At 37.4% G+C, this 461,990-nt stretch overlaps 2 protein-coding genes across 4 annotated transcripts; both read right to left on the bottom strand.

Moving 5' to 3' along the window:
- Positions 1-46,174: 46,174 nt before the first annotated feature.
- On the bottom strand, positions 46,175-48,021 carry LOC150089830 (zinc finger BED domain-containing protein 5-like). Its single transcript, XM_090390109.1, has 2 exons — positions 47,394-48,021; positions 46,175-46,317 (listed from the first exon to the last, which is right to left on the bottom strand). Exons 1-2 carry the CDS (start codon positions 48,019-48,021, stop codon positions 46,175-46,177), a joined length of 771 nt encoding a protein of 256 aa, XP_090246235.1.
- Positions 48,022-117,069: 69,048 nt separating this feature from the next.
- On the bottom strand, positions 117,070-398,854 carry LOC150089829 (uncharacterized). 3 transcript variants are annotated; one of them, XM_090389667.1, is made up of 14 exons: positions 398,728-398,854; positions 339,872-340,175; positions 326,697-326,998; positions 305,916-306,143; positions 280,569-280,736; positions 261,447-261,566; positions 224,148-224,231; positions 215,953-216,033; positions 207,842-207,991; positions 182,690-182,786; positions 170,755-170,876; positions 149,367-149,559; positions 130,963-131,200; positions 117,071-117,384 (listed from the first exon to the last, which is right to left on the bottom strand). In XM_090389667.1, the coding sequence occupies exons 2-14, from the start codon at positions 340,167-340,169 to the stop codon at positions 117,180-117,182; spliced, it is 2,286 nt and encodes a 761-aa protein (XP_090245793.1). In that variant the 5' UTR covers positions 340,170-340,175; positions 398,728-398,854; the 3' UTR covers positions 117,071-117,179. The 3 variants fall into 3 exon arrangements, with proteins under 3 accessions (XP_090245794.1, XP_090245793.1, XP_090245795.1); XM_090389668.1 differs by lacking the exon at positions 261,447-261,566 and having other exon boundaries at positions 117,070-117,384; XM_090389669.1 differs by lacking the exon at positions 130,963-131,200 and having other exon boundaries at positions 117,267-117,384.
- Between the last annotated feature and the right edge of the window lie 63,136 nt (positions 398,855-461,990).

Genomic DNA, 461,990 nt, shown 5'->3' with positions numbered 1-461,990 from the left:
AATTTTTGCCCATCTCTGTTCCCACTTCTATCAAAACCGGATGGTTCTGTTGCCACATCAGCCAAAGATAACGCTGACCTGCTGGCATCCTATTTTTCTTCCAACTCATGTATTGATGATCTTGTTAAATCACCTCAAACCATTCCCAGTACACTCCATTCAATGCCTCTTGTGGTCTTTGTTCAAAAGGATGTCAGAAGGATTTTGTTGAATCTGATGCTAAGAAAGCTCCAGGTCCTGATGGTATTTCTCCACTTGTTCTCAAAACCTAAGCTCCTGAACTTACATCTATTCTTTGCTGCTCGTTTTCACTTTCTTATTCCAAAGGTGTTTTTCCTTCTGCTTGGAAATTTGTTCATATCCAGCCAGTTCCTAAAAAGGGTGACAAATCCCTCCCATTCAATTATCATCCCATTGCAATTACTTCTACTTTTTCTAAAGTAATGGAAAAATCAATTAACCACCAACTCTTAAACTATCTAGAAACATTCTGTCTGATCAATGATTGCCAGTATGGATTCCGTCAGTGTCAACCCACTGGTGATATTCTGTCTTATGTTACTTATTTATGGACAAATTCAATGGAAAATTTGGGTGAAACACAAGCAGTTGCTCTTGATATCTCCAGGGCTTTCATTCGTGTTCGGCATAAATTGCTTCTAAATAAGCTTCCATCCTATGGTTTGCCAGCTGTTTTTTGTAATTGAGTGTCCAGTTTTATCTATGACTGCTCCCTGGTTAATAGTAGATGGCTCTCTGTCTTCTAACTTCTCCACTAATGCTGGTGTTCCCCAAGATTCAGTTCTTTCTCCCACTCTTTTCCTGTTGTATATTAATGGCCTTCTTCCATTGACCAGAAATCCTATCCATAGTTTTGCTGATGATATCACATTGCATTCCACCTTACAGTTTGAGAAACTTTGCCCTGCTCAAACAGCTTCAACTTTTCGAATATCCACTACCATTTCCTTAAATGCTGATCTCCAGTGGGGCAAAGATAACTTAATTTTGATGATTCTCTGATTTCTAGGCAAGATCTTGGGGATTACCCTGAATTTTAATCTCTCCTGGCATAAAGCACATTTTGCTTCCTCGGCATCTAAAAAACTTGGTTATCTCTTTTTCTCTTGGCATTACTACTCTTCCAAATTGTTGTTGACTCTGTAGAAATTGCAAACCAGCCTACCATGTAATATTGTTCCCACATCTGGGCTGGTGCCCCTAAAACCTCTCTCAGGCTTCTAGATTCCATTCAGAAGAGGGCAGTTAGGTTAATTAATGTCTCATCTGTAACAAAAAAAAAAAAAAAAAAAACCAAAAATTATGATATTAGGATCACCCGTAAATATTTACATCTACCCATATATTTATATTGTGTCTGAAACTGACTAACTCAACCATGGAGTGAAAAAGGCCCATTAAAATTCCTCGCATCATTGATGGATTCGAACCGGCCTTTTCAATCCAGTGTTGGGAGGACAGTGACGATACCACTGTGCTACCATGCAACAGTCTCATCTCTAACAGAGTCTCTCCACTCTCTGTATCATAGACCTTGGTATAGATACTTCCACGGGCACTGTTCTGAATTGGCTTCTATAATTTCAGCTGTCTCTTTCAAAGCAGTCTGAACACATGCTGAAACTAGTCAACATCCTATTACTGTCCAAGTTCAAACTCACAGAACCAACTTTTCTTCTTCCTCATTTATTCATTCAGTTTCCGTTTTCTGGAACAACCTTCCTTCTTATGTATTTCCTGAAAAATTGCAATCAGCAGAAGTTCAAGTCTAATGTCAACGAGTATCTTCTTTCAACTTTTCAACCTTCAATCCATGCACGGTACTAAGTACTATAGGTTCTAAAAAAAAAAAAAAATGTACCTGTACATAACAATGGTCCTTGAGAATCAAAAAAAAAATTAGTATGGAAAACATATTTATTTAACATGATATACTGGTAAGATAGTAAACGAATTATAAGGAATTGTGGGAGATTCAGTTTCTTTCTTTGGCAATTCTTTACTGTTTATTTAATTTGATTTTACTTTATTGTTTATTATTAGTTATATTTTGTAGTTTACAATAATATACCTATGCAAATCTAAGCAGATGCCATTATAGAATTTTTAGTACGAACCCCCCTGGAAAACTTTTACGAACCCCTGGGGGTTCGTGAACCACCGGTTGGGAACAGCTGGTCTAAACCAATCAATATAACTGATATAGTAGAGTATATTTAGTTAATATGCTTATTCTAATACAGTTCTTGAAATTCAGTTGACATAATCAGTATTAATTGCTATTATTAATACAGTACTGTTAACTGTTGAAAGTTAAATTAATAATATTTTTTTACTCCATTTATTGGAGTAAAATTTCTGCACACAAAGTGCAGAAATTTGCAGGTATTTCCAACCGAATTATGTTTTTAATCCTAGCTATTCTTGTAAAAGTTAAGCATCGAAGAAGAATTAATATAATTTAGTTGATATGTCAACAGTTTTCTGTACTTCATGTATAGAATAAACACAGATTTACTTTTTTATTTCAGTAGCTAATTTTTCTATGAAGTTTCAATAAACTGCCAAAGGATGCAGTATTAAAAAGCAACTTAAAAACATTGGTTGATATTAAGAATACAGATATAATTTCTGCAATTATTGTATTGCCTTTGTAACACAGTGGTTAATGAAATCCATTTGGAAAAGTCTCAGGTTGGAGCCCCACTAATAACTGTTCATATAGCGCTGAGTAAGTCTTAAGCAGAGGTAACAGGTGTTTTTTTTTTTTTTTCCAAAGCAGCTCCAATTTTTCACCCTACAGGACACAAAAAAAACTCATATTAGGCTACTCAAGAATTACCTCATCTATCCGTGTGTGTGTGTGTGTGTGTGTGTGTGTGTGTGTGTGTGTGTGTGTGTGTGTGTGTGTGTGTGTGTGTGTGTGTGTGTGTGTGTGTGTGTGTGTGTGTTATGTCCATAAATTGCATGTGTTCACTGGTCAACACTGATGAAAAACCTGAGTTTCCAGGAGGCTTTTAGAATTATAATTGCGAAAATTCTTTCATGCCTGCACATTAGTTGGGAGTTCAATTTTCCTGGTACCAAGGTCAACCACTACCATTTCTGAAAAGAAACTCTTGGTGTTGGGAAATTCCATGAATCACTTATACCTCACATCCTTTATTGAATTCAATGAATCCAATTTCACACTTTGTCTAACATGCATTCTTAAGTACAGCAGACATTTTAACTTTCATCACTGGTAAGAAAAGCTTTATTTAGTGGTCAGCAGTTCTGGTGTTGGCATTACAGTTGTATTAACATCATCATCTATCTTATCAATTCTTGAAATTCTCCAACAAAATGTATATGTTCCTTCAAAGTCCCATCCCTTCCATATCCCATTCAACCTTGCTATCCTTGCCTGAGACTGACTAACCCAGCCCCAGAGTGAAAAAAGTCCATAAAAGTTTCTTCACATCATTGATGGGATTCATACCTGGGTCTTTTCCACCCAGTGTAGAGAGAACAGCGATTGTAACCACTGTGCTAGCCAAAAAGACCCTACAAAACAGATAAGTTGACTTCAGAATATCAGAAGAACAGGCCTATCAAGCCAACAGTGATATTACTATCAGTGCTCTGAAGTAAACCTAATAAACAGCCTGAGTTGTTAGCTTGGTTATGATTGCTATACATGTCAAAGTTATACATAACATTCATATACAGATAAGACAAACTAAAAATGTTAACATTAAATGTTGGGGAACCCAACATATTGAACCTTTTCCTGGGCACAGCAGTGAATGTCCACCAAAATGATTTCAAATTTGAAAAAAAAAAAAGTCTAATTAAAGTGATGTCAGTGTGAATATTAGTTTTCTTTCATTATTAGTTTGACTTTCAATATGTATTGATTGAAATCTACATTACAAACTAAAGATCAAAATTCGATCAATACATTTTGATCTGTAGTGATGTCAGTGTGAATATTAATTTTATTTCGTTATTGGTTTGACTTTCAATCAGTATTATTAATTATATTATTATTTTTGAAGAAGTTTGGCCATAAAAAATTTTAATAAAATTTTTTTAGGCTCTGTTAAGCCTTTTCTTGCATATAATTATTAAGCATTCTAAAATAAGAATTTAAGATTAGTGGCATTTTTGTTACTAAATTGAGTGTGCTGGCCCGACAGCATCTCGCAATGCTAATGTTTTCCTTTTGTCGGATGTTGTTTATGTTTTATCGAGTAAAGCTCCTGGGGTTGATGGCATATACCCTATAATCTTAAGGGAGGTGGCAAGTGAGTGCATTGAACCATTGAGGCTAATTATAAGAGCATCACTGGACTTGGAGTGGTTCCATTGGATTGGAAAAGTGCCACTGTATCTCCAATACATAAGGGTGGTTATAAGAGTGAAGTGGGAAATTATGGGCTGGTTAATCTAACTTCAGTAGCAGATTTTCCCTGCTACTGAAGTTAGATTAACTTCATGGAGACAATGATCAAGGATGGAATTCAGGATCATTTAGATAGAAATGGAATTCTGAAGGATACTCAGCATGGTTTTGTAAAGGGAAAATCATGTTTAACTAATCTGGTTAACTAGTTTGGCAGGGTCACTCAAGAGCTGGATTTAGGGAATAATCAACATTGTTTATTTGGATTTCAGCAAAGCATGTGACTCAGTCCCACACGAATGGTTACTTTATAAGCTGAAACAGATTGGAATCACAGGGAAAATTCTTAGATGGATAGCTGGATGACTTCAGGGCAGAAGGCAGAGGGTTGTGATAAATGGTTATTCCTCAGATTGGGTTGACGTAAGAAGTGAGGTTCCCTAAGGATCAGTATTAGGACCACTGTTGTTTTTGATTTTCATAAATGACATTGATGAAGGGATAGAGGGCAGGAAGCAGAGCTTCTTCAGAGTGACCTAGACAGACTTCAGGGATGGTCAGAAAAATGGCAGCTATGCTTTAATCCAGCAAAGTGTAAGGTATTATGCATGGGGAACAGTAACCCCAAAATAACTTATACACTTGAACTAAAGATAATAGTGGAGGAAAGGGTCTTGGGTATTATGATACGGTGAGACATGAAGTTCTCTGAGCATTATAGACTGGTTGCAAGGAAGGCCCATGGTGTCCCTTCGATGATTTATCAAACAGTTGCTAGTAGAGATAAGGACATCATATATTCGGATTATTTTAGGCTGTTATTAGACCACACTTGGAATACTATGTTCAAGTATGGAGACCACACTGAATGAAAGACATTGTGCTTCTTGAAAGGGTCCAAAGATAGGTTAACTCACCTGGTGAGGTCGGTAGAAGGGTATCCGTATGAGGAAAGACTTCGAATATGTGGGTGAGTTGCAGGGCCTAGAAACTAGGCACCTTAGAGGAGACTTGATTGAAGTGTTTAAGGCTCTGAGAGGCAGAAATAAAATGAATGAGGCTGAAATTTTCACAGTTATAAATGATTCTAGAACAAGGAGCCACAGCGGCAACCCCCAAGGCAGAATGCACTGGTCCCAAAGGAACTAGTAGTTGTTGGTGACTCTATTGTCAGGGAAACGGGAAACATGCTTTGTAAAAAGGATAGGTGGAACAGGACCAGGGTATGTCTGCCAGGGGCAAAGGTTGATGATGTTGTAGAGCGGATATCATCTTTTAAGGGCACAAAAGGTGATATAGTTGTACACTTTGGCACTAATGATATTAAGAGTAGGAGACCGGCGGAATTACTTAACAAGTACACGTCACTGTTGAAAAAAAGCCGTGAATTAGGGTTGAATTTGAGTGTCTGCAATTCTACCCAGACACGATAGGAGGGAGTATATGATGAGAGCCCTGTCGATCAATTCGGCCCTGGAAAGATTGTGCAAGGCCCAAGGGGTAGAATTTTTTTCAGCCTGGTCTGTACTTGTTAACAGGAGAGACTGCTTCTACAGGGATGGGATACACTTAAATAGAAAGGGTGCAAGAATGTTTGCTGATGCTATCGAGGCAGTGTTAGGTGGGTCGGAAAACTGCTAGATTGGGGGGATACAAGGACTAACAGATTAACAGTAGCTACTGGCAGAGGTGAAAGTGATTCTTGCACTGCTTCTATTGGAATGAGCAGCAGCTTGGAAAATAAGATGCAGGATATTTCAGAGACTGCTGAGAGTCATTGGGGTACAAGTAAAACACATGGGTTGTGTTAGGGTAGCTAAGAAAAAGAACAGGTGCATGTATACTTATGTGTACACCAATGCTAGAAGTTTGGTAAATAAATTTGATGAATTTGAGGTATTGCTCAAAGCATCAAAGGCGGATATTGTTGGGATATTAGAGACGTGGTGTCACACAGATATAAGTAATGCAGAACTGGAATTTGGGGAGTACAACATCTACAGAAAGGATAGACAGGATAGGAAGGGAGGAGGGGTTATGCTATTAGTTAAGAAACACATAAAATCCAAGGAAGTGAAGCCAGTCGACATCGCGGGACAGTGCAGTGTCGAGTCAGTTTGGTGTGACATAAGCACTGGGAGATCAAAATTGAGAGTAGGAGTGTGCTATAGGCCTAATGACTCTGATGAGTATAATAAGAAACTGTACAGGGAAATAGAGTGGGCCAGTAAATCAGAGAGTCTTATAATGGGGGATTTTAATTTCCCAGATATTGACTGGAATTTGGGGGCTGGTCACTCACACACTAGCAAGGCTTTTGTGGATTTATTGGATGATTGTTTTCTAAATCAGCATGTTTGGGAAGCAACTGGAGGGAGCAATACTCTTGATTTGATTATCAGTAGTGATTCTTCATGCATTAATAATCTACAGATACAGGAACCACTAGGTGGCAGTGATCACAGTGTGCTGAAGTGGGATTTACTCAAGGAGGTAATTACCATCAGGGGTAAAGGGAAGGGTTATTGCTTTCGTAAAGGCGACTACGATGGACTGAGACAGTATTTAAATTCTATACAGTGGGACCAACTGATGATGTTACCAACAGCAAACTCAAAATGGGAAGCATTCAAAGAGAACTTATCTTGGAAGCTACTAGGCTTTACATACCAACTAAGAAATATTGTTCAAGGTTCAGGCCTAAATAGATGTCAGATGAACTAATGAGAGATATGGCAGAGAAGAAAAATGCATGGGATACATATAAATTAACATGTAACACAGAAGCCTATGATAGATATAAGTTGATATGTAACCAAGTTACAAAGGAGGTTAAGCAGGCGAAGGCAGATTACGAGAAATCTTTGGCAAGGGATGCAAAGAAAAACAGCAAGGAGTTCTTTACTTATGTAAACTCTAGAAGGAAGGGGATGAATCAGATTGGTCCACTTGATATTGATGGGTCAACTGTTGATGATCCTGCTCAGGTAGCTAACAAACTAAATCAATATTTTGCCTCTACATTCACACATGAGGAGTTATTCAGGAAGGGGAATACCGTAGATGAAGTAAACACTGGCAGTGAGCTAGATGATCTTGTAATAATTGAGAGTAAAGTGGAGGAGAAATTGTTGAAGATAAATACAAGAAAGGCACCTGGGGTGGATGGGATCTATCCAGTTATATTAAAGGAGGCAGCAAAGGAAGTAAGCAATCCATTAGCCATAATTATGAGAGCTTCCTTGGACTCAGGGGAGGTATCGACAGACTGGAGATGTGCAAATGTAACCCAAATTCATAAAGGAGGATCAAAGGCTGACACAAGTAATTATAGACCTGTGAGTTTAACTTCTGTTCCAGGAATATATTTGGATCTTAGAAAGGCTTTTGATACTGTTGCACATGGAAGACTGCTGTACAAATTGGAGCAGTGTGGCATTGGTGGCAAATTGTTGCTATGGATAAAGGGATGGTTGAGTGGCAGAATACAGAGAACGGTAATTAATGGACACTGCTCATCGTGGACTAATGTTATTAGTGGAGTCCCTCAGGGTTCAGTGTTGGGTCCATTGAAGTGCATGTTCAGTGTTGGTTTTTTTTTTAATGTCCAACAAGCTTAATGTCCAAGTTTGCAGACGATACAAAGGTTGGCAGGGTTGTTAAGGATGCTACTGATGCTATGCTGCTGCAACAGGATCTGGAAAGGTTGAGCTGATGGGCTGAGAGGTGGCAAATGAAGTTTAATATTGACAAATGTAAAGTACTACATATGGGAAACAGCAACCCCAGAGCAACATATCAACTCTGTGGTACTACACTGACAGTGGTAGAGAATGAAAAGGACCTGGGGGTAATTGTGCAGGCAGATATGAAGTTCTCTGAGCAGTGCAGACGGGCTGCAAGAGTAGCTCATGGTGTCTTATCAATGATATACAGGAATTTTTCTAGCAGGGATAGAGAGGTGATTATTCCCTTGTATAAGGCAGTGGTCAAGCCGCACCTTGAGTAATGTATACAGGTTTGGAGGCCTCATTTCAAGAAGGATGTAGAGCTGCTGGAACGCGTACAGAGAAGGGCAACAAGGTTAGTGAATGGAACGAAGGGTTGCTCTTACGAAGAAAGGCTTAAGTTTTGCAAATTACAGTGTCTGGAGACTAGGCACCGGCGAGGTGATCTGATAGAGGTGTATAAAGCCTTGAATGGTTTGAGCATGCTCAATGCTGATGGGATACTGCCTCTTGCTCAGAATAATCACCTGAGAGGGCATAAATTCAAATTGAGGAAAGACAGATGTAGGATAGATGTGCAGAAATTTGCCTTTAGCCAGTGGGAGTTGGTTGGTGGAATAGACTCCCATCGCTTGTTGTGGAAGTTGACAGCCTAAATAAATTTAAGGCTCAGCTGGACAGGTGTTTCGAACGAACAGAGGGGTGAAGTGAAAGGTTTTTTTTTTATTTTGGCTGATGCTGCATAAGCTTGCTTTCTTGCATCATATGCCTCTTCTAATGCTAAAATGCTAATATCAAGTTATGGGGGGGGGGGGGATGTTTTGACTGAATTGCAGAAAGTTTTATTTTAGCCAGTGAGTTATAAATTACTAGAATAAGTTATCTACGTGGGTGGTAGAGGCTGGGAATTACCTACGGGAGGAGGGAAACATATATGTTGTCTATTTCTCTTATTAATTATTATTATTTTTTAAATTTTCTTCTTGTTATTATTTTTAAAATTTTCTTCTTATCATTATTATTTTATTTTTATTATTATTTTATTTTATTATTTTTAATTTTTTAATTTTTTTTTTATTGGCTTGTGCAGCATAAGCCTTAGGCTTCCTTGCACCATGTGGCCATTGCTAATACTAATAGCCATTATCCAACTACTGAAGTATATGAGGTTTTGCCCAAGTTTCACTCGCTGACAGTGAAGATATCGCCCACATGCAGCTTTTAATAAACAAGTTATTAAAACCTGTCTAAAGCATGTTGGGGGGACATATTAAAAAATTAATTAAAACACGTTTTCAATAAAAAATTGTATTTTTCACAGTTGTGTTCATAATAGATTGAAAGTAAAGTTGGCTTCAAAGAGTGAATAATTTTGAATTATTTCGTATTTTTATTACAAGCATAATAATCATGTTAAAAGCCCACCAATGGCCTGCTACACATTATATTTTTATCACACCCAGCAGAGAGTTAAAAGTAAAACATATTTATGGCATGCAAAACCTGTACAGAACATTTAAAATTTAAAGTTAGAAAACTTATTGAGCCAATAAAATGGTGCAAGGTAAATTTAATAAATTATACATTTTTGCAGCATTTACCATATATGTTTCAGCATTTAAATATACTTCATTTTTGTTTTATTGAAAATTCATGCTTAATCAGATAGTCACTATATAACTTGACCACATGTTTTATAGTCATGTATTGTACCTCATTCTTCATTAAGAAGCACTGTCTTTTTTTTAATTTACTTATTTCTGCTCTTTCTTTTTATTGTGCTTAACTTTATATTATTGATATTTTATTACACTGCACTGTAAACTGTTTACAAGGTATTCCTTGAGCAGCATGATACACAGATAAACTGTGTTGTTTAAAGATAACAAAGAAGTCAAATCCTACTGTTGGTATTATTATGTTTATTTCTGAATTGGAAATAAATATAATAATACCAGCCTAGGTTTTGAGTGCTTTATTATCTTCAAACAAAGCTGTTTACAGTTTAAGAAAGCAGTATAAGCATACAGAGTACTTTTTTATGGTTCAAAAAATAAGTTGCAAAACCAAAACATATATGAAGATATGACATTGCTCTTATTGTTACTATATGTTTACATTGGAGGCCTTAATTATGTAACTAAGCCAGCATTTCTTGCATTGTATAGCATTGTACCTGTTGCATTGTACAGTATTGTACTGCAAATTGGTTTCACTGTAAAGAATGTTTCAATATGGAAGCACTTTTTCTATAAGAAATTTTTTTGACAATTGTCAAAAAAAATCTCATGTTTTGCATGTTCTTTGCATTTCTTTCTACGTGTTTTTGTTGGATTTTTTTTTTTAATATGTATTTTTTAATATCTTTTAATTGCAATGTTTGATTTTGTAAGTAGGTTATTAATCATTTTGGCTGTTTTACACATTGTATATATTTACAGGTATCTTCCCCCAATAAAAAGGTTTCCTGGAAATGCAGAAATTTCAGTCAAGTGCTGAAATTTGTGTAATTGAACAAGATGGAGCTAAAAATAGTTTTCTAACATAAATAACAAAAATTATTTTTGTTATTTATGTTAGAAAAATTGCATTTCATATGACATGCATCATATGACATACATTAATTACTTCTAATTATTAATATTCATGATGAAAAATTCTGGTATGCCAGTCCGGAAAGTTTCAATTGGAAGAAAGATTTATATTAAAATTTCATCAGATTTTGATTTCCAGAAGTAGTTAATACTTATGTTTACATATCCAGACATTTATATAAAAAGAGGTCATAATAATTTAGGTTAAAAAAACAAGAAAACTTCACTGATAAATAAACAACTGCAGTTGCCACAGTGTCCAGTTGCTGTCACAAATACAGTGTAGACAAAAACATAATCAGAAGCAGCTAGTTAGGAGTTCAATTCAACTTTGAATAAATTGAAATCGAGAACTGCTATCATAAAGAAATGTATCTTAAAGTGCATGTCAACAACACAGCTAACTTTTGGTACTATTGCTTTCTGGACATCAAAATATATTCTAAATTTTTATCTTAAAAATTGGAAAACTACTGATGAGTATTTCAGCAATGTATTATACTTCAGTTTTTTTCTTTACACATTCAAACTATGTCTTGTCCTTAAGAAACACCAAAATCATCAAGGTTGATATTAATTATTATTATTATTATTATTATTAGCCATATGGTACAAGGAAGCCTGAGGCTTATGCTGCACCAGCCAAAAAAAAAAAAAAAAAAAATCCCGAGTTACCCCCCTGTGTGTGTGTGAGAGAGAGAGAGAGAGAGAAGTAGAAAGGCATCACCAAGAAAGAGAAGAATGATGATATCCAGCTAAGGACCCTGGGTACTTAGATCCTTTACAATACAATAAAATTATGGGACCTTTATTAAAGGAGGCAGCAAAGGAACTAAGCAAACCCTTAGCCATAATTATGAGAGCTTCCTTGGACTCAGAGGAGGTACCCATAGACTGGAGATGTGCAAATGTGACCCCAATTCACAAAGGCAGATCAAAAGCTGACACAAGTAATTATAGACCTGTGAGTTTAACTTCGGTTCCAGGAAAATTAATGGAGGCACTGGTTAAAGAAGCACTGCAGGATCATCTAGACAAGACTTCAGTTATAGCTCGGACACAGCACAGTTATGTTAAGGGGAAGTCTTGCCTGACCAATTTGATTGGATACTATGATGCAGTCACAAAGGAACTGGATGCAGGGAACAACTTTGATATTATATACTTGGATCTTAGAAAGGCTTTTGATACTGTTGCACATGGAAGACTGCTGCACAAATTGGAGCAGTGTGGCATTGGAGGCAAATTGCTGCTATGGATAAAGGGGTGGTTGAGGGGGGAGAAGACAGAAAGTGGTAATCAATGGACACTGCTCATCGTGGACTAATGTTATTAGTGGAGTCTCTCAGGGTTCAGTGTTGGGTGCATTATTGTTTTCTATATTTATAAATAATATTGATGATGGTATATCAAGCTTAATGTCCAAGTTTGCAGATGATACAAAGGTTGGCAGGGTTGTTAAGGACACTACTGATGCTATGCTGCTGCAACAGGATCTGGAAAGGTTGAGCAGATGGGCTGAGAGGTGGCAAATGAAGTTTAACATTAACAAATGTAAAGTACTACATATGGGAAACAGCAACCCCAGAGCAACATATCAACTCTGTGGTACTACACTGACAGTGGTAGAGAATGAAAAGGACCTGGGGGTAATTGTGCAGGCAGATATGAAGTTCTCTGAGCAGTGCAAGACAGGCTGCAAGAGTAGCTCATGGTGTCTTGTCAATGATATACAGGAATTTTTCTAGCAGGGATAAGGAGTTGATTATTCCCTTGTATAAAGGAAATGGTCAGGCCACATTTCAAGAAGGATGTAGAGCTGCTGGAACGAGTACAGAGAAGGGCAACAAGATTAGTGAATGGAACGATGGGTTGCTCTTACAAAGAAAGGCTTAAGTTTTGCAAATTACAGTGTCTGGAGACTAGGCACCGGTGAGGTGATCTGATAGAGGTGTATAAAGCCTTGAATGGTTTGAGCATGCTCGATGCTGATGGGATTCTTCCTCTTGCTCAGAATAATCACCTGAGAGGGCATAAATTCAAATTGAGGAAAGACAGATGTAGGATAGATGTGTGGAAATTTGCCTTTAGCCAGTGGGTAGTTGGTTGGTGGAACAGACTTTCATCCCTTGTTGTGGAAGTTGATAGCCTAAATAAATTTAAGGCTCAGCTGGACAGGTATTTCGAACGAATGGAGGGGTGAAGTGGAGAAGTTTTTTTTTTTTTTTTTTGGCTGATGCTGCATAAGCTTGCTTTCTTGCATCATATGCCTCTACCAATTACTGGAGCTTTGATTACTGAAACTGAAAAAAACTGTCTCCAGTAAGGATTCTGTAATGTTGCTGAATAATAAATTATTTTATTATGGTGTAAAAAGTGTAAATAAAAATTAGTATCATTCTTTATGGATAATGCTCAAAAGGAAAACAGCTCATTCAGAATCTTTATTAAAACCAAAATCATTGTTATTGTTTTTACTACCAGAAATATCAAATAAAATATTATAAGACAGACCAGATGTATGGTAATCATACCAGTGTTGTGATGTTGTGAAAGCTAATTACTGTGTATAACACACACACACACACATTTTAAAACATTTGTTTTTAGATGTTTTAAAAATTCACTGAAAATTGTGTATATTTTGGAAAGTGTTACTTCAAAAGTAATAACTCTTAACTGAAACACTTGTGCAAGGTGAGTCAGAACCATTCATCTATATTACTTGTCATCTGTATTTGATTAATTTTGACATCCTGTATTTTAAAAAGGTTCAGTTTTCATATATTCTATAGATTTATACATACAGAGATAAAATATATTTTTTATTTCTCTGTGTATTCTAATAATGAATATATCCTCTCTGTCACCTGTCAGCAGATGCAAGAACAATGATTAGGTTGAAAGCTGTTTATTATGCAAACAACCTATCTATCAAAGTCTTTTTAACTAGGAAGGGTAAATTGATAAAGTTTATCACCAGGTGTTCTATTCTCTAATATTGTTAACTTAAAGAGGAAATGCTGTTCCCAACTATATTTTCTAATGGTCTACAGACAAACAGTAATCGTTAACTTGCAATATTTAATGTATAGAGCTAGTCCAAATTAAAATTTCAGACTTCTTTTAATTGTAATCTTACGAGTGTTTATGTAGCTCTTGAGACATCTCTTAGGCAAAATAATGATTTGATTTTGATTGATTTTTTTTTTTTTTCATTTTCTTCGATGTATGATTAAAATTTAAGGTTTTGCATACTTGCCAACTTTTATGATTTTTTGATAAATTTTAAAATTTACAAATAAAAGTCTGTCTTTTGTGATTTATGAGATTTTATTTTCTTCTTTTTTATGAATTTCAGTCAAGTTTACATTACCTTTTACAAAATGCATTCTCTTATATTTTCCATTTATCGTTCCACATTATTTTTTTTCAATAGCAGAGAGTTTTTCAGGAAATATAAAATACCTTGAAAATGGTAATTAATGTGAATGAAAAAGTGGGTTAAGCAATCTAAGGCAAATTGCAAGAAGTCTGTGGCAAATAAAAGTAACACATATTTCCTTATTTGTGTAAACACTAGAAGGAAAAAACAATGAATTACATTGGTCCACTATATAAGAATGGTATAACCATTGATGATTGCTAACAAAATGAATAGATATTTTAATCTACATTTACACATTAAGAATTTTTTATAGATGGGATGGCAGAAATCTATTAAATATAAGCCACAATGGGTGGATGGAATCTATCCAGTTATACTAAGAGAGAGACAGCAAAGTTGGTAAGCAAACTTTTAGCCATAATTATGAGAGCATTCTTGAATTCAGGAGAGGTTCCTATGGACTGAAGGTTTGTTAATATATTCCCAATTCACAAAGGGAGATCACAGGACAAAGTAATTACAGACCTATAAACTTGACTTCTGTTACAAGGAATATAATGGAGTCTGATTAAAGAAGTAATGCAGGGCCACCTAGACCGGAATGGTATACATGAAGAATTATACATGAGACCTGTTAGCTTAACATCTGTTCCAGGGAAAATAATGGAATCATTGATTTAAGAAGTAATGCAGGACCATCTGGACAGAATGCAATTACAGTATTCTGCAGGCAGAGCATGGATTTGTTGTCTTGCCTAACCAATCTGATAGGTTACTATAATGCAGTGACCAAGGAACTGGATAAAAAAAATAATTTTGATATCATATACTTGGATTTCAGGAAGGCTTTTGATACTGCTGTACAAACCAGCACAATGTGGCATTAAGGGAAAGTTACTGCTATGGATAAAGGGATGGTTAAGTGGAAAAAGAGAGAGAGTGGTTATCAGTGGGCACTACTCTTTGTGGACTAATGTTATTAGTGGAGTCTGCCAGAGTTCAGTGCTGACCCATTGTTGTTTTTCAATGTTTATTAAAGATATTGATGAAGATATATCAGGCTTAATGTCTAAGCTTGCAGTTGATACAATGAGATCTATGAAAACTGGGGCAATGGACTGAGAAATTTGTTTTGATGTACCATGAATCACAAAACATTGAATTTTTTTTTTAACATTTAACAGACACCAGTTGAGAAAAAGTGTGTATCTTTCTTCTGGCAACTCTCATTCCCATATGGCATCTGTGAGATGCCAGTGACAGGTGTCTAATCTTGCTGTACAGCTTTTGGTTTCACTGGCAAAATGGGAACAGCTAGGCACCTCCATGGGCAGAAGCAGCAGTGCGTAGCACATGCTTCTTGATTAGACCGGGGTTCAAGCCCGTGACCACCAAATATGGAGGATGCGGAAAGGTCAGGGAATGACCACTGCATATCCCCGGAGCAATATGGCCTTAAGTTGCTAATGCTCCTAAAAAAAAAACCAAAGAACAAATAACAATGTGAACAGGTGATAAAAATAGAAATGATGAGTTACCTTGAAAATTCTAAAAAAATATTATAAAAACTTTCATTTTTACTTTTATTATTGGTTTTTCTTGTTTATTTTCATTTTATATTTTTCTGTTTGGAGTTTCATAATTAATCGAACACCATTTTCAACTTAATATAAAAGATAAATATAAATTTTTTTATCATTAAAATAAAGGAGTGCCTCACAGATACCATATGAATGGCCCTGAATGCATTTTTTTATTATTTTTTATATAAATAAATAAACATTTGAGACTTTATTTAATAAACAATTTTATGCAATAGCTAATTTCATATGAGTCTATCCTGGCCAGTTGGGTAGTTAATTATGCATAGTAAATGCTCACTGAATATGTTTATGTTGTGTATCCATTGTCACATGGGGTGCCTCCATAGCCAGGTGGGAAGGAGCAGCAGTGCGTAGCACACGCTTCTTGATTAGACCGGGGTTCGAGCCCATCACCACCAAATACGGAGCATGTGGAAAGGTCAGGGAATGACCACTGCACCGGAGCAATATGGCCTTAGTTGCTAATGCTCCTAAAAAACCAAATAACAACAAGAACATTGTCACACGGTATTTATATTAGGGAAAGTTAAAGTTAAGTTTTTTTTTTTTTTTTATATATTTATTTATACTTTTCAAACTATTTAAAAGCAGCTTAATTTCATAGGCCTCGTTATTGGCTAGCTGGATGATTAATCATGTTCAGCAAGTCTTTATTTTATATTCTCTCCTGTTTCCATTGTCACATGAATTTTCTGTTAGGGAATGTTTCTCACTTACCATAGAATACACTACATGGATTTTTTTTAGTTCTTAATGAATTAATAAAGTGTGTGGACTAGTAATACCGTCCTGAATAAGGTAAATGTAGGAAGTGATCACAGAATGGTAAGATGTACACTTGATATAGATGTAGGAAAGGAAAGGAAAAAACTGACCCGAGTAAATAATACAAAGGTCTTTGAAATAACAGAGGAGGAGAAAAAGCAGTATGTACTGGAACTTAAGAACAAGTTTGAGCTTCTGCAGACTGCTCAGGACCAAGATATCAACGAGGAATATTACAACTTTCTGAAAGTGATAAAGCCCAAGAAGCCTATAGGGAAACAGAAATCCAAGAAGAAAAAATTAGTCAAGAAACACTTGTCATGATGAACCAAAGACGACAAATGAAGAGCAAGAAAAACACTGCCAGGGAGAAAATTGAATATACTGAGTTATGCAAAGCCATTAGAAAGAGACTCAGAGAGGACATAAGAAGATTTAACACAAGAAAAGTAGAACAAGCATTAAGGGAAAACAAAGGATTTAAATCAGCAGCCATGAGCAGTAATACAGAAAGACAAATGATACTGAAACTGAAGAATAGCGATGGTGTACTTATAAACAGCAGAGAAGGCATAATTCAAATAGCAGAAGACTACTATAGAGAATTATACAAGGAGCAAGGGAATGATACCAGAAGTGGGGAAGATGGATTGCAAGGTAGCAACACATACGACATACCCAATATTCTTCCTGATGAGGTAGAACATGCATTGAAGAAAATGAAGAATCGGAAAGCCCCGGGGGAAGATGAAGTTACTGTAGAGTTGTTAAAATTGGGAGGAAGAGACATAACACAAAAACTGGCAAGGCTCTTCACAAAGTGCATTAGAAAAGGTGTGATGCCTAAGCAGTGGAATAATGCAATCATAGTTTTGCTGCATAAGAAAGGAGATAAATCAGAAATTGGAAATTATAGACCAATTAGCTTGTTATCCCATATCTACAAGTTGTTCACAAGGGTCATTACTAACAGATTAGAAAGAATACTTGATGAGAATCAACCGAAAGAGCAAGCTGGCTTTAGGACAGGATTCTCAACTATGGATCACCTTCACGTAATATCACAGCTAATGGAGAAAGCAAATGAATATAAAGCACCATTATGCCTGGCATTTGTGGATTATGAAAAGGCATTTGACTCCATACAGCATAAGGCAATGTTTCGGGCACTGGAAAGACAAGGCATAGATACTCCATATATTATGATTTTGAAGAAAATATATGAGAGTGCTACATCCTTTATTAGACTAGACAAAGACAGTAGCAAATTTAAAATCGAGAAAGGAGTTCGACAAGGAGACACAATATCTCCGAAGCTGTTTACTGCTGCCCTTGAGGAAGCTTTCAGAAGATTAGACTGGTCGCAGAAAGGAGTCAATGTGAACGGAGAGTACCTAAACCATTTACGATTTGCAGATGACATTGTGGTCATAAGCCACGATCCCAAAGAATTAGAGGAAAATCTTAATCAGTTATGCACAGTTAGTAAGGATTTTGGACTAAAGATGAATATGGCTAAAACAAAAGTAATGATGAACAAGTATGCCACGGAAAGGGAAATAATGATTGAAGGAGCAGTAATTGAAAAGGTGGAGTCATATACTTATCTGGGACAAGTTATCATGATAAATGGCTGGAAGTCAAGAGAAGAATAAATTTTGGATGGATAGCATTCAGGAAATATAGTCACATACTGAAGAGCAATATCCCAGTTTGTCTGAAACGTAAAATAATGAATCAATGTATACTCCCCACCATGACTTATGGAAGTGAAACTTGGGCACTCACCAAAAGAATGGAAGAGAAGCTAAAACTACACAGCGAAGAATGGAACGAATTATATTGGGAATTAGAATGTTAGATAAGAAGAGAAACACATGGATTAGGCAGCAAACTCAAGTAAAGGACATTCTTATCAAAACTAAAGAACTAAAATGGTCTTGGGCAGGACACATAGCTCGAAGACATGATGACAGATGGACTAAGAAAATAACAGAATGGTACCCAAGAGGAGCTAGAAGAAAACCTGGAAGACAAAGGCGGAGATGGATAGATGAAATTCATGAGTTTTTGAGTAGTAAATGGATGGCCAGTGCTCAAAACAGAAGGAACTGGAAAGTTGCTGGAGAGGCCTTCATCCTGCAGTGGATTGAAAATGGCTGATGATGATGATGATGATGTGGACTAGTAATTTGTCATTTTTTTAGTTTAAGTTATGCCAATTTGATAAATCAAAATAAATTTTACTTGTTTGATTTTTCATGATTTCTTCCACAATTCAGGCATACTGATATGTTATTTTATGTAAAGAATATTTAGTACTAGTATTTAATTTTTAAAACGGCCTCCGTAGCCGAGTGGGCAGGAGCGGGAGTGCAGTAGCACATGCCCCTTGAGTAGACCGGGGTTCAAGCCCCTGACTGCTGAATACAGTCGAGCTGCCAACCCGCACTGGACCAGTGTGGCAGATTATGGTTCATTTCCCACAACATGAATTGTTGAGGAGGCTTCTATCCTGCAGTGGGTTGATAATGGCTGCACTTTACTTTTTTTTTTTTTGTTTAATTTTTTGATCTCATAATTTTTTAATGGTTATACTTAAGAATGAAATTTGCTATAAACAGGTGGTAACTTTGGTAAACCAAATAAAGGACTGTGTTACTGTAAATAAACTGTAATTAAAACATGCTCCTGCTTAAAAGAAAAGATTACGCTAAACCTTTTGCACAGTCCTTTGATTACATCATATTTTAAATTTTACTTTAAACTAAAGCTGAGTTATTACATTACACATGTGTGTATACACACACACACACACACATATATATACCTCATCCAGCATTGTATTAGCTGCACTCCCCATCCAGTATTGTGTTGTAATGCTGAAGTTTTTCAAAATCAGACTGATATTCACTCTTGCAAATCCCTGGCTATAAGCAATGACTTGTCTATTTTAGAAGTTAAATCAGCACTGGCACAGATTGACATCCACTTGCTAGTTCCTTGTACAGACTGCAAATGTTTAATTCATAAGTACACCACAGCTAATCAGCGCAGGGTTCATTGAGAGGAAGCCTTTGGCTAATGGGCATTGCCATCTGTCATTAGTTGGAATATGTTTCCGAAAGTTCATTTTTGGCATTTCTCTCTCTCTCTCTCGTATGGTGAGTGAGCATGACCATTATGTAGCAAGCTACAATCACACCTTTTGAATCAGTCTAGGTATTTTTCTCATTCCCTTCTGTTCAATTTACATCACTGAGCATTGTTTTATCCCATTTTTCACTGGCATAGATATCTACCTACCATGTGATCTCAAAAATTAACCATTACTTCTCAGAGATGAGGTGTAAATGTCCCTATATATATTGGAAGATGGTATATATATCAATAAAGTATGCTTATTGATATGCCTATTCTACTGCATAGTTCATTGAAACTGAAATTATATGAAATAAGCTCTGCTAATATTAGATGAAATGAACAGATAATAATAATAATCATCATTATCATGTATTATCAAAGATATGCAAATCACAAATTTCTCACAGTTCTTACTGCATTAGCTAGAAGCTATTGCAGTGACTTCTAGCTATATACTAAAGCTATTGCAATATCTCTGTCAGAGAGGCTGACTTATTTTTCCATCTTTCCTAAGTTGCCCTTACATTGAATTGAATAAAAAAAAAATCACAGATAACAAAAAATTAAGGTCTAATTGTTATTTTATTTTATTTTTTTTAGGAGCATTAGCAACTAAGGCCATATTGCTCCGGGATATGCAGTGGTCATTCCTTGACCTTTCCGCATCCTCCGTATTTGGTGGTGATAGGCTCGAACCCCAGTCTAATCAAGAAGTGATTGCTACGCACTGCTGCTCCTTCCCACCTGGCTACAGAAGTGCCCAGTCTGATTGTGGGAATTAACATCCGCAAAAGTTGCCCTTACATTGAATTGAATAAAAAAAAAAATCCCAGATAATAAAAAATTAAGGTCTGATTGTGGGAATTAGCATCTGCAATTTAGTACATCTGCTCTATTTCTACCAAAACCTTTGCAGTTGTTGGAAGAAGTGGCAAAATTAGATAACTTTGACAGATTGCATTATTTTTATACTGCTGAGAACTGATATACTTTCAAGTCAATACATGATTTTTATCTGAAATTCATTACACCATAATACCTTTCATATATTTAATTTCTTAGGAGAAGGACATGCGAGGGAATTAACCAATTCTAATAAGAAGTTAAACAGCACTGCACTCCATGTAAATTTTAAAGGCAAACAAAGATAGAGTTTATTGAAACTAGAAAAGAAAACTTTACAGAAAACATTCCAATAATCCAAGTATTTAGAGACCAGTTTTGACAATGTTTCGATATTCTTGTAGTTATCGTTTTCAAGGCTAGAGGAAGAAAAAAAAATAAGGCAATCATAAGAACTGGTGATATATATTAGTGACATATATGTATACTGGTGATATATTAGTATAACTTCTGTTTCAGGGAAAATAATGGAGTCACTGGTTAAAGAAGCACTGCAGGATCATCTAGACAAGACTTCAGTTATCGTTCAGACACAACATGGGTTTGTTAAGGGGGACGTAGTGTCTGACCACTTTCATTGGATACTATGATGTGGTCACAAGGGAACTAGATGCAAAAAATAATTTTGATATAATATACTTCGATTTTAGGAAAGCTTTTTGATACTGTTGCACATGGAAGACTGTACAATTTGCAGCAGTGTGGCATTAAGGGCACGTTGCTACAATGAATAAAAGGATGGTTGAGTGGGAGAAGACAGAGAGTGGTATTCAATGGACACTGCTCTTCGTGAACTAAACCCCAGGAGCTCACATCTGGTGAGTATGGACTTGGCACACCCAGGGTCCCGAGCTGGATATCATCATTCTTCTCTTTTTTTTCTTTTTTTTGGTGATTCCGTCCTATGTCTCTCTCTCCCTCAGGGTACTAAAAATTTTTTTGGCTGGTGCAGCATAAGCCTCAGGCTTCCTTGCACCATATGGCTAATAATAACAATAATAATCTTATTAGTGTAGTTCCCCATGTTGGAACCATTGTTGTTTTCTGTATTTATCAGTGATATTGATGAAGGTATATCAGGCTTAATGTCTGAGGTTACAGACAATACGAAGTTTGGTAGGGTTGTTAATGACAGTAAAGCCGGTATGCTATTGCAACAGGATCTAGAAAAGTTGAGCAGATGGCCTGAGAGGTGGCAACTGAAGTTGGTATGTTACTATGGGGTTATTACTACTCCATATGAGTAGCAATAACCCCATAGTAACATACCAACTGTTTGGTACTACACTCAGGTAGTGGATTATGAAAAAGACCTGGGGGGGTAATTGTGCAGTCAGATATGCAAGTTTTCTGAGCAGTGGAGACAGGCTGCCAGAGTAGGTCATGGGGTTTTGTCAATGATATAGGAATTTTGATAGCAGATAAGGAAGTGATTATCCCCTTGTATAAGGCAATGGTCAGGACACACCTTAGTACTGCATACAGGTCTGGAGGCCTCATTTTAGGAAAGATGGAGAGCTACTAGAATGAGTACAGAGAAGGGCAATGAGATTAGTGAGTGGAACAAAGGGTTGCTGTTACGAAGATAGGAGTAACTGCTGCAAATTGCCACATCTGGAGACTAGGCACCTGCGAGGTGATCTGATTGAGGTATATAAGGCCTTGAATGGTTTGAGCTAGCTCAGTGCTGATGGGATTCTTCTTCTTTCTCAGATTCCGCACTTCAGGGGGGCATAAATTCAAATTGAAGAAAGAAGGTTGTAGAATAGATGTGTGGAAATTTGCCTTTAGCTGGCAGGTAGTTGATTCCTGAACAAACTTCCATCTGTAGTTGTGGAAGTTGACAGCTTAAATAAATTCAAGGCTGAAGTAGACAAACGTTTGGAGTTAATGGATGAGAGAAACTAGGTTTTTTTTTGTTTTTTTTTTGGCTGATGCTTTATAAGCTTGATTCTTTCATCACATGCCGATTCTACTGCTATAACACTGAAAGATTAAAGAAATTGTGAGAATTATGGGTAAAAAGAAGTTGAGAAGGTACACTGCTATTTATGAAATTGTCATTGTGAAGTTTGTAAAAATAAATTGAATAAGGTCTAGTTACAACAAACACTTTATGACAGCTTGTTTTATGAATTAAAGAAATGAAATGAATTTAGTTCTCTTACCACTCCTCCCCTCTTTTTTCCTTTCATTTTCTCCTGCTACATCAATGTACAGGTATGGATTGTTTGCGCACGTGTTGGATTTTCCTTTGCAATATAAATTTGGTTCACTGTCATTGATCTTATCAAGCTGAAGAAGAGGCCCATTGCTTCAAAAGGGTCCTTTTATTTTATATACAGTGCACATATATTTTAGTGCTTCGCTTTTATTTGGTTGTTTTATTTTATATTTTAATTGTTAACTGAAAGGACGGAATTAGTGGGATACTTGGTTCCTGGGAAATGTGATGTTGTCACCCCTCTCACTAGTGGACATATCAAGAGTGTATAGGCCATTTCCGGAATAACATCTCAGGACAGTGCTATGAACGGAGAAAGGTGGTGGATGAATGTGGCCGTTGACATCTGTCTTGCATTGTTTCAGCCAACCAGGGAGTGACAGTGGCATAAATCACTGCCGACTTCAATAAGGGAGATGCTAGAAACATCTCCACCAAGACCATCAGGCAATTATCTGCAATAGGTTATGAGAGCCGCCAACCCACTAGAGTCCCATTGCTAACACCACGACGCAGATTCTATGCCTCAACTGGGCGAAAAAACATCGGCACTGGACCTTGGATGATTGGAGATGAGGTTCCTGGTCTGATGAGTTCCGTTTCCAGTTATTTCGAGTGGACAGGAGGGTGCATATCTGGCAGAAACCACAAGAAGCTATCCGACCATCATGTCAATAAGGTACTGTTCAGGCAAGTGGACGGTTGGTAATGGTTTGGGGCATGTTCAACTGCCACTCTTTGGGACCTCTGATATGTCTAGACAGATCTCTGAATGGTCCAGATTATGTGTCCATCCTTGAAAACCATCTGCATCCCTACGTGATCATTGTGTACCCAAAAGGGCAATAACTCTTCCAGCAGGACAATGCACCTCTCTACAGAGCCATTGTGAACATGGTTCGAAAATCATTCCACAGATTTTACCACCATGGAATGGCCTCCCTGTTCATTGGACACAAACCCTATGGAGCATCTTTGGGATGCTGTGGAAAGGTCAGTTTGAGCTTTGGATCCTCTACCCAGGAATACAATGGAATTATGGACAGTAGTGCAGCAAATATAGATGAAAATACCTGTGGAATGGATTCAATGGCTTGCTGTGTGACTGCCCTTTTCCAGGTGAAAGGTGGGGCCTTGCCAATACTAGATAGGTAACCCATGATTTCTGTACACTCAGTGTCTATAATTCTGTTTTACTTTTTTATGCAGTCAGTGATTTTAAATTCTTGTATATATTTATATAGTTTTTCAATTTATTTTGTGTCGCATATTATAATAAACCATTTGAAATCAGAAGCAGCAAAATTTCCTTATCATGAAATGAATTAGGAAAGAACACTATATGTACGTGGACGAATGTTATTAGTGGTGTCCCTCAGGGTTCGGTGTTTGCCCCATTGTTGTTTTGTATACTTATCAGTGATATCAATGAAGTGACATCAAGCTTAATGTTAAAGTTTGCAGATGATACAAAGGTTGGCAGGGTTGTTAATAACAGTAATGACAGTATGCTGCTGCAACAGGATCTGGAAAAGTTGGGTAGTTGGGCTGAGAAGTGGCAACTGAAGTTTAACATTGACAAATGCAAAGTACTGCATATGGGTAGCAGTAACCTCAGAGAAATGGACCAACTAGGTGGTGTTACACTCAGGGTGGGGAAGAATGAAAGAGACCTGGGGATAATTATGCAGTCAGATATGAAGTTTTCTGAGCAGTGCAGACAGGCTGCCTGATTTGATATGATTTTCGTGTTCTCCTGTTCTTTCATGTCAATGATATACAGGAATTTTGCAAGCAGGGATAAGGAAGTGATTATCCCCTTGCATAAGGCAATGATCAGGCCAAACCTTGAGTATTGCGTACAAGTCTGGAAGTAGTTTCTGGAGTAGTCAAATTGTAGTTTCTGGAGACTAGGCACCTGCGAGGTGATCTGATTGAGGTATATAAAGCCTTGAATGGATTGAGCAGGCTCAATGCTGATGAGATTCTTCCTCTTGCTCAGATTACAAATGTGAGGGGGCATAGATTCAAACTGAGGAAAGACAGTTGTAGAATAGATGTGTGGAAATTTGCCTTTAGCCAGTGGGTAGTTGATTGCTGGAACAAACTTCCATCTGTTGTGGAAGTTAATAGCTTAAATAAGTTCAAGGCAGAACTAGACAAACATTTGGAATGAATGGATCAGTGAAATGGAAATAGTTTTTTTTTTTTTGGCTGATGCTGTATAAGGGAACAGGTATCCTGTGTGTTATCAGACACTCAGCCTAAAACACTGATGGATCCAATATCTCTCTATTATAGAAGATTTAGGAGAAGTCCGGTTGGCCTGCCTCCCTAAAATCCACTCATGCACACCTTCTCGATGGTAAGCCCTGTTACGTCACTTAGGTGGCAACGAATGTGTAGAGTGGTTCTCTTCAAGACGCCTGGTCAGCGTGAAGAGGAAAAGACCAAACCCTCCAGCAATGAGAGCACAACAATACAAATGGCCCTCAGTCCCCAGCAGCTTTCACTCTCCCTCTTACGGCAGCGAGAGGATCAGAGTGGAAGCAGTGGGTGCTAAGAATCTGTGGGTACGACCAGGCTACCATGCACGAAAATTGAACTTGGCCTGTTATAACGTACGATCACTCATCGGTGAAGACAGGATATTAGAGCTGGAAAAGGAATTAGAAAATGTGAATTGGAATATCATCGGTTTGGCTGAAACAAGAAGAAGAAATGAATCACTTATAAGTTTATCAAGTGGAAATCTGCTGTACACCAATGGAAACAGTGAAAGGAGTGAAGGTGGAGTTGGGTTTCTGGTCCATAAAGATTTTAAAAACAACATTTTAGAATTCAAAGTACATCAGCAAGGGTGTCAAGACTAATACTCAAGATTTCTAAGAGGTACAAGCTAAAGATTATAATGATTTATGCACCAACATCGGGCCATGATGATGAAGAGGTTGAAGAAATGTACACCGAAATTGAGAGTCTTCTAGATGAGCAGAAAACCCACTACACTATTATTATGGGGGACTTCAATGCTAAGGTTGGAAAAAGGCAAAACAGCACAGAAAGAGGAACTATAGGAAATTTTGGAATTGGTGAAAGAAATAAAAGAGGTGAAAGACTTGTGGAATTTGCAGAATCTCAAGGACTGTCAGTAATGAACACTTTTTTCAAGAAAAGGGTGAACAGAAAGTGGAAGAGTCCAAATGGATTAACAACTAATGAAATCGATTTCATCCTCACTAACAGAAGATATATTGTGAATGATGTTACCGTCCTGAATAAGGTAAATGTTGGAAGTGATCACAGAATGGTAAGATGTACACTTGATATAGATGTAGGAAAGGAAAGGAAAAAACTGACTCGAGTAAATAATACAAAGGTCTTTGAAATAACAGAGGAGGAGAAAAAGCAGTATGTACTGGAACTTAAGAACAAGTTTGAGCTTCTGCAGACTGCTCAGGACCAAGATATCGACGAGGAATATTACAACTTTCTGAAAGTGATAAAGCCCAAGAAACCTATAGGGAAACAGAAATCCAAAGAAGAAAAAATTAGTCAAGAAACATTTGTCATGATGAACCAAAGACGACAAATGAAGAGCAAGAAAAACACTGACAGGAAGAAAATTGAGTATACTGAGTTATGCAAAGCCATTAGAAAGAGACTCAGAGAGGACATAAGAAGATTTAACACAAGAAAAGTAGAACAAGCATTAAGGGAAAACAAAAGATTTAAATCAGCAGCCATGAGCAGTAATACAGAAAGACAAATGATACTGAAACTGAAGAATAGCGATGGTGTACTTATAAACAGCAGAGAAGGCATAATTCAAATAGCAGAAGACTACTATAGAGAATTATACAAGGAGCGAGGGAATGATACCAGCAGTCGGGAAGATGGATTGCAAAGTAGCAACACATACAAGTACCCGATATTCTTCCTGATGAGGTAGAACATGCATTGAAGAAAATGAAGAATCGGAAAGCCCCGGGGGAAGATGAAGTTACTGTAGAGTTGTTAAAATTGGGAGGAAGAGACATAACACAAAAACTGGCAAGGCTCTTCACAAAGTGCATTAGAAAAGGTGTGATGCCTAAGCAGTGGAATAATGCAATCATAGTTGTGCTGCATAAGAAAGGAGATAAATCAGAAATTGGAAATTATAGACCAATTAGCTTGTTATCCCATATCTACAAGTTGTTCACAAGGGTCATTACTAACAGATTAGAAAGAATACTTGATGAGAATCAACCGAAAGAGCAAGCTGGCTTTAGGACAGGATTCTCAACCATGGAGCACCTTCACGTAATATCACAGCTAATGGAGAAAGCAAATGAATATAAAACACCATTATGCCTGGCATTTGTGGATTATGAAAAGGCATTTGACTCCATACAGCATAAGGCAATGTTTCGGGCACTGGAAAGACAAGGCATAGATACTCCATATATTATGATTTTGAAGAAAATATATGAGAGTGCTACATCCTTTATTAGACTAGACAAAGACAGTAGCAAATTTAAAATCGAGAAAGGAGTTCGACAAGGAGACACAATATCTCCCAAGCTGTTTACTGCTGCCCTTGAGGAAGCTTTCAGAAGATTAGACTGGTCGCAGAAAGGAGTCAATGTGAACGGAGAGTACCTAAACCATTTACGATTTGCAGATGACATTGTGGTCATAAGCCACAATCCCAAAGAATTAGAGGAAAATCTTAATCAGTTATGCACAGTTAGTAAGGATTTTGGACTAAAGATGAATATGGCTAAAACAAAAGTAATGATGAACAAGTATGTCACAGAAAGGGAAATAATGATTGAAGGAGCAGTAATTGAAAAGGTGGAGTCATATACTTATCTGGGACAAGTTATCATGATAAATGGCTGGAAGTCAAGAGAAGAATAAATTTTGGATGGATAGCATTCAGGAAATATAGTCACATACTGAAGAGCAATATCCCAGTTTGTCTGAAACGTAAAATAATGAACCAATGTATACTCCCCACCATGACTTATGGAAGTGAAACTTGGGCACTCACCAAAAGAATGGAAGAGAAGCTAAGAACTACACAGCGAAGAATGGAACGAATTATATTGGGAATCAGACTGTTAGATAAGAAGAGAAACACATGGATTAGGCAGCAAACTCAAGTAAAGGACATTCTTATCAAAACTAAAGAACTAAAATGGTCTTGGGCAGGACACATAGCTCGAAGACATGATGACAGATGGACTAAGAAAATAACAGAATGGTACCCAAGAGGAGCTAGAAGAAAACCTGGAAGACAAAGGCGGAGGTGGATAGATGAAATTCATGAGTTTTTGAGTAGTAAATGGATGGCCAGTGCTCAAAACAGAAGGAACTGGAAAGTTGCTGGAGAGGCTTTCATCCTGCAGTGGATTGAAAATGGCTGATGATGATGATGATGATGATGATGTATAAGCTTGCTTTCTTGCATCATGTGCCTCTACTACTGCTAATGCTAATATACATATGCACTCAAGCCTAAAACTTTGGAAACATGTTTCATTTTTCAGTTAATCTTCAGAATATGATACACCTTCCAGGCAAACATTGGGGAGCTGTGTTGTGATGCAGTGGCACATGTCTTAGCTCTTTCCACACATATTTTGAAAAGCTGCTAATTACCGGACTTTGATCCAGCAGCAAGGGGACTGAAAATAAACTACGGTTTCAAACCAGCAGCAATAAGAGGATGTTTAAACCCCTCCCCCTTACTGCTGTTATAAAATCAGGAACTTGTTTTCCAATTTTAAAAGTGCCAACTGAAATGGAAATTGTATACTGAAGAGGTAAAAGCTTCCGAGCACTGCGAGGATTGTGCTCACAATGATCCACGAAGTAGCATAAACTGTGCTGCCACTTTATTAAGTACACCCCTGCTGTGCACATAAATGGTTTGTCCCACAACGTTGCAAGTCACATGACCACAGTTGTGGATATAAATGCAGCAGAACAACCTTTCTAGTATCAGTTAAATGTACAAACCGTAGCAAGAATGGGAAAAAGAAGTGACCTAATGGATTTATTAAATACACCAGCTGCCGTTGCAGATGAACTCAACAGTTATTTTGCATCGATATTTACAAGTGAAAAACCTTTTGTGGCAATGGGAAATTGTGGGAGCGAAGTTGAAAAATATGTAATTAATGATATTGAAATTTCGCAAGATTATTTAATTAGATAATATGAATCAGAGCTGTAATACTCAATACATTCTACGTTGACATTAATATTTGTAAAATAATAAGAGGAGTTTACCTCAATATAGTATGTAGAACACTTCCATATGATACTCTACAGAAATTAAAACGAAAAAATCGAAAACTTACATTAGGGGAAAAAATAAATAATTAAAAATTAAAAGTAAACTAACGAAAATATTCAAAACGATTTTCCTTCCTGAAGCATTGTGAGCTTCAGGAAGGAGCATCACACAGAATCGGAAACTTAAAGTAGAACTGATTTGATATGATTTTTGTGTTCTCCTGTTCTTTCATAAACAAGTGGAAACGTTCTTCAAAATTAAAAAGATTTTAAAATATTTAAATTTTGAATACCGAAAACAGATATTCCTAACCAGAAAGGCTAAAAGAAAACTTTCTTGAAAATTAAGATTTTAAAATATGAAAAATTTAAAGATCTAAAATTAGGATTCGTAAACAGGAATACTCACCAGGCAGGAGGATAAAATATATGCTGAGAAAATCGAATTTTCTCATTATATATTTCGTTTTCAATTTTTGAAATTGGAATAACAGAGGAAAGGTAGTAGAGAAAAATTGGAATGGTGGTGAGGCGGTGTACACAAAAAGCTTAACAACCACGATAAAAAAGATAGGGGCAAAGCGTCTCCAAAACTACCCACTGTGGTTTTAAGAACATAAAAGGAAACTTATTTCTAGTATATTAATTTCGTATCCCTTTTACAGAGCGTCACGGTTTAGAACAAAAAATAACAAAACAAGTGATTTTCTTAACGTTAGAAAATAAGCATCGTAGACAAAACAGAGCGAGCGAAGGAATGGCTTTTAATTATAAGCAATCTGTTATAAGAACTTGTTATCACAAGTTTCTGATGTTAGTCGCAATCTGTGCACTTTGGAGGGTAATTAAGATAGAACGCATCGGTTTACTTTCAGCACTCGTTGCTAATTTATATAATTGGATGCTGGATGTCTCTTAATTAAAATACATTTTTATACATTCTCATCTGAATTTTTTTTTTTTTTTTTTTTTTCAGATTATTTGCGTGAGGTTTGTGATGAAAGTAAAAGCTTTCACCATAATATAATGGAACAACAGTTTCAAGGAAAGTTCCAATCACGACGGATGGCTTATTGTTGTTTTTCTTTATTGAAATTGTAGCCATTTTTCATTTTTTGCGCTATTTTTACATGTGTTTTGTTACTAAGATAAAGTTATTATTTGAAATCACATAATAAATCTATGCGTGCTCACGTGTAATGTATAACAAAAAAGAAAAAGAAAAAAAGTTGTAGTATATTAATTCTATACGCAGTTTCTAGTTTATTTTTGTTACCTAAATCTGTGAACTAGAAAGTGAAATAGAAGGTATCGATGCTACCATTTTGATGAACAGCGTAGCAGTTTTATTGGAAAGTAGCTTATTTTATAAATGCTGCCAAATAAAAGAAAGAGTTAAAATTTCTTAATTTGTGTAAGGTAAACTGGGACATAAAAAACATGACCAATCCTTTTCGTCTCTTTTCTTTGAGGACAAAATACAGTACATGAATATATACACTGGTGTTCAAAGAAAGTGCATCACCTAGGAATTTCACATTTCTAACCCTTTTTCGCGGTGGTATGTTACTTTAATGACTAGCGTCACAAATAGAAATATAAACAAAAGATATTTATTAGTAGTTAAGGCAAGGCTAAGTAATATTTGACAGGTGCTCTCAAAATATTCCAAAATGAGCATTTGCCACCTTTTACAACAGTTTTGGTAAACACGACAATTATAGCTGAAATGTTAACAGAAGCCCTCAATTTGCCTCAGTTTATCGTTTTAAATGGAAAGTAAAATGAAAAGTTCACCAGGTGCAAACTAATATTTAGTTGAACCACCTCTGGCCCTGATGACAGCAGCACACCGTCGAGGCATTGACAAGATCAATTTCTGAAGATAATCAATTGGTAGTTCGTGGTTCCAAATACGAATCAACTGGTAGTTCGTGGTTCCAAATACGAATTATGGCTTCCTGAAGTTCACGAAGGGTCTTTGGTTCCTTCTGGCAACTGCAGATTCCACACGATGCCAACAATTTTCTATAGGATTCAGGTCTGGGCTGTTTCCTGGCCAGCTAACAGTTGTAATGAACCGTTCTTCCAACCATTTTTTCACCTGTAACAAATGTAAACACATTACTGTCGAACCTCTAATGTAGAAATGAAGCTAAAGTAACTACAGAAGTGCCTACTTACACTTTTTGCCCAATGATATATATATTTTTTTCCATTCCATTTATTTTTTGTACACACACAATTATTACATATATATATATATATATATATATATAGATGTACAATATTTACAAAACGATATATATACAATTTTATATACATTAACTTTCTTGTTACACATATATAAGACGTTATATTATACCTCCTGGTGCACTTCGTACGTATATCCCAGAGTCAAGGGTCGCTCCTAGGCAAAAACCCATCTCCACCTAGTTCATCTGTTTTGGCGTAGAACCTCAACAAATCTAGCCTAAAAACATGTGCGAGGTATTTTACCACCGCCAATATATTTGTTGCCCGGTGCCCTTCTCTAGGCCCAGGTTTACGTTATGTATTTGTGCGCAATGCACAAGTCCCGTACCCACCGGATGTAGTGCAATACCAGTGGGTGTAAACAAATGAATTACTAGTGGAGAACTTCCACAAATTATCCTCAATTACACCCACATTATTATATTAAACAGATATATAAATACTTTTTTTTTAAATATGCTCAGAGTCTCTGAATTACTGAGAACCAAGAAAACGATATATAACATACATCTTTACAATAACAATTGGCATAAATCTTGTCAATAACAATTGGCCAAAATCAATGCAACATTAATTAACATAAATCAACACAATAGCAATCCATATAAGTCAACACAATAACAATTAACTTAAATCTTCTGTTTACACTTAAACCTTTTGTCTTTTGGTCATTTGTGAAGTCAATTCCCAGAAGAAGCTGAAGTTCTTAGCTGAGTTCTCAATATAAAAACTGATCTTGAGAAGGTTTGCAGAGCAGTAAAGTTGAAGACCAAGATATTAACAATGTAAATATCTTGGTCTTCAACTAAAATATTTACATTGTTCTCCAATAAGTTTGGAACCACAGACATTACATACGTTCTAAGTTGAGAGTACAATGGACAGTTCAGAAGTACATGAATCCGCGTTTCATATTCCCCACATGTGCAGTACGGATCAGGCTCCAGGCCACGCTCAGATAACTTAGCCCGGAGGGACCCATGCCCTGTTAGCAGATGAGAAGTTGTCATACAAGATCTAAACCACGAAATAACTCCAGGTGTTGTTGAGAATTCCACTTGCGCAATATACTTTCTTGTTACAAGCCCAAATTCGCTCTCATCCCATCTTTTTTGCCAGACAACAGTAAATTCCTTCCAAAGCCTTTTATTCTCCCTTTTAAAGTCGCTGGCTGGGTCAGTCGTAATTCCAAGCACTGTCTTAGACTGTCCTTTTTTTAGGTAGTAAATCAAACCCCGAAAAGCAATATATACTGGTAAATCTACAGGAATCGTACCACCAAGTATTTGGAGTGCGCTGTTTGAAACAGTCCTTGGAATATTTTTGATCGTCAAAAGAACTGATCTTTGTGCGGAAATAAATTTCTGTTTCACTTTTACCTTTGATACTTTTTGGTACCAAACACTTGCTGTGTATGATATAATAGGCAAAAATATGGTTTTATAGTAAAGGTTCAAGGTTTTCTTTGAACCTTGTTCTCTTTTCCCACTCTTTCCTTGAGACTCTGGTAACTGAGGCTGTGAAAAAACGGATTTTGTCCCTGAGTTTTGACACATGAGGCAGAAAACTGAGTTTATCATCTAAAGTGATTCCCAAATACTTAGTTTGGGATACATAGGGGATTTGGTCTATTATTTAGTCGGATTCTGGGCAGTCTATTCTGGATAAAATGGTTCTTAAAGGTCATAAAACTGGTTTTACTGGGGGATATTTTCAGTTTGTTGACTGTAGCCCATGACATCAAGTCATCCAAGATAGGCTGTATTTTCTCTTCAGTTATTCTCCTTGTTTTTCCATCAATGACAAGGAGCAGAGTCGTCCTAAAAGATGCAGTTACTTGGCAAGTTGAAATGGCCTCTAATGGTTGGCAGTAATTTGCCTTCCAATATAGCCAGGTATTCATTGGCATTTACGGAACCTTTTATAAACTGCAGGTGATCTACTCCGCGATACGAAATGCACCCCCATATCATTTGGCTATTAGAGAATTTCACTGTAGACATCATACAGTCTGGATGGAAATATTTTTCACAACGTCTATGGCGAAACGAGTCTCCCATCAGAGCCATGCAGGTTGAATTTCTTCTCATTCAAGAAAATAACTGACTTCCCCTGCTCAGGGATCCATTTGACATGCTCCTTACACCAAATTAATCAGGCTTTCATTTTTTGTGTGTCGTGTGGTCATTGTGCTCAGGGTGGCCATCTTTTTGTTGATTGCCCAAATAAAAATAAAGATCCATGCTGTGTGAACTGCAAGCGCAGAGGTAGAGCTTATGATCACTTATTAAGGAGTAGTAGTTGTCCTGTGTATAAAAAGGCTCTAGAGTTTGCCAGTACGCGTACCTATGATGGATAACTGTAGTACTTTTAATGTGAATGGTAGTTTTCAACATAAAGATGAAGGTAGTGTGCTTAAGTTGGTTCAACTCAACGCCCAAAGATGTCGTGCGGTTACTGATGAAATTAGAATGGTGGCCGTGCAAGAAAGTGTTGACATTTTGTGTATACAGGGGCCGCATGTTGGTTCCTTTGCACATGGACATAAAATTGTTGGTTTTCCTGCTGATGCCAGAGTTATAAGTGTAGTTGATGTGAAACCTAAAACAGCAATTGTGGTCTTTAATAAGTTATTGCAGTTAACTGTCCTCTCTGGGCTGTGTAGTCAGAACTCAACATGCGTGAAAATTAGTACTCCTAGGCTGTCTTTTAATTTAATATCTCTTTATTATCCTCCAAGTCACGAAATTGTTAATTGTATCCATTATATGGAAACAGTTTTCAATGAAATTGGTTGTAATAATTTAATTATTGCATTGGATTCCAATGCAAAGTCTAACTTATGGTTTAGCGGCATGACTGATCAGAGAGGTCGCTTAATGGCGGACTTTATTTTAATGAATAATTTGTGTGTAGTCAATATATCAGGTCAGCCTTATACTTTTAATAATGTTCATGGAAGGTCGAACGTTGCTTTGACTTCAGTTACTCAGGGGTTATCCAGACGAATCTGTCATTGGCTTGTGAAAACAGACTATACGAATAGTGATCATAGATCTTTGGTTTTTCATATTAATTTGGCTGATTTAAATACTACTTTAGATTTTGATAATTTTGAATTAACTAGATTTACTTATAAGAAGATTAACTGGTCTAGTTTTGCACAGTCAGTGGCTTTAGATTTCTCAGGAGACAATATGATTAATTTGAATTTTTTAAATGCTTGTGAGTATGTTGCTTTCGTCCAGTCTTCATTACTTATAGCCCTCAGTTGTGCCACAAGAAGACAACGAGTTAAGAGGCGAGTTGTTAATTGGTGGAATGCTGAATTATCCAGGTTAAGGCAAGAAGTCTTTTTATGTAGGAAGACATATCAGAGGTATAGGCGGTGGGGCTGAATGAGGCTCAATTTTATCACGCATGTTATAGGAATAAAAAGAAAATTTATTATAGGGCTATTTATGAGAGTAAATTAAAGGCTTCGAGAAATCTAGTTACTAGTGTGGGCAATACAGATCCTTGGGGATTAATTTATGAACTAAGTATGAATAAAGTAAGACCTGGAGAAATAATGAATACCGTAATCGTCAGTGGTGTGGAAACACCTGATTGGATTACAACAGTACAGGCAATAACATCGGAGTTGTTTCCTCATGAGGAAGAAGGGGGGGGGGAGACAACAGAGCAAGAAGGTATCAAGGGCTCTAATGTACATACCTTGGGTCTGTTGATATTAGCTTATTTACTTTAGAGGAATTCAGAGCCGTTTCTAAGAAAGTTAACATTTCAAAAGCTCCGGGGATCGATTTAGTAGAGAATATCGCTGTTCTTAAAGTGACTGAGCTTTATCCTAACATCTTGTTAAACTTATATAATAAATGCTTACTTCAAGGTACCTTTCCTGGGATCTGGAAAGTTGGTTTGATCAAGCTGTTAGTTAAGCCAGGTAAAAAACAAAATGACCCAAGAGGGTATAGACCAATTTCGTTATTGGCCAATCTTTGCAAAGTTTTTAAAAGATTGTTATATTAAAGACTGAACCGAGTCATGGATAAATATGGTTTGACCCTGCCTTATCAGTATGGTTTCAAGAGAGGGCATTCTGCGGAGGTGCCATTAATGATCTCATGAATTTCACCAACCAGGTAGAGGATAAGTATGTGTTAGCCGTCTTTATAGATTTTACTGGAGCTTTTGACGTGGTGTGGCATGAGAGTATTCTGTCTGCATTAAGGGGTATGCAATGTCCAGACTTATTTTATAGGACGATACAGAGTTATTTGTATGGTAGGAAAATTATACTGAAAGCGAAGCATCTACAGTTTAATAGGAATCTTTCGAGAGGGTGTCCTCAGGGGTCTGTATTGGGCCCACTTTTTTGGAACTTAGTACTTAATTTATGGCTAGAACAATCAGTTGAAAATCTGCATAAGATTGCTTATGCAGATGATTTGGTTTTATGTGTTACTGGTAAATCCAGATCTGTGCTTTAAATAAGAGTGGCTCAGGCATTAGAAAGTCTAGTGTCATGGGCTGATCTCCATAAACTATTGATATCTACAATTAAAACTGTTAGGATGTTTCTTAAGGGGAAACTAAATTATGCGCGACCACCAAAAGCTTTAATTAAGGGGAGGTAGATTCCCCTAGTATCTGAGGTGAAATATCTAGGTATAAGAATTGATGATAGATTATCGTTTTTCCCACGTTTAAATTACTTACACGAAAAAGTTAAATTTAGTGCAGCAATAATTCGATTGGGGTTTGAAAAGGAAAGTTTTAAATTTATACTACAAGGCAGTCTTCTTACCCATAGTTGCGTACGGAGCATCAGCATGGTACTTCAGAGTTACTAACGTTAAATTTAAACAGAAATTGTTACCGATTCAGCGCTCAATGCTTTATGTTATTTCTAGTTTGTGCAGAACAGTCTCAACGAAAGCTATGCAGGTTTTGGTCGGGCATTTGCCTCTAGACTTGTACATTGTGTATCGGGCCCTTTGTTATTACTTAAAAAAGGCATAGTTGTTTCTTTCGTGAATATTACATCTGATGTCACTATAGAGATAGCTAAAGCTAAGAAAAATGTTCTAACACAGTTGATTGGTATGTGGCAACAGAGATGGGATCTTAGTGTAACTGGGGAGGTGACTAGATTGTTCATTCCAACAGTTACATTTACTTATGATAGTAACAACAAATGGTTTTTTCCTTCTATGGTAACATCGTTTATTTTAACTGGCCACGGCTCATCGAATTTTAAACTACACTACTTTGGTCTAGTCAGCTCTCCTTTATGCACTTGCAGTCAACCTGAGACTTGGAGTCATTTATTATATGATTGTAGTTTTTATGTTGAACTTAGAGAAAGGCTAAAAGTCAAGATTGATAATTTAGTTAGAGGCTGTGAAAGTGATCTTATTGCTAATCAGGATAAATTTCAAGCACTGCAAGAGTTCTGTGTAACTGTTTTTCAACGGAGAAGACATTGGAATAATCTAATGATTACTAATTAAGATTTGGTTATATACATTTTATCTGTGTTTTTTTTTATTTTTTTAATTTGTTTATATTATGTGTGTGTGTATATGTATATAATTTTATTTTATTTATTATTATTATTATTTATTATTATTTTTTTTTTTTTTTTGCTGGCTGTCAGGTGTGGGCAGCCTGGGAGCGGGATTGCTGACACCCACCGGTATAGCACTACTTCCGGTGGGTGCGGGATTTTTGTGCATGAGGCACTTAAAATAGAAGAACAGGCCCAGTATCAAGTGAATATGGGCAGTTATTAGGGTCTCTTCGCCACCGGGGAGCTGCTGTGCAGGTGCCAGCTGCTCCCTGGTGGCGAGGAGACCTTCCATTCAGGTCTATTTTGCAGAGGTTCTGCACAAAGTCAGCTTATCAGGTGGAGATAGATGGAAGTCTAGGTGCCACCTTAGACATAATAATAATAATAAAAGTAATTTGACATGTTCCTTACACCAAATTAATCAGGCTTTCATTTTTTGTGGGAGGAGGCTTTTTGTGGCTTTTTCTTAGGACAACGGGCTAGAAGTCCATTTTTGAAGAGGCGTCTTCTGACTGTTACTGCACTTGCTACCACTCCTGTACGTTCTTCCCATTCTCTTTTAAGCTCAGACGAAGAAGCTTTACGGTTTTTAAGGCATAAGCGCTTCAAAACGCGGTCCTATTTTGGCGTGGAGACTCGTTTGCAAGCGGTTCCTTTTTTCCTATCAGCAGAACCAGTATTCTTGAGTTTGGAAAGAAATCTACTGATTTCTTACACTGTCGACTGATTATAAGACACTCATAATAAGCAATATGACGGGAAGAACATCTTTCCTCACGTAAAGCAAGAATAGCGCTCTTTCTTCGTGGCGTCAACTGCACGTAACTCACCATCCTAACACAAGCAAGAAATGACTGCAACTCTTGCAGAGCGTGATTATATAGCTGAAAGTAACAGCTGATGCAATATTACGTTATCACCTACGCGTGTCAATCTTATCTGATGCAATCTGTAAGAAATATTGCCATAACTTACGTTATTCGGACGACAATTACAATTTTAAGGGGTGATGCACTTTCTTTGAACACCTGTGTACAACTAATTATCCTACTATGAGGAAATATCCAATTCCTACTAATCTAGTTTTTAAATCAATTTATTTCTTATTTTTTAAGTTCGAATGTTGTTTGGCCACGAATATAATATAGAAATATTAAAATCCATGCATTTGATAGATATTTTCGTGTAAATTGGAATACTATTTTATAACTATAAAGTCTAACAATATTCAATATTATATCAATTAAAACATTTTCATTTCCTTAAAATAATATCGTTTTCCTATGAATGATATCATATGAATAAATTTGGTGCTTTTGAATGAATTACGTAGAACTACGCAAAGAAATTAAATGCCAGCCAGAGGAGATACCGTGGAACTGTATTTTGCATCCTGGACATGTCTACTTTCGAAAATTGTAACCAGCTAATTGATACTTTTATTCAAAATTCCAGATTTAGATTTATTATTATTTAGATATATTCTAAATTCCAAATTGAAACGCAAATTATCTCTAGCCAATAATTGTGCGGGTTTATTCGAGATTGTTGCTACAGTTAGTAGCCAGACAACTAATTCCTCTAGAGCAGCGGTTCCCAATCGGTGGTTCGCGAAACCCTGGAAAGTGTTCCAGGGGACCCACTAAAAATTCAGTAATGGAGTCTGCTTAGATTTATATAGGCATATTTTTGTAAACTACAAAATAATTTAATATTAATTTATGCGGTTTAGTTCAAAACTAATATTTAGTTGAGGTTTGGATCCCGCTCCCTTACATAGCGAATGCGCGACAGGATGCTAATGTGTGTGTGTGTGGGGGGGGGGGGGTTGTGAACATCCCGATGTGTATCACACTGTTCGGCTGTGGTAAAAGATTATAAAAATTAACTAATAATAAACAAATAAAGTAAAATGAAATTAAATATAAAGTAAAGAATTGTCAACAAAAGAAACCACATCACCCTCAATTTCTTATTAGTTATCGTGTTAAATAAATATGTTTTCCATACTAAATTTTTTTTTAATTCTCAGAGACCATTGTTATGTACAGGAACTTAATAATAATAATTTTATATTATTACTCAATATCGCTTATAAAAATGTAGTACTGGAAATATTTTATAATAAAAATTCAAAACTATCATACGATTTCAGAGAATATAGGGTTAGTGGTTCGCGAGTAAAAAAGGTTGCGAACTGCTGCTGAGTCTAGAGATTCTCAGATTAATATCGCAGAGAGTGGGAAAATATCGTTGTCTCGCACATGTGTGTAATAGATTTCTACTTTATGACTATTACTACTACAATATTTTAATGCAAATCATGATTAAGAGAGAGAGAGAGAGAGAGTTCACTCGCATCGGAAATTAAGTCAGTTGATAATCTTAACGGTAGGCCAGTGGCAGACTTTTGGGTGGTGACGTCTCAATTTAGAAAATGGTTTTGTTTGTTTGGTTTTTCTAAGTGCTATAAAACAGAATAGGCTTACTGAAAGATAATATTAGTGAAGGACTATTTTTAGATAAGCTGTTCTGACTTTAGTCTTATAAACCGAATAGTTCAGCAACATGAAATGTTCGGTACAATTAAGGATATATCTCTTCTTTTTGTTCATGCTCATATCTGAGAACAGATCGCAAAGAGGTAATATATCTTATTATGAATATTTCATATCTTATTTTCCACACATAAATCGACTCAGAATATAATTCGACTTCTATTTTCTGCCTTGAACATTCGTTTTTAATTATATATCCGTCGTATAATTCTACTCCCATTGCAATAATTTGGGGAGAGGGTAAGAACATTGCAGTATAATGTTCTCTTCTCTTTTGCAGCCATCTTTCGGCTCGTAGTAGTGCATTACAGTGAAATCTGCATTTAAGAACCACTATACTGTATACCGTACTTTTTAATTAATATATTTCTGCTCTTTTAATCTTTTACATTGTGATGTTTTATTGCATTGCACAATACACGAAATAAAGCATATACAGGGCTATTAGTCCATTTTACGCCCGCATATACAATAATCCATCATGTAGATTGTAGATCAGGAAAGAAAAATCTAAACGCATTGGTGAGGGCGTGGCATCGCTCTTGTTTACGTACCATGTGTGCATGGGAGGGCATTGGTCATGTAACCGAGCCATTTCTTGTAGCCTATGCAATACTCTAGTGTAAATTTTTTTCTCTGTAAAAAATGCCTCAATATGGTGCGCTTCCATAAGAAATTGAAAATTTCGAAGTTTTCAGTGAAGTCGCCAAATGAATTCCATGAACTGTGTCACTCGCGAGTTTCACATTACAGGTGATCCCCGCTTAACGCTGATAATTCGTTCCGGAAAAACAGAGCGCTAAGTGAATCCGCGCTAAGCGAGCGCCACATTCCCATAAGGTAACAACATATGTATTTGTAAGTTGCGGTCGGTGCCATAGGATATTTCCTAATCAATAATAAACGGTAGTGAAAAGATGCACAGATGTCGGTCAAAATATTTAATATTCAAATATGTGTACATAAAATATTCTGTATTACATACGTATATAATTGTAGTAACTACTTACGTATCAAAATTAAACTTAAAATTCCAATTAAAATCATGAATTTAATTGATCTAAACTGATTTTAATTGATTTAATTTAATTGATGAATTTAATCATGAAAAATGTGTCGATTTTGGGTTGGCCCTCTTCTAAATAAACTAAAAGGGGTATTAATTTTAAATCCCCCGCAGCGTTACCACCCAACAATAAAGTCACCCGATCCTTCGCTGCTTTGAAACCTGGCATGTTTTTTTTTTTTCTTCTTTCAATATGAAACTTCTTTTAGACATTCGTATTCACAAAAGTCCTGTTTCATTTATGTTAAAAACTTGTTGAGAAGTATAACACACAATACCCGTCTTCAATAATTTTAACAAGTTCTTTTTTGAAAGTTTCCGTTCCTTGATCTGCACTTGCGGCTTCTCCCTAGATTTTAAATCTATTCTTCCAACCCTTACCAGTTTTAAATGGTTCCACATTTTTTTTTTTTTTTTAGGTGAGTTTTCTTCGGATCATCATATTGACTAATCTCTCTCTCTCTCTTTTATAATATTGACTTAACTGAATTCTGCATTGGATATTATCTTCAATAAAATTAGTTATAAAGTCTTTCCATTTCAATCCTAATAGCCGCCTAGCCCTAGTTGCTTGCAGTGGAACAACTGTCTTTCCCGCTGCTAAAATTAATTCTTTATTTTTTTATAATTGTTCTTACAGTAAACTTGCAGGTCCTAAATTATGGCACACATCCGCTTGTCGTTGACCGGAATCAATTCGCTTAAAAACGTCTAACTTAATTTTCAAATTCGGTCTTTCACTTACATTTATAGTCTTCGTACTGCGCCCAGACGTCGTTGCTTTTTCATTCTTATCGGCCATTATATTAACTCTTCGAAAATGTAACTGCGTTGGTTGCATTAATTATGATACAATGTTAGAGTAAACTGTCCATTACGCACGATGTCTAATACTGTACTGAGTGATGATTAGTCTTTGGATAAATGCGTATAACGCAAATATTACAAGCAATATACTTGATAATTTTTTAAAATGTTGATCTTGGAACTACGTAACAAGTGAATGTACTGCATTAAATTAGCGTGCGAGAAAATTTCACTGAGCGTGGGAAAATTTCTCAAGTCGGCGTAGGAAACGTTTTAATGCTGTTTTGCTATTCATTTTCAAGCTATCGACTCCATCAAATGAAATGATTTCGTTAAATATGCCAAAAATGCAATTTTTGGATAAAAAAAAAAATATAGTGATCTGTGATAGCGTTATAGTCAGATACGGGTTATAATATAAGAACAGCGTTATAGTGAATCAGCGTAAAGCGAACCGCGTTATAACGGGGCATGCTGTATATCCAATGACCTGCCTCCTCGTGGCAAAGTGTGGGCAACGGTGGGTCCGAACGGCTAAATGGTCAGAGAAACAACAGAACAAAACGCCACACAACAGACCACTCCCAACACACTTTTTAAATCTCTGGCCTCCACAGAGTTCTGTGTCACTCACAAAGAATACAACGCGGAAGTGGGGGAAACCCCTGGTGCCGTCAGACAAGTAACACAATTTACACTTTAATTATATCCAATGTGAAACTCGCGAGTGAACTGTGTCATAATCACTGTCCTTCCCACACCAGATAGGAAAGGTCTGGGTTCGAATCCCGTCAATGATGCAAGGAATTTTTATGGGACTTTATCACAACGTAGCTTAATTAATCGATCTCAGACGAGCGTTGCATGGTTTTTCCCCCCAACAGCTCGAATGTTTCATTATGCAAACAGGAAAATCGAGCACAGATACATCCAGTTTTCGAGACACACCTATATACTGTCGCCTCATATCCTTAGTTACTTCGATGTCATCTTTTATAACTGAAAAGCAAATTGTTGGGTATCAAAAGATGAGAAATGACAGTGGTCGGCATCAATTTCTTCCCTGAAATAATTTCGACAGATTCTCGTAGGAAATATCTTCAAAAACTCAGATATGTGCTTAAAAAGTTCTCATAACCCTCAGTTTTCAAATATCGTAGGTTAATGACCGAAAACCAAGACTGTAGTTAATTTAATTATCTTTTCCATCTATTTCATCTTTTTATTTTATTTTATTTTTTTCTAGAACATTAGGGAGATTTCTAGAGCATTTGGGAGTTTTCTACAACATTCAACAACGTTTCGGAACGTCCTAGAATGTTGTACGCGCTAAAGAAAAGTCGAAATGTTTCTGGAAGGTCTCTATAAATATTTTGGGCCTTCTAGAAGTTTCTGGACAGGTATATACGAGTGGGTTCGCATCAAGCAAACATTTTCGTATTTCAAAAATTTCAGAGAGCGAGTGGTGAACAAAGTGCACAAGTGTTTTAGTGAATTAGTGTTTGTAAAAAAAAATGTGTTCTGTGCATAAGTGTAAATCGTGAACTGTGTCAAATGTGAAATAAAAATCTATAATTTCTTAATTGTGTTCTTATGTGCGCGTACCTCAACAGTACATGAAATATGTCGCATTCTTGCCGAAATAAGCGTGATAGTTTTTTTGCTACATTTGCGTAGAATTGGTATGAAATCGCAGCGGAAGCCACTGTCACAACTTGTGAGAAGAGCCTATGAACTCTATTTTGGATATTAGTTCGGCGATCAAGATAAAAGTATGAACTCCACAGATTTCCTGTAGCTCATGTTCAAAGATATTAACAGGCTGGCTTAAAGGTAGTCGTAAATTGATGCCTTTTTTTATTCCGGTGATATGGCGGGAACGTCGAGAACACGTTTGTTACTTTTGCATGACCAATATTTTTGGTTTTTCTGGGAAATCTAAGCATAAAGTAGAGTAGAACATCCCAACAAAGCTCTAAGGCTAGTTCTTCACGATGATACAATGCCAGCCAAAAGTCACCAGAAACTTATGGACTTGACTCTGATTCAGGATCGAAAAAAGGAGTCTCCAGAAGATGCAGAACCCAGAATGAGTATTAATCCAGACTTTTCAACTCTTGTTACTGTAAATTCGCATTTAATCAATCAGGCTGAAATGAACGATTTGGTCAGAGATTTGGACCTCTCCAAAACCAAGGCTCAATTAATAGGATCACGGCTTCAGCAGTGGAATCTTCTTGAAAAACGTGTCTTTTCATAGGACAATCTAACATAAATACCTAATACTCTATTCATGGTGCTTTGGTTTATTGTAACAATGTCCAGGAATTAATGAAAGAGTTAAATGTGGAGTACGTTCCCGAACAGCGGAGGCTTTTCATTGATTCATTCAAGATCAGTATGAAAGCAGTTTTACTTCATAACAGAAATAAGTATCCATCTATACAATTGGCCCATGTAATTTAGATGAAAGAAACATATGAGAACCTACAGGTTCTTCTGCAAAAAATATGCTGTCAAGTGTACAAATGGAATAATGGAACAAATGAAAAGTGGTAGCTTTGTTGACTGGGTTGCAAGGTGGATACATCAAACACTGCTGCTGTTTTTTATGAGTGTGGAACAGCCGATTGACGGATTGACACTACAGGGTATAAAAAAAAAAAAAAAAGAAGCCAGACCGTTCAGAAACTACACCAGGCCAGAAAAGTGTAGCACATCCTCCTTTGGTGGAAAAGGCAGTCAAAAATTTATTTACTTCCACTGAGCATCAAGGTGGTTTGATAAAAATATTTGTGAAAGCGATGGACAAAAAAGAAGAAGGATCTGAGGCCAAGATAAAAGAGGAGATTCTTTTGGGTCCTCAAATCAAACCGCTGTTCCAAGATGAGGAATTCACTTAAATGCTACAGAAATAAAATGCTACAGAAATTGAATGCTACAGAAATAAAAGCCTGAAAGACATTCGGAAACGTCTTCCGGAACTTTTTAGGCAATGAGAAATCACAAAGTTATAGTGAAATTGTAGTTGAACTAATTTTAGCACACAGAGTTGGAATGCAACATGTCAATTAAAGCTTCATTTCTTACATTCCCATTTAGATTTTTTTCCAGAAAACTTGGGAACCGTCTTCAATGAACACGGTGAAAGTTTTCACCAAGATAGTTTTCAAATGGAAAGGAGAAACCTTTGAAAATGAAGTCTAGATATGTTGGCAGACTATTGTTGGAATGTCGTACGGGAGACACCAATGGGCACCAATAAAAGGCAGCAAAAAACGACAAAATAAGTATTTTGTTATCAGATAAAGATATTTATAAATAGAATAAGGTTAACAGACACATTGTTCAATATTTAGTACTGCATGTAACATTTTCTTTAAATATTTTTTACTAGTAACTTAGTTTTTAATTCAATCCCTTCTTTAAAATTAGTAGATGTTACAGCAACATGGTTTCCATATCTGAATTCAGCAAAGTCAAATTTACAAGAATCATCCTAAACTTTAACAGGTAGAGAATTTTTTTTTTGTTGTCGATCAGTGTCAGTCAGTATCCATTCAAAAATGAAGGATAAAAAATTTCAAAGAAAATATCCCCCCCACCTCCTTTATACGGACACTTCCGTGTGCAACGGCGCAATAATACGCACCACCAGAGTGTTGTAGCTTTGAAGTAATCTACCATGTCTTCATTCAAAAAAGTAAATACATGTAGTGGGAATCGAGAAACAGATATAACAGGGGGTTATAAAATAAGTTTCCCTATTCAGGAGACCCTAGTGTCAAACCGGTTAGAATTAGAGCCGCGAAAATCGGTGGGTATATTCTTCAAAAAAAGCGATTTGTAGAAGAAAAAACAATAGTTCAAATGTCCGCCAATAGGGGAAAAATGGCGCTGCGCATATGAAAAGTTGTCATTTATTTCAAGACACGCTGCTTACGCAAATGACATCCTGTTAGATAAAAGCAGAAAGGCCAACGCTGCCGTCAATAACCATTATGGCTCTTACAAAAAAGGAACGTGCTCTTTTAGACTGTTCTACCAGAATAATAGTAACGTTGCACTACGTGAATATCGGAAACTTAAAGGTTTGCATAAAACCTTCAGTGGGGCAGTGGGGCTTCGAAAACCAATAAAAGAAATTTGAAACGACTGGGCGGATGACCATATATCGGAACGGAGGTAGTGGATGAAATGGCGGTTGCAATGGTCAAAATGCGAAACACTACCAGTCAGTAGTGCCAGAGGTGTGTCAAGAGACTTGAACCTTCCTTGTCTATTGTACGCAAAGTGCTTCGAATAATTTTACGCTGGTTCCCGTACAAGATTTACGTAGTGCAAGAACTAAAGTCTTGTGATCAACAACAAAGAATAGACTGTGTTCTACGATTTCTGGCTCGTATGGAACTTAACGATACATGGCTCGAATGATCTTGTGATCTGATGAGTCACATTTCACCCTTCATGGGGCTGTAAATGCACAAAACTGCCGAATATTCTCGTGCATCTGCTGTGCATGAAAGACCTCTTGAAAGTCCATACGTTACAGTATGGCAGTGTTTCTCAAATCTTTTTACTCTCGTGGCACATTTTCCAAAGAAGAAAAATTTCGCGGCACACCTACGTAGTCATAGAAGAAGAAATTTCTAAATTAAATAAATAGAACGAAAAATAATATTAACAATTTTTTTATTTATACTTATATTATATCTGTGTTATGCAAACAATTCTTACAACAAAAATAAAATATAAAAATAATTAAATAAATAATTACAAAAAGAAAATATGTACGCCTTCAACAAAGCTTTAAATTATTCAAATATTTGATAGAGATTAAATGGATTTTTATTTAAAAAATTATAGTCAATGTGAAATATGTGATTGGCAATGTTTTGTTAGTTCTGCTATATCAGGTCTTATTTCAGACAGAGCAACTCGCAGGTCATCTTCGACATTTTCCAATCTTGATCGTTTTTTATTTTTCATGTTAGTGAGAGTTGAAAATCCTAACTCACATAAATACGACGTAGAAAATTGGAGTAAAATATTTATTGCTCTTTTAGATAACTTTGGATATTCATCTCTGACTGAAATCCAAAAAATATCCAAATGAAATTCCGAATGTTTGATTTTTAATGTTCGATCGGATGAAAGGGAAATCAGTTCTTCCTCTTCTTCAAGACAAAGATTCCAGTTTGATATATCATTAATAAAAGGATTTCGAATCCAGTCATATTTTTTCGATTTAATAGATGGAAAATATGTTTTCATTGCCTTTTGAAGCAAATGACGTAGCCCAGTGGTCAGGAGCGAGAGTGCACAGCACGCGTTCCTTGTGTGGACCGGAGTTCAAGCCCGTGACTACTAAATACGATAAATATTTATATTGACGATTTATTGTAAACTCTACTGACGTGGTTGTCGTGCCGGAGTATAAACAGAAAATTTTTAATTTTTTTTTTTAAATCCAAATGGTTTTTCACCACTGGTGCAAGAAAATTTCTCATCTGTTCAGGAATCTTAGGAAACATAGCTAAATTATTTTCATCAAGTTTATTCATCCACAAGCATAATTTTTTATCAAAAGCAATTAACTTATCTGTTGATGTTAAGATATTTTTGTTTCGCACTTGTAAACTAGTATTTAAAATATTAAGATGTGCAAATATATGTTCTATGTAAGCCAGTTTTGCACACCACAATTCATTCTTAAAACAATCATAAAATTTTTGTATTTTCATACGATTCTTTTGTTTTCCTGCTGTACTTATTTCATTTTTAAAAAATGTACAAAGTTCTGCTCGCAATTCAAATACACGGGCTAAAACTTTTCCTCTAGAAAGCCAACGAATATCATTATGTAGTAATAAACAATTGTAGTTAGATTCCATGCTGTCGCATAATTCTTTGAAAATTCGTGGTTTTAAAGGTCTGCTTTTAATATAGTTAACAATTTTTATTACGTCATCTAGTACAATGCTTAATTCTGTCGGGAGAGTTTTGTCTACTAAAGCTTCTCGATGAATAATGCAATGTATAGAAATAAGATTTGAATGTTTTTGTTTTGCAAACGCCAAAAAACCTTTTTCAGGTCTGATCATCGATGCAGCACCATCTGTACAAATGCCTGTACAAAAATTCCATGATAACTTTGTCTTTTCGAAAAAGTTATCTACACAATTAAATATTTCCCTTCCTGTCGTTCTTCCTGGCAATTCTTGACAAAATAAAAATTGGTTCATAATTAAATCTCCGTTAATGAATCGAACAAATCCTATTAATTGTGCTTTCCCGCTGATATCTGTTGACTCATCTATTTGCGGAGCAAAAATTTGACCATCAAGTTTTTGTTGAACATTTTCTACTATATTTTCCGACATATCGATTATTCTTCGACTTATAGTATCGTTGGAAAGAGGAATTTTATTTATTTCAGCTTCTGCATCTTTGCCGAACATACATTTCACCATTATACGACAAGCAGGACCGATCAACGTTTCTCCAATCGAATGAGGTTTCCCTTTTTGTGCAGTAAGTTGCGCTACTTCATAGGAGGCAATTTGTGCTTTGTCATACACTTTTATTGTGTTTTCCAATTTTTGTATTTGTTTGGCACTATTTGTCATTAATCGTTCAAAATGCTTTTTGTCTTTAGACATCAAATTTTGATGAACTTTTTCCATATGGCGTTTTAGCTTGCTAGGAACCATTGCACTGTTTGCTTTTTTATGTCCACATAGAACACATGAAAAAACCAAAATTTAAATAATCTTCATTATATTTTCTTGTACTATCGATCTTTTTGGCTGAGATTCATCGGCGCTGGTATTGTTCATATTGGTCTTTATTCAAATAGTGTTGGCGCCTGAATGCAGACGCCCCTGTATTCGGATATGTCATTTTCAATTCGTCATAAAAAGATCCTTCGTGTACTTTATTCTTATTAATGGTATTGTACGTACCATTAATAGTAATACTTATTAATGGTATTGTACGTATATTCGGACAATGATGTTAAGATAAAAACGACGCTAGTTTTTTTTTTTTTAAGATTTCGCGGCGCACTTGGAAAATTTTGCGGCACTCTAATGTGACGCGGCACACCCTTTGAGAAACACTGGCCTATTTTAAAAATACGCTGCCATTCCAGGAATGAAGAAAACACTGTATTTCCCTGTAATGGCGAATTTAATGGCATCAGTTTTATGTTGAATAAATTTTATGGAAGTATTATGTGTTCAAGAGAAAATTGAAAAAAATATTAATTTATGAGAATAAATCTCACGAATGACAGAAGAGACCAAAATGATGTAAATCTGTACGACACCAATTAAGATAACATTATCTAATTCAATTTTAATAAAAAAAATTGCGCGCATATAAAGGAGAGCGTTTAATCGATGGAGAAAAGGTGGATTGTGCAAGATATTAGAAAAAATTGCTCTACTTGGACACTGTTATTAAACTATAAGTCTTTCATAATGAATGGGAGAAAAATAAAACTCTTGCAACAATCTTTCGATAAGACATTTTCAATCATGAAAGGAAATCTAAATCAATTTCCGTTTATCGAATTGCATACAATATTAATAAGGACAAATTATAAAAGTTTTTTGTGCCTGTACAATACATTAAAAACACCTTTTAGCAATTTTTCTGAACTTCACCACTCCTATAAGAGAAAAATGTGTTTTGGTAATCTCTGGACAGTTCATTTAGAATTCTTATTATTTGTTATGCCGTAGCAGTTAGAGGAATTCTATATCAATGAGTTTATTCAATATTTTATTGGATATCATTCAGCGATATCACGAAAAACAATGGACATAGCACAAGTATATCGATAATTTCCTCTTAACTGCAGCGCATCCTATTTGAAACTATAATCACATTATTATGTGCCGCAATCGCTGACGACCTTAACACATTTAATGAAACAGTGCCTCATAATGAAGAAAGATTAATTTTTTCCACAAAACATTCGATTGTAAAATACAGGAAGAAATTGAATATTTAGGGCTCTACATTTATAATCTCAGCAGTGTAAATACCTTCTTCATGCAAGTTTTGGTTATTTTCCTATACCACTAATTTTTTTAAGAATATTTATAAGCATTGAACCACACACTTTTTCGTGCAATTTTTCGATAAAAGTTTTGTTGTATTTATCATAAACAAACATCTAGTCTTCTTTTTGTTTCTCCAAATAGGGCACGCTCTCAAACTTGTGCTGAATTTGGAGATTTCAAATTATTGCCTTGCATTACTTGAGTAAAACGTCACAATTCAGTTTTTTGTACAACCAATGTTTTATTGCAATAAGTTTTGTTCCATAAAAAAAGCAATGAGTAAAAATTATAAAACACATAATTCTTTTCGTAGAAAATTACTTGTTATCTTCAACATTAGACGCTGTGGTAAAGAGTTAAAAATCTAAGCAACCGGAATATAAATTTTTAATGAGCTAATTTTCCATTGTGCAAATCGCTGTTCATTTTTGATACCGAATATTGTTTCACATTCTAGATGATTGCGATGAGACAACTGCACAGAAATGCATAGTGAAGGGAACAAGAAATGAGTGTAAACGGAAAGAAAACGATGGATACGAATGTACCTGTGAAGATCCGTACTTCGTTGCGGAAGACAAGCAGTCTTGCTCAGGTAGGCCAATAAATGAGAAATTAAATATCATCTGTGAATTTCGATGAATTAAAAATTTTGAATCATTTCATTCAGAGTTCAACCTGAAACAAAGCATATACAATTCTATTCTAAAAACACCCTCAAACTCAACATACTCACGGTCGTATTACAGAATCATGAACAGAATGAATTATGCCTTCAATTTTAGTAAACGAAATATTTTTTTTAAATTTGTATCTGATCTAAAATAAAGATTTAATTAATTCGGGAAAAATATGTATTAGAAGACATGGAAGGAAAAATTTCTTTTAGAAAAATTAACACGTAAAATAGAATTACTTGTTTCAATGGGAAACTTTATGGAGAAAAAATTTTGCAAAGTGACTTCTTTTTTTTTTTGAATAATTCGAAAATTGTTTTAAAGCTTGAGTCGAGAAAGTCGTCAGCTGATGGACATTTTCCTATGTCTCTTGTAAAGCAACGCGTCGGTCTCTCTTATTCTGCAGTACTAACGAAATTCTCGTTGGAATATATAAAAAATCAATGGGATTTGGAGCATCTCGTTGAGGAATTAAAGCAGATTGTATAATCCATTTCAATATCCAAAATTAATAAAACAAAAGGAAGGATAAAAATGCTTTTTGATAATCTCTAGCAGATAATTTAGAATTCTTATTATATATTGTGCTAAAGCACTCAGAGGAATTGTATATCAGTGAGTTTATTCAATATTTTATCGGATATCATGAAACTGTATAGCGAAAAACAATGGACATAGCACAAGGATATCTATAATAATCTCCTTTATTGTCTCCTATAATCTCCTATAATAATTGTAGAAAAACATAATCTTTCCTCATAATGAGGAAAGATTATGTTTTTCTACAATTTTCGATTGTAAAATACGGGAAGAAATTTAATATTGAGGACTCTAAATTTATTATTTCTGCAGTGTAAATATCTCTTTCATGCAAGTTTTGGTTATTTTCCAAATCACTAATTTTTTCTATAACATTAATTTTTATAAGCCTTGCATCGCACCTTTTTTCGTTAAATTTAATATTGTTGTTTTCATAAACAAAAATCTAGTCTCATTTTTGGTTCTCCGAATAGGACACACTCAGCCTTGTGTTCAATTTGGAGATTTGTAACAATTGCCTTGCATTACTTGATTAAAAAGTCATATTTCAGTTTCTTGTACAATCAGTTTTATTGCATATCAGTCTGTTCTATAAAAAATGTAATCAGCTGAAGAAGGACATAATTTATAATTTTTTTTTCTTGCGAAATTACTTGTCCTATTCAATATCAGACAGTGTGGTAAAGAATTAAAAATCTAGTCAACCGGAATTTAAATTTTCAATTAACTAATTTTCCATTATGGCAATTATTGTTCATTTTTGATACCAAATATTGTTTCACATTCTAGATGATTGCGATGAGACAACTGCAGGGAATTGCATAGTGAAAGGAACAAACAATAAATGTAAACGGACAAAAAATAATGGATACGAATGTGTGTGTGAAGATCCGTACCTTGTCGCCCTAGACAAGAAGTCTTGCTCAGGTAGGCCAATAAATGAGAAATTAAATATCATCTGTGAATTTCGATGAATTAAAAATTTTGAATCATTTCATTCAGAGTTCAACCTGAAACAAAGATTATACAATTCTATTTTAAAAACACCCTCAAACTCAACATACTCACGGCCATATTACAGAATCACGAACAGAATGAATTTTGCCTTCAATTGTAGTAAACGAAATATTTATTTACTATTTGTATCACATCTAAAATAAAGAATTAAAAATTTCAGGGAAAAATATGTAATAAAAGATATGGAAGGAAATTTTTCTTTCAGAAATATTTACCACGCAAAATAGAATTACTTGTTTCAGTGGGAAGCTTGAAGGAGAAAACAAATTTTGCAAAGTGTTTTTTTTTTTTTTTTTTGAATATATGGAAAATTGTTTTAAAGCATGAATCAAGAATGTCTTCAACTGGCGGACATTTTCCTATTTGTCTTTTGCAAAGCGACGCGTCAGTCTCTCCGATTCTACAGTACTTACAAAATCAAATCGGAATATATAAAAAAAGTTATTTTTATTATTATTATTAATTTATTTCTCTGTTGAAGAGACACCCCTGGGACAGCCATTGGCTAGAAGGGTGAGAGTTACATTCTAAGGTGTGAAGCGGACCCATGAGCAAAAGGTTACAAAGTTCATGAGACATTCACCCCGAAAGGCTGAATACAGAATTTTGGAATACATGAGAAAGTATGATTTTATAATAGAATATTTAAATTTTTGGAATCTTTGAACATCATAGAATATTTAAAATTTTGACATCATCTTGGGTTGGCATCTAGAATACCGAGAATATATAGTTTTTTGAGCCGAGTGGTTGTGCATTCGTTAGAGGAGAGGATAGGAGTTGGTAAAGACTTGCAATCTGTAGGCTTTTTCGTTACAGAGCTTTTCCGGTTCAATTCTTAGTTGAATGAAGAGTTCTATTGTGTTTGCTGGAAAAAAGCGACTTAGGCTGTCCATGTTTTTTAAGTTGCTTTGAAGAGGATGTCTTGTTTCAGCAATTCTGGTGGCTTCTCGACGAGAGTGAAACAAGCCTTCAATATTGGGACCGTCTAATCTTCCTGTTAGCAGTTGGGCTAATGTGAAAATGTTTCTTGTGTTGATTGTCTGTTTCCAGGGATGAATGCTGAGATTGGAAAGTAGGATGGCTCTAGAGACAGTAAATGGGTGTTTCGAGAATCAGTTCAGCAATTTCAAGAGCCAGTATTCAATACTTAGGAAAGCTTTCAGATTGCTCGGTGGATCAGAGGACCAAATCAGTGAAGCATACAGTGGGATGGGAAGTATACATTTCAAGATGTACTTTTTAACAAGACCTTGGTTTCTAATGCCAATTAACTCCTGTTTGGTAGTCCAGAGCGCTGCATATGTTTTAGCTTTGATGTAATCAAAGTGCTCGGAGAATGTTAGTCCCTCATCCCACTTTAGGCCAAGGTCTACGTGCGATTTAACCTTTGGAACTTCGTATCCGCTTACCAGCATAGAGATATTGTTCCTGCTCTTTTTCTTTGTAATTGTCATCTGGGCGGCTTTGTTTGGGTTTAAACGTAGTCCAATACAATCGAGGTAATGCTCCAGTTCATTTTTTGTGTAATTGGCTTGTTGATTTGTTTGCTTAACTTGTTGTGAATATTTAGATTTGACGAAGAATTTCAGGTCATCAGCATATGTTACAAGGTTGTCTTTATGGGATGCAAAAAATGGTTCCAGAGCTGCAGCAAATAACAGTGAGGAGAGAACGCCTCCCTGTGGTACTCCCTGCGGAATGGAGTAATGGGCAATAAAATCGTCATTACGGATTATGAGGCATCTTTCCTTCAGAGTGTTACATAAAATCTTCAGGAGATTGCCTTGTATTTTGAAGTAGAAAGATAAAATTTGTTCCATAGCCGTTATCGAGATATTGTCAAAAGCTGCGGATATGGCTAGGAAGATTATATCGAGCTGTTCCTTATTGTTGAGAGCTTTCTGCATCCGGAAAAGGGTCTCAAGGAGATTTGTGACGGTTGATCTTCCAGAGAAGACGGAGTGTAGGTGCAGAGGACGATGCCCGAAGCAGTGTTGGGTGAGGGCTGAGAGAAGGGTCTTCTCAAAAATTTTCAAGAAGGCCCAACTTATGGCTATGGGTCTATAGCCTTTGGCGTTTTTTGGTTTCTTTATTTTGGGAATGGGCCTCACTATGTAGCTGTTCCATATACAGGGGAGAGTACCTTTTTTGAATGATTTAATTGAAAGTGTGATGCAACACCTCAATAATGTAAGGGCCTGCTGATTTTTGCCATGAAAGAGGGAAGTTATCAGGACCAACAGTTGCTTTATTAGGAATTTCATTTATGGCTTTCATGAGGTTTTCTTTGGTAATTGTGATGGTTGTTAGAGGTGTCTTTCTTAGTAAGTTTGAAACGGATTCTTTGTTTTCTACGATTCGGTGAAAGAGATCAGTTATTCTCTTCCTGTTTTCTTCTGTTGCTAATTGGTTGATTGCGAGAGTGTCCAAATGCCTTCTTGGACCATTCGGTAAATACGTCGGCAGTCATGAGACCCTTTTTTCTGTTATCCCGAACGCACCTTTTTCCTTGTTTGAGCTTTGATAGTACATCTGCGTAATGTGCTTGTCTTTTCAGCTTATTTTCTCTTTTCTGTTATTGCGTAACCACATTTCAACAAGGCAAATAGTCAAAGTCAGCGATCATCGTGCAGGTTTGTTGGGCGGGAAGCTTGTTGGAAATGCTTCGGACGTTCTGGAAAAAACACCGCAGGCTGCCAGTCCCCTCTCTCAGAGAATGGAGAGGATTTGGTTGCTACTGTGACGTTTCAGAAGGGCTATTTGATCTTATCATCCATCTATCCCTGTATGGTTTGACCAGTGACCCTGCTGGCTAGTCCTGAAAATTCAGTAGCAACGAGGATTCTCCCATTGGGCACGTGACAACAAATGAGGCGTAAGCAGAATGCCTCATCTTTAATTGTTTAACTTCCACTGTTAATCCAAACTCAGTTTTACACATGACTTTAATGTTACTGGGCTGCGTTGCAGGGCCTAATCTGGAGATAAAGATCTTCTCTCGTGTAGGAAGAGCTGTAATATTATATTTGGCCAGCCTGTTCAAATCTCGGTTGGATGTGCTATGAACGTCAGTACCGCGACCCTTGCGATTAGAAAAGCAAGGTGCTGTACACTGCCCGACACTATTACCAGTAGTGTGGGTCCCATTCTAGGTGTTGCCACTTGTTTCTGGCAAAGGCGAATGCGTAATACTATCGGAACTGGGATCGTGCAGTCTGTAGGATACTTCTGTTGTCCTGTTTTTTTCTCTTAAGTTTTCGCTGATGATTTGCTCAACAGTGATTGAAATGAAAGCAGGCTGAGGAGGATATGATGATGGGACATAAGGAATCTCCGGACATGAGAGGGACGGAGCCTCTGAGGCAGCCGAACTCTGACAGTTGTCCGCTTCATCTTCCTGTATATTCCGAGTGGCACTTGCCAAACCGTTGAACTGATAATTGGCTTTGTTATGAGTGGCGGGAGTTTTTTTTTTTTTTTAACTTTTTTTTGTTAGTTGTTGGCGCATCGGCTTCTGTGGCCATAATACACCTCCCAAGGTTTTGGCATTTACTCTGATCCAAGTCCGAAGCGGGATTCGAAACCGCGACCTTTGGGTTTCCAGGCAGGCAGGCACGTTATCCACCCGGCTACCCGGTCGGCCGTGTAGTTGACCTCACGATGCAGAGAGCGATCGACTGCTTTGCTAATCTTTACACCTGGTTGATCACTGGATGACTGAGGGGAAGAAGGGGCCCCTGTAGCCCTTATTCTTCATGCGGGTGTGATTTTCCGGGCTATCCATCTTCTCCACCAGTCGCTTTACACTGTGTAGGATTTTGAGATTTTGCTCTTTAAGCAGGCTGTTTTCTTCTTGCAGGACGAATATGAGTTTATAGATGGGAAGTAATTGGTCAAAGAAGTTTGGAGAGATCTCAGCACTAAACTGCTGTAAGATAGGTTCCATGGCGAGCATCTTTGTAACCTTATTTTTAGCAACTGTAACTAGAGGTGATGTCTCAGCTTGCTGCCTTGCGGGAGACGTCAGTATTCCATGCCCGAAATTTTCTGGGCAAGCATCACAACCTAGAATTGCTTGAATTGAGTCTTCGAGTGTGATGGAGTTGTTTTGGTCCGCAATCTTGCGGAAAGAGGGATGTTTCCGTTATTTCAGACAAAATTTTCTCTCTAGTTTGAATGCCTTCAACCGCGTTTATATAAATGACTCTTTCGAGCTGTCTTGTTGTTTTGCACACGAAAGGCAAATAAAATTTTGTTTCTTTGCTTTGCTAAGTTTTTGATATTCAAGGAGGTGCAACAGCCTCCAAAAAACTGATCACAAATAATACATTTAATTGTAAGAATCTCAGCTTTTAGACATACGCTACAATTTTTTTTTTCAATGGGCGCGCTGTCAGCCATTGTCACTATGAGAAGAGAAGGAAACATAATGCTCACCCTTAGCTCTGTTGGGGTGGATTGTAAATAGCAACAGACGCCGATTATTGTGTTATTTACAGAAGCTCTTTCTGTTGCCCTGGGCTATTCTTGGCCTTGTACGAGAATTAGCTTAACAGTGGTGGTTCAAGAGCTGTATGCAACGAGCCAAAGGCAAGCAATATGCGATATTTAAAAATGTTAAAAGGTGCTTTACCTGAAAGAGCGAAATGAAAATGGACATCACCATTGGAAAGGGCTCCCTTCTGGCAATCCAAGAGTGTAAGGTATTGTTGGGTTACTCATACTTAAACATAAAAACTGTAGGACTTAATACGAGCAAATTCATGCACCACCACCACACGTGACCGTAACGTCTTTTTCTATCAAGTTGATGAAGAATTTACAGAATCTCGAGGAATGTCAGTAATGAACACTTTTTCAAGAAAAGGGTGAACAGAAAGCGGACGTGGAAGAGCCCAAATGGGTTAAGAACTAATGAAATCGAGTCATACTCACTAACAGAAGATGTATCGTGAACGATGTTACTGTCCTGAACAAGGTGAACGTTGGAAGTGATCACAGAATGGTAAGATGCACACGATTTAGACGTAAGAAATGAAAGGGAAAAAACTGGCTCGAGTAAATAACATGAAGGCCTTTGAAATAACAGAAGAGGAGAAAGGCAGTATGTACTGGAACTTAAGAACAAGTTTGAACTTCTGCAGAACTTTCAGGACCAAGATATCGACGAGGAATACAACTTTCTGAAAGTGATAAAGCCCAAGAATCTTATACGTAAAAATAAATCCAAAGGAGAAAAAATTAGTCAGGACACATTTGTCATGATGAATCGAACATGGCAAATGAAGAGCATGATAAACGGTGACAAGAATAAAATTGAGTATACTGAGTTATGCAAAGCAATTAGAAAGAGACTCAGAGAGGATATAAGAAGATTTAACACAAGAAAAGTAGAACTAGCATTAAGAGAAAACAAAGGACTTAAATCAGCAGCAATGAGCAATAATACAGAAAGACAAATGATACTGAAATTGAAGAATATCGATAGTGCTTATAAATAGCAGAGAAGGCATAATACAAATGGCAGAAAAATATTATAAATTATTATACTGTATATTTGAATTTCAGGAAATATTTTAATACTGTTGCACATGGAAAACTACTGTGCAAAATCAAGCAGTATGGCATTAAGAGAAAGTTTCTGCTATGGAAAAAAGGATGGCTCAGTGGGAGAAGACAGAGAGTGCTAATCAATGGACACCCCTCCTGGGTGGAGTCACCCAGGTACAGGTATGGAGGCCTCGTTTTAGGAAGGATGTAGAGTTGTTAGGACGAGTACAGAGAAGGGCAAGTCTGGTGAGGGGAATAAAGGTGTGCTCTTATCAAGGTTTAAGTTTGTTAAATTGCAACGTCTGGAGACTAGGCACCCGGGAAGTGATCTGGTTGAGGTGTATAATGCCGTGAATGGTTTGAGCAGGCTAAATGCTGACGAGATTCTTCCTCTTGCTCTGGTTACGAACCTGAGGGGGCATAAACTTAAATTGAGGAAAATACAGTTGTAGAATAGATGTGCGGAAATTTGCCTTTGGCCAACGTGTAGTTGATTACTGGAACAAACTTCCATCTGTCGTTGTGGAAGTTGATATCTTAAATAAATTCAAGAAGAAGTGGACAAACATTTGGAACGAATGGAAAAGTGAAAAGGAATTTCTTTTTGGCTGATGCTGTATAAGCTTGCTTTCTTGCATCATATCATTCTGCTGATGGTAATACTAATGCTAATGTGATAATCCTTTCATATTTTCTCAAAACTTTATTTATTTCATATTTTCATAACTCTCCTCTTTGAATTTTTGTAAATAATATTTTTTCTGTTTATTATTTGGTGACACGAGTAATCACAGACCTGTTAGCTTAACTTCTGTTCCGGTGAAAATAATAGAGTCACTGTTAAAGAAGCATTGCAGGATCATCTAGATAAGACTAAAGCATTTGATAAAGTCCCGCACGAACAATTTCTGGAAAAACTTAAGCTATATGGTATCCGTGACCCTTTACTCTCATGGCTACGCAGCTATATTACGCATCGTTCCTTGAGCGTTATCATCAATCAAGTGAACCCAGACCGTTTTATACCATTAAGTGGAGTATCTCAAGGCTCTCCTCTAAGTCCTCTACTTTTCATTGTTTTCATAAATGATCTTCCTTTTTTCATCTGCACCTCCAATATTCAAGTTGCTCTGTATGCAGATGATCTTAAGATCTACTCAGCAGTGAAGGAGACAACGGATGCTCAACAGGTTCAATGCGTCCTCAATAAATTCTCTCTGTGGCTATCTCTGAATGGATTGTCTGTTAACCCCTAGAAGTGCAAAGTAATCTCTTTCTCATCCTGCAGGTCTCCACAATTAATAAATACGGAGTACACTATTAACTCTGTGATCATCGAAAGGTGTGATCGTTAACGACTTGGGTTCTCTTCTCCAGCAGTGCTAAATTTGATGCTCATGTCCTTAAAATCACCAGCAAAACATTCAAAACACTGGGATTCATCAAACGGAACACATACAAGTTCAAAAACTACAGATATGCTGTCATCCTTTATAAAACTATAAACTGAATAAACTGAATAAACTTCATAAAGTCAGTCCACTGAACAGAATCAGAAAATCAGCAAATGACTCTCTCATTGACTTCTTTGATAACTTCCAATCCCTGATGAACTCCATCCACAAGTTTGCCTCTTCTCTTAAAATGCAAAATGACTAGCTCTCATCTAATTATTGTAGTGTATTATTATTAATTAATAAATTATTTTTCTATTCTCTAACTAATTAATTTATTATTTATTTTACAATAAATACAATCCTCTTTTGTACATATGCTTTTATTGTTTGAATCTATATCAATGTTTATCGTCCTGTTGGATTTCATATTATTGTTATTATGTTTATTGATCTGATCTCAGATACACTGTTAATGGTTATCTGTTGTGTATCTTGTTGTTAATAAAATAAAAAAAATAAATAAAAAGGACCCCCATACCATGACACTGTGTCCACTAAACTTCGTTGTTGGGAGGGTACAGTCAGAAAAGAACTGTTCCCCTGGCATTTGCCACACCCAGCAACGGCCATCAGACTGGTAGGGGAGACCTCGACTCGTCCGTCCATAGGACTGTTTCCCAATGCTCTACTGTCCAGGATATAAGCGCATCTTATATTCCCGCGTTTTTCTCAATTCAACATACATTGTACTTCCCAAAAAAGTAGCATTATTGTATTTCCTTAGGGAAACAATGTCACCACTTGACACTTTTTGATATTCTTTTCCTGATCAACTGGCAAAACAGAAATTTTTTCATAAGCGAATAGAACTTGCTAACCTGAGGAACTAAAATATATTAAGATTTTTAAAAATGAAATGTAAGTAGTGGGGCTTATTGTGTTCTCTTTCTCTCTCTCTAAAGATGTTTTTAATATAAAATTTTCTGGAAAAAAAAGCTAAGTTCCAGTAACAATTTTTATTATTTTTCAGAGCGGGGTCAGTGCACTCCAGCAGAAAGCAGAAATTGTTCAGTCATGCAGGGCAACATTTGCATAAAGACAGGAAATGGATACCTTCAATATGAATGTAAATGCGTAGATCCGTTTATTCCAACCGCTGACGGAAAAGGGTGCAAAGGTATGTGTTTAGAATGACGTAAACTCTCAGAAAACTAGAATGAGAGACGCTTTTAACCTAAGTGAAAAATATTATTTTTAATTTTAGTATCAAATTTTTAATTTAAATTGGCGTTCAATTGCGCTACACGTGTAAAGAAAGCTTTCTATTTAAATAATGCCTCAATACCAAAGCACGTTTTTCTATACAAATTTTTACTTTTCCATAACTTGAACGAATTCCATGAACTTTTTCGTCTGATGAAGAAGACGAACAAATTGGTAGTTCTCAAAAGGTAAAAAAAACACTGCATAGTTGTGTATAATATTTAAGTAATAAAATAAATAATAAATAGATTGTTTTAATTCACATCTGTCTAACCCTAAGCAAGGGCCTTTAATACAAGTTTAGGATTTGAGAGAGCTTATAAGTCGATCTTTAAAAGAAAGTTTGTAACTTGTCAGATTCGCTGTTACTGGCTTTGTTACTTATGGGGCCCCACAACTGCAGAGTTAAAGAATGCATGCAACAGAAGTTGAGAAAAACGATGTGGGTACAGAACTTACTACCAGAGGGATAATCGCGGCACCAAAATGCAAGCACTTTTCCATACAGTTGGATGAATGTACAATAATAAAAAATGGCTGCTCTTTGCATTTGGGAAACGTTACCGCTACTAGCAGACATGTTTGGCGATGAAAGACTGTGCCTGGCTAGCCAAATTGTCTTGGAAGAACGGTAGCAGCTTTTTTCACATTCTGTGAATGAGTTAGTCGGTCTGAGGCGTCACAGCAAAGTTTTTTTTCCCGGAAACTAAAGTTTTTCGTCCAGAAAAACTGGCAAATCGACTAGAGAACACATGCAATGTACGAACACATTTCACAGATGAGTTAGCTGTCGAAAGCCTCGTTATGAAAGTTTTTTGGAGAATGGTAGTAGCTCATCACAAGAATTGATAGAAGGTGACGTCACCATTAAATTCTGATCAAATTTTCCTGAATTTGACTGCATGGCAATCAGTGCTTTATAGAGAAACAGTCTAATCGCAGCTGTTATTTCCCTGTTGATGATACTGGCTTCACATCTACTTCCATTACGCCTCTTCTCGTGGAAACCTGTAAAGATGTATTTGATTGCTGGGTATATTGGAGCAGAAGAGACGAATATCAACATGTTTCCTGTGGCAGTAGTCCCGTTATGACTACTTGCCACCTGCTATCCTTTTAAATGCTTTTGTATATTGTTAAAGTTTTAACTTTTAAATTTCCTTGCAATATCTTAAAGTTAAATTTAAGTAAGGTAAAAATCAGAAAATTTCTGAGAAAAATAATTAATAGGTTAATTTACATAGAGCTTTTTTTTTTCTTTTTTTTTTTATGCTGGCTTCCTGGTTTGGGCAACCTGGGAGCGGGATTGCTGGCGCCCACCGGTATTGCACTGTCTCCAGTGGGTGTGGGATTTTGTGCGTTTCTGCAGTACAGGTGATAATGGACCTGAACCAGCACATTAGGTGATACACGAGCGCCAACACCTTTTTGGGCCCAGTCTGTAGAGGTTCTGCACCAACACAGATGAACAAGGTGTAGGTGGGCCATTGCCTATCAGTCACCAGCGCTACTACACACACGCTCACACACGCACACGCGCGCGCGCGCGCACACACACACACACTACACCCAGGAAAGCCTTGATTGTAGCCTCCAGAGCAGAAGACCAAGACTGAGATCCGTAGAGAGGGATGGGGATGACACATATTAAAATATATTGCTCAGCAAGGTCGGGGTTCCTGATACTTACCAACTCCTATCTGGAGGTCCATAGTGGCGCATAAGTTTTCTTCTTTACATGTCCGAAATGCGGTGTGATGTGAAGTTCAGATTTTCGTCCCATTTCAGACCAAGATCAATGTCTTTCTGGACTTTTTTGACCACGCTGCCATTCACGCGTCTTGATATGTGACTCTTTATTATCTTGTTGGCGAAAACCATTTGTGCCGTCTTGTGTTCATTTAGTCGGAGCCCATGTATGCAATTTAGGTATTCTTGCAACTCCACTATTTTGGAGTTTGTTTCATTGTTGCATTGCAAGGCTGTCCTCTGATCGTTTGAGGTGATGAAAAATTTCAAGTCGACTGCATAAACGACAAATTGTTTTTGATTGTGGGCTGGAAAGGATGCAATGCTGCTGCAAACAGCGTAGCAGAGAGGACACCACCTTACGGGACTCCTCTGTTGACTTCGAAATTCGCTTTGGAAATTGTGTTAATGGCAGTGATGTATTTCTTCCTCAAAGTGTTCGTTATTATTGCTAAGACGTGCCCAGTTATATGAAAATATTTCTTTAAGATGATAGTAATAGCCGAGATGGAAATACTGTCGAAAGCGGATGCAACGTCTCAGAAGACAATATCTAATTGCTGTCTGAAGTTAAGGGCATATTGGATTCGAAATAGAGTCTCCATGAGATTTGTGGTAGTAGATCTTTATGTGATCACTGAATGAAGGTACTCAGGTCTATGCCCGAAGCAGTGATGATTGATGGTATTTAAAATAGATTTCTCAAATATTTTTTGAAGCGAATATCCATCCAATCGCAATAGGATATTCGCTTCAAAATTCGCTGTAGTGTTTGGCTGATTTTGGTTTGCTATATTTGGGAACAGGTTTAACGAAGTACTTATTCCATATTCCCCTAAAGTGGTTTTCACTTAAGATTTTGTGGAAAATGTGAAGGAGCAGGTCTATGATGTATACGCTGCTGATCTTAATCATGAAGAGTGGCAATTTATAAGGCCCAATTGTGGCTTTATTCCGGAGGCTGTTAACTGCGGCGTTAACGTCATCTCTAGTGATATTGATTTCAGACAGTTCCGCATAGACTTTTCTCTTCAGGTAACAACGCTCTTCGGTCTTTTTTAATTTGCTAATTGTTTCATGGATTTTTCTCTGTGTTTGCCTCACTATCAACTTGATCTTCTGCCAGAGGAGTTCCAAAGGTGGTTTGGATCCATTTTGAAAAGATGTGTTGAGCATTATATCCGCACGTCTTTTCTTCTTTGTCCTCTTTCCTCCTTCCTTTTTTTAATTGTGATCGTATCATGTCATAATGTGCTTGACGTTTCAATCGAACGTTCAGGTTTTTTTTTTTTTTTCCATTTTCTGAAGAGTTTTTGCTTGAATTGAAAGGATGTTTTACTTTTGGAGTAAATCAGGGATCTGCCCGATCGGAAATTTTAATGCGTTTTGATGCACCCTCAAGGGCAATAAAGTGAAGTGCGTCCGAGAGTGCGTCTGCGGAGAGTTGGAACAGATTTCGTCAGCTGAAATTCATGAGGAGTTTCAAAATTACGTCTATTTTTATATAATTGGTTGAGAACACAAGGTCAGTGTTGTTTTCGCACTTCCAGTTCTCTTTTTTGTCGACACGTTATTTTGTTCCACTTTCTAGATGTTTGCGAAGACTCAAATTAAAAAAAAAATTAAAAAGTGGAGGGATCAAATAATGAGTGTAAACTGAAATCGAATGGGGAATACGAATGCTCGTGTACACCTCCGTATTTTACCGATGAAAACAGACAATCTTGCACAGATAGGTCAATAAAAGACAATTTTCATGATGCTATATGTCTGTGGATATCCTAAAATCTTCGATGCATTGCATTTTCAATTGAACTTGATTTTGGAAAGGATTAATTGAAAAAACACACACTCTAGTTGAAAATAAATAAAGGATAATTGAAAGATTCACGAAAATAAAGGACAGATGAAAGATTAAAGGAAAATTTTGTTTCATTATACATGATAAAAAATAAAATGAGGATCATATCTAAGCAAAATAATTATTTATTTCGGCAATCTAGTTGTCTCCTAATTTAGAAGATATAGCAGGAAATATTTCTTTAAAAAATATATACTAAATAAAATAGAACAACATATTCAATGGTGGTGTCATCGAGAAAAGAAATGTTGCAACGTCTCTCCTCAAATTCTAATTTTTGGGATTTGGGGAAGTACAGCCAATCTTCTGGATGCGTCGCTATTATGCATAATGTTTCTTATCCTTCACGAGATTTTACTTAGCATTTTAGGCTTACTGGTTGGTGTTATTTTGCATGCATCATTTGGATCACTGTCGCCGTAAGTGTATTTTTTTTCGAAACATTTAAATCCTTTATGTGTATTAATGACATTACAGTTTGATTTTTTAAAATTACTTTCATATATGCAAATTCCATTTTAATTTTGCCTGTACTGCTACTGATTTGTGTCTTTTGTTGAAATATAATAAAGTGTTGCGGGTGAGTTTGTCAGTAATAAGGGGTGGTAATTAGCGCTTACTGAAATTAGTGAAAATCGACGTAAATCGAGGATTAATAATTTGTTTTGGAACAAAAACAATATTCTAGTGACATTATGCTTCCATAAGTTTCTGAAATTGCTTGCAGTTTTAATCTTAAAAATGCGAACACAGTATTTTCTAATTTTATTGCTGTTATTTTCATAAACGAAAAATAAATTTTATTTTTCCTTTTTCAGATTATTCATGCACCGAGAAGGGGAGGTACAGGTGTAAGGTAGATCAAGGCAATGAATGTATACGATACGGACCAGCTGACAACGATTATGATTGTAAATGTCACGGTCATTTTATCGCACTTCCACTTGAAAAGCGATGTTTAGGTATGTGTTTACTAAAATGATGAACGATTCATTAAATCGTTTATTAAAACTCTGATAAACATTAAAAGATTTCTTTATGCCTGAGTACTGCACTAGCATCATTTCTACTACCTAGGAAGTATGAGTGCATCGTTTAATTATATCTCATATCGTAAATCAACCTTGCCGATGTATTGCACTGCTTTAAATAAGTAACGCTTCATCAGTGGAGTAGACTAATGTTACTTATTCTCGGCGAATATCACCACCCGACCACCAGACAAGACAGTAGTAGTAGTTCAGACACAGCATGCTTTTGTTGAGGGAAAGTCTTGTCTGACAAATTGGATTGGATACTACGATGTGGTTACAAAGGAACTGGATGCAAAAAATAGTTTTGATATCATTTACTTGGATTTCAGGAAAGCTTTTGATACTGTTGCACATCATGGAAGACTGCTGTACAAATTGGAGCGGTGTGGCATTAAGGGCAAGTTGTTACATGGATAAAGGGATGGTTGAGTGGGAGACGACAGAGAGTGGTAATCAATGGACACTGCTCTTCGTGGACTAATGTTATTAGTGGAGTCTCCCAGGGTTCGGTGGTGGGCTCATTGTTGTTTTTTATATTTATCAGTGATACTAATGAAGGTATATCAGGCATAATGTCGAAGTTTTCAGATGATACAAAGGTTGGCAGGGCTGTTAATGACAGTATAGGCAATGTGCTACTGCAACAGGATCTAGAATATTTGGGCAGATGGGCTGAGAAGTGGCAACTGAAGTTTAACATTGACAAATGCAAAGTACTGCATATGGTACTGCAAATGCAAAGTACTGCAAAGTACTCAAAATGATTAATGTATACCACCTCCTTTAACTAGTTAAAAATTAATCTACTGGTACTAGTTTTGCAATTAACTCTATCCGAGAAGAAATAGCATACATATGTACTAACCACACGTATGGCGCACTACGGCCACAGATGCCGATTTGCCTAATTAATCCCCAAACAGACAAATACTAAAAAAGGTTGGGTTATGTTAGTTCACATAGTCATCCCCAGATGTGATTAAAAATCGGAGGCGACTGACAGAATGCAACGAAGCCCGGAGTGAACTCCACCTCCCCGATAAATCATCATGAAATGTGACAAACTAATATGACTACCGAATGACCAACAGACCCGGCCAGTAAACCCCACTTCCCGGACAAAGAGTGATGAAAACGCGACAAACACTGGACCTGACTACCACTTGCAAGAACTACACTCAAGACAGCACGGATGGGACCTGAGTATCATGTATGACAACTGCCTGATCAGATCTCTGCGGAGGCTGGTAACCGTCCAGGTTACCACCGAACTTGACAGTGCATGTCTTCTACAAAGCGCCCTATTGGGGGTCTTAATCGAGCTCCCTGTCTCGATTTACTTTATACCCTTCTCCCCTCCCTGCCGCCCCTCCTTTCCTCTGGTGGGCCCACTGACCACCGGGGTTGTCTTCTCATTGGCCCCATTCTTCTGTCTTTTACCCCAGTCTTCAGTCTCCCTCTCTCACTCTACCTATACACCAGAGTACGCCCCACACGTCAAAATTGAATCATGAAAAATTGAACCTCGAAAAACGACTTTTGACTACCAAATTCTAGCGTTTTCCTCCTTTTTTATTTTTATTATTATTTATTATTTTTTTTTAAGGTCCTATCCACTGAAATCTCAGGAAATTAGGTGGCAGGACCTGACAGAGTAAATAATATCTAAACTACTGGATACCTGCCTCCATGGGGATGAGTGTGGCAATATTGGGCCTCAGCAGGGGCCCAGCGGCGAAATGGCCAGAGGAACAACGATACACAACACTATACTTACAATATCCACACATTTTTAAATCTCTGGCCATCTCAGTGAACTGGTACACTTACAATGAAAGCAACGCGAAGATGGGGGAAACTCCTGGTACCGTTTGACACTAAACTCGCTCTACACTCTACACCAAACTTGGGCCAACTCATCACGAAGATTACAAATCTGCCAAAAAATCAAGAGTATCATCTTTTAGACTCTGCGGACGAATATGAGGCATTTTTTCACTTCGCCTAGCTCTTTACCAGGAGAAGAGCACAAATTGCACTAAACTGACATTAAGCATAACGTTGAAGACCGACATCAGAACTATCTAGAAAGTTAGACTGCCCACAAGAATGAATCAGATCCAAACTGACCACGACAACAGGTCACAGTAAAAACAAAATCCACGAATGGCTTTATAACTGGTCTGATCTCTGCTGGGATCGGACTGAACCACCGAACAAATTGCAGCTATGCTGCCAAACGCCATCCTATTCAACTCGCAAATTTGGCGAGTTGAATAGGATGCCCTAACCCTACTCACTTTAAACTCCCTTCCCCCTAGCAGGGATTAGGAGACGGTTCTTCTGTTTCTGGTGGCATAATAGCCTGACACAAACAAAACAACACAAATTAATATTGCACACATACACTGACACTTTTCAGGCCCATTATGCAGAGTTTCTGAACCATAACAGAGTACAAAGATGGAGATGTGCTAAGGCCTAGGAGCCACCCCGATATAAGAACACACACACACACACACACACACACACACACACACACACACACACACACACACACACACACACACACACACACACACTTCCCTGCCGTCCAAAGAACCATTACAGATATTATCACCAGAGCTTCTAACCAAGCCATTAAGAGGAAAAACCCTTGCTCAGGAGCGGTCCCATGGTGGTCTCCAGAGCTGGCCCAGTTGCATAGAGAAGTGCACTCTGCAAGGAAAACATTTCAGAGGGCCAGGGCATCCTGGCCAGCTGCCGAAGTTGAAGCCCACAGAAACGTATACAGAATGTTAAGGAACCAATATACAGCCCTTATCCAGTCTAGGAAAAGAACGTCATGGGAGAATCTGGTCACCACAGCAGGAAACACTTACCCTTGGGGTGTTGTATATCGGATCACTACAAATAAATTCCCCAGAGGAGAAGTCGTTAACTCTACTATGACCCCACAAGGAACTATGACAACCACCTGGAACCAATTTATAACCAATATATTGGACGCCCTCTTTGCTAATGAGAACCAACCGCTGACCTCATCCCAATTTAAAATAATCCAACAGAATAAGGAGTATATATACTGCACAAGTAGAACAGTCCTTTACTGCTGACGAAGTGCAGCAGGCCATTGCCACAATGAAGGAGAGAAAATGTCCTGGTCAGGATCTCCTGGAACCTGAAATTTTCAAAAAATCTGTACAAACAAATTCGCCCATTTTCCTGGTATTTAATAAATGTCTTAGCATAGTATCCTTTCCCACAGATTGGAAGCTGGCAAATGTGAAACTTATTATCAAAATCCCCAAAAAACCTCCGGAACAACCCAGCTCATATATCGCCCAATCGCCTTACTTACAACCTTAAGTAAGCTCTTGGAGCGACTCTTGTTAGTGAGAATCAAACAACACTATGAAAATGTGAACCTTCACTCTGACAACCAATTTGGATTCCACCCTGGACAGTGCACCGAAGATGTCCTACATAGAATCACCACAGCAGCCACAGCTACCAATGAAAATCTCAGTCAACTTTTCTGGAGCCTTTGACATGCTCTGGTGGCCGAGTATCTTCCGACGCCTCTGCCAAGTTCAAATACCGGGAAATTTGTACAACTACATTAAAGAATACCTTACCAACAGGGAAATCTGCATAACCACCACCTACAGTAGCATCACACGTCCTATTCACAGAGGATGTCCACAGGGCTCTCTGTCTTGGGGCCCCTTCCTGTGGAACGTCGTCCTGGATGAACTCCTCAAGATGAACTTAGGCAACGTCACGGCTTATGCTTTCGCCGACGATCTTATCCTCACGCTAACTGCAAACTCCAGAGCATCCCTCGAGGCCAAGGCAAACTATACCCTAAGGATACTCCAGGATTGGGCCACTCTCCATAAGTTGCAGCTTTCTCCTGCTAAAACCAAATCGATTCTACTCAAGGGAACCCTACAGACCACCCGACCACCACAGATCAAGCTAGCAGGACGAACAATCCCTCTGGTCACGGAACTGAAATACTTAGGAATCATATTAGACAGTAAACTGTCCTTTTATCCACACCTAGCATAACTACATACAAAAATCAGCAACTACACGGCCATGGTCCCACGTGTGAGTAGGAGCGACTGGGGGCTAATTTCTGTGTTCCTGCCCATAATTACTTACGGTACTGGAGCATGGTTTATCAGAGTCACCACTGTTAGAAACATATGGAAACTTGGAACCATCCAGCGCTGCATGTTACTCATGATGACAAGGGCCTGCCGCACAGTCAGCACTCCTGCTCTTCAAGTTTTGGCTGGGGGTCCTGCCTTTGGACCTGGAGGTGATCCGCCATGGAATACACTATCGCCTATCAAGAGGAATTCCGGCCACCATCCTTAACCACACGATCAATCTCACAAACGAGATTCGTATGGAAAAGCGAACCCTCTTCTCTATACTCAAACTTGGCAGCAGAGATGGACAGACACAAGCAAGGTACCAATCACGAAGAAATTTATTCCCCATATCGCTACAATTTTCCCCAAAGCTCCCTCTTGGTTCTCTCCTGGTCTCCATGCTACATATCTTATTACCGGGCATGGATCTATCAAACAGAAGCTGAACCTGATGGGTATTGAGCAGAATCCCTACTGCTCCTGTGGCCAGGAAGGACTGGGATCATATGGTATATACGTGTCCTCACTACGAAGACTTAAGATGCCGTTTAATTTCCAAAATACGTGATCTCCCACGAGACAGAGAATATCTGTACATCACTGAGCAGGAATATTACCTAGCTTTTGCCAAGTTTGCACAGGACCTGTTTGCTGTAAGAACATCACACCTTGCACATCCAACTGCCTTCTGACTTTCATCTTATCCTTCATCTCTAAAGGATTCTCTCTTACCTCTGTAAGTGGACAAGAACAGGACTGGATCGGTACTCCTCAACTGAAAACAACCTTCATGGACAACCTACATGAGGGTTAACAGACATGACTCTCAGCTAATCCTCATGTAGGGTAGGATTTGCTTACCCTTCTGTAGGGTAGGATTTGCTAACCCAGCATTTTTTATTTATTATTATAATATTAATTTCTTTTAAAATTTTACTTTTATTTATTTGTTTTTTATCTTATTTATTATTATTATTTTTTATTTTTATTATTATTTTTTTTACTTGGCCTCTGCCTAGGAAGCTCTGGCGACCCTTACGGAGACCAGCCAGAGATTTATGGGCAGCCTGGCTACCTCCTAGTGGTGTGTGCGGGCAACGTGGAGTCCCACCAGGGGCCCCGCGGCCAAATGTCAGAACACACAACAGAACCTAACGCAATATGTCATATACAACACACAACACTTTTCTGGCATTTACAGTAGTTCTGTATTTCTTCACAGCGCACATGCGGCGCAGATGTGGGAAACCACAGGTGGCGCCTGACCCTAACACTATGCGCACTTCCCTGCCGTCCCCCTTTCTTCGCCTGGTGAGCAATGGGCCTGCCTCACTGACCTACTGGGGTAGATTTCCCTATCGTCCCCATATTTCTGCCTTTCTCCCCAGGCTTCAGTCTTCCTGCCCTACTGTACCTATATTGCTAGTGAATGTCCCACACAATGTTGGAATTTTAAAATGTCCAAATGTTAATCTGCATACTTAGACCTCTTTTGGCTAAACCAGATTCAAACGTTAACCGCCCCCCCCCCCCCATTTTTTTCTATGTCCTGGCCACTAAAATCTCACGAAATTAGGTGGCAGGACCTCCAGAGTGAAAATTTCAAACTACTGTTTGCCTGGTCTGTCTCTATGTGGCTGAGTGCGGGCAACGTTGGGCCTCAGCAGGGGTCTGGCAGCTAAAGCACCAGAAGAAGAACAGTACACAACACTACACATATACAATACCCACACACTTTAAATCTCTGGTCTTCCTGGTGAACTGGTACACCTACAATGAAAACAACGGGGAAATGGGGGAAAACCCCTGGTGCCGTTTGACACTAAATATACTCTACACCAAATTTGGAACCGATTCTAGCGAAAGACGGTGTCCATGATGTTTAGTAAAAAAGAGAGATCAATCCACTAAAGGATGGAAGCCTCCTCAACGATTCATTTTGAGGAAAATAAATGGACCATAATCTGCCACGCTGGTCCAGTGCGGATTGACAGACCGACCGTATTTAGCAATCAGGGGCTTGAACCCCTGTCTATTCAAGGAGCGTGTGCTACTGCACCCCCGCATATGACCACTCTGTCAAGGAGTCCTCCCCAATTTTCTTTCGGTTAGAGAACACTGATTACTGGAATAAACTTCCATCTGATGTTGTGGAAATTGGTAGTCCGATATTTAAGGAAGGATTAGATAAATTATTAGAAGGCATGGACAGATTTTTTTTTTTTTTTTTTTTGCTGATGCTGTATAAGATTGCTTTTTGATTCATTTGCCAGTAATAATACTGATACTGATAGAATCACGGCATCGGGTGGCTTTCAATTAGTCACTCCAAAATCCGAATAAATCATTCAACATAAAAATATTTAACCTCTCCTACACAAATTTCTCCTAAATGATAATAAGTAATAATTATCTTGATTTTTATTTTTTCAGCACGAAAATGCGCCGCTGTGGAAAAAGCAAAATGTCTGGTAGAAGAGGGAAACAGCTGTAACGTGACAGGAGAGAAGGAGCATAGATGTGAATGCCGACATGGTTTTGTTCCAATCTCTGATGGAACTGCTTGCGAAAGTAGGTGTTTAAAAGAGCGATGTAAAATTCATTTAAAATACTTCTTTACAAATCTTGAAACGAAATGTGGTTTTATAATGATTTTAATAATGATTTTAATATTTATACGTTTACGTTATTGCTATGTAATCAGTGTGTTATTATACAATTCAGTCTTAGGTGTCTTCATTCATTCCCATCTTTGAAAATTTTTAAAATGCATTCGTGTCAGTTTTACATATTTATGATCAATAGAGAAAAGGTATTCTGAATTGAGGGCCAATGTATTTACCCCTCAGTAAGACACCATGGACTACTCTGACTACCCTGCATTGTTTCTTACTTTTGATTTGGTAGTTGTTGGCGCATCGGCTTCTGTGGCCATATTGCACCTCCCAAGGTTTTTGCAGTACTTTGATCCAAGCCCGAGGCGGGAATCGAACCCGCGACCTTTGGGTTGCCGGGCAGGTACTTTACCCACTCGGCTAGCCCGGTCGGCATTGTTGTTTCTTACTGCCGGTGAACTCATTTTAAAGAACAGAGAAGAAATAGAACTCTCATTGAGGAGGAGTAAGGGTCATGGCTTGTTTGAAGAATTAAGCGAATGAACAAATTTGGATATGGAATTACTAGAATTTTTGTGTGAAATTGTATTTCAGTACAATATTTCAGTAAACATCGAGCATCAGTTTTCGTTTTGATAAAGCAAGAATTTTCCTGTAGATGCAAGGACTATTTCTGCAAATTTTGTTGCACGGATCCGCTTGCAAAAACATGACTTTTACAATGTGTTCCATTTGCGTTAATTATGATGGTGAATAAAAGAAAACGTGTCTGTTTATATTTTTTGTAATTTAAAGAAAATCAACTACTTTCTACTTACTTTTGTCTCTGTGTTTCTCAATTCAACGTTCTTCCCAAAAAGTGGCGTTATTGAAGTCCCAAACGGAAACAATATCACCACTTGACACTTTTCGATATTTTATTCTTTTTCTGACCAATGGAAAAAAACAGAAATCTTTTTCGTAAATGAATAGGACTTGCTAACCTAAGAAATTAAAATACAGTATATATAAAGATTTTTAATAATGAAATGTAAGTAGTGTGCAGTTATTGGGCACCTCTCTCTCTCTAAAAAATATAATATTTTTGAAAGAAAAAGCTAAGCTTCCTCCAATAACAATTCTTATTATTTTCCAGAGGGACAGTGCACTCCAGAAGAAAACGGGAACTGTTCAGTCATTCACGGAAACGTTTGCATAAAAACAGGAAATGGATACCTTGAATATGTATGTAAATGCGAAGATTCGTTTATTCCAACCACTGATGGAAAAGCATGCAAAAGTATGTATTTAGAATGAGGTAAAAAACTCTCAGGAAATTAGAATGAGAAATGCTTTTAACCTAAGTGAAAAATTTTTATTTTAATTTCAATTTTTGAATTTAAATTGTCTAATTGCGCTACACATTTGAAGAAAGCTTTCTATTTATAGAAAGCTATCTATATAGCTTTATAGAAAAAAGCTTTATATCTCAATATCAAAGCACGTTTTTCTATAAGAAACTAAGAAAGTCGAAATATTACTTTTCTCGAAAGCAGACGAATTGCATGCACATTTTCGTCTGATGAAGAAGACGAACAAATTGATGGTTCTCAAGAGGTAAAAAAACGCTACAGATTTGTGAAAAAATATACAAGTAATAAAATAGATTGTGAATATATTGGCATTAATTCACATCTGTCTAACTCTAAGCAAGCGCCTTGAATACAAGTTTAGGATTTGAGAGTCGGCGTATAAGTTGATCTTTAAAAGAAAGTTTGTCACCTGTCAGGTTCTCTCTATCACTGGCTTTGTTACTTATGGGGCACCACAACTACCAGTTTAAGCAGTGGATGGAACACAAGTTAGGAAAATGATATGGGTGATGGACTCACTACCAGAGGGACAATCGCGGCACAATAATGCAAGTACTTTGCCACATAGTTGGATAAATGTACAATAATAAAAAATGGCTCCTTCTTGCACATGGTAAATGTAACCGCTGGTAACAGTCATGTTTGGCAATGGAAGACTGTGCCAGTCTTTCCAAATTGCTGTAGGTGAATGGTAGCAGGTTTTTTTTTTTACATTCCGTGGATGAGTTAGTCGGTCTCGGTCGTGGACAGCAAGGTTTTCTCCCGAAAACTAGGGTTTTTCGTCTAGAAAAACAGGCAAATTGACCATAGAACACATGCAATGTAAGAACATATTACACAGATTAGTTGGTTCTCGGTTTTTTTTTTAGGAGAATGGTAGTAGATCATCACAAGAATTGACAATAGAGGGGGAGGAAAAGATTGAGACGAAATGGGATGAGGTCTTGTTGTGTCAAATCCACGGAGGATAATTTCCTTCCGCCCGCACTTCGCATACATCCGTAACAAAACATACGTGGCGCTTTGGGCAACCAGGCAGGAACTCATCGGTATTAGAGACCCCGGTCTGATGAAGCAATAGATCAACAGATGTGTTACTCCTATTCCCCTATACGCGGCACAAATCTGGTATTCAGCTCCCGAAAGCAGTATCAAAGCCTTTTTAGGACTCGAATACTGGCCCTTGAGATGGCTGAAAAGAATTTCAGCTAAGCCTTTTATCATCTCAAGAGCTATACTATACTTCAATTTAGAGGTCACACCCTAGAGACAGATAATCACGTCAAGAAATATAATGACGCTCGCTCAGCTTTTGACGGGACGGCTGGATGCACCGAAAGCCCGAGAGTGGATAATAATAATAATAAAAAAGTTGGCTTTTCAAATGAATCAAGTTTTTTGCTATGCCGTGTGGACAGCAGATGGAGGGTGCAGCGAAAAACTGTGGCAAGGAATCACTCCGATGTCTTGATCCAACAGAAGCAGACAGGTGGCATTAATAGTGTTTTAGCATGAGGGACGTTTTCCTGGGAATCTCTTGGAACCAGGGTGGCATATTTTTTAAATTGGTAAGCGGGACAACTTGAAACGAAGTGTGTAGTATAGCATTTTTTCCTTCAAAAACTAAAATAAAATATAAAATTCCAATTAAAATGCATTTTTTATCAATCAATGAATCATAGTATTTATTTGTTATATGATTGTTGTTAATATGTATATATATATATATAAACTATACTATTATTATTAACAGTTATTTTAAAAATAGTGAGGAAGATTAATTTTACTTTATATTTTTTTCTTTAGATTTCGCTATTTTTAAAATTTCTTCTCCTTCCGAAGAACTTTGAAATGTTTTTAAAATTATAAAATTGAAATCAAAAGTACTCACTTTAAATTATAAACAAAAAATGTATAAAATTGTATAAAAAATAACCATATCTTAATAAAATCAGAGGTTATTCGCTGTACTTTACGATATCTTAAATGATTATTACTGTTTTTTTATTTGATTTTCAAAATTACTTCACTTTAACAATTCAAAAAAAAGGAAAATTCATTTGAGAATTATTACTAAAGTAATGTATGGCAGAGATAAATTAATACGTCATACATGTAATTTAAAACAACAAAGAGAAAAAAGATTTCTCGATTCTCATTCTTCTCTTATTAGAATTAATTTTAACACATCCGTTAGATTCCAATAAGAATTAATTAAAAATACTTAAAATCAATAAATTAACAGTTTTTTTCTCCTCTAATCGGACAAATGATGGTATTATAGGGAAGCGGGACTTGAAGTTCTAAATCGGGACAATTCCGGCCATATCGGGACGGTTGGCCACTCTGCTTGGAATCCTCATACAGCTAAACCCTGAATACTAAAAATTTCTTATCAATTGTGGCTGTCTGCGCAGTAGCACAATGGTTACAATCACCGTCCTCCCCACACCGGGTGGAAAAGGCTCGGGTTAGGATTTCGTCAATGACTTGAGGAACTTTTATGGGTGTTTTTCACTCCACTTTCTCCTGTAAACTTGGAAATTTGTAAATTTTCCCCTGTAAACTTGGGTGTTTTCCTCCAGCAAAACAGGCAAATCGACCAGAGCACACACGTCATTTACTGACATAATACACATTGGGAAAATGATTTTTTTTTCCTTGCCTTGTGGTTGCTGTACTGGCGGTTAGAGGAGGACATATCTACTCTTAGGTATGTGGTCGTAATGTTTTGACTGTACAGTGTATAAATTACATATATACCGTATATGTGTGTATACATTATCAATCGTTTCAGTCATTACAGAAACAAGATTAGGCATTTTCGGGAATCTGCCTTCCCGTAATTGGGAATCTGTGTTTGTAATATGCTTTAAATAAATAAATGTGACCTCGCTGGTCATTTTCAAGAAGTCTTTCTAAACTCGTTTTTGGTTTATAACTTGTGAAGAATATTCATCTGTTTTTCAGAACGTAAATGCTTCCCGTATGAGAGTGAACTGTGTCTGGAAGACCAAGGAAACGCGTGCATTGCGACAGGAGAGAAGGACCACGAATGTATGTGTTTCGGCCATTTTGTTCGAACTAATAATGGAACATCGTGCGGAGATATGTGCTTAAAGCATTTATGAAAAAATTATTTAAAATTCATTTCAAAACTTTGAAACGAAATATGAACACTCTCGGTAGTAATTAATGTTATCAGCAACAAGAAATTAAGTTTAATGAGGGACTTACATTAGGAATGGTATGTAAGGATATTAACTTCAGGTCAAGCGGAGCACATGCTACACTTCGTGACTATTTTATAGGCAGTCAAGGGGATTCCGACAATCTGAAATTGGAGGTCCGATTTCTTGAAGGAAATTAAACTTTAAAGAAAAAAATTTAAATTAAGATTGAAACAAATGCTGTTTAATTGTTCAAACAACGGGAAGCATATCCCAGACAAATTGATACCGGTTCCTAACGTAAGTCCCTCATTAAACTTAATTCTTTTTGCCTTTTTTTTGTTTCTGTTACTCGATTGAATATAACGAGTGTAGCAGCAAGAACGTTTAATGAAAACTCAAAATTTGGACATCTGGAAAAGAGATAATTCTTAAACTGAAATGCCAAGGGAAATAACTGAGATTAGTTTCCTTCGTGAGCAGCATGATAAAATCGGCACACCACTGAAACTTCTATTTCTTTAAGTCAATTTTAGGAATATTTTGAGTTAGTCCTTCCTGTTTTGTAAAATATATTTCTGCCTGTATATTTTCTCCTGAAAAAGGCCTCTGAGGTTGGGAAAATTCATATTTTAGTATTAAATCAGCTCACACCAACCATAAGAATAAGTATTTACTGTAACTAAAATATTTATTTGCATATTAAAATAAAATAAATATTTACAAAAACTGCTATTATATTAAATATACATGTAAAAACATTAAAACTGTGATAAAATCCTTGAGATAAAATACACTAAAATAAATCGGATTAAAAACGATAAAAATCTCTGGAGCTTTCGGAAGCTTGCGCTCCCTTCCTCAGCAGTAACAAAACTTCCTGCAGCACGTCCATATATATAACAGGCTCACGGTACCTATACACGTGGTGCAGTCGGCGCATGGTCTGAACTGGAAGCGGAAATAGCTCGGGAACGTGTTAAGCAAAACCGTTCATCCGTACTTAGGATAATAGTTTCAAACAGAGGATGCATACGCATACCTCTGTCCCTATTCATAATATTGTGGTCGGATGAACAGATTCGTAGGCTCTCGAGCCATTTACGGTTCCAGAACCCATGCACTCGATCCATGATAACCGCATCCTCTGGGGAAATTTGATGCTGCTTCTCCCAAAAATGTTCGGCCACAGCAGACTTATTGTAATCAGCGGTTTTTATAGCATTTGCATGCTCCCCCAGACGATCCTTGAGCCGTCGTTTTGTCTCGCCCACATAACACTCCCCACAATCCGGGCATTTTATCCTGTATACTACTCCACTACTCAGGTCCTTTGCTATTGGGTCTTTTACCTGACACAACACTGTGTGCAACCTCCGCCCGGGAAGCTGCACACAGCGTGTTTTATAGCCCCGCAAAATTCTAGCGAGATGCTCAGTAACGCCCGGATAGTAAGGAATGTATGCGGTAGCGACAGGAACAAACGGTTCCTGACGGTTAGACTCTATTCCTCTACTAAATCTGTCTATGATCCTCTGGGGGTATCCGCATTTTCTAAGGTCTGCTGTGACCCGTCTAATTTCACATTCTTTGTCCTCAGAGGTGGTGCAGTGTGACCCTGCTCTATCTAGTAGAGCTTTCACTACACTATTCTTATGCTGCCCAGCTTGTGCTGAACTATAATGGGTGTACTGGCACATAGGTTTTTTAAACACAGAAGTTTTTAGCCTAGGGCCTACCCTAGAGACCAGTACATCCAAGAAAGGAAGGGTACCTCCTGTTTCCACCTCTGAGGTAAATTGTATAAATTGGGAGAAGCTATTAAGCCAATGGTACCCTTCCTTTCTTGGATGTACTGGTCTCTAGGGTAGGCCCTAGGCTAAAAACTTCTGTGTTTAAAAAACCTATGTGCAGAGGCCAGTACACCCATTATAGTTCAGCACAAGCTGGGCAGCATAAGAATAGTGTAGTGAAAGCTCTACTAGATAGAGCAGGGTCACACTGCACCACCTCTGAGGACAAAGAATGTGAAATTAGACGGGTCACAGCAGACCTTAGAAAATGCGGATACCCCCAGAGGATCATAGACAGATTTAGTAGAGGAATAGAGTCTAACCGTCAGGAACCGTTTGTTCCTGTCGCTACCGCATACATTCCTTACTATCCGGGCGTTACTGAGCATCTCGCTAGAATTTTGCGGGGCTATAAAACACGCTGTGTGCAGCTTCCCGGGCGGAGGTTGCACACAGTGTTGTGTCAGGTAAAAGACCCAATAGCAAAGGACCTGAGTAGTGGAGTAGTATACAGGATAAAATGCCCGGATTGTGGGGAGTGTTATGTGGGTGAGACAAAACGACGGCTCAAGGATCGTCTGGGGGAGCATGCAAATGCTATAAAAACCGCTGATTACAATAAGTCTGCTGTGGCCGAACATTTTTGGGAGAAGCAGCATCAAATTTCCCCAGAGGATGCGGTTATCATGGATCGAGCGCATGGGTTCTGGAACCGTAAATGGCTCGAGAGCCTACGAATCTGTTCATCCGACCACAATATTATGAATAGGGACAGAGGTATGCGTATGCATCCTCTGTTTGAAACTATTATCCTAAGTAAGGATGAACGGTTTTGCTTAACACGTTCCCGAGCTATTTCCGCTTCCAGTTCAGACCATGCGCCGACTGCACCACGTGTATAGGTACCGTGAGCCTGTTATATATATGGACGTGCTGCAGGAAGTTTTGTTACTGCTGAGGAAGGGAGCGCAAGCTTCCGAAAGCTCCAGAGATTTTTATCGTTTTTAATCCGATTTATTTTAGTGTATTTTATCTCAAGGATTTTATCACAGTTTTAATGTTTTTACATGTATATTTAATATAATAGCAGTTTTTGTAAATATTTATTTTATTTTAATATGTAAATAAATATTTTAGTTACAGTAAATACTTATTCTTATGGTTGGTGTGAGCTGATTTAATACTAAAAAAAAAAAAAAAAAAAAAAAATCTGTATATTTTCTGATGGTGTGTGCCTCATTGCGGTAACGTTTTTGGAGTGTTTCGGTTTTAGATACCTTTAAGCTTTAAAAATGAATGTTTTTTTTTTTTTTTGAGTAAATATATTTATGTGAAAGATTTTTCCTTTCCGCAAACTCGAGTTTGTGGAAAGGAGAATGGGTCTGAACGGGAGTGACTTTATTGTGAGCCACACTCGATGCAGTATGTTCAATATTTCTACTTCTCATATTCATCCAGCTATGAAGGTGGACCTGGTTAGCTTTGGCATCCAGTTGTTATTGGGAGAGGCATCAAATGCCAGCACTCTCTGCCTCAGCTGTCACTTCGATCTTGGAGGGTAGTTCTGATGAAGCGACTTTCGCGATATTTATTTATTTATTATTATTTTATTTATTTATTTTTTTTGTCGCGGATTCGATCTCGATTCCATGGTGCTGGTGGTCTGGCGTCGTAATCACTGGGTTAATCGCACCCCTTATTATTGTCCTTATAATAATTACAAACGCTTCATTAGCCTGCTCAAATCTCCAACCTTTACCCCATTAAACACTTTTGCGGTGAACTGTACGTCGGCTTTGGTTCAGTCCAAAACTGCCTGCAGTCAGTTGCTGAATTGATTGACTCGTTATTAAATATTATTTCGATTAGTTTTTCTTTGAAAAGCGAAGGCTTGCGGTTACTTTTGGCATATACCGTATGGCTGATGCATTTCACTCGTAATTATCGGAGGTATGAAAGGTATAAAATTTTGGTTGCTTAATGACTTTATATTTATTCTTTGAAAGATAAAGCATAATTTAGAACACTTCTACATTTTGAATGGGGTAATACTTTTTCTGTTTGTTTTGTCTTCTTTACCACTAAAGAGAATATCTTTCCAGCAGCAGAAACGAGCACAATGGAAAAGACTGGAAAACCTATGACAGCCAGTATAACTGAAAGTACCATCATAACTACTGCAAATCCTGAGGGAAAGATTACATTACAGAAAAAAATCATTGGTGAGAAAATCGCTTTGTATTCTTCTGTGTGTGTGTGTGTGTGTGTGTGTGTGTGTGCGCGTGATTTTTCACTTTGATAGAAAACTTAACTTTGTCCTCCTTGTAGGGAAAAAAATATTATTTATAACTCATAAAGTATGGTAACTTTTGATTCTAGTTAGTTCTAGAAGAGTTGCCACACTTTCTTTTTCCACACGCCTCCTAAGCTTGATTCATTGCACACATCCTACTTAGGAGGGATGTGGGGAAAAAGTCTAAAGAAGCTATGTTAATTTTTTTAAAGATATATATAAAAAATGTTGCTTAATGTAAAATAAACAAAATTTAGCAGTACGTTTGAGAAGAGATCCGCAAAAAAATTAAGAAAAATAGCGAAAAATAAAGTTCATTTTGGGCCCACCCGAAAACTAATTCATCTGCCCATGTGTATTATATCCGTAAATTGCTTGTGTTCTCTGATCGATTTGCCTGTTTTGCTGGACGAAAAACTCCAGTTTCTGGAGGGGGGGGGGGTAGGATCTTGCTGTCCGTTCCTGAGACCGAGTAACTCAGCTATGGAGTGAAAAAAAAAAAAAAAAAGCCTGTACACAATGCAATAAACAATAATATTTTAATGAATATTAGCGACTCCTGTTAGTAAAATATAGTAGACGTTTGTCTCGCATCAGGACAAACTTAAATGCGTATCGCAGCCTACGGCAAATAAGAAGCGCACGATCATAGGAACATAACTCTTGACCTCTAGAAACGGCTCTTTAACTACTAGATATTCGCGATTCTTTGCATTTGAAGTTTATTTTGGACACACTGTATTATTTTCTACACCGCTTTATAAGATTATTCGGTTTTGGGATCATTTGTTTGCGTAAAAAAATTTTAACAACCGTTGTACGGACAAAATCGATTTTGGTTACAACAGAAAGAAATGAAGCGAAACTGGCTCTCAAACTACACTGAGTTAGGTCTCTCGGCCATTGCAGGTTGTTACCATAAGACTGTTACCTACATTGCGCTGTACAGAACAAATTAGCAAGCTCAAACCTTATTGGGACCTTCAGCAACTTAACTTAACTAACTTAAACAATAAATTGATAAACGTTTCCTAGAAATCAAAGCAACATGTACTCACTCTCCGTTAATTCTACTTACAATCCTTGAAATCACTTCATAATTACAGGCCCCACACTCAATCTTTTTAAACAGCTACTGAAAGGAAGACAAATCCTTGTGATACATAATAGTAATGCCCCAAGTTCACTGTAAATAGAGGCGTTCTGTCAGTATCCCCTTTTTGCAGCAGCCCTTGACCCCTTCATATTGCTGCATAAGAACATTATTTTCTATGCGGACAACTTCAAGAGTTCGTCGTTTTGCAAGAGAGCTAAGACGCGCCCCCATCTCACATGATGTTTCTTGCCAGATTTCGGACCTTGTAACTTACCTCCAAGGTATTAGTTTAGGTTTAAATTCTAGCAGGTCCGCCAAGATCACTTTTTCAAGAAAAATAACATCGGAGTCCTATTAGATGGCCGACTTATCAACAGTGTCACATCACACCGATTTAGGAGTCATCTGTGATGAACAACTCACCTTTTCACGGCACTTTTCAAAAAAACAAGTAAAAGGCCCTCGCAGTCCTCTGGAATCACGAACTTACCGGTGTTTACCACCCAAACCACATGACACAATGTATTTGAGATGTGTCTCCTGATTGCATTCTACGCGTCTGTTTGGAAGTACTTATTTCCATTAATTTGCACACTACTCTATGATAAGTTTAGACACCTACAATGTATGTACACTCCCAATACGATAAATCAGGTGAACCGGCTCTGCATAGATATCGAGAAACTGTGTACCATTAGGACCTGATATGTATGACATGTAGGGCGGCTCTTGAACGCCAGTTCAATTTTACCATGGTGCATGTGATGATACAGAACTCTCTAAAATGGCTAGAAGTAGAACTGTATGTGTATGTGTGTTGTTTCTGACAATTTTATTACCAGGAAGGCGATTATCTGGAAACCTGCACAGTCCCGGTCTACGCCACGAGGAGGCGGGCCACTATCAAGTACCGACCTGCACTGGGGAGGAAAATCCCACACCCACTAGAGGTAGTGCGAAACGAGTGGTGCCAGCAAACTCCCGTGTCTTCGGTGTCCCAAACCGAAGGCATCAGCAATGTTTCCGCCCACCAACGAAAGTTAATGGAAGAGAGAGAAAAAAAATTGCCAATCGGACCAATAGAACTGTCAGTTTTCAACTTACTAGCTGCAAAAGCCAGTAGCCCTGAAGAACTTAGTGACATCTTAGGTCGCGCAGCAGCTTGAAAATGTCAATTTACTTTCTATATTTATCGCGTACATTGTATATAATTCATTGCATGCATTCCACTCTGCCATTTACATTTTATTGTCGTATTATTTTTTGTTTTAGCTATCCCACTAGCATATGCTGTCGTACCGTAGAGAAGTAATTGAGTAAATTAATGTTATTGAGGTTATCACAAATAACTTTTGCAAGGCCGGAAACACACCACGAAAAGCCAAAAGTATCAGACTGCGACTACACTGTACTTTGCAGTTGACACGATGCAGTCGTTTCCAAAATTACTCGTATCTCTGAGGTAACACCACCCATAAGTTCTTCCATCAGAGGAAAATATATATAAAGTTTGTCGCTCTAAAAATTTCTTTTCCATTTATCTGGATTCAATACCTCTGAACACGATAAAATTAGACCCTTCTCTGTGCTTTAGCTTTCGTGATGAAAGATTTGTGATTGGTAACCGGTGTGCCAATGGAACCCCTACGGAAGCAACGCTCTACATCTAATATACGCATTGACAACTGCTCCTGTACATTTCCAGACATGTTGGGTCATTCTTTAGAAAATTGTCAAAAGATGACATGCGATATTTTATAACATGCTTCCAATCGAAAACTTCTTTTTGAAGGGTGAACGAAGTCATGAAGGTAACAAGAGTCTTGATGAATGTCCAATAGAGTATTAATCCATTACGACTTGTTAAGCATGTTTTGAATATTATCAAGCAAATACACGACCAGAAAGCCAGAATGGATAATTTTTGCAGCATTTTGGAGGATGGGTTCCAGATGTAAAAATGGCACAAGATCAGAAAAAATCGTTCCGTGTCTGGGCTAGTATGCAGCTCACCTTAAAAATATTGGTAACTTCAGTAAATTTTAGTAAATGTCTTTCTGCACACCCAAGGTCAACCTAGTTAGCAATGACGGTAATAAATGCATCCTAAAGAAGTGTTTCTGGGAACTTCCGGTGTATAAATTACTATTCGTATGCTGTAAATGTCTTGCACTTTGTCCCTGAATCGTAGGAAATCTTCGATTCAAGTATGACCACTAATTAATTGCTTTAGAAAGACAGTATTTGGAGATTCTTGCTGCAGGAAGGTGGTGGTATTTAGCGAACTTAGTATACAATTAATATATACAGTATTACTTAATACATAATGTCATGATATTATGAAATACTCTTATATAACTTCACTAACTACTTTCGTTTATTTAAATAATTAAATGTTTAAATAACCGAAGTCCCGAAGCTATTAGAAAATAGAAACATGAAATATGCCGTGCCATTGAAATCTATGTGAAAAATTATCTATATAATATTGGTGTAGAACACCGATAGAACTACGTTTTAATTGTATCAGTGAAAAATTATGAAAAAGCAGGATAAGCGGGAAGATATTTAACATACCATTAATTTCTACAAATTTCAATTATTTTAAAAAACAGTTCAATACTTGTAAAAACTGCTTCTGATAATGAATAATCTTATAGAAGAGCTAAATACCACTGTTTAATAAAAATGAAATATGAAAAAGAGATAAAACTATGAAACCAATGATAACTATCTGAAATAAAATGTGTTTTCATTGTAGAACTACCTAGTTTACTACTCGCCATTTTCGAATTATTGGCATAATTCCGGATCCTCTTTTCTTGAGGTTGGTCTGCGGATATTCTGTCTAAGATTGTAAATTTATAAATCCATCCCTGTATCTTTTCATAAAAAAATGAGAAACATATTTCGAATAAGTGCCATTAAAAATGTGACGAGATTTACTTTTATAGCTATTTCATTAATTATCCCTTCATTCTGTTATTTCATCAATATAATTTGCTCAGCTCGTGAGCATTTTCAGTCATCTAGTCGGCGCACCCTACCACTAACTTAGAGGCCAAGTGAAACCCCCCCTCCCAGTCCACTCCTCCCGTCAACTGATGTTGGTTGATAAATGCAGACATTTAATTTCTAACACATTGAGTAACAGTAAAATATCTCAAATGTAATTAATGTAGTATGTGTTTCAGTTTTCTTCTTTTCAATATATCTCTTTGTTGGCTTTTTTTGCAGATTGGATGTTCGACAACATGCCTATATTACTGCTAATAAGCGCTCTATCAACAATCAGCATCATTTGTTGTTGCCTACTTATGCTCACTAAGTAAGTAATTGAAATTCGTAATTGAAATAATAAATTCACCGAGTGATATTTATAACTGATATGAATTATTTTTCATTATTTTGTTACGTACACACGTTGGAGCCTTAAAAACTAATGGCCCGTGTTTGCAGATGAACAGAATCCTATTTATGAATAGAAAACTAACTATATAGGTCATTAATTTGGTTTCATCTTCAAATTACTAAAAGAAAAAATGTTTTTAACTTTAATTTTAATACAAATTTTATTTAGCGAAATATCAAAATATGAACCACAAATTTTGTTAGAACTGGAACTAATGAAGCAATCTGTTCTGATTATATTTTTAAAATTACATTTGAGTAAAATGAAATTTGGTAAAATGGCATGAAATTTGTGGGCTATTCCATAGTCCCTGCAGACTTTTTGATTGCAGTCAGGATAATCTAATTATCCACTTCGATGATTATGATAGACAATTCATTTCATTGTCAAAAAATCGGCGTGAAGATTACAAAAAACGCAGATTTAAAAAATGCAGAAAACGTATAAATACGCAGAATCAAACAAACGGCTTTATATACTCATATAAGCTGCATTATCTCCCAAACATTCAGTGGAAATGATTAGCTCGATGTCAGTTGTAGGTATTAAGAATGCTCTAATATTATTAACTGTATTAACTCTAATAAAAACTAATCAATAAAGAGCGGGAGTGTTAAAATCATCGGACTTTATCTCCGATGAATAGTCTATAGTTAAGGGTTAATTTTGAAATCCATAAATAGTTTATAAAATATTATATGTTTAATATTCATTATGAAATAGAGGAATACAAACAAATGGTAGAAATGGAGGAAAAAGAAAGAAAACAAAATGCAGAGGAATACGCTGGATAACCTTCAGATGCTTTGCATCATCCTTTTCAGAAAAATATAACCCAACAAGTAAGACCAGCAATTATACAACTTTCATGAGGCAAGCCTTGCTGAAGTCAAAATTGACACTGAAAAGCTTCAAAAGCCTTCCCAGAAATTTTTGTAAATGCATCCGAGATCTTTGTTAATGTTCTAGAAGATTATTATGTGAAAATTATACATTTTTTATTTATAAGTTATTGTTAATCAAGAATAGAAGCTGTCGGATTCACATCTTAAAGTCCTTACATGAGTTGTTCTGTAGCTATATACTGTATAATAATTATGGAAAATAGCATTTATTTTACTGTAAAGAAAGCCATATAGGATTATTACTAGGCGATAGAAATATCATTTACCTCTGAAAACAGAAAAATGAATAATCCGTATTTTTGGTTCATCCACGAGATTTAAAATTAAACATTTATTTATTTTTAATAATTTTTCAGGAGAAGAAGAAACAAGGAAGTAGTTTCCGATGGTGCCACGAGAAAAAAAGGAAACGGTAAGAATTGACATAATTAATTAAGAAGGATGATCTCTATCTTTATTGTAATCACTGAATAGAATGGATTACATAGACGACTGATGCAATACCCATGACAGAAAAAATGCTAGAGGTTTAACATAAGAAAGTTAATTCCAGAGGATGGTTATTTATTTATTTTTTTGAACCCACTCAGCTTAGGACGAGAATTGTTCCCTGATGACATTTCTTCTTTACGTTTTGTCCCCAATAAACTCAATCTGTCCTCTTGAAGTGCTCATCAATCTGAACATTTTGGAACATTTCCATGAGCAGGAACCTGTCAACTTTCCTGAGCCTTCATGCCACAGACTGAAGAGATGGGAGGGTTCTTAAGGATGGTGGGGTTATACTATTATGCCAGAAACTAGGCATATTTATTTCGCCTGCTACCATTTTTATCGTTACGAGTAAGCGAAAGGCGAACATTAGTTCTGAGACTTTTCTAAAATTTAGTAGTTTCGTTATTTATGGTATGTTTGAGGAGTGGAAGTTTATGCTTCTGCAGGATCTAACGAAGCAGCCAGTACTCATCAGAATGGATAGTTTTCAGCGTGGTTTTCGTCGCCGACGCCCAGATTTCAGTCCCATAGGTATATCTACTGGAGTGTGTTCTTATATTTAGTGACATGAAGAAGATGTTGCTTAGCAAGCTATCTGGTTCTGAAAAATCTTGTTTCGGATATCTGCAACATGGCGTGTGAAGCTGAGTTTAGAGCGAAAAATGACTCCGAGGTCTCTGTGCTTTGTGACTAGTGGGATGAGCATCCCATGTATTTCCGAGTTCAGCTGTGTTTGGATGTATTTTGGAGAGAATATCATTAGTGCAGATTTCGTTGGATTTATTTTTAGGGAGAGCTGTGAGAGGTATGATATTAGATTCTGTAGGCTGTTAGCAATAGGCTCGGATGCGGTATCTGGTCTGTTGGCCTCGTATATCCCATAGAGGAACTTCAGATCATTAGCATAGTTAATCAAATCTGTTTGCTGGCAGCACAGGAATATATGGATTGCAGCAGTAAAGAGGAGCCCAGATAGAACTCCGCCGTATGAAGAATTTCTTGTCCGTATCGGAATCGTAGTCGTTGAGAAAGACCTCAAAAATATTACGGTTATCTGTCTGGTATGCTTCCTCACACACCTGATAAGGAGGGAATGGACATCAATACAGTCAAATGCGGACTAGATATTCAAGTAAACAACTGCTAACTCATCCCTATTTGAAGAGCCTCTAGAATGACGATGGTGGCTGCCAGCAGATTAGTAATTGTGGACCTCCGTTTCAATCCGTATATGGAGAATCACATGGCAGAATCTGATTAGTTAAGATGGGAAAAGGCACTTCTCCATTACTTTGAGGATACATTGGGCTTTCATTATGGATGTAAACTGTATTGATGAAGATGGAGCCTTGTATTTTAGGAATGGGTCTCACTATATACTGGTTCCAGTCTGTTGGGAAGCTTTGAGTGAGATAATTGAGATAAGAAAGCGAGATAAGGTAACTGTCGAATAAGTTACACTAAATTAAATTCAGCAATATTCAGTGCATTGATCATATAATAAAACTTAACATGTTGAAAGCACTGGCCGATTTGCAAATAAAGTAAAATTTTAAACCATGAAAGCCATTAAAATGTTCGAGACTCGCAACTTTCACTTTTTTGCAAAAGCGAAAATTGCAAGTTCCGTACAGATGGTAAACGCAAGAGGTGAAAAGCATCTTTATAACAAATACATGTTTTATATCTCGGGCCCTTGGTTTATTTTTCTAGTTTAAATTATTTTATGCTTTATATAACCCTAAAGTAACTTTTCACTTTACAGCTTGTTGTGATATGAAACAATATACGATTCACTTAGATATTTTCTAAATTAAACTTGTTCTTATTCTGAAGTCTGAAAAGGAAAACAGTTGTAGGCACTTTCTATGAAATTCCTGCTTTTTTAATGTGGCGTTTTCTTTTACAGTGCAGGACGTCATATTGATTAAACAGGATGGAAATTTAGAATTGAATTATTTTGTGAATGCCAGTGCTCCATGAAAATTACAAAGGTAATGTTCCTCCCTGATAGTGTAATGATTTCGACACTTGTCATTCGTCTGTATAGGTACAGATTCGAATCTTGTTGGATACTGGAGCAATAAACACTTCTTCAATCAGAGCAGTAGTGTGCCGATCTCAGATGCAGGGATATGGGGCACCCCTAATACGTTATGTAAATAGTAACGATAACAGTTGTAAATATTTTATACATGTGTCATTACAACAGTTGTTGTTGTAATGGTCCTATGAATAAATATCACAAGAAATTTTTTTAGTTATTTATAAGATTTTTCTAACATTATAGCCGTACATAACAAAATATGTTTTCCTTATTTCAGTTGCTTACATTTGGAACATCAATTAAAAACAGGTGAGATCTTCGTTTATAATTAATGGCTAATTAAATATTCTGTTTCAGAAAATTTAAGATGACGCGAGGCGCATATAAGAATCCTATACACCGATGAGCTAAAACATTAACAACCTACGTAATATGATGTTGGTCCTTCGCGTGCAGTCAAAACAGCTCGTACCCGACGAGGCATGGACGCTACAAGATTTCTAAATGTGTCTTGTGGTATCTGGTACCAACACGTAACCAGCAGATCCTTTAATTCCTGTAAGGTCCGTGGTTGAGACGCCGCAGATCGAAGTTGTTGTTCCAATACACATGCTCGATGGAATTGATGTCTGGGGAATTTGGAGGCCAGGGCAATACCTGAAAGTCTTCTTCATGTTCCACGAACCAGTCTCGAACAATCCAGGCGTGTGGCATGGCGTATTATCCTGATGAAAGACGGCACCGCCAGAGGGAAGACCATTGCCATGAAAGGGTATACCTGGTCAGCAATGATGTTTAGGTAAAATGTAAAGTATGTTGATGTCAAGCAGCACCAGGAGTTTCCCTCATCTCCGAGTTGCTTTCATTGTGGGTGTGCCAGTTTGTTGGGAAAGCCAGAGATTTAAAAGTGTATGGATCTTGAATTTGTGTAGTGTCGTGTACATCTGGTCATTTAGCTGTACTGAGGCCCAACGTTGCCCCACTTTCGCCCAGTGGAGGCAGACCAGGAACCCAGTAGACTTAGATTTACTCTGGCAGGTCCTGCCGCTTACTTTCCTGAGATTTCGGCGGCAAGGACCTTAAAAAAAAATTAAAAAGAAAAAAAAAATAAATAGTAAATACAAAAAAAGAAAAAAATAATAAAAAGAAAAAAATAATAAATAATAGTAAATACAAAAAAAAAAAAAAAAGAATTTGAATTAGCATGTGCATGCATGCGTCATCGATTGTTGGGGTATCGCTTAGAATGAACAGTCAGAAACTGGGCGAAACTATACTTTGAGCGAAATTTCATTTGGTGTGTGGTGCGTCGCTTTAGCATTAGCATTAGCATTAGTAGAGGCATATGATGCAAGAAAGCAAGCTTATTCAGCATCAGCCAGAAAAAAAAAAAAAAAAACCCTCTCCCATTTCACCCCTCCGTTCGTTCGAAATACCTGTCCAGTTGAGCTTTAAATTTGTTTAGGCTATCAACTTCAACAACAAGTGATGGAAGTCGGTTCCACCAACCAACCACCCGCTGGCCAAAGGCAAATTTCCGCACATCTATCCGACATCCGTCCTTCCTCAATTTGAATTTATGCCCTCTGAGGTGATTATTCTGAGAAAGATGAAGAATCCCATTGGCATTGAGCATGCTCAAACCATTCAAAGCCTTATACACCTCTATCAGATCACCTCGCCGGTGCCTAGTCTCCAGACTCTGTAATTTGCAAAACTTAAGCCTTTCTTCGTAAGAGCAACCCTTTGTTCCATTTACTAATCTTGTTGCCCTTCTCTGTACCCGTTCCAGCAGCTCTACATCCTTCTTGAAATGAGGCCTCCAGACCTGTATACAGTACTCAAGATGTGGCCTAACCATTGCCTTATACAAGGGAATAATCACCTCCTTATCCCTGCTAGAAAAATTCCTGTATATCATTGACAAGACACCATGAACTACTCTTGCAGCTCGTCTGCACTGCTCAGAGAACTTCATATCTGCCTGCACAATTACCCCCAGGTCCTTTTCATTCTCCACCACTGTCAGTGTAGTACCGCAGAGTTGATACATTGCTCTGGGGTTACTGTTACCCATATGTAGTACTTTACATTTGTCAATGTTAAACTTCATTTGCCACCTCTCAGCCCATCTGTTCAACCTTTCCAGATCCTGTTGCAGCAGCATAGCGTCAAAAGTGTCCTTAACGACCCTGCCAACCTTTGTATCATCTGCAAACTTAGACATTAAACTTGATATCCCATCATCAATATCATTCATAAACACCGAAAACAACAATGGACCCAACACTGAACCTTGAGGAACTCCACTAATAACATTAGTCCACGTTGAGCAGTGTCCATTGATTACCACTCTCTGTCTTCTGCCACTCAACCATCCCCTTATCCATAGCAGCAATTTGCCTCCAATGCCACACTGCTCCAATTTGTGCAGCAGTCTTCCATGTGCAACAGTATCAAAAGCCTTTCTAAGATCCAAATATATAATATCAAAGTTATTCCCTGCATCCAGTTCTTTTGTGACTACATCATAGTATCCAATCAAATTGGTCAGGCAAGACCTGCCCTTAACAAAACCATGCTGCGTCTGAGCTATAACTGAATTCTTGTCTAGATGATCCTGCAGTGCTTCTTTAACCAGTGCCTCCATTAATTTACCTGGAACAGAAGTTAAACTAACAGGTCTATAATTACTTGTGTCAGCCTTTGATCCTCCTTTGTGAATTGGGGTTACATTTGCACATCTCCAGTCTATGGGTACCTCCCCTGAGTCCAAAGAAGCTCTCATAATTATGGCTAGGGGTTTGCATACTTCCTTTGCTGCCTCCTTTAATATAACTGGATAGATCCCATCCACCCCAGGTGCCTTTTTTATGTTTATCCTCAACAATCTCTCCTCCACTTTCCTCTCAGTTATTACAAAATCATCCAGCTCACTGCCAATGTTTACTTTACCTACATCATTCTCCTTCCTGAATAACTCCTCATGCGTGAATGTAGATGCAAAATACTCGTTTAGATTGTTAGCCACCTGAGCAGGATCCTCAACTGTTGAACCATCAATATCCAGTGGACCAATCTAATTCATCCCTTTCCTTCTCGAGTTCAAGTATGTAAAGAACTCCTTTCTGTTTTTCTTTGCATCCTTTGCCAAGGATTTTTCGTAGTCTGCCTTTGCCTGCCTAATCTCCTTTGTGACTTGGTTACAGACCAACTTATATCTATCATAGGCTTCCATGTCACCCATTAATTTGTATGTATCCCATGCATTTTTCTTCTCTGCCACATGTCTCATTAGTCCATCTGACAACCATTTAGGCCTAAACCTTGAACAATATTTCTTAGTTGGTATGTAAAGCCTGGTAGCCACCAAGATTAGTTCCTTGAATGCTTCCCATTTTGAGTTTGCTGTTGGTAACATCATCAGTTGGTCCCACTGTATAGAATTTAAATACTGTCTCAGACCATCATAGTCGCCTTTACGAAAACAAAAACCCTTCCCTTTACCTCTGATGGTAGTTACCGCCTTGAGTAAATCCCACTTCAACACACTGTGATCACTGCCACCTAGTGGTTCATTTATCTGCAGGTTCTTAATGCATGAAGAATCACTACTGATAATCAGATCAAGAGTATTTCTCCCTCTAGTTGCCTCCCGAACATGCTGATGTAGAAAACAATCATCCAATAAATCCACAAAAGCCTTGCTAGTGTGCGAGTGACCAACCCACAAATTCCAGTCAATATCTGGGAAATTAAAATCCCCCATTATAAGACTCTCTGATTTACTGGCCCACTCTATTTCCCTGTACAATATATTATTATACTCATCAGAGTCATTAGGCCTATAGCACACTCCTACTCTCAATTTTGATTTCCCTATGCTTATGTCACACCAAACTGACTCGACACTGCCCTGTCCATCGATGTCAACTGGCTTCACTTCCTTTGACTTTATGTGTTTCTTAATTAATAGCATAACCCCTCCTCCCCTCCTGTCCTGTCTATCCTTTCTATATACATTGTATTCCCCAAATTCCAGTTCCGCATTACTTATATCTGTGTGACACCACGTCTCTGATATCCCAACAATATCTGCCTTTGATGTTTTGGCAATACCTCAAATTCATCAAATTTATTTACCAAACTCCTAGCATTGGTGTACACGCAGGTATACATGCACCTGTTTCTATTCTTAGCTACCCTAACACAACCCATGTGTTTACTTGTAACGCAATGACTACCAGCAGTCTCTGAAATATCCTGCATCTTGTTTTTCAGACTTCTGCTCATTTGAATAGAAGCAGTGCAAGAATCACTTCCACCTCTGCCAGTGGCTACTGTTAATCTATTAGTCCTTGTATCCCCCCCAACTAGCAGTTTTCCGACCCACCTAACACTGCCTCGACAGCATCAGCAAAAATTCTTGCACCCTTTCTATTTAAGTGTATCCCATCCCTGTAGAAGCAATCTCTCCTGTTAACAAGTACAGTCCAGGCTGAAAAAAATTCTACCCCTTGAGCCTTGCACAATCCCTCCAGGGCCGAATTGATCGACAAGGCTCTCATCATATACTCCCTCCTATCGTGTCTGGGCAGAATTGCAGACACTTTCAAGTTCAACCCTAATTCACGGCTTTTTTTCAACAGTGATCTGTACTTGCTAAGTAATTCCGCCGGTCTCCTACTCTTAATATCATTAGTGCCAACGTGTACAACTATATCACCTTTTGTGCCCTTAAAAGATGATATCCGCTCTACAACGTCATCAACCTTTGCCCCTGGCAGACATACCCTGGTCCTATTCCACCTATCCTTTTTACAAAGCATGTTCCCCGTTTCCCTGACAATAGAGTCACCAACAACTACTAGTTCCTGTGGGACCAGCGCATTCTGCCTAGGGGGCTGCCCCTGTGTTCCCTGATGACCAAGTGCAAGCTCTGGCGTTGATGTGGGCAGCTGAGAGCTTGATGGGCCCCTCAATTTATTTCCTTCAAGGGCATCCACCCTGTCCTTCAAGGTCTCATAAAGGCCCATAACAACGCTGAGTTGTCGCCTGATTTCCTTGCATTCCTTACATCGTGCACACACAAAGACATCCCCCTTGGCAGTATCATGTCCCGTACCCGACTGCTCCGCAAACATCAAGCAAACAGTGCATTTTAATAGACTGTGATTCAGAGGGCAACTGCCCCCCTCAGTTCTCCCCTGAACCACAGCACTCCCATTAGCTTCAGCCTTTTGCTTTGCTGCTCTGGTCAGAGTCATGATTCCAATTTAATTCAATTAAATTTAAAACAAAAATTAAATCCTTAAGTTATATCCCAAAACAGTTATGTTATATATATATATATATATATATATATATATATTTTTTTTTTTTTTTTTCCGGTATCTAGTGTTCCCTTTATACAACTTCCGTATCACGTGTACCACTATAGTTATGTATTAATTATTTGTTACGATTAAGTCGTTATATATATTTATAGAGTTAAAAATACAATTTAATTGACAATAAAGTTTATCAAGATTAATAGATTTACTGATTAATTGACAATATTATATTATGCACTATACGACACTAAGCTTATGCTATCGTGTAAAAATGGCGGGAATTCACGAACGGCATTTCTACGGACTCGTAAGTATTGATTAGCTTCGAAATCTCGCTATCTCAATTTAGAATAAACTAAGGATCCTGACTAGGTCTATAATCTACTTATAGAAGATAATTTGATATAACAATTGGTTAATAAATCGACTAAATTTGGTTAAAAGACCTCTCGTTCAATTTGTGACACGTGGATTTGATACCGTTACCGATACTAAGTAATATCTACGAAATCTCTGTCTAAGTTAAACTTTAAACTAAGTATCGTAACTAGGAATATAAAGCTACTCTAGAAAATAAGTTAATATGACAATTTAAACTAATAAAGCAGAAAATAAATCAGGAAAAACTTCTCTGTTTGAAGAGCTTTAAGGAGCAATGACTGCACAGGCTAACCTCGCACCCAGACTCCTATGTTATGTTGTTATTTGATTTTTAGGAGCATTAGCAACTAAGGCCATATTGCTCCGGGAATATGCGGTGGTCATTCCCTGACCTTTCCGCATCCTCCGTATTTGGTGGTGACGGGCTCGAACCCCGGTCTAATCAAGAAACGTGTGCTACGCACTGCTGCTCCTTCCCACCTGGCTACGGAGGCGCCTTAACGACGCTTTAGTACAGATAGAGTAGGGGGGAGGTGGAATACTGGGGGATAAAGGTAGAAGTATGGGGCGATAGAGAAGGTGCCCTCAGATGATCAGTGGGGCATGCCCATGTCCCACCAGGTAAAGAGAGGGTCGGCAGGAGAGTGAGGAGACAGAGTGTCTCCTCCCTCCCCTGCCAGGGAAGGGAATTAAAAGGAATCATACCAGAGTGCTCGATTCATCGCCAACAAAGCGTGTCGGCACCAGGCTGCGAGGTCTAGACCTTCGTGTTCCAATCCGGTCACTGGTTCAGTCCAGGATTGTGGTTTTTCATGCAGTTGAGTTTCGCGTCCATTTCTCTAGATTCAGATGTAGATGTTGTTCTTTGTTAGAACTGCGTAGTCACATATTGTGATGGTGGGGATTCCATGGCTCGGCGGGCTTAATTCCGGTCTCTGTCCTTAGTCTTGTCATAACATAGTGTTGCTTTGTTACTCCTCTGCAGTTTTCTTTCGTGTTATCCAGTTTCCGTCTCTGAGTCTTCAGAGACGGAAACATCATTTGCTTTGATGATGATATTTAGGTAGGTGGTACTAGACGTCAGAATGCCCGGCACATGGATGACTGGACCCAGGATATTCCAGCAGAACATCGCCCAACACATGACACCGCCGCCACCGGCTTGTTTTCGTCCCACGGTGCATCCAAGCGCCATCCCCAGGTAAACGAAGCACACATACCCGGTGGTCCACATGGTGCAACAGGAAACGTGATTCATTGAACTAGACAACCTTCTTCCAATCTCTCAAGGTCCAGTTTCGATGCTCGAGTGCCCATTGCAGGCGTAGTCGCCAGTAGAGCGTAGTTAATATGGGCACTCGGAGCAGCCTGCGGCTACGCAGCCCCGTTATCAGCAGGGTTCGATTTCTGTGTGTTGTGACACATTACTACCGTCACCAGCATTCCAATTACCGGCGAGTTGCGCCACAGTCGCCCTTCTGTTGCCACGTGCCATCCGGAAGCCTTCGCTCACCTCAAGCATCGATGAGTCGTGGGTTGTCCACTCCTCGGACCACTTTTGGTACTTACTAATGACGGCTGACCGTGAGCATCCCACCAGCCGTGCTCTTTCGGATATGCTCTGATCCAGTCTTCTGATCATTACACTTTGGCCTTTGTCAAACTCGCTTAAGTCCGCTGCCTTTCCCATCTGAAGAACAAGAATAACACTGATTAACGGAGCTCAGTATCAGGTGTTTTTCATACCGTGTCCCGACCTGCGCACGCGCCATAGTTCACCTGCAGTTGCTTCGATTTGCATAACGACTTGCTGGTCATAATGTTTTGGCTCATCGGTGTATAACAGTGCCGGCTTGCAGTGGTTTCCATGAACAAACCCGCATCGTTTATACAGGTGATTCAGGAGGAACAGTAAGCATTTCGGGAGGTTATAGTAGCGATTATTCTGAGTAAAAAAGTTCATCAAAACATGCGTCCAATTCTCAATGATTACGGAGATACAGGTGTTTTAAACTGGCGCGCACAGCTCACTGAATCATATGTGACCAAGAAGCAGTTATAACTTGACGCTGTTTGGTGTTAGAAGGGTTATTAAGAATGCCGCACATCTTCACACATGCTCAATATGCCGATATGACGTTTGTCTACGGTTTTGGTGGTGGAAGTGCTACTGCTGCTTGTAGAGAATACCGTAGACGTTTTCCTAATCGCAGAATACCAGATTCAAGAGTGTGTACGCCAAATTGCGTGAGACTGGTACAATTCACAGCGCTCATATTTCTTTGGAACGTGCAAATGAACAAAATGTGGATGAAATAGAACACATTCTTCAGTCGGTAGAACATAGTCCTACTATTAGCACACGAAGAATACATACAGTGGGTGCAACACCTTCAACCAGAGGCGCCTCCGTAGCCAGGTGGGAAGGAGCAGCAGTGCGTAGCACACGCTTCTTGATTAGACCGGGGTTCGAGCCCGTCACCACCAAATACGGAGGATGCGGAAAGGTTAAGGAATGACCACCGCATATCCTGGAGCAATATGGCCTTAGTTGCTAATGCTCCTAAAAACCAAACAACAACCTTCAACCAGGAGACAACGCCCAGCGATTGGAATTTTGTCAGCGGGTAAATGCTAATCGCCGATTAATTTCGTTAATATTGTTGAGGTGGTCAGACGAAAATCCACATGCCACTGTAGAAACAAATTTTCAACTACGGTATCATCAACGGTCAGTTGATTGGGCCTGTTGTGTTAAAAAAATCGTCTTACAGGGCCCATTTACCTAGAATTTCCGTTGCAAAGTGCGGTTGGCGGTGGGATTTTCAAACATTTATTGTGAAATGTAAAAAAATTGTCAATTATTTGTGTTTTTTATCATTCAAAAAGTCAATAAATGCAAACTTTCGTTCTTTAATACCTTTAATAATCCCTGTTGATTTATAATATAATAGAATATAGGAATTATCGAGCATTTAATAGCTCTCAATTATCAAATTTATTAATACCTCTCATTATGTCTTTGTGTGCCCCAGTTTCAAACAGCAAAAATCTCTGTATCCATTGAGAATTGGACACAAGTTTAAATGAAGTTTTTTACTGATAATAATCGATACTATAACCTCTCAAATATTTACTGTTCCTCTTGAATCGCCCTGTATATAAAATTTTCTTTTACTAACGCTTTTGAAGGATAACGCACTGCGTACATGTATATTAACTAATTCGTTTTCTTTGTAATAGCCGTATTGCAACTACTTTTTTTTTTTTTTTGAGCAGCCCAAGTAAAAGAAAATTTTATAATATAATTTACCAATACCGCAAGATAAGTTCATAGCTTAAAGAGAACTGTGACATTCATTGTAATCTGATTTTTATGTAACTGGGTTATAGCAAATGCAATGTCCAAAATGTTCATTTATCCAGATATTGCATTAAGAATGTACTGATTTTTATACATAACGGAAAACTTTAGAAGCTTAAAATTTTACAGTAATAGTTATTATGATTCCTCCCTTCCACTGTTTTTTTTTTTTCTATTGGCTGCTAATCATACAGAAATTGATTAGATTATATTTATTACATTGTGTTTATAAAATGAAGCAGAAATTATACTCAGACATTTTGAGGTACAAACAGATGCTCAAGTTACGTTTTCCGGCTTTTTCCAGGTTTGTCTTCAAAAGTTCTCGAATATTTGAAAACAGAGGCCAGAGGGTAATGACGCATTGTAAATGCCAAAAAGTTTGAAATTATTCGCATATTCTTCCTTATTTGTAGCCATTCGCTATTTTTGAGGATGTTTCAAGTTTATCTTTCATCTAGCAACCAGAATGCATGCACAAATCAATTGAAATACTCCATGCAGCCTACGTAATTTCAAAGGTAGAAACTTCTGTCTACAAGATGACCAGCTTATAATTTACAATGTCCAAACTGAGTCAAGCATGGTGATATTAACACCAGATTTATGAACTAGCGTCACCCATTATTTAAGCGTATAAATGCAGAATCCATTCTACTGCACAAAAAATGTGAGAAGGCAGATTTAAAAAACCGCCGACCAATAAGCCTATTGCCAGTTGTCTTCAAGGTTTTCACAAAGGTACTTTCAAGAAGAATAGGCACAATACTTGATGCGGCACAACCAAAGATCAAGCAAGTTTTAGAAGCGGCTTTAGTACAATGGATCACATCCAAACAGTGCAGCAAGTTACAGAGCGGCACAATGAATACAGCCTTCATCGACTATGAAAGAGCATTTGACTGTCACAAAACAAGCAATAATCGACGCCCTAATCAACCAAGGTGCAAACAGAGCTTACATAAATATTCTCCAATCAATATATGAAAAGGTAATTTCATCAATACGGAACAACAACGATAAAGTTGAGATTAGCATAGAAAAAGGCGTCCAACAAGGAGACACAATCTCTCCAAAACTATTTTCTGTTTAGAAGACATTTTTTGCAAGTTAAACTGGAATTTAGCTCGCACAAAATTGAACACAATTGAGCTAAGCTGTTCAAATAGCAGCGGTCTTAGTTAAGCGCAGTGGAAAACTGGCAGTCTGTGAGAGCTGAAAAAAGTTATTTTGTGGTGTTGAAATTTATAATACCCCCACCTTGCCTCAGAATGCAGTTTTCAAGTTATTCCCTAAAAATTACATATTGCACACAGTGGACCTTTTACTTCCATCCTGATCCATATTTAGAAACTGCTCTAATGGATTTGTTTGCTTTTTTTTAAGTTTTTAGGAAGTCTTTGAATGTGTTTCAGTATTAATCAGTGTCAAAATTATGATCCCTATATATTAATTTGCAGTTTGTTGTTTTCAGTGAAAGTGCCAATTTGCTTTACAAGTATTATGGGCAACGTACCTTTCATTGTTCGATGAAATACAGTATTCGAAAAAAGGATATCAAATGAACTTGAAATTATTAAAATTCGCTTCGCGTGACATTCATTTATGCAGTGAAAAATATATTTGTAATTGTTTTATGGGATATTTATGTATCAAATAAAAAATTATGCTCTTACTGGAGCGCAGTGTTTCTCCATTGTTGCTTGCCTTTCAGCGAATTGAAGAAGTCCTGAAAATATGTAAAGGTGTTACACCACTATCTGATGCACTGCCGTGAAGGAATTTTCTTTACAAGGAGAACAAAAGTATTTATCTTACTACACTTCCAACACTGAACACGCTATAGATGTGGTACACTTGTTCACATAAGCACAGCATTAAGTCACATAGTTATTCCAGAACGCAGTATGGTAGGACAAATAAAGATTATTTATTAAAATAAACAAATAAATCTTCTTTATTTGTCAAGTGTTACATTTGATATTGCCAGGGGATTTACATATAATACAATATAAAGGAATACAAACATAATAAAAGAATATAACAACACCACCACTAAATACGTGGCACACCTGTTCACATAAGCACAAATTCAAATTCTAATTATTATATTAGGGACACCCGCAATTTCTTACATCTACCCATATATTTATTTGTTTGTAAATTGCGTGTGTTCTCTGGTTGATTTGCCTGTTTGCTAGACGAAAAAAACCCCAATTTCTAGGGGGGCGAACCATGCTATCTACGCCTGAGACCGACTAACTCAGCCACGGAGTGAAAAAAAGTTCCTCCCGTCATCGACGGGATTCGAACCGGGGCCTTTTCCACCCGGTGTAGGGAGGACGGTGACGATACCACTGTGCTACCGCGCAGACTCACATAAGCACAAAAATTAATTCAAATTATTATATTAGGGCCGCTCGGAATTTCTTACCTCTACCCTCACATAAGCACAGAATTAAGTCACATAGTCGCCGACAGTGCCTGCCTGGCAACCCAAAGGTCGCGGGTTCGAATCCCGCCTCGGACTTGGATCAGAGTAAATGCAAAAACTTTGGGAGGTGCATTATGGCCACAGAAGCCGATGCGCCAACAACAATTAATATGCTATTAATTGAGAGGGAAGTGCGATTGGATAAGGTTTTGTCGTCTGTTAAGAAATTACGTAAGGTTTGTAATGTTGACGGCAAATATACCTCCCAAACCTTTGAAAAAAAAATTCTATCACAATAACCAATGATGACATCCTAGCATCTTTTAATGTAGTCTCATTGTACACTAATGTACATTTGTCGTCAACATTACAAACCTTATGTAATTGCTTAACAGACGACAAAACCTTTTCCAATCGCACTTCCCTCTCAATTAATAGCATACTAGAGCTCACTAACTTTCTATTAGATGTCAGATATTTCCTATTTCTTAATCAGAGTTACCAGCAAATCTATGGCCTACCTATGGGATTAGGGATCTCAGCCCCCTATCTAAAATTTACCTAGCCTCCTAGAAAATCATATATTACAACCATACCCCCCAGATATTAAATTATTTATACGATACGCTGACGATATTCTCTTAATAGCGCACAAATCCACAATAAATGATCTTTTCATTAAATTTAATTCCTTGCATAATAGATTAAAATATACCCTGGAATTAGAAGAAAATGGGCAAATTAATTTTCTAAACCTCACTATATACAGAAGCGATACAAAACTAGGAACAAGAATTTTCAGAAAAAATACTCACACGGGCAAATACTTACACTTTGAATCGCATCACCCCCTTAACACAAAAAAAGCAGTCCTTTATAATCAAATTTACAATGCTATAAAATACAGTTCCACACATTACGACCTTAATAATGAACTACAGTATCTTACAAGTAAATTCATATCTAGGAAATATCCTATTCAATTAATCAAACAAACTATTATCACAGTCCAAAATAATATTAACAACCCACCCAAACAGATTTCCAATAATAATTCACGTATTATCCTCCCTTACCATAGTAATTTTGCCAACCAATTCCGCCGTTTATTCAAAGGTACCGATATCACCCTTACATTCTCATCTTATAATAAACTAGGTTCAATATTCAACTCGTATAAAGATACGCAAAATTACCACATTAGTGACATGAATAATATCATCTACTTAATAAAATGTCAAGATAACTGTAACGCTTGCTACATTGGTAGCACCACCACCACAAAATACGGTTCTACCAAAACATCAAATACACGTGCGTACTACCATTACAATAGCTTTAGGACGGGACAGTCCAATACCGAATTAGCAACACAGTTCAATCCCACAACCACACCCCCTTAGTAGATTCAGCCATTCCTATTATCAAATTAAAATCCAGTTTTAAAATTTTCCAATATGAAGCCCTAGTTATAGAATGGTTTCGTCGCCATTCCACTCTCCAAGTATTAAATTCCAAACTACCCTATAACATAGCACCGGTCTGGAATCTCATGCACCTGAGATTCCCACGTGTATCCAGGAGAATCACGAGAACTTAGTCTTCTTAAATACACGCGTTCACTCTCATTCTACCATTGCCAACTGAAGACGTGTAAAACGAAAGCCACTTGTTATGGCTATTGGCCTCCTGTTTCCAACTATATAACTTCAATTGTTTCAAATTTCAACATTGACAACCAAGGACGAAGATGTGCACTTCTACTTCCTTGCGCACATTTTAATTCTGTTTTTAAATCCTAACTTATTCACGCTAACTTAAATTTAAAATTATCATCCATTTTATTCCAACATCAATGCAGATTATAAAAAGGTGAGTACCATATATATATATATATATATATATATATATATATATATATATATATAAATAATAACAAATAAAAAATAATATATATATATATATATAATATAATAATATATATATATATATATATATATATATAAATAATAACAAATAAAACATAATAATAAATAAAAATAATAATTAAAAAAATAATAATATTATTAAATAAAATAAAATAAAATAACCTCTCAACACTACACCTCATCCCTCACCTCGACCACAGTCTCTGATGGGTTCTGATGATCAAGACTTCACCATAATAAACCCAAAAACTAAGTACGTAAAATTGGGATTAAAGATCTATGTCTGAACACTGCTTTTGAGAATTCTTGAAAAGATCATAATAATTTTGATCAGCCAAAATAATCCTTCCTGGCCTGGTATCAGATCCTCCATTATTCTTCAAATTTGAATCCTTAAGTTCTCGTAAATAGCACAGTCATAAAGAATATGGTGCCAATTTTCTGAACACCACAAAACATAAATCAGTGTCCGACACACCCAGGGCAAACAACTTGGCATTAAGTGAATCGTGTCCCGCCATAAAAAATAAGGATTCCAAGCTTGGTGTAAACCATTTTGTAATCTGTCCGCTGTTTAAAAATGTGACTTCAGGTATAAAACGCCAGGTAACCCGTCCAGCCTCAACATTATCCCATCTATGCTGCCACAATTTAAATATTTCATTCAGGCATCGGTTCTTTTCTTGTTTAATATCAGTTGTTTAATATCAGTATTGACATTTAACTCTGTATCCAAGATCCTAATGAGCATTTGTCTCTTTATATAATAACAAAGACCTCAGTACACCAAGAACAAATCCAACGGAACACACCCGGCAAGCACCTGTAACGCAACGGTTGAAACCGTTCTACAAACTCTCATGATAGTAAGCAACATTGTTCGCTGTATAGAGTTCAACTTGGCTTGAAACCGTATAATTGTAGCACGCCGAAACCAGGCTCCTGGTGCGCATGTGGTTATAGGAAGGAAAACCGCCCGATAATACACCTTTAAAGTTTTCAATGATAGGCCCCAGTCGGATTTTGATATTCTAATGACAGATCCAGAAAACTTCCTAACTTTTTCACTAAGATAATTCAGGACCATAATAAACTTTGATCAATAAATACTCCCAAATATTTTGTCTCAGCTACTAACGGTATTTGAAGTCCTTGTAGCTTTATTTGTGGGGGACGATTTAAATCCAATTTAGTTTTAAAAATCATCATTTTGTTTTCCGAGCACTTATAGTAAGTTTGTTAGTTTGAGACCAGGAATATAACTCATTCCATATGATGTTAGTTTTCTGTTCTAGCATCGCCCTGGACCTTCCAGCAATCACTATAGTAAGATCGTCTGCAAAGCAAACATTTTACAATCCGAATAGGACCGCTCCAGCCAGTCTTGCAACACCAAATTCCAGATGAGAGGCCCCAGCACCGAGCCCTGGGGGCACCCACGTGTCACCTGTGTTTTAACATAAAAGTACTTAGATTTAACTATAACACACCTGTCAGAGAAATAACTTTTGAAGAGATTATAGATCTCAAATGAACATTCTGCACGCCGCAACTGAGCCAGGACAGCCTCCCACCAGACTGAATCAAATGCCCCTTCAAAATCTATATATATAGCTAATTCATATTTAGCTTCAGGGGGTTCTCAACGGGGGCTAAGAAATCAACCGAAGCATCTTCACAAGATTTTCCAGGCGTGAAGCCATACTACTCTAGAGGATATCAAGTTTTTAGATATCAACAGTTCAGAGACTCGTAATGCCATAATCCATTCAAGTATTTTTCCCAAGTTAGCCAAGAGAGTCACAGGACGGTATGATCTAGGGTCCAATACTGGCTTCCCTGGTTTCTTGATAAGCTGTAGTAAACCCACTTTCCAATCACTTGGAAAGACACCATCAACTAAACATTTATTATACATCAGAAGTAGAACATTTGGAAACAGCTCGTGAAACCCCGCAATGAAAGAATTTTCCAATAAATCCAGTCCATGGCAATTATTAATCTTAACTTTCTTAATAACTGCCAATAATTCTTCAAGTAAAAATGGATCTGTAGTCGTATTTGTTCCATATTCACAATTTCCAGATCTAATATCCAATTATAATTGAGTGTTATGTGTAGAATCATCCTTCGACAGTAACTGATTTAATATAACTTCAATGGAATCTTTCCAACCAACGGTCTCAAGATCATCTTCCGTAACTGTTCAAAACATCTCTCCAGTTCGCAGTTTACCTCTAGTTATTTTATAGAGTAACCCCCATGGGTTACCATTCCCAGATTCCTGAACAAATAAACGCCATGTGCCACGCTTCCTATCTGCAATTTCCTTCCTGTATGTATTCTTTCACTGAATGTAGACTTAATGCAGCCGATTCACCTCACTAAGAGACCAATTCCGATGACGTTGATATTGACGCCTAGCTCTGTCTACAGATTTACGTAAAACAGTTAGTTCCCTTGACCAGCATGAACAAGATCTTGAATTGATAACTTTCTTTTTAGCAGATTTATAAGCTGCCCGTAAAACAGATGATTGTACAAAACTAACTAACTCTACTGCAGAGTTGCCAACCAACTGATTTTGCTTATACATAGGAAAATCGCGACGAATAGAATCATCAAATGAAGACCAATCTATTGTCCTAAGTGAGAACCTAATAGGTTCGGGAAGTCGAGGTTCTCTAACTGAAGGCTGTGGAAAAATATTAATAAAAAACAAAATAGGTCGATGGTCACTCGACGTCCAGTCCTCTATTGTTCGCCAGTCTCGTAGTTCCCTTCTCAGTCCTGAGGTTATTATGGTTACATCAATATTCGACTCTCCCATTGGACCATAGAAAGTATACAATTGATTAGGTGTATTAATGACATGTAGATCGTAACTCCCAATTAATTCTTCAAGTCGTAAACCACGCATATCCGTTATTCAGCTATGACATAACTGGGATTTTGTATTGGCATCAACAGTAATAATAATATTGTTGGAACTTAAACAACTTAATACATACGCCAAATAATTAAATGAATCATTAAAGTACATTGATGGAGCACAATAAAGTGATATTAAATAAAATATCAAAAATTTAATATAACCATAACGCAAGTTGCAAAACCATTACACAGGCCATGAACAACAACCACATCCATATCCTGATTAATAACGACTATTCCCGCCTTACGATCATCTTGAACAGGCTATATTACTCTAAAGCACAAAGAATATCCTACTGTCCTAGCTGACTGGTCTGAGGGCACTCTCATCCAGTACGGCTCTTGCAGTGTTACTATATCAATTTGACTTTCCTCAGTGGATCGACATATTTCATCTGCCACTAGCCTTGAACGTTGTGCATTAATTTGCATAATACTTATACTAGTTATTATTATTATTATTATTATTATTATTAATATTAGCTACATGGTACAAGGAAGCCTGAGGCTTATGCTGCACCAGCCAAAAAAAAAAAAAAATTCCCGAGTCACCCTGAGAGAGAGAGTCGAAGGGAATCAACAAGAAGAGAAGAATGATGATGATGATGATAGTTCTAACAGAACTTAACCGAGATAATGTTCCTTCAACACTTCTCGAATAACTTGAACCAGTGCTACTTCCTAAATCAAGTAATGATATGTTATTCATATGCTGTTCTTGCTTTAACTAACTCCATGGCTCTTACATAGTCAGGACACCTAACACCACGGACTGAATGATGAAAATCCCGTCTCCACTTACAGTTAACGCAACACGCTTCCTGGTCTTTATTCGGACACCGCGCAAATACATGTCCACTCCCAGCACAATGTCCACATTGTGCTGGGAGTTATGAGAACAATACTTAGTTGTATGGCCATAACCAAGACATAAGAAACATTTTGACATAACTGTAAACGGAGGGCGTCTGTGCGAATTAAATGGCAAATATATTCTTTCTAATGTAGCAATATATTTATATATCTTAGGAGAAAAGCTGATCAGCCATTGGACCATAGTTGAATTCCTTGACCTCGTCATAAATCTAAATGTTGTTTCTCTTTTAACCTCCTCAAATGTTAACCCGTATGCCTCAAGATTTTTACAATAAAGATCTTCACAACAATCTCGTCCTTAGGAATATCAAATTATAATAGCAGGATTATTTCTTTTAGGGGCCCTGTAATTATTCCCATTGCAGACAAGTCGCCTGAATGATGAAATATTTATTAAATCTGACTTTGAATCCGTCTCAAGTAAAACACCCTCATTCTGAACCATCCTCAATGATTTTACTTTAACTGCCTTAAATTTAGTTTTTAAAGTATTTGTCACTCGTTCTTGAATTCCAAACTGGTTTTCAACTCACTGTTACAAGTTACAAGTTAAAATTCCCAATTATAATACACTATGATTTATTTGTTTATTATAATCACAGTTGATTAAATGTTTACACTGAACACATCAATACGATGTAAATATACCATGTTTGAAGATACATTGAGCTAAGCATCTTGGTTTCGAGTTGTACAGGTGTCAAATAGCCTTCTGCAGTACTTCCCACGAAGCCTCTTGCACATGATCCAGAACCTCTGTGCTGGCTGTGGGTGAACCTGAAGATAGCATTTATTTAACTGTGTCCCATAGCTCAATGGAGAGAAATCTGTGAACTTGGTTGGCCAAAACAGCATGTCCACACCGTGAAGGAACTCAGGAAACCCTTGTGATACGTTTGGTCATTGTGTCGTTGAGCAGTCAGATTTCTGTTGACAAACACCAATAACAACCATCAAAACCGATCACTCCCCATACCATAACACCACCAGGGCATGCAGTATGGCATTCAACAATGGCTCTAGGTTCACTGCATTTACCAGTCATCAAACACACATCATGATCTTCGGTCCATAAGCAGCAGAGCTCATTGCTCAGGACCGTTTGGCACCATTCTGTATTGCAGCATCATTCCAGACACCGTTGACAATAAGTTGAAGTCGGGGGTATTCAATGCAGTGGCTGGTATACACAACAGCCTCCACCTTCTGCCGGTAGGCATGCATGAGGTATTCGATGGGCGACAGCCAGATGATATCACAGCTCATTGAATGGTAACCAGCATGGCTGTAGGTGATGTAAATCTGTCAATGGATAGGATGATCTTCCCATCCTAGTCCCGTTGTGCTGCACAACAGGACTGTAGGATGGATATATATGATGAGCAGTTATACCTTCATGCAGCCACTTTGCCAACATCTGTGCACTGTGGTATTTTCATGGATCATACATTTCACTACACAACAGTGACCATCTAGCCTCTTGGAGGTCTCTGTGCACTGTCAGTTGCTGATATAAGCGTTGAATGCAATTTCTCATTTTCTACAATATTCTTGCATTTCCAAATTGTTTCCTGTGTCACATGCACTGCTTTGAACTCCATTCTCTCTACATTCCTTTCTATATCAGCTAAAGCATCCACCAAACTGGTCCATTTTTATCATTTATATATCTTGCTGCAACCCATCACTGGCTGATTTGCATGCAATTCCTTCTGGATGCTGAAATTTCAATCACAGAGTATATACACTGAGTGGACAGAAATCATGGGATACTTACCTAGTAAGTTCCAGCTATATTCTTTTGTAAGTCATAGCTTGCCATAAGAGGATCTCAATGTATGCTGAGTGGACAGAAATCATGGGATACCTACCTAGTAATGGGTAGGCCCACCTTTCACCTGGATAAGGGCAGTGACACAGCAAGGTATTGAGTCCACTAGTTCATGAAAGCATTCCACAGGTATTTCCATCTATGCTTGCTGCACCACTGTCCATAATTCTGTCACATTCCTGGGTGGAGCCAAAGCTCGAATGGACCTTTCCACAGCATCCCAAAGATGCTCCACAGGGTTCATGTCCAGTGAACTGGGAGGCCATTCCATGATGGTAAAATCTGCAAATGCTCTTCAAACAATGTTCGTCACCACAGCTGTGGAGATGCACACAGTCCTGCTGGAAAAGTCCATTGCCTGTGGGTGCACGATGACCATGAAGGGATGCAGATGGACATGTAACCTCGACAGTTCAGAGATGCATCTAGATGTACCAGAGGTCCCATGTGCCAGCTGAGCACACCCCAGACCATTACCGACCCCACACGCCAGCTGAACAGTTCCTTGTTGACATGATGGGTGCATAGCTTTGTGCAGTTTCTGCAGGATATGCACCCCCGTCCACCCAAAATAACTGGAAACAGGACTCATCGGACCAGAAGACCTGTCTCCAATCATCCAAGTTCCAGTGTTCTTTCTCCCAGCTGAAAAGTAGTCGTGTTGTAGTGTTAGCAATGGGACTATGGTGGTCAGCGGCTCCCATAACCTATTGCATCTCCCTTGTTGAAGTCGGCAGTGATTTGTGCCACTGTCTCTCTCCGTTGGTTGAAACAATGCGAGACAGATGTCGATGGCCACGTTCACCCACAGTGCTGTTCACAATGAGATGTTATTCCGGAATTGGCATATTCCTGATACGCTCTTGATTCTGTTGAACAGGGTTAGTGCAATTTTCTGTACCGTCTCCGCGATAGTGGCCCATGCGTCGGCACCATCATTCCTCTTTCAGTCATGAAAGAGGAATGATCATGACGTTTATACATACTGACATCAAATTACTCTCTGTTTAAATGCACTGTAGCTATATACCTGGCAAATGGTGAGTTCGTCCACTAGCAAGAGAGGTGACAGCATTGCATTGCCCAGGAACTCCACGAATACCTGGTTCCTGGGCAATGCAATTTATAAAAAGTTATTTTGTGTACTTTCAGCATATACCAATGGGCTAGTCTATAATCTCTAGACCTGAACCTACAGAATACGTCTGGGATGTTTTGTACAGGCAAAGGATGGTCTGTGGGTGATCAAGGGGTAGAGTATGTGTGGGAGGGGGGATAGCCTGTTTGTATAAGTTCCTTCAGAATACAATTATCAAACTTAAGAAATTTTAGAGGAACAGTTTTTAAATGAATATTTTATTAATTGAAAATAAGGTGAGGGGCTCAATGAGCTTCCTGGAAATCCAGAGAATTCGAAATAAGGAGCTTCTTTGAAGTATGCAGTAGGAAATGCAATATGTCAAAACTGAAATATAGGAGGATTAAACCTTTCTGCAACTGCAGTGAAAAAGTCTGTTTAGCATCTTTTTTTGACAAACTTGAAGCCTTGTACACAGATCAGCTAAAATAAAGTAAATGTTTCACATTAGACTTGGAAGTAGTTCACATATACCTATTTATCCAATCAACCACTTACAGGATGAGTGAAATACCCCTCTCCATCAGATTAGAGGTATCTGATTTGGCAAATGAGAGATGAATTAGTCAAATCTATAATTTGGAACTCTTTATGCTAAGGGTCAGTTGCTTTATCTTTTTCACACTGCCACTAACTTTATAAGTCCATCAAGAAGAAATGGCAAACACCAACCACACTTGTTATGCTACATGAAGGGCATTCCATTCCCTGTTAAAATCAACAGAAGTAAATGTCAGAGAGAAAGTTAGGGAACGAAAAGCAAAACGTAGGGGGAATCCATCTGGGGAAAAAGGGGAGGCAGAGTGCACATATAGCCCACACCAACCTCAGGTGACCTTTCTGACGTACATCTGCACATTTAAATCCTGAGAAATGAGTGTGTAGATGAGATACAGATACAAGGAGAGACAGAGAGAGTCTGGGAGAATGGTTAAGAAAAATGAAGCAAGGAAAAAACAAGTTTCGTGTAAAGAGAGTTGTTACCAACGGAGATTTGATATTATAGACATCCAGAATACCAAGTTCTCCCAACCAATCAATATCACGACCTATTGACAATATATTTTTAGCAACACTTACTTCAGTTTTCAGCAAGAACTAGGATGAATCCTAGAGTAAACTGATGTGTTCTCCATCCCTCCAAAAAACTATTTGATGAATGATTTTTATATGATGGGACATTTCTGGAAGTAAAAATTAGATAGTTGCTTTAAGAAAATACAAGTACTATGGCTGAGAGCAAAAGAAATTTTTTTTATTTTGTAACACTTGTCTGTATGGTACAAAACTTAGCATCACTCACATATTCTGTATAAAGAGCAGAAACACACACACTTCTCTAATTTCATTAGGGGAAAAAAAACAAAGGGAGGAGGCGCATGTAAACTACATATGTACACATTTCATGAGTTAAGACATAAGTACAGTCTATTTGACAGTATATCCACAGCAATTATGTCATTTCAAACAGCAAGTGTGCACACACACAAACTGCAAGGAACCAATTTGCTGCTAATTTCTCTATAATATGAAAATGGAGGAGAGAAGGGGATGAAGCCAAATTATCAACACTTTGTTTTACATATTATTTCAATGTATAAGTTTTGTCTACCAAAGCAAGTTAAGAATAAATCCTGAACTGAAATATATACATTTCATCAAATGCTTTATTTTTAAAAGCATGTCTAAATAAATATTCATAACTAAATCAAAGTTTTAAAATAATTCCATTTCAGTAAATTAACCAACAAGTATCAGAATAGCCAAAAAAGTAAGTAGCTTAACAAGGTTACAAGAGAACCCATTTGTGAAAACATAGATATCAATGTAAATTCCAATTATACTCATATAGGCAGCAATTCTAAAGAACTAAAAAGTTAAACATTATATTCACAGTTATTTTGATTAAAAAAAAAAGGTTGTCACAGGTAAATTTCAAACGGCATCCTTTGGGAGCATATAACATGGCTGCAACTACACACACACTCTCTCAATGGTTTAATTTTTGCAATCAATAATACCGCAGTAATAAAATCCCCATAAAGGTTTATGCTACGAAGGGCTGAGTATTTTGAAAACTCCTTTTTATAGCACTAATGGATACTAGACAGAGACTACTGAAAGTTACATATGAATATGTATAAATGGTACTTTTTTTTTTATCTGATCAATAACATTATACACAGTATAAATATAAAAAAAAAATGTTGCTATATGCATAAACTAAACATTAAGGTGCATATAAAATATAGTAGAACTTAATAAATCTGGCATCCTCAGGAACTAACACATACCAGATTTTTGAAAATTTTGATGTTCTGAATGGTATAATAATACATACAGTAGGTCCTCAATTTAATGGACTTTGGATTTAATGGACAAAAAATTTGTCCTAAAGGAAAAATTTAAAACCTATTTATATCTGATAGTATAAAAATTTAAAACCTATTTAATTCTGATAGTATCACACATCAGACAACACAGACAGATGTGTTGTCTGATGTGTGATGCTGTCAGACAGATAAATGTGTTGAAAATTCCTTCTAATGAAATAAAGGCTGTTTTACTGCTAGATAATGCACCTGCTCATCCTAATGCTGAGAGGTTAGTTAGCAGAGATGGGAGAATGAAATGTGTTTTTCTGCCTCCTAACACTACTTTACTGATACAGTCGATGAATCAGGGTGTAATCTTTGCCTGTAAGAGGTTGTATAAGAAGTTTTTGGAAGAGGTGATGGTTGTTTTGGAAGAAACAGAAGAAGATACAAGAGGCACCAGGACACTGCAAAATTTACATGCATACAACATCAGATCTGATATCTTCAACTTACAGCAGCTGTGCGGAAAGATATGAAGATTACTACCTTGGCCAATACTTGGAAGGAGTTGTATGAGGTAGAACCTGAAATGGACTTTGAGGGAGCTGAGGTGTCTAATTTGCAGGACACTCTTTTGAGGGTGAGTAACAAAAATGCAACTGAGAATGATGTGGAACAGTGGCTTGAAAATGAAGGTCATCTGGGCTACCAAATTTTTTCTGAGGGAGAGATTGCGGAAAATGTTCTTCATGGAGAACAAGAGGATTATGATGATGACAAAGACTAAGAATCAGTTGCACCTCATCGAATTGTCTATTATAAGACAGCATATGGATGACATCATACATTATATTGAATCATCATCAGATCCTGATGTGCTTCCTTATTATGAACATTTTAGAGAATTTCGATCTACAGTAATAAGGAAGTAGCACCAAGGTGTAAGGCAACTGACGCCTGATGATTTCTTTACCACTTCATCAACTGGACCTGTTTCACCAGAACCCTCTACCAGCAAGGAATTAACATCCCTCCCTCCATGAGTTGTTTCTGACTCTGAAAATTATGATTCTTTCAATTAGGTTAATATTAATATTGAATATTACGTATTTTTTAACGTTTTTTTTTTGTGTTTTTTATTCAATGGAGTTTAAGAAACTCCATTGTATAAAAAATTTTAAAGTATTTTCCCCCTCTAAAATGGATTTAAATGAAAAAAAACTAATGTTCACACTGAAAATAACTTTGTGTGAGCTTTAAGAAAAATAATAAAAGTGGTGGAAACAATCCATTAGTTGCATTGTATAGTTTTTGACATGTTTATTTAAAATAAAGTTTGGTTTCTGTCAAATTTATTTTTATATTTTTAACAGATGTTTTAGTGGCGTGTATAAATTACTCAATGTACATTATAATACATCCTACACATTGTATGTTTGTTATTAATATATGTTTTTAAAATACATTCGATTTAACAGACTTTTGACAATAGCAGACACCCCTTCCCCCATTTAGTCCATTAAATCAAGGGCTTACTGTAGTCTAATATTCAGGTTTAATTTGTTATTATTATTAGAGAATACAGTTTAATTAGAAAGCAATGCTTGGAAATTGTTAATGGAACATAATTTATAAAACTAGCACTTGTGATGTTTGTTTGATTTTTTTAAGTCTGGCTAGCCTATTTCCCCTTGTATGGTTGCTTATCCTCACAGGAATATTCAAAAAGTTCCAGATTTTTGAGGTTCTACCCTTTAACTTTAACAATTTTACAATCTGATCAACCAATGTCAATTGGTACACAACTCACCATTATATGCATCTTTTAATTTGGGTTAAGGTTAATATTAATATTTCTACAAGCTGCTGTTGTTGTTGTCATGGGAGTTTGATGGCACATAAGCTGCCATGGCTTCTATAAGATGTATTGGTATATTAATATTAACCTAACACAAACAATTCAAAATTCTCTTTTAAACCACTGAATATCATCCAATAGTATATAAACAGCCATTACCCATTTGTTCTTTATATACTAGATCAGTTTCCCAAACTTCATATAACTGGAGAACAGATTTTTTTTCTTCAGTACTTTTTTTTTTTTTCAGCCCAAAAATATATAAATGCACATAAGAACAATGAAGAAAAAAAAATTAACAAAATTTCCCTCTTTATTTAATCTTATAATAAGTCACTTATTATGTGCACTTTATCTTTTAAACAGGGAACTAATGAAGGATATTTAATATCACATGGCAACTTTATGTTAGGAGCAAAGGAAGACAATTTTATCCTCAAATCAGTTCAACATTCAATATACAAATTTTAATTTCTATATTGTTTTGGAAAAACCCAAAGAAACTAGTTTCACACTCATATGTCATGAGCTATGTTCATGAATGATGCATGTTAACAACACAATCAACAGCTAGTAAGCAAATTTTTTTTCTTTGTTATAGTCCAAGAACCATTTGACACCTCATATATATATATATTTATTTGCCAATATTTTTTTCTTATACTCAGCTCCACTGATAATGAGAAGGCACAGAAAACTACAATCAGCAGTGCTTGGAAGTTTCATTAGTACATTGTCTTATTTTAGTTATAAATTAGAAATAAAAATATTATTAGCTCATTCCCATTTTCATAACCTAACCAAATGTAACAATTTCATTAAGATAAGCTGGTTAATGAAAGTAAGAAATGAGGGCAACAAAAGAGTGAAAACCAACAATGTTTTATTACTAAAAATCTTTGCCATAGATCTTTTACTGCTGAAAAACTTGGTTACACAAGTGGTGCTTGTATAACAAAGCTGATATTAGCTTTTGTTGCTTTCACTAATTATGACTAACAGCTGGGCACCTTCCATTTTAAATTCATAACATGAATGCCACTAATCTAAATCTCATGCGATTGATTATTTGATATATAAATTAAATATACTTTAATATCAAACAAAGAAGGTCCAGCATCCCAAATGAAGGAACTTGTCCTCAATGCTTTCTACATACTGCTGCAACCACCAGTATTGCTGATTGAATTTTCCCTCGTTTCTGTTTTAACTTCACCCAGCTGAACTTTTCTTTAATGAATGTGTTACATCTGGTTAGTTTAGGAAAATGGAAATAACTTTTTTTCTAATTTGCAATTAAAAGAAGACAGCATGTTAATGAAACTATCATGTGCTATTAACTGCAATTTGCTATGCTTGCATCACGCCACTAATGACTAATGCACTGTGTGTCATTGTATGCAAGTTTAATTCATAAAAAACTTCCTTGTGCAGGTTACACTAAATAAACTATTCCAGATTTCATTCCCAGCCATAGTGTTTAATTTTTCTGACGACTGATTATGCACAAAAAAGTATCAAAGCTTTGGCTTATTTATTTATTTTTATTTTATTATGTTTTTGGAGCCTTTGAAGATTAATTTTTTTATATTACCACATTTATAGTTTCTTATCTTTAATAGCTGCATTCTTTGTTTTTTTGCATGAAAATTTACAGATTTTCATAATTTATTGTGAAAATCTGTAAATTTTGAATAGGCCAATCCTTATCATTTTAGTTTTAATTACATTTAATATAAAATATTCTTACCTACCATAGACCTAAATTTATTCTACAAGGAGCACAATAACAGCATCCTATCATTTAATGTTTTAACATTTATGAGCTTATAACAGTCATGCATTAGAACTTCTCACTGATTTTTTTTTTTATATAGTATCACTTGAACATTACTACAAGTCATAGAAAAAATGTGTTAAACAGCATGCTCCAGTAATTCAATATGTAACCTGAGCTTATAACCTCCAGTCATAATACTTAAAACTTCTACACCTTTACAGCTGAGTTAGTAATTTCCACAAAAGTAGTTCAGAAACATAGAGCAGAAACAAAAATCTTTTTTTTTCTCTAGGAAAAAACCAGAACATGAGAATGACTAATCAACTTTGTCCAACCAGTGAAGCATCTATTCACATAATACCTGAGTAGACTCATTCATCCCTTTGTAATAACCTCCAGTCATAAAATACTTAAAACTTCTACACCTTAGGCATAAACTTTAAATGAGGCATTAATGCCAAAAATCTCAACATTGTTTGGTCACTCAATTATTGCGTGGAAATCAGTTTTGAATAACAGACTAGATCTGTTATTCAATATGATATTTCTCAGTAAAAATTGGTATGTTGGTAGATTCCAACATACCAATTGAAGTCCAATATTTTGTTGAAAAACAATGAAGATATGTTTTTCCATTAAGTTTTTGTGTGGGAAATAGTTTTATAACCTACTAGGAGCCCCCAAGCACCCACTTATGATTATATAAATTTGCATTTAATGTTAGTCTATTAAAATATATAACTGAAATAAAAATGAAAAAGTGTAATAAATTAAACAGTTTCTATGTTCCTTTATTCATAAATCTGTACATCCTATTTAAACACAATGCCAGAACAAAGAACAATATACTATGCTCCTGCCCAACGTTGTGCAAGTGAGAGAGAGCAATTCACACTATTTTCATTTTTAAAAAAAAAAAGTTCACTTTATGCGTGACTATCTTGTTGGTATTGAAAACAATACCAACAGTTAATGCTTCAAGTGGAGAAAACAAATATTAACAAATAATGCTGTTCTATATATATAAAAAAACAGGGATAAGAACACTCTTCATCATTTAAGTATTAAAAAAAAAGTTTATTGGGCAGTGTAAAAATTTACAAATATGTTATAACGCATTCTGAGAATGAGCTCACGTTCGCTAATATAATTCTCTAAGCCCATAGTTTTATAAAATGCTTTGCCTACGCTTACTACCAAATAAGGTATTTTTAATTTGTTTTCGTGGAACATTACAGAAGATGAAGGATTTAAAAAAAAAAAAATCCTACAATGATAAATATGCAAAAGCATACTACAGAAGCTTGAAAGTTATGACTCATATGAGTATCAAACTTGTATTTCAAGAACTACCTCAATATATTCATTTAAAATTTTTATTTCAAAGACCTGAACTGTTGCTTTCCTGGCAGTTAGCAGTTCAGAACCTTTTCTTTCCAGCTTAACATATGTTGCAGCTAGAAATACTAATTATGTTATTATCAATATTTTTTATATAATTCACATACACAAAGGGAAAGAAAAATAAGGTTACAGGCATATTCTGTATTAAGAAGACAGTATTTCCTTTCCATAAATGATGCCACTAAAATACATATACATACCGAACTCCCTTCATGTATGAATATTTAGATCTATTTTAAGAAATCTGCCATCCCAGAATACAGTTTATTTAAAGGATTCCATTCTATAACAAGTAAGAAAAATATATGTATAAAATCAATAACACTGAGTTCAGAGTGCTCATTTGAAACTGAAAAAAATCTAAAAATTTGGAAGAATGTAATAGTTTATACTCTGGGGCAGTCACATGGCAGGAGTGAGTATAAACAACTTCATTGTTATGACAGCCATACACACAGCATCATGCAGATACAAGGTAAAACTGCAAACATGTGCAGCTACAGAGCCAGGATGGCTCCATCACTTAAATATCTTCCAAAAAGATTAATATTGTATATAAAACAGCTAGTTACTATATTTCACCTAAAACTTAAGACTCTTTCAAATAGAATAACTGTGGAAATTAATCAAATAATTGGCATTATTATCCTTTTAACTTTTGCAAATTATTAAGACACCCAAACAAATGCAACACTTTTATTCTTACTTGAATTTACTTGCCTTCATTAAAGCTTGACTGCTTTAAAATAATGCACTGTTATTATTATAAAATCCATATGATAAACTGAGAAAATTTAGTGACTAATATAAGAACCTAAAGAAATCAAAGGTTTTCATCTGTTTTTGTATAATTTGTATACAAAATAATATAATTACAATGCCAAAAATTTCATGCAATAAGAGTATAATATGCATTTACATCATCTTGAATGGTGCTACTTCTTATAATTATTCATAATTTATTCCCCCACAAAACAATCACTTCAATCCACTATAAAAGCATATATAATTTTATGAGAAATAACAAAGAAGCTTATTTCATGCTATGCTAAATATTTTCTGCTATTTTTAAATGACTTAACATAAGAGGAACACTTAATTTGAAAGCATAACTGTTTTGCTTATTTGAAATGCGAATAACATTAATTAAACCTCATGAATTGTTGTTATCACATGAATTTTGACTACCAACTATTACTTTAAGTTAAAACTTCCACACTTAATAACTGGCAAATGGATTCCATACTGAATCCTGTCATTAGGCCTAATAATGAAAGATTTGAAGGCTAGCTATATTTCATGGTTAGACCTGATGATATGAACTAATGTGGAATCCAAAAGCACTACTAATTAAGCAATTCTATTGTGCGGAAATTCAACTTACTTTATTTCTCTTGATAAAACAATTCATGTGGTTTAATTATTGGTAAGCACATTTCAAAATAATTTATTATGAACAACCACATAATGTTCATCCTTCAATATATCAACAATATCTACTAAAAATCTTTCTGAATGTCTATAATTTAAGATTCCACATAAAATATAAAATTCCTAACAGATAATAAGCTTATCAACCGAAAAATTTTCTTACTTAAAAAAAATTTTAAAAAAGTTACTACAATTAAAACGTAAGTAAAAATCTACAGAAATCATTTTAATATTAACTGCATTTACAGATTTCTTTATTATGATGTGTGTGTCTCCATACAATAATATTCACTTTTTGGTACAACATCTTAACCATAAAATTCAATTAATTCAATTTACAGGCAACAAACAGCTTCAATTTGTGAAATGACTTTCAACATGAAACTGGAAATATTCAGGTGGAAAGGTAGTGTCAAACAGCTTCTCACATATGGGACATGGTTCCTGTCTATGTACTTCCCTAAGGTGTGAAACTAAAAAGGCTGTGTTGTCTGAAACAATAGGAATGTCTTCATCACAAATGGGACAAGGTAAACTGAAGACACTAGGAGCTAGTTCTCTGAAAATAAGAAGGTATTTTTATTTAAAAAAAAATACAAAAATAATAAATGCAACTTTGTAGGGAAAAAAAAAAAATCACATGAATGGAAATATATAAAAACAGATAAACAAGGAATTCACAGCTGAAGTCAAAACTTCAGTTGTGAATTTTAATGTAAAGAAATTACATTATTTCTTTGTGCAATCACAAAAAAATAATAACACTATGCCCCCAGTTTAAGTTTCAGTAAACTAACTAATTTTCATTTCTTAATAAAGATTAAGAAATGAAAATTAGTTAGTTTACTGAAACTTAAAAGGAGGACATATTCTGCACGTAACATCCAATATACTCATATCTAATGAAAATGTTCCAGATAGAATTTTGCATAAATTATTATCAACATTAGTGGTGTCCAACCTATGGCCCACAAATAATTTTTATATGGTCCATGTGGAAAGTGAACTAAAACAGCATTTTAGGAAGTCGTGCCACAGCAAGTGTCGAGCTCGACTGTATCAAACATGTACACATAGTCCAGTGCAATCACGTGTATGCTAAATAGAGTTATGTATGTATTCATCTTTTCATATTGTGAAATTCTACTATTTTGATATAACTGTTATTATATTGAATTAAAAAAATTATGCTTAAAAATGTTCCGAAAAAGGAAAGTCGATTTGGAGTGTCGTGTTTTTAATAAAAGGTGGACTGAAGATTATTTCTTCATTGAGTACGACGAAAAAGCAGTCTGTTTGGTATGTAAGGAGAGTGTGTCAGTTTTTAAAGAAGAATAGAATTTAAAACGATACTATGATTCCAAGCATAAATCTTACGATCAATGTAAAGGAATGTTGCTAAAAGAAGTGTTCAAAGTTACAAAACAAATTAAGAAATCAATAAAACACACTGAAAACATATTAGTCAAGAAATTTATGTTGTAAGTGCCAGTTATTAAGTTGCACATTTGATCGCTTTTGAAAGTAAACCATTCAGTGATGGTCAATTCGTTAAATGTTGTTTGTTAAAAGTTGTGGAAGAAATTTGTCTGGAGAAACGAACAATGATACAAGACAGTTTGTCTGAACAAACAATTATTCGAAGAGTAGAAGATATTGGAAAGAACTGATCTTTAAGCCAAAACATGATTCAAAAATAAGTATAGGACATCGAAAATAAACTACTTGAATTCGACAAGGCTCTCCCATCCGAAGATTTTCCACTAATAAAAGAAAATGTCAAGAAAATGGCTACTTTTTTCAGATTAATGTGTTTGTGAGCAAATTTTTTTTGCACTTGAAATCAAAAATTTTAAAAGAAACAAAATAACAGATGATCATCTTCATTCCATATTGAGAATTGGCATTACAAATTTTTAACCAAATTTTGAACAATCATCTAAAAATATTCAGCCTCAATCATCTAGTTAAATGTTAAGTTTTGTTCAGTAAATGTTATTGTGTATTGTATTTAATAAAATTTTCCAATATTTTCTACTTTAGGTGTATCATTATATTTATTTATTCACCTTAATATTAAAAAGCAGTGAACTGATCCTTTTCAGGTTGTAAATTTTCTGAAGTGAGCATTTAAAAGCAAAAGTAAGCATTTAAAAGCAAAAGTAAGGTATTTTTATTAAAAAGCAAAAGTAAATCATATTTTTATAATTTTAATAAAATGTAAAAAATAAATCACTGACATAGATTTGTTGTACATAAATGTTGCAAATTTGCATTTTTTATATGTAGCCTGAAAATAAAACACAGTAACATGAAAATAGAAACTTCCTTTTACATGTAACAAGATATGGAAAATGTAACACTAATTTTTCTCAAATCACTCAGTGTAGCCTGCAAAACAAATCTAACTTTGAATATGGTCCCAGTACAGTAAAAGGTTGGACACCACTGGTCTGGCTTAGTGCCGTGACTGGTTTGTAAAGGTAGGGTAACTGCATGTACCTAGGAACCTTACAGTAAAGATCGCATTTACATTATAAAATAATGAATTAGTAAAATTAATATCAGTTAACTAGAATACAGTCATAGAAATAACATCCAAATTGATTTAAATAAAACATGAGGAGCAGCAAGTGCGTAGCACACACTTCTTGATTAGACTGGGGTTTGAACCTGTGCCCACCAAATACGGAGGATGCGGAAAGGTCAGGGAATGACCACCGCATATCCCAGGAGCAATATGGCCTTAGTTGCTAATGCTCCTTAAAAAAAAAAAAAAAAACACCAAACAATTATATATGAAACATAAGTATAAATACACAACATGTGTATGAAATGTAGAACGATGAACCAATTAAAAAAAAATTTAAAATTAAATTCTTAACAGAATACTGAGGGGAATATCTGGTAAGTAACCAATTTCATCAAGGCTGATAAACAAATGGGTGAAATTTTGTCATGTAAAAATTAACCATGGGGGTTGAAAGATATTAAAAATGAAAAAATCTTAAATCAGATTGAAATAGGTTGTTGTTGTTGTTATTTGGTTTTTTAGGAGCATTAGCAACTAAGGCCATATTGCTCCGGTGCGGTGGTCATTCCCTGACCTTTCCGCATGTTCCGTATTTGGTGGTGACGGGCTCGAACCCCGGTCTAATCAAGAAGGGTGTGCTACGCACTGCTGCTCCTTCCCACCTGGCTACGGAGGCGCCTTTGAAATAGGAAAACAGATGAGAGAGAGAGAGAGAGAGAGAGAGAGAGAGAGAGAGAGAGAGAGAGAGAGAGAGAGAGAGAGAGAGAGGGAGGGAGGGAGGGAGGGAGGGAGGGAGAGAGGGAGGGAGGGCATACAGAATAGAAATTTCTAACTGAATTTAAAATCTGTAGAGGGAAATCAAAGAAACACAGAAGGTGGGTAATAATGGGGTAGGAATGGCTACTAAGTTTAGAGCTACAGGTTAGGAGATAATAAAAAAAGACAACTTTCAGGTGGCTTTATATAAGTTGTCTTTTTATTGATTGATTGATTGATGCAGACAATCAGATGGTTGCTGCTCTTAAGATTTTTAAGTTTAGTACTGGTCAAGACTTAAAAAGAGCTGAAATATTCATTACTGATTATTGCTATATAATTGGTGAATCATTATTATTAGCATTTCATGTCAAAAATATTATACTTATTATGCTCTTAGGAACCAATGTAAGTAGAGAACAAGGTGTGATCCATTTAACACAGAGGAATAGCTATTATTCTCTAATACTATATCTTTATTGCAATCAGCAGTAATGCTAGGCAGTAGATGGTATTTGAAGGGAGATGACACTTATCACCTAATGCAATACAACCATTTTACTTCAAGAAGACGGAGCCTCCGTAGCCAGGTGGGAAGGAGCAGCAGTGCGTAGCACACGCTTCTTGATTAGACTGGGGTTCGAGCCCATTACCACCAAATACGGAGGATGCGGAAAGTTCAGGGAATGACCACCGCATATCCCAGAGCAATATGGCCTTAGTTGCTAATGCTCCTAAAAAAAAACCAAACCAACTTCACGAAGACTTGAAGTAGTGAAAACCATGCAATAGCTGCCACAATGACCTTTGGAAACCTGAACTGCTTACAGTAACTGTAAGCAGAAGGAAAACAGGAGATTTTTCAAAATCCAGTCTTTTCAGTGACAACGCACATTGTATATCCCTGATTAGGAGTTTTGCAAGAATGACACTCCTGCATATTATTCCCCTCTTCAGAAATATTGAGTCAAAGTTTTGTAACAATGGTCCTGTAATCAAGATTTTGCTGTAGAGAGTATTTCCAAAGTTTTGACAAAAAAGAAATCTGAAGTGATTTTTTTTTTATACACGGCTGAATATTCTCTCATACTCAAGTATTGCTATGAGGAATTTTTAAAATGTTGAGTTTTTTCAAGAGAGCTCGCTGATTTGTATTTTTTCAAAACTTCTTCGCAACTGGATTTACACACGAGTTAATGCAAGCTATTCACTGTATGACTGCATGCATTTAAACTTTCCCTTATAGAGCAATAATAATATAGCATTGCCTAACAGGCCCAAAAGAAAAATATTTATTGCTCGCAAATCATTGTTTTAGAAGTACAGTAAAATCTCATTAATACAAACTCATTTTATACAAAGTACTCGTTTATATTAGTATTATTATAATCCATATAATCCATATGCAAGGAAGCCTTGAGGCTTATGCTGCACTGACCAAAAAAAAAAGCAGAGAGAGAGAGAGAGAAGTAGAAAGGAATCACCAAGAAAGAGAAGAATGATGATATCCAGCTCGGGACGCTGGGTGTGCCAAGCCCATACCAGATGTGAGCCCCTGGGGAAAATATTCGTCTGTTGTTGTGGTGGACTCTAGGGTTTCCCGCATTAGCTGCTATTGTACTTCTTGTGTTGAAGCTTATGCCAAAACCGGCCATCCTTAGTAAAGAGGCCGCCAAAAAAACCTTAGTCCACACTGTCCAACCAAGTACAGTTAGTTTGTTGTGTACAGAAACGGTGCTTTTTAACATAATGTTACGTTCCCATTAATAAAAACTTCTCAATGATCATCACCTGTGTGGGTAATATCAGAAAAAAATACAACAGGTACTGATAGAGTTTGTGGTCACAAACAGTAAACCAACTAACTCAAGTGTATGTATATGTGATATTCTTGTTAACACTGATTAAATGTGAGATAAAGTTTAAGAAAGTTAATCAAGCACATATTTTTCTATGTCGGCTTAAAAGTACGACACTAATAATACCAATTTTAAGGAAATAAAATAAAATCTGCAATGTATAAAACAAAGAGAGTGACAAATGTCAGTCTGGGATAGCAATACATATACAAAGTGGAAGAAGAAATTTCAGGAGTGAAAAACTCCACAATAAAAGTGAGATTTTATTTTATTTTATTTATTTTGGTAGTTGTTGGCGCATCAGCTTCTGTGGCCATAATGCACCTCCCAAGGTTTTTTTTGCAGTACTTTGATCCAAGCCCGAGGCGGGATTCGAACCCGCGACCTCTGGGTTGCCAAGCAGGCACTTTACCCACCCGGCTAAAAGTGAGATGATATGCCTCCTAGCTTAAAGTTGTCACAAGTGAGTGAAATGATATTTACAGAAGAATAATAAATTAACCCTTCAACTCAACAAGATCCAAGTTGAATAGCTGTAGCAGCTACACTACAACAACTAATAAGCACACACATTCCTGACAAACAACGCTTTAGAAGCCATGAAAAGTATAACTAAAAATATGTGGATTCAAATATACGTACCCATAAAGAGTACACCTAGTCCATTCAAATTTCAAATAGTAAAGGCTGCCCTGTGACTACCAGCATTTTCAAATGAGGATGTAAGTCAAATTGGTTTTAAATATCATTTGATTCTACAGCACTTTCCAAAACTAGATTTGGTAATGGAACATCTCGTATCTCATGCAGAGTCGTCGCCTGTGGCATTCATACAGTCAATACGGGATCCTTGGTCAAGTGATAAATGTTTGCCTAGAGAAGTTTCACATAACTATTGCTATGCGTGCTCTGCACATCATTTTTTTAGTTGCATGGAACCAGCTGGTTGAGATGCTGAGGCTTTTGCAATTACTAATAACCTCACACAAACTGCTCATTTACCTGCCAGAATACCCAACAATCCTAACCACACAGCCAACACTCTTGATCTTTTTCTCAGAAACAACTCTTCCAAGTACACAGTTGAGGTGAGTGGTCCTCTGGGCACCTTGGATCTAAACTTAGTGATGGTCTCTTTTCTAACTGGAGTCTTTCTCTCAGAGCCAAGCCATTCTCAGCTTGTGTTGTTTAGCATTATAAGAATGCAAAATGGGATGACTTGGGAGATTTCTATTCTTTTCCTTGGTTAGATTACTGTTTTAAATGTACAAAGACTGTTCAAGATTTTTTTTTTTTTTTTTTTGTGAACCCCAAACACGACAGGTATTAGAACCTATAGTACTTAGTACCGTGCTTGGGTTGGAGGCTGAGAAGACGAAAGAAGATATTTGTTGACATTGGACTTGAACTTTTGTAGATTGTAATTTTCAGAAAATACGTATGAAGGAAGGTTGTTCCAGAAAACGGCAGTTGAATGAATAAATGAGGAAGATGAAAAGTTGGTTCTGAGGGTTTGAAGTTTGACAGTAAATGGATGTTGGCTGGTGGCGGCACGTGTTCGGACTGTTTTGAAAGAAAGAGCGGGAATTATAGAAGCCAATTCAGAAGAACAGTGCCCATGGAAGTATCTGTAGAAGAGGCATGCAGCAGAAACAGTACGTCTATGAGAAAGCGAGTGGAGAGACTCTGTTAGAGATGAATCATTAATTAACCTAACTGCCCTCTTCTGAATGGAATCAAGAAGCCTGAGAGAGGTTTTGGGGGCACCACCCCAGATGTGGGAACAATATTCCATGGCAGGGCGGATTTGTGATTTATACAGAGTGAGCAGCTGTTTGGAAGAAAAGTAACGCCGAGAGCGAAAGAGAAAACCAAGTTTTTTAGATGAAGAGGAAGCAATATTTGTAATGTGCTTGTGCCAAGAGAGATTAAAAGTCAGGGTAATCCCCAAAAGAGATATATCATTTTGCCTAGAAATCGGAGTGTCACTAAAGATAAGCATAGGAGCAGAAGAATTCTTTTTGCGAGATATAAGACAAGACTGAGTTTTAGAAGGGTTGAAATCAACTAAGTTGTCTTTGCCCCACTGAAGAATTACCTGAAGATCGGCATTTAAGGAATTGGTAGCAGATTTTCGAGAACTTGAAGCTGACTGAGCAGGACAAGGTTTCTCAAATGGAATGCAATGTGCTATCATCGGCAAAACTATGGATAGGATTTCCAGTCAATGGAAGAAGGTCATTAATATACAAGAGGAAAAGAGTGGGGAAAAGAACTGAACCTTGGGGGACACTGGCATTAGTGGAGAAGCTAGAAGACAGAGAGCCATCTACCATCACCCTCAGTGAGCAATCAGAGAGAAAACTGGATAACCAATTACTAAAAACAGTTGGCAAACCATAAGATGGAAGCTTGTTTAGAAGACCTTTATGCCAAACACGATCAAAAGCCTTTGAGATGTCAAGAGCAACTACTTGTGTTTCACCGAACCTTTCCATTGAATTAGTCCATAAATGGGTAACGTAAGCCAGAATATCACCAGTGGATCGACACTGACGGAATCCATACTGGCGATCGTTGATCAGACGGAAGGTTTCTAGGTAGTTTAAGAGTTGGCGGTTAATTGATTTCTCCATTATTTTAGAAAGAGTAGAAGTAATTGCAATGGAACGATAATTGGATGGGAGGGATTTGTCACCCTTTTTAGGAACTGGCTGGATATGAGCAAATTTCCAAGCAGAAGGAAAAACACCTTTGGAATAAGAAAGTGAAAAAAAGGCAGCAAAGAATAGGAGTAAGTTCAGGAGCACGGGTTTTGAGAACAAGTGGAGAAATACCATCAGGACCTGGAGCTTTCTTAGCATCAAGATTCATCAAAATCCTTCTGATATCCTTTTGATGGAAGACCACAGGAGGCATTGAATGGAGCGTGTTGGGAATGGTGGGAGGCGTTTTACCAAAATCATTAATACATGAGTTGGAAGAAAAATGGGATGCTAGCAGGTCAGCTTTATCCTTGGCTGAAGTGACAACAGAACCATCTGGTTTGCACAGAGGTGGGAGCAGAGATGGGCAAAAGTTGCGGCCAATAGCTTTGGCGAGAGAACAGAATGCTCGGCTACCATTAGGGCAAGAAGCAAGTTTTCTACTCTTGAGAAAACTTGAGATTAAACTTGAGAAAGCATGAGATTAAGGTTCCATTGGAGAAGAGACAATCACCAAGTTGTGATCTGAAGTGCCTAAAGGACATCTCACTTCGACCATGTACTTAGAAGGGATGTTTGTGAGAAAAAGATCAAGCGTATTGGCTGTATGATTAGGATTGTCCGGTATTCTTGTAGGTAAATGAACAATCTGTGCTAGGTCATTAGTAATTGCAAAAGCGTCAGCATCTCAACCTGTTGGGTCAGTGTGACTAGAAAACGGAAGCCAGCTGGAGTTGTGAACATTAAAATCGGCAAGGAAAATTACCTCACTGTTAGGAAAGTTGGACTGGAGAAAGTCAAGTTGCAAAGAGAGGAAGTCAAAGAGCTCCAAGTGATTAGTGGAGTTGGGAGAGCAGTAGAGACAACAGATGAATTTGACACAATGAGGTAGAGAGATTTTAAGCTAGAGAAGATCAAAGAGAGGAGATTCCAAATTGCCAAGTCTCTGACAGGGAATATCAGAACGGACATATGCACAAGTACCACCTTTGAGGCGAAAGGAATATACAGCGAATAATTTGGGCATCTGAGGTGAGCAGTAGTTGAATCAATGGATAACTGAGACTCTGTCAGAAAAAGTACATGGGGTTTGACAGACTGCAAGTGGAAATGGACATCGTTGAGATTAGAATTGAGACTACGTATATTTGTGAAATGAATTAGGAAGTGCATGGGAGGTTTAGATCTTTTCGCAGATGAGCTTGCTCTATTAGTTTGACAATTCATGGTGTATTCAATAGTAAGAAAAAGTGGGTGGGACTTGCTGTATGAAGTAATGGAATTTTTGGATATGGCGTACATGTGGTAAGAATATACCCAGATCCTTGACATAACGTGGCCTCGAGAATACTCCCTGCATACACACTACTTGGACTCCCTCCAGTCACTATCTGGCAGAGCAGAGGTAGCAAGATTATACACTAGCTGATCCGGAAGCCTCCTAGAGAGTTACCAATAGGTTCGGTCCGATGTACTAACTAGCGGCCTGCCTGCGAACACCGTTTTAGAGCTGTACCCTCGAAATGTAAGGAATATTGGATCTCGCCACGACATTCATCATAACCTCAAAAGTCATCAATCATACTGCATGATGGAAGAGATTGGGAAGGGTTGACCGGAACTTAGCTCTAGAGACTAAACATGGGTTCCACCACTTCAAGCCTCCAATAAGCAAAGTGGTGGTATTTCACCGGTTGATGAGAGTCATCTACCACCTAGGTATATTGTTGCATATCACTATTGGCTTGTATCCAAATCTCCAGGTCCATTTTCTGCCTACACCAAAATTCTCAACGATTGTAGGGCAGTTAGTAATCAGCCCAAATAGATTTTGATCAGGCTAAGTGTAGAAAACTGTCTTCTTGAATAAAACTTTAGTCAAGCACTCCGGTCTCTTGCGAAAGCTACTAGCCTTAAGTTTTTGACCATCTGCACGTCCACCTATGTTAAAACCTGATGGTTCTACTGCCACCTAAGCTAAAGATAAAGCTGACTTTTTTTTCTAACTCTTGTATTGACGATCTTCCATATCCACTCAATGCCTCCTGTGGTCTTTCATCAAAAGATGTCAGAAGAATTTTTAAAAATCTTGATACCAAGAAAACTCCAAGTCTTGAAGGTGTTTCCCCACTTGCTCTCAAAACCTGTGCTCTTAAGCTTACTCCTGTTGTGGGCTGCCATTTTACACTTTCTTTTTACACTGGTGTTTCCTTCTGCTTGGAAATTTGCTCATATCCAACCAGTTCCAAAAACGGGTAACAAACCCCTCATATCAAATTACTGTCCCTTACCACTACTCTTCCTAAAGTAACAAAGAAATCCATCAACTACCAGTTTGTAAACTATCTTGAAACTTTCCATCTGATTAATGATTGCCAATATGGATTCCATCAGTGTTGATTCACTGGTGATATATTGGCTTATGTTACCCATCTATGGACAAATTCAAAGGAAATGTTTGGTAAAATTCAAGCAGTTCCTCTTGACACTTCTAATGCTTTTGATTGTGTTTGGCATAAAGGTCTTCTAAACAAGCTTTCATCTTATGGATTGCCAACTGTTTTTTTTTTTTTTTTGATTGGGTATCCAGTTTTCTCTCTGCGCACCCACTGCAGGTGATGGTAGATGGTTGTCTGTCTTCTAACTTCTTCACCAGTGCTAGTTTTATCCAAGTTCAGTTCTTCCTCTCTCTCTTTTTGTCTTGTATATGACCTTCTTCCATTGACTGGAACTCCTATCCATAGTTTTGCTGATGAGAGCACATTGCATTCCACTTTCCAGTTTTAGAAGTCTTGCCCTCCAAAAATAGCATCGGCTTCTTGAATATCCAATACTTTAAATGCTGATCTCCAGCAATTTTTCAATGAGGCAATGATAACTTAGTTAATTTCCATCCTAAAACTCATTCCTGTATTAAATCTCACAAAAGGATTCTATTCCTGTTTTGCTTATCTTCAATGCCACTCAGATTTCTAGACAAGATCACATATCTCTACTGAGGATTACTCTGACTTCTTATCTCTCTCTTAGCATAAGCACATCACAAATATTGTTTCCTCTGCATCTAAAAAAACTGGGTTTTCTGTTTAGCTCTCAGCATTAATTTTCTTCTAAACAATTACTCGCTATGTGCAAATCTCAAATCTGCCCTACCATGGAATACTATTCCCATATCTGCGGCAGTGCTTCCCAAAATCTCTCTTTAAAACATCTAGACTCCATTCAAAAGAGGGCAGTTAGGTTAATTAATGACCCTCACTGTCTCAAAGACATTTTGTGCCTGCTGCATGCCTTTTCCATTGGCACTGTTCTTCTGGATTGGCTTCTATAATTTCCCCTCTCTCTTCCAAACCAGTCCATACATATGCCACATCATCCATTTATTGCCAATTTAAAACTCAAAGAACCAACTTTCCTTCTTCTTTTATCCCCTTCAACTTCTGTTTCTGGAACAACATCCCTTCACATGTATTTCCTGAAAATTACAACATACGGAAATTCAAGTCTAATGTCAACAAGTATCTTCTTTAATCTTCTCATCATTCAACTCATGTACCAACATACAGAACTGAGTAATAGAGATTTTAACAAGTTTCGTTTTTGGGGTTTTGTAAAAAAAAAAAAATTACAAGGCAGGAAACTTATACAGCATTAGTCAAAAAGGAGGGGGGGGGGAATTCCAACAATCAATACAGTCTGGTTTAGACCAAACTTTACGCATCTATGCTCCAACCATACTTTTTCAACTAAAATTTCTCCTAACGTATATATGCATCATCCAAAAAAGAGTAAGGAGCATTCAATTTATCCAATCTATTTAAAGCCTTGTACACTTTAATTTGTGGAATTAGTTTTTCTTGGTATTAGTGCTCCTTTATGTTCTTAACTTTTTTTGTTGCTTTTCTCTGCACCCATTCCAGATCTGCTGCAGTACTCAAGATGTGATTTATCATTGCTTTATAATCATGATATTACTAGCTTGTCTCAGCTTGCAAAATTGCCATATATCACTGAAAGAACAGCATGAGACATCCTAGCAGTCCTGTCCACACTGTTCAGAGAACTTCACTTCAGACTGTCCAATTACCTCTAAATCTTTTCCCTTCTCCAGTACTCTGAGTTTGGTAACATCCACTTAGTATTTATTCTGGGATTACTGCTATCCATATGCAGTGCCTTGCATTTATCATTGTTAAACTTCAACTGCCAGTTCTCACACCATCTGGCCAATTTCACTGGGTCTTGTCACAGTAGTATAACTAATTCCCGGTATTTAAATTCTATCTCAAATTTTGTATCATCTGAAAACTTAGACATTAATTTTGATATATGTTCAACAATATTGTTAACAAATACTGAAACAATATGGGGCCCAACACTGAATCCAGAGTGAACCCACTATTAATCATTTCATCTTTGCAACTCAACCATTCTTTCATCCAGGGATGTATGCATGCAACTAATGTAGAAGTAATATATGTAATTGGCTAGGAGAAAAGTAAGCTCTTAGACAGGTAAAGAGAGAAGTGGGCTCACGTTTGACCAAATAAGTAGCTATGTCACTGCATCATGAGCTGAAAATAAATAGAATCAATATATAATAGAACAAATTAAAAATAGAATGCAGTGAATGAGATATTACTGAGAGTTAGTATCATTCAGTATATACAGATCAACTTTATAGTTATCTGTTTCTGATTGTTATCTACCAGTCATAGCACCTCCAAATATCTTAGGCCTAATGGCTACTGGGGATAAAAGCAAATTATATTATATTAGCTATTGTACTACACTTCGCAAACATAGCATCATTTTATTGGTAGAATAATACACAGTTCAACAGTTAGTAGACTATAATAAGTACATGTTAATCAGAGTCAATACCATATTGATATTAGTAGTGGTAAATCATGCAAAAAAGTAAGTTTATAAAGCATCAGCAAAAAAAAAAAAAACCCACCTTCCCTCATGGCTATGCAAATCAATTACCAACAATGTAGCCACAGATTTTACTGTTTAACAAATTAAAGTAATTGAATCTTATTTCACAAACAGATTCATTCCCTTAAAAATGAAGTATTTCCATATTTAAACTAACCTAACTTTCTTTTAACAACAAACACAAATATGAGACAGCACAAAACAATTGTGCACTAAACTCCACCTTAATCATTAAAGCTACTTAAAAAAAAAGAAAAAAAACTTTAATATAAAAATCAAATATGTAAATGATACCTGTAAAAGTTCATCTAATGTTATAAACACATACTTATAACAGTGCATGGTTACAATACACTTAGGCCAGAGGTTCCCAAACTTTCTCGGTTCACGGCGCCCTTAGGCCAAAACAAATACCTAACAGTTCAGTTTAATAAGTAGTTAGGGCCAAACGACTTAATAGCCGAGTGGTCATGTACAACAGTGTAGTAAAACGTGCTCGTTGAGTGGACCGGGGTTCAAGCTCGTGACTGTTAAATACAATTAATATTTGTATTGATAATTTATCGTAAACGCTACTGACCTGGTGGCCGTGCTGAAGTATAAAAATTTTTATACTTTGGCATGGTAATGTTGAAACTGTGAACTACCTCAAGTGAGTAGTTCGTACGGTGTCCAACAGGTGTAGAGTATCGCTGTGTTTCCCTCAAAAATTTAAAATATGCAGCAGCACCTTGGGGTGCTACGGTGCGCAATTTGGGAACTGCTGACGTAGGCTAAACTTGAGCAGTCACAAAAAGTTCACTTTTAACCGTATATCATTATATTCAGCAGATCCATAAAAATATATCTGCACTAAAAATGCAAATATATTTTTATGGATCTGCTGAATATAATATATTCAATTTAGTAATTCACAAAATTAACTAAAAATTGAAAGAAAACTAAGCTTATCAGAAAACCAGAAGATATATGGTTACAACTTTTGAAAACTTGTTGCTAAACTGGGAAGAATTGGAAGGTATGCAATTTTTGTTGCAACAGTAACTTTGCTAAACACAGAGACAAGTTTTAAAAAGGTCAAAAATTCATTACTCTTTACTAAATTCCTTACCCCATACTTGAAATATTTACTAAATTGAAATTCAATTTAGTAAATATTTCAAGTATGGGAAAATAATACAATGTTAATAGCGGTTTCAGTTCAGACCAGAAAAAAAATATTCAATAAATGTGGGATTTCACTAAATGCAAAAAACATTAAATTGGGATTTTACCATAATTTTAAAGGGATTTATATTATCTGCTGACAAAAACAAATACACAATTGTAAAGATAAAATTTACCGTGGAGTCTGATGTGATACATTCTCAGCAGAGAGTGAAGATGCTGCTGCAGGTCGGGAAAATGGGGATAATGTAGATAACTTTATACTACTGGTAACTGGAATTGAAGTTGGTGGCAAAACTACTTCTTTTGGAACCTGGGTTACTTGGACAAAATCTGGCACTACGTCAATTCTGCCTGGCTGTTGTACAGCAGGAGTTAAGGGTGGAGGAAGAACACTTCCCACCAAATCTGCAACTAAAATTAATAATATGAACTGGCGAGGTTGGTTGTGAGACTGCTTAGCAACATACAATAAAAATAAAATAATCCAACATTCTCCTTTCCCTCAAAATGCTGACATGGGATAGAGATTTCATCTCACAGCAATAAAAATTCTTACCATGCTAAACAACTTAACAGAGCTTTGTTTAAGTAACTTCCTTATTTCCATAACTGTTTTTTTTTACACAGTTCAGAGAAAAAGACAATAAAATTTAAAAATGAAAGTAAAGCGAGACATCACCTACTAAGTGCACATAACTCATAAGGGTTGTTGGACCAAATGTAAAATATGAAAAAAATAATAAAAAAATATATACACAAGGTGTCCAAAAAATAAAAGAATGTACACACACTTTATCAGCCCATAACTCAGTAACCTTTTTTTTCCCTTTTTCAGTTGCAAGTTGGTGGTAATAATGGAGAAGACAGACTTACATTTGAACAGCAGAAATCTGTTGAAGTGGTACTGGAAGTCAGAAAATATGAATGAAGTCCAGAGACAGTTCAGGAGTGAATACCATACTGAACCACCAATGCATCTCACAATTCTGCATATTCATGATAGTTTGAAGCAGATGGCACTGTGCAAAATGTACATAGGCAATGATCAGGAAGACCTTGCACATTCACAAGCCCCACGAGATCACAAGAGGTACTGGAACTTTTCCAACAAACATCAAGGAAATCTGTCCAACAAGCTGCTTGTGAAATGGCAATCCCAGATCCAGTGTGCATAACATTTTAAAGTGTGCAAAATGGAAAATGCACATTCCAAGATTAGTGCAGGCCCTGAACAAAGATGATCCTGATCACAGGGTTGAAATTTCCAAGTGGTTTTTAAGAAAATCTGCAGAGGACTCTCTGTTTGCCAATAAGATTACTTGGAGTGATGAGGCAACATTCAAGTTGAATGGCACAATTAATTGCCACAACTGTTCGTACTGGGAAACCGAGAATCCACACATTGCTAAGAAACAACATCTGAATTTACCAGGCATTACAGTGTGGTGTGGATTATCATCCTTGGGTTTGATTGTACAATTCTTTTTTTTTTATGCAATTGTTACTGGTACTGTTTACCTCAACTTGCTTCAGCAATCAATCGTCCCACATATTCATGAGCTATTTGAGGATGATGATGAATTTTATTTTCAACACAATGGGGCGCCTTCAAATTTTCATCGTGATGTTAGGGCTTATCTGGATGAAACTTTCCCAAACAGATGGATTGGACAAAGAGGCAGGGTTGATTTCCCTCTGCGTTCTCCAAATCTAATGCCATTGGATTTTTATTTATGGGGATACCCCAAAGACAAACTTTATGCCACAAAACCAGCAACAATTGCTGAATTTTAAGGCAAATTTAAGCAGAATATGCAGCAATATCAAGAGATATCTTAAGTGATGTATGCAATTCGGTTTCTCAATGATGTCAACAATGCCTGGATGAGAATGGAAGACAATTTGAACACTTGCGTTAATGCATATTTTTTGTCACATTTTTTATTCATTATAAAATTATAAAATTGAATTTATGAAAATAAACATAGAAGTTATTAACAATCAAAGTGTGTATAAATTTTTTTTTGGGGAGTAATGAAGCTCACTGGGACCCCTCATGGGGCAAGGCAATTATTAAGTTGAGCTGACATTTTAAACTTAAATTGCATCTTAGTTTCACTGATTAACAACATAGAATATGACTTGGCATTAAATTCTGATTTTATTGAACCCAGTTCGTTGTTTAAATACTCGGGGAGAAACAATATTTTATTGCATTATATATTAATCCCATATCCCATTTATATACCGTTCTGCTTCTGAGGATTTAAACAATGAACAAAAGAATGAAGGAAGCTGGAAGACCAGGCATTAAGGTAGTCAAGCTGGCACATGAAAATGAATTTTGAAAACAGCTCCATCAACACATTTGAAAAAGATGCTGGTAAATAAGTTCCATCACGTAGAAGTATGATGATACAGTGTGCACACCATATAGGAAGGTGGTAAAATATTACCAACAATGCATCTGTGACAGTGGTCTTTAACAAAGAACATTCAGTGATGTAACACTAAAGAAGTGACATTGAAAAAAACAATTTGTTTAATGCTAAATTAATAATTGTTTCCCAGTGAAAAGTTTTTGTGTATGTGCACGCATGCACAAATATAGATACAGAGAACTTGCTCAGCTCATCAGCTGCCTGCTTGATGATGTTTATACTGATCCAATGCTTTTCTGTAGTAGGGCAATATGATTCATTCCTCTTCTTTTAGTGTTTGCATTACTTAAACATAATTATGGTTTCAGCTGAAAAAAGAATGCACAACATGTTACAGAATGCTATAACTGATGAACAAATGAGAAATTGTCACTGACAATTCACCTGAGTTACAGTCTCTTTCCTTATACATGTCTTAAAAAGCAGAACATTCTCTAAATGATGGTGATCCATTTCTGGGTGTTAGATACAGCGACTGTGATAGCTTCCATAAGATTGAAGCTTGAAGATCTTCATGCCAAACACAATCAAAAGCCTTTGAAATGTCAAGAGCAACTACTTGAGTTTCACCAAGCTTTTCCACTGAATTTTTCCATAGATGTAACATAACATAAGCCAGAATATCACCAGTGGGTTGAAACTGATAGAATCTCTACTGGTGATCATTGATCAGATGGAAGGTTTCTTTAGGTTTAAGAGTTGGCAGTTAATTTCTCCATTATTTTAGAAAGAGTAGAAGTTAAGTAAAATGAGACAATAATTAGATGGGTGGGATTTGTCACCCTTTTTAGGAACTGGCTGGATATGAGCAAATTTCTAAGAAGAAGGGAAAATACTGGTAAAATAAGAAGGTGAAAAAAGGTGACACAGAACAGGAGTAAGCTCAGGAGCATAGGTTTTGAGAACAAGTGGAGAAATAGCATCAGTAGAGAAATAGCTGGAGTTTTCTTAGCATCAAGATTGTTCAAAATCCTTCTGACATCCTTTTGATGGAAAACCACTGGAGGCATTGAATGGAGTGTACTGAGAGGTGGTTTACCAAGATCATCAATACATCAGTTGGAAGAAATGTAGGATGCAAGCAAGTCAGCTTTATCTTTGGCTGAAGTGGCAACAGAACCATCTGGTTTTTACAGGAATAGAGATAGGCAAAAGTTGCAGCCAATAACTTTGGATTGTTATTGTTATTTTTGGTTTTTAGGAGCATTAGCAACTAAGGCCATATTGCTCTGGGGATATGCGGTGGTCATTCCCCGACCTTTCCGCATCCTCAGTATTTGGTGGTCACGGGCTTGAACCCCGGTCTAATCAAGAAGCGTGTGCTACGCGCTGCTGCTCCTGCCCACCTGGCTACGGAGGCACCTTCAATGGCTTTGGAAGCGACCAGAATGCTCGACCACTATTTGGACAAGAAGCAAATTTTCTACTCTTAGCCTTTTTAAAATCTAGTTTGGACTGATTAATAACTGCTTTACAATTGTTGCAAACTTTGGTGTAGGCAGAAAATAAAGCTGGTGATGTGGTTACAAGCCAACTGTGATATGTAACATTCTTATCTTGAACAGTCTTAGCACATTTATTGGAAAACCAAGGTATAGATAAAGGACGAGGTGGAGTGTAAAATTAAGGATTTCATCCCTAAAAGAATAATTTCTCTGACATGGTCTGAGCAAACGTTGACATCAAAAGATTTGAAACAGTAATCTAAGCAAGGAAAAAAAGAAATCTTGCAGATCATCTCATTTTGCATTCTTGTAATACCAAACAACATGAGGTTGAGAATAGCCACGAGAGAAAGGATCCATTGGAGAAGAGACCATTCCCAAGTTGTGATCTGAGGTGCCTAGATGACCACTCACCTTGACAGTGTACTTAAAAGGGTTGTTTGTGAGAAAAAAATCAAGTGTGTTGGCTGCATGGTTAGCATTTTCTGGTAAGTAAATGCACAATCTGTGTGAGTCATTAATAATTGCAAAAGCCTCAGCATCTCGATCAGCTGGGTTCATGTGACTAGAAAATGGAAACCAGCTGGAGTCATGAACATTAAAATCACAAAGAAAAATTACCTCACTGTTAGGAAAGTTGAAATGGAGAAAGTTATGTTTTAAAGGGAGGAAGTTGAAGAGTTCCTCTCTTTGAAAGGAACTCTGACTTCCAAGTGATTAGTGGAGTCAGAAAAATGACTGAGGCAACAGGTAAATTTGACAGAATGTGGTAGAGAGATTTTAAACCAAATAATATTGAGAAAGATTCCAAATTACTAAGTCTTTGACAGGGAATATCAGAGCGAACAGACATATGCATACCACCTTTGAAGCAAAAGGAATCATACAGCTAATAATTTGGCTCTGTCAGGAAAGGTACATGGGGTTTGGTAACTGTAAGTGGAAATGGACATCATTCAGATTGGAACTGACCACATATTTTTGAAATGAATGAGGAATTGTTTGGGAGGTTTAGATCTATTTGAGTAATTTTTGGGATGGGGGAAATGCTGTATGAAGTAATGAAATTTTTGGATATGGCAACAATGTATCCAGCACCTTGACAATACCTGCCCCCCTGCATACACACTATTTGGACTCCCTTCACTCATTATCTGGAAAAGTAGAGGCAGTAAGATTACACATTAGCTGATCTGGAAGGTTCCTAGAGAGTTAAATGTCAAATGTGTTGGTGTTGTGGATCTCGGGGGTTTGCCATATTCGCCACTTAAGTGCATCTGTGATGAGGCTTTTGTTGCTATGTCCAGTCATACGTGTTTGGTTTAGGATGTGTAAGAGTTGCAATGTGTTCTGTTGGCATGTTGTATGACCGGCATCTGGCATCTTAGTAGGCATGGGACATCCAACACCTGGTCAGGTGCTCCCTGCCTCCTGTCCTTTACCACAAGGCACACTATAGCCATAGCAGCTAATGCGCCAATAAACAACCACACACACACACACACACACACACACACACACACACACACACACACACACACACACACACACACACACACACACACACACACACACACACACACACACACCTACCTTTACCACATGGAGGCGTGCCAGGTTGTACACATCTCATACTGGGTCTGCCAGAGACTGGCTCTGGGAGGGCAGAAGTCTGAAGGAAAAGAGAGAGAATAGTGGGAGAAGTATGGGTGTAGGGGTGGGGAAGGGGAAAAGGTAAGAGTAAAGATGGGGGAGTAAGTAGGAGGCTTCCCCAGAAAAGGAAGTTAGTATGGGAAGAATGATAGGACAGTGCAATTTCACCATGAGTGGCTCCTCAGGGTCAGCATAAATCCCACCCTGGCAGCAAGCTGCCAAGGTCAGCAATGGGCATCTTGTCCTGATACATGGGTAAAGTGGTGTTGATACAATCCTGCCTCAAGATGAGGCTGCCAATGATCCCACCCTGCATAGAAGGATCAGCTAGTCATATCAGTTGTGTAGTCAAGTCTGGGATGTTTTCTTAGTCAAGGTTGTTCTTTCCATCTTTAGTTTCCTGTCCGGAGAAGATTGTCTGGTTTGGGATAGATTGTTAGTTTTGGTAAGTCAAGTCCGGTGCTGTCATGTTATTTTATTTTCTTCAGCGTATCCTAGGTGTTTGTTGAGATATTGTGGTTTGCCTCTTAAATGCTTGAGCTGTGAAGTTGCAGAATGCCTTATAGTTTTCCCTCTTCTGTACTATTTGTTCCATTCCTGGCTGTAGAGATCCTGCTTGTAGGTCCAGTTGATATCTGTAATCTGTATGTGCCGGGCAGTGAAATAGCACGTTTCCATGACTCTGACTGTTGGCAGTATTTGCAGTTTGGGGGTCTCTGCTATTCCCAATTTGTGAACCTTCTCATTTAGGCTTCTATGCCCAGTCAGCAGAAAGGTGGCCTGGAGACTGGGTGAAAACCATGCAGAATATGATTTGGGATATTCTTGTACTGTGGGGAAAAAGACTCTTGTAGTCTGTCCTAATGGGGTGATCTCCCACTGTTCTGTAAGCCTGTGCCTAATTCGCTGAAGTTTCTGTTTTAAAGGTGCTGTGGTATCCAAATTAATACCCGATATTGCAGTTGGAACAGGTTCAGTCCATAGTGTACATAGTATTTGGGGAGAGGGGCACCACCGGTGGTTTCCACAACTGTGCCACAAGTACTCTTGTGAAGTATACATTACTCTGTAAAAGCCACACAAAAGTATTGTGTGCTGTATACGAGAAGTATTATGTTGGGTTATGTTTTAGTGGTCTGGCTTTTGGCAGCAGGATCCCTAATGGGACCCCACATTTTCCGTACACACCACTAGGAGGTAACCCATTATTCTCTGGCAGGTCCTGCCATCTAATTGCCTGAGCATTCAGTGACAGGATATATATATATATATAAAAATATACAGACAGAGATTGGGGAATATGAAAGTAAAGTCCAGCGGCCTATCTAATGGCTAACCGACCTGCAAAGAGCATTTTAGAGCTGTACCCTCATGGAATTGCTAGACTTCAGCAATTTCATGTTTGGCCAAAAAAAAAAAAAAAAAATTCTGCATTAAGTAGCAAAGCAATTAAAAGCACATTATTATGGTGATGCAACCAGCCTTTGAAGTTGCATTTTTTGGGTCTTTTTGTTTGAACAGCATCATGAAGTGTCTCAGAACTTCACTGCAGAATTCCTTATTAATTGGTTGTCTCTCTGGGGTATATTTATGGTGCACAACAGCTTCACAGTCAAAAAATGCTAGCAATATCTTGTTCATTTTGTTTCACTGCTACACTTTTCTGGGTCAAGAGGAAGTGTCTTCCACTGTAATGACTGCTGGATCATCATGTGAATTCACCTTTCATCTATAGCTATGATACATTCCAAACTCCCCCAGCAACCTAACCATAATTTGCAATTTTTTCTATCCAGATAAGTATGTGTGACAGAGTGAAAATGTGAGGCTGCACCACCCTATTGAAAACCAGTGTATCTGGAAACATATTTCTTAATGCAGCAGCTACATCATGCATTAACAATTAAGATAAGTCTACCTAGTGGCAGTATCACTGAATCAGTAAGGTCTGATTATCCCATGAGAGGAGAGCCCCTTCCACATATATACATTATTGACAATTAACATCTTTCAGTAGAGTGAAGTAAGCATTGTTACTGTCCCAGTAAACAGTTTTGAAAATTCAAATGATCATTCAATTTAAGTATAGCTTTGTCTGACCGTACGATTATTCTGAAAATCACAAGCTTAACAAGCTTCTGAAAGACCTACTCACAAACCCAAACTTGTCAATCAGGATTGCCTTCCTGAATTGCATGCAATAGCTAGGGTATGAAAGGTATGAACTTTGTCCTTTAAGATTCTCATAATACTCTGTCTAAAATGCAGTTCTTATGAATATTACTTGACTTTTTTTTTTGGGGACCAGTCATATATACTGCTAATGGATTGGAGATTTTCAGCCCTTGATGTTTTTTCCTCCCAAAGCTTTTCTTATTAATGTCTTGAACAGTTCCATATTCACAACGTTAATAAGGATAGGAGGCAGGTTACTGTTAGATGCAGTGGCATCTTTGTTCCATAGCAATGTTCCCACACACACTAAACCGCTAACATTTTCATAATTCCAATACCATTTCAGAATGTATTTCCTTTCTTAAAATGCTAGTTATTCTTCATACTCAATGAGTCACCAGTTATTTTGAAACGTAGTGAAAACTTATTAAAAACTAAACTGTTTATTTCAGCTCTAAAATTAAAACTTTCAATCACTTTGGTAATTCTGTCTACAAAACATGAGCATTTCAAGTGTTTAGACAATTCTGACTCACCCTGTATATTTAAATTACATACTGTAATTTACTTTTTTCATTCATTTCACTAAACTTATAATGAGCCCTTACAGTAAAGGTTGCCTACTCCTGTACTGCAGTATTAAGAGAGTACATTGCATGCCACTTATTATAATCACAGATAATGTTATCATTTGGATAATATTTCATGAAGTCCTGATCAGATGTACACAAATACAAAAATAAAAACAGTCTAATATAATCAGTGATTTGCTTTATGTTATCAGTTTTTTGCTTTATGGCAGTTTTTTACACATGTGCAGTGCAAGTGATTACGTAATGTCCTGATGTTGCTTTCTTTTTTTTTTTTTTTTTAATGAAAACTCCAAGCATGAGAAGTATAAGAACCTATAGTACTTAGTACAGTGCATAGGTTGAAGGTCGAGAAAATGAAAGATACTTGTTGACATTGGACTTGAATTTCTGTAGATTGTAATTTTCAGGAAACATGTATGAAGGGAGGTTGTTCCAGAAAATGGAAGTTGAAGGAATAAATGAGGAAGAAGGAAAGTTGGTTCTGTGAGTTTGAAGTTGGAGAGTACAAGGATGCTGCACATGTTCAGACTGTTTTGGAAGTTAGAGAGTGGGAATTACACTGGTCGGCATCAAATTCCTCCCTGAAATAATTGACAGATTCTCATAAGAAATATGTTCAAAAACTCAGATATGTACTAAAAAGGTTTTCAAATATTGTAGGTTAATGACCGAAAACCAAGATCTGCTGTTAAAGCTTCATTTCCTACATACCCATTTAGACATTTTTCCTGAAAACTTGGTCTCCGATGAACATTGTGAAAGGTTTCACCAAGATATTTCTCAAATGGAAAAAAAGATACCAGGGAAAATGGAGTCCAAATATGGTGCAGACTACAGTTGGAATCTCATATGAGAGACACCAATGGACAATTATAAAACTCAAAACATGACAAAATAAGTGTTTCGTTATCAGAAAAACATTTTTGTAAATAGAATAAGGTTAACAGACCCATTGTTCAATATTTAGTACTGTACGTAACATTTTCTTAAAATATATGAAATCTTTTTTACTAGAAACTTTTTGACTTTAATCCCTTCTTCCTTAAAATTGGTGGGTGTTATAGCAATATGGTTGCCATATTTGAATTTGGCAAAAGTCAAATCTATAAGAATCACCTTGAATTATAACAGGGAGCAAACAAAAAAAATTTTTTTTTTGCCACCAGTGTTACAGACCCAAAATCAGAACAGTATCCATGGAAGTATCTATAAAAAATGCACACAGCAGAAACAGAAAGTCTATGAGACGGAGAGTGGAAAGACTGTTAGATATGAGTCATTAATTGACCTAACTGCCCTCTTTTGAATAGACGTGGGAACAATATTCTATACCCGTGTGGGGTTACGATTTGTACAGAGTGAGCTGCTGTTTAGAAGAAAAGTAATGCTGAGAAAAAAAAGAGAAGACCCAGCTTTTTAGACGCAGAGGAAGCAATATTTGTGATGTGCTTATGCCAAGAGAGATTAACAATCAGAGTAATCTCCAATAGAGATATGTGATCTTGCCTGGAAACCAGTGTTATCAAAGATAAGCAGAGGAGCAGAAGAACCCTTTTTGCAAGATATAAGACAGGACTGAGTTTGAGAAGGATTGAAATTAACTAAGTTATCTTTGCCCTACTGGAGAATTACTGGAGATCAGCATTTAAGGAATTGGTGGTAGATATTAGAGAAGTTGACGTGGTTTGTGCAGGCTTCGCAAACTGGAAGGTGGAATGCAATGTGCTATCATCAGCAAAAACTATGGATAGGATTTCCAGCCAATAGAAGAAAGGAAGAAGTTAAAGACAGACATCTACCATTACCTGTAATGAGTGGTGAGAAAGAAAACTGGATACCCAATTACAAAAAAACAGTTGCCAAATCATAAGATGAAAGTTTATTCAGAAGACTTATGCCAAACATGATCAAAAGCCTTTGAAGTTTCAAGCGCAACAGCTTGAATTTTGCCAAAATTTTCTACTGAATTTGTCAATAGATGTGTGTGCATGTGTGTTATGGGGGTTTAAATGAGTATAAGCTGCTGTGGCTATAGTGTGCCTGTCAACAGAGGGGTAACATAAGCCAGAATACCACTGGTGGATTAACATTGACAGAATCCATACTGGCTATCACCGATCAGATGGAAGGTTTCTAGGTAATTTAAGAGTTGGCAGTTAATAGATGTCTCCATTACTTTAGAAAGAGTAGAAGTAAGTGGAATGGGGTGATAAATGGACGGGAGGGATTTGTCACCCTTTTTTTAGGAACTGACTAGATATGAGCAAATTTCCAAGCAGAAGGGAAAACACCTTTGGAATAAGAAAGCGAAAAGAGGAGATGGAACAGGAGTAAGCTCAGGGGGCATAGGTTTTGAAAACCAGTGTAGAAATACCACCAGAACCTGGTGCTTCCTTGGCATCAAGATTGTTCAGCATTCTTCTGACATCCTTTTGGATGTCAGAAGAATGCTGAACAATCTTGTGGTACACTCCATTCAAGGCCTGCTGTGGAAAATCACAGCAGGCATTGAATGGAGTGTACTGGGAATGACAGGAGGTGGTTTGCCAAGATCATCAATATATAAGTTAGAAGAAAAGTAGAATACTAGCAGGTCAGCTTTATCTTTAGCTGAAATGGGAGTACATCCATCTCATTTTGACAGAAGTGGGAATGAGATGGGCAAAAAACCAGAACGTGTGACTACCATTTGGACAGGAATTAAGTTTTCTACTCTTAGCCTGTTCAAAATCTAGTTTTGACTGATTAATACAGGGGGGGGTGGACATGTGTTTTTGTAAAGGGCGGCTCCTTGAACGCCAATTCATCTCCACCTCGTATCTCTGTGAAGAATAGTATCACTACAAATGGGCCAGATATGTGTGTGACAGAGGCTTGTGTGTATTATGTGTGTGTGTGTTCTGTTCTGGCCACTTGGCTACCTAGAAGCATCAGTCACCTGGACAGATAATTTTGGGTACTCGTCCACACCACGGGAAAGCAGGCCAGTCCTAATAGTGCTTGTGATGTCTCAATTGAAGACACTGACCCACCTGATGTTGCCAAAAGGTGGGCCAGATTCCTCTGGGGAGCCCACTCCAGAGGGGAAAAGGGGGGGATGGGGATTCCTGCGCCATATTGAGGGAAGAGAAAGAGAGAGAGATTCTCCCCCCCTCCTCTTTTTTAATATGCTACATATTAAAAAAAAAAAAAACAAGGGGGGGGAGTTTAAAAAGTTTGTACCCTTACTTAGAAATAATAGCCGGTGAATAATATATATAGTAAATAATACCAGGTGAAAATTCACAGGAATTTTGATCCTTTTCTATGTATTCACCATGTATAGTAACACATTTCTCCATCTATGGATCAGTTGTTTAATGCCTTGATCATAGAAGTCCACATTTTTTGCCTGAAACCACCATTCCACTTTGATGATGACTTCCTGAGATGAATCAAAGTGGCATCCACGCAACGGTTCCTTCATTTCTCGAAAAAAGAAGTCCGACGGTGCTAGGTCAGGAGAATAGGGTGGGTGCTGCAGTAGTTCGAAGCTGCACCGGGCAACAAAGTTGGTGGTAGCCGGTTCATTGTCTGACAGAAGATGGACACTTTCGGTTAACATTCCTCGCATTTTCACATTCAAAGCATCGTGTAACTTTTTCAAAAGATTTCTACAGTATTCTCCAGTAAGTGCAGAACCACAAGGTAATCTGTCAGGATAACCCCTTTTCTGTCCCAAAACACGGACAATATCACCTTCTGCGCAGATGGACTGGTCTTTGCTTTTTTGAGAGGTGGGGAGGAGGTATGCTTCCACTGCTTTGACATGTCTTTAGTCTCCGGATCATACTGGTACACTCAGCATTCATTTGCCACCAACCAATCAAAAAATTCCTCAACATCCGCATCACACAAATCCAACAGTTGGTGAGAACATTGCTTCTGCAAAGGCATCAGCAATCTTGGAACACATCGTGTGGAGACCTTAGACATGTGCAGATGGTCGTGTAAAATGCTGTAGGCAGACCCATAACTAATTCCCACTGCATTTGCGATGAAATGAATTGTCACACTGTCACTCAGAACCAGCTGCTCAACCTTTGCAACCATCTCACTGTCTGTGGACGTTGATCACCTTCCTTCTCTTGGCTCGTCAAAGACACTTGTACGACTGCATTTGAACTCCAGTTTCCACTTTTTTTACACAAGATGGACAATTCTGCCCATACACATCTTTCATTTCTTCATCAATTTTCTGAGCTTTCTTGCCCTGCAAATGCAGGAACTTGATCGCTGCTTGATACTCCACTTTGTCAACCATAGTGTGTCCTTCCTCAGATTCCAGACTCTACCTCTGGTGTATGATCTCCTGCGGGAATGAAATTTCACATGTTACTTATGGAATATGCAAGCAACTTATATTAAAAACGGTATCTTCCTACTGATGTTTTATCTAGATCAAAGTACGAACTTTTTGATACTCCCTCGTAACTGTTTTACAATTGTTCCGAGCTTTGGTGTAGGCAGAAAATGAAGCTGGAGTTTTGGATACAAGCCAATTGTGATATGCAAATTTCTTATCTTGAACAGCCTTAGCACAATTATTGAAAAAAAAACAAGGTTTACATAAAAGGTACTGTACATGCTTTGTACAGTTCAAATGGTTATTAGTGTCACTCCTCTGTGAAAGGAAGTACTGTATCTGAACTCCTACCAATCCGAACAGTAGGGCATTAACCCTTTTCTATTTCTTGATTTTAATTTTTTTTTTTTTTATTTACTTTTAATAGTTTGTACAGATTTCCAGTAACATTATGACAGTTTAATTTTTATTGACGACTTTTTCAAAGAAACAGTGGACAGCCAAATTAAAGCATTTTATATCGCTTGATTTTCTTGTTTTATTTTCCACGAACACATTTCTGCTCTGCATCAATAAACAATGCTGGACATCTGCATCCTTGTTCAGTCAGTTATTATTATCACACTGCATCCCCCCCCCCCTTTCCATAGTATTATATTTTTAATACAGCTATGCATATAATTTTATCAACTTGAAATGCAGCTTTCTTCACCTTTATAAATAACCCAATTAATTGATAATAAAATATTTTTATGAAATATAACTAACCCATATGATGGGGAAATATTCCTGTTTTGCAATTACACAACTAAATTTGTTAGTCAGGATGTGTGTATGTGATGAAACTATATTCTCCAGTAGCACAAGAAAGCAGAGTAGAACACTGCATATTTGACAATGCAGTGTGTTGTCAAGTGTATTTCTAAAATCTGAGATTACACACTTTATGGCAAAAGGCACTCTAACCTTATAAATAAGTTGCAATAAAAGTACATGCAGCTAAATATTTGAAGTCTGCAACATAAGGCAATCCACTAGTAAGTCTCTACCCTACTGATAGTTCTGAGCAAGGCACTCATAAGAAATTCTAATATTTACTTCTTGCACCTTATACATCAATTACAGCTCACCAGTAAGGTGTAAAATATGATGAAACAACTTTCTGCTTGTGTGCTCAAAAATAGAGGCATTTTTCAAGAACATGGTGGCTGACCAGTGGGCAGTCCTGCTTCCATGTAAGAACACCAAATGACCAACAGGAAGGTTATCCTAGTATAATCATATTAACCCTTTAGGTACTGAGTTATTTTCAAAGCACCCATGGCATCAGTTATTTTAGCAAAACCTGACTTGTGCTGAAGACATAAGAAAAAGGCTACAAAAAATAGATTTCCACATATGTATGATACATAAGTGGAACATATTAAATGAGAAATATCTTACTGCTGGTTTGGACAAGAATACAGAATAGTAATTACTAAAAAAAATATATATGTTACTGTCAAAAGTTTCTGGTACAACCTAAACATGAATTAATGCAAAAAATCCCATGTCACATTAAGAACAGATATTGTGATTCTCTTCTTTTGATCTCTATCTCTTTTAGTATGTTTACATGGTTCTCATTGATTTTTTTTTTTTTTTTTTTTTTTTTACCAGTGTGCTCTTGGCAATGAGCATGTACATTCCATTCTGTCCACTGAGTGAAATGCTATCATAATATCTGTGCAAAGGATTGTAAAGCACACTTTGGTAATTTTTCCTTCAAAATTAAAAGGTAATATTCCATTTCTTTTAGGATGAATAGTACAACAATAATTAGTTTTCTTTTAATGCAGTCCTTCAGAAAGTGGCAAATTTGTAAACCATTTTGTATACAGATTATGACCTTTACCTAGGTATGATTGAAATAAGTGAATAACAGTGCCCCTACTTACACCTAAATTTGCATATACTGGTACCTCATTTGCAGATCCAGTGTAAACAACTAAGCTAAGGATATATCCAGTCTTTACATCACATAAATTGTTTTACACAAAATTATGTCCCTTTGTGTGATTTTACTGATTTATGTCAAGTTTCCTTTGAACAGAAGTAGGCTGTCATCGTTACAAATTTAAAAAAAATAAAGAATCTCAATAAACTTTTTTCTTAAAACATTCAAGTACAATCTCAGTTTTCTGTTCTTCACTGCAATTAAAATGTAGCATTCTTTGTGTAAAGAAGGATCCATCTCTTGCCATAATCCTGGAGAAAGCTGAGGATTTCAAAAGCCAGTTATTTGACAAGTATGCTTTTAGAATTTATTATGTACCATAATCATCAGTATAGCAATAAAACAATAAATATGAAATGACTTTTTCTGCACTATCCTAATGAGTGTGAAATTTCAGTTATGCTACTGGCACAACCGTTTGTCTCTTTATCTACTGATTTTGTGACATTTGCATAGATTTTCATAAAAAATACCTTTTTTTTGGGTGGGTGGGTGGGTGGGTGGGTGGGTGGGTGTATTTTATTTGTCAAACTTATTTTAGGATTGAATTCATTCCTACACCATTTCACTTGATATATTTTCAGCCTTTGTTTCTTTGTAATTTGCTTGATTTCTCCAGCAGAATCGGAATTTACCTCAATATGTTGAAGTTCCTCATCGCTGCTAATCTCCATTTTATCAAACAATATACTTTTGGAATCTCTGATATCAGATTCATGATATTCATATACTTCTGATGTTGGCGCCTCCGTAGCCAGGTAGGAAGGAGCAGCAGTGCGTAGCACACGCTTCTTGATTAGACTGAGCCCATCACTACCAAATATGGAGGATGCGGAAAGGTCAGGGAATGACCACCGCATATCCCGGAGCAATATGGTCTTAGTTGCTAATGCTCCTAAAAAACAAATAACAACAACAACTTTTGATGTTGTCATGATAGAACATTTTAATTGGAATATAACTGCAATGTGACTGATCTGCCAACTTCAACTGTTTATATAAGTAATGTTTCCAAGTGTTGTTTTGTTCATGATTTATAAACAAAAACTTCTATTTCTGACATCTAATATTTTCATTTCTCCACTTGTTCTCAAAACCTGTGCTCCTGAACTTACTCCTGTTCTTTGCCACCTTTTTTCACTTTCTTATTCCAAAGGTGTTTTTCCTTCTGCTTGGAAATTTGCTCATATCCAACCAGTTCCTAAAAAACATTCCTAAAAAGAGTGACAAATCCCTCCCATCTGATTATCGTCCCATTGCAATTATTTTTAGCATTAGTATTGGCACATGATGCAAGAAAGCAAGCTTATTATATAGCATCAGCCAAAAAAAAAAAAAAAAACACACACACCCCCCCTCTCATTTCACCCATCCACTCGCTCCAAATGTTTGTCTAGTTCTGCTTTGAATGTTTAAGCTATCAACTTCTACAACGACAGATGGAAGTTTGTTCCAGCAATCAACCACCTGCTGGCTAAAGGCAAATTTCCACACATCTATCCTACAACTGTCTTTCCTAAATTTGAATTTATGCTCTCTCAGGCAATTATTCTGAGCAAGAGGAAGAATCACATCAGCATTGAGCATGCTCAAACCATTCAAGACTTTATACACCTCAATCAATATCACCTCGCAGGTGCCAAGTCTCCAGACACTGTAATTTGCAAAACTTAAGCCTTTCTTCATAAGAGCAACCCTTTGTTCCATTCACTAATCTTGTTGCCCTTCTCTGTACTCATTCCAGCAGCTCTACATCCTTCTTAAAATGAGGCCTCCAGATCTGTATACAGTACTCAAGGTGTGGCCTGACCATTGCCTTATACAAGGGGATAATCACCTTCTTATCCCTGCTAGAAAAATTCCTGTATATCATTGACAAGACACCATGAGCTACTCTTGCAGACTGTCTGCCCTGCTCAGAAAACTTCATATCTGCCTGCACAATTACCCCCAGTTCCTTTTCACTCTCTACTACTGCAGTGTAGTACTACACAGTTGATAAGTTACTCTGGAGTTACTTCTTCCAATATGCAGTACTTTACATTTGTAAATGTTAAACTTCAGTTGCCACCTTTCAGCCCATCTGCTCAACTTTTTTAGATCCTTTTTCAGCAGCGTACTGTCAGTGTCATTAACAACCCTGCCGACCTTTGTATTACCTGCAAACTTGGATATTAAGCTTGATATACCATCATCAATATCATTAATGAATACAGAAAACAACAATGGACCCAATACTGAACCCTGAGGGACTCCACTAATAACATTAGTCCACAAAGAACAGTGTCCATTGATTACCCCTCTCTGTCTTCTTCCTCTCAACCATCCCTTTATCCATAGCAGCAATGCCTCCAATGCCACACTGCTCAAATTTGTGCAGCAGTCTTCCATGTGCAACAGTATCAAAAGCCTTTCTAAGATCCAAATATATAATATCAAAAGTATTCTTTGAATTCAGTTCCTTTGTGACTACATCATAGTATCCAATCAAACTGGTCCGACAAGACTTCCTATTAACAAACCCATGCTGTGTGTGAGCTATAACTGAAGTCTTATCTACATGATCCTGCAATGCTTCTTTAACCAGTGCCTCCCTTAATTTCCTTGGAACAGAAGTTAAACTAACAGGTCTGTAATTACCTGTGTCTCCCTTTCCTCCTTTGTGGATTGGGGTCACATTTGCACATCTCCAGTCCATGGGTACCTCCCGAGTCCAAGGAAGCTTTCATAATTATGGTTTAGGGTTTTCTTACTTCCTTTGCTGACTCCTTTAATATAACTGGATAGATTCCATCTACCCCAGGTGACTTTCTTATGTTTATCTTCAACAATTTCTCCTCCACTTTCCTCTCGGTTATTACAAGATTATCTAGCTTACAGCCAAAGTGTAATACACTTCTGGCATTCCCCTCCCTGAATAACTCCTAATGTGTGAATGTAGATGCAAAATATTCATTTAGTTTGTTAGCTACCTGAGCAGGATCATCAACAGTTGAACCATCGATATCAAGTGGACCAATCTGATTCATCCCCTTCCTTCTAGAGTTTACGTAAGGAAAGAACTCTTTGCTATTTTTCTTTGCATCCTTTGCCAAAGGTTTCTCGTAATCTGACTTTGCCTGCCTAACCTCCTTTGTGACTTGGTTACAGACCAGCTTATATCTATCATAGGTTTCTGTGTCACCTGTTAATTTATATGTATCCCTTGCATTTTCGTTTCTGCCACATATCCAATTAGTTCATCTGACATTCATTTAGGCCTAAATCTTGAACAATATTTCTTAGTTGGTATGAAAAGCCTAGTAGCTTCCAAGGTTATTTCTTTGAATGCTTCCCATTTTGAATTTGCTGTTGGTAAGATCATCAATTGGTCCCACCGTATAGAAATTAAAAATTTGATGGTCTATCTGAAAGTCAAGAGACGACAGTGCCTGTCTGTAAAGTTTTATTAGCTCTATTATTAGATTTTTCGGGATGACGGTATACAACCCATTGCCAAAGTTTAATGCTTACAAATAATCAAGTGCAGATTATTAGTGATTAACATAGCACCTGAATATAATCAAGTACAGTACCTAAAGGGTTAACTTTGGTAGTTAATGATTAAAATATTGAATAAAGTGAATTAAAGTAAAAAATAAAAAAAGAATAAATGTTCTATTTTAACTCTGAGATAAACTTATAGAATCAGACGAGTTTAGAAGTAGGGTAATTTAGAGTTACCACAGAATGCAGCTGCAGTTAGCAAAACTGATGTGAAACTTACCAACTTGACAACCATATTGGCACAACTACTAAACAGTATGATAATTAAAGATCTGAATCTAGTTGATCAAGAAGTAGAAATATTACTTATCCCTTGTTCATCTAGCATTTCTTCAATTTTTTTCTTACTTGTTAATGGCACAGAATAAATAGGATTCACTCACCTGAGGCAGTAAGTAGATCAGCAGAAGCAGCAGGGGTGCAAGGAATTGGAGCACAAATTGTATGTGGTTGTCCGACAACAGCAGACATTGATATACTGTTTGCATTCCTACTAGAGGGGAGCCTAAATTGGGTTGGTGGTACTGCAATTACAGGTGATTCAGTATGTATCTTTGACCCTTCATCAATTCTAGTCTGAAAAAAAAAAAAAAAAAAAAAACCCTCTTTAACCCTATAAAATTAGATTAAAATTTTTGTAAACTGTGTCCCATGAATTATGATAGGAAGATTAACTATCACTTAAATAAGTTATACAAACATAACTTGCTGCACTTGTTTGTGAATTTGTAATTTAACCATACATAACTTTTTTAAACTTAGTTTTTGTGAAACGTAAGTTTAAAAAAAAAAAAAAAAAAAAGAATAATATGATCTGGTAATTGAATAATATGCTCTATTACTTTTTTAAATCATGCACTAGCAAAATTCCGGTGATGGAGAACTGCTGCTTTCAGTTATTTTTGCTGGCACAATATCAATACAGTATTGAACTCATCAGTTAGCTCAATGAATATGTTAAATTTATGTGTTACAATGAACACTATAGGACAATGCTGTATATAGATAAATTCAGCAAAGCAATGAGGACATGAGAGAGAGAGAGATTAGCAATTTTTCAAGCTTGGATTTGGTCTGCTTATCACAAGCAGAACAAAAAAAAAAAAAAAAAACACTTTTTATAACTGACAATATCACAGATACAAAAGTGAGTGTTAAAAGAGCAAAAAGATGAGAATAAATGAAACTGATTATGACAATTTCAATATTAAGCTTGAAATACGGACTTTGAAGCAGAGCAGAGATGAGAGGGAGGCTGAGCAGCATAAGCAACCTCAGCTCAAATCGCTCTGTTCTCATTTCTTTGTTTAATTTTTTTTTTTTTTTTTAATTTCATAATCAAATGATTTCCATAATGGATTTCAATTATTGAAATAAGTGATTATGCCCATCACTAATGGTGATAGGTTTGAAGGTACAATTAATTTAAAACAAGCCTTGTTTCATAAGCATTTGTGTCCATCAGCATTTTAGCTTGTCATATTCTTCCAGGTACTTTAACTTGTCACATTCTTCCTGCTTGGGCTCCCAAGTAGGAGCCTCATTTATCATACCTGGCAAAATGTGAAAAGCTTAAGGAGCCCAATGATATGGTAAGATTATAATATATATGCAATATGACATCTACATCTAGTTATGGTAGTTTATTCTTCATGTCCTCGGTTTACAACCTGTCTCACAAGAGTCCAGTTGTCAACATGCAAAAAAAAAAAAAATCTTCCATTAGTGAAATGGCAGCAGAATCAATGTCTGTGTGTGGGAAAGTTCACACGATGATAAAATGTGACTGAGAGGTGTTGCACATAAGCCATTTTTCATTAAGCCTTCAACTTTTCCAAAAACGGTTCATTATTGTAATGGTGAAAGCAACAATGAGCAAACCTGTGGAGTTTGCTAGCTGTGACTTTACGTGAAACCCAGCTGGTAAGCTTGTAGACATTTTTGTAATACACAAATGCAAATGAATGGTTTAGTTCAGTGGTTTTCAACCTTTTTTTAATAACGGCACTCCTAAGTAATTTATTTTATTTTGCAGCACGCCTACTCTCACTCACTCACTCACTCACTCACTCACTCACTCACACTCTCTCTCTCTCTCTCTCTCTCTCTCTCTCTCTCTCTCTCTCTCTGTGTTATATGATAGTTATTACAATAATATAATTATAAAAATTACATTTCATAATACAAATTATATATATATATACAGTATATAATAATTTTATTCTTTATATAGAGGTACTAAGTAAACATCAATTATAGATCACCACAAAATTAAAAAGATACTGTACACCTTTTTATAATGAAATAAACATATAAATTAAAAAAATAATAAGTTTAAGTAACTTAAACCCAAATTACGTGGCACCCCTCGAATGCTGTTGCAGCACCCTAAGGTGCTGCGGCAAACCACTGGTTTAGTTCCTCATTCCTTGCACCAAATATTTCTACAATCACCTGGCACGTGTGCTTCTTTTCTATGAAAACACAAAACATAAATGGTTTTAAAATCCTACAGTACTTAATACCATGCATGGGCTAAAGGGTGAGAAGATACTTGTTGACATAAGACTTAAAATTCTGTACACTGTAATTTTCGAGAAATTACATGTAAAGGAAGGCTGTTCCAGAGAAAAGAAGTAAAAGGGATAAATTAGGAGGAAGAAAAGTTAGTTCATTGAGTTTGGTATTGAACAATAAATGGAAGCTGACTGGTTGTAGCAAATGTTGCTCAAGAGAGCTTGAAGGACAGGGTGGATGCCCTCGAAGAAACTAAATTGAGGGGCCCATCAAGCTCTCAGCTGCCCACATCAACGCCAGAGCTTGCACTTGGGCATCGCGTGACACAGAGACAACACCTAAGGCAGAATGCGCTGGTCCCGAAGGAACTAGTAGTTGTTGGTGACTCTATTGTCAGGGAAACGGGGAACATGCTTTGTAAAAAAGATAGGTGGAACAAGACCAGGGTATGTCTGCCAGGGGCAAAGGTTGATGACGTTGTAGAGCGAATATCATCTTTTAAGGGCACAAAAGGTGATATAGTTGTACACGTCGGCACTAATAATATTAAGAGTAGGAGACCGGCAGAATTACTTAACAAGTACAGGTCACTGTTGAACAAAAGCCGAGAATTAGGGTTGAATTTGAAATTGTCTGCAATTCTGCCCAGACACGATAGGAGGGAGTATATGATGAGAGCCTTGTCGATCAATTCGGCCCTGGTTAAGATTGTGCAAGGCTCAAGGGATAGAATCTTTTTCAGCCTGGTCTGTACTTGTTAACAGGAGAGACTGCTTCTACAGGGATGGGATACACTTAAATAGAAAGGGTGCAAGAATGTTTGCTGATGCTATCGAGGCAGTGTTAGGTGGGTCGAAAACTGCTAGATTGGGGGGGATACAAGGACTAATAGATTAACAGTAGCCACTGGCAGAGGTGAAAGTGATTCTTGCACTGCTTCTATTGGAATGAGCAGAAGCCTGAAAAACAAGATGCATGGTATTTCAGAGACTGCTGGGAGCCACTGCGGTACAAGTAAACACATGGGTTGTGTTAGGGTAGCTAAGAAAAAGAACAGGTGCATGTATACTTGTGTGTACACCAATGCTAGGAGTTTAGTAAATAAATTTGATAAATTTGAGGTATTGCTCAAAACATCGAAGGCAGATATTGTTGGGATATCAGAGACGTGGTGTCACACAGATATAAGGGATGCAGAACTGCAATTTGGGGAGTACGACGTCTACAGAAAGGATAGACAGGATAGGAAGGGGGGAGGGGTTATGCTATTAGTTAAGAAACACATAAAAACCAAGGAAGTGAAGCCAGTCGACATCGCTGGACAGTGCAGTGTTGAGTCAGTTTGGTGTGACATAAACATTGGGAGATCAAAATTGAGAGTAGGAGTGTGCTATAGGCCTAATGACTCTGATGAGTATAATAAGGAACTGTACAGGGAAATAGAGTGGGCCAGTAAATCAGAGAGTCTTATAATGGGAGATTTTAATTTCCCAGATATTGACTGGAATTTGGGGGCTGGTTACTCACACACTAGCAGGGCTTTTGTGGATTTATTGGATGATTGTTTTCTACATCAGCATGTTCGGGAGGCAACTAGAGGGAGTAATACTCTTGATTTGATTATCAGCAGTGATTCTTCATGCATTAAGAATCTGCAGATAAATGAACCACTAGGTGGCAGTGACACAGTGTGCTGAAGTGGGATTTACTCAAAGAGGTAACTACCATTAGGGGTAAAGGGAAGGGTTATTGCTTCCGTAAAGGCGACTACGATGGACTGAGACAGTATTTAAATTCTATACAGTGGGACCAACTGATGATGTTACCAACAGCAAATTCAAAATGGGAAGCATTCAAAGAACTTATCTTAGAAGCTACTAGGCTTTACATACCAACTAAGAAATATTGTTCAAGGTTTAGGCCAAAATGGATGTCAGATGAACTAATGAGGCATATGGCAGAGAAGAAAAATGCATGGGATACATACAAATTAACACATGACACAGACACCTATGATAGATACAAGTTGATATGCAACCAAGTTACAAAGGAGGTTAGGCAGGCGAAGGCAGATTACGAGAAATCCTTGGCAAGGGATGCAAAGAAAAACAGCAAAGAGTTCTTTACTTATGTAAACTCTAGAAGGAAGGGGATGAATCAGATTGGTCCACTTGATATTGATGGGTCAACTGTTGATGATCCTGCTCAGGTAGCTAACAAACTAAATGAATATTTTGCATCGACATTCACACATGAGGAGTTATTCAGTGAGGGGAATGCCAGAGGTGTATTCAACTCTAGCAGTAAGCTACAGAATCTTGAAATAACTGGGAGTAAAGTGGAGGAGAAACTGTTGAAGATAAACACAAGAAAGGCACCCGGGGTGGATGGGATATATCTAGTTATATTAAAGGAGGCAGCAAAGGAAGTAAGCAAACCCTTAGCCATAATTATGAGAGCTTCCTTGGACTCAGGGGAGGTACCCATAGACTGGAAATGTGCAAATGTGACCCCAATTCACAAAGGAGGATCAAAGGCTGACACAAGTAATTATAGAACTGTGAGCTTAACTTGTTCCAGGAAAATTAATGGAGGCACTGGTTAAAGAAGCACTGCAGGATCATTTAGACAAGACTTCAGTTATAGCTCAGACACAGCATGGTTTTGTTAAGGGGAAGTCTTGCCTGACCAACTTGATTGGATACTATGATGCAGTCACAAAAGAACTGGATGAAGGGAATAACTTTGATATTATATACTTGGATCTTAGAAAGGCTTTTGATACTGTTGCACATGGAAGACTGCTACACAAATAGGAGCAGTGTGACATTGGAGGCAAATTGCTGCTATGGATAAAGGGGTGGTTGAGGGGGAGAAGACAGAGAGTGGTAATCAATGGACACTGCTCATCGTGGACTGATGTTATTAGTGGAGTCCCTCAGGGCTCAGTGTTGGGTCCATTATTGTTTTCTGTATTTATAAATGATATTGATGATGGTATATCGGGCTTAATGTCCAAGTTTGCAGACGATACAAAGGTTGGCAGGGTTGTCAAGGACACTACTGACACTATGCTGCTGCAACAGGATCTGGAAAGGTTGAGCAGATGGGCTGAGAGGTGGCAAATGAAGTTTAACATTGACAAATGTAAAGTACTACACATGGGAAACAGCAACCCCAGAGCAACGTATCAACTCTGTGGTACTACACTGACAGTGGTAGAGAATGAAAGGGACTTGGGGGTGGTTGTGCAGGCAGATATGAAGTTCTCTGAGCAGTGCAGACGGGCTGCAAGAGTAGCTCATGGAGTATTGTCAATGATATACAGGAATTTTTCCAGCAGGGATAAGGAGGTGATTATTCCATTGTATAAGGCGATGGTCAGGCCACACCTAGAGTACTGTATACAGGTCTGGAGGCCTCATTTCAAGAAGGATGTAGAGCTGCTGGAACGAGTACAGAGAAGGGCAACAAGATTAGTGAATGGAACAAAGGGGTGCTCTTACGAAGAAAGGCTTAAGTTTTGCAAATTACAGTGTCTGGAGACTAGGCACCAGCGAGGTGATCTGATACAGGTGTATAAAGCCTTGAATGGTTTGAGCATGCTCAATGCTGATGGGATTCTTCCTCTAGCTCAGAAAAATCACCTGAGAGGGCATAAATTCAAATTGAGGAAAGACAGATGTAGGATAGATGTGCGGAAATTTGCCTTTAGCCAGCGGGTGGTTGGTTGGTGGAACAGACTTCCATCCCTTGTGGTGGAGGTTGATAGCCTAAATAAGTTTAAGGCTCAGCTGGACAGGTATTTTGAACGAACAGAGGGGTGAAGTGGAAGTGGGTTTTTTTTTTTTTTTTTTTGGCTGATGCTGCATAAGCTTGCTTTCTTGCATCAAATGCCTCTACTAATGCTAATGCTAATGTTCAAATTGGTTTCAAAGAGTGGGAAAATTGCAGATGCCAATTCATAAAAACATTACCCATGATAGTATATAGAGAGAGATTAGAAGTCAGAGAAATCTATAATATAGTTATGTGATCTTATCTAGAAATCTGAATGTCACTGAAGATGAGTATAGGAGCAGTAGACTCTTTATTATGAATAAAATAGGATATGGTTTTAGAATGATTGAAGTTCACTCAATTTTCTTTGACCCACTGGAGAATTACCTGGAGACTGGCACTTAGGGAATTGGTGGTGGTAGTACAGCTTTTGGAGAAGGGCAAGGTTTCTCAATCTAGAAAATCGAATGTAATCCACAGTTTTGGAACACTATCCATAGTTTAGCTAATGATAGTGTACAATACCATAAGATACCATAAGGGTTCAGGGAAACAGTTAGGGGAGAAAGGGACAATATAAATACCCCTGTCTTGTTGTATACACAAACTCGTGCTTGTGTATACAACAAGACAGGGTTTGAATTCGCTCATTTCATCTCATCAATAAAATGAGCGAATTCAAACACTACGGACAGGATTTCCAGTCAGTGGAAAAGGCCACTGATATACAAGCAAAAAGAGTGCAGGAAAGTGGGGGAGCACCAACATTGGTGAAGTTAGAAGACAGAACTACCTATCATCACCTGCAGTTAGCATCAGAGAGAAAACTGGATACCCAAATGAAAAAGCAGTCAGCAGTAAGGTGGGACCTTGTTTAGAAGACCTTTATGACAAGCTTGTTCAAAAGCTTTAGAAATGTCAAGAGCAACTGCTTGAGTTTCACCAAAATTTTTTGCTGAATTTTTTCAAAGATGGGTAACATAAGCCAATATATCACCAGTTGATTGACACTGGTAGAATTCATATTGATGATCACTATTGGATTTTTCCATTACTTTGGAAAGAATAGAGATGAGTGCAATGGGTTAATTACTGGAAGGAAGGGATTTGTCAACCTTTTTTAGGAACTGGTTGAATAAAAGTATATTTCCAAACAGAAGGAAAAATACCAGTTAAATAAGGAAGTGTAAAAAGACAACACAGAAGAGGGTAATAGGTTTTGAGGACAAGTGAAGAAATGCCATAAGTATCCGGAGATTCCTTGATACAGTTTTTCAGCATTCTGAACAAACTTGATGATGTGAAGACAAATGTAACTAGAAGCTTGTCAGAGAATCAAGATTCTGTGATAAAACTCCTGATTCAGGTCCCAGAACATAATAATCAAGTGCATACTGCACTGGCTCAACAGAAGACAGAATAATCAAGCATACCACTCTGGTTCCACAGGAGTCTTATTGAGAGATTCCATTGTCAGGGGAAACAGGTAACACTTTTTGTAACATAAACAGATGGACTAGAACTAGGGTGTGTCTGTCAGGAGAAACAATTAATGATGTCACCAACAGATTTTCGAATATTGAGGGGAGTTAAGAAGAGCATTATTATTCACGTGGGGACTAATGATATTAAACACACATGAAATGACTATTTGGAAAAATATAGAACCATGTTGAAAAAATGTGTTTGGTTATTGTACCTGCAATTCTGCCCAGGCACGACAGGAGGGATCACATATTAAAAGCCTTGCAGATTAATTCAAGGCTTGTTTGACACTGCAGGCATATTGACAGAAATTTTTTTATCAGCATGGCCCACACTTGTTGATAGAAGGATCTATTTCGTAGAGATGCGATACACTTGAACAAAAGTGGTGTAAGAGATTTTGCCAGTATCACTGAAGATACCATAAGGGTTCAGGGAAACAGTTAGGGGAGAAAGGGACAATATAAATACCCCTGTCTTGTTGTATACACAAACTCATGTATACAACAATATAAATACCCCTGTCTTGTTGTATACACAAACTCGTGCTTGTGTATACAACAAGACAGGGTTTGAATTCGCTCATTTCATCTCATCAATAAAATGAGCGAATTCAAACTCCTGGTTAGGGCAACTAATGCTGATATATAACAGGGATCATGGAAACATGGCGCCACCCCAAAATAGGGGAAGATGAGTTTCATTCTGTATTTACAATGTATTTAGGAAGGATAAGAAAAAAAGAAAGGGTGACTGGGGTTGTGCTTCTTAAAAAATGGAGCCCAAATGTGACAAATGCTTTTGCAGATCCAGAAGTAATGCATAATAGTACAGAATCTATGTGGTGTGAGTTAGTTGGAACTTACAGTATATAGAAAGGAAATAATTTATATACCACAAGACTAAGATTATGATGAGAACCTCTACAGGTAAATAGAATGGATGAGCAGGTATGAATAACTTATCATAGGCTATTTCAATTTTTCACTAACTGAATGGAGCAAGCAGTAGGGAAACCCACCATGTAGAACAAAATTTTTAAATCAAATAGATGACTGCTATTTGTATCAGCATGTTAGACAAGGTTATTCTAGACCTGATCATCACCCCATAACCAGACGACATCATAGGGCTGCCAGTACACGAAATATCAGAACATAAGAAAGGAGTGATCACAGAGTTTTAAGTTTGATGATGGAGAGAGGTAGCAGCTAAAGGCAAAAGAATGGATTTTAATTTCAGGAGTGAAGATTATAACAGTTTATTAAAGTTCTACATGGCCTCTATCAATGGGAAATAGCATACAAAGCAGATATACATTAGAATTATGGAATAACTTTTAAGAAATAGTCACAAAACTATGAATACATACATACCATTAAGAAAATATAGCACAATGAAGATGCTGAGATGGATCAGGTGATGAGCTGGTCAGGCTAACAGAGCAAAATAGTACAGCCACAAGTTAATATTACCACAGAAAGGGTTAGGTTGGCAAAGACAGATAATAAGAAATTACTAACTGAGAGAAAAAACAATGGGAAAAGGAGATTTTTTTCATGTATGTGAATACTATGAAGAGAAGAACAAATCACATTAGACACTTTTGAGATGGGCATGAGAAAGTAATAACTAACACAGTTAATGCTGCAGATGAATTGGACAGGTACTTAGAATCAAACATCTACAGAAGAAATGCCTTTTGCGGTGAGGAGAAATGGTGCAAATGAAGGCTGAGAAGCATGAAATTAGCGACATTGAAATTTCATACTATTTATTAGAAAATCTTTTGAGCCTAAAGGCAGATTAAGGCTCCTGGAGTTGATGGCATACATCCAGTTAGTATTAGTAATGGCCACATGGTGCAAGGAAGCCTATGGCTTATGCTACACCAGACAAAAAAAAAATAATAATAATAATAAAAATAAAATAATAAGAAAAGGAAATAGACAACCTATGCCTTTCCCTCCTCCCGTAGGTAATTATCCAGCTGACCTTTGAATTTTCCGAAACTGTCAGCCTCTACCACCCATGTAGATAACTTATTCCAGTAATTTATAACTCACTGGCTAAAATAAAACTTCCTGCAATCCATCTAAACATCTTCCCCCATAACTTGAAATTATTGCCCCTAGTTCTATAACCCCAGGGGCTCACATCTGGTGAGTACGGGCTTGGCACACCCAGGGTCCTGAGTTGGATATCACCAATCTTCTCTTTCTTGGTGATTCCCTTCTACTTCTGTCTGTCTGTCTGCCTGTCTCTCTCTCTCTCTCTCTCTCTCTCTCTCTCTCACAGGGTAACTCAAATTTTTTTTTGGTTGGCGCAGCATAAGCCTCAGGCTTCCTTGCACCATATGGCTAATAATAATAATCATTTATAACCATGAAAATTTCTCCTCATTAATTTTACTTATGCCTCTCAGAGCTGTAAAACACCTCAATCAAGTCTCCTATAAGGTGCCTAGTCTCCTAGCTCTGCAACCCACATATTCGAAGTCTTTCCTCATATGGACACCCTTTTGCTGATCTCACCAGGCAAAACCTGTCTTTGGACCATTTCAAGAAGCACAATGTCATTCTTTAGGTGTGGTCTCCATACTTGAACACAGTATTCCAAGCGTGGTCTAACAATAGCTTTATATAATGGGATTTTGACATCCTTATCTCTACTAGCGATTGTTTGATAAAGCATTGATAGGACATCATGAGCCTTCCTTGTAACCTGTCTACAATGATCAGAGAATTTCATGTCTGACTGTATCGTAACACCCAAGCCCCTTTACTGGCTTCAGTTCAACTCCACCAAGTGTATAAATTATTTTGGGGTTACTGTTTCCCAGATATAATTCCTTACATTTTGCTGGATTAAAACATAGCTGCCATTTTTCTGACCACCCCTAAAGTCTATCTAGGTCACTCTGAAGAAGCTCTGCTTGGTAGTGATTATTAACTACTCTACCATCTTTACATCATCTGCAAATTTAGACATCATTCCCTCTATCCCTTCAGCATTATGAAAATCAAAAACAACAATGGTCCCAATACTGATCCTTCAGGAACTCCATTTCTTACATCAACACAATCTGAGGAATAACTATTTATCACAAACCTCTGCCTCCTGCCCTGAAGCCATCCAGCTATCCACTAAGGATTATCCCTGTGATTCCAACCTTTCAGCTTATAAAGTAACTGCTCACGTGGGACTGAGTCAAATGCTTTGCTGAAATCCAAATAAACAATGTCGAAATTATTCCGTAACTTCAGCTCTTGAGTAACTCGGTCAAAATAGTTAACCAGATTAGTTAAACATGATTTTCCCTTTACAAAACCATGCTGAGTATCCTTCAGAATTCCATTTCTATATAAATGATCCCAAATTCTACCTTTGATCATTATCTCCATGATTTTCCCTACTACTGAAGTTAGACTGACTGGCTGGTAATTTCCCACTTCACTTTTAGAATCACCCTTATGTACTGGAGATGCATTGGCACTTTTTCAATTCAACGGAATCACTCCTGAGTCCAGTGATGCTCTCATAATTAGCCTCAATGGTTCAATGCACTCACTTGCCTCCTCTCTTAAGAATATAGGGTATATGCTATCAATCCCGGGGAGCCTTACTGGCTTGTAGGTTCGAAAGTTTTTTCATTAAATAAACATTTGAAATTTCAACATCATTAATTACACTTTTTCAACTACACTCCCATAATTTCTCATTGACACAAGGGCTTTTCTTCTGTAAATGCAAAGTAACTTTTGAGTTCGTCTGCAACTTCAGCTGGAGTATCTAATACTATCCCACATCCATTACAAAAGGGTCCAATTTGGTTTGTCCTTCTCTTCTTTGCATTTATATATGTGAAGTATTACTTATCCCCACTCTTTGCTCCCTTTGCGAAGGATTTCTCATAAATTTGCCTTTGCCAGCCTAACCTTTTCTGTGGCACTATTAAAGATCAAGTAATTTCTGTTCTAGTTTTTCTGTTCAAGTAATCTGGCAATGTCCTTATTCATCCAACTTGAAATCTTCCTCATGGAGTATATTTTTAATGGTATATAAGCATTCAACACGTCTGTGATTTAATGTTTTAAAAGTATACCATAATCCAATTGTATTCGCTCTCTGTGCAATATCTACCCAGTTAATAGAGGCTATGTAGCACCTTAATGCACCATAATTTCCTTTCCTGAAATTATAACCCATTCCTTTGTCTTTAACTACTGCTACTGCTCTCTTCATCGTCCACCATAGAACTCTGTGATCACTTCTTGCTACTGGTTCCTGTACTGTCAGCCCTATTATGCTATCTGGTTCATAGGTGATGACGAGGTCTGGAATATTTTTTTCCCTAGTACTTTCCCTGACATGTTTATACAAATAACAATTTGGTTGATTTAAAAATCGTTTCCCATGTGGAGTTTCTTTCCCATTTGCTCCAATCAATTAGAGGCAAATTAAAATTACCCATAATAAGACATTGATGCTTACTTGCCCTTTCCACTTGCATGTAGAGGCTCTCACCATAATCTTCGCAATCACTTGGCCTGTAGTTTACTCAAACTCTCATTATATCTTGCTTCCAACTATCTCAACCATACATATTCTATACTAGCATGCGAAACAACTGAATCCAGGAAAGCTTTTGTCGCGCTCAGGCTGCTTTTGATAAGAAGCGTGACCCCACCCTCCCTTCTATCTTCCCTAAATACATTATACATACTGTACTGAAACTCATCATTCCCTATCTCCGGGTGGCACGACGTTTCTGTAAGCTGGTTAGGACATTACTTGTCCTAACCAGCAGTTTGAATTCATTCATCTTATTGAAGACATTTCTGGCATCACTGTATAAACAATTAAGACTTAGTGTTCTTGTATAGTTAACTACCCTGACATCTCCCTTAAAATTATTTAGGCTCGCTTCCCTGGCATTAGCTACCTACTCATCTGAAACGTTTCTGCTCTCAGAACATTTTGCTGATATGTTCTGTTGCAGTAAAACAAAAACTTCTGAGGTATATGTAAGCGTTACTTTGACCAATATTATCAGATAAACATGTATATGTATTACCCTTTCCCCCCAAAACTAGCAGGTTCCTTGAACCTTTTAAGGTATCCTCAATAATACTGGCAAAAATTCTTGCACCACCTTTGATTAAATGTACCCTGTCTCTACAAAATAAAATTCCTTCTACCTTACAAGTGCGGACCAAGCTCATAAAAATTTCACCCAAAAGCCTCGCAGAGTCCTTCAAGTGTTGAGTTAATCTAGAAGGCTTTCAGCATATAATCCCTCCTATTGTGCCTGGGCAGAATTGCAGACACATAGACATTGTGACCTAACTTGCGGCATTTCTTCAGCATGGTCCTATATTTGTCTAATAAATCATCAGATCGTGTATGCTTAATACCATCAGTCCCTACATGAATATTCTCTTTACCCCCTCCCCTTAAAATCTGACAGTCTATTGGTAACATCATTAATAGTTACACCCTGCAGATATACCCTCATTCTAGTCCAATTTAAGGGAGTTAATTTGAGGGAAGCAACAAGAGAGTGCAATGAACCATTAAGGCTGATTATGAGAGCATCTCTGGACTCGAAAAATTTCTTGGAATGGAGAAGTGCCAATGTATTAGCAATATAGGCAGTTCTAAGAGTGAAGTGAGTAATTAATGGCCAGTCAGTCTGACTTAAATGGTAAGGAAAATCATGGAATCAGTGATCAAGAGTGTTGTGTAGAATCGCTTGAATAGAAATAGAATTCTGAAGGAAATAAAGTATGGCTTTGTCAAGGGAAAATCATGTTTAATTAACCTGCTTAGCTATTTTAAAAGAGTCACTCATAAGCTGGATGCAAGAAATAATTTTGGCATTGTTTACTTTTTTTTTTTTTTTTTTTTATGAAAACCCCAAACACGAAAGGTATCAAAACCTATAGTACTTAGTACCGTGCATGGGTTGAAGGAGAAGTATGGGGAGAGGGGGATGGCGGAAACTTTGCTCTAAAGACTAAACATGGGTTTCACCACTTCAAGCCTCCAATAAGCAAAGTGGTGGTATTTCACCGGTTGATGAAAGTCATCTACCACCTGAATTTCAGCAAAGCATTTGACTCAGTCCTGCATGAGAAGCTGATGTAAGCTGGAATATGTTCTTAGATGGATTGCAGTATGGCTGCAGGGCAAAGGCTAAGGGTTGTGATTAATGGTTATTCTTCAGATTTGGAGGATAATGTAAAAAGCAGGGTTTCCCAAGGATAGTTACTAGGACTAATCCGGTTTTTGATTTTCCTAAATGACGTTGAAGGGATACAGGGCGTGATGCCAAGATAGGGGAAGTAATTAATAATCAGTGCCAAGCAGCACTTATTCAGAACAACTTAGATTTCAGTGATGGTCAGAAAAGTGGCACCTCATTTTTAATGCAGCAGAATGCAAAGCCTTACACTTGATGAATAGCAATCTCAAAATAACTTGTACACTTGGCAGGTTTGAATTAAAACCAGTAAAGAACAAAAGGGATTTGGGAGTTATACAGTGGGACATGAAGTTTTCTGAGCACTGTAGAAAGGAAGCATGGAAGGTCCATAGGGTCCTATTGATGATTTATTGTACATCTTGTAGATAGAGATATCCCACTGAAAATGGATAGGATGTCATAGGGCAGTGGTTCCCAATCTCTTGTCACTCAAGTCACGCTTTAAGTTAAAAGGCGAATATTAATGGTACTCCGAAACAATGATTGCCATTGAACTCAACGGAACTTTTCCTAATCTCGCGGCATACTTCAAAAAAGTCGCGGCACGTCGGTTGGGAACCACAGTGATAGGGTATAAGTCAATTGGAGCAATGCACTTGGAATAGTGTCCAAGTGTGGAGAGCACAACTAAATAGATATTGGATTTCTTAAAAGGGTCCAAAAATAGAAAACATACCTGGTGAGATAAGTTAAAGGATATTCACATAGGGGATACCTGATTGAGATGATTTACTTTCTCCCTTTCAGACAGAAAGTAAAATGAATGCAGGTGAAATTTTCACTATTATAAGTGATTCCAGAAATAGGGAGCAATAAATTCAAATCAAGAGGAAAGAGGTTTACACTGGATTGCAAAAAGTTTTATTTTAGCCAGTGAGTCGATGATTACTAGAATAAGTTGCCAATGGCTTGAGGAGATTTAAAGATAATTGGATGAGTATCTATGTGAGGAGGGAGTCAAATAGGTGGTTTGTTTTTTCTTATAATCATTTTTAATTTCATTTTATTATATTTATTTTTAAAATTTTATTTTAATCTTATTTTATAATTTAATTGAATTTTATTATTTTTTTTTTGGTCGGTGCAACAAAAGCTTCAGGCTTTCCTGAACCATAATTCTAATACCAATTCTCCTGACATCCTTCTGTTCGAAAACCAAAAGAACCATGAGATGATATACCAAGATCATTGAATTAACAGTTAGAAGAAAAGTAGTAGGCTACTAAGTACGATTATCTTTAGCTGAGAATGCTAAAGAACCACAAGGTTACAATGGAAGTGGGAGTATAGATGGATAGGAGTTGCAGCCAATAAGCTTTCAGAAGAGACCAGAATGCTCAACTACTAGCTTGACCATAAGTGAGTTTTCTAAACATTTGTTCAAAATCAAGTTTGGATTTATTAAGAACTGTTTTACAATTGTTGTTGCTAGTGTTAGTGTAGGCTGAAAATGAGGCTGCAGATTTGGATACAAGCCATTTGCAATATTAGTATTGTGACAAGTGACACAAGGGAAGCAAGCTTATACTGCACTGGCAGGGAGAAAAAAAAAATATCGCTGATTAATGTCATCTGTACATTCCCTTTAACAATTTGTCTAATCCTCTTAAATTTATCTGAACTTCCACAACACCAGGTGGAAGTATGTTCCAATAATTAATTACTCAATGGCTGAAAGCAAATTTTCACACATATTTTCACACATCTATCCTGAAACCATCCTTTTTTCAATTTAAATTTACCTCCCTTGTGTTCTCCATGAAAGAGTAAAGATTCCATCAGCATTCAGTTTATTCAATCTATTTTTTTTTTTTTTTGTTAGTTGTTGGCGCATCGGCTTCTGTGGCCATAATGCCACATAATCCCAAAGTTTTTGCGTTTTGTACTCTGATCCAATCCCAAGGTGGGATTCAAACCCGCGACCTTCGGGTTGCCAGGCAGGTACTTTACCCACCCGGCTAGCCTGGTCAGCTTCAATCTATTTAAAGCCTTACACTTCATTCAGGCCTTCATGGGTATCACAGTTGTAAGAATTGCCATCCTCCCCCACTTGGGTGGAAAAGACCCAAGTTTGAATCCCACTGATGATGTAAGGCATTTTTATGGGCCTTTTCCATGTGCCTGAACTAGTCATTCTTAGAAGATGGCAGCATAGTTTTTTCCCCTCCTGAAAACTCTGGGTTTTCATCCAGCAAACAGGCAAATCAACCACAGAATTTACAGACATAACAAATATGGTGCAATATGGGCTAAGTCGCTGATGTGCCTAAAACCCTACAATAACAACTTCAATCAGTTCTTGCAGGTGCTTGGCTCCCATTTGCTGCTATTTACAGAACTGAAGTCTTTCTTGATAACAGTGCCCTTTTTGTGTCTCTGACTAATCTTGTTGCTCTTCTCTGCACCTGTTCAAGCAGAATTCACATCTTCCCAAAATGTCTCCAGAACTGCATGTGGTATTCAAGGTGCAGCCTAACATTACCTATAGAAAGTGATAATCACCTTGAGATTTGAGATAGACCACTCTGCTTGCAAAATTGATGTATTGACAGAACCTCATCAGCTGTGCTAGCAGCCTGATGAGATTACCCTGCCAACTTTCACATCATTTGCAAACTTGCAAATGAAGCCTGATCGATATCATTAATAAATATATAAAACACAATGGTTCTCAGCACTGAACCCTGGAAGAGTTCACTAATAACATTTGTCCAAGAAGACAGTGACTACTGACAACTGTCTCCTCCCGCTCAACTATTCCTTTATCCATAGTGGTAACTTGCTCTTAATGCCACACTGCTCCAATTTGTAAAATGTGGAATAGTATCAAAAACCTTTCTGAAATTAAGTATATGATATCAAAATTATTATTTTTTGCATCCAGTGTCTTTGTCGCTATATCATAGTATCCAATCAATTAGTTGGACAAGATTGCATCTTAACAAATCCTTACTGAAACTACAGTATAACTGCATTCTTGTATAGGTGATCCTGCATTACTTTAACCAGCAGCTCCATTATTTTCCCTGAAAGAGAAGTCAAATTAAGATGTCTGTAATTACTCATGTCACCCTTTGAATCCTCCTTTGTGAACTAGGGATACATGCTCACATCCCCAGTGCATAGGTTTCTCCCCCTGATTCCAAGGATGCTCCCATAATTATGGCTAATTATTTGCTTATCTCCTTTGCTACTTCCCTTAATATAATTGGATATATCACATCCACCATAATTGCTTTTTTTTTTTTACATTTATTTTCATAAAGTAAAAAAAAAATTTCAACAATTTCTCTTTCACTTTCCTCTCGGTTATCACAAAATCATTTAGCTCTCTGCCACAAGATGTTCATTTAGGGTTAAGCCTCATAGACACCTCTTAGTTGGTATAAGAAGCCTAGTAGCTTCTACATTTACTTCCCACTTAAAATATGCTACTGGTAATATCATTGGTTGATCCCACTATGTAGAATTTTTAACTGTCTGAGATCACTGCACTCACCTTTAAGAAATCAAAATACTTTCTATTTAACCTTGACAGCAGTTACATCTTTAGGTAAATCCCATATCAATACACTCTTAGTGGGCTGTTAATCTGCAGATTCTTAATTCATGAAGAGTCGCTGCTGATAACAAGATCAAGATTGTTGCATTCTCTCATTGCCTCTCTAACATGTTGGTGTTAGAGAGGCAATGAGATGTTTGGAAAGCTCCAAGAACTATTCTGAGAGAACACTATGCAGGATACGACTGAACCACTGAAAAGCATTCTTTTATGCAGTCACAAACAGGGGCACCGTAATCAAGAAGAGATGTGATATTAATGCTTGATATGAATGAAGCAAGATACAAAATATTGCAGAGATCACTTTCAGTATATTTACTGTTTTCAAGCAGAGGACTCGAATGTGTGTTATACGTTTCAAAAAGTTTGCTGTCAAGGATTAAACCCAAAAAGCATACGCTATTGGTGAGAAATATGAAACAGTTTTGCAACTGTTAACTGTAATTAAGTTAAACTTTAATAAATACTGTTGATAGATACTTTAATAGATACTGTTGCACATGGAAGACTGCTACACAAATTGGAGCAGCGTGACATTGGAGGCAAATTGCTGCTATGGATAAAGGGGTGGTTGAGGGGGAGAAGACAGAGAGTGGTAATCAATGGACACTGCTCATCGTGGACTAATGTTATTAGTGGAGTCCTTCAGGGCTCAGTGTTGGGTCCATTATTGTTTTCTGTATTTATAAATGATATTGATCATGGTATATCAAGCTTAATGTCCAAGTTTGCAGACGATACAAAGGTTGGCAGGGTTGTCAAGTACACTACTGACACTATGCTGCTGCAACAGGATCTGGAAAGGTTGAGCAGATGGGCTGAGAGGTGGCAAATGAAGTTTAACATTGACAAATGTAAAGTACTACACATGGGAAACAGCAACCCCAGAGCAACGTATCAACTCTGTGGTACTACACTGACTGTGGGAGACAATGAAAGGGACTTGGGGGTGGTTGTGCAGGCAGATTTGCAGTCCGTCTGCAGTGCTCAGAGAACTTCATGAGTAGCTCATGGAGTATTGTCAATGATATACAGGAATTTTTCCAGCAGGGATAAGGAGGTGATTATTCCCTTGTAAAGGGTTTTCCAATAGTAACGCTCGATGTTTGGCAACAGCGCATGACGAAGTCGACAGTCACACAGGTGGTATCTTTGGTAGCCGTATTCAGTTAGTCTCTGCATTTTATTATGGAGCGTTACACGACTGAGCAACGAGTCGAAATTGTAAAAAATTATTATCAAAACCAATGTTCTATTCGTCAAACGTTTCGTGCACTCCGTGCAGTTTATGGTGTCGACGAACGTCCTTCAGAATCCACAATTCGCCGTTTAATAAACAAATTCGAAGCAACTGGGTCTGTGGCAAATCTGAAAGTGCCTGTACGTCAGCGAAACGCAAGATCCGTTGAAAATATTGCTGCAGTCCGGGAAAGTGTGCGTGAGAATCCGCAACAGTCCATTCCGCGTCGGGCTCAAGAACTTGGCCTGTCTTCGACGACAACTTGGCGAATCCTCCATAAGGATTTAGGGCTTCACCCTTATAAAGTGCAATTAACCCAACAACTAAAGCCCAACGATCATGCGCAGCGGCGTGCATTCGCTGATTGGGCGCTAGAGAAGTTGGAGGTCGATCCTGATTTTGGGCGAAAAATAATGTTTAGTGACGAGGCTCATTTCTGGTTAAGTGGCTTTGTTAACAAGCAAAATTGCCGAATTTGGAGCGACGAAAACCCACGGGAGATTCATGAGGTCCCACTACATTCCGAAAAAGTTACGGTATGGTGTACACTTTGGTCCGGCGGAATAATCGGTCCGTATTTTTTCGAAAACGAAGAAGAAGTGGCACTTACGGTCAACGGTGAGCGATACAGGGCTATGATAAGAGATTTTTTTTGGTCTGCAGTGGATGGAATCGATCTAACAAACATTTGGTTTCAGCAAGACGGTGCTACGTGCCATACGGCACGTGATACAGTAACACTATTGCATGAGAAATTTGAAGGTTCCGTTATATCGCGAAATGGTGACGTTAATTGGCCGCCCAGATCCTGCGACCTAACGCCACTGGATTTTTTTCTCTGGGGCTTTCTAAAATCCAAAGTCTATGCTAACAAACCACGGACGGTTGCCGCCTTAAAGGCCAACATTAGGCGCGTTATTGCTGAAATTGAGCCACTTTTATGCGATAACGTCATCACCAATTGGGTATCCAGGATTAACCAAACCAGACAAAGCCGCGGCGGGCATTTATCTGATATAATTTTTAAAACATAATGTTAACACATATACTTCATAATAAAAATAAAAATAGATCACTATCACTCTCACAATTTGTTTTATTGCGTTACAAAAATCGAGCGTTACTATTGGAAAGCCCTGTATAAGGCAATGGTCAGGCCACACCTAGAGTACTGTATACAGGTCTGGAGGCCTCATTTCAAGAAGGATGTAGAGCTGCTGGAACGAGTACAGAGAAGGGCAACAAGATTAGTGAATGGAACAAAGGGGTGCTCTTACGAAGAAAGGCTTAAGTTTTTCAAATTACAGTGTCTGGAGACTAGGCACCAGCGAGGTGATCTGATAGAGGTGTATAAAGCCTTGAATGGTTTGAGCATGCTCAATGCTGATGGGATTCTTCCTCTAGCTCAGAATAATCACCTGAGAGGGCATAAATTCAAATTGAGGAAAGACAGATGTAGGATAGACGTGCGGAAATTTGCCTTTAGCCAGCGGGTGGTTGGTTGGTGGAACAGACTTCCATCCCTTGTAGTGGAGGTTGATAGCCTAAATAAGTTTAAGGCTCAGCTGGACAGGTATTTTGAACGAACAGAGGGCTGAAGTGGGTTTTTTTTTTTTTTTTTGGCTGATGCTGCATAAGCTTGCTTTCTTGCATCAAATGCCTCTACTAATGCTAATGCTAATTTAAGATGTAGTCTGCATTTATTGTAAAAGTGAACAGCAATAGATTTCTGTTCAGAAAGGTGATAAGCATTTTGGGATGTCAATGTTCTATTTTATTTACTGCAATTTTTTAGTTAGCATTAGCAAAGGTATATGATGAAAGAATGCAAGCTTATATAGCATCAGTCAAAAAAAAAAAAAACCTTTCTCATTTCACCCATCCACTCACTCCAAATGTTTGTCTAGTTCTGCCTTGATGTGGCACTAAGCACAGGTCCCTGCAGGGTGCCGCTTTCCTGAACAAAAGATTGGGAAAGATAATTTTAATATCAAATTTTGAAAGATCCGGACAGCAGAAAACTTTGAATTTGGAGTGATAAATGAGCCCACAACCTAAGATATATAGATCTTTAATGATATCATAGTGGCACAAGGTGTCAACTAATTTTTTAATATCCAAACTAATCAACATGACAAGATGTTCCTTTTTTATAAATGCATTTTGCACATTGAATAATTAGGTCTTAGGCACTTAAAACTATATTTACATTATTGTAAAAGAGTGGTTCGTTATAAAATTAACCTAGGAGGTGAGCAAACCATAGCTTGTAAGCTATGTGCAGCTTTCTGACACTTGAAATGCAACCCTGGGAGAAATATGGGTGGAAACAGTTAATGCCTTAAAACACTTTATATTAACAAGAAATGGGGAGAGAAAGAGAGAGAAACTTAGCATATAGATTTGTTTTTATATTTATATTAAAAAATATAAAATATTAACAAGAAATGAAAAAGAAAACATCAGAAATATCGACATTCCTTCACTGCAATTAAAGGGACTGGATGATATTTTTCTAATGGATTCCTTCCCCACCAACTTACAAGTAGATTAAAAGCACTCATTACCTTTATATCTAATTATAATTAGTTCTAGGAAGGAAGGGCAAGAACTCCCCATAATTTTTACTTCCTTTTGCTGTTGATCTGCTTGCTATTCAAAAGTTCTATAAAATATTTTCATCCAGAATTCTGAAATGACTGGATCCAGACAATATATTTTTATTGCCTGTATAAATATTATTTAATAGAATATATAATAGATATATAAGTAAAGTTATTGAACTTTTGAAGTTCATCTTGCACAGCTCTCTTAGTTTATTAATAGATAATAACTAATTGGCCACTCCTAATATAATCATAAATATATTATGATAAGAAAAAGTGTTAAAATTTATATACATATGGCAATTAAACTTACATGCTTTTTGATTCCTTTGCTGGTAATATTAGACATGCCATCAGATAGATGTTCACCTGTATCTGAGTCACTGCAGGGCCTTATTGGTCTTGCTATTCCATTAGTATCATTATTTAATCTACCTAAAACAAACAGCATAAATAAGAAAATTAGATATTACACTTTGCTGTCCTAGTAACACATTTTACTATAATATTCATTAATTAGTATCTTTCACAATTACAGCAAGCTTTAATAAAATCATTTCGTAAAGACTATTGTTTATTATTCAAGCCAATAAAACTATATCAAGGCAAATTAAAGCTTGAGGCATCAGAATATCACGTTTGTCAATCAGAGTGGCAAATGATACAAGAAAGGATGCTTAAACAGTATCATCAAAAAATAAATAAACAAACTTCTCACATCACCTCTCCATCCCTTCTAAGAGTTTATCTAATTCTTCCTTAAAATTTATTCAAGCTACCTACTTCCACAAAAATAGCTGAAAGCCTATTCCAACAATTAAACATCAACTAGATGAAGGCAAACTTTCACACATCTATTATGCAACTACTATCTTTCCTCAATTTTAATTTATGCCCTCTCATGTGCAGAAAGGTCACAGTCTGAGCAAGAGGAAGAATTCTGTCATCACCCATGACCACCAAATACGGAAAGGTCAGGGAATGACCACCGCATATCCCCGGAGCAATATGGTATTAGTTTCTAATGCTCCTAAAAACCAAATAACAACAACAACCATCATCATCACTGAGTTTGCTCAATCCACCCAAAGGGTTAAACATCTCAATCAGATCACCATGCAGTTGCATAGTTTCCAGATGTTGTAATTTTCAGTACCGAAATCTTTCTTAGTAAAAATGCCCTTATGTTCTCCTCACCAACCTTGTTGCCCTTCTCTGCACCTGTTCAAGTAGATCTACATCCTTTTTAAATTAAGGTTTCAGACCTGTATGCAATACTCAAGATGTGGCATAATCATTGTCTTATACAATGGAATAATTACCTCCCCATCCCTGTTAGCAAAATTCCTATATATCATTTATAAAATCCAATGAGCTCTCCTGGCAGCCTGTCTGCACTGCTCAGTCTACTTCAGAATTTTTTCCTGACTTCAACTGCCATTTCTCAACCCAACTGCCTAATCCTTCCAGATCATGTTGCAGTAGCATACACTGATTACTGTCATTAACCACCATGTTGACTGTTGTATCATCTGAAAATTTAGACATTAAGTCTTTTATTCCTTCATCAGTATCATTCATAAATATAGAAAGCTGCAATGGGCATAGCATTCAACCCTGTTGACTCCATTAATGATATTACTCCAGGAAGAGCAGTGTCAATAATAACCACTCTCCGTCTTCTCGCGCTCAACCATCCCTTTATCCACAGCAGTAACTTTCCCTTAATGCCACACTGCTCCAATTTGCATTTTATGTGCAACAGGATAAAAAGCTTTCCCAAAATCCAAGTACAGTGGATTCCAGTTATTTGGGCCACCGGTTAATTGGGGCAGCCATTTATTTGGGATAAATCTTAAACAGAACCCAATCGAGAAAATAGCGAGGGTTTACTTCGCTTAATTGGGACAACATGCCGTTTAATTGGGGCAGGAGACTGCAGCACTGGAGATTACCCTACGATTGTCTATGACCATACCTCATGGTTCGGTCAGATTTCTGGAGGTCACAACCATAAAACAATAACAACAATTAGCAGTCACCGGTTTACTGGGCTTTTCTGTTAGTGCAATCTATCATAAACGGATAGTAAACTCGATCTTATTGAATTTGTGATAATACCGACAGCTGGAATTCTGTGAGTTATTATGGTGAAATGTGTTTACACTTGCATGAAATCTTCAATCATATAAAAAAATTAATTTTCAGAATCTTCTCTTCATTCCTATTTTTAAAGCTTCATAACTTGTTACTCTGTTCTCACCTGCACGTATCGTGTTACTTGCAATTTGTGTGTGTGTGTGCCAAGTTCTTTGTTATTGATTGCTTATCTTTTTACTGTTTTAAATTTTAAGCCCCACCCACAAATGTCAGTGAACAGAAATGTCAACTGGTTAGTATGTACATATTAATTATTCCTATTATCACGCATATTCTTCCGATTTTCAAGTATCATTTATCATATTTCCCCATGTATAAGACGCACCTTTTTTCGAAAAATTTGGAGTATAAAAACTGGGTGCGTCTTATACAGTGGTTGTAGATTTTTTTTACTTGCATTTCCCACTTTTTCATGCTTGTTGTCTTTGTGCTCATTGTTTCGCACTTGTTACTGGTATATTAGGTTACGTTTTGCCACGTTCTTTCTAGAAATGGCTCAGAAAAGATTTTTGTACAGTGCTGAATTCAAGTTAAAGGTTGACCCAGTTTGCAAAAGTGAATGGAAATCGTGCTGCTAAACATAAGTGTGGTCCTCCAACTGAGAAAACAATCCGAGACTGGCTACAGGAAGAAGAAACCCTACTGAAAACGCCACGGCAGAAGGCCATGAGAGGCAAGTCAGCAAAATAGCCTGATTTAGAGAGGGAATTGAAGAGCAAAGGGCAATTGGAATTCCTGTGTCCACAAAGATAGTTCAGCATGAGGCAAGAAGAATTTCTGATGAAAAAGAAGTTACTGATTTCAAAGGAGGACACAATTGGTGCTTCAGGTTCATGAAATGGAATGGACTAAGCATGTGTACACGCACCAGACATGCCTGAAAGCTATGAGCAGAAGGTCCTTAAATTTCATCGTTTTGTCATTCAATGTTGGAAGACACATCAGTTTGAGTTGGGACAGACTGCAAATATGGACGAAGTCCCCCTTCAATTTGATGTCCCAAGTAACAGAACTGTTGATAAGAAGGGGGTGAAAACTATAACTGTGAAGACAAGTGGACATGAAAAGAGCCATTATGCAGTTGTTCTAGCTTGTTGTGTTGTGTCGACGGAACCAAGCTGCCTCCTATGCTGATTTTCAAATGCAAAACAATGCCAAAAGAAGACATTCCTCGAGGAGTGAGTGTCTGTTCATGACAAGGGTTGGATGGATCTGGTTTGAGAAAGTTTGGAGCAGAAGACCAGGTGGATTCTTATGCAAACCTGCCCTATTGGTGCTTGATCAGTTCAGGGCACACATAACAAAAAACACAAAGAAGATTGCTGCAGAGCAAAAAACAAAACTTGCCGTCATACCTGGAGGCTTGATATCAGAGCTCCAACCACTTGATGTCAGCATTAACAAACCCTTCAAAGCTGCCATGAGAGACGAATGGAACCAATGGATGAAGTCTTCTGGGGACAATTTGACACCAGCAGGAAGAGTGAAGAAACCAACTATAGGAGAAGTTTGTACCTGGGTGAAAAGATCCTGGGATAATATCAAGATTGAGATCGTTGTCAAGTCATTCAAGAAGTGTGGCATTTTAAATGCCATAGATGGAACTGAGGACGAGGCAATATATGAAGATAGTAATTCGTCATCAGACACAGATGAGGACAAGTTAATGGATGGGAGTTTTGACAGTGATGAGGAGTTGTATGAATTTTATGATGAATAAAACTTGAATTCAATAACTTCATGTAATACATTTTTTTTCAAATTTCGGGCCCCAAAATTAAGGTACGTCTTATACATGGGGAAATACGGTAATTTTTTTAATTGGTAAGGTAATAAAGGGTAAATTTGCGCTTAAAGATCTTTACTTTTATAGCCTGTGGATAATATGCCTCCTATTTTCACTAATTAGAACTGCCATTTAATAGAATTAAAATTGAATTCACAAACGTGATCATGACTCGTGCTTACTACACATAATATAGTGAACGGTATTTTACTGTGGTGAGTCCATCGTAACGTGATTTGACTGTATGGTGAACCAATTGTAAAGTGGGGGTCCACTGTATTTTTAACTATTTACATAAAACTTCACATAACTGGGGCAGCTGCTTAATCGGGCCAAAATGCACTAGTCCTGATGTGTTCCAAATAACTGGAATCAACTATATATAATATCAGAATTATTTTCTTGCATCCAGTTCCCTGTTGCTCCATTCAAAGTATCCAATCCGACTGGTCAGAAAAGATTGCCCCTTAACAAATCCACGATGTGACTGCAGTATAACTGCACTCACTAGATGATCCTGCATTACTTCTTTAAACAGTGGCTCCATTGTTTTTCCTGTGACAAAAGATACAAGGCCTGTAACCTTTTCATGAAAGAGAATTAAGCCGCCATAGCCAAGTGGTCAGGTGCGCAGATGCATTAAGTACACGTGCCTTGAGTGATTGGGATTCAAGCACATGACTGCTAAATACATGTGCTGTTTCTTGTGTTCTATCTTGTGAACTCCTCTGACCATTTGGTCATCCCGGAGTATAAACAGAAAATTTATTTATTTATTAATTACAATTATTTGCATTTATTTACATTATATTCTATATATGCTTGTACTGTTTTAAAAAGTGCCAGTGTTTTTCTTGAAAGATCCCTCCCCACACATACGCTGCAAGGTGATTTCTTGTCAAACACACCAATTGGTTCTTATTCAATTCTTGCTATTTGGTAAATCTAGTAGTGATCAAAAAGGCATTAAATGTTTCACTGGCTTTTGGTTTTTATAGTATATATTCATCGTAAAGTAATCTCTTAATTTTAAATTTTAACCTGATTCAGATTAGTCAATGATATTGATTCCTCAACCACAAAAAAATTGTTAACCCTGATTGTTATGAAACTAACTTGCAGCTGAACTCTTTCATGCATTGCTGTTTATATGTCCAAAATATTTATTACAAAGTTCTTTGATACAAAGAACATTCCATTTTATGGAAAGTTAGAATTGAGGGAGTATATATATAAAAATTAAGAATAGGGTGCATTAAAAAAAAAAAAAAAAAACTAAGAAGTTTGATATGTCTGTGAAAAAAGTCAAGCAGACTGGGTACAATGAATGTATCCACCTAGCTTCATCCAACCAATACGGTACATAAATTAAATAAATGAAATATCTACAAGTTGAATAATATTACATAAATTTTATTTGCAATAATTTATGTAATGGTCAATTTGTAGTTTTTCTTTTCAGTGAACTTTTTATGCATTACACCAGTGTGACTGGTATTGCATAGAAGTGAAATGGACAAAATTCTCTTTTTAACTTCATCTATAATACTTTGTTTAAGTAGAATCATGATCTTATTATATTTATGTGATAGTTTTATTTCTTAAAGTTAAATACTAAATGTGTCCAGGGTAAAAATTAGAGCAAAAAAAAAATTGGTGATCAAAATTTTGGATAAAATTGGTGATTAAAATTTCAGATTTTGGTATTTGGATAATTATAATTCTACTGTATCTGTCTGTACACCAATGATATTCTAATACATATGAACAAAATTATCTCATTTATGCTGATCCCAAAATTCTTGTCCTGCATCCTTAGTGAAGGATAAAAAATCTTGAAAACTTGACTGTAGAGAGAATGCTTGCTTGAGCAAGTTACACTGTTTAACTACAGTATTCCCCACTGTTGTTACAACATATTCATTATTTCTAGGTGTCATACTGGCTATGGTATTAGGAATGAACCCCCTCTCCTTGACTAATTTCAGCAATGCTGTGAGTATTTTTTTTTAATGTTTTATATGTTCTTCTTGCTATGTCTTTTATTCTTTTTTTTATTCTAAGGCAAATTGAATTACCTGTTTTAATCTGCTGAACTATTTGCTATCGTTTTTAATGATGCACAGTGTAACTTCTATATAACATGTGTTCGGGAGCAACTTTAACATCTTGCATTACAGCCAAAAATAAAATTTACCTAATAATAAGTTTTACTACTGACACCAATGGAATAAATAAGTTATTAAACGGCACATGCAAGTTACTACCAGTTTTCAAAAACTGATACTGATACTGTATTTAACATAAAAATATTAATACTTTCATGAGTATGTATGGAGATCTATATTTTTGAAGATTGTTTCAAATAATGCATCCTTTAATGCAGTGGTTTTCAACCTTTTTATAATAACGGCACCCCTACTCAATTTTCTGCCTGTTAGATCCGATTCTCTCTCTCTCTCTCTGTATATATATATATATATATATATAATATTAAAAAAAAATATGTTATATGATATTTATTACAATAATAAATTATAAAAATTACATTTCATAATACAAATTATATATATATATATATATATAGTATATAATTTTATTCTTTATATAGAGGTACTAAGCAAACATCAATTATAGATTACCAAAAAATTAAGAAGATACTGTACACCTTTTTATAGTGAAATAAGCATATAAATTAAAAATATAATAATAAGTTTAAGTAACTAAAACCCAAAATTACGTGACACCCCTGGAATGTTGTTGCGGCACCCCGGTTGAAAACGACTGCTTTAATGTATTGCCATTTCTTATCTGTGTTTTGAGCTATCTATTATAAATTATAATACAGTACTGTAAACAAAGATAAAATTGGTGATTTTATAGAATAGCTCAGCTACATATTAAAGCCTTGTGTATTACATATCAATAAGAATGATGTCATAAGATCAGAGTCCTACAGGTTTTATTTTGTGTTAGCTTCAACGAAGTACAGTAACTAATTTCATTACACTTACCACTTTCTTTCGTTTATTGTACAGTACTGTTAAAAATGTTGCAATGTAAATCTAAAGTCAAAAGAAGTGTTGGGTCAGTTTTGAGTTTCAAGATTTTTTTTTTTTTTTTTTTTTGTAAATTGAACATCCTTTTGAACTAGCAAGCAAAAAATAAGTGGAACCAGAAAGTAGCAAACTTTGCAGACATAATGTTTGTATTTAAGGTAGGTAATAATGTGACTTGTTTCAAGGTTCAGAATAAAATGAATACATTCCAATAGAAATTAAAACTTTGGAGTGACTATGTTTCTATAAAAAAATCTTGATGTTTTCCTAATCTCAGTGATTTCTTATTGATGAATAAGGTTTTTCTAAGCAAAGAGTTAAAAATATCAATAAATATAACATGTTTTGTTTCCATTTTTGCACCTCAAACAAGCATTATCGGATTCAAAATCCTTTTATTATATGTGGAAATATATCTGAATTACTTTTAAGATTTTATTTTATTTTTCACATTAATAACAAAATTCCACCAAGTAAGATTTTTGAATTTCTGGATTCAGCTTTTACCAGAGCACCCAGAACTTTCTAATAGAGCATTAAAACATTTTATTTCTTTTGCAGCAACCTAAGGCTGCCGTAGCCTAGTGGTCAGGCGCGCAGTACACGTGCCTTGAGTGACCGGGGTTCAAGCCCGTGACTGCTGAATACGGTGCTGTTTCTTGTATTCTGTCTATCTTGTGAACTCCTCTGACCGTTTGGTCGTCCCGGAGTATAAACAGAAAATTTATTTATTTATTTATCACTTTGAAAAATCATATTTATGCATGACAACAAAAAATAAATACAGAAATAGAATAAAAATAGAAGATTATCTCCACTTACGGGTAACATAAATTATCCAAATACTAAACTTAAAATTATTTATTGCTAAGTAATAAAATTTATTATTTAGCAATAGATGTTTAAGTTCTTAATCATTTATTGCTAAGTAAAATGTATAAATTACTTTCCAATAACTGTTGAGTTCTTTCTTTATTTTTAATTATGTTGTCATCAAAACTTTAATTTTATAATAAACATGATATTTTTATAACTGCAATAATCAAAAGAAATAAAATTAAACATTATAAAAAAAATTTATTCTCTTTTTATATTTTTTCATGCTAGAATATTTTTGTAATATTAAACTATATGTAAATATATTATAAATAAAATACACCGAGCAAAAACATTGGTTTATTACTACTTGCATTTTACCATTACTGTAACACCAGAAAAGGGTTCATTAAGGTAAAAACATCAAGGTTCTGCAATTCCAATAAGTTTGAGAATCCCTGTCTTAAGAGACCAGCCCATGGCCTACCCAATAAAGGACGCAATCATATACCCTTCAACTTATTAAATGCACAAATCAACTGAACATAGGATCTCAACACTTCTGCTGCTGATGTCCACTGTATTATATCTGGCTGAACTAAAAGATACCATTAATCAAAAAAAGGACAAGTTTTCAATAACAATACAATCTGGTATAAATTTTCAATGACAATACAATCTGGTATAAATTCTCAATTACAATGCATACTATATTGGATACATGTTGAATCTAACATAATGTGCACTTAGCACAGTCTCTTTATATGTTTTTATGGCCACATTTGCTGCTGTTGTTTTCATCTGTTCAGTTGCAGCTAACTTTCGGAGATTTTATGGGTGAGCTGCCTCCATGCTCTCTGGTCTTCAACAGCTTCTTTCAAGTCCTTTATGCTCATGCCAGTGTTGCTCCTGGTGGTGTCGAGCCAGCGTGTTCTTTGCTGACCTTTCCTAGCATTAGCAATTTTTCCAATGAATTGGATTGCATTACGTGACAAATACATCAATCGTAGCTTCGTGATCTTGGCTTCCGGTGATGTTTCTGGCTTGATGCAATCCAAAACCTCTCTGTTCGTAACTTTCGCTGTCCATGGTATGCAAAGCAGCTTTCTCCAGCACCAGAGTTCAAAAATGTAAATTTTACTTCCGTCTGTTTTTTTCATTGTCCAGCTTTCACACCCATAAGTTATGGGAAACACTATAGCATTAACCATTCTGATCTTCATTGTAAGACTAACGTCTTTGTCTTTCCAGATCTTTTCCATGATCATCATTGCATTGCATCCAAGTGAAATTCTTCTTTTAATTTCAGGGTCAGATTTTCCGCCCCAGTCAATCTTAGATCCAAGAAAGATTCAACCTGTTCATTGGTAATTTTAACTTCTCCTGTCCCAGGTGTTTTCATAATTTTTGACAACACCTGGTCATAGATCTAGCCAGGTGTTAAGCTGCAATCCCACTTTTTTGCTCTCATCTTTAACCATTAAAATTAATAATATTAGATCTACCTCGTTTTCTGCAAGAAGAGTTGTATCATCTGCATATTTTAAACTGATGTTTCTGCCACCAATTTTCACTCCAATTTCTGACTCGTCCAAATACAATTTTCTCATAACTGATTCAGTATACAAATTAAATAGAAATGGGGATAAGATACAGCCCTTCACACACCCTTTTCTGATTTCAAACCAGACTATCTCCAAATGTTGTTCTGACAGTTGCATCTTGATTGGTGTACAATGATCTTGTCAGCTAAACCAAGTGTACCAGTAATCCCAATTCTATCAAAGAATTCTACAATTTTTTGTGTTCAACACAATCAAATGCTTTGGTATAGTCGATGAAGCAAATGTATAGCTCTTTCTGAAATTCATGGGCTTTTTCCATGATCCAACAGATGCTTGCAATGTGATTACAAGTGCCTCTTCCTTTGTGGAAACCAGCTTGAACATCAGGCAGTTCTGTTTCCATGATTCTATACAAGCGTGCTTGAATGATTTTCAATAGAATTTTGCTTACGCGTGATACCAAGGCTATTGTATGGTAGTTCGAGCAATTTCGAGTGTCTCTCTTCTTCGGGATGGGAATTAACACTGATCACTTCCAGTGTCTTTTGGCCACAGATTGCTTTTCCAAATCTCCTGGCACAAAGCTATGATAACTGCAATTGGCAAAAGTATTAACAATTCTGATGGTATTCCATAAATTCTAGGGGCTTTTCTCCTTGGTATTTGTTGCAGCACCCACACTACCTCAACCTCTAAAATATCTGGTTCAACTTCATCCTGTCCTTCCGCTTCAATCTGTTGATGTTTGTTTTTATTTGCATGCAGTTCTTCCGTGTATTCCTGCCATCTTTATCTAATTCCTTGTTGATCATTCAGTTCATTTCCATCTTTGTCTTTTATTGAACCTTTACAAGTAGTGAAGGGTGTCCGGATCTTCTTTATTTGTTATTTGTGCGAAGAGATCTCTCTCTCTCTCTCTCTCTCTCTCTCTCTCTCTCTCTCGTGTGGCTTTTTTTTGTTATCTTCCATTTCTTGACAATGTTTGTTCCAGTATATTTCCTTGTCTTTTCTGGCTGCCCTTTGGAATTCTGCATTAAGCCTTCAATTCATTAAGTCTTCTTAAGTCTCATTACTATCTCCGGCAGTTTTAGCCTTTCTTCTTTTTTCAGCAATTTTGATGGTTTCTTCTAACAGCCACTTACACTTGGTCGTCGACTTACGACCTATGCGACTTATGACCACAAAAAAAAAAAAATAAATAAATAAATAATAAATAAATGAATAAATTAATAATCAATCAGGAAGTCACTACTGAGGACACCCATAACCCAGGTGAGGAGGCACATCAATGACGGGAGGCCTGAGGACAGCACCAGGCACATACACTCAGTCACTCTCTCTCACATACACCCAGTTGCTTTCAAGCATCTGTTGCATGTGGTGTATTAATTAAAATTCTACTGAAATGCCCATAAAATGTTTAGTAAAAGGAAAACGCCTTCATCTACATATACGTCAGCTAAGAAGTCAAGGAAAACTATTGATTTAGAGTGTAAAATGAAAATTATCCAGCAGTATGAAGGCGGAAAGAAAGTGAATACGATAGCACGTGACTTGAAGTTATCACATTCCATGCACGGTATCGACGATACTTAAGGACAAAGAAAGAATTCGGGAAGCTCTGAAAGGTTCTGCACCTATTAAGTCTACAATTTTAACCAAACAACGACAGGAACCCATCCATGAAATGGAGAAATTGTTGTTTATGTGGATGGAAGATTTAATACAAAAAAATACACCCATGAGCCTTCACACAGTGCAAGCAAAGGCTAGACGTTTGTTTCAGAGTTTAAAATCACGTGCTGGAGATGATTACGCAGAAGATTTTCAGGCTAGTACTGGGTGGTTAAAGCATTTTAAAAAAAGATTTGCTTTGCATAATGTCTCTATAAATAAACATCTCCTACCTCAACCCAAGAATATGACCCTGACGATGCACAACCCAGCACAAGAAAAGATTAAAAATTGATTTTGTAAATTTCATTTATATTAATTTTTACATTAATTCTAGATTGTATTTTTGTGTTTACAGTACATTATGTACAGTATTATTTTTCACATTATGTACAATATAATTATAGATTGTAGTTTTGTTTTTTATAAACAGTATGAATAATAACCCAATTAAAATGTAGAGAACGTTTGAATTTAACCTCATAGAGAGGGATAGCCTAGGCGTAGAAACGAAGGTATGTACAGTATTGTAAAAGGTAAGAACATTACTGTATTTAAAATGAAAAATAAAAGATGATAAAAATAAATTATAAAGATGATAAAAAAGATTAGAAAGGTTAAAAAAAATACTGTTAATAAATATATGGCTGACATACAACCAGATCGACTTACGACCTGTCAGAACAGAAGTCGGTCGCAAGTCGACAACCAACTGTACTCGATTTTGCACATTTTTTGTATGGGTTATATTGCTGTGCTGTTTCAATGATGATGTGTCTTATTTCCTCCCAAAGTACGTCTGGTTGTCTTTCCATGTGGTTAATCTGGGTTTTTTTTTTTTTTTTTTATCTTGACCATGTACAACTATTTAAACTACAGTGAGTATCACAATGGTGTTAGTGCATCACAGGACTAACTAGCATACTAAAACCATTACTAATGAGAAAATGGACCAAGTGATTTCCAATATCCCATATGGCTTTTGCTGTATGGGGCTATTGAAAATACAATAAACACTTACAACAAACAATGTAAGCATTTATTTTAGCAATTTCTCTCTACAAATTGCTATTTATGGACACAAACAGCAATGCAAATACCAAAAGTTGTTTTCAAGGTGTATGGCAAGGTAAAAAAAATAATAATAAAAAATAAACAATTCTCCTATATTAAATAAATGCATAATACCTTGATCTGAAACTTTTTTTCTCTCCGATTCTTCTTCTTCAGATAACTGTCTAACTGATTCATCTCCAGTTTCACTCCCTTCATTGTTAGGGTTTCCCTAAAAGATTAAAATAAAATTAAAATTCACATAGAAAATCAGAAAGATAATCCGAGCAACAATATAAATACATAAAGTACTTCGTGATTAGCAGTGGCAATAAGAAACACTTTAATTGGATAAATAGAGAACTGCCTGTTTTTGGACCTTTAAGTAGCTGCATATTTTAGGTGTGACTCCAAACTTGGACACAGTATTCTAAATGTCCTACAATTGCCTTATACAGTGATTGCTCCATCTCTAGAAACAACTATTCAATAAACCAGCATTTGCCAAACTTTTTGTTTCAGTCATAGAACATTTTTTATCTTACAATATATTTACAGAACACACATTCTTTTGTAGCTATTTAGTTTTTGAAATAAAAAATACATAATTAATGCTCAAATATTTTATTTTTGAAAACAAAATCAAAATAAACAAAATATCATTAAGGCACAATTTCTATTAGGAAAACACATATACAGTATTATAAAAATCCATTCAAAATTAACAACTGTGTTCTGCATAAAAAAAAAAAGTTATATGCATACAAGCATGCTGAGTGAATATGTCATAACCAGTACATGGTCTGTCAATAATTGAAAAAATCTTAAATTATATTCATACAAAAAGTATCGTATGCTTCAATTATGCAAAATTTAAATTGTAAAAAAAAAAAATTAAAAAGATTATTAATTACAATTTTTCTGCAGAACAAAGTTTGGGAAATGCTGCAATAACACATCACTATGGCACCATGGGATCTCCTTACTGCTTGTCTGAACTGCATATAATTTCATGTCTGCCTGTATATCAAACAAAAATCCCTTTTTCTTCTACTGCTTTTAATTCAACTTCTTAAAACATGAATTATTTTGGTGTTACTATTTCCCAAGTGCAAAACTAGATTTCAAACAAGCTAAGAATAGAAAACTTGTTTCTTGTCCAAATAGTAGCCGGGCATTCTGGTCTCTTGCCAAAGCTAATGGCTGCAATTTTTACCCATCTCTGTTCCCACCACTGACAAAACCAGATGGTTCTGTTGCCACATCAGCCAAAGATAAAGCTGACCTACTAGCATCCTATTTTCCTTCCAACCCATGTATTGATGATCTTGGTAAATCACCTCAAACCTTTCCCAGTACACTCCATTCAAGGCCTCCTGTGGTTTTCCCTCAACAGGATGTCAGAAGGATTTTGATGAATCTGATGCTAAGAAAGCGCCAGGTCCCGATGGTATTTCTCCACTTATTCTCAAAACCTGTGCCTGCCCCTGAACTTACTCCTGTTTTTTGTTGTCTTGTTTCACTTTCTTCCAAAGATATTTTCCTTCTGCTTGGAAATCTGCTCAAATCCAGCCAGTTCCTAAAGAGTGATAAATCCCTTCCATCCAATTATCGTCCCATTGCAATTACTTCTACTTTTTCCAAAGTAATAGAGAACTCAATTAACTGCCAACTAAAACTATCTGGAAATCTTTCATCTGATCAACGATTGCCAGTATGGATTCCATCGGTATCGATCCACTGGTGATATTCTGGCTTATGTTACCCATCTATGTACAAATTCAATGGAAATGTTTGGTGAAACTCAAGTTGCTCTTGACATTTCAAAAGCTTTCGATCATGTTTGGAATAAAGGTCTTCTAAATAAGCTTCCATCCTATGGTTTGCCAGCTGTTCTTTGTAATTGGGTATCCAGTTTTCTCACTGCAGGTGATGGTAGACGGCTCTCTGTCTTCTAAGTTTTCCACTAATGCTGATGTTCTCCAAGGTTCATTTCTTTCTCCCACTCTTTTACTCTTGTATATTAATGACCTTCTTCCATTTGACTGAAAATCCTATCTTTTGCTGATGATAGCACATTGCTTTCCACCATCCAGTTTGAGAAACCTTGCCCTGCTCATACAGCTTCAACTTTTTGAGTCATCACCATCAGCCATTTTCAATCCACTGCAGGATGAAGGCCTCTCCGGCAACTTTCCAGCTCCTTCTGTTTCGTACCATGGCCATCCATTTACTTCCCACAAACTCATGAATTTCATCTATCCTTCTCTGCCGTTGTCTTCCAGGTTTTCTTCTAGCTCCTTTTGGGTACCATTCTGTTATTTTCTTAGTCCATCTGTCATCATGTCTTCAAGCTATGTGGCCTGCCCAAGACAATTTTAGTTCTTTAGTTTTGATAAGAATGTCCTTTCCTCGAGTTTGCTGCCTAATCCATGTATTTCTCTTCTTATCTAACAGTCTGATTCCCAATATAATTCGTTCCATTCTTCGCTTTTCTTCTGGTGAGTGCCCAAGTTTCACTTCCATAAGTCGTGGTGGGGAGTATATATTGATTCATTATTTTACGTTTCAGACAAACTGGGATATTGCTCTTCAGTATGTGACTATATTTCCTGAATGCTATCCATCCAAAATTTATTTTTCTCTTGACTTCCAGCCATTTATCATTATTACAGCGCATAACTTGTCCAGGATAAATATATGATTCCACCTTTTCAATTACTGCTCCTTCAATCATTATTTCCCTTTCTGTGGCATACTTGTTCATCATTACTTTTGTTTTAGCCATATTCATCTTTAGTCCAAAATCCTTACTAACTGTGCATAACTGATTAAGATTTTCCTCTAATTCTTTGGGATCGTGGCTTATGACCACAATGTCATCTGCAAATCGTAAATGGTTTAGGTACTCTCCATTCACATTGACTCCTTTCTGCGACCAGTCTAATCTTCTGAAAGCTTCTTCAAGGGCAGCAGTAAACAGCTTCGGAGATATTGTGTCTCCTTGTCGAACTCCTTTCTCGATTTTAAATTTCCTACTGTCTTTGTCTAATCTAATAAAGGAGGTAGCGTTCTTATATATTTTCTTCAAAATCATAATATATGGGGTATCTATGTCTTGTCTTTCCAGTGCCTGAAACATTGCCTTATGCTGTATGGAGTCAAATGCCTTTTCATAATCCACAAATGCCAGGCATAATGGTGTTTTATATTCATTTGCTTTTCTCCATTAGCTGTGATATTACGTGAAGGTGATCCATAGTTGAGAATCCTGTCCTAAAGCCGGCTTGCTCTTTCGGTTGATACTCATCAAGTATTCTTTCTAATCTGTTAGTAATGACCCTTGTGAACAACTTGTAGATGTGGGATAACAAGCTAATTGGTCTATAATTTCCAATTTATCTCCTTTCTTATGCAGCAAAACTATGATTGCATTATTCCACTGCTTAGGCGTCACACCTTTTCTAATGCATTTTGTGAAGAGCCTTGCCAGTTTTTGTGTTACGTCTCTTCCTCCCAATTTTAACAATTCTACAGTAACATCATCTTCCCCTGGGGCTTTCTGATTCATCATTTTCTTCAATGCATGTTCTACCTCATCGGGAAGAATATAGGGTATGTCGTATGTGTTGCTAATTTGCAATCCATCTTCCCCATTGATGGTATCATTCCCTCACTCCTTGTATAATTCTCTATAGTAGTCTTCTGCTATTTGAATTATGCCTTCTCTGCTATTTATAAGTACACCCTCACTATTATTCAGTTTCAGTATCATTTGTCTTTCTGTATTAATGCTCATGGCTGCTGATTTAAGTCCTTTGTTTTCCCTTAATGCTTGTTCTACTTTTCTTGTGTTAAATCTTATGTCCTCTCTGAGTCTCTTTCTAATAGCTTTGCATAACTCAGATACTCAGTTTTCTCCTTGTCAATGTTTATCTTGCTCTTCATTTGTCGTCTTCGGTTCATCATGAGAAGTGTTTCTTGACTAATTTTTTTCTTCTTTGAATTTCTTTTCCCCTATAGGTTTCTTGGGCTTTATCACTTTCAGAAAGTTGTAATATTCCTCAACGATATCTTGGTCCTGAGCAGTCTGCAGAAGCTCAAACTTGTTCTTAAGTTCCAGTACATACTGCTTTTTCTCCTCTTCTGTTATCTCAAAGACCGTTGTATTATTTACTCGAGTCAGTTTTTTCCTTTCCTTTATCTATATCAAGCGTACATCTTACAATTCTGTGATCACTTCCAACATTTACCTTATTCAGGACGGTAACATCATTCATTTTATATCTTCTGTTAGTGAGGATGAAGTCGATTTTATTAGTTGTTAATTCATTTGGACTCTTCCATGAGTATCCACTTTTTATATTTTTTGAGTATCCACTGCCAATTTTTAAATGCCGATTTCAATGTAATTCAACAGTGGGGCAACGAAAACTTAATTCCAATCTTTCCAAAACTCAGTCCTATCTTATATCTCGCAAAAAGGATTTCTTTGCTCCTATGCTTATCTTCGATTATGCTCTGATTTCTAGGCAAGATCTTGGGGATTACACCAGCTTCTAATGTCTGTTGTCATAAAACATATTACAAATATTGCTTCTTCTGCATCCAAAAAACTGGGTTTTCTCTTTTGCTCTCGACGTTACTTTTCTTCCAAAGAAATTGCAAATCTGCCCTACTGTGAAATATTGTTCCCACATCTGGGGAGGTTCCCCCAAAACCACTCTCAGGCTTCTAGATTCCATTCAGAAGAGGGCAGTTAGGTTAATTAATGACTCCTCTCTAACAGAGTCTTTTCACTTGCTGTCTCATAGACGTACTGTTTCTGCTGAATGCCTTTTCTATAGATACTTCCATGGGCACTGTTCTTCTGAATTGGCTTCTATAATTCTCACTCTCTCATTCAAAGCATCCGAACACGTGCAGCAACCAGTGAACATCCTTTTACTGTCCAAGTTGAATCCCACAGAATCAACATTTCCTCTTCCTCATTTATTCATTCAATTTCTGCTTTTTGGAACAAACTTCCTTCATATGTATTTACTGAAAATTACAATCTACAGAAGTCCAAGTCTAATGTCAACAAGTATCTTCTTCATCTTTTCAACCTATGCATGGTACTAAGTACTATAGATTCTAAAAAAAAAGTACCCATACATAACAATGATCCTTAAGAATGAAAAAAAAAAAAATTAGTATGGAAAACATTTATTTAAAAAAGGTTGTTTAGGCATGGGTAATGCACTTCTATAATTTCTACTACCCAGGTAGTATGTATACATCTTTCGATTATATCTCATATTGTGAATACCTTCACAACGAGTTGCTGAGGTATTGCACTTCCTCGAATAAGTAACACTTCGGCTATGGAGAAGACTAATGTTACTTATCCTCGGCGGATACCACCACCCAGACAGCATCATTTGAAGAATGGTATGGGATAAGATACTCTGTTATCCACATACTGTCCCTATTAGACTTTAGAAAGCAAAAAAGGTGTAGGAAAGTAATAGTAGGAGAGGAAAAGAGCAGTCACTCCTCACACTTACTGAACTCGTTCATGAATCCCCTGAATAGGCAACGCTTCCCCATTTTGGGAAGATTGTGGTTACCTATTTGTGGTAATGAGGGCTTCATCAAGACCCCCCAGATGGCACCGCTTCAAATCTGATTGGTTCCTCTTCGGTGGGTGGGCACCCTGGTGTTGCAATAGTGACAACCCAGTTACGAAGTATAACTCCACAATATGAGAGATGCTTGATGATGTGTATGGTTTAATCTAAAACTATCATCATCATGAGCTTGGTCCGGCTTAGGTCTTTTAAGACTTGTTCCGTTGTAGCTCTTGGAGGTGGTCTTGATCTCACCATCATTGTCTTGATCGACCAACATCTCTCTTGCCTGTAGGTTTGTAGTTAAAGGCTGCTTTTGGGATCCGGTCGGGGTTCATTCTTTCTATGTGGCTGATCCATTTTTCCTGATACCGTTTAATGTCATTTACTGTTATCTACTTTTAATTTCTTGTGGATATCTAAATTTTTTTGATGGTCTAGTCTTATAAAGCCTAATAATGGTCTTAAAAATCTCATTTGTGCTGCTTCTAGTTTGTGTGCATCTTTCTTATTTATGACCCAAGTCTCACGGCTATAGAAGAGGGCTGGTTTTGAAGTGATGTTGTGCAGTCATAATTTTGTTTCAGTTGTCATTTGTTTTCCGAAGTGGCATTTAATCGTTCCATTCATTTTATTATATTTTTGTAATTTAGTGTGGATATCTTTCCCTTCATTTGATATTAAATTTCCCAAATAGGTGAAGTCAGATATTTGTTCTATTACTTTATCATCAATAACAATTTTGACTCTTTGTATGTTTTTTCCACATAATCCCATTGATTTTGTTTTTGAGGTGGAGATTTTCATCTCGTACTTTTTACCTATTTTATTCAGTTTATTTTCTGCTATCTGTAGCTCATCTTCGGATTTTGTAATTATAACCTGATCATCAGCATATAATATAGTTTCGATTTTATTCTTGTTGTTCAACTGTATTCGGTTGTTAACTGTTTGTTTCCATTCTTTAAGAATTTTATTGATGTAGATATTAAATAAATTTGGTGATAGTCCACATCCTTGTTTGACTCTTTTATTGGTGTTAAATGGGTCTGATAGTTGGCCATTAGAATATTTTATACAGACTTTTGAGTTTTTATATAGGCTTTGCATCACTTTTGAGAGTTGGGTTGGGATATTTTCTTCACATAGAATCTGGCAAAGATTTTCCCCGGTTCACATTGTCATATACTTTTTCATAATCAATAAACAGCAGAAATGCTGTTAGATTGAATTCTCTTCTTTTCTCCAAAATTCATTGTAGTGAGAAAATGGCATCTATTGTGCTTCTCCCTTTTCTGAACCCACATTGTTCTATTAAGAATTGTTCACTATATTTATTAAGTTTATTCTTTAGTATATTAGAGTACAGCTTTGCAGCAGTTGACAGCAGTCTTATCCCTCTGTGGTTGTTAGGGTTATTTCTGGAGCCTTTTTTGTGTAAATTGATTACTATTCCTGTTTCCCAATCTTTGGGTATCTGTTGCTTATGCCATATGGTGTAAAATAACTTTAGTAGTGTGTTTTTTAGTAAGGTGCTCCCATATTTAAATAGTTCTACATTCAAATTGTCTATGCCTGGGCTTTTTCGGTTTTTTGATTTTTGTAATATTAACTCTAGTTCTTCCGTTGTTATATTCTCTTCATCTTTGGTTACCACAGATTCATCTTCCAATTCCCTAGTGCCAGGGTTATACCATAGTTTGGAATAGTGTGCTTCCATTCTGCTTGGGAGATGGAGTTGGTTTTTATTTGATCATTTGTGTCTAGCTGTAATTTCTTAAAAATTTTAAAACCTCTTCTATGTGGGCCCGTGATATGTTCTAAAGATTTAATAAATTTATCCCAGTAATCTCGCCAGATTCTTCTGGTTAGTTTTCTGACTTCTGCTCTAAGCTTTTTATATTTTATGTGTGGATGTAGGTCTTTAGTTTGTAGGAAGTTTATAGGTCTTTTTTTTTCTCACTGATTGTTTGTTTCAATTCTTCATTCCAAGTTCTTAGCCAGTTTTTATTTTTTATAGGTTTATATCCAAGACTTTCTTCAGCAGCTCCCAGAATTGATTTTTTCATGTTTGACCAGATTTCCTCAACATTATCACTTTCATCTGATTTTAGTTTATCTTTCAATCGACTTTCATACAGGAATTTAGTACTTTCATCTTCCAACAAATGTATTTTTAATTTCTTAGTAGTTTTTGTCAGTATTTTCTTTTTATTAAGATAATTTCTTTTTATTTTGAAAGTGCTTTCTACTAGGTAGTGATCACTGTCAATTTCACTGCCTCTGAATACTCTAGGGTCTCTAATTTTGTCATTTAAATTTTCATTAATGATAATATATATAATATATTTCATTAATGATAGATAATCTATTATAGACTTTGTGTTTCTTGCTTCCCATGTGAATTTATGGATATTCTTGTGTCTGAAAAAAGTATTTGTAATTTTAAGTTTATTAAAAATGTAGAAGTCTATCAGGCATCTTCCATTATTGTTTACCATGGGTTTGCCTTCTGATCCTATACATTTGTCTACTGATTGGGCACCAACCCTTACATTAAAATCTCCTGCTAGCATGAGATACTCATTTTTGTTAGTATGATCTGTTGTAATTCGTCATAAAATTCTGCAGTTTCATCAATGTTGCCTTCTATTGGTGCACAGATGTCAATGATTGTTATTGTAAAAGATAGAATTTTTAGTCTTAATTTTAATATTCTGGGTGATATCCAAGAGTAGTCTAATATTTTGTTTTCCAATTCTTTCTTTATTATAACAGCAACTCCCGACGATGCCCACATTTCACTTGGTACGCCGGAGTATATCATTATGAAGTTACCTATTTCTTTGGATCCTTTGTTCTTTTTTGTTTCGGTAATGACTGCTATGTCAATATTTCTATTTTCTAGTTCCATGGTCAATTCATCTAATTTGTGATTTATTTACCTAACGTTCTAAGTTGCTACTTTAAGTTCCTTAATCGTAGTCCTATATCCATTGCCTAGCTCGTTATCCTTGAGATCCTTCCAGTTTTTTCCCTTGAGCTTATTTCGAGTTTATTTAAAAATTTTGTCTTCAAGGGTGAGTTACTTTCCCATTTGCTCCATTCGATCAATAAGGTGCAAACTGAAATAGTAATAGCATTCACCATACAGTACAAGGAAGCCACAGGCTTTTGCTGCACTGGAGAAGAAGAAAAGGGAAAAAAACCACCAAGTATTTAGAAGAGTATTTAGAATGTCCCCCGGATAGGTTACCAGCCTTTCGCGGGGTAAGTCTAGTGGTGGGGCTGCCACCTTATAGCCTCTAGACAGGCTTCAGGTACTGCATTTCCTCTGTATGTTGATGGGACAGTTATACTGCTGTGACTTGGTTGCCACAGCCTTGTCTGTGGAAATGGGCCAGTTCGCCCCGAGAAGGTGAAGTTAACATTTGGGTAGGAGAGGTTATGGAATGCACGTCACCACCCCTTGAACACATCCTAATCTAAAACTATTTCTTGCCTAAATGTGTAAGAGTATGAAAAAGGTTGTTTATGCATAGGTAATGCATTAGCATTAGCAGAGGCATTTGATGCAAGAAAGCAAGCTTATGCAGCATCAGCCAAAAAAAAAAAAAAAAAAAAAAAACCCACTTCCACTTCACCCCTCTGTTCGTTCAAAATACCCGTCCAGCTGAGCCTTAAACTTATTTAGGCTATCAACCTCCACCACAAAGGATGGAAGTCTGTTCCACCAACCAACCACCCGCTGGCCAAAGGCAAATTTCCGCACGTCTATCCTACATCTGTCTTTCCTCAATTTGAATTTATGCACTCTCAGGTGATTTTTCTGAGCTAGAGGAAGAATCCCATCAGCATTGAGCATGCTTAAACCATTCAAGGCTTTATACACCTCTATCAGATCACCTCGCTGGTGCCTAGTCTCCAGACACTGTAATTTGCAAAACTTAAGCCTTTCTTCGTAAGAGCACCCCTTTGTTCCATTCACTAATCTTGTTGCCCTTCTCTGTACTCGCTCCAGCAGCTCTACATCCTTCTTGAAATGAGGCCTCCAGACCTGTATACAGTACTCTAGGTGTGGCCTGACCATTGCCTTATACAATGGAATAATCACCTCCTTATCCCTGCTGGAAAAATTCCTGTATATCATTGACAATACTCCATGAGCTACTCTTGCAGCCCGTCTGCACTGCTCAGAGAACTTCATATCTGCCTGCACAACCACCCCCAAGTCCCTTTCATTCTCTACCACTGTCAGTGTAGTACCACAGAGTTGATACGTTTCTCTAGGGTTGCTGTTTCCCATGTGTAGTACTTTACATTTGTCAATGTTAAACTTCATTTGCCACCTCTCAGCCCATCTGCACAACCTTTCCAGATCCTGTTGCAGCAGCATAGTGTCAGTAGTGTCCTTGACAACCCTGCCAACCTTTGTATCATCTGCAAACTTGGACATTAAGCTTGATATACCATCATCAATATCATTGCCGACCGGGCTAGCCGGGTAGGTAAAGTGCCTGCCCAGCAACCCAAAGGTCGCGGGTTCGATTCCCGCCTCGGGCTGGATATCACGATGGTGCCGAACCAACCGGTTGGTTGGATATCCCGGCCACGATACATGAAGGAAGCAAGAAAAAACTGGTTCCTTCATGTATTGATCACATCATACGAAATAAATAAATAAATAAAATCAATATCATTTATAAATACAGAAAACAATAATGGACCCAACACTGAGCCCTGAGGGACTCCACTAATAACATTAGTCCACGATGAGCAGTGCCCATTTATTACCACTCTCTGTCTTCTCCCCCTCAACCACCCCTTTATCCATAGCAGCAATTTGCCTCCAATGTCACACTGCTCCAATTTGTGTAGCAGTCTTCCATGTGCAACAGTATCAAAAGCCTTTCTAAGATCCAAGTATATAATATCAAAGTTATTCCCTGCATCCAGTTCTTTTGTGACTGCATCATAGTATCCAATCAAGTTGGTCAGGCAAGACTTCCCCTTAACAAAACCATGCTGTGTCTGAGCTATAACTGAAGTCTTGTCTAAATGATCCTGCAGTGCTTCTTTAACCAGTGCCTCCATTAATTTTCCTGGAACAGAAGTTAAGCTCACAGGTCTATAATTACTTGTGTCAGCCTTTGATCCTCCTTTGTGAATTGGGGTCACATTTGCACATTTCCAGTCTATGGGTACCTCCCCTGAGTCCAAGGAAGCTCTCATAATTATGGCTAAGGGTTTGCTTACTTCCTTTGCTGCCTCCTTTAATATAACTGGATAGATCCCATCCACCCCGGGTGCCTTTCTTGTGTTTATCTTCAACAGTTTCTCCTCCACTTTACTCTCAGTAATTTCAAGATTCTGTAGCTTACTGCTAGAGTTGAATACACCTCTGGCATTCCCCTTGCTGAATAACTCCTCAAGTGTGAATGTCGATGCAAAATATTCATTTAGTTTGTTAGCTACCTGAGCACGATCATCAACAGTTGACCCATCAATATCAAGTGGACCAATCTGATTCATCCCCTTCCTTCTAGAGTTTACATAAGTAAAGAACTCTTTGCTGTTTTTCTTTGCATCCCTTGCCAAGGATTTCTTGTAATCTGCCTTCGCCTGCCTAACCTCCTTTGTAACTTGGTTGCATATCAACTTGTATCTATCAAAGGCTTCAGTGTCATGTGTTAATTTGTACGTATCCCATGCATTTTTCTTCTCTGCCATATGCCTCATTAGTTCATCTGACATCCATTTTGGCCTAAACCTTGAACAATATTTCTTAGTTGGTATGTAAAGCCTAGTAGCTTCCAAGATAAGTTCTTTGAATGCTTCCCATTTTGAATTTGCTGTTGGTAACATCATCAGTTGGTCCCACTGTATAGAATTTAAATACTGTCTCAGTCCATCGTAGTCGCCTTTACGGAAGCAATAACCCTTCCCTTTACCCCTAATGGTAGTTACCTCTTTCAGTAAATCCCACTTCAGCACACTGTGATCACTGCCACCTAGTGGTTCATTTATCTGCAGATTCTTAATGCATGAAGAATCACTGCTGATAATCAAATCAAGAGTATTACTCCCTCTAGTTGCCTCCCGAACATGCTGATGTAGAAAACAATCATCCAATAAATCCACAAAAGCTCTGCTAGTGTGTGAGTAACCAGCCCCCAAATTCCAGTCAATATCTGGGAAATTAAAATCTCCCATTATAAGACTCTCTGATTTACTGGCCCACTCTATTTCCCTGTACAGTTCCTTATTATACTCATCAGAGTCATTAGGCCTATAGCACACTCCTACTATCAATTTTGATCTCCCAATGCTTATGTCACACCAAACTGACTCAACACTGCACTGTCCAGCGATGTCGACTGGCTTCACTTCCTTGGTTTTTATGTGTTTCTTAACTAATAGCATAACCCCTCCCCCCCTTCCTATCCTGTCTATCCTTTCTGTAGACGTTGTACTCCCCAAATTGCAGTTCTGCATCCCTTATATCTGTGTGACACCACGTCTCTGATATCCCAACAATATCTGCCTTTGATGTTTTGAGCAATACCTCAAATTCATCAAATTTATTTACTAAACTCCTAGCATTGGTGTACACGCAAGTATACCTGCACCTGTTTCTATTCTTAGCTACCCTAACACAACCCATGTGTTTATTTGTACTGCAATGGCTCCCAGCAGTCTCTGAAATACCATGCATCTTGTTTTTCAGGCTTCTGCTCATTCCAATAGAAGCAGTGCAAGAATCTCTTTCACCTCTGCCAGTGGCTACTGTCAATCTATTGGTCTTTGTCTCCCCCCAAGCAGTTTTCCGACCCACCTAACACTGCCTCGATAGCATCAGCAAATATTCTGGCACCCTTTCTATTTAAGTGTATCCCATCCCTGTAGAAGCAATCTCTCCTGTTAACAAGTACAGTCCAGGCTGAAAAAAATTCTACCCCTTGAGCCTTGCACAATCTTTCCAGGGCCAAATTGATCGACAAGGCTCTCATCATATACTCCCTCCTATCGTGTCTGGGCAGAATTGCAGACACTTTCAAATTCAACCCTAATTCTCGGCTTTTGTTCAACAGTGACCTGTACTTGTTAAGTAATTCTGCCGGTCTCCTACTCTTAATATTATTAGTGCCAACGTGTACAACTATATCACCTTTTGTGCCCTTAAAAGATGATATTCGCTCTACAACGTCATCAACCTTTGCCCCTGGCAGACATACCCTGGTCCTGTTCCACCTATCTTTTTTACAAAGCATGTTTCCCGTTTCCCTGACAATAGAGTCACCAACAACTACTAGTTCCTTTGGGACCAGCGCATTCTGCCTTGGGGGTTGTCTCTGTGTAACGCGATGCCCAAGTGCAAGCTCTGGCATTGATGTGGGCAGCTGAGAGCTTGATGGGCCCCTCAATTTAGTTTCTTCGAGGGCATCCACCCTGTCCTTCAAGCTCTCATATAGGCCCATAAGAACGCCGAGTTGTTGCCTGATATCGATACACTCCTTGCATCGCGCACACACAAAGACATCCCCCTTGGCAGTATCATGTCCTGTACCCGATTGCTCTGCAAACATCAAGCAAACAGTGCATTTTATAAGGCTGTGAATCAGAGGACAACTGCCCCTCTCAGTTCTGCTCTGAGCCACAGCACTTCCATTAGCTTGAGCCTTTTGCTTTGCTGCTCTGGTCTGAGTAATGATTCTATTCATTTATTAATTAATTATAATTAATTATGTTATGTTATTAATTATGTTAAATATAATTAATTATATTACGTTTGTAATCTAAGTCTTTATATGTATTTATTTAAACGTACAATATAACTGCTAACGAAGTTCAACTAACGCTCGTATCACAAAGTAGTATCGTATCACAAAGGCGGGAAAATTACGAACAGTAGTGGAGTTGAAACACGTGGAAATCCTTACCAATACTTTTATGCAATTACAAGGCCGAGTAAAGAATAAATACACCAAATTAATCAGAAAATCACAAAATAATGTTATACTACTAAAGTTAAATCAAAAGTTTTAGAAAAACAATAATTTCAAATCAATAAATAAGAAAAATCCACTTAGCGGCTTTGAATACGACCGTCTCTAGTAGCCTAGTAGAAATAAAATCCAATTAGCCTCGTTGGTCGTCGAACTCTAACCAAAAGGTATGCACTTCCACCATTTCTACTACCTAGGTATTATGCATGCATCGGTTAATTATATGTCGCATTACCCATGCATAAACAACCTTTTACATACTTTTAGAAATTTAGTCAACAAATATATTTAGATTAAACCATGCACACCATCAAGCATCTCTCATATTGTGGAGTTCATCATCATCAGCCAATTTCAATCCACTGCAGGATGAAGGCCTCTCCAACAACTTTCCAGTTCCTTCTGTTTTGAGCACTGGCCATCCATTTACTATCCACAAACTCATGAATTTCATCTATCCATCTCCGCCTTTGTCTTCCAGGTTTTCTTCTAGCTCCTCTTGGATACCATTCTGTTATTTTCTTAATCCATCTGTCATCATGTCTTCGAGCTATGTGTCCTGCCCAAGACCATTTTAGTTCTTTAATTTTGATAAGAATGTCCTTTACTTGAGTTTGCTGCCTAATCCATGTGTTTCTCTTCTTATCTAACAGTCTGATTCCCAATATAATTCATTCCATTCTTCGCTGTGTAGTTCTCAGCTTCTCTTCCATTCTTTTGGTGAGTGCCCAAGTTTCACTTCCATAAGTCATGGTGGGAGTATACATTGGTTCGTTATTTTACGTTTCAGACAAACTGGGATATTGCTCTTCAGTATGTGACTATATTTCCTGAATGCTATCCATCCAAAATTTATTCTTCTCTTGACTTCCAGCCATTTATCATTATTACAGCTAATAACTTGTCCCAGATAAGTATATGACTCCACCTTTTCAGTTACTGCTCCTTCAATCATTATTTCCCTTTCTGTGGCATACTTGTTCATCATTACTTTTGTTTTAGCCATATTCATCTTTAGTCCAAAATCCTTACTAACTGTGCATAACTGATTAAGATTTTCCTCTAATTCTTTGGGATCGTGGCTTATGACCACAATGTCATCTGCAAATCGTAAATGGTTTAGGTACTCTCCATTCACATTGACTCCTTTCTGCGACCAGTCTAATCTTCTGAAAGCTTCCTCAAGGGCAGCAGCAAACAGCTTCGGAGATATTGTGTCTCCTTGTCGAACTCATTTCTCAATTTTAAATTTCCTACTGTCTTTGTCTAGTCTAATAAAGGAGGTAGCACTCTCATATATTTTCTTCAAAATCGTAATACACGGGGTATCTATGCCTTGTCTTTGCAGTGCCTGAAACATTGCCTTATGCTGTATGGAGTCAAATGCCTTTTCATAATCCACAAATGCCAGGCATAATGGTGTTTTATATTCATTTGCTTTCTCCATTAGCTGTGATATTACGTGAAGGTGATCCATAGTTGAGAATCCTGTCCTAAAGCCAGCTTGCTCTTTCGGTTGATTCTCATCAAGTATTCTTTCTAATCTGTTAGTAATGACCCTTGCGAACAACGTGTAGATGTGGGATAACAAGCTAATTGTGGAGTTATACTTCATAATTGGGTTGTTGCTATTGCAACAACAGGGTACCTGCCTGCCCACCCACCAACGAGTAAGCCAACAAGCTTCGAAATGGTTCCATCTGGGTGGTGGTATCCACCGAGAATGTGACATTTCTCCACTGGTGAAGCGTTACTTATTCAAAGCAGTACAATACCTCGGCAATTCATTGTGAAGGTATTCACAATATGAGATGTAATCAAACAATGCATGCATACTACCTGGGTAGTAGAAATGATGGAAGTGCAGTAATCATGCATAAACAACCCTTTTCATACTCTTAGACATTTAGTCAAGAAATAATTTTAGATATTCATTAACATGGTATACTGTAAGATAGTAAAGTAATTATAAGGAATTGTGGGAGATGTGGTTTCTTTCCTTGGTTATTCTTTAATTTTATTTTACTTTATTGTTTATTATTAGTTATATTTTGTAGTTTACAATAATATACCTATGTAAATCTAAGCAGATGCCATTACAGAATTTTAGTGCGAACCCCCAGGAGTTCGCGAACCACCCATTGGGAACCCTTGATTTAGGCTAATAGCTTTCATTATTAACTGTTATGATTTGACGCATTCTTCACTAACCTTAATGGTTTGATGTCTTCTAGTAAAATAACTAGGAATATGTAATGTAACCCAGGGCCTTACTTGCCCTCGGGCTACAAATTTTTTCTAGTAAGCAATTATTGTAATTTCCACATTGCTGATTGTGCAGTTTTCAGATTTAATAGTACAGTTTCTGCTTGCTCTGAAAGGCTTCAGCTGTAAAGATTGATGTAAATTACCCATTGAATTAATCAGCTGGGTTTGTCAATGCAAGGGGCCAATCTCATTTGCTGTTTTTTCCCTTTGTATTAATATACTTACTAAACTTCTTTTCCCCTTTCTTTCTCTTTCAGCTAGTGATTTCTCATAGTCAGCCTAGGCTAGCCTAACTATTTCTGTGGTACTATTACAGATCAACTTATAATTATTATATTCTTCAATACTTTTCATCACTTATTTTCTGCTCTTGAACTAAATGATTCCTTATTCATCCACTTTGACATTCTCTTCATGCAATATATATTATTTTGAGGATTTTATTACAGCAACTTTAAAATTATTCCATAATTTAAGAATAGCACCTTAGATGACCAGTCTCCTTTCCTGAAATAAAAACCCCACGCCCTTAAGTCTAACAACTCAGACCTTAATCTTCATAAATCGCTATACCAATTGATCACTGTTAGCAAATCGATCCAGTACTGCAACCCTGTAAAACTATCAGGATCATGGGCAATGATCAGATCCGAAAATTCTTTCCTTAAAAATGATGACAAATAATAATCACTTAGTTTATTTAAAAATTTTGTCTTCCAGGATGAGTTAATTTCCCATTTGCTCCATTCGATCGATAAGGTGCAAACTGAAATAGTAATAGTATTCACCATACAGTACAAGGAAGTCACAGGCTTTTGCTGCACTGGAGAAGAAGAAAAGGGAAAAAAAAAAAAAAAAACCCAAGTAGATAAGAAAATACAAATTATATGCTTCCCTCCTCAAACAGGTAACTATCTTGTTGACCTTTGAATTTATTCAAACCTGTGAAACAGCCTCAACCACCTGTGAGGGCAACTTGTTCCAACAATCAACGACTTGCTGGCTAAAAGAAAACTTCCTACAATCTAATTATAACCTAAACCTAAACCCCTGTATTTTGAATTTATGGTCCCTAGTTCTGGAATTCTTTATAACACTGAAAATTCCATCTTCATTCATTTTATTAATACCTCTCAGAGCCTTATAAACCTCAATAAGGTCACCTCTGAGGTGCCTGGTTGCCAAGCTCTGTAGCCTGCATAATCAGTCTTACCTCATACGGTTATTGTCCTGCCAATCTCACAATTCGAGTTGCCTGTCTTTGGACCCTTTCAAGATGCTCAGTCTTTTTTCAGATGAAGTCTCCATAAGTGAACACAATATTTCAAATGTAGTCTTACAATTGACTTATACAGTGGGATTATGACCTTCCTATCTCTACAGGATAACATTTAATAAATCATCAATAGGACACCACAGGCTTTCCTGGCTGCTGTTTACTGTTCAGAAAACTTCATATCTACCTGTTTTGTAACTCCCACATGCCTTTGCCCCTCCACTGTTTTCAATTCTGTCTGTCTATCTATCAATCACATGCCTACTGCAAGCCACCATCTGACTCTCGGTGGAACCTCCCATACAGGGAGGTTCCACAGTGGAGACTGTGGCACAACATCCTTCCTACCCCAGTCAAGTTACAAATCTTTGGATTACGCACCCCAAATTATTGCCTCTTCTGCGCCACTCCAGGTACCCTGGAACACATGTACCTGCCATGCCAGGTGAATGACAAACTGATCAAGTACACACTGGATGCTGCAAGGCTCGCCTGCAACCACACCGACACTTGGGAGGACTACTGGTATCTGCCTCACTCTGAACTGACAACACACACCACTTGCAAACTTCTTATTCATTGTTGTTGTTTTTTGTTATTTGGTTTTTAGGTGCATTAGCAACTAAGGCCATATTGCTCCGGGGATATGCGGTGGTCATTCCATGACCTTTCCGCATCCTCCGTATTTGGTGGTCACGGGCTCGAACCCCGCTCTAATCAAGAAGCATGTGCTACGCACTGCTGCTCCTGACCACCTGGCTACGGAGGCGCTTTTCTTCTTATTCATTGCCGCAAAGGCCGTCATCTATAACTTTTACTTGAAGCACATAAGATGCAGTGATGATTTCCTCCTGTCAACACATCAGTGCAACATCTCAAGTGGAGCCTGCAGAGGAAGTCGCAGAACTGACTTCTACTCAAATACCACCATAAAAGACTAGAAACTCTTGATCATCTTAACAGTGAATGGAACAGTGGCAGTCATCTCTTCATCATCACCTTTGGTGATGGTGAAGATTTAACATGTGACGTTTAATATGAGACTGATCCGATGCAAAGAAACTGTCTTCTTACTTCTTGAAGTTAAAATGTTTTTTTTTTTATTTTTATTTTTTTCTAAAATTTTCCTTTTTTTTTTTTTTGTCTTTGTACATAGAATGTAAATAGATAATGCTGAAAATGTATCTACTGTTCATGTTTAAATAAAAAAAAAAATCTATCGTTTGTTCAAGTGCGGGTTTTTTTTCCTACCGAAAGTTTTCTTTCTTTATATATATATTTTTTCATTTGTACATAAAATGTAAATAGATTTTGTTGAAAAATGGATTCACTGTTCACATGTTTAAATAAATAAATAAATAAAAATCTATCATTTGTTTGTTCGTTCTGAGTTCTTATCACATCGGACACGTGCTTTTGAGCTCCTGCCATTTTCCCCCCTTTTGCTGTTTGTCTGCAAGAACCCTAGTCAAGACTTATATTGTTCAATTCCTCTTCAGAAGAGCTTTCGACTAGTAATAGTTTTGTTTGTGTAGATTTAGCAGAGTTTTAGCTAGGTTAGATTTTAAGTTTTCAACTTTAGCCATGGAAGGCTGGCTATTCCAGTAACGGCTTATTCCACCCTCCTCAGCAATTGCATCACTTGCAACTTCTTTTTCATTGCCACCAAGGCTGTCATTTACAACTTTTACTCGAAGAACACAAGAAGCAGGGACGACATGCCCCATATTGACAGAACAGCACAGCATCACAAGTGGAGCCCACAGAGGAAGTTGCAGAGCAGACTTCTGCTCAAATACCACCATAAAAGATCAGAAACTCTTGATTTTCTTAAAAGTGAATGTCACATGTTTAAGGTGATGGATCCTTCATCACTGAAGAATCCATCACCTTAAACATGTGACATTTAATACGAGACCGATTCAATGCCAAGAAACTTTGTTCTTAATTCTTGAATTTAAGTATGTCTTTTTATGTTCTTTCAAAATTTTTTTTTATTTTTTGTTTTATTATTTTTTTTTACTACTTTTGTACACAGAATGTAAATAGATTTTGCTGAAAATGTATCTGCTGTTCATGTTTAAATAAATAAATAAATATATATCTATCTGAATTGAAGGCAATTAAATTTCAGGAATACTCTGTTTCCTGTTGTGAGGCCCACAGAAGGGTTAGAATAATAACTCACATTAGAAATTAATTACAATAACTAACAGCTGAAGTGCAATGAATAATAATAATAATAATATCATTAAAAATTGAATATGCCAAATAAATGATATTAAAGAATAGCGTTATATGCTACCCAACATACTCATATTAACAATAATGTCACTGTAAATTAGTCTTTGTAATTAATCTCTATCAGCAACTATAATTCTTCTTCTTCTTATTACAGTAAACTCTTTAAAATCTGTCAACCTCGGTATTAAGATGGCAGATTTTAAAATTTTACAGTTTTGAGAGGTACACCTAGTGGTTGAGCAGTTTTAGAGGTGCACATTTCAATAAATATCACACACAAACAACCAAACTTCCTTACATATGTAAAGATTTACAGTGACTACCTTGTCCATTCATCTCTTTTTGCAGATAGCAGGATTTAAACTGAATGGATAATGCAATGGTCTTAATTCTCACAGCACAATGAACTTGCCTTTGTAATAAGTTGTACCACGTGGTAGCACATACCGAACAACTTCTTCACACCTGCTTTGTTTACATGTTGGCACTAGCAGTCTCATCTTTTAAACAAATGACCAATTAACCTTTTGAAGAGGCCATCTGTTTGAAAGTAGTGTGTAGTGCAATGGTAGGACAAGCTTGTCATGGCAACTCATTGCATTATCTATGTAGTTCATATCCTACACTCCCCAAACACAGATTAAAGGACAAGGTAGTCCTACAAGCTTCTTATAAAGAAATGTCACTTTATTTGCACAGATATTTAGAAACAAATGTGATTGTTAGAAGTGCCAGACTGCCTTCTTAATATTTCTGGATCGCAGAGTACTGGTTTTTATAGTTTACTGTATTATTATTCACTGCAATTCAGCTGTTATTTATTATAATTAACCTATACTTCAGCCATTATTTACTCTAATTCAGCTATTACTTATTGTAGTCAACTACTAACTTCAGGCCTCCGTAGCTGAGTGGTCATGAGTGGGAGTGCAGTAGCACACGCTCTTTGAGTAGACCGGGGTTCAAGCCCCTGACTGCTGAATACGGTCGATCTGCCAACCCGCACTGGACCAGCGTAGCAGATTATGGTCTATTTCCCTCAGCATGAATTGTTGAGGAGGCTTCCATCCTGCAGTGGGGTGATAATGGCTGCACTTTACCTTTTTTACTAACTTCAGCTATATGGACACTAACACAGCTGTTATTTATTTTAATTAACTTCTACCTTGAGCTATTATTCTAGTCCCTCTGTGGGACTGACAACAGGAAACAGTGTACTCCTGAAACATCACCAAATTTATATAATTGCTGGTAGTGAGGTGTTTTCAATTTAACTGTGACATTTTAATAAAAATAATTTAATCTATTATGTGATATATTTGTATAGCATTTTTAACCTTTTGAAGAGGCCATCTGTTTGAAAGTGTGTGTGTGTGTGTGTGTGTGTGTGTGTGTGTGTGTGTGTGTGTGTGTGTGTGTGTGTGTGTGTGGGATATGGTATGGTTGTTTATTAGCACATTAGCTGCTACAGCTATAGCACATCTCTGTTTGAAAGTAGCGTGTAGTGCAATAGTGGCACAAACTTGTCATGGCAACTCATTGCAGAGCCAAGTTTGTTCTACTCTGAGAATTAATACCATTGCATTATCTCTTTGTCAAAAATAATTTCATTATTTCTTTCTCAAATGATGAATAATCATGTATTGCTCCTTTTCCAATTAATAAGAAACTCACTGTCTCTATTTCTGGATGACAAGTATCTATCAGCTCAGTTATGTCACTGTTAGTTGTCCTAACCACAAGTTAGTTTTATTGACAACACTTCTGACATTGCTGTATACACAGTTCAAAGTGTTCTTGCACTGTTAACTACCCTGATAAAACCCTAAAGTCATTCAGATTTGCTGCTCTAACGCTACATTCCTGTTTATTTAAGATGTCATGCTGAGAATCAGACCAAAATCAAGACTCTGGCTTTTGTGACCTTATATAAGAAAACATCTATGTGTGCAAGTGTTACTTTTAATTCATATCATCAGATAAGTGCATATGTTACCCTTTCCCCCTTTTAAGCTGGTAGTTACCCTGAACTCTTCAGGCCTATTCAATAACGTTAGCAAAGACCTTGCCTCAACTCTGTGCAAGCATATTCCATCTGTTGTTGTTGTTGTTGTGGTGTTTTCTGGTGCAAGGGCAATTAAGGCCATATTGCACCTCCAAAATCAATTGAATTTATATATAAGAACTGCTTGTACAGCAGTTAGAAATGGTCATACATTTGAATTTGTTTTAAATAGAAAAAAATTGAGACAGATTTGCTTCTTTACCTATGATGCTTTTGAGAGACAGCGGTTGTTGCAGATCTGAAACTAAACGCCATTAGTCGGGCATTGTTAAACAAGCTATATTCAAGAAGTATATGTTTTACTGTAAGTGGCTGCGAGCAGTGCGCACACTGAGGAGGATCACTCCCTGTAAGCAGATATAGATGTGTGAGGTGAGTGTGACCTATTCGGATTCTGGCTAAGATTACTACTTCTTTTCTATTTTTACGAAGGCTAGAAGTCCATAATTGTGGTTCGAGTTTTATTTGAAATAGCTTGTTATTTGTTTGCATTTTCCACAGAAGTGTCCATTGTTCCATGCATGTTCTTCGTATATTGTGTCTATAATCACAATATGGGACTAGATCATTTGTTGAGGCTATGTTGGAAGGATGCTTTGCAGCATCATCTGCACATTCATTTCCCGGAATAACACTGTCATATTCCACCTCTACAAAACAGGTTCCTTCTACTGATAAACATTTCTACCAAAAGTTGTGAAGAGTCACTCAAATCTTGAGCTAATATTTGGACAAGTGGATTTCTAGGCCATACACATGACCCAGAGAAAATTGAAATATTATGTACATAAATGTTTTTAACTATCAATTTTTTCCTAGGGGCATACAACTGAGATTATTATCAAAAATAAAAGAAAATTCAAAATTTTGTAAAAAAAAATCCATGATTACTTATTTTTGTTTGTATTAATATCCTCTACAATTGTATATATTGTTTAATCTGGTTTCATCACCTTCTGGATCTGAATTCCAGAGAAATAGAGTGGGCCAGTAAATCAGAGTGTCTTATAATAGGGAATTTTAACTTCACTGATATTGACAGGAATTTGTGGGTTGGGGACACACACACACACACGCGCGCGCGCACACACACACACGCTTTTGTGGATTTAGGATTTATTGGATGATTGTTTTCTACAGCAGCATGTTTGAGAGGCAACTAGAGGGAGTAATACTCTTGATCTGATTATCAGTAGTGATTCTTCATGCATTAAGAATCTGCAGATATAGGAACCACTAGGTGACAGTGGTCACAGTGTACTGAAGTGGGATTTACTCAAAGAGATAAGTACCATCAGGGGTAAAGGGAAGGGTTTTTGCTTTTGTAAAGGTGACTACGGTGGTCTGAGACAGTATTTAAATTCTATACAGTGGGACCAACTGATGACGTTACCAGCAGAAAATTCAAAATGGGAACCATTCAAAGAAATAATCTTGGAAGCTACTAGGCTTTTCATACCAACTAAGAAATATTGTTCAAGATTTAGGCCTAAATGGATGTCAGATGAAATAATTAGACATGTTGTAAAGAAGTAAAATGCATGGGATACATATAAGTTAACAGGTGACACAGAAGACTATGATAGATATAAGCTGGTCTGTAACCAAGTCACAAAGGAGGTTAGGCAGGCAAAGTCAGATTACGAGAAATCTTTGGCAAAGGATGCAAAGAAAAACAGCAAAGAGTTCTTTACTTATGTAAACTCTAAAAGGAAGGGGATGAATCAGATTGGTCCATTTGATATCGATGGTTCAATTGTTGATGATCCTGCTCAGGGAGCTAATGAACTAAATGAACATTTTGCATCTACATTCAACATGAGGAGTTATTCAGGGAGGGGAATGCCAGAGGTTAATTAAACTGTCAGTTAGCTAGATGAATTTGTAATAACTGAGAGGAAAGTGGAGGAGAAATTGTTGAAGATAAATATACGGCACCTGGGGTGGATGGAATCTATTCAGTTATATTAAAGGAGGCAGCAAAGGAAGTATGCAAACCCTTAGCCATAATTATGAGAGCTTCCTTGGACTCAGGGGAGGTACCCATGGACCAGATATGTGCAAATGTGACCCCCAATCCACAAATGAGGATCAAAGGGAGGCAGGTAATTACAGATCTGTTGGTTTAACTTCTATTGCAAGGAAATTAGTGGAGGCACTGGTTAAAGAAGCATTGCAGGATCATCTAGACAAGACTTCAGTTGCTCGGACACAGCATGGGTTTGTTAAGGGGAAGTCTTGTCTGACCAATTTGATTGGATACTATGATGTAGTCACAAAGGAACTGGATGCAAAGAATAATTTTGATATCATATAATTGGATCTTAGAAAGGCTTTTGATACCTTTCTAAGTTTCAACATTAAGATTGAGGCTAAATCTTAATGTGCAACATTAAGATTTAGCTTTTTAAAAGGGCCATACCCTCCTATGCTAATTTTTGAAACTATCGTAAATATAAAAATGGCTACTATTACTTGTAAACAGTTTAATAAATGGAAACAGGTCTCTGTAGAGTTAAGAAAATCTGTACATATGCAGGTGTATATTGTGTGTATACTCCTTTGATCACTTTACATGAAAAAGCATATGCATGCATACTCAACAAAAGGGTTAAACCTTAAGGCTTTCAAGTGTACAGTTTTTCCTATTGTGCCTGAGTCGAATTGTAGCTACAAATACATTAACAATGGCAATCAGAAGCAAGAGCCATCAGAAAATTGAGTGGAATATTCTAAAACATACAATGCATAGCTCTGCCTTCACTCCATCTTATTACCATAATTAAAAACCATCATTCAGGGCAACAAAAAGAGCAGTCAAAGCAGTGAGCAGTTTGCAATTGATTATAGACAGAGTACAATTTCTTTAGTGATTTATTTAACAAAGGCACAAACAATTTTAATAAATGATGGGATGAATGTCTCAACTGTTTTGGTAAATATGTAGAAAAATGGTTTTGTAACCTTGCTTTGCAATCAATCTTTGTAGATTTAAGAGCCTAGCCTACCTTCCACTTCTTTACACGTGGAAACTGAATGGAGAATAGTTCAATTTGTTTAAAGATGGAAAAATGAAATAAATAAATCCCTGCCAGATTCCTCTGAGGTACTGTAAAACTCTAAAGCAGTCCCCGCTCCTACATACACACTGTAAAATTTTGTCAATCATATTATAAACATAAGTTCCAAACAGGTAGTGCTTATAATCTGAGTGGCAGCCATTTTGTTTTAAATTGGCAGATAACTTTGTCAGAATGCCTCAAGTGAAGACACTAGTTTAAAAATGGCAGAAGTCAAAATAAAACCACCTATTTGAGTGCGCTAAAACCTCTCACACTTATGTTGTTTGAATTGTATTGGAAACGCATCAGTTATTAAGGATGCCCATACATAGTGATTTCATAAACCTACCATGTAAAGTAGGCTAAAAATGCTTTATCTTTAAAATATTTTATCCTTGAAAAGAGATCCTGATTTCCTTTGTTCTAGCCAGTTGTTTAATTCATAAGAAATTAGCAAAGTTTTCCCCCCCAACACACACCATCTGTACATGTCTTCTGAAATTTTACATTTCTTTGCCACTTTACTGAGACATTGACAATTAGCATAATTAAAGAAATTGAAATAAAATGACCACACAAATGGCATATTTCTATTTTGTAACATAGACTACTACAATATAGACATTAAGAAGTACTATATAACTGAATTAAATTTTAAATGAGGAATTTACTATTAAAATTGGCCCTTGCCCACCCCAAAAGAGATAAACACATAGCAGAAAAAAAAAAAAAAAAAAGAGTACTGCACACCCACTTTTCTCTTTTCAAGCTTGTTCAACTTTTTTTGCAACTTCAAACCCTGTAGATACTGGTTTTTGAATTCCTCTGCAGCAGCCTGGAGACGTACTTTCAGATCTTCAACTTGTCGGCACAAATTGGTTTCAACCAATTTCCATTTTTCTACCTAGCAAAAAAAGAAAAAATATATATAGCTATGCATATAGCTGCATTGGTGTTATTTGTTTCAATATTTTATATTTACATTTTATTTAAATGTAAATATAAAAACAAATAATATGTTATTTGTTTTTATATTTACATTTCAATATTTAAATTAAGTATATTAACACAGTTTATTAAGCATAAATTTATTATTCAAGTATACAAAAAAAATAAGTAAAATATGAGTAAAATAAGTAAAAAATAATTTCATAATAAAGTTTTTGTAGAATATTCCAAATTTTTATCAAGTTCTAATCAGACACCCTATGCCAGGGGTCGGCAATGTTTTTTGAGTAAAGAGCCATTTTTGATCTAATTAAAAAAAAAAGAGAGAGAGAATCAGAAGAGCTGCACCTCAGCTCAAGCTGGGGGGGGGGGAGGCGAGTTTTTTATTATTATTATTATTATTATTATTAGCCACATGATACAAGGAAGCCTGAGGCTTATGCTGCACCAGCCAAAAAAAAAAAAAAAAATTCCTGAGTTACCCCCTGTGTGTGCGTGCGTGCGTGCGTGCGAGAGAGAGAGAGAGAGAGAAGTAGAAAGGCATCACGAAGAAAGAGAAGAATGATAATAGAATGGAAAGGTGTTTATTAAAAATATATATATATATATATATATTTATTTTTTGAAATATTATTTATTAATACTGAAAAAACGTAACACATACAATTAGGTACAAATTAATGACTTTTGCTGATGAACTTCTTGAGCAAGTCTCTCGACATCATTTGAGTATGTTGCAATCATTAAACATGCTCACATTGTTCAGACGACAGTTTCTTTATTTATTTTTAATATAGCCCATATTCAAAAATACTGCCCGCAGAAATACGTAAAACCAAAAACTGAGAAAAGTTGAAACGCAAATATTTTTAAATTTATATATGGGTCCGGTAAGCTACTCCATGCATCGAACACAATTTGGTCTGCATTTTAAACTCATCTATTTCCGTCCATTTGTGTAGAATTGCAAGGGCAGCCTTTTGCCTTTCCAAATCCTCAATTTCAGTTTTAAGGCATTTTACTCTTGCACTCTACATGTCCTTCATTTTTAGGTCCTCTAACTCCGTTTCAAACTTTGCTTCATGTGAGCTGTAAAGTTAAAGAGCAGCAGGTTGCCGACCCCTGTCCTATGCCGACTTTTTTTATTCTTCTTTGTGTGTCGTTGCTGAATGAAGTTTCCAAAGCAGCCATGAATCGACATGTTTTGCTGGATTGAAGCAGGTCAGCAATGGGCCTACAATTTTAAGAAACAGTAGTGAAGAAACTGTTTTTGTCAACAACGAAGCACTGGTTGGGTTGGCAATCAGATTCATTTGTGAAAATCCTCATTCATATTCACTCGATGAAATTGGTATTGTACTCAGAGCATTCATCAAATGCTTCAATTCTTCCGAAAGCTTCTTTTCAATTAGGTATCCCCGAAATCCATGAATTGTATTTCTTTCATTTACCTGTAACCTAATTGACAATTTTCTAACTTAATTTTCACCAAATGCCAACAATTCATGTTTAGAAGGATTAATACCTTTGTTGTCCTCATTTTCCTTCTCACAGTCATTGGTATTGTCACTAGTTCTTAAATTTGAATTTTTTTTCTTTTCTTTTTTTTTGAAACTGTCATTCGGATATTCAGCTACTGTGACCACATAAACAGAGATAGGGAGGGAACATTTATGGAAAAATGTGGATAATGCACTTCCGCGACACAACAGACAATTATTTGTCAGGGTAAAAGTAAATCACTTTTCTAATTCTCGGAGGGGGCGCTTACAGTTAATTCACAGAGGTGTCCAAACCTATGGCCCACCCAGAAAGTGAACTAAAACAGCATTTTAAATTTTGTTAATTATCAAAAAAATTTTTGAATATTTTCAATTTTAATTTTACATGCAACAAGATATGGAAAACGTAACACACTAAAGAAATCTAACTTTGAATTTTTTTGAATATGGCCACTGTACCGGAAAAGATTGGACACCACTGCAGTAGAAGGTGGGCCAGAGCCCATTGGGAATACACCTTGATCTGCTCACTCTTGACTAGCAAGACTCTCTGTATGTGGGACAGGTGGTCGGATAGGTTTTATCAGGTACCACTAAGTTGTAGAATTCTTTAGCTCTCTTAATTTGTGCAGCAGCACTAATTGCCTAAAGGCCAGAAATGCGAACAGTGCATACCGAGTTAATTCTCTCCTAATCCGTTCACTATATGAAAATTTTCTTCGCTCAACGGAAACTATTTTAAATGTAACTTCCAAGGGGAATTCAAAATAATTCGCTATAAAAGGACTTAGTTAAACAGAGGTCTGACTGAGTAATTTAGAATTATAAAAATGGTTATACAGTTTTATACAGTAAATATCATAACAACAGACAGTAAAAAATACAAATTTAGTTAAATAATTTTAAGCTTATTTGAATAGTAGGGAAACATGTGAAAAATAATTTACGGAATATTACAAATTTCAAAGTGCACTGCATCCAAATGTCACACATCACTAGTAAAGGTGCCGGTACGCCGTACCGTTGTGTACCGTCCCAAAAAAAGCACCGGTATACCTATCCCAAAATGTCTGCTTATTAAAGAAGACATTTTGGGATAGGTATACTGATTTATTGTAAACAAATAAACATTTTGATTCCAACATTTCACGAGTGATAGGCAGGCTGTGTGAAGGGTTTTTTTTTTTTTTTGTGTTATTTTTTTATTTATTTATTTTTTAATGAGGTTGTGTGGTTGGTGAGTTGTATGCTTGGGCTTGCCCTTGGCAGGACACCAATAAAAATGTTTTTAAATATCAATATATTCTTATTTTTACTTGATTTTCCCAGCATTAAAGCGAAATTATTTTCAAATAAAATCACAAAAATATCGATAAAAACATTAAAAAAATTACTATTTATCATCAATGTTCTGCCAAGGGCAAGTCCAAGTATACAACTGACAAACCACTTCTCCATATCTCCCTATCCTCAGTCTTCTGCTTCATCACCCCATACCCACCATTCCTTCTCAATTCATCTATCAGTTTTCCTCAATCTTCCTCTGGCCTCTTCACAACATTTCCCTTCATTATATCCTTCATCAATCCTTCACCTTGCAATACATGTTATTATAGTATCAAAAAAAAAAAAAAAAAAAAAAAGTTTTGATGCAGTAACGTCCTCTAATCCAGCAGTTCCCAACCAGTGATTCACGAACCCCTGGGGGTTCGCACTAAAAATTGTGTAATGGCATGTGCTTAGATTTACAGTCTGTGCGGGTGGGTAGCACAGTGGTATTGTCACTGTCCTCCCAACACCGATTGGAAAAGGCCAGGGTTCGAATCCCGTCGATGATGCGAGGAACTTTAATGGGCTTTTTTCACTCTGTGGCTGAGATAGTCGGTTTTCTGCAGAAACTGGGATTTTTTTCGTCCAGTAAAACAGGCAAATCGACCAAAGAACACACGCAATTTACAGACAAAATACATATATGGGTATATATTAGAAATAATGGATGGCAATAATATAATAATTTGATTTGATTTGCTTAGATTTACATAGGTATATTATTGTAAAATATAACTAATAATAAACAATGCAAATTAAATAAAATAAAAAGTAAAGAAATGCCAAAGAAAGAAACCACATCTCCCACATAATTAGTTTACTATCTTACAGGATATCATGTTAAATAAATGTTTTCCATACTAAATTTTTTTTTCCCTTTTCAATGACCATTGTTATGTATAGGTACTTTTTTTTTAGAACCAAGATTATTTCACCCACGGTGCATGGGTGAAAGATGAAAGAAGAGACTTGAACTTCTGTACATTGTAATTTTCAGGAAATACGTAAGGAGGTTGTTCCAGAAAACAGAAGTTGAATGACTAAATGAGGAAGAGAAGAAAAGTTGGTTCTGTGCGTTTCAACATGGACAGTAAAAGGATGTTGACTGATTTTGGCACGTGTTCGGACTGCTTTGAAAGAGAGAGCAGGAATTATAGAAGAAAATTCAGAAGAACAGTGCGGGTGCAAGTATCTACAGAAAAGGCATGCAGCAGAAACAAAGTCCGTGAGACAGAGTGGAGAGACTCTGTTAGAGGTAAAAGTGCAGCCATTATCAACCCACTGCAGGATGGAAGCCTCCTCAACAATTCATGCTGAGGGAAATGGACCATAATCTACCACGCTGGTCCAGTGTGGTGGCACCACCTCAGGTGTGGGAACAGTATTCTATGGTAGGCCGGATTTGCGATTTCTACAGAGTCAACAAGTTTGGAAGAAAAGTAATGCCGAGAGCGAAAGAGAAAACCTATTTCATTCTTCTCTTTCTTGGTGACTCTCACTCTCTCTCTCTCTCAGGGTAACATGGGAATTTTTTTTTTTTTGGCTGGTGCAGCATAAGCCTCAGGCTTCCTTACACCATGTAGCTATTAATAATAATAATAATCCCCAAGTTCTTGTCTAGAAATCGGAGCATCACCGAAGATGAGCAGAGGAATTCTTTTTGCGAGATAAGACAGGACTGAGTTATAGAAGGAATGAAATTAAGTTATCTTTGCCCCACTGGAGAATTACCAGGTGATCAGCATTTAAGGATTTGGCAGTGGATACTTGAAAAGTTGAAGCTGTTTGAGCAGGACAAAGTTTCTCAAACTGGAAGATGGAATGCAATGTGCTATCATCAGCAAAACTATGGATAGGATTTCCAGTCAATGGAAGAAGGTCATTAACCTTCTTTCATTGACCTTTACTGTAACTGAAAAAAGGTAACGAAAATGATCTCATAGAATAGTCAAAATTTCAAATGTGAATTTAAACATAATTCAAATGTGAATTATGTGAATTGAAACACAATTCACAGTTCATTCACTATGCCATCATAGAGATTTCATGTGACCACACAGTGAATAAACAAAATTGTAAACCAGGATTTCATGTGACACTTGTTTGAAATTCAATCATTTATTTTGTGCGATTACCCATTATACTTCTGGTTATTTTATGAATATAATTTTAGTGGCCACCAAAAGAAAAAGTTAACCATTAAAATAAATGAAGATGAAGAAAAGGGCTATGCATTTTCTAATACGATGCATTTAATGATATGATTTTTATGACAAATGCAACTTAAAATCATAGTAATTCATACATGGCAAATGGGTATGCACATGCAGTTCATTAGTAAGAATAAAACATTTGCCAGAACAGATAAAAATATGTCCCCCCCCCCACAATATATGAACTGGAAGAGATCACTGTTCCATTTTAAGTGCTTATCTAATCTGACGTGTACATTATTTGTTTATAATGTAATTTTGTAATTTATGTCTTTTGACTCAAAACAACAATTTTTCAAATATTTAACACTAGTAACTACTATTTTCCCAAAGTCTAACTATATCAGTGTTAAAAATCTAACTTTTTGGTAGGAAGCATTTGTTTTTGTAGCAATGGCCACCAAATGGCCTTTTAAAATATAGAGGGCTTTTCCACATGTTAAAAAATTACTTGTACTGCAATTATTAACAATACCAACAGCTCTTTATAAAAGTAGAAAAGAAAATTAAACCTTGCAGCAAAATGGTTATTTATTTATTATTGTTTTTTTTTTACATTCAACCCTTTACGACAATCAAAGAGACAAGGTTCATATTCTGTCATCCACTGACCAGATGGACAGTGGATACCATTCTTCAAATAGGCCTCTGGGGTTGGGTATATTCATACTATGATTTTTTTAGTGTTTCTCACCAACCATTGAAGTAAAAAACGAAAGATGAAAAACCAAATTCCTAAAATTTTAATATTTACAATACATCAAATCTCCCCAGATGAAGCTGTCATCACTGATCGGGCGCATAGATTTTGGGACTGCAAGTGGCTCAAGAGCTTACGAATTAGTTCTATTGAGAATAATATAAATAGAGATATTTATAGAGACACACACACTCATCCCCTCTTTGAGGCGGTAATCCTTGGAGGGGATGAACGTTTTTGCCTGAAACACTCCCGAGCCACTTCTGGTTCCGACGGGAACAGTATACGTTTACGTGAGACGCACCACGAACCTGCTGGTATTTAATGATGCACCGCAGAATAGAAGTACACTGTTGAGAAAGAAGGCAGAAGCCTTTGAAAGCTTCAGTTAGTATTTTAGCGCTTTTAACCTAGTATATTTTATTGTATTTTAAATTTGGTATTTGTATTATCACCTTGTATATTTACTGTATATCACAGTTGTCTTATTTTAAAATTGCTATCATCAGTAATATGGTATTTTGTTTTGTTTGTAAATAAATTTATTGTAAATATTAAAATTTTAAGAATTTGGTTTTTCATCTTTCGTTTTTTACTTCAACGGTTGGTGAGAAACACTAAAAAATCAGAGTGGATACCATTTATCAAATAAACTACCTTTTTGCAGTAGACCAAAAAGGACTACCAGCCACTTTTATAGTATGTTCACCAGTTGAAAAGCCTAGACTACATAATTATGGCATAGTGGATGATATTATTATGGTAGCATTCTCCAATACGCCAATGATAATGCAAGCCCTTTAACACATATTCATGGTTGCTACAATATGCTGCATGGTATTTTAAAGATGGTGCTCTGATATGTTGCAACTTTTAAACAGAATAGTAATCTTCGGATTTGACATATACAGTGGATTCCGGTTATTTGGGCCACCGGTTAATCGGGGCAGCCGTTTATTTGGGGAAAATCTTAAAAAACAGAAACCAATCGAGAAAATAGCCAGGGTTTACTTCGCTTAATTGGGACAAAATGCCGTTTAATCGGGGCAGGAGACCGCAGCACTGAAGATTACCCTACGATTGTCTCCGACCGTACCATGTAGTTCGGTCAGATTTCTGGAGGTCACAACCATAAAACAATTAGCAGTCACCTGTTTATTCGGCTTTTGCGTTAGTGAAATCTGTCATAAACTGATAGTAAACTCGATCTTATCGAATTTGCGATAATACCGACAGCTGGAATTCTGTGGGTTATTATGGTAAAATGTGTTTACACTTCCATGAAATCTTCAATCATATAAAAAATATAATTTTCATAATCTTCTCTTCATTCCTATTTTTAAAGCTTCGTAATTTGTTACTCCATTCTCACTTGCGCATATCACGTTATTTGCAATTTGTGTGTGCTGTGTTCTTTGTTATTGATTGCTTATCTTTATACTGTTTTAAATTTTAACCCCCACCCAAAAATGACAGTGAACAGAAATGTCAACTAGTTTAGTTAGTATGTACATATTACAGTACGTATTAATTCTTCCGATTATCACGTATATTCTTCCGAATTTCATGTATCATTTAATTTTTTAATTGGTAAGGTAATAAAGGGTAAATTTGTACTTAATATATCTTTACTTTTATAGCCTGTGGATAATATTCCTCCTATTTCCTATTTTTGCTAATTAGAATCGCTGTTTAATTGAATTCAAATTCAATTCACAAACGTGATCACAATGACCGGCGCTTACTGCACATCATATAGTGAACAGTACTTTACAATGGTGACTCCATCGTAACGTGATTTGAATGTACAGTGAACCAATTGTAAAGGGGGGGAAGGCATCGTATTTTTAACTATTTATGTGAAACTTCGGATAACTGGGGCAGCCGCTTAATCGGGCCAAAATGTCCACTAGTCCCGATGTGTCCCAAATAACCAGAATTGACTGTATTTAAATTCACAAAAGAATTTTTTTTTTCTCCCAAAGAAAATTTGGATGTATTGTGAGCTACAGGGAAGGAGGGAGAGTGAGTGAGGGAGGCTATAATGGGGAAAAAAAAAAAAAAAAAAAAAAAAAAGGAGCATAAAATTTATGACTTCGCTTCAAATAACTGTATATTGTATTTAAATACATTTCTTTTGTTTTCTCAAATTTAAAAATTTAATTTTTCTTACCTCTTTTGAATCTAGCAAGATTTTACCACTGGATTTTAACAGTTCCTCAAGAGAACCAGTTTCAGCCGCTTTTTCTTGTCGCTAAAGTGTATATATATATATATATATATATATATATTAGTGAAAATACACATTATCAAACAATTCACACACACAATTAATTAGATGTTTAACACTTGAAGCAGCAACTATACTTCTAACTCATATCATTATTTATTAATAAGATAATCTTTTATATATATATACATATAAATTTCCTGAAACTACGGTATTTAAATAAACAAACTAGTATGTCAATGGAGTACACATAAACTAAACTACACATAAATACAATGCTGCCTTCAGCCCAAAAATGTAATTCCACAAATAAATTCAAAATTGTCACCACACAATTTATTTGGGTACTGTATAGGTTTGGAAATTAAAAAAAAATAATAATAAAATTTTTACTTTAACTATCCCAATAAACTATAATTTTACTGCACGGAAACATGTCATATTCAATTATATACAATAAAAAAGAACAAACAAAATTAAAATAATGTGAAAATATGTTTCAAGGTTAATATAGTTTTGTGCTGTTATTCAGCCTGTACTTCAAACAGTCTGCTACTGCCACTGTTTGAAGTACAGGCTGAATAAATAAACTTGTACTCCAAATTTCATGCAAAGCAGTATTCTATCATTCACACTTCCTACATCATGTTATTTGCACGTGGAAGATTACCCCTTTTACTCCTATATTATAATCAGTTATATATTTATAGTGTGTGTGTGTGTGTGTGTGGATAAATGTAAAATTGAACTTGATCTTTTGCCACCTTAAAGCCAGGTGCAGGCTATAACAGGAGTTGAAGAATAATTGCTATAACAAGCATATATTCTCCTGCCTAAAAATTTGGAATCAGTGTATGACAAGTTTTCATTAATTTTTTTTTTAAATTAGCTATGAAAATGTAAGGTTTAATATAAAAAACAACACACTACAAAGTATTTAAGATTTTTTATTAAGTGCTGAAAACTTCACAACATAATACTAAAATGATTAATATTAACAACTATACTGATTTTTCATCAAATATCCTCCATAAGATTTTATCTCTGCCTTACACAGACATGGCATTCTGGCAATTCATTTTATAATAGTGTCTTAACTAACATTATTCCAAGCAATCTGCAGAGTTTTCCATAAATTTTGTTAAGACTTCACGGACCTGACAGTCTAGATGATCCCATAAAAGCTCTATTGCATTTAAGTTAAGTGATTGGGGTGGCCACACCATAATTTGCAATATCCCCTCCTGTTTAGTTGCTAGAAAGTCCCTGCATAGCTTGGAGCTGTGCTTCGGGTCACTGTCTTATAATATAAAATTTCTTCCACAAAGTGAAGTCTAGCACATAAATTTTTTTTCAGTTGATCGTCTCACAAACTCTATGCTTAGATCAAAAAATTTCAATTCATCCATCCACAGTATGTTTTTCCACTCTTCAAATGTCTAATGTTGATGGCTCTTAGCCCAAGCCAACCATTTCTTTCAATTTTCCAGTTTTGATAAGGGGTTTTCAGACCTCTACATAACCATGACACCCTGCTTGTTCAAGAATGAAGCTTTATAGTGGATGTAGACATGGGAGTTTCTCTGTTCCTATTGAACTCAACTCAGATTTCAGGTACGGAAAGTCATTGGCTGCATTTAGAAATCAATGTTATGGTCTTATCTTGTGTTTTTCGATTTTTTTATATATAATATAAAAAAATATTTTAATAAAAATTGGTAAACACGTCAGTCCTATTTTAATAAAAATAGAACCAACTTGTTTCTATTTTTTTATTTTCTTTAACCAATTTTGAAAATTAAGAAAAATGAAATGCAATTCCAAACTTTTAGGCAGAAGTGTATGCTGTTGTTAAAGAGTTTCTAAGGCAAGGGCTACTTAGGCCACAGTGAATCTATCAACATAGTAGAAAAGAAAAATGCTAAGAGATTTGAGTCATCACTTACTATATAAGAGAGTGAAAAAGCTTTGCTAACAGTGGCGTGTGGCAGTGCGTATACTGTGAAGGATTATATGCTGCAGAAACAAAAAGCTGAGTAAGAAGAATACAAGCTATTTTAGGTTCTGGCTAGGATTACTTCCTCTGGCTGTTTGTATGGAAGCTGGAGGTCCCATAATTGTTGTTAATTTGAAAGAGCTTATTGTGTGTTTGAGTTTGCCATGGAAATGTCCATTGTTCCTTACATATTCTTCATATGGTGGATATTAGTCAAGAAATGGTTCCAAATAATGTGATAAATCTGTGATGGATGTGGGTTTGTAAGGGATGGGATGTTTGGCAGCGTGATTTGCATATTCATTTTCTGGTACTCCTGTGTGGCACTGGATCCAGCAAAATATAACTATTTGCTGGTGTTCGCAGATATGCATCAGCTTAGTTCTTATATGCCTCAGTAAGGGATGGGTAGGAGGAGGTATTCTGCAAGGCTAACAGTGCAATCTGCAAGTCAATATACAGGGTGTTTCAAAAGTGATGGTCAATAATTTAAAAGTGAACTGTACAGACTACAATATGCTAAAAAAAGCCTAGTAAACATGGGTCCTTAAGTGAATCGTTTTTGAGATATTGCACATTTCTAGTTGGGATCCACCACTGACAAGGCGAACTGTACAGAGTTGGGATCCACCACTGACAAGGCGAACTGTACAGAGTTGGGATCCACCACTGACATTTTTGTTTAGGTTAGGTTATGCTCATTCTCTCCCTTTCCCCTCTCTCAATAGTACTTGTACTTGTCAAAGGATAGTCAACATGTAAAGAAGTTACAGCAATGAAGAATATGCTGACATGCACTTCATGTATGGTAAAGCCAATGGCAGTGCACTCGAGGCTGCACATTTGTACCAAGAAGCATTTCCCTGCCGAAGGCAGACTAACAGGCGCACATTCATCAGGGTACATCAACACCTTAGAGAACATGGATGCTTCGCACATGGAGTATGAGCAGGTAGGCCCAGAAGCATAACATCTGACATTGAGAAAAGGGTGTTAGAAAGAATAGGGAAAAAAAACAGGAATTTCGACAAAGAGGGTTGCTCTGCAAGAGCGTGTACTGAGTTGAGTCATAGCAATGTGTGGCGAATTTTACATCGCCAATTACTGTACCCCTACCATATCCAGCATGTACAAGGTCTCAGCAATACAGACTACCCTCCCAGAGTGAACTTCTGCCAGTGGATGCAACAACAGTGTGTCCTGAACCCCCAATTTTTAAACAACATTTTGTTCACTGACGAAGCTGGGCTTACTTGTGATGGTATTTTTAATTTTCATAACCGTCACGTTTGGTCCGATGAAAATCCTAATGCAATTCACGAGTCATGACATCAGCAACATTTCTCACTGAATGTCTGGGCAGGACTACTAGGAGACCGTCTAATTGGACCACACTTTCTGCCAAACAGACTAATAGGAGAGCTGTACCTTCAGTTCCTGCAGAATGTTCTTCCGGACCTCCTTGATAATGTTCCACTTCAGCAACACCAGAACATGCAGTTTATGCATGATGGTGCACCGGCATATTTTGCTCGAGTTGTGACTCGGTATCTAACTAGAAGGTATGGTCAATAGTGAATAGATAGAGGTGGCCCTGTAATGTGGCCTCCCAGATCACCAGACTTAAATCCTGTGGATTTCTGTATCTGGGGTGATGTAAAAAGCTTGGTGTACACTTCTGACATTAACACAGTTGAGGAATTGCAGCATCGAATTGAAGGAGCCTTTCAGCAAATCAGAAATGATCCAGGAATGCCTGAGAGGATTTGCAACTCAATGCAAAGAAGACTACAAAGCTGCGTACGGATGCAAGGACAGCATTTTGAACACCTTTTCTAACATCCTGTAACATGTAACATCTGTAAAATCCTGTGGTGTTGAAACCAAAAATTAAAAATGTATTATCTTATGTTTAATAAAACCACCCTTAGCAAAGGATTCACAGCTTTTTGCTAAACTAGTGCTTCCATAGTCAGTGGCGGATCTTAACAGAAAATGTGCATTATCTCGAAAATGGATCATTTGTGGCCCGACGTTCACTGGGACTTTTTTGCTTATTTTAGTTTGTACTTTTCATCTTTAAATTATTGACCATCATTTTTGAAAAATCCTGTATATTACATTCTGTTGGATGGATAGAAGGAGAATATTTTCTCAAAATTTCCATAACTGCTACATTCAAGAGAGCATGTAAGGGAGGACAGCAACTGCACCCACTCTATTGTCAGACCTTGAACCACTGGTATGAATTTCTTTGCAAAATGCAGACAATTTTGTGTATGGACAATATGGGGTTGATTTATGTTTACATTTGCCACAGTTGGAAAATAACTGTTGAAATAAGGTGAATATAGTAGATAGGCTTTGAATTGAAGATAGTCAGTACAGCATGTACAGGCACACAGACAGGATGGAGGGGGCAGTTATGCTCTTGGTCAAGAAGCACACAGAATCTAAGGCATCAAGTTGATGTGGGTGGCCACAATGCTGAATCAGGTTGGTATGACAAAAGCGTTGGGAAAACTAAAATAGAGAGAGTAGTAAGGGTGTATTATATATAGATCAAATGACTGATGAACATAACAAACAACTATACAGACAAAGTATGTCAGTAAATCAATGTATTATAATGGGAGATCTTAACTTTCCAGATTTTAACTCTTGATTGGAACTTGTGGGCTGGTAGAAGTAGCAAAATTGACTAGATTTATTGGATGACTGTTTTTTATGCCAGTATGCTAGAGAGGCAACAATAAAAAGCAATACTCAATCTGCTATCAGTTGACTCTTCATGCATTAGAAATTTGAAGATAAAGGAACCACTTGGTGGCAGTAATCTATTGATGTGGAATCTAATTAAAGATATAACCACTGAAGTGAAGAAGAAGGATTCTGCTTTCATAAAAGTGAGTACAATGACCTCAGTTTTTTTAAATTCTACTGAAGAGAGCAACTGCAAATTCTAAATAGGAAACATTCAGGGCAGCGATGACAGAAACTACTAGGCTTTTTATACCAACTAAGAGATACTGTTCAAGGCTTAGATCTAAATGGATGTCAGATAGTTGATGAGACTAGTGGCAGAGAAAATTACACAAGATGTGTATAAATTATCAAATGATACAAAAACCTACAGCAAGTTTAAATTAGCCTGCAATCAAGTCATGAAGGGGAGTTAGGCAAGCCAAGGCAGATTGTGAAAAGTCTGTGGAAAAGAATGCAAAGAAAAGTAGAAGACTTCTTTATTCATGTTAGTACTAGAAGGAAAGGGATGAGCCACATTTGCCCATCATATATGAATGCTGTTAACTATCCTCTTCAGATTGCTGACAAACTGAATAGATATTTTGTATCTATATTCATGTTTTAGGATTTTTTTAGAGATGGAGAATGCCAGAAGCATGAAATTCTAACAAGGAGCTAAATGATTCTATGATAACTGGGAGAAAGTGAAAGAAAAATTATTAGCAGATACAATCTATCCAATTATATTAAGAGAGACAACAAAAAAGGTACGCAAACGGTTAGCGATAATTATGAGAGCATTCACAGATCAGGGAGTTCCCTATTCACAAAGGAGCATCCAAAGGTAAAGTCAGTAATTATAAACCTGTAAGTTCACTTCTGTTTTAGTGAAAATAATGGAGTTGCTGGTTAAAGAAGTAATGCAGGATATGAAGACAGGAATGCAGCTATACAATAATCACAGCATGTATTTAAGGGAAATCATATCTGAACAGTATCAGAGGGTAACATAAGATGATAAAAAAGGAACTGGATGCACAAAAATATTTTGACATCACATACTTTCATTTTAGAAAAGCATGTGATGCTGTTCCACATGAAAGATTGCTATACAAACTGGGTCAATATGGCATTAGGGACATATTACTGATATGGATAAATGGATGATTGAGTTGGAGAAGACAGAGTGGTTTTCAACGAACACTGCTCTTCTTAGACTAACGTTATTAGTGGAGCCCCCAGGGTTCGGTGCTAGGTACACTGTTATTTTTAATATTTATTAATGATACTCATAAAAGCTTATCAGGCATAATTCCCAAGTTTGCAGGTGACAAAATGGTTGGTATGTTACAGCAGCAAGATCTAGAAAAATTAGGCAGATGCATTGAGAAGTGGCAAATGAAGTTTCACAGTGATAAATGCGAGGTACTGCATACAGGTAGCAGTAATCCTAGAATATCATACCAACTGTGTAATAACACACTCAACGTGGTGTACAGCAAAAAAGACCTGGAGTTGCATAGTCAGACACGAAGTTCTCTGAGCAGTGCATATCGACTGCTATGATAGTTTATGGAGTTTTGTCAATGATATATATGAATTTTGCCAACAGGGACAAGGAGGTGATTATCCTATTGTATAAGGCAATGGTTAAGGGCCCCCATCTTGAGTACTGCTTAAAATCAGGGGAACAAAGGGGTTCACTTATCAAGAAGATTCACTTCTGCAAATTTCAGAGTCTGGAATCTCAGAACCTTGCAAAGAAATCTGATTGAGCATTCAAAGCTTCGAACAGATTGCATAAGTTAAATGTTAATGATATCCTTATCTTGCTTAGAAAACACATATAAGTGGGCATAAACTTAAACTGAGGAAGGGTGGTGTAGGATAGATATGCAGAAATTTGCCTTTGGTCAGAAGGTAGGTAGTTGATTGTTTCTACAAACTTCCATCTGATATTGTGAAAATGGATAGTTTAAATAAATTCAAGGAAGAACTAGACAAATTATTACGGGGGGGGGATCTTCACATGGACAAGTGAAGATTTTTTTTTTTTTTGACTGATGCTTTATAAGCTTGCTTTCTTGCATCACATGCTGCTACTACTACTAATAATAATATTAAGCATGTGATTGATATTACTCAGGCTAAACATGAGTAGAGCCATCTGATATCAAATTTAAAGTCAACATCAACATGTAAAATATAAAAATCTGAAAGAAAAGTAGACAAACTGTAAAAGACATGTGAATATTGGAAACCTGCCAAAACTGGAATGTTAGCACGTCTGGTTTTTTTCTTGTTTTTTTTAAACCAATCCAGATGTTTAGATCTACTAATTTTTTTTTTTTTTTTGTAAGCCATGAGAAGCAGATTAATATGCTGCAAAAAATAACAAGAATTTTCAAAAACTGTACATTATTGAATGCCATAATGAAAATGGCATTCAAGATATAATAGAGATCATCTTACAAACTGAAGTACATGGGGTCCCCAGTATCCGAGTGTTCATATACGAGTTACAAGGATTTGAAAATTAAAGAATTAAAGGATGCCCTTGAGAAAATTGACCAAGCACTTGAATATATTTTTAAGAACGACCTTCTTCATGATCGTGCATCAAAAGTTAAGCATGAAGTTAAAGACATAACTAAATGCTACAACACAATTTTATCTGAAAAAAATAGGGCAAAAAGAAAAAAAACAACAAACGGTGGATTCATTCTTTATTAGTAAAACTGAAAAATAGTGTATAACTTCAATAAACTTTATGTTGTTCAACATATAATAAAAAATGTCTAATAAAATAATTGTCTCATTTTTCAGTTCTTTCACTCCATTTTTTACTATGTAAAAGTACATAATACACATTACGAAAACCTGGCCCTCAATTTAAATGGAATTTTCTGGTACCAAGTATCCTCAGGTAAAGAGGAACCCGCCCCCCCTCGTAACACTGACTCATATCTGATTGGAACATTAATCAAAACTGGACGTAACTCTGGAATAACAGCATTCAAGCTTTCTTTGCACAAATGTCTGAACATTATTGATTACTGTATTATATAAACATATACATGGCAGAAAAAGTAAAAAAAGAAAAAGGTGAAAAAAAAAAAAACACTGCTCCATTTTATAAAACTTAACATTTTTTAAAAGTAATTATATATGATTTACTCTCTGTTGAGAAGATTCATTCCCAGCAGTTAAAAAAAAAAAAAAAAAAAAAATTATGTACTCCAGAAAGAAAAGCAGTTTGGTTGTTCAAAACACAGATGCAAAAAAAAATTAGTATCTATCAGTTCAACTAAAGGAAAAACAGTAAAATGCACCTTTCATGACGAGGGAAAAAAAATAATAATAATAAAAATAAATAAATAAATTATACTCTTCATACCTGTGCTTTCAATTCCTCACTTTCTTTTATCTGCTGCCTTAACTTGAAATTCTCTGACTCCATATTCTCTATAACTGTAGTAATCTGCAATTTAAATTTTAGCCATCTGAGTTACTAGCAAATAACATAAGAATATTTATTGTGTGTGTGTGTGTGTGTGTGTGTGTGTGTGTAAGTTTACTGCTAAGCTTAATGTATATTATTACGCTATTTTTGTTCTAATGGAGCTCAATCAATATAAAAGTCCAGCCAATCATGCACTAACATAGATCAGCTGTGATCCTAATTAGACATAAAAATTATAGTTTATCAGTTGACTAAAAATTATAGTTTACTTATTCAGTAATTTGAATTAATTTTTGGTTTAGCAGTAATTTACACACACGCACGCACATGCACACAATATATAACTGAAACAAATGTTGAATCAACAATTCAGGAAATGGAGCAAAGGAATATAAATGAAGAAAAGAATGTTCATTATGTAAATAAAATTTAAAGTAATTTTAAACTTAACAAACATTGATGTTATTGAATAAATGATTTAACATTACATCAGAATGAAATGTTAGAGAATAGAGAATATTGTTAAATTATAGATATGTGTAAAAAAAAAAAAAAAAACAGGTTAGTTAATATTGAAAGAAAAAGTATGTGTGCCCTGAACAATAAGGGAATATCCCAAATGATGATGCCCCAAACACGCAGATATATGGAGGTCCATGGCAGATGACCCAAGAGACACCCTCTCCTCACGACTAACACGTCGATGGTGAATGCTGTGGTGTCAACAACATGCTGGTTGGACATTGGAGGACTGGAAAAGAATGTGCTGGTCGACGATTCCAAATACTTGGGGCAACATGAAAACAGATACCTTCTTGTGTGGCGCAAGCAACACAAGTCCATGGACTCTTCGTGCATGGTGCTCACTATCTAGGCAGGTGGAAGTCATTGCTTAATATGGGTATGTTTTGCTGGCAAGAACTAGGATCCCCTATGGACTGTTTCACTGGTGAGATCCACCGACAGATCTTAGGCGGCCATGTGCATCCTACCAGGTTGCATTTTTTCTTGGACAAAAACAGAATCTTCCAAGATGATAATGCACTGTATCATCGGACCCCAATGGGTACATGTGGTTTGAGGAATACAGGAAAGATATCACCCATACTGATTGGCCTCCAGGTTTGCCTGACCTCGATCCAATTGAAAACCCTGGGGTAGATGGAATCTTTCCAGTTATATTAAGGGAGCAGAAGGGAAGCCATAATTATGAGGCATTTTTGGATTCATCGATGGTTCCTATGGACCTGCTAGCTTAACTTCAGTTCCAAGGAAAATAATGCAGTCACTGGTTAAAGAAGCAATGCAGGACCATCTAGACAAGAATGCAATTATAATCCAGTCACAACGTGGATTTGTTAAGAAGTGATCGTTTCTGACCAATCTGATTGGATACAATGATGCTGTAACAATGGAACTGTATGCAAAAATAATTTTGATATCATAACTTGGATTTCAGCAAAGCTTTTGATACTGTTGCACATAAAAGACTTCTTTGTAGAAGAATACAAGAACTTTACCTCAATATGATATATAGAACATTTCCTAATGACACTCTCCAGCAAATAAATGAAAATAAAATTAATGCAAATTAATACAATAATAAAATTATTGATTTAATTTAATAACAAGTATTAATTATTTATTAATAGTAATTAATTATTGATTTAATTATTTAATTGCTGATTACTAAAATTAACTAATTTTACTGTATTTATTTGAGTTAATTTTATTTTCGTTTATTTGCTGGAGAGTGTCATTAGGAAGTGTTCTATGTATCACATTGAGGTAAATTTCTCTTATTCTTCTACAAATATTGAAATACAATGTAGAATGTATTGAGCATCGTAGCTCTGTCTTTTACTAACAAAAGACTGCTGTACAAATTATAGCAGTGTGGAACTGAGGGCAATTACTGCTCTGGATAAAAGGACGTTTGGGAGAAAGTGGGTGGTGGTCATCAATGGGCACTGCTCTTTGTGGACTAATATTAGTGGAGTGCCACAGAGTTCAGACCTGGGCCTATTCTTGTTTTCTATATTTATTACTTATACTGATGAAGGTATATCAGGCTTAACATCTAAATTTGCAGATGAGAGAGAGAGAGAGAAGGGCATTGCAGTTAATGACAGTAATCGTGGTAAATTACTGCAAAAAGATCTAAAAAAAATTAAGCAGATGGGCTAAGAAATGGCAGATGTAGTTTTACATTGACAAATGCAAAGTATATTGCATATGGGTAGCAGTAAATCTCAGATTAACATATAAACTATGTGGTACTACACTCGTGTAAGTTGTTGTTATTTGGTTTTTAGGAGCATTAGCAACTAAGGACATATTGCTCTCGGGATATATGGTAGTCATTCCCTGACCTTTCCGCATCCTCCGTATTTGGTGGTCACGGGCTCGAACCCCAGTCTAATCAAGAAGCTTGTGCTACGCACTGCTGCTCCTGCCCACCTGGCTACGGAGGCGCCGCTCGTGGAAGTGGAAAATGACCTAGGGATAACTGAGCAGTCAGATATGAAGTTCTCTGAGCAGTGCAGGCAGGCTGTCAGGACAGCTCATGGGTTTTGTCAATGATATACAGGAACTCTGCTAGCAAGGATATACCACTGTATAAGGCAATTATACCACTGTACAAGGTAATGGGCGGGCAGCACCTTGAGCACTGCATACAGGTCTGAAGGCCTCATTTTAGGAAGGATGTAGATCTGCAGAAGTGGGTGCTGAGAAGGGCAACCAAGATTGGTGAAGGAAACAAAATGGTGGCTTACCAGGAAAGGTTTCATTTGTGCAAATTGTAGCATCTGGAGACTAGGAACTTGCTGGGAGATTTGAATGAGCTCTTTGAGGTTTTGAATGGATTAAGTGACTTCAATGCCAGTGGAATCCTTCCTCTTGTTCAAACTACACACGAGGGTACATAAATTCAAATTGAGGAAGGATGACTGCAGGATAGATGTGCTGAAATTTGTCTTCAGCCAGTGGGTAGTTTGCATAAATTGAAGGAAGAGCTAGATAAACTGTTGGTGGGAACAGACAGGTGGTGCGGGAACTATTTATGTTTTTTTTTGATGATGCTGTATAAGCTCGCTTTCTTGAATCATTTGCAACAACTAATACTAAAGCATTTGAGTCGCTATCGAATCTAGTTGTAATTCACTGAGTTCTAGTGGATCGATGCCATTTTCTCAGCAACCCAATTTCATCTATTGACACACCAAGATTTAATTTTAGACTGGTGATTGGCATAACTGAAACTCATAATCAAAATAATCAACTGTGGTATTTTCATAATTGATTATATTCAAAATAGTTACGATAAATATAATTATTTGCAAACGTAATCGATTATTTTTGATGTGAGAGAGAGCATGCACACAAACTGAATTATTGCCCAAGCGGGGACGGCACTTTATCTTTAGTTTTGATAACATCAGATAGAATCTCTCCACTGTTGTTTCTTCTCTGTTTTTCTTCTTTAATTTTCAAATATGTCAATCAGGGGAAGTGGGCTACAGAAAGCTCCTGTGAAAGATAAGAGAGGCTATTAAAGTTGAAGAGATGGAAGTTGTTTGATGATCACAATCTGCAACACTCACCTTCAATTTCTTCCCTAAATTGAAGAAACCATTATGGGGATACAGATTTCAGATTGATGAGGAGGTAATCAATGAAGTAGTTCTATTTTTTTGCTCGAAGTGAGGAATTTTATTCAAGGAGCTGAAAGAGCTTATCCAGAGATGGGGAAAAATGCATAGCTCTAGATAGCAGGTACATAGAGAAAGGATGAAATTGACAGCCAAGTTTAAAATCACCAACTCAAATACTTGTAGGTGAGAGTAGATACTTATTGACTACCTCTCATAATTAGCAATATTAAACAGAGAGAAATTCTTCAGTTATAACAAAAAATTAGGCAAGTACAATAAGTATTTTAAAACTGCAGCAATAATGTAAATTTTCTCACCTCTGTTTTTGTGAATATGAATCTCTTGTTTAACATTACCATTGGCTCTGCCAAATTAGCATGTGCCATTATTTTTATTTTTCAAAGTCACAAAAAGAAGTTTATATGACTGGAGGAGCAGAAGTTTGAAATGTAAGAAAAAAATGAAAAAACTGCCTTACCTTTTGGGTTTCACATTTGCAGATTAGCAGCAAACAGTTGTAATTGGTGGTATGTTTATTACAGAGTGAATGATGTAAATGAAAAATCAATATACAGTTGAACTTCCCTATAACGAATTCGATAAATCCAGTGAAAAAATTCGTTATAGAGAAATTTCGTTATACAGAGAATCTTTTTTATTAGAAATTTTTATCTAATTAGAAAATTAAAATGAATCTACATTTATTTTTAATGTATTTTATTTCAAAAACATATTTATTTAAATCACGTTTACAATTTTCTCCGGTAAGCATCACAAATTAAAAAAAAAAAAAATCTGTAATTTTTGTTTGCACAGTACAATTAAAAAAATTGTCTGATTCTCAAAAAAAAAACCTCACATTTGTTCAGAGCATTAAAAACATTATCAGGAACATTTTCACAAATCTGTAGACCCATACGAACCGTTTTAAAAGCGTTAATCATTTCTTTGCGAGTTGGCTTTTCACAGGTTGTTCTGATGCGTCTTCAGCATCATCTTTAATTTCTTCGTGATCACGATCGTGTCTAACACTGTTCAGCAGTATTTCATCTTCATTTGGATGTTTTGCTGTGATCTACATAAACATAACTATCCAGTGTTATTTCATTTTCGATGTTTCCGAACAATTCTAATAATATCCCATAGTTTTTCAGTTGTGAAAGGGGCAGTTCATCTTGTTTGTCCAGTCATTGTTCGACATCTGTATTCAATGCAAATCTTGCTTTTGAAAAACAATTTTCAATAGGACAAATATTCAGTGATGTATTCAGTGACATCGTTTGTCCAAACTTTTGCCAGTTCAGAGAAATCTCTAAGTTTAATTGTAACCTCCAGGTTTCTATTTTCTGATAATGCATTGACAATCTTCATTATTATTCTCTTTCGATAATGAAATTTAAAATTTTTAATAATGCCGTGGTCCATTGGCGGAGTTTTGATGTTACGTTTGGTGATAAAAACAACAACCTCGCAACTTTTAAGTTTGGTAGGATGTGTCGGACAGTTGTCAGTTACCAACACGATTTTCCTTTTTAATTTTTTTGTTATAGGCTTGTCTAGTTTTAATATCCAGTCTTCAAAGATATCACTTGTCATCCATGCTTTTTTATTAAAGGTGTAGTAAACTTCCAAAGATTTTGTGCCTCTAAAACATCTTGGATTTTTTGATATTCCGATGACTAAAAGTCAATTTTTCATTTCCTGTCATATTTGCTCCAACTAGCACAGTTATTCTTCCTTTGCTTTGTTTTCCACCAAAACATTTATCATCCTTAAAAGCAAGTGTTCTATTCGGTAAACATTTAAAAGAATAAACCCATTTCGTCATCATTAAAAACATCCTTACACTCATATTCTTCCAAAATTGAAGAAGATTGCAATAGTTGGAGGAATAATACCTTAAAGAAGTTTAAGGTATTATTTCTCCAACTGTTGCAATCTTCTTCGCTTACATTAACACTTTCTCCACAAATAACCTCTTCCACAATTCTGTGGCACTTCTTAAATTTATCTAGCCACCCAGTGCTCGCATTAAATTCTGTATGTCCAAGGGACTGTGCAAATTTCAGAGCTTTTTGCTTAATTATTAGGCACAATATTGATATATTCTTTTCACGTATCATTTGCACACATTTTAGAACAGCATTATCAACATCTTCGTATATATACACACTTAATTCGTTTCTTGTCTACTCCTTCAATTGCATTTAAAATTGATTCTTGATTTTTTAAAATCATAGATAAATTGCTTGCAGGTATGCCATATTTTTCCGCAACATCTTTTTTCTTAAAACCCTGGTCAACATCATAACAATTTTTGCTTTATCATTAATACTTAAACACTTTCTTTTCGACATTGTTTCCGCAATTGTAAAAATTACTCGACTGCAGCTCTTGCCGATACATACACAGCAAACTTTGCTGCACTGGCCATATAGTGAATTGTTAGTACTGCCTACTCAATGACGTTCACTTGCCAATTCAACAGTATCACGTGACCTTTCCTATCAATCACTTTGAAGAAATATACGACTTTGTGAATTTCTTTTATTCTGCTTTCATTCATATATACACGAAAGAAAATTTATGGTTAATGTATGCTGCATGTTACTTTTCAGAAAAAAAAATACAAGAGCATATAGCCTATGTGATTGATGACGAACGAAATTAAAAAAAAAAAAATTTCATGAAACCATCTATTGGGAGTCCAGTTAGATGAGAACAGACATATCATACAATGATTGACAGGAAGGTCACGTGGTACAGTTGAGGCGAGAAGCTAATGTCTCAGTAGGCGTTACTAAAAACCGACTATGGTAGCATTCTATGTATTGCCACCGCAGCATGCTCAAGTTTGCCGCAGCGAATTTCGTTTTCCCCTGAGCCAACATCAATTTACAAATCTACCCTATTTATTGTAAAGTTTACGACCACTTTTAAGAAAACCCATTTGGTTTAATAACTAACAAAAATGAAATAAAGACCCTCCTATGGGCGTCAATTGCCACAAGTGTTCACTAAAAGAATGATTATTTAATTCCAGATGCTAATGCGCAATTTCAGAAGGAAGGAAGGAGGCAGTATATTTGAGTGGCTGTTTAGCAGTAAATGCTTGAAAATCTTAAAATGCTTTTACTAATTTTTTTAAAAGTTCGTTATAGAGAGACTGAAACTTCACTATATGGGGTTAATTTTACATGTAATTTCATTTCAAGGTGCAAAGTTTTGCAAAAAAATTCGTAATATAGAGAAATTTGTTAAATAGAAGTTTGTAATAGAGAGGTTCCACTGTATTTGATAAAATTCTGTTGAAGTCAATTTCCAGGGGGAAACATCTAAGACACATTTTATCCCATTTATTAGAAGCACACAGAATTTTTATATTTATGTTTATGTTTTTCTTGTATATTAATGTATTCATTTATGTACAAAAACTGCCCTGAAATCTTTCATTAGATGCTGAAACAAGCGTCAAGTAATGGGCGTAGTAGTAAACGTAGTTTAATAGATGGCAGAATGAAAATTCTTCCATCTATTACAATCTTTCATTAACTTGAAAAGCAATGAAGGAGATCACAACTGTTAGCCACTGTTGTCCAATCTGGACTTAAAAACAGTCAAAATTCTCTGGCATTCAGATGAGATCAGAATGCTGATGAAACTGAATCACGTGATACACAACAGATGTAGAGGACATTACTTCATCAAAAAAAATTATAATAATAACCATGAGTTTTTTGGGTTTTTTCAAATTCTGTTTTTTTTTAATTCTGATTAAATGTTTGATAATTTTACAATAATGTTGGGCAATAAGAATAAATTAATATTTGAAAGTATTCGTTACAAAGTTTTCACTTTTATAGTGCAATTTTTCAGAAATACACAAAAAAAAAAAAAAAAAAAAAAAATACTCCATGTGGTCCATCAATGATCACAAGCTGTTCAAGCAAACTCTGGTGAAATATGTTGATCAGGATGGAGAAGAAATAAAGACGCAGACTTAACACTATCACATTCTTATGCAATGATACCTCATCAGCTTGATTTATTTCATCCTACTGTTTTGATTGCAACAAAAATCATTATTAGTCGATAAAGATTATAGAAATAAACATTTTTGTTCAATTTCTTGTTTTCTTCATTACTGAGTGCTGTTTAACCCTTAATTTGATAAAATGAGAATTTGCTACAATGAGCATTTTTCCTGATTTTCAGAATTATTGTTACAGCAGACTTACACTTGAGTTAAATTTAAAAAAATTTAAATCACAAACTAGGCCACATTTTATAATTAGAACAGAACTACTAGAGAAGACCTTAGATACTGAACTAGCAACATTATATGGTTAGTAGGTAACATGCTAAATACCAGTCCTAACCTTGAGGCGCACACCAACAAATGGTAAAACAAGCTGACACTGATGGAATAGCATTATAGGAATAGTGCAGGATTGCAATCCTTCAAAGAGAAATAATCAATAATTAGCACTGCAGGATTAAAAGTTGGGATTTTTCAGAAGTGCAAAACTGTGAGATGTTTGAAAAGTTCATGGAGTGAGTACAGAGGGTTTATTTGAGGATCCTGGTAACACGTTACTTTTCAGCATACAATTGTGGCTATTAAATAATGAGATTGTTGTGATAAAATGAATATAATGAAATATTTCATACCTTACAAGTTATCTCCCTCAAAATAATTGCCCTGGGCTTGCACACAATGTTCCATACATTTCTTCCGAGCACAAACATTTCTGAAGTCACCTTCTTGTAAGGCCTTTTAACATTTTGGTAATTTTCTTTTAATGTCTGTAAGGGACTGAAAATGAGTTCCCTTAAGTACACTTTTCTGTTTACGAAAGAGAAAAAAGTCACACAGAGCTAGGTCTAACAAGTAGGATGAATGTCCACACACAGGAATTTGTTTGGGGCCAGAAACTGGCGAACAGAGGCATTGCATGCTGGGGCATTGTCTTTTTTTTTTCTTGGTAGTTGTTGGTGCATCGGCTTCTGTGGCCATAATGCACCTCCCAAGGTTTTTGCAGTACTTTTTATCCAAGCCTGAGGCGGGATTCGAACCCGCGACCTTTGGGTTGCTAGGCAGTCACTTTATCCACCCGGCTAGCCCGGTCGGCAACGCATTGTCTTTATGGAGCATCTCAACCATCCTTATATAATTCAAGCAGCCCTGTCAGAACTTTAATAGTACATTTGATCGACAGTCTGATTTGGTGGGATGTATTAAGTCATAATAATTTCTTTAATATCAAAGAAAACAAGAAGCATGGTTTTCATTTTTTATTTTGACATTCTTGCTTTTTTTGGTCTGGGGCATTGTTTTGTCTTCATTGTATTGACTGTCTTTTAGTTTCTAGGTAATACTGGAACAGTCAACTTTCATTGCAAGTAATTATACTCAGAAAGTCTGGATCTTCTACAATTTTTTTCAAAACATCTTCACAAGTTTGGAGTCTTCTCATTCTTTATTCAAAATTTTTGGCACTATCTCCTCACACACTTCTTTCGTGACTAAATTTTCATCAGTTTTTACAAATATTGGACGACTCAGTTGTTCACAGTCTTCCACAATCTCTCTCTTCCTTCTAAAAATCTTTTATGCCATTCAAACATGCAAGCTCTTGACATAGTAGCTTCCCCATAAAATTGATATAACTCATAACTTTCAGTTGGCATTTTCTTTAGTTTTGTTAACGATCCGAGGCTGTTTCACTGTCTGATTCTTGTCTATCATTTTTCCGACAAACTGTAAAAGCACAAAGGTAATGAAAGCCTGTCTCCTGCAAAGTGAAGGAGCATGTTGGAATGCAATTTAGCAGATAACTAAAAAAATGGCTAGAGGTCAACTGCTATGCCTTTGTTTCACAGGTGGTGCTTAGTGTTTAGTCGCTGCACATACAGTCTTGTTATTTAATTTCCACACCTTGAAATGTAATGATTCCCTCTGGAGTCATACACTTTTGTCACCACTGCTGTAATGCGTTGATCCCAACTGCAAAGAAAGTTTTCTACTGGGCTTCCAGGAATGCATCCACTGCAGCAATGATGTCACTCTTTGTGGGAAAATGGATGTCAGCCAGGTATTTTTTTTTTTTCAAATTAGGAAATAGGTAAAACTCTCATAGTGCTATATCTGGTTAATATGGAAGATGGTCCAAGATTTCAAAGTCACATTCATGAAGTGAAGTCATGGCAATAAAAACTTGTGAGAGGTATGTTATCCTGATAGAACAAGCCTCCTTTTCTGAGTTTTCCACAGCATTTGTCTTTGATGTTTTCATGAAAATGCCTCACAAGGTATGCATAACATACCCCTGTGACTGTCAGCCTTTCTGAAGGTAACAACACTAGCAACACTCCATCAACATCCCATACAACCAATGCCATCATCTTTAAACCAGAAGGACTTTACTTTCTTTGGAGGGGAAGAAGAGCTACGTTTCCATTGTCTAGATTGCTCTTTTGGCTCTGGCTGAAAATGATGGACTTACATCTCATCTATGGTCACAAACCTTGCAAGTAAATTGGCTATATCTGCTTGAAACCATGCAAATGTTCACTTGACTTGACAACTCTTGCACATTTATAATCTGCTGTCAATAAGTTTGGGACCCCTTTGTGTTGACATATTTTTCACAGTGTCACAGTGAGAAGCTCTACTATTATATGGTACACGTGTTCAGATCAGATGCCCGAGATGCTGGCAACGTACTGAACTGTCACTCGTTAATCACTTATCACCAGATCATGCAACACATACTACACAAAACTGCAGAAGAGCATTTAAAGCAATTGCAGAAAACCAACAAAAAACAAACAAACTAGAAATTAAAAAAGCTGTAAGTATGAAAAAATAGCTGAGATGTTTCAAAAAGTAACAGAGTCAAAAATTTATTACGAATAAATTTTTTATATTTCTAATATCCACTTAAACTTTTTTTGGCTATGGTAAAGAAAGCTTGCACGAGAACGACGAGAAACGTCGGATGACTTATGTGGAAAATTAGTTTCCCGACACCGGACTCTAGCACTGCTCGCTCGGTAAACAGACGGTAGGTGTTTTCAGTCTGGAGCAGAAATCGAGAAGGATATATTGATTGACAGGTAGGTGTGGCATACGATGAAATGATTGGTGGTAGGTGCGATAGACGACAACCTACTGCGTAGTCACTGGTTGGCATTATGATGTGTATTTACCAGTAAAGAATGGTGCATAATATTTTTGTAATGAACTGTGAACAGGTAATAGTAGCAATGAATCTTTTAAGGTGCTGACTGACGTTATGATACGTGTGTGTCTGCACGAGTGTCTTTAAAAATAAAAATAGAGTAATAAAAAATTAATATTTTGTTAATAAACAATTTATGTGCTAGTCTACCCATGATTCTAAAGAAAAAAGTTTAGGTTACCCCCTCCATTTTGGGAGGGGTTCAAGTTCCCATGGGATTCAAGTGGAGGTAACCTGACTTTTCAACATTAGGGCATATTATTGAAAAAGAAAATAAAAATACAGTCATAAAAAAATTTACTTTTTTTATGAATCTATTTCTAAATATGACTAAAGAAAAAAGGTTAGGTTAGTTACCCCCTCCACTTAGGGAGGGGTTCAAGCTCCCATGGAATTCAAGTCGAGGTAACCTGACCTTTTTTCGCCATTACGAAATACTGTAATGGTGAAAAAAGGTTAGGGCATGTGCAATTAGGACAAGTTACCATTAGTGCTGCTAAAGTGATACTAAACCGATGTTATCGTGTGTTGCGCTTGCGCACCAATCAGCACATCGTTTGCCACGCCTACCTGTCAATCAATATATCATTCTTGACTTTTCTCCAGACCGATAACACCTACCATCTGTTTACCGAGTGAGCAGTGCTAGAGTGCCGTATCGGGAAACTAATTTTCTGCATAGGTTATCCGATGTTTGTCGTCGTTCTCATGCAGGCTTTCTTTACCTTCGCCCTTTTTTTTTTTCATAAATATTTTGGAACTATTAATGATGAACAAAGTAAGCAATTTCACTGTGATTTTTCAATAATGAAATCGAATTATCAAGGTGGTAGAACTGGGTAATGTTATGTAACTGAGTGGTCATGAGAAAGGGTGTAGTAGTACATGCTCTTTGAGTGGACTATGGTTCAAGCCTGTGTGACTGCTAAATATATTAATGATTGTATTCATGATTAATTTTGACCTCCTCTGACCTGGTGGTCATGCTGGAGTATAAACAAGAATATTAAAGTACTATAGGTTACTTAACAAGAAAAGCATCAAATACTGATTAGAACAAATCACTGATAAAAACGTTTTGAATGTATTCAAAAATACATTATTTTATCAAGAGTCATAGTGCACCTTCTAATTTCATGAAACTGTCTAACTATAAAAACTAGAATGAAAACGAGAATTCATTTCAAATGTGTTATGGTGAATTATGAGTACATGGAAAGAACTAACACAATTCCAGAAGGGAATAATAGTTTAATATCTTGTGGTGAAAAAGGTTTGTGCATGATGTTGTTCAAGAAATAAATATGCCCAAGTTGACAACTGGCAACATTTTGCAAAAATGAAATGTCCAGCATTAATACTGAACCCAAGAAAGGGTTCAGTGTTAACTCCTGAGAAGTTGATTGACAGGACCTGATGTGCCTTGAGCCAGCTGGCTACATGATTGGTCATCAAATGATTCAAACCTTAGAGAATTTGAATTTTGGGATATGAATGGCAGGACACAAACAAACATATAACTGTTTCCATAACACATAGTGGGGAATTTTAACTGAACTGCAGTCTGTAGACTTCTGATAACAGGTGCCTCCGTAGCCAGGTGGGAAGGAGCAGCAGTGCTTAGCACATGCTTCTTGATTAGACCGGGGTTCGAGCCTGTCACCACCAAATACGGAGGATGCTGAAAGGTCAGGGAATGACTGCCGCATATCCCGGAGCAACATGGCCTTAGTTGCTAATGCTCCTAAAAACCAAATAACAAACAAACTTCTGATAACAAAAACAAATGCATATCACTGATCAACACGGTGCAAGAAACACTGAGCCTGAACTGTGGTTTTATGGAAATCATTCTGGTGAAGTGAAAACCATGCCTATCCCACCCCCCCCCCTTTCAGTCAGATGGATGTGTTTGGGTATGAAGGATGCTAGAGAATGCTTACCATCTGAATATGTTGTCCCAAGTTTGCAGTTTGTATGAGGAAGTGTCAATGGTTAGGAATATTTTTCATGGTACAGACTAGGTCTATACATGGAACCATAAGTGCTGTGTCCTATGATGATGTTCGGGACAATTCTGTTCCCTGCACCGTGGCAATTTTATCCAAGAAGCCCTTACACTTTGCAACGTGACACCGCTTCCACCACACAAAGCAAGGACTGTGAACACAGTCCGAAGAAAACATCAGAATGATGCAGATTAATAGAACTCATTAATGTTCTGAGTGGAGCACAATACATCTTTCTACCAGGAGTTAGCAGAAAGTCTTTCACAACAAACTGAAGCAGTCAGAAATTAACAGGGGGCAAACATTATCAATTTTTTTGAATAAACCATGCTCTGTTCATAACTACAAGTTCCTCGTGAATTTTGGTAGAATAGTGTACATTAAATGCACTCTTGTCAAAAAGTAAAGTTAACAACAATAAAATTTGATATACTAAGAATAATATGTACTTATGGAACATAAGAGCAATAAGACTCAGTTATATATTATTTAAAAAAGGATTGAGTCATATTCACAAATAATATCATAACTACACTGCTGTGAATTACAGCTCTGAATTACAAGCTCCAAAAAAGCATAAGTGTTTTGCTATTTTATTTACTTAATTGTCATATTATATTGTACTTTATAAGTACAATATAATATGACAATACGAATGTAACTAGAACTTTATAGTTCTAGTTACATTCGTTATTTTTAGTTTAGATAGAGTTTTTTGTAGGTTACTACTTAATATAGGTAAAACTGTTGTTTTGATCGAATCTTGCAGCCATTGTTTTCGTATAGAGTGAGTGGTAGGGAATTCAAATTTTTAATTGTGGCAAATACGTAGTTCTAATGTAAAACTAGATAGCATAATATGTATCACTTCCTTTTTGGAATCTATTAGATAGTGTAGTATTCATATTTAATTAATTAAATTTATTAATCTTATTAATTTTCTCTGTTAATTTCAATATCTTGCCCCAGACTGCAGCAGCAAAGCAACGGGCAAAAAGTAGTAGGCGTGCTGTGACTCAGGGGAGAACCAAGGGAAGAATTCTCCAATACATCACAGCCTAAAAAAATGTGCAACTTGTGAAATGTTTGTGGAACTCTCTGGAACAGGACATGATCTAGCCAAGGAGGATGTCTTTGTGTGCTAGGTGCAGAGACTGTTAAGAGATTAGGTGCCAACACAGCATGATGGGCACTTATGAGAGTTAGGAGTGGGGTAGATGCCCTTGAAGGTATTAAAATGGGGGACCCATCAAGCTCTCAGCTGCCCAACTCAATGCCAGAGCTCACTTTTGTGCATCAGGCAACACAGCGGCACTCTCCAAGGCAGAATGTGCTGGTTCCACAAGAATTAGTTATTGTCGGTGACTCAATTGTCAGGGAGACTGGGAATATATTGTGTAAAAAGGATAGGTGGAATAGGACAAGGGTATGTTTGCCAGGGACAAAAGTTGATGTTGTAGAACAGATATCTTTTAAGGGCATAAAGGAAGATATTGTTGTACACAATGGCATTAATGACATTAAGAGTATGAGATCTGCAGATTTACTTAAGTTTTTTTTTTTTTTTTGTTATGTAAACCCCAAACACGAGAGGTGTTAGAACCTATAGTACTTAGTACCGTGCGTGGGTTGGAGGTTGAGAAGACGAAAGAAGATATTTGTTGACATTGGACTTGAACTTCTATAGACTGTAATTTTCAGGAAATACGTATGAAGGAAGGTTGTTCCAGAAAACAGCAGTTGAATGAATAAACAAGGAAGATGAAAAGTTGGTTCTGTGAGTTTGAAGTTGGACAGTAAATGGATGTTGGCTGGTGACGGCACGTGTTCGGACTGTTTTGAAAGAGAGAGCAGGTCAAAGTAGAGGTCAATGTTGAAAAAAAAAAAAAGTTGTGAGTTAGGGTTAAATTTGAAAGTGTCGGCAATTCTTCCCAGACACGATAGGAGGGAGTATGGGAGCCTTGTCAATCAATTCGGCCCTGAAGGGATTGCACAAGGCTCGTGAGGTAGAATTTTTCTGAGCGTGGTCTGTGCTTGTTAACAGGAGAGACTGCTTCTACAGGGATGGGATACACTTAAATAGAAGGGGTGCGAAAGGGTTGGCTGATGCTATCAAGGCAGCATTAAGCGGGTCAGAAAACTGCTAGCTTCGGGGGATCCACAGACTAAAAGGTTAAAAGTAACCACAGGCAGAGGTGACAGAGAATCTTGCACTGCTTCTATTAGAATGAGCAGATGCACAGAGAGCAGGGTGCTGGTGGTTTCAGGAACTGGTGGGAGTCATCACAAAACAAATAAATACATGGGCTGTGTTAGGGAAACTAAGAATAAGAATAGGTGAATGTATACTTGCATGTACACCAATGCTTAGAAGTATAGAAAATAAATTTGATGAATTTGAAGTGCTGGTCAAGACATCAAAGGCAGATATTATTGGGATATCAGAGACGTAGTGTCACACAGACATTAGGAATGCAGAATTGGAATTTGGGAGTACAATGTGTATAGAAAGGATAGGAAGGGAGGGGATATGTTGTTAATTAAGAAAAATAAAATTTAATGAAGGGAATCCGGGTGACATAGATTGACAGTGCAATGTTGAGCCAGTTTGGTGTGACATAAGCACAGGAAAAACAAAAATAAGAGTAGGAGTGTGTTATAGGTCTAATGACCTTAATGAGTACAACGAACAATTGTATAGAGAAATAGAATGGGCCAGTAAATCAGACTGTGCTATAATGAGAGATTTTAATGTCCCAGATATTGACTGGAACTTGTGGTTTGGTCACTCGCACACTAGCAAGATTTTTGTGGATTTATTGGTTATTGTTTTCTGCAGTTGAATGTTCAAGAGGCAACCAGAGAGTGTAATACTTTTGATTTGGTTATCAGCAGTGATTATTCGTGTATTAAGAATTTGCAGATAAAGGAACCACTAAGTGGCACTGATCACAATGTACTGTTGTGGGATTTACTTAAAAGATAATATTACCATCAGGAGTAAAGGAGAGGGTTTTTGCTTCCATAAGTGTGACTATAGTAGTCTCAGATAGTTTTTAAATTCTGTACAGTGGGATCAACTAATGATGCTACCAACAGCAAATTCTAAGAGGGAAGCATTCAAGGAACTAATTGGGGAAGATACTAGGCTTTTAATACCAATTAAGAAATACTGTTCAAGGTTTAGGCCTAAATGGATGTCTGATGAAGTAATGAGACTTGTGGCAGAGAAGAAAAATGCATGGGATGTATAGAAATTATCAGGTGACACAGAAGCCTATGGTAGATATAAGCTAGTCTGTGATCAAGTCACAAAGGAGATTAGGCAAGCAAAGGTAGATTATGAGAAATCTTTGGCAAAGGATGCTAAGCAAAACAGCAAGGACTTCTTCACTTATATAAACTCTAGAAGGAAGGGGATGAATCAGATTGGTCCACCTGATATCAATGGTTCGACTATTGATGATCCAGCTCAGACAGCTGACAATCTGAATGAGTATTTTGCATCTACATTCACACATGAGGTGTTATTAAGGGAGGAAAATGCCAGAAGTCCAAACTTCTGGTAACAGGGTGCTTAATGATTTTGTAATAACTGAGAGCAAAGTGGAGCAGAAATTATTGAAGTTAAACATAAGAAAGGCACCTGGGGAGGATGAGATCTATACAGTTATATTATAAGAGACAGGAAAGGTAGTAAGCAAGCCCTTAGCCATAATTATGAGAGCATTCTTGGACTCAAGGGAAGTCCCCACAGACTGGAGATGGGCAAATGTTTCCACAATTCACAAAGGGGGATCCTAAGGATGACACGAGTAATTACAGACCAGTTAGTTTAACTTCTGTTCCAGGGACAATAATCAAATCACTGGTTAAATATGCATTGCAGGATCATATTGACAAGACTGCAAGTAATAATTCAGACACAGCATGGGTTTGTTAAGGCAAAGTCTTGTCTGACAAATTTGATTGGATACTATGATATGGCTACAAAGGAACTGGATGAAAAAAATAATTTTGATATCATATACTTGGATTTCAGGAAAGCTTTTGATACTGTTTGCACATGGAAGACTACTTAGATAGTATGAATGAGAGTTGTGATACTCAATATGTTCTATGTTGATATTAATATTTGTAAAATAATAAGAGGAGTTTACCTCAATATAGTATGTAGAACACTTCTGTATGATACTCCCCAGAAATTAAAACGAAAAAAATCGACAACTTACATTAGAGTAAAATATAAATAATTAAATACAGTCAGTCCTCGTATAACACGTGTTTACACTACATGAATTCGATCATACACGATTTATAAATAGGGGAATGATATGTTATATAACATGAACCAAATTCGCTTATGCACGATTCACCTTGTGTTTACAAGAAATGGCAGTCGAACGCAGAATCACCCCAACCGAATGCAACAGGAATGAAGAGAAGATTCTGAAAATGTATTTATGTTTTTTATATCAGTGAAGGGAAACACATTTCACCATAATCACGTAAAAACCAACACAATTCCAGCTATTGGTATAATCGCAAATGCAATTAGATCAAGTTTATTACCAGTTTATAACAGATTCCACTAGCAGAAACGCAACTGGAAATTGTTTTTATTGTTTTATGGGTAGTAAACCCTAGAAATGTGCTTTAGTAAAATGTGAGGTGTTAATAGTGTATCTCTGCCTTTACGGTGTTGTTTATTCAGTTGCTACACGTGCGCAGCTTTGTTTATGTGTATCAAGCATGCCTCCTCATTTTGTAATTGTGCTTTATTCCCTAAAAATGAGTAAAATACTTAAAAGGTGTGAAAAGGAAGTGTCCTGGCGAAGACACTGCAGATTCAGAGAGAAAAAGAAAAGCAATATCGATAAACAGACGAGGACTGGGTCAAAAATTCTTACCCGGGAAAATACATAGTGGGCCTCATACTACGAACAAAGGGGTGAAGTGGAAGTGGGTTTTTTTTTTTTTTTTGGCTGATGCTGCATAAGCTTGCTTTCTTGCATCAAATGCCTCTACTAATGCTATGGTTTATGGCCAAAATCACACCGGCCTCCGGCCCACCGGAGTTTCCCCGGTAAGGCTTGGCCAGCCCGCCTCTGTCGATAGAGAAAAAATATGAAATTGTGACACGCTTTGAGCGAAATGAAAGATCATTGTGATATTGCATGTGCTACAGACCTAAATGAGGCAACACCAAGAATTGCAAAGAATGCAGAGAAAAATAAAAACAACTTTGATAGCAGGAACAACTCAAAGTGTAATTAAAATCCATTAGATTAAGACACAAAGAATTGGAAGAGAGGGAACGGCTGTCATCTGTTTGGATAGAATATCAAACTAAAAACAAGTTTGCTTACGATAGAAGCAAAAGCATTAGCAATATTTTATTACATAATAGTCATAATAAAATACTTACGTATTTTATTACGACTATTTATTGTGTTTGGTAATGTTTTGGTTACAAATGTGTGTTCAATCTTGGGTGGTCGGCACCTAACCCTATTTTTCCCATAGGGCCCGTTGTTTATATTACACGATTTTGCATTGCACGAGGGTTTCTAGGAACACAACTAGTGATTACGACTGTAATCAATTTAACACAATTCAAATCAATTTAAAACAATTAAAAATCAATTTAACGCAATTAAAAAGAATCTAACGAAAATATTCAAAATGATTTTCTTTAATGAAGCTGACAACGCTTTTCGACCGTATGTCGTGATCACAGGAATGAAAATTACCGAATAGGCTTGAACCTGAAACTTAAATAGTGATTATTTGTCTTCGCTCATGCATATAAAGGTCCACGCATCGGAGATCAAATATGGCCGCCGAACATTAACAAAATTCTCGTGTAATTTTATTTCTACGGTTTCTGCAATTAATAGTTGCGTATAATTATGTTGAACATTAAGTATTTTGGCTTCGTTAAATAAAAAAGTATGTTTTTCGTTAATGGCATGAAAGGCTAATTCGGACGCTGCTGAACGAGAAGCACGAACTGAGGCTTCATGTTGGTTTACACAAATATTAAGAGAAAATCGCGTCGAACCTTGGTAAGAAGAGTTGCAATCACCACAAGAAATGTTGTATACCAGATCATTAATTTGTGTTTTGAACGCGGAAAGAACCGAGCGATTGTTCAGTATAGTGTGTAACTTCCGTATTGGCCTGGCCACAATTTTAAATTCGGTATCTTTAAAGAATCTATTAAGCTGTTTGTGCCACTGTTCAACATATGGGACAGAAATAAAGTATTTTTTGATATTACTATTGTTGGTTGGTGTAGTATTTTGTATCCTATCCTTAGCCTGTACCTTAATTCGGTTTATTGTGGCAATGGAATAACCCCTGTTTAAGAACATGCTAATTAATATCTCTATTTCTGAGTCTAAAGCAGATTCCGTCGTTGAATATTTATAGGCATTTAGAAATTGATTAAATATAATCGATCTTTTGTAGGTGAACGGGTGATAGCTATTATAATGTAGAAGCATACTGGTGTTTGTAGGTTTTCGATAGATGCTAAATTGGATTTTATTCGAGTCCCGGATAAGTGTGAAATTTAGAAAGTTTAATGACTTTGTATCCGTATCCTCCCTTTCCAATGTAAATTTGAGTCTAGAATGAATATTATTAAACGAATGTAAAATGTCTTGGATAGTACTACTATCAGTAATAACTAGAACATCGTCTAAATACCTCCCATAGTATGTGATACAGTGTCGAAAAGGTGTCAAATGTATATGCTCAAATGCTGAGAGATAGATCTCTGACATTAAGTCGCTCAGGCTCAAAATCATTGGTAATCCAAAAATTTGTTTGTACACCTTGTCTCGAGAGGTGATGTTGTTGGCCTCAACTAACAGTTTAATTAAGTGAAAAATTTCCTTAATAGGTAGCTTCGTATAATTTTTTTTTTTTATGAAAACCTCAAACACGAAAGGTATCAAAACCTATAGTACTTAGTACCGTGCATGGGTTAAAGGAGAAGTATGGGGGTGGGGGGGTGCTGGAAACTTTGGTCTAGAGAATAAACATGGGTTTCACCACTTCAAGCCTCCAATAAGCAAAGTGGTGGTATTTCACCGGTTGATGAAAGTCATCTACCACCTATGCTTGTATGCTTGTAATTAATCGGTGTCAAGTTTTTATTTAACATATCCCAAATAATATCTAATGTGTATTCAACATTTACGTTCTTATATAACGAGGCAGCATCTAGTGAGAATAAATTGTCATTGTCGCCAAGTCTACAGTCTTTAAGATTATTAAATAATGTATCATAGTCCTTAATCCCAAATTGTATTACCTGTCTAAAGGGTTTTATAATGTTATATACATGTGTGGCTAAGCATGAAAATGCTGAGTTCCTGTAGGAAACAATAGGTTGAATAGGAAATCCAGTCTTGTGTAATTTTACCTGACCGAAAAGTGCAGGAATGTTGAATGCCTTCAATTCCTTTAACTGGGCCATAGTAATGTAGTCGTTTTTTCGATACGTGGTTAACGTTTTATTGTATTGATTGACCAAATCGGTAAACAGTGCTGAGTCTACTTCAAGATAAGTGGAGGTATCTGAACAGTGGCACAAACAGCTTAATAGATTCTTTAAAGATACCAAATTTAAAATTGTGGCCAGGCCAATACAGAAGTTACACACTATACTGAACAATCGCTTGGTTCTTTCTGCGTTCGCAACACAAATTAATGATCTGGTATACAATATTTCTTGGGTGATTGCGACTCTTCTTACCAAGGTTCGACGCGATTTTCTCTTAATATTTGTGTAAACCAACATGAAGCCTCAGTTCGTGCTTCTTGTTCAGCAGCGTCCAAATTAGCCTTTCATGCCATTAACGAAAAACATACTTTTTTATTTAACGAGGCCAAAATACTTAATGTTCAACGTAATTAATATTCTATTAATTGCAGAAACTGCAGAAATTGCAGAAAATTGCAGTTATACGCGACTATTAATTGCAGAAACCTTAGAAATAAAATTACACGAAAATTCTGTTAATGTTTGGCGGTCATATTTGATCTCCGATGCGCGGACTTTTACGCGCATGCGCGAAGACAAATAATCACTATTTAAGTTTCAGGTTCAAGCCTATTCGGTAATTTTCATTCCTGTGATCAGGACATAGGGTCGGAAAGCATTTGTCAGCTTCAGGAAAGAAAATGGTTTTGAATATTTTCGTTAGATTCTTTTTAATTGTGTTAAATTGATTTTTAATTGTTTATATTTTACTCTAATGTAAGTTGTCGATTTTTTTGTTTTAATTTCTGGGGAGTATCATATGGAAGTATTCTACGTACTATAGTGAGGTAAACTCCTCTTATTATTTTACAAATGTAAGACTACTATACAAATTGGAGCAGTGTGCTATTAAGGGTAAGTTGCTACAATGGATAAAAGGGTGGTTGAGTGGGAGAAGAGAGAGTGATAAAAGGCAGAATACGCTGGTCCCACAGGAACTAGTGGTTGTTGCTGATTCTATTGTCAGGGAAACGAGGAACATGCTATGTAAAAAGGATAGGTGGGAACTGGACCAGGGTATGTTTGCAGGGGCAAAGGTTGATGACATTGTCGAGCGGATATCATCTTTTAAGGGCACAAAAGGTAATATTGTTGTACATGTTGGCACTGATGATATTAAGAGTAGGAGACCGGCAGAATTACTTAACAAGTACAGGTCACTGTTGAAAAAAAAGCCGTAAATTAGGGTTGAATTTGAAAGTGTCTGTAATACTGCCCAGACACGATAGGAGTGAGTATATGATGAGAGCCTTGAAGATCAATTCGGCCCTGGAAAGATTGTGCAAGGCTCAAGAGGTAGAATTTTTTTCAGCCTGGACTGTACTTGTTAACAAGAGAGATTGCTTCTACAGGGATGGAATACACTGAAATAGAAAGGATGCAAAAATATTTGCTGATGCTATCGAGGCAGTGTTAGGTGGGTCGGAAAACTGCTAGCTTGGAGGGGAAAAGGACTAATAGATTAACGGTAGCCACTGGCAGAGGTGAAAGTGATTCTAGCACTGCTTCTACTGGAATGAGCAGCAGCCTGGAAAACAAGATGCAGGGTATTTCAGAGAATGCTGGGAGTCATTGCGGTACAACTAAATACATGGGTTATGTTAGGGTAGCTAAGAATAGGAACAGGTGCATGTATACTTGCGTGTATACCAATGCTAGGAGTTTGGTAAATAAATATGATGAATTTGAGGTTTTGCTCAAAACATCAAAGGCAGATATTGTTGGGAAATCAGAGACATGGTGCAACTCAAATATAAGGAATGCAGAACTGGAATTTGGGGTGTACATTGTGTACAGAAAGAATAGATAGGATAGGAAGGGAGGAGGGGTTATGCTATTAGTTAAGAAACACAACATCCAAGGAAGTGAAGCCAGTCGACATCGCTGGACAGTGCAGTGTCGAGTCAGTTTGGTGTGACATAAGCATTGGGAGATCAAAATTGAGAGTAGGAGTGTGTTATAGGCCTAATGACTCTGATAGTATAATAAGAAACTGTACAGGGAAATAGAGTGGGCCAGTAAATCAGAGTCTTATAATGGGAGATTTTAATTTTCCAGATATTGACTGGAATTTGTGGGTTGGTCACTCACACACTAGCAAGGCTTTTGTGGATTTATTGGATGATTGTTTTCTACATCAGCATGTTCAGGAGGCAACTAGAGGGAGTAATACTCTTGATCTGATTATCAGTAGTGATTTTTCATGCATTAAGAATCTGCAGATAAAGGAACCACTAGGTGGCAGTGATCACAGTGTGCTGAAGTAGGATTTACTCAAAGAGGTAACTACCATCAGGGGTAAAGGGAAGGGTTTACCAACAGCAAATTCAAAATGTGAAGCATTCAAAGAATTTATCTTGGAAGCTACTAGGCTTTACATACCAACTAAGAAATATTGTTCAAGGTTTAGGCCTAAATGGATGCCAGATGAACTAATGAGACATATTTCACAGAAGAAAAATGCATGGGATACATATAAATTAATGGGTGACATGGAAGCCTATGATAGATATAAGCTGGTCTGTAACCAAGTCACAAAGGAGATTAGGCAGGCAAAGACAGACTATGAGAAATCCTTGGCAAAGGATGCAAAGAAAAACAGAAAAAGAGTTCTTTACCTATGTAAACTCTAGAAGGAAAGGGATGAATCAGATTGGTCCACTGGATATTGATGATTCAACTGCTGATGATTCTGCTCAGGTGGCTAACAAACTAAATGAGTATTTTCCATCTACATTCACAAATGAGGAGTTATTCAGGAAGGGGTATGCCAGAAGTGAAGTAAACTCTGACAGTGAGCTAGATGATCTTGTAATAACTGAGAGGAAAGTGGAGGAGAAATTGTTGAGGATAAACATAAAAAAGGCACCTGGGGTGGATGGAATCTATATTAAAGGAGGCAGCAAAGGAAGTAAGCAAACTCTTAGCCATAATTATGGAAGCTTCTTTGGACTCAGGAGTGGTACCATTAGACTGGAGATGTGCAAATGTGACCCCAATTCACAAAGGAAGATCAAAGGCTGACACAAGTAATTATAGACCTGTGAGTTTAACTTCTGTTCCAGGAAAATTAATGGAGGCACTGGTTAAAGGAGCACTGCAGGATCATCTAGACAAGATTTCAGTTATAGGTTGTACACAGCATGGTTTTGTTAGCCTGACCAATTTGATTGGATACTATGATGCAGTCACAAAAGAACTGGATGCAGGGAATAACTTTCATATTATATATTTGGATCTTAGAAAGGCTTTTGATACTGCTGAACATGGAATACTGCTGCACAAATTGGAGCAGTGTGGCATTGGAGGCAAATTTCTGCTATGGATAAAGGGATGGTTGAGGGGGAGAAGCCAGAGAGTGGTAATCAATGGACATTGCTCATCGTGGACTAATGTTATTAGTGGAGTCTCTCAGGGTTCAGTGTTGAGTCCATTGTTGTTTTCTGTATTTATAAATGATATTGATGATGATATATCAAGCTTAATGTCCAAGTTTGCAGACGATACAAAGGTTGGCAGGGTTGTTAAGGACACTACTGACAGTATGCTGCTGCAACAGGATCTAGAAAAGTTGAGCAGATGGGCTGAGAGATAGCAACTGAAATTTTAACACTGACAAATGTAAAGTACTACATATGGGAAACAGTAACCCCAGAGCAACGTATCAACTCTGTGGTACTACACTGACAGTGGTGGAGAATGAAAAGGATTTGACCTAGGGGTAATTGTGCAGGGTGACATGAGGTTTTCTGAGCAGTGCAGACAGGCTGCAAGAGTAGCTCATGGTGTCTTGTCAATGATATACAGGAATTTTTCTAGCAGCAATAAACAAGTGATTATCCCCTTGTATAAGGCAATGGTCAGGCCACACCTAGAGTACTGTATACAGGTCTGGAGGCCTCATTTCAAGAAGGATGTAGAGTGGCTGGAATGAGTACAGAGAAGGGCAACAAGATTAGTGAATGGAACAAAGGGTTGCTCGTACGAAGAAAGGCTTAAGTTTTGCAAATTACAGTGTTTGGAGACTAGGCACCAGTGAGGTGATCTGATAGAGGTGTATAAAGCCTTGAATGGTTTGAGCAAGCCCAATGCCGATGGGATTCTTTCTCTTGCTCAGAATAATCACCTGAGAGGGCATAAATTCAAACTGAGGAAAGACAAATGTAGGATAGATATGCGAAAATTTGCCTTTAGCCAGCAGGTAGTTGGTTGGTGGAACAGACTTCCATCCCTTGTTGTGGAAGTTGATAGCCTAAATAAATTTAAGGCTCAGCTGGACAGGTATTCTGAATGAACGGAGGGATGAAATGGGAGTGTTTTTTTTTTTTTTTTTTGGCTGATGCTGCATAAGCTTGCTTTCTTGCATCATATGCCTCTACTAATGCTAATCAATGAATGTCAATGAATGCTGCTCTTCGTAGATTAATGTTATTAGGTGGAATCTCCCATGGTTTGGTGTTGAGCCCAATGTTGTTTTGTATATTTATCAATGATATAAATGAAGGTATATCAGGCTTAATGTTGAAGTTTGCAGACGATACAAAGGTTGGCAGGGTTGTAAATGACAGTAATGGCAGTGTGCTGCTGCAACAGGATCTAGAAAATTTGGGCAGATAGGTTGAGAAGCGGCAACTGAAGTTTAACATTGACAAATGCAAAGTACTGCACACGGGTATATGCAACCCCAGAGGAACTTACCAACTGTGTGGTACTACACTTAAGTTGGTAGAAAATGAAAAAGACCTAGGAGTAATTGTGCAGTCAGATATGAAGTGTTCGGAGCACTGCAGATAGGCTACCAGAGCAGATCATGGGGAATTGTCAATGATATACAGGAATTTTGATATACAGGAGTATAAGAAGGTAATTATCCCTTTGTATAAGGCAATGGTCAGGCCAAGCCTTGATTACTGCAAACAGGTCTGGAGGCCTCATTTTAGGAAGGATATAGAGTTGCTTGAGCGTGTACAGAGGAGGGCAACAAGATTGGTGAGTGGAATGAAGGGGTCCTCTTACGAAGAAAGGCAGAGGCTGGAGACTAGGCACCTGCAAGGTGATCTGATTGAGGTGTATAAGGCCTTGAATGGGTTGAGTATGCTGAATTCTGATGGGATTCTTTCACTTTCTCAGATTACGAACCTGAGGGGGGCATAAATTCAAACTGAAGAAAGACAGCTGTAGAATAGATGTGCAGAAATTTGCCTTTAGCCAGCGGGTGGTTAATTGCTGGAACAAACTTCCATCTGTCATTGTGGAAGTTTACAGCTTAAATAAATTCAAGGAGGAACTTGACAAACTTTTAGAGGGTATGGATGTGTGAAATTGTGTTTTTTTTTTTTTAGCTGATGCTACATATGCTTGCTTTCTTGCATCGCATGTCTCTTTACTATTACTATCATGCAAAAGTGACAAACAACCTTTATCATAAGCCTTATCAACAGGCTTATGATAAGCCCTATGGTAATAAATATGGTTCCAATTTTTTATGTATTATCATATTCATTTTTCGTTTAGATAAAGTCATGAAACTTAGTGAGTTGATGTTACATGGTCTGAGGATCGTAAAGGAGCATGTTTATAATTTCATATTTCATCATATTTTACACATTAGGTTATAATTTCAAAAAATATGAAATATTATATTTAATAGCATATTTTATACTTGTCGGCATAAAATTTTCATATTTCGTCTTACGATAATCGACAAATTATTTATCAAACGATTTAAAATATATTTCTAAAAAAAAAGCCGTGGGAATTTACATTTAATCATTTCACATTCCAGCACGGGAAAGCACGAGCAGCTAAATCCCAAAGTTATTTTGGGATTTAGCTGCTCTGGAGGCCTAATTTCAAGAAGGATGCAGAGCGGCTGGAACGAGTACAGAGAAGGGCAACAAGATTAGTGAATGAAACAAAGGGTTGCTCGTACGAAGAAAGGCTTAAGTTTTGCAAATTACGATGTCTGGAGACTGAAGTCATTCACAATGACACTGTAGCATAATTTTAACTATAATTTAAAACTTTACAGTAGTTTTGAATTATACAGAGTTCAACGAATTATTCGTTCAACTTATTTTATACAGTAGAAATTTCAGCTGTTGGCGAAATGAAGCCAAAATCGAGCAAAATTGAGCTTTTAAGAAAATGGATTTCTTCTGTGGTTAAAGAAGAGTCTAAAGACTATAGGGAAAATAATATATTGCAAAGCGTGGAATAAAAAGGTATGTAAATTAATTAATTACCTGGTAATAGATATATCATAATTTTTATTTTTGGATGCTTCGATATATGGACATTCCAAATTTAATGCTCATGAATATTTAGTTTTTTCATATAAATCGGAAAATAATAATTTTTATAAATAATCTTAAATAAATATATAAATACTTTTTTAAGGTTCTGTGCACAAAAGTATCCCAGTTACAACAGCATAACATTACTGCTTTGCATAAAGCAAACGTAAAGAGAAGGAGAATTTCAGGGGTGCATACTACACAGCAGCTGCTTACTGCAGAAACCCAAAAAACACCAGATCTATTCTTTGCCGATTTATGCCAAGCAATGGTTCCCGCAAACATTCCTTGGAACAAAGTGAACAATCCGGTCTTCAAAAGCTTCTTGGAAAAATACTGCTACTGAAAAATTCCTGACGAACGTTACGCAAAAATTACCTTGAGGACTGCCATAAATTGGTGTGCTCTCATTGATTTTATTAAATTATTATTTAATATGACCAAAGACTGAACGCTATGTACGTTATATTTTAATTAGTTTATTTATTTATTTACTTACTTGCAGTGTTTAAACAATATTCGCGAAGATATTGGAAGCAGCTGTGTGTGGGGTTCAGTTGATTAAACCATGGATTGTGAATATGTTGCTAATTTTGTTCTCAGAAAGCTTGATTCAGATGGACTATCTAAATCATATCTCCTTGCATCAAAGGTTCTGGACAAAAATAATCATGCAACTGTTGCCAGATTTCTTAATGATTCTCTCGGTAAGTACCGTATCTCTGTGATTAACTGATCTCTGCTACGCTGGAATGGGAGTTTACGCAGTTAAAATTAAACTAAAAAATATTTTTGTATCTTTATTTAAAAAATATAAAAAATATTTTTTGTATCTTTATTATTTAAAATTCTAAACGTATAATTTATAAAACAATAAATTAAATTAATATACAATTACTTATTTGGTTCAGGTATTTTGTGGCCAGATGGTGTAAAAGCTGATCGTTTTCTTCTTTTATTAACAGATTCAGCAGCCTACAAGCTCAAAGCTGGGAGAGCACTGGAGGTATTTTTTCCGAGCATGATACATCTTATTTGTTTAGCCCATGGTCTTCCACCGTGTAGCAAAATAAGTGCATTTGGAATTTAAAGATGTTCACAAGCTGATATCACTGACTAAAGAGGTCTTCCTTAAGGCACCCTCAAGAGTACAGCTCTTAAAAGAAATGCATCCTGATCTGCCACTTCCACCCGAGCCAGTAATCACAAGGTGGGGGACCTGGCTTGAAGCTGTCGTATTACCGCCAACATTTTACAGCAATCAAGGAGGTTAGTTACTGTTTTAAATAAAACTTAAACACATGGTATTTAAAGCCATGAATAATTTTATTTTTATTTACAGGTAACTGACAACTTGGTACCCGAGGAAGTTAAATCCATATCTGAAGCACAGGAAATTTTTGCTAAGGAGAAGGTATCCCACAATGTCGCTTATATTGACAGTAATTTCTCTTCCCTATCTTCCTCAATTACTAAACTGGAGGCAAAAGATATGCCTCTAATTAAGGCTATAGAGATAGTTCGAAAACTAGAGGACAAGATGAAACAAGTTCTGGTCGAAATCGGAGAGAAAATTGTTAATAAACTAGATGCAGTTTTCACTAGAAACCCGGCTTATTCCATCATATGAAAAATTTGACAAGTTTTAAAGGGTAGGGCCATTGAGGGACTTCTTCTAGCTCCCGATGTCATTAAGGCATTTAATTTTTCCCCAATCACTCACATCTTGTGACGTTGAGAGGTCCTTCTCTGTTTACAAGCGAATATTAGCATATGGTAGAAGGAGATTAACTCCAAAACATTTGGAGTGGATACAGGTATTGCAATGCTATGGAAAGTACTTAGCAACTTAAGTGTTAGTAGCCTATACATTTTGGTTTTTGTATGTTTAAAAAATTTATTTTAATGTTTATAAATTTCACTTAAATTTCACTCCTCTACAAAATGGGAGGAGGTATCTAAGTAGTCTATGTTGCTGAAGCATTGAAGACATACATAAAGTAGATTTAAATCTGCAGCTCTGGTTGCTGACCACTCTTTTTCACAGAAGACTCAGCGAGTAGAGTCTTCTGTGAAAAAGCAACATCATCCATGAAAAATGAATTTGGTACTTTTGAAAAGATCCTATCTCTATACCTCTGAGCAGTCACAGTATGGTCATTCATTGTGGTGCCATCCCAAATTATCAAACCACTGTCATGATAATGGTCCTTTTCACTAATGTTAGAGGAGTAAGAGTGCATTTAAACATTCACAGGGGAGGGGAACACATTGAGAACCAGTTTCAACACAAACTGGTTCTCAATTTTGAAATTGGTTCTCAACGTTGACAACCAGTTTTATACAAATCTCAACTCATCTGTAAAGAGAAGAAACTGTCTGAATCAATTCTCCTTTAGGAGAGAAGTGAGAGGAATACAAACTGTGATTTATCACACAGTCCCCTTTCCTGAAGGTTTATGAGTTTACCTTGAATTTGTCATTCCTGTGGCTGCTGGGGCTAGATATCAGCCTTCCCAAGGTATAATGCCTGGTTGACCTTTAACATGCTTTTGCAATACCTCTCCTGTCTTCTGATTCTACACAAAGAGAAAACCTAATCATGTGTATTCTGTACCATACCAGATTAGAAATGTGTGACAGAGGACAGTAGAAAATGCATTGCACACTTTTCTGGCACACCTAATTTGATGTTTCAGAGCTTAATATTTTACTTTGACATATTTGGACATTTTCCATTAAATTTAATCCAATTATGTTAAAAATGGACAGTGTACAAAGTATATTTTATATCATATTTTAATTTCTTTTTTAAAAGAATGTGGGCTTAGTCATCAATTTCAAGGCCAATTTTTGATTATACAACATCTATATTAGCACATCCCAAGGTGAAAAACCTGTAATGCATTCTTGCAAATTAACAACAATAACAAAAAAATATATTTGTTTACTTGAATTTGTAAGAGAATACTCACTATGATCTCACTGAGGATTCAAGTTTCCTTAACCCTGAGCAAGCCTAGCACACAGTCAATGAGATCACAGACAACATTTCGGCAAAATTCATACTCTTCATCTACTGTTCTCTGTCCATGCAACTGAAGCTCCTAACATCTGTTTCTGAAAATTTATTTGATTTCTTCACTGAAAATTCTAGAAATCAATAGTCTTCATTGTTGTCCAAAGAGGAGAAATGCTGGAATAAAGTTATGCAAATTACGTCCACACACGCTGAATGGCATCTGTCATATACAATTACTGACAGTGAGCTTAGTAGCATTGAAACACCATCTAAGATCAAACTGTTTCATGTAAGCTTCATGCAGTGGCACTCATGTTACTGACCAGTTGGCATCCAATTTCAGGGTTTGTTGAAATTATATGGGTTTTTAAATTTGCATTTTTCTAATTTACAGGTCTAAAGGGAGTTTTATTTTCAAAAACATGTTTTTAATATAAAAAAAAGACTTTTCAGCTATGTTCAGAAAAGATTTAAAATAATGGTGCATCAAATACTGAATAATTCTGAATTATTTCTTGCTGATTTTTAAAAATGTGTGCATATGAGGGTCACTTTGAAAAAATATTTAAAATAATGGTGCAACAAATACTGAACAATTCTTGAAGCACCCAGATCTAGGTTAAGTATCCTTGTACCACTATATTTATACTGGAAACAAAGTGGGACTACTGGAAGCAATCATTATAAAAAAAAAATTAAATTACATAGTTCAAGCTCTCTGAAGTCAGGAATTGGATAACTACAATATTTCAAAACTAAAAGGTTTATTATTGGAGGAGGGAGCTCCCAAAACAGATGTAATTAAAATACTATAAAATCAGTTAAAATATACTAAATAAAAGCATTAAACATATACAGTAAAAGTCCGAAAATCTGGATGTCAAATATCTGACCAACTGAGAATCCAGACTTTTCGAAAACTCACAAACTTTTTAAATTTAGCGGACTTTTGTGTGTGTGTGTGTGCATGCTTGAGTGCCACAAATGCCCAGCAACAACAAGCGAGCTTGCGGTTGCCATTTTCAAATGAGCAATCAAACCATGGCAACACTATAATTTTTGTCCTACTCTTTCCATTTACCATATATAGCATATGTATTTACAAGCCCATAATACTGGCTCCTAAAATAGATAAACTTCATGGTGCAAAGAGAAAGAAGAACACATTGAAACTGAGTGACAAACTTTAAATAATTAAGAAACTAGAAAGTGGTGTGGGCAATGCTGTTCTAATGGAAACATACAACATTGGAAAGTCTACAATTTACGATATAAAAAAGGCAAAGAATAAAATTCTAGAATTCAGAGCCTTGTCTGAGCCTTACAATAAAATGCTGAGAGAAAAAGTTTACATCAGCCAAAATTAGAGAATCTCGATAAAGTGTTGTACAAATGGTTTTCTTAAAATGATCAGAAGGTATGGCAATTTCTGGGCCGATGCTTATTGCCAAAGCAAGGTCTTTTAAGGAGCAAATGAACATTGAATCAGAGTGCACATTTAATGATGGATGGCTTAAGGATTTCAAGGCTCGGTCATGGTATTAGACAGTTGCTGATACAGAAGTAGCAACAGAATATAGTGCAACATTTGAAAAAATTTTATCTGACTATGACCTTACAGCTGATCAAATTTATAATGCTGATGAAACAGCAGTTTACTGGAAGTGTTTGCCCACAAAAACTTTAACTGGAAACCAAGAACGAAATGCAACAGGGTTTAAGCTTAATAAGGAAAGAGTAACCGTTCTTATGTGTGCTAATGCTTCAGGTCAGCATAAAATTAAGCTTTTGGTGATTGGCAAATTTCAGCACCCACGAGCCTTTAAAGGAATTGTGCACTTACTTTAACCTATAAAGCCCAAAAGAATGCTTGGATGGACAAAGATATATTTCACAATTGGTTTGTTTCATGATTTTGTTCCATCAGTTCATCGGAACTTGAGAAAATTGGGGAAGCCTGCAAATACAAAGTGCCTGCTACTTCTCTACAACTGTAGGGCCCACCCGCATGAATCAAAATTATGTCTGATTGCAGGAATATTTTTGTATGTTACTTGCCACCAAATGTAACACCATTAATTCAACCCATGGATCAAAGAGTCATTAGGAACTTTAAATGTTACTATAAAAATGATTTTATGACGAAAATGATGCATAAGAATGTCGACCCTTCAGAATTTCAATGTAGTTTTATAATCAAAGATGCAACATTTTCACTCGCGACTGCATGGAATGCAGTCAAGCTTGTAACTCTTTTAAGAGCATGGCGAAAGTTACGGCTGAAAGTGATGACTGCACATCTACAATCTGATTAAAATAAAGATTTTGAAGATTTTCACATAAAACTGAAAGCATCTGAAGTGAAAGAACTGATGGAAACTGTTAAATTATGTACGGAAGACAACCCTTTACACAAACTTAATGCTGATACATAGAAGAGTGGATACGCAGTGAAGATGATGTTGAAGTTATTGCAGCAACTTTCACTGATCAAGAATTTATTCAAAGCATTATAACTCCTGATAAGATAAAAGAGAAATATTCAGAAGAATCTGGTGAAGAAAACAACAGAATTGAAGAAGAAAATATATCTTGGGCTACTGCAGAAAAGTCCATTGAAACGGTTATTAAATTTATGGAATAGAACCACAGCTTAAGTTTTCAAGACGCCATGCATGCGCACATGATGCATAATAATTTTTTATCACAAAGAAATTACAAAGTTGTAAACAAGATGATATATGAAAGTATTTAAAGAAAGCAATAGAAGCATTAAGCAGTGCAGCAGACAGAGTAGAAGCTGCAAGTGTTCCATCCATAAGCAGTGCTATTGTTATTTTTATTTTTTTATTTCTTTTAGGAGCATTAGCAACTAAGGCCATATTGCTCCAGGGATATGTGGTGGTCATTCCCCTGACCTTTCTGCATCCTCCATATTTGGTGGTCACGGGTTCAAACCCCGGTCTAATCAAGAAGTGTGTGCTACGCACTGCTGCTCCTGCCCACCTGGCTACAGAGGCGCCGCAAGCAGTGCATGGAGGATTGTTTGTTTTTCAAACTTTGTATTTTATATGAAAATGTTTCGTTAATAAACTAAAAACAAATAATTAATTTAGATAAATATGTATCTTCTGCTTTCGTTTATATACTGTATTTTTCTTTTACACTGTTCATTTTTAAAAACTATTTCAAGCATTACATGCTATTTTTTTTTTTTTTTTTTTTTGTGGTGAAAATTTGTTTGAATCTGTCAGGTGTTGACTTCATTTTTTTTTAAAACTGCTCATTTTGATAAATGAAGCATACTTTATTTGCTAATGAATAAACTGTCAAAATTTACCTGGTCATCTCTTCTTTATTCCATCTTAAATTTGAATTTTAAAAGTACTGCCTGAGAATCCGAAAAATCCAGTCGACCCAGTCCCCAAGCAGTCCGGATATTCGGACTTTTACTGTACATGATAAAATTTAAAAACAATTAAATACACAGAAGCTTTTGATTGCTGTATGCAACCTTTATCAACTAAACTGTATAATTGGCAATGGTCTTATATACTGCAGGGATGACAATTTATGCACAAACAGTTTCCATGGTGACTGAGTTTGTGTAGCCATACATATAATCAACTATGTAGTTCCAGGCAAATTAGCAACTTGTATAAGCTGAAATTAAGTCTATATGCACGAGCACAAGTAACAATGGTCATTTAGCTGTAATGTATCTGGCTGCCTGTTGAAGTCCAATGATGCAACGAAAACTGCAATCACTGCTAAATAACCAGTCATTTGAATTCTTTACATTATATATGTATATAATGTAAAGAATTCAAATATTTTTGAAATTCAAATATTCTTGAAATTCAATTTTTGAAATTCAATTCAAATATTATATATATATATATATATATATATATATATATATATTAAAGCACTGCTTTAACTGCACACTGATCTTATTAGAGAAGTAGAGAAGAAGTAAGTAAGGAGGAGAGCAAAACAGTTTCATAATATATTATATGAACTGAACGGCAGCTTTAATAAAAGAAACCAAACAGTACATATGTACTAATAAATAACTGACAATCAGCCATTGTTTAAGCACTAATATCTGACTGCCAATAACCTGCCCAAATCTTAAAGCACAAACTTGATATACCCTCAACGAAAAAAAAAAAATAATAATAATAAAACTTTTTTTCTTACTAGTTGTATTGCAAGCCATTGTCTAATGAAATTGGTAGGAAACTTGACATGCTTTTTTGAAATAAAAATAAACCTTTAATAATACAAAATGAATGAAAAATTACATGCTGCTTCTTTAAAATTTATTAGAAAATAAATTTTAGAGAGGAGCAGGAATACAAATTTCCATTTTATTATTAAGATGTTCAAATATGAACATTAGCTTTCAGATCACTATGTTCAAAAGCAATTCCCTATCTGTCACAAAACCTATAAAAAAATATATGAATAACAACATGCATGCATACTGATTAAAGTAACCTGTAAATGAAGTCAGAATCAAAAATACAAAATTTTCATATACAGTGGAACTTCTCTATATTACGAATCGCACCTTGAAATGAAATTACATGTAAAATTAACCCCATATAGCAAAGTGTTAGTCTCTCTATAACGAATTTTTAAAAAAATTAGTAAAAGCATTTTTGAAGATTTTCAAGCATTTACTGCTAAACAGCCGCTCAAATATACAACCTCCGAAATTGTGCATTAGCATCTGGAATTAATCATCCTTTTAGTGAACACTTGTGGCCATTGATGCCCGTAGGAGGGTCTTTGTTTCATTTTTGTTACAGTTATAAAACCAAATGGGTTTTCTTAAAAGTGGTCATAAACTTTACAATAAATAGGGTAGATTTGTAAATTGATGTTGGCTCAGGAGAAACGAAATTCGCTGGGGTAAGCCTTTGGCGTGCTGCGACAGCAATATATAGAATGCTACCATAGTCGGTTTTTAGTAATGCCTACTGGGCGACATTCACTTCTCACCACAACCGTACCATGTGACCTTCCTGTAAATCATTATGTGATATGTCCATTCTCATCTAACTGGACTCCCAATAGATGATTTTCATGAATTTTTTTTTTTTCTTTTTTTTAAATTTCATTCTTTTAGAACAATTTGTCATCAATCACATAGGCTATATGCTCTTGTATTTTTTTTTTTTTCTGAAAAGTAACATACATTAACCATAAATTTTCTTTTGTGTATACATGAAAGAAAGCAGAATAAAAGAAATTCACAAAGTCGTATATATTTCTTCAAAGTCATTGATAGAAAAGATCACGTGATACTGTTGAATTAGCAAGTGAATGTCATTGAGTAGGCGGTACTAACAATTCACTATATGGCCAGCGCAGCGAAGTGTGTGATGTGTGTATCGGCAAGAGCTGCAGTCGAGTAATTTTTACAGTTGCGGAAACAATGTTGAAGAGAAAGTGTTTAAGTATTAATGATAAAGTAAAGATTCTTCATGATATTGGCTGTTTTAAGAAAAAAGATATTGCGGAGAAATATGGCATACTTGCAAGCAACTTATCTATGATTTTAAAAAATCGAGAATCAATTTTAAATGCAATCGAAGGAGGAGCAGACAAGAAACGAATTAAGTGTATATATATAAGAAGATATTGATAAAGCTGTTCTAAAATGGGTGCAAATTATACGTGAAAAGAATATACCAATATCGGGTCCAATAATTAAGCAACAAGGTCTGAAATTTGCACAGTCCCTTGGACATACAGAATTTAATGCGAGCATTGGGTGGCTAGATAAATTTAAGAAGTGCCACAGAATTGTGGAAAAGGTTATTTGTGGAGAAAGTGTTAATGTAAGCGAAGAAGATTGCAACAGTTGGAGGAACAATACCTTAAAGAAGATTTTGGAAGAATATGAACCTAAGGATGTTTTTAATGCTGACGAAACGGGTTTATTCTTTAAACGTTTACCGAATAGAACACTTGCTTCTAAGGATGACAAATGTTTTGGAGGAAAACAAAGCAAAGAAAGAATCACTGTGCTAGCTGGAGCAAATATGACAGGAAGTGAAAAATTAAGACTTTTAGTCATCGGAAAATCAAAAACCCAAGATGTTTTAGAGGAACAAAATCTTTGGAAGTTGACTACACCTTTAATAAAAAAGCATGGATGACAAGTGATATCTTTGAAGACTGGATATTAAAACTAGACAAGCGTATAGCAAAAGAAAAAAGGAAAATTGTGTTGAGAAAACAAATATACGTATAATTATAACCCAGTTTAATGTAAAATATACTAATAGTAATAGGCAGTAGCTTTTGTGTTGGTTACTGACAACTGTCTGGCACATCCTGCCAGTATTTCTGCCAAACTTAATAAAAGTGTGAAGTAGTTGTTTTTACCACCAAACGTGACGTCAGAACTCCAGCCAATGGCCCAAGGCATTATTAAAAATTTTAAATTTCATTATTGAAAGAGAATAATAATGAAGATTGTCAATGCATTATCAGAAAATAGAAACTTGGAGGTTACAATTAAACTTAGAGATTGTATCTCTGAACTGGAAAAAGTTTGGACAAATTATGTCACTGAATACACCATTCAAAATTGTTTTTCGAAAGCGGGTTTTGCATTGGATACAAAAGTCGAACAACTGGACGAACAAGATGAACTGCCCCTTTCACAACTGAAAAACTTTTAGACATTAGAATCGTCCGGAAACATCAAAAATGATATAACACTGGATGGTTATGTTTATGTAGATCAAGGTCTGACTACAACAAAACATCCAAATGAAGGTGAAATACTGCTGAATAGTGTTAGATGCAACCATGATCACGAAGAAAGCGTCTTCAGCGTCATGATAACACCAAAGACGCATCAGAACAGAACATAGAAAAGCCAACTCGCGAAGAAATGATTAACGCTTTTAAAACGGTTCGTATGGGTCTACAGTTTTGTGAAAATGTTCCTGATAATGTTTTTAATGCTCTGAACAAATGAGGTTTTCTTTGAGAATCAGACATTTTTTAATTGTACTGTGCAAATGTACAGATTTTTTTAATTTGTGATACTTACTGGCAAAAATTGCATAAACGTAATTTAAATACGTGTTTTTGAAATAAAATACATTAAAAATAAACGTATTTTCATTTTCTAATTAAATAACAATTTCTAATAAAAAAGATATTCTCTGTATAACGAAATTTCTCTATAACGAATTTTTTCGCTGGATTTATTGAATTCGTTATAGGGAAGTTTGACTGTATTTAAAAGAAAAAAGGTTATAAAACAAAAAAAAACACTACTCTACATTTCATTACAGCATTTCAAAACATGCTTCTTCATATAGTATAAATCAAAGCAATTAAATAAAATACCCCATTAAATTTCCTATCTTTATCCACTCTAATTCTCTACCCACTCTTCTTCCCCTCTGACAACTTATTACCTGGTTACGAAAATCCTTATGTGCTCTGAGCTCTTCCAACATTAAGGCTTTTGTGTCTTCTTGAGCATGCAACATAGACTTGGCATCATCCAACTGTGCTTGTAAGAACTGCTTTTCATGCTGCATAATTTACGAAAAAGTAAATGAGTCTTTGCTTCACTGGGCATTTTTCAAAGTAATGAAGCTAAATAAATAAAAGCTTTATAAAACAAACACTATGATGAGGATAAAATACTGAAAGTATCCTCACTTGTTTGAAATCCTAAAGAGATGATGCACTAACAGTATATATTTCCATATTTCCTCATTGCTTATCTCATTTCTGTGGAAATATTCATGAGTAAGGATGAAAGGGCAGTTAACCTCACCTAAATTTATCTTCTCCAACAAAATATCTTGAAGAAGATACAGCTATTCAAAGTGTGCAAAAAGTCCAATATAAGCAAAAGAATATCTGTATTACAGTGCACCTTGTAGGGAAATTATAACCCAAAATAAGTTGGATATTTAACCAAGTCATCATCACAAGAAATGTAACATGTGAAAATGTCTTACTACACAATAGACAAACAAAAAACACACATCATTCGAAAAACAGACTAATGGTGTAGTAACCATGAGAAATTAATAACAGCTTTATTAAAATAAAATATATATACATATAAAATCACTGTGCTGAGGATAAAATACTGAAAGTGTCTTCCCTCACTCGAAATCTAAAAGAGCTGATGCACTAACAGTATATAGTTCCATATTTCCTCACTGCTTATCTCATTTCTGTGGAAACAGTTAGTAGGAACGAAACAGTTAACTTCTAAATTTATCTTCTTCACAACAAAATATCTTGAAGATAAAGCTATTGAAAAGTATGTAAAATATCCAAATAAAGAAAAAGAGTAGTATCTGTATTGCACTTGCACCTTATACTGGAAATTATCACCAAAAATAAGTTATTAGATATTTATAATCAAAGTCATCCTCATAAGAAATGTAATATAGCAAAGTGTTTCCTTACACAATGGACAACAAACAAACAGGCTGCATATTTCCAGAGCTCTTCATTGCAGGTTAGTTTTCAGAATAATTGAGGATTTTTTATTTTAACATACTAAACTGTAATTAATATTAATACATAAGTCTGAATTCCTATAGTCACGTAGGTTAGTTTATTTTTGCATTTAGATAAGTATTTGGAAAGCTACAGCTTAATATTCAGAGAGCCTTTGTTATTTATATTTTTGCAGGAATTTTGCAACTTTCATTCGGTAGCTTAAATTTAACTTCTTTATAGTGATTTAAGTTTGGTCAACAGTTAAATTTCTGTAATATTTTGTTAATATAAATTTTGTGATACATTATAAATTTAAATTTCATACCCTTTCTAAAGTTCATATTTTACTTAAATTATGGTTGCTACAAGATCCACTTACAATACAAAGTCCAGGGACATTGCAACTCAAATGGAAATGCCCGCAGGCATTTCTGGTGTGAGTTGCGACTACATTGATCGTATAGCATGTGGAATGTATTCTAAGGCTGGTCTAGCAGACAGACCTAGCTCATCCTTTTCGTTGCAAGCAATGTAAGGAGTGTACCGATCTCAAATTACAACTTGGTGTGTTACAAGACAACTTTGAGTCACTGAAGAAACGAATGCTTGCCCTAGAAATAAATGTAACTGGGAGCTCGTCAGGGACTCAAGTATCTCCTGACCTGCCAAGTGATGCACCCCCAATTCAGGTCCAGGAAAATAACAATTAAGTGCAGACTGCTCTGGTCGATTTCACTGGGAGACTATTGTCAGGGGAAACAGGTAACATTTTTTGTAATAAAGATAGCTGGTCCAGAATCAGAGTGAGTTTGCCAGGAGCAACAAGTGATGATGTTATCAGCAGATTATAAGATTTTAAGGGAGGTAGAGATAGAGAGAGAGAGAATTATTATTCATGTGGGGACTAATGATATTAAAAGTACATGACCTGACCATCTTGGTGAAAAAATTCCACAACTTAGATCAGAATGCGTACATGTCTACAATTCTGCCCAGACACAATAGAAGGGATTATATGCTGAATGCCTTGAAGGTTAACTCGGGACTTGAGAGAATCTGCAAGGCTATAGGGGGGATATTTTTTATCAGAATAAACTGCATTTGTAGGCAGAAGGAATCTATTTCTGGCACTAATGATATGAAGAGTAGAAGACCAGTAGAATTACTTAAACAAGTACAGGTCAACGTTGAAAAAAAGTTGAGTTAGGGTTGAATTTGAAAGTGACTGCAATTCTGCCCAGACATGAAAGGAGGGAGTATATGATGAGAGCCTTGTTGATCAATTCAGCCCTAGAAAGATTGTCCAAGGCTCAATGGGTAGAATTTTTCTCAGCCTGGTCTGTGCTTGTTAACAGGAGAGACTGCTTCTACAGGGATGGGATACAATTAGAAAGAGTGCAAGAATATTTGCTGATGCTATTGAGGCAGTGTCAGGCGAGTCGGAAAATTGCTAGCATGGGGGGGGGGATTCACGGACTAATAGATTAACATTAGCCACTGGCAGAGGTGAAAGTGATTCTTGTACTGCTTCTATTGGAATGAGCAGCAGCCTGGAAAACAAGGCACAGAGGATTTCAGACACTGCTGGGAGTCATTGCGGAACAAGTAAATACATGGGCTGTGTTAGGATAGCTAAGAATAGGAACAGGTGCATGTATACTTGCGAGTACACCAATGCTAGGAGTTTAGTAAATAAATTTGATGAATTTGAAGTGTTGATCAAGATATCAAAGGCAGATATTGTTGAGATATCAGAGACATGGTGTCACACAGATATAAGCAATGCAGAACTGAAATTTGGAGAGTACAATGCATACAGGAAGCACAGACAGGATAGGAAGGGAGGAAGGTTTATGCTTTTAGTAAAGAAACATAAAATCCAAGGAAGTACAGCCAGTCGACATTGGCTGGACAGTGGAGCGTCGAGTCAGTTTGGTGACATAAGCACTGGGAAAGCAAAATTGAGATTAGGAATATGTTATAGGCCTAATAACTCTGATGAGTATAATAAACAACTGTACAGAGAAATAGAGTGGGCCAGTAAATCAGAGTGTCTTATAATTTCCTAGATATTGACTGGAATTTCTGGGTTGGTCACTCACACACTACCAAGGCTTTTGTGGATTTATCGTATGATTGTTTTCTACAGCAGCATGTTTGGGAGGCAACTAGAGGGAGTAATACTCCTGATCAGATTATCAGTAGTGATTCTTCAGGCATTAAAAATCTGCAGATAAAGGAACAACTAGGTGGCACAGATTACAGTGTGCTGAAGTAGGATTTACTCAAAGAGGTAACTGCCATCAGGGGTAAAGGGAAGGGTTTTTGATTTAATAAAAGTGACTACGGTGGTCTCAGACTATTTAAATTCTATACAGTGGGACCAACTGATGATGTTACAAACAGCAAATTCAAAATGGGAAGCATTCAAAGAAATAATCTTGGAAGCCACTAGGCTTTTCATACCAACTAAGAAATATTGTTCAAGATTTAGGCCTTAATGGATGTCAGATGAAATAATTAGACATTTGGCAGAGAAGAAAAATGCATGGGATACATATAAATTAACAAGTGACACAGAAGTCTATGATAGATATAAGCTGGTCTGTAACCAAGTCACAAAGGAGGTTAGGCAGGCCAAGGTAGATTATGAGAAATCTTTGGCAAAGGATGCAAAGAAAAACAGCAACGATTTCTTTACTTATGTAAACTCTAAAAGGAAGGGGATGAATCTGATTGGTCCACTTGACATCGATGGTTCGACTGTTGATGATCCTGCTCAGGTAGCTAATGAACTAAATGAATATTTTGCATCTACATTCACACATGAGGAGTTATTCAGGGAGGGGAATGCCAGAGGTTAATTAAACTGTCAGTGAGCTAGATCAATTTGTAATAACCGAGAGGAAAGTGGAGGAGAAATTGTTGAAGATAAACATAAGGCACCTGGGGTGGATGGAATCTATTCAGTTATATTAAAGGAGGCAACAAAGGAAGTAAGCAAACCCTTAGCCATAATTATGAGAGCTTCTTGGACTCAGTGGAGATACCCATAGACTGGAGATGTGCAAATGTGACCAAATTCATAAAGGAGGGTCAAAGGGTGACAAGTAATTACAGACCTATTAGTTTAACTTCTGTTCCAGGGATATTTATGGAGGCACTGGTTAAAGAAGCACTTCAAAATCATCTAGACAAGACTTCAGTTATAGCTCGGACACAGCATGGGTTTGTTAAGGGGAACTCTTGTCTGATCAATTTGATTGGATACTATGATATGGACACAAAGGAACTGGATGTAAAGAATAATTTTGATATCATATATTTGGATATTAGAAAGGCTTTTGATACTGTTGCACATAGAAGGCTGCTCCACAAATTGGAGCAGTGTGCCATTGGGGGCAAATTACTGCTATGGATAAAGGAATGGTTGAGTGGGAGAAGACAGAGTGGTAATCAATGAATTGCAATGGACTCTTCATGGACTAATGTTATTATTGGAGTCCCCCAGGGTTCAGTGGTGGGTGCACTGTTGCTTTCTGTATTTATTAATGATATTGACGATGGTATATCAGGCTTAATGTCCAAGTTTGCAGACAATACAAAGGTCGGCAGGGTTGTTAATGACACCGATGACAGTACGCTGCTGCAACAGGATCTGGAAAAGTTAAGCAAATGGACTGAGAGATAGCAAATGAAATTTTAACATTGACAAATGTAAAGTACTGCATATGGGAAGGAGTAAACACAGAATAATGTATCAACTATGTGGGACTACACTGACATAGAGAATGAAAAGGACCTGGGGAATTGTGTAGGCAGATATGAAGTTTTCTGGGCAGTGCAAAGAGTCTGCGAGAGTAGCTCATGGTGTCTTGTCAATAATATACAGGAATTTTTCTAGCAGGGATATGGAAGTGATTATCCCTTTGTATAAGGCAATGGTCAGGCCACACCTTGAGTACTGTAAACAGGTCCGGAGGCCTCATTTCAAGGAGGATATAAGGTTGCTGGAATGAGTATAGAGAAGGACAAGATTAGTGAATGGAACAAAGGGTTGCTCTTACGAAGAAAGGCTTAAGTTTTGCAAATTAGTGTCTGGAGACTAGGCTCCTGTGAGGTGATCTGATTGAGGTGTATAAAGCCTTGAATGGTTTGAGCATGCTCAATGCTGATGGGATTCTTCCTCTTTCTCAGAATAATCACCTGAGAGGACATAAATACAAACTGAGGAAAGACAGTTATAGGATAGATGTGCAAAGTTTGTCTCTAGCCAGTGGGGTTGATTGCTGGAACAAACTTCCATCTGTCGCAGAAGCTGATAGCTTAAACAGATTCAAGGCAGAACTAAACAAACATATGGAGTGAGTGGATGGGCGAAATGAGGCCTTTTTTTTTTTTTTTTTTTCCGCTATATAAGCTTGCTTTCTTGTATCATGTGCCGTTACTAATTTTTTTTTTTTTTTTTTTTTTATGAGAACCCCAAACACGAGAGGTATTAGAACCTATAGTACTTAGTACCGTGCTTGGGTTGGAGGTTGAGAAGACGAAAGAAGATATTTGTTGATATTCGACTTGAACTTCTGTAGATTGTAGTTTTCAGGAAATACGTATGAAGGAAGGTTGTTCCAGAAAACGGCAGTTGAATGAATAAATGAGGAAGATGAAAAGTTGGTTCTGTGGGTTTGAAGTTGGACAGTAAATGGATGTTGGCTGGTGGCGGCACGTGTTCGGACTGTTTTGAAAGAGAGAGCGGGAATTATAGAAGCCAATTCAGAAGAACAGTGCCCATGGAAGTATCTGTAGAAGAGGCATGCAGCAGAAACAGTGCGTCTAGGAGAAAGCGAGTGGAGGGACTCTGTTAGAGATGAATCATTAATTAACCTAACTGCCCTCTTCTGAATGGAATCAAGAAGCCTGAGAGAGGTTTTGGGGGCACCACCCCAGATGTAGGAACAATATTCCATGGCAGGGCGGATTTGCGATTTATACAGAGTGAGCAGCTGTTTGGAAGAAAAGTAACGGCGAGAGCGAAAGAGAAAACCAAGTTTTTTAGATGCAGAGGAAGCAATATTTGTAATGTGCTTGTGCCAAGAGAGATTAGAAGTTAGGGTAATCCCCAAAAGAGATATATCATTTTGCCTAGAAATCGGAGTGTCACTAAAGATAAGCATAGGAGCAGAAGAATCCTTTTTGCGAGATATAAGACAAGATTGAGTTTTAGAAGGGTTGAAATCAACTAAGTTGTCTTTGCCCCACTGGAGAATTACCTGAAGATCGGCATTTAAGGAATTGGCAGCAGATTTTCGAGAACTTGAAGCTGATTGAGCTGGACAAGGTTTCTCAAAATGGAAAGTTGAATGCAATGTGCTATCATCGGCAAAACTATGGATAGGATTTCCAGTCAATGGAAGAAGGTCATTGATATATAAGAGGAAAAGAGTGGGGAAAAGAACTGAACCTTGGGGGACACCGGCATTAGTGGAGAAGTTAGAAGACAGAGAGCCATCTACCATCACCCTCAGTGAGCGATCAGAGAGAAAACTGGATAACCAATTACTAAATACAGTTGGCAAACCATAAGATGGAAGCTTGTTTAGAAGACCTTTATGCCAAACACGATCAAAAGCCTTTGAGATGTCAAGAGCAACTACTTGTGTTTCACCGAACCTGTCCATTGAATTAGTCCATAAATGGGTAACATAACCGAGAATATCACCAGTGGATCGACACTGACGGAATCCATACTGGCGATCGTTGGTCAGATGGAAGGTTTCTAGGTAGTTTAAAAGTTGGCGGTTAATTGATTTCTCCATTACTTTAGAAAGAGTAGAAGTAATTGCAATGGGACGGTAATTGGATGGGAGGGATTTGTCACCCTTTTTAGGAACTGGATGGATATGAACAAATTTCCAAGCAGAAGGAAAAACACCTTTGGAATAAGAAAGTGAAAAAAGGCAGCAAAGAATAGGAGTAAGTTCAGGAGCACAGGTTTTGAGAACAAGTGGAGAATACCATCAGAACCTGGAGCTTTCGTAGCATCAAGATTCATCAAAATCCTTCTGATATCCTTTTGACGGAAGACCACAGGAGGCATTGAATGGAGCGTGTTAGGAATGGTGGGAGGTGTTTTACCAAGGTCATTAATACATGAGCTGGAAGAAAAATGGGATGCTAGCAGTTCAGCTTTATCCTTGGCTGAAGTGACAACAGAACCATCTGGTTTGGACAGAGGTGGGAACAGAGATGGGCAAAAGTTGCGGCCAATAGCTTTGGCAAGAGACCAGAATGTTCGGCTACCATTAGGGCAAGAATCAAGTTTTCTACTCTTAGCCTGTTCAAACTCTAGTTTGGACTGATTGATAACTGCTTTACAATTGTTGCGAGCTTTGGTGTAGGCAGAAAATGAAACTGAAGAATTAGAAACAAGCCAATTACGATATGCAACGTTCTTCTCTTGGACAGCCTTAGCACATTTATTGGAAAACCAAGGTTTAGATAAAGGACGAGATTTTAAAGTGGAGTGTGGGATAAAGGATTCCATTCCTGCAAGAATAATTTCACTGACACGATTTGGGCAAACGTTGACATCAGAAGTTTTGAAACAGTAATCAGACCAAGGAAAAGAAGAAAAGAAGTCTCGCAGGTCATCCCATTTTGCATTCTTGTAATGCCAAACAATACGAGGTTGGGAATAGCCATGAGATAAAGGTTCCATTGGAGAAGAGACAATCACCAAGTTGTGATCTGAAGTGCCTAAAGGACCTCTCACTTCAACCTTGTACTTAGAAGGGTTTTTTGTGAGAAAAAGATCAAGCGTATTGGCTGTATGATTAGGATTGTCTGGTATTCTTGTAGGTAAATGAACAATCTGTGCTAGGTCATTAGTAATTGCAAAAGCGTCAGCATCTCAACCTGTTGGGTCAGTGTGACTAGAAAACGGAAGCCAGCTGGAGTTGTGAACGTTAAGATCACCAAGGAAAATTACCTCACTGTTAGGAAAGTTGGACTGGAGAAAGTCAAGTTGCAAAGAGAGGAAGTCAAAGAGCTCCAAGTGATTAGTGGAGTTGGAAGAACGGTAGAGAGAACAGATGAATTTTACACAATGAGGTAGAGAGATTTTAAGCCAGAGAAGATCAAAGAGAGGAGATTCCAAATTGCCAAGTCTCTGACATGGAATATCAGAACGGACATATGCACAAGTACCACCTTTGAGGCGAAAGGAATCATAAAGCAAATAATTTGGACATCTGAGATGAGCAGTAGTTGAATCAACTGATATCTGAGATTCAGTCAGAAAAAGTACATGGGGTTTGGAAGACTGCAAGTGGAAATGGACATCGTTGAGATTGGAATTGAGACCACGTATATTTGTGAAATGAATTAGGAAGTCCTTGGGAGGTTTAGATCTTTTCGCAGATAAGCTTGCTCTATTATTTTGACAATTCATGGTGTATTCAATAGTAAGAAAAAGTGGGTGGGACATGCTGTATGAAGTAATGAAATTTTTGGATATGGCGTACATGTGGTAAGAATATACCCAGATCCTTGACATAACGTGGCCTCGACAATGCTCCCCGCATACACACTACTCGGACTCCCTCCAGTCACTATCTGGCAGAGTAGAGGTAGCAAGATTATACACTAGCTGATCCGGAAGCCTCCTAGAGAGTTACCAATAGGTTTGGTCCGGTGTACTATCTAGCGGCCGGCCTGCGAACACCGTTTTAGAGCTGTACCCTCGAAATGTAAGGAATATTGGATCTCGCCACGACATTCATCATAACCTCAAAAATCATCAATCATACTGCATGATGGAAGAGATAGGGAAGGGTTGGCCGGAACGTAGCTCTAGAGACTAAACATGGGTTCCACCACTTCAAGCCTCCAATAAGTGGTGGTATTTCACCGGTTGATGAGAGTCATCTACCACCTAGTACTGCCTGGTAACATAGAGGGGCGGCATTCCTCCATGTGGTGTTGGCGCCACACCTCGACCCCTGCTTACGTTGGTTCACACCTGGGTGGTCACCCACCATGTACTTGTGCATGAAGGTTATACCCAGGATTACTAACAGTCCCACCATCGTGAAGGTGCAAGCAGAGGATTTGGCTGTCATAGACCGTCCGGACTTCACCGAAATTGGGTCCACTTGACTTGAGTGTCACCCGAATATCAGTTCCATCAGCGTTTTAGACTCCCAGGTAGCAAGAACAGCTTGTCTGGCATATCTGAGAGAATGTCTGTGACAACCTCAAGGACCTAGAGCTAATGCTAATTTTGTAGAAATGGTATTCATTTGAACAAAGGCAATGCAAGGAGTTTTTCCAGTTGTTGTTGTTATTTGGTTTTTAGGAGCATTAGCAACTAAGGCCATATTGCTCTGGGATATGCTGTGGTCATTCCCTGACCTTTCCGCATCCTCCGTATTTGGTCCAGGAAGTTGAAGAGTGGCATAAAGGATTTGAAGAACAAGTCGCTGCTTATCATCCCAACATTTGGAAATTTATCGATTGCATTAAAAAAGAACAAAAGAACATGACGGGCTCGAACCACGGTCTAATCAAGAAGCGTGTGCTACGCACTGCTGCTCCTTCCCACCTGGCTACGAAGGCACCTGTTTTGCCAGTATCACTGAGAATAAATACCCTAAGGCAGTGATCGGCAACCTTTTTTGAGTAAAGAGCCATTTTTGATGTAATTAAAAAAAAAAGAATCCGAAGAGCCCCACCTCGAGTTGCCATGATATTGCACTACTTCGAATAAGTAACGCTTCACCTAAGGAGAAGACTAATGTTACTTATTCTCAGATAGGTACCAACCACCCAGATGGCACCCGTTTCAGGGCTATTTGGCCCTTCTTATTCAGAAATTAGGTCTGAACCTGCTTTGTTACCTTTTCCTGTAATTTCTTATTTAGTATATTTAAATGTGACGTCGCATCTGCTATAAAATAGAATTTTTGTAACCAATCAGTGCCTTCTAGATTTTCATATTCAGCATTCATATCTTTCTGTTTTAAAAATAATTTCACTTCATCAAGACAAGCAGCAAATAGTATCAACACTGCACATTTTGACTATCTTTGTGATCAAATCCATCACTGCTGTTATCTCTTTCGGAAACATTTGCGAGCAAAGAGCCACTTGAATTATACAGTGAAAAGAAAACACATTATGCGAAATGTTTTTTTCTAAATAAATTAATGAAACCTTTGTTCTCACCTTTCATGCTTAGGGCTCTATCAGTCGTGATACAAATTATTTTGTTCATATTAATTCCCATATTTTTGTCAGTAATTACAGTTTCTATATCCTCTCCACACGTTTGTCCTATAAGTGGGAGTAAATCAAACAATTCTTCTTGGGGGTCCTTGAGAGTTTACATATTTACAAAAGAGGACAACTTGCGCCATACCACCAACATCACGTGATTACCACCAACATCACGTGTCTACAGAAAATCCTGACGCTGACTTTAGGCCGATAATCTGCTGACTGGTTACATCTTTGGCCATTAGTAAAGTCTGTTCCTCACAGTTTTTGCAGATATTGGCATTTCTTTCATTTTCGCAATTATTTCTGTTTTGTTTTGAAAATTGCTGAAAAGATTTTCTGACATTTTAATAAACATTATTTTATGTATTCGCTGTCCATAAACAGTTACCCCCATGTTACAATTTCACTTGCAGCTACAAAACTTGCAGCATTTTTATTGCTTGATGATTTAATCCACTTTGAAATTGAATTCTTTGTTAAGACATTTTCTGTTGCAACTCGTTTACAGCCTTTTTTTCTTGGCTGGATATGTTTTGGTGAATGTATTATGTTTAGTCAAAAAATGTCTTTCTATGGTCATTTTTTTATTGTTTGAAGGTTTTTCACTACATATTAAACATAACAGAGGTCCTATAGAATTTGTCACAAATGCATATGACTCAGCTCATTCATTCTTAATTTCTGGTTTTCTTGCTCAATCTTTCTCTTTTGAGTTGACATTTTAAAAATGATAGCAATTTTAATGCCATCTTATTTCACTTGTTTAATAATACCACGTCACTGATTTAAAAAGTCAAGTGATTTATAACATGAATTCACGTACCTATCACAAACACTACGTAAACACGAATATTATTTTGTTCCTGTATTAATTGAGTCTAGGAAAATTTACCGCCAGCAATTTACCGCTGCGTCAGTTTATCGCATTTTACCGTCTAGAAGCAATGAGATGTGTTTGGTCAAATCATAAAAAGTTATTTTTTATTTAAATTTCTGCCTTAAGCTATGATTAGCATATTTTTGGAATTCTATGAACTATGAGGGAATAGTACAGAAATAAAAAGAAACACATGAATGGAAATATGTAACTTAATAGGTAGATTATGTATTTTAATAGCTACATGTATCACAAAAATAGTAAAAAATCCATTATTTGAACAATATAACAATTGATTAATTTTAAAATAAACTAATTATAACAACATTAGGTATGTCTAGTACACTGCAAAAATTCAAAATGAATGTTTATGCAATCTTCAGGATCAATCACGTTGGGATAATTAATTACTAAGAAATTGTAATATTTACAACACAGTATGTAAATTTTTAATAAGAAATATTATGCACTATACCTCTTAGATAATCAACAATATCACCCCGTTCATTGTATGCACTAACAAGCCTTTTAATTCATTCAACACAATCGCGATACTTCTTTTTTTTTTTTGTTGCCCGGGTCACTTACACTTAAATATTGTTCAATGTGCATTTCGTTAATACTCTGTTCTTTTTTAATGCAATCGATAAATTTCCAAATGTTGGGATGATAAGCAGTGACTTGTTCCTCAAATCCTTTATGCCACCCTTCAACAGAATTATTCGTTCTTGGTAACCCTTCAAGAACAAGCTGGCGTACGTTCCACATTTCATGGGAATACTTTGGTGGTCAACGAAGATGTCGGCTAGTTGGACATCCAATCCATGTATCCTTAAAATAATCAACAACTTCTCGCGATTCTGGAGGAAAAACACCATTTTCACACAAATTCAAAGGGGATACAACGATATTTTCGGCCAGAAGAGGGTAGTTTGAAAGGTTTAAAGCTTGAACTGGAATGTATAATGTTAAATTAACAGGGTAAGCAGCAAGTGCCAATAAAGATGCAGCCGACAAATTTCCTGCATGTTTTAAAAAAATAATTGAGGGAAATAATTACGACGACCACCAAATTTTTAACGTTGATGAAACTGGCCTTTATTGGAATAAAATGCCGTCTAGAACTTTATTAGCTAAAAAAGAAGAATCACAACCTGGTTACAAAGTCTCCAGGGGCCACTTAACTCTTCTGTTGGGAGGAAACGCCGAAGGCGATTTCGAATTGAAACCTATGCTTATTTATCATTCGCTAAATCTGAGGGCTTTAAGAGGTTGCAACAAAGCATCATTTCCTGTAATTTGGCGGGCAAATAAAAAGTCACGGATCATGGAAGCTTTGTTTGAAGACAAGTTTAAGAGTTATTTTTGTCCAGTAGTCAAAAACTATTGCAAGCAAAATAATAGTAGTAGTAGTGGCAGCATGTGATGCAAGAAAGCAACTGTATGAGCTTATGCAGCATCAGCCAAAAAAAAAATCACACCATTCCCTCCAAATGCCTGTCCAGTTCCTCCTTAAATTTATTTAATCTATCAACTTCCACAACAACAGATGGAAGTTTGTTCCAGCAATTAACCACCCACTGGCTAAAGGCAAATTTCCACACATATATTCTACATCTGTCTTTTCTTAATTTGAATTTATGCCCCCTTAGGTTCGTAATCTGAACAAGTGGAAGGATCTCATCAGAATTCAGCATGCTCAATCCATTCAAGGCCTTATACATCTCAATCAGATCACTGCGCAGGTGCCTAGTCTCCAGCCACTGAAATTTGCAGAACTTAAGCCTCTCTTGTTAAGAGGATCCCTTCATTCCCCTCACCAATCTTGTTGCCCTTCTCTGTACACGCTCAAGCTGTTGTTGTTTGGTTTTTAGGAGCATTAGCAACTAAGGACATATTGCTCCGGGAACATGCGGTGGTCATTCCCTGACCTTTCCGTATTTGGTGGTGACGGGCTCGAACTCCGGTCTAATCAAGAAGCGTGTGCTACGCACTGCTGCTCCTTCCCACCTGGCTACGGAGGCGCCTACACGTTCAAGCAAATCTACATCCTTCCTAAAATGAGGCCTCCAGACCTGTACACAGTACTCAAGGTGTGGCCTGACCATTGCCTTATACAGAGGGACAATCACCTCCTTTTCCCTGCTAGCAAAATTCCTATATATTATTGACAAAACCCCATGACCTGCCCTGGCAGCCTGTCTGCATTGCTCAGAAAACTTCATATCTGCACAATTACTCCCAGGTCTTTTTCATTTTCTACCACCTTAAGTGTAGTACCACACAGTTGGTACGTTAATCTTACATTTAAAGCCCTCAGTTCTTGACAATGCCCCTGGACATCCTACTGCGCTGAATGTCCTGTGCGAAAATGTAAAAGTAGTATTTTTACCTCCGAACACTATGTCTATGCTACAGCCAATGGACCAGGGCATAATTTCAACTTTCAAAGCCTATTATCTAAGAAGAACTTTTGTGCAAGCAGTGCAAACTACGATGGGGGAAGGTGCAATTTCGTTGACCGAATTTTGGAAGAATTTTAACATTAGGCAAGTTATTGAAAATATTTATAAGTCACAGCAAGAAGTTATGGCTAGTGAAATGAGGGGCTGTGTGGAAATATCTTCTGCCTTGCTGCACAAATGATTTTTGTGGCTTCGAAATTTGAGTTGATGCTGTTATTAAAGAAATTAGCATCATTAGAAAGGATCTTGGCTTTGAAGATGTTGATTCCCCTAATGTCAGAGAATGCCTAGATTTGCATTCACAGCCACTCACCGACACGGATCTTACTGAATTGGAACAGCATGCCTACAACGTGAAAGAAGAAATTGCGACGGAAGGAGAAGAGTGTGTCTCGAAAGAAATTTCGTTAAGGGAACTTAAGCAGATGTTTCGAAATTTGGAAACTGTTAAAAAGAAATCATGAATCTAGATCCAAACCCTAGAAAATGGAATTAGCTGCTATCATAAATGTTATGAAGAGAGAGAGAGAAAAAGAAGGCTACAATTCTTCAAATGATGCTTCAAAAAATATTTTTTTTATAGAAAATAGCATATCCATTTTTCACTCATTATGTAGTTCGTTTCTTTAATAAATGTTTTTTAGCTTACTTGCTTTTGATTATTCTTTATATTTCTATCTATGTACGCAGTTAAAACTGTATTTTAAAGCCTAAATTAAGTTTTGGAAGATCATGGATAAATAAGAACATTTCCCATTAGGTTTTAACTTTGATATATGCAGTTTCAAGATATACGGTACACTCGTTGCACAAATATGTTCAATATGTGCACTATTCACAGAAGGACAATGCAAATGCTTTTGTTAATTACAGGGCAAAGGCACAGAGATGGGTTCAAAAGTCCAGAGATATAAAGGTTAGGGGATTATGGTGATATTCACTAATCCTGTTTTGAGGAAACTGTTCACTCAGCCATTCTATGACAACAGCTGTAATGAGACATGCCATATAGGAACCATTCTAGATATCCACCCTATTCCTTGAGAATGCTTGGAAAAGCTTCTCTCTCTCTCACACACACACACACACACACACACACACACACACACACACACACACACACACAGTTTTGAGGCGTCTCCGTAGCCAGGTGGGAAGGAGCAGCAGTGCGTGGCACACGCTTCTTGATTAGACCGGGGTTTGAGCCTGTCACCACAAAATACGGAGGATGCGGAAAGGTCAAGGAATGACCACCACATTTCCTGGAGCAATATGACCTTTAGTTGCTAATGCTCCTAAAAATCAAATAAAACAAAACAAAAACAGGCAAAAGTAGTTGTAGTTGATCCTACCAGAGAATACACCATATTGTAACAGTGTTACCGTCCTGCGCCTAAGAAAGGCTAATTCAATCTGAATTACTTGTGGACCTGTAACAGGCATTATGCCAATTAAACTCACTCAATACATAAAAATTATATACAATACATAAAAATTGTTCTGGATACAATGCCCATTCATGATCATTGTACCTAGAGCAAGAAAATCCTGGTATTGATTGGCATGTGTACTCCAGGTGTCAACTAAGGTAATCCTCTCCTAGTGTCTGAAGAATTTGCAGTTTATAAGGATTCACTAGCTTTTCTTCACGAAGGCAATGGAAACTGAGGTGCTTTGTTATGCTGAGTACAAATCTTCAAACAATGACAGCTGATATCGTCACTGTTACAATAACCCCATCTGTTTGAATCTCACCAGCAACTTTGATGTGGGAACAGGTGATTGCGAACATAATTGCAACTTCTCACTAACTAACACATATAACAGCTACTTTCGCATATTCATCTTCACTCAGTACTAACATTCACAACTGCAGAAAAAAAAAAAATAAATAAATAAATACAGCTCATGGGACACACCCTGAACTGTGTATAAAATAAGTTTCTTTGCATGAAATAAATCAAGTGAAGCAACCATGTGTCAAGGGCACAACCATGGGATTTAAGAAAACTAATGGTACACAGAAAATATGCAAATTAAGTAACTGAATTTAATTTTACAACAAAAGTTCAGAAATAGTAGATACTATTTCTAATGAAATAGTGTGTACTACTTGTAAAATAATGAATTGATTATTACTAATTACAGTGAAACTTCTCCTAACGGACACCTCTCGTTAACGGACATCTCTCTACAACAGACATTTTCAAATTCCCCAACTCACCTCTATTGGTTTTAACGTGTTTGCAGCTTCTGTCTAGCAGACATTCTCTGTAACGGATGCGGACAGGCAATCTGCACTATTTCGTTTAGATTAGCACTTAATTTGATCTCCCCATAACGGACAGCGGGCGAGCTTACGGCCCTTTTTCTAGGAACATTTCTTCCACGTATTGCCTCAATCGTGTGTTTATTTTCTATTTCCGATTCTCTGAATTTTATCAAGGTTTACGTCGCGGTTCTAAACCCTTTTTCAAGAATTTTAAGGCACGTGTAAAACTTCTGATGAATTCGGTGTGTGCAGGGAGGGGGGGGAATATGGTCGGCCTTTCGTCTTTTCAGTTTCAGTTTTCAGTTTTGTTCAGTGTCGTGTGAAGTGCACAATGTCTTCTCGTAAACATTTAACTTTAAAAGATCATGTCGAACTCATTAATGCGTATGATCGGCAAAAAAATAGTGTTCGCAATCTCGCTGCAAAATTCAAAATCGGGAAGACGCAGGTAAGCGACATCCTAAAGAAAAAAATGAACTGCTTAAACAATTTTGGCAACACAGAAATGATCAGGTTCAAAAATGATTCCCGAAAACTGTTGGACTTCAAATTGACAATGTTATGTATGAGTGGTTTTGTCGCGAACGTGCTAAAAAAATTCCCATTAATGGGCCTATTATTAGGGAAAAGGCTTTGGAGGTTGCGAAATCTATGGGAGTAAATGAGTTCAAAGCTTCTGTGGGATGGCTACACAAGTTCAAAACTCGGCATAAAATTTCTTGGAAAACCGTAAGTGGTGAAGGTGGATCTGTTGATACTGGGGTTGTAACAGAGTGGACCGTCAAACTGGAAGATTTATGTCGTGATTTTGAAGCTAAGGATATTTACAACTGTGACGAAACAGGGTTGTTTTTTAAAGCTCTTCCTGAAAAAAACAATGAGTCTAAAAAACGAAAAGTGCCAGGGCGGAAAAATTTCTAAGGAACGCTTGACTGTACTATTGTGTACAAATATGCTGGGAGACTTTGAACAACCTCTTGTTATAGGAAAACCACAAAATCCTTGTTGTTTCAAGGGCATAAAGTTGAATCTTTTGAATGTTGACTGGAAGTCTAATAAAAAAGCATGGATGATACGAGATATCATGAGCGAATGGATAAGTCACTTTAACCAAAACATGATTCGTCAAAACAGAAAAATTATTCTTTTCATGGATAATGCTGCATCTCACCCGCACATTGAATTGTGCAACATTCAAATCGTTTTTCTGCCACCAAACACATCTGCAGAGTGTCAGCCTTGGATCAAGGGATAATAAAAAAATTTAAACTTCACTACAGAAAACATGTTTTAAGACATCTCATTGCAAACATGAGCGATGTAACATGTGCGAGTGACCTTGCAAAGAAAATCAGCATCCTAGATGCGATTCAATTGATTTCCTCTTCAGTAAACGCAATTAGAAAACAAACTGTCGTGAACTGTTTTGTAAAGTCTGGCTTCTCAAAAGCAAAAATTGAAGTTGTGAACAGCAATGTGGAGCACCAAGAAAAATAAGAACTTCAACATCTATTGATAACGTACGATACTTCAGCTACAAGTGACCCTGGCTACAAAGAAATAGACTCGAACCTCACTACAGAAGATGGTGCTATAGATATCAACGACAGTATCATCGATATTTTTCAAGAAGTTCCTCATGAAGATGAAGAAATGGAAGGAGGTCATTCTGTCGAAGAACATATTAACGACGAACCACCGATGAAAATAGAAGCGCTCATACAAATCAATCGTTTAAAAATGTTTTTCGCTGCTGAAGAAGATACTGAAGGAATTTCGATGGTTTCTTCACTCCAAACAAATGTTGAAAACAAAATTATCAGCCGGAAGAAGGTGCAGAAGAAAAAAAGTGATTACTGTATGTATTTTTCTTAAGATAAAGTCATAATATGCATAGCACAATTAGATGTATATTATTTACAAAAATATTGTTCAAAATCTGTATATATTTTAATTTAATTTTACATTAAACATTTAACGATTTTTCTTTTTTTTTTTTTCTCTCCCTCAGACTTCTTGTTAGCGGACACGTCTCTCTAACGGACACATTTTCGTTCCCCATGGCTGTCCGTTAAAGGGAAGTTTCACTGTAGAAAAATTTAAAAATACTGTAGAGGAGAAATAAATACTTCCAGCTACTTCAACAAATATTATTCATGAAAATTTAAATTAACTGTATTATTAACAGGTAATTTAAATTACCAGTTAACAGAACTAATTGTTTTCTTTAAAGTTTTTTTTTTTTCTTCTTCTTTTTTTTTGCAATGGAATTTTAAGATTAAGATCTTATCTCAAGAGCTGAATTAGTTTGGGCACTAACCCCTAAAAATTCTGTTTTAACTGTGCCTATCCAACATAAAATGCCTGATAATAATCCTTATGACTGTCATTAGTGATCTAGTTGTGATTTTTGATAGTAACTTCAGTAAAAACAATTGTTGTTGTTATTTGTTTATAGGAGCATTAGCAACTAAGGCCATATTGCTCCAGGATATGCCTTGGTCATTCCCTGACCTTTCCGCATCCTCCGTTATTTGGTGGTGACAGACTCGAACCCCGGACTAATCAAGAAGCGTGTGCTACGCACTGCTGCTCCTTCCCACCTGGCTACGGAGGCACCAAACACAATTGTAAACCAAACAAATTAAAATGTTTTGACTTAAAGATCTAATAGCATATTTCTTAAATTACTATTAGGAATTGGAGAATTTGAACTCAATTTGAAGCACATATTTTTTTAACCCCCTAAAATTTTGATTACTGTAGAACTTACTTAACCTTATAATCGTATTTCAAAAAAAAAAAAAAGAAGAAAAAATGAAGAATTTAAAATAACATGCAAAAATAATTTTCTGTTGCACAGTGCAAAATGTGAATGCATTCTACACTTTAAAATAATGATAGGAGAAAATCAGCATGTCAAAAAATGCATGAAGTGTGTGATTAAATGTGCAGGTTAAAAATATCAAAATAAAGTGCTCACCAGCTGAAAGCATGTGAAAATTAGAGTTCAAAGCATTATGAGAACACCTAGATTAACAAAAAAAAAAAAAAAAAAAAAAGCACACAAACTTTTAATTAAGTACTGGTTAAGCAAAATACAATTAAGTATGGCAAGCAAAAAACACACCTTATTCAATAAAAACGAAAAATAAATATTACATATTTTCATTATTACCTCAGTTTTCCCCAAAGTCTTATCCTTAGATGTTAGCTCTTCTTGCAAGTTTACTTTCTGGGCTTCCAAAGCAAATATCTTGCTTTTCTGATCTTTAGTGAGTTTCTGAAGTTCTGCATCTTCACTTATGTACAGCTGCAATTTCTGAAGCAATTCTTCGGAATATGCCTGTTGGAGGGAGGGGGGGAAGAACCATGTTATACATACCTTTTAATATAGGCAAAAAATAAAAAAATAAATAATAATAATATAAAAGAGAATGGAAATATGACATGAAAAATGTACTGATAAATAAGATGAAAAGAATAAACACTTTGGCATGACATTAGTCCTTTATTTCTATTAGTGATGCAGCCATTCTTAGAAAGCATGCCTTAAAACAAAACATTTTCCCCTTCAAATAACTGAGATGAACATAATTTGATGTACTGTCAGTTTATTTTCACTAATTGTGTCCAGTGTAGCAATGGTTCATTTTCACACATTGAAAAGTTCACAGCCTCATAAAAATAACGACAACAAAGTTGTGAATATAATCTTGTTTGGTTATTTGCAACTAAGCTCAGTTCCATGGTAAAATTATTCAAAAAATGAATGTAAATTTTTTTTACATTATTACTTCTTTACTTGATTACTTTACATTACTTCTCTTACATAGCAGTCCTACTAGAAAGGAATAGTGCTCCTTTGGTCTTTTCTAATACCATAACGTAGTGGTGTCCAATCTTTTCCCTTACGGGGGCCATATTCAGAGTTAGATTTGTTTTGTGGGCCGCACAGAGTGATTTGAGAAAAAATTGTGTAACATTTTCCATATCTTGTTACACGTAAAAGGAGGTTTCTATTTTCATGTTACAGTTTTTTCTTTTCAAGCTATACATAAAAAATGCAAATTCCCAACACTTTTATGTACAACAACTCTATGTCAGCGATTTATTTTTAAAATTTTAGTAAAATTATAAAAATATGAACTTACTTTTGTTTTTTTAAATATTTTACTTTTGTTTTAAATACTTCACTTTTGCTTTTAAATGCTCACTTCAGAAAATTTACAACCTGAAAAGGATCACTGCTTTTCAATATTAAGGTGAATAAATAAATATAATGATAAACCTAAAATTGAAATATTCAAAAATTTTATTAGGTACAATACACAATAACAGTTATTGAACTTAATGGCTAAGGTAAAGAAAGCCAACACGAGAACCACGGGAAACTTTTACCGGTCAAAAGCATTTCCCAAGTACCGCAGCTTCTCCATGCATTCTCAGTAAACAGATGGTGCCTGTTATCGATAGTGGGACTAGAAGTCGATAACTATGTATTAATTAGTTTTTTCTTATTATTAAAAGCAGATTATCAGAGTTCATGAGTGGGCTGAAATTTACTTATGGGTACACCCTACAGACTGCCTCAGTCTTAGCATGTTTATCCTTCCCCCCTATCCGTTGTTTTAACCCAATAATAAAACGACTTCTACAGATGGTGCATGTTATTGGTAGTTGCAGCAGAAGTCAATTTCCTATCAGGTTAAAACAGCAGGAAGGGGGGATAAACACGCTAAGATTGAGGCAGTCTGGAGGGTGTACCCGTAAGTAAGTTTCAGTTGTGAAGGTATTACACTGATGAACTCCAATAATTTGCTTTTAATAATGAGAAAAAACTAATCAATACATCGTTATCGACTTATACTGCCATAACCAATAACATGCACCATCTGTTTACCGAGAATGCAAGGAGAAGCTGCGGTACCAGGAAACACATTTGACCACTAACAGTTTCCCGTGGTTCTCGTGTTGGCTTTCTTTACCTTTGTGGCGCCTCCGTAGCCAGGAAACACATTTGACCACTAACAGTTTCCCGTGGTTCTCGTGTTGGCTTTCTTTACCTTTGTGGCGCCTCCGTAGCCAGGTGGGAAGGAGCAGCAGTGTGTAGCACACGCTTCTTGATTAGACCGGGGTTCGAGCCCATCACCACCAAATACAGAGGATGTGGAAAGGTCAGGGAATGACCACCGCATATCCCGGAGCAATATGGCCTTAGTTGCTAATGCTCCTAAAAAACCAAAACAACAACAACTTTACCTTTGCCAACTTAACATTTAATGACATAATTGAGGCCGGATATTTTTAGAAAATTGTTCAAAATTTGGTTGCAAATTTGTGAAGCCAATCTCAATACATAATGAAGAATATGTCCTGATGGTATTTCTCGATGGAGCTCCAGGTCCTGATGGTATTTTTCCACTTGTTCGCAAAAACTGCGCTCCTGGACTTACTCCTGTTCTTTTCCGCCTTTCTTTCACTTTCTTAATCCAAAGGTGTTTTTCCTTCTGCTTGGAAATTTGCTCATATTCAGCCAGTTCCTAAAAAGGGCAACAAATCCTTCCCATCCAATTATCATCCCACTGCAATTACTTCTACTCTTTCTAAAGTAATGGAAAAATCAATTAACCGCCAACTCTTAAACTACCTAGAAATCTTCCGTCTGATCAACAATTGCCAGTATGCATTCCGTCAGTGTCGATCCACAGGTGATATTCTACCTTATGTTACCAATTTAAGGACAAATTGAATGGAAAAGTTCAGTGAAACACAAGCAGTTGCTCTTCTCAAAGACTTTCTATCATGTTTGGCATAAAGATCTTCTAAACAAGCTTCCATCTTATGATTTGCCAACGGTTTTTTGTAATTGATTATTCAGTTTTCTCTCTGACCGCTCTCTGAGGGTGATGGTAGATGGCTCTCTGTCGTCTAACTTCTCTACTAATGCTGGTGTCCTCCAAGGGTCAGTTCCGTTGCAATCTGGGATTGTAGTTTTCGGCCATAGAAGTAAATGGGTTCTCAAACAAAAGCTTATGTCTTTTTCATGGAATTTTATATCAGCAAATAGACTTTCAAAACTTGTCAAAAAGTAATTGCAATAATGAAAGGCAACAATTCTTTGGAAATGTGTTTTTCCTTTAGCTCAGTACAACATTCAAAGTGAACTAATTGTCTTGCTCAATTTGGGGATTTAAATAATAACTTATTCTGAAATTATTTAATGTCATCAAACAAATCAGACCAATTTTCCTTTCCCTTGTAGTTTTAAATTAAGCACATTTAAATGACTAGAAATGTATGTATGAATTGCAAGATCAAACAGCCACTCCACATTTGATAGTTGTTTTATTGGTTTCCCCTTTTCTGTGTTGAAACATTCGGTGATGTTTCAACAGCCACATTAAGGCCATGTGATCTTATAAAATTTACAGTTGAAATAATCACATTCATAATGTGTTGGAGATCCAATACTTTCCCATAAAGAGCTTCTTGATGCACAATGCAGTGAATTCCAATCTGAGGTTCAGCTCCAATCTGAAGTTGAGATTTTCACCTGCAGTTGTTCCATGCACACTCTGTAGATCCACTAAATCTTCAACTGGTACAAAATTATGATCAATTCCACGTATTAAGATGAGGAGTTAGGCTGCATCATTTACATCATACTGTCATCCAGTGCCACACTAAAATATTTAATTTGTTTTATGTTTTGCAAAAGTTGCTGGAACAAATTCTTTCCAATATCTTCTACTCTTCAAATAACTGCTTGTCGAGACAAACTAATGTCTTGAATCATTGTTCCTCTCTCCGGACAAATTTCTTTCACAATTTTTAACTGACACCATTTAACAAATTCACCATCAATGAACAGTTTACTTTCAAAAGCGATCAAATGTGCAACTTAATAACTGGCACTTACAGCACAAATTCTAAATGGGAAGCATTCAAGGAATTAATCTTGGAAGCTGTTTGTTATTTGGTTTTTAGGAGCATTAGCAACTAAGGCCATATTGCTCCGGGATATGCGGTGGTCATTCCCTGACCTTTCCGCATCCTCCGTATTTGGTGGTGACGGGCTCGAACCCCGGTCTAATCAAGAAGCGTGTGCTACGCACTTCTGCTCCTTCCCACCTGGCTACGGAGGTGCCTATCTTGGAAGCTACTAGACTTTTCATACCAACTAGGAAATACTGTTCAAGGTTCAGGCTTAAATGGATGTCAGATGAACTAATGAGACTCATGGCAGAGAAGAAAAATGCACGAGATGCATATAAAGTTATCAGGTGATACAGAAGGTTATGGTAGATATAAACTAGTCTGTAATCAAGTCACAAAGGAGGTTAGGCAAGCAAAGGCAAATTATGAGATTGTTGCCAAAGGATGCAAAGAAAAACAGCAAAGACTTTACTAATGTAAACTTTACAAGGAAGAGGAGGAGGAATCAGATTGGTCCATGACATGGATGGTTCGACTGTTGATGATCCTGCTCAGGTAGCTGACAAACAATGAGTATTTTGCATCTACATTCACACATGAGGAGTTATTTAGGGAGCGGAATGCCTAAAGTTTATCAAACTTTAACAGGGAGCTAAGTGATTTTGTAATAACTGAGAGCAAAGTGGAGGAGAAATTGTTGAAGTTAAGCATAAGAAAGGCAACTGGGGTGGGTGGGATCTATTCAGTTATATTAAAGGAGGCAGCAAAGGAAGTAAGCAAACCTTTGCTACTTAGCCCAGGGCTGTAGTGGAGGGTAGACCCTGGTATATGCATGGGGTGTGCTGGTAAATTTTTAACAACTGGCTCTATAAAAAAAGTCGGTTTTAATTACGGCTGCTGCCCCTAGGCAGTGCCCCATCTTCCATGATCCTTTGTGAGGATGATGTCATGTGACGTGATCGATCATGTGACATGTCTTTCCTGGAATCGTGTGTTTTCCCTGCTAGGGGGCGCAAAATGTTTTCTCTCTTAAAGACATTAGTAGTTGCTGTCTGCTTTCGCCAAAATCGGTAATGTCATTGTTTGCGCAATCCTTAGAAATCTTTATGCCCATCTTATTTCCAATCCAATAGTTCCAATTTGTTTATATAATTGCAAAGCCAAGACTCTTATTTTGATAATTTAGCCAACTATACTTTGCACAATTCTTTTTTTTTTGTTTTTTTTTTTATTGACAGTCCAGCAACCTTGGTCGGGCATTTATGTCGGTTATCCCTTGCTGTTGGACCTGGATACTATCAGAAACAAAAACAGCCTTTGACATGGTTTCTGTAGTTAAGTCTTCATTCACATTCTCACTTGTTCTTGATTTCTTAACTGTGAAAGATGAAAAGAAACTAGTAATTCTTTCCATTTTTACTTTACGATTCAAGACAGTTTTTTTTTTATTTTTTTTTATTTAATACTAATTCACTCAATCTTGTTATCGCACGAACGGGCAGTTAAATAAAACTGTTGTGTCTAAGTTGAAAACGCACAAATACAAAGTTATTAATGTTGAACAAACTTTTACATTGTAAGAAAAGTCTCAGAAAAACTAGTTGGAAACCTGTACAAGCTCTTAGAAAATGGTATTTCCAAAGGGGGATGAGATTAAAAAAAAAAAGGTACGCGTTTATCGAAATGAGTGTTACTTCTTAGATGAACAGAACACCTACGAAAGTGGGATAAACCCTAATAAAATAAATCGACAGTTGGACCTCAAGTCAATAACGCAATCGATTGTTTGCCTGCAAAATTTCGTTATAAAGAAATATGACCTTTTCCACAATAAAAAATAATTGAATATTCAGAAATACAGTAAAAGACGGTAAATAAATCAGAAATAAATTTAACATTTCAAAACAATTTATTAATGAGTAACATATTAAGATAGGATTTTTTTTTTTTCATACGTACATGATGCTCACAATATTAAGAATTATTTTGAAAAATATTTGGTTATCTTTTGTTGTACGCTGGATTTTAGTGTACATCGATCATTAAAATAATATCCAAATTTGTTTTAACTAGGACAAAATAGGAAAAAACCAGGATATTTTTAGTTTTAAAAACGAGGACAAAATGAGGCATTTTAAAATTTGTATTTATTATTAAAAAGTTACGATACATATTTATCGTTATTGCCAATAATTTTCAGTAAGTTTGGATTACAAAGTAAGTACAGTGGATTCCAGTTATTTTGGCCACCGGTTAATAGATGACTTTCATCAACCGGTGAAATAGCACCACTTTGCTTATTTGAAGCTTGAAGTGGTGAAACCCATGTTTAGTCTCTAGAGCAAAGTTTCCGGCATCCCTCTCCCCCCATACTTCTCCTTCAACCCATGCATGGTACTAAGTACTATAGGTTTTGATACCTTTTGTGTTTAGGGTTTTCATTAAAAAAAAAAAAAAAATTGGGGCAGCCGTTTATTTGAGGCAAATCTTAAAAAACAGAACCCAATCCAGAAAATAGCCAGGGTTTACTTCGCTTAATTGGGACAACATGCCGTTTAATCTGAGCAGGAGACCGCAGCATTGGAGATTACCCTAGGATTGTCCGTGGCCATACCACGTGGTTCAGTCGGATTTCTGGAGGTCACAACCATAAAACAATAAAAACAATTATAAGTCACCTGTTTATTGGGCTTTTCTGTTAGTGCAATCTATCATAAATGGATAGTAAACTCGATCTTATTGAATTTGTGATAATACCGACAGCTGGAATCGTGTGGGTTATTACGGTGAAATGTGTTTAAACTTCCATGGAATCTTCAATCACATAAAAAGATTAATTTTCAGAATCTTCTCTTCATTGCTATTTTTAAAGCTTCGTAACTTGTTACTCCGTTCTCACTAGCATATATCGTGTTACTTGCAATTTGTGTGTGTGCTGTGTTCTTTGTTATTGATTGCTTATCTTTTTAAATTTTAACCGCCACCCACAAATGTCAGTGAACAGAAATGTCAACTAGTTAGTATGTACATATTATAGTACGTATTAATTATTCTGATTTTCACGTAAGGTAATAAAGGATAAATTTGTTCTTAATATATCTTTACTTTTATAGCCTATGGATAATATTCCTCCTATTTTTGCTAATTAGAATCGCTGTTTAATAGAATTAAAATTCAATTCACAAACGTGATCACAATGACTGGCGATCGTAACGTGATTTGATTGTATAGAGAACCAATTGTAAAGTGGGGGTCCATTGTATTTTTAACAATTTACATGAAACTTCGGATAATTGGGGCAGCCGCTTAATCAGGCCAAAATGCACTAGTCCCGATGTGTCCCAAATTACCGGAATCGACTGTAATTATAAAATGTTTTACAATCCATTTTGAAATTATATGCATGTATAAGTAACCAACAAAATACTATTCACAGTATTTGTTTCATATTATTTCTAATGTTGCTCCGTTGATTGCTAATTACTCAAATTACATACTACTTTCCACTGTGAGCAAAAAAAAAAAAATGCATATTTAACAATTTTTAAAAGCTCGGAACTCTTGCATTGATTAAAATATTCAGCCCACATTCTATGTGCTAATAAGTTTTTCCAATCACATATCTTTTTTTTTTCAGAAACAAATACCTTAAAATTCATAAATTGGTCAAATAATCTACTAACATTGATTTTCAATTAGCATTAGCATTAGTAGAGGCATATGATGCAAGAAAGCAAGCTCATGCAGCATCAGCCAAAAAAAAAAACACTTCTTCCCATTTCACCAATCCATTCGTTCCAGATGCATGTCCAGCTCAGTCTTAAATTTATTTAGGCTATCAACTTCCACAACAAAAGATAGGTCTGTTCCACCAATCAGCCACGCACTGGCTCAAGGCAAATTTCCGCATATCTATTCTACAACTATCTTTCCTCAGTTTGAATCTGTGCCCCCTCATTTTCTTATCTGAGCAAGAGGAAGAATCCCATCAGCATTGAGCTTACTCAGCCCATTCAAGGCCTTAATACATCTTAATCATCATCACCTCGCAGGTGCCTACTCTCCAGGTGCTGCAATTTGCAGAACTTGGCCTTTCTTAGTTAGAGCACCCCTTTGTTCCCCTAACCAATCTTGTTGCCCTTCTTTGTATTCATTCGAGCAACTCAACATCCTTCCTAAAATGAGGCCTCCAGACCTGTACACAGTACTCTAGGTGAGTCTTGGCCTAACCATTGCCTTGTATAATGGAATAATCACCTCCCTGTCCCTGCTAGCAAAATTCTTGTACAGAAACTCCCCAACTTACGTAGCATTCCGCAGGAAACTCCCCGCGGAATGCTACATAAGTCGGAATTTTCCACATGCTTGTGCAGCACTCACAACTGTACTCGCTGAATTGATTGAATCAAAAAAGAAATGTTCGACAAACGTGTAAATAGAATCATTTATTGTATTTATTCAATTTTTCATCTCATGCACAGGAATAATTACAAAATGTGCAATTTAAAAAATTTTCAAAATTATAAAATTACAAAAGAAAGAGAGAGGAGACAGGCATAACGTCAGCATGTTTTACCTCTCGAGTATCATTGTCAGAATCGACATCTTCAGCTGATAATTATGCCGCTCCAGAGGTTGAGGGCTGTGGAGATTTAGAAGGGGTCGGCCACTTAACCTTACAAAAGAACATATTAATGGATGATTGTATGGTGGCTTTTTTCTTTTCATCGTCGATTTCTTTGTAGCAAGCAAGCATATCATTCACCCCTCTGTTAACTTTTAAGAATCATTCACTGTCAGGATCCATCTTCTCAAACCTCGCCATTGCCGATGCAATTTCACGAAATGCCATTGCCATCTCTCTGGTGAGGAAGCATCTCGGGGCGCCTCCATAGCCAGGTTGGGCAGGAGCAACAGTGCGTAGCACACGCTTCTTGATGTAGACCGGGGTTCGAGCCCGTGCCCACCAAATACGGAGGATGCGGAAAAGTCAGAGAATGACCACCGCATATCCCCGGATCAATATGGCCTTAGTTGCTAATGCTCCTAAAAACCAAATAACAAACAAACAAACAAACAAGCAAGCAAGCATCTCGGCTCCTCATTTGGTTCATCTTGAGCTTCATCAGCATTTTCTTCTTTCACTATCGCTGCCTGAAAGTCAGTAAGTTCTTCGTCAGATAATTCCTTCTCTTCTTCCTCTATTAACTCCTCCACATCTTTGGCATAAACCTCCAACTGAAGTAGCTCTGCAACCTTTACAATCTTATCTGTAACCTCTTCATAGGATTCGTCTTTTTTCAGATCCTTGGATGCCTTTTACGTGCCATGGGCATATTTTTTTTCCATGCACCATTTAAAAACTTTTAGTAATTTCCGCCCAGGCCTTATTAATGTTTAATGTAAAAAAAAAAAAAAAAAAAAGGTGAACTGCAGGATGGAAGCCTCCTCAACAATCCATGCTGAGGGGAAATGGACCATAATTGCCCCGGGGGCTCACATCTGGTGAGTATGGGCTTGGCACACCCAGGGTCCTGAGCTGGATATCATCATTCTTCTCTTTCTTAGTGATTCCCTTCTACTTTTGACTCTCTCTCTCTCTCTCTCTCTCTCTCTCTCTCTCTCTCTCTCTCTCTCTCTCTCTCTCTCTCTCTCTCTCAGGGTAATTCGGGAACTTGTTTTTTTTCCTAGTGTAACATAAGCCTCTGCTTCCTTGCACCATATGGCTATTAATAATAATCTGCCATGCTGGTCCAGTTCAGGGTTGGCAGATCAACCGTATTTAGCAGTCAGGGGCTTGAACCCCGGTCGACTCAAAGAGCATGTGCTACTGCACTCCCGCTCCTGACCATTCAGCAAAGGAGGCCAATGTTTAAGATGGCGTGGTAAATATTGTAAGATTTACAAATCTCTTAACGTAAAATTTTTCTCATTGTCTACTGCAGACAATGCCTGAGCAAATGTTGTGCGTAAATAGTATGCTTTAAAATTCCAAAGAACACCCTGATCCACAGGTTGGATGAGTGAAGTAGTGTTTGGCAGTAAAAATATGACTCTCACGTTTCAATTGAAATCATCTAGATGCGCAGGATGTTCAAGAGCATTATCTAATAGAAGCAAAACCTTGAAAGGAACGTCATTGTCTTTACAATATTTTTCAACCTCGGAAATGAAGCAGCATTTAAACCAATCCTCAAAGAGATATATTGTTATCCATGCTCTGTTTCGATCAGAAATGCATGGGTAGGGGTGGCTTTATTTATGCCCTTAAATGCACGAGGATTTCCAGAATGATACATAATCAATGGTTTTAATCTGTAATCTCCTGCTGCATTAGCCCCAAGCAAGAGCGTGGCCCTATCTTTTGATGCGTTGAAACTTGGCAATGTATGTTTTACCCGGCATTTTTTTCCAATACAGAGCAGTCTCGTCAACCTTAAAAATTTGCTGCATTGAATAGCCGCCTTCATCAATAATTTTTTCCAACACAGCACAAAATTTCTCTGCAGCTGCAGAATCGGCACTGGTAACTTCACTGGCATACTTTAAGATTGCAGAAACTTGAACCTATGCTTGAACCTATTAAACCACCCGTTGCTTGCCACAAACTTGGGTTGGGGTATGCCGTACTTATCCTTAATATCTTTATAATTACTTGTTGCTTTTGCTTCAACAGTCATTAGACTTGCGAGTGGCTGATCGCTGGAACAAACTTCCAAAATTCAAGGAAGAACTGGACAAACATTTGGAGCAAATGGGAAGTGTTTTTTTTTTTTTTTTTTTTTTTGGCTGATGCTGTATAAGCTTACTCTCTTGCATCACATGCTTCTACTAATACTAAGTAGTTGAACAATTAGCGCAGCCTGCTGGAACAAACTCCCATGTGGTGCTGTGGAAGTTGGTAGCTTATCTAAATTTAAAAGGGAATTAGATGTATTATTATAGAGGATGGACAGATGAGTTGGGTAGGTGGGTTTTTTTTTTTTTTAATTTTTGAAATTAAATCACCACAACAGGCTTTTTGCCTTTGATCTACATTCTTGATAGTTCTCTACACTGTTCATATGGTCTTTCCTTTCATAATTCTGACAGAATTTGAAGCTATCACAACAATACATTCCTTAATTTTGTCTGTATTCTTAAAATTCAACAGTGTTTCGTGATAAATTAAGTGACCACATCCCATCTACATCCAATTATTTTGACACTTTCAATTTCACTGCTAAAATAGTGTTTTCTGTAATGTTTTCACTAGTTTTTTTTGTCATCAAGTAACTCTACTTACTGGCCACTTTCTATATATACTTGTAGGATTTGCAGCAATATATTATACATGATTGCTGGAAACTCAACAGTATGTGTAGAAAGTGTATTTACAATAATGGCCTAAAGTTTTGCATCTACAATAGCCGACCGGGCTAGCCAAGTGGGTAAAGTGCCTGCCTGGCAACCCAAAGGTCGTGGGGTTCGAATCTCGCCTCGGGCTTGGAGCAAAGTAAAATGCAAAAACTTTGGGAGGTGCATTATGGCTACAGAAGCCGATGTCCTAACAAAAAAAAAAAAAAAAAAAAAGAAGAAGCATCTACAATAAATAATATATCATTCAAAATATTCAACTGGGAATTGAGTTTATAATTATCATCATCAGCTATTTTCAATCCACTGCAGGATGAAGGCCCCTCCGGCAACTTTCCAGTTTCCTTTTGTTTTGTGCAATGGCCATCCATTTACTACCCACAAACTCATGAATTTCATCTGTCCATCTCCATCGTTGTCTTCCAGGTTTTCTTCTAGCTCCTCTTGGGTACCGTTCTGTTATTTTCTTAGTCCATCTGTCATCATATCTTAGAGCTATGTGTCCTGTCAAAGACCATTTCAGTTCTTTAGTTGAGTTTGCTGCCTAATCCATGTGTTTCTCTTCTTATCTAACAGTCTGATTCCCAATATAATTCATTCCATTCTTTGCTGTGTAGTTCTCAGCTTCTCTTCCATTCTTTTGGTGAATGCCCAAGTTTCACTTCCATAAGTCATGGTGGGGAGCATACATTGGTTCATTATTTTATGTTTCAGACAAATTGGGATATTGCTCCTCAGTACGTGACTATATTTCCTGAATGCTATCCATCCAAAATTTATTGACTTCCAGCCATTTATCATTATTACAGCTAATGACTTGTCCCAGATACATACATGACCACACCTTTTCAATTACTGCTCGTTCAATCATTATATCCCTTTCTGTGGCATACTTGTTCGTCATCACTTTTGTTTTAGCCATATTCATCTTTAGTCCAAAATCCTTACTAACTGTGCATAAATGATTAAGATTTTCCTCTTAACTCTTCGGGATCATAGCTTATGACCACAATGTCATCTGCAAATCGTAAATGGTTTAGGTACTCTCCATTCACACTGACTCCTTTCTACGACCACTCTAATCTTTTGAAAGCTTCCTCAAGGGCAGCAGCAAACAACTTTGGAGATATTGCGTATCCTTGTCAAACTCCTTTCTCAACTTTAAATTTGCTACTGTCTTTGTCTAGACCAGCGATTCCCGAACCCCTGGGGGTTCACAATAAAAATTCCATAATGATGTTTGCTTAGATTTACATAGGTATATTATTGTAAACTACAAAATATAACTAATAATAAACAATAGAGTAAACTAAAATTAAATAAAAAGTAAAGAATTGCCAAAGAAATCTCCCACAATTCCTTATAATTATTTTACTATCTTACAGTATATCATGTTAAATAAATATCTAAAATTATTTCTTGATTAAATGTCCAAGAATATGAAAAAGGTTGTTTATGCATGGGTAATGCGAGATATAATCAGATTCATGCATACTATCTGGGTAATAGAAATGATGGAAGTGCATTACCTATGCATAAACAACCTTTTTCATACTCTTGGACGTTTAGTCAAGGAACAGTTTAAGATTAAACCATGCACACCATCAAGCATCTCTCATATTGTGGAGTTATACTTCATATGAAGGGGTTATGAAGTGGGCAGGTACCCTGTTGTTGCTATTGCAACACAAGGGTACCTAGTTAGTTAGTTAGTTAGTTATTTGGTTTTTAGGAGCATTAGCAACTAAGGCCATATTGCTCCGGGATATGCGGTGGTCATTTCCTGACCTTTCCGCATCCTCCATATTTGGTGGTGATGGGCTCGAATCCCGGTCGAATCAAGAAGCGTGTGTTACGCACTGCTGCTCCTTCCCACCTGACTACGGAAGCGCCTCCAGGGTACTTGCCCACCTACCGATGAGTAAGCGAACAAGCTTCGAAATGGTGCCATCTGGGTGGTGGTATCCACCGAGAATAAATGACAGTCTGGTGAAGTTACTTATTCAAAGCAGTGGAATACCTTGGCCACTCATTCTGAAGGTTCATTCATGATATGAATAAACGATACATTCATACTATCTGGGTAGTAGAAATGATGGAAGGGCATTACCCAAGCCTAAACAACCTTTTTTAAATAAATGTTTTCCATGCAAATTTTTTTTCATTCTCAAGGATCATTGTTATGTATAGATACTATTTTTTTTTTTTTTTTTTTTTTTTAGAACCTATAGTACGGTACTTAGTACCATGCATGGGTTGAAAAGATGAAGGAAGATATTTGTTGACATTAGACTTGAACTTCTGTAGATTATAATTTTCAGGAAATACATAAGAAGGAAGGTTGTTCCAGAAAATAGAAGCTGAATGAATAAATGAGGTAGAAGAAAAGTTGGTTCTGTGAGTTTGAAGTTGGACAGTAAAAGGATGTTCACTGGTTGCATCATGTGTTCAGACTGCTTTAAAAGAGAGAGTAGGAATTATAGAAGCCAATTCAGAAGAACAGTGCCCATGAAAGTATCCATCGATAGAAAAGTGCAACAGAAACAGAACGTCTAAGAGACAGAGTGGAGAGACTGTTAGAGATGAGTCATTAATTAACCTAACTGCCCTCTTTTGAATGGAATTTAGAAGCCTGCGAGAGGTTTTGGGGGCACCAGATGTGGGAACAATGTTCCATGGTAGGAGTTGCAATTTGTACAGAGTGAACAGCTGTTTGGAAGAAAACAGCTTGGTTTTCTCTTTTCTCCGAGAGCGAAAGAGAAAACCAAGTTTTTTTTTAGATGCTGAGGAATCAATATCTGTAATGAGCTTGTGCCAAGAGAGATTAGAAGTCAGGGTAATCCCCAAGATCTTGCCTAGAAATCGGAATGTCATCGAAGATAAGTATAGAAGGAGTAGAATTTGTTTTGTGAGATATAAGACGGGACTGAGTTTTAGAAGGATTGAAATTAAGTTTTCTTTGCTCCCACTGGAAAATTCCTGGAGATCAGCATTTAAGGATTTGGCAGTGGATACTTGAGAGGTTGAAGCTGTTTCAGCAGGGCAGGGTTTCTCAAACTGGAAGGTGGAAAGTAATGTGCTATCACCAGCAAAACTATGCATAGGATTTCCGGTCAATGGAAGAAGGCCATTAATATACAAGAGGAAAAGAGTGGGAGATAGAACTGAACCTTGGGGGGACACCAGCAATTTTCTCCTTGTCAGTGTTTATCTTGCTCTTCATTTGTCGTCTTCGGTTCATCATGACAAGTGTTTCTTGACTAATTTTTTCTTCTTTGGATTTCTTTTTACCTATAGGTTTCTTAATTTCCAGTACGTACTGCTTTTTCTCCTCTTCTGTTATCTCAAAGACCTTCGTATTATTTACTTGAGTCAGCTTTTTCCTTTCTTTTCTTACATCTATATCAAGTGTGCATCTTACTATTCTGTGATCACTTCCAACGTCTTCTGTTAGTGAGGATGAAGTCAATTTCATTAGTTGTTAATCCATTTGGGCTCTTTTATGTCCACTTTCTTTCACCCTTTTCTTGAAAAAAGTGTTCATTACTGACATTCCTTGAGATTCTGCAAATTCCACAAGTCTTTCATTTCTTTCACCAATTCCAAAATTTCCTATAGTTTCCCTTTCTGTGCTGTTTTGTCTCTTTCCAATCTTAGCATTGAAGTCCCCCCATTATGATAGTGTAATGGGTTTTCTGCTCATCTAGAAGACTCTCAATTTCTGTGTATATTTCTTCAACCTCTTCTTCATCATGGCTCAATGTTGGTGCATAAATTATCATAACCTTTAGGTTGTACTCCTTAGAAATCCTGAGTAGTAGTAGTAGTAGTCTTAACACCCTTGGTGATGTACTTTTGAATTCCAAAATGTTGCTTTTTATATCTTTATGGACCAGAAACCCACCTCCACCTTCACTCCTTTCACTGTTTCCATTGGTGTACAGCAGATTTCCACTTGATAAACTTATAAGTGATTAATTTCTTCTTCTTGTTTCAGCCAAACCAATGATATTCCAATTCACATTTTCTAATTCCTTTTCCAGCTCTAATATCCTGTCTTCACCAATGAGCGACCTTACATTGTAACAGGCTAAGTTCAGTTTCTGTGCATGGCAGCCTGGTCGTACCCAGAGATTCTTAGCATTCTCTGCTTCCACTCTGATCCTCTAGCTGCCGTAAGAGGAGGAGTGAAAGCCGTGGGGACTGAGAGCCATTTATTTCGTCTTGCTGTCATGTGCTGGAGAGTTTGGTCTTTTCCTCTTCATGCTAACCAGGCATCTTGAAAAGATGCCACTCTACACATTTTTTGCCACCTAGGTGACATAACAGGGCTTACTATTGAGGTGTGCATGAGTGGATTTTAGGGAGGCAGGCCAACCGGACTTCTCTTAAATCTTCTGAAATAGAAAGATATTGGATCCATCAGTGTTTTAGACTGAGTGTCTGATAACACACAGAATGCCTATTCACTCTAAGAGTTTATAATGTTAAACACATATTAATGAGTTAATTTTTAAATGTTAAATTAAGTAATCCATGAATTTGCATAAATCGCTAACTGACATCACAAAACAGGATATTAGCATTAGCATTAGCATTAGTAGAGGCATATGATGCAAGAAAGCAAGCTTATTCAGCATCAGCCAAAAAAAAAGAAAAAAAAAAAAAAAACAACCACTACTCCCATTTCACCCCCAAAATTCGTTCGAAATACCTGTCCAGCTGAGCCTTAAATTTGTTTAGGCTATCAACTTCAACAACAAGCGATGGAAGTCTATTCCACAAACCAACTGCCCGCTGGCTAAAGGCGAATTTCCGCACATCTATCCGACATCCGTCCTTCCTCAATTTGAATTTATGCCCTCTCAGGTGATTATTCTGAGCAAGAGGAAGAATTCCATCGGCATTGAGCATGCTCAAGCCATTCAAAGCCTTGTACACCTCTATCAGATCACCTCGGCGATGCCTAGTCTCCAGGCTCTGTAATTTGCAAAACTTAAGCCTTTCTTCGTAAGAGCAACCCTTTGTTCCATTCACTAATCTTGTTGCCCTTCTCTGTACTCGTTCCAGCAGCTCTACATCCTTCTTGAAATGAGGCCTCCAGACCTGTATACAGTACTCAAGGTGTGGCCTGACCAATGCCTTATACAAGGGAATAATCTGAATTTAATCTGAATAATCTGAATTTAATCTGAATAATCTGAAAAATTCCTGTATATCATTGACAAGACACCATGAGCTACTCTTGCAGCTCGTCTGCACTGCTCAGAGAACTTCATATCTGCCTGCACAATTACCCCCAGGTCCTTTTCATTCTCTACCACTGTCAGCGTAGTACCACAGAGTTGATACGTTGATCTGGGGTTACTGTTTCCCATATGTAGTACTTTACATTTGTCAATGTTGAACTTCATTTGCCACCTCTCAGCCCATCTGCTCAACCTTTCCAGATCCTGTTGCAGCAGCATAGTATCAGTAGTGTCCTTAACAACCCTGCCAACCTTTGTATCGTCTGCAAACTTGGACATTAAGCCTGATACACCATCATCAATATCATTTATAAATACAGAAAACAACAATGGACCCAACACTGAACCCTGAGGAACTCCACTAATAACATTAGTCCACGTTGAGCAGTGTCCATTGATTACCACTCTCTGTCTTCTGCCACTCAACCATCCCTTTATCCATAGCAGCAATTTGCCTCGAATGCCACACTTCTCCAATTTGTGCAGCAGTCTTCCATGCGCAACAGTATCAAAAGCCTTTCTAAGATCCAAATATATAATATCAAAGTTATTCCCTGCATCCAGTTCTTTTGTGACTACATCATAGTATCCAATCAAATTGGTCAGACAAGACCTGCCCTTAACAAACCCATGCTGTGTCTGAGCTATAACTGAATTCTTGTCCAGATGATCCTGCAGTGCTTCTTTAACCAGTGCCTCCATTAATTTTCCTGGAACCGAAGTTAAACTAACAGGTCTATAATTACTTGTGTCAGCCTTTGATCCTCCTTTGTGAATAGGGGTTACATTTGCACATCTCCAGTCCATGGGTACCTCCCCTGAGTCCAAAGAAGCTCTCATAATTATGGCTAGGGGTTTGCTTACTTCCTTTGCTGCCTCCTTTAATATAACTGGATAGATCCCATCCACCCCGGGTGCCTTTTTTATGTTTATCCTCAACAATTTCTCCTCCACTTTCCTCTCAGTTATTAGAAAATCATCTAGCTCACTGCCAATGTTTACTTCACCTACGACATTCCCCTTCCTGAATAACTCCTCATGTGTGAATGTAGATGCAAAATACTCGTTTAGATTGTTAGCCACCTGAGCTGGATCCTCAACTGTTGAACCATCAACATCCAGTGGACCAATCTGATTCATCCCTTTCCTTCTTGAGTTTAAATAGGTAAAGAACTCTTTTCTGTTTTTCTTTGCATCCTTTGCCAAGGATTTCTCATAATCTGCCTTTGCCTGCCTAATCTCCTTTGTGACTTGGTTACAGACCAACTTATATCTATCATAGGCTTCCACGTCACCCATTAATTTGTATGTATCCCATGCATTTTTCTTCTCTGCCATATGTCTCATTAGTTCATCTGACAACCATTTAGGCCTGAACCTTGAACAATATTTCTTGGTTGGTATGTAAAGCCTGGTAGCTTCCAAGATTAGTTCCTTGAATGCTTCCCATTTTGAATTTGCTGTTGGTAACATCATCAGTTGGTCCCACTGTATAGAATTTAAATACTGTCTCAGACCAGCATAGTCTCCTTTACGAAAGCAAAAACCCTTCCCTTTACCTCTGATGGTAGTTACCTCCTTGAGTAAATCCCACTTCAGCACACTGTGATCACTGCCACCCAGTGGTTCATTTATCTGCAGATTCCTAATGCATGAAGAATCACTACTGATAATCAGATCAAGAGTATTACTCCCTCTAGTTGCCTCCCGAACATGCTGGTGTAGAAAACAATCATCCAATAAATCCACAAAAGCCTTGCTAGTGTGTGAGTGACCCACCCACAAATTCCAGTCAATATCTGGGAAATTAAAATCCCCCATTATAAGACTCTCTGATTTACTGGCCCACTCTATTTCCCTGTACAGTATCTTATTATACTCATCAGAGTCATTAGGCCTATAGCACACTCCTACTCTCAATTTTGATTTACCTATGCTTATGTCACACCAAACTGACTCAACACTGCACTTTCCAGCGATGTCAACTGGCTTCACTTCCTTGGATTTTGTGTGTTTTTTAACTAATAGCATAACCCCTCCTCCCTTCCTATCCTGTCTATCCTTTCTGTAGACGTTGTACTCCCCAAATTCCAGTTCTGCATTCCTTATATCTGTGTGACACCACGTCTCTGATATCCCAACAATATCTGCCTTAGATGTTTTGAGTAATACCTCAAATTCATCAAATTTATTTACTAAACTCCTAGCATTAGTGTACACGCAAGTATACATGCACCTGTTTCTATTCTTAGCTACCCTAACACAACCCATGTGTTTACTTGTACCGCAATGACTTCCAGCAGTCTCTGAAATATCCTGCATCTTGTTTTCCAGGCTTCTGCTCATTCCAATAGAAGCAGTGCAAGAATCTCTTTCACCACTGCCCGTGGCTACTGTTAATCCATTAGTCTTTGTCTCCCCCCCAAGCTAGCAGTTTTCCGACCCACCTAACACTGCCTCGATAGCATCAGCAAATATTCTTGCACCCTTTCTATTTAAGTGTATCCCATCCCTGTAGAAGCAATCTCTCCTGTTAACAAGTACAGTCCAGGCTGAAAAAAATTCTACCCCTTCAGCCTTGCACAATCTTTCCAGGGCCGAATTGATCGACAAGGCTCTCATCATATACTCCCTCCTATCGTGTCTGGGCAGAATTGCAGACACTTTCAAATTCAACCCTACATCACGGCTTTTTTTCAACAGTGACCTGTACTTGTTAAGTAATTCCGCTGGTCTCCTACTCTTAATATCATTAGTGCCAACGTGTACAACTATATCACCTTTTGTGCCCTTAAAAGATGATATCTGCTCTACAACGTCATCAACCTTTGCCCCTGGCAGACATACCCTGGTCCTGTTCCACCTATCCTTTTTACAAAGCATGTTCCCCGTTTCCCTGACAATTGAGTCACCAACAACTACTAGTTCCTGTTGGACCAGCGCATTCTGCCTTGGGGGCTGCCTCTGTGTTGCAAGATGACCAAGTCCAAGCTCTGGTGTTGATGTGGGCAGCTGAGAGCTTGATGGGCCCCTCAATTTATTTCCTTCGAGGGCATCCACCTTGTCCTTCAAGGTCTCATATAGGCCCATAACAACGCCGAGTTGTCGCCTAATTTCCTTGCACTCCTTGCATCGTGCACACACAAAGACATCCCCCATGGCAGTATCATGTCCCGTACCCGATTGCTCTGCAAACATCAAGCAAACAGTGCATCTTAAAAGGCCGTGATTCAGGGGGCAACCGCCCCCCTCAGTTCTCCCCTGAGTCACAGCACTCCCATTAGCTTGAGCCTTTTGCTTTGCTGCTCTGGTCAGAGTCATGATTTCGATTTAAATGTCAATAAAATTACAATTTCAGAACAAAATTAAAACCTTAAACTTGTATCTTAACACAGTTATAACGCTATATTTATTTTTCGGTATCGAGTGTTATCTACGAGTTCCCTTTATATAACTTCCGTATCAAGTATGTATTAATTATTTGCTACGTTTGTACTCTAAGTCGTTATATATATACAGTTAAAAGTACAATTTAATTGACAATGAAGTTTAACAAGATTAATAGATGTACTGATTAATTGACAATATTATATTATGCACTATACTATACAAAGCTAATGCTATCGAATTCCGGATATGCTGTATCGCGCTTCAGTAACGAGTGTTATCTACGAAATCCCTTTATATAACTTCTGTATCAAGTTATGTATTAATTATTTATTTTTACTAATTATTTATGTTCCGTAACCTAAGTGGTTATATGTATAGTTAAAATTACAATTTAATTGCCAATGAAGTTCGACAAGATTAATAGATTTTACTGATTAATTTTCACGTAGCAATGGCGGCCGTTTATGAACGGTAAACACGTGGATTTGATACCCTTTCCGATACTAAGTAATACCTACAAAATCTCTATCTAAGTTATTTTAACTTTAAGTACCGTAAATAGGAATATAAAGCTACTCTAGAAATAAGTTAATATGTCAATTTAAACTAATAAAGCAGAAAATAAATCAGAAAAAACTTCTCTATTCCAAGAGCGGCAGAAAGGCACGTCCGCACAGGAAATCCTCGACCTCATATTACAAGCATTACAATAGTTGAACCTCTAATGTAGTCAGTAATTTCGTAATACAAGTTTTTATTACTTTGGGGGTATAAATGATAAAAACCAGATAGAAAGCACTGTTTCAACCATTCCTTGATTCTCTTTACAAAAGTTTTGAACTAAGTGATATAAATAAGAGATAAATAAAAAAATTAAAAAAAATAAAAACATTTCATCAGGAGGACATATACTGATTAAATAAACTCACTACTACTGAAAGTTAATGTCAGGGGACAGGGCATTATTTCCAAATTAAGAATATAAGTATATTATTTATCAATTAAAGGATATGAACAGTTAATTTACACACAAGGAAGACTCAGTCCTCCATCATGGAAAGTTTAAGCTGAAAATATTGTCTATCAAAAAAGTTTTTAGTAAACAATGCATTCTAGTGAAAGATGTCACAAATAACAAAACTAAACTAAAATTCATGCATTGCACATAAAATTATTACTATTTTTTATTTTTAAATAGTTTTTGTTTATTGAATAACAATAATTATTCATATCTTTAATTTGGTAATAAAATATTTTTGAAGATCTGACTTTATTGAAAGATATTTGAGAATGTATGCTGATAAATGTTAGGATCGGTGCTTAATTATCAGTTATCATTCCAGCTTCTTGCTGGGTCAAAAGGAAACCAGTCTTATCCATTTAGCTCTATCTTCCCATCATTTCTCTCTCGCCAGCTACTCCCATCAATGCGTTTTCTCTTCACCTCTTCTTCTTGGCCTTCCTCTTGGTCTTTTACCCTCTATTTTCATTTCTAACATCATCTCTGGCAGTCTGTTACCCTCCATTCTCTTTACATGACCATTTCAGTCTGTTCCTCTCAATCATTTCTTGTAATTGTTCTTCTCCTAAGCTCTCCCAAATAGCCACATTTCTTACTCTAACCCTTCAGTCTTTCCATAACCTAACTTAACCATTTCACCTGAAAAAACCAAGTCATACTCATCAAAGGAATCCTCATTCCTACTAGATCTCCCACAGTGACTCTAGGAAACATCCCCATCAAATTTGTCTCTCAAATCAAATACCTTGACATTATTATAGACACGAAGCTTTTGTTTTACCCCCACCCAGTTCAACTTGCTACAAATATTAGAAAATATGCATCAATGATCACCAGATTCTCAAGGTGTGACTGGAGACTTGAATGTTGTGCTTTTACTACTCTGTACAAAGTCCTTCCAGCCATGTGCTACGGTGCAAGCGTATGGTACCAGCAAGCTATCAATCAGAGGAACCAATGAAAGCTGGAATCTACCCACAGATATATTCTCCTCACTACCACACGTGACTGCTGCACTGTTAGTACACCGCCCCTGTAGGTCCTTGCTATAGTTTTGCCCCTACATTTGGAAGTTATTGCTCGAGAGCTTAGCTACTGTCATCAGAAATCAATCCCTGGTACAATTCTCAATTATAACCCTCTCAAACAGGAGAAAAAGAATATCTCAGCACATCTTATCCAATACTGGCAAAACGAATGGAATCAATCAACTAAGGGCAGTGTAACAAAATGCTTTATTGCAAATATGACACTCACCTATCCTAAACCTCTCCCATGGTTCTTCCCTGGGCTCTATGCCACACACATAATTACTGGCCATGGATCACTCGACTCAAACTTGGGCTTACAGAAAATCCACTCTGCAATTGCAGTATGCTTGAGGACTGGGATCATGTCCTTTATATTTGTCATCATTACCATCCTTTTAGTATTAGTATTGGCCATATGGCACAAGGAAGCCTAAGGCTTATGCTGCGGAACCAAAAAAAAAGTAAAATAATAATAAAATAAATGATTAATAAAATAAAAGAAAAGGAAACAGACAACCTATGCATTTTCCTCCTCCCATAGGTAACTATCCAGCTGACATCATCCTGCATGTGTGATGATTATCCTGCACGTGTGGCTTTTGCACAGTGGTTTCTCCAAGAAAGTATTCAAGATTTGAATTTTCCAGCCTATGTTTTGTTCACGAATGAGACTTATTTCACTCGGGAAGGCTTATTCAATCAGCACAATGCTCATGTGTGGGCTCACGACAAGCCACAGGGTGTGTGTCCCCCCATGTGGCACAACATCGCTTCACAATAAATGTGCGGGCAGGTATGGTCAGTGACTGCTTATTCGGCCCATACCTGTTACCATCCTGCATGAACTCCGCTAAATATCCGATCTTTCTTGAACAAGTTCTACCAGGGTTACTTGACGATGTTCCAGCAAATGTGAGGCGCAACATTTGGTTTCAACATGACAGGGCGCCTGACCATTATGGAAGGTGTGTTCATGACCATTTGAACAGCGTTTTGGGCGTCGATGGATTGGCTGTGGTGGACCCGTTGCCTGGCCCCCACGCTCACCTGATTTATCGAGCCTTGATTTCTTTCTGTGGGGGGGGTCTCAAATCTATCGTGTATGAATCGCCTGTGGAGACGGAAATGGATCTAGTGGCGAGACTCGTCTGCGCTGCTGCTACTGTCAAAGAAACTTCAGGTGTGTTCGGGCCACATCCATGCTGCATCGTGTCTCATGGTGGAACCTTCAAGCATCTGTTGTAACATCATGAAATGCATCCATCTCGTACTCCATTGTTAATATTATGTCAAATAAATGTTTGCCACTAATTACTGTCTTGTGTCATTTCTGCTTCTTGTGCCTCTGCTACTACTTTCCTGTGACGTTTCCGGTTATGGATTCCTATGCGATTCACATTCCTTTAGATGTTACCTACCTCCCCTAAAAGTTTGTACCAATATTTTTGAAACACCCTGTATATCAATTTAAACAGCATAAAAAGATGAAATCTATCATTATTTTCTGTTCCAATGTCACTGTTTTTCTTGCTACCTTGCAGTTATTCTCAAGAGACTCCTTGAGAATGACTCAAACCTTCCAAACAGAACATCACTGTCCACTAATGACATCTGTACCGCCCTCAGCCTGTGCTTGTCAGGCAGCGTCTTTACCTTTGAGGATTCTGTATACCAGCAGGTACATGGCACTGCCATGGGCACCCCTATTAGTTCCATTGTGGCCAACATCGCCATGGAAGAATTGGAAGAACAGATATTCCTGAACCCACCAGTACCTATTACAACATGGTGCAGATACGTTGATGACATTTTCACCGTCATCCCACGTGGCTCTGAAACAACATTGCTAGAATATCTCAATTCCCTGTCTGTGTTCATCCAGTTCACTCTAGAGTTAGAAGCAGATGGATCTCTCCCATTCCTGAATGTCCTAGTAAAACGCATGGGCCCACATCTAGAAACCTCAGTATACCGTAAGCCAATGTGGTGCGGACAGTTCACAAACTACAGATCCGGCCATGCCCTAGTCATCTCAACAGCACTGCCAGCACTCTATTCTCCGGGGCTTGGAGCCATTCCAGCACAGATGAAGCTAGGCGCAATGAAATTTCTAGAGTGAGGACAGACTTGATCAATTGTGGCTACCCAACACACATATTAGACAATGCTTATTACAAGCACAGGAGCTCACAGTTCACCCGAGACCGCCATCAACTCAAGACAATGTACCTACCACCTACATTCCCTACTATCCAGGCATGTCAGGCCAGATCTCAAAAACTCCTCCGAGAATACTGCATAAAATGCATGCAGCTGCCGATTAGAAACTTATGTTCTCTAGTTTCCAATGTAAAGACACCGGTCACCCCTCTCTTATGTAGCAGTGTAATATACCGCATAGCCAGTGCTAGCTGCTACATAGGAGAGACTTCGAGACGTCTTCAAGACCGCCTTGCAGAACACGGCAGAGCAATTCGCCTTGCTGAGACCAACCAGTCCGCAATCGCAGAACACTTCTGGTCCACCCACCACGACCTCAATCCCAAGCGGGACTATGAAGTAATCGACCACTCCCAACACTTTTGCCACCGCCTCTGGTTAGAGTCACTCAATATATTGTGTAATTCGAGAGCCATGAACCACTTTAAAGGCATGAGACTACACCCCATCTTAGAGGCAACCGTTTTATGTCTAGAGAAGCACTGGAGAAACTACGCACATCCATGCAGCAACAATGAACACCAGTTTAATGATTGAATGACCTATCTCGTGCCCTCGCACGCCTCACTGCATGCACAACTGTGTCCGTTAGAATAATTTTATCTCTCAAGTTTCCATTTTCTGTTGACAAAGAGGCATGTTTAGTAGGGAAAGCTACAGGTATCTACTTGTGATTAAAGATATTTCATTTTACTGGTTATATGCCTAATTATTTATAATCCTATGGATTCCAGTACAGCAGGCCCATTTATCCTCAAGGAAACTGACTTTAAAAACAGTCATCTCTCCATAGATTTTTTACTCTCCCCCTTTAGAATCCTCCACAACTAACTGGGAGAGACTGGCTAACCAAGGAAGCCATAATCTACACTTGAAACTAGGACTGAATTAATTATATATACTAAAAGTCAGAAATGTAAGCACACTTCTTGAGAAGTTTAAACTTTCCCAAATCCAGTAATTTAGTGCAGTAACCATTTCCATGTTAGTTACAATACATTCTAATTTTAATCTTTCTATTACATAATAATACCTTTCATTAAACTTTTCGTGTGATTCAATACAAAAAATTTTAAATTTCAAAAACAAATTTTACAAGTTGAACATACTTTGGATTAGCTCTGTGCATTAAACATCCTAAAAGTGATTAACAAATCATTGCCGCCTCATGATATAATTTCACTAGATGCCAAGCACAATATAAAATAAATGTTCAACTTTTAAAATAACTAGCTATTTAAAGGAACTAAAAATATAACACCGCTTTTTTCCCCCAACTTAAGAATCATTTGCTTTCCTTAAAGGAGAAATGAATTTACCTGGAGAGAATTCCTTTCTCGTCTTAGATCCTCAAATTTTTCTGCTAACTCTTCTTTTTCAGTAATAAGAATATTTATTCTTGCTTCCATTTCCAGAATAATACCCTTGTGCTTTTCAAGATCTTCTGACAGCTCCTTAATTTTTGCTCTGCTTTCTTCATGTTGTGCACAGTCAATTTGAATATCCTCCAGCTTTTTTGTAAGTTTGCGTGTCCTACTTGTGCTTTCCTGTGGTTAAAAATACATATATTGTAAGAAACAATGTCAGATGTGTCTGTGTGTGTACACCCCCGCTACCAATCATATCCAGACACGTACATATCTACAAGTAATCTTATTTTACAGAAAAACCTGATAATGTGTGTGCTGAAACCTTTAGCCTTTATGACAGCCTCAGTCTCTGTGGAAGACTCCACTCCACCAATTTTTTTGTAAACATCCTCTGATATTTTCTGCCAATTGGCTTTCCAAGTGGCAACTAGATCAGCTCTGTTTTCTTTTCTCCTCACATGAACCTAAAGATCCAATTCATCCCAGAAGTTCTGTATAAGATTGAGGTCAGGGCTATGGGCTGGCCAGTCGGACTTCAATGCTTATGTCTTCAAATCAGTCCATCACATTGCAAGCAGTATGACATTGAGCATTGTCCTGTTGATACAGGTATGGGCCTTTCCCAACATGCTACCACAGCGTAGGCAATGCATTATTGTCCAGGACACCCAGATAGACTTTGGCATTCATGAGTTTTCCTAAAACAACCAATGTTTCCAAGGCCAAAAACCATGAAAAACAGACCCAGACCATTATGCTGCCTCTGCTGAACTTCACTGTTGGGATGATGCAGTCTAGTAGTAGCTTTCACAGGGAAACTGTCACACTTGGGTAAGACCATCAGACTGGTAAACCATGTATAGCATGACTCATCACAAAGCACAGCTTTCCACTGGTCAATGGTTCAAGAGTAGTGGGCCTTAAACCAAGGCTTGTAAATGACTGCACAACTGTGATAATCCATATCATGCAGCAGTGGTGCTGACTACGTGCCAGTCATCTCACTGAGAGAGAGAGAGAGAGAGAGAGAGAGAGAGAGAGAGAGAGAGAGAGAGAGAGAGAGAGAGAGAGAGAGAGAGTGTGTGTGTTGATTTGCATTCTGAGAGGATGACTCTTTGCAAGCTCTCCTATCACATTCCAGCAGCTTGAGATTTTCCAAGTCACTTCATGATGGTTTCAGCACCAGTCCACTTCCATCTGTAAATCAAATCACCAATCATCAACCTACAGTTCTTCAGTGCTGTTAAAATGCCATGTACAGACCAAGTGTTTATGTGGCACCCTATTATCATTCTGTGCTGGAAGTCTCAACTTTATCAGCCACATATTTTGCATTCATAATCTGCTGTCTCCTTGAAGGCCTACAAGCATATTCATAGTAGTGCCTAACATGCAGTGCTTGGGTAGTAGGACATGACCAATTATCAAAGGAGTGTCTAGATATTAATGGTAGGGAAGTGTGTATATACAACAGGTAGTTTCCAACTTTACGAGTTAATTCATTCCTAGCACACTGCAAAGCGAAAACTCGTAAAGCAGGAATTTATTTCCCATATACATAATGTTAAAAATAGGGGTTACTTCTCAACAATAAAATTAGTTAGCTAATTAGTTTGTTTAAACAATAATTGATTTATCCAAAGAAATGAAAACGTAGCCTGTAAAATCAAGCAAATAATAATAATAAAAAAATTATTATTTGACTTACAAATGTTACAAAAGAATGTTTATTCCTTCATCATCATCGACTAAATGCACACTCGTTGATCACTCATTATTAACTTGGCACTCGTTGGTTTGTTGCACAAGGAGTTGTCTTCTTATCACAAAAGGGCCTTGTGTACTGGGGTCCATAGTTAAGAAAGAAATACAGTAAAACCCAGTGAATGTATTTAATAACACAAATATACAGCAGTAGTATATATATATATATATATATATATTATATACAGTAAACCCCCGCTATTCGCGGTATCTGTATTCGCGGTTTCGCGTATTCACGATCGCTAATTTAATATAAAATGAAACCTAAAAAAAAATGTGAATTTTAAAGTGCCGTGAATATTTTCCGCCATAAAAAAACATGGGCGTGGCTAAAATTATCTTTCCCGGTCAAAACAGCGTTCAGTGGGTGGCGGGGGGAGAGGGGCGACAAAATCGCGAGCGTGGATGTTTCTCGCTAATCCTTGTTCAGTATGTGTTATGCCCTTGTCATGGATGGTTTGGTCGTTTGCTTTTAATTTATATGCTTATAAATTGAATAAATTTGTCAATTTATAAATTGATATGCTTACAAAAGTGATAAATCTACCGTTTTGCATTGTAAAACAGACTTTTTTGAGTGTGTTAAAGGAAGAAAATGCCTTTATTGTGGACAAGTTCTTTTTTTACCCGTACAAAAATATGGCTACGAATAACAAGAGAAATGTGAAAATATGAAAGAAGGTGATGACATTAGCGAATAAAATTGAGTTATTAGACAAAATTTCTAATGGTGAAAGTGTCTCTTCAGTGGCAAAACATTATAAAATCAGTGAGTCAACGGTACGATCAATCAAAAAATCGGAAGAAAAAATCCGCCGTAGTGTCCGTGAAAACACGTTAATTGCTTCAAAAATTTGCTCTGTAACTCGTGATGTTAAATTAGAAAAAAATGGAAAAAGCTTTAAATCTGTGGATAGAAGACCGTACTCAAAATAAAATTCCGTTAAGTTCACTTATCATTCGTGAAAAGGCAAAACTCCTTTATCAACACGTTAGCGAAACTGGTGATAGCACTGGCGGGATAAGTTTTTTTGCTAGCAAAGGCGCTGGTTTGAAAGATTTGTTTAAAATTTCTAATAAATATTACATTTAATATTAAATTGTTTCTTATTTTCATTTCGATGCCATGCTTGCATTTCACTATGTACTGTCTATGTACAGTCATATTATGAAGGTACATATAATACATACATAGACAAAATTTTAGACTAGTTTTTCTTATATATTTCATACTTTGGAACGGAACCCCTTTATTACTATGGGAGAAATAACTCGGTATTCGCGTCATTTCTCAGGACCGTAACCCCCGCGAATAGCGGGGGTTTACTGTATATATATATATATATTACTATTGCTGTATTTCTTTCTTGAGTCGTCTTCTTTATAAATGCTTCAAGAGGCATTTGTCTCCAAGATAATCTTCTCTTTTCTTCATAAATTTCAATAGCATGCATAAACATTTTTTAACGGAATGCACAAATTGCAACTAACACGATTTATGCGGAGTAACAAGTTTACGTAGGTTAAAAAAAAAAAAAGAATGAAAAGAAGATTCTGAAATTTTATTTATTTTTTTATACGATTGAAGATTTCAGTAAAGGAGAAACACATTTCACCATAATAATGTAAAAAACCATACAATTCCAGCTATCGGTATTTTTGCAAATGCAATAACATGGAGTTTACTACCAGCTTATAATTGCTTTCAGTAACAGAAAAGCCCAATAAACCGGAAAGTGCAAATTGTTTTTATTGTTTTATTTTAGTGACTTCAGAAATGTGTTTTAGAAAAATATTACAAAGGCATTCAAAATTGATTCTTATAGTGGAATATATGATAACGATGAAAGTGTGGTGCAATTTAATGATTTGAATTGGTAACTACTATAATACAATTCACACTATAAAAACAACCTTTCAGAGAGTTTCAAAAATTTCAACTTCTGAGGTTGTGGAATGAATTACCAAAAAACAATGTATTATTTTTGTTACATTACGATATTTTCATGATACGGTGGTGTCTCCAGAACGGATTAATATCGTAAAGTGGGGGTACACTGTATCGTATAGCTACGAGTGGGGCTTGAAATGCGGTATTTATGAATGTTTCACATTCATTTTTTGCAATTAATGTTCATATTTTCAATTTTGTTCATACTTGATAAAAATAAAAAAAAAATACCTCATAAACCCGGGAACTCATAAAGCGGAAAATGCCTGTATAATTTATTTAATAGCTGTTTTTAACTAAACTAAAAATTACTCTGTTAGTTTTCACCAATGCTATTGCAAAAATTTAACATTATGCAATCAAAGTTTTTATTACCATTGTGGAAAAAGCTATTAGTGGTTAGCTACTATTAGTTGCTATAACAACAATCCAATATATGTGCTATTATTCTGAGCTTTCACAGTTAAGCCTATGTGATGCTAATATAGACAGGATATTAGAGCTGGAAAAGGAATTAGAAAATGTGAATTGGAATATCATCGGTTTGGCTGAAACAAAAAGAAATGAATCACTTATAAGTTTATCAAGTGGAAATCTGCTGTACACCAATGGAAACAGTGAAAGGAGTGGAGGTGGAGTTGGGTTTCTGGTCCATAAAGATTTTAAAAACAACATTTTGGAATTCAAAAGTACATCACCAAGGGTGTCAAGACTAATACTCAAGATTTCTAAGAGGTACAAGCTAAAGTTTATAATGATTTATGCACCAACATCGAGCCATGATGATGAAGAGGTTGAAGAAATGTACACCGAAATTGAGTCTTCTAGATGAGCAGGAAAACCCACTACACTATTATTATGGGGGACTTCAATGATAAGGTTGGAAAAAGACAAAACAGCGCAGAAAGAGGAACTATAGGAAATTTTGGAATTGGTGAGAGAAATGAAAGAAGTGAAAGAATTGTGGAATTAGCAGAATCTCAAGGACTGTCAGTAATGAACACTTTTTTCAAGAAAAGGGTGAACAGAAAGTGGACATGGAAGAGTCCAAATGGGTTAACTACTAATGAAATCGACTTCATCATCACTAACAGAAGATATATTGTGAATGATGTTACCGTCCTGAATAAGGTAAATGTTGGAAGTGATCACAAAATGGTAAGATGTACACTTGATATAGATGTAGGAAAGGAAAAAACTGACTCGAGTAAATAATAATACAAAAGTCTTTGAGATAACAGAAGAGGAGAAAAAGCAGTATGTACTGGAACTTAAGAACAAGTTTGAGCTTCTGCAGACTGCTCAGGACCAAGATATCGACGAGGAATATTACAACTTTCTGAAAGTGATAAAGCCCAAGAAACCTATAGGAAAAAAGAAATCGAAAGAAGAAAAAATTAGTCAAAAAACACTTGTCATGATGAACCAAAGGTGACAAATGAAGAGCAAGATAAACACTGACAAGGAGAAAATTGAATATACTGAGTTATGCAAAGCCATTAGAAAGAGACTCAGAGAGGACATAAGAAGATTTAACACAAGAAAAGTAGAACAAGCATTAAGCAAAAACAAAGGACTTAAATCAGCAGCCATGAGCAGTAATACAGAAAGACAAATGATACTGAAACTGAAGAAAAGCGATGGTGTACTTATAAACAGCAGAGAAGGCATAATTCAAATAGCAGAAGACTACTATAGAGAATTATACAAGGAGCAGGGGAATGATGCCAGCAGTGGGGAAGATGGATTGCAAAGTAGCAACACATACGATATACCGATATTCTTCCTGATGAGGTAGAACATGCATTGAAGAAAATGAAGAATCAGAAAGCCCGGGGGAAGATGAAGTTACTGTAGAGTTGTTAAAATTGGGAGGAAGAGACATAACACAAAAACTGGCAAGGCTCTTCACAAAGTGCATTAGAAAAGGTGTGATGCCTATGCAGTGTAATAATGCAATCATAGTTTTGCTGCATAAGAAAGGAGATAAATCAGAAATTGGAAATTATAGACCAATTAGCTTGTTATCCCACATCTACAAGTTGTTCACAAGGGTCATTACTAACAGATTAAAAAGAATACTCAAAGATATGATGAGAATCAACCGAAAGAGCAAGCTGGCTTTAGGACAGGATTCTCAACTATGGATCACCTTCACGTAATATCACAGCTGATGGAGAAAGCAAATGAATATAAAACACCATTATGCCTGGCATTTGTGGATTATGAAAAGGCATTTGATTCCATACAGCATAAGGCAATGTTTCGGGCACTGGAAAGACAAGGCATAGATACCCCATATATTATGATTTTGAAGAAAATATATGAGAGTGCTACCTCCTTTATTAGACTAGACAAAGACAGTAGGAAATTTAAAATTGAGAAAGGAGTTCGACAAGGAGACAATATCTCCGAAGCTGTTTACTGCTGCCCTTGAGGAAGCTTTCGGAAGATTAGACTGGTTACAGAAAGGAGTCAATGTGAACGGAGAGTACCTAAACCATTTACGATTTGCAGATGACATTGTGGTCATAAGCCACGATCCCAAAGAATTAGAGGAAAATCTTAATCAGTTATGCACACTTAGTAAGGATTTTGGACTAAAGATGAATATGGCTAAAACAAAAGTAATGATGAACAAGTATGCTACAGAAAGGGAAATAATGATTGAAGGAACAGTAAATGAAAAGGTGGAGTCATATACTTATCTGGGACAAGTTATTAGCTGTAATAATGATAAATGGCTGGAAGTCAAGAGAAGAATAAATTTTGGATGGATAGCATTCAGGAAATATAGTCACATACTGAAGAGCAATATCCCAGTTTGTCTGAAACGTAAAATAATGAACCATTGTATACTTCCCGCCATGACTTATGGAAGTGAAACTTGGGCACTCACCAAAAGAATGGAAGAGAAGCTGAGAAGTACACAGCGAAGAATGGAACGAATTATATTGGGAATCAGACTGTTAGATAAGAAGAGAAACACATGGATTAGGCAGCAAACTCAATTAAAGGACATTCTTATCAAAACTAAAGAACTAAAATGGTCTTGGGCAGGACACATAGCTCGAAGACATGATGACAGATGGACTAAGAAAATAATAGAATGGTATCCAAGAGGAGCTAGAAGAAAACCTGGAAGACAAAGGCAGAGATGGATAGATGAAATTCATGAGTTTGTGGGTAGAAAATGGATGGCCAGTGCTCAAAACAGAAGGAACTGGAAGGTTGCAGGAGAGGCCTTCATCCTGCAGTGGATTGAAAATGGCTGATGATGATGATGATGCTGATATGAAATAAACAGAAACAGACAGCAGTTCCACTAATTACTTTTTATTTATGTATTGATAGGCATTGCTCCCCATTCAAAAACTTCAAATATACCAAATTTAGAAAATAATAGCTTTTGCCACAACAGTAACATACACACACATCCAAAGAGCGGATTTATCTTCTGAATATCTGGACCAGCTTGAGTTTTCAAACAAGAATTTATGAAATAAGTGCAATGAAGTGAATGAAAAGAATGTACAGGTGATAGTGCTATGTGAAACTAGATGGCTTAGTTCAGGGATATGTTTCCAAAGACACGACCTTGTACAACTCTGGAAATGACAACAATATACACTAGCATGGAGTGGAGATCCTAGTCACAAAGGTTGTCACTAAAAGCATCCTCAACTTTGTGCCACACTCCGAGCGAATAATGTTACTCCAGCTGAAGGGACACCTTTAAATGTCAACATAATGCCTTTAGCCAGCGGGTGGTTGGTTGGTGGAATAGACTTCCATCCCTTGTGGTGGAGGTTGATAGCCTAAATAAGTTTAAGGCTCAGCTGGACAGGTATTTTGAACGAACAGAGGGGTGAAGTGGAAGTGGGTTTTTTTTTTTTTTTTTTGGCTGATGATGCATAAGCTTGCTTTCTTGCATCAAATGCCTCTACTAATGCTAATGCTAATTCAAATATGTGCTCCGATGGCTAATAAGGAAGATGTGGAAATTGAACATTTCTCTACAGAGCTAAAAGTAGTAATAAAAACTAATCAAGAAACAAAATCTAAATATTGTTGTGGGAGATCTGAATGCTAAGGTTGGAAAAGGCAGATATTGTGAAACTGTAGGAGAATTTGGTCTTGGAGCAAGGAATGAATGAAAATCGGCTGATACAATTTTGCAGAGGACTTGATGACTGCTAACACCTGGTTTTAACTCCCCAAAAGAAGACTCTATATGTGGAAGTCTTTCCTAGATAGCACACCAAACATGACCAGAAACCAGATTAACTATATCATGATCAATCAGCATTTCTGGAGCAGTATTAAAAGCCCCCAGAAACAAGATTAAGATCATAAATATGATTAAGCTCAGATTGAAGGCTACTAGGAGAATGCAAACGACGAAGAAAGTTGACTTAGAGAAGTTGAAAAATCCAGAAACATATCAGTTAATGAAGACCTGCTTTAACGAAAGAATGCAACACATCCATAGGCAGGAGGAGAGGGGAGTGGAATATCTTTGGAAGAGTTTTAAATCTGTTCTGACTGAAACAAGCTCAGAAGTTCTAGGTTATGGAAAATGTCTGAAGGAGGACTGGATAAGAGATGAAATTTTGACATTCAGGGAGAAGCATGGAGCCAGAGGCGTAGCTAGGTTTTTGGCACCCTTGGAAAATTTGTGGCTACGCACATTTTTTCGATAATTGGTAAAATCATAATAAATAAGTACGGTCAGACCTCTGTTTAACAAACTTCTTTATAGTGAATTTTTCTATTTAGAGATAAATGTTTTCTTTTTACCAATTTTTTTTAGAATTCAGTAAATAGAATTTTATTCTTTACCGAATTTTTTTATTTTTTTTGTTTTATGGAAACGAAAATTTTCTTCATTCATAAAACGAAGAAATTTTTCATATAACGATTGCATTACGAGACTTAACTGGGTACACACTGTTCACACCCATGGCCTTCAAGCAAGCAATAGTGCTGTTGTTACGTTCGAATTAAAAGATAAAGAGATTACCATCTGCAACTCAGTTGATAATCTCTTTATTAAAACCGTAAAACCTATCTGTCCCACATACCGAGATGTCGAGCTGGTCAACTACTTTCTGTGCATCCATAGCCAGTGGGCAGACCAAGGTGTATTAAACATTCAGACATTAGGATCTGGTCAACCTTCTATTATAAGCACCCTGTTAGAGATTTAGAAGAGAGTGGTTTTCCTTTATCCCAAGAAGTGGTCATCTGTTGTTTTGTGAAGTGAAACAGCACCATTTTAAAGCTATTGGCCTATCGTTGAGCACAATATGAGATTGTTAATGACAGTAATGGCAGTGTGCTACTGCAACAGGATCTAGATAATTTGGGCAGATGGGCTAAGAAGTGGCAACTAAAGTTTAACCTTGACAAATGCAAAGTACTGCATATGTGTAGAAGTAATCCCAGAGAATACCAACTGTGTGGTACTACACTTAAGGTGGTAGAAAATGAAAAAGACCTGGGAGTAATTGTGCAGTCAGATATGAAGTTTTCTGAGCAATGCAGACAGGCTGCCAGGGCAGGTCATGGGGTTTTTTCAATGATATATAGGAATTTTGCTAGCAGGAAAAAGGAGGTGATTGTCCGTCTGTATAAGGCATTGGACAGGCCACGCCTTGAGTACTGTGTACAGGTCTAGAGGCGTCATTTTAGGAAGGATGTAGATTTGCTTGAGCATGTACAGAGAAGGGCAACAATATTGGTGAGGGGAATGAAGGGATCCTCTTACCAAGAGAGGCTTAAGTTCTGCAAATTGCAGTGGCTGGAGACTAGGCACCTGTGCAATGATCTGATTGAGGTGTATAAGGCCTTGAATGGGTTGAGCACGCTGAATTCTGATGGGATCCTTCCACTTGTTCAGATTACAAACCTAAGGGGGCATAAATTCAAATTAAGAAAAGACAGATGTAGAATAGATGTGCGGAAATTTGCCTTTAGCCAGCGGGTGGTTAATTTCTGGAACAAACTCCCATCTGTCGTTGTGGAAGTTGATAGGTTAAATAAATTTAAGGAGGAACTGGACAGGCATTTGGAGGGAATGATGTGATTTTTTTTTTTTGCTGATGCTGCATAAGCTCAAACACATGCTTTCTTGCATCACATGGCACTACTACTACTTACTACTACTATACAGAGGAAATGATGCCTCCCACACTACTATCGTAGTTTTTTCTTAAGAGTTATCTATGATGTATCCACACCGATATTATATAGACATAAAACTCTTACTCTTAACATATTGATTATGCCTTGTTGCATTTAGTTATTTTAAGTTATTTCACTTCGTACTTTTGTTGGTAACAAATTAATAAATTCATTCTGAATTTCTGGAGATAAATAATTAGTGATGCAATTCCAGAGCATTTTTCATATCAAAGTCAAATTGGCTGACAAATTTTATTAGGTTTAAAAATAAGCCACAATTTATTTTTCTTTGGTATCGATATTACTAGCATGTCCATGAAATGCCAAATTATTTTCAGCACAGAACAATATACATTTCAATATTATTTTAAATATATGATGCCATTTCGAAATTTTACTTCTTAGTGCTGCTTGTGCAGCGTCGTCAATTAGTCCACCCTTTTCTAATAATTTCCAATTTGTGAAATTGTTTGTGTGCTGTTATAATGAATTCTCGTGAAAAAGAACATTTGGATTTAGATGTTTCCAATCCTTAAATCCACCTGAGCTGTAAAATGGAACATTATTTGTGGCAGATACAAATAAGAGGCAAAGAAAACAATATATTGCATCTTGGTTTTTGTAATAAAATAACCATTTCCTCTCTTTTTTTCTTCAATACCTTCATTTTTGTATTTCCACAAATTATTGAAACATCGGCCATTAGTGACAGGATACGTATTTAAGACTATATGTTCGGGACCGTGTTGCACCATAAGAGATCTGTTTTTGTGGGTATTAAAGTTCCATGTGGTTGGATCATTAAAATTCAGACTTACATGCTCCATGTTAATAATATTGCTGCCATCATTTTCTTCTGCTAACTGTTGTTGGTTACTGTCCACACTTTCTAATTCTTTTAAAATAACTTCAACTGTCAGTTTTTTTTTTTGGACTTCCATTTCAGTGGCATCATCATTTGTTTCATCTTCATTCGAATCATGTTCATTTTCTTTGTCACTTTCAGGTTTGGAGTAGCTTACTGTAAGCCAGTTTTGTAAACTAGCGGAATGTTTTTTTCTAATTTCTTCTTCATGCAGTCTTTCTACCCAGTACAGATGTCCACTTTTTTTATTTGGTGGCATGTCTAAAATTAATTTGGCCTTTATTGTTTTACTTAAATTATAAATCATAATAATCACGATTATCTGTTCATATAGCAATGACAAAAACACTATAACTTATAACTTATTCAGATTGTACACAATGCATGAATTGCGAACTACTATGCATTAGAGCATGCGCTGATGAAGCGATCATCTGATTGGTCCCTTCAAAGTTACATTCTGGACAGCAAATAGATCCATAATGCTATGTACTCAGATGTAAGGATGCATGCAGGCTTGAATCGCCGTGTGAAAATTAATTTTCACCCTCCCTGTGCTGTCATCTTGATTCGACATCATCGAGGGATGCCATTTCGTCAGCTAGCTTCGGGTGTTGAAATAGCTTGGCACTGTACCGATGTGGCCCGTCAGTGGTGCCCTTGGCACTGCCCCAATGCCAAGGTGTTCCTACGCCACTGCGTGGAGCATTTAAGAACTGCAATGCACTAAGATGCAAGGAAGTGAATAGACTGATTAACAACAAAACTGGAGCTAAAGAAAGCTGAATCACAGAAAAATGCAGAGAAATAGCGCTGCTTTTTTTTTTTTGTTGTTTTTTTATTTGTTTTTTAGGAGCATTAGCAACTAAGGCCATATTGCTCCGGAGATATGCGGTGGTCATTCTCTGACCTTTCCGCATCCTTCGTATTTGGTGGTCACAGACTTGAACCCCAGTCTAATCAAGAAGCATGAAGTGTGTGCTACGCACTGCTGCTCCTGCCCACCTGGCTACGGAGGCGCCAATAGCTCTGCAAGAAAAACATGATGATTTCAAATTTTCACAAAAAGATTAAAGAGATTTCAGGAATTAATAGAAGGAAACAACCAACTTCAATCCGAAATGACAACAGTGAAATTATCATGGAAGAATCAGAAAAACTGGACATGTGGACTAAATATATAAAAGACCTCTTCGCCGACAGTAAACATAAGCTAGATGACAAGAACGATGCAGTGGTAGGGCCATCCATCCTGAGATCCAAGCTGGAGAGGATGATTAAATCAATGAAGAAGGGAAAAGCCAAAGGACCTGATGAAATCACAGCGGAAATAGTAAAATTGCCCGACCACAAAACCACCGACATTCGTGTTGTATTATTTAATGGAATTTATGACACAGGCAACATCCCTCAGGACTGGCTGACACCAACATTCTTCACTCTTCCAAAAATACTAAACACCTGTACTTGTGGAAACTTCAGATTAATAAGCTTGATCAGCCAAGTTATCAAAATGTTCCTAAAAATAATTCTAAATGGAATTTTCAGGAATTGTGAGGAGTCAATGGATGATGAGCAGTTTTAGGGAGGGACTGGATACAAGAGAAGCACTATTTTGTGCCCAGGCTATGATGTAAAGGTGCAGAGTTTCTTTATTTCACTGACTTTGAGAAGGCCTTTGATAGAGTCCAACATACCAAGCTCATCAAGATCCTTGAGGAGTCCGGCTTGATGAAAAGGACATCTCAATAATCAAACAGCATCTGTTGTAGTTGATAGCAGAAAGACAGAAAACACTAACACTGAATGTGGAGTGAGGCAAGGATGTGTACTCTCCCCCTCCTGTTTAACATTTACTCGGATGTCATCTTCAAGAGAGCATTAGATGGAAGAAATTAAGGAATATCTGTCAGTGGTAGAGTGATTAACAACCTCTGTTATGCAGATGACACTGTACTTTGTACAACTAATATGCAGAACTTACAGATACTCCTCAATCACGTGAGTGAAGAAAGTGAAAGAATGGGCCTTGGAATTAATATCGACAAGACTAAGCTCATGTCCTTAATGGGGCAATGCCAACACCTCCCCAATGACAAAAACAAAGTGGATATGGAAATAAAAGCAAGGATTGAAATGGCCAGGCAGTATTTTCTTAAAATGAGACCTGCATTATGCAATAGAAACCTGGATCTACACCTTAGAATCCTGATGATGAGATGTTATGTTTGGTCAGTTTTGTTGTATGGTGCTGAGACACGGACACTGAAAACTAACACCTCAAAAAAAAACTAGAAGCATTTGAAATGTGGACATACAGAAGAATGCTAAAGATACCATGGACAGCAAGAGTGACCAATGAGTGTCCTGCAGAGAACTGGAAAAACCTGGAAATTGCTGAAGGACATAAAGAAAAGAAAAACAATGTATCTTGGACACCTGATGAGGAACAACAAATATGCAATTCCATGGCTAATCACTGAGGGGAGAATGGAAGGAAGAAGAAAGCCTGGGAGAAGACGTACATCGTGGCTTGATAACATTAAGAAATGGACAGGACTGAACAGCAAGCAGCTGTTCAGAGCTACCAGACACAAAGAGACATTTGCCACGGTGGTCACCGCTAGGAGATGGCACAGAGAAGAGAAGACAGTACTACTAATTATACTGTGAAGGTCATGGAGCATGTGGCACAATAGGTTATTAATATACTCATCATTAATTAAACAAACTTATCTGTGCTGTTCAATGCAGCTGCAGTGCATCAATCAGCAAGGCAATAAATTGCCTGATTCCAAATTTATAAAAAAAAAAAAAAACAGTAATGTAACAAGGCTATACAAGATTCAGTCTCATGTACATAAAAAAAGTGGTAATACAGCTGTAATATGTTTATTCAAATAAAAACAATAAAAAAATGATTGCATAGATAATTCTGAACAATGGCCCATGAGGATTTTCTGCATCCACACCTTTACAAAACTAAAACATTATTGCTTAAATAGGTTACACAATAAAAATCTGAAACCACTCCTAGGTGATAGAGGATATCCACAAGTTTTTATTCATCAATGGAAAAATTTTGGGCACTGCAGTAGTTGGCAGCATAATTGCAAAGCTTTAACTATGACAAAATTTGCCAACCCAGAGAACACACAATGCATACTTTAGTTCAATGAGCTGCAGTTTGCCATTGCTTTCATGTATAAATTTCAAACATGGTTTAAAAAGAACCACCAAGTACAGTCAGTTCTGCTATAATGTACATGTGTTCCTAAAAATCTCCACGTTATGATATTTCGCACATTAAAACAACAGGGCTTATGGGAAAAATAGGAATAGGGGCAGAGAACTCAAAAAAAAAAAAAAAAAAAAGTTCAGTCTGGTAAGAAAAACACTAAAAAAAGTTAGAAACCCAATAAAATTATTAACACGGGTTTAAACATCTTAAATTGCTAATAAATAAATAAATATTACATTAAATATAGCACTTTACCTTGACAAGATATGAAGTTTGTTTGACTGATATTTCTGTTCACTAACATTTCCTTTTTTTTTTGGATTGTAAAATTTAAAACAATAAAAAAGATAAGCAATCAATAACAACGAACACAAGATGCACAAATTGCCCAAATGAAACAAGTTTATGAAGCTTAAAAAAATAGGAATGAAGAGAAGATTCTGAAAAATTTATTTATGTTTTTTATATGATTGAAGGTTTCGTGGAAGGGGAAACACATTTCACCATAATTAAGCAAAAACCCACATAATTCAAACTATCAGTATTATCGCAAATGCAGTAAGATCGAGTTTACTAACCGTTTATAATTAAATTGCACTAATTGAAAAGCCCAATAAACCGAGAACTGGAAATTGTTTTTGTTTTATGGTAGTGACCTCCAGAAATGTGTTCCTCTGCCCACGCTATTCCACTTCACGAAATTTTTGTTCTAACAGAAAAATGTGAGCTCCTGAAAACAAGAGTCTGCCTACAATATCACCTGTTACCTTGTGAATACGGCGAATGACAAGTGTCTCCGACCAATACAACTACAGTAAATGGGAAATATAGCTCTCACATTTGACGTTTGACATTTTTTAAGCTTCGTAAACGTGTATGTATTGCTGCACAGGTCACTACGTTCAGCTTGGTGCCAGGTTTTGTGATCACCCAGTGTTACTTGCAGGAGAAAGTGCGCATGATCCAATGCAAAAATAGTGTTATACTTGCATTGTTCCCTAATATATCAGTCGCGTTGGAGCAAATTCGCATTTTGAAAATACACGTTACAGCAGAACTGACTATACCTACAATTCTGCAATGGTGTGGAAAATTCATAAAAAATGGTTTTGTGCAATCATCCTGGCAGACATAGTGACCAAACAAAAGTCAGTAAGGGCACATTGGGGCTGGTTCAAATAAGTTTTACACAAGGCCCAGGGAAATCCATATGATTTGCCAGTCATGAGCTTAACATGCTAAGGTCAACAGAGTGTAACATATATTGCCCTCTGAGGATGAAACCATAAAAGCTACAGTTCGCATAGAGTCAGCAAAAGAGGTAAGCGAACATCTAATTATTAGAGCATTCTTGAATTTGGGATGGGTGGGGTCCCTAATTGGCTGGAGATGTGCAAATGTCACCTCAGTTCACAAAGGGCAATTGAAAGGTGAATAATTACAGACCTATTAGCATCACTTCTGTTCCAGGAGAAAATAATGGAGTCAGTGGTTAAAGTAATGCAGGACTAAATACACAGTAATGCACCTATATGGTAATCACAGAACAGATTTGTTAAGGGGTAATCTTGTCTAAAGTCAATCTGTTTGGATAATACAATGTAGTAATCAAGGAAGTGAATGCGAAAATAAATAAATAATAATAATTCGGACATCACGTACTTAGATTACAAAAACGCTTTTGATACTGTTGCACATAAAACATTGCTGTACAAGCTGGAGCAATGTGGCATTAAGGGAAAGTTACCACTATGGATAAAGAGAAGGTTGAGTGGGAGAAGACAGAATAGTTATCCACGGGCACTGATCTTCATAGACTAATGTTATTAGTAGAGTCTCACAGGGTTCAGTGCTTGGCCCACTGTTACCTTCAATATTTATTAATGATATCAATGAAGGGATATCAGATTTAATATCTAGGGTTTGCAGATGATATGAAAATTAACAGGGTGGTGAATGAGAGTAATCAGGGTATGCTACTGCAACAAGATCTAGTAAAATTAGGCAGATGGGCTGATAAATGGCAATTAATTTGAACACTGACAAATGCAAGGGACCACATATGGGTTAACAGTAATCCTATAATAATAAACCAATTATAGTACAGCACTGAGGGTGGAATTTGTCAGAGATATAAGGAGGTAATTTATCTTGCTGTAATGGTTAGGCCCCATCTTGGGTACTGCACACGTCTGGAAGTTTCATTTTAGGAAGGATGCTGATCTGCTGGAACAGGTGCAGAGAAGGGCAATGAGATTAATGAGGGGGAAGGGAGTACTCTTACCAAGAAAGGCTTCATTTCTGCAAATTGCAGCATCTGAAAACTAGGTGCCGCGAGGCGTTGTGATTGAGGTGTTTCAATTTGAAAAGACTGAATAAGCTAAGTGCTGATACCATTCTTCCTCTTGCTCAAACTATACACATGAAATGGCATAAATATTAAACAGAGGAAGTGTAGTTGCAGGTTAGGTTTGCAGAAATTTCTTTCAGCAAGAAAGTAGAGATTATTGTTGGAACAAACATACATCTGGTGCTGCAAAAGTGGACAGTTTGAATAAATTTAAGGAGGAACTAGAAAAATTATTAGAGGGGACAAGTTGATGTGTGAAATATTGGTTTTTTTTGTATAATACTGTACCCTATCTCTTCCATCATGCAGTATGATTGATGACGTTTGAGGTTACGATGAATGTCGTGGCGAGATCCAATATTCCTTACATTTCGAGGGTACAGCTCTAAAACTGTGTTCGCAGGCCGGCCGCTAGTTAGTACACCGGACCAAACTTATTGGTAACTCTCTAAGAGGCTTCCAGATCAGCTAGTGTATAATCTTGCTACCTCTACTCTGCCAGATAGTGACTGGAGGGAGTCTGAGTAGTGTGTATGCGGGGAGCATTGTCGAGGTCACGTTATGTCAAGGATCTGGGTATATTCTTACCACATATATGCCATATCAAAAAATTTCATTACTTCAAACAGCATGTCCCACCCACTTTTTCTTACTATTGAATACACCATGAATTGTCAAACTAATAGAGCAAGTTTATCTGAGAAAAGATCTGAACTTCCCAAGGACTTCCCAATTCATTTCAAAAATATACGTGGTCTCAATTCTAATCTCAACGATGTCCATTTCCACTTGCAGTCTTCCAAACCCCATGTACTTTTTCTGACAGAATTTCAGTTATCGGTTGATTCAACTACTGATCATCTCAGATGTCCAAATTATTCGCTGTATGATTCCTTTCGCCTCAAAGGTGGTACTTGTGCATATGTCCATTCTGATATTCCCTGTCAGAGACTTGGCAATTTGGAATCTCCTCTCTTTGATCTTCTCTGGCTTAAAATCTCTCTACCTCATTGTGTCAAATTCATCTGTTGTCTCTACCGTTCTCCCAACTCCACTAATCACTTGGAGCTCTCTGACTTCCTCTCTTTGCAACTTGACTTTCTCCAGTCCAACTTTCCTAACAGTGAGGTAATTTTCCTTGGTGATTTTAATGTTCACAACTCCAGCTGGCTTCCGTTTTCTAGTCACACCGACCCAGCAGGTCGAGATGCTGAGGCTTTTGCAATTACTAATGATCTAGCACAGATTGTTCATTTACCTACAAGAATACCGGACAAACCTAATCATATAGCCAATACGCTTGGATCTTTTCCTCACAAACAACCCTTCTAATTACACGGTCGAAGTGAGAGGTCCTTTAGGCACTTCAGATCACAACTTGGTGATTGTCTCTTCTCCAATGGAACCTTTATCTCATGGCTATTCCCAACCTTGTGTTGTTTGGCATTACAAGAATGCAAAATGGGATGACCTGCGAAATTTATTTTCTTATTTTCTTTGGTCAGACTACTGTTTCAAAACTTCTGATGTCAACATTTGCTCAGATCGTGTAAGTGAAATTATTCTTGCAGGAATGGAATCCTTTATCCCACCTTCCACTTTAAAATCTGGTCCTTTATCTAAACCTTGGTTTTCCAATAAATGTGCTAAGGCTGTTCAAGAGAAGAATGTTGCATATCGTAATTGGCTTGTTTCTAATTCTTCAGTTTCATTTTCTGCCTACACCAAAGCTCGCAACAATTGTAAAGCAGTTATTAATCAGTCCAAACTAGAGTTTGAACAGGCTAACAGTAGAAAACTTGCTTCTTGCCCTAATGGTAGCCGAGCATTCTGGTCTCTTGCCAAAGCTATTGGCCACAACTTTTGCCCATCTCTGCTCCCACCTCTGTCCAAACCAGATGGTTCTGTTGTCACTTCAGCCAAGGATAAAGCTGACCTGCTAGCATCCCATTTTTCTTCCAGCTCATGTATTAATGATCTTGGTAAAACACCTCCCACCATTCCTAACACGCTCCATTCAATGCCTCCTGTGGTCTTCCATCAAAAGGATATCAGAAGGATTTTGATGAATCTTGATGCTAAGAAAGCTCCAGGTCCTGATGGTATTGCCGACCGGGCTAGCCGAGTGGGTAACGTACCTGCCCGGCAACCCAAAGATCGCGGGTTCGATTCCCGCCTCGGGCTTGGATCAAAGTACTGCAAAAACCTTGGGGGGTGCAATATGGCCACTGAAGCCGATGCGCCAACAACTACCAAATCAAAAAAAAAAAAAAAAAAAAAAACCGATGGTATTTCTCCACTTGTTCTCAAAACCTGTGCTCCTGAACTTACTCCTATTCTTTGCTGCCTTTTTTCACTTTCTTATTCCAAAGGTGTTTTTCCTTCTGCTTGGAAATTTGCTCATATCCAGCCAGTTCCTAAAAAGGGTGACAAATCCCTCCCATCCAATTATCGTCCCATTGCAATTACTTCTACTCTTTCTAAAGTAAAGGAGAAATCAATTAACCGCCAACTCTTAAACTACCTAGAAACCTTCCGTCTGATCAACGATCGCCAGTATGGATTCCGTCAGTGTCGATCCACTGGTGATATTCTGGCTTATGTTACCCATTTATGGACTAATTCAATGGAAAGGTTTGGTGAAACACAAGTAGTTGCTCTTGACATCTCAAAGGCTTTTGATCGTGTTTGGCATAAAGGTCTTCTAAACAAGCTTCCATCTTATGGTTTGCCAACTGTTTTTAGTAATTGGTTATCCAGTTTTCTCTCTCATCGCTCACTGAGGGTGATGGTAGATGGCTCTCTGTCTTCTAACTTCTCCGCTAATGCCGGTGTCCCCCAAGGTTCAGTTCTTTTCCCCACTCTTTTCCTCTTGTATATCAATGACCTTCTTCTATTGACTGGAAATCCTATCCATAGTTTTGCCGATGATAGCACATTGCATTCAACTTTCCATTTTGAGAAACCTTGTCCTGCTCAATCAGCTTCAACGTCTCGCAAATCTGCTAGTTGATTTCAACCCTTCTAAAAATCAGTCTTGTCTTATATCTCGCAAAAAGGATACTTCTGCTCCTATGCTTATCTTGAGTGACACTCCGATTTCTAGGCAAAATGATATATCTCGTTTGGGGATTACCCTGACTACTAATCTCTCTTGGCACAAGCACATTACAAATATTGCTTCCTCTGCATTTAAAAAACTTGGTTTTCTATTTCGCTCTCGGCGTTACTTTTCTTCCAAACAGCTGCTCACTCTGTATAAATCGCAAATCCGCCCTGCCATTGAATACTGTTCCCACATCTGGGGTGGTGCCCCGAAAACCTCTCTGAGGCTTCTTGATTCCATTCAGAAGAGGGCAGTTAGGTTAATTAATGATTCATCTCTAACAGAGTCTCTCAACTCGCTTTCTCATAGACGTACTGTTTCTGCTGCATGCCTCTTCTACAGATACTTCCATGGGCACTGTTCTTCTGAATTGGTTTCTATAATTCCCGCTTTCTCTTTCAAAAGAGTCCGAACACGTGCCGCCACCAGCCAACATCCATTTACTGTCCAACTCCAAACCCACAGAACCAACTTTTCATCTTCCTCATTTATTCATTTAACTGCCGTTTTCTGGAACAACCTTCCTTCATACGTATTTCCTGAAAATTACAATTTACAGAAGTTCAAGTCCAATGTCAAGAAATATCTTCTTTCGTCTTCTCAACCTCCAACCCAAGCACGGTACTAAGTACTATAGGTTCTAATACCTCTCGTGTTTGGGGTTCACATAAAAAAAAAAAAAAAAAAAAAGTATGCTTTCTTTTTGCATCATATTCCACTACCAATACTAATACAAAATTCATGACTTGGCTTCCAGTAGACATATTCAAATATGCCTGCTGGGAGTAAAGTTGTTTTGCTTCGTGTGAACAAGTGGAATGTGGTGGGTTGGGGGATATAGTGAAGAATACTGGTACTTTATATATCTATGAACACACATAAATATTAAAAAGTTTACTTATTTTCAGAAAAATATAATATACAAAGTAAAACATTTTTAGCAAACTTTAAGTGGGATTATTTTTTTTTTATTTTCAAAAAATAAACCGAGAACACAAATGGGAGGTTGAGCATGAAAATATAACCCGCAAGATAGAGATTCAAGATAGGGAAACTGGAAGAAGAATTTTATGGTCAGTACAGGTGGAGCATTGTTTAATCCATAAACAAAGAAAAGAAAACTTCAATACATATAAAAAGTTAACTGAATAACTACTTAACTAGACTAATATGGAATTTCATGGCATGCCTGTTTGCTTAAATGTGCAGAAGCCTATTTTAGGTTAATTTAATATACATGTGCCAGAAAACAAATCAATTAAGATACCTGGTACTTTTCTGTGAGATCTTTTAAGTCAGATGCTAAAATTTCAATCTTTGCCTCAAGTACCATTTTATCCTGCTTCAAAGCCATATTATCTTGTTCAGTCTGTTCAAGTTTCAGCTCCGCATTTGTTTTCTGAGGGTGTACTACCAGGAAATCTTCCTCTTCACCATTTGTTGTTACTACTTCATCCTGAGCTGATCGCTGAAATCGAAATGGGATACTTGCTCCACGTATGTCCCCAGAAGAGGTTAAATAGCAAAACTGATAAAATTCATCATCATCATCTTTTGGAAGATCATATGCTAAAAAATGGAAGACAAAAAACAATTCATTAATATATCAAATTATTTACAAAAATTTATAATCCTTTGTAGAAATTATTTATAAAAAATCTTCAATATATCTGTATATAAGCCATTTTTATGATTTTAAGGTGATTCCACTACAGATGTCAACCAACAAAAGGACCCAACTCTTTTTTCCTTCTCAAACGTCCTTCTCAAGCTGAATAATATGTATACATATATACTGTAAGTGGCTTTATCTTAAATACAGTTGGCATCCATCTGTATCAAATCCATTTCAGACAGCAACAAATGCATTCATGTTTTCCTAATGGCTTGTCATGTCCATTTCATTTTTTTAAATTTCATGTGCCAACAAAAAATAAACATAAATCACCACTAGAACAAAAACTTAATACTAGCATATTTAAAACTGACAATGGACAATACAAATCAAGATTTTTTTCTGTAAATGTGATCAAATTTTCAATACTAATTTTAACAAAGTGAAACTTATCTAAATCCAATATGAACGAGGATGCAAGAATATTTGCTGATGCTATCGAGGCATGTTAGGTTGGTTGGATAACTGCTTTCTTGAGGGGGGGGGGGATTCACAGACTAATAGATTAACGGTAGCCACAGGCAGAGGTGAAAGTTTTTTTTTTTTTTTTTTTTATGAGAACCCCAAACACGAGAGGTATTAGAACCTATAGTACTTAGTACCGTGCTTCGGTTGGAGGTTGAGAAGACGAAAGAAGATATTTGTTGACATTGGACTTGAACTTCTGTAGATTGTAATTTTCAGAAAATACGTATGAAGGAAGGTTGTTCCAGAAAACGGCAGTTGAATGAATAAATGAGGAAGATGAAAAGTTGGTTCTGTGGGTTTGAAGTTGGACAGTAAATGGATGTTGGCTGGTGGCGTCACGTGTTCGGACTGTTTTGAAAGAGCGAGCGGGAATTATAGAAGCCAATTCAGAAGAACAGTGCCCATGGAAGTATCTGTAGAAGAGGCATGCAGCAGAAACAGTACGTCTATGAGAAAGCGAGTTGAGAGACTCTGTTAGAGATGAATCATTAATTAACCTAACTGCCCTCTTCTGAATGGAATCAAGAAGCCTCAGAGAGGTTTTCGGGGCACCACCCCAGATGTGGGAACAGTATTCAATGGCAGGGCGGATTTGCGATTTATACAGAGTGAGCAGCTGTTTGGAAGAAAAGTAACGCCGAGAGCGAAATAGAAAACCAAGTTTTTTAAAGGCAGAGGAAGCAATATTTGTAATGTGCTTGTGCCAAGAGAGATTAGTAGTCAGGGTAATCCCCAAAAGAGATATATCATTATGCCTAGAAATCGGAGTGTCACTAAAGATAAGCATAGGAGCAGAAGAATCCTTTTTGCGAGATATAAGACAAGACTGAGTTTTAGAAGGGTTGAAATCAACTAAGTTGTCTTTGCCCCACTGGAGAATTACCTGAAGATCGGCATTTAAGGAATTGGTAGCAGATTTTCGAGAACTTGAAGCTGATTGAGCAGTACAAGGTTTCTCAAAATGGAAAGTTGAATGCAATGTGCTATCATCGGCAAAACTATGGATAGGATTTCCAGTCAATAGAAGAAGGTCATTGATATACAAGAGGAAAAGAGTGGGGAAAAGAACTGAACCTTGGGGGACACCGGCATTAGCGGAGAAGTTAGAAGACAGAGAGCCATCTACCATCACCCTCAGTGAGCGATGAGAGAGAAAACTGGATAACCAATTACTAAAAACAGTTGGCAAACCATAAGATGGAAGCTTGTTTAGAAGACCTTTATGCCAAACACGATCAAAAGCCTTTGAGATGTCAAGAGCAACTACTTGTGTTTCACCAAACCTTTCCATTGAATTAGTCCATAAATGGGTAACATAACCGAGAATATCACCAGTGGATCGACACTGACGGAATCCATACTGGCGATCGTTGATCAGACGGAAGGTTTCTAGGTAGTTTAAGAGTTGGCGGTTAATTGATTTCTCCATTACTTTAGAAAGAGTAGAAGTAATTGCAATGGGACGATAATTGGATGGGAGGGATTTGTCACCCTTTTTAGGAACTGGCTGGATATGAGCAAATTTCCAAGCAGAAGGAAAAACACCTTTGGAATACGAAAGTGAAAAAAGGCGGCAAAGAATAGGAGTAAGTTCAGGAGCACAGGTTTTGAGAACAAGTGGAGAAATACCATCAGGACCTGGAGCTTTCTTAGCATCAAGATTCATTAAAATCCTTCTGATATCCTTTTGACGGAAGACCACAGGAGGCATTGAATGGAGCGTGTTAGGAATAGTGGGAGGTGTTTTACCAAGATCATTAATACGTGAGCTGGAAGAAAAATGGGATGCTAGCAGTTCAGCTTTATCCTTGGCTGAAGTGACAACAGAACCATCTGGTTTGGACAGAGGTGGGAGCAGAGATGGGCAAAAGTTGCGGCCAATAGCTTTGGCAAGAGACCAGAATGCTCGGCTACCATTACGGCAAGAAGCAAGTTTTCTACTCTTAGCCTGTTCAAACTCTAGTTTGGCCTGATTAATAACTGCTTTACAATTGTTGCGAGCTTTGCTATGGCAGAAAATGAAACTGAAGAATTAGAAACAAGCCAATTATGATATGCAACATTCTTCTCTTGGACAGCCTTAGCACATTTATTGGAAAACCAAGGTTTAGATAAAGGACGAGATTTTAAAGTGGAGTGTGGGATAAAAGATTCCATTCCTGCAAGAATAATTTCACTGACACGATCTGAGCAAACGTTGACATCAGAAGTTTTGAAACATTAATCAGACCAAGGAAAAGAAGAAAAGAAGTCTCGCAGGTCATCCAATTTTGTATTCTTGTAATGCCAAACAATATGAGGTTGGGAATAGCCATGAGATAAAGGTTCCATTGGAGAAGAGACAATCACCAAGTTGTGATCTGAAGTGCCTAAAGGACCTCTCACTTCGACCGTGTACTTAGAAGGGTTGTTTGTGAGAAAAAGATCAAGCGTATTGGCTGTATGATTAGGATTGTCCGATATTCTTGTAGGTAAATGAACAACCTGTTCAAGGTCATTAGTAATTGCAAAAGGCTCAACATCTCGACCAGCTGGGTCGATGTGACTAGAAAACGGAAGCCAGCTGGTGTTATGAACATTGAAATCATCAAGGAAAATTACCTCACTGTTAGGAAAGTTGGACTGGAGAAAGTCAAGTTGCAAAGAGAGGAAGTCAAAGAGCTCCAAGTGATTAGTGTAGTTGGGAGAACGGTAGAGACAACAGATGAATTTGACACAATGAGGTAGAGAGATTTTAAGCCAGAGAAGATCAAAGAGGGGAGATTCCAAATTGCCAAGTCTCTGACAGGGAATATCAGAACAGACATATGCACAAGTACCACCTTTGAGGCGAAAGGAATCATACAGCAAATAATTTGGACATCTGAGATGAGAAGTAGTTGAATCAACTGATAACTGAGATTCAGTCAGAAAAAGTACATGGGGTTTGGAAGACTGAAGTGGAAATGGACATCGTTGAGATTGGAATTGAGACCACGTATATTTGTGAAATGAATTCATTTTGATATATTTGTGTATATTTGTGAAATGAATTCGTACCTAATTGAGAATCCAATTAGGTATGAAGTGATTCTTGCACTGGTATTGCAATGAGCAGCAGCCTGGAAAGCAAGGTACTGGGGATTTCAACGGCTGCTGGGAGTCATCATGGAACAAGTAAATACACTGGTTGTGTTAGGACAGGGGTCGGCAATCTTCTTTGAGTGAAGAGCCATTTTTGATCTAATAAAAAAAAAAAAAAAAAAAGAATCGGAAGAGCCTCACCTCAGCTCGAGGAGGGGGAGGTTTTTTAAGAAATGGAATAGAGTGGGAAGGTGTTTTGTTTAAAAAAATATATTTTTTCAAATATTATTTATTAATACTGAAAAAATTTAACAAACATCCAATTCATCATCATCATCAGCCATTTTCAATCCACTGCAGGATGAAGGCCTCTCCAGCAACTTTCCAGTTCCTTCTGTTTTGAGCACTGGCCATCCATTTACTACCCACAAACTCATGAATTTCATCTATCCATCTCCGCCTTTGTCTTCCAGGTTTTCTTCTAGCTCCTCTTGGATACCATTCTGTTATTTTCTTAGTCCATCTGCCATCATGTCTTTGAGCTATGTGTCCTGCCCAAGACCATTTTAGTTCTTTAGTTTTGATAAGAATGTCCTTTACTTGAGTTTGTTGCCTAATCCATGTGTTTCTCTTCTTATCTAACAGTCCGATTCCCAATATGATTCGTTCCATTCTTCGCTGTGTAGTTCTCAGCTTCTCTTCCATTCTTTTGGTAGAGAAGCTGAGAACTACACAGCGAAGAATGGCTACACAGCGAACATCCAATTAGGTACGAATTAATGTGACTTTTACTGCTGAACTTCTTTTGAGCAAGTCTCAACATCAGGCGAGTATGTCACAATTTTCATCTGTAAACATGCTGAGAGACTCGCATTGTTCAGATGGTTTCTTGATTTATTTTTAAAACAGTTCATGGTTGAAAATATTTGTCCGCAGAAATACATTGAACCAAAAACTGAGAGAAGTCTAAACGCAAATATTTCCTAATTTATATACTTGTCCTGTAAGCTACTCCACACATCGAACACAATTTGGTCTTGCTTTTTCAACTCATCTATCAACGTCCACTTGTGTAGAATTCCATGGGCAGACTTTTGCCTCTGCAAATCCTCAATTTCAGTTTTACGGCATTTTAGTCTTGCACTTCACATGTCCTTGATTTTTAAGGCCTCTAACTCCATTTCAAATTGTGCTTTATGTGAGCTAAAAGTTAAAGAGCTGCAGTTACATGTTCAAAGAGCCACATGCAGCTCGGGAGCGGCAGGTTCCCAACCCCTGTGTTAGGGTAACTAAGAGTAAGAATAGGTGTATATATACTTGCATGTACACCAATGCAAGGAGTATATTAAATAAATTTGATGAATTTGAAGTGCTGGTCAAGACATCAAAATTGGATATTGTTCGGATAACAGAGACGTGGTGTCACATGGATATGAGCAGTGCAAAAATGGAATTTGGGAAGTACAATGTGTACAGGAAGGATAGACAGGACAGTAGGGGAGGAGAGGTGATGCTGTTAGTTAAGAAACAAAATCTAAGGAAATGCATCCAGTTGACATGGATGGACAGTGCAGTGTTGAGTCAGTTTCGAGTGACATAAGCACTAGGAAAACCAAGATGAGATTAGGACTGTGTTATAGGCCTAATGACTCTGATGAGTACAATGTACAACTGTGCAGGGAAATAGAGTGGGCAAGTAAATCAGATTGTCTTATTAAGGGGAATTTTAACTTCCCAGATATTGATTGGAACTTGTGAGTTGGTCACTCACACCAGCAAGAATTTTGTGGATTTATTGGATGACTGTTTTCTACAGCAGCATGTTCAAGAGACAACCAGGGGGAGTAATAATCTTGATCTGATTATCAGCAGTGATCCTTCATGCATTAAGAATCTGCAGATAAAGGAACCACTAGGTGGCAGTGATCAGAGTGTACTGATCTGGGATTTACTTAAAGATGTAACTACCATCAGGGGTAAGGGGAAGGGTTTTTGCTTTCATGTCACTACAGTGTTCTTAGAGAGTTTTTATTATATATAGTGGGAACAACTGATCATGTTACCAAAAGAAAATTCTAAATGAGAAGCATTCAAGGAATTAATCTTGGAAGCTACTAAGCTTTTCATACCAACTAAAAAATCTGTTCAAATTTAGCCCTAAATGGATGTCAGATTGCCTAATGAGAATTGTGGCAGGGAAGAAATAAGATAGCATGTAATCAAGTTGCATTAGTAGAGACATACAATGCAAGAAAGCAAGCTTATGTAGCATCAGCCAAAAAAAAAAAAAAAAAAAACCCTCCCATTTCACTCCTCCATTTGTTCAAATGCCTGTCCAGCTCAGCCTTAAATTTATTTAGGCTATCAACTTCCACAACAAAAGATGGAAGTCTGTTCCACCAATCAACCACCTCCTGGCTAAAGGCAAAATTTCTGCATATCTATTCTACAACTGTCTTTCCTCAATTTGAATCTGTGCCCCCTCAGGTTCTGATTCTGAGCAAGAGGAAGAATTCCATCAGCATTCAGCTTGTTCAACCCATTCAAGGCTTTATACACCTCAATCAGATCACCTTGCAGGTGCTTACTCTCCAGCCACGGCAATTTGCAAACTTAAGCCTTTCTTCATAAGAGCACCTCCCTTTGTTCCCATCACCAATCTTGTCGCCCTTTTTTCTACTCGTTTTAGCAACTCTACATCCTTCCTAAAATGAGGCCTCCAGACCTGTACACAGTACTCCAGGTGTGGCCTGACCACTGCCTTGTACAACAGGATAATCACATTCCTGTACCTGCTAGCAAAATTCCTATATATCATTGACAAGACTCCATAGCCTACCCTGGCAGCCCATCTCAGCGAATTTCATATTTGACTGCACAATTATCCCCATGTCTTTTTCACTTTTCACTTCCCTGAGTGTAGTACCACACAGTTGATACGTTTATCTTCAGTTATTGCTACCCATATGCATTTGTCAATGTTAAAATTCAGTTGCCACTTCTCAGCCCATTTGCCCAACTTATCTGGATCCAGTTGGAGTAGCATAATGTCGTTAACAACCCTGCCAACCTTTGTATCATCTGCAAACGTTTACATTAAACCTGATATACCTTCATCAATATCATTGATAAATATACAAAACAACAATGGGCCCAACACCAAACCCTGGGGAACCCCACTAATAACATTTGTCCACAAAGAGCAGTCTCCATTGATTACCACTCTCTGCCGTCTCCCACTTAACCATCCATTGTAGCAACCTACCCTTGATGCCGTACCTCTCCAATTTGTACAGAAGTCTTCCATGTGCAACAGTATCAAAAGCTTTCCTGAATTCCAAGTATATGATATCAAAATTATTTTTGGCATTCAGTTCCTTTGTGACCACATCATAGTAAGCGATCAAATTGGTCAGGCAAGACCTCCCTTTGACAAACCCATGGTGTCTCTTAACTATTACTGCAGTCTTGTCTAGATGATCCTGCAATGCTTCTTCAACCAGTGATTACATTTTTTTCCCCAGAACAGAAGTTAAACTAACAGGTCTGTAGTTATTTGTGTCACCTTTTGAACCTCTTTGTGAATTGGTGATACATTTGCACACCTCCAGTCCATGGGGAACTCCCCTGAGTCCAAGGAAGCTCTCATAATTATGGCTAAGGGTTTGCTTACTTCCTTTGCTGCCTCCTTTAATATAACTGGATACATCCCATCCACCCCAGGTGCCTTCCTTATGTTTAACTTCAACAATTTCTCCTCCACTTTGTTCTCAGTTATTAGAAAATCACTTAGCTCCCTGTTAGCATTTGATAAATTTCCGGCACTCCCCTCATTGAATAACTCCTCATGTGTGAATGTAGATGCAAAATACTCATTCAGTTTATCAGTTACCTGAGCATGATCATCAATAGTCAACCCATCTATGTTAAGTGGTCCAATCTGATTCATCCCTTTCCTTCTAAAGTTTACATAAGTAAAGAACTCCTTGCTGTTTTCTTTGCATCGTTTACCAAAGATTTCTCATAATCTGCCTTCGCCTGCCTAACCTCCTTTGTGACTTGATTACAGACTAATTTATACCTGCCATAGGCTTCTGTGTCGCATGATACTTCTTATGCATCCCTTAAGTTCTTCTTCTCTGCCACTAGCCTCATTAATTCATTTGACATCCATTTAGGCCTAAACCTTGAACAGTATTTCTTAGTTGAAATGAAAAGCCTAGTAGCCTCCAAATTTAAGTCTCTGAAGGCTTCCCATTCAGAATTTACTGTTGTTAACATCATCAGTAGATCCCACTGCAGAGAATTTAACTGTCTGAGACCTCTGTAGTCACCTTTACGAAAGCAAAAGCCCTTCCTTTAGCCTTTATGGTAGTTGCATCTTTAAATAATTCCCACATCAATACATTGTGATCACTGTTGACCAGTGGTTCCTTTATCTGCAGATTCTTAATGCATGAAGAATCACTACTGATAATCAGATCAAGAATATTACTCCCTCTGGTTGCCTCTCGAACATCCAATAAATCCATAAAAGTCTTGCTAGTGTGCAAGTGACCAATCCACAAGCTCCAGTCAATATCTGGAAAGTTAAAATCTCCCATTATAAGACACTGATTTACTGGCCCACTCTACTTCTCTGCACAATTGCTCATTATACTCATCAGATTCATTAGGCCTATAACACACTCCTACTCTCAATTTTGATCTCCCAATGCTCATGTCACACCAAACAGACTCAACACTGCATTGTCCACCAGCATCAATTGGATGCACATCCTTAGATTTTATGTGTTTCTTAACTAATAGCATAACCCCTCCTCCCTTCCTATCCTGTCTATCCTTCCTATACACATTGTACTACCCAAATTCCAACTCTGCACTGCCTATATCTGTGTAACACCACGTCTCTGATATCCCAACAATATCTGCCTTTGTTGTCTTGACTAGCATTTCAAGCTCATCACATTGGAGTGGATCTGCTGAGATAATGGGAACCAGATGCCAGGTTCGGAGATACATAAGCATTAGCATTAGTAGAGGCATATGATGCAAGAAAGCAAGCTTGTGCAGCATCAGCCAAAAAAAAAAAAAAAAAAAAATGCTCCCACTTCACCCCTCCATTCGTTCCAAATACCTGTCCAGCTCAGCCTTAAATTTATTTAGGCTATCAACTTTTTCTACAACAAAGGATGGAAGTCTGTTCCACCAACCAGCTACCCACTGGCTAAAGGCAAACTTTCGCAAATCTATCCTACATCTCTCTTTCCTCAATTTGAATTTATGCCCTCTCAGGTGATTATTTTGAGAAAGAGGAAGAACCCCATCAGCATTGAGCATGCTCAAACCATTCAAGGCTTTATCACCTCAATCAGATCACTTCGCAGGTGGCTAGTCTCCAGACACTGTAATTTGCAAAACTTAAGCCCTTGAGTTTAAGAGGTTGTAAGAGCAACCCTTTGTTCCATTCACTAATCTTGTTGCCCTTCTCTGTACTCGTTCCAACAGCTCTACATCCTTCTTAAAATGAGGCCTGCAGACCTGTATACAGTACACTCAAGGTGTGGCCAGACCATTGCCTTATACAAAGGGATAATCACTTTCTTACCCCTGTTAGAAAAATTCCTGTATATCATTGACAAGATACCATGAGCTACCCTTGCAGACTGTCTATACTGCTCAGAAAACTTCATATCTGCCTGCACCATTACCCCCAGGTCCTTTTGGTTCTCTACCACTGTCAGTGTAGTACCACAGAGTTGACACGTTACTCTGGGGTTACTACTTCCCATATGTAGTATTTTACATTTGTCAATGTTAAACTTCATTTGCCACCTCTCAGCCCATCTGCTCAACTTTTCTAGATCCTGTTGAAGCAGCACACTATCATTAGTGTCTTTAACAACCCTGCCAACCTTCGTATTGTCTGCAAACTTGGACATTAAACTTGATATACCATCATCAATATCATTTATAAATACAGAAAACAACAATGGACCCAAAACTGAACCCTGAGGGACTCCACTAATAACATTAGTCCACGATGAGCAGTGTCCATTGATTACCACTCTGTCTTCTCCAATTTTCCTCCAATGCCAGACTGCACCAATTTGTTCAGCAGTCGTCTATGTGCAACAGTATCAAAAGCCTTTCTAAGATCCAAATATATGATATAAAAGTTATTCCCTGCATCCAGTTCCTTTGTGACCACATCATAGTATCCAATCAAATTGGTCGGGCAAGACGTTCCCTTAACAAAACCATGCTGTGTCCAAGCTATAACTGAAGTCTTGTCTAGATGATCCTGCAGTGCTTCTTTAACCAGTACCTCCATTAATTTTCCTGGAACAGAAGTTAAATTAACAAATCTATAATTACTTGGGTCGCCGTTTGATCCTTCTTTGTGAATTGGGGTCACATTTGCACATCTCCAGTCCATGGGTACCTTCTCTGAGTCCAAAAAAGCTCTCATAATTATGGCTAAGGGTTTGCTTACTTCCTTTGCTGCCTCCTTTAATATAACTGGATAGATCTCATCCACCCCGGTTGCCGTTTTTATGTTTATCTTCAACAATTTCTCCTCCACTTTCCTTTCAGTTATTACAAAATCATCTAGCTCACTGTAAGTTTAATTCACCTCTGGCATTCCCCTCCCCGAATAACTCCTCATGTGTGAATGTAGAGGCAAAATACTCATTTAGTTTGTTAGCCACCTGAGCAGGATCATCAACAGTTGAACCGTCAATATTCAGTGGACCAATCTGATTCATCCCTTTCCTTTTAGAGTTTACATAGGTAAAGAACTCTTTGCTTTTTTTTTTCTTTGCATCCTTTGCCAAAGATTTCTCATAATCTGCCTTTGCCTGTCTAATCTCCTTTGTGACAGACCAGTTTATATCTATCATAGGCTTCCATGTCGCCCATTAATTTATATGTATACCATGCATTTTTCTTCTCTGCCATATGTCTCATTAGTTCATCTGACATTCATTTAGGCCTAAACCTTGAACAACAGAACTTTAGTTGTGAATATGATTCTCCTTTCGTTAACAAAGGAGAAATCCGTCTGATTGGAGACCGCTGCCATTTCAGTGATAGTGATCCTGGAATTGTGATAGAGATTGACCCATTTCAGTAGCCAATACACCCGAGCATAAATTCGTTTCGTGTTGATGGATAAACTGAAGTGACTAGGAACCTTGTGAAGATGAATGAGTCCAGAACAAAGAAATTGTGTCTTGGTGGCCAACCTAAACTGAGAAAGCCTGGCAACTATCATATCAATGTGGATGTTGAATGTCGATTTGGCATCAAACGCCATGATGAGGTCAGTATAGGCTTGGACATTCGGAATTCCAGTCCCTCCATGGGAGGAATGTAGTTGTGAAGGGCTATATTTTAATGAGAAAACCATTTGTGTACACTTTACTAAAAGTATATTCATTTGTAGTTTATACAGGACAGGTATGCTTCAGGGTTTGTGAGGATTACTTAATATTCATGACCTGTAGGGGATTGTCTTCATCTTTGTTTAGAGTTTGAGGTTGTCTGCATAGCTGACAAGATGAGATCAGTAGTGTTATTGCAGCTGTGAATAGGATGCTACACAAAACAACTCCCTGGGGAATACCTGTAGTGATTTTGCAAGAGCATAAATTCATTGGCTTTTATCGAAAAGTGTGCTTTCATGGAGCAAGGAACCCAGGACTTTTACACTGTCACTGTATTCCTTCACAAGAGTACTTATGGTGCAGATGTGGGAAGCCACTGGTGGCACCTGACCCTCTAAACACTATGTACTATACTCTTCTTTTTCTGTTGATGAAATTGAAATACTAATATATGACCTTTCTCTGCCTAATGTTGTTGGTTGTGACCTCCTTGTCATTAAATTCTCTTGTGTGTGTGTGTGTGACCTTGACTATATCATAGTTTGATTTTTAATAGATATCTTAAAGAGAGAGAGAGATTTTTCTAACTCTTGGCACTCTTATAATGTCTGTCCTGTATCTAAAATTAGATATCTTTGGCATTGGTGTGGATTTGTGGTTGTTTGTTTTGGCACCAAAGTAATCATAACTATGCCACTTCAGGACATTGTATATGTAAATTACAGAATTCTGTGTTCAGTTCATCAGTTGTATTGGATAACAATCTCAACCTACTGGGGTGGTAATGAGGATATAAATTTAATTATAGGTTTGGACTTATTATAGGAAGGAATGAGTTTGTTTCCTTGCGTCATATTGCCAATACTAACAGCCAGAATTTGGATCACATCAGGATGAGAATGTTTATCTTTTTTTTTTTTTTTTTTGTTTGTTTCACATTGCCACTAATTAGTTAATTTCACATGACAATTGCATATACCCTCCACCCAAGAAGGTTGATAATGATAACTCAATCACAGAGTATAGAGAGAGTAGGTAGAGCGCTGAAAATCAGAACATCAATAATTCGAAACGTCAATAATCCGAACAAGCCAGCATTTATTTATTTTTTATTCTGGTGCCATAAAATAATTAAAGTAAGCACCGGTTATTGTGATCACATTTGCAAACTGAATTTTGATTCTATTAAATGGCAATTCTAATAAGAGAAAATAAGAGAAATATTATCCACAGGCTATAAAAATGAAGATATAAAGCACCAATTTACACTTTATGACCTTACCAGTTAACAAAATAAATGATACGTGAAAATCGAAAAACAAACTGAATGCTGTCCAATTCAATGGCTCTTGCTGAAAAGAGTGAGAGATCTGACAATAAAGAAACAAACTTCGAAAATGGTGAAGCAAAAAAAGTAATTATTTTCGTTCAAGGCCTATACATACAGTATGTGTTATTATGGATGAAAGTTACATTAATTTTGTTACCTATGAATAAAAATACATAAGCACAACTTAGAGTTTTTATTTCAATCTCCAGAATAGTATTTTTGATAAGTTCAAAAATGCAAACAAATCAAAAGTCTGAACTACCCCCGGTCCCAATTAATACAGATTATCGACACTTTACTGTACTTTGATTTACATATATAATGCACTGAAGTGGCATATTCATGGCTAACTTGGTGCAAACGCAAATATCACTAGTGAATCTCCTTCCATCTCATTACTATTTAGGTCAGCTGTGACTCATTTCTGGTTCTAAAGACAAAGAAACATACATCATACAGTAAGATAAAAGTAGTTCTGGTATCACAAATATAAACTCAAAGAAAATTTTATTTACCTTTGAAAAACAAACAGTACAGTTCCTTTCCATCATTTTCAAACACTGCAGCCTTTTCACAGGGCTGTGCTGCAACATAGTCTCCTTCAGTCCTCCATCCTATACGATATAAACCCACAAAATCCCCAGGATGAGGGGTCATTACTTGTGTTAACTGATAATAACAACCAACATCTCTTTCTGTAGGATATATATCTTGAATATCGCAAAATATAACTCTAGCATAGTCAGAGTCAGACATCAACAACCAGGTTCCGCTTTCTACATCACCTGATGTACCAGACTCAGGAGCTGACATGACTACCTATAGAAAAAGATTAAAATAAAAGTTAAGATCTAATAATTACACTATAATACAGAAAATAACCCTATAGTTTTATATTATGTCTGTATATACATACATGCAAGATTGGTAACCCCTGATGACCCAGGTCAGGTTGCTGACAAACTGAATTGGTATTCTGCATCTACATTCACACATCAGGAATTCTTCAGGGGTTGGGATGCCAGAAGTTTATCAAACTACAATGGGGAGCTAAATGACTTTGTGATAGCTGAAAGTAAAGTGGTATCGTTGAAAAAAAAAAAAAAAAGCACGTGCGGTGGATAGGATCTAACCAATCATATTAAGCGAGGCAGCAAAGGAAGTAAGCAAGCCTTTAGCCATATTTATGAGAGCTTCCTTGGATTTGGGGGAAGTTCCTATTGACTGGAGATGTGCAAATGTATCCCCAATTCATAAATGGGGATCAAAAGGGGGCACGAGTAATTACAGACCTGTTAGTTTAACATCTGTTCCAAAAAAAATAATGGAATCACTGGATGAAGAAGTAATGGAGGACCATCTGGACAGGAATGCAATTATACTGTGGTCACAGCATGGATTAGCTAAGGGGCAGTCTTGTCTAGTCAATGTGATAGGTTACTATGATACAGTGACCAAGTAACTGGATGCAAAAAATTATTTTGATATTATATACAGTCGATTCCATTTATTTGGGACACATCGGGACTAGTGCATTTTGGCCCGATTAAGCGGCTGCCCCAATTATCCGAAGTTTCATGTATATAGTTAAAAATACAAATGGACCCCCGCTTTACAATTGGTTCACTGTACAATCGAAACACGTTACAATGAACTCACCATACTAAATTACCGTTCACTATACGATGTGTAGTAAGTGCTGGTCATCGTGATCACATTTGTGAATTAATTGAATTTTAATTCTATTAAACACGATTATAATTAGCGAAAATAGGAGGAATATTATCCACATGCTATAAAAGTAAAGATATATTAAGCACAAATTTATCCTTTATTACCTTACCATTTAAATTAAATGATATGTGAATTTCGGAAGAATATACGTGATAATTGGAATAATTAATACGTACTGTAATATGTACATACTAACTAGTTGACATTTCTGTTCAGTGACATTTGTGGGTGGGGGTTAAAATTTAAAAAGATAAGCAATCAATAACAAAAAACATGGCACACACAAATTAGAAGTAACACGATACGTGCAAGTGAGAAGAGTAACAAGTTACGAAGCTTTAAAAATAGGAATGAAGAGAAGATTCTGAAATTTTTTTTTTTATATGATTGAAGATTCCATAGAAGTGTAAACACATTTTACTATAATAACCCACAGAATTCCAGCTGTTGGTATTATCGCAAATTCAATAAGATTGAGTTTACTATCAGTTTATGATAGATTTCACTAACAGAAAAGCCCAATAAACAGGTGACTGCTAATTGTTTTTATTGTTTTATGGTTTGTGACCTCCATAAATCCGACCGAACTACGTGGTATGGTCGGAGACAATCATAGGGCAATCTTCAGTGCTGCAGTCTCCTGTCCTGATTAAGCAAAGTAAACCCTGGCTATTTTCTCGATTTGGTTCTGTTTTTTAAGATTTGTCCCAAATAAACAGCTGTCCCGATTAACCGGTGGCCCAAATAACCGGAATCCACTGTACTTTAATTTCAGGAAGGCTTTTGTTACTGTTGCACATAAAAGACTGCTGTACAAACTGGAGCAATGTGGCATTAAAGGAAAGTTGCTGCTTTCATAAAGGAACGATTAAGTAAAAAAGACAGACAGTAGTTATCAATGGGCACTGCTATTTGTGGAATAATGTTTTCAGTGGAGTCCCCCAAGGCTCAGTGCTAGGCCCAATGTTGCTTTTAATATCTATTAATGATATTTTGAAGGTATATCAGGCTAAATGTTAGAGTTTGCAGATGATACAAAGGTTGATGGAGTGGTCAACAACAGTAATCAGGGTCAGCTACTGCAACAAAATCTAGGAAAATTGGGTTGATGAGCTGAGAAATGGCAGTAAAGTTTTGACAAATGCAAGGTACTGCATATTGTTAGAAGTAATCCAAGAGTAACTTATCACCTGTGTGGTTGATATTTCATTTTCCACAACCCACTCACGATAGTGGAAAATGAAAAAGATCTGTGTAATTGTGCAATCAGTTATGAAATTCTCCGAGCAGTGCAGACATTCTGTCAGGGCAGCTGATGGAATTTTGTCAGACATACAGAAACTTTGCCAGCAGGGATAAAAAGATGATTATCCCCTTGTAAAAGGCCATAGTCAGGCAGTATCTTGGATACTGTATACATGTCTGAAGGCCTCACTTTAGGAAGGATGTAGATCTGCTGGAACAGATGCAGAGAAGGGCAACTAGATTGGAGGAGAAACAAAAGTTTTCTTACCTAGAAAGGCTTCAGTTCTACAAATTGGAATGTCTGGAGACAAGGCACCTACGGGGAGATTTAATTGAGGTGTTTAAGGCCTTGAATGGATTGAGTAAGCTGAATGTTAATGGCATTCTTCCTCTTGCTGAAACTAGACACACGAAGGGGCATAATTCAAGTCGGGGTAGGATGTTTGCAGGTTAGGTATGTGGAAGTTTGCCTTCAGCCATCGGGTGGTTGATTGTTGGAACAGGGTCATTCCATGTCAAGTGGCCTAGGGATCCCTGCTCGACCATCTTCAATTTTATTGAAACTTGGTGTGGATGTTTAAACAGGATTCAAATGAAGCTGTGCAAATTTTCAGTTCAAAATATAGTATGCTTGAGGCACCTTCTTTTGTGGAGGTCACGTGTTATGCAGAATAAATCACAAAAAATTTTCAAAGTTTTAAGTGTTACTGTTGCACAACTGTGAGAGTTAGTGCTCTGAAACTTGGTATACCTAGTTAACGTTTGGCAGAGAATGCAAAACTTTTGGTGTCCAGGCTCAAAAACCTTCACATTTTTTTACAATGCTCTCTAAAACTGGCACCAAAAATTTCTCACAGCAAACAAAATTTCTTAAGCAAGATTTTTGAAAGTCATAACTTTGAAATAAAAACCTTTGGTACCTTCTTCATTGGACATTACACTTACCAACTGCATGAATTCAGCCTAACTAAATATCAGCTCTTATACTTGTTTTTTGGCTGAGATATTTTCCTTCAAAGATTAACTCAAATTTTGAAAGTAAAATTTGACCTGTCTTAAGGGGCAAATATGTTAATCTTGTTTTTTTCCAACACTGGAAAGAGCAGAGTTTCAGCTACAGTTGCACAGGGATCATGGTTTATCTTAAGGCCTAAAAATCAAGTAGTTTTATGTGTCGTATTGTTATTTTGTGAGATCATTTTTGTTGCAGAACACTTCCTTAATTCTGCCTAATGTTTATACTAATCTAGAAATAGAGAATATTCTGGAATTCCAGAATATTCTTAAATTTACAAAAAAAAAACAAAAAAAAACTGATGACCATTCCAGAACTCTGGAATATCTAGAATCATACAAAAAAAAGTATAAATAGCTTATATTTGAACCATGCTGTTATTAATGTGTTTTATCTTGACAAACATTTGGAGAGAACAGATGGGTGAAATGAGAAGGGTGTGTGTTGTTGTTTTTTTTGGCTGATACTATATAAGCATGCTTTCTTGCATCATGTGTGAAATGTGTGCTGTTTTTTTTTTTGGCTGATGCTATATAAGCATGCTTTCCTGCATCATGTGCCCTTGCTAATGCTAAATCTTCATGATGAATAGTTTGTTTATTTTGTTCCTCTAATTTTTATTGTTTGACTAATAAAGTCAATTAAGTTTTCATTGCTCGTAGAAACAGCATGAAAGCCATGGAATCAGAAGATTTTGCTGGAGATAAGCTGGACTCGTGCACCATCAGTCATATGGATAATTCTAAATATCATGTGCTATGCTATACACGCAAAACTGGGTTAAAATTATTTAAAGAATTTGAAGAACAACAGCTGTTATAGGTCGACATTGTGGATTAAAACTGGGTGAAGAAGACAATTTGTCTACACCATAAAGCTTTGCTTTTGACCAAATTTGAATTTCTGCAGCGTTCACGTTGCAATCCTTTCCAGAAGAAAAATCATATAGTGAAAAAAAGTTTACAACCAATTGATTTGTCAATGGCAGACTACCTGAAAGACCTAACAAAGGTAGACATAAAACCAGGCCAGAGGCTGTGCCCATCATGCCAAAAAGAGTCTAACAGCCAAAAAGCAGCATCAGGAACATCAACTTCATCTGGATCAGACCATGATGACAAAATGCATGTAACTAAAAAATCTCTTAGTCATCCTCTTAAATTTCAGCAAATGACTAAGAGAAACTCACAAGGCTATGCCAAAAGGATGGCAAGTCAAGTACAAGATGTAATTGCCAATAAAATTGCATCTGTTGGTGGCTTGGATCCAAATGACATAATGGAGCCAAGTGCAAGTCATCAGTGTGGAAACTACTTAGATTACAATGAGCTGCTGAAAGAATTGAAAGAAAAGTTGATGGTATCAAGTCATTCAGAAAAACTTCAAATATTAATACTAGCTCCAGTTAGTTTGTCCATAAAGAAAACAATGGAAGAGTTTAGTGTCTCAGAAAGAATGGTCAAGAAACTAGAAAACTTAAAGCAGAAGAAGGAATCATGGCCATACCTGGAAAAAAGCAAGGAAAAATGCTTTCTGAGCAAGTGAAGCAAAAGGTGATGGAATTTAGTCGGATATGCCCTGGAAAGAAAGAAAGAAAGATTACATTTCCATTAGAAATACAGATGGAATAAAAATGTAAATGCGACTACTCCTCAGCAATTTGAAGGAAATTGTTTATAACTTATCGAAATAGAAATGGATCTGAGATTGGATTGTCTAAATTTTGTGAACTTCGACCCAAGTGGTGTGTCACAGTTGGTGCACCAGGGACACATTCTGTATGTGTATGCACAATCCATCAAAATGTCAAGTTAAAGTTAGCAGCAAGTCCTGTTGAATGTGATTACAAGGTTCTCACTGGTAAAACAGTCTGTGATTTGGAATTAAAAGATTGTATGCTTCATCAGTGTGAAAAATATCCACAAATAGACGAATTAAAAACGTTTCTAGAGAATATTTTTGAAAACACAAAGCAAATAACAACAGAAGATTTTATTGAAGAGTTGAGTACAAAGATATTTAACCTTTCTTGTCATCACTACATTGCTAAACATCAAAGCTACCATTTGAAGTCAACAAAGGAAAGCCTAATGACAGGAGAATTGGTCATCTTGTTGGATTTTACAGAAAATTATTCATCTGTTGTGCAAGATGCTGTTCAAGGGTTCCACTGGGAGAATAGCCAGGCTACATTGCATCCATTTGTCATTTATTACAAGGATGTTGAACTTCAGAATATAAGTTTCTGCATAATCAGTGGCTGCCTTCAACATGACAATTGCAGTATATATTTTTCTAACCAACTTAATTGAATATTTGAAGAGTTTCATGACAGAAATCAGGCACATTTACTACTTCATTGATGGTTCTGCAGCTCAATACACGAATTTCAAATAATTTCATTGATGTGTCATCATTAGAAGGATTTTAATATCAGTGCTGAATGGAATTTCTTTGGAACTAGCCATGGCAAGTCACCATGTGATGGAATTGGTGGAAGAATAAAACGATTGATTGGCAGCACATGCAAGTCTCCAATGCCCAATTGAAAACCAAATCCTGACACCAAGAACATGTTTGAATTTTGTGGCAAACATGTGACTGGAATAAAATTCTATTTTGTTTCTAAAGAGAAAATTGAGCAAATAAGGCCATTTCAAGAGAAAAGATTCATAGATGGTCATACTATTGCTGGAACAAGAGAAAATCATCACTTCATTCCTACTGATACAAGACAGATTCGTGTTTGCAGAGTATCAAATGACACACCATCATCATTTGTATCTCATATAGATCAAACTAGTGAAACCAATATTCAATATGTGCCAATTGTAAATTTACAACCTGGCCAATACATTGCCTGTATTTATGACAATAATTGGTGGAGGGGAAATACAGCAGACTCTCGATTTACCAGGAGCACTTCAAGATTCCAAATAAAAAAAACAAACCAGAAATCATAATTCAAGTAATATATAGAATAGGTATAAACAGATGTTTTGCAAGTCTTAAGTAAGCGACAAGAAGTGGCATTAAGTCGTCATTAGGAGATTAGTGTGCCTATTATCTTGTGTGTTAGTGACCAGCCCACAAATTCCAGTCAATATCTGGGAAATTAAAATCCCCCATTATAAGACTCTCTCTCTCTATTTCACTGTACAGTTTCTTATTATACTCATCAAAGTCATTAGGCCTATAGCACACTCCTACTCTCAATTTTGATCTCCCAATGCTTGTCACACCAAACTGATTGACACTGCACTGTCCCGCAATGTCGACTGGCTTCACTTCCTTGGATTTTATGTGTTTCGTAACTAATAGCATAACCCCTCCTCCCTTCCTATCTATCCTTTCTGTAGACGTTGTACTTCTCAAATTCCAGTTCCGCATTTCCTTATATCTGTGTGACACCGCGTCTCTGATATCCTAACAGTATTCGCCTTTGATGCTTTGAGCAATACCTCAAATTCATCAAATTTATTTCCCAAACTCGTAGCATTGGTGTACACGCAAGTATACATGCACCTGTTTCTATTCTTAGCTACCCTAACACAACCCATGTGTTTACTTGTACCGCAATGACTCCCAGCAGTCTCTGAAATATCCTGCATCTTGTTTTCAGGCTTCTACTCATTCCAATAGAAGCAGTGTAAGAATCACTTTCACATCTGCCAGTGGCTACTGTTAATCTATTAGTCTATATCCCCCCCAAACTAGCAGTTTTCCGACCCACCTAACACTGCCTCGATAGCATCAGCAAATATTCTTGCACTCTTTCTATTTAAGTGTATCCCATCCCTGTAGAAGCAGTCTCTCCTATTAAAAAGTACAGCACAGGCTGAAAAAAATTCTACCCCTTGAGCCTTGCACAATCTTTCCAGGGCTGAATTGATCGACAAGGCTCTCATCATATACTCCCTCCTATAGTGTCTGGGCAGAATTGCAGACACTTTCAATTTCAACCCTAATTCACGGCTTTTTTTCAACAGTGACCTGTACTTGTTAAGTAATTCTGCCGGTCTCCTACTCTTGATATCATTAGTGCCAACGTGTACAACCATATCACCTTTACCATTACCATTAGTAGAGGCATTTGATGCAAGAAAGCAAGCTTATGCAGCATCAGCCAAAAAAAAAAAAAAAAGTAACATAAATAAATAAAAATAACCACTGCCACTTCACCCCTCTGTTCGTTCGAAATACCTGTCCAGCTGAGCCTTAAACTTATTTAGGCTATCAACTTCCACGACAAGGGATGGAAGTCCCTTTTGTACCCTTAAAAGATGATATCCGCTCTACAACTTCATCTACCTTTGCCGCTGGCAGATATACCCTGGTCCTGTTCCACCTATCCTTTTTACAAAGCATCTTCCCCGTTTCCCTGACAATAGAGTCACCAACAACTACTAGTTCCCGTGGGACCAGTGCATTCTGCCTTGGGGGTTGCCGCTTGCGTGATGACCAAGTGCAAGGTCTGGCGTTGATGTGGGCAGCTGAGAGCTTGATGGGCCCCTCAATTTAGTTCCTTCGAGGGCATCCACCCTGTCCTTCAAGCTCTCATATAGGCCCATAACAACGCTGAGTTGCTGCCTGATTTCGTTACACTTCTTGCATCGCGCACACACAAAGACACCCCCCCATGGCAATATCATGTCCCGTACCTGATTGCTACACAAACATCATGCAAGCATTGCATTTTAAGAGGCTGTGATTCAGAAGACAACTGTCCCCCTCAGTTCTCCTCTGAGCCACAGCTCTTCTATTAGCTTGAGCCTTTTGCTTTGCTGCTCTGGTCTGAGTCATGATTTCGATTTAATTTCAATAAAATTTCAATTTCACTACAAAATTATAACCCTAAACTTGTATCCCAACACAGTTATAACGGTATATATATTTTTCAGTGTCTAGTATTAATTATCTACGAGTTCCCTTTATATAACTTCCATATCAAGTTATGTATTAATTAATTATGTTACGTTTATAATCTAAGTCTTTATATGTATTTAGTTAAAAGTTAATTTAATTGACAATGAAGTTTAATTGATTTTACTTATTAATTGACAATATTATAATATACTAAACTATTATCTAGTTCGGTATATAATGTATCGTATGACAAAAGCGACATTTACAAACGGGTAAATCTATGGTAAATCTATGAACAAGTATTAATTAACTTTCAAATCTCGCTGTCTCAATTCAGAATAAACTAACGATCCTGACTAGGTCTATAAGCTACTTATAGAAAATAATTTGATGTAAAAAAATGGTCAATAAAGCGGCTAAATATGGCTAAAAAACTTCTCGTTCAACGGAGCTGCAACTTGTAACACATGGATATGATACCATTACCGATACTTTTATGCAATTATAAGGCCAAGTAAAGAATAAATACACCAGATTAGTCAGAAAATCACAAATATATGCTATACTACTAAATTTAAATCAAAAGTTTTAGAAAAACAATAATTTCAAATCAATTAATTAGAAAAATCCACTTAGTGGCTTTGAACACGTCTGGCTCCTACTAGCCCTGTCAGCAGGGACGAGTACTTAGTACTTAGTACCGTGCTTGGGTTGGAAGTAGAGAAGACGAAAGAAGATATTTGTTGACATCAGACTTGAACTTGTGTAGACTGTAATTTTCAGGAAATATGTACAAAGGAAGGTTGTTCCAGAAAAGTTTGAAGACAGAGAGCCATCTACCAACACCCTCGGTGAGCAATCAGAGAGAAAACGGGATAACCAATTATAAAAAACAGTTGCCAAAACATAAGATGGAAGCTTGTTTAGCAGACCTTTATGCCAAACACGACTGAAAGCCTTTGAGATGTCAAGAGCAACTGCTTGTGTTTCGCCAAACTTTTCCATTGAATTAGTCCATAAATGGGTAACATAAGCCAGAATATCACCAGTGGATCGACACTGACGGAATCCATACCGGCGATCGTTGAACAGACAGGTTTCTAGGTAATTTAAGAGTTGGCAGTTAATTGAATTCTCCATTACTTTAGAAAGTAGAAGTTATTGCAATGGGACGATAGAAGTAATTGCAATGGGACGATAATTGGATGGGAGGGATTTGTCACAATTTTTAGGAACTGGCAGGATATGAGCAAATTTCCAAGCAGAAGGAAAAACACCTTTGGAATAAGAAAGTGAAAAAAGGTGGCAAAGAACAAGAATAAGTTCAGGAGAACAGGTTTTAAGAACAAGTGGAGAAATACCATCAGGACCTGGAGCTTTCTTAGCATCAAGATTCATCAAAATCCTTCTGACTTCCTTTTGACAGAAGACCACAGGAGGCATTGAATGGAGCGTGTTGGGAATGGTGGGAGAGGTTTTACCGAAATCATTAACACAGGAGCTGGAAGAAAAGTGGGAAATGGGATGCTAGCAGGTCAGCTTTATCCTTGACTGAAGTGACAACAGAACCAGCTGGGTTTGACAGAGGTGGGCAAAAGTTGCGCCCAAACGTTTTGGCAAGAGACCAGAATGCTTAGCTACCATTAGGGTAAGAAGCAAGTTTCCTACTCTTAGCCTGTTCAAAATCTAGTTTTGACTGATTAATAACTGCTTTACAATTGTTGTGAGCTTTGGTGTAGGTAGAAAATGAAGTTGAAGATTTGGAAACAAGCCAATTACGATATGCAACGTTCTCTTGAACAGCCTTAGTACATTTATTGGAAAACCAAGGTTTAGACAAAGGACGAGATTTTAAAGTGGAGTGTAGAATAAAGGATTCCATTCCTTCAAGAATAATTTCACTGACATGATCTGAGCAAACGTTGACATTAGAAGTTTTGAAACAGTAATCCAACCAAGGAAAAGAAGAAAAGAAATCTTGCAGGTCATCCCATTTTGCATTCTTGTATTGCCAAACAATACGAGGTTGGGAATAGCCATGAGATAAAGGCTCCATTGGAGAAGAGACAATAACCAAGTTGTGATCTGAGGTGCCTAAAGGACCACTCACTTCGACCGTGTACTTAGAAGGGTTGTTTGTGAGAAAAAGATCAAGCGTGTTCGCTGTATGGTTAGGATTGTCCGATATTCTTGTAGGTAAATGAACAACCTGTTCAAGGTCATTAGTAATTGCAAAAGGCTCAACATCTCGACCAGCTGGGTCGATGTGACTAGAAAACGGAAGCCAGCTGGTGTTATGAACATTGAAATCATCAAGGAAAATTACCTCACTGTTAGGAAAGTTGGACTGGAGAAAGCCAAGTTGCAAAGACAGGAAGTCAAAGAGCTCCAAGTGATTAGTGGAGTTGGGAGAACGGTAGAGACAACAGATGAATTTGACACAATGAGGTAGAGAGATTTTAAGCCAGAGAAGATCGAAAAGAGGAGATTCCAAATTTCCAAGTCTCTGACAGGGAATATCGGAACAGACATATATACAAGTACCACTTTTGAGGCGAAAGGAATCATACAACGAATAATTTGGGCAACTGAGATGAGCAGTAGTTGAATCAACCGATTACTGAGATTCTTTCAGAAAAAGTACATGGGGTTTGGCAGACTGCAAGTGGGAATGGACATCGTTGAGATTAGAATTGAAACCACGTATATTTGTGAAATGAACTAAGAAGAGTTTGGGAGGTTTAGATCTTTTCGCAGATAAGCTAATTCTATTAGTTTGACAATTCATGGTGTATTCAATAGTAGAAAGAGCGTGGGGGTGAACATACTGTATGAAGTAATGAAATTTTTGGATAGAGCGTACATATGGTAAGAATATACCCAGATCCTTGACATAACGTGGCCTCAACACTGCCCCCTCCACCTACACACTACTCAGACTCCCTCCAGTCACTATCTGGCAGAGTAGAGGTAGCAAGATTATATACTAGCTGATCTGGATGCCTCCTAAAGAGTTACCAATAGGTTCGGTCCGGCATACTAATTAGCGGCCAGCCTGCAAACACCATTTTAGAGCTGTACACTCAATATGTAAGGAAGATTGGATCTCGCTATGATGTTCATCATAACCTCAAAAGTCATCAGTCATAGTGCATGATGGAACAGATGGGGAAGGGTTGACTGGAACTTAGCTCTGGAGACTAAACATGAATTCCACCACTTCAAGCCTCCAATAAGCAAAGTGGTGGTATTACACTGGTTGATGAGAGTCATTTACCACCTAGTATTGCCTGGTAACAGAGAGGTGGCATTCCTCCATGTGATGTGGGTGTCACACTTCAACCCCTGCTTACACTGGTTCACACATGGGTGGTCACCCACAGTGTGCATGTACATGGAAGTTATACCCAGGGTTACTAACAGTCCCACCATCATGAAGGTGCAGGCAGAGGATTTGGCTGTCACTAACCGTGCGGACTTCGCCTACACTGGGTCCACTTGACTTGAATCATCATCATCATCAGCCATTTTCAATCCACTGCAGGATGAAGGCCTCTCCAGCAACTTTCCAGTTCCTTCTGTTTTGAGCACTAGCCATCCATTTACTACCCACAAACTCATGAATTTCATCTATCCATCTCTGCCTTTGTCTTCCAGGTTTTCTTCTAGCTCCTCTTGGATACCATTCTATTATTTTCTTAGTCCATCTGTCATCATGTCTTCGAGCTATGTGTCCTGCCCAAGACCATTTTAGTTCTTTAGTTTTGATAAGAATGTCCTTTACTTGAGTTTGCTGCCTAATCCATGTGTTTCTCTTCTTATCTAACAGTCTGATTCCCAATATAATTCGTTCCATTCTTCGCTGTGTAGTTCTCAGCTTCTCTTCCATTCTTTTGGTGAGTGCCCAAGTTTCACTTCCATAAGTCATGGCGGGAAGTATACAATGGTTCATTATTTTACGTTTCAGACAAACTGGGATATTGCTCTTCAGTATGTGACTATATTTCCTGAATGCTATCCATCCAAAATTTATTCTTCTCTTGACTTCCAGCCATTTATCATTATTACAGCTAATAACTTGTCCCAGATAAGTATATGACTCCACCTTTTCATTTACTGCTCCTTCAATCATTATTTCCCTTTCTGTAGCATACTTGTTCATCATTACTTTTGTTTTAGCCATATTCATCTTTAGTCCAAAATCCTTACTAAGTGTGCATAACTGATTAAGATTTTCCTCTAATTCTTTGGGATCGTGGCTTATGACCACAATGTCATCTGCAAATCGTAAATGGTTTAGGTACTCTCCGTTCACATTGACTCCTTTCTGCAACCAGTCTAATCTTCCGAAAGCTTCCTCAAGGGCAGCAGTAAACAGCTTCGGAGATATTGTCTCCTTGTCGAACTCCTTTCTCAATTTTAAATTTCCTACTGTCTTTGTCTAGTCTAATAAAGGAGGTAGCACTCTCATATATTTTCTTCAAAATCATAATATATGGGGTATCTATGCCTTGTCTTTCCAGTGCCCGAAACATTGCCTTATGCTGTATGGAATCAAATGCCTTTTCATAATCCACAAATGCCAGGCATAATGGTGTTTTATATTCATTTGCTTTCTCCATCAGCTGTGATATTACGTGAAGGTGATCCATAGTTGAGAATCCTGTCCTAAAGCCAGCTTGCTCTTTCGGTTGATTCTCATCATGTCTTTGAGTATTCTTTTTAATCTGTTAGTAATGACCCTTGTGAACAACTTGTAGATGTGGGATAACAAGCTAATTGGTCTATAATTTCCAATTTCTGATTTATCTCCTTTCTTATGCAGCAAAACTATGATTGCATTATTCCACTGCTTAGGCATCACACCTTTTCTAATGCACTTTGTGAAGAGCCTTGCCAGTTTTTGTGTTATGTCTCTTCCTCCCAATTTTAACAACTCTACAGTAACTTCATCTTCCCCCGGGGCTTTCTGATTCTTCATTTTCTTCAATGCATGTTCTACCTCATCAGGAAGAATATCGGGTATATCGTATGTGTTGCTACTTTGCAATCCATCTTCCCCACTGCTGGCATCATTCCCCTGCTCCTTGTATAATTCTCTATAGTAGTCTTCTGCTATTTGAATTATGCCTTCTCTGCTGTTTATAAGTACACCATCGCTTTTCTTCAGTTTCAGTATCATTTGTCTTTCTGTATTACTGCTCATGGCTGCTGATTTAAGTTCTTTGTTTTTGCTTAATGCTTGTTCTACTTTTCTTGTGTTAAATCTTCTTATGTCCTCTCTGAGTCTCTTTCTAATGGCTTTGCATAACTCAGTATATTCAATTTTCTCCTTGTCAGTGTTTATCTTGCTCTTCATTTGTCACCTTTGGTTCATCATGACAAGTGTTTTTTGACTAATTTTTTCTTCTTTCGATTTCTTTTTTCCTATAGGTTTCTTGGGCTTTATCACTTTCAGAAAGTTGTAATATTCCTCGTCGATATCTTGGTCCTGAGCAGTCTGCAGAAGCTCAAACTTGTTCTTAAGTTCCAGTACATACTGCTTTTTCTCCTCTTCTGTTATCTCAAAGACTTTTGTATTATTATTTACTCGAGTCAGTTTTTTCCTTTCCTACATCTATATCAAGTGTACATCTTACCATTTTGTGATCACTTCCAACATTTACCTTATTCAGGACGGTAACATCATTCACAATATATCTTCTGTTAGTGATGATGAAGTCGATTTCATTAGTAGTTAACCCATTTGGACTCTTCCATGTCCACTTTCTGTTCACCCTTTTCTTGAAAAAAGTGTTCATTACTGACAGTCCTTGAGATTCTGCAAATTCCACAAGTCTTTCACCTCTTTTATTTATTTCACCAATTCCAAAATTTTTTATAGTTCCTCTTTCTGTGCTGTTTTGCCTTTTTCCAACCTTAGCATTGAAGTCCCCCATAATAATAGTGTAGTGGGTTTTCTGCTCATCTACAAGACTCTCAATTTCAGTGTACATTTCTTCAACCTCTTCATCATCATGGCTCGATGTTGGTGCATAAATCATTATAATCTTTAGCTTGTACCTCTTAGAAATCTTGAGTATTAGTCTTGACACCCTTGGTGATGTACTTTTGAATTCCAAGATGTTGTTTTTAAAATCTTTATGGACCAGAAACCCAACTCCACCTTCACTCCTTTCACTGTTTCCATTGGTGCACAGCAGATTTCCGCTTGATAAACTTAAGTGCTTCATTTCTTCTTCTTGTTTCAGCCAAACCGATGATATTCCAATTCACATTTTCTAATTCCTTTTCCAGCTCTAATATCCTGTCTTCACCGATGAGTGATCGTACGTTATAACAGGTCAAGTTCAATTTCCGTGCATGGCAGCCTGGTCGTACCCAGAGATTCTTAGCACCCTCTGCTTCCACTCTGATCCTCTCACTGCCGTAAGAGGGAGAGTGAAAGCTGCTGGGGACTGAGAGCCATTTGTATTGTTGTGCTCTCATTGCTGGAGGGTTTGGTCTTTTCCTCTTCACGCTGACTAGGCATCTTGAAGAGAACCACTCTACATGTTCGTTGCCACCTAAGTAACGTAACAGGGCTTACCATCGAGAAGGTGTGCATGAGTGGATTTTAGGGAGGCAGGCCAACCGGACTTCTCCTAAATCTTCTGTAATAGAGAGATATTGGATCCATCAGTGTTTTAGGCTGAGTGTCTGATAACACACAGGATACCTGTTCCCCTCTAAGCCCCTGTTGACTTGAATATCACCCGAATATCAGTTCCATCAACATTTTAGACTCCCAGGTAGCAAGTACAGTTTGTCTGGCATATCTCAGTACCGTGCTTGGGTTGGAGGTTGAGAAAGACGAAAGAAGATATGTTGACATTAGACTTGAACCTCTGTAGACTGTAATTTTCAGGAAATACATATGAAGGTTGTTCCAGAAAATGGCAGTTAAATGAATAAATGAAGAAGATGAAAAGTTGGTTTTGTGAGTGTGAAGTAGGACAGTAAATGGATGTTTACTGTCCTACTGGCAGAATATATTCTGACTGTTTTGAAAGAGAGAGCGGGAATTATAGAAGCCAATTCAGAAGAAAAGTACCCATGGAAGTATCTGTAGAAAAAGCATGCAGCAGAAACAGTATGTCTATGAAACAGTGAGTGGAGAGACTCTGTTAGAGATGAGTCATTAATTCAACTAACTGCTTTCTGTATGGAATCTAGAAGCCTGAGAGAAGTTTTGGGGGCACCGCCCCATTTGTGGGAACAACGTTTCATGGTAGGGCAGATTTGTGATTTGTACAGAGTGAACAGCTGTTTAGAAGAAAAGTAACGCTGAGAGCAAATGAGAAAACAAAGTTTTTTAGATGCGGAGGAAGCAATATTTGTGATTGTGCCAAGAGAGATTAAAAGTCAGGGTAATCCCCAAAAGAGATATATCATTTTGCCTAGAAATCAGAGTATCACCAAAGATAAGCACAGGAGAAGAAGAATCATTTTTGTGAGATATAAGACAAGACTGAGTTTTAGAAGGATTGAAATCAACTAAGTTGTCTTTGCCCCACTGGAGAATTACCTGGAGACTGGCATTTAAGGAATTGGTTTTTTTTTTTTTTTTTTCCTTTGGTAGTTATTGGTGCATCAGCTTCTGTGGCCATAACGCACCTCCCAAGGTTTTTGCAGTACTCTGATCCAAGCCCGAGGTGGGATTCGAACCCATGACTTTTGGGTTGCCAGGCAGGTGCTTTACCCACCCAGCTAGCCCGGTCGGCAAGGAATTGGTAGCGTATATACCATATATATATATATATTCACAAATCACTTTATTTCTAATAAAAAATCCATTTTTGTTTTTATTCTTTCTGAAAACGAAAAAATAAAATAAATAATTACTACTTGTACGTAGTACACTGCCAGTACAGTACTGTATACAGACCAGCAGACACAGAGTGTCATGCATGTGACAATTCCCAACATAGACCGGCAGATATATTTAATGTCACGCATACTCAGTAAAGTCGGAACTGCTCCGTAAGAATATGTGGACTGGCAGATACCAGAGGGTCGCGCATGCTTCATGACAATTTCCAACACAGATTGGCAGATTGAGTGAGTGTCATGCATGCTCAGAAAGTCTGAACTGCCCATCAGAATATGATTCACGACAGGTTGGAGCTGGCGGTGACTTGCGAGCTGACTGTGACTCACGACACTAAAGTGCAGCATTATCACAGAAAAGCCCAGTAACTGGGAAAGTGCAAAATGTTTTTGTTTTATGGCAGTGGCCTCCAGAAATGTGCTTTAGTAAAATGTGAGCTCGCGTGGAGTAATAACAGTGAGTTTTCGCCTTAACCCTGTGAAGGTCTTTTCAGAAAATTTCGCTTTGACTATTACCATGACTAATTAAGAGAATAAGTGACAGCGGTACTAGTAAGTCTATCAAGAAAAGGAAAGCGATCGATTTGGATCAGAAAATTAAAATAACAGGATGTATGAAAATGGCCAAACATTAACAAGGATCGCGCAGAATTCGGATTTGTCAGTGGCAATGGTGAACACAAAGGAGAAAGACAGAATATGAGAAGCGGTCAGCACCAATGAAGGTCAATTATAATAACCAAGGCTACGAAATACATACCAGTTTTTATAGTCTGCACAATAACGTGCGTTTTTTTTCTTCCTTTTATGTTTTCTTTTCTTATGTGCCATTCCAGCTATTTCATTGCTGTCCCCAAATAAAGTTTTTAATTGAACTTATTAAAATATATATTTTACTGTTTGTCTTCATTCTTCTGAGGATATTATGTGGTTTTTGTAATTAGCATTAGCAAGGGCACATGATGCAAGAAAGCAAGCTTATATAGCATCAGCCAAAAAAAAAAAAAAAAAAAACACACACCTTTCTCCTTTCATTCATCCACCAGCTCCAAATGTTTGTCTAGTTCTGCCTTGAATCGGTTTAAGCTATCAACTTCTACAATGACAACGTACGTAAATCTTGACTTACGTAAGAAGTCCTGGAACGTACGTATCTCTTACGTATGTTGGGGACTTGCTGTATTTTTGGATTAACCGGGAAATCGATTATCCGCAAAAAAATTTTTTACCATCTATCCTGGAAAATCGAGAGTCTACTGTATTTGTGAAATTTCATTTGAAGAACATGATGTATTGGTAAATTTCATGCATCCTCATGGAGCAGCTCACTCATTGCTAAACAAGATGTCTGCTGGATTCCTGAAAAACAAATTATTGCCAATCTTCCAGCTCCAAAAACGACAACAGTGGGATGACAATATGACTTGCCTGAAGTAGTAATACGGTATCAACCATCAATGAAAATTTCCAGTGCATTACAAAGCACTGATTCAATATCTTCACACTCACTTGCTTATTTCAAATTGTATTGTGTTTTAAATAAATTTTGTTGCAGTTAACTTCTTTCAAGCTTAGGAACCAATAGAACATCATCTTTATGCTTGGAATCCTGAATAAAGACCACTTTTCAGGCTTGGGAACTTGCTCTAAAAAAAACTCATGCAATTTCTTTTCTTGCCATTTGCACCCCAATTTAAAAAAATACTGATTTTTTGTGCATTGGCAATATATCCTTTTTCCTTAAAACAAAGGGCAGAGTAATTGTAGAAAATTTAACTCTTGTAAATGCAATAGTTATGTCCTTATTGAGATGTGAAACTTCATCATATAAGTATGCAAATATTACGTGGAAAATACAAAAAGTTTAAGGCCATTTTTTAGGCCTTAAGTAGCAAGACACAAAACTGAAAAACCATGATTCTTGTTGCTTAAAATCTGCTCTTTTCAATGGTGGCAAAAACGAGAGAATTGAAGGTTAAGATATTTGCCCCTAAAGATAGGTCAAATTTTGAGTATCTTTGAAGGAAAATATCTCAACCATCAAACAAGTATAAGAGTTCATCTTTAGTTAGGCTGAATTCATGCAGATGCTAAATGGAACGCCCAAAGAAGGTACCAAAGGTTTTTATTTCAAAGTTATGACTTTCAAAAATCTTGCTTAAATTTGACAAATTTTTTTGGTGCCAGTTTTAGACCACACTGTAAAAAAATGTTAAGATTTTTGAGCCTGGACACCAAAAGTTTTGCATTCTCTGCCAAAAGTTAACTAGGTATACCAAGTTTCAGAGCACTGCCTCTCAATGTTGTGCAACAGTAACACTTAAAACTTTGAAAAATTTTTGTGATTTGCTCCGTGTAACACAAGTAACCTCCACAAAAATGGTGCTAGTGCCTCAAGAATACTATTTGAACTGAATTTTTTGCACAGATTCTTTGGAAACCTGTTTAAACACCTACACCAGGTTTCAACAAAATTGAAGATGGCCGAGCAGGGACCATCTCTAAAATTAGGCCACTTGACATGGAATCACGCAACAGGGCTTTCATCTGTTCTTGTGGAATTGGATGATTTGAATAAATTCAAGGAAGAACCAGACGAATTCTTGGAGAGTATGGATGGGTGAAATGTGTAGTTTTTTTTTTTTAAACTTTATTATCATTTTTTTTTTTTTTTTTTTTTTTTTTTACTGTTTCTATGTAAGCTTGCTTTCTTGCATCATTTGCCACTACTACTACTATCACCTCCTCCTTTGTGACTTCATTTCAGTCTAGTTTACATCTAACAAAGGCTTCTGTATCATGTGATAACTTAAATGTATCTCATGCATTTTTCTCTTCTTCCAGGTATCTGAACAGATCATCTGATATCCATTTAGGTCTAAGCCTTGAACAGTATTTTTTCGTTGGTATGAAAAGCCTAGTAGCTTCTACTATTACTTCCCAGAATGCTTCCCATTTAGAATTTGTTGGTGATATTGGCTCCACTGAACAGAATTTTAAAACCACCTCAGACCACTACAGTCACCTTTACAAAAGCACAATCTCTTCCCTTTACCATTACAATAGTTACGTCTATAGGGACATCCCACATTAGTACACTGTGATCACTGCCACCAAGTGGGTCTTGTACCTGCAGATTATTCATGCATGAAGAACTGCTGCTGATAATCGGATCAAGAGCATGCTTTCTGATGCTCTCTCTCTCTCTCTCTCTCTCTCTCTCTCTCTCTCTCTCTCTCTCTCTCACATGCTACTGTCGAAATCAGTCATCCAATAAATCCACAAGTCTTGCTAGTGTGCGAGTGACCAACTCACAAGTTCCAGTCATCTGGAAAGTTAAAATTCTCCATTATAAGACATTTGATTTACTGGTCCACTCAATATCTCTGTACAGCTGTTTGTTACACTCATCACAGGCCTATAACATCATCAGGCCTATAACACACTCCTACTCCCGTTTTCATTTTCTCAGTGCTCATGCCACACCAAACTGGTACTGGCCATCCATATAAAGTGGATGCACTGTCATGGATTTAATAAGCTTCTTAAATAAGATAAAAACCTCTCCCCCACATCCTGTCCTGTCTATACACATTATCCTCCCAATATAAATTTTACATTGCTTATGTCTAAGTGACACCACATCTCCAATATCTCTAATAATGTGTGCATTTAATGACTTAAGCAGTATTTCAAATTCACCAATTTATTAACTATATTGCTAGCAATATTGTAACTTCAAATATAACTCAGCCCATCCATCTAATTTCCTCAAGGTCTTTTTGGATATGGTAACTGTGGTCTATACCAGTGGTGCACGATCCCTCTGGGGGTCGCGAGATAAATTAAAGGGGTCGCAGCAATTTTTAAATAAAATTAGTTTTTTGTGTACATGAAAGAAAAAAAAAACTATTGTTAAAATTACTTTTTCAATACTGTAGGTGTAGAAACCTTACTACTTGAACAAAGTCTGGGATATGAATAAACCCTATTGCCACTCTATTTTTTAGGGTGGTTTCAAGTGTGACGCAGGTAGCTTTCTTACTTGTCTTTTTGGATAATACGGCTTAATTTGCTCACTGGCTATGGTCACACAGAAAAGCAGCTGACTTTTCAGTATGTATCAATACTTCTTAGTACTAAATTGCTGAACCGTAATCCCTCTAGCTCTCAATTCGTGCTTCCTACAGCAAAAATTTCTGAAATTGACTAAAGGCCAGAGGGGCGAATATGCTGTGGCAGTAAATAGCAAGTCTGTTGCATGCACGCTTTATTCTGCTTCATAATTCGGTGCTTTCACGTCAACTTGGATGTGTTTTTCATTCTTCTGCTACTTTTTATATTATTGTTGTTTTTAAGAAAACAAAAAAAAATTTACACATTTTTACGTATTTTACCATGGACAATTTGGTAATCAGAACAAAATGGTCGAGGAATGATGACAATAATGTTGCTACAGATACATCAGAAGCTGAAAGGGTAAGAAATGTATCATATGAAATTTTGGACACTAACATTATTTCAAGTGTAGTGCAACCACCAATTTCTGGTAGAGAGCCATCATATTCCAAATCAAAAAGAATGAAAAAGAATAGAAAATATGAAGAAGAATTTATGAACTGCAGCTTTACTTACACTATGGCTTTACTTTACTTAGTGTTGTTGATGATGAGCAACATCCTGAATGTGTAATATGTTACGAAAAACTGGCTAACGAAAGCATGAAACCTATTAAACTAAAAAGACGCTTACATATGAAACATCCAGAGATAATGAAAAAAAGTGAATCCTTGTTCAAAAGACACATCGATGCCATACAAGGTCTGAAATATTTCATGAACAAACGCTGCAGTTCCTTGTAAAGCTTTTAGAGCATTGTTGGAAGTGTCATATTTAATATGAAAAAATTTTAAATCACATACTATTGCTGAATCCCTTGTTCTCCCTGCTGCAATAAAAATGATTTCAATTATGCATGGAGAAAAGTACAGCAACGATTTAAATACCATTCCACTATCCAAAGACACAGTTTATCGCAAACAACATAAAATTCAATTTATTAAATTGATTGAAAGAAAGTCCAATTTTTGCAATACAGTTAGACGAATTCACAGATATTTAAAACCTTGCTCAACTTATTGTATATATCAGATACTGCTATGAGGGAGATATTTTGGAGAATTTCCATTTTGCAAAGCTTTGGAAGGAAGGAAGAACAACAGGTGAGATTTTTGATGTTATAAATATTTTCTTTCAAACAAATATTGTCTAAAGTGGAACAATTGCTTTGCGATTTGTACTGATGGTGCAGCTGCATTAACAGGATAAAATAAAGATTTAAAAGGCAAAGTAAAGGAAATTTCTCCAAATATAGTTTTGAATCATTGCATTATACAGTACATAGGGAAGCATTAGTAGCAAACTGATTTGCACAAAGTTTTGAAAAATGCCATAAGTGTGATAACTTTATTAAAAAGCAGAAGCTTAAATAGCAGACTTTTCACAGTGCTTTGTAATGAAATTGATGAAATGCTTCTTTTAGATACAAAAGTGTGGTGGTTGTCCAGTGATAAAGTGTTGCGATGTCTTTTTGACCTTAAACATCAAGTTTTGTTTTTATCTATCATATAAAAATCGGAACCTTGCTCAATTGTATACAAATTAAAAATGGCTTGGAAAACTTAGTTCCCTTGCTGATATATTTGAAAAACTTAACGATTTAAATTTAAGTCTTTCAAGGACAGGGAACAAATATATTAATACTCGGAGATAAAACAAACTTTCGAAGGGAAGCTTAATATTTGGAAAATTGAATTTGAGCGTAATAATACTGAAATTGAAATGTTCCCATGCTTTTCTAATTTTGTTATTAGAACAATGCTAACTAAGAATTTTTCCAAATAATTTAGTGTATCTCCAGAAAAAAAGTTGTATTGGATTCGCAATCCTTTTGCTTTTGATATTTCTTCATGTCCCAAAATTATTTATTTTATTTGCTGAATTACCATTCAGCAAAAGGAAGATGTTATCGACCTGTCGTCTGACAAAGCATTAAGTGCTCTTTTCAAGACTACTTGGGAAAACTTTTAGCATTCTCTTCGAGACGAGTATCCAGAATTATTGAAATTGGCGATATAAACATTGCTACCTTTTGGGTCTACATATTTATGTGAGGTTGGTTTCTCAAAATCAACAGCTATAATAACAAAACAGCGTTCCAGACTTGATCCAGAAGATGACATGAGATTAGTAATTTCAAGCATTGCGCCAAATATGAACCAAATATTATAGGTTATCCAGGTTCGTCTTTATTGTTTTGTAATTGTTCATTTTTTTATTGTTTTGTAATCTTAATTGAAGAATAAGAATTTGGTTTGTTATTTTTTGCTGTATTCAATTAAAATATTAAACAATTATTTTAATGTGTAAATTAAAAAGGAAACAATTTTTTTATTCCTTTCTCAGTACTCGAATAAAATTTTCTACTACATAATTTATAAAATGCCATTTTTCTTCTTAAAAAATCTGGTCATCCTACCTTGGGGTTTACAGTAAGCTATTGCATTAATTTTATGTTTAATACAGTTGGTCACCAGTGAAATAAGTTTGCATGCCACTGGTCTATACCACAGCATAGCTGAAGACTTTGAATAACTTAATTTATAATTTATTTTAAAAATATGACAACAATCATTATCTTAATCAATCATTATAAAAAAGCTGCTGCTTTTTTTTTTTTTTAATAAGTGCTGTTGTGGATAAAATTTAAAAATCATTTTTTTAATTTAATTAATATTATAATTCAATTATATCAATTAATTATTTTTATGAAAACAAAATATTTCTATATTATAGGTTCAAAATTTCTAGTTACATTTATGTTGCAGTAACATACCCGATGCCAGTCATAAACAACTCTGCCAACCTTTGTATCACCTGTAAACTTTGATATTAAACTTTATATGCTGTTATCAAAATCATTAATAAACAAAGAAAACCAATAAAGGAGCCCAACATTGATTGCCAAGGGACTTCCCAAGAACACTAGTCTAAGAAGAAAAGTGCAATTCATTCATAACTACCCTCTGTCTTCTGCTACTCAACCATCCCTTTATCCACAGTAGTAACTTGCTCGTAATAATACACTGCTCCAATTTGTACAAAGACTTCATGTGAAAGTGTTTAAAGAATTACTGAAATCTAAGTACATGATATCAAAATTATTTTTTGCATTCAGTTCTTTTATTACTGTCATAGTATCTAATCAGATTGGTCAAACAAGATCTCCTCCAAACCAATCCATGCAGTTAACTACATTCCAATTAAAAAAATCCTAAATTAATTCTTTAAGCAGTGATTCCATTATTTTCCTTGGAAAGAAGACAAGTTTACAGTTCTGTAATTACTCACTTTGCCCTTTGATTCTTCTTTATGAATAAAAAGACCTTAACTTCTCCAAGATGAAAGAACATCCATTTAATCCAAGGATGCTCTCATAATTATGGTGAAAGAATTGCTTACCACTTTTGCTGCCTCTCAGTATAATTGGATAGATCTCATCCATTCCGGGTACCTCATTTACTTTTGGCTTAAAATATTTCTTTTCCAGCTTCCTTTCAGTTATCACAAAATCACTGAGCTCCCAGTTAAAATTTGGTACTCTTCTGATTTTCACATCGCTAAAACCTTCACATGTGAATGTAAATGCAAAATATTTACTCAGTTTGTCAGCAATCTGAACAGGATCATCAACAGTTATACCATTTTCATCTAGTGCTAACTTTCCTTCTAGTGCTAACATAAAGAAGGAAATCTTTGCCTTCTTAGCCAAAGACTTCTCAATCTGTCTTAGCTTTGACTAACCCTCAGAAGATTGCAGACTAGTTTATACTTGTGAATTTCCAAATACCCTGATAATTCATAATCATCCCACGAATTTCTTTTTTGCCACTACTCTTGTCAGTTCATTTGACATCTATTCAAGTATAACCCTTCAGCAATATATCTTTGGTGGTATAAACAAAAAAAAAAAAAAAAAAAAAACATCCATTAGCGTCTGCAGTTACTTACCTGAAGCCTATTTATAAATTTGTAGTTGGTACCATCGTCAACTGGTCCCACAGGAAAGAATTTAAACACTAAGACCACTCATGAGAGTAACAATAAGACTATTTTCCAAGAGACATCCTCAGAAGCTGCAAAGATCATATAATTCTGCATGTTGTGAATCATTCTTTGCTAACTGGAAGTGTGATGCATAAAAAAAGAATATAATTGTGTACAAAATTTGTAACATGTTCAAGAGGATGTTGTGGCCTTCTGGTCACATCCAACTAGCAGTGTTCACAAAGCTTTTTCTGCATGTGGGATCAAGCATACACAGATTTGGAGGAACCTTCGAAAGAACAAACTACATCTTTATTATCTGGTTTTAACAACAAATGATGAGGATTATAGGTATCTACCATCTCTATCATTTTGTATCACTATATCACTGCCTTCATAAAAATGACAGATTTATATGAAGATAATAATACAAAACACTGGAGTTTTACAATTTTCTGTTAACCAAAGTAGAGGAAAACCCATTTCTTCAGCAATACCTTGGGGACTGACAAGGCCACCTTTACTTGAGATGGCTTCACCAACAGTCATAATTCCCACTACTATTGTGGATTTTACAGATAGCTGCCCCTATCTGTAACATCCACAGTGATGTGAAAATTATTGCCATCAAGTTGTTGTTGTTGTTGGGTTTTTTTGGCGCAAGAGCTACTTTGGCCATATTGCGCCTGCCATCAAGTGAGATGGTCTGTCAACATATGGCATGACATATGGGGAGATGAAGTTGTTAGCCCAGTTTTTCTTGACAGCATGCTGACTGAGGAAAAATATTATGATTTACTTCGTATCAATATATATGACTGGTTAAAAAGTTACATAAACATCGAAGCTTGACATCTTTGGTTCCAACATGATTGCACCCTACCACAAAAAATTGTGCAGTGGGGCAACATCAGTGGATACAACATATTGAAAGTCTAGTGTGTAGGATATGGGGATGATTTGTCTTGACCACCATGTTCTTCCAATCACACCCCTTTAGAAGTTTTTCTTTGGGGGTTTCATTAAAGCAAAATATGCTAAACATTGACAATTCAGATAATCTAAAAAGAGAATACACATAATCCATATGCTGAAATTAACAGCATTATTCTAAAGAATGTTCATTCTAATTTGTTATGTAGGTTACAAGCTTATATTGTAGCAGCTTTAAATAACATTTAAAGCACATGTTTTGACTCTCTTTTGAAACTACACTGCCTACAGTCTTTTGTATAAACAATGTAAATTATCTGTGTGATGTGTATCTGCTGTTTTGTAATAAGATAAAATTACTTGAATCTGCCATTTTTGTTATGTTACCTTACTTTGTGGAAATAACAGGAACATCCATACAATATCGTTGAACATTACTAATAACTGATCTTTGATAGCAAATGGCCAAAATCAGAGTATAGCACTGAAATATCTATTCCCATTTCATTTACCCCCCATTTTTTTTTCTGATTATAAATTTATTATTGCACATTTGTTTTCCTCCCTTAAACTTCATTTTAATAAAATTGCTGCTTTTCGTCCCATAACTGTTCAAAATAATTTCTTTGAATGTCATTTCTTCTGTCACTGTTTGCAAGAGACGAGACACATAACCACCCTTATAGAGCTTACTGTTCGACACACTAGACACGCCTATCAAAAAGTGACTATCTCACACAAACAACCATTGTGAATTTGTTTTTGTTTTTTTCCTTCAAATAAAATCAGTTTATATTCTTTTCAGAAGTATAATGTTTTCAGACCAAAATGAGAACAAGAACTTCCCCACTGAGGAAAAAACAATTGATTAGGCAAAGTTTTGAAATCTAAACTATACCACTTAATACAATTTAAACATCAAAAATTTTGGCCCAAACACGACAGAAAAAGGACCATAGAACAAATAGCCCAAAATCTAAAAATAAACAAGCTTATACAGCATCATCCCCAAAAAAAAAAAAAAAAATCCCATTTCACACATCCATTAGCTCTAAAAGTTTGTCCAGCTCTTCCTTGAATTTACTTAAACTATCAACTTCCATAACAACAGATGGAAGTTAGTTCCAGCAGTCAACTACCCACTGGCTAAAGGCAAATTTCAGGACATCTATTCTACAACTGGCTTTCCTCAAATTTGAATTTATGCCCTCTCAGGTTCGTAATCTGAGAAAGAAGAATACTATCAGCATTGAGCCTGCTCATCCAGCCATTAAAAAAAAAAAGTAAAGTGCAGCCACTATCAACCCACTGCAGGGTGGAAGCCTCCTCAACAATTCATGCTGAGGGAAATGGACCATAATCTGCCACGCTGGTCCAGTGCGGGTTGGCAGATCGACCGTATTCAGCAGTCAGGGGCTTGAACCCCCGTCTACTCAAAGAGCATGTGCTACTGCACTCCCGCTCCTGCCCACTCGGCTACGGAGGCCGTTCCGCCCATTATACACCTCCAAATCACCTTACAGGTGCTCAAGTCCTCAGACACTCCAATTTGCATAACTTAAGCCTTTCTTGGCAAGAACAATCCTTTGTTTCCCTCACCAATCTGGTTGCCCTTCTCTGTACTCGTTCTAGTAACTCTACATACATCCTAAAACGGGGCCTCAAGACCTGTATTTTAGTATTAAATCAGCTCACACCAACCATAAGAATAAGTATTTACTGTAACTAAAATATTTATTTACATATTAAAATAAAATAAATATTTACAAAAACTGCTATTATATTAAATATACATGTAAAAACATTAAAACTGTGATAAAATCCTTGAGATAAAATACACTAAAATAAACCGGATTAAAAGCGATAAAAACGATAAGAATCTCTGGAGCTTTCGGAAGCTTGCGCTCCCTTCCTCAGCAGTAACAAAACTTCCTGCAGCACGTCCATATATATAACAGGCTCACGGTACCTATACACGTGGTGCAGTCGGCGCATGGTCTGAACTGGAAGCGGAAATAGCTCGGGAACGTGTTAAGCAAAACCATTCATCCGTACTTATGATAATAGTTTCAAACAGAGGATGCATACGCATACCTCTGTCCCTATTCATAATATTGTGGTCGGATGAACAGATTTGTAGGCTCTCGAGCCATTTACGGTTCCAGAACCCATGCGCTCGATCCATGATAACCGCATCCTCTGGGGAAATTTGATGCTGCTTCTCCCAAAAATGTTCGGCCACAGCAGACTTATTGTAATCGGCGGTTTTTATAGCATTTGCATGCTCCCCCAGACGATCCTTGAGCCGTCGTTTTGTCTCGCCCACATAACACTCCCCACAATCCGGGCATTTTATCCTGTATACTACTCCACTACTCAGGTCCTTTGCTATTGGGTCTTTTACCTGAGACAACACTGTGTGCAATCTCCGCCCAGGAAGCTGCACACAGCGTGTTTTATAGCCCCGCAAAATTCTAGCGAGATGCTCAGTAACGCCCGGATAGTAAGGAATGTATGCGGAAGCGACAGGAACAAACGGTTCCTGACGGTTAGACTCTATTCCTCTACTAAATCTGTCTATGATCCTCTGGGGGTATCTGCATTTTCTAAGGTCTGCTGTGACCCGTCTAATTTCACATTCTTTGTCCTCAGAGGTGGTGCAGTGTGACCCTGCTCTATCTAGTAGAGCTTTCACTATTCTTATGCTGCCCAGCTTGTGCTGAACTATAATGGGTGTACTGGCCTCTGCACATAGGTTTTTTAAACACAGAAGTTTTTAGCCTAGGGCCTACCCTAGAGACCAGTACATCCAAGAAAGGAAGGGTACCTCCTGTTTCCACCTCTGAGGTAAATTGTATAAATTGGGAGAAGCTATTAAGCCAATGGAGTGCATCATCCTCTCTCCCCTTCTGGACCACGGTAAAGGTATCATCAACATACCTTTTCCATTTCTTTATGGGAAACTGACATCCACTAAAAACCCTGTCCTCTAACTCCTCCATGGCCAGATTGGCCACGATGGCGCTAATAGGAGATCCCATGGCTGTACCGTGAACCTGTTTGTACATAACACCTTGGTACACCATAGTGGTGCTGGCCAGACAAAGTTCCACACCCGAACAAATATCCTCTACGTTTAAAAGCGATCTACTACCCAAAGAGACATCATTACTCAAAGATCTTCTAACACAATACATTCCATGTTTAATTGGAATGCATGTGAATAGTGACACCACATCAAAAGAAATCATGCTGTCGTTTTCCTTTACAGTCAAATCTTTCACAAAATTAACAAATTCTTTACTGTCTTTTATGACATAGTTGGACTGGCCCACTATAGGCGAAATCAATTTAGCCAAATACCCTGACAAAGCATATGTGGGGCTTCCTATAAATGATACAATAGGTCTGAGTGGGACTTTTGTCTTATGAGTTTTTGGAAGTCCATAAAACCTCGGGAGTTGACATCCAGTAGCATGTAAGAACCAAAAGGTCTCCCTGGAAATCTTCTCTGCCTTTAACCAATCCTGTACCAGTTTATTAACGCGCCGCTCTAGGCCAACCAACGGGTTTCTCTGAGTAACTTTATACGTATTATTGTTCTGTAAAAGATCCATTGCTTTTTTATGATAGTCTTCTTTGTTTAGGACAACCGTCGATCTGCCCTTGTCTGCAGGTAAAACCACAATTCCCTCGTCTCTTCTCAGTTCATTCAAGGCTTTTCTTTGACTAAAGTTAAGATTCGGAGATACTTTCTTTACCTGGCTCAAAATAACGGCAGATTTAACCCGGATCTCATTAGCTAGGGCCTCCGGTAGCTTGCTGATGGCCCGTTCAATACCCATTGCTATCTCCACAATGGGAGGTTTGGGAGGTACAAGCGTAAACTTGGGACCTAAATTTAAAACTCCCTCTTGCTCTTCCGTAAGTTGCCTATTACTCAAGTTGTAAACAAAATGAGTACTTCTATCGCTACGTTGTACTGTACCTTCTCCCAACAACCTATTAAACTTCATAATCTGCCTCTGTCTATAGGTGTCTGCTATCCTAATAACTTTATCCAAAACTAATCTTCTAACGAGAGCCAAATGTCTAGAAGATACACTACTACTAATAACATCCAAGTACCTACCTATTTGCCTCCTAGTATCTCTTAACTCCTCGTGTAACTTACGGATCCAAATATTCATGATCTTCTTTTGATAACACAAAGTAACCCACTTTAATCGGTCATCCTGAAATGGTGTTTTGACTCTAAAGCCATATGGTATAAGTCCATGCGTTTTGCATCGATGCGCAAACCTTAGATGCTGCTTCTGTCTGGCCTCTTTTATACAATACTTTTGATATTGTCGGACGTGTTGCACTACAAATGGTACCCTAGAGACCAGTACAAATGGATGTACTGGTCTCTAGGGTAGGCCCTAGGCTAAAAACTTCTGTGTTTAAAAAACCTATGTGCAGAGGCCAGTACACCCATTATAGTTCAGCACAAGCTGGGCAGCATAAGAATAGTGTAGTGAAAGCTCTACTAGATAGAGCAGGGTCACACTGCACCACCTCTGAGGACAAAGAATGTGAAATTAGACGGGTCACAGCAGACCTTAGAAAATGCGGATACCCCCAGAGGATCATAGACAGATTTAGTAGAGGAATAGAGTCTAACCGTCAGGAACCGTTTGTTCCTGTCGCTACCGCATACATTCCTTACTATCCGGGCATTACTGAGCATCTCGCTAGAATTTTGCGGGGCTATAAAACACGCTGTGTGCAGCTTCCTGGGCGGAGATTGCACACAGTGTTGTCTCAGGTAAAAGACCCAATAGCAAAGGACCTGAGTAGTGGAGTAGTATACAGGATAAAATGCCCGGATTGTGGGGAGTGTTATGTGGGCGAGACAAAACGACGGCTCAAGGATCGTCTGGGGGAGCATGCAAATGCTATAAAAACCGCCGATTACAATAAGTCTGCTGTGGCCGAACATTTTTGGGAGAAGCAGCATCAAATTTCCCCAGAGGATGCGGTTATCATGGATCGAGCGCATGGGTTCTGGAACCGTAAATGGCTCGAGAGCCTACGAATCTGTTCATCCGACCACAATATTATGAATAGGGACAGAGGTATGCGTATGCATCCTCTGTTTGAAACTATTATCCTAAGTACGGATGAACGGTTTTGCTTAACACGTTCCCGAGCTATTTCCGCTTCCAGTTCAGACCATGCGACGACTGCACCACGTGTATAGGTACCGTGAGCCTGTTATATATATGGACGTGCTGCAGGAAGTTTTGTTACTGCTGAGGAAGGGAGCGCAAGCTTCCGAAAGCTCCAGAGATTCTTATCGTTTTTATCGCTTTTAATCCGGTTTATTTTAGTGTATTTTATCTCAAGGATTTTATCACAGTTTTAATGTTTTTACATGTATATTTAATATAATAGCAGTTTTTGTAAATATTTATTTTATTTTAATATGTAAATAAATATTTTAGTTACAGTAAATACTTATTCTTATGGTTGGTGTGAGCTGATTTAATACTAAAATATGAATTTTCCCAACCTCAGAGGCCTTTTTCAGGACTCAAGACCTGTATGTAGTACTCAAGGCGTGGCCTGATGATTGCCTTATACTAAGGCAGTGGTTTTCAACCGGAGTGCCGCAACAACATTCTTGGGGTGCCCTGTAATTCGGGTTTAAGTTACTTAGTTATTTATTTTTTTTTTGAAATTTATATATTTATTTCATTATAAAAAGGGTATAGTACAATGGATATTGTACAGTATCTTTTTAATTTTGTGGTGATCTATAATTGATCTTTATTTAGTACCTCTATATAAAGAATAAAATTATTATATAGGTATATATTAAAAGGTTGAAAACCACTGTGGTTAAGTATTTCTTTTGGCCTAGGGGTACCGTGAAAAAAATTACTGGGACAGTAAGGGCACTGTGAACCAAGAAAGTTTGGGAACCTCTGTACTAAGGGATAATCACCTCCTTTTCCCTACTAGCAAAATCCCTGTATATCATTGACAAGACCCCATGATCTGCTCTGACAGCCTGTCTACACTGATCAGAACATTTCTTATCTGACTGTACAATTACTCCCATGTCTTTTTCATTTTCTACTACCCTAAGTTTAGCACACAGTTGGTACATTCCTCTGGGGTTGCTTCTACCCATATGCAGCACTTTGCATTTGTCAATATTAAACTTCAGTTGCCACTTCACAGCCCATCCAACTTTTCAAGATCCTGTTGCAGTAGCATACTGCCATTACTGTCACTGGCGACTTTTCATTAGTCAACAAAGAGCAGTGTCCACTGATTACCATTCTCTCTCTTCTCCCACTCAACCACCCTTTTATCCATTGTAGCAACTTGCCCTTAATGCCATACTGCTCCAATTTGTACAGTAGTCTTCTATATGCAACAGTATCAAAAGATTTCTGGAAATCCATGCATACAATATTATTTTTTGCATCCAGTTTCTTTTAAACCACATCATAGTATCCAATCAAATTTGTCAGATAAGACTTTCCCTTAACAAACCCATGCTGAGTCTCAATTATTACTGCAGCCTTGTCTGGATGATCCTGCAATGCTTCTTTAACCAGTGACTCCATTATTTTCCATGGAAAAGAAGTTAAACTAACAGGTCTGTAGTTACTTGTGTCATCCTTTGATCCCCCCCTTTTGTGAATTGGGGATACATTTTCACATCTACAGTCCATGGGGGCCCTCCCGCGAGTCCAAAGATACTTTCATAATTATGAGAGTATCTTTGGACTCGGCTAAGGGTTTGCTTACTTCTTTTGCCACCACCTTTAATATAACTGGTTAGATCCCACCCACCCCAGGTGCCTTTCTTATGCTTAACTTGAACAATTTGTCCTCCACTTTGCTCTCAGTTATTATAAAATCATTAAGCTCCCTGTTAGAGTTTAATAAGCTTCTGTCATCCACTTCCCAACAAAATTCCTCAAGTGTGAATGTAGATCCAAAATAATAGTTCAGTTTGTCAGCTATCTAAGCAGGATCATCAACAGTTGAACCATTGATATCAAATGGACCAAACTGATTCATCCCCTTCCTTTTTTAGTGAGTTTACATTAAGAAAGAAGTCCCTGCTGTTTTTCTTTGCATCATTTGCCAAAGCTTTCTCATAACCTGCCTTTGCTTGCCTAACCTCCTTTGTGACTTGATTACAACAGACTAGCTTATATCTACCATAGGCTTCTGTGCCACCTGATAATTCACATGCACCCCATGCATTTTTATTCGCTACCACAAATGTCATTATTCCATCTGACATCCATTTAGGTCTTAATCTTGAACAGTATTTCTTAATTGGTATGAAAAGCCTAGTAGATTCCAAGGTTAATTCCTTGAATGTTTCCCATTTAGAATATGCTATTGGTAACATCATCAATTAGTCCCACTGTACAGAATTTAAAAACTGTCTAGGAACACTGTAGTCACCTTTACGAAAGCAAAAACCCTTCCCATTACCTGTGACAGTAGTTATATCTTTAAGTAAATCCCACATCAGTACACTGATCACTGCCACCTAGTGCCACATTAGCTGCAAATTCTTAATGCATGAATAATCACAGCTGATAATCAGATCAAGAGTATTACTCCCTCTGGTTGCCTCGCAATTATGCTGCTGCAGAAAACAATCATCCAATAAATCCACAAAAGTCCTGCTAGTGTGCGAGTGACCAATCCACAAGTTCCAGTCAATATCTGGGAAACTAAAATCCTCCATCACAAGACATTCTGATTTACTAGCTCACTATTTCTCTGTAGAATTGTTTGTTGTACTCAGAGTCAATAAACCTATACACACTTCTACTTTCATTTTTGCTTTCCCAATGCTTGTCATACCACACTGCACTTTCCATCTATGTCAACTGGATGCACTTGTTTTAACTGAAACTCATTGTATAGTCTGAAGTATGTGTATTCTTGATTATTTCACGGGATAAAAAACCAGAACACACATGCAATCAACCATGACTAATTAACTCAGCACAATAAGAAACAAATTAGTTAATGTACACAGTGCACATTAACTAACACACATTTCAGGTGTTAAAAAAATATTTCTTAAATTAATTGAATTTCCGTCATTTTTCTGTGATTAACAGAAGTGAAAAGTAGTACTAGTAATAATAATGACAAATGATGCAAGAAAGCAAGCTTAAAAAGCACCAGCCAAAAAAAAAAAAAAAAAAAAACCCCACAGTTCACCCAATCATACCCTCAAGAATTTGCCTAGTTCTCCCTTGAATTTATTCAACCAATTCACTTCCACAACGGATAAAAGCCTGTGCCAACAATCAACCACTGGCTGGCTGAAGGCAAACTTCCGCAATGTCTGCATATGACGACTTAATTAGTACTTAAAATCGATCAAATTTATTTACAATGCTCCTAGCATTAGTGTACATGCAAATATACATTATATGTGTTCTTATTCTTACTTATCCTAACACAGTCTATACATTCATTTGTTGCAAGGTCACCCACTGCAAGGCCTAATATCGCAAACACTTTGCTTTCAAGGCAGCTGCTGCATATACCAATAGTAGCAATGCAAGGATCACTTTTACCTCTACCTGTAGCTCTAGTTAAACACTATCAGCCTGTGTATCCCCCCCCAGTTTTTCGACCCACATATTAATGCTTCTATAGCATCAGCAAATATTCTTGCACCCCTCTATTGAAGTGTATGCCATCCCGGTAAATATAGTCTCTCCTGTTAATTCCTTAACAATTAATTTCTAAGATCATGACTTTATACTTTAGACTATAGGTCTATGTGTTCTAAAATTAGCCACTTAGTTTAATTATAGCTGTATAATATTTATTGCTCTCCTCCTATATTATTCTTTTTAGTCTTCTCTTTTCTCTCTCTGTATCTCTTCGCAAGTCTTACATAACAATACATGTGAAGTGTGCACAGACTGTCTAAAGCTAGCAATACTGTATTAAAACTACATTTAATGTATGAATTCCTTTTTTTTTTCCATAAAATTTTTATGCAATAAAGAAATTATAATTGCCAGATTTCTATTGGTCTGATTTTAAATGAAATTTTAAATGCTTTGATAAATATATTTTTAAAAGGCTCAAATAAAAAATTTCATGAAAATCTGTTCACTGGGAATCCCTGTTACATGCAGATAGCTAGACAGACAGACAAACATGGTGAAGACAACAGGGTGTGTGTGTCTAAAAATAGCAATTTGACTTCCTCCAATACTGATGGGAATCAGTCCCAGCTTTGACTAGTGATAGGGATCCAACTTAGGCCTTTTCTAAATGTACAAGAGAGAGCAGTAACACTGTCACATAGATCCATTATAATTTTGTCAACATACTGGATTTTATTTATTGTTTGGCTATCATAAGAGCTTGCAACACAAAAGCAGCAAATGTTTGAAAATTAAATAAATGTAAGTAAGTCAAATTGCTTTTTTTTTAAATCTCACATAACAAATATAACAAATCTATATAACAAATTTTCAAAAAAAGGCAACAAAAACACAAGTAGAAAATAAAAAAGTAACAAAGGTAAAAATGTAAAAAATTTTCAAACTAAAAAAATTAATTTCTTATCTTAATGAATATGAGATACTGGTTCCAAAGTTTCTTAGTTTCTGCTAGCATCAATGTCATTTTGCCCAGAAATAAAAGAAATGTGCCAGTAATACTTTATCAGATTTATTAATAATGTTTAATTTCTGTATAGAATAGAGTATTAATCATTGCTACCAGTAAACATAAGGAAGATGCTGAAAAAAAAAAATCTAATTACTACTAGTAAACATAAGGAAGAAGAAGAAGAAACTCCTTGAATCAATCATAAATATATAAAAACAAATTCTTAAAAATGTACATTTGAACTTCTTTGGGTTTTGTTTCAGTGTGATCTCCAAACTAAGAACCAGATATATTTGTCCATCACAGCTTCATCCCACCTTCCTTGGTACATTTTCTCCACTGACTGTATGTCCTGGGGGTTCACTCCCCACAATGCCCTTCACTAACAATGTTCAGATTTAATCTGAAAAAATTCCAGATGGGAGTGCAAGTAAAGGAGCTTGATTGATATTCTTCATCTCATATTCCTAATTTTTAATCAACCTGACAACTAGTTTTGGAATTTCCACTATGTTATCAAGCAAGCCATTTGCAGGGTAAAGCAGCTGCTAGGATTTTGTTCAGCATCTGCCATTTTGTCTTCCAGTTCTCATGAAGCCAAGATCTGCTCAACTTGTGGACCAATAAATAACACCTTTCACTTCTGGATCAGTAAATTTTGTAAACATGTTGTACTGTCGAAGCTCTTTATAGTGACCATCAAGGGAAATGAAAAAAACAAAGAAAAAAAAAATAGCTATACTGAAAGGAGTTTATTGATTAAGTTCATAAAAATCAGCAAAAGAACAAAGAAAAATTTAACATTTAATGGAATTTTACTAATGCAATATAATCTAATTCAGTATATGTACAGTATTAAATGAGAAAATGAAAATTGTATGGTGTAGCAAGGTTAATTTATAACATATACAGGGTGTCTCAAAAATATTGGTACAAACGTTTAGGGGAGGTAGGTAACATCTAAAGGAATGTGAATCGCATAGGAACCCATAACTGGAAACGTCACCGTAAGTCGGTACATGGTGCTGTTCATCAGTTTGCGAGATGGAAAATTTCTGGTTTACTCATTCAAGCAGTAGTGGCCGCACAAAGAGCATGCATCGATATACGAACTATGAGCTGGCAGACATGCACCTAATGTATGGATTAGCAGAGAGCAATGGACAAGCCGCTCAACGAATTTATGGAGAATGCTTCCCAGACAGACATGTACCGGACCACCGTTTGTTTGCATGTGTGCATCAAAATTTGTGCGATTTGAGTCATTTAGAAGTAACAGGAGTAGTGCAGGCATATCACGTTTGACGCGAATTCCAGCCATGAAAGTGTGTTGAATGCCATCTAGAATAATCCTACTACCAGACACTACTAGGAGTGTCTCGTTGCAGTGTACAGCGTGTCTAGCACAGCGATTCCTTACACCACTTTCATCTCCAAAGGGTTCAGTTACTGCTCCCCCAAGATCATCCTGCACGTGTGGCTTTTGCACAGTGGTTTCTCCAAGAAAGTGTTCAAGACGAATTTTACAGCCTATGTTTTGATCACAGATGAGGCTTATTTCACTCGGGAAGGCTTATTCAATCGGCACAATGCTCGTGTGGGTTCACAAACAACCCACACGGTGTGCGCCCCCATGCGGCACAACATAGGTTCGCAATAAATGTGTAGGCAGGTATGGTCAGTGACTGCTTAGTCGGCCCATACCTGTTACCATCCTGAATGAACTCCGCTAAATATCGGATCTTTCTTGAACAAGTTCTACCAGGGTTACTTGACGATGTTCCAGCAAATGTGAGATGCAACATTTGGTTTCAACATGACGGGGCGCCTGCTCCGTAGCCAGATGGGCAGGAGCAGCAGTGCATAGCACACTCTTCTTGATTAGACCGGGGTTCGAGCCCATGCCCACCAAATACGGAGGATGCGGAAAGGTCAGGGAATGACCGCATATCCCCGGAGCAATATGGCCTTAGTTGCTAATGCTCCTAAAAAACAAATAACAAACAATAGACAGGGTGCCTGCCAATTACGGAAGGTGTGTTCGTGACCATTTGAACAGGCGTTTTGGGTGTCAATGGATTGGCCAGGGTGGACCTGTTGCCTGGCCCACACGCTGCGTTGGTGTCATGCATGCATCACGTCTCATGGTGGAACCTTCGAGCATCTGTTGTAACATCATGAAATGCATCCATCTGGTACTCCTTTGTTAATATTATGTCAAATAAATGTTTGCCACTAATTACTGTCTTGTGTCATTTCTGCTTCTTATGTCTCTGCTACTACTTTCCCGTGACGTTTCCGGTTATGGGTTCCTATGCGATTCACATTCCTTTAGATATTACCTACCTCCCCTAAACGTTTGTACCAATATTTTTGAGACACCCTGTATACAATAATTACTGTATAGAATAGTATATATCTATATATTTATCAAGGCCTTACCACAGACAGGGGAAGTGGTTTCAGATTTTAAAATACTGTCAAAACAAGCAGGCTTAGTGGTGAAGCATGTTTTAAAGGAGAATTAATAATATTAGTAAAATAATAAGAGGAGTTTACCTCAATATAGTGCGTAGAACACTTCCTTATGATACCCTCCAGAAATTAAAACGGAAAAAAAAAACGAAAAAAATCGACAACTTACCGGTACATTAGAGTAAGATATAAATAATTAAATAATCAATTTAACACAATTCAAATCAATTTAAAACAATTAAAAATCAAATTAACGCAATTAAAAGAATCTAACGAAAATATTCAAAACGAGGAAGGAAGGAAAATCGTTTTGAATATTTTCGTTAGATTCTTTTAATTGCGTTAATTTGATTTTTAATTGTTTTAAATTGATTTGAATTGTGTTAAATTGATTATTTAATTATTTATATCTTACTCTAATGTACTGGTAAGTTGTCGATTTTTTCGTTTTTTCCGTTTTAATTTCTGGAGGGTATCATAAGGAAGTGTTCTACGGACTATATTGAGGTAAACTCCTCTTATTATTTTACTAATATTATTATCAACGTAGAACATATTGAGTAGTACAGCTCTGATTCATACTATCTAAAGGAGAATTAAGAAGGCATGTGATAGCAGTTAACTCACTTTCAGAGTTAGACTGCACTTGAAAAAAAGAATGACATACAAGTTCTAATCCTTAACGAGTATCCTTCAATGAAACTTCTTGCTCAACCACTTGCTGATAGGTTCGTTTTCTCCATCACTAGAAATTTCAGGTTACATTATGCATGAAGCATAAAATGTCTGCATATGATGATGCACATCCTCAAAAGAGGATTGAGATGTACATCCTCCACTTTGGTGTAGTCTTCAAACTACATTCCAGTTTAGGCAATGATGCACATCCTCAAATTTTAACTATTATCAGATTGTTCTTCATGATAAATAGAGGAAAAAACATGGAGCTTCATTCATGGTGACAAATCCAGCTTCAAATTGTTTAAAACAGCTGGAGATCGCTTTTTTGTCACTTTCGTCAATGCTGAAACACATTGCGCCAGCAGCATGTTGATTTCACATTGTGTTTTGCTTTCAAGACAGTAATTCTGTTTAACGACATTCTTTAATAGTTTTTCTTAAAGCATTGAATTACACCTTGATCAAGTGGTTCATGAACTGATGTCATATTAGATGGCAGTGCTTACATGTAGGCCATTCACTTAGCAATGCAGTTTGCAGTTATTCACCAGCAGAAAAATTTACATTCTTCCTGCTTCTTGAGATCCAATCACTCATCAATCCTTAGATTTCTGATAACATCCAAGCCTTTTGGTTTCTTAACAGTAAACAATGTTTTCAAACTATTAAAACATTGGGGCTTCTGAGGCAGCTTCTCTGTGCTACAAATGATTGCAGATGATAATCCATTTTTGCCTTTTTTCTGCCACTTGAGGCTTGTCACAGACATTCTCTCTACTCTGTCTCATAGACATTGTTTATTAGCTTCGGTAATCCCCCTCCCCTCCCATCTCTCTTCCAAAAACATCCAAACACATACTGCAACCAGTCAACATCCATTTACTCTCCAACTTCAAACTCACAGAACCAACATCTCTTCTTCCTCATTTATCCCTTCAACTTCTGCAACAATCTCCCTTCTCACATGTTTCTGGAAAATTACATTCTATAGAAATTCAAATAATGTCAACACGTATCTTCTTTCATTCACCTTCTCAACCTTCAACCCATACATGGTGCTAAGCACCACAGGTACTTATACCTTTCATGTTTTAAGTGTTTTTCATAAAACACACACTACATTTCTTGCCTTCAAATGTAAGCATTTTATTTGATAGCAGCTTAAAGAAAAAAGTCCAGTTTCATCAGCACTGAAGATGTTTTGGTTGTATGTCAAAACAATTTTTAAACCATCTATCAGAAAACTTGAAATTGCCAATGATGTGCAAACAATTCTACTTTGTTTTTAAAAGATTTTCTTCTACAGGAAGGTTTTTTGCACATATCATCATTCTTATAGATTTTTCAAGAGTACCTTTTTGAAATCTGGATACTTCTTTTGTACTTTGATTCTACCCAATACAGCAGATTTCTGTAAACTTTCAATCTTTCAGAATGGATCACTGCTTTGGATCTACATAGTATCTACAAACATGCCATTATCTACAGCTTGTAAAATCTAAATTTTGTCTGTGATTGGCAAAGCTACCCACTGCATAGAAGCCATAGTGATAAACATACTGTATCTACATATTGTATAAATAAATTAACTTCTAGAAGAAGTTAATTTCATTATGCCAATGAGTGATTTCTTGTGGTCAGCCTGCAAGGCCGTCATTAAATTCAATGAATTATCATTCTTTCATTTTGATATGAAAATACTGTAAAGAGAAGTCATTTGCCTTTCAAGGTCACTATATAACAAATATAAAATAGTATTAGGTTTATGGAAAATCAGCCAGAATCTATCACATGGATTATGGTGGGATGTTAAAAACAGTGTCACATAAAGAGCTTCAATTGTATATGTTTTAAAGGCTGAAGATCCAACGTTTAAACAAATTGTTTGGTCTGCTACCAGCTTGATATAGACTTCATGGAACAAGACTATTTCTTGGAACCAAAGAATCTTTTACCACACTGTGTGCATAGTCTTCTTGGATATGAACAAAGTTAGCAATAAGAACAGAGTGCGTATTTCATTACGCACTCCTCTTGAAAGCTGTTTCTTCACATTTCCATGAACCACATATACCAATTTCTTCATATAAAGACCAATCAGATCAAAACAACAGCACAAGGATTCTTTTCTGTGGTTTTTTTTTTTTAGAGCAACAGTGCCATAGACCATATTACTCCATTTTCTGTATAGGGAAGTCACTGCACTCTTTCAAACTGTCAGCAGCTCTGTAATGCATTTTGTTAGACTCAAATTTCTCACTACATTGCCTAATTCTTGTCAATTAGCGAAATGAAATGTTTTACTTGAAGAGGATTCTGAGGTACAATCCAAATCCTGTTCACCTGATTCTTCATACAATCAGATGGCACCAGGGCAGTAGCATGTTGGTATACACTATAGCTTTGACACAGATTTTTCAAACTTTGAAAAATCACACAAAAGTAGCAGTTGTTTTATGGTGGTTTCTGAGCTCTCTACATATTGCAGTTATATGGAAGTAGGAGTCATATTTTTGGGAGTATAGTGTATAGTAAGGGTATACACTATATTACCAAAAAAACATCTTTCTAATATTGACCTGCAACTACCACAGCAGAAATAAGGTGCTCTCAAGTTGTCTTGATTATAAAAGGCATTATAAAATAGGCTTCACATGTACTGAAAAACTGTTTTGCTTCACTGCTTTGGATCGACATAGTATCTATAAACATATCAGAACAAGCCTTGAGATAAATCATACCTTAGCATACAAATACTAGTCTCTTACATATCATAGTACTGGTACATACTTATGTAATACACAAAAATGTCACAAAATCTTAAAACCTTCAACTGCCACTAAAATATCGATAGAGAAAAACTGTTGGATTCAACCCATAAAATAAATATAACAAACAAACATTTAAGATTATGTAATAAACATTTTTTGTTACACAGTGTAATCAAATTGGTCAATTTTTTTATTTCACAAAACCTATTCTTGTGATGCAAGTTTCCTTTTTTGCTCAAGACAAAGGATTTACAGATGCAACTCAATTTCATAAATGTTGATTGCAATATTAAAATTACATTTAACTGATGCACAGACAGTTCCCCAGATACAAATATAATAAAGCAAGGTGGTAAAATGGAAGATGATATCATAAAAGCAATTAATGTGCCTACAGTAAAGAAGTTTGGAAGGCAGCAAATATACTGCACAGATTTATCAAAAGTCTATGAACTGCAAGAAAAAATAACTTCCTGCAATAAATGATACTGAGGACACTGTAGTGGAAACTGATGATGAAAAATCACCAGCACCTTCATACTGAATATTTCAAATAAAGTGAATATATATATATACTTTTTTTTTTTTTTTTTTTTTAAATACAGGATAATACAGTTCTGATACTGTACTGTAAAATGTTAAAATTTTATTAGTTGCTATTATTAAAAGTTTAATTGTATTAAATTTTCACAAAAAATGTATAAGCAATTTTTTTTCTTATAATTTTTAATAGAAAACTAGTACATGTCAATAAATTGAATTTTCAGTAACTCAAGGTAATCTTCTCCCTACAACTGTGAGCTAACAGAAGCCCACTATATCATAATCTGCAAACTATTTAGAGCAGCCATGGAGTTCCCAGTTTGAGAAACACTACTTTCTATCCGCCTAAGGAACATATGTGGTTCTAAATGTGAAATTCCTGACCTGAAATATGAATATTTTATAGCAGTATTATCATGAATTAGCCTGCTGGTGGGACAGAAAACTGCTTTAAGTTTAAAATATTTTCCTGATTAAAATGTGTGTAAGGGAAATAATCCTCTATTACTTTTTCATGTTTTAGTATCAGCAAATGAAAGTAAGCAATCAGAAAAAAAAAAAAAAAAAAACATTTCATCTATCCACATCTAGTTCTTTAGATTTATTCAAACTAAACACTTACACAACAATGGATGGAAGCAATCAACTACATGCTGGCTAAATTCAAACATCTATCCTAAACAACCATTCCTCAATTTGAATTTTATATCTCCCCACATGTGCATAGTCCAGGGGTGGGCAACAGTCGGCCCGCGGCGATGTTGAATCCGGCCCCCTCGGTAAATGCATAAATATAGAAAATCCATACCTGACTACACTCGCCGTAAACGTTCGGCTTAATTCGGTTCAATCGGGAATCGCGGCCAGTACAACAGTAACCAAGTGATTCTACGCAGCGTCAAAGAGTTATTTCCTAATTATTATTGTAGCATCGATCGAACGAAGTTCCTTTGGGTTTGACTTCTTATTGAAAAAAATAATATTGGTGCGAGATATTTTATGTTTTATGCCTTTTCTAATTATTACAATTTTTAATTTAATATAATTTATAGCCCATAAAATGAGCCAATTAAAAAAAAAAGAAAAATTGATGCCGAATGCCGCATTTTCAATGATAATTGGACATTCAGATATTTTTTTTAAAAATACATTAATAATTTGGTAATTCAAGTAATATAACATTTTTTAGGTTCTGATTTTTTTTATTAAATCGTTCAATCTATTCCGGCCCGCATCATGATGCAAAAATTTCATTCGGCCTGCATCATGATACGAAAATTTCATTCGGCCCGCTGACGAAAAAAGTTGCCCACCCCTGGTATAGTCTGAGCAAGAGGAAGAATCCCATCAACACTCAGTTTTCTCAAGCCATTCAAAGACTTAAATACTTCAATCAGTTCACCTCAATGGTGAACTAAGACACAGATGCTGCAATTTGCAGATCTGAAGCCTTTCATGATAAGATTACTCCATTGTTCCCCTCATCAGTCTCACTGTTCTTTTCTGTACACACTCCAGCAGCTCTAAATCGTTCCTAAAATGAGGCCTCCAGACTTGTATGCAGTACTTAAGGTGTGGCCTGACTACTGCCTTATAAAATGGGATAATCACCTACTTATCCCTGCTAACAAAAATTACTGTATATCATTGACAAAACCCTACGAGCTGTCCTGGCATCATGTCTGCATTGCTCAGAGAACTTGATATCTGACTGCACATAAGCCCCAGATTTTTTAATTTTCCACTATCCTGAGTGTAGTCACCACACTGTTGGTACATTACTCTGGGATTACTGCTATCCATATGCAGTACCTTGCATTCATCAATTTTAAACTTCAACTGCCATTTCTCAGCCCATCTAGCTAACATTTCTAGATCCTGTTTCAGCAGCAGGATACCTTCATTACCATCATTAACCATCCTGCCAATCTTTGAATCATCTACAAACTTAGACATTAAGCCTTATATAACTTCAACAGTATCATTAATAAATATGAAAAACAACAATTGGCCCAACACCATAAGAGTGTGGAACTGTTCTAATATTGATAAACACACTGTCTTCTCCCACTCAACCATCATTTTATACACAGCAGTAACTTGCCCTTATTGCCACACAGCTTCAAGTTGAAAAAAAAGTCTTATGTGTAACCACATAAAATGCTTTCCTGAAATCCACATATATGATATTAAAATTGCTTTTTACATCCAGTTCCTTTGACACTGCATCATACTATATAATCATATTGGTCAGACAAGATTTCCTCTTACCAAACCCATGTTGACTGAAGTATAACTGCACTCCTATCCAGATAGAACTGCATCACTTCTTTAACCACTGACTTCACTAATTTTACCTGGAATAGAAGTTAAGCTAACACGTCTACAATTACTCATGTCACCCTTTGCGAATTGGCAACACATTTGAGCCCATAGGGACCTTCCCCGAATCCAAAGATGCTCTCATAATTATGGATAACGGTTTGTTTACCTCCTCTGCTGCCTCACTTAATATAACTGGATAGATCTAATACACCCTTAGAGATTATGTTTAACTTCGACAATTCCTCTTCCACTTTCCTCTCAGTTATTACAAAACCATTTAGCTCCCTACTAGTTTCATAACCTTCTGGCATCTGATTCCCTCATGCAAGAATGAAGATGCAAAATACCTATTTTGTTTGTTGGCAACCTGAGCAGGATCATCAACGGTGGAACCATCGTTATCAAGCAGACCAATGCGATTCATCCCTTTCCTTCTAGTGTTTACATAAGTCGTCTTTGCTGCTTTTCATTGCATCCTTTGCCAAAGACTTCTCATAATCTGCTCTGGCTTGCCTAACCTCCTTCGTGACTTGACTGCAGACTAGTTTTTATCCACCATAGGCTTCTGTGTGATAATTCATGTGATAATTTATATGCATCTCGTTCATTTTTCCTCTCTTCCAGTCATCTCATAAGATCATCTGGCAAACATTTAAGTCTAAGCCTCGAACTGTATTTCTCAATTGGTATGAAAAGTCTAGTAGCTTTATGATTGCTTCCCTGAATATTTTGCATTTAGAATTTATTGTTGGTAACATGATTAGTTGGTCTCACTGTATATAATTAAAATGCGTCTGTGACCACTGTAGTCTCCTTTACAACAGCAAAAAATTCTTCCCCTTACCTTTGATCATCCTTAGGTAAATCCCACATCAATACACTAATCATGCTACCTAGTGATTCATTTATCTGCAGATTCTTGATGCATGAAGAATCACTGCTAATAATGAGCCCAAGAATATTGCTCTCTTTTGTAGCCCCTTTAATATGCTGCTGTAGAAAACATTCATGCAATAAATTCACAAAAGTCTTGCCAATGTTTGAAAGATTAACCCAAAAGTTAAAATCCCCCATTATAAGACATTTTGATTTACTAGTCCACTACTTCTTTGTATAGTTGTTTGTTATACACATGCACCTGTTCTTACTCTTAGTTACCCTAACACAGCCCATGTATTTCCTTGTTTCACAATTTTTTTTTCAATGAAAACCACAAACAACAGGTATTAGAATCTATAGTTCTTAGTACTTTGCATGGGCTGAAGGTTGAGAAGATGAAAGAAGATACTTGTGGGCATTAGACTTGAATTTATGTATACTGCAATTATCAGGAAATATGTTGCTGTTATTTAGTTTTTAGGAGCATTAGCAACTAAGGCCATATTGCTCAGGGGATATGCGGTGGCCATTCCCTGACCTTTCCGCATCCTCCATATTTGGTGGTCACAGGCTCGAACCCCAGTCTAATCAAGAAGCGTGCTGGAAATACGTATGAAGGAAGATTTTCCAGAAAACAAAAAACTTGGCTAGTTACAGCATGTGTTTGGACTGCTTTAGGGAGGAGAGAATTATAGAAGCCATTTGGACATTGCAGTTTGACGCGCTGGTCGGATGTATGGTGCTCCATGATTCAGTAGTATTTCTTTCAGAAGCAATATCGAATGTTTGATATTGATGTACTCCCCACGCCAAACTGAAGAGGAAGGTGCACATTTCATCACTGCATAAACATCAGGTACTTATGTATTTGACAGTTTAATTTTCTAATACAAAGTAGAGAAAGGCTCGCAACCAAGGTCAGCTGCACCCACTAAACCCTAGCCACGTGGATGATTAATGTAGTCAGGACAAACAGGTGTTCAACACTTCCAGCATCTCCAGAGATACGCTACTTTCACCCTCAATGGCAAAGGAAACTAGGTCATGACCGTTGTGTAAACCTATACTGAGTAACTCAGACTGGAATAACCTTTCTGCAGCTGTACTGCCTGTTTGTGAAAAGAACGTTTTAAGAAAATTCCAGGATGCCACCCACTCATGCTAAACAAACCTGCCAAAGCTGTTTTCGAAAAATCGTACACACAGTGGTGTACAATGGTCCCTGTGCATGGGTCCTTTGCAAAAAATGTAGCAAAGTAAAAGTCTCAAGCTGACTAGTGCCTCTCGGGTCACATATGCCTGTACCAGTTAACTCATCACCTGGATTCACCTGACTGAGCCTCCACTCCCTCACATGTACCCCAATAACTAGCCGGAAAACCCCCACGTACTATCCCTCAAGATACGCCCGATAAAAATAGTACAAACGGAGATGTGTATCAGCCAGCTCAAACAGATGGCACTAACTGAAAAATAGCGTCGATGACAAGATTACGAGATATCAAGGATGCAACAACACAAACGTCTGCACACATGACTACCAGTAGAAGATGTGTCGAGTCGCAAACCGATATGGCTATAAACGAGCATCCTGCTATAAATGCCGGACATCCACAGCTATCGGAAGTAAAAGACTCCAAGCAGCCAGCCCAATTACATGCGATACTCTACATCTTTAAAGCATCTATAATCCAAATTACTGAAAAGAAAATGAAGGAATTGTGCTGTCTGATAACCGCCTCCCATCCCTCACAGGGAAGCAACAGCTGCCCCGAATGGCTTGCACTTCATTCTCAACAGACATACCTAGTGAGTAAATGGTCACAATATAAACTTGTGCACCCAACTAACATTCAAGGTTCCTCTTCAAACCTATCCGATCATATAGATCACCAGTTAGAAGGAAAATAAATCCCCACTGAAATTCAGCCTAAGTCTAGTCAATCAAATCTAACCAAAACACCAAACATGCAGCATATTCATGCTGCTCAGAAAGATGTTACAATTGCAGCCGCCCCACAACTCATCCATTTTTTTTTTTTTTTTTTTTTTTGTAGTTGTTGGCACATCGGCTTCTGTGGCCATAATGCACCTCCCAAGGTTTTTGTAGTGCTTTGATCCAAGCCCGAGGCAAGATTCGAACCCGCGACCTTTGGGTTGCCAGGCAGGCACTTTACCCACCCAGCTAGCCCGGTCAGCCACTCATCCATTGATTAGCCCAAATGGAATATACCACCTACCCAACCCGCAGGGCCTCAGTCCAAGAAATGTGATAACACCGTCACACCTTCAATATGCCAATCAACGGATCACCCTTGCAATACCAGCTTACGACCTGGGCCCAGATCGTGGCGGCACAGTCGAAAACTGGAATGCATTCGGCAGAAAAGAAGCAGCCAAAACAGAACTTCCCGCCCAGACGAAGAGCATCCCAATCTTATGCTACAGGAACATCCAACACCTGACAGTTACAAGCAGTAAGCACTACGAGAAAGGGGAAAAGCAGCATATACATCTCAACTTTTCCCCTCAGACCACAGCTGATCAAATCGCAACCACCTTAAGAGATGAGTGGCAACTTGATGTCGCAGGGGAACAACTCTCAGCCAAGCACTGGAGCTATGCTACTTCAAGCTTAAATATGACTCCAAACGGTATCACAACGTCAAAAGTCCATCTATATGGCCAGTAGGAACCATCATACGCCCTTTTACAGGAGAGCAACACACCATAATGACACGCTGGAAAATGCAAGGGCCCCCAGAAACAAAGACAGCTGACTCACCTATAGCCATAGTAGCAATCAATCCAACCAAACGGTAGATGCTTCGGTACCCGCTCACCTGCTACCTTCCAACCCGAGTTGCCTTCCTGTAGGGCCTCTGGAAAAACAACCTCAAAACATAATCCAAACTGAGATGCCTATCACTACCAGGATCACATTAAAGGAAACAGCCCATCCTCGAAAGAACCAATCGGCAAGAGTCCGGGCAATAAAAATAATCTCTTCGATCCCCATGGTCACACTACTGTATCAGAACATCCGCAGTTAAGGAATAAAATTGAAACCATGGACAAAATTTTGTTATCGAAAGAGTTTGATATGCTTTGCCTCACCGACACCTGGCAAGAACCTGGTGAGCATTACATTGCAGCTACGACTCCAAGTGGTTATGGCTCTGTACTCACATCCAGAAATAAAAAGGGGAGGAGGAACGTCACTATTCTATAGTCAAGCCATCCTCACCCTTGAGAACAGCATCTCCAGTAACTCAGATGATTACAAGGCGCTCTACACATTGCTGAAAATGAGTTCCATTTCCATTGGAGTCTGCCATTTACATACCTCCCAATCCTACACCAGAAATAATGCAAGAGGTGACCAACTGGATCGATTCTTCACCACCTCCACACCTCACCAACGAAAATTGTTTGTGGAGATTAACCTCCCGTCATGTCTGGAACACATGAAAAAATTGCTCCTTGGCATGGCTGGCCTTACTATAAAAAACAAAGGCCCACAAGGGGTACAAGTACAAACCAACTGGATCCAATTTTCACTTCTACTGCCTGAATGCTCAAGACTCCTCAATATGGTTACTTTAACTCTGACCATGACCCAATACAACTAGAACCATCAATCCCAAGTTACAACTCAAAAGGATAGGTGATACAAAGAACAATCTATAGTCCAAAATATCTGGATGTTTCCAGATGCATTACAACAGCATCTCTCATCCTATGGTGTGTCCTTGAATCCTGCGATACCTTACTAGCAGTCAACCTGTTAACTCAATGGATTATTACGGTAGCTCGAAGACAGTCACTATCACTCTCAAGCATGGTGGTCCCCACATCTAAACTCCAGCTGTCAACTAAAGCAGCAACTACATAAGCAATGGAAGCAACCTGGTGAAATTAATGAAAGAATAGCCTTTTCAAGAGCAAGAGTAATTTTCAACCACCGAAATCCCTTAACTAATATAGGGAATAGTGACCACAGGGGATGTAGCACCACCATCTCTTGACAAAGCATTGCAACCCATTGCAACCGTCTAGTCGGAAGTGAAACTGCCCTGGTTGGAGACCCCTGTGAATTAATTAGTGAGCATAACAGAAAACGAGCCTGACAGTGCTGTTGCTGCTCTCTCCCACGAACTGGAAAGACAATAATCACTACTGTAAATTGTATATGTTATTTGTTATTTTGTTTTATCCCCATATCATTTAATGTAATCTTGTTTTTGTTCTTGAATGTCTTATGGTATTTACTGTTTTTGTAACACCTTATCTGTAAACCCCTGGCCTTTTGGCTGTGAAGGGAAAGTTGCAATAAGGCCAGGGGTTTACAGATAAGGATACAGATTAGTTACAACATTTGGTTGTAACCAATTACAACCAAATGTTGCAATAAAGATTTTCTCTCTCTCTCATTTCAGAAGAACTATGCCCATGGAAATACCTATAGAAAAGGCATGCAGCAGAAACAGAAAGTCTGCGAGACAGGGAGCAAAGAGTCTTTGTTAGAGATGAGTCATTAATTAACCAAACTGCCCTCTTTTGAATAGAATCTAGAAGCCTGAGAGAGGTTTTGGGGATACCACCTCAGATGTGGAAACTATTCCATTGTAGGGCAGATTTGCGATTTGTACAAGCTGTTTGGAATTAAAAAATAACTCTGAGAATGAAACAGAAAACCCAGTTTTTTTTAGATGCAGAGGAAACAATATTTGCAATGTGTTTATACCAAGAAGGATTAGAAGACAAGGTAATCCCAACAGAGATATGACATTGCCTAGAAATCAAGAGTGTCATCAGATAAGCATAGGAGCAGAAGAATCCATTTTTTGCAGGATATGACCCGAGTTTTAGAAGGTTCAAAATCAACAAAGTTATCTTTGCCCCAATGGAGAATTACGTGGAGATCAGTATTTAAGGAATCAGTAGTGGATACTCGAGAATTTGAAACTATTTGTGCAGGGCACGGTTTTTGAAACTAAAAGGTGGAATGCAATGTACTATCATCAGCAAAGCAATAGATGGGATTTCCTGTCAGTGTCTGGAAGAAGGTCATTAATATACTGGAAGAAAAGAGAGGGAGAAAAAACTGAACCCTGAGGAACACCAGCATTAGTGGAGAAGTGAGAAGACAGAGTCATCTACCACCACCCACAGTGAGCAGTCAGAGAGAGAGAGAGAATATTGAATACCCAATTACAAAAAAACAGTTGGCAAACCATAAGATGGAAGCTTATTTAGAAGACCTTTATGCTAAACACAATCAAAAGCCTTTGAAATGTCAATAGCAACTTCTTGAGTTTTGCCAAACTTTTCCATTGAATTTGTCCACAGATGGATAACATAAGTCAGAATATCACCAGTTGAAAGACACTGACAATCAGTACTGCTGATCATTGATCAGATGGAAACTTTCTAGACAGTTTGAGTTGGCAGTTATTTGATTTCTTCATTACTTTGGAAAGAGTAGAAGTAAGAGCAACGATAATTGAAGGTGGGAGGGAAATCACCTTTTAACAAGTAAGTGAAAAAAGGCGACCCAGAATAGGAATAAATTCAGAAGCACAAGTTTTGCTGAACAAGTGAAGAAATACCATCAGGATCTGAAGTTTTCTTAGCATCCAGATTGTTCTAAATCTTTCTGGCATCCTTTTGATGGAAGACCGCAGGAGGAATTGAATGGTGTTCTGTGAATGGTAGGAGATGGCTTACCAAGATCAACAATTTGCAAGTTGGAAGAAAAGTAGGATGCTAGCAGGTCAGCTTTATCTTTGGCTAAAGGCACAATACAACCATCTGGTTTTGAGAGAGATGAGAACAGATGGGCAAAAGTTGCAGCCAATAGCTTTGAGAAGAAACCAGAATGCTCGACTATTCTTTGGACAAGACGCAAGTTTGGACTGATAAATAACTGCTTCACAATTGTTGTGAGCTTTGGTGTAGGCAAAAATAAAGCTGGAGATTTGGATACAAACCAATTTCGATATGCAATGTTCTTGTCTTGAACAGTCTTAGCACATTTATTGGAAAACCAATGTTTAGATAAAGGACAAGATTTTAAGGTGGAGTGTGCAATAAAGGATTTCATTCCTACAAGAATAATTTCACTGACACTATCTGAGCAAACACTGACATCAGATGATTTGAAACAGTAATCCAACCAAGAAAAAGAAAACAAATCTTGCAGATCGTCCATTTTTGTATTCTTGTAATGCAAAAATGGGATGATCGGCAAAATTTCAGGAGAGAAAGGCTCCACTGGAGAAGAGACAATCACCACCAAATTGTAATCTGAGGTGACTAGACCACTCACCTTGACCATGCTTAGAAGGGTTGTTTGTGAGAAAAAGATAAAGGGTGTTGGCTGCACGGTTAGGACTGTCTGGTAAACAGGTAGTTAAATGAACAATCTGTGCAAGATCATTAAATGAATATGCTGTGCAAGGTCATTAGTAATTGCAAAAGTGTCAGCATCTGGATCAGCCGAGTCCATTTGACTAGAAAACTGAAGTAAGCTGTAGTTGTGAATATTAAAATCAGCAAGGAAAGTTACCTCACTGTTAGGAAAGTTGGACTGGAGAAAGTAAAGTTTTAAGGAGAGGAAGTCAAAGAGTTCCAAATCATTAGTGGAGTTGGGAGAACAACAGAAGCAACAGAATGTGGTAGAGAAATTTTAAGCCAGAGATGATTGAAAAGTGGAGATTCCAAATTACTAAGACTCTGACAGGGAATGTCAAAACAGACATATGCACAAGTACCACCTTTGAAGCGAAAGGAATTGTACAGTGAATAATTCAGACAAGTGTGATTTTTTTTTTGATTTGATAGTTGTTGGCGCATCGGCTTCTGTGGCCATATTGCACCTCCCAAGGTTTTTGCAGTACTTTGATCCAAGCCTGAGGCGGGAATCGAACCCGCGACCTTTGGGTTGCCGGGCAGGTACTTTACCCACTCGGCTAGCCCGGTCGGCTGGACAAGTGTGATGAACAGTGGTTGAATCAACTGATAACTAGGATTCAGTCAGAAAAAGTACATGGGATTTGGCAGATTAAGTGGAAATGGACATCATATGTTTGTGAAATGAACTTTCTTTGGATCTTTTCGCAGATAAGTTTGTTCTATTACCTCAACAATTCATGATGTATTCAGTAGTAATAAAAGGTCAGGAGGATATGCTATATGAAGTATTGAAATATTTGTATATGGCATACACATGGTAAGAACATACCCAACTCCTTGACATAACGTGACCTCGACAATGCTCCACCCCCAACGTATACACTACTCTGACTCGCTCCAGTCACTATCTAGCAGGGTAGAGGCAGCAAGATTATACACTAGCTGATCTGGAAGTCTCCTAAAGAATTACCAATAAGTTAGTCCAGCTGACTATCTAGGGGTTGGCCTGCAAACACCATCATAGAGCTGTACCCTCTAAATGTAAGGAAGATTGGCTCTTGGCATTACATCCATCATAACTTCAAAAGATATCAACCATACTACATGATGGAAGAGATGGCAGGGGTTGCTGGAACTTTGCTCTGGAGACTAAACATGGGTTCCACCACTTCAAGTCTCCAATAAGCAAAGTGACAGTATTGCACCTGTTGATGAGAGTCATCTATAAGGCAATGGTCAGGCCACACCTAGAGTACTGTATACAGGTCTGGAGGCCTCATTTCAAGAAGGATGTAGAGCTGCTGGAACGAGTACAGAGAAGGGCAACAAGATTAGTGAATGGAACAAAGGGGTGCTCTTACGAAGAAAGGCTTAAGTTTTGCAAATTACAGAGTCTCCAGACACTGTAATTTGCAAAACTTAAGCCTTTCTTCGTAAGAGCAACCCTTCATTCCATTCACTAACCTTGTTGCCCTTCTCTGTACTCGTTCCAGCAGCTCTACATCCTTCTTGAAATGAGGCCTCCAAACCTGTATATAGTACTCAAGGTGCGGCCTGACCACTGCCTTATACACCTCTCTATCCCTGCTAGAAAAATTCCTGTATATCATTGATAAGACACCATGAGCTACTCTTGCAGCCCGTCTGCACTGCTCAGAGAACTTCATATCTGCCTGCACAATTACCCCCAGGTCCTTTTCATTCTCTACCACTGTCAGTGTAGTACCACAGAGTTGATACGTTGCTCTGGGGTTGCTGTTTCCCATATGTAGTACTTTACATTTGTCAATGTTAAACTTCATTTGCCACCTCTCAGCCCATCTGCTCAACCTTTCCAGATCCTGTTGCAGCAGCATAGCATCAGTAGCATCCTTAACAACCCTGCCAACCTTTGTATCGTCTGCAAACTTGGACATTAAGCCTGATATACCATCATCAATATCATTTTGCAAATTATCATTTGCAAATTACAGTGTCTGGAGACTAGGCACCAGCGAGGTGATCTGATAGAGGTGTATAAAGCCTCGAATGGTTTAAGCATGCTCAATGCTGATGGGATTCTTCCTCTAGCTCAGAAAAATCACCTGAGAGGGCATAAATTCAAATTGAGGAAAGACAGATGTAGGATAGACGTGCGGAAATTTGCCTTTAGCCAGCGGGTGGTTGGTTGGTGGAACAGACTTCCATACCTTGTGGTGGAGGTTGATAGCCTAAATAAGTTTAAGGCTCAGCTGGACAGGTATTTTGAACGAACAGAGGGGTGAAGTGGAAGTGGGTTTTTTTTTTTTTTTTTGGCTGATGCTGCATAAGCTTGCTTTCTTGCATCAAATGCCTCTACTAATGCTAATGCTAATCTTCCACTTAGTATTGCCTGGTAACAAAGAGGGTCACCATGTGATGTGGGCAGCAAACCTTAACCCCTGCTTACATTGGTTCCCACCTGGGTGGTCTCCTCCAGAATGCTATGTGCCATATTTCAGAACTTGCACATGGGGGTTATACCCAGGGTTACTAACAGTCCCACCACCATCATGATGACCCACAGCAGGACTTGAAATCCCTAACACCTTTCTATCCATGCTGATGCATGTTCCAATAGAAGCAGAGCAAGAATCACTTTTCCCTCTACCTGCAGCTCTAGTTAATGTATTAGTCTGTGTATCCCCCCAAAGTTATCAGTTTTCTGACCCACCTAGTTGCCTTGATAATTGCCTCAGGGAATATTCTTCACCCCTTCTATTTAGGTGTATCCCATCCCTGTAAAAACTCTCCCCTGTTTTAAATATGCACAGACCACACTGAGAAAAATTCTACCCAGTGAGCCTTGCACAGTCTCTCCAGGGCCAAACTGACTGACAAGGGTCTCGACATGCAGTCCCTCCTCCTGTTGTGTCTGGGCATGATTGCATACAGTTTCAAATTTAATCCTAACTCAACTTTTTCCCGACATTGTCCTGTACTTGTTAATTAAATCCTCAGGTCTATATCAACAATATCACCTTTTATGCTCTTAAAAGATCTGCTCCTATCATCGTCTACTTTTGTCCCTGACAGACACACCCCGGTCCTAGTCCACCTTTTCCTTTGGCACAACATATTTTCAGTTTCCCTGGCAATAGAGTTACTGACAATTACTATCTCATTTGGGACCAGTGTAACCTTAGGGATGCACAAGTGAGGGCTCTGGCATTGAGTTGAGCAGCTTAGAGCTTGATGGGGCCCTCCCATTTTAACTGCTTTGAGGGCATCCATGCTATTCTTCAAGCTCTCATAAACACCATTCAGAACACTGAGTTTACACCTAATTTCCTCATACTATTTGCACTGAACACACACAAAGATCCCCCCTTGGTTCCGTGATGTCCTGTTCCAGATAGCTGGCAAACATTGCACAAGTTTTATATATTGTTAAGTCATGATTCGTAGGAGAACTGCCTCTTCAGTGTTCTCCCCAGAGCCACGCCACTATGTTCAGCCTGTTGCTTTGCTGCTCAAATCTGAGGCATGATTTCTGTTTAAATTCAATTTAACCTGAGAATATACTAAACTGAGAGATACCTAAATGCAATACATATTGCGCCACAAGTTTACATTATATTTACTGCACTATCAAGTTTAGCTTATATTTTTGCACTATACTATACAGTTTTCCTAGAAATTTTAAGCCGAGTTTTGAACTTGTCTAGCCATCCCACAGAAGCTTTGAACTCATTTACTCCCATAGATTTCGCAACCTCCAAAGCCTCTTCCCTAATAATAGGCCCATTAATGGGAATTTTTTTAGCACGTGCACGACAAAACCACTCATACATAACATTGTCAATTTGAAGTCCAACAGTTTTCGGGAATGATTTTTGAATCTGATCATTTACGTGTTGCCAAAATTGTTTTAGCAGTTCATATTTTTTCTTTAGGATGTCGCTTACCTGCGTCTTCCCGATTTTGAATTTTACAGCGAGATTGCAAACACTATTTTTTTGCCGATCATACGCATTAATGAGTTAGACTTGATCTTTTAAAGTTAAATGTTTACGAGAAGACATTGTGCACTTCACACGACACTGAACAAAACTGAAAACTGAAACTGAAAAGACGAAAGGCCGACCATATCCGCCCCCCCCTGCACACACCGAATTCATCAGAAGTTTTACACCCACCTTAAAATTCTTGAAAAAGGGTTTAGAACCGCAACGTAAACCTTGATAAAATTCAGAGAATCGGAAATAGAAAATAAACACACAATTGAGGCTATACGTGGAAGAAAAGTTCCTAGAAAAAGGGCTGTGAGCTCGCCTGCTGTCCGTTATGGGGAGATCAAATTAAGTGCTAATCTAAACAAAACAGTGCAGATTGCCTGTCCGTGTCCGTTACAGAGAATGTCCACTAGACAGAAGCTGAAAACACGTTAAAACCAATAGAGGAGAGTTGGGGAATTTGAAAATGTCCGTTGTAGAGAGAGATGTCCGTTAAAGAGAGGTGGCCGTTAGGAGAAGTTTCACTGTAGAAGCAAACTGATTTAAGGGTTTAATCCTAGTTTGTATGAAGTTTTAACCTCAACATTATTACTGAACACCACCTGGATTAATTATTGTGAGTGACAGAAATTCATAATGGGAAGTGCTAATCATCGAAGCACCCATCAATTTTCAGGTTTCTTCACAAGTTACAGATTAGGTTTATTCCAAAAATTTGTGGTACATGCATACACTGTAAAATCACAGCTGGCTGAATGGTAATATTTCAGTAGCTTATTTATATCTGCATTTTTAAAACTTTTATTCCTTTAAATGAAAAAGACCTGGGAGTAATTGTGCAGTCATATGAAGTTTTCTGAGCAATGCAAACAGGCTGCGAGAGCAGGTCATGGAGTATTGTCAATGATATACAGGAATTTTGCTATTAGGGAAAATGAGGCAATTATCCCTTTATATAAGGCAAGGGTCAGACCTTGCCTTGAGTACTGCATACAGGTCTGGAGGCCTCATTTTAGGAAGGATGTAGAGTTGCTTGAGCATGTGCAGAGAATGACAACAAGGTTGATGAGGGGAATGAAGGGGGGTCCTCTTACCAAGAAAGGCTTAAGTTCTGTAAATTGCAACAGTTGGAGACTAGACACCTGCAAGGTGATCTGATTGAGGTGTATAAGGCCTTGGAATGGATTGAGCATGCTGAATTCTGATGGGATTCTTCTGCTTGCTCTGATTACAAACCTAAGGGGGCATAAATTCAAATTGAGGAAAGACAGTTGCAGAATAGATGTGCAGAAATTTGCACATCATATTGTGCAGTGTGTATTAGTCGTTCCAGTAATTTCCATTAGTTTACTTTTATTTCATTCCCATACATTCCTCATATGTAACCACTGCTTTCAGCAGGTTTTATTATAATCTGAAAACACTCACACAAAATAAGTGGGTGGTTAATTGCTGGAACAAACTCCCATCTGTCATTGTGGAAGTTGATAGCTTAAATAAATTCGAGGAACTGGACAAACTTTTAGGGAGAATGGATATGTGAAATTGTTTTTTTTTTTTTGGCTGATACTACATAAGCTGATAACACTTATTATTATTATTATTATTATCTGTTTATTTCCATAAGGAACCACCCCGGGACGGCAAAGTGCCAGGAGGGTGCTAAGTACATATCAAGGTACGAGATACTACGTGCAATTGGTTACATATACTGTACACGTAGTCTCGTCCCAAAATATTGTACACATTTTATGTTTAATACATACATTTTATGTATAATACATACAGTATTTACACATTTATGATTGTGTACAAACATTATACAGCTCATATATTTACAATTCACTAATTCCACATATAACTTACCTATTTACATAACTGTTATAGAAGGTTTATTTTTCCGGTCAACAATTATTATTGTTCTTAAAGTAGAAAGTTTCTCTTTTACTCTCAATTCTTTGGTACTTTGCAGCCGATTCATATTTCGGTAAATCTGTACGAATTCTGGAAGATCTCTTTCCGGTATGTTGCATCTTCACACAGTTTTTCAGCATCTATGTGTAGTGAGTTAAATATTTTCGCTGTATTTGATGGGAAGAATCTTTGCAGGCTACTAAGATTGTTTAGGACTGGACGGAGTGGGTTATTTACTTCCCCGCAACGTCTAGCAGTGGCACGCGGTTTGACTAGAATATTATCCAGGACTGGAGCATCTACTCTGCCTGTGAGCATTTGTGCGAGTGTGTATGTTCCTGTTAATTGTCCGCTGCATCCAGGGTACGATGTTAAGGTTTGAGTAGAGAATGGCCCTTGAGATAGTAAAAGGGTGGCCAGCAACTCTGTTAAGCCATCGCAAGAACCAGTACTCAATCCCAAGGACGGACTTATAATGTGAATCTGGAGCTGATGACCAGATTTGCGAGGCATACATTGCAATTGGCAGGACACACATTAAAATGTACTTGGTCACTAGATGATGATCACTAATTCCTACCAGTTCCTGTCTAGTAGCCCATAAAGCGGCGAATATTTTTGTCTTCATATGGGCGAAGTGTTGAGCAAAGGTGAGTCTGTCATCCCACTTAAGACCTAGGTCCAGGTGAGAGTGCACTTTTTCAACGCTAGACCCATTCACAGAGATCGAGATGTCATTTTTATTCTGCTTGTAAGTTATGGTCATTTGGGCAGACTTCTGTGCATTAATACGGAACCCGATGCAATCCAGGTAGCTCTCAAATTCTCGGATTGTGCTATTTGCCATCTGGCAAATACTTTCTGCTGATTCATGGTCTTTGGAAGTGATGAAGAATTTTACATCGTCAGCATATGTTATAAAGTCATGGTACTGTGCAAGAAACGGCTCCAGGGCGGCCGCGAAAAGGGTAGCCGAAAGAACTCCCCCTTGTGGCACTCCTCGCGAGATGGTAAAGTATGATTGTAGCTTTTGGTGCTTAACAGTAAGTTTTCTATGTTCTAGCAGGCTGGTTATTATAGCTAACAAGTTTCCTCTTACATTAAAATAATTCCTTAAAATCGCAATGAGCGCTGGAGTTGAGACTTGCTTTCTTGCATCACATCCTCCATTACTACTAAATGAAAGAATTTTATGATGACATCCAATGTTTTATGCATCATTAATATTTTGTACCTGCCTATGATGTTAAATCTAATATGGTATGTGTACATACCATATTAGATTTAACTGGACAGGCATTTGGAGGGAATGGTGTGATTTTTTTTTTTTTTTTTTTTTTTTGGCTGATGCTGCATAAGCTCCTACACTTGCTTTCTTGCATCATGTGCCACTACTACATTAAAACATTCCAATAAATCCCTTTTTTTTTTTTTTTTTTGCATTTCTCAAGCGAAATAAAAAGTTGGCAGAAAGGTACTGCTGCACGTTTTACTACATATTCTTCAATTTGTATATATGAAAATGTAAATTGGATAGAAAATATGTAGCCATGCCCTCATTCAACAGCAAAATTAAATTTTAAGGCAGGCTTCATATTGCCAAACATGTCACATATTTCATGTTATGGCTGTTAGCAACTGTAGATAACGCTGAAATGTAACCACTGCTTTCAGCAGGTTTTATTATAATCGGAAAACACACACACAAAAAAAAAAATAACCACACAAACATGGAGCGAAAAGTGTAATCATTATTTCATTGAAAGGCCATATATCAAATAATAGTGACGTTTTAATTCCCAGACCATTGTACGCAGTTGTGTACATGAATGTAGTTATACATTCACGGGTAAAAACCAATGTAAAAAAACAAATGATATTAACACTAATTTTAACCTTTGCTCATTGTAAACAAATCGGCTGATAAGAATATAATTGAAGTTAATTCAACTTACTTTTAGGCCAATGCTACGGCTAAATGAATTTTGAACAGGTTATAACATAAGAACATCGGTTACAAAACAAACACAACACACGAAGTCAAGAACTGACTATCACCATCTTCTATTATTTGTGTACAATTTCGTAATGAATTTCTAACAGCACTAGTGCGACGTCTGTTGACGGTAATCAACAAACAAGGAAAGCTAAAATTTCTACTGTACTCGAGTGATAAACATGAAGTGAAATGTCAAAACAATTAGCCTTGGTCAAGCCTCTCTCTCTGCTAACAAAATGAAACCACATATTTAAAAATACGACATAACATTCGCAGTTTGCTATATATCCGTTACAACAAAGTGTTATTTACGTGTCGTCATACCACATATTGTACACTCAAAAGATCTGAAGACAACAATGAAATAATTCGCATGCTTCTAGACTTGTGGACCAATTCAATATACTAACAGATAGCATGTCAGTGTACTTGTTCAATGCCGTTTGGGTTTTCTGGTACCCTTCCGCATATATTTTTTGGACCCTCTTCCAACAGAATCGCAGTTGTTCATTGTCCCTTCAGTCACCTCGGAGCGACTGTTCCACTATAAAACCGGTATTAGAATGCCCAAGTATTTGTGCACAAATACATGGTGTATGTTTCCACGTATAAATACATGGATACGTACCTAGTAACCAAGCAACTAACTGGACGCCATTTAATTGGTTGGTTACTGATGAGGAGATGATTGTTAGTATTAAGTTTAATGCCACAAAGGCCAAATTATGTCAGTTTATTTCGTACACCTCTTAACAATTGAATTATATACATGCATATAGGCCAGTACAATTTAAGTATGTTAAAAGTTTGTTTGCGTGATCCAAGAAAATGGGATAAAATCTGAGCTTCGTTCAATTTGCTGAATGACTGAAGTGTTCTAGAGCGGATAGATAAATAAAGAGGACGGTCTACAATAAAGTGGTGGACTGTAAGTTGGGTGTGACAGGAAGTTCACTGTGGTGAATCTACTCCCAATAATAAAAACAGGTGTGAAATGTGAGTATGCCCAATTCTCAGTCTCGCGAATACAACTTCTCGTCTGAATGCAGAGAGCCGGAACTTTGGTTTTTGTTTTATCTGGTAAAGTTTGTTGGTGTTCCAAATCTGTGACCAGTTTTCATAACAGGCCTTGCTAATTATAGGCTTATAATCCATATTACTTTTATTAGGAGGGAGAGAAAAATGATGATATCCAGCTCGGGAACTTGGGTGAGCCCCTGGGGTAACTCGAGAGAATAAACGAATATTATTCTTATGCAATTACTGTAGCAGCATCTTTCCTATGGTGAAGAGTTGCTGACTCAGGGTAAACCCATAGGAAAAAAACTATAGAAAAGACATAGCAATAATGTTATTGTTATGTATACAATAGGTAACTATGAACTGCTTCCTTGCGTGTTAGTAGAGTAATAAATATTGAATTGCGTTAAACGTGTGCCGTTATTCTTCTTATTACCTGTTTAATTGAAGATAAAATTAATTATTTCTCAAAGTGTGTGTTCAGAGGTTATTCATTCACATGTATGAATATAATTTATAATGCAATAACATTTCGTTTATTTTTTTGAAACGATCTTTTTTTCAAAAGATCGTTTCAAAAAAAAAAAGTAATTTGGTGCGCCACATATTCGCTCTGCAGAACTATATTATTATCAAATAATTTAACAGTAATCAAACCTAACGTTCTTTATGTTTCACCGAAACACCTGCCCACACCGTTCATTATGGTTTGGGCAGGTGTTTCGTGTGGTCGTTTTCCATTATTTCACAATTCAGTCTTGGCACCGCTCTAATAGAATCTTCTGTTTTTTTTTTTTTTTTTTTTTTCTTTTTACAGAAAAGTGACTTATAGCCTCAAGACTACCAAATTCCAGAATCTTCAACCCGAGCCGTTAGTTTTGGAAATGGGCCTTTTCTTGCCTTCACTAATTTTTTTAGCCATATTCTGCACATTGGATCCTTCAGAAAAGGTCACTTGTCTTCCTGGAAAGTGTTCATATTTATAAGATACAAGGCTGTGATCATGTCACTGGACAACTTATTTTTGCATACCGTAAGTTTAATTATCTGTTGACACGAATTGCGAAAGGTTTCTAATTTTTTGGGCAGTGTGTCTGAAATTCCGCCATTCACTGCCCTGAAATTTGGGAATTCGTCAGAAATCCTCTAGAGCAGTATTTTCCAACCTTTTTTTTTCCAGACCATTTGTTTTATAACTACTATTTTTTTAAAATATACAAGTTAGGTTGCTATAGGCTTATTTATATCTCCCATTATTGTTAGTGGGATTGTTGGTAAGTACAAAAAAAAAAAAAACTGCTTTTCTGGCAAGTTCCGCAAACTACGATTCCTTTGTTAACAAAGACACCGAAGATTGGGAAACACTGCTCTAGCAAAACCAACTCCCACTTCTTTATTAATGAGACTATTTGAACGAGAAGCACTTTCAGTTTAATGTTATCGTCTTTATTATCTCGTTGAATTTAGATCCTGATATATTAAAAATACGAATGAAAGTTACAAACAGGATTGGGAGGGAGGAAAACTTTCATTACGTAATATTGAGGAAAGGGGTTAGGCTGTTGCTACAAAGACGGCGGAAACAAAATTAAAACCGCATAATTTTGATTATGAAGAGCCCTCACCGCAATTATTGCATTTCTTCCTCGTTTGTTCACTTACCCAAGAAATGACCAACGTACTTCAGAAGGCAGCGAGAATTGAATTCTGACCTACCATTTCTTGAAAAATATTCAAATATCCGTTATTGTCCATAGTTGGACTTATGTCGGTAACCTTTTGTTGTTATTAGTGGTTCAAAGTAAAGATGCAACAGCCCGAACACAGCTCATACAATAAAATCTGCATATTTTCGTAACATTCAGAGGCTTAATTACAATCTTGACCACCCAGCTATTTATTGAATATACCATAGTACGAGTAACTCTTACCTCATTTCTTCCTTTCCCCCCCTTACCCGTGGTGGATCTGGCGATATGTTAGTTTTACCGTTGGTATAACTGAATAGTCAAAGTATTTTTGACTATTCAATTATTTATGACTATTTAATAAAAATTATTCAAATTGCCATTTTCAAGAAAACAAACGTTTGCAAAAAAGTTGATTGGAAAGGAAAGTAGTGGGGGGGGATTAACATAACAATTATAATCTTTTTCTTAAAAATATTAAAAACACTCCGTTATTTCTTCTTAAGTTCTATTATGCTCTGCAATAAGAGGAGAAAGATATACCAGACTGCTGGTTCTAGAGCAATACGAGTCAGCTTTGAGAAATGAATAATATCTTATAAGATAAAAAAAAAAAATCTTATAAGATAAAAAAAAAAAAAAAAACACAAATACCAAAATTCTCAAGATTAAGTTGTCTTAGCTGATATTTCATTTTCAGATCTTTTTTCTACAAGATGTTTAAAAGGCATCTTAAAAAATAAACGCACACATCATTTCCCGCCCAACCTTGTTATAGGAGTATTTTAGATCACTGAGAGACAAACGTCTATAAATTTCATCAGAACACTGATCTGCGTAAAAATCAACTAGAATCGATGATTAATACAAAAAAGTAAACTGATTTTTTCTGTAGTGCGTACGATAATTGCACTGTGATTCACTACTTTGAGGGGATACACTAAACATCACACTTTTCAAAACTTTCATGATTGATTGATTGTATAATCATCACAGACTTATTAAGTCTGCTGCACTGTAATGGGACTGCGCCTTTTACCTTTCTATTGTGTCAAACATCACTACCAAAGCGAAACAACATGACAAGTAATCTTCTTAACACCAAAATTTGTGCAACTTGCCCCTCAAACTGAACATGGCTAACAAATTTTTTATATGGTAACAATTTACCTTAACACAAATTTCACTAATCACACGAACAACCATGAAACTACAAGTCAAAAGCGACAGCTAACAGAGAAATCACGACAGCGTTCACTCTCCAAACATTTTAGCTCTACTCTCAGGTGTGAGCACACATCTGAGAATAGAGCTCAAAACGAAAAAGCTGAGGGTTTTTTCCTTTTGTGTACCATATTTTTATAACGGATTTTTAAGCCACACGTATTAGCATAGGCATATGATGCAAGAAAGCAAGCTTATGCTGCATCATCCAAAAAAAAAAAAAAACTTCCATTTCAGTTCACCATTGGTTCCAGATGCCTGTACAGCTCATCCTTAAATTTATTTAAGCAAAGCAAAAGATGGAAGTCTGTTCCACCAATCAGCCATCTGCTGGCTAACGGCAAATTTTCGCACATCCATTCTACAACTGTCTTTCTTCAGTTTAAATTATGCCCCCTCAGGTTCTTCATCCGAGCCAGAGGAAGAATCCCACCAGCATTCAGCTTACTCAAGCCATTCAAGGCTTTTTTTTTTTTTTTAGCTGGTGCAGCATAAGCCTTGGGCTTCCTTGCACTATGTGGCTGGTGATATTAATAATAATATTATTATACACCTCAATCAGATCCCCTCGCAGGTGCCTACTCTCCAGGCGCTGCAATTTGCAAAACTTATGCCTATTTGGTAAGAGAAGACCCTTTCTTCCCCTCACTAATCTTGTTGCTCTTCTTTGTACTCTTTCTAGCAATTCTACATCCTTCCTAAAATGAGGCCTCCAGACCTGTACACAGGTACTCTAGATGTGGCCTGACCAGTGCCTTGTACAACGGGATAATCACTTCCCTGTCCCTGCTAGCAAAATTCCTATATATCATTGATAAGACTCCATGACCTGCCCTGGCAGTCCGTCTACACTATCAGCAAACTTCATATCTGAATGCACAATTACCCCTTCCCCGAGTGTGGTAACTTACATACACTGCACTGCCACTTCATTAGGTATACCTACCTAGTAGCTGGTTGAGCCTCCTTTAGCCTTCAAAACAGCCTGAATTCTTCTAGGCATAGATTGAACAAGATGCTGAAAACATTGTGCAGGAATAGAGTACCATGCAGACATGTGTGTCACGCAGTTCCTTGAGATTCGACAGAAGTGTAGGCCTGCAGCAAACAGCCCTTTCCAGCTCATCCCACCCAAAGATGTTCAATAGGATTAAGATCCGCAGGCCATTGCAGCAAAGAAAAGTCATTGTTGTCTTCCTGGAACCATTCCATAGAGATTCAGACTTTGTGCACCGGCACATTATCCTGCTGGAAGTAACCATCTCACTGAGAATAAACTGTCAACACGAACGGATGCACTTGGTCAGCAACGATGTGGCATTCAGACGTGAATCTATGGGTATCAATGAACCCAACATGTGCCAAGAAAACATTCCCCACACCATAACTCTGCCGCCGCCACCACCACCTTAGTACAGTAGTCGTCAGACATGACGGGTCCATGGATTCATGTTGTTTTCGCCAAATTCTGAGCCTTCCATCAACATGATGCACCAGGAACTTCGACTCGTCAAACCAAGCAACTGTTTTCCAATCCTCGATAATCTCGTGTAGTGTTGCTGTGCCCACAGGAGGCATGCTCTCTTGTTCTTCGTTGATAACAAAGGTACGCGATGTGGCCGTCGGCTGTTGTAGCCCATTCGCGACAAAGTGCGACAGTGGTCCGTTGCGATATTTGTTCTTCGCACTAAGATTGTATTCTGACGTGATGTGCGGCACTGTGACCCGTCTGTTTGCTTGCAGAATTCTAGCCATCCTCCTCTGACCGCTCTCATCAATGAGCGATTTTCTTCTACAGGAGTGCCGTGGAGAGGATGTTTTCTGTTCGTTGCATCATTCTCGATACACCCTCGAAACTGTGGTGCATGAAAAGTTGAAAACTGCTGTTTTAGAGATGCTTTGTCTTCCACGTTCGAAGTCCATCCATTAATTCACTCCCTTTCCCCATTCTTGCTACGGTTTGTACGCTTAACTCATACTAGAAAGGTTGTTCTGCTGCATTTATATCCACAACTGTGGTCATGTGACTTGCAACGTTGTGGGACAAACCTCTTATGTGCAAAGCAGGGGTGTGCCTAATAGATTGGCAGCACAGTGTATGAAGAAAATTTTAAAGGGGGAAACAAATGCGACTGGCATATGTGGGCGCCACATGTACCAATCGCATCGAAATTTCGAAATTGTGTGCTCTAAAACAAAACCAAGTTGACAACCCAGAAGAAACACTCACAATATTGTTATTGTGGGTAAAAATAAAAAAAAAAAAGTGCGGAAACTTCATTCAGAATTTTCTCCAAACTTGGTTGCATACCATGACAAACCATTATCAACGCCGTATTAACGATCTTGCCAAATTCATCAATAATTACCCCAAGGGGCTCACATCTGGTGAGTATGGGCATGGCACACCCAGGGTCCTGAGCTGGTTATTATCATTCTTCTCTTTCTTGATGATTCCTTTCTACTTTTGACTCTCTCTCAGGGTAACTCTGGAATTTTTTTTTTTTTTTGCTTGTGCAGCATAAGCTTCAGGCTTCCTTGCACCATATGGCTAATAATAATAATAATTATTATTATTATTATTATTATTGATGAATTTGGCTAGATCGTTAATACGGCGAAAGCTGCCACTAAATTATAATTGGAGAGTGCTTTCGTCTGAGACAAGCATGGTTTAAAGAAAATACAAAATCTATAAAAATTATATAGCGAAAAAATACCACTTTTCTTCCTAGTACATTTGAATGAAGGATTTAAATAACTGCACATTCAATAGTATATTTAATTTTTTTTTCTTAAATATAAAATACTAAATTTAAAACCTGGAGCCTGTTTCGTTTCATTGCATAATAAAAGGGACATTTTTTTTCCTCCGGATATTTTTTTCCCAGATGTTTTTGCCTGTTACCGATTTATTAGCATAGAATATACCTGCATATATAGAGGAGTTGACATAATAATGAAAAGCCCATTTCTTTATCCCAAATTAACTGCACTTTTTTTTTTCTGTGATTAATAGAAGGGAAAACTAAATATCTAATAATCTTGTTACCAAATAATTAATAATATATAAAAACAATTGCTTTTACATCACTGCAAATACCTCACAATGTACGAGTAATACTCACTCTACGTTTTGCAATCATCATCATCATCATCATCATCAAACTCTAAAGGCTTCGCCTTTTCGCTACAACCATACATCTCTATCTACTGCTGAACGTTTCATTTCCTCATATCCCCTAAAGTTCATTTTCCTCATTAGGTTTTCCAAAATTTTCTTCCTTTGTCGTCCCCTTCCTTTCTTTCCTTTTGAGATATTCACTAAAAATTTGTTATGTCTTAGGGTGTGTCCTAAAAATTTAGATTGTCTTTTTGCCGCCGTCGTGAGTAGCTGCCGCTTTTCTTGCATCTCGTTCAAGACAGATTCGTTGGATCGTCTCGGTCCAGCTAATCCTCAACATCCTCCTCCAGACCCACATCTCCAATGCCTCCAGTCTCTTGATATCTTGCTTCCATAATGTCCAGGTTTCACTTCCATACAGCAGCATACTCCAAACAAATAACTTAGCAAACTTCTTCCTTTTGCAATACTTCATTTATTTATTATTCCTGGATTTTTAATAAAAACTGAAATGTAACATGTGTTTAACGGACCTTCTGTGATTTAATAAAATAAATAGCAACACGTACCTCAGATCGTGATATGTAGTCAACATTTTTGTAATGTATTTCACTTATTTTCTCCTGAATTTTAATAATCGAAATACATGCATTTGACATTTCTGTTGGGATTACTAAAATAAAAAAATAGCATTAATTCGCATTCATACATTTAGTTTAGTTAGGTTAGTGTGTGTTAAGAGCCAAAGCAACCAAGGTTATGAGGCGTCAGTATACTGTGACAGTAATTGCGGCAGTCGCCTGAGACCGACTGACTCAGCCACATTGCAAAAAAAAAAAAAATATCCTTGCGCCACTGACGAAATTGGAACTTATGCCTCCCCCCCGTGTGTGGGAGTATGGTGATTTGACCACTGTGTTATAATACAGGGTTGTTAAAACCGAAGCATCCTCATGCAGAGGGCCCCGGAGCAAGCCCCAAGGCCCGCACCGAAAAGAAACCCGGACAACAGGCACAATAAAGAACGCGCTCTCCACCCATCGGGAAAAAAAAAACCAGCCACAAAATTTGTCACTATAATGCGCTGTGGCAAGGCAATACAAATTACTTGAACAGCGCTGACCGTTTTGGTCAACAACAGTCAGGACCGGCGCTGATATATAAGCGCCTTTGTGGAAACAGTTTTTCGGCGCCCCTTCAGTGACCTAACTGTAAATTTAAGCCCTTAGACCCAGAAGCACTATAACAGTCACTGTTTATGAAGGACAAAAAGGAAAAAGGAAAGATGTTGATACTACTGTACATACATACATATAACAACGTTTCACTACATAAATACTTTAATAACAAAAAGAATGAATAGTTACAAAAAAAATAATATCATTTTATATTATGATTATAGAGATATTGCTAACGTATTTTTTAATACAATATTGTAACTTTTCTGGCCTTTAAACTAGCAAACGTTTTAATTATATTACTTAAATCTAATTCTTCTAATACGTCACTTTCTATATAAATTGTTGATAAATTAGATTATATCTCTTGAAACATTGAGGATCTTCAATAATTTTTTATTTTCTTCAATTTGAAAAACTTCGTTCGGCAGTAGCAACTGTTACCGGTTATGACAAATATATTCAAATATATAAATAAAATAAATATAAATAAATAAAATTCAAAACATCTTGGGTGTCATATTTAAGAAACATTGCAAAGACTTTATTTCTTTGAATAGAGATACACCATTTATATAGCTACTCTTATTTGAGTAATCTGTTAGTTTTAGTTGTAAATCTTTACAATGTGTTAGGATTTAACTTTCATTCCAATCCGATAGTGTACTTAATTTCGATATAACTTTAATTTATTTGTCATTTAGTGTGACATCATATTTCTAAAACTTCTGAAGTTTTAGAAATATGATGCTTTAGAAATCGATGAAAAACACGACTCGCGTACGTAAGGACCCGGAATGTAATTTATCAAGAAATAGTAAAGCAAAAGTGTTCCAAGAAATTTTTGATCGGAGTTATAGTTAGCAAATAAAACAAGCGAAAGTTTCTATGACGACATATCCGGCATCAGGTTTCAGGAATGAAATGCGACAAATAATTTCACATTATTCATTATAAAACCTTTCGAGCCTTAAAGGCGAATAAGCTCCTGGTGACATATATCCAGTAATTTCGAAGGAGGTGGCAAGAGAATGCATTCAACCATTAAGGTTAATTATGAATTCGTCACTGGACTCAGGAGAAATTCCCTTGGATTAGAGAAGTGCTAATTTATTACCAATACATAAAGGCATTTCTAAGACTGGAGTGGGTACCTATCGATTGGTCAGTCAGACTTCAGTGGTAAGAAAAATCATGGCATCAATGATCAAGGGTGCAGAACAGGATCATTTAGATAGAAATGAAATTCTGAAGGAAACAGCATGGTTTTGTAAAGGGACAATCATATTTAAGCAAACTTGTAAATTAATTATTAAAACCACTCTTGAGTTGGATGTAGGAAATAATTTTCACAGTGTTTTAGTTGGATTTAACACAGTCCCGACTGAGAGGTTTCTGTATAAGCTGGAACATGTTGGAACAGCCGGGAAATTCTTAGATGGATGGTGGGATGGCTGCACGTTAGGAGCAGAGAGTTGTGATTAATGATCGCTCTTCAGATCAGACCAATGTAAGAAGTGGGGATCCTTATGGATAGGACTAATATTATTTTTGATTTTCTTAAATGAAATCGACGAAGGAATATAGGGCGTGATGTCAAAATTTGCAGATGTAAAGTTTAATGGTCAGCGCCAGGTTCACAATGAGTTAAATAGACTTCTGGAATGAAGTGTATTGAACAACAGCTAGGGATGGCAACTTAGGACATCATCGAGGTTCCAGCCATCTTGCTACCAAAGAGTATTATCGGATCGAGGGCCCTCCGGACCCTTCAATAATAAGACAGAAATTACTGTCTAAAGAAACCAAAAACCACAGATGACAATACCGACAAAACTCAGTAATCTTCTGTACAGAAGATTACTGATAAATTAGATTATATCTCTTGAAAAAAAAACCCTTAAACATTCTTCGCGGTGTTGACAGGAGTCGAACCCAGAAATTTCCATCCAGTGTAAGGAGAACAGTGATTACAGTATATTAACTGTGATACTCGCGAAGCCCAAACTTTTTTAATACAGTTACAAAAATACAGCCTCTGAACGGCCCACTTTATTCTTCTATTCTCATTTTCCTTTCTACACTGCTCGACAAAATTAACAGAACAAAATGTTTTTCATGAACAGTTTATTGTGAACAGTGTCTCCGAAGGGAATATTTGACATAAACAGGCATTTGATATAAATTCCGAGTATCCAATAGAAATCGATCTATAAAAACTCACACATTATGCAAATTATTCATGCCTATAAAAATCTCGGGTTGCGACTACATCAATTCATTTCCGTTATTAGGCTTGCTCAGTGGGACATCCACATCTACAGTATTCAAGACGGCAAATCATAGTTTAGATGATACTTTGAGATGACGGACCGTTGGACGACTTGAAGCCGGGCAATCGCAGGCGGAGGTGTACCTTGGCTTAATGTGTCAGCAGTGTTGTCTCGGCACTATGGAAGCAGTTCCAGGAAAGAGGGACCATTACAAGATGAACTGGCCAATCGCCCGACGACTATGTCAAGCAGAACAGACTGCTATCTCGCTCTAACAGCAAGACGGAACCCTACGATGTCATGTTATCAATTGTCTCTTGATGTTGCTGCGGTCACAGGTACAAATATGTCCAACAGGACTGTGTTAAAAAGGTTCAGTTCAAGTGGACTCTAAGCAAGGAAGCTAGTTGTTTGTATCCCATTAATCCTTCCCCACACCGGGTGCAAAAGGCCCTGGTTCGAATCCGGTCGATGACGCGAGGACTTTTATATGGGCTTTTTTCACTCCGTGGCTGAGTTAGTCGGTCTCAGGCGTAGGTAGAAAGGTTTTTTCCCGCAGTAACTGAGGTTTTCTTCTTCCAGTAAAGCGAGCAAATCGACCAGAAAAAATACCAATTTACAAACAATACATATACGAGTATATGTAAGAAATTACGGGTGGCCCTAATATAATAATTTGAATTTTTTGATCCCATTAGTCCCAAACCACCGCAGAGCTCACAGAAACTGGTGCTATGAACATGTGATTTGGAGCCCTAAAAAATGGAGCACAGTTCTGTTCTCTGATGAGTCCAGTTTTAGCCTACAAACCGATTCCAGACCTTATTTCATCTAGAGAGAACGAGGCATGCGGTACCATCCCTCCAACACCAGAGAAAAGGACATATAGGGTGGAGGTGTTCTGGTGCGGGGCGGAATAATGATCAACGGCCGCACCCCAGTTCATGTTTTGATAGGGATGCCATAACTGCATAGAGGTACCGGAAACAGATCTTTGAACCCTATATGCGACGTTTTATGGGTTGCGTTTGGCCCAAATCTTTTTTGTCATGCACGATAACGCACTGCACATAGAGCTGAAGTGGTGGAGGAATATCTTGAACCTGAATTTATCTAACGACTGCCATGGCCAGCACGATCACCAGACCAAACTTAAATCCGATCGAACATGTGTCGGACGTCCTTGGGCGTCGTACTGCACGCCAATAGCCAACTCCTCGGTCACTTGGTGAACTAAGGTTTGTGCTGGTGGAAGAATGGAATGTGTTGCCACAGAATCTTATCAGACACCCTTATACCGAGTGTGGTTCACCGGTGTCAGACCTGTTTAGCCATTGGAGGGTATCATATGCCGTACTGATGTCACGTGACCATTATTTTGAGCATCTTGTGTCGGCTTCTGTAATGTTAATGTGACCTCACCATTATACCTGTCCGAAGTCTCGCTGTCTCCTCATTTCATCGTTATTCTATGGTACACCACCAGACCAAATTTTGTTCTGCTTCTTCCCAAGCTGCACGAGTTACACCACATTTTCTCCACGTGTTCTGTTAATTTTGCCATGCAGCGTGTCTGTTCTGAAGCCTGAGAGCCTAACAGTTCAGAATGATTGCTTCATCCCTGCATACAATACAGTATGCTTTCACAATAACGCACTTTCGGGGATTCAAGATGCGGTTATTTCGATTTTTCCGTTATCTAGAAAGTTTCGTTTTTAATATATTTTATGCAAAAATAATGAGCTAAATAAAAAATAGAGAAATTAAGAATCAAATTTTATTAACTGCATATAAAAAACAGAAATATGTTGTTTATCCAATGTCATTAATACGCTTCTACTTACGCCCGTTCTATTTTCGATTATTATATCGAAGTTTGTCTCTAAGTTTTAATGTTGTTGTTTTCTTCTCTGTATGAGGTTTATTAACATTAGCATTAGCATTAGTAGAGGCACATGATGCAAGAAAGCAAGCATATGCAGCATCAGCCAAAAAAAAAAAAAAAACTTCCACTTCACAACTCCGTTCGTTCGAAATACCTGTCCAGCTGAACCTTAAATTTATTTAGACAATCAACTTCCACCAACCAAGGATGGAAGTCTGTTCCACCAACCAACTACCCGCTGGCTAAAGACAAATTTCCGGACATCTATCCTACATCTTTCCTTCCTCAATTTGAATTTATATCCTCTCAGGTGATTAATCTGAGCAAGAGGCAGAATCCCATCACCATTGAGCATGCTCAAACCATTCAAGACTTTACACACCTCTATCAGATCACCTCGCCGGTGCCTAGTCTCTAGACACTGTAATTTGCAAAACTTAAGCCTTTCTTCGTACCAGCAACCCTTTGTTCCATTCATTACAGCAGCTCTACATCCTTCTTGAAATGAGGGCTCCAGACCTGTATACAGTACTCAAGGTGTGGCATGACCATTGCCTTATACAAGGAAATAATCACTTCCTTATCCCTGCTAGAAACATTCTTGTTTATCATTGATAAGACACCATGAGCTACTCTTGCAGCCCGTCTGCACCGCTCAGAGAACTTCATATCTGCCTGCACAATTAACCCCAGGTCCTTTTCATTCTCTACCACTGTCAGTGTAGTACCACAGAGTTGATACGTTGCTCTGGGGTTGCTGTTTCCCATATGCAGTACTTTACATTTGTCAAGGTTAAACTTCATTTGCCACCTCTCAGCCCATCTGCTCAACCTTTCCAAATCCTGTTGCAGCAGTATAGCGTCAGTACTGTCCTTAACAACCCTGCCAACTTTTGTATCGTCTGCAAACTTGAACATTAAGCTTGATATATCATCATCAATATCATTTATAAATACAGAAAACAACAATGGACTCAGCACTGAACCCTGAGGGACTCCACTAATAACATTAGTCCACGATGAGCAGCGTCCATTGATTACCACTCTCTGGCTTCTCCTCCTCAACCACCCTTTTATCCATAGCAGCAATTTGCCTCCAATGCCACACTGCTCCAATTTGTGCAGCAGTCTTCCATGTGCAACAGTATCAAAAGCCTTTCTAAGATCTAAGTATATAATATCAAAGTTATTCCCTGCATCCAGTTCTTTTCTGACTGCATCATAGAATCCTATCAAATTGGTCTGGCAAGACTTCCCCTTAACAAACCATGCTGTGTCCGAGGTATAACTGAAGTCTTGTTCAGATGATCCTGCAGTGCTTCCTTAACCAGTGCCTCCATTAATTTCCCTGGAACAGAAGTTAAACTCACAGGTCTATAATTACTTGTGTCAGCCTTTGTCCTCCTTCAAGTAAGCTCTCATAATTATGGCTAAGGATTTGTTTACTTCCTTTGCCTTCTCCTTTAATATAACAGGATAGATCCCATTCATCCCAGGTGCCTTTCTTGTGTTTATCTTCAACAATTTGTTTTCAACTTTACTCTCAGTTATTACAAGATTATCTAGCTTACTGCCAGAGTTGAATACACATCTGGCATTCCCCTCGCTGAATAACTCCTCATGTGTGAATGTCGATGCAAAATATTCATTTAGTTTGTTTGCTAACTGAGCAGGATCATCCACAGTTGAACCATGGATATCAATTGGACCAATCTGATTGATCCCCTTCCTTCTAGAGTTTACATAAGAAAAGAACTCTTTACTGTTTTTCTTTGCATCCCTTGCCAAAGATTTCTCGTAATCTGCCTTCGCCTGCCTAACCTCCTTTGTAACTTGGTTACAGATCAACTTGTGTCTATCATAGGCTTCTGTGTCACATGTTAATTTATATGTATCCCATGCATTTTTCTTCTCTGTCATATGTCTCATTTGTTCATCTGACATACATTTAGGCCTAACCCTTGAACAATATTTCTTAGTTGGTATGTAAAGCCTAGTAGCTTCCAAGATAAGTTCTTTGAATGCTTCCCATTTTGAATTTGCTGTTGGTAACATCATCAGTTGGTCCCACTGTATAGAATTTAAATACTGTCTCAGACCATCGTAGTCGCCTTTACGAAAGCAATAACCCTTCCCTTTACCCCTGATGGTAGTTACCTCTTTGAGTAAATCCCACTTCAGCACACTGTGATCACTGCCACCTAGTGGTTTCTCTATCTGCAGATTCTTAATGCCTGGAGAATCACTACTGATAATCAAATCAAGAGTATTACTCCCTCTAGTTGCCTCCCGAACATGCTGATGTAGAAAACAATCAGCCAATAAATCCACAAAAGCCTTGCTAGTGTGTAAGTGACCACCTTACAAATTCCAGTCAATATCTGGGAAATTAAAATTCCCCATTATAAGACTCTCTGATTTACTGGCCCACTATATTTCCTTGTACAGTTTTTTTGTTATACTCATCAGAATCATTAGGCCTATAACACACTCCTACTCTCAATTTTGATCTCCCAATGCTTATGTCACACCAACCTGACTCGACACTGCACTGTCCAGCGATGTCGACTGGCGATGTCGACAGTAAAATCCAAGTAATTGACAGTCGACATCGACAGCGATGTCGACTGTCAATTACTTGGATTTTATGTGTTTCTTAACTAATAACATAATCCCTCCTCCCTTCCTATCCTGTCTATCCTTTCTGTAGACTTTGTACTCCCCAAATTCCAGTTCTGCATTCCTTATATCTGTGTGATACGACGACTCTAATATCCCAACAATATTCGCCTTTGATGCTTTGAGCAATACCTCAAATTCATCAAATTTATTTACCAAACTCCAAGCATCCGTGTACACGCAAGTATACATGCACCTGTTATTTTTCTTAGCTACCCTAACACAACCCATGTGTTTACTTGTACCGCAATGACTCCCAGCAGTCTCTGAAATATCCTGCATCTTGTTTTCAGGCTTCTGCTCATTCCAATAGAAGCAGTGCAAGAATCACTTTCACATCTGCCAGTGGCTACTGTTAATCTATTAGTCTATATCCCCTCCAAGCTAGCAGTTTTCCGACCCACCTAACACTGCCTCGATAGCATCAGCAAATATTCTTGCACTCTTTCTATTTAAGTGTATCCCATCCCTGTAGAAGCAGTCTCTCCTGTTAAAAAGTACAGCCCATGCTGAAAAAAATTCTACCCCTTGAGCCTTGCACAATCTTTCCAGGGCCGAATGATCGACATAATATACTCATATACTCCCTCCTATCGTGTCTGGGCAGAATTGCAGACACTTTCAAATTCAACCCTAATTGACGGCTTTTTTTCAACAGTGACCTGTACTTGTTAAGTAATTCTAATTAGGAGCCAAAGTGAGGGATTTTTAATTTAAAATAAATGTAAAACGGCGTATAATCCTTGATATCATTGCAGAATTCACTTTCAAAATGGCCAACAAATACAGTAATCACCTGGCTTTCCGTTTTCTTTTTTCGGCACCGATCTCAATGTGCCGTTAGCCCGAATGTTCCTTTATTTGGGATGCCGTTATTTCGACACTCTACTGTAGATCGAAATTGCGTGCCCCATCAAACAAAGACTAACTGAGATATAACATTGCTAGCGTTTGGCCTTTTCTGTTTCAAGCCACATCATTCGCTTTTCCTCGTTCCACGCTTATTTTCTTTTCTGACTCTATAATTTTCTGACTCTATTACTTTTTTCTCCTTTCTATAAGAGGCTTCATTTCAAATTTATTTATTCCTAAATTGAAACTGCGGTATGGAGGGTAGAGGGTAAAGAGCATTATACTTGAGCAGTGCTTTTTATTTAGAGTAGCGCAATAACATGGAAACTCGTGGTGAAGTCCCTCTACAGTATGAAACCAAAGCAGCAAACAGAAAACATAGGTAGAAAATCAAACTATGCCCTACTCATACAAAGCACTTGAGAAAATTAAGTAATGGGTGCCGGACAGTTATAGACAGGAAAATTTAAAGATGGTTGGATGGATATCTGGGTGGAAAGCTTTCTAAGAATGATGATAATGATGTGCCGTCCTAATAGTGTCTTTAGTAGTAGTAGTGGCATGTGATGCAAGAAAGCAAGTTATGCAGCATCAGCCAAAAAAAAAAAAAAAATCACACCGTTCCCTCCCAATGCCTGTCCAGTTCCTCCTTAAATTTATTTAACCTATCAACTTGCAGAACGACAAATGGAAGTTTGTTACAGCAATTAACCACCCGCTGGCTAAAGGCAAATTTCCGCACATCTATTCTACATCTGTCTTTTCTTAATTTGAATTTATATTGTTTTTCGTTTCGTGAAAGCTGATTGGGACTGAGAGGACAGGCGATATCGTTTACGTTACTCCATTGTATCTGGCTAAGTGAAGTTCGTCGTATAGCGAAACACTGCTTTTCATTACAATGTAACGAAAAGCAGTGTTTTGCTATACCCTATCCGAAAACTTTTTAAAGTCCACCACTCTAGTCTATGTGAGAATTATCACGGAAAGGGAGGGAAATTCCATTAGAGTTTGCGGCCACGAAAAGTAATTCAGTTAGCCCCAACTGTATTTGCATTCCAGGATGATGACACAAAAATATCAAAATATCCTACGTTACCAGAATGTTATTGTGACAGCTACTTTGTATCATGGCAATAAAATTGTTTCTTTAACAAGAGGAAGAGGGCAAAAGGCCACCGATCATTACATTTTATAATTCTATGAAAAGGGTAGGAGGCTAGAACTGACAGAGTTGGATGAGTTATGTGCTATGCATGATATCAATCAAATTGCTATACGTTGCACCATGGTGATTTTTAGAAGGCGTTTTGAATTTAGAAGAAATGAATTTAGAAGGCATCAAAAATGCAACTGACGCGCAGGTAGTAATGTATAGTGTGTTTAGGGTCTAACGGCGCCAGGGGGTTCCCCATCTCCTCGTAGTTTACACTGTCGTGTGGTACAGTACATTGTACAGGCCAGAGATTTAAAAGTGTATGGATAAAAGTGAACTTGGCAGCCACCACAGAACGCATTCTCTCAGCATTCGAACAAAGAGCTGAGCTAGCAACCACATACCTCGACATAAGCGCAGCCTTTGATGCCGTGTCGATTCCGGCCTTGCTCCTCCTACTTAAGGAGAATTTTCACATTCGAGGTGATATGCTGTGCTTTTTGGAATCACTTCTCAGTCACAGAATACTTATTCTCCATCGGCAGCAACATACCCTATCCTGCGACATTACTGCTGGAGTACCGCAGGGGGGTGTCCTGTCTGGTGTCCTGTTCACAGCCATCATCGTGCCCATTATTGCCTCAACGAATGGTCTCCTATGCTATGCCGATGACTTCAAACTGCTGACTCCAATTAACCCTGGCGACGACCCCGCCCAGCTTAGCAACAGGATCAATTCCCAAATTAAGGATCTAGAATTGTACCTGGCAAACTTCAATCTAAAAATCAACCCTCTGAAGTCTGCTCAGGTTATATTCTCCCTTAAATCCATGCCGACAGTACTCAACGTTTCACTCGCAGGGGTACGAATACCAAACGTACCCTCGCACACAGACCTTGGCGTTCTGTTGACCAAAAGATGTCCTTTGTCCACCAGATCGACAAACTCAGTACCAGATTTTCTCGTCTACGGTGGATCTCAAAGCAGCAGCTGCTACACGTCCGACATCCTGCCACTGTTAAAAGGTTCATCACCTCCACCGTCTACCCTGCCATTCTCTATGGTGCAGAAATATGGGCCTCTGCTGCACATACAAACCTTAAGCGGGTGTACACTGCTGAATACTGGCTACTGAAATGGGCGAATAACAAGCTTCGGCTACCTCCCGCTACCACAACTACCATGATGGCACAAGCACTTGACATCCCGAGGTTGAAGTTCCTGATCGTTGAAAAGAGGCTGGTCTTCACAGCCAAACTCATCTCAGGCCAAATATCATCTCCAAATATTTGGAATGCTTGCTCTTGGAGGATTCCACAGCCAAGCCTAAGGTCGGTACCAGCACTTGTGGCTCACCACAACAGGCTTGTACTCACCGAAAGATTTCTGCCCAAGCAGATGCTCGCTGCCCTCAACCGTGTGGACGCCGACATCGACACCATAATAAGTAAAAAGAAGGACAGACACAAGTTTATCAAAGCTCTTGAAACCTGAATCACTGCCAACTTGTATTTGTTTTTCTTTATTTGTGTTCAGCTCCTTGTTTTGATGATGTATTTGTATTTCTTTTTGCATTTGTAATCTGTATTTTGTAGCCTTTTGTATGTGTTCGCTATATTTTGTAGCCATTTGAATTTGTACTTATGTTATCAAAGCTCTTGAAACCTGAATCACTGCCAACTTGTATTTGTTTTTCTTTATTTGTGTTCAGCTCCTTGTTTTGATGATGTATTTGTATTTCTTTTTGCATTTGTAATCTGTATTTTGTAGCCTTTTGTATGTGTTCGCTATATTTTGTAGCCATTTGAATTTGTACTTATGTTATCTATATGTGAACCCCTGGCGCTCGTCGCCGTGATGGGATATTGTGCTGCAAATCTACTTCACAATAAAGATTTATTTATTTATTTATTTATATTGTGGCGTGTAGTGTCGTGTACCGTTGTTCTTCTGGCCATTTAGCCGCTGGGACCCTGGTGGGTCCCAACGTTGCCCTCACTAAGCCATGTGGAGGCAGACCAGGTACACCAGTAATTTGTTTTGCTCTGGCAGGCCCTGCCACCTAATTTCCGGAGATTTCAGTGGCTAGGGCCTATAAAAAAAAAAAAAAAAAAATGGGGAGATAACGCTAGAATTGGAAAAGCCTGGTGACCGCGGTTTAATTTTGTCAGATTTGAGCTTGGACGTGTGGGACGTGCGCTAGTGTACAGACAGAGTAGGGGAGAGACACTGAAGGTTGGGGGGGGGGGGAAAGTCATAAGTATGGAGACGAAAGAGAAGACGATCCAATGATTTCCAGAGGGGCATGCCCCACCAAGAAATAGTGGGGGGTGGCGGGGAAGGAAGGAGACAACAAATCGTTCCTCCCTTCCCCACCAGGATAGGGAAAGAAAGTGGACGAGGGTAGGTGCTTTACCCAGATCGCCAACTGGCGATGTGGCAGCTTAGCTGCATTCAAAGTCTTGGTTGGAGATTGTCCGTTTCGGTGATTTCTTTGTGGTATTGTGGTAATAAGAAGATGGGATTTCAGTCGGCAAAGTGGGTTTCACAAGATGTCTAGCCTGGTCTGCCAACTGACAAGGTGGCAGCATAGCTGTAGTCTGATTGGAGAGTCAGTTTCGGTGTTTGTCTTGTCTTATCGTGATAAGAGGAAGATGAGAAAGCAGTTTTGCCTTCAACCAGCACAATTATTTACATGCAGTTTTGGTTGTGATGGGAGAGTGTCTAGTTTAGTGTTTATTGCATCAGATCTTTGTAGAGGAAGCGATGAATCTGTTCAGTTTTGTGATCAGACTTTTTTTCTTTATATTTCGATAACAGGATAGTGGTTGTTCTTATTCAGTTTTACCAGTGTTGCTGTTCAGGCTGAGGTTCAGTGCAGGGTTCGTAATGATGTGGTTGTTCTGGTCAAGCTAAGTGGATGCCAAGTTTCTTGGTTGTGGTAGGACTCTGCGCCTTGTGAACAAGTCTTCGGCAAACTTTGTGGTTTGTAGTTCTATTCATCATCAAGTAGGCAGTGTTCCTGGTTCCTGGGATTGTACTGGAGCTGAGTGATGAGAAAGGCTCGGAGATCTGTGTACAGATGGCAGTCCAACATCAAGTGGTCCCAGGTTTCTTGGGAGCCACAGGCACATAGAAGGTTGTTTTCGATGCCTAGCATGGTGAGTTTGCTGCGGACGGCGCTATGTCCAGTTAGAAGATAGGTAGTTTGTAGTCCTGGTGAAAACCAGGTCGGGAACTTGGGAACTACTCTGTTGATGCCCCGTATAAATTTTCGAGTTATTTCTCCTTTGGTGGAGGTTGTCCACCTTTCCTGCCAAATTTGTTGTAGATAGGTCAGAAGTCTCTTTTCTCGCTGGGTCTGTTGCTTAAGGAATCTGTTGGATAGTCGATATAGGTAGCGGGTTTGTTCCTACTGAGATGGTAGAGCATTCCAACCCGCATGACCTCCAGGTCAAGGGGTAGCACCCCTGCCAGTACCTGCAGTGCGTGCGTGCTAACCGTGTTATGGTCATGTTAAGAAGAATTTGCCTGTGAATGGACTCCAATTTTCTCTTATTGACTATGATGGAGGCCTTGTGAAACCACGCCCCAGAGGTGTAAGTGATCGCGAGAATGAATACGGCTTTATAAAAGAGAGCCAGCGTCCATTTTTTCAACCCCAAGTTTCGGCGGGTCATCCTGGCTACCATTGCCATATAGGTCCTGATATTTATTTGTATATAGTTCAGACGTGGGAGGAAGGATAGGTTCTTATCTGTTATTATTCCTAGGTGCTTTAGTTCAGCGACAAATTTGACTGTAATACCATGGATCTTGATCTGTGGTGGTCTTGTTGGCGCCAGGGAGCCTTTTAGCAAGATATATTGTGGATGATATTGTGAGGTGGGGGAGTCGTACCCAGTCCATAAGGGTGGTGAGGGCACGATTTGCATAGGTTTCAAGTTGAGCCTCTGAGTTAGCGGCCAATATTAGCGGATAATCTGCATAGGCCTGAGTGCGGACCTCCCCAAGATCCATACCTAGGAACACATCCAGGACATAGGTCCAGAGCAGCGGGCCAAAAACAGAGCCCTGAGGACAACCTCGGGAAATTTTCCTTTTCACCTGGCAATGAGGTGCCTGGACTACTACGCTTCTGTTTGTTAGGTAGTTTTTTATGCAGTTATAGGATTGTTTAGGAGTTGCGCTTGTCGCAATTGGCCGAGGACGCTTGGCCACCAAAGGGTGTCGAACGCCCTGGCGAAGTCGACTGAGATAACTAGGAGGTATTTCTTGTCACAGTTGTTGGCTGTGTTGATGAGATTTTCTAATGTGTCGACAGTTGATCTTCCTGGCTTGAAACCATATTGATTTGGAGCAGGCATCCGTGCAGCACTGTAGTGGTAATTGAAACCACCCTGAACTTAAAATTGCATCCTGAGAATAACAACACCTACCGGATGGATCAATACCCTAAGGACCCACTGAGTTGACATATACTACTACCAATTACTGACTTAAAACAATGAGAGTGAAATCAAACTGTTCGCTGACGACCTACCTTTGTTGACCAAGACCGATCTTTCAAGACCGGATGTGTCGTACTTTGATTGGGTGCCAGCAGTCACTGGAGCTGTACCATGGTTGTCTTTGAGAAGTAAAGTGTAAAGTGTAAAGTGTGTTTAGGGTCAAGCGGCACCAGGGGTTTCCCCCATCTCCGCGTAGTTTACATTGTGGGTGAACCAGTTGACTGGAAAAGCCAGAGATTTAAAAGTGTATGGACTTTGTATATATTTGATGCCTTGTACCGTTGTTCATCTGGTCATTTAGCTGCCAGACCCCTACTGAGGCCCGACGTTGTCCCACTTTAGCCCCGTGGAGGCAGACCAGGTACTCACCAGTATATAGTTCACTCTGGCAGGTCCTGCCACCTAATTTCCTAAGATTTCAGTGGCTAGGACCTTAAAAAAAAAAAAAAAAAAAAAAAAATTGCGTACGCGTCGCGGGGAGCGCTAGAAGTCCAAAATGTTGGGCAAAATTAATTTAGATTGGTGATTTTAGATTGTATGGGGCATGTTCACGTTGCTATCAGATAGAGCGGGGTGAAGGCTGAAGACTGGGGGGGGCAAATAGACAGAAATATGGAGCCGAAAGGGAAGGCAACTCCAGTTTACAGTGGGGCATGCCCATGCCCCACCAGAGGGAAGAAATAGGGTGGCAGGGTGGGGAGGGGACAGTAAACTGTCCCCTCCCCACCTGCCAGGAAGAGGTGAGATAGTGAGCCAGACAAGAGAGCTGGCTCAGGTTGCCAATGTGGCCTGTGTGCATGGGTGGGAGCAAACCAGACCGCAGGGTCAGGTCCGCACCATCCAGAAAAACTTGAGGCCCAGCAGAGGCGATCCAATGTTGGTTTGGCTGAACAGGTTGTGCCAAATGTCACAGTTGGGAGTCATTCATGGGACTGTTGTCCCGTCCGGTAGTCAGTGTTCTGGGAAGTGGAGTTTTCTCACTTCTCATAAGAGTTCCAGTTTTGTCTTGCATGAAGGATCAAACAGTCAAACCTGACATCTGGTGGGGGGGTCTCTGAGAAGCTTTGTTTGACACATCTATTCGAAGTTTGCAGGCAGAGGAATGGTCAAGCGTCTAGCATACAGGTTCTGGGCAAACTTGGTGAACGCTATATATGAGGCTTCATCTTCCAGTAAGTAGTGTTCCCGGTTTTTGGGATTAAGGCGCACTTGGATGATTAATTCAACACGAAGATCTTCATAAAATTCGCAGTCATACATCTGGTGTCCCCAGGTCTCCACAGAGCCACATGCACACATTGGGTTGTTTTCGAGCCCGAGAAGGTGTAATTTGTGGCGGATCACTCCATGTCCTGTTAGGAGATACGTGCTGTACAATCCAGGGCAAAGCCATACCGGATACTGTGGGTATATTTGTTGTAGATCGGGGAGGAACCTCCGCGTGACTTCCCCTTTTGTGGAGGTCGTCCAGCGCTGCTGCCATATCGATCGCAAATAGATCTGGAGTCTTTTCTTCTCCACTGTCCGATTTGCAGTTGGGTCTGTGGTGTGATCCTGGAAGGTAGTTGGATTTCCGCGTCTAAGCTGCTGTAACATGCCTAGGCGAATCACTTCAAGATCAAGAGGGAGGGTCCCAGTGAGTACTTGCAGCGCATGAGTAGATACAGTGCGGCACGCTCTGGTGAGGGTTAATAAAATCGGTCGGTGAATGATGTTGAGTAGCCGGCGATTTACCGCCGTAGAGGCCTTATGGTGCCAGACGCCAGAAGCATATGCAATCGCAGGGATGATGGCTGCTTTGTAAAGTATTGCAAGGATTCTTCTTTTCAGCCCCCAGTCGCGGCGGGTAATCCTGGCAAGCATGGCAGCATAGTTTTTCATTTTCTTCTGGATGTATTTTAAGTGGGGTGTAAATGATAAATTTCGGTCCAGGATCACTCCTAGGTACTTGAGTTCTGTGGCCAACTTGATCGTTCTGTTGTAGATTTTTATCTGCGGTGGTCTGGTAGGAGTTAGATATCCCTTTAGTAGGATAGATTGGGTTTTGGTGGCAGAGATATTAAGGTGATGAGTTTCGGTCCACTCTCTTAGTGTAGAAAGTGCTGAGTTGGCAAGCGTTTCCAGTTGTCCTCTTGAATCAGCAGAGAGGATTAGGGAGAGGTCATCTGCGTATGCGAGCGCTTGCACACCCCCCAGTTCCAGGGAGAGGAACTCATCCAGCACGTAGTTCCAAAGGAGGGGACCCAGTACAGAGCCCTGAGGGCAGCCCCTGTGTACCTGACGTTCAACCTTGCAGTAGGGAGCCTGCACTAGGACCTTCCTATTGTTCAGGTAGCTCTGAATGCATCCATATAGGTTTGATGGCAGGTTGGCAGCTCTTAGTCTTGCGAGGATGCTCTGCCACCAGAGAGCGTCGAACGCCCCTGCAAAGTCCACAGAGATGAGAAGAAGGTACTTTCGTTGGCAGTTTGACGCGGCATTCATGATATATTCTAGTGTTAGGTGTTGATAGTCTAAGTTTCCGTTGTCTTTGAGAAATGGAAACTTAGACTATCAACACCTAACTGTGACTTAATCTTATTAGAGGCAATTAAACTGGACCTGACCTGTCCAGACAATGGCCATTGATAAGGCAAGGAAGACCCAAGAAACACCCGGAGGATGGCAAAATAACACCAAATGCCAGCCTCCTTAAAGTACTTCTTGTCTGGGATAATGGATCTATTACCTGACAGTGACTGTTGACATTGGCGACCTGAACGGGGCGCTCTTACCCAGTTCACTTGTAATCCTCATCCCTTGGGAAGGGGGCGTTTTTTCGTCTGCTCCCCTCTTTTCTCCTGGTGGGGTTGTCCCCCACGGACCAGGTTGGAGTTGTCTTTCCTATCAACCCCATGTTTCTGCCTGTCCCCCCTCCTTCAGACTCTACCTTACTCTAACTTGTCTCGCATTTTTTTTTACTTTATTTGTTTATTTTTATTTTTTAATTATATTATTATTTTTTTATTATTATCATTATTTTTATTTTATTTATTTATTTTTTTTTAGGCCCTTGCCTCTGAAATCTTCGGAAATTAGGTGGCAGGGCCTGCCAGAGTATTTAAGCGATCCCTCTTCTTCCTGACCTGCCTCCTCGGGGCTAAGTGTGGGCAACGGGGGTATCCCACTAGGGGCCCAACGGCTAAATGGTCAGAAGAACAACATAACATGATACTACACAACGCTAACACTCACATTACACGTTTTAAACATCTGACCTTCACAGAGTTCTCTGATACACAAACAGAGTACACAACGCAGAGATGGGGGAACCCTTGGAGCTGTTAGACATCGAACACGTTACACTTTACTGTAGTGGTTGTCTAGGTTGTCTATTTTTTGACGGAGTAAATATTCAAACACCTTACTCAATACTGAGAATAGGGCGATGGACCTTTAGGAGTCAGGAAGTTCTTGAGGTTTAGAAGGATTCTTCCGAATTGGGAGAATGCCTGCCGTCCACCAGTCTGATGAGAACCCCCCCCCCCGTTGTAGGCAGTGGTTATAGAGGTTTAGAAGTAGATTTCGGATGTATTCTGCTACTTTTTTCACGGTTTCCGGTTCTATCAGGTCAAGTCCGGGGGATTTCCTGTTTCTTAACTTGTTGACTGCGAGATGGAGGCCAGTTATGGTGAGAGGGTCCTCTGTCCGGGTAGAGTGGTAGTTCTCACTGTCCAGGCAAATCTGCTGTTGGTCAGAATTCTGTTCGTCTAGTTGTTGGAATAAGGTATTGAGGACGTTACTAACTGAGTCACTCCAGGTAGTGGTCATTAGTCCTTGTGGGGTTCTCATTGACTGTGTTACCTCACCTCTGGAGAGCTTGTTTGTTGTCACTGTATAAACAACTCCCCAGGGGTCAGTGTTTCCTATTGTTGAGACCAGGTGCTCCCAGGACTGCTTTTTGCGTTGCCTGATCATACAAAGCAACGCGTGGCGCCTCCGTAGCCAGGTGGGAAGGAGCACCAGTGTGTAGCACACGCTTCTTGATTAGACCGGGGTTCGAGCCCGTCACCACCAAATACGGAGGATGCGGAAAGGTCAGGGAATGACCACCGCACATCCCCGGAGCAATATGGCCTTAGTTGCTAATGCTCCTAAAAACCAAATAACAACAACAAAGCAACGCTTACATTTGTATTTTAGTCATGCAGAGTTTTCATGTAGTGACTATCACAAAAATCTGGGAAAAGAGGATATCATGATATTATTACATAAATTAGAATTATTTCATGCTACTATCGTTTATGATATTCGTCACATACACAGACAAAATTAATAAATTTAATTTTTTTTCAATTGAAATTTATTTTATATTTATATAAAATGTATTTTTATTTATTCTTTTTATAGTTTATTTTATATTTTTATATTATATTATTTATATTTTTTATTTATTTGTTTATTTTTGTTAAATATATTGGCTTAATTTGGTGTGTTGGAATAATGATGAAGTTTTGGTTCCATAAAAATTTGGCAGAGATTAAATAATTCACGTTCATATTTTACGTAGTCAACATTTTTTTGAAAATTTAAACATGATTGATAAACTATTTATTTCATTAAAAAGTTTATTAATCGGTAGTTCTAGCAGCAAAGAAACACGAAATCGCGAAAATTTTGAAAACTATCAAAATTTTCAATTACAAAAAGAAATGAAGAACTGAAATTAATCACATTTCAATTTACTGGTAAAATGTTAACCATTTATTCACTAAATGCACAATTAAAAAACCAAATATATTTTTTAAATATTAATGTTAAAATTTCAGGCCTGTTCAGGGAATCGATAACACAAAGGGACGATACGACTGACGGGTAAGGTAATTTTGTATAAACGTTAACCTGATTGTTTCTATTCTCTTCTCCTTTTTTTTTTTTTTTTTTTGTGATACTTGTAATTTGCATTTTATTTTATTTTCAAAATATTTTTATATCTTTTTGTATCTTGAGTTTGGCAATTATATTTTATATATTCACTGGTAATTTGTAATGTTCACTCCTGGATGCAGAGAAGCAGGGGGGAAAAAATTCCCTGGAAATTTGTTCTGAGGAACAGTAATACTTAACTGCTACCCTGTCAATATACATAAAATCAATTAATACAACATTACAGCTAAATGATGCACCGTTGAACCAGTGCCACATCTATCGATAGGCGCATTAAACATACTCTTGAGGCTGCCAATATTTGGGAAACCCTAAAAGTTGAAATATACAGGGTGTTTCAGTTAAACGTTTCAGAACTTCTAAGAGGGGTAGCGTACATCCTGACCACTCGAAATCATATAGCAATGTGGGGTCGGAAATGCTTTCCTGAAGCGGTGTTGTACACAGAAGCACCATAAAGAAAAGAGACCGTAAGTGAGAAATCGTTTTAATAATACATGAAAAGAAGCAAAAGGTACATGGATTAAAGTAAGTGTTCGAAGTTTCTTCCACGGGCTACAATGCACGCCTCACATCTCCGACGCATGGACATCCGAACATTCTGGAATACTCCAGGCGAATTTCGAATTTCTTGAACAAGAACGCCAAGTTAGTAGGATGGATGATTACACGAACGCAGAGTTAGCCGATATGCATTTGGCATATCGGCTAACTAAGAAACTTCGAACACTTATTTTAATCCATGTACCTTTTGCTTCTTTTCATGTATTATTAAAACGATTTCTCACTTACGGTCTCTTTTCTTTATGGTGCTTCTGTGTACAACACCGCTTCAGGAAAGCATTTCCGACCCCACATTGGTATATGATTTCGAGTTGTCAGGATGTACCCTACCCCTCTTAGAAGTTCTGAAACGTTTAACTGAAACACCCTGTATATCCAAATACACAAACCTTGTAGCAGTAACGGCGCCAAAATCCAAAGCGTCCTAAGGCTCCCAGCTGATCTAATCGCATTCGTTAAAACAGACTTGTCGTCGAACAAGTCTGTTTTAACGAATTTTATATTGAAATAACGAATTCATTACCGTTATTTAAAACCTCTCACTCTCTCTTTCTCTTCCCCCCCCCCCCAGCACCGTAGGCTGATTTTTGCATCCAGCAAAACAAGACTGACCACTAACATAGTCGTAGAAGGACATTACTTGGTGGTTTTCCATGGAATCTAGATTTCTATAATGACCACTCTTATACCAGGTGAATATTAAGATAGTTTATTTAGCTATTAACTAAATCACTTTACATTAATGTTAATGTATAGTGTTAATTAAATATTAAATTTAGTTAATTAAATATTAACTAAATCGCTATAAATTCCGACTGCAGTCTGAATTGAAACATTCGTCAAGCAGAAGGCTAGCAACAGCCTATGTATGGTCTGAGGATAGGTTCCGGTAAGGTTCCCGAAACGTTAACTTAATGTATAATGATTTAGTTATAGAAATCAAATTTCCGAACAATGACCCCAATACACGGAATTTACAGACACGAGATAGTGGCACCTCACTGTTTCGATACAATTAACCTAGGCGCTTACATATGGTGAGTATGGGCTTGGCACACCCAGGGTTCTGAGCTAGATATTATCATTCTTTTCTCTCTTGGTGATTCAATTCTGCTTCTCTCTCTCTCAGGGTAACTCAGAAAATATTTTTTTGGCTGGTGCAGCATAACCTTCCCTGCACCGTATGGCTAATAAGAATAATAATAAATCCAGAACTTTTCCGATTAAATTTATGTTAGCTATCTAGATTCTAGACTGTTGTATTAACAAGCACACAAGAGAAAGAACATGGGCGATTGCCTTGGCTAGGCGCAATCGCGCATCTCCTAAAAAGGGATGCGGGCTTTCTTAAAAAAAGCTTATTCTGTGAATAAGGAAATTACTTTATTCATCGATTGGCTAATTTTGGTTTATATTCTGTACGGCCGGAGTCACAGAATTTTACAACTTCATTGTAACTCTTTTATTGCAGCCGATATACCAGCTCAGCTCTTAATCAGTAAATTTCCTTCCCCTACACAAGGTTAAAAAGTTCCGGTTTCGAACACGTCATTGAAGCAAGAAACATTTATGGCTTTATTTACACTGTGGCTAAGTCAGTTGGTCTTAGGTGAGGACACAAAGATTTTTTCTCATGAAACTCTAGATTTTTCATCCAGCTAAAACAGGCAAACCGACAACATAGAACTCAAGAAAATACAGGCATTTTACAGACATAATACATATGAGTAAACAAGATAATTCTAGTATACCCTAATATGACAGTTTTTTCCTAAAAAACAACAAAAAAAAAAAAACAAAGAATAGCTTCAAAAAAAGGGAAAAAATGCCCACGTCTGTAGTTCGTCATTTCATCAACCGGTGCAATACCACCACTTTGCTTATTGGAGGCTTGAAGTGGTGAAACCCATGTTTAATCTCTAGAGCAAAGTTTCCGGCATCCCCCTCTCCCCATGCTTCACCTTCAACCCATGCACGGTACTAAGTACTATAGGTTTTGATACCTTTCGTGTTTGGGGTTTTTATAAAAAAATGCATGCACAAAGTAGTAAGAACACATTAGCATTAGTAGAGGCATATGATGCAAGAAAGCAAGCTTATAAAGGGTGTTTCAAAAATGATGGTCAATAATTTAAAGGTGAAAAGTACAAATTAAATAAGCAAAAAAGTCCCAGTGAACATCGGGCAGCAAATGAACCGTTTTCGAGATAATGCACATTTTCTGTTAAGATCCACCACTGACTATGGGAGCACTAGTTTATCAAGAAACTATGAATCCTTTGCTAAGGGTGGTTTTATTAAACATAAGATAATGCATTTTTAATTTTTGATATCAAAACCCCAGGATTTTACAAATGTTACATATTACAGGATATTCTTTCTAACACCCTTTCCTCAACATCAGGTGTTATGCTTCTGTCGTTGTCTCAGTCGTTGATGTACTCTGATGAATGTGCGCCTGTTGGGCTACCTTCGGCGGGGAAATGCTTCTTGGTACAAACGTGCAGTCTCGAGTGCACTGCCGTTGACTTTACCATACATGAAGTGCATGTCCGCATACTCTTCTTTGCTGTCGTTCTCCCCACACCGGGTGGAAAAGGCCCGGGTTCGAATCCCGTCGATAACGCGAGGAACTTTAATGGGCTTTTTTCACTCCATGGCTGAGTTATTCGGTCTCAGGCGTAGATAGCAAGGTTTTCCCCTCAGAATCTGGGGTTTTTCGTCCAGCAAAACAGGCAAATCGACCATAAAACACGAAATTTACAGAAACAAATACAGGTTAATGTATTCAATTACGGGCAACTCTAAAAATAATAATAATTCTTCGTTGCTGTAACCTCTTTCCATGTTGACTATCCTTTGACAAGTACTAGAATGCCTGCTACATTTCAGAGCACTGAGAGAGAGGAAACGGAGAGAATGAGCATAAAAATCAGTGGTGAATTCCAACTCTGTACAGTTCACCTTGTCAGTGGTGGATCCCAACTAGAAATGTGCAATATCTCGAAAACGATTTACTTAAGGACCCATGTTTACTAGGGTTTTTTTTTTTGCATATTGTAGTCTGTACAGTTCACCTTTAAATTAGTGAGCAACACTTTTGAAAAACCCTGTATAATATAAGCCAAAAAAAAAAAAAAAAAAAAAAAAACTTCCCATTTCACCCATCCATTCGCTCCAAATATTTGTTTAGTTCTGACTTTAATTTATTTAAGTTGTCAACTTCTACAACGACAGGATGGACGTTTGTTCCAGCAATCAACCACCCGCTCGCTAAAGGCAAATTTCTGCACATCTATTCTACAACTGCCTTTCTTCGATTTGTATTTATGTCCCCCTGAGGCGATTAATCTGGGAAAGAGGAAGACCAGTTTTTTCCTGTAGGGAAGAAGAACAAAAGAACGTTGAGAGAATCATTGAGCTTTACTCATCACGTAACAATAAATAAAATTCATGTAATTTTTTTTTTTTTTTTTTTTTTATCATGGAGCGGTATTTAGTTCCTTTAATTCCATTACGGATATATCCAAATGCAGCAAGCACAACACCTCACTGACAAGACCACTCTTGTCAGCTATGAAAAAAAAAAAAAAAAAAAATCAGTGAGCACTAGGGGACATCAGAAGTTTGGTTAAAAAAAAAAAAAAAAAAAGGTTTCCAGGGACGACAAATCTAGGTTCCAATTTTTCCCTTCTTTTGGTAGGACTACGGTATCGCCGCAGCAGTATGAATTGCACCTCCACACTTAATTCCTAACTCCCACTCCTAACAGTATCACACTTAATCTACCTCATTGTACCACTGTAGGTTTGTGGTAGAAATGTAATACTGTTGGGAGTAATGTAATATGTGAGAATGAACGGACGCATCTGGTCGACAGTAATGTTCAAGTAGGATATGACATTAAGATATTAGGTCTCCTTATGCTGGTAGATCAATGTCTGAATGCCACATCGTACATGAACATCAATGCAATTCACATGAATCCTTCCTTCTCACTATTCATTTGCTAATGCTTCCGTAAAGCTAATGCTCCACCTTAATGAGCACAGATATTTCTGGAATGGTTTCAGGAACACACGGGCGAATTTACCATATATCATTATATATAAATATTGTTATTAACAATATTTATTTATAATCGTGTATTCACAGGCCGACTTGCATGTTATATGGAATAAAAAACTCGGACGGGGAAGACCCCTACACCACTCCTTTCATTTTTGGGCAAACTCAAAAATGAAATAATCTATGAATGAAAGAATGATATGTAGAAACAAAGGTTATATTTGAAATAAGTATACCAAAATTAATTACTATAAAAAAGAAACACCAAGAAATGCAGATAACGGAACCATTTCGAATTTTTTTTTTTTTTACATTTTGTAATCAGAATATCTTGCAATAAAAAAAAAATATATATATATATATATTGATAAGTCTGATAAAGTTTAATAAAGGTGCACAGATGGAAGTGAAAAATATACAAAAATGCCAAGAACTAGAAGGGTGAGCATAGCAGAAATAAGAAGTATTGTAGGTTTGTAAAAATAGAGGAAGAATGTGAATATCCTATGTGTTATGATGAGTTAAGAAAATTATAGGCTGAATTGCAAAGTTAATTAGAGGTGAGGGAATTGTAAAGTAAAATGATTAAACAAATAAAATAAAAGGTGAGATAGCTATCATCAGAAATGGGTGGGCAAATTTAGTTATAAATCGAAAAAAGGGATAGCAAAAATCTGTTAGCTAAAATAAATATTGATACATGGTCAGGTATAACTGAGTTTCTATACTTGTCCATAACAGTGGAAGAGAACCGAAATAAAGCATAAAAGAATAAAACTACAAGGGATAAAGCTGCACCACTCTCACACAGTATTTACAAGATAGTCCCAATGCAGTGCCAGTGATATAAAAACATGGTAAAATAAGGATAAAACTAAAATCAAAATAAGTGTTTTTAGGGTAGAAAAAAAAAATATATATATATTGAATTTTATGTAGGTTTTAGTGGGAAAACTATTTAAATTTTATAAATTAACTTTAGAACAAGCAAATGGTATAGGGTAAGGTATGAAATTGAGGATGGGGAAGGGATAAAGGAGCAATTAAATAAAGACGAAAAGAATGAGGATAGCTGGAACGCTCGTATCACCCTCGTATTGCACTAACAGCTTTACGAACGGGAAAAAGGTAGAAGTAGAAAGTAAAAGATAAAAATTATAGAAAAAGATATTAAATACTGGGCTAGCTGGGGATGTAAAGCCCAATCTTTTAGTAAGGGCCCTGGTTTTGTAATTCAGCCTATAATTTTCTTAATTCATCATAACATATATGATATTCACATTCTTTTTCTCTTTTTACAAACCTACAATACTTCTCATTTCTACTATCCTCATCCTTCTAGTTCTTGGCACTTTGTATATTTTTCACTTCCATCTGTGCACCTTTATCAAACTTTATCAGACTTGTCAATTCCTACATATATATATATATAAACGTTTGCATCCTTTACTGCTGCTTTGCGGGTTTTGGTGCATTTGTCATACCTTACTTATTCATATTTTTATTTTTATCTATCGACTGAAACTACATGTTTAAACTCAAGATTTTATATTACATTTCATATCAATCTAAGAAAACACGAAAAACTGTTCATTTTAAATTCACGGTTCAGAAGTAAAATCTGTATAAATATAAGCTGCAAAATTATACAGTATCATAAAATTTAACTCATTCCCAGCGATGTGAACCAACTATTCTTTCCAGTTGCGTCATTCTGTCGTCACGATTGTCGGCAGAGATAACTCGAAAGAGAAATCACTTTTAACCTTTCGAATAGCGAAATAATACGAGCGTGTATGACATTTAGGATAATAGATGAGTCATATAAATATCTAAATGCGTTTAATACCTCTACAATTACATGATTTTTCCTTCTTTCTTTTTTTATTTTTTTTAGCTGAACGTTTGAAGATCTATCAGGAATTCATAGCAGTAACAATTTCTCTCTCTCTCTCTCTATATATATATACCTCGTTTATGTCCGTGGGATTGATATTTTTTAAATTATTTTATTTATAACGTACTGTAAATTGTTAGGTTAATACGAATTAACACCCCCTGGGTCCTGAGCTGGATATCATCATTCTTTTCTTTCTTGATGATACCTACCTTCTACTTTTGACACACACACACACACACACACACACACACACACACACACACACACACACACACACACACACACACACACACACACACACACACACACACACACACACCCTCTCTCTCTCTCTCTCTCTCTCTCTCTCTCTCTCTCTCTCTCTCTCTCTCTCAGGGTAACTCGGGAATTTATTTATTTATTTATTTATTTTTTTATTATTATTATTATTTTTTTTGACTGGTGCAGCTTAAGCCTCAGGCTGGCTGGTACAGTATAAGCCTCAGGCTTCCTTGTCTACCTTATGGCTAATACTAATAATAATAACAATAATATAGCTAATCATAATAATCTTTTTGATTAGAAATGCTGAGTTTATCAGAGAGAGAGAGAGAGAGAGAGAGAGAGAGAGAGAGAGAGAGAGAGAGAGAGAGAGAGAGAGAGAGAGAGAGAGATGAATACAATATATGAAAGATCAACTAGATTAATGCAATATAGTAGTAGTAGTAGTGGCATGTGATGCAAGAAAGCATGTGTATGAGCTTATGCAGCATCAGCCATAAAAAAAAAAAAAAAAAAAATTACACCATTCCCTCCAAATGCTTGTCCAGTTCCTCCTTAAATTCATTCAACCTATCAACTTCCACAACGACAGATGGAAGTTTGTTCCAGAAATTAACCACCCGCTGACTAAAGGCAAATTTCCGCACATCTATTCTATATCCGTCTTTTCTTAATTTGAATTTATGCCCCCTTAGGTGCGTAATCTGAACAAGTGGAAGGATCCCATCAGAATTCAGCGTGCTCAACCCATTCAAGGCCTTATACACCTCAATCAGATCACCGCGCAGGTGCCTAATCTCCAGCCACTGCAATTTGCAGAACTTAAGTCTCTCTTGTTAAGAGGATCCCTTCATTCCCCTCACCAATCTTGTTGCCCTTCTCTGTACACGCTCAGGTAAATCTACATCCTTCCTAAAATGAGGCCTCCAGACCTGTACGCAGTACTCAAGGCATGGCCTGACCATTGCCTTATACAGAGGGATAATCACTTCCTTTTCCCTAGTAGCAAAATTCCTATATATCATTGACAAAACCTCATGACCTGCCCTGGCAGCCTGTCTGCATTGCTCAGAAAACTTCATATCTGCCTGCAAAATTACTCCCAGGTCTTTTTCATTTTCTACCACCTTAAGTGTAGTACCACACAGTTGGTACGTTTCTCTGGGGTTACTTCTACCCATATGCAGTACTTTGCATTTGTCAAGGTTAAACTTCAGTTGTCACTTCTTAGCCCATCTGCCCAAATTATCTAGATCATGTTGCGGTAGCACACTGCCATTAGTCATTAACAACCCTGCCAACCTTTGTATCATCTGTAAACTTCGACATTAAGCCTGATATACCTTCATCAATATCATTGATAAATATACAAAACAACAGTGGACCCAACACCGAACCCTGTGGGACTCCACTAATAACATTAGTCCACGAAGAGCAGCACCCGTTGATAACCACTTTCTGTCTTCTCCCACTTAACCATCCTTTTATCCATTGTAGCAACGTACCCTTAATACCATCTTAATACCATTTTGCTCCAATTTGTACAATAGTCTTTCATGCGCAACGGTGTCAAAAAGCTTTCCTGAAATCCAAATATATGATATCAAAATTATTTTTTGCATCCAGTTCCTTTGTAACCACATCATAATATCCTATCAAATTTGTCAGACAAGACTTTCCCTTAGCAAACCCATGCTGTGTCTGAATTATTGCTGTAGTCTTGTCTAGATGATCCTGCAATGTATCTTTAACCAGTGACTCCATTATTTTACCCGGAACAGAAGTTAAACTAACTGGTCTGTAATTAGTCGTGTCACCCTTCGATCCCCCTTTGTGAATTGGGGATACATTTGCACATCTCCAGTCCATGGGAACCTCCCCTGAGTCCAAGGATGCTCTCATAATTATGGCTAAGGGTTTGCTTAGTTGCTTTGCCGCCTCCTTTAATATAACTGGATAGATCCCATCCACCTCAGGTGCTTTTCTTATGTTTAACTTCAACAATTTCTCCTCCACTTTGCTCTCAGTTATTACAAAATCATTAAGTATCCTGCTACAATTTGATAACCTTCTGCCATTTTCAAGCCTTAATAATTCCTCATATGTGAATGTAGATGCAAAATACTCATTCAGTTTGTTTGCTATCTGAGCAGGATCATCAACAGTCGAACCATCGATGTCAAGTGGACCAATCAGATTCATCCCCTTCCTTTTAGAGTTTATATAAGTAAAGAAATCCTTGCTGTTTTTCTTAGCATCTTTTGCCAAGGATTTCTCGTAATCTGCCTTCGCCTGCCTAACCTGCCTAGTAAGAGTACGGGTGATGTTGCAATGTCTCATCAACACATGATGCTAGAATTAGTATTTGTATCAGTATTAATATTAGTAGTGGGAATTTATGCTAGAACGCAAGCTTATAAAGCATTAGCAAAAAAAAAAAAAAAAAAAAACCAACATACTTCACTCAGCCATACCCTCCAACAATCTGTCCAGTTCTTCCTTGAATTCATTCAAATCACCGACTTCCACAACAACAACAACAACAGAGGGACGTTTGTTCCAAACAATCGACCATCGCTTGCTGAAAACAAACTTCCACAGATCTATCCTGCAACCATCCACCTCAATTTCAATTTATGCCCCTCACGTGTGTAGTCTAATAAGAGGGAGAATGCCATCAACATTTAGCTTACTCAATCCATCCAATGCCTTAAACACCTCAATCAGATCTCCCTGCAGGTGCTTAGTCTCCATACGCTGCAATTTACAGAAGTTATGCCTTTCTTGGTAAGAGCACCATTTTATTCTCCTCACCAGTCTGCTTGCCCCGAATATATGCGGCCTAACTATGACCTTCTACATCCTAAATCGATCCTTGAATTCAGGGCCTCTCCTGAACAAGGATGCTTCATAATTATGGCTAACGCTTACCTCCTTTTCTGTCTTCCTTAATATAACGAAATATAATCTCCATAATGTAAGGTTATATTTACGGTATACAGGGTGTTTCAGTTAAACGTTTCAGAACTTCTAAGCGGGGTAGGGTACATCCTGACAACTCGAAATCATATAGCAATGTGGGGTCGGAAATGCTTTCCTGAAGCGGTGTTGTACACAGAAGCACCATAAAAAGAAAAGAGACCGTAAGTGAGAAATCGTTTTAATAATACATGAAAAGAAGCAAAAGGTACATGGATTAAAGTAAGTGTTCGAAGTTTCTTCCACGGGCTACAATGCACGCCTCACATCTCCGACGCATGGACATCCGAACATTCTGGAATACTCCAGGCGAATTTCAAATTTCTTGAACAAGAACGCCAAGTTAGTAGGATGGATGATTACACGAACGCAGAGTTAGCCGATATGCATTTGGCGTACGGGGCTGCAAATTGTAGTGGGCCAGCCGCACAGCGTTTGTACGCGGAACGATATCCGACGAGGCGTATTCCCAGTCATAATTTCTTTGCAAGACTGCACCAGAGGTTAGCTGAGAGAGGTTCATTTGAAAGAGCTGACAGGGACAGGGTAAGAACAGCACGGACTCCAGCCGTCGAACAGAATGTGCTGCAGCATGTACAGGGGAATCCAAGAACGAGTACACGAAGTCTAGCAAACGCAGTCGGGGTTTCCCATTGCAGCGTCTGGAGGATTCTCCGAGAACAAGACATGCATCCGTTTCACGTGCAGCGTGTCCAGACACAGCAACCGGAGGATTATGCACCTCGTATTGCTTTCGCACAGTGGTACCTTGGAAAATGTGCTACAAATCCCCTTTTTCCTGCTGAAGTGTTGTTTTCCGATGAGGCATCCTTCACAAGGGAAGGAATTTTCAACACGCATAACGACCATATCTGGGCGGTCGAGAACCCGCATGCAATACGACGTCGTGCAGCACAGATTCGATTTTCGGTCAATGTATGGGCCGGTATTATGGGAGATCACCTCATCGGACCTTACCTGTTACCGTGTCGTCTAACCTGACCTATCTACTTGATCTTTCTGCAGCAAGTATTGCCACAACTTTTGAGAGATGAACAGATTTCTGCATCGACGCAACAGACAATGTGGTTCCAACACGATGGAGCCCCTGCCCATTATAGCGGAGATGTTCGTAACTACCTGGATGTCACATTTGGTCAACAGTGGATCGGACGTGGTGGTCCCGTGCGTTGGCCTGCTCGGTCACCCGACCTATCATGTCTTGATTTTTATTTCTGGGGTCATATGAAATCGCTAGTTTATGACACCCCTGTTGACAATGCTGAGGAGCTTGTTGCAAGAATCGCAGTAGCTGCCGAAGAAATTCGAAATTCGCCTGGAGTATTCCAGAATGTTCGGATGTCCATGCGTCGGAGATGTGAGGCGTGCATTGTAGCCCGTGGAAGAAACTTCGAACACTTACTTTAATCCATGTACCTTTTGCTTCTTTTCATGTATTATTAAAACGATTTCTCACTTACGGTCTCTTTTCTTTATGGTGCTTCTGTGTACAACACCGCTTCAGGAAAGCATTTCCGACCCCACATTGCTATATGATTTCGAGTTGTCAGGATGTACCCTACCCCTCTTAGAAGTTCTGAAACGTTTAACTGAAACACCCTGTATACATAGATAAATATAACCTTACTTGATGTAGCAGTTTTTTTTGCAGAAAAATAAAAATTGAAATTCATCTTTACCAGGCCGCATATTGATTATTTTTTTAATGTCTTGTTTTGAATGTGAATTTACAACCGTTTGTGAATGATAGCAGCCGCTTGACTTTATTTACCTGCTCCTGTTTACACAATAAGCTTTGTAATGTAAAATTTGGCACTTCACAATCCGGAATTCTTTTTAAACTTCGGCACATTTAAAAAAAAAAATCGACATTTTAAAATAAAATATTAAGAACCAATCCAACGTTCCAATCAAAGATCTTTAAGAATCCATCAAAAAAAAAAAAAAAACAATCAAGTTTAAAAGGTCTTTTAAAGTTTCTTGCTGCAAAACCAGTTATGCCCTTGTATGTAGCACTCTACACCGCGTGCAAAAACCTGAATTCAAATCCTGACAATGACAAGAAGTTTTTATAGGTTTTTTCACAACGTCGCTGAGTTTTATTATTAGCCATATAGTGAGAGGAAACCTGAGGCTTATGCTGCACCAGCAAAAAAAAATTCCCAAGTTACCCTGAGATAGAGAGAGAGAGAGAGAGAGAGAGAGAGAGAGAGAGAGAGAGAGAGAGAGAGTGTCAGAAGTAGAAAGGGATCACCAAGAAAGAGAAGAATGATGATGATATCCAGCTCCGAACCCTGGGTGTGCCAAGCACATACTCACCAGATGCGAGCCCCTGAGTTAGTCAGTCTCAGGAGAGGGTTGCATATTTTTTTCTCTCCCGGAATCTTTCGTTTTTCGTCAAATAGCAAATCGAACACAGAATACATGCGATTTACAGTCATAATTTATACGACGTAATATATATAGCCTAAGTTGCTGATGCGCTTAAAACTCCAATAACAACAGCAAAAACAGTTTAAGCTGCAAAGATAATGCAATGATCTTTAATTCTTGCATAGAAAAAAAATCTCTTCTTTACAATGAGTTGCCCTGGTTTGTATTACTTTAAAAAAATAAAAGAGACATAAAAATAAAAATAAATAAATATAAAAAATAAATACATAAAAATATTTAAAAAAATAATAAATAAATAAAATAAAGGCATTGCCAAAAGGTTAAGCTGCCATCTGTTTAATAGGTGAGACTTCTGTCTATTTAAGGATTAACTGATCCCTTATCAGATAACGAGTGGTGCCTAGTAGCAACATGCAGACGCAAATTGAAAAGAAATCGTTCGATATGAGTTCTCATCAGGTATACATTACGACTTTGAAAATCGGAATTTTCAAAGTAGAAATATAACTAAAGCTATATATTTTCTCTCAGTATTGTCGCTTCAGACTATCTACTATCTGATGAGGGACCAGTTAGATTGAAACAGAATCATACTAACCTTGTTTTTTTAACCAAATAAATTCCATCTCATCTAAGGTTAGACTTTTTGGTAGTTGCGTGCAATTTGTCAACTATAACACCGCGTAAATATGGCGTTGTATATATCCAAGTGTTCCCCATTCAGAAAATACATATACTGTATCATAAAAATTTTGCTGTACTTTCCTGCGTCTTTGCGGTAGCACAATGTCTGTGATTACCGTCCTCCCCACATCGGATAGAAAAGGACACGGTTCGAATCCTAGGAACATTTGTGGGCTTTTATCACTTCGTAGCTGAGTTAGTCGGTGTTTGGCGAGGATAACAAGGTTTCCCCCACCACAAAAACTTCTGGTCTGTTCTAGAAAAACGGACAAACCGACCAGAGAACTCAATCAATTTACAAAAATAATACATTGGTGTGCAAAACCTAAGGACCAGTCAGGTTTTCACCTGTAGCTTCTCATAGGTGTGGCCTGGATATGGGAAAAGCATACCAAAGGAAACTCGTGAGGTACAGAAATGATGAAGGAAACAACACCGACAAAACAACGGAAACAAAACGGTACAGAGGGACTTTATTCAAAAATGGCAACATAGCACTGGCTGCCATGATACAGATGCATCACTGCCAAAGATGGAACAAAGGGAAGAGGTGGTCCTCAGTAGGAGATATGGCCACCCCTAATGTCGATGCAGGCTTTGCACTGCCTGTCCATACTTAGAACAATGTTGTTGATAAGTTCCTGCGGTAACATCGTCCATTCCTCTGTCAGCGCCATTTTCAGCTGGTCCAATGGCACCTTTCAGCGGGGCCAATGGCACCTCGGAACAACAGACGCACATGGGGAAGGATTACTTCAATACAGTAGCGTGCACCGGTTACAGTCAGGAGCGGATTAAGGCGCAGAAGAAAATATTGGGCCCCTTAAAAAAAAGACAGAGACAGGGAAAATAAAAATACATGTTCACCATTTTTTTAAATAAATAAAAAAATATTATGTACTATTAATGTTTTATTTCCAATAAAATTTGAATATAATATAAGTATAATATAATTAATAATAGCATAATAATAATCACAAAGTTTTGAACTAATATGTTCAACTAATTTGTTGGGGCTTTGCGTGGCCCTTCAGAAGTCAGGGCCCAGGGCGCGCCCCCGGGGCGCCCGCCATTAAATCCGCCTCTGGTTACAGTACTGCCTTCCAGAATCTAGAGTTGTGTACGTCCATCCAAGATAATGCCTCTCCAGACGAGAACACCTCGACCGCCATATCGATCCCTATCAGTGATGTTTGCGGGGTGATACCGTGTGCCAACGTCTCGCCAGATTAACTGACGTCCAGAATCGCTGCTGAGACTGAATCTACTTTCATCAGTAAAGAGTATCTTAAGTAAAGATTTAGTGGTTGTAACCTTTAGAAATAGTACTTGTAGTACTAGTTGTAGTAGTGGCATGTGATGCAAGAAAGCAAGTATATGAGCTTATGCAGCATCAGCCAAAAAAAAAAAAAAAACCAAATCACACCACTCCCTCCAAATGCCAGTCCAGTTCCTCCTTAAATTTATTTAACCTATCAACTTCCCACAAGGACAGATGGAAGTTTGTTCCAGCAATTAACCACCCGCTGGCTAAAGGCAAATTTCCGCACATCTATTCTACATCTATCTTTTCTTAATTTGAATTTATGTCACTTTAGGTTCGTAATCTGAACAAGTGGAAGGATCCCATCAGAATTCAGCGTGCTCAACCCATTCAAGGCCTTATACACCTCAATCAGATCACCGCGCAGGTGCCTAGTCTCCAGCCACTGCAATTTGTAGAACTTAATCCTTTCTTGGTAAGAGGATCCCTTCATTCCCCTCACCAATCTTGTTGTCCTTCTCTGTACACGCTCAAGCCAATCTACATCCTTCCTAAAATGAGACCTCTAGACCTGTATACAGTACTCAAGGCGTGGCCTGACCTTATACATTACCTTATACAGAGGGACAATCACCTCCTTTTCCCTGCTAGCAAAATTCCTATATATCATTGACAAAACCCCATGACCTGCCCTGGCAGCCTATCTGCATTGCTCAGAAAACTTCATATCTGACTGCACAATTACTCCAAGGTCTTTTTCATTTTCTACCACCTTAAGTGTAGTACCACACAGTTGGTACGTTTCTCTGGGGTTACTTCTACCCATATGCAGTACTTTGCATTTGTCAAGATTAAACTTCAGTTGCCACTTCTTAGCCCATCTGCCCAAATTTTCTAGATCCTGTTGCAGTAGCACACTGCCATTACTGTCATTAACAGCCCTGCCAACCTTTGTATCATCTGCAAACTCCGACACTGAGCCTGATATACCTTCATCAATATCATTTATAAATATACAAAACAACAGTGGACCCAACACCGAACCCTGTGGGACTCCACTAATAACATTAGTCCACGAAGAGCAGAACCCATTGATTACTACCCACTGTCTTCTCCCACTCAATCATCCTTTTATCCATTGTAGCAACTTACCCTTAGTACCATTCTGTTCCAATTTGTACAATAGTCTTCGATGCGCAACAGTGTCAAAAGCTTTCGTGAAATCTAAATATATGGTCCTTAAGTTTTGAACACCAGTGTATATGCAGATAGATGAGGTCACGGGTGGCACTAATGTATTGACAGGTACCTTCCCGTGCATTTAAAAATGCATAGAGCTTAATTTAATAACATTTAAAATTTTTGCGATACTGTTCTTTATATTTAAAATGTAAATAATTTAATATTGAATATGACATTAAAATATTGTATGTCATTTTTCAATCAAATGTTTACTGTTTTGAGGAAGGGCTAGGCTTATCTCAATCTAAAATCAGGATCTACTCTTGTAATAATTTCATTCTAAAATAAAATGCAGATAATTTTATCGACAAAGTTTCTTTCGAAACAATTTCGTGTTGTTATCTTTACAAAGTTCAGACTTCAGTGCTGTCTCTTTTATGTCAGTTGCTTCCAATTCCCATCGTAATGGAAGAACTACTACGTTGCAGAACCTTTACATGGAAGGAGCGTCAAACGTTACCTGAGATGGTCAGTTTAACTTTTGTCAAGGTCATCTGTTAGTAAGTAGTGCAATATCAGGGTAATAAAGGCAAGTTATTATTATTATTATTATTATTATTATTATTATTATTATTAGCCATATGGTGCAAGGAAACCTGAGGTTTATGCTGCACCAGCAAAAAAAAAAAAAAAAAAAAAAAAAATTTGAGTACTCTGAGAGAGAGAGAGAGAGAGAGAGAGAGAGAGAGAGAGAGAGAGAGAGAGAGAGAGAGAGAAGTAGGAAGGAATCACCAAAAAAGAGAAGAATGATGATATCTAGCTCAGGACCCTGGGTGTGCCAAGCCCATATTCACCAGATGTGAGCCCCTTAGGTTTTTGTTTGGCTGTGAGTATTAAAACCACCATGCAGGTTAAACCCTGCTGACCGAAAAAGTAGATGAAAGAACAAGGTAATTTGGCAAGCATTTTATAGTTCCTCTGAAGCCATATAACTAGTTATATTATAATGAGAATTTCTCTCTTTTAATACTATTCCTTATTTAATAAAATTCGGAACTGAGCGCGAACTGTTTTTTCAAAGTACAGCTGTATGGCTGGTCATACAGGGCTTGAACGAGATGGTGATCAGTTTTAGGTCACCTTAGGACAATGCTGCGAGTAATGAGAGATCGAAAACGTCCAGTATGACAACAGTTGGAAAAATGTCTGCTTCATTAATTTATGGTTTCTCTTCCATAAGAAGCGACTTATTGGCGCTCACGAATGATAGATTCCACACAACCAAATTTTTTTTACGCCATTATGATTTGTCATACAGCTGATAAGCGCATTACCTGAAGCAGGAAAAAACCAAAGGCCCTTCTCACTCCATTCTAACGTTATGGAAAAGCAACCTAGAAAGCGATTTTGTTAGCTTGTTTTTCTCTCTACTATAGTTATAATGGCGACAAAAACGAAAATTGGCGATCTTTGTTATTACGTGCTGGAAATTGACCAAATTCCTCCACAGTACATCATTAAATGTACTTTGTCTGGTGAAAGCGCAGGCAAAGTACATTTAATAATTTAATTACGTTTAATTATTAGTTTTAGCATTAGCATTAGTAGAGGCATTTGATGCAAGAAAGCAAGCTTATGCAGCATCAGCCAAAAAAAAAAAAAAAAAAAAAAACCACTTCCACTTCACTCCTCTGTTCGTTCAAAATACCTGTCCAGCTGAGCCTTAAACTTATTTAGGCTATCAACCTCCACCACAAGGGATGGAAGTCTGTTCCACCAACCAACCACCCGCTGGCTAAAGGCAAATTTCCGCACGTCTATCCTACATCTGTCTTTCCTCAATTTGAATTTATGCCCTCTCAGGTGATTATTCTGAGCTAGAGGAAGAATCCCATCAGCATTGAGCATGCTTAAACCATTCAAGGCTTTATACACCTCTATCAGATCACCTCGCTGGTGCCTAGTCTCCAGACACTGTAATTTGCAAAACTTAAGCCTTTCTTCGTAAGAGCACCCCTTTGTTCCATTCACTAATCTTGTTGCCCTTCTCTGTACTCGTTCCAGCAGCTCTACATCCTTCTTGAAATTAGGCCTCCAGACCTGTATACAGTACTCTAGGTGTGGCCTGACCATCGCCTTATACAATGGAATAATCACCTCCTTATCCCTGCTGGAAAAATTCCTGTATATCATTGACAATACTCCATGAGCTACTCTTGCAGCCCGTCTGCACTGCTCAGAGAACTTCATATCTGCCTGCACAACCACCCCCAAGTCCCTTTCATTCTCTACCACTGTCAGTGTTGTACCATAGAGTTGATACGTTGCTCTGGGGTTGCTGTTTCCCATGTGTAGTACTTTACATTTGTCAATGTTGAACTTCATTTGCCACCTCTCAGCCCATCTGCTCAACCTTTCCAGATCCTGTTGCAGAAGCATAGTGTCAGTAGTGTCCTTGACAACCCTGCCAACCTTTGTATCGTCTGCAAACTTGGACATTAATCCCGATATACCATCATCAATATCATTTATAAATACAGAAAACAATAATGGACCCAACACTGAGCCCTGAGGGACTCCACTAATAACATCAGTCCACGATGAGCAGTGTCCATTGATTACCACTCTCTGTCTTCTCCCCCTCAACCACCCCTTTATCCATAGCAGCAATTTGCCTCCAATGTCACACTGCTCCAATTTGTGTAGCAGTCTTCCATGTGCAACAGTATCAAAAGCCTTTCTAAGATCCAAGTATATAATATCAAAGTTATTCCCTGCATCCAGTTCTTTTGTGACTGCATCATAGTATCCAATCAAGTTGGTCAGGCAAGACTTCCCCTTAACAAAACCATGCTGTGTCTGAGCTATAACTGAAGTCTTGTCTAAATGATCCTGCAGTGCGTCTTTAACCAGTGCCTCCATTAATTTTCCTGGAACAGAAGTCAAGCTCACAGGTCTATAATTACTTGTGTCAGCCTTTGATACTCCTTTGTGAATTGGGGTCACATTTGCACATTTCCAGTCTATGGGTACCTCCCCTGAGTCCAAGGAAGCTCTCATAATTATGGCTGAGGGTTTGCTTACTTCCTTTGCTGCCTCCTTTAATATAACTGGATAGATCCCATCCACCCCGGGTGCCTTTCTTGTGTTTATCTTCAACAGTTTCTCCTCCACTTTATTCCCAGTTATTTCAAGATTCTGTAACTTACTGCTAGAGTTGAATACACCTCTGGCATTCCCCTCGCTGAATAATTCCTCATGTGTGAATGTCGATGCAAAATATTCATTTAGTTTGTTAGCCACCTGAGCAGGATCTTCAACACTTGACCCATCAATATCAAGTGGACCAATCTGATTCATCCCTTTCCTTCTAGAGTTTACATAAGTAAAGAACTCTTTGCTGTTTTTCTTTGCATCCCTTGCCAAGGATTTCTCGTAATCTGCCTTCGCCTGCCTAACCTCCTTTGTAACTTGGTTGCATATCAACTTGTATCTATCATAGGCTTCTGTGTCATGTGTTAATTTGTAAGTATCCCATGCATTTTTCTTCTCTGCCATATGCCTCATTAGTTCATCTGACATCCATTTTGGCCTAAACCTTGAACAATATTTCTTAGTTGGTATGTAAAGCCTAGTAGCTTCCAAGATAAGTTCTTTGAATGCTTCCCATTTTGAATTTGCTGTTGGTAACATCATCAGTTGGTCCCACAGTATAGAATTTAAATACTGTCTCAGTCCATCGTAGTCGCCTTTACGGAAGCAATAACCCTTCCCTTTACCCCTAATGGTAGTTACCTCTTTGAGTAAATCCCACTTCAGCACACTGTGATCACTGCCACCTAGTGGTTCATTTATTTGCAGATTCTTAATGCATGAAGAATCACTGCTGATAATCAAATCAAGAGTATTACTCCCTCTAGTTGCCTCCCGAACATGCTGATGTAGAAAACAATCATCCAATAAATCCACAAAAGCCCTGCTAGTGTGTGAGTATCCAGCCCCCAAATTCCAGTCAATATCTGGGAAATTAAAATCTCCCATTAAAAGACACTCTGATTTACTGGCCCACTCTATTTCCCTGTACAGTTCCTTATTATACTCCTCAGAGTCATTAGGCCTATAGCACACTCCTACTCTCAATTTTGATCTCCCAATGCTTATGTCACACCAAACTGACTCCACACTGCACTGTCCAGCGATGTCGACTGGCTTCACTTCCTTGGTTTTTATGTGTTTCTTAACTAATAGCATAACACCTCCCCCCTTCCTATCCTGTCTATCCTTTCTGTAGACGTTGTACTCCCCAAATTGCAGTTCCGCATCCCTTATATCTGTGTGACACCACGTCTCTGATATCCCAACAATATCTGCCTTTGATGTTTTGAGCAATACCTCAAATTCATCAAATTTATTTACTAAAATCCTAGCATTGGTGTACACGCAAGTATACCTGCACCTGTTTCTATTCTTAGCTACCCTAACACAACCCATGTGTTTACTTGTACCACAATGGCTCCCAGCAGTCTCTGAAATACCATGCATCTTGTTTTTCAGGCTTCTGCTCATTCTAATAGAAGCAGTGCAAGAATCTCTTTCACCTCTGCCAGTGGCTACTGTCAATCTATTGGTCTTTGTCTCCCCCCCAAGCTAGCAGTTTTCCGACCCACCTAACACTGCCTCGATAGCATCAGCAAATATTCTTGCACCCTTTCTATTTAAGTGTATCCCATCCCTGTAGAAGCAATCTCTCCTGTTAACAAGTACAGTCCAGGCTGAAAAAAATTCTACCCCTTGAGCCTTGCACAATCTTTCCAGGGCCGAATTGATCGACATGGCTCTCATCATATACTCCCTCCTATCGTGTCTGGGCAGAATTGCAGACACTTTCAAATTCAACCCTAATTCTCGGCTTTTGTTCAACAGTGACCTGTACTTGTTAAGTAATTCTGCCGGTCTCCTACTCTTAATATTATTAGTGCCAACGTGTACAACTATATCACCTTTTGTGCCCTTAAAAGATGATATTCGCTCTACAACGTCATCAACCTTTGCCCCTGGCAGACATACCCTGGTCCTGTTCCACCTATCTTTTTTACAAAGCATGTTCCCCGTTTCCCTGACAATAGACTTAAATGTACAGACTGCCTGTTGAAAGCTCAAAGCGTGGAACGGCTGATAGAAGATTGTAGTCTGCTCATGTAATGATCAGTTTTTGAGAGTCTGCGAGAAAGAATGGGTCAGCTTTGAGATCTTTCCGACTTCAAACATGGAATGATTATGGGGCAAGACGCGCAGGTACCAGTAAACAACACCCAACATGGTTAAGTATTCCCGTTCTTTGGTGTCACGAGTCTATCATGACTGGCTCAGGAGCGGATGGACAACCAGCCAAACGTCACACATGGGACAGCCACGTGTGGTCGACGTCCAATATGAGCGTCGTGTACCTTTTCTCGTAACAAAGAAGCGACGCAGTACAGTGGCTCAACTAACTACCCAATACAACATAGGAATAGCAATACCAATATCCACATGGACATAGTGCTACAGGTTAAGTGACACCGGGAACCTTCCCCAACTCCGCAAATATTATCCACATGCCGACAATATTATCAGCAAATATCATCCAGCTTTTATTGGAAAGGAGCGCGGGCAGATAGTAATTATATGCAGAGTACAGGGTGAAGGTAAAGAAGGTGGACTTCAACCTGGAATGCACAAGTTAAATGGATAGAGGGGACACCCTTGTGCAGGAACTCATCCTCCACGGAGGGACGCTATTAAGAGTAGAAAAAGATTTAAGGGAGTAGAGCCCTCCAGGCGAAAGTTTTGGATGACAGGTAAGTGGGTGGGAATGGCTAGTGCCTGTGAATTCGAGGGGGAGAATAAAGTGATAGGGTCAGAGGGCCCTATGTGGGAAGAGGAGGAGAATTTAGGCTGTGGGCACACTGCGAAGTATAATTCCACACTGGCCAGACCATCTATAACCAGTGTCAGCAAGTCTCTATGCCGTTGAGTGGGTATGGCGTTAGCAAAGCAGAGGGCAGGTGGTTTCTGAGTGGGTTAGCCCCAGTGCAGTCCAATTTGGCGACCATCAGAGAAACATAGTCAACTAACACTTGAACTACTCACTCTTCAATTGTGAGGGCAGTTAGGTGACTTGTGTGACCTGTGTTCATCTCATATTGAGATGAACACAAGTCACAATTTTTTTAATAAACATATATTTAAGGACAACAACAATTATTTCACGGTTAAAAATTAACCTTCATTCACACAATTGACTTCTTTCTTTCTTTATCGCATACCCAAACAAAACAAAGTTTCCCCTAAATATACACAATATTTTTTTTTATATAAACCCCAAACACGAGAGGTACTAGAACCTATAGTACGAAACCTATAGTAAAATATAGTATAGAACCTATAGACGAAAGAAAATATTTGTTGACATTGGACTTGAACTTCTGTAGACTAATTTTCAGGAAATACGTAAGAAGGAAGGTTATTCCAGAAAACGACAGTTGAATGAATAAACAAGGAAGACGAAAAGTTGGTTCTGTGAGTTTGAAGTTGGACAGTAAATGGATGTTGGCTGGTGGCGGCACGTGTTCGGACTGTTTTGAAAGAGATAGCGGGAATTATAGAAGCCAATTCAGAAGAACAGTGCCCATGGAAGTATCTGTAGAAGAGGCATGCAGCAGAAACAGTACGTCTATGAGAAATCGAATGGAGAGACTCTGTTAGAGATGAATCATTAATTAACCTAACTGCCCTCTTCTGAATGGAATCAAGAAGCCTGAGAGAGGTTTTGGGGGCACCACCCCAGATGTGGGAACAATATTCCATGGCAGGGCGGATTTGCGATTTATACAGAGTGAGCAGTTGTTTGGAAGAAAAGTAATGCCGAGAGCGAAAGAGAAAACCAAGTTTTTTAGATGCAGAAGAAGCAATTTTGTAATGTGCTTGTGCCAAGAGAGATTAGAAGTCAGGATAATTCCCAAAAGAGATATATCATTTTGCCTAGAAATCGGAGTGTCACTAAAGATAAGCATAGGAGCAGAAGAATCCTTTTTGCTAGATATAAGACAAGACTCACACACTAGTCAGACTTTTGTGGATTTATTGGATGATTGTTTTCTGCAGCAGCATGTTCGAGAGGCAACCAGAGAAAGTAATACTCTTGATCTGGTTATCAGCAGTGATCATTCGTGTATTAAGAATTTGCAGATAAAGGAACAACTAGATGGCAGTGATCACAGTGTACTGATGTGGGATTTACTTAAAGATTTAATTACCATCAGGGGTAAAGGAAAGGGTTTTTGCTTCCGTAAAGGTGAGTACAGTGCTCTCAGACAGTTTTTAAATTCTGTACAGTGGGATCAACTGACGATGTTACCAACAGTAAATTCTAAGTGGGAAGCGTTCAAGCAATTAATCGTGGAAGCTACTAAAAGTTTCATACCTATTAAGAAATATTGTTCAAGGTTTAGGCCTAAATGGTTATCTAATGAACTAATGAGACTCGTAATAGAGAAGAAAATGCATGGGATGCATATAAATTAACAAACAACTCAGAAGCCTATGGCAGATATACGCTAGTCTGTAATCAGGTGACAAAGGAGGTTAGGCAGGCGAAGGCAGATTACGAGAAATCCTTGGCAAAAGATGCTAAGAAAAACAGCAACGATTTCTTTACTTATATGAACTCTAAAAGGAAGGGGATGAATCTGATTGGTCCACTTGACATCGATGGTTCGACTGTTGATGATCCTGCTCAGATAGCAAACAAACTGAATGAGTATTTTGCATCTACATTCACACATGAGGAATTATTAAGGTTTGAAAATGGCAGAAGGTTATCAAATTGTAGCAGGATACTTAATGATTTGGAATAACTGAAAGCAAAGTGGAGGAGAAATTTTTGAAGTTAAACATAAGAAAAGCACCTGGGGTGGATGGGATCTATCCAGTTATATTAAAGGAGGCCGCAAAGCAACTAAGCAAACCCTTAGCCATAATTATGAGAGCGTAATTGGACTCAGGGGAGGTTCCCACGGACTGGAGATGTGCAAATGTATCCCCAATTCACAAAGAGGAATCGAAGGGTGACACGAGTAATTACAGACCAGTTAGTTTAACTTCTGTTCCGGGTAAAATAATGGAGTCACTGGTTAAAGATGCATTGCAGGATCATCTAGACAAGACTGCAGCAATAATTCAGACACAGCATGGGTTTGCTAAGGGAAAGTCTTGTCTGGCAAATTTGATAGGATATTATGATGTGGTTACAAAGGAACTGGATGCAAAAAATAATTTTGATATCATACATTTGGATTTCAGGAAAGCTTTTGTCACTGTTGCGCATGGAAGACTATTGTACAAATAGGAGCAGAATGGTATTAAGGGTAAGTTGCTGCAATGGATAAAAGGATGGTTAAGTGGGAGAAGACAGAGTGTGGTAATCAATGGGTGCTGCTCTTCGTGGACTAATATTATTAGTGGAGTCCCACAGGGTTCGGTTTTAGGTCCACTGTTGTTTTGTATATTTATAAATGCTATTGATGAAGGTATATCAGGCTTGATGTCGAAGTTTGCAGATGATACAAAAGGTTAGCAGGGTTGTTAATGATAGTAATGGCAGTGTGCTACTGCAACAGGATCTAGATGATTTGGGTAGATGGGCTAAGAAGTGGCAATTGAAGTTTAACCTTGACAAATGAAAAGTACTGCATATGAGTAGAAGTAACCCCAGAGAAACGTACCAACTGTATGGTACTACACCTAAGGTGGTAGAAAATGAAAAAGACCTGATAGTAATTGTGCAGTCAGATATGAAGTTTTCTGAGCAATGCAGACAGGTTGCCAGAGCAGGTCATGGGGTTTTGTTAATGATATATAGGAATTTTGCTAGCAGGGAAAAGGAGGTAATTATCCCTCTGTATAAGGCAATGGTCAGGCCACGCCTTGAGTACTGCGTACAGGTCTGGAGGCCTCATTTTAGGAAGGATGTAGATTTACTTGAGCGTGTGCAGAGAAGGGCAACAAGATTGGTGAGGGGAATGAAGGGATCCTCTTAGAAAGAGAGGCTTACGTTCTGCAAATTGCAGTGGCTGAAGACTAGGCACCTGCGCGGTGACCTGATTGATAGGCTGATAAGGTGTATAAGGCCTTGAATGGGTTCAGCATGCTGAATTCTAATGGGATCCTTCCACTTGTTCAGATTACAAACCTAAGAGAGCATAAATTCAAATTAAGAAAAGACAGATGTAGAATTTATGTTCGGAAATTTGCCTTTAGCCAGCGGGTGGTTAATTGCTGGAACAAACTTCCATCTTTCGTTGTTCAAGTTGATAGGTTGAATAAATTTAAGGAGGAACTGGACAGGAATTTGGAGGCAATGGTGTGATTTTTTTTTTTTTTTGGCTGATGCTGCATATGCTCATACACTTGCTTTCTTGCATCACATGCCACTACTACTACTACTACTACTGAGTTTTAGAAGGTTTGAAATCAACTAAGTTGTCTTTGCCCCACTGGAGAGTTACCTGAAGATCGGCATTTAAGAAATTGGTAGAAGATTTTCGAGAAGTTGAAGCTGATTGAGCAGGAGAAGGTTTCCCAAAATGGAAAGTGGAATGCAATGTGCTGTCATCAGCAAAACTACGGATAGGATTTCCAGTCAATGGAAGAAGGTCATTAATATACAAGAGGAAAAGAGTGGGGGAAAGAACTGAACCTTGTCGGGACACCGGCATTAGTGAGGAAGTTAGAAGACAGAGAGCCATCTACCATCACCCTCAGTGAGCGATCAGAGAGAAAACTGGATAACCAATTACTAAAAACAGTTGCCAAACGATATGATGGAAGCTTGTTCAGAAGACCTTTATGCCAAACACGATCGAAAGCCTTAGAGATGTCAAGAGCAACTACTTGTGTTTCACCCAACCTTTCCATTGAATTAGTCCATAAATGGGTAACATAAGCCAGAATATCACCAGTGGATCGACCCTGACTGAATCCATTCTGGTGATCGTTGATCACACGGAAGGTTTCTAAGTAGTTTAAGAGTTGGCGGTTAATTGATTTCTCCATTACTTTAGAAAGAGTAGAAGAATGGAACGATAATTGGATGGGAGGGATTTGTCACCCTTCTTGGGAACTGGCTGGATATGTGCAAATTGCCAAGCAGAAGGAAAAACACCTTTGGAATAGGAATGGGAAAAACGTCGGCAAAGAATAGGAGTAAGTTCAGGAGCACAGGTTTTGAGAACAAGTGGAGAAATACCATCGGGACCTGGAGCTTTCTTAGCATCAAGATTTGTCAAAATCTTTCTGACATCCTTTTGACTGAAGACCACAGGAGGCATTGAATGCAGCGTGTTGGGAATGGTGCGAGATGTTTTACCAAGATCATTAATACATGAGTTGGAATTAAAATGGGATGATAGCAGGTCAGCTTTATCCTTGGCTGAAGTGACAACAGAACTATCTGTTTTGGACAGAGATGGGCAAAAGTTGCGGCCAATAGTTTTGGCAAGAGACCAGAATGCTCGGCTACCATTAGGGCAAGAAGCACGTTTTCTACTCTTAGCCTGTTCAAACTGTAGTTTGGACTGATTAATAACTGCTTTACAATTGTTGCAAGCTTTGGTGTAGGCAGAAAATGAAACTGAAGAATTAGAAACAAGCCAATTACGATATGCAACATTCTTCTCTTGAACAGCCTTAGCACATTTATTGGAAAACCAAGGTTTAGATAAAGGACGAGATCTTAAAGTGGAGTATGGGATAAAGGATTCTATTCCTGCAAGAATAATTTCACTGACACGATCTGAGCAAACGTTGACATCAGAAGTTTTGAAACAGTAATCCGACCAGGGAAAAGAAGAAAAGAAGAAAAGAAGTCACGAGATAAAGGTTCCATTGGAGAAGAGACAATCACCAAGTTGTGATCTGAAATGCCTAAAGGACTTCTCACTTCGACTATGCACTTAGAAGGGTTGTTTGTGAGAAAATGATCGAGCGTATTGGCTGTATGATTAGGATTATCCGGTATTTTTGTAGGTAAATGAACAATCTGTGCAAAGTCATTAATAATTGCAAAAGCCTCAGCATCTCGACCAGCTGGGTCGGTGTGACTAGAAAACGGAAGGCAGCTGGAGTTGTGAACATTAAAATCACCAAGTAAAATTACCTCACTGTTAGGAAAGTTCGACTGATGAAAGCCAACTTGCAAAGAGAGGAAGTCAAAGAGCTCCAAGTGATTAGTGGATTTGGGAGAACGGTAGAGACAACAGATGAATTTGACACAATGAGGTAGAGAGATTTTAAGCCAGAGAAGATCAAAGAGAGGAGATTCCAAATTGTCAAGTCTCTTACAGGGAATATCAGAACGGACATATGCACAAGTACCACATTTGAGGCGAAAGGAATCGTACAGCGAATAATTTAGGCATCTGAGATGAGCAGTAGTTGAATCAACCGATAACTGATATTCTGTCAGAAAAAGCACATGAGGTTTGGCAGACTGCAAGTGGAAATGGACATCGTTGAGATTAGAATTGAGACCACGTATATCTGTGAAATTAATTAGGAAGTCCTTGGGAGGTTTAGATCTTTTCACAGATATGCTTGCTCTATTAGTTTGACAATAAATGATGCATTCAATAGTGAGAAAAAGTGCGTGAGACGTGCTGTATGAAGTAATGAAATTTTTGGATATGGCGTACAACTGGTAAGAATATAGCCAGATCCTTGACATAACGTTGCCTCGACAATGCTCCCCACATACACACTACTCAGACTCCCTCCAGTCACTATCTGGCATAGTAGAGGTAACAAGATAGTGACTGGAGGGAGTCACTAGCTGATCCGGAAGCCTCCTAGGGAGTTATCAATAGGTTCGGTCCGGTGTAATAACTAGCGGCCGGCCTGCGAACATCGTTTTAGAGCTGTACCCACGAAATGTAAGGAATATTGGATATAAAACGGTGTTGGCAGGCCGGCCGCTAGTTGATCGCAGGCCGATCGTGTGCGTTAGCAATGCGTTGCCCGAATGAATGCTTGTGATTTGTGTTTAAAAAATGTGTCTCTCCTCCTATGTTGCTTATTGGAGGAGACATTTTTTAAACACAAATCACAAGCATTCATTCGGGCACCGCACTGCTAACGCCCACGATCTTCCATTCATACCACAGTTAGGGACATCTTAACGTGCAGCATCAAGATTTTTTTTTCCACAATTATTCAGCGTGCACGATTATTAGAACACTTAATTGATAGTCTCATTCACTCAACCAGTCTCACACGTTTATTCCATTTAGTACAGCACTCTGAATAAAAAATACAATTTTTTTTTGCAGGTTAAACGAACTCATTTACACCCAACAATTTAGCGGACACATATTCTTATGCATTTATACAGACACATATCCTCATGAATGTTTATTCACATATTCACACCCATACATTACTAAACATGATCACATGAACACGCATAGTTGGCGTTTGCCGGCAAAACACCTCCACCGCAACCCCCTCCTTCCTTTTTGCTCGAGGTTCCAGAGGTTACAGAGTTTCAATAGACACTTCCCTTTGTTCAACATCGACGTTGACCTATGGTCTATTGAAAAGTCATATCGCGATGATGTGGGCCTATCTTACTGTATGAAAAGGACTGTTATGTAAGTGCTGATGTCATTTTATTTTATGCTCATTTGTAGTCTTCTTTGTTTTCTTACTACTAATTCTCTTTTCTGATATTGTCGTGTTTTTTCTTGATTATAGCTTAACGCGGTAATGTAGCTTAACTTTGTATTTATGTGTTCACTGGTATAGACAATGTTTTGTTAGATTCCTATGGTTATCTGTGTATAGAATCCCAAATGTATACGATTTAAGTTATTAAAGAATCTTATTATTATTACGCACACATTGGACACATTTATACATATACTAACACTTGTTGTTCTTGTAGTATGGTTTTAGGAGCATCAGCAACTAAAGCCATATTACTCCGTATATATAGTCAGTAAACTGCGTGTGTTCTGAGGTCGATTTTCTGTTTGCTGGACAACGAACCCGAGTTTCCGGGAGAAAAAACTATCATGCCCTCGCTGGACACCGACTAACTCAGCCACAGCGTGAAAAAGGCCCATAAAAATTCCTCCCGTCATCGACGGACTCGAACTCAGGTCCTTTCCACTCGATGTGGAGTGGACTCCGATCCTACCAACTGTGCTACCCAAGAGGATATACTAACACTTATACTTACACACACACACATACATTCTTACGCATTTACACACATACATACACGTATACTCGCGAAGAAATTGTAAACACTGGGCAGGAAACAATTACTATCGGGCCAAGTTTGAAACTCATCTAGTTTATCTATGCAGGGGAGGAATGTCATCAGTGGATCATGTCCAGTGATGGGGTCGGTCTACTTCAAGTTGTCGGGTCGGGTTATGACCTGAAGATCTGTCATTGATTGAAATCCAGATATTATGACTATAATGATAGCTTAAAGCCTTAAAAGAACAAATTAGCATTAGCATTAGCATTAGCATTAACAAGGGCACATGATGCAAGAAAGCAAGCTTATATAGCATCAGCCAAAAAAAAAAAAAAAAAAAAAACAAAACAAAACCCTTATTTCACCCATCCTCTTGCTCCACATGTTTGTCAAGTTCTGTCTTGAATCTATTTAAGCTACCAATTTCTATAACGACAGAGGGAAGTTTGTTCCAGCAATCAACCACCGCTGGCTAAAGGCAAACTTCCGCCCATCTATCCTACAACCATCTTTCCTCAATTTGAATTTATGCCCTCTCAGGTGATTATTCTGAGCAAGAGGAAGAATCCCATCAGCATTAAGCATGCTCAAACCATTCAAGGCTTTATACACCTCATTCAGATCACCTCGTAGGTGCCTAGTCTACAGAAACAATAATTTGCAAAACTTAAGCCTTTCTTCATAAGAGCACCCCTTTGTTGTATTCACTAATCTTGTTGCCCTTCTCTGTACACGTTCCGCCAGCTATACATCTTTCATAAAATGAGGCCTCGAAACCTGTATACAGTATTGAAGGTGTGGCTTGACCATTGCCTTATACAAGGGGATAATCACCTCCTTATGCCTACTAGAAAAATTCCTGCATATCATTGACAAGACTCTATAAGCTACTCTTGCAGACCGTCTGCACTGCTCAGAAAACTTCATATCTGCCTGCACAATTACCCCAAAGTCCTTTTCATTCTCTACCACTGTCAGTGTTGGTACCACAGAGTTAATACGTTACTTTGGGATTACTGTTTCCCATATATAGTACTTTACATTTGTCAATGTTAAACTTCATTTTACACCTCTCAGCCCATCTGCTCAACTTTTCTAGATCCTATTGCAGCAGTGTACTGTCATTAGTGTCATTAACAATCCTGCCAACCTTTGGATCGTCTGCAAACTTGGACATTAAGCTTGACATACCATCATCAATATCATTTATAAATACAGAAAACAACAATGGACCCAACACCGAACCCTCAGGGACTCCACTAATAACATTAGTCCACGCAGAGCAGTGTCCATTGATTACTACTCTCTGTCTTTCCCCACTGAACCATCCCTTTATCCATAACAGCAATTTGCCTCCAATGCCACACTGTTCCAATTTGTGCAGCAGTCTTCCATGTGCAACAGTATCAAAGGCCTGGTGCCTTTGATACTGTTTTGTAAACATAAGAAAGGCACCACCCCAGGTGCCTTTCTTATGTTTATCTTCAACGATTTCTCCTCCACTTTCCTCTCAGTTATTACAGATTATCTAGCTTTCTAGGATCCAAATATATGATATCAAAGTTATTCTTTGCATCCAGTTCCTTTGTGTGTGATTACATCATAGAATCCAATCAAATTAGTCAGACAAGACCTCCTTAACAAACCCATTCTGTGTCCGAACTATAACTGAAGTCTTGTCTACATGATCCTGCAATACTTCTTTAACCAGTAACCAGTTTAACCAGTGCCTCCATTAATTTTCCTGGAACAGAAGTTAAGCTAACAAGTCTGTAATTACCTGTGTATCCCTTTGATCCTCCTTTGTGGATTGGGGTCACATTTGCACATCTCCAGTCTATGGACTCCAGTTCGCTGATCCAGGGAAGCTCTCGTAATTATGGCTAAGGGTTTTCTTACTTCCTTTGCCGCCTCCTTCAATATAATTGGATAGATTCCATCCACCCCAAGGTGCCTTTCTTATATTTATCTTCAAGGATTTCTCCTCCACTTTCCTCTCAGTTATTACAAGATTATCTAGCTTACTGCCACAGTTGAATACACCTCTGGCATTCCCCTTGCTGAATAACTCCTCATGTGTGAATGTCGATGCAAAATATTCATTTAGTTTGTTAGCTACCTGAGCAGGATCATCAACAGTTGACCCATCTATGTCAAGTGGACCAATCAGATTCATTCCCTTCCTTCTAGAGTTTACATAAGTAAAGAACTCTTTGCTGTTTTTCTTTGCATCCCTTGCCAAAGATTTCTCGTAATCTGCCTTCGCCTGCCTAACCTCCTTTGTAACTTAGTTACAGACCAGCTTATATCTATCATAGGCTTCTGTGTTACTTGTTAATTTATATGTATCCCATGCATTTTTCTTCTCTGTCACATGTCTAATTAGGTCAGCTGACATCCATTTAGACTTAAATCTTGAACAATATTTTTTGTTGGTATGAAAAGCCTAGTAGCTTCCAAGATTAATTCTTTGAATGCTTCCCATTTTGAATTTGCTGTTGGTAACATCATAAGTTGCTCCCACAGTATAGAATTTAAATGCTGTTTCAGACCACCGTAGTCACCTTTACGAAAGCAAAAACCCTTCCCTTTACCTTTGATGCTAGTTACCTCTTTGAGTAAATCCCACTTCAGCACACTGTGATCACTGCCACCTAGTGGTTCCTTTATCTGCAGATTCTTGATGCATGAAGAATCACTACTGAAAATCAGATCAAAAGTATTACTCCCTCTAGTTGCCTTCCGAACATGCTGCTGTAGAAAACAATCATCCAATAAATCCACAAGAGCCTTGCTAGTGTGTGTGTGTGTGTGTGACAAACCCACAAATTCCAGTCAATCTCTGGGAAATTAAAATTCCCCATTATAAGACACTGGTTTACTGGCCCCCTCTATTTCTCTGCACAATTGCTCATTATACTCATGAGATTGATTTGGCCTGTAACACATACCTACTCTTATTTTGCCTTTCCCAGTACTTATGTCACAACAAACAGATTGAACATTGCATTGTCCACCAACATCAATTGGATGCACTTCCTTAGATTTTATGTGTTTCTTAACTAACAGCATAGCCCTCCTCCCTTTCTGTTCTGTCTATCCTTTCTGTACACGTTGTACTCCCCAAATTCCAGTTCTGCACTGCTTTTGTCTGTGTGACACCATATCTCTGATATCCCAATAATATCTGCTTTTGATGTCTTGACTAGCACTTCAAGCTCATCGAATTTATTAACTATACTCCTAGCATTGGTGTACATGCAAGTATGCATGCACCGGTTTCTACTCTTAGTTACCCTAACACAGCCCATGTATTAGGTAGCAATATGACAAAATATCGGTTGTGTCATCCATTACAGTGTCTTTTAAAGGGATCTGGTGTTATACATCATCCTTCTTTATTCTTTTCTTGGTCTCACAACTTTGAATTTAACGCCAATTGCAGTTCGGGCTCTTTATGGAATGCACAACTGCTGGGGGAGATCATCAGCGAATGATCTCCTTTGTTAATACTGAGTAATACTCTGTTATGTAGACCTTCTGTCAGGCACTTAAATATGAAAAGATGGTTAAAAAAAAAAAATTAGTTAGATGATTATTAGTCACTGCCTGAACATGGGGAGGGGTTTGGGTAAGTTATTTCTGGGGCAGTAACTACTTTTTATTTTTTTCAATAAAATTTTTGAATGCGTTAAATTTATCAAGACCTCTAGTGTTTTTCGTTTAACGAAACCATACACAGCAGTTCTTCTCTTGTGGCTGAGTAACACTCTGTTATGTAGACCTTCGGGGTATTTCAAAAACTTTCGGGGTATTTCAAAAACTTTCGGGGTATTTCAAAAACTGTACTGGGCAAAGGCCTTATAAAGGTCCTCTTCCAAAGTAAACAGTTGTTTTTTACCCCTTGGCATCGTCATCATTATCATATGTTAATGAATATGGTGGCACCCGGGCAAGCGCCCATCTCCATCCAATATCATGGATCAAAAAAGAACCACCACTAACAGGCCAATAGTCCAATATGTGTAGTAGTGTGTGTAAAATAATATTTAAAAAAAAGGCCTCATCGCCACCAGGAGGCATATACACAAGTGTGACTGGCCCTGGTGCCCGTCCCTGGTCACCTGTAGCCAAACGAGGATCAGCTCTATCGGTATAAGTACCTTCTCCACGTCCATTGTATCTAGTGCAATTCCAATGGGTGTCATCTTCCCCCACCTCCTAGAGACCCCAGGAGGTCTTAAAAAAATCAACAGCAATATTAACAATATTAAAATTAGAACAACAATCAAGCATCACCACTCCATGTAGGCAACACACATAAACATAAACTGAAAAATAAAAAAACTTAAGCCGTCATACTACATGAAGTGGTAACAATCAATAGCATCAACCAGTATACAGAATTCCTAAAAAACATCCACCAACACTTGTAACTTTCTTCTCTAACTCACAAAAGTTACTAATCTTATTAAAATTAGACTTAGATTCTATATAATGAGGCTTACATCCTCTTCCAAAATGTAATAATTCAGTTCCTGAATAATTGGCGATATTGCTCATACAATGAACAGTCGTACAATACATGGTCCCAACTTTCCTTATTATTATGACCACAATTACAATTTGGCTGGGTTTCCAGACCAAGATCATAGAACTTACTCCTTAAGAACCCTGTCCAGTTAATATATAAGACCTCAACAAATTAGGAAAAACTATTCTGCTTATTCTGGTATGTAAAATGAACTCTTGGTATAAATAATCTGGTAACCCTCCCCCGTTACACTTACATCCCATCTACCCTGCCATATTTCCAGGAGTTTACCAATAATCTCCTTTTTTTCCCTCTTTAACACCCATTGTCACATCATTAGTTATTCCAAGACATGATATCTGTATTCTTTTCCTTTGTAGTAACAAAAGGCTGTATGCAACAACTGATAGTCTAACGGTAATACTCCTGCAATGACTTGCAGAGAATTTGTTGACACTGTCCTGTAAGCTCTTACCATTAACAACAACATTGATCTTTGAATTGACATTGGATATTCTCTCATACAATATCAAAGCCGCATAGGTTACAATTGGAATAAAAATAACTTTATAATATAGCCTTAGAACCCTCTTATTTAATCCCCACTCAATTCTTGTTAAACTTACAATAGTTGCAGTATAATTCTTAACTGGGCTTCTTAAATAATCCAAGTGTGGATTTACCCATTGGCAGTGAGCCAATTCTACTTATGAGTTTCCTGCATTCATTTTCATAGTTAATACAGTCCTGCAATATGTGAACCCAGTCCTCACTTTTGCCACAGGTACAATTTGGATCATCATTCAGTCCCAGGGAGTTCAGCTGTGCCGTGAAGGATCCGTGGCCAGTCAATCAAAATCCAATTTGATTGGATACTATTATGCAGTCACAAAAGAACTGGATGTAGGGAATAACTTTGATATTATATACTTGGATCTTAGAAAGGCTTTTGATACTGTTGCACATGGAAGACTGCTGCACAAATTGGAGCAGTGTGGCATTGGAGGAAAATTGCTGCTATGGATAAAGGGGTGGTTGAGGGGGAGAAGACAGAGAGTGGTAATTAATGGACACTGCTTATCGTGGACTAATGTTATTAGTGGAGTCCCTCAGGGTTCAGTATTGGGTCCATTATTGTTTTCTGTATTTATAAATAATATTGATGATGGTATATCAAGCTTAATGTCCAAGTTTGCAGACGATACGAAGGTTGGCAGGGTTGTCAAGGACACTACTGACACTATGCTGCTGCGACAGAATCTGGAAAGGTTGAGCAGATGGGCTGAGAGGTGGCAAATGAAGTTTAACATTGACAAATGTAAAGTACTACATATGGGAAACAGCAACCCCAGAGCAACGTATCAACTCTGTGGTACTACACTGACAGTGGTAGAGAATGAAAGGGACCTGGGGGTGGTTGTGCAGGCAGATATGAAGTTCTCTGAGCAGTGCAGACGGGCTGCAAGAGTAGCTCATGGAGTATTGTCAATGATATATAGGAATTTTTCTAGCAGGGATAAGGAGGTGATTATTTCCTTGTATAAGGCAATGGTCAGGCCACACCTAGAGTACTGTATACAGGCCTGGAGGCCTCATTTCAAGAAGGATGTAGAGCTGCTGGAACGAGTACAGAGAAGAGCAACAAGATTAGTGAATGGAACAAAGGGGTGCTCTTACGAAGAAAGGCTTAAGTTTTGTGAATTACAGTGTCTGGAGACTAGGCACCAGCGAGGTGATCTGATAGAGGTGTACAAAGCCTTGAATGGTTTGAGCATGCTCAGTGCTGATGGGATTCTTCCTCTTGCTCAGAATAATCACCTGAGAGGGCATAAGTTCAAATTGAGGAAAGACAGATGTAGGATAGACGTGCGGAAATTTGCCTTTAGCCAGCGGGTGGTTGGTAGGTGGAACAGACTTCCATCCCTTGTCGTGGAAGTTGATAGCCTAAATAAGTTTAAGGTTCAGCTGGACAGGTATTTCGAACGAACAGAGGGGTGAAGTGGAAGTGGTTATTTTTTATTTATTTATTTTACTTTATTTTTTTTTTGGCTGATGCTGCATAAGCTTGCTTTCTTGCATCAAATGCCTCTACTAATGCTAATGCTAATGCTAATAGAAAGGTAGAATACCGTTTTGGGGCATACCGCTTAAGTGATTTGGGGCTAATCTTGGCCATCTGTGGCAGAAAAGTTTTGGTGACAGCACCTCTGGTTTCTTGCTCCCAATTTGTCTGCCATATTTGATGGAGTTTGGCAATTTGTTTCCCCTCGGTCTTGATGGTGTAGCCAAGTCTAAAGTTATTCCCAGAAAAAAGCGCGAATTCCTCTTTTGAGTCTATAATTGAGCTTTCATGCTATTTCTGGATGCAATGGTAGAGTGTCAGCCAATACTTGCAGTGATGACGTGCTTACTATGCAGCATGCCATAATTATTGTTAATAATATACTTATTTTTAGTAATATACTATTTCTTTGTTAGAGTCTAATTTCAACCTGTTTCTAACTGTTACTGTACAGTTGAAACCTGCGCGGCAGCACAGTGATATAGTCACCGTCCTCCCCACTCCAGGCGCAAAAGGCTCAAGTTCGAATAATGTCGATGACGCCAGGAACTTTTATGGGCTTCACTCCGTGACTGAGTTAGTTGATCAGGCGTAAACAGCAAGGTTTTTTCCCGAAAAATCCCAAAACTGGGATTTTTCGTTCAGCAAAACAGGCAAATCGACCAGAGAACACACGCAATTTACAGACACAATATGCATGGGTATATGTAATAACTTCATAGCCACGACATAATTTATGAACTTAAACCAGCCACATAGCCTGCCAACGTATAGTAGTACGTTGCATGAGAGGGTGCTAGATCTAACTATGGCAACACAAGCCATAGCTCATAGATTCATGGACTGGAAAGTGCAGGAAGCCTGGACCAAGTCCGATCACCGTGCCGTTACCTTTCACTGCACGCTAAAAGGATCAAATCCCCCGCCTCCAGTATATGATGGTATTCGTTATAACATCAAAAAAGGAGAGTGGCAAAAATACATATACAGATATCCCTGAATCCCTTCTGTCAGGAATACCACAGAAGGAAATATTTCACTTCATCCCAATGAGTAGGTTGAAAAACCTGCCCAGGGTTCAGTGGTGGTATCCTGTTTTTGGAATCTGGTGCTGGATGAATTCCTGGTGGACACTGGTCACGTTGATAAGGTCGCCTTTGGAAACGACCTTGTTCTCCTTGTCAAGACTAACAACAGAGCAAGCTTGGAACAACGAGCAAACCAAGCGCTACCCATCCTACAGGAACATGTCAAAACCTATACTGATAATTTTTGGTACTAAAACAAAATCAATGCTGCTGAAAGGAAAATTAGATATCAGAAGACCACCGCAAATGGAAAACGATAGCCTTGATAACTGAATTAAAATGCCTAGGTGTCCAAAACAAAACTTTTCACTCCCCATCTCACATACACATGTGTATGTTAATTAAAAAGTTAGAAACTACGCTGGTATGATTAATAGGATCAGTCGTGCTGACTGGGA

Source organism: Mastigoproctus giganteus, chromosome 2 (assembly GCF_048544385.1).
Source record: "Mastigoproctus giganteus isolate SK-2022 chromosome 2, ASM4854438v1, whole genome shotgun sequence".
Taxonomy (NCBI): domain Eukaryota; kingdom Metazoa; phylum Arthropoda; class Arachnida; order Uropygi; family Thelyphonidae; genus Mastigoproctus; species Mastigoproctus giganteus.
Note: the sequence above shows the minus strand (reverse complement) of the source record. Positions and strands in the feature narration are given on the sequence as shown.

Excerpts from the sequence above, each read along its gene's own strand:
- LOC150089830 (XM_090390109.1), bottom strand. The coding sequence starts at position 48,021 with ATGGTTCCTAGCAAGCTAAAACGCCATATGGAAAAAGTTCATCAAAAT. Across the intron at positions 46,318-47,393 it reads GATGATCAGACCTGAAAAAG|GATTTTCAACTCTCACTAAC; the intron begins GTTTTTTGGCGT and ends TATGTGAGTTAG.
- LOC150089829 (XM_090389667.1), bottom strand. The coding sequence starts at position 340,169 with ATGTCAGCTCCTGAGTCTGGTACATCAGGTGATGTAGAAAGCGGAACC. Across the intron at positions 280,737-305,915 it reads GAGAAAGGAATTCTCTCCAG|GCATATTCCGAAGAATTGCT; the intron begins GTAAATTCATTT and ends TCCCTCCAACAG. Across the intron at positions 182,787-207,841 it reads ACAAGCTTGAAAAGAGAAAA|GGAAACCCTAACAATGAAGG; the intron begins GTGGGTGTGCAG and ends TTAATCTTTTAG.